Source organism: Macaca nemestrina, chromosome 10 (genome assembly GCF_043159975.1).
Source record: "Macaca nemestrina isolate mMacNem1 chromosome 10, mMacNem.hap1, whole genome shotgun sequence".
Taxonomy (NCBI): domain Eukaryota; kingdom Metazoa; phylum Chordata; class Mammalia; order Primates; family Cercopithecidae; genus Macaca; species Macaca nemestrina.
Window position 1 is genome coordinate 130,428,102 of NC_092134.1, and position 576,716 is coordinate 131,004,817.

At 39.0% G+C, this 576,716-nt stretch overlaps 18 protein-coding genes, 1 non-coding gene and 5 pseudogenes across 28 annotated transcripts; 20 read left to right on the plus strand and 4 right to left on the minus strand.

Moving 5' to 3' along the window:
• Window positions 1–22,562: 22,562 nt before the first annotated feature.
• Window positions 22,563–22,622, minus strand: LOC112426817 (U7 small nuclear RNA). Its single transcript, XR_003018226.2, has one exon. It is a non-coding gene; the product is annotated as a U7 small nuclear RNA (small nuclear RNA).
• Window positions 22,623–73,910: 51,288 nt separating this feature from the next.
• Window positions 73,911–81,544, minus strand: LOC105482373 (ATP-dependent RNA helicase DDX55 pseudogene; annotated as a pseudogene).
• LOC139356864 (uncharacterized) lies at window positions 77,490–92,858 on the minus strand. The gene is made up of 2 exons (XM_071072197.1): window positions 82,136–92,858; window positions 77,490–81,610 (listed from the first exon to the last, which is right to left on the minus strand). Exon 1 carries the CDS (start codon window positions 90,637–90,639, stop codon window positions 89,377–89,379), a length of 1,263 nt encoding a protein of 420 aa, XP_070928298.1. The 5' UTR covers window positions 90,640–92,858; the 3' UTR covers window positions 77,490–81,610; window positions 82,136–89,376.
• Window positions 92,859–97,101: 4,243 nt separating this feature from the next.
• On the minus strand, window positions 97,102–392,716 carry LOC105465902 (small integral membrane protein 10 like 1). 5 transcript variants are annotated; one of them, XM_071072207.1, is made up of 4 exons: window positions 392,349–392,716; window positions 372,659–372,699; window positions 130,932–131,054; window positions 97,102–100,832 (listed from the first exon to the last, which is right to left on the minus strand). In XM_071072207.1, exons 1-3 carry the CDS (start codon window positions 392,541–392,543, stop codon window positions 130,970–130,972), a joined length of 321 nt encoding a protein of 106 aa, XP_070928308.1. In that variant the 5' UTR covers window positions 392,544–392,716; the 3' UTR covers window positions 97,102–100,832; window positions 130,932–130,969. The 5 variants fall into 5 exon arrangements, with proteins under 5 accessions (XP_070928308.1, XP_070928310.1, XP_070928311.1 ...); XM_071072209.1 differs by lacking the exon at window positions 130,932–131,054; XM_071072210.1 differs by lacking the exons at window positions 97,102–100,832; window positions 130,932–131,054 and adding an exon at window positions 146,484–146,563.
• On the plus strand, window positions 175,488–178,753 carry LOC139356867 (basic salivary proline-rich protein 2-like). The gene is made up of 4 exons (XM_071072206.1): window positions 175,488–175,571; window positions 176,503–176,538; window positions 177,055–177,509; window positions 178,645–178,753. Exons 1-3 carry the CDS (start codon window positions 175,508–175,510, stop codon window positions 177,489–177,491), a joined length of 537 nt encoding a protein of 178 aa, XP_070928307.1. The 5' UTR covers window positions 175,488–175,507; the 3' UTR covers window positions 177,492–177,509; window positions 178,645–178,753.
• Window positions 192,364–195,656, plus strand: LOC105482325 (basic salivary proline-rich protein 2-like). Of its 2 annotated transcripts, XM_071072203.1 has the most exons (4): window positions 192,364–192,461; window positions 193,393–193,428; window positions 193,946–194,406; window positions 195,555–195,656. In XM_071072203.1, the coding sequence occupies exons 1-3, from the start codon at window positions 192,398–192,400 to the stop codon at window positions 194,386–194,388; spliced, it is 543 nt and encodes a 180-aa protein (XP_070928304.1). In that variant the 5' UTR covers window positions 192,364–192,397; the 3' UTR covers window positions 194,389–194,406; window positions 195,555–195,656. The 2 variants fall into 2 exon arrangements, with proteins under 2 accessions (XP_070928304.1, XP_070928305.1); XM_071072204.1 differs by lacking the exon at window positions 195,555–195,656 and having other exon boundaries at window positions 193,946–194,407.
• Window positions 213,887–217,162, plus strand: LOC105482333 (basic salivary proline-rich protein 2-like). Its single transcript, XM_071072205.1, has 4 exons — window positions 213,887–213,974; window positions 214,906–214,941; window positions 215,458–215,915; window positions 217,050–217,162. Exons 1-3 carry the CDS (start codon window positions 213,911–213,913, stop codon window positions 215,895–215,897), a joined length of 540 nt encoding a protein of 179 aa, XP_070928306.1. The 5' UTR covers window positions 213,887–213,910; the 3' UTR covers window positions 215,898–215,915; window positions 217,050–217,162.
• LOC105472436 (basic salivary proline-rich protein 2-like) lies at window positions 238,437–241,872 on the plus strand. Its single transcript, XM_071072202.1, has 4 exons — window positions 238,437–238,596; window positions 239,537–239,572; window positions 240,086–240,606; window positions 241,757–241,872. The coding sequence occupies exons 1-3, from the start codon at window positions 238,533–238,535 to the stop codon at window positions 240,586–240,588; spliced, it is 603 nt and encodes a 200-aa protein (XP_070928303.1). The 5' UTR covers window positions 238,437–238,532; the 3' UTR covers window positions 240,589–240,606; window positions 241,757–241,872.
• On the plus strand, window positions 266,712–270,084 carry LOC139356865 (basic salivary proline-rich protein 2-like). The gene is made up of 4 exons (XM_071072198.1): window positions 266,712–266,868; window positions 267,809–267,844; window positions 268,358–268,818; window positions 269,969–270,084. The coding sequence occupies exons 1-3, from the start codon at window positions 266,805–266,807 to the stop codon at window positions 268,798–268,800; spliced, it is 543 nt and encodes a 180-aa protein (XP_070928299.1). The 5' UTR covers window positions 266,712–266,804; the 3' UTR covers window positions 268,801–268,818; window positions 269,969–270,084.
• LOC105465897 (basic salivary proline-rich protein 1-like) lies at window positions 283,444–286,901 on the plus strand. 2 transcript variants are annotated; one of them, XM_011714547.3, is made up of 4 exons: window positions 283,464–283,578; window positions 284,511–284,546; window positions 285,063–285,643; window positions 286,795–286,901. In XM_011714547.3, the coding sequence occupies exons 1-3, from the start codon at window positions 283,515–283,517 to the stop codon at window positions 285,623–285,625; spliced, it is 663 nt and encodes a 220-aa protein (XP_011712849.2). In that variant the 5' UTR covers window positions 283,464–283,514; the 3' UTR covers window positions 285,626–285,643; window positions 286,795–286,901. The 2 variants fall into 2 exon arrangements, with proteins under 2 accessions (XP_070928300.1, XP_011712849.2); XM_071072199.1 differs by lacking the exon at window positions 284,511–284,546 and having other exon boundaries at window positions 283,444–283,578.
• On the plus strand, window positions 327,671–331,339 carry LOC105465898 (basic salivary proline-rich protein 3). Its single transcript, XM_011714549.3, has 4 exons — window positions 327,671–327,772; window positions 328,713–328,748; window positions 329,238–330,084; window positions 331,224–331,339. Exons 1-3 carry the CDS (start codon window positions 327,709–327,711, stop codon window positions 330,065–330,067), a joined length of 930 nt encoding a protein of 309 aa, XP_011712851.2. The 5' UTR covers window positions 327,671–327,708; the 3' UTR covers window positions 330,068–330,084; window positions 331,224–331,339.
• On the plus strand, window positions 376,140–377,084 carry LOC105465900 (taste 2 receptor member 42). Its single transcript, XM_011714550.3, has one exon. It carries the CDS (start codon window positions 376,140–376,142, stop codon window positions 377,082–377,084), a length of 945 nt encoding a protein of 314 aa, XP_011712852.2.
• An 18,181-nt stretch (window positions 392,717–410,897) lies between the features above and the next one.
• On the plus strand, window positions 410,898–491,373 carry LOC105465917 (taste receptor type 2 member 46-like; annotated as a pseudogene).
• On the plus strand, window positions 432,821–459,733 carry LOC105465903 (taste receptor type 2 member 46). Of its 4 annotated transcripts, none has more exons than XR_011609344.1 (3): window positions 432,821–433,858; window positions 444,353–444,494; window positions 459,598–459,733. XR_011609344.1 is itself a non-coding variant. In XM_071072201.1 (2 exons), the coding sequence occupies exon 1, from the start codon at window positions 432,890–432,892 to the stop codon at window positions 433,811–433,813; it is 924 nt and encodes a 307-aa protein (XP_070928302.1). In that variant the 5' UTR covers window positions 432,821–432,889; the 3' UTR covers window positions 433,814–433,858; window positions 444,353–446,081. The 4 variants fall into 4 exon arrangements, 1 of the variants encoding a protein (XP_070928302.1); XR_011609345.1 differs by lacking the exon at window positions 459,598–459,733 and adding an exon at window positions 457,597–457,736; XR_011609346.1 differs by lacking the exon at window positions 459,598–459,733 and adding an exon at window positions 446,537–450,825.
• Window positions 458,561–459,620, plus strand: LOC105465905 (taste receptor type 2 member 64-like). Its single transcript, XM_011714555.3, has one exon. The coding sequence runs from the start codon at window positions 458,721–458,723 to the stop codon at window positions 459,618–459,620; it is 900 nt and encodes a 299-aa protein (XP_011712857.2). The 5' UTR covers window positions 458,561–458,720.
• LOC112423881 (taste receptor type 2 member 46-like) lies at window positions 475,189–476,767 on the plus strand (annotated as a pseudogene).
• Window positions 484,735–486,929, plus strand: LOC139356866 (taste receptor type 2 member 31-like). Its single transcript, XM_071072200.1, has one exon. The coding sequence runs from the start codon at window positions 485,658–485,660 to the stop codon at window positions 486,585–486,587; it is 930 nt and encodes a 309-aa protein (XP_070928301.1). The 5' UTR covers window positions 484,735–485,657; the 3' UTR covers window positions 486,588–486,929.
• Window positions 491,374–500,536: 9,163 nt separating the features above from the next.
• On the plus strand, window positions 500,537–501,848 carry LOC139356574 (taste receptor type 2 member 31). The gene has a single exon (XM_071070692.1). It carries the CDS (start codon window positions 500,878–500,880, stop codon window positions 501,787–501,789), a length of 912 nt encoding a protein of 303 aa, XP_070926793.1. The 5' UTR covers window positions 500,537–500,877; the 3' UTR covers window positions 501,790–501,848.
• Window positions 501,849–507,525: 5,677 nt separating this feature from the next.
• LOC139356496 (taste receptor type 2 member 46-like) lies at window positions 507,526–508,405 on the plus strand (annotated as a pseudogene).
• Window positions 508,406–517,367: 8,962 nt separating this feature from the next.
• On the plus strand, window positions 517,368–518,297 carry LOC105465916 (taste receptor type 2 member 31). The gene has a single exon (XM_024787929.2). It carries the CDS (start codon window positions 517,368–517,370, stop codon window positions 518,295–518,297), a length of 930 nt encoding a protein of 309 aa, XP_024643697.2.
• Window positions 518,298–524,528: 6,231 nt separating this feature from the next.
• LOC105465918 (taste receptor type 2 member 46-like) lies at window positions 524,529–526,096 on the plus strand. Its single transcript, XM_011714565.2, is given in 2 exon segments — window positions 524,529–524,573; window positions 524,576–526,096. Coding segments are annotated over 2 exon segments (930 nt in total). The 3' UTR covers window positions 525,461–526,096.
• Window positions 526,097–552,782: 26,686 nt separating this feature from the next.
• LOC105465907 (taste receptor type 2 member 43) lies at window positions 552,783–553,887 on the plus strand. Its single transcript, XM_011714557.3, has one exon. The coding sequence runs from the start codon at window positions 552,867–552,869 to the stop codon at window positions 553,794–553,796; it is 930 nt and encodes a 309-aa protein (XP_011712859.2). The 5' UTR covers window positions 552,783–552,866; the 3' UTR covers window positions 553,797–553,887.
• A 15,147-nt stretch (window positions 553,888–569,034) lies between these two features.
• On the plus strand, window positions 569,035–570,046 carry LOC105465909 (taste receptor type 2 member 45). The gene has a single exon (XM_011714558.2). The coding sequence runs from the start codon at window positions 569,117–569,119 to the stop codon at window positions 570,044–570,046; it is 930 nt and encodes a 309-aa protein (XP_011712860.2). The 5' UTR covers window positions 569,035–569,116.
• A 1,900-nt stretch (window positions 570,047–571,946) lies between these two features.
• LOC105465919 (taste receptor type 2 member 19-like) overlaps window positions 571,947–576,716 on the plus strand; it is a 17,308-nt pseudogene continuing 12,538 nt past the window's right edge.

The following is a 576,716-nucleotide window of genomic DNA, read 5'->3' on the forward strand; positions in this document are numbered from 1 at the left end:
TGCTGGTGTGTGAAATATCAAATTTCAAGCACAAGTCACAGATCCAGGATCTGCTTGAGATACACTATCACAATTACAGGAAGAAAAAATGCTGGCAACAGTGTCCCCAGATGCTGCTGAGCTTGTAGGACTTAACAGAACTGTTCACCAGGCCACCGAGAGGCCCAAACCCTATCCCTGTCCTGAGGGAGAGGTCCTGCAGCGGACCCTGGGCCTGCACTGGGACGATCATGTCTCCTCAGACCCCACTTCCCAGCAGCAGTGTGCGACCTCTGCTGACTCTGAACCAGGTCCTGCATTTAAATGACAATTTGAACTTGGATCCGTATTACACTTCAGAGACAGGGAAGTATCACAGTTGCATATACTCATGATTCCTTTCCTTCTCCAAACCCAATTTCATGAAAATAGAATGTGAAATTTTAAAAAAAAGTAGGCAAGGGGCATGAACAGACATTTTTCAAAAGAAGACATACAAATAACCAACAAGCACATGAAAAAAAAAATGCTCATCACTAATCATCAGAGAAATGCAAATTGAAATCACAATGAAATATCTCACACCAGTCAGAATGGCTATGATTAAAAGGTAAAAAAATAACATATGTTGGCAAGGATGCAGAGGAAAGGGAAGCCTTAGGCACTGTTGGTGGGAATGTAAATGAGTTCAGCCTCTATGGAAAATAGTATGGATATTTCTCAAAGAATTAAAATTAGAACTACCATTTGATCCAGCAAGCACACTACTGGGTATCTACCCAAAGGAAAAGAAATCATTTTATCAAAAAGACACCTTTCATTTGTATGTTTGTCACAGCACTATTCACAAGAGCAAAGACACAGAATCCACCTAAGTGTCCATCAATGGATGATTGAATGAAGAAATGCTTCCACATAGTATACTAGATGTGGTATACTATTCAGTGGTATACTAAATAGTGGAATACTATTCAGCCTTAAAAACAATGAACTCCACTGGGTGCGGTAGCTCACGCCTGTAATCCCAGCACTTTGGGAGGCTGAGGTGGGCAGATCACGAGGTCAGGAGATCGAGACCATCCTGGTTAACATGGTGAAACCCCGTCTATACTAAAAATACAAAAAAATTAGCCAGGCGTGGTGGCGGGTGCCTGTAGTCCCAGCTACTTGGGAGACTGAGGCAGGAGAATGGTGTGAACCTGGGTGGTGGAGCTTGCAGTGAGCCAAGATCACACCACTGCACTCCAGCCTGGGCGACAGAGTGAGACTGTCTCAAAAAAAAAAAAGAACTCATGACTTTTGCAGCAACATGCACAGAACTAGAAGTCTATCTTAGGTGAAGTAACTCAGAAACAGAAAGTCAAGTACTGCACGTTTTCACTTATAAGTGGGAGCTAAAAAATGTGTATATATGGACATAGAGTGTGGAATAATAGATACTGGAGACTCAGAAGGGTGAGGAGGAAGGGAGGTTAAGAGATGAGAAATGACTTAATGGATATAATGTACATCATTCCGGCAATGGTTACAGTAAAAGCCCAGACTTTGCCACCATGCAGTATGTCCATATAACACAACTGCACTTGTACCTCCTACGTTTAGATTTTAAAAGTCAACTCAAAATGAAATGTAAACATAAATATAAAAATTAAAACTAGGTTGGGCGCGGTGGCTCACACCTGTAATCCCAGCACTTTGGGAGACCAAGGCAGGCGAATCATGAGGTCAGGAGTTCGACACCAGCCTGGCCAATGTGGTGAAATCCTGTCTCTACTAAAAATACAAAAATTAGCGGCATTGTGGCACGTGCCTGTAGTCCCAGCTACTCGGGAGGCTGAGGCAGAAGAATTGCTTGAACCCAGGAGGTGGAGGTTGCAGTGAGCCGAGATTGCACCATTGCACTCCAGCAGCCTGGGTGACAGAGCAAGACTCTGTTAAAAAAAAAAAAAAAAAAAAATTCAAAACTATAAAACTCTTGGGAGAGAGTGTTGTAGTAAATATTCCTGAACAGTGGTTAGGCAAAGTCTTCTAAGCTATAACACCAAATTAAAAAGTGGCCCAAAAAAGTAATAATAATAAATTAGATTTCCTTAAAAAGAAAATTTTTTCTGCTTCAGAAGACACTATCAAGAAAATGAAAAGACAACCCACAGTATAAGAGAAAGTATTTGCAAATCATATAACCAATAAGGGACTTGTATCCAGAATATAAAAAACCTCAAAACTAAATAATATAAGATAACCAATATAAGATAACCTCAAAACTAAATAATATAAGATAAGGCCAAGTATTTGAATAAACATTTCTTCAAAGAAGATACATATATATAAATGATCAATAAGTACATAAAAAAGCTTGGCATCATTAGTCATTAAGGAAATGAAAATAAAAAATAAAAAACACATGATACTGCTTTACACCCACTGTGATGACTGTATAATAAAAAAGATGGCCAATAACAATTGTGGGAGAGAATGCAAAGAAATTGGAACCCTTATACGTTGCTGGTTGAAATGGAAAAATGCAGCCACTTTGGAAAACTCTTTGACTATTCCTCAAAACATTACAAATAGAGTTACATGTGACCTAGCAATGTCAATGTTGGATATATATCCAAGAGAATTGAAAACATGTGTTCCCACAAAAACTTGTACATGAATGTTCATAGCAGCATTATTCATAATAGCCCAAAAGTGGAAACAACCAAAATTTCCATCTACTAGCGAATGAATAAACAAAAGGTGGTATATGCATACAGTGGATTTCCCCTTTCACTCAAAAGATATTTCAGGATATTATTAAACTTAAATTTTAAAATTAATTTCCTTTGCATTATGCTAAGAGACTAAGGCCTGTTGAATTTGTGATTTCTTAAAATTATTTTTTGACAAACTATTAAATTATAATAAATATTTCAGGCACATTATATTTATTAAAAGAGGGCAGGTGGTTTTGAAGTATACATAATTTTATAAGTATTTATTAAATAAAATATGTTACATCAACCATCCCCAACCTTTTTGGCACCACGGACAGGTTTCATAAAAGGCAATTTTTCCATGGATGGGGGTTAGGGGATGGTTTCAGGATGAAACTGTTCTACCTCAGATCATCAGGCATTAGATTCTCATAAGGAACTCACAGCCTAGATCCCTTGCATGCGCAGTTCACATGGTTTGCTCCTATGAGAATCTAATGCCGCTGCGGATCTGACAGGAGGCGGAGCTCAGGCGGTAATGCTCACTCACCACCCCCGCCACCTCCTGCTGTGTGGCCCAGTTCCTAACAGACCATGAACAGGTACTAGTCTGTGGCCTGGGGATTGGGGACCCCCGAATTATGTTACTTATTTATGTATTACTTATTTTGCCTTCCAAAGAGTAAACTGTGTTAAAACTTCCCACTACGATTAGGTTCTGTAATTTTCTTCTTGTCTTTCTGTTGTGTTTTGCTCTCTCTATATTTATCTAGTGTTTATGAATAAAATTACACAACTCAGACTACAGCACAGCTTTATCAATAAAGTGGAGATTTTTGCCCTACTTTTTGTTTTCTACCTTAAGTTACACTTTGTCAGATATTAATTCCTGCTTTCTTTTTATTTTAATTTCTTGGTATATCTTTGCTTATCTTTTTGCTTTCAATGTTTTTGCTTATTTTGGTTTGAGTATGTTTTACAACCTACATAGACTGTGTGTGTATATGGTTGTGAGTGCAAGGTGTGTATTTAACCAGCTTGAGAACCACTGTCTTTTAATAGCAAAGTTTAAGAAGTTCAACTCATTTTCATTATTATTATTGTTATGTATTTCACTGTAATATATTATATGTAATACGTATTTTTATATTTCATTGTGTCTGGGTATGGTGGCTCACGCCTGAAGCCCTAGCACTTTGGGAGGCTGAGGCGGGGAGGATTACTTGAGCCCAGGATTTCGAGATCAGCTTTGGCAGCATGAGATTTCCGTCTCTACAAAAAGTTTAAAAATTAACCAGGTGTTGTGGCTTACGCCTGTAGTCCCGACTACATGGGAGGCTGAAGCGGGAGGATAGCTTGATCCCAGGAGGTCAAGGTTGCAGTGAGCTGTGTTCATGCCACTGCTCTCCAGCCTAGGCAACAGAGTAAGACCCTGTCTCAAAAAAACTAATCAAACCAAACCAAACAAAACTTCACTGTTGTTTTTCTGTTTTGTAATTGCTAGACTATGTTTTGTTTTATTGATGTCTTCTTCAATAATGTTCAAAATTATCAGCTACATTCTCAGTTTTTCAATTGAATAAATCAGAAAAAATGGATATATATAATAGGAGAAACACAAAAACCTTATGCACATTGAATAATATCTTAAAGGACAAAAAGACTGAGAAAATATTTGCGACAAACATGATATATATTCACAATACAATCCACAATATAAAAGAAGTCATGAACATCCATAAGAAAAAAATGGGTATAGCAGTCAAAACTGTATTTAGCTACAAGAACCATCAAAACAAACATAGTGGCTTAACAGATGAAAGGAAGGACTGTTTCACTTGGGTAACAAGAAGTCCCATGGGGATCAATCCAAAGCTGATACATTGACTCCAAATATCACCAGTGTCCCAGGCTCTGTAAATCTTTAGGTTCATGCATTCTTAGTATGTAGTTTTTATCTTTTTGGTTTCAAAATGACTGTTGCATCTCCTGGCAGCTCAAGTGGAAAGAAGATGGAAATTGGAGAGGAATGCACCAGAAGACTTATTTCTCGTATCAATAAGGGGGTGGGGGTGGAACATTAAAATTTAGAGTTCACTGTCTCTATGGTGGAGTCAAGTAAGGGAGAAACATGTTGCAAATGGAGATTGATTTGGCCAAAGTACAGTGCCTTCTACATAGAGAACCGAAATAGAAAATTCACAAAATAAGAAATTAAAAAATAAAAAATAAAAAATCATACCAAAATAACAAACCACCAAATAGTAATCAAAGCAATTTATGAAAAACTCTTTGGCAGGATTAGACAAGTTCTTACCTCTTTGGCTTGTCCATTTTAAGTCCAGGGCCCAATCCTCAGAAAATAATTTAAAACACAGACAAAATGTACCTTCTAGACTATTTATCACAGTGTTTTGTTGTTGTTTGTTTTAACTTTATTATGTAACCTATACATTTGTTTATACCAGGCAGCTTCTCTTAGGTTGCAAGGAACAGATACATCTTGAGGTTGCCTCAGTTTATGGTTTATGTTGTAAGAACATATGAAAGCAGGAACAGAATAAAATAGTGTCATCAGTCACAAGCTGAGGAATGGGACACACAGGTCTCCCTGAGCCCAGCTATTCTGAGAAGAAGCAGCTCTATCAGTCCATTATCTTGTTCTTTAAGAGTGGACATTTGTGGCTCTTGACACAGTGGTCTGCCATTATGACTCAGCGTCTCTTTGCTTCTGTTTACTTCCACTTCTCTTTCCACAAAGTTTCTAGCTCAGAGTTGCTAGATCAATTACTAGACACTGGTCTCAGCTCACTGTCACTGAGCCTGCTGATATGTCTCTGATCCTTAGGCACTCTGATTCAGGGGCTTTGGGAAGCCAACATTATATTGAGATTGAAATTAAATGTGGACCACACAGAACTGCTCACAAAAGTGTTTATTCCTTAAGTTTTTGTTTTGTTTTGTTTTTAGGCAGGGTCTCATTCTGTCGCCCAGGCGAGAGTTCAGTGGCATGATCATAGCTCATTGCAGCCTCAAACTTCTGGGCTCCAGCTATCCTCTCGCCTCAATCTCCTGAGTAGTTGGGAGTACAAGTGTGCAACACTATGCCTGGCTAATTTTGTAAAATTGTGTAGAGACGGGGTTTTGCTATGTTGCCCAGGCTAGTCTCAAGCTCCTGGCCTCAAGCAATCCTCCCACCTCACGCTCCCAAAGTGCTGGCTGGGATTACAAGCACCAGGCACCACAGCCTCCATACTCCTTAAGTATTATGCTCTTGAAATTAATATTTTAGGTTAAATCTACTAGAATGATGCATGAATTTTATAATTTTATTTCAATTCTTAAACAAGGTATGCTAACTATAGAGCACTTGGGAAATACAAAAAAATATACAAAACAGTAAAATCGCCCACAGTCTCACAGTTCAAAGGTAACCATTATTAATATTTTGGTGTTTTTCCTGGGGCCCTGTTATCTGTGATAATTTTTTTCTTTTTCTCTCTAATTTGAAGAAGAAAAAATCTTGTTATTTGTATCATCAAAAGTTAGAGAGTATATGTGATCAGAAATAAAAATGAACTAATTACACAACATATTTTGGGTGATGTACAGCATGTGAGACCGAATATGAACAAAGATGGGATACCAAATGCTGTTAATGTCTTTCTATTTAAAATAAAATTTCAGGCTGGGCGTGGTGGCTCATGCCTGTAATCTGAGCACGCTGGGAGGCCGAGGCAGGCAGATCACTTGAGGTCAGGAGTACGAGACCAGCCTGGCCAATGTGGTGAAACTCCGTCTCTACTAATAAAGCACAAAAATTAGCTGGGTGTGGTGGCACGCGCCTGTAATCCCAGCTACTTGGGAGGTTGAGGCAGGAGAATCACTTCAACCCAGGAGGCAGAGGTTGCAGTGAGCCCAGGTCGTGCCACTGCACTCCAGCCTGGGCAATAGCGAGAGTTGGTCTCATAAAATAAAATAAAATAAAATAAAATAAAATAAAATAAAATAAAAACCTCAGAAATTCAGTTCCATTCATTTGCAATTGTTTCTACATAAGCTGATCTGAAACTTACCCTTAATTATGTGTGAAATAATTTGCCAGGTGAATTCATAGCATAAACAAAATGACTAGGGGCATGTTTGACTATGTGAGGGCTTTTAAGGATTTTAAAACACTTTAACAGCACCCCTGTTTCTATATTCATTAATTATTAGTTTTCAGACAAGATCCAGCACATTCAGGGTGGTATGGCCATAGACAGTAACTAGTTTCCAATGAGTCTCATCCATTCATTAAAGTTTGTCATCCCATAGAGCAATGAAAAGAGAAGAAAATAGGTTTACATTCTGAGACATGCTTCATCATCTAAAACCAAAATATGCAATCTAGTGTTTACTTTTCTTAATGGCCCAAATAGTGTCTATAGTTACTAAGTAAACTATTTTCTTAGTGAAAACAAACCAATGGGCCGGGCGCGGTGGCTCACGGCTGTAATCCCAGCACTTTGGGAGGCCGAGGCGGGTGGATCACAAGGTCAGGAGATGGAGACCATCCTGGCTAACACGGTGAAACCCCATCTCTACTAAAAATACAAAAAAAAAAAAAATTAGCTGGGCGTGGTGGGGGGCGCCTGTAGTTCCAGCTACTGGGGAGGCTGAGGCAGGAGAATGGCATGAAGCCAGGAGACTGAGGTTGCAGTGAGCTGAGTTTGCACCACTGCACTCCAACCTGGGCGACAGAGCAAGACTCCGTCTCAAAAAAGAAGAAAAAAGAAACAAACCAGTGAATCATGGAAGCCACATTGAAGATGAAGAATATAACTCAAAATTGAAGACTTTTTCCCTTTATTTTAAGAAGCATTCCTTGACTCCCAACCATGTTTTACACTCCTTGACCACATTTCTTTCTTTTTTTTTTGAGACAGAGTCTCGCTCTGTCGCCCAGGCTGGAGTGCAGTGGCTCAATCTCGGGTCACTGCAAGCTCCACCTCCCGGGTTCACGCCATTCTCCTGCCTCAGCCTCCCGAGTAGCTGGGACTACAGGCGCCGGCCACCTCGCCCGGCTATTTTTTTGTATTTTTAGTATAGGCGGGGTTTCACCGTGTTAGCCAGGATGGTCTCGATCTCCTGACCTCGTGATCCGCCCTCTTATTTTGGTTTCTTGGTAAGTCTTTCTTAGGAGATTTTAAAGCTCTATTATTATGATATTTTTACTTTCTAGCATAATATTTAGTCCCTAATATTTTCTCAATGAATATGTGTTGGCTGAGGGAATGCACCAACACAGTTTAATGAATACATTAAATGTGTTAGGTTTTTAAACATTGAGACCATGTTCTTTCATTTTCAACTTCTTCAGGGCTTGCTGTTCACCTTAGATGAGATGATGATTAACCTAATGATTACATAAAGTCACTAAATTAGGTGAAGCAAAACATAAGAAAGATTTCAATGGGAAGATAAAATCATCCTCAAGAAAACCACAGATGTAGGCTGGGCACTGTGACTCACACAGTGCAGTAATCCTGGCACTTTGGGAGGCCAAGGTGGAAGGATTGCTTGAGGCCAGCAGTTTGAGACCAGGCTGGGCAACATAGCCAGACTCCGTCTCTATGAAACATTGAAAAACCTAACTGGGTGTAGTGGTGCACACCTGTAGTCACAGCTACTCAGGAGGCTGAGGTGGGAGGATCACTTGAGCCCAGGAGTTTGAGGTTCCAGTGGGTAATGATTGAGCCACTGCATTCCAGCTTGGGTGACAAAGCAGAACGCCCCCCCCACCCCCCCAAAAAAGAAAGAAAACCATAGAGATAGATCTATAGGGTGTAAACAGACTATACAATGTAAAAGCTGTGTACAGGCATTAAACAAAAACCACAGTATCAATATTAATGGTAGAAATAAATACATTTGGCCATAAGCTAATCTATTTTAAAATCTTCTGTAAGACAGATGTATCTTTAATTAGAATCATTTTCAATGATTTTCATCATTTCAAGTAGTAAAGTCCTTTTAAAGTCAAAAATATAGATTTTTAACAAGGATCTAATGCCTGCTAAATATTCTTAAATTCTCTTTTCCTTAAATTCTCAGTCCCTTTTATACTTCTTATTTAGCACTTTTCATGATTATCAGTCAGTAGAAGACAGGGTGTTTGTGTCTTCCCACAAAAGAATGAACAGATGGAGGAAAAGCACCAATTTTTTTACTTATGTGGTACCAATTTATCTCCTATCTCAATATATTTCTCATAAAAGGAGCATAGTAATTTTAATTGAACCAAAATAATCTCAACTCTTTGCAGGAAATCATTGTCAGAGAGGAAACTGATCTTCTATCTGCTTTATGTTCTACAACCTTCTGGGCTTCTACGGATGTTCACTTCATCTCTTTTTAAATAAAGGGCAGACTATTTGAGATGATTTTACAGAGAGAAATGAAAAAAGTTAAGCACTACGAGTGAGAAACCAGGAGTCTAAGTCCTCTCTCTGACACTGACTATCTGTGTGACCCTGGATAAGGCACGTAACCTCTCTGGTCTTGTTTCTTCATCTGTTAAAACTATTTGAATTGGTTGACATTTACCATTCTTTCCAGGACTTTCTATGATATTCAATCAATTATCTGTCTTCTCCAACTCGTCTTTGCTCTTCTCGCTTATCTCATGGAAACATGTTATTCCCACCTTCTCCCACACTCAACTACTGTTTTCCTTAGGAGAGACCTTGAGTACTGTGAAATCTCCTCAGAGAAATGTTAAGCAAGTCACTCAAACTCTCTAGGCTAGAGAGAGTTTCCTCATCTGTGAAAGAATAGATCACAAGCTCACCAGCCACAGAGCTCAGCATCAGATCCTTACAGGGGACTGGTGACCAGGTGAGCAAGGGTCATCACTCTAGAGAGAAGCTGATGCCAACCAGCATAGGTCAAGAACCATCATAAGACTAGAGGCTTCTCACTCCTTTTTCCAAAGCTACATTATGACTGGGAAATTTCTAAAAGATTGTTTAAATTATTAGAGCAAACTAAACTCTGAATCAGATTCCTGCTCTGCCACCTCCAATGTGCCTAGAAAGGGAAGCAGAAGAGGCAACTTTACATTAAATTACCATGTTTCCTCTGGAGTGGCAACTGTGATTCAAGACATGTGACTTTGTTTATGGATTATCTTTAGCAAGCCGACCCTCACCTGGAAGATTCACTTTGTGACTCTTAAACCAGAAGGTTGCTTATCGCCCCTTCCTGTTTAATAGAGTTCATGGAGACCCAGACCTTCCAGACATGCCAGTCCTGCTCTCTCCTGTGCCTGCATAGTGATTTAGATGTCATTTTTGCCTGTGCAGACTGTCCTGACGCTTCTGCCTCTGTAGGAAAGACAAAAACACACAACTTCCCAACAATCATATTCCTAGATCTTTACCTAAGTAAACTGAAATCTCACATTCACAAAACAACCTGTATGCAAATGTTTATAGCAATTTTATTCATAATCTCCAAAACCTAGAAGCAACCAAAATGTCTTTCCACAGATGAGTGGGTAAAATAATTGTGGTAATTTTTGTTTTGCTTTGTTTTGAGATAGGGTCTCACTTTCTTGCCCAGGCTGGAGTGTAGTGACATGATCATAGCCCACTGCCGCTTCAAACTCCTGGGCTCAAGCAATCCTTTCATCTCAGCCTTCAGAGTAGCTGGGACTACAGGTGTGCACCACCATGCTTGGCTAATGTTTAAAAAAAAAATTTTTTAATGGAGATGGGGTCTCCTATGTTGCCCAGGCTGGTCTCAAGCTCCTGGGCTCAAGCGATCCTCCCACCTGGCCTCCTAAAGAGCTGGAATTACAGGCATGAGCCACAATTCCTGGCCATGGTACATTCATATAATGGAGTACTATTCTGCTGTAAAAAAAAAAAAAAAAAAAGAGGAAGAATAAACTATTGATTCACACAATTATGTGGGTGAGTCTTAAATGAATTTTGCTAATTGAAAGGAGCCAGACTCCAAAGGGTGCACACATTGTATAAATCCATTCATATGACATTTTAGAAGCAGCTACATTATGGTGATGGAAAACAGATGCCAGGGGTTGGCGGTAGTAGGAAGAGGGTAAATTAACTGTATGTTAACTGCAGAGATAATTCATGGGTGGAATTTTTAGGGTAACAGAACTGTTCTGGGCTGGGTGTGGTGGCACACACCTATAATCCCAGAACTTTGGGCGGCTGAGGTGGGAAGATCGCTTGAGCCAAGAGTTCAAGACCAACCTGGGAAACATAGCAAAATCCCATGTTTACAAAAAGTAAAAAAATTAGCTGGGCATGTGTGCACACACCTGTCGTCCCAGTTACTCAGGAGGTTGAGGTAAAAGGATTGCTTGAGCCCAGGAGTTTGAGACTGCAGTGAGCTATCATCGCAGTACTGCATTCTGACCTGAGTGGCAGAGAAATATTCTGTCTCCAAAAGGGGGGATGAGGGGGGTAGTCGGGAGTGGGTAGGAAGAATTCTGTATGATACTGAGTTGGGATAAATGGCTCTGCATTTGTCAAAAATCTCTAGAACTGCACCTCACAAAGATGGAACTCTAATGTACACAATTAAAAAAATATATCAACCAGGATGGTGGGAACTACAGACTTTCACAAATGAATGTAACTGTGCACATAACATCCCTGAAGGGGTTGGGAAAAGGAGCAAACCAAAGTAACCTTGCTGGTGCTGCTTTGACTTACAATTGTAAGACTAAAGGCCAAAGGAACTGGACATAAGCACCGTGTTCCAACTGGCAAGTTAGTTTCTCATCGGGTTGGGGCAGGGGCGGGGGGAATGTTACCAATGCTGAAACAGCTTTACATGCACCATAAGTAATAATGGGCAAATAAGTAAATAAAAGTGGATCGTGGGGGTCCGGTTTTTCACTGTTGGAGAGAGAAGTTATAGATATGCACGGGCAGAAGCCTGGAAGGAACCCTGTGATACTGGATTAGATTCAGAGATATTAGTATGAACTCATATTTAACCATATATATAAAAATCATAATAGATACGTGTACATACATGGGTTAATATACATGGCTCCTATCTGTGCCCTCTGAGAGGGCCTAGTACAGGGTTATAGCTAGTATACGGCTGCCAGATCAAACATAGGATGCATAAGTAAATTTGAATTTCAGATAAACAATAAGTAGACACACAGACACATACACACACAGACACTTAAGCCTGTAAAGGAGTGAAATATATTTGCAAGGGTATACAAGAAAATTGTAGCTGGGTGGCCAGGGCAATGAGATGGGAGGAAGATTTACTTTTCACTATATATGCTTGGACCATAGGCTTCTTATTCACAAAATAAACAACTTTACAACAATTAAGCAAGTAAAACCGTGTAGTTAACTCAAGAAATAAAAGTATTTTCTACGAATGAGAATAAAAAAGGGCTACCTGGTTAACTTTTAAAAATTTCACTGCTTTGTAGTGAAATCACTTATACATTATATAATTCATAGAAGCTCCAGACAGAGCCGTCTTTTTCCTCCATAAGTGAGTCTTTTTTGCCTTTCTGCAGACCAGGTGGGGGTCACAGGCAAGTGTGACATCTCCTTCCTGGACCCCTTCTTCCATGGTGCTGGGGGAAGGACACCTGCACATCTGGGAGAGGAGACGGGAGGAAGACGCGCTCTCCAGAATCACGGCTGCTTCTCACTTTAATCAAAGTCTCCTGCTGAGTTGGAGAAGTGAGAACTGTTATTCTCTGCTGTTGACACACGGAAACTCTTTAATTAAACTCAGCCTGGCTACCTGTGCTGAGCCTCTCCAGGCCAGCGCCAAGGCAACATGCTCTAAATGATGAAGAGGAACCTTTTAAAAACTTTTTCATAGAGGAGATAATTAGTGTGTGCAATTCATTGTTACAGAATCTCCCAGAGACAAGGTAACTTATTAGAGTTTTTTGTGTTTTTTTTTTTTTTAAAAAAAAGCTTTCAGTTTTATTCTGGATAAGAATGGCCTCCCTGTGACACTGCGAGACAGGGCGAAGCTTCCCAGGTCTCTTGAGGCATATGGTAATTGTCAGAAAGGATTGCTGAGGTCAAGAAGAAATTTCTTCCCACCCAGTAAGGGCAAAAGGTAGACGAGAAACACTGTGGGAGGAGGGAATAGTCCGTCTTCTGCAGCATTGGACTGTGCCAATTGTGCTGAGCCAGAGACAGTATATCAGAAAGAAAGTAAATAGTGCAATGAGACTGCTCTTTGGTTCAGCCTTTGCCAGAATACAAGGACCTGCCCAGGCTTTGTCACAGGCTGTGCTAACAAACCCAGCCTTGGTTTTGTTCACAGAACTGAAAGAGGCTGGGGCGTCGTTAGGGACACGGAGTTGAACAGCCCTGCACTCTCCGCTACCTGCAGATCAGCAGACATGGAGCAGGGACAGAGCTTTCTTCCCACCTAGAAGGAATCTGCGCTTTCCTCATGAGAGTCTTCTGTTCAAAGGACAATACCCTCAGTGTGATGTGAACGTGATAGGGCTGGTGAGCAGAGCTCATCACTGTTGACTGCTACCTGGTTTCCTGGGCTGCAGAAGTCATGATGAAAGATGTCAACTTTATGACGCCTTGGGGGACATTTTAGATATCCTTTTCCAATTCATGCCTCTTCTCTTTGCCCTCTTCAGTAAACAAAGAGCTTCCAAACCAAGCCATCAGGACTAGCTGCCTTGATAAGGATCGGCTGGAGCCAGTCACATCCTACACTAGTTTGTGGGCAAGAAGAAAAGCACTGAAAGAAACCCCCCCCTCCCCGTGTGGCTCAGTGGCTTCACTATCTGCACTACCTCTTTTTAAGAAAGCAGGTGTTTGGCACTGTGGTGAGCTTCAGCCTAAGTTCCTAAACAAGCTTCCTTTCCCTGGTTTGAGTTGGGGAAGATGGCGTTACTCCTTGGTAATTTCTTTTGCCCTTTCTTGTGTTGTTATTTGTCAGTGCTTGTATATGATTTTTCCTTCATTTGCTAGGGATTAGGGAAGTTACGTAGGGTTGCACTATTGATAGCAAGTGATTCTGCTTCTGTGCAGTCACCTACCAGATTCTTTGTTGCTGAATGAAAAAGGAATAATAATCATGAGGAGGAGGAAGACAAGGAAAACAACTCTTAAAAAGATGGAGAAAAATTGTCGCATAGCTTCATGATAGCTCACCTGTGAGGGGGTGCTACCTTCTGTGCTAAGGCTTAGGTAATCGTACCCTTTACCACTGTATGTTGGCAAGAACTGCACTTGAAATCAGGAGACCTTGGAAGGCTGAGGAGGGAAGGTTGCTTGGGCCCAGGAGTTCGAGGCTGCAGTAAGCTATGATCACGCTACTGCACTCTAGTCTTTGACAGGCGACAACACGAGATCTGTCTCTAAAAAATAAAATAAAGCAAAATAAATCAACAGATCCAGATGTTGAATTCTGTCTTTGCCACCTGTATTATTAGCATCAGTTACTTAACATCTCTAAGATTGTTTCATCATCTATAAAATGACATTAAAAATGACTATTGACAAAGATGTTTGAGAAATAAAGGAATTAAAATTCCTGCCAAAACACCATTTTCTCAGTGTTTGTTGGATCTGGATAATATTGTGATATATGAATTGCATCAGAGTGTTATCATTCATCATCATCATCATCCTTCATCATTTCTTAAGTATCTAGATTTGTTCTAGAAAATGTAGTGTGCTTCCCAAAGACAGAGTTTCTGACAACTTAGGGTTGGCAGTGGAAGGGAATATCCCACAGAGGTGCTGAAGTCAGTTTGCAAAGAGTTTCCAAATATTCAGCAGGAAACTTAACTGGTAAAAGAAAAGGATTATTCAAGGAGCACCCAGCAAGCCACTCATTCTATGTGTGACTTGTATATACTTATTAAAGAATCAGTTACACTGCAGTGTTTGATGTGTTCAATAAATGTTAACATAATTTGTTAACATATTAAAATGGCGCAAAGTGATAGTTTTTCTACCTACATACCGCTTGAGAAGTTTTTTTCCTTCTCATCCACTTTGATCAATTTCATGGAAATTTTATTCTCAAATTCTAAAAAGCTATTTCTCTCCATATCCTTGAATGCCTTTGATAGAAGTGACTGGGATCCCCTTTCTCTCAGAACAATGTTCATTAAATATATTTGGTTAAAATATGTGGAACTTTTTAAATAAGTTTTACTTCAGATAACACAGAAAATCACACAGGGTCTGCATACTTCATGCTAAAGAGCCTTGGGATTTAGTGAAGAGGAGAACAGAAAATGCCTCTGACTTTAGCTTTGGTCTTACTTCCTCTGATCACTAATTTCCTAGCCCACGTGTCCAGGCTAGGGCACCATTGTCTGAGAGAGACAACTTCTCTTGTTGTTCCTACAGACTATCCTTGTTGCACAAAGCACAGGATAATCTCTCACTCGGGCTTTTTGGCTTCCTGCTTCAGCACCATCTCTCCCTGAAATGCCATGTGTGGACATGGGTTCACGGGTTCCATCTAGCGGCCACTACTCAAATAATTCAAAAGTCAAGAACATTTTACAGATGACATTGACCTCACCTTTGCTTTGACATATGGGGAAGCTTAGATCTAAAGAGGTGAAATGAAGCATCGTAGGCACATGGCTAGTTAGTGGTAGAACTGGGCCCATGATCAGCCTCCTGACTCCAGCCCAGTTTCTCAGCCACAACAAGGTTTTTTTCACAACCTTGATATTCTTCCTCCTACAAAATACTTAACTCTCCAGGGACTTAAACATCTTGATTCAACTCTGATATGAAAATAAGCAGAAAACATAACAATTGAAATAACTATAGCAATAAAAATGTTGTAGATTTCCATTGTATGTATTGTAACAATAAGATACAAATGAATGAAAGATACAGCAGATTTCAGTATAGGGGGAGTTAATGGAGGAAGATGGAACTCCATTATCTTCTTGAATATGAAGGAGTAGATAAGTTGGAGGAAGTTCCTGGGATAGGTCATTTAAGGAATGTGGAAAAGCATGAAAAAAAATGTCTTCATGTGATAAAGAGGTTGGTTGTATTCCCTAGGCAAGTATTAGGAATTAAAAAACAATTCTTTCATGTTATTTAACCTATGAATAGATTTTTAAAGTGTACCACATAGTAAATTTTGACCTACTTTTAAACCAAAGAGGCCACTGACACAATCAAGATAATGAACATGGCTGGGCATGGTGGCTCACGCCTGTAATCCCAGTGCTTTGGGAGTCATAAATGGGAGGATTTCCTTGAGACCAGGAGCTCACGACCAGCCCCAAGCAGCGTAGTGAGACCTTGTCTCCACCAAAAGGAAAAAAAAAAAAAAAAAAAAAAAAGCCAGGCATGGTGGCCTGAGCCTGCAGTCCCTCCCAGTTGCTCAGCAGGAATATCCCGTGGGCCCTGGAGTTTGAGGCTGCAGTGAGCTTATGAGCTGAGTGACATAGCATAACCCTGTCTCTAAAAAAGAAAAAAAAAAAAGGATATTCATATCCTCTCCGCCAAGTTCCCTTGTTGTGTCTCCTTTGTAATCCTGACTCCTCTCCCCTCTGGCCCGTCCACACTCAGACAACCAGTGACCTGCTTTCCATCTCTGCTGATGCGTTTGCATTTTCCAGGATATTTATACTTTTTTTTTTCATTTTGAAACAATTTCAAACGTATGAAAAAGTTGCAGGAGTAGCAGAAGAGCTTCCATACACCTTTCATCTGGATTCCCCAATTCTTAACATTTTATCACGTTTGTCTTATTCTATCTACACATTTATACGTATTATTGCTCTGATTTTTTTCTGAACCAACTGAGAGCAGTTGCAAATATGATGCCCCATGAGCTTTTACTACTTTGGCATGTATTTCCCTAAAATGAGGACATTTATATAACCAGAGTGCATCCATCAAGATCGGGACATTATGCGGGATGTGGTGGCTCATGCCTGTAATTCCAGCAACTTGAGAGGCTGAGAGGAGAATCACTTGAACCCAGGAGGTGGAGGTTGCAGTGAGCCGGGATTGTACCACTGCACTCCAGCCTGGATGACAGAGACTCTGTTTAAAAAAAAAAAAAAAAAAAAGGAAAAAGCAATGAAAAAGATCAGGAACTTAACAATGAAATAATACAGGCACAATCCATAGACTCCGTTCAGATTTCATCAATTTTCCAATACGTTCTTTATAATTCCAGAATCCAACTCAGGATCATGTGTTGTATTTAGTCATTATATCTCTGTTAGTCTCCCTTAATCAGGAACATTTTCTCATTCTTTCCTTGTTTTTCACAACCTGGATGTTTTTAAAGAGAATGGACTAATTACTTTGTAGAATGTCCCTCAGTTTGGGTTTGTCTGATGTCTCCTCATTGTCAGATTTGGGTAGTGCATTTTTGGCAGGACTTTCATGGAAATGATGTTGTGTTTTCTCAGTTTGTTAGGAGTAACTTAATATGGATTTATCCTGTTTATAGATAACATTATATTTTATCACTGAACTAAGATGATATTGGCTAGGTTTCTGTACTATAGAGCTAACTAGTAAGTAATTTGTATTTCTAAACTACTAATAAGCACTTAATCAATATTTTGGGGGTGATACTTTGAGACTGTATCCATTTCCTCATCAAATTTTCACCTACTAGTTTTTCCATCCAATGATGATTCTATCTAAATTAATTATAACTATAATGGATGCAAAATAATAATTTTCTGGCTGGGTGTGGTGGCTCATGCCTGTTATCCCAGCACTTTGGGAGGCTGAGGTGGATTGTATGAGCCCAGGAGTTGAGACCAGCCTGGGCAACATGATGAAACCTCGTTTCTATAAAAAATACAAAAATAGCCATGTGGTGGTACGTACCTGAAGTCCCAGCTACTCAGGAGGCTGAGGTGGGAGAAATGATTGAGCACAGCAGGTTGAGGCTGCAATGAACTGTGATTGCGCCACTGCACTGCAACCTGGGTGACAGAGCAAGACCTGTCTCAGAATAGTAATAATAGCAATTTTCTAATTCCATCATTACATTTACATTAATTAGTTGGCATTCTACTATAAGTTACAGCTCTCTCTTCTCTCTCATATTTATTTATTCATGTATTATATAAGTATGGATTCATGAGATTTGACTTTTCAATGGACTCTAATCAGTTACTATCATTTTTTATTTTGATGCACAAAATGTCCCAGATGTGGACAATTGGAACTCCATTAAGCTGGCTCCTGTGTCCTTTAGACATGTCCTCATAAGTATCTGAGTGCTTCCTTACTTTCAGTACAATAGAGTTCCAGGCTCATCTTGTTCTTTCCCTGCCCCAGCCCTGAAAGCAGACATTTCTCCAAGGAGCCCTGGTTCCTTTTAGTGGAAAAAGGTATTTAGAAACTGAGATCTAAATGCTAGGATGCTCATTGCAACTGGGGTGTCATTGCTCCTGGACTAGGAAATATAACACATTCATACATTTCTGCTTCTCAATTTACCTATCTATCCCTTTCTGTCTGTCATCTGTCACATTCCTATCTTTAAAAATCCATAATTTGAGACCTATGCCTTCAATTCCAATCCAATATCACAATTTCCCCTTTGCATATTTATAACTCCTTTCTTCAACAGTGAGAAGTTGCATTCCCACTCTCCTTGATATGTTGACTCATTCACTTGATCCTCCTGCATGTAAGGAATCTCCCATCCGGGCCAGCCTTGTCCCCTTAGCCCCAGTGCCACCCATCACACCATTTGAGTGTTCCAACTCCAGAGGAAGGGAAGGAGAAATAGGAAATTATTTTTGCTCTTCTCTTTCCCCATTCCTTATGTGTATACTATTATTTTTCCTTTTGGATATTGCTCACATCCATTTTCTCCTCTCCGGCTTTACTTCTGTGACTAGCATTCAGGCTTGAACAGGTGTTGTTGCTTCTGGTTTTGTTCCTGGTAATCTGTCCTGCACATAGCAACCCAGATGATCTTTCACAACAAGAATATGACTACGTTATTTGTCTTTAAAGTCTCCAGTGGCTCCTCATTTTCTACAAGGTTAAGTAAACTCTCTGACTTACCATGACCTGGCCTCTGTCCATACCTCCATTCTCATATTCATGCCTTCCTTCCTTGAACCATCAGTAGAAGCGAATTTTTGTAGTTGCCTGCATATACCATGTTCCATCACCACCATTTCAGCATGATGCTCCCTTGATTTGTGAACCTCTTTCCCCAGTGCACCCTTAGAAACCCTGCTCAGCTGTCACTGTATCTAAGAAGCTTTTCTTGACACCTCTTCTCAACCATTAGTTGTTAATTATCCATACTAATTTGATTTCTTGTACATAGTTTTATTATTGCCTATGTCACTCTCCACTGTATTTGTTTAAATGTCTGTCTCCTCTACTAGGTAACCAATTCAGAGGACAGGAATTGACTTATTTGCCATTATAGTTTTAGTATCTAGCACAGTTTCTGCCATGTGTTATATACTTAATAAATACTTACTGAGGCCGGGCACGGTGGCTCACGTCTCTAATCCCGGCTCACTTTAGGAGGCCGAGGTGGGTGGATCACGAGGTAAGGAGTTCGAGACCAGCCTGATCAACATGGTGAAACCCTGTCTTTACTAAGAAAAATACAAAAATTAGCTGGGCATGGTGGCACGCGCTTGTAATCCCGGCTACTCAGGAGGCTGAGGCAGGAGAATCACTTGAACCTGGGAGGCGGAGGTGCAGTGAGCTGAGATCGCACCACAGCACTCCAGCGTGGGCGACAGAGCAAGACCCTGTCTGAAACAAAACAAAACGAAACAAAAAACAACAAAAACTTATTGAACTGAAACATATATGTATGTGTCTGTGTATTTCTTTTTCTTTTTCTTTTCTTTTTGCCTTGGAAGACTGCGGAGAAGCATCTGACAAAGGAGCTGTTTTAAGATCCCCGGTTTGTGATCATATATTATGGCAGCCACAGCAAATAAATACAGTATTAAGCTTATCAGAATCCACTTGCATCGTGCTTGCTAATATCCCCATTGTCAAAGCCAGTCACAAGGCTAACCCTGCTGTCACCATGAGAAGGGACTATACAAGGGTGTGCATTCTGAGAGGTGTGGTTAATTGGAGAAATCAAAGTAACAGTGTGCAGTGAGATTTATTAGATGATTTCATGTATCGTAATAAAAAACATTGAATTTCTGACGAGGGATTTCGAATGTGGTAAAATAATTCAGTGGGAACCCAACGCAGTGCCTTGAAAAGAGAGTTACCTTGGGTCAAGTACAACGATTGGCACTCAGACCTGATATTTCCTTTTCAATAGACTAAATTCACCATGCAGCAATTATTGGAGCTAACGAAGTGTAATCTATATTGGCAGAGAGTTACTGAAACAAGTACTTAAAAAAATTATATTGGGAGGCTGAGGCAGGCGGATCACAAGGTCAGGAGATCGAGACCATCCTGGTTAACATGGTGAAAACCGTCTCTACTAAAAATACAAAAAAACTAGCTGGGCGTGGTGGCGGGCGCCTGTAGTCCCAGCTACTCGGGAGGCTGAGGCAGGAGAATGGCGTGAACCCGGGAGGCGGAGCTCGCAGTGAGCCGAGATCGCGCCACTGCACTCCGGCCTGGGCGACAGAGCGAGACTCTGTCAAAAAAAAAAAAAAAAAATTTTTTTTGCAGCACTTTTCAAATAAATTCTTACATTAACACAGAAACAAGTAGGGCAGAATACTCATGGTTATTTTATTTAAAGTTGGGTTTTGGGGGTACCCTCTCTTTTCATGCATCTTGGGAAATTTTAGTAATGAAAGCAAATAGTGAAATATAATTAAATATTCATTTTATAAAATACGACAAACAGGAGAGTGGCTCTGAGTAGAGGTTTGGCCCTTTCCCCAGGCCATTGTCTCTCACTGCTGTCTACTGCTGCGCCTCTCACTGACAGCTCTCAGACACCTCTGTGGAATTCAGGACTGCCATAGAGCGTATTTTCAAAACTGTTGACAAGGCTGACTAGGAGACGCCCTAGAAGCCCCAGGTATGTGTTTCATATGATTCTGGCAATACTGACTTAAAGCACTAAGTAGAATTAGTAGCCTGCAATGGATGCTGCCCCATAAGGAGTGACTGGGGAAATGTTGCTGATTAAATAAATGGTCTTTTGAATTGGGCTGATGGTAGATGCAATAACTGAAGTTTCAAACCACACTGGGTTCGTTTGCTAGGGCTGCTGTAATAAATGACCACAAGCTGGGAATCTTAAAACAGCAGCAAGTTATTCTCTCACAGTTCCGGAGGCCAGAGGTCTGAGATCCAGGTGCTGGCAGGGTTGGGTTTTTCTGGGGGCTGTGAGAGAAACCAGTCTGTGCGTCTCCCTTTGGCATTCCTGGGCCTGTAGAGGCCTCCCTCCAGACTCTGTGTGTGCTGTCACACTGTGTTCCCTCTGTGTGTCTGCCTTCTCCTCTTATATATAGGGGTTAAGAAGAAATTATTTAGGCAGGTAGTGAGGATAAGGAAGTCCTCAGTAAGGATTCCTTTTAATGAAAAGCAGCTCTCAGATCATTTTCTTTTCTAATAATGAGCAGCCTGTAAAATCAAGCTGCAGACATAGACAAGCAAGCTAGAAGCTTGCATGGGTGAATGCTGGCAGCTGTGCCAATAGGAGAAGGCCACCTGGGACTAGGCATGTCCAACACGGCCCCGCATCTTCCCTTCTCTTTGTCAGCCATGTGTACAGTAAGGAGAAGACAATATGGCCCCTGCCAGGCAAAGATCTTATTTCCATAATAAGATTATGGTGAGGCCACCAGATTCCCCGCGCTATGTAAATGTCACACCTGGTCCAACCAATCTTTGGGCCCTACATAAATCAAACACCACTTCCTCAAGGCTGTCTATGAAATCAAGGGCACTCCCGTGGGCCAGGACTCCCATTCAGGTGCCCCTTTCTCTCTGGCAAGGGAGAAAGAGTTGTTCTCCTTTCTCTTTCTTTTGCCTATTAAACCTCTGCTCTTAAATTCACTTCTTGTGTGTGTCTGCGTCCTTAATTTTCTTGGCAGAAGGAAACAAAGCTCAGGTATTACCCTAGACAACGACGCCGCTTCATAAATACTGTTCCTATTAGATTTAGAGCCCACTGTAGTCCAGGACGACCTCATCTTAACTCCATTGTGTCAGCAAAGACTGTATTTCCAAAAAAATCCCATTCACAGGTTCCAAGTGGACATGGATTTGGGGAGACATTATTCAACCCAATACATGTGCTTGTGACTGTGGATAGTGAGGACGATTGGTTTGCTCAGGGTGGCTCCCACTTTCACCCCACTGCGAACTCTGAATATCTGAGACAGGTCTCTGTTAATTTAGAAAGTTTATTTTGTGAAGGTTGAGGGAGACAGGTCTCTGTTAATTTAGAAAGTGTATTTTGCCAAGGTTGAGGGTGTGCGCCCATGACACAGCCTCAGGAGGTCTTGACGACATGTGCCCAGGGTGGTCAGATCACAGCCTGGTTTTATGTATTTTAGAAAAACATGAGACATCAATCAACATATGTAAGATGAACATTGGTTCGGTCCAGAAAGGAGGGACCACTCAAAGTGAGGAGGAGGCTTCCAAGTCTTAGGTAGGTAACAGACAAATAGTTACAAGCTTTCACATCACCTACCAGGCCTGCCCTGCTCACCAAAAACTTCATATACTTGGTCATCATTTCCTACATTCTCACACAGAAGAGAGCACTCAGAAAAATAGTTTTGAGAATCATTTGCTAATGATTTAATACTATTATAAGAGAATAAAAGACTTTTCTTTTAAATGAGTGCTTAAAGACGATTGGAAGCCCTCCTGAAGTTTAGGGGTGAATGGTTTATTATTTTTTATATTTGGGGGCAAGGGCTTTCCAGTGAAGACTGGAAAAACAGCTAGACCAATTCTAAAAGTTGTAACACTGGGTGGATGCTGAAGAAGCACATAGTGTTAGGAAGGTGTGGGTCAGATACGGCTTTAGAGAATGTAGCAACTGAAAGCCCAGATGGGAAGCTCCGTAGGCAGCTGGATAAGCTAATATTTCTAAATAATATGTTCAGATATCCGGACTGAATACAATCGCAACCTTCCCCACGAGCCAGCAGTGAGTTCTGAAGTTACAGAAGTGTGATGAATTGCGGTCAGTATGGGTTCTACCTTCAATTTGGAGTCAGTCAGTGACCTTAAAATACCTGCCCAGCTGAATTTTCTTAGAGCGCTTCATATCCTGTGGGCACTTTTACTCCCAATTCCAGATGATGGCTTTTAGTCTGTGGGGCTGCTTTAAGAGGCAGAAACCTGATCGGAACTGCTAAAAGGCTGTGAAGGTACTGCTGTGTGGACAGGCAGGGCGCGGTGCTCAAGGCTTTCCAATGCTCCTGCAATGGATCCTCCCTACCCAGCCCACAACCTGGCAACCCAGCGGCCAGCTGTTCTCTGCAGCTTTCTACTATCATGGACGCAGGAAACGGCGGTGGGTGGCTTCTGGTTTCTGACTGGGGGAGTAGAAAGTGATGCTGCAGGGATCAAAAGCAGAGAAGCTTTTAAGCCATTTGAGAAACTGCATCTGAAGGCGAGTGGATTTTAGCAGTAGCAGCAGCAGACCCCAGAAAAATTCGAAGAAGCATTAGTTCGTGCACTGTTAATGCTGTTGTCTCATGAATGCTTTCCTAATGAAGGATGAAGGCAGGCGGCTGTTTGCCAAAGGTGTTGAGTGGCAGGGGGAGGAAGGGAAGGAAGCTGTGCAGTGTGTACTGCTTGCTTATCAGGAATCATGTCATTTCCTGTGTAAGGGGGCTGTGTGGTCTCCAGGGGCACTGGGAAGCCTTGGATGGCACCATTTCAACTTCTTCTTGCTCATCATTTGAGGAGCTCTCGTTAGTGAATGCTAGCTTTGTTCATTTCATCCTACATTTATTGTGTTCATACTGTGTTCTGAGCTCCGTGTTTAATCTTGGCAGTCTCATAAAGAGGAGTAAGGACACTTTTGTCTTGAAAATGCTCATGGTCTCACATGGGCTTGGGATCAGGGCTGCTGGAAAACCCACTAAGCACTCTAAGCAGCACATGGGAAACCAGAAAAGCAGAGGAACAAAGTTTTGGGGTTTTTGGGAGAGGGGGGTGAAGAATGACATATTTTATTCCAAAAGCATAAAATCTTTAATAGTGGAAACTATGAATGATACTGTTTAATTTTCAGGAGACCAAAATATTTTAAGATTTATAGGTTTTAATCTGGCCCTAGAGTGAGGGCAGAAAATATGTACACAAACAACTCTAATACAAGACTGAATGTGATGTATACCGTAAGAGCACCAAAGTACCAATGAATTGGGAGACAGAAGAACCACAATGTCTTTATAAAGTGGTATTTGAAGTGAACTTTGATGAATAGATAGGCAGGGTTGGAGTGCAGGATCACTAAATCCGTTCAAACCTTCTCACATGGATTTTTTATGGTGTGGGGGTGGGTGGGATGGGCAAGGGTTCTCCATGTAAAGGGACTATCTCGGGAACAGACAGTCACGGTGGGAGGACTAAGCTTTCCAGTGTGCCTGGAGAAAAAGACACATGTGAGGTCATGGCTCTCAGGGCCTAGGCTAGTCTAGTTTGGCTGTAGCGGGAAGCGTTCCTTGCTCTGCTCAGACCCAGGCACTGCTTCAAACCAGAAAGTCTGGAGAGTAGGTTCCTCCCTCCCCTAATGGGGCAATTTGCCCAAGGACAAAGTCCAGGCTTGCTCCTCTGTATCAGACCCTGCTCTGGGTAGAGGGAAACCACCGTATGCTTTCTTGTTTGATGTGCTGAGTGCTCAGCTGAGCTGTCTGCGCCCCTACACTGCTTCTGTGTACTTAGAGTCAACCTTTAGAGGATGATATTTGAACATTCTGCATGGAGCTTCCTCTGTAAAGTACAATGAGTTTGTGTCTGACCAGCACTACAGACATTCCCTTTTGTTTGTGAACTGCATGGCCAATGTGTTTGGCCTCATTAAGAATGAACTGGGCAAGCTGGGCATGGTAGCAACTCAGGAGGCTGAGGTGGGAGGCTCACTTAGCCCAGGAGTTCGAGTCTAGCCTGGGCAACATAGTGAGACCCTGTCTCTAAAAAATATAATAATATAAAATTTTGAAATAAGAATGAACTGGCCAAATAGGAAAGTTTTCAAGGACATCAACTGGTCTTTTCTTGCACAGAGGAGATTCGCAGGGTGAAAACACTCTGAGGCTTCTTTCCACTAAAGGGCACAGACCTGAGTTAAGTGTGGCCTGGCCCTCAGCACTTCCCAATGCCCTTGATGCATCCTGGTGCTGACCTGTGCCCGCCCCGCACTCCCGCTGTGCAGCGCCTTCTACCCTACAGGAGCCTGCTCCTGAATAATCCCTGTTTTTTTCTCTCTGTGCTCTTACGAGTCACCGAAACTTGCATGTGAATTTTATTCACAGGGTTTTGATGGCTTCTTTCTATCCAAATTTATTTCCTCCTTGACCTCATTCCTTCTGTCTTGTTTCCATCATGAGTGAAAGCCATATTATTTACATAGGGAAATGTATAGCGGGTAGAAGGATACAGTTCTAGGAGTCACAGGACCAGTGAAAAAAGTTCTGTATAGATACACACACATATGTATAAACATAACAAACTTAACAGCAGCTTAAAGATGAAGATTAATAGTGTTAACCGTTTAAGGAGCTCAAAGATAAAACATTTGCAAATTTAAAGCATACTTACACGTGTATTCCTCCTGAGGACTTGGAAACACAGTTTTGCAAAATAACTCTGGCTGCCAGTTATCACAGGAAGAGAGGTGTTAGGTGTTGAAAACTGTTAACTGTTCATGGACCGGTATAAATTGAGTCATAGGGATGAGGTGTTTTTATGTTTGCTATATTTCCTATTTCCACTGCTCTCCTGAATAAGTACATTTACTCTGGGTGAATTTTTGAAATAATTTTGAAATGATTCAACACATTGTTATGTGTATATGCAAAGACTAGGGAAAAGAAGCTTAGATTGGTAGCAAAAAGCCAACTGTGACTTTGAGCAAATTATTTGACCTCTCTCAATCTATCTTTTCTTATTTTAAAGTCAGGAGGTTGAACTAGATCACTTCTAAGCATTCTTTCATCGTTGCAATCCACGAATAATGGAACACTGCAGAGAATAGTAAACACTGGGTCAGGATCCAGTATTGGCTCGAATCCTTAAAACTGTGTGATCTGAATACAGTAATTTCTTCTTCTTGGGCCTTACTTTCTTCATCTGAAAAATTACAGGATTGGCCTCTATCTTCCTTATTGCCTTTTCAAACTCTCATGTTTTGTAGTTTTCTTCAGATAGGGTAGAAATCTCATCCTTCTCTTCTTAACATTTACTCCTGTGTTCCAGGGAGAGAGGAGGGAGTTGGGAGAGGCTTGATACAATCTTTAATTTTCTCTGTCTCTCTCTTTGTTTTAACTCTCTTTCTCCTTCCCCCTCCCCACCTTCTCCTCCACTGTTTTTTCTAGAACCCTGAGAAGGTTTCCTCACAGTCTACGTGGCAGTTGCAGCTGTTCCTAGAATGAGTCCTGAAACCTAGATCTGAGTTGGGGTAGAAAGTCTGTCATTTCCTTGCTTGTCTGAGGGCAGCCTACTGTAAGCCCTCTGGCTTGGAGGTGACTAGGCTCTCCAGGAGATCAACACTTCGAGCCCTGCATGTTTAAGGAATAGTTTTGACTTAGAGTGATAGAGAACGCCTAAAGAGACCATGGCTAAAAACAGACGTTTCTGGGTGTGGTGGCTAATGCCTGTACTCTCAATACTTTAGGGAGCTGAGGCAGGCAGATTGCTTGACCCCAGGAGCTCAAGATCAGCCTGGACAACATCATAGTGAGACCCCATCTCTACAAAAAATACACAAATTAGCTGAGCATGGTAGTGCGCACCTGTAATCCCAGCTACTCAGGAGGCTAAGGTGGGAGGATCACATGATCCTGAGGGTTGAGGCCACAGTGAGCTGAGATTGTGCCATTGCATTCCAACCTCAGTAGAGAGTGAGAACCTGGTCAGAAATAAAGAAGAAAAAAAGAAAAGAAAAGAAAAGGAAAAAAAGAAAAAAAAAAAGAAAAGAAAAGAAAAGAAGAGAGGGAGGGAGGGAGGGAGGGAGGGAGGGAAGGGGCTAAAAACAGTTAAGTATTATAAAGCAAGCATCAGTCCAGAAATCCAGCAATAGTCCCTCCTGGAATCCACCGGCTTGACTCAGCAGATTTTGGCCCTTCTCTTTTAGGGTTGCCAGATGAAAATACAGGATGCCCAGTTAATGTGAATTGCAGAAAATAATAATAATTTATTATTAGATAATACGTAATTTTTTAGCATAAATATGTCCTTTGCCATGCTTAGTTTGGGGCATACTTATGCTAAAAAGTATTTGTTCTTTATCTGAAATTCAGAATTAGGCATTTTGTATTTTTATTTACTGAATCTGGCTACCCTATTCTCTTCTTAATATTCTTAATCTCTCCCAGCGTTGCCCTCCTTCCCTGCTCCTTGGATCGAGTTGTAAGGAGAACATGCCCACTGTCTCGATGGCTGCAGTGTGTGGCCACCACAGGTGGTGATGAAGATATGGGTTTCCACCCATGCTGTAGATGGAATGTTTGTGTCCTCCCGAAATTCCTATGTTGAAGCTTAACCACCAATGTGATGGTATTTGGGGATGGGCCTTTGGTAGGTAATTAGGGTTACATTAAGTCACGGGGCGGGGCCCTCATGATGGATCTGGTAAGGAGAGCACGCGGTCTCTCTCTTCCCACCAGGTGAGGATGCAAAGAGAAAGTGGCTACCTGCAAACCAGGAGGAGAGCCCTCACCAGGAACCAATCTAGCTGACACTTTGAACTTGGACTCCAAACCTCCAGTATTGTACAAAATAAATATGTGTTTTCAATGTCAGTTAGTCTACATTATTTTGTTTCGAGTAATATGACCTGAAAATACATTTTCCCCTCACCCCACCTGAGCAATATCTAAGTTACTTAAGGAACCTAGGGCACATCAAAGGAGAAATGTCCCATTCACAAGGCACAGCCATGCCCAGGAGAAGCAGCCCGGCACAGAAGGGAGCACACGGGCTCGGGGCTCTGACGCTCATTCTTCCTTGACCCTGGGCAAGTCACTGAGGGGAGCCTTAGCTGACCTGTTTGTAGTGGGCTTAGTAGTGCTTGCCCTGCCTCCTGTGGAGGGCTGCAGAGACCAGATGTCAAAGCACTTTAACCGTAGGGTTTATTTGAACAAGGAAGGAAATGTGCATATGCTCCAGGATGTCTGTGTATCCAAAGACACACATACACACACAGTCACTCACACACTCACACTGTCTCTCACACACACACTCACATTCTCACAGACACACACAGTCACACACTCACACTCTCACACACATTTGCACATTCACATTCACACACACATTCATACATTCACTCATACACACACACACACTCACACTCTCACACCCACACACTCACATCCACACACACTCACACACCCACACACTCACACAATGCTTTCTCACACTCACACATTCACACCCTCACCCACACACACCCACACACTCACACAATGCTTTCTCACACACACACACACACTCTCACACACCCACTCACACACTCATGCACACACATACATGCACTCACACACACATGCTCTCTCATGCACATGCTCACACACTCACACTCACACACAGTCACACACACCCACATACACATGCTCACACACACACATGCGTGCACACACACACTCCATGACACACCAAACCTGGCTGCATGTTCTCAAAAATGTGCTGCTAGGCACCATTCCCAGTTCTAGACCCAGACCAGCCAGTTTACCCTTAACTTCATAAAAGTTCTCTATCTACTACTGACAGGCTCATCCCAGATCTAATTTTACGTATTTCCTAGGAGCTGGATAGCAGACTTTTAACCTCACCCCTCAAGCTGCAATGGGAATCCTTGACCTCAGCCTCACAAGGATAATTTCAAGGACAAGCAAGATTGTCCTTCAGGGCACGCCTCAGAGGAAGGGCACGGTGTGAGTGCCGGACATTGTCATGATTGTTCATTTACCTTCCAGGGTCCCTCACTGATGTCTTCCTCGTGTCTTTCTCATCTCATAAAGCAGGTTGCATCCTAAGAGTTGTGTATGGCTCAAGGTCATGCAAGGTTGGATGCCTCAGCTGGATTTAAACAAAGAACCATTGAGATCCTAATCTATGGCTCAGCCCACGGAACCACAGTGACCTCTGGTCTCAGTAGTACCTGGAGGCCCAGCCCAGGTGGAGGAAATAATGCATCTTCTCTCTGGGTGGCGTGGAAACCTCTTATGCAGCTGCCTCCTCCCGCAGAAACCCGGTGGAATCCAGCTTTCTTATGCTTCTCAGCATCTCACGCCTGCCCAGGATAGCCTGCTCCTTGCAGAGCAGGTGTTGGCTGTGGAGACACTCAGTCTGGCCGGGGGAGAGTCAGAGGACACAAATATACTTGGGAGATTTGGAAGTGATTGACAGGCTCCAAGCTGAGCTTTCCAGACAAATTTAAATGTTCCTATTCTGTGAAACTTTGAATTCAATTTGTTTGCATATGAGGCATCTAAAACAGAAATGCCAGGACAGAACAAAAAAAGTGGAAAAATTCCTTCTGAGTTGGGGATGACCCTGGCCACCAGACTGGTGGACTGTAGTTGTTTTCCTGGATTCCCTGCTCTGCTTTGGACTGCAGTGCTCTGTCTTCTGCAAACGTCATTCCCAGGATCCCTGGACTCCTGCTCCTGGCTGGGCTCAGCCCAAGGGAGTCAGTAAGAATCAACCGCACGGCTAGGGGAAGGGAGATGCCAGGGAGTCTCTCCATCTCACTCTGGCCTGGTCAGGGCCCCTAACACTGAACCTTTGTGGGTGGATGGCCCCTCCCTCCATACTTCCAATTCCCACCAGGCAGCCTGGGATTCGGGTTTGGGTAACATTCTCTTTCCAAGCCCAGGGTGGGTAGAAACTTCTTCCTGTTACGTCTCTCTGGTTTGCCTCACTAATCCTATTTGACTTTTCAGCTCCTTCAACATCTTTGTGGCCAGTTCCCCACATTATAGTCCCCTCTATTGAAGTCCTAGGCTGGGCACAGTTTTCCTGTCTGATCTGTGCGTGGAATCGCTGAGGGTCTGTGATACAAGCGAGGAGCCCGTGGACCTGCCCGTGTGAGCTGCGTTAGAGGTGGGACGGGGACCAGCTCCCCCAGAGTAATTGAAAGACTCAGTGGCTGTCCTTCCTTGTTGGGCAGGGGCACTTGAAATCTGAGGGTCGCAGTGGGCCACATTTTAATGGTAAGGAGAACCCCAGAAAATAAGCTGAAATTGCCAGTTGGTGCAGAGAAATGGTTCAAATCCTCTAACTCCGCCAGAAAGCCCCTTCTTTGATGAAAATCAAAGAAATTAAAATCTTTTTTTTTTTAAAAGAAAGAAATGGAATAAAAGACAAAAAGAGAACCTCAGGTGTCAAGATATTAAGGGAACAGGGAGCTGTCACATCTTTGCCTCTTTAGACCTGCAGGAGAAGCCCTGACTGGGAAGTGACTTCTTTCAAAGAGAAGCAGGGACCCCTCATCCCTTACCCAGAAGGACTGGACCCTGATGGAGACACCAGTGGCTCAACCCAAGCATCTTGTGATCATGACTCCCTGGGGGCATGTCTAGGAGTCTGTTGCTCACCATAACCAGGCTCCAGCTCCTGGCAATGTGCGTTTATGCCACACCACCGCCAGCCTGTCCATGTGAGACTCAAGCCCCGCTTCTGCTCCTCCATGGCTCAAACCAGCCTGCTCAAAGGGCACACTGAGGTCAGCAGGGCCTGCAGAGCCCTGGAGGGCAATCCCTGACAATGGGCCCTGAGTCATCATGCATTATTCATAGGCCCCTGAGCCTGTGCCAACTGCCACCCTGCGCAGCTCAGAGGAAGATTGAGCTCCAGAGACATGGGCATTCCTAAGGAATATTTCATGCAGGAAATTGTTCCTTTAACTTTATTATTGTCATAAAACACACATCACATAATGTTTGCCATTTTATTTTATTTTATTTGAGACGGAGTCTGGCTCTGTTGTCAGGCTGTAGTGCAGTGACATGGTCTTGGCTCACTGCAACCTCCATCTCCTGGGTTCAAACAATTCTCTTGCCTCAGTCTCCCGAGTAGCTGGGACTACAGGTGCCCGCCACCATGCCCAGCTAATTTTTGCATTTTTAGTAGAGATGGGGCTTCATCATGTTGGCCAGGATGATCTCGATCTCTTGACCTCGTGATCTTCTTGCCTCGGCCTCCCAAAGTGCTGGGTTTACAGCTCATTTTAACCATTTAAAATGTACAGTTCAGTGGCATTTAGTCCACTCACATGGTTGTGCGAGCATCACCACCACCATCCATCTCCAGAACTCTTTCATCTTTCCAAACTGCAACCGTGTCCATTAAACACTCACTCCCATTGCCCCCTCCCTCCAGCCCCTGACAACCACCATTTGACTTCCTGTCTCTGAATCTGACTCCTATAAGTACCTCATATAAGTGGAATCAGACAGTATTTGTCCTGTGTCTGACTTAGTTCACTGAGCAAATGTCCTCAAGTTTCATCCATGTTACAGCATGTGTCAGAATTTCCTTCCTTTTTCAGTCTGAATAGTGTTCTGTGGTGTGTAGCCTACATTTCATTATCTCTCCATCCACCGATGGACATTGGGGTTGCTTCTATTTTGGGGGCTCTTGTGAAGAATGTTGCTATGAACATGGGTGTGCAGGTGTCTCTTAGAGTTCCTGCTTTCAATTCTTTTAGGTGTATTTTCAGAAGTGGACTTGCTGGATCCGACGGTAATTCTAGGTTGTACTTTCTGAGGAGCCTGTGCACCGTTTTCCACAGCAGCTGTACAATTTTACCCTCCCACCCACAGTGCACGAGGGTTCCAGTGTCTCCACATTCTCACCAACACTCGTTATTTTCTCTTCTTCTAGGAAAAAATATTAGCTACCCTAATGGGTATAAAGTGTCTTTTAACTTTTTAGTTTAATGTTTAAAAAAGTATTCTATATATGGGATACAAATTTCACATTGCATAAGAAGGTACACAATAAAATCTGAATATTTCTGTCTCTTGACCTCAGTTTCCCAGCAACCAGTCACCACCCTCAGAGCTGCTTCCTGAGATGGTCCATGCCTAGACGAGCTTATATATGTGTATACATATTTTAAACAACAAACAGGAACATTATTTTATGCATTGCTTTTTAAAAAATGAAACATGCAATTTTTCACTAAATATCATTCTCCGTAACTGTATCTAGAGATAACAAGATATTTAAATCTCCATAGGATACTGATAGCCATAATTAAGAGATCTCATCCTTCCAGCCTAATATGGAAACCTCGGACTTCAGAAAGATAATACATATATATACATATATACATATATACACATACACGTGTGTATATATATACACACACACATTGTGTGAATATACTGTGTGTATATATATACACACACTGTGTGAATATACTGTGTGTGTATATATATACACACACTGTGTGAATATACTGTGTGTGTATATATATACACACACACACACACACAGTATATTCACACCACTCCCAGCAGGGACTGGAGCAGCAGCCTGTCATCAAACACATAAAGATTTCTGTGGAGAAAAATAAGAGTGAATTGCACTAAGTGGGATGTAGAGCCATACATTCGTTGCAGTCTGGTTTAGCCACCAAACGAGTTTAGAAAGCTTTCAGTTTTTAGAGGTTTTTGGATTTCAGAATTGCAGGTAAGATTATAGGCTTTTATTAATAATATTTAGGACTTGTCAGGCCTTGGACTGGGAGTTTTTCTCATCTTATTTTTGATACTCATAATAACCTTATGAGATTGAAATTTTACAGAGGGGAAACGGAAGCTCAGAGGCAGAAAGGCATTTGCCCAAGTGTGTCCTAAGCTAGGATTTGGAACCAGGTCTGCCCGTTCCTAAGTCTGGGCTCTTTCTGCTGTATCCCAGGAGACCATATGCTGTTGTCCACTGTGATTATCAACAGTGCCCCTTCATGCTCAAAGGAACTGGATCTCAGAATATGGGTCACATAGTCACAATAGCCGTACCATGCTATGCCTTCGTGACGGGGCTGCCTAGATAGTTGAGGCCTGGCCCTTGATTCTCATAGACGGCATTAGGTTTAAGGACAGCCTTCACACTTTGCTGGACTTCATTCTATAGGTGGACAGGACTTCCTGCTGTATTAAAAGGGGTGTGACAGCCACATAAACTTGTCCTCTTCCAGGAAGACTTCCCTGACTTCCACGACTGCCAGATCTCATGGTCCCTGCTGCGTTGCTTACCTCTTAACTTTGTGGAATTTTTTCTTTCTGTTCTGTCTTTTAAAAACTGTGGTAACATGCATATGACATAAAGTGAACCATCTTAGCCCTTTTTTTTTTTTTTGAGACGGAGTCTCGCTCTGTCTCCCAGGCTGGAGTGTGGTGGTGTGATCTCGGCTCACTGCAAGCTCCGCCTCCCAGGTTCACACCATTCTCCTGCCTCAGCCTCCCAAGTAGCTGGGACTACAGGCGCCTGCCATCACGCCCGGCTAATCTTTGTATTTTTAGTAGAGACGGGCTTTCACCATGTTGGTCAGGCTGGTCTCAAACTGCTGACCTCATGATCTGCCCATCTCAGCCTCCCAAAGTGTTGGGATTACAGGCATGAGCCACCGCACCTGGCCCATCTTAGCCATTTTTCAGTGTACAGTTGTGTAGTTTTCTCTTTAGAGATGGGGTCTCACTCTGTGGGCCAGGCTGCAGTGTCCTGGCATGAGCATCGCTCACTATAGCCTTAGCCTCCTGAGCTCAAGCCATCCTCCCACCTCAGCCTGGTGAGTTGCTGGGACTGCAGGCATGCCCCCCACACTGGCGGTTCTGTAGTATAAGCACGTTCACATTCTTGTGTTAACATCACCACCATTCATCTGCAGAAAACTTGTTGCAAAACTGAAACTTTGTACCAATTAAATACCAACTCCTCACTCCCTTCTCTTCCCAGCCCCAGGCAGCCACCATTCTGCTTTGCCTCTATGACTTCGACTACTCTAGGCAGCTCACATTAGCAGAATAATTCAGTATTTGTCCTTTTGCGTCTGGCTTATCTCACTGAGCATCATGTTCTCAAGGTCCATCCATGTTGTAGTGGGTGTCAAAATTTCCTTCCTTTTTAAGGTGTTCTTCCTTATTCGCTTGTATGTTAATGCTCTGAGGGCGAGGACATCCTTGTGGGTTTTTGAGTCTCACACAGGATGGCAGTGTATTTGGCTGCTCACTCAGTGTTAATGCGTGGATGATGATTTGACATTTTTTAGGACTTCTAGTTGCCCTGGGAGTGAGGCAAGAGAACTGCAAGTTGAAAGAAGCCCCCAGTCAGTCCACAGCCTGGTCTTTTGTGGCATTAATACTTTCAACCACACTTACCCTTTGGTTTGTGGGATAGATTAATAGTTGGCTTATTACACATAATTAAAAAGCAGGTGTTACATAATGGTATCCTTCCCCTTCAACCAGAGGTGTAAGTGTACATGTGAGTGTGAGTGTGTGAGTGTGATTGTGTGAGTGTATGTGATCGTGTGTGATTGTATGAGTGTGAATGTGATTGTGTGTGTGATTGTGTGTGCATGTGTGTGAGTGTAAGTGTGTGTGAGGGAATCACCTTGCAGTGGCAAGCTGGAATGCAGACCACGGATAATTTCTCTTCCATTTACCTTAACAGAAGCATCTTCCGTCTTACCTTCCATTGCCTTGATAGAAGCGTCAGTTTAGACAAATTATAGATACATTACTTCCAAGTTTGAGACCCTAACTGATCTTCTAGAAGTGGTTCTAGAAGGAAAGAAGAAAAAATCTTGAGTTTCTTCTTTCTTTTTATGTGAAGAGTGTTCTCTTCAAAGGAGAATGGGAAAGAAGGCTCTGGATTTGGGCGCATGAACTCTTTTCTCACTTAAGGCCAAGAGACTCTCCATAGCCATGGTTAATGTTGGCCAGGTTCTCCTGCAGGCAGCCGCTATCTCCCGGGCTTTATAGCCAACGCCAAAGCTAGGGCTTTACCTCCCTGTTTTACGTTACGGAACCAGGGGAGCAGAGAGCCCAAACGACACGCATGTGGTCACATAGCCCATTCAAGTAGGGCTGCTCTGGCTCTATCGATGAGGTGTGTTTAACCTCTAGTGAGGGGTTATGCCTCGGAGGCATCGAGGTGTGCTTGGCTCCAACTCCACCTGCATCTAAGTGGCTGAGTTCGCTGCATACTATGTGCTGAAGCCAGGCCCGCGCCCTGACTCTCCCATCTTCAGACAGCAGCCTGGGTCTGGCCTCGGCCTGCTTTGCTGTCCCACTAAGAGAAACCTGCGAGGTGGCCCAGCATCCTCCAACTGTGGAGTTTCAAGCCTCACATGGCCTTGTGGCCCAAGAGCTCATTCTGATGCTGGGCTTTGGTCTGAGGTCAGCCTGGAGTTCTAGCTGGGCCTGGTGACCCTGAACCTGTCCCCACTCAACACTGCTCCAGCTGCTTAGAGGCCACGGCTTTAAGGAACCATGGAACCAGGAACACACACTGCCCTTTCCAGAAGCATCCCTATGCGAATGGGAAGCACATCGCCTGCGGTGGAGGAGGGGAAGATGAGAGAGGGCATCCAGGTTCATCATCTGGGTACAGGTCTCTTCTGCTACCTAAGCTCTTGTGAGTGCCTGAAAACCACTAGGAAACCCATGGAGTTTAAACAAACAAAGAAACAAACACTGAGCTAGGGCACTGCCCCTCTAGGATGCCATGTTCCAAAATGTTCATGGTGCCCCTGTAATGGCGTGACATGGCCGGTCTAGTGGCAATGCATTTGGGGCCTTATCAATCAATCCAAACCAACAAAGATACAGTCAGAGATGGGCACAGGATTCGAGCTAGAAGTGTTCTAGATGTTGAGCAGGGGGAGTCTGTGTAAGTTCCAACATTTCCCAAGGTAGTGGGAAGCAGCCCTGCCTGCCTGGATGGGCTCCTGGGATGCAGCCTGCGGAAGCGGCGGGTGGGTCAGGAGACATCTGGCTGTCAGGCCCGGAGCTAGCGCACACATGGAATAGCCCTGGGCCTGCTCACTGGCCAGCCTCAGGGAAGGGGAAGAAGCCACAGAAGGCGTTGGCGGGTGAGGCCACCACGTGCAGACTGGCTTGCAATAGGTCTCCACCTGTCACTGTGAGGGCAGGGCGTCCAACAAAAGCCAGAATCTTCAGCCAGAATCTGAGTTCCTTTTGAGTCTTGTACAGCACAAAATGGATCCAAGGTAAGCAGACGGTCTGGATTTACTCCCTCAGTTGATATGTTTTAAACTCTAGAGCACATTGACATTTTTAACCACATGCTGACTTACTGTTTGCGTGCGGAGCTCTGTGCTCTCCTAGTGCCTCATCACAGTGAGAGGTCATCCGAGGCGGGGCCCATTTGTGCAATCCCGAAGATGGACTGTGGGAGAAAAGACTTGAACCCTTGTGTAGCTGTTGTGGTACCTGCTCCGAGAAGTCCCCCAGCATGCCTGAACATGTCCTCGGCTGCCAGTCCAGTGGGTCTCGCCCGCACCCCAGGCTGTCTGTCATCTGGCCAGGCTCTGAGCCAAGGGCCATGGGGCTGGGGAAGGCTCTGGCGGTGGGGGTGAGGGCCAGGTCTGGCCTGGCCAGGGCAAGCCCACACAGGAGGCAGCCCTGTGTCCAGGAGCCTGCAGGTCTCCAGCACTGGCTTGCCCGGTGCTTCCTGCGTGGTTTGTATCACAGTCTCGGCAGCTGTCATGTCGGCTGTGACTTTCACAGTTGGTGAAAAGGGGCCACTTCTAGGCAATGTGATCGGGAGGAGCAGCCCCTCTGTTCCTGCCCTCCCCACTGCCTGGGGAAGTGTCCACCTGCCTCACGTGCTGAGGGGGCCCACCACTAGCTACTTGGCATTTTTAAAAATTTAATTAATGTATTTTATTTAATTTTTAATTTTTTGAATTTATGTTATTTTACTTTATTAATTTAATTCAATTTAATTTTAGAGATAGGGTCTTGCTCTGTCACCCAGGCTGGAGTGCAGTGATACAGTCTTACCTCACTGCAGCCTCGAACTCCTGGGCTCAAGCGATCCTCCTGCTTCAGTCTCCTGAGTAGCTGAAACATTCAGGCCCTTGCCACCATACCCAGATAATTTTTAAAATTTATTTTATTTTTCATAGAGATGAAGTCTTGCTGTGTTGCCTAGGCTGGTCTTGAACTTGTGGTCTTAAGCAATCCTCTTGCCTCAGCCTCCCAAAGTGCTGGGGTTACAGGTGTGAGCCACCACATTGTTCTGTTTATTTTATTGTTATTTTGAACCTCAGTGGCCTGACGCACGCTGTTAGAGAATTTGGCTCTCTCCCTCCCTGTGGAGGCCCGAGATTGGCCCCCTGGGTTCTGGCCTCACTGCTCTGGCCTCCAGGTGTCGTTTGGCCATGCCGCCCACAGCACGCACGTGTCCCCTGATATTTTGATTCTCAGCGGGGCTTCAGGAGCCTCCTTCTCCCAGCTGTATCTGACTTGAAGAGGATTCAGGTGAAAGGAAAGATGCAGGGCACTGTGCAGAGGACCTGGCAGAGGACGGTGGAGGAGGGAGACATTTCTGGGCAGGAAAACACCAGTCGTGCCTCCCAGCAGCTCTCAGTCCTAGAGAGGCGTGATCCTTATAATTCAAGGCAGGCTCTAGGCCTGGGCAGAAGGTTCTCAGGGGAACCCTTTTCTCTCCCTCATTGCAATTTAGGCTGTTCTTCCACAGAACACACCTGAGTCAGAGTAGGCCAGGTGAGAAGCAGAGCGAAGGGTAATTCTAGGAAGAGGAAGCAGCACCTGCAAACCGCGGCACCTGGAGGGCGACGCGGGTGCCATGGGAACCTAGTGCACTTGGAGAAGTGTGTGAACTTGAATGTGGCACAGTAGAAACAGGGAGACAGTGAAGCTGGGGGAAAGGGAGAAGAACATTGAGGTTTCACTGTGCACTCTGTGAGGCATTGTGAAATTTTTATCTCATATACAGAACAATTTAAAAAATTAAACTCAAAAAGCACAATTTTTCACTGACTTCTTGCGGGTATTTCTAACCTGGAAACAGGTGGACACAGAGATTGTCCTAGTGACTCTCGGTCAGCCTCCACTCATGGGCATGGGTGCTGACGGTTTCAGCCCCCTGGTGTCTTAGCACCCAATGACAGTGCTCCTTGACCCCTTCTCAATTCCAATTAATCACCACGTCCTGCTGGTGGTACCTCTTAAACATTCAACACATCCGTTTCTCTCTATCACCCCCCAATCCAGGAGGCAGTAAACTGTAGCTCTTAGGCCTGATCTGGCTGCTGACTGTTTTGAAAATAAACTTGGAACTCAGTCACACCCATTCATTTCTATACCAGGAATGGCTGCTTTCTTTCTATAAAGGCAGAGCTGAATATGCCCCAGATATTTACTATGTGGCTCTTTACAGAAAACATTTGTCTATTCCTGCCCTGATGAGCATCTTCCTACTGATGTCCCTGCCTCCACCTTGTTCTCCTCCAATCCATTTCCCACACTCTAGCCTTTGTAAAGGAAAAATCTGAGTATAGTACCTGGCCTCTGGCTTCTTGATGGATTCTGAGCACCTTCTCATGGTTTGCAGGCTTCCTCCACTTGGCTCCAGTGCTCCTTATGCCACCGTGCCATGTTTAACTTCATGCAGCTGCCAAGTGCAGTGAGTTCCCAGGGCACCTGAGTCTCCCTCCTGGGATAGGCATTTGTGTGTGCTGCTGCTTCTTCCTGGAATTACCTTGCTCTCCGCTCCTTACCTGACCTCTGACTCATTCTACAGTTCTCAGGAAAGCCTCTTGACTTTCCAGGCCTGGGCTAGGAGGCTTTTCTATGTGCCTCCATGGCTCTAGATTCTTCTTTCATTACAGGACGTATCGGGTTACATTAAAAACTTCCCTCCCTCCCTCCCTCCCTCCCTCCCTCCCTCCCTCCCTCCCTTCCTTCCTTCCTTCCTTCCTTCCTTCCTTCCTTCCTTCCTTCCTTCCTTCCTTCCTTCCTTCCTTCCTTCCTTCCTTTATTCCATCCTCTCTTCCTTTCTCTTCCTACTTCCTATATACTGTATTAGTCACTAATCTACGTGTTCTAGGCACAACAAACAGAACAACATTAAAATAATCCAAAGCTCCCTCCTGCTCTCAGAGGCCTACCTGCTGGTAGGAGAGATGGCAATTAAACAAGATTAGAAAGTCGGGTAGAGAGTATTAGAGAGGAAGATGTCCTGAGAAGAAGAAATAAATTAGGAAGAGGATATGAAGTGCTGGGGAGTGTTGACATTTTAGATGCGGTGGGGCTTGACAAAGCCTCCCTGAGAAGGTGTCTTCTGAGGAAGGGCTTGTGGGAAGAGAGGGAGTGAGTCATGTAGGTGTTTGGGGGAAGAGCATCTAGACAAAGGAAAGACAAATACAGTGCAAGGTTCTGAAGGCAGGAGCGCACTCGGCTGCTGTGTTTGAAAATGAGGGCGATGTGGCTGCAGGGGAGGGGAGGAAGGGGATGGATAAGAACTATGGGGTGGCCAGGTTCTATGGGGCTGTGGGAAGGACCTTGAACTTTACTCTGAGGAGCATGGGAGTCATTGCAGAGTATTGAGCAGAAGAGTGACATGACCTGGCTGGAGTCTTTCATAGAGTTCTTCTGGCTGTGATACTATTCTCTATTAGACAGCAAGCTCCTCGAGGACAGGCATTGTGTCTTACTGACCTTTATTCTCAGGACATAGCACATTTAGCTTGAAGAACACTTCGAAATATGTTTTTACAGGTGAATGATGAATGAGTGAATGAATGCATGAATGAGTGAATGAATGCATGAATGAATGCTGTCTCCCAACAGCCAGATCCTGGTTCCTAGGGGCTCTGGGAGTCTTCTCACTGTTGAAGGAAAACTCTGGTAGAAGATGCTGCCAACAGCCAAGTCCCTGGGGCTCTTAGCTGCTGCTTGGACATCACTGTGGCAGCGACACACATCCAAACCCATTTTCCTTCTTGCCACAGAGCAGGCTGCTTAATGGATCACTGTCACCTGGAGGGAGAATTTCAGGGGTGACCCTGCCCTGGGTTATCTTCTGCTTGATGATGTCCTAAAGAGTTGTTAACAAAATTGTAGATGAAGGTGAGAGGAATAGAGGATTTATTGATGGATGGACTCAGGATTTACAATTATATATAGGTTCAAGCCAAGAGGCCTTGTCAACATTTCACCTTAAAAACGTCTTTGGGTTGAACCTCATGCTTCTCCTTCCTTTACCACAGGTCATCAACTGTCTTCTCCATAGTTCATAGAACAAAAAACAACACAAAGTCCCATAAGAGCTAGCATTTCTTGTAAGGATATAATCCTCTGAATAGCTATGATAAGGAAAGCATAATTAACTCATTTTACAGATAATAAAACCAGAGCTTGGATAGTTAATACTTTGGCCAAGATCTCTGAGATAGGAAGTGGTGATACCCAGGACTGGAATCTAGATGCTGTGATGCCAGAGTCTTGAACCAATCCCTACGCCTACTGGCATTGGGGTTAACCAGAAAAATAAAAGTCTGGGTCCAATTGATTGAATTTTTTTTTAACTTTTAAAGTTCAGCAGTGTATGTGTCGGTAAACTCATGTTATAGGGGTTTGATGTACAAAGTATTTCATTACCCAGGCACTAAGCCTAGTACCCAGTAGTTATATTTTCTGCTCCCCTCCCTCCACCCTCCACCCTCTGTTAGGCCTTATTGTATGTTTTTCCCCTCTTTGTATCCATGTGTTCTCATCATTTGGCTCCCACTTATAAGTGGAAAGATACAGGATTTCCTTTTCTGTTCCTGTGTTAGTTTGCTAAGGATAATGACCTCCAGCTCTATCCATGTTCCTGCAAAGAACATGATCTCATTCTTTCATTCTTTTTTTCTGGCTGCTAGTATTCCTTTGTGTATACGCACATCATTTTCTTTATCCAGTCTTCCATTGATGGCATTTAGGTTGATTCCATGAATTTGTGTGTTGAAGCATAGCATGAATGCCTAAAAATATAGAAATAAGAAGTAGATAGCTCAATGAGTTATCCAAAGCAAGTGCACCCAGTAACCAGTACCCATAAGTAACCAGTATCCAAAGCAAGTGCACCCATAACCAGTACCCACCAACCCTCTAGGAGTCCCCTCACGTTGTCATCCCAGGCCACTGCACTCTCTTCTCCAGTAGTAACGAATATTTTCACTTCTGAAGCTAGGATTTTAATATTAGTTTAAAATTTTAGTTAAATGAAATTGTTCAGCATGAACTCTTCTATGTCAAGATAATTTATTACATTTGAAAGTCTCGTGTGTATTTCTGAATGCAGCTATAGTTCACTTTTATTTTTATATAGCTTTCATTATATGTGTATATATATGCAATGTCATATTTTATGACTTTCGTACGTACATATATATTATATTTTATTTATTCCTTTTATTATTGATGCACATGTGGGTTGTTTCCAATTTGGAAAAGTGCTAAATGAGGATGCTTTTTAGGAAAGAGAAAAAAATCAAAGGGGAAACTAAATTAACCCACAGCTCCACTACTGAGAACTTACCTCCCTTAACTGTCATAGTTCTGGTCCTTTGCGGATGTTCTTTTGCGTGGTGAACAGACGCAGGCATTTCTAACGGATCTACACCTCAGTCAGATTGTGGGGCCATAGAGTGTGTATGTCCGTCTTTAGAAGATATTATCAAAGGGCTTTTGAGGGTGTTTGTAGCAGTTTACACACACAGCGGCATATGAGAGTCCCACTCACTCAGCCCCCTCACCAACACTCGATGTCGCTTTTTAAATAAAACGTTATCCATTGCATAGCGGTACCACATTGTGGGTTTAATCTGCATCTCCCAGATGACCGAGAACGTGCAGCACCTTTCTCTACACCTGCTGGCCGCCGGGCCACTCTTGGGGAAATGTCCAGATTGTTTACCCATTCTCCCCAGCGTCTTTCTTCTTAATTGATGGAGTTAGTCCCGCCTCCTACATGCCAGGCTTTTGTCACACAAGTGGTAAATGTTTCTTCACACTCTGTTCTTGCCTTTTTATTTTCTTGAAGGCATCTTTTAATGAAGAGAAGTTCTTAATTTTAATCAAGTCCAATTTATCAAAGTTTACTTTTGCTATTAGTGCACTTTGTGTTCTAAGAAATCTCTACCTGTTTCAAGATCATGAAAAGATTCTCCTGTTATTGACTAGAGATATATTTTTTAAACTTCCACATTTAGATTTAAAATTCACCTGAGATTAACTTTTGTGCACAGTGTGAGGTAGGAATCAAGTTTCACTGAATTCCCATGTAGATAACCAGTTGCCCCGGGCCATTCACTGAGAAGCCTTTGTTGCTCTGCGGTGCTCTCTGTCATATGCAGAATGTCTGGATCTGTGGGTCTGAGTTGGATCCTCCATTCTTCCTCCTTCTCCTTGCGCCTACTCCTGCACAACTAAACCATAGGACCTTGATTACTGTAGCTTTGAGCTAAGTCTTAATATCTGGCGGTGTAAGTCCTCTAACTTTGCTATGAAAGTCTTGACGGTTCTTGACTCTTATTTCTATGTAAATTTTGAAATTGGCTAATCGGTTTTCAAGACATATCTGCTGAGATACTTTACTGTGGTTGTATGAACTTGTAGATCAATTTGGAGAGAAGTGGCATCTTAATAATACATCGAAAATGAAACAAAACAAACAAAACACCAAGAAAATTCATTTAAACCAGAACTAAACACCACAATTTAATAAAAAGAAATAATAAACTAGGAATAAATATTTGCAACTCATTTCACAAAGGGGTTCACATTCCCATTATAGAAAGAACTCCTAGAAATTGGTAGAAAAGAAACAACTGCCCAGTCGAAAATTGGACAAAAGGCAGTAACCCCTAGATCACAGAAAAAGCGACCCCAGTGGCTGTAAGTTCAGGAGCATGTGCTCCGGCTCAGTAATAATACAACGGTGTTGTCAGATTCACAGTTTGACCACACACTCTGAAGCTGTGGAGCAACAGGAAAATGGCTCCCTCCTGTCCAGGCCCACCGGGCCTAGCACCCTGCGGCCCCGCCTGAATGCACTGCTGGTGCCCCTGGGCCCTGAGGGTGTGGGATACAAAGAGCTGTCAGAGGCTGGAGGCGAAGGCTCCCGTGGGACTGACCTTGACAGCAGTGCTATTGGTGCCCTGCACATGTTCACTTCACCTCTCACAGGGTCCCGGGCTTCCTGTGCTCCATGTCTGCAGCCCAGGCCGTGTCAGGAGGCCTGCACATCCATGTGTGACTGAGCCCGGCCATACCGACACCCTGTGTGGTACGAATGAAGCCTGAGCCCATGTCCTCAGTGAGCACGCACGTATTCAACTCTTTAGTGTACAATTGGGAAACTGAGGCCTAGAAAGAAAGAGAGTGGCCCAGACCACAAGAGGTGGACAGGGCCACAGTGTTACGAAGTGCTCCGGCTTCCACGGTCTTGGCTCCACCTTCTCCCATTCCATTTGCTTTGAAAATGGAAGCCTCTAAGATCCCAGGGGACCCCGCCCACTTCTCCACCCAGGGTGGAGCCATTTTCCTTTCCACATCCCAAGTAAGCCCAGACACACATGACACACACATGCATAGTGACCTCTCGGGTGGAGACCACGGAGGCAGCAGTCACAGAAAGAGTGGACATCAGCAAAGTGACAGGAGAAGAAGAGGAAAGAGGGTGGGGGCAGCTCTGTCATGGGCAGTGGCATCCACTCGTCTCCTAGCCACAGGCTCAGGAACCCAAAGCATAGGCAGGAGGATCCACAGGGTTCCCAGGGTTCAACCAGCGCTGGGGCCATACCCAGCACAATCTCGAGCGGACAGGACTGGGGTCCTACAAGCCACATCTGTGGACACCTGGAGCGAAGATGAGCCCACCGGCCCTGGTGTAGAGAAGGGGCTGCAGACCAGAAAGTGTCCATCTTTTCCTGTGTGAATTGGGGTGTTTGACATGATCTCAAGGCTTCCGTAGTCATAAATGCCTATTGGCCTTGGTTCTCCACTTGTGACTGTGCTCGGAGACTCTGGGAAAATGCTTTACTCCCTGGAGGTCCTTCAGAAAGAAGATTGGAGGCTTGGGCAGATGAAGACTTGGATAGAGCAGAATGTTTCAGAGCACTGGACCCCAGGTCTGAGGTCTGGGAACAAGATCAGGCCCAGTTGGGTTCCTGAGGTCCTCACGGTGAAGTGGTAGAAGTCACTGCCCTAGATGAGATGAGGGTCCTCAAGAGTGAACTGTACACCCCAACAAGTGCAGGAATGAGGGCAACGGAGGCTTTCGAGGTCTTCTTTGCTGACACTGACCCTGCAGATTCGGCTCTAGGGCCTGCTGGGACCCTGGGAGTCACGTCCTAAGGACCTCCAAATGCACGTGCCTATTCCCTCCTGTCCTGTCCTGTTCTGTTCTGTGATGCTCCTCCCTGGGGCTGCAGTGCTAGAGCTGACCCCCAGGGGGCAGCAGCCTCCTGTGTCCCTGGTGCCCACTGAGCTTTACTGGAGCAGCTGGAGCCTAGGGAGCATCTCCTGAGACAGGTGCTTCCTGTTGCTATCAATGATCTCCACATTATGAGGCCAGCAGAGGCAGGAAGAGGGGTTTAACCACTCCCCGACTTATTCATTCAGTGACTCTGTCCTGAGCACTTATCTTGTGCCAGGTGGCCTGGTGGGCTCAGCATTGGTGCTGAAAATGACAAAGGAGCCCCTCTCCACCCCAGGAGCCCACAGTCTTAGGAGACCTGCACAAAACCACTAGAGCAAGTCCACATGAAAGACAAGAGCAGGTTCTGTGATAAAAATGTGGTAGGATGACGGGAGGGAAGGCTGGGGAGTCACTGTGTGGGGAGAATCCAAATGCGTCACTGAGATGGCATTTATGTCATGGCCAGAATGACAACAAGGGACCAATGCTGCCCAAGTCAGGGACAGGGATGTCAGACAGAATTCTCCCTGGGGCAGGGCCTCACAGGTGGCGTGGGGACTGTAGCTTCATGCATAGGAACATTCTCCTGGATGCTCCAACAGTCCTGACTCCTTTAACTGCGTGCACTCTCCCACTGACCCACACGATGGTTTGCATCTACACTCATTACTCTGCACTTGAAGAGATCAGCCAGACAGGGCCAGGCTGGCTCACCCTCCCCACGCAGTTCTGGCCATGTCCATTGGCCTGGTTGGCCTCTGGCTTGGCTTTGTCACAAGCTGCATCCTCCTGTGCAAGGGCCTATTAGAACTCAGTTTCCTCATCTGTAAAAGGAGACTCCTAAATGAGTGGTTGTCATACTTCTTCTTCTTCTTCTTTTTTTTTTTTTTAGATGGAGTCTTGCTCTGTCACCCAGGCTGGAGTACAGTGGCACAATCTTGGCTCACTGCAACCTCTGCCTCCTGGATTCAAGCGATTCTCTGCCTCAGCCTCCTGAGTAGCTGGAACTACAGGCGCGTGCCATCACTCCCGGCTAATTTTTGTATTTTTAGTAGAGATGGGGTTTCACCATATTGGCCAGGTTGGTCTCGAACTCCTGACCTCGTGATCTGCCTGCCTTCGGCTCCCAAAGTGCTGGGATTACAGGCATGAGCCACTGCGCCTGGCTCATATTTCTTTTTAAAACTCAGCACATATTATTCCAATGAAACTTTGTATGAAAATGAAAAAAAAAGAAGAAACCAATAGAGCAGAGACATTCAGGTTAGGTGGGTGAGAAAGTGAAGGAGAGATTCTAACTCTCCTTCTGTGCCCCAGGGAACAGAATTTGAAAACCACAACACTCCGATGCCTTTGTGGCCTCTTTCATGGGGCACTGTGGCTCAGTGAGGGACAGGGGTGCAAGGCTGAGTGGGTGGGCGATTGGAGATGGGTTCCAAAGAGCTGTGCCTTTTTGTCAGCAGGAAAGCAGAATCCAGCCATCAGGGGTTGCCAACCAGGGCATAACATCTTGTCCATCTTTTTATCCCTTTCTTTTCACAAACCCGATGGTGGTGGCCTTCTGTTGTGCCCTGGAGGTCGTGAGGTTGGTGCTCCTGGTAGGTTCATATGACAAAGTGGTGGCCTATGGAAGCGAGCATGGCTGTTGGGAACTGCTGTCCAGTGCCAGAGCTTATTACACAGGGATCGTGGAGCTCACAAGGTGGGACCACTTCCCCAGGACCCCTGGCACCACTCTGGCCCCTGATCCTAGTCTCCCAGGTCTCAGGCTTCAACCCTCCCTCCCCATCTCCCAGGCCTCTGGTGTCCTGATTCCTCAGCCCTCACATTCTCCCCGTTCTCCACACACTGGTCCCTGGGCACTCCTCACCCTCCTGCAACTCGTGCTTTCCTGTGACCCATCCCAGTGGCATGGTGCAGAACTGTGAGTCCTCCATCCTTCTTCAACTCGTGAACCAGGTGCAGAGCCTGCTGTACAGCTCAGATGAGCAGAGAAAGGTCTGGCCAGGGCCTTCTATATACAGGAGAGAGCAGGGAGAGTTCAACAGCTCCAGCTAAGCATTTTCTGTAGCTGCGCAACTAAGCATTTCACAGAACCTTAACTGACTTGCTCCTGAAAGAAAAGAAGAAGAGAACCAAGGCATCTCAAACAGGGTTCGCTTCCCTGGCACTTCAGGGGCATGGATAAGGGAGGCCAGGAAGGCCTGGGGAGGGGTCAGCAGCTCCAGGCCTCCCAGAACAACCCATGGGTCCCAGCATCTGGCTCGAATTCAAGCCATATTAGCATCAGCCTCCAACTTCCTCAACATTGTCTCCACCCCATGGGAGCAGATCTGCCGTGCTCTCAGCAAGATGCAGTCTTTACCTGACCATGGGGCCTGAGGGAGGGCTGGGGGCCCTGTAGCCATAGTCTCCTGCCCTCATGGAGATGTGGGTGACAGTGCAGGTGGTGAAGAGCCTGCGCAACATCCTCTGCCACGTGCAGGGCGGGGACATCAAGTTGCCCTTCTGTGGCATTGCCAGGCAGCTGTGTCCACTGATTAATGATGTATGTGCCTGGGTCCCTAGGGTCAATTGGACACAATATGGCCTGGGGTGAGAATGGACCCCAGGAACTTAGCTGAGGATACTGGGCTAGGACAAGGCACTGTGGTGCCAGGCTGAGGTCACCAAGGGGCAGAAGAAAGGGGACTTGTGTACTTGAAGCTGTGCAGTGGACATGTCCCAAATGCATTCCCTACTCCATATAGATGAGGCACACACTGCTGTACTCACTCATTCACCGGAAGTTCCTGGAGGAGTCACTGGCCCCAACATAAGAAACCAACCTACTGATATGAAGTTGGTTCTGACTCCAAGGATCTTCTTCTGCAGACTCCACTCATGGAGCGAAGAGTGGGAGAGAACAAGTGGCTCTACCTGCTCCCAAATCATACAGAAACCTGGGTCCTCATGGCAAAAGAAACATGACACTCAGAAATTTGAACTGACCAGACCTGTCCCACTCCTCCCCACATCTCATCTTCCTTGCAGGTGACACAAGTTTAGAGCTGGGAAGGACCTGACATCCCTGAGACACAGGTTTATGGGACTCCAGCTCTGGTGTCTGTAACTGTCTCAACTTGTGAGCCTTGGATTTCAATTGTTTTTGTATTGGTCTCATCTCCTCTATGACTCTGGACGCCGGCTGGTGGCAAGGCCAATGTCAGACTCAACTATCTTTCTGTTATGTTTTAAAGTTACCATGTATACTGTACTTGACTTCACTAAATCTGAAGATAATATCTTTTTCCTCCCTCCAAACGATATAATCCATGGACCTTAGAATGTTTGAATTCTGATCACAGCCTCCCACATTATATATTAATGTTGTCCAGTATTTTAGCTACACCTTCTTATTAAATCCCTAAATTTGGTCTTTATGTCATCATCTTCATGATTGTCATGATTTTATACAGTTAATACTGGTGTAGATTTACCCATACGCTTACAGATTTCTTGGCTTATTTTTCTTCCTTCCAACTCTTTCGTTGCTTCTAGATTTATTTTGTTTTTCCTTCCTTTGTGGTTCCTTCAGTGAGGGTCTGTTAGTAGTAAACATTTTTAGTCTCTGAAAATGACTTTATTTAGCCTTATGTTTGTCACTGTTTTCAGCAGTTTATGATGCTTCTAGGCATACATTTCTTTGGTTTTAGTTTGTTTGAGGTTCTTCAATCTCTAAATTTATACCTTTCAATAACTGGAAAGTTTTTACTATTATTTTTTAAATCGTTTTGTTCAGACCCACAATGCTCTTTCTCTTCTTTTAGGACTCTCAAGACACAAATGTTACACTTTTTGTTATGGTCTCACGTCACAAGATACTTTTCGTTTTTGAATCATTTTTCTCTCTGTTCAGATTGGATCATTTTTATTGATCTGTCTTCAAGTTCACTGATTCTTTCCTCTGCCATCTCCATTTTACTATGGAGCCTACCCAAGCTTATATTGTTCAGTTCTAAAGCTTTCCACAGTTTTTCTGTATGTCTTCTATTTCTTTGCTGAGATTATTTCTGTTATTTCAAGAGTGTTCACCATGACTTTTTGGAACACTTTGCACAGTAACCGCTTTAACGTTTTTATTACATAATTCCAATCTCTTTCCCCTTGACTTCAGCATGTTCATTGTCTTCCCATGTGAGTTGAAATGTTCCTGGTCCTTTGCATGCTGAGTGATTCTGGACTGAGTCATAGACATTATGAATATGATATTATGTGACTCTGAGTCTTCCAAGGGTGTCCTGGTAATTTTAGCAGGTAATTGATCTATTTACCTTCAGGCTGCCAATCCTGGTTGGTAGTCCATCCTGTAGTTCAGTTCTCATCGTCTATGGCGTGCTGGTCAGGGTCAGACCTGGGTATGTAATGAGTTCGGGAGTTCATAAACATCTTTATAAGATCACTTTCCTCAGCTGCCTCCTCTCTGCAGCCTCCCTGGTACTTTACAGTTCCCTGGGGCTCCCCTTCTTCAGTCCTGTGGCCAAAAAGCTGGAGCTTTTGTTATCCCATAGTGCCGGGCACTTCTGTGACTGTTCCCACATCTGGTGCTAAGTGGCAGGCGGCAGAGAAGAAATAAAGCAATGGGAGTTTTCCTCATCCTCTTGGGGCCACAGTGCCTGCAAATGGAGAGGAAGGCTTCCCTCCTTCAGAGTTTTGGCTTCTACAGGCTCCCATGGGGCCTGCCTGGGGGATAAGGCCTGAGAGACCAAGAGAAAAAGAAATGAGGGATTTCTTCACTTCCTTCGAGCATTGTGAAGTGTTTCCTGGCTCCTTGGGTGTTACCTGGAGGGTTTCTCTCAGAGCTCTCTCTGTATCCTGGTGCATACACCTCAGTTTCTGGTTGTGTGGCTGCAGGCTGTGGATCCCAGGAGATATTACAACCCATGCCCCTAGGAGTTATTGGGACCAGTAATGTCCTCCAACCCCTAGGGTAGGTGGAGTGTCAGCAAACTTTCTGGTTTTGGTCTCTAGAGATTTCTCTTACTCTCCTGTAAGCTCAGCTATGCATATATATAATATTTTATCTAGTATATGAGGTGTTTAGAGTAAGAAGGTTGTTATCTTCCGTATTGCTGGATTTGGAAGTCAGGAGCTATAGTCCGAGTGAGAAGTACTAAGTGGGCATCACCTACACAGAGATCACCTGGGGAAATGGAAAGAGCTGCCCCACAGGGGCCCTCAGATCCGGGTGCTGGGTGCTGCTTTGCCATTCACCCAGTCATGTGGAGGGAGGCAGGGCACCAGGCAACGCTTACTGGTCTCATCATCTGTGAAATGTTCTTCTACTATTTTGGTTCACATGTCCTCTTTTCTCTTCTGTCTGTTCCATTTTTGGAACTTGTTTGGATTTATTCTCTATGTTTCTTAATTTCTCTTTCATATTTCCCATTTCTTTGTCTACTTGGAAGAATTCCTGGACTGATTCACTTTTAACGAATTCACCCTTTAGCTGTGGTTAGTCTGCTATTCAACCCACCTATTGAATTTTCATTTAACTTTTTGTTTTTCTAATGAAGCAGGTGCTCTATATTTTTCTCTTCTGGTTGACTGTGTGGTATCTTGATAGTTATTTCATTATTCTGTGGATACTGCCTGATCACTGCCTGTATTGCTTTACATATATATGTATATATATACACATATATATATGTGTGTATATATATATATATAACTTTAAAGTTTGAATTTCTAAGCACTTTAGAAACTGAACTCAATATCTTTAAAAAAAGTTTCTGGAGATTCAACTATGCTTTTTCTAAAGTTTTGTTCAGAGTATGTTACTAACTCCATTGTTGGATGCTTTTTTTTTTTTTTTGTCTTGAGATAGGGTCTGGCTCTGTCACCCACGCTGGACTGCAGTGGCAGGATCAGGACTCACAGTGGCCTTGACCTTCCAGACTCGTGATCCTCCCACTTCAGCCTCCCAAGTTGCTGGTACTACAGGCACATGCCACCATGCCTGGCTAATTTTGAATTTTTTTGTAGAGATGGGGACTCACCATGTTGCCCAGTCTGGTCTTGAACTCCTGGGCTCAAGCAATCTTATGCCTCTGCCTCCAAAAGTGCTGGGATAATAGGCGTGAGCCACTGTGCCCGGCTGGATGCTGGGTGTTTTGTTTCTTGAATGTTTCCTTTCATCTGCAGTGCTGGTTTTCCTGAATGTATACCGATCCTTGGTAGTGATTTCTGGCATTTCTATGCTAGAGTTTCTTGGCTGGCCCTGTGTGAAAGCAACACCCATGACTGCAGCCTGTTTCAGTAACGGCTGGGAAGCATCCAGAGATCTGTGGACAGCTGAATGTGATACTATCCAGTGTTCTCACCCTGGGGCTCCTGCCCCTCCAGGGTGTTGTCAGACACCCAGGGAACCGCCCCGTGTCTTTGGTCTTGACGCCATGCTCCCTGCTTCAGTGGGGTGCTACCTGCCCCTGCTGCTTGCCACTTGCTAAGGGGGCTATTGGGAGGGTGGGATGGAGGCAAATGAAACTGTGCGGCTGAACTGCCGCCCCGCACAACCATCCAGGGTTGCCCAGAGTCGTCTTCTGCTGCCTGTGTTCACAACCCCTGAGCTTAGTGCATTCCAGAGCCCCTTCCACCTCCAGCAGCAGGTTCTTCCTGCCCTCACTGTGGGCTACGCTTTCTGCTTCAGTTCCAAATCTGCCTGCTGTTCATCTTTCAGGGATACTCCAGTCCTCAGAGGGTGGGGCATGGGGAGCAGCTAATATTTCAGGTTCATTATGAATTTTAAGAATATCTCTCAACTATGTTTCCCAGGGCTGTGGGGCAGGAAGGGGTGACCGAATGAATGTTCACTCACCCATCCTGAGCTCGTCTGCATGGGGTTCTTTTCCTGGTCTTCACAGTGCCGACCCTGAGTCATCTCCCTGTTTAGCCATTGTGCTACAACGTGGGCCTCCCACTTGTGAAAGTGTTTGCTCCCGTGTTAGGGGTTCTCTGTCTTTTCCCACCGTGTCTCTGTGGTTTATACTGGGCCTGGCTCATGGTAGGTGCTCAGTACATATTTATTGAATGAAAATGTACAGGCTTAGCTGATTGTGGTCATTATGAATTCACACAAGGTAATATAGATTTAAACCCTGTTATTCACAGCATAACGAGGATAACTACAAGTATTTTTAAAAAATTTGGCATTCTTGAGCTAATCCACAGAAGGCACCAAAGTCACAAGCTGCACATATAGTCCATGGTAGAACTGAAACAATGACCCTGTTCCTAGCACTGTGCCTTCATCAACGGGCTTCTTAGCTCTAGGTCTCCAGAGAGAACCCCTCACACACACACATCGTGTTATCTGTTTATCAGCTAAGCACAGTGCAGCCGAGACCCCTTGCACACAGAGACCAAGATGTGGAAGGAGGAAAGCCAGGCCAGACCGGACCAGGGAAGCCACTGTCTGTCATCTCAACTTTGTGCTTCCTGGCAGGAGCGGGAGAAGGTGAGGATCTCAGCCACCTCTGCTGTGGGCGACATGCTGCAGCAATGAAAAATATATAAGCTGGAACCACTACCCAGAAACAAATTTTCACATTTCTGGTCCTGATGCTACTGAGCCTGCCAGACAATAAGACCAAAGTGCTCCAGGCATGCTGGCTGTCTCTCTGGCTGCCCCTAGGGCCAGTTCATATCCCCTTTTGTGGTAGCAAAGCCCCTTCCCTATGGCTTCTTTCCATGAGCCCAGACTTGGCCGTATGCTGTGCGTCCACCTCTTTGGCATTGTCCTCTGGGTGGCTCTGAGCACATTTGTGCTCTTCATGATGGAGGGGCTTCCACTTAGCCCCCTGGCTGGAGCATCACAGGAACGGGTTTGGGGCCTCCCCTTCTCCATCCCACATGCCTGTGGAAGGGCCCCGGCAGCATGGGCTGATGTAATCATCTGGTCCTCACTCATCCAGCCACTGCTGCACACCACATGGGCTCAGTAACCACATGCAAGTCCTGGAGGAAATCCGCAAGTACCTGGTGAGTGACGGTCTCGGGGGAGGCTGGGCACAGTCCTCACGCTGGGCCCTCAGCAGCGGGCTCCATGGACACAGAGCAGTGGGCTGGGATCATGCTGGGCCTCAGCAGCGGGCTCCGTGGGCACAGAGGGGTGGGCTGGGATCATGCTGGGCCTCAGCAGCGGGCTCTGTGGACACAGAGCGGTGGGCTGGGATCATGCTGGGCTCTCAGCAGCGGGCTCTGTGGGCACAGAGGAGTGGGCTGGGATCATTCTGGGGCCTCAGCAGCGGGCTCCGTGGGCACAGAGGGGTGGGCTGGCAGAGACAAGTTCCTGGGCTCCTTGTTCCTCACTCCTTCATATGCGCCCACTCTGAGAACCCACAGCTGGGGTGCCAGTCCCTGGATCTCTGTATTTGACTCTCCGGGCATCCTGATCACTGCCTCAAAGGCAGGGGAGGTCATGCCAGGTCACTGGATGGCGACTGGACAGAGTCCCTCTGGTTGGAGGGGTAGAGAGAGATGTGGGCAGGAGCATCAGGCCTCTGGTCAGTAGGCATGGGGCGAAGGGCCTGTGGCTCCTGCAAATTTAACAATAGTCCAGGGCTCAGGAATCCCAGTTGAAAAGCAAACATTTAAGGGCTAAGCAAGTAGGTTAAGGGCTCACATGAGTCATTCTAGTACCATGAATCCCTCCCATAGGTGGATCACTTTACAAAGCAGTTTTCTGTTCATTACCGACACGCGCCAAGCCATCCTGTAAGGGAGGTCGGGCGGGTTTGCCTTCCACTCTAGGCAGGAGAAAGTGAAGCCAGCAGGCGCCAGGTCCGACATTCAAACCCAAGGCTCTCAGCCCCACGGAGTTGTTTCCTCTCACATCCTGTGGGTTCCCAGGAGCAATAAACTTCCTGCTGCAGAGGCGCGGGGCCTGAGTCTGCAGGGTCCAGCAGTCGGAGCTGCCTGAAGGTGCACTGCTGCTGCTGGGGACGGCGGAGAGGCCGTGGCTGCCAAGAGATCTTCAGCAGGGCTCCAATGGCTCCTCTCCTGGTCAGCACCGCCCCTCTTTGGCTCCACAGGTCCACACAGGCCAAACTTAGCTTGTAGGGCAGTTACCTCACAGAGCTTTGGCTTCCTGAACAGCCCACAGATCTCCCTGGGGGCAGCTGCAGTGAATTCTTTTTTTCTTTCTTTTTTTTTTTTTTTTTTTTTTGGAGACGGAGTCTCGCTCTGTCTCCCAGGCTGGAGTGCAGTGGCAGCGATCTCGGCTCACTGCAAGCTCCGCCTCCCGGGTTCACACCATTCTCCTACCTCAGCCTCCCGAGTAGCTGGGACTACAGGTGCCCGCCACCATGCCCGGCTAATGTTTTGTATTTTTTTGTATTTTTAGTAGAGACAGGGTTTCACCGTGTTAGTCAGGATGGTCTCGATCTCCTGACCTGGTGATCCGCCCATCTAGGCCTCCCAAAGTGCTGGGATTACAGGCGTGAGCCACCGCGCCCGGCCAGCTGCAGTGAATTTTATAGGTAAAGTGGCTGCTCCTGTGACTCCTTCCTCCCCTCTTTAGCAGGGGAGCTCTTATTGGCCTTCTGCTAAGGGCCAAGCCTGACCATGGAGTGATGGAGCAGGTCTCCTCCCATCCCTGCCTCACCCTGATGGGAGAGGCTGACCTGTGAACAGGCCTCAAGTTCTGCTTTAGTAAGGCTCACGGGAGGGAGAGCCAGTGATTCTCCTTTACTCCAGCTCTGTGGGGTCTCCCCACACCGATCCACATGGGGGTCAGCTCTGTGGGGAGGAGAACAGTGTACAGCTGAAATGGGAGAGACTATTAATCCACTGGGACCCCGTGCATTTTCCAAAAATTTTTGTTCTGAATTACAATAATACTACGTGTTAATGCTTAGGAAAAAAAAAAAAAAAGATTGGCAAAAAGGTAGATAAATCCCCCATTCTACTATTTGGATGGAAGCAGAGCTAACATTCTGGAGTCTTTTCCTAAAACAATGATACACATGCACACGTGGCCAAACACATTTAAACACCGCAGGTTTTGTATACTGATTTTTCTCCATGCTGTATCACAAACACAAACCATTGTATATTCTCCAGCATTAATTTTAATGACTATAAAATATGAACTCTTGAGGTGGGAAGCCCTCAACATACGGGGACATTGTCCACTAAAGCTCAAGGTGAGCTCTGGGCATGTGACAGGAGCATCACCAGCGTGTGGTGCACGCTGTGTTTTATAAAGTCTGGCAAGGAGCATCTGGGGCTCTGCCAAGTGAATGTGTCTGAGAATGGCTGCCTCGTGGAGCCTCTTCACGACGTCACAGACTGGAGGCCACAAGGACACCAACAGCAGGGTCCCAGCACTGGAATAGCAATTTCTTTGGTTGTAGAAAGATTACCAAAAAATATTTTGTTTCTCTGGTTTTATTAGAAGTAATTTTAAACATAAAATGTTTTCCAATTAAATATTTTAAATTGTATCATTGTGGGCATTTCTGAAAATATTACTAAGAAAAATGTAGGAAAATACTTTTTGGCAGCTCACTTTATGAGTTCAGAGCAACTCATGTCAACTCCTAGTGCAATACATCTTACTTTAAAATGATTCTAGTTAATAAACTGGCAAGTTCAGAATCAAATACCAAGAAAGACCTAAATAAAAGTTTACCAACATTTGAAATGCTAATAGGCTATGGTACTTTTTAATTGCTGAAAAAAATTTTTTTCTGGAGGTTATGTGCTTCTTTTTAAAAAGTTTTTATTTTACTTTAAGTTCTGGGATACATGTGCAGAATGTGTAGGTTGGTTACATAGGTAACCAATGTGCCATGATGGTTTGCTGCACCCATCAACCTGTCATCTAGGTTTTAAGCTCCGCATGCATTAGGTATTTGTCTTAAAGCTTTCCCTTCCCTTTCCCCCAACCCCCCGACAGGCCCCGGTGTGTGAACTTCCCCTCCCTGTGTCCATGTGTTCTTACTGTTCAGCTCCCACTTATGAGTGAGAACATGCGGTGTTTAGTTTTCTGTTCCTGTGTTAGTTTGCTGAGGATGATGGTTGCCAGCTTCATCCATGTCCCTGTAAAGGACATGAACTCATTTTTTTTTTTATGGCTGCACAGTATTTCATGGTGTATATGTGCCACATTTTCTTTATCCAGTCTATCATTGATGGGCATTTGGGTTGGTTCCAAGTCTTTGCTATTGTGGATAGTGCTGCAATAAACATACGTGCGCATGTGTCTTTATAGTAGAATGATTTATAATCCTTTGGGTGTATACCTAGTAATGGGATTGCTGGGTCAAATGGTATTACTGGTTCTAGATCCTTGAGTAATTGCCACACTGTCTTCCACAATTATTGAACTAATTTACACTCCCACCAACAGTGTAAAAGAGTTCCGATTTCTCTGCATCCTTGCCAGCCTCTGTTGTTTCCAGACTTTTTAATGATCGCCATTCTAACTGGCGTGAGATGGTATCTCATTGTGGTTTTGATTTGCATTTCTCTAATGACCAGTGATAATGAGTTTTTTTTCATATGTTTATTGGCTGCATAAATGTTTTCTTTTGAGAAGTCTCTGTTAATATCCTTCACCTACTTTTTGATGGGGTTGTTTGTTTTTTCCTGTAAATTTAAGTTCCTTGTAGATTCTGGATATTAATGTGTGACAGTTTCAGAAACAAGGAGGAATGGTTTCAGAAACAAGGAGGACAAAACACAAAAATTAATGTGTTCACATGTGTATATTTGTCATATATTTAAACTTTTAAATTGAAGAATTATGTTTCAAAAATGCCACATCATAAACCATTTTCACAAAGTCAGGTTTTGTAGTGCTCTGCAAATAGTGGTCTTTGATAAGGGAAAGCATCAATTTAGCCTTTGTCCTGTAGTTTATCTTTTCTCTTTTTAAGTAAAAAGTATTGAAACTTCTGTTTTCAGAAGCCTAATAAGCACAAGTCATATTCAATTGCCTGGAAAATACTCTGCACTTGATGTGTTTGGTTCTCATAATGAAAAGATCCATCAGTTCATAACAAATCTGCCAGAGCTGAGTCTTTGGAAAGATACCCCTGTTGCCAAAATACACTACCATCCCCTCTGCTGAAATTACATAAATGGATTTAGTACTAAGATAGAATGTTCTAAAAGAAACAAGTCAACCAAGCTGTTCTTTAGTCCTGAAGAACTTAGATATTGGCAAAACATTCAAGACATTTTATAAAGCTCTGGCTTCTAGACATGCACATGCATGACGGGTCACAGTAAGGGTCTTTCCACACAGTGGTTCTGTACTGGGTTTAATCTTCACTGTATTTGGAAGAAGTCTAATGCTGTTGTAAACCCTCATTACAAGTGGGATAACTTCAGGTCTTAAACTGACCAGTTCTGTTCTACTGTGTTCTTATGAATGAAACATGTTGAAATACAAAGAAAGAAACTCATCAAAATGCACTTGCTAAATAGAAAATGACACTTTACGAGTAACAATTCTCTTGTTTTTCTTGGAAGAAGAGTCATTTTTATCTCCAAGTGCAAAGACTCATCGTCTCAAATTCAACTTTTAAAGTCATTGCAAAAATGAAGGCCAACAGCAAAGTTAGGGGAACAGGCCACAAGACTGCCTTCACTTCTAACACAATCTGCATATTTGGGGGGTTCCCAAAACCATCTTCAGGTTCAATAATTTGCTAGAAAGACACAGAACTCACTGAAAGCTGTTGTAGTTGTGGCCATGGTTTATTACAGTGAATGGCTAGATTAAAATCAGCCAAGGGAAGAAGAGCACAAGGCAGAGGCCGGGAAGAGTACTAAATGCAGTTCCCACTGTCCCCTCCCCAAGGAATGAGGGTGACATTACTTTCCCAGCATCAATGTGTGACAGTACACGTGGAGTAGTGCCAACCTGGGAAGTCACTGGAATGTTGAGTCCAGGGTGTGTACTGGGGCTCCACCACACAGGTGTGACTGATGGTCAGCCTGGCTGATCTCAGCTTACAGACTCCTGCCCTCCCAAAGTTGACCAATACCACATGGTCCAAAGCCCCCACTCCATGTCACATCGTTGCCACCTGGGGAGACCAGGTCTCACTCTAAGACAATCCAGTGTGGCAGCCTCATCCTAAACCACATTTAGACCACCCATTGTGAGCCCAGGACCCCAGGTAAATGAAGACAATCCTAAGAGGTGTGACAGGAGATCATCTCCCAGAAGCTGAGACAAATCAGAGCTGCTTAGGACAAAGTTCAATTCTTTACTACACAGTAATAGAATTGTTTGTGTGATTGTTACAGTTGTGTGCTTTATATTTCAGGGACTGTGCTTGGCTCTTGTGAAATATGGTTGAGGCCTTTCAAGCCTCTAAAACTAACAACTATATGTTTCGCATATTTTGAAATAAAAGTTGTGACTTTCCATCAATGACAGACTGGATTAAGAAAATGTGGCACATATACACCATGGAATACTATGCAACCATAAAAAAGGATGGGTTCATGTCCTTTGTAGGGACATAGATGCAGCTAGAAACCATCAATCTCAGCAAACTATTGCAAGAACAGAAAACCAAACACTGCATGTTCTCACTTATAGGTGGGAATTGAACAATGAGAACACTTGGACACAGGAAGGGGAACATCACACAGCGGGGCCTGTTGTGGGGTGGGGAGAGTGGGGAGGGATAGCATTAGGAGATATACCTAATGTAAATGACGAGTTAATGGGTGCAGCACACCAACATGGCACATGTATACATATGTAACAAACCTGCATGTTGTGCACATGTACCCTAGAATATAAAGTATAATTTAAAAAATACATCTTATAAAAAATTGTGACTTATTTCTTACTTCAGTGATAGCAAACAAAAATAAAGCTAATCTTAAGTTTGGCTTGGAAAATAAAATGAGTGAAAAGACAAGAAGGAAGAGAATGAGGCAGATCATTTCTGGCTCACTAGAGTTATCTTGCATTTTAACATCATCAGTTCCAATAGATTGTATCTTTTTCTTTAAAATGGGGAAATGCCACATATTTGAAGAGATTAAAGAGATACAATAACTATATGCAATGTGGGATCTTGAATTGGATCCTGGAACAGAAAATGAACACTAGGGACAAAGTTAGTGAAATGCAAATAAGGTCAGTAGTTTATTATGAAGTATAACTATTGTGCAATATGCCAATGTTATCCTCTTGATTTTGATGATTATGTTATTATTCTCTGTGTTGCTCATATTAGGAAAAGTTGAGTGAAAGATATGTGTGAACCCAACCTTCTGCATTGCTTTTGCAACTTTTCTGTAAGTCTGAAATCATTTTAAAATAAAAAGTTTTTAAATGTAAAATTATCTATCTTTGCATATTCAAGGATTCTGTAAGACACTTGTTTTAACCTTTTTGGAGATTAACCAACTCTTTGATGAAAAGTTTGTACCATCTGTTCCAAAGAGCCTCAAGTCGACTGCTATAGTTTGAATGTCCCCCAAAGCTCATGTTGGAATTTGATCCCCAGTGTCACAAGTGGGGCCTAGTGAGAGATGTTTGGGTAATAGGGGTGGGTCCCTTGTGAACAGATGAATGCCCTCCCTATGAAGGAGGGGAGTGAATGAGTTCTCACTCTATAAGGTCCTCCAAGAGCTGGTTGTTAAGAAGAGCCTGGCACTCATTCCTTTTCTCTTGCTTCCTCTCTCATCATGTTACCTGCACACACCGGCCCCCCTCTCACCTTCTGCCATGAGTGGAAGCAGCCTGAGTCCTCACCAGAAGCAGATGCGGGTGCCGTGCTTTTTGTGCAGCCTGCAGAAACATGAGCCCAAACCTTTCCTTATAAATCACCCAGCCTCAGGTGCTCCTTTATAGCAGCATAGACAGACTAAGACAGCTCTCAAAAGTCGTCCAGAGTCTTTCTCACATTTCCCCACCAGGTTGTTTTTCTTTTCTTGTTGACTTTGTGTTGGAGTCATCATACCAGGGGCAGGAGAGCCGACTTTATGAGACCCAACCGCAACCATCTGTTCCCAAGTCCCTACTTGGTGACCTCACGTTGGTGGCTTGAGATTGGCCACATGAAAGTACTTATATCTTGGAAATAAGCAAATGCTAAAAATTAGGACTTTTTTTGGGTTTTGAGAGCCATTATTAAACATTTTCCAGCCCATTGCTATTTATAGAAGTTCCTTATGTATCCAAGTTCTAGTCACTTGTTAATTACATGTGCTGCAAACATTTTATCCCATATGGTAGCTTATAAAAATGTTCCTTTGAGGTGACTTCTGATTAGCAGAAATTCTACACTTTGATATGGTTACAGTTTTAAATTGTTTTTCTATATGGTTAGTATGTTTCGTGTCTTCTTAAAGGATTTTTTTCTACCCTAAGGATATTAAGATATCCTAGTATATTTAATTATGAAAGCTTTGGAATTTTGTCTTTTATATTTAGGTCTCTAATACACCTGAAACTGATTTTTGTGGATGGTGATATAGTGGTCCAATTTCTTTTCTTTTCTTCTTGAAAGCTTAGATCTCCTATATATCTTCAGAGACATAGAAGAATGCATTTTATCCCATATATCGATAGCCATGCCAAATTGGGTGAGATAAGGCAAATAATCAAAAAACTGGCTAAAAAAATCAACTGTAGTGAGGAGACATCTAGAAATTTAATTATCTTATGTCTGTCATTTGGTTGAATTGTCCCAAGATATGTATCTGCATAGTTGCCAATTATGGCAGATTAATTGCAGAAATGAGCCCCATTTTTAATGCATCCTTGTCAACACTCACTTAGGTAGGGCCCTCCCAAAACGATGCTGTGCTTGGTGCCATGACTTGCTTTGGCCAATGGGACAGGAGCAGAGGCTGGGAAAAGCCTAAGTTCATTTTTACTTGTTTCCTGGACCTCCATCACTACCATGAGAACAGGCCCAACTTAGCCAGCTGGAGGGATGTGAGGGACATGTGGAGGAGAGCTGAAGCCATTCAAGATGAGCCAGGCTCAGCCAACCCATCTGCTGATCACCCATGAGCCAGTCATGATTGGCCACATCCAGTCCAGAGCAGCAGAACTGTCCCACCTCCCTGCAGACTACTGAGAAATAATAAAAGGTTACTGTTTTAAGCCCCTAAGTTCTGAAGTGGTTTGCTACAGAACAATATCTAACTAATACACCAGTTATCTGAGAGTACTCCAGACCCTTGATGTCCTCAGTGGCATTATTTTATTTATTCAGGCTTTAATATTTATTGAGTATCTTCTATGTGTGATTCCTTAAGAGTACTCCTTGAAAACTTTGGTCAAATTTCCCCTTTTGTTCTAACAGGAAGGTCAGGGTTAATGAAAATTTTCTTTTTAAATTTTAAGGCCATTTAAAACTATGAATGTTGTACTGGGTAGTAGTACATTGGTATTCTTCTTTGATACTAAAATGTTCTGTTTTTATCACCTGTTATTTTACTCCTAAGTTACTCTTTGATGCAAAAGTTATCCATGAAATTGTATCATGCAGTCTGGCTACCTTACTATCAGCTGGGGAAAAATGGTGCTGGGTTCTGCATCCTCCTGGGGTCTCCTTGTTCTCTTTCCTTTGGCAGTAGGATCAGCTCCCTGCTGTCTCCTTCTCTCTGCACTGCCCCCTGCGTGGCTCAGTTCCTCTCAAGGAAGGAGATGGAAGATCCTTATGGTACTACAACCCAGTATTTTAGAATCTTTCCAATATTATGAAAGACTTACTTTCTGGACTAGGATTTACCCGAATTATTTTAAATAATATCAGGTGAAAGGTTTAGACCACTAAGAGGCAAAGACAGTTGTAGAATCTTTTTTGTGCCTGTGCAATTAATAATAATTATAAATATAACAGTTAGCATTTATGTGTGCTCACTGTGTGCCAAGCACTCTTATAAGCATTATAGATATTATTGATTCATATTAATTTTCAAAACAATCCTGGAACATGACTATTCTTATAACTATTTTACACATGGGGCAACTGAAGCGTACAACACTTAGCGAACTTTACCAAGACTACACGAGAGTGTAATAGGGATTCAACCACCTAGCCCCAGATTCTCCATTTTTTTTTTTTTTTTTGACACAGAGTCTCACTCTGTCACCCAAGCTGGAGTTCAATGATGGGATCTCGGCTTACTGCAACCTCTGTCCCCTGGGTTTGAGCAATTCTTCTGCCTCAGCCTCCTCAGTAGCTGGGATTACAAGCATGAGCTACCACTCCCTGCTAATTTTTGTATTTTTAGTAGAGATGGGGTTTCACCATGTTGGCCAGCCTCGTCTCGAATTTCTGACCTCAAGTGATCTGCCTGCCTGGGCCTCCCAAAGTGCTGGGATTACAGGCTTGAGCCACCACGCCTGGCCGAGAGTTTGCATTTTTTAACCAAGATAGCGGGGAGCTGTGCTCAGGCATCACCTACACTGTTTACAGCCCTCTGAGGAGTGTAAACACTTGCTTCAAACACCAAGCAGCCTGGAACCCCTGAGTTGGCAGGACACACTTGGCTTCAGACCTCACCAGGTAACAGTTTGTCCTGCTTGCCCTCTCTGTCTCACCCTCAGCCATTTGAGAATATTTTGCAGATTTCACAACCATTTGCCAACATTTTAGCCTGTCTCCTAAAACAAAGACACTCTCTTATATAACTATAATATAATTTTCTAATTTAACATTGATTTTTTGACATCGTTGAAGCAAGCTACGGTTTTGTAAAATGTGTGTTATTTGAGTTTGCTGTTCCTTCATGACCAGATTTGGGTTGGGCATTTCTGGCAGGAGCGGTGGTGTATCCTCCACAGGGCATCATCACGGTGCTGGCTTGTCTTGTTACTCTTGTAATCAACCTTGAGCCAGTTTCAAGGGAGTGTATCTAAGATTTTTCCATTATAAAGGTATGTTTTTCCTTTTTAAAATTAAAAAGCAATTCATATAAAGAACCTATTCCTCAGTTAGCTTCCATCTAATGGTTTGTTCGTCCATTGATGTTTTTGCCTGAATCACTTGTTACAATGGTGGCTATAAAATGTGGTTTTCTAAGTCTACACCACTACTTGTAAGGAAAAATGTTCATTCATTCATTTTGTTACTTATACTAACTCTGTGACAGCATGTGTTCTATTGTATCCGCTGTGTTGTAATCCTATCATTGCACATTTTCATGCCTAGATTATATGGGATTTAGCCAGTGGGGGCCTCTTCAAGCTGGATTCTGGGTGTTTTCTTTCACCCTGATCAGTTTTCAGGCATTTCTGCAGTTTCTGGCAAAACAAAATATTCTAGGCTCATAGTGTATGTATTAGACAGGGTTCTCTGGAGAAACAGAACCAACAGGTCATATATATGTGTACATATAAAATAATCAAGACAGATCATAATTAAACTTGCTAAAGCTAAAGACAAAGAAAACAGCCAGAAAGAAATGACACCTTACCTATAAATGTTATTTAAATGATGGTGGATTTCTTATTTGAAACTGTGGGTGATATGATCTCTTATAAAATATTTATTTATCTTATCATTATGATAAGTTCAGAAGGAATTGATATGACATTTTTCAGGCACTAAGAGGAAGAACTATCAACTCTAATTCTAAGTCTGGTGAAACTATCCATCAAAATGGAGGGGAAATAAAGACATTGCTAGATGAAGGAAAGTTAAAAGAATCTGTCAGCTCCAGACTTGTCCTTAAAAATGGTCTAAAGGAGGATGTTTAGCAAGCAGGAAATTATAAAAGAAGGAATCATGGAGCATCAGAAAGAAAGAAAGAAAAGAACGAGAGAGAGAGAAAGAAAGAAAGAACCACAAAGAAAGTAGGTATATGGCTACAAAGGGTAGGACATCCTTTTTCTCACGAAGCTTATAAAAATATTTGGAGGTCAAAGCCAAAATTATAACATTATCTGATGCTCAAGACAATAATACATAAAATCATGGAAGATAAAGAGAACTAAATGGAAGAAAGATTTCTACATTTCACTTAAAATAGCAAAACATTGATACCACCAGACTGCAATAAGTTAAATATGTACGCTTGAAATATCCAGTGCAATCAAAATAAAAACTGTGTAAGGAAACACACTCAAAAAGATTATCAATAAAGCAAAATTAAATGCTGAAGTTTACTCAAGTAACACAAAGCAAGACAAGAACAGAGAAACCAGAATGAAAACACAAGGAAACAAGCAGAAAACAAATGACAAAATGGGAGGCTTAAGCTCGAACATGTTGATGATTACCTTAAATGTAAATGTTCTAAATAAACAAACACAAAGAGAGAGATGGGAGGAGTAGATTAAAGCACACACAGAGACACACACACTCACACCTCAACTATATATTGAGTACAAGAAGCTCATTTCAGATTCAGTAACCTAGGTAGGTTGAAAGTAAAAGGATGAAAAAAATTACCATGAAAAATTAATTTAAAGAAAGTAGTTAGGAGTGGCTACATTTTCCAATAAAATAGACTTCAGAGCAAAGAGACTTAATAGAGACAAAAACCAACATTACGTAGTGATGAAAGACTCAATCCACCAGAAAGTCATAACAATTCTAAATGTGTGTGCATCAAAAACAGTGCTCCAAAAAATATGAAGCAAAAACTGATAGGGGTGAAAGAAGACATAGATACATCCACAATTATGGTCGGAGACTCCAACACCTCCCTCTCAGCAACTGTTAGAAATACTAGACAGAATGTTAACAAGGATATAGTAGACCTGAACAGCGCTGGCAATCAACAAGACCTGGCTGATCTCTGCAGAATGTTCCACCCAACAGCAGCATACACATGGTTTACAAGTGTCCATGAAACAGGTCAACAAAATATAAAATCTCCAGGGTCATAAAACAAACCACAACTAAATGAAGTAATAGATATCATGTAGATTGTCTTCTCTAACCAGAAGGTAATCAAACCTGACATCAATAACATAAAGACAACAGGGAAATCTCTAAATGTGTGCAAATCAACCAACCCAATTATAAATAACCCATGGGTCAAAGAAGTCTCAAAGTAAAATTAGAACATACATAGAACTTAATGAAAGTGGAAACATAACTTACCATAATATGTGAGATGCAGCTAAAGCGATGCTGAAAAGGAAACTTATGACACTAAATGCTTACATTAGAAATGAGGAAAAGTCTCAAATCAGTAATATAAGAAACTAGAAAAAAAAACCAACAACAAAATAAACCCAAATCAAAGAGAAGGAAAGAAATAAAGATAAGAGCGGCAATCAATGAAATTGAAAATGAAAGCAATAGAGGACACTAATAAATTTAAAATCTGGTTCTTCAAAAAACATCAGTAAAATTGATAATCTTCCAGCAAGACTTCTATGGATAAAAAGACAAACACACATCACCAATAAAAGGAATGAAACAGTAAAATTACAAAAAATCCGGCAGCTATTAAAAAAGATACTAAAAGAGTACTATGTCCAACTTTCTGCTCATAAACTCAACAATTTGGAATAAATGAACCAAGGACAATCTCAAAATAAAGTTTAAGAATGCATAGAACAGAAAGAAAGTGAACATACAACTTATCAAAATATGTGGGATGCACCGGAAGCAGTGCTGAAAGGGACATGCACAGAGCTGAATGCACCCCTCAGAAATGGGGAATCATGTCCCAAATGAGGACAGATCCCATGAAAAGCAAATACAACCAAAGGTTTGACAAGGATTTGGATTTTGTCAAATGCTTTTACTGCATAAATCGATGTGATCATGTGAGTTTTCTTCTTTAGATGTTGGTAAATTACAACTATTAACAAAATCCTACAACCCTTAACAAAACTGAAATTGAAATTCGTAATGTAAAATCTCTTGAACAAGAATCCTCATGCCCAGTTAGTCTCACGGGGAAATTCTTCTAAGCAGTTAAAGAAGGAATAACTCCAATTTTAAACAATCTCTTCCAAAAAATAGAAGAGGAAACACTTCCCATCTCATTTTATGAGGGACAGTATTAGTATATAAAGTCAAACATAGCCACTATACTAAAAGGAAACCACAGGTGAATATCTCTTATAAACTTTGACATGAATATCCTCTACTGATTATTAGCAAATCACTTCCAACAACATTACCCAGTGGGATTTATTCCGGATATGTAACATAATCAAGCATACCAACAATCTAAAGAAGAAAACTCACATGATCCCATCAATTGATGCAGGAAAAAAATTTGACAAAATCCAATACCATTCTCAATAATTTTTTAACTCTAAGAATGTTAGAAATACAAGGGAACTGCATCAACTTCGTAAAGAGCATCTTAAAGGCACACAGCTAAGATCATACTTCAGAGTGAAAGACCATTTTCCCTCTAATATTAGGAACAAGGTAGAGATGTCCACTCTTAGCAACCTTATTTACATAGCACTGGACGTTCTAGCCACTGTGATAAGAAAAGAAAAAAAATTCAATTGAAAAGGAAGAAATAGCCAATCCCTGCGTGAAGATAATATGATTATCTACCTAGAAAATTCTAAAGAATCTCCAAAAAGAAAAAAAAGAAAATCCAGAACCAAGAAGTGAGTTCAACAATGTCTCAGGACGTAGATCAACACACAGAAAAAATCAGTCACATAATTTATATACTAACAATGAACAAGTGGAAACCAAAAGTTAAAATTCTATACCATTTACAATCTCACCAAAGAAAATGAAATAATATAGACTTAAAATGTGTACAGGACCGGTATGCTGAAAATTACAAATGCTTATGAAGAAATCAAAGATGAAAACAAATGTGCTGTGTTCATGAATGGGAAAACTTCCGTAGTGAAGATGTCCGTTCTCTCCAAGTTGATTTATAGATTTTTTATAGACAAAAGCAAGCTTATTGTAAAATTTATGTGAAAGTCACAGGCCCTAGAATAACTGAAATAATTTAACAAACAAAAATAAAGTAAGAAGCAATACTCTATCCAATATGATGGCTTAATAAATCGCTACATGCCGGGCGCGGTGGCTCAAGCCTGTAATCCCAGCACTTTGGGAGGCCGAGATGGGCAGATCACGAGGTCAGGAGATCGAGACCATCCTGGCTAACACGTTGAAACCCCGTCTCTACTAAAAAAAATACAAAAAACTAGCCGGGCGATGTGGCGGGCGCCTGTAGTCCCAGCTACTCCGGAGGCTGAGGCAGGAGAATGGCGTAAACCCGGGAGGTGGAGCTTGCAGTGAGCTAAGATCCGGCCATTGCACTCCAGCCTGGGCGATAGAGCGAGACTCCGTCTCAAAAAAAAAAAAAAAAAAATCGCTACAGTAATCAAAGCTGTGTGGTATTGATGGAGAGGCAGACGTGTAGATCAATGGAACAGGATAGAGAACCCAGAAATAGACTGATATAAATATGCTCAACTTATTTTTTGACAAAGGTACAAATGCAATTTGATGGAAGCCATTTCAATAATGGTAAGAGCAATTTGATATCCATAGGAAAAAAAATAAATCTTCACCTAAATCTCGTGCCTTATTAACTTGAGATGGGTCATAGACTCAAATGTAAAATGTAAAACTGTAAAAATTTTAGGAAAAAACCCCAGAAAAGAATATCTGGGGCCTAGGGCGGGGTAACGAGTTTTTAGTTAGACCTAACAGAAAAGTACAATCCATAAAGGGAAAAATTGGTAAGTCAAACTTCTTTATAATTAAAAACCTCTGGCTCTATAATACAAGTGGAAATAAAACATTACATGAGAATAACAGTAATAAGGCATGTGGGGGATTGATCTGAGGTCATTGTATTCATTGAGAGAAAACTTTCTAATGTTCATTAATTCAGTCTTTTTAACCAGCAAGTTAAAATACAAAGACAAAGAACTAAAACTGTCATTATTTGTAGATGCTGACGGTATATATAGAAAACCCAAAGGATAAGTTTTTAGAATTAATAAATAATTTTAGCAAAGTTGGATATAAGGCCAATATAGAAATAACAATTGCATTGTTGTACAGTTGGAACAAACATACATTTAAAAATTTAAAATGATACCATATGCAAAACCATCGAAAACAGAAATCAAATACCAAGGAATAAATCTAACAAAATGTGTGCTGGAGGTCTGCACGAAAACCACAATGCCTAAATGAACAAGATGTATCATGTTGTCAGATTAGAAAATTTAGTTTAGTAAAGATGTTAACTATCCCCACATTGATCTTAGATTCGATATAACCAATCACAGCCAAAATGTCAACAGGATTGTTAGAGGGTCTTGAACTACCATGCCAAGCCATAAACATTATTAATCGAAAGGAATATGTTTTCTAAACTTATTTAAAAAGGTGTTTTGCTCTATCAGCCCAAGGCAAAAGTAGGGAACGGCAGATTCGGATTTATCCGATTACCCTCCATGACTTAAAGAGATTCGAGGCTTTTGCTCTACCAGCCCAAGGCAAAAGTAGGGAACGGCAGATTCAGATTTATCCGATTACCCTCCATGACTTAAAGAGATTCGAGGCTTTTCTACACATGGTGAAAGTTTTTCTTGGGAGTTCAGGTTGACCTTATGATGGCCAAACTTTAAAAGTGGCACACAAATTAGACACAAAAATCCAAGAGCCATATATAAAAGAATGGCATCAAACCTAGATGACAATAGAAACTAAGATAATATTTAGACATGTTTAAGTCACATTTTTATAAATTAAACATTATCCTGTTGTTCCATGACTAATATTTGTCTAAGCATATATTTAGTGTTTTGTTTGAGAGTTTAGAGTTAATCCGTCTCCAAGACCTTTAATTAGTCAGGGATCAAAACACTACATTTTTTGTTCCTTCACAGGACAAACAAATAATAATAATAGCTCCATGAATAAGGCAATGAGAAGTCTATTTTTCCTTTCCATTGTGAAACCCCATCCTATTGCACCAAATCCCATATTGGTGCAATTATGCCAAAAAGACTGATTTAGATGAAATAAATTGACCACATTGCTTTGCTGTCTCCTACATTTTGACTTGTAAAGTATTTTATTCTGTGAATAAAACAGCAAGAATGACTCAATGTGGGTAATTATACAATCATCGGGTATTTCCATTTCATCACTATTGCTTTAAGGTAGCAAGTATGTCAGGTTAAATCTCTCCAAAATTGGCCACTTTTGTGTTTTTCTGGCATCTAATACTTTTTTGTGTATGCAATAACTGAGTATGTAATAAGTATCTATATATGTATTAAAACATGTTATTTGGAAAAGAAAAACTACCTGGGGGCAAAAACACAGTTTACTGGCTTATCTCTCCAAAGCAGTTACCTCTTTAATCTTTCCATTACTGATTTATTAAACTGAATTAATTGCTCTCAATAGATTTATAATTTGTAAATCTATTAATTTATAGTTTATAAATCTATTGATTTACAAATAAATAGATAAATCTATAAATCTATTGATTGATTTATAAATAATGAGAACAAATTAATTCATTTAACTGGTATAGTATGGGTTACAATTACAGCCTATAGAAACAATTTGATAATGAAAAAAGGGTGGGAGAAAAGGATTTATATTTGTGGAAAATCAAAAGAGCTGTTACACTTACCCCAGAAATTGAAATAGTGAAATTCCTTTTAATCATTTGGGCAATTAATTTTTGACAATTTTCTGTTTCAATTTAATAAGTCAGAAAAGATGTTTGGCAATGTTTGGTATAAGATGATTCCCAGCTTTTCAAGACCAATTATTTAGTGCCCTCTATTGCTGTCCTATTGATCAGCTATTTTAATTTAAGCCCTAATTATTAAAGGTTTAAGTATAATTTTATTTATAATTGTAGCTACCATAATGTGTTGCCACTTAAAGTTTATTTAAAGTGGGTGCCATGTGTGCTTAGCCTTTTCCAGGTGTGTCCAAGAATATTCTGAACTGTCACACACACGCATATGTGCACACACATACAGTGACGAGATGGAACTTCTATATTTTGGATAGAAAAACATCATCGGATATGTAGAAATATCAATCAATTGATGAAAATTTGCAGAAAGATATTCTCTGGATATTTCACATTCTGTTTGACAGGCCAGAAGACTCTCTCAGGAGGTGAAATAAAAAAACGTAATTATTAGACTGACTCTTGGACACAAGCCACATCAATCTCTTCATTCCTTGCACTACTACTGTTGTCTATTTTTCTTTACCAGTTGTCTTAGCCTGTTCAAGTAGTGATAACAGAATATCATAGACTAGGTGGCTTTTAAACAACAAACATTTGTTTCTCACAGTTCCGGAGGCTGGGGGTGCTGCAGATTTGGTGTCTGGTGAGGGCCCACTCTGGTGCATACACAGATGTGAGGTGTGTTCTTGCTATATTCTCACGTGTTAGAAGGGGTCAAGGGCATTCTCTGGGGTCTCTATTATAAAGGCACTGGTCCCTGTGTAAAGGCAGAACCCTCTTGACTTAATCACTTTTAAAGGCTCCACCTTCAAATACCATTACCTTGGGGGTTGAATTTCAACATACAAATTTTGTGGGGATATAAACGTTCAGTGTCTAGCACCAGTAAACCATTAGCCTTAGATAATTTGCCTTTTGAAAATAATTTTCTTTTTTTGGTCCTTTTTAGAGACAGCATCTAGATCTGCTGCCCAGGCTGGAGGGCACTGGCATGATCCTACGTCACTAAAGCCCCAATTTCCTAGACTCAAGTGATCCTTCCACCTCAATCTTCCAAGTAGCTAAGAGTACAAGCGTGCGTCACCATGCCCAGCTAATTTAAAAAAAAAAATTCGTAGAGGTGGGTCTTGCTATGTTGCCCAGGCTGGTCTCAAACTCCTGATCTTGAGCAACCCTCCTGCCTCAGCTTCCCAAACAGCTGCCTGGGATTGCAGGCATGAGCCACTGCACTTGGTCAAAAATATTTTTTCAATTAATTTCTTTTAAAAGTTTTCTTCTTTTATAAAAGACAACTCTTCCATGAGTAGGAAAATCCTTTATTGATTAACTAACACCTTTCATATATAAGTTTAATTCTGTTTTTCTCAAAGAGGAAAAATAAACTTACTTTATTTTTGTATTTAATACTGAAATAATACTGAATTACTGCCAGATAACCACACTTACAAAGTAGCTACCTAAGTTATTAACATGAATCGTGAGGATAAAATTATATTAGAAATAAATGTGTATTGATGTCTTCAACTTAACTATATGTATAATAGAACATTAATCATCTTCACGGGCCGGGCGCAGTGGCTTATGCCTGTAATCCCAGCACTTTGGGAGGCCAAGGTGGGTGGATCACGAGGTCAGGAGATCGAGACCATTCTGGACAACACGGTGAAACCCCGTCTCTACTAAAAATACAAAAATTAGCCAGACGTGGTGGCTGGCGCCTGTAGTCCCAGCTACTCAGGAAACTGAGGCAGGAGAATCGCTTGAACCCGGGAGGTGGAGTTTGCAGTGAGCCGAGATGGCGCCACTGTAGGCCAGCCTGAGAGACAGTGTGAGACTCCATTTCAAAAAAAAAAAAAAAAAAAATCATCGTCATGATAAGTATTTTATTTTCTGATGTGTCTTCTAAATACTTCTAAAATGATTTAAGGCAAATTTTCTAAAGTATAGTTAATTACAAAAGCATTTGAACTCATTATTTGGAAATTTTGTTATACATAAGTTTGAAAAGATACTAGAAATTAGCCACACATGTTAATAAAAAGCGGTTCTGCCTCTGACTGTGTTGGACTTTATGGTTCATCACAATTCTGTACAAACATTTCACCATATTGTAAGTCATCCAGCTTCACCTTTCCACCACCATCTCCACTTTCTATTTAATTCCTGAGGCTGCTCCTATGTAGGTCGGTGGGGAAAGGAACATCAGGCAGCCTCTGGTGGCAGGAACTATGATAATCTGGAAATGTTGCTCAGGCACTGGGCCATGAGATAGGCATTTGGCATGAACGCACATGACCAGATCGAGATAGCCATGTAACCAGCATAAGAGAAAACACTCGGCCAGGTGACAGGTATAGGATGTGTTGGGATTAAGGCTGACTGGATCTTTTTGAATTGCATTTACATGCCTTACTATATAACTTCTTACATTGTTTACAGAAAAATGTAAACAATTTTTGATATGGTAGAATGAACATACGGTAGAGTATGTAAACATATTTTTGATATGGTAGAATCAACATTTTGTGGAATTAAAAATTCCTCATGATGATTTTATACTTTAATTTTTTTCCTAGAGGCTGAATGATTTCATTCACATTTTAGGCTTGCTTTCTTTTTAAAGATTAAGCTGTTTCATTTCTAAACTTCTGTGCTTTCCAAGAATGGGGCTACCAAACCATAAATTAATGTTATTAAATGTTCCTTTTTACTTAAGCATTTTTGTACTTAGTTCTATAATTTATGTTATTCAGCTTAAGACAGGGCCCAGGGTTTGCCATGAAACATGCTGCTTCTATAGAAATCTGTGTTATACCCGATACAGTTTCTGGAAAAAATTCCAGTGAAATTAGTTATTTCTGGGATAGCCTCGATTTTTTTTTGAGATTGTCCTCTTAAAATTGACTGCAATAAAGATAATTTATTAAGAATGCTGTCGGTAATTTAAAAGTAATTTTAATTAAAATCTAATTTTCTTTGGTAGTTGATGTTTGATAACAGCCTCCTTGTAAAGATTTTTATCCAATGAACTTTTATACTCATAAAGATCTGTACATTTCAATTGCCAAAAAATCTTGTTTTTTTGGAATTTTCTTGTAAGGTGTTTTAAGCATGTGCTTTAAGCATAAACAAAGTAAAAATGTGTTTTTATTCTTATTAATGGCCAGTTTTACAAACATTGAATTCCTTAGACTCTTCTGTAATCAACAACACTGACCTCTGTACTTGCTCACCACTCACTTAGTGCCAATTATTAATTGAGGTGATATTAGGTGTTGAAGATACTATCGTAAAAACACATAGCTTAGTGTGGTATGTATGCATGTATACAAATGACTGCAAGTGAGTGAAAAAAGTGACAATGGTTGTGTGATGAGAATACCATAGGGTCCAAGCAAGGCATGATAAAATGTGTCTTGGTGAGTCAAGGGAGATGTTACAAAGGAACTGAAGTTTAGAAGTAAAGGAGAAATGCCAGACAGAAGAGTGGTGAAATTTCTAGGCTACAAAAACATCACAAGCAAAGCTACAATTACAGAAATGGAATCATTTTTGTCAGTCCATGGTGGCTGTGGGTAAGTTACAAGTAGGAGATTAGTTGGTAATTACCTGGGGAGACTAGATCACAGAAAGTTTTCTCTAAGTATGGGAAATTGAGATTTTATTCTTTAGCTACTGAGAAATAATGGAAGGATTATAAGCAAGGAAAGTTCAGATTGTAAAACGAGAGAACTCATTTTTGCAGTCAGCTGTAGGAATCATTAGCGGTGGTGGGGGGTGGGGTGTGCCTGGGATGTGCCTGAAGTCGAAGTAACCTATTAGAAGGCTAAGTAGTTAGGAGAGGTGACTAGCTTCTCAGTTAGGGCAGTACAGGTCAAGGGGAAGAAGAAGGCAAAGTCTCTCAAAAATGTTTAGAGGAACATCACATGGGAGGGGAAATCTTCCAAAGTTTTATTTTAGGAAACAAGATGCACATTGATACCATAACAGCAGATATTTGATATATTGAAATGGTGATAAAACAGCGTGCTTTGAGGAAGAGAAAGACAAATAATGGTTTCATTAAGCATATCCTTGAGTTTGAGAAGGCTTTGTATGATCCTCTTTCTGTAGACCAAAAAAAAAAAAAAAAAAAAGTGAATCTGGTCTTTAGGATGTATCTAAAGACAAATATTTGGTGTGGTTTTCACCATCTAGGGGAAAACTGGAGGGAGAAGGAAAAAAGTCCAGAAAATGGATAAAAACAGTATTTAAGCAACATTTGATAAAGTATCCCCCAAAAGACTAAGAAGGTATTGTGAGGTAAGGGAAAAATCAGTGGAATCATTTCATTTCAAGAAATCGTATCAAGAATGGTAAGGTAATCTGTAGAATTAGATATCAAAAACAAGTGAAGAAAATTTATACACCTCTATGGAGAAGACTCCAATGCCTGGGCCAACTGTCAAAGTTCATCTTATATTTTACATCATTGGGAGGGAAATAAAGAGAAATAATTCTCAAAATTAATTCAACTACCACATAAATGAGAAGAAGCTTGCTGTTAACCACAGTTTTTTTAGTTTCCTCTATTTGCTAAACATTTTATTATGTGGACAAAAAAAATTAAAAAGGATGTAACTTTCTTTCTTTTTTTTTTTTTTTTTGAAAGGGAGTCTCGCTCTGTCGCCTGGGCTGGAGTGCAGTGGCCGGATCTCAGCTCACTGCAAGCTCTGCCTCCCGGGTTTACGCCATTCTCCTGCCTCAGCCTCCCGAGTAGCTGGGACTACAGGCGCCCGCCACCTCACCCGGCTAGTTTTTTGCATTTTTTAGTAGAGACGGGGTTTCACCGTGTTAGCCAGGATGGTCTCGATCTCCTGACCTCGTGATCCACCCGTCTCGGCCTCCCAAAGTGCTGGGATTACAGGCTTGAGCCACCGCGCCCGGCCGGATGTAACTTTCAAAAATGGTTCTTACTCTTAGAAAGATAATTCTGGTTCAACATAAATATGTACCTAAAACAAGGAAAAAGTGTAAAAATCATATAAATAAATACATAATCATAAAACAGTGCTAAGTAAACTATGGCTCTTAATATTTTTTGATTAAACATTCAGGCCAATAGAGAAAACAATTTAGTGAGTAAGGTTTCTTGAGTAATTGGAAGTACTATAGCAGAGCAATTCCAGTGTGGAAGTGTTCATGTTGGAGATGCATCTTCAACAAGAGTGTGATTTGCCCTCACTAAGAAACAAGATCAAGTGTTATTCAAGGGTGATGCCTAACAAGCACAAACCTTAGCTTTATGTTTGTAATCCCAGCTACTTGGGAGGCTGAGGCAGGAGACTCACTTGAAACCGGGAGGCAGAGGTTGCAGTGAACCAAGACCATTGCACTCCAGCCTAGGCAACAGAGTGAGACTCCAGTTAAAAAAAATTATTGCCAACAACAAGCATTTAAAAGGCATTTTAAAAACATATTTTTACATTTTCTACCAATTACATAAATTTAATGTGACAACTAAGATGGCATGAATTAAACATTTTTATATTCCTAAATCATTAAAAAGCCCAATTAAAAGGATTACCAAACCATTCAGCATGATAAGTTGGCTTGTTTATGAAAATTAGACATTTTTAAGTTAAGTTAAATAGGTTATTCAGCTGTTCAGCTGGAATGTCACACTCTATGTGACCTGTGCTTTATACTGTGCATTTTTTATTGCTCAAATACCACTTGTGCTCAAAAACTGATATTATTAAAGGAATTGTCGAACATGTTAGAAAGACATTTTACTTCGTATAATTTAGAATTATATTTCACCATTCCTCAACTTTAAAATTCTTTTATTAATGACTGAATGCTATTTTTAAACAATCCAACAATTTGGGTTTTTATTTACTTCATTCTAAAGACAAACCCATCAATCCAATAGTTCCCAGGTAATGAATTTGGAAATGAAACCATTAGACTCATCCCTTTTTCCATTTATGCCCAGTTTACACTCACATGTCCATTTCAACTCATTCTTTTGCCCACTTGTGTCCATTTCACAGTTCATTAACATCTATTTGTAAAGGCAGGGTCACAAAGAAGAGAAAATACTTCAAATGTGTTCCCCTGTTTTTATAAAAATTTCTTAGTAAAAAATAGAGAAAGATGAGTAAATGAGCCCTTAATACTTGGACACATTTTAAAATTATCCATTTTTACCAAACCAAACTGTCTTACTAAAAAAATAGGGTAACTGTATTTTAAAAATATTGTCTTCAAAAGTATATTATAAATATATATGCACATATGTATTTATTTGTTCAATTATATTAACTATCCAAATGCTTATTGTTTCTGTTTTTTAGAAGGACGCAGTTTATTCAACAGAAGGCATAAAAATTAGAATTCTGTCTCCGAGAATATGACTTAATTCCTCTGTTTTTCAGCTCTTCACCAATAAAACAATACTGGGGCTATTCTTTTTTTGTGTGTGAGACGGAGTCTCGCTTTGTCACCAGGCTGAGTGCAGTGGCACAATCTCGGCTCACTGCAATGTCCACCTCCCAGGTTCAAGCAATTCTCCTGCCTCAGCCTCCCGAGTAGCTGGGACTACAGACTTGTGCCACCATGCCCAGCTGATTTTTGTATTTTTAGTAGGGATGCGGTTTCACCATGTTGGTCAGGATAATCTCTATCTCTTGACCTTGTGATTTGCCTGCCTTAGCCTCTCAAATGCTGGGATTATAGGCATAAGCCACTGCGTCCGGCCAGGACTATTCTTAACGTAGAATAACTCTAGCACATTAGCCATCTCCACAGGGCATTGAAGGATAACTGAAGTCCAGGGCCAAGAACACTCAGGGAGGTCAGGTGCCTAAAAGTACTAAGGGGCTTTTAAAAATCTAAAACCAAGTATACTTCAGTATCTTAATGTTTGCAAATAACTACAAAATAGCATTAGAAAAAATGAGCTCACACACACACACACACACATATATAACCCATCATAATAAATAAATATTGAAATCTATCATTTACACTCAATTTTATGTTTTCTTCTGTTAGACTACTTCAAGACTGGAATGTTTTTAGTCAAATATTCACGAGTGTGAAATCCTTCATTTCTCCCTAGTCTGAAAGGAGAGCTTTCAGAGATGTGATTCTTTTTGGATGTCTCCTGAAGTTTTGATTTGCAGTAAAAGCAAACAGGAACCATCCACCAAGTTAGGAAACAGTTATGTCCTTATGGGTTTATCTGTGACCCTGGTATCAGCAGTCATCTTCCAAATCTGAGACACTAAATCAGCTGTCTTGATTGTTCTTTTGCCACTTGTCAATAAGTCCTCCTCAAATTCTTCAGTAATTTTGCCTTTAAAAATATTTTTCAAGAGCCCGGAATCATTGAGAAGTTCTTCCATGTCCTCATCTTTGTATCAGAACACGCTTCCCTTTTCGTTATCTCATTCATGTTTTTCTTTTTCTTTTTTGGCCTTCTGCTTTGACCAAGCTTTATTTTTTTAATGAATTTTCTTCTCCCTTCATTTTCTGTTTTTCTCTTTTCTTTGTTGCTCCAGTAATTTCTGCCTCTGCTTTTCTCTAATTTTATCTTTAAGTGAGATAGCGTCTGTATTAATGTCCACAGGCACAAAATCTGGAAACTGCTTTCCTCTCAATTCTGACATCTTGGGCATTTTCAGCAGGGAAAAACCTCGAGCAAGACTTGCAAAATCAAGATTATTTAATCTGAAAATCAGGTTGCACTCCTGCTTTGCATAAACCGGGACATAGGACATAAAAGCTTTCATGCCCTTTTCAAACATAGCTCTTTCTGCCAGGATCATGGACTTGAATTTTGGCAGAAGGTCAGCTGTGTTTTTCTAGAGTTCATCTCCGCCAGGGGGCGTTTCTGGTTAATTGCAAGGAAATTGATGTATGACTCTTCCATGGGTAGGAGGAACACCAGAGCTCTGCCTCTGTAGCTAATGCGGGCTGTGTGGCCACAGCCCTGCACAAAGGCACTTGCATTGTTGGGGTGATTGTACTGCAAAACCCAATTTACTTCAGGAATATTGATTCCTGGGCCACCACATCAGTGCACACTAAAATCCCACTTTGCAATTTGCGGAACCCCATGAAGATCGTATTTCATCTTCCCATGAATGCACACAATCTTCACACTCTTCATCAGCACCTCCAGAGCCTTCCTGTAGTATTCTACACAGGTGCAGGTGCTGAAGAAGACCAGGTGTTGCTCTTGCTTATGACTGTGAAGAAAATGTAGCAGCTGGTTAAATTTCTCATGTGCCTTGCATACTATGTAGTAGTTATCCAGGCTAGAGTGGTCTGGTCACTGCTGGTTGCCACACCCTTCTCCTTCACTGAGACTGGACAGGGTTCCGGAGGCCCACTCTCCCCAAGTTCTCCAATTCCGGCTTCTGAGTGGCAGAGAAAAGGCCTGTTCTCCTCTGCTTTGGCAAAAACTCCAGGATGGTATTTACGCTTGCCTCAAATCTCATGTCCAGAAGTCTGTCTGCCTCATCCAACACCAGGACATGCAGGGATCACCCACAGCTGGCCAGATACAAGCCTTCTGCCTTCCTTCAGAACCTGTCCTCAAGTGGCCTGGAATGGCCACAGTGATGTTCCCACCTTGTTGTTTAAACTCTTAAATTTGGAACAGAGGATGTCCTGGAAAGCAGAGGAGAATCATTTATTTTTTATTTTATTTTATTTTAATTATTTTATTTTTTTGAGATGGAGTTTCACTCTTGTCACTCAGGCTGAAGCGTAATGGCACAATCTCAGCTCACTGCAACCTCCACCTCCCAGGTTCAAGCGATTCTCCGTTTCGGCCTCCTGAGCAGCTGGGATTATGGGCTTCCGCCACCACGCCCAGCTAATTTTTGTATTTTCAGTAGAGATGGGGTTTCGCCATGTTGGCCAGGCTGGTCTTGAACTCCTGACCTCAGGTGATCTGCCTGCCTTGGCCTCCCAAAGTGCTGGGATTACAGGCGTGAGCCACTGCATCTGGCCTAGAATCATTTATTCTGTCTGTCCTTCATAGATGATAAACCAAAGTTTTAAATAGATGTTTCCCCTTATCCTGCCCTCTTTTCCATGTTCAATTTCTCATTTCCTGGTAAGCACATCTGCTCTGGCTGCCTGCGGTCCACTTCCCCACACATGACATTGTCTTGCCTGCCAGTCAGCCTTGACCTACTCTCTCCTAAGCTTTCAAAATGATATGATTCATTTTTCATAAATAAACTTAACATTTCCACATCATCATATCTACCAGTTAGAAGGATAGTAGTCTGATTGCTTCAGTTCACATGTTTTTGGTCTTTAAATAAGCTGTTTATTAACTTATATTTAAATGGCTTCTTCCAGGGAAAGAAAAATTTGACATACTTCTCTCTCTGCTCCTCCCCCTGAAGTATTTGAAGTTTCTTTTTTTAAGTGTGGAAAGAATGCAAAACATAAAATTTACCATCTTAGTCATCTTCAGCATACAGTTTGGTGGCATCGAGCACAGTCACATTGTTGGGCAACTGTCACCACCATTCTTTCACAGATCCTTCTCATCTTCCCAACCTGAAATTCTGTACCCATTAAACATGAACTCGTCATTCCTTCCTCCTCCAGCCCTGGCAAACATTGTTGCATTCTGTATCCCTACGAAATGGATGACTCTAGGTAATGCTTAGAAGTGGGATCATGCAATACGTGTCCTTTCGTGTCTGGCTTATTTCACTTTGCATGATGTCCTCAAGGTTCATCCATGTAGCAGTGTGTGTCACAACATCATTCCCTTTTAAGCCTGGATAATATGCCATTGTATGGATAGACCACATTGCATATCCATTCATTCCTCAGCGAACACTTGGGTTGTTCCCACCTTTGGTCTATTGTGAATAAGTCTTCTGTGAACATGTATGCAGAAATATTAAAAATGATTCATAAAAGATAATTGATTCAACCAATACTTCCTGAGCTTTGCTGTGGGGCAGACACATTGCCAGTAGCCACAATAAACAAGACTGCAGACACAGGCAGCTGCCTCCTGGAGCTCAGAGCTTAAAAGGAAGAGAGACTCAATATGGTGAGGTAACTGTCAGGACTGGAGAAACAGGGTCTCCACGAGCACATGGGCTGGAGCCTGCCCACCTCCCAAAAAATAAAAGGCCCCAGAAAAGTTGTGTGACTTGGTATCTGGGCTCTGAAAAGTCAATTTGGACAAGGTTGTGGGAGCAGGCAGGAGAGGGCAGAGCAGATGGCAGAGACCAGAGGCATCTGAGTCAGAGGACTAAATTTGGGGGTGCAGCCACCCAGGTTGAGGCACACGCAGGAGCCAGAGCAGATGAGGCCAGCCCTGTGAAGCTGTTAACATCTTGGGCTTATCTTAAAATAGTAGGAAGTCACTGAAACATTTCAAGTAGGGAAGTGACAGGATCTGGTCTGCACTGTACACGAACAGCCTGTCTGTGGTGTGAGTGCATTGGACTGCATGAAGGCAAAAGTTCAGACAGGAAGTGACTGTTCACAGCCAAGCCATCAAGGACAGAGGCCTGAGCTCATTGGATAACAGGGAAGGAGATAAGGCACAGCTGGGGGGTTACTGAGCCCAGGAAGTGAGAGAAAAGGTGGCATCGAGGAAAGAAAGCCACATGCTTTTTATAACAAACAGTTAATTATATTTATATAACCAGTGAATATATATAAATATATGTATTTATATATAATTACATAAACATGTGTTGATATATAATTTACATATAAATATAATTTAAATATAGTTATGTTTATACAACCAGTGCATTTATATATATAAATTATATTTATATAACCAGTGAATTATAGGATAAGTAGAGGTGCAGCAAAATATTGATGCTGTTGAGTGGGGTCTGGTGTTCACTTTCCGTTCTTCTCCAAGGATCTGGGGATATCTTGGTCTTGGTATGGTCACATCTTTCTTCGTCAGCCTGATTTGCTGCAACCTGCTAGACCTTCTGATGACCCACATCCAAAAAGCTACCATTTTCAGAGTACAATCTATGCCCCGTGAGCCTCAAAAAAGTCTGTTATGAGTTGAATTGTGTCCCCCCAAAATTCATGTATGGAAGCCCTAATTCCTAATATGACTATTTGAAGATAGGGCCCATAAGGAGGTATAAAGGTTAAATAAGGTTGTAAGCGTGGGACCTTAATCTGATAGGACTGGAGTCTTTATAAGAAGGGGAAGAGACACAAGAGATCTTTCTCTGCATGTGTACAGAGAAGAGGCCACATGAGCAAGAAGGCAGCCATCAACAAGCCAGGAAGAGAGCCCTCCCCGGAAACCAACTCTGACGGCACTTCAATCTCAGACTTCCAGCCTCCAGAACTATGAGAAAATGCATTTCCATTGTTTAAGCCACCCAGTCTGTGGTATTCGGTATGGAAGCCCAGGCAAGCTAATGCATGACCGTAAGAGGTAGGTATTATCATCTCCATTTATAGATGAGGAAACTGAGGCTCAGAGAGATTGACTTGACTAAGATCCACAGATGGTAAGCCGCTCATCCGCTGCCCTGCAGTGGAGGCTTCCTTATAACAAGCCTTTTGTTTTTGCAGAGAATTTTCTGGGCATATCTTTGAAGAACCATGTCTTTACTAACTCTATTTCTAAAGCTCTAGCTGTGACTCTGCCTTACAGCCTGCTGTGCAGATCCACACAACAATGTAACTGCAGGGCCTGCTCTGCAAGATCACCCAGAGCAGGCTTCCCAGTCTCAGAGATGCAGAAATGTGCTGTACTTTCTCTGTCTTCCTGAAGTAGTGAGGAGTTTTATGATAAGCCAGCTATATACTTTTCAACTGGAAGAGTGACTTTGTGGCTAGATGGGATTTCACATGAGTTCCCTGCTTCCTAAGTGAAGCAAGTGCTTCCTTCTGTGACTGTGATGCTGCAAGGTGCACAGAGGAGCCTTGCTGCAAGGTTTCCAGTCACCTTCCTGTAAGTGCCTTGAGTTCCCAAGTGCCTGGCTGTAAGTCCAGTTAAACATGAACCCTACTGAAGCAAGTTTTGAAGTTGTAGTTTGAACCAGATGAACTTATGATTTTTGTAGGTAAGAAATGACCAAATATCAGCAATTTCATGTGAATCAACCTAATGTAGTTGGCCCTTTAACCCTGTCCCCTCCGTCTCATTCTGTCCTCTCAGGCCGCCCTCAGATCACCCCAGATCCCTGGCTTCCTCTTCCGACCCTCCCTGGCAGGGTCGCCATGATGGACGGGAATGGATGCCTGGGAGAGAAGTCCACAAAGGAAGAGAGAGGAAATGGTCAGAGAGGTAGGAGGATAGTGTCGGGGTCCAGAACACATTACCCCAACGTGTGGCCGCTTGGCCTGCTGAATATTTTACACGAGAGGAAATCAGAAAACAACAGGAGCAGGAAGGTCACTCTCTGACCCTTTCTCCCCTGAAGCATGGTCAGAAAGGAATTCTCTGACTTGCCTTGCCTGAAAGTAGGTCGGGAGACCCTCATTCCAGAGAGGTCTTGACTCCATCCCCGCACCGCCTTCTTCCCTGCTGGCCTCATCAAAGCCTCTGCTCGAGGAGGGCTCCATATCCATCTTTAGCAGCTCAGGGTGAATTTATTCCCCAGTCTCTAAGGGCATTTTCCTGTGAAGCTTTGTTCTCTATGACATAAGAGGAGAGGGATGTTTAGAGGAGCTGGGGGAGGAGACCCCAGGGGATTTCCTTGTCCCCACAGATGCATCTCTTTGTGAAGCAAAACACACGCAAAGCACCCGGCAGTGCCCAGCATGCAGTCAGTGCTCATGAAGTGTTGGTTCCCTCTCTGCCCACTGCAGTTGGAACAAACAGCACACAGGGTGCCAGGATTCAGCTTGATGAAGAAAAGCGTAGCCCACATTGCTGCTCTTGGGCCTTGTCCTCCATGTTGCAGCTCAAAGTTAAGGACAGCTCAGGTACCGGCATTGCTTGTGCTATGGATAGGCCAGCACATCCTGTGCCCAGTGGTCCCCAGAAATGCTATTGCCTGGTGACACTCTGCATCTCCAGTTCATCTCCCCGTGCCTCTCCAAAGCCCACTCTACTTCCCTCCCCTCCCAATCCACCTGGAGCTCCCACCTCTCATCTTTCCTTCCCACTGCGGGGCAGGTGGCGATCTGCAGGCATCCCCGAGAGAGAACTGCCCTTACCCTGCCTGAGATCCTCAAAGCCAGGGGCACTGATCCAGCTCTTGGCACTGACAGGATGGACTAGGATCTTTCCCTGATGCCCTCAGGGGTCTGAGGATAAAGTGTGTCAGGCATGCAGGGTCTATAGGAAGCAAGACAGAGGGAGGCACTGAGCTGAGCACAGATAGGAAAAGGAAGAGCTCATGGCCCAGAGCTAAAGAAGACATGACCCAGTGACCAGAAGACCCTGTCCCAGTGGGAAAGGCACATCTTAGTGTGGAAGGGTGTGGAGCTCAGTAGGGATTTAGACTCAGCAAGGATTCAGGCTCATTGCCCTCTTCTCAGGAGAGCAAAATCCTCTAGGTGAGGTTTCCCCTCTGTGTCTTTAATCCAGGGAGCAGGTGTCAGAATCAAGGGCACCATCAAGATAGGATGACAGGAACATCTGAGATGTGCCAAATTTTCAAAGGCCTAGCTGTCACAGCTGGGGGCAGATGGGGGACAGTCTTCTCATGGGTCCACCCTGCCCTATCTGGCACAGCCTAGGACTCTTCGGTCAAAGCTGGCTGTTTCCACCCTCATAGCAATGTCTCTTCTGTTGCCTCTGAGTTAGGCAGGGCGTATGTAATACAAATTTCATAGAAAGGGAAACTGAGGAATGGGGTGGGCTAAGTGACTTGGGCCAGAGGATAAGTGCCTTGGGGTCAGGACTCAGATCTCCTTGGATCCAACAGCAGATGTCTTCTCCCACATGGAACTCTCTCCCTAATCTTAACACTTCCATGGCTCCATGGTTTAATCGGCCATCACAGGAGGATGAAGCCACAGAAATTGCATGCATGTTCACATGTGTGTATGTGTACATATTTGTGCATGCATGTATGTGTATGTGTGCATGAGTAATGTGTGCATGTGTGCTGAGCAAAGCGGGGGAGGGTTGGCAGTTCCTGATGATTTTCTCCATCTTGAACATTGTGGTGCTTTTCCTGGGAGATCCAGACAACCATGGTGTGTCAGCAGGAGGGGTCTCAGGACAAAACCTATGAAGTGAAGATGAACAATGACACAGGCCTGCATTGAGCCCAGCCTCCTCCCCACAGAGATATGAGCTCTGTTGCCCTCTTCCCAGGTTGGCCTCAGTGTGGGAATGGGTTTGGGGAGGCAGGGCCAGGTCTCTGAGATCCCACCTCCGGCTGATTTGCAGGAGGAGAGGAGATCACAGAGAAAAATCTGTACAGCCCATCTCTCTCTCTCTCTCTCTCTCTCTTTCTCTCTCTCTCTGTGTGTGTCTCTCTTATACACACACACACACACACACACACACACACACAGACACACAGAGCCCTTTTTTGTTTGGCCTTTTCACCAGGAGCACTTCTAAACATTGCCTCTTAAATCTTTTAGGCTGTAACCAACAGACATAAATCTATTTTCTGGTGAGACTCAGTGCACACATACAGATGTTGACAGTTAAACAATGTTTCAAGACAGTACTTATAATAAAACTGCCCAGAAGAGGGCACTGGTGGCAAATCTAGGCCTGAGTTTTTGTCCTTGCTGGAATTTTTTGAAGTATTTTAGCTACAGATCTAGATTCGTTAGAAAGTTGTGACATCCACTTGGTCAGTTATAATGGGCCCTTAAAAGAATAGCATAGCATAGGATAGCATAGCATAGCGTATCAAAATAGAAACCATCAGAGTGCATCAAATTTTACAAAGGTAAGTACTGTGTTGTGCAAGACTTGCTTAATTGCCAATATCTCTATGTATCTAGGGGATCTCTTTGTGAAACATCTTTATGACTGTGGGTGGCATTCACAGCAGTTTGAGACACACAGTTTCAGAAGCTTTTCTGAAAGGACTTTAGAGTGAGAAAGGACTAGCCTTGTAGGCTTTTGAAGACAGGAGAGGTGTGGCTGGAGGTGGTGGGAGGGGGCACCAGGCCCCTCTCCCTGGGGATTGTGGGGAACAGCAACCAGGCCAGCACAGCATGTGGCTTCCAGGGGTCCCAGTGCTTTCTTCTTGGGAACTGGTGGGAGGATTAGCAGAGATGCCTCCTTTTCCTCTGGCATAGAGAGAAGAATCTAGTGAGTAAGGAAAAACATGGAAATATCCCAACCAGTGACTCTTGACAGATCACTCAACCTTCCTGTGCCTTTGTGTCCCCGCCAGAAAATGGGGCGGTGGGGGTGACAGAACTACTTTTCTAACTCAATGAAACATAGCCACCATAAAACCAAGATAAATAATCTGATATTCCTTATGAGATGCTGTTCTCTACATTGATTATTAGAGAGTACAAATTAATACATGACCACCTACCTTAGAAATCAGAAAAGCCTATATTTAACATATTTTCATCCTTCTGGAGTTCTTGGTACTCTCAGGGACTCTGCTGTGTCATGAAGAACCTGCTTTCTATCCTCAGGGAGATCCCACAAACTAGGAAACCAGAAGGGTCTCAGAAGAGGAAGATAATACAGACAGTTTCTCACTAATCTCCCCCAGAATGGTACAACCCTGAGGGGTACAGGCTTCAGAGAAGGTTGAGAACAGGGTGACCTTAATGGGTACCACGCACAAGATCAAACAAACAGAAGTGTGCTCTGCAAGAGTGGGGGTGATATGCAAAAGAAAAAAATATAATAGGGAGGCCTTACCTGGCTGAGAATGAGAATAAGGCTTGCAGGCATAAACACGTGTGGTCTTTGCACAAACAGCCTTCCTGCACACCTGTAAATACTCCAAGTCTCTATACTGTGCCAGGAACAGGTGTGAAGTCACCCTCACAGGTGTGGGGTGGCACCATGGATCAGCGAGACCGTGGTCTTGTCTGGAAAATGGGGTTGGAGTGCAATAGTGCTTCTTGGACTGCAGGCTGAACCAGTAGGGATTGTGAATTGTGAATTGATTTTTTTAAAAAAATAGAAGAGACTAAAGTAGAGTAGGACTCACCAGGGTGCAATACATGCACCTAAGGTAAATAAAGGGCATGAAGTTTCATTTCATTAGGTGCGTCTGTACATGATGAGGATGTGTCAGATCTATGTCTTATTGAGTCAAGGCCTAGAAACCATAGAGTAGATGCCCACTGGGGTCCCTTTTAGCCCTGCTGTTCACCTACTGAGTGATTATAGGATGCTTGTAGGCAGTTGCTTATGCGCTCCTGCTGATGAGGCAGGTGTCAGGGAACACAGAAATCAGGGGCCTGAGAAGACCTCTTTAAAGCCCCAGGGGAGTCCAATAGTTGCTCACAGAGGCTGGGCTAATTTTGTTTTTTAAAGAAGACCAGGCTCTGGGGTAAATACCAGCACAGAGAGGACTGGGGAGGGTGAAGGCAGGCAAACAAGGGGCATATTATGACTCCCTCTGTGTATTTTCCTATTTCATGGAAGAATGTGTTCAGCTCACTACCCACAGTGACCAGTGTGTGGAGCAGCTGACGTCTCAAGGATTTACTGTGGGAAAATGAGAAAAGGGCGCTTTTCATCTGTTGGTGTTTTTCCAGCCGTATCAGCCTACCTCGCGGGATGTGAGTGTGTGTGCCACCCTGTCCCCCGTCTACTGATGTTCCTCCCCTTGTGCTGCCCAGGTGCCATGTGACACAGGCTCCTGTGCAAAGGCAGATGGGAAAGCCCTAACCTCACTCACAGGGCAGCCCTCAGTCACCCAAGTCCAGGTTCTTCAGCAGCCACAATTTTAGGAATTTGTAGGGAAAGATATGAGGGAAAGAAGTGTCCTACAACTGTCAGGGATGAGGCACCTTTCTCTGTCCCTAAGCACATCTTCCTCTTCCTGCTGCCTCCCCAGCCCCAGCTCCCTTTCCTCCCCACAGCCTGGTGAGAGGGATGGTGCACTGAAGGAAGTCCAATGGGCAGATGCTTACACAGCTTCTTTGTGAAGCCACTTTTAGTTTTAACGTAATTCATTAATTTATTTTTATGACAAAGCAATGAAACATTTCTTTGTGAAGCCAGATATCAACGTAACAGGTAAATGGGTTTCTGCCTCATCTCCACATTGTTGGGCGGATGCTTGCACACCCCCCACCACACACTCTTAAGGCCCAAAGTTGAGTTCTAGATGAGGGAATTTCCTGCTACTGGAAGGGCAGGCACTGTGTAGACAACCATGGAAAGAGAGAGCCAGAGTGACTTCCTTGTGTAGAAAAGTGACTTCCTTGGGGGGAAGAAAACCCAGAAATAATACAAAGTCAACATATGAAACTAAATTCAATATTTATATGCTAGTGATAAATAACTGGAAATTTAAAATTTTGCAAAAATTCCATTTATAATACCTCTGAAAAATGAAATTTTTAGGTATATAAGAATCTGTATTCTGAAAACCAAAAATGCAATAAACAAAATCAAAGAAAGCCCAAACAAATGAAGAGATATATTCATGGATGGGAAGACTCAATGTAGTAAAAATTTTAATTCTTCCAAAATTGATCTATTCCTTTAAAACAAATCCACCAAAATCTCAGCACAGGATATTCTGTCTATATAGACAAACTGATGCCTAAATTTATATGCAAAGGTAAAAATAAAGAGATGAATTCAGTAGGAGGAGTTGTGCTACACAATTTTAAGTTCTACTCTGATGTTAGAGGAGTCATGACAGTGTGTTTTTTGGGGAAGGACTGGATATAGAGACCAGTGGAACAGAATACAAAGTCCAGAAGTGGATCTACACAAACACAGCCAAGTGATTTCTAACAAATGCAACTCAATAGAGAAAGGAGAATCTTTCACCAAATGCTATGGGAACAATGGCATTTTCATGTGCAAAATTTGAACCTCAACTTAAAATTCCTATCTTATATCAAAATTAATTTCAGTGGATCACAGATTTAAATTTAACATGGAAAGCTATTGAACTTTTAGAAGAAAACAGGTGAAAGTTTCAACACCTAGTTCTTAGACATGACACAAAAAAATTCATGGAAGGAAAAACTGGTAACGTGGACTTCCAAAAAATTTAGGACTCTTGCTCTGTGAAGAATCCTATTAAGAGGACAAAAAGAAATGCTACAGACTGAGTGAAAACATCTTCAAACTATATAACAAAGGACTTATAAATAGAATCTATGAAAACCTCTCCAAACTCAACACATTTTAAAACACTGTCCCATGAGAAAATGGTCAAAAGACATGAAAAGACATTTCACCAAGGAAAGAATGTGATCAGCAAATATGCATATATAAATATGATCAGAATCATTAGCCATTAAGGAAATGCAAATTAAAACCACAATGGGCTACCACTACGCCTGTTAGAATGGATAAGATAAAAAATGACACAAAATGTTAGCAAGAACGCAAAGAAACTGGATGTCTCATACATCGTGGGCATGACTAGAACACGGTATAGTCACTCTGAAAAATATTTTGGCAATTTCTTAGAAAATCAAACTTGCACTTCTCATGTGACCCGGCGATTATATTCTTTGGCATTTATCCCAAAGAAGGAAAAGTTCTCTCTCCTTAGAAGAAAAGACCACTTAGTATTGTGGAAGAATGTCGCTTTTTGCTGAGACTTGAGGAATGAAGGAAAACTGATTTTCTGCTTTTTATGCCAGACAAACAACAAAACAACCACCAAAAAAAAAAAAAAAAAAAAAAAAAAAAAAAAAAAAAAGAAGAAGAAGAAGAAGAAAAAACAAAGAAAGAAAAACAGGTGAAACTGAGGGAAGTGCAAATGGGTCTTTGAAGGAATTGGGGTAGAAAACTGAATCTTTTTGGGACTTGAATCAAATGTTGTAGGTCTGCCAAGCTAGATCATCTTGAATCTTTCCTCTTGGATTCTATGGTTCTGGTCAGCCTACACTGTGAGCTAACATGCCCTAACTTTACTTCTTTAAGTCCACAACAGATGAGAGAAAAAAAAAAGTTTTAATGAATACAGCAAATCTTCAGTTATCCCTCAGATTTGAAGCACACGTGAGACTGAATGAAGATGAGGTCCTCAGCTCCACTTTACCCCTCTCCATCGCCTTGAGCATCACCATTGTGAAGGCCAAATGCTGACCAGGTACGATTTCCCTCTCACTGGTCTTCCATGCAGTTTCCCATCACCTGTCTAATCAGAGAAGGAAAGCTGACATGGCCACAGACTTTTCAGTACAGAGGAGAGAACATTCCAGCCCTTTTAAGGCTTCTTCCCATATTTCTAGTTCATCAACCTCCTGAGTGAAGAAAGAGCTTGAGGTCCTATGTCCTGGGAGGATAACAGTTCTCTCATGACCCACGGTGAGATTTTAGTGATCAGCAAATAGCCAAAAGGAAACAAGTTTTGCAATTGCTGGTCCTAACAGGAAGATTTAAACAGGCATGACAACCGAATATCAACTCCATCTGCCAACCATCCCCCATGTCATTGTTCCCTTTCCACGATGGCCAACCCTACTGCGTGAAAATCCTCCTTGAGTCAGAGGAAAATGCTATTACCGGACGGAATCCTCAAGGTATATGTGAGTTCTTCATTGGTTTGATGGGTGGTTCCTTGCAACATTTCAACTCCTTTGGCTCACTTCGAAGTGAGCACCCCACTTTGGGGGTTGCTTAGAAGAAAGGCGCTCACTTGGTCAGAGCAGATAAAACTTCCCCAAATGAGCCACTCTTGGCTGTGACTCCCACTGCACCAGGTAAAGAGCCACACTTTCTCTTCCTTTGCCTCCAGTTCCCCTATTTTCTCACATCACTCTTGCTTTTCAGCTTTGTCCTCCACCTTCTGAATTCCCCTCTACTCCAGTCCTACATTTCCTTGCCCCAGCCCTTTTAAAGCTCTTCATATGCCTCCACGTCTCTGACTTTTTCATATCTCACTCCCCATTCAAATACTTCTACTACTTAAACTCTCTTCCAAAATTTTTCTAACTTAAAAAAATATTTCAATTGTTCTATTTTCTTCAGTTTGATCTTCACTCCAACTTCCTTCTAGTCTAGTCCCTTTAAATGCTGCCAGATCCCAATATCCCCAATCGCTTAAATATCCCCTTTCTTTCACCTTTTGCCCCTACTGATGATCTGGTTACTCCTTGTTGCGCCAACATTCCCCAAAACCTTCTCAAACACTGATATTTTTCCCTTTCCCCCCAAATCTGTGAGACTTCTGCCCCCAAGCATCTTCTCACCCCCCTCACGCCGCATCACCCAGGTCCTTTAGACTCCCATGCACCCGATTTCTCCATCTCCCCCTCACACCCACTTGCTTCCCTTGCTCCCACCACAGCAGTGCCCATCTGCTCTTCGGCGCTCACTCAGATCTTCTGCTCAGGACGCCCTTGCCGAGGGCGCGGGAGAGTCTTGCTGCAGGGGGGCTTCGGGGGCAGTGCAACAACCCGGGGGGACCTTTCTTCTCCTTGTTGGCCTGGACCCCAGGTGTTTCCGGGTGCTGATGGGACGACTGGGGTGTGTGAGCTCTGCCGCCAGGTCGCGGCTGGGGTTGCTCCAGGAGCTGTCCGTGGTTTTGAAACAGTGCCTGCTCGGGCGCGGACTGCGGCCGGGCGAACGAGCGCTGTCCGTGGTCCTGAAGAGGTGCCTGAGTCACTGCGGTGGCGGTAGCGGTGTCTAGGAGGCCGGCAGCGGGGATGACTACCAGGGAAGGAATCCGAGCGGAGGCTGCGCTTGCGGCAGCTGCTGATGCTCCCACAGGCTGCGATTCTCGGCGCTCAGCTCGTCCAGCCGCCGCTCCAGCTCTTCGGAGCTCTGGCGCTGGATGTGGACGAGGCTCTGTTGGTCCAGCACCATGGCCCTGAGCTCCTTGAGGTAGAGCCGGGCGCACCGGATTCTCCAGAAGTCTCTTCAAGTCGCTCGCCAGCCGCTTGCGCCCTTCCTGCGCCGGGGCGGGCGGCGGGGAGCGCGAGGGCGCGAGATCCCAGCAGCCCAGCGGTCGGCTCCCTTCCTTCTCTCCCTGGCCTAGCCTCCCTCTCGCCTCAGGGGCCGCGTCACCGCCATCCTGACCTTCACACACCAACCGTGGAGCTGGGTCATGACCCAGGGCAGCCCTTCCTGTGTCTTGGAGTCCAGAGGAGGCTCTGCTACTCGCCGGGCATAGAGAAGAGGGAGGAGGCGAGCAAGAGGTTCCGGCGTGGGAGGGAAGCAGGATAAACGCAAGTGACCGCAGAAGGATGGTGAATCTGACTGGCGAGAGGCAAAAATGAGTGAGTGAGTGAGTGAGTGACTGAAAAGGAATCAGCGATACTTGGAAGGTGCGGTCGGGCCAGTAGGAGACGAGAAACAGATAAGAAAGAAAGAGAAGGGGAGAGACTGGCAGAGAAGAAGCAGAAAAAGGGAAAGTGGGGCAAAGAGAGAGAGAAATGTGCTGGAGGAGAGGAAGGTGTGGGGCTCCGAAGGGGCTAATTTTTTCCCCTGGCCCAGTCCTTCCAGAGGCTGGGGTCCATCTAGAGGCCTGCTGAGAAGAGGCCACACTGGCCTCTTTTGCTCGCAACAATCCATTCTGCCGGAGAATTCCCTGGAACGTAAGGATCCTGGAGCTCCAGGGGACCCTAGAGAACATCTGGTCCTGCTCTTTCCTTCACCCATGAGGAAAGGTGGGGTGGGAAGGCTGTTCATGCTAGGTTTTCTCTGGGAATGAGACCTCAGGACAGTTTTGGCAGTTCCAACTAGGAACACAAACTAAATAGACCAGGCCCTCTTTGGCAAGGGATAATGCTTCCAGAAACTTCTGAATAGATCTTTCTCTTTGACAAACATTTATGAACTGCACGCTATTACCAAACATTGGGTTAGACGGTGGTAAGATAAGGATTAGTAGAATGGAATATTTGGCTTCTTAAAGCTTATACATAAGTGGGTGAAGTGAGTCATAGTTAATTTTGATGCATGGTGGTGGTGGTGGTGATAAGGTAGAGGTTTGCTCAGAGTGCTATAGGAGCCAGCAGCTGGGAGATCCAGGAATGCTTCTTGGAAGAAGCGACCCTTGAGGTGGCAAGGGTTTTCTAGGAAGGGGGAAGACAGCATGAGCAAAAGCTTAGAGATATTGATAATCATGGACTAAATCATTCATTCATTTCTACAATAATTTTATGTAAAGTACCCATCAGATGCAAAGTAATGTACTAGGATCTCTGCAGGCTACACCTGACATAGATACAAAATTATTGTTTTTGTAATCAAATTGATTCGAGTCTATATAATAGATATGGCATACACATGAGTAAGTAAAATACAAGTCAAATTTTTGTAAGAGCTCTTCAAACCAAGTGCCACAGAGTTTAAGGGAGGGGGAGGTTTCATTTGACTATGATGATCTGATAAGTTCTAATGGAGGTGTTATTCAACCTGGACCATGAAGGATGAGAAGGGTTTCAACAGGTAGAGAGAACAGTGGGCCAGATATGGGGAAGATATAGCAGGAAGAAAAAAAAGACTAATGAATGGAAACAAGGCAGTATTTTCTCCTCCCACAATGACAACTGTCTTTCTAGTGCTCTCCATTCTGTCTAAAGCTCTTCCTTATCCTGAATCGTTATGTGCCCACATCTTGTCCTACCAAGGTTACAGATAAATGCCACTTATGCCAGGGGTAGCTTCCTTTTTCTTTCCTTTGATTCTCATAGCTCCTTACCTATATCCTTCTCTGGCTTTTATCACTGTCTCTGTTGTGTAGTTATTTGCGTAGTTTTGTACAGACACTGCAAACTCTTTGCGGGAAAGAATTAGCGCCTATTAAACCTGAGCACCTGCCCCACACGGCAACCTGCACTAAGTCAGAGGCCTTGGGCACAATGGGCATTCAAAAATATTTGATCTTGTCTGGAGGGACACAGTCTTAGAAAACGGCACTTTTCCCCTGAGGGCCTGGAAGTCTCACTTTTCACATGATAGGGTAAGATATTTGGTTGTGTGTATGTGTTTACATATACATATCTATATTAGATATACATGTGGTTACACATGTATGTGTATGTATATACTACATAATGTACTTTTTCTACATGTGTATATAATCAACAATAAAATGTTTCAAATTTGAGATTATTCAATGAAAGTATCTCTAGATTTCTTTTTTATCTCTGACATTTTAAACATGTACATTTTAAAATCGTAACTCCAGGATAACTTGATGAGAGCAGAAGGGATTTGAGGGAGGCTTTAATGTCCAAAGACCACCTGCAAGGCATTGGACTTTTCTAATCTTTGGCTCATGCCTGTAATTCCAGCACTTTGGGAGGTTGAGGCGGACAGACCATTTGAGGCCAGGAGTTAGAGACCAGCCTGGCCAACACTGTGAAATCCCATCTCTATTAAAACTATATATATATACAAAATTAACCGGGGGTGGTAGCACAGGCCTGTAATACCAGCTACTTGGGTGGCTGAGGCAGAAGAATAGTTTGGACCCTGGAACCGGGGGTTGTAGTGAGCTAAGATTGTGCCACTGCATTCCAGCCTGGGCAACAAGCGAGACTCTGTCTAAATAAATAAATAAATAAAGGAGTTCTTATCACTGGATGTAGTGTCTCATGCCTGTAATCCCAGCACATTGGGAGGCTGGGGTAGGATTATCACTTGAGATCAAGAGTTCTGAACTAGCCAGGGCAACATAGAAAAGACCCTGTGTATATGAAAATAAAAATAAAAAAAATATGGGTGTGGTGATGTGCACCTGTAGTTCCAGCTGTTCAGGAGGTTGAGGTGGGCAGGTTGCTGGAGCCCAGGAGGTTGAGGCCATAGTGAACCATGATCATGCCATAGCCCTCCAGCCTGGGTGACAGAGACCCTGTTTCAAAAAAAAAAAAAGAGTCCTTATCTTTTAAAGATACATATTAAGATATTTACAAATGAAATTATATGATGTCCCAGGATTTGCTTTAAAATAATGAGAGGAGGAAAAGTGGGTGAGAGTACACAGGAAACAAGATTAGCCATGAGTTAACAAATATTTAAATCTGCTGATGAGGAGGTGAAAGCTCATTACACTATCCTCTTGTATAACATACTCCAAATACAAAGTTTTTCTAAAAATCTGCTTCGTGGGTTTGTAGTGAGCATTGAATAAGGTCATGTATACAGAGTGGTTTATTACCACGGCTAACGGGTAGTCAGCACTCAAACATTGTTTTTAGTTTTGTATAGTCTTTTTCCATTAACCACACCCAAAAGAGGTAGATTATTTACACCAAGAACCCTGGCCCATAGACCTTTGTCCACTTGGAGGTAATTTATTGAAATTTGAGGTTTAGGATGAGGAAATGCCAGCCTTCAGAGTCCAAGGCCTATTGTACAACAGCAGAGCCAACAGTCCCAAATGCCTCCCTAGCATGACTAGTAAGTAGGATCACTTTTCTCTCGCCTTGTAGGCATACTTGAGATCATTCACTATGTTTCATTCATTTCTTATGTGCCAGGTATTGGGTGCTAGGGATCCATAATACAGTGGACCCTTAATTGACTGGAAGCATCACTTTCTTTTTTTTAATTATTATATTTTAATTTCTAGGGTACATGTGCACAACGTGCAGGTTTGATACCTAGGTATACATGTGCCATGTTAGTTTGCTGCACCCATCAACTCATCATTTACATTATTTCTCCTAATACTACCCCTCCCCCAGCATCCTACCCCCCAACAGGCCCTGGTGTGTGATATTCCCTGCCCTGTGCCCAAGTGATCTCATTGTTCAGTTCCCACCTATGAGTGAGAACATGTGGTGTTTGGTTTTCTGTCCTTGTGATAGTTTTTTGAGAATGATGAATTCCAGCTTCATCCATGTCCCTGCAAAGGACATGAACTCATGCTTTTTTATGGCTGCATAGTATTCCATAGTGTATATGTGCCACATTTTCTTAATCCAATCTATCATTGATGGACATTTGGGTTGGTTCCAAGTCTTTGCTTTCGTGAATGGTGCTGCAATAAACATATGTGTGCGTGTCTTTATAGCAGCATGATTTATAATCCTTTGGGTATGTAAAAAAGTCACAGCAGCCCATTATTCCTTACTCTGCTACCTGGCTACCAAGACATTGGCAAATGGCCTAAAGCTGCCAAGCTGATATCCCACTGGGGTGATTAGGACTAATTCAGAGCAGTGGTGGCAGCGATGACCTATTGCAACAGAATCCTCTTAGATTCATGAGATGGCTGCTGTGCCTACTCCAAACTACCTATGTTCCTGCCCACTTCCTAGTCTGATCTTCCAGCGTCTTGATAACTTGGTGCACTTTTGATATATCTCCAATAAATTTCTCCTTTTATTTAAGTGAGAATAGGTTTACATGACTTGCAATAAAAAAGACTCCAAATTGACGTACCAAATTTCGATTTCACTTTCTTCCAATCTATTATCTATGCTTCTGCTGGAGTGGTGTTTGTAAACTGATCTAATCCTGTATTTTCCTGCTTGATACCCATCAGTGGTTCCCCAGTCATTGCCTCCAGGATAACCTCCCTAGTCTGGCATGTGAAGCCTTCCATGATCTGGCCTCCTTTATGTCTCTTGGGACCTATTGCTACACCTTGTGGTTCAGTCACAGTAAATCACCCAGCTGGAATAATATCTCCAAGTTGCCTGTATTTCTGCCCGGAATTCCTAACTCCTCCTTCTCATATCTACTTGTCAATTCTTATTCAAGAGATACCTTAGGGTTCCTTACCTCTATAAAGCTTCCCTAACTGCCCCCCACACTGGTCATCCCTAGTAGACAGACAACTCTGTCCTTTGGACTGTACACTGTATCCTGTCCTTAACCGTCTTTCTACCATATCACCAGAATCTCACCTGCCTTCATGTCCGCCTCCACAATATTGTGCTATTTTTCTATTTATAGCACCTGTTTTTAAAAAATAATTGGTGCTTAGTATAGTAGACCTGTATTAAATCAAAGTAAAACATTTGAAAAGTTTAACAATAAACGGATAGGTGGCAGCAGTGTCATGCTATTAAAAGTAACTTTTGCAGTTCTAAACGTTTTTAACCCTCATGAGCCAGCAGGTGGTGCTCTCTGACACCAAAGTGCTACTTCACAATGGATGCACAGTCTATCACAATTTTATGTGTGTGCAGATTTGTATTAAAACTGGAAAGCATGGACACCCAGACAGCTTACTGTCAATAAGACTGTACTATTCACTGTCTTCAACGAAAGTCAGCAATTCCAGGAAACTCGTGTCCAGAAAGATAAAAATTACAAGAAACTGTTGTTTGGTTCAGGAAATTCCCCAGAAAACAACCCTTGAGAAAATCAGACTGTTCAACTTTCCAGCTGATAGCGCTGAACAACCTTTTACTCCTCAGGACTCTTCAAAATCCTTGGTGTTTACGGATCCTTAATTACCACATCACGATCTTTACCAAATTCTGATCAACCTCAGGCCCCCACCTTGAAAGACCCACCTTAAATGTTATAAATATCCCAACTTTGGCATCTGGCTTTGAGACACTACTAAGAATCTAGATAGTGTGAACTCAAAATATCTGTCTCAGTCAATTTAGAAAGTTTTTTTCCCCAAGGTTAAGGATGTGCCTGTGACACAGCCTCAGGAAGTCCTGACAACATGTACCCAGAGTAGTCGGGGTACATCTTGCTTTTACAAATTTTAGGGAGAATGAGACATCAATCAATATATGGAAGATTTACATGGTTTGATCTGGAAGAGTGGGACAACTCGAAAGGTGAGGAGAGAAGAGGAGCTTCCAGGTCATAGGTAGGTTTAAACATATTCTGATTGGGAATTGGTTAAAATAGTTATGAAAGCAATGTCTGGGTTACTAGGAGGGGTTGTAGAGACCACGGTTTTATCATGAAGATGAAGCCTCCAGGTAGTAGGCTTTAAAGAAAAATAGATTGCAAGTTTTTCCTATCAGACTTAAGGTCTGTGTTGATGTTAATGAGGCATGTCCAACCTTCACTTCCTGTTATGGTCTGAGCCAGTCTTTCAGGTTAAAATTTAGCGTATCCTGGCCAGAGTTAGTCCATTCAGATCGTTGCCAGAGGCCTTCAAATTCTATTTTTGGTTTCCCACAGGGGTCTCCTACCCCTGCAATAACTTTACCTAAAAGTATCCTGTTAGGAGGCAGACTGCATAGCAGGAGGTGGGAAGCAGGCAAGTGAGCATTACTGACTGAGCTCCACCTCCTATCAGATCAGCAGCAGCTTGAGATTCTCACAGGAGTGCGAACCCTGTTGTGAACTGCGCATGTGAGGGATCTAGGTTGTGTGCTCCTTATGAGAATCTGATGTCTGATGATCTGAGGTGGAACAATTTCATCCCCAAACTATCCCCACCTGACCACCCCATCCAGAGAAAAGTTGTCTTCCATGAAACCCATCCCTTGTGCCAAAAAAGGTTGGGGACCACCAGTTCACAGTAGCCATCTCCCTATGGTGGTGAGCAATAAACTCAACTTTGCCTTATGAAGAGATTCTTTCACTGGTGTTTGGGAGAAGCCAGCATTTGACAATATATGTCAACTTAAACATACAAAAGTATTTTAGGGCTTTGCTACTCAGAGTGTGGGGTTGATTAAAAATACAGGGTCTTAGGCCCCATCTCAGTCCTGTAGAACCAGAATCCACATTTTCACAAGATGCCCAGGTGACTGTGTGCACATTGCAGGCTGTGGTCTTGGGCATTATTCTTCTAAAGAATGAGTGCAGGCTGGGCGCAGTGGCTCACACCTGTAATTCCAGCACTTTGGGAAGCCAAGGTGGGTGAATTACGAGGTCAGGAGTTCAAGAGCAGCCTGGTCAACATGTGAAACCCCGTTTCTACTAAAAATACGAAAAATTAGCTTGGTGTAGTGGTGAGCGCCTGTAATCCCAGCTACTCGAGAGGCTGAGGCAGGAGAATCACTTGAACCTCAGACGTGGAGGTTGCAGTGAGCCAAGATTGCTCCACTGCACTCCAGCCTGGGCGACAGAGCAAGACTCCGTCTCAAAAAAAAAAAAAAAAAAAAAAAAAAAGAAAAAAGAAAAAAAGGAATGAGTGTAGATGAAAGTTTAAACTTTAAGGAACAGTGGTTTTGTTCTTTTGTTTTTAGTCTGTTTATCTAGTTAGTATTAAGACCAACAGAATAGAAGAAAGATTTGGATTAAAATTTCTGCTTTATTTAAAAATTCTTCAGTTTTGTGACCTGCCTTAAGAGGATGAGTGGGTTTTTCAGGTATCTGGGGAAACATTTATTTGCTGAAATCCTTTAGATCATCAAAAACAAAAACAAAAACAAACCTGCTAGTTTTTCCTAGGAGGCACCTGTGAGGACACGGGCTTGTATTTCCTATATACATTTTAAATCCACAAGCATAGTGTACTCAATAATATCTAGAGAGCTGGTTGATATAAAGGTTTTCTAAAAATACATTAAATTTCGATCTTTTATTTATACCACACTTTCTTACACGTTATATTTGTTCCTTTTTTCAACGATGAGTCCCATTTGTCTTAATGATTTCTGCTGATATACCACACAGATGTAATGAAAAGAATACAGTATTTGCCTTCAGAAGACATGGATTAAAATCCCAGCTCTAGGCTAGGAGTGGTGGCTTATGCCTGTAAGCCCAGTGCTTTGGAAGGCTGAGGTGAGTGAATCGCTTGAGCCCAGGAACATGGTGAAACCTCATCTCTACAAAAAACACAAAAATTAGCTGGGCGTGGTGGTGCGTACTTGTAGTCCCACCTACACGGAAAGCCAAGCGGGGAGGGTCGCATGAATTGCAGTGAGCCAAGATCATGCTACTGTATTCCAGCCTGGGTGACAGAGCAAGGCACTAACAACAACAACAACAGCAGCAGCAGCAACAACAACAACAACAATGAAAATCCCAGCTCTGCTTCTTTCTGGCTATGTAACGTGGGCCTATCCCCTTAACCTCTCTGAGCCTCAGTTTTCTCATCCTAAATGGGGAAAATATTATCTATATAAAAGAACTGATTGTGGTATGAAAAGAAAGAGTTTATAATAAAACTTCTGTAAACCACATTTGCTTTTGTAGTCATTTCTCCTAAACCATCATGCTGCCATAGCACATATTACCAAGCAGTACAATGGAGGATATTAACGAATGAAATAATGCATCACCTATTAAGTCATTTAAATAGGAATAGAAGGGAGAGGCAAGAGTTTCTTGAGGCAATGACTTACCACTCCCAAATACTGTTTCTCATGGTGGTAAATGGCAACTTTGGAGGTATGGTAGGTATGTGGTTTGGCTCTGGGGTATCTTATATCACACCCCATATTGTCTACTTACCTCACTCTGCATCAGACAGGTTACATGTATTTCATTTAAAGTAGTAAATCAGAAAGTGCACTTATCTTTAGTTGAACTTCCTTTCATGTCAACCTCTTTAAAAACCACCTGACCCACTGCTTTTTGTTATTGCTTCTTAATGAGCTTGTTTCCCCCACCATGATTACCTCTGTACTTACACTAAGGCACTCCTACAGATTCTTCAACCTCTTTTCATGTGATGCAGAAAGACCAAAGGAGAGCCCTGAGCAAACTGTCCAGTTTAGTAGACTATCCAGAGGAATAACTGTGTTTATTTAGGGTGTTTCAGAGTTTGCTGCCCTGCCTATTGTAAGAGCTCTGAAACGATTAGAGCTTTACCTAAAATTATCCACACCTGGGTGTGACTCAGTCATAGAAAAACAACTGACCCAAGACTCAGAGAGTCTGAGTTTTGGTTCTTATTTTGTTTTGTTCTTACTGTGTTTTTATTTTGTTGCATGACAAACATGAAACCTCAGGTCTTGGGATAGATTTGGGTCCTGACTCAGTCAGTGATAATTTGTCTGACCTTGGGTGAGTTACTAAACTTCTCTGGGGCTAAATTTCTTCATCTAAGAGTGGATTAGATTCAGCAACATATTATAGTTCAAAGATTCTGGCTGGATGTTGTGGCTCACAACTGTAATCCCAGCATTCTGGGAGGCTGAGGTGGGAGGATCTCTTGAACCCAGAAGTTCAAGACTAGCCTGGGCAACATGGTAAAACCCTGTCTCTACGAAATATACGTAAATTAGTCAGGCATGTTGGACCATGCCTGTAATCCCAGCTACTCAGGAAGCTGAGGTGGGAGGATCGATTGAGCCCAGGAGTTTGAGGTTGCAGTGAACCATGATTACACCACTATACTCCAGCTTGGGCAACAGAGCAAGACCCTGTCTCAAAAAGATAAAGAAAAATAAAAAGTTTTTGCGGAATATGTCAAATGGGTACAGCCCAAGGTTGTTTCAAGGATCTACTTTTTAAAACCTTTTTGTAGAGATGGGTGTCTCACTATATTGCAAAGGCTGGTCTCAAACTCCTGGCCTCAAATGATCCTCCTTCCTTGGCCTCTCAAAGCACTGGGATTACAGGTGTGAGCTGCTATGCCTGGCCCCAACAAGGGTCTATCTATTGCCCCAGGAAACAGGTGATTGCTCCTAGACCCATTGGGGTGGTAGCTCTAGAGTAGCCATGAAGTGTGCAGGTGACTCGGGAAAGTAGAAGATGGTTCTAAAAGAGACCCAGGGACAATCAGCTGACAACACACTCTCCTCACCCCTGTGTTCCTCTGTGAATGCTCTCATTTTAATAACTAGATTGAGTAGTCTTCTCCTCTTCTCCACTTCCCAAATGAACCTTTGCTCTGCCACAAGATTTATCTTTGTGAAATGCAAATATGATCATATTGGTCCTCTCTTTTAAAAGGTTGATCGTTTATTGTTAATAGTTTGTGTGTGGCATGACACTTAATGCCTTCAGAATCTGCCCCAGTTTTACATTTACTCTTTGCCCTTTTCTGTATCTTCAAAGCATACCTTCAGAATGTCCACGTAGCACTCGTATGTGTCCTCTCAGCCTACCATGCATATCCTCCATGCTGTGACTGTTTATACAGGCTACTAACTGTATAGGAAACATAACTTCCTTACCGCTAGGTAAACTGTTTCTCATACTTCAAGTTCTAACTCAGTGATTATCTCCTGTAATCTCTTCATTCCCTCTGCAATTGATTACATTGCATTATAATTAAAAAAAATCATCTGAGCCCATTCAAATGATTTATTTTCAACAAACATGTAAGCTCAATAATGAGTAACTGAAGGGAATTTATCCAATAAGATGAAGATGGCATCTGTTCTCCTAAGGTTTACGTTTCAACCACAATTCCTGAAACATGGAATAGCCCACAACAAGAGCCATTGCTCCCACAACAAAGCCTTGGGCTGCTACACACATGTGGATCATGAATGAACATTTTAGTATTTCCCTTGCTCTTCAATTTATGTAATTGATATGCAACAATTGCTGAAAAGCCCACCATTCTAATGGGGACACTTGATACCATTTTAGTTTTTCAGGTAAGTTTGGATCCTTGATCTTTTTTATATGAAGAAAGAGCAACACCTGTGCTGGCTGAAATAGTGATTGCCTGGAGAATCTTCCAAGAGTGACAAAACTCTTAACTATCCAACCAACTTCTTGTGGTTGTTTTTATACCTCAACCCCCAACCAGCAGACGAGCTTCAGGAAAGGCAGGTTCTTGGTTTTATTCTTCTTTATTTCCTCTGTAGTGCCTAGCACACTTCCTTGAACATGGTAGTGCTTAATCAGTCAGTGCTTGGTAAATAAACACATCCTCTCCAAAGCAAAGTAGGAGGATAGGTCCTTTCACCCTCTCTTGATACATCTGGAAGACTCTTCTTACATCAATTATTTTTGAAGTTTGCCCTCCATGTTTATTTTGTCAATCTAAAAAAAAAAATAACAGAAAGAGAGGCTCTACAAATAAGTGAATTTTTGGGGGAATGAGCAGAAGGATTATAATCCAGGGCAGGCAGGCTGTGTTGAATCATGGGCATTTAAGTATTTCATTGGTAGGCAAATTAGGATGAAAACAATAGGGCCAGCAGGCATTAAGGATGGCTTTCTCAAGTGCAAGAGTTGGGAGAACAGAGTCGGGGTGGTGGAGAAGACTACAGGATTGTGGTGAATCAAGGAGTAGTGGATGGAGTCACCATGAACATTCATCTCAGGCCTTTTATTTGCAAAGGTGGTCCAAGAGGAGAGAACCCTTTAATGTTATCTGAGACTTGATGTTATCTCCAAGTGAGATTTATCCATATAATTCCAGGTCTATGCTAATGGGATTGAAGATGTCCAACACAAGACTTTAAAATTGCATATATATATGTATATATATATAAAGTTGAACAGTAGCCAATATTAAACTATATTATCTAGGGTTTTGTACATAGAAGGTAAAACTATCAAGAAAACATTAAAAAGCAAAATAAAACAAAACCAAAGTGAGGATAGCAGTAATACTTCTAGCAACTTCTGAGGTGATAATATTCCATTTCTTGATCTGATAGTCACTATACAGGTGTTTGCTACATAATTTCTTATCAAAATTGAATATATATGTTTTATACATGCTTCTGTTATATTGTACAATAAATGATTTTTAAAATTCAACGTGTGTTTTGTATATTAAAATTTTAATTTGGGCCGGGTGCAGTGGTTTATGTCTGTAATCCAAGCACTTTGGGAGATTGAGGCAGGTAGATTGCTGGAGTCCAAGAGTTCAAGACCAGCTTGGGCAACATGGCAAAACCCCGTCTCTACAAAAAATAAGAAAATTAGGCCGGTATGGTGGTGTGCACCTGGGGTTCCAGATACCTGAGAAGCTGAGGCAGGAGGATCACTTGAGTCAGGGAGGATAAGGCTGCAGTGAGTTATGTTTGTATCACTGTACTGTAGCCTGGTGACAGAGCCAGATGCTATCTCAAAAAAATTGATTTGTGTGTTTTTTTAGCCTAGGTTTAATATTCACCAAATAATACATAAAAGTTATTTTTGTGTATAAGTTAAACATCATTAGAATCTGCTAAGTGAGATATAAAGAGAAAAATAATCAAAGAAAATAGGGTCTGGAGGCCAAGTAGGCAGTTAAATGAAGAAAGTGGGATGAAGTGATAAGAATAGAGTGGAGAGTCTGGTCTTAAACACGAAGACTGTATGCCTAGAACGCTTTTGTATACTTGCTGGCCCTGGGCTGGTGGCTGGGTCAGGGCAGCTCTAACCCCACGGGCAGGCACACACAAGGAGAAATTGGTGCAGGTTAAAGAGAATTATCTGGGTAGAAAAGAAGGAATGACAAGGACATTCTCATGCTGTGTTTCTCAGGCTTTTCTTTGACTGTAGATCAAAGCATCTCAGTTTTGCTTCGATCTCTCAATCAGAAATAGCAGTAAGAATTCCTTTAGCCTTCTCACAGCTCTGGTCTAAGTGTCTAGAGGCTGCCTCTGACCATCTCTGGAGTTAAGGTACTCAAATACTCACTATCGTGTTAAAGACAGTTATAGACCCTGCACTTACATATTATAATCACTAATTCCTTATGGTCTTTTGATTCACATTTATTTTTGAAGGATGAGTTTTTCTGTGACAGTCACAAAAATTCCAGATTTAGACTCTTCAGTTTGGGATCACCACTCCATAATATAATATCAGACATCACCTAAAGGTAAGTGCTCTGGGCTACGTTGCAAAGCACAGGGAAGGTGATGTTTTGAGGCTTGCTACACAATGTAGAGAGACTCCATTCTTCTCGCTTTAGCCCTTGCCTATTCTTGTCTGGCTGTTACCACTCACTCACTCACTCACTCATTGCACAAATAATTTCAACACCACGATATTTCAAGATTCTTGTTAGGCACAAGTCTCCTGAGTATTTGTGGACAACTCCTGAAAGTCATCAAGTCATCAAAATTTGAGGGATAATTGTATCTTGGTGCAGCCTCAAGGCCCATGCTGGACAATATTAAATACATTTAGGGGAAAGATAGGTCTTTTTCAAATTTTATTTTATTTTATTATTATTATTATACTTTAAGTTGTAGGGTACATGTGCAAATTGTGCAGGTTTGTTACATATGTATACACGTGCCATCTTGGTGTGCTGCACCCATTAACTCGTCATTTACATTAGGTATATCCCCTAATGCTATCCACCCCACAAAAGGACCCAGTGTGTGATGTTCCCCTTCCTGTGTCCAAGTGATCTCATTGTTCAATTCCCACCTATGAGTGAGAATATGCAGTATTTGGTTTTCTGTTCTTGCGATAGTTTGCTGAGAATGATGGTTTCCAGCTGCACCCATGTCCCTACAAAGGACACGAACTCATCCTTTTTTATGGCTGCATAGTATTCCATGGTGTATATGTGCCACATTTTCTTAATCCAGTCTGTCACTGATGGACATTTGGGTTGATTTCAAGTCTTTGCTGTTGTGAACAGTGCTGCAATAAACATACGTGTTCATGTGTCTTTATAGCAGCATGACTTATAATCCTTTGGGTATATACCCAGTAATGGGATGACTGGGTCAAATGGTATTTCTAGTTCTAGATCCTTGAGGAATCGCCACACTGTTTTCCACAATGGTTGAACTAGTTTGCAGTCCCACCAACAGTGTAAAAGTGTTCCTATTTCTCCACATCCTCTCCAGCACCTGTTGTTTCCTGATTTTTTAATAACTGCCATTCTAATTGGTGTGAGATGGTATCTCATTGTGGTTTTGATTTGCATTTCTCTGATGGCCAGTGATGATGAGCATTTTTTCATGGGTCTGTTGGCTGTATGAATGTCTTCTTTTGAGAAGTGTCTGTTCATATCCTTTACCCAGTTTTTGATGGGATTGTTTGTTTTTTTCTTGTAAATTTGATTGAGTTCTTTATAGGTTCTGGATATTAGCCCTTTGTGAGATGAGTAGATTGCAACAATTTTCTCCCATTCTGTAGGTTGCCTGTTCACTCTGATGGTAGTTTCTTTTGCTGTGCAGAAGCTCTTTAGTTTAATTAGATCCCATTTGTCAATTTTGGCTTTTGTTGCTGTTGCTTTTGGTGTTTTAGACATGAAGCCCTTGCCCATGCCTATGTCTTGAATGGTATTACCTAGGTTTTCTTCTAGGGTTTTTATGGTTTTAGGTGTAACATTTAAGTCTCTAATCCATCTTGAATTAATTTTCGTATAAGGAGTAAGGGAAGAATCCAATTTCAGCTTTCTACTTATGGCTAGTCAATTTTCCCAACACCATTTATTAAATAGGGAATCCTTTCCCCATTTCTTGTTTTTGTCAGGTTTGTCAAAGATCAGATGGTTGTAGATGTGTGGTATTATTTCTGAGGACTCTGTTCTGTTCCATTGGTCTATATCTCTGTTTTGGTACCAGTACCATGCTGTTTTGGTTACTGTAGGCTTGTAGTATAGTTTGAAGTCAGGTAGCGTGTTGCCTCCAGCTTTGTTCTTTTGACTTAGGATTGTCTGAAGTCGATTAATATTGCTGTTTTAGTTATTACTATTATGGCTAAAAGAGATAGAAAGGCTTACTGAGGAATGTGTTACCAGTGAGAGCTAGTGGTGAGCTGGTAGAAATCTATACTTGAAATAATGAAGGCCAGAAGTGGTGGCTCATGCCTGCAGTCTTAGCACTTTGGGAGGCCAAGGCAGGCAGATTGTTTGAGCCCAGGATTTTGAGACCAGCCTGGGCAACATAGTGAGACCCCATCTCTAAAAAAAAATAAAAAAGAAATAATGACCAAGGAAGATGATTCCTGCCATAAATGCAGTGGATTATGGGTTATTTATTTTTTTATTTATTTTGAGACAAGGTCTTACTCTGTTGCTCAGACTGGAGTGCAGTGGTGTGATCACAGCTCACTGCAGCCTCGACCTCACTGGCTCAATAGATCCTCCCACCTCAGCCTCCCTAGTAGCTGAAACTACAGGCACGTGCCACCCATGCCTGGCTAATTTTTGTATTTTTTTGTGGAGACAGGTTTTGTCATGTTGACCAGTCTGGTCTTGGACTCCTGGGCTCAAGTGATCTGCCCACCTTGGTCTCTTAAAGTGCTGGGATTACAGGCATGAGCCACCACACCCAGTCTGGGTTCTTTTTAAATAATGATATCCATGGGTACATTTCACATTGCTGTTTTTGCTCTGAGTCTTTTATAGTCCTTCTCGAACTTGGATTCCTTAGATTCTTCCTTATTTCCTCACATGTTTGTTTCTGCTTTCTGTTGCTTCCTTTGTAAGGTTCTTTCGCCACCCTCTCTGACTTGTTATTCCCCCACCCTTTGTGAGCTCATTTATCTTCTAGCTTCACTTTGCATTCTGCAAGCTTACCTAAAAGTACTTACTGAAAAATGCTTACTGAATAAGTTAATCAGCAACTGCCTTAATATTTGCTTCCTGTTGTTGTCTGTATTGTTTTGGATCTTAGTCCTTTGTGTTAATGTTTAACTACTTGCTCATCCACAAGGATTGTTTGTGTCTAACCCTTCCCTGTGGTTCCAGGATTGGAAAATCATCTGCGAGTATTTTCCTTTTTGACACACCTGTGTGCCTTTCAGGATCCATCTGGGTTCTGGGGCTCATCCCCCACCAACACACTCAGTCCCTGTGCCTCTTCATTGCTTTTCTTTTCTTTTCAGTGCCTGTGCTGTGCTATGTGTTCTTTACTACTTTGGCCTACTTGTCAGTCTCTTCCTCTACAATGGGATGCTTCATTAGGGCCAGAAACTTTGTTTTGGAAAGTTTGTGCCCTAGCACCTAGAACAGTGCTTGGTTTATCTCACAGGTACTCAAAAGATATTTGTTGAACAAATTGAGTCTGGTAAATTCATATTTGCCTCATGAAACTTTCTCTCTGGTGGCCCTTAATTTTAGTCCTCCTATATTGAGAGAAGACCAGGTAGCAGTAAATGAAGAAAATAAACCAAAGCCATTTCCATGCCACCTCAGGGCCTTTGCACTGCTGTTCCTGCTGCCTGGAACATTCTTTCTCCAGACAGCATCTGTCTTTCTCCCTCACTTTGTTGAAAACCTTTCTCAGGGAGACCTTCTTGGAGCCCTCATATAAAATAGCATGACCCCTAGATTCCTCTGGACCTACCACATCAGCACGATCAATAACTCTTCCTTGATGGTTTTTCCATACTACTGACCCTATCAATTTTTTTTTTTTGGAAAAAAAAAGAACTCACTCTGTTGCCCAGGCTGGTCTCGAACTCCTGGGCTCAAGCGATCCTCCCACCTTGGCTTCCCAAAGTGCTGAGATTACAGGCATGAGCCACCGTGCCTGGCCCCATACTACTAATCCTATATAATTTATTATATTTGTTTATTTTTTATGTCTCTCTTCCTTCACTATGATAGCAGGAACTTCGCCTATTTTATTTCCTACTAGTGCTTAGAACAATGCCTGATACCATACATATTTGTTAAATGAGTTAATATACATGTCAGAACACGTAACAAGGAGGGCAACATCTATATTTTCTTAAAAATATTTACCCCCTTTAAAGGCAAGTTATGCTCACTCAAAACAATTATTACTAAAATACGTGAGAAAGCTACTTTGTTTCATCCTCTTATCTTCCAGCCTAATTTACCACGAATTTTTCCCTTTACCTTCTTCTTTGCCTTCTAATGACTTTATTTAGCAGTGTTTTTATTTTCCTATCATCTTTACCCTCTCTATCGCCTATTTCCTCAAGTCAGAACAACACATTTTAAAGCCAAAACATAACCTGAACAGCAAACTGGGTTTTGCCAGGACTTATGTGTTCCTAGAGTATTATTTACAACTACAGAATACATTTTATATTTTTCTACGTCTGTGGTTTTTTTTCTAGTTCTGTTGTTCTTTTAATTTTATTTATTCTTATAATTTTAATTAAAGGTCATGGTCATAATGATCTTGAATTGTCTCCGATATTTTCTACTTGCTTTTTTTTGTTTGTTTTTTGCAAATCCTTCCATTAATTTTAATTTTTATTTTTGACAGAGTATCGCTCTGTCACCCAGGCTGGAGTGCCGTGGCACAGTCACAGCTCACTGCTTCCTGGACCTCCTGGGCTCAGGTGATCCTCCTGCCTCAGGCTTCCGAGTAGGTGGGACCACAGGCATGCACCACCATGCCCGGCTACTTTTTAAATTATTTATAGAGACATGTTGTCCAGGTTGGCCTTGAACTCTTGAACTCAAGTGATCCTCCTGCCTCAGCTTCCCAAAGTGCCAGGATTACAGGTTTGGGCCATTGTTCCAGGCCCATTGAATTATTAAACTGTTCATTTCTCTTCAATCCCAGCAAGAGCTCAATACAATTTTTTTTTTTTGTTACTGTGATGGCTGTATTTAATGTGATTCCAAGTTACTTCTCATTTATCATCTTCCTCCTTTTGCTTTACTTTATCCTTAACTTGTTTTAAAAATCTTTTATTTGGCCTTATATAAAATGACTTCCACCCATCCAGCTGTCTGTCCCAGTGAAATTTGGGACATAGTGACTGTCCCAATGAAATTTAGTGGATAATCTATCAAATCTCTTCCTCCCTTAAGAAGACTTGAAAGTGAGAGAAGGACCAGGGCTTGGTTTTTGCCTTACCTTAGCATGGCTGCCCTCCAGGTACTTCACTGCTTTGTTTCTCAGTGCATTTCCCAGAAGACTGCCCACCATGAGTAAGGCAACTGGTAGCCTCTTACGCCTGCTCCAAGGGAGTTGCACCAACCAATGTAAGTCAGGTAACTCAGTTGTTCTTTAGGCCCTGTAAACTCTGCTTTTTGCTGTTCCCTCTGCCCTGGCCAGCTAACTATTCCTCTTCAGCATCTCAGTAATGCTTGTTTGGCATTTCCAAGATGTTCGTGTCAGAGGGACAGCCTGGTTTCCTGGCTGCTAGCTTTCTCGTTCACTTGATTGTCAAGGAAGTCTTCATAAGTCCCATCTCACCTGGGGCTGGCTGAGCTTTTTTGTCTGTTTCCCACACCACTAATTATTTCATTCTTATCTGAAATGTTTCTCTGAGCATCTGTAATGTATTACACACAGACTCTGATTAAATAAAGACTGCGAGGATTATGTTGGGGAGAAAACGTCTTGGAAGAAGAGTAGGGATAACTCAATTAGAAAATATTACCATTAAGTTTGCCATGGAAGTTGTCTCACCTTTGCAGTGGGATCACAGTAGGGGAGGCTGTGAGGATTTGTTTGCCTTCCAAGCCACAGAAAACTCAAGAAGCTTGCGACCATGAAGAATAGTAAGTAATTGCATCTGTTCCCCCATGGAAATTAGCATAACAATTCTTTAAAAGAAAAGTGTTATTTTGCTTCCTTCCCCTGAAAAAAACTAGCATAAAGTCAGTGGCAAAATCTAGAATGGAGTCCAAGTCCTGAATGTACTCGGATTGTTGGTGAGTACCTGACTGCTTTGCTGATGAGCGTCTCTGACCTCTGTCCTTGGATAGGTGGAGACCTGAGAGGTGGAACCTGCTATGATAGACAGAGATAAAGTTGTTGTGGGCATTTCCCAGGACTTTTTTATTTAAATTTAACTTTTATTTTGAGTTCAGGGTACATGTGCAGGTTTGTTTTATAGATTGTTTCATCACCCAGGTATTAAGCCTAGTACCCATTAGTTCTTTTTCCTGATCTCCCTCCTCCCACCTTCAACCTCCGATAGGCCCCAGTGTGTATTGCTCCCCTCTATGTGTCCATGTGTTCTCTCCATTTAGCTCCCACTGGTAAGTGAGAACATATGGTATTTGGTTTTCTATTCCTGCATTAGTTTGCTGAGGATAATGGCCTCCAGCTCTGTCCATGTTCCTGCAAAGGACATGATCTTGTTCTTTTTAATGACTACATAGTATTCCATGGTGTATATGTACCACATTTTCTTTATCTACTCTACTACTGATGAGCATTTAGGTTGATTCCATGTCTGCTATAGTGAATAGTGCTGCAAAGAACTTATAAGTGCACGTGTCTTTATAATAGCACAATTTATATTTCTTTGGGAATATACCCAGCATTGGGGTTGCTAGGTTGAATGGTATTTTTGTTTTTAGGTCTTTGAGGAATTGCCACACTGTCTTCCACAATGGTTGAACTAATTTACGCTCCCACGAACAGTCTATAAGCATTCCTCTTACTCCACAATCTCGCCAACATCTGTTATTTTTTCCTTTTCATGATAGCCATTCTGTCTAGTGTGAGATGTTATCTCATTGTCGTTTTGATTTGCATTTCTCTAATGATTAGTGATGTTGAGCTATTTTTAATACGATTGTTGGTGACATGTATGCCTTCTGTTGAAAAGTGTCTGTTCATGTCCTTTGCCCACTTTTTAATGGGTGATTTGCTTAAGTTCCTTATAGAAGCTGGACATTAGACTTTTGTCAGATGCATAGTTTGCAAAAATTTTCTTCCATTATGTAGGTTGTCTGTTGACCCTGTTGATAGTTTCCTTTGCTGTGCAGAAGCTCTTTAGTTAAGTTAAATCCCGTTTGTCAATTTTTGCTTTTGTTGCAATTGCTTTTGGGGTCTTCGTCATGGAATCTTTGCTTGTTTCTGTGTCCAGGATGGTATTGCCTAGATTGTATTCCAGGGTTTTTATAGTTTTGGGTTTTACATTTAAGTATTTAATCCCTCTTGAGTTCATTTTTGTATATGGTGTAAGGAAGAGGTTCAGTTTTAATCTTCTGCATATGGCTAACCAGTTATCCCAGCATCATTTATTGAATAGAGAATCTTTTTCCCATTGCTTGTTTTTGTCAGGTTTGTTGAAGATCAGATAGTGAAGGAACATAACTCAAAATAATAAGAGCCATCTATGACAAGCCACAGCCAACATCACACTAAATGGGCAAAAACTAGAAGTGTTCCCCTTGAAAACCAGCACAAGACAAGACAAGGATGCCCTCTCTCATTACTCCTACTCAATGTAATATTGGAAGTCCTGGCCAGGGCAATCAGGCAAGAGAAAGAAATAAAGAGTATTAAAATAGGAAGAGAGGAAATCAAACAATTCCTGTTTGCAGATAACATGATACTATATCTACAAAACTCCATAGTCTCAGCCCAAAAGCTTTTGAAGCAGTGAACAACTTCTGCAGTCTCAGGATACAAAATCAATGTGCAAAAATCACTAGCATTCTTATACACCAACAACAGTCAAACCAAGAGCCAAATCAGGAATGCAATCCCATTCACAATTGCCACAAAAATAACAAAACACTTAGGAATACAGTTAACCAGGGAAGTGAAAGATCTCTACAAGGAGAACTACAAAACACTGCTCAAGGAAATCCAAGAGGACACAAATGGAAAAACATTCCATGCTTGTGGATAGGAAGAATCAATATTGTTAAAGCAGTTATACTGTCCAGAGCAATTTATAGATTTAATGCTGTTCCTTTTAAACTACCATTGGCATTCTTTTTTTTTTTTTGAAAGGAAAAAGTAAATGGTCTTTATTTGCAAATTATCTATGTAGAAAATCCTATGGAATATATAATACAGTGATTAGAACTAATAAATGAGTTTGGCAATGCTGCAGATAGAAGATCAGTCTAAATATTCAATTGTATTTCTATGTACCAACAACAAAGTATTGGAGATTAAAATTTAAAATATAATACTATTTACAGTGACTTCAGAAATGTGAAATACTTGGGAACAAATCTGATAAGATTACAAAATATAGATGAGATAAAATTTAAAGAGCTAAATAAATGGAGAGATATACTGTGTTTACGAGCTGAAAACTAAACAGTATTTAGATGTCAATTGTCCTCCAAGGTGTAGTTCTTACAGGTAGCAGAACTAGAAAAAACTTAAAATTCATATGGAACCAAAGAAGGGCCTGAATAGCGGGCCTGAGAAGCCAAAGCAATCCTAAGCAAAAAGAACAAAGCTAGAGGCATCACACGACCCAACTTCAAACTATGCTACAGGGCTACAGTAACCAAAACGGATACAAAAATAGACACATAAACCACTAGAACAGAATAGAGAGCCCAGAAATAAGACCACACACCTACAATCAAAGACTCCTAAATCAAAGAGAGATAAACAGAAAATGTGCTCATGTATACATTCTTGTTTAGTCTTCTTTAGCTTGCTTGGATACCTCACTTGATTGCTGCCCTTAATTGTTTGTTGTTTTTGCTTTTTTTTTTTTTTTTTTTTTTTTTTTGTAAGGAGACATAGTCTTGCTCTGTTACCTAAACTGGAGTGCAGTGGCCCAATCATGGCTCACTGTAGCCTCAAACTCCTGTAATCAAGCCATCCTCCCACCTGAGCCTCCTGAATAGCTGGGGCTACAGGCACACACCACTAAGCCTGGCTAATTTTTGAATTTTTTGTAGAGATGGGATCCCACTCTGTTGCCTGGACTGGTCTCAAATTCCCAGCCTCAAGTGATCCTCCTTTTGCCTCCCCAAATGCTGGGATCACAGGCATTGAACCACTGCACCCAGCTCCTTAATATATACTTTTTAAATGAATGGTAATTCTTCTAAATGAGAAGGAAACGTGAAAACCTCTGGAAACAGAACAAAATTCTGTACCATGACAATGTTCTATACCAGTACTAAGAATGATTATTTCTATAGTGTTCTATTTAAATATCAATAATAATAAGGATAAATTAGGATAATGGCAATCAGTTTGGTCTGTGGATAAAACAGGACCACAAGAATGGTTTTAGGAGAGTGATTCAGATTGTGTTCGTGCTAGCAAAGTCCCAAATGTCTCAGTTATTTCTATATACTTTTCTGTTTTTCTGAGGAAACTCTCATTCTTGACAAGGGAAATTAGACTGAACAGGGAGCAGGAAAGAGGGATCTATTCCATAATGTAGAAGTCTGGGCAACATAGTGAGACCCTGTGCATTAGTCCGTTCTTGCACTGCTGTAAAGAACTACCTGAGACTGGGTAACTCATAAAGAAAAGAGGTTTAATTGACTAAACCCCTAAAGGATGTACGGGAGGCATGGCTGGGGGAGGAGGGCTCAGGAAACTTACAATCATGGTGGAAGGTGAAGGGGAAGCAAGCACGTCTTCATATGGCGACAGGAGAGAGAGAGAGCAAAGGGGGAAGTGCTACTCACTTTTAATCAATCAAACCTCTGAGAACTTCATCATGAGAACAGCAAGGAAGAAGTTCGTCCCCATGATTCAATCACCTCCCACCAGGCCCCTCTTTCAACACATGAGGATTACAATTCAACATGAAATTTGGGTGGGGACAGAGAGCCAAACAATATCACACTGTCTCAAAAAACAAAAAAAAAAAAACAAAAAAAAAACCCTTAAAACTAAATAAAATTAAAAATTCAAATGCTCAATAACCACATGTGACTGGTGGCTATGATATTAGACAGCAGTTACAGAGCATTTACATCACTGTGGTGGTGACTGAAAATTGTAGGTGTGCCGTTTCCTGTCTCAGGATGAGAGAGATAGGAGGGACTTATCACAGACATTGACCTGACTGCTTAAATGCTCAGTGTCTTTCTTACATTTGCTTTATGCCTTTTTAAATGTCTTCAGCATTGTCCACAGACTGGGGGACACCAGCAGATAGTTCAGGGAAATTTTGGAACAGGATTCCAGTCAGAAATTCACTGGTGATTTGACGGAATTATTTGGTGAAGAATCCAGAAAAGAATCCACTGGAAAAGCCAAAGAGAAAAAGCAGTCAGGAGAATATCTCAGGTTCAACCTAGTGAGGACTGCGATTGGAAAGGCAATTCTGATTAGAATTGGGAATATGACATCTAGCAGCCTATTTGGAAATTCAATGGACAGGAAGTGGAGAATGGAACCAGAAGAAGTTTGGCAATTTCTCTTTTGATGACCATTTTGGGGGTCTGGGGTTTTCTCTCTATTTTCAGTATAGTTTTTCTTTTCAGACTCTCCCTACCATCTTTTTGTGAGATTATAGTGTCATTATTGTTCCCTTGGGCTCTGCTCCAGTTCAGGGCTCTTCCTGATCAGGGAACAGCTGGAAAATGTGCTCTTTATTCTGCCCTTTCTTGTGGTCTTTGGATCTGAGAAAGGGCCACTATGGCAGCACTATATAACTCAAGGTACCTCATGTGGCAGGTAGGGTGAGTGGGATGTATTAAAGGAGGATATGGTCAGCAGGTCCAGAATCTGTTGTCATTCTCTGGGTTGTCTAATCATGTGAGATCCCAGTGCCTCAGTGGACACATGGGGACTTATGATCACATCATTATGTAAAACAAAGATAAAATTCAAAGCCTCCTCGTCACCATCTGAATGGACTTCTTCCTTGGCCATGACATTCTAAATTTAATCTGAAAAACTGGTTCAGGCCATGAAGGAAAGTGGGGCTTGGACATGCCTCATTATACCCCTGACTGACATCAACACAGACCTTAAGTCTGATATGAAATATATACAGTCTATTCTCTCTAAAGCCTCCTACTTGGAGGCTTCATCTGCACGACAAAACCTAGGTCTCCATAACCCCCTCCTTTTTTTAAAATTATACTTTAAGTTCTAGGGTACATGTGCACAACATGCAGGTTTGTTACATATGCATACATGTGCCATGTTGGTGTGCTGCACCCATCAACTCGTCAGCACCCATCAACTCGTCATTTATATCAGTTATAACTCCCAAAGCCATCCCTCCCCCTTCCGCCTCCCTATAATAGGCCCCGGTGTGTGATGTTCCCCTTCCCATGTCCAAGTGATCTCATTGTTCAATTCCCACATATGAGTGAGAACATGCAGTGTTTGGTTTTCTGTCCTTGTGATAGTTTGCTGAGAATGATGGTTTCCAGTTGCACCCATGTCCCTACAAAGGACACGAACTCATCCTTTTTTATGGCTGCATAGTATTCCATGGTGTATATGTGCCACATTTTCTTAATCCAGTCTGTCACTGATGGACATTTGGGTTGATTCCAAGTCTTTGCTATTGCGAATAGTGCCACAATAAGCATACGTGTGCATGTGTCTTTATAGCAGCATGATTTATAATCCTTTGCATAACCCCTTTTTGTAACCCAAACATTTCTTTTCACTGAAAATAACTCTTTCAACCATTTGCCAATCATAATATTTTAAATCTACCTATGACCTGAAAGCACTCCCACCTTCGAGTTGTCCCGCCCTTCCAGATGGAACCTGTGTAAATCTTACATGTATTGATTGATGTATTTGTTTTGTCTCCCTAAAATGTGTAAAAACAAGCTGTACCCCAGTCACGCTGGGCATATGTCATCAGGACCTCCGGAGGCAGTATCACAGGTGCATCCTTAACCTTGGCAAAATAAACTTTCTAACTTGATTGAGACTTGTCTCAGACACTTTTTGGTTTACTATTACTCATCTCATGAGTGTTCTACCCCATCTGGGGTCTCCTGGTTTTTGTTTTTATTAAGCTTTGAAAATGTGCTGTGTTCCAGACCTATGGCTAGCTTCTGGGGAGACACAGAGGAGTCAGGCTGAGCTTCTTATTTAGGTGTTTATAGCCTAGTATTCTATGACTCTATAGTACACGCTGTTGTAGCAAAGTATTTTTGGAATGTCATAACTGGTTTCTCCTCTGATGATGCTTTCTTTAGTGATGGGTCTAGCTGTTTTGGCCCTCTTCAAGTGAAACAGCTGTATTTTGTTATATGTCTTATTCCAGAGGTTTCTGGCTTTAAGATGGAATCAGCCAATTCTATACTTTACCTGGAAGTTTATTTTTCCATGTCTGCCATAATTCTTAGATATCCAATTTTCTGATTTTTTTTCTACTCCTTCCTCCCTCATTTTCACATAAAGGCCATTGGTATATTAGCTACTGAAATGAAGAGGGATAATTATACATTCTTTGACCCTATTACTGTAACTACAGTTTTTTCCACTGTGAGCTCATTGTCTAAAATTCTTTGACTAATAAAGAAAGATTTCAGATCAACTGATTGTGCCTTTATTTAGGGCTGTGGTGATGATATCTTGATATCACATGCTTTAGGGTTGCTCTAAATCCAGTTCCTGCTATGCATTTAATGTGGAGATGGAAGAATTTACTTTTAATGTCTTCGACACCTCAAAGAGAGCAGAAAAGCTCCTCCCACAGAAATTGATAATGTTCTGTGGTGAAAAGAAGACTGGGTTTAGAGTCAGATTTTAGTTCCAACTCTTCTATATGTCCTTGGTAGATGATGATGGTGATATTAATAATATCAGCAATTTATTGAGTACTTGCTAAACACTCAGTACTTACTAACTTCAGGGATGTTCCTAATCTTTACCACAGCCCCTTCAGGTTGGTTTTATGCTCATATCACATATGGAGAAAATGAGGCATAGAGGCATTAAGAAATTTGCCTAGAGGTCAGACAATTTTACCTAACCTTTCTGAACTTCATTTTTCTTCTCATTAAAATGAAGGTATTGGGCTGGCCTCTACATTTAGTTCTATTCTAATGATCTTAAGTTTATTGATCTTAAGATCAAAAACTTAAGAGTTTTTAACTTCTATAAGCCTGGGGTTTTACAGATAGGGACCCCACCATGACAATTTTAGGGTGTGTTGGTTTCAGGTGGTAATAATGAAAAGTAAGGTCAGGTGTCCTGGAAATCTGCGTTTATCAGGACTCCAGAAACTTTCCTTTCGGACTCCCTGTTTTTCTTGGTTTTTGTTTTTGTTTTTTGGGGCATGAAAATGCCATCAACTGAGACAATGAAGCCAATATTTGTTCCTTAAAAACATATCAGCATAAAGTCCTAAAGATATTCAACAAAACTGCGTTCCCACCTACCTCAAGGGATGTTGGGAGGCTCAGATAAGATAATGCTTGGAAATGATTACAAAACTTGTCAAATTCTGTACAAATGCAAGACATTATTGGCACTGTCCTGGTATTTCACGGTTAAGAAGCTGGTGGGAGTAGTTTTCCCATTTGATTTCTATGCAAATTGTATGTAGGAAGCCTTCTCTGGTTAGTGCCTATGCTGATTAAAGGGCAAGATGCTCTCAGCTTTGTTCAAGACACAGCAACCTCCATAAACATACCTCCAGGATGTTTGGTTACCAGCCAGTGTTGTCAGGTGTAGCATGCCATTACATTTCCCGTTAAATTTTCCTACCTGATTAATAATTTAAAATGTAGAAGTGCTAAATTCCTTCTGGTTTAATCTAAAATGCTGCTTGAGTTGTGATTTCGAATTCTGTTCTATTGCAGGCTTCTCTTTATTCCCATCCTTATCATCTATCTTTATCTTCTTGCATGGACAAGTAGAATCTATTCTTGAATTTTCTGGGCTCCCTTTTCTGGCTTCTTGGATCTTTGGGCTTGTGTAACACATAATGTTCTCATTTTGGGAACATCCATTGCTGGATCACACAGAATTGGTGTCATAAGGTGGCCCACTGAATTGAGAACAGAGAATATCTTTTTTTAATGTTAATCTGTCTCTCTTTTTTAAAAAAATTATTTTAAGTTCTGGAATACACATGCAGGGTGTGCAGGTTTGTTGCATAGGTAAACTTGTGCCATGGTGGTTTGCTGCATCTATCAACCCATCACCTAGGTATTAAGCCCAGCATGCATTAGCTATTTTTCCTGATGTTCTCTCTCCCTCTCCCCACCTCCACCTGACAGGCCCCAATGTGTGTTGTTCCCCTACTGTGTCTATGTGGAGAACAGAGAATATCTTAAAAAGTTGACTTGATAATATTTATTTCTTCTATCTTTTCCTTTAATGATTTATTTATGCAGTGAGTATTTTATTGATCTCCCACTATAAGAATACAAATGGAGATAGAGAAAAAGAGATTGATCTCACTGGGTAAGATCCCAGCTAGAAGGATGCAAGAGAGCTGAGGAGCAGAATTGGAAAAGGATTATCATTCCTTGTGCCCATTCTTGCCCTCCATCCTATCAGACTTTGGGAGGCCCTGGGCAGTGGGGAAGGTAAGGAAAACCACTGGTAAGGCTCGTACTATTCTCCCAAGAAGAAAATGAATATCATACATAGGCCCGACTCTATAACTAGGCCAGGAGGTAAAAGGCTAACCACAGAAGTCACGTACAACAAAACATCTGGAGTGACCAGCGGGTTGAAATGTAGTAGGTATGCAATCACTGTTTGTCATGTGATGCAAATGAACTCCTAGTAGAAGTGGTGTTAGTAATCCATGAATTAGTCAATATCAAATATAGTTGTGGATGATGGAGAAGGGATGGGAGCAGAAGAACTGGGAAGAGCCCAGGAGAGAATGTACCCAGATTGCTACTAGAAATATCCGGGAATTTCTTATGGAAAGAAGGAGAAATGGGACAGAATTTTGAGGACCAAGAAGAAGACTTGGAAATAATTTGATAATTTGGTTGTTCCTTCCCTTCCTCTCTTTCTCTCTCTCTCTCTCTTTTTCTTTCTTCCTTTCTTTCTTGTCTCGCTCTGTCACTCAGACTGGAGGGCAGTCGAAGCCATCTTGGCTCACTGCAACCTCCGTCTCCCGGGTTCAAGTGATTTTCCTGCTTCAGTCTCCCAAATAGCTGGGATTACAGGCATGCGCCACCATGCCTGGCTAATTTTTGTATTTTAGTTAGAGATAGGGTTTCACCATATTGGCCAGGTTGGTCTCAAACTTCCAATCTCAAGTGATCCACCTGCCTCAGCCTCTCAAAATGTTTTTCCTTTCCTTTCCTTTCCTTTCCTTTCCTTTCCTTTCCTTTCCTTTCCTTTCCTTTCCTTTCCTTTCCTTTCCTACTTTCTTTCTTTCTTTCTTGTTTTTTTGACAGATTGGAATGTAGATAATCACAGATGTGGTCATATCTCACGGCAGCCTTGAACATCTGGTCTTGAGTGATCCTCCTGTTTGTCTTTTAAATAGCTGGGACTATAAGGGCCCATAGGATGCTCAGCAATTTGGTGATTTCATGTAGCCCCTGCGTACACTGGGGTTTGATCACAGCAGCTCCCTGGTGGCCCTAGGGGGTTGGATGACGTATAGAAGGTTTTCTTTGTCATTCATGTCGAGTAACTGCTCATATAAGGCTCCTGTTGAGGCACCTTAATCAAAATCATAAGGGCCTGGGGGGCAAAACCAAACCAAATCAAACAAAAAATACCCACAAGACCTGCCAGGAACTCCCATGATTAAGCATTTGGTGATTTCTTGCTGTTCTTAAAAAATATTTTTATGTAAATGTCAAATACCTGTGCCTTAAGCAAGAGAACTTGCAAGCTTACATGCTTCCAGTTGGACTTCCTAGTAAAAATAGAAAAGGAAAGTGAACAAGGCGTTTGCTGTTATGGGCTGCTTTTCATGGAAGCAAAGATTGGAAGAAGTTGAGATTGTATTGGTTTTAGTTACTTGGAAACAAATTAGAATTTTCTTTGCCTTTTTCCTTTTCCAACTGTCAGTATAAAATAAATTAGGAAAATGTGCTTGCATTTGCCCATAAGTGATGGCAAAAAAAGTGAGACATTTTGGGTTTCCAACAGAAAAAACGAGGAAGGAGATACCTTCTAGTATTTCCAGAGAAACCTTATTGACAGCAAATCCTGTGCTGATAGAGGCTCCCCAGCAGTTATTGTCCATGAAGTCTGGTATGCTGTGTTAAAAATTATGAGAGTGCTGTTTTGGAGTCAACTCCTGCACTGGATCCCTACGGTCCAGACTAAAAATCAAAATAGTGTCCCTCATGTTGAAGTTCCGTGGCATCCAATCAAATGAAGGCATTGATTGGATGCCATCATTGATTGATGAGCAAATGAGTTGCTTTCTGACCTGAAAAATCCAGAGAGAGGGATTACAGTCTAATTTCCCAAACAGCCCAGTTTCAACTGGCAGAGTAATAAAGCTTTCTCTGTTTCAATCCTTACCAAAAAGAAAAAGGAAAAAAGCAACCCAAGATTATACAATCAGTTATTTCTCTATTGTTCTGTTTCTTGGTACCTTCATTACAAGGAAAGCAACTTTGAAATCACCAGTTGCTTTCTGTTCTTTGTTTCTGCTTTATTTAGCCCTTCTCTGTCTATAAAACCACACTCCTCTGCTTGGCTTATTGGAACACTTATTCTATTTTGTGGAATAAAGTGTTGGCTGATTCTAGAATTGCAAATAAGCCAATTAATATTTTTAAATTGTTGGAATTTTATCTTTTGCCTGTTGAGGTGTGGAAAGAATTCTGAAGGCCTTCGTTTTATCTCTTGGTGTGCTAACCTTGGGCAAGTCACTTACTACCTTGGGTTTCCATTTTCTTATTTAGCATTCAATACTTAACTATCTACATATGGAGGTGGCAGTGTCCTGGGAGCTTATTTATAGAATGATATTGATATGCACTCTGCCAATCTCTCAGAAATGGCATCAGAATAAATTTGGATTTGAAAGCCCTGTGAAACGTTCATAAATCTCCTGTATCTCAGAACAAAAGGCCACAAATCAAAGAGGGAAGTTCTTGCCTCATTTAAGACTGGACTTATAATAACAAAACATTTCATTCAATTAGTGGCAACGTGAAGAAAGATCAGATTGGAGATTTTCATCATAGCAAGCTTGATTTGGTGCAAAGAAATGCAAGAGGTCAAACCTGTGGGTTGATTCAACTAAAGAAAAATCTCTTTCTCGGATTCCTATAGTCTTGCCATAATCTAAAATGTCTCCTTACTGACAGAGGCTTTAGATATTGTTTCCCTCCTCTCCTTCCTTCTTTGTGAAGCAATTAATGGACGCTATGCTAGATTCTGGGATTAATCTATGCAGATTTGTTTGGGCTACTCACGATATACGAATAGTGTAGCTCACTAACACTGTACTAACACTGCCTTGGACAGGATAGAAGTTTGTTTCTCTGATTTCTTATGATGGCTTTTTTCCGTGAATCCTTTCTTTATATATTCTCTGCCATCCCTATGGTGTTGCCCTCATGCAAATGGTGTAAGGTGACACCCTACCACACCCACATCTCATAAGGCAGAAAAGGAGGAAAGTGGAGGTGAAGGGTATGCTCTTCCCTCTAGGGATGAAACTTAGAGGTTGCACATGGTAGTTCTGCTTATATTGCCTGGAGGCTGGGAAATGCATCTTCATATTGGGGAGCCATGTGCCCAGCTAACATTAGGGATTCTGTTCCTCTGAGAGAGAAGAGGGAATGGGACAACCAAAAACCTGGGATGCTAACAAGAACGACTCTTGGTTCCTTCCTAAGAATTGCTTACTTTAGTGAGAGAAAACAGAAGTCTAAATAGGTAATTAAACATATATTAAATATATATGTGTTTAGAGATGGCGTTTCACTATGTTGCTTAGGCTGGACTTGAACTCCTGGGCTCTAGTTATCCTCCTGTTGTAGCCTCCCAAGTAGCTGGGATTATAGGCGTGTGCCAAGGAGCCTGGCTTGACTTTCTTCTTTCTCTAACTTGTTCCCTTTGCTGATTTTTCCTCTATACCCCTAAATGTAAGAATTTCCCTAGACTGGAATTTTGCCTGGTTCAGGTAAGGCCTGCTCCTCCTGTCTTTCTATATCTCCCTTGGAATCACATGTACCACTTTGGTGACAGCGGTTTTAAGCAAATGGCTCATACATCTCTATGCATAAAACAAAATCATGATTGTCAATCAAAATTCCCTGGACCTCAGTTTCATATTTTTTTTGCCACCGGTGGGGTATTTCCATCAAGGTTCTCTTAAGGTAACTTAATTGCCAGTAGGCAAACTCATCTTGCCTACCCCTTCTGCAAATCTCCTCACCAACATCCTGTTCCTCACAACACCACTCAGAAACTGACTCCTGGTTTGCTTTATTGGAATACATCACTGGAATAATTCAGGCTTCACAAGGTAGAGTTATCTTTTCTTTTCCCTGGACCCTGGCTCTCCATATTGTACATTAAACATAAATTGCTGATCACACTGCTGGCTTTCATCACTGTAATCTTGCTATTCAGTGCTTTGCCCATGCTATTGTTATGTTCCTCTTCTCGGCTTTAAATTTTTGTTCACTACCTGTCTTCCTACAAGATAATTTGATTTGGCTTAATTTGCTAAAAAAATCTTCACTAATAGGCCATTATGCATTGATGAGGCAATTCTCTTTGACCTTCTATTTCAAAGTGGACGTTTCGTAATATGGCCTCAACCTTCCATAATCTCCGCATTTCCTCTTAAGACGTATTAGACTAATTGCCGTTCCTGGATGTGTCCTCCACTCTCCTATCTCTGCCTCTATGTGTATTTACATGACTGTTCCTTCTTCCTGATAACCTGCCCTGTTTTACCCTGATGAAATCTTATCCATTTTAAGGGCCAATTAAAATATCACATTCTTTTGAAAGTTCCCCTAAACTTCTGTAAGCCAGCAATACATTTGGCGTTAGAGGCAGTAACTAACTTGTCTTCGTGTTGCTAGTGTCTGGCAACCCCTGGGGGTACAAATGTAGAAGCAGTAATCAGCAAGTCTGCTCAAATGTTAGAAGTGATGCTAACGTTTGACTTCCTCAGAGGTTATATTGTCTAACCTTTCCATTCCCCTCAAATGGATTGGGTGATTCTTGGAGGTAGGGTCCATTCAACTCTGTATCCTCAGTAGGATTTGTCTCACTTAATATTCGGTCAATTCAATATTGGTTTAACATAATTGTTTGGGTGATGGTAATGGTGGTGATTTTCTTGGAATGAGTAGGGGACAAGTCACTTAGTCAGGCGGACTGTAACACTACTCAAAAGAGCCACCATTTCAGACTCTTCCTAAGAAACCAAGGATATATTTTTAAGAAAGAGTCTCTCACTACACTAGTTTTAAGAGAGGGTAGAAGACAATACTGCCTGGAGGAAATTCTAGTGATCAAGACAGAAAATAGATTTTGTATACAAAATATTTTGTGATGTTTTTGTGTAGGATTGTGCTGGGGGGTTATCAAATCTAATAATGAGCTTCCTAGCTTCCTTTATCCACTTCCCTAGCTTCCTTTATCCATCTTTAAACCTGCATTCAGCTTTACCAAGGTGAGTGTTGGAGTGGTTAAGAGGAGGCTTATTTGTAAGGAAAATAGTGGTGGATAAAATTCTATGGTGTATTTCTATTAAACCTTTTGGAGAGGTCAGCAAAAGATACATTAACTCTTTTCTGACATTTCCTTATGCAACTCAAAATGCGATAAGAGAAACCGAAGTTTCTTCGATTCACCGTCTTCTACCTCTCACCATGGTCCCTATCCCAGTTCAGTGATAAAGAAGAAGCAGTTGTTTAGAAATGGGTCATTAGGAGAGTGGATGAAATCTCCTGGTTCAAATCTTACATTGATGCAATTCTGTTAAGCTTCAATGCCTGTTTTTAAAACATGTGAGTTAGTTTGGTTCAATGATTATGGCCAAGGCATCTGATTGGATAACATAATGTCATGAAGTTGTATGGCTTTGGCCCCTGCCCTTAAAACTTTTAGTATAGTCGAGGCAGAGACATAAGAAACGGATTAATCCCAACTAAGCAGAGTCATTATTCTTAACACCAGATGATGGGTAGCGATATGCTTGAATAGAGAAAAAAAATGGGGCTCTACTCCAAGCCATACTGCCTGTATTTATTCCTGCCTCTACCTCTTACTTGCTCTGTAACTTTGGGCAAGTTACCTAATTTCCTTGTGCCTCAGTTTCTTCATTAGTAAACTGATGCTGTAATAATACTTTATATGCTATTTAGGATTATGGTGAGGGTTAAAATGAGTAAATATTTGTAAAGTACTCAGAATTTGTAAAATACTTACAATAGTGCCTGGGACATAGTAATTGCTATGTAGTCATTATTACTTGTTATAACTGTTAAAAATGGTTTTATTGCAGTAAAAAAATCCATAACCCTAAATTTGCCACTTAACTTCTTTTTTTTTTTTTTTTTTGAGACGGAGTCTCCCTCTGCCGCCCAGGCTGGAGTGCAGTGGCCGGATCTCAGCTCACTGCAAGCTCCGCCTCCCGGGTTCAGGCCATTCTCCTGCCTCAGCCTCCCGAGTAGCTGGGACTACAGGCGCCCGCCACCTCGCCCGGCTAGTTTTTTGTATTTTTTTTAGTAGAGACGGGGTTTCACCGTGTTAGCCAGGATGGTCTCGATCTCCCGACCTCGTGATCCGCCCGTCTCGGCCTCCCAAAGTGCTGGGATTACAGGCTTGAGCCACCGCGCCCGGCCACACTTAACTTCTTTTAAGAGGATAGTTCAGTTATGTTAAGTATATTCACGTTGTTGTGCAACACAGAGATCTCTTCAAGTTTTTCATCTTGCAAAACTAAAAGTCTATACCCATTGAACAGTAATTTTTCCTTCCCCCAGCCCTTGACACCCACCTTTCTACTTTCCATTTTTATGAATTTGACTACTTTAGATACCTCACATAAGTGGACTCATGCAGTCTTGGTCTTTTTGTGACTGGCTTCTTTCATCTAGCATAATGTTCTCAAAGTTTATCCATGTGACCATGCTTGTTCATCCATATGACCTTGTTCATAGCATAGGAAAGGATTCTTTCCTTGTTAAAGGCTGAATAATAATCCGTCATATGTATATACCACATTTTTAACTTCGTTCATCCATAGATGAACATCTGAGTTGCTCTACTTCTTGGCTATTGTGAATAATGCTGCAATAAAGAAGAATATGTAAGGATCTTTTCAAGATACTGATTTCTTCTTGGTGCAGTGGCTCACACCTGTAATCCCAGCACTTTGGGAGGCCAAGGCAGGTGGATCACTTGAGACCAGGAGTTTGAGACCAGACTGGCCAACATGATGAAACCCTGCCTCTACTAAAAATACAAAAGCTAGCCAGGCATTTTGGCAAACACCTGTAATCCCAACTACTCAGGAGGCGGAGGCATGAGAATCCCTTGAACCAGGGAGGCAGAGGCTGCAGTGAGCCTAGATTGCACCACTGCACTCCAGCCTGGATGACAGAGTGAGACCATGTCTCAAAAAAAAAAAAAAATCCTGATGTTGAATATCTGTCCAGAAGAGGGATTGCTGGATTATATGGTAACTCTATTTTTAATTTTTCGAGAAACCTCTATATTGTTTTCTGCAGTGGCTGCTCCAGTTTACATTCCCACAGCTGTGTACAAGGACTCTAATTTCTCCACATCCTTACTAACACTTGTTATTTTCTGTTGTTTTGAAAGTGGCCATTCCAATAGGTCTGAGGTGATAGCTCATTGTTATAATTATTGCATTTCTTATCGATCAGCTGATAGAAATCCTCCTTGCCCTGCTGTCCCATCACCATGGTTTAAAAGAGTCTGACCTAGAGTTTAAAATATCTAAGAGACAAAGACAGGAATCAGTCTCAAAATTGCCCACGAGGATGTGTGCTAAGTCCAAGAGAAAACATAGGTCCTAAAACTTCATTTAAATCCACTGAAATCTCTTCATGGTGTACCACAGTGTGTTTTCTTCCTTGTTCGTTCACTACCAGGCAAGGCTTTTGGCTACATCTTAAGAGTTATAATTCTTTTCGTCCTCCCCTCCTTCCTCTTTCTTTTTATTTTTAGTATGGGGGTTTAAACTCTGGGAATTCATTTCCTAAAACAGCTAAAATTTTAGAAAGCCAACTTTTTGAGCATATGTCATGGTGAGGGCACTTTGCCCCACATCTAATCAGTCACCAAGTCCCTTTAATTTCACCTTCATAAAGTCTTTAATACTTTTCAGGCCCAGGGCTACCATGCTGCTTAACCCATACTGGCTCTTGCCTGTGAAGTGCCGTCACTGACCTGCTCTCTGTTTGTGCAGGTTTGGTTAGTCTTCCTAAAGCACGGCTCTTACCATGCCAAGCATTGACTTCACATTCTCAATGACTCTGTTTTGCCAGCAGAATAATGACTCAACTCTTCAGTTTTTGAAGATCTCCTTGGTCTGCTCCCCAGTGTCATTTCAGACTGTCACAACCTCCTCTTCCGCTGCCCTCTTCTTGTCACCCTCTCATTGTAGTCTCCAGTCACATGCTTTTCTTTAATGAGGGTAATTACTCTGATAGTTTTACTTCATTCTTTAAGGTCCATCTCAAGTTATAATAATCATATATTATATGTAATATATATAATATGTAATATATATTATATATTACATATATATAATATGTAATATAATCATTGATCATTTACTATATGTCAGTTACCAATTGATATGGATCAGTTCATTTAATTCTCACAATGACCCCATGAAGGGATTACTATCATCACCTGCATTTTGCAGACGAGAAAAACTGGACAGAGTAATTTGGGCAAGCTCAAGGTCTCCCAAGGACCTGGGTTCGTGTCCAGACAATCTGAGTCTAGAACCCAAGATTTTAGCCACTGCTGAAAGGTTGCATTTGACAGTGTCTTCTCACCTACCCCTTGTTAGAATTCAGTACAGATGAATAATCATTTATTTGGCACCAGGACTCTATAATAGACTTTGTAGAAATAAGGCAATGCAAAGTTGATTAAGATGGTTCTAGTCATCAGTGGTTCATAATGTAGGAATTAATAGGTTCTTCCTCTGTGTTCCCCAAATTTATTACAGTTCACATGACATGACACCTTGAACATTGCTATTCATGCACATTTTTGTCTTCCCCAATGCATGATTAGTTCTTCTTGCCCAGGGACCTTTCTGTCTATACCTAGAAACACGTTTACTGAATTCAAGCAAATCCTACTCATATTTTCATTTGTTGCATTTTCCCCATGGAACTTTCCAGGATCATGCTTCTTCATGTTCCCACCAGAAAACAGTATCATCAAGTTACTAGGGACCTGAGACTTTTTCATCTTCAGCCCCTAATAAAAACAGCTAATGTCTACTGTGCATTTCCCTTATTGTAGGCATTTTGCGTGAATAAATTAACCTCACAACAACCCCAACAAAGTGAAACCTATTTTTATCTCGATTGTATGGATGAGAACTGAAGTACCATGACTTCAGTAACTTGCCAAAGGTCACCTAAGTATTACTGGCAGAGGCAGGATTTACAGCCAGGCTGTTGCATCCCAGATCTATGAGGTTAATCTCCCTGCCCAGTGCCTCTTCTGCCTCAGTCATTGCATTTCACAGTGACTTTGCAAACATTTGTTAAAAAAAAAAAAGGCCTTTTTGTACCGCTGGCACATGATTAGATTTCTTAGTATCTTGTTTTGACCTGTCTTTGTATTATATATTTTCTGACTTACTCTGATTCTAACTGCGGTGGCTTACGCCTGTAATCCCAGCTCTTTGGGAGGCCGAGGTGGGCAGATCATGAGGTTAGGAGATCGACACCATCCTGGCTAACACGGTGAGACGCTGTCTCTACTAAAAATACAAAAAATTAGCCAGGTGTGGTGGTGCACACCTGTAGTCCCAGCTACTCAGGAGGCTGAGGCAGGAGAATCGCTTGAACCCATGGATGTTGCAGTGAGCCGAGATTGTGCCAGTGCACTCCAGCCTGGGCAAAAGAGAGAGAATCCATCTTAAAAAAAAAAAAAAAAGAATCAATTTTTGGCCTTCCTTCGAATTTCCCAAGGTACTGAGTGTAATAGCTGGGTCACTGAACAGGTACTTGAAACATGCTTGATCTCATACTAGGACACAGGGCTAACCTTTAGCCATATCTAATCTGTGGTAGAGGTGGAAGGCCCAGTTCATAGGACTTTTGCCTCATTCTAGGCTCCCTATTCCCCGGGGAAGAAATTTGAGTCTTGGTGTCTGGAAACTATTCCCTAAGGCAGGATGATAGTTGGGGTTTGGACTGAAAGAAGCACCTTGCTCTGGTTCACATGCCTGGAGGCATGCTGGCAGGTGCTGCACAGCTTGGTTCTTAAGGGGGTGGGTGTCACAGTGGCAGGATATGCCCCAGCTCAACCCACTTTCCAGAATCTGATCTCACTCTGGAGGAGGTAGGTGCAAAAACTTTTGAGTTTCTTTGGTGCTGTCAAAAAAACTTTCCATATTTTCTGTGAGGCCTACCTATGGTATTAATTACAGATCAATTTAATATAATCAAACTAATACCACATATTTTCCAGAAAGAAGGATGGTGGTGAGTTTATTATTTTTCTGCTTTCACTGGCTCAAACCTGTGATGATTTTTTTTGGTCTGTTTTTCTTTTGTTCTTTGTTTTTTTTTGAAACAGACTCTTGCTCTGTCACCTAGGCTGGAGTGCAGTGGTACAGTCTCAGCTCATTGCAGTCTCCACCTCCTGGGCTCAAGTGATTCTCCCACGTTAGCTTCTGTAGTAGCTTGGACCATAGGTGTGTGCCACCGCGTCTGGCTAATTTTCTTTTTTAAAGTATTTTAACTTTTATTTTAGGTTCTGGGTATGTACAGGTTTGTTTTATAGGTAAACTCGTGATTCAGGGGTTTGGTGTACAGATTATTTCACCACCTGGTCACTAAGGCAGTTTTAGTTTGTTTTTTTTTTTCTGAACCCCTCCCTCCTCCCATCCTTTCACTCGAGTAGGCCTCAGTATCTGTTATTCCCCTCAATGTGTCCATGAGTTCTCATTACTTAGTTCCCACTTATAAGTGAAAACATGAGTTTTATGGTTTTCTATTCCTGTATTAGTGTGCTAAGGATAATGACCTCTAGCTCCATTCAGGTTCCTGCAAAGGACATTATCTCATTCTTTTTTTTTTTTTTTTTTTTTTTTTTTTTGAGACGGAGTCTCGCTCTGTCGCCGGGGCTGGAGCGCAGTGGCCGGATCTCAGCTCACTGCAAGCTCCGCCTCCCGGGTTTACGCCATTCTCCTGCCTCAGCCTCCTGTGTAGCTGGGACTACAGGCGCCCGCCACCTCACCCGGCTAGTTTTTTGTATTTTTTTAGTAGAGACGGGGTTTCACCGTGTTCGCCAGGATGGTCTCGATCTCCTGACCTCGTGATCCGCCCGTCTCGGCCTCCCAAAGTGCTGGGATTACAGGCTTGAGCCACCGCGCCCGGCCATCTCATTCTTTTTTATGGCTGCATAGTATTCCATGGTGTATATTTACCACATTTTCTTTATCTAGTAGGCTGTTGATGGGCATTTTGGTTGCTTCTATGTCTTTGCTATTGTGAATAGTGCTGCAATGAACATATGCATTGTCTTTATAATAGAACAATTGATACATCTTTGGTTATATACCCAGCAATGGAATTTCTGGGTCAAATGCTATTTATTTTTTGTGGAGATGGGGTCTCCCTATGTTGCCTGGGCTAGCCTTGAACTCCTAGGCTGCAGCAATTCTCTTACCTTAGCCTCCCAAAATGCTGAGATTACAGGCACAAGCCACTGTACCCAGGTGTTTTGTTCTATTGAGACAGGGTCTTGCTGTGTTGCCCAGGCTGGAGTGTCTGATCATAGCTCACTGTACCCTCAAACTCCTGAGCTTGAGGGATCCTCCCACCTCAGCCTCCCAAGTAGCTGGGACTGCAGGCATGTGTCTCTGCATCTGGCCAATTTTTAATTTTTTTTTTTTTTTACAGAGATGGGATCTTGCTTTGTTGTGCAGGTTGGTCTCAAACTTTTGTCCTCAAGGGACCCGTCCACCTTGGCCTAGGATTACAGGTATGAACCACTGCACCCGGCCAATAATTTGTTTAATTCTAGTGCTTCCTTTATAGAAGACCATATGAGATCACAGACTAGTAACCAGAAGTCTAGTTATTAATTTATCAATAAACATCTTTATCACTTCCTATGTGCCAGACCCTGCTAGATACTGAGAAAACTTCAGAGGAATGGACTCAGGAAGGGGAACATCACACACCGGGGCCTATCATGGGGAGGGGGGAGGGGGGAGGGGGGAGGGATTGCATTGGGAGTTATACCTGATGTAAATGACGAGTTGATGGGTGCAGCACACCAACATGGCACAAGTATACATATGTAACAAACCTGCACGTTATGCACATGTACCCTACAACTTAAAGTATAATAATAATAAATAAATTAAAAAAAAAAAGGAAAGAGCACACTTGTACCTTCTTTTTAAGATGGTGAAGAAATCTGAAAATAAAATGATAGCTGCCTTTGACATTTGAAAAGTGAAGAAGGACTTAATTTTATATATATGGCACCTCAAGAATAAATTTGGGGTAAACAGTTTGAAATTATAAGAAGGCATATTTCAACTACTGGAAAGAATAATTGTCCATATATGAACTATTCCTCTCAATGTACCAAGTTCTCCATCACTAGGGCTGAGAGACCACTTGACAGGTATGCTGTATATGAGGGAAAAGCATTCTTCTATTCAACAAAAAGACCTTGCATGTCTGTTGAGATGGACACCATTGAAGATACCTTCACACCATGAAATTAAACGATTCTATTATACTTGATAGCATATGTGAGACAGCCAAGTGTAGAGAATTACCCGGAGAAACTCCAACCTGCCTTTGCACTGGGAGGAGTGTGCGCTGGGCTGGAGCCTTGGGAAGTTCGTGCTGTTTTGCAGGGTGTTGGAGCCTGACCTCTTCTGTTTCGGGGTGTGGTAACCTGGGATTCAATCTGTGAGGTGGGAAAACTGGCTAGCAGGATTCTTGCTTTGCTCAGAGTCCCTGTCCCCCTTTCTTTCCTCTTTGTGCAATGAATTACATTGTTCTCACCCTTCAAAGTGCCTGTGAGCCTAATATTTCATGGCTGTGTGGCAAGAACCAGGCTTAGCTAAACTAAGGAGAAAGTCCTACAACATGTGTAAAAAGCCAAGGAAGTAAAAACAGTTTATTAATGTAACAACAGATAACTAATATAATAACTACAGGCCAGATGCAGTGGCTCACACCTGTGATCCCAGCTCTTTGGGAGGCTAAGGTGGGTGGATTGCTTGAGCCCAGGGAGTTCAAGACCAGCCTGGGAAATATGGCAAAACTGTCTCTAAAAAAATATAAAAATTAGGCGGTCCTGTTGGTGTGAGCCTGTAGTCTCAGCCACTAGGGAGGCTGAGGTTGGGGGATTGCTTGAGCTTGGGAGGTGGAGTTTGCAGTCAGCTGAGTTCACACCACTGCATCCCAACGTGGGTGACAGAGTGAACCCTGTCTCCCCCCAGAAATTATATATATATATAAAATATATTTAATAACTACAATTTCTTTAAATAAAAACCCTGCATTTGTAACCTTACAGTTTCATTAGCTCTCACCCCAGCAAGGCCAGGTTTCCCTCTGGGACCCACTGTGTCCATTACCTACAAATGCTCAGTGGGTGAGAAAGAGCAGCACATCTCCATGAGGGGAGAGCAAATTGCTCCCGTGTTTCAACATAGGGGTCACCAGGCAGCTATCCTTTCCCTGACTCTGGTTGAAATTGAGGCAATGAGATGGCCCTATGACATTTGGATGGACATCTAACCTGGTGTTCCTATTTTTAAGTGGTCAGGAAGAAGTCAAAGCTTCTAGAGGAGGTGGGTTACTCCTGCCCCTTAACTCCTCAGTCCAGTTCTCCTCTAGGACCTCAGAGACTCCACTTTGCACATTTGCAAGTCAGATCTTGCACTTTTCCATGGTTGAAAATATTCTTATATTGTTGCCAGTGCAGGTAAAATTCTCCCTTTTTCCACTGGCCTGTAACTTACTGCATTATTGTCTCATTTGAGTCCTATGTTTGCTGAGGTTATTGTCTGCAGATTTTTTTTTTTTTTATCAGCTTCTTGCTTCCCTAGCTCCTGACTATTGTGTTTGGGTTACACTTAATTGCACACGGCTTGCCAAGGAAACTGAGCTTACAGAAAAAGAAAATGTTCTCTAGTGTGCGTCCATTTTCCCCTTCCTTTAGAGTGAAGCCCTGTGAAGCGCCACATTTCACAGGTCAAAGCCAGCAGTGAGGAGAACACAGAGATAACTAGGCTGGAAGGACAAATAAAGTGATTGAGAGCTTAGGCTCTAGGGATCTGGGTGCAGTGGCTCACTCCTGTAATCTTAGCCTTTTGAGAGGCCAAGGCAGCAGGATTGCCTGAGCCCAGGAGTTTGAGACCAGCCTGGGCAACATAACAAGACCCTTGTCTTTACAAAACATAAAATAACTAGTCTGGTGCAATGGCATGTACCTGCTGTCCCAACTCCTCGGGAGGCTGCAGCAGGAGGATCACTTGAGGCCAGGAGTGTGAGGCTGCAATGAGCTACGATTCTGCCACTGTACCCAGCCTGGGCAACAGAGTGAGATTCTGTCTCTGAAAGTAAACAAACAAACAAACAAACAAAATGAGAAGGCATAGTCTAGTTTCAGATTGCCAGTAGGTTTGTTTCCTTATTATATGACATTTACTGAGTGACTTCTCATAAATTAATGACCCTCTCTCTCTGGGCCATGGTTTCCTCATCTAGAAAAGGGGAATAATAAGATTGCCATAGGTTTGGCATTAGGAAAAAGTAATGTATGCCTATGGCGTATATTACTCAATAAATATCGGGTACTATTATTATTATTATTACTGAGAGGTTTCTCTCAATATAATATTGTCAATCCTGTGGTTACTGAGGAGAAGGAATTCGCTGCAACATTCTAAGAAAACTAAGATTTAAAGGGAGTTTGACCCTGTGATGGGATTCATGCACATTAGCTAAAGACTTAATTGAGAGCTGAGGCTGACCAGGTGAGCTTGTCCCTTGTCCTTGCTTGTTTTCTCATGCCTAAAGTGCTACAGCCAGGGACACATTTCAGCTTGATACTGGCCCCAGGAGGACTGAAAAAGGCAGGAGCAGGAGCCAGGTCCGCAGAACCAAATAGCACTTAATGTTAATGACACTCCGGAGACTGACTATCTTTAGGCAAATCTGGAGTCACTTAATCTCTCAGCCTCAAGGTTCATCACCAGAAAAATAGCAATAATAATACCTAGTGCGTGGGACCATGGTGAGAATCAAATAAGATAGTAGCACACGTGGAATCATATAACATGTGGTTGTTGGTAGTAGTAACGTAGTAGTAGTTATCATGCTCAGCTACAATTTTCTTTCAGGGATCCCCCAGGGTTAGGACATAGTTTGCATTAGAGTGTTCCCTTAGAGTCAAAGTAGCCATCTGGCTCTCACTGGGATACTTGGTCCTGTCCTCTGACACAAAGCAGTATTTTGGAGGCTCAGTAAAGCAATTTCTGGTTCCAGCCTAGATGACAGTCTTGCAAACTTGGACCAGGAGGTGGGGGTCATCTCAGATATCTGGTGGAGAGAGAATTTCTCCTCTGCCCCTCAGAGAAGCAGATAAACAGGGCTCATGGTAATGGAGCAATGCAACCTAAGTTTAGAAAGGGACCTTATCAGAGGTTTCCTCCTAACATCCTCCCTGCTTCTCCCTTCCCCCAGTTCCCTTTTCTTCCCTTGCTCCTTGGGCATTCTCATTGTGTGAGCAAGGCTTTTTTTGTTGTTGTTGTTAACAACCACCTGGGAATGCCTCCTTCAGGGACAAGGGGCTGAGGGTTCTATAAAGGCCAGCAGAGCTCTCTAGCTCTTACCCGTACACACCACAGCTCCAGGGCCTGCCCACCTGCCTGCTCGGCCTACCTGCCTGCTCACCTTCCCAGCCTCCTACCCTCCCTGCTGACACCATGCTCAGGAAGGCCCTGATCTTCTCAGCCTTATGGGTCCTCGCTGTGACATTTCCCACTCTCCCCCCAGGTAAGTGCACCATGGGAAGTCTTTTGGAGAATGGGGCTAAAATTATTTGTGTGTGTGTGTGTGTGTGTGTGTGTGTGTGTACAGAAAGAGAGAAGGGGATTGGAGAGAGAGAGAGAGAGAGAGAGGCCTGCTATGAAAGTTGTAAAGCTGAATTGGGTAAGAATCATATGGATTTGGTCTTGAGATGGGATGGGTGGCTGAACTCGGAGGGCTTGAGTAATTGAGTGGCTAAGATAAGATTTGTGTTGTGTTTGAATTGACCTCATAAACATAATGGGCTGGGCCCGCTGTCGTTAGGGCACCTGATTAGAGAACTTCTGAGGTTTTTCTGTGGTCTCACTCCCTACTGGGTGCTGAAAAGGCATTACTCTATTTCTCTCAGGTTAAAAAGTCCCAGGAGGTATCCTCATTTGATGGTGAGGTGCGGTAAATTTCAGAGCACTTTAGCATCTATCTTGGTCACAGGCAGTGGACATGAGTAGGTCTGGAATGGAAACTTGTAAATCATGTTGAGAAAATAAAGAAATCGCTGTTCTTCATGAAACTTTCAGCTAAAAGCATTCTTTCCTGGTTCTACCTGAATGCAGGTCAATTTCTCAGGAGGAGGGGTGCTCATTCATTTGTATTGAAAAGGTTACTTTCCCCTCCTCTTCCTCTGGCTCTCCCCCCGGTAGCTCTCGGTGTGGGAGATGCTGGGTGTAGCTTGTTGACTGATACAAACTATGATAAAGCAAAGTGTCTACATTACAGAGCATGTAATCCTGGCCTCCTGGGCCCATGACCCGCTGCAGTGCCCCTGCATGTCATCCATCACTGTAGCCTAAGGGGAGCCTGGTTGTTGCTCAACAGACCCACACGTTTATGATGCTGATACGGTCAGCAAGCCCCAGAATGTCTGGCTTGTGCATTCTGTGAGACAGGGTGGAAAATAGTTAGACATGGTCCATTAAATGAAAAAATGGTAGGAGTAGCCCAGTTAGTGTCTATTTCATTCTTGCTCCATTCCTTAGAAATAGCTGGTTTCCTTGATCCTTAACCCCTTTTGGTTTTTGTTTTTTGCTTTCAGGAACCTGGAAGAAGTATAAAGGGGAGTCTTAGACTTTTTCTTCCAGTCTGACCAATACACATTTAGAGGCAGAATATCAAATGCTGACCCCTTGAAAGGAGGGTGGGTGGGGAGCTCTAAGCACCCTCCCAGGCAGCAGTTAGTCTACTGGACTTTCTAGCAGGTGACAGAAGAGAGGCTTGTGGTGAGACCACATTTGGTGTGGTCTGCCACATTATGTTCCATGTTTCTCCCAGAAAAAGATCTACCTAAGAGTGAAAATTCTCACTGGAAAGTACTTGCGCTGTTCTTTTCTTTTTGACTCCTTTAGAATCAACCACTGACCTACCAGAATCCACCATGGACCTGGAGTCGCCCACAGATGTGTACCTGGAGAACACCCAGGCTTTCAGTGAGTGAGGGTCTGGCTTCGCAGACCAGGGTCTTCGCAAGCTAGGCGATGGGCTCCCATATTTTGCATTCCTGAGGCAAGACCTGCTTTCCTCCAGCAGACTGGATTCCCACCATTGGCTTGTGACCGTTCCCATCTTTCATTTTGTTTACCCAGAATTCTCTGCTGATGTGAAGTTGGCCACTTCTAGCTTTCTGCAAGAAACCACCTCCTATCTTGTGGAGGAAGCCGCCTTCAGCTCTGTGGAAGAAGCCTTCTCCAGCTTGGTGGAAGAAGCCATTGAGGTCTCAGGTGATAATTCCTGGCTCCAAATCTGCAGAAATGTCTCCCTGCCTCCCTTAGCCTGCTTACATCTCATTGCTTAGGAATGTCCTAGGGTAGCTTACATATTTGGGGAGATTTTTGCTCCTTTGTTCTCTGAGGTTAACTTTTGCCAAACTGTCTTGAAACTTGAGGCAAATATAAGCATTTTCCCAGAATATTTTTTCACAGACGGAGCCTGTTGGATACCAGCATGGCTCCAGCCCTGAGGTCTGCCCCAGTCTGATCTCTGGGGACAACCTCTGGGCTTCTCTAAAGAGGACAAGCTCCTTGTGGTCTCCATGCGGACAAATGTGGTAACAAGAATGGGGTCAATAACTTCCTTTTCTTTCCCAGCTGATTACAGCACAGTTCAGAGAGAGACCATTGTGAATGAAGATTATAAGAGTAAATGTTCTTTGAATTTAGACTGAACAGAAGAAAAGGGAGTTAAAAGCTTCATGAATTAAGCGGATGTCCTATCTCTGCCCATTTTCTTTCTCATGCCTCCATGTTTTTTTCATTTTTCTGTCTGTCACTTAGTCAAGGAGTTTTAAGATTTCAATGCCTTCTGCCTCCAGAAACATATCCCAATAATCTGAAGGATGTCTGAGATTTTTGCTAAAATTAAGCCTTGGACCTACAAAGGCACATTTCTACATAATCTAATTATGTTTAACAATAATAGCTATGTTCTACCACTGCTCTAAGTGTTTTGGGAAATTGCAGGTAGTATCTGGAGAAATATAGAAACTGTATTTTTTTGTGGAGGCTGAAGAACCTATTAAATAAAATAGGGTTGGTTGGGTGACTTGAAATCCCAGTAGTTGTCTCCTTTGCAGGATGTACCACACCTGCATAAGGTGCCCTCCCTCAGTGTCCACAGTGTTCCCACTGCCCAGAATGTGATGAGTGGTCAATGTTAGCTATGTCTTCCTTCATTTCCACCCATATGGTTTCAAGAAAATTCTTTTGTTTGACTATAAGAGCAAGGGGAGGCCTCATGGCCCAGATCCATCTGGCCTTTTCTGCTAGTGTCCTGGCAGAAATGACCAGATGAATCTGGGCCCACCTGTTTCCATTCCTGCTTGTCAAGAGATGGTTTTGGACTGTGGCAATTACCAAAAAACAGAAGTTCTTTGGTGTTTAATAGGAAGAGCATGTTTAAAGTGTTTAATGGAGGTTTCATTGCTTAAATGCAGAAATTTATTCTCTTATTTCTAGTAGATGTCCTTGCTGTTTATTCTGAAGACCTCATGACTGGAACACCAGGTAAGTCCATAGATTTTTGTAACTTTTATTTATTCCTGGTTTTTAAGTGATTTTTCTTGAAAAGGATTCCAGGACAGACTCAAGAAGTGGGGCTCTGGTACTCTGCCCCCATTATATGCCTTTCTCACCTGGGCATCATGTTTGCTAGCACATGAGGATAGGTCTAGTTCACCTGCTACACTTATTAACTTCTAAGTGTGAGTGAAGACCATGCCTTTAATCCAGTCCTTCTCAGGGACTGCATTTACATTCCATTTCCATAGTAGGATTTGAGTCCTGGTGGAGTACCTCGAAGATTAGGAGAAAGAGGGTTTTGGTGCTACAGACTTAGTGGAATCCTACGTTTACTAACACTACTGGAGGCTCATAACAGAATGCTAGACACATGGTGAATGAGTCTTACTGACAGTGAATAAGAAACATTTCTTTACTTAATTGAAGACCAGCCCAGCACCTTCAGAGAAGACTCTTGGAGTTCACCTCAGTGAAGTTTTGTAAGTTTCTCCTCTTTTACCTTTAATATTTTACTGATGATTTGATACCATTTTCAATGCTAGTTTAAATTCACTGCTAGCAATTCCAAACTTAAACCTTCCCAGGCCGGGCGCAGTGGCTCAAGCCTGTAATCCCAGCACTTTGGGAGGCCGATTCGGGTGGATCACGAGGTCAGGAGATGGAGACCATCCTGGCTAACACGGTGAAACCCCGTCTCTACTAAAAAAATACAAAAAAATTAGCCGGGCGAGGTGGCGGGCGCCTGTAGTCCCAGCTACTTGGGAGGCTGAGGCAGGAGAATGGGGTGAACCCGGGACACGGAGCTTGCAGTGAGCTGAGATCCGGCCACTGCACTCCAGCCTGGGTGTTTTTTCTCAAAAACAAAAACAAAAACAAAAAACAAACAAAAACCAGAAAACAAACAAACAAACAAAAAACCTTCCCAGATGCTGAGATCAACTACAAAATCTAATATGGAGGTTAAAGACAATCTCTCTCCTCCCTGGAATTTATTTTCCAAGCCCAGTTGTTTGGATTTTCGGTAACTAAATAGGGATAAGATTAACAAGGACTCTTTCCTTCAAAAGAGTTTTGAGGGGAACGTGGAGTAAAATGGATGCCTGGACAGTCTGTAAATATCTCACATAAGGCAGAAGACAAGGGAGGGAGGATAAAAAAAATTACACCCTAAAGAAATTCAGTTTCATGCCCAGTGAAAGGGTGAAAAGATGGGGCTGATCTTTTGAGCCCCTGGTTCTCTTGTTTCTCTTGTTAACTCCTGTTTTTTGTTTGTTTTTGTTTTCAAATTTAGAAAATGAATCAAATTCTCCATTAGCTATGATGATCACTGCTATCCACTACTTTCTAAGAAGATTCTGTGCTGTTGAACATGCCTACCACTACGCTATAGGAGGTCTACTGCAGGAAACTAGAAAAACATAGGATGTGTCCAGCTGAGGCATTGATCCTGGCTGGGTGGGGGAAACTGTTCAGTGATGGGGAAGGGGCACTTCTTAGCTGTGTCTCATTGAGTATGGGCTCAATAAATAATTGAATTTTGAGAGTGGTTCTTATTTTATGAGAGAAGAATTGCTTAATTGTCTTGTATTAAGACCTATGATAAATTTATTTCTCTCTGATACTTTATAAACAGGCATCCCACTTTACAGGGGCCACATTTCACAGGAAAACATGAAACGAGTTTGTGGGAAGTAAGTTAGTTTTCCTACTGCTGTGGTAATAAATTACCGCAATCTTAGTGGCTTAAATGAACACGAATTTATTATCTTAGTTTTGTGGTTCACATGTCTGAACTAAGTCTCACAGGATTAAACCCATGTATCAATGCTGAGTTGCATTCTAGAAGCTTTAGAGAAGAATTCCATTTTCTCATCCACATTCCTTGACCTCTTTCCATGCTCGCAACCGGCAATGGGCAGATGAGCCTCCCATCACATCACATTATCTGGCACTGACTTGTCTGCCTCCATCTTTCACATTTAAGGATCTTTTAATTAATTACATGGGGTCCATCTGGATAATCTGGGATAATTTTCCTATGTTAAAGTCAGTAGATTAGCAAATGCAATTCCTCTTTCCATGTAATTCAACATATTCAGTGGTTCTGGGAATTAGGTGTGTGTCTTTGAGAGTCCATTATTCTTCATAGCACACACAAGGTCTTAATCTTCTAGAACTGGTTTGGTTCAATTAGTAGGCAGAGACAGCTTTTTTTTTTTTTTTCCTAGGTTTATACACTAGATTTTTGCAAAAGGGCATGAGTTGGTATTGCACATATTCGTACTTTGCAGTATGTATATGTGATCATGTAAATGAAAAACTAAAATGGCAGAAATTTTGTTTGAATTTGCCTGCATTTATAAATTGGGAGTGATGAATCTTTTAGAGTAGAATGTGGACTTGAGAGTGCGGAGGAATGCCTTCTAATTGTAGTCTCTTATCGTGGTCACTTATGAACTCCAGCTTCCTCTTAGAAAGTGAGGCAGTTATAACAATGCAATTTGAATGTTTTTTTTTGTTCTTTAATATATCTCCTCAAATAATACACCGATGTTTGGAATCATTAACTTTCAGAGTTATTAATTTATTAGCTTGTCTCAGGTAGAAATATTCTATGTTCACTGGTGGTTTTTATATAACATGCAATAAGTCCTTCACTCTTAGGATGAACTTGTACCAGAGCACATCAGGTTTTGGGATTCTTTATCCTGGCTCCATCAAGCCCCTTGTCTCAGGCTCTTCTACATAGAAAGTGGTTCCAAGGCCTCCCCTGATCTCTTTTTAAAACTAAAATACTATCTCTCTCCCACTAGTCAGTAGTTTTTCTTTTCCTCTTCCAATTTTCTTTTTAATTTTCAGAAAATTTCAGCATGGAGTTTTGTAATGGACCATTAGAACAACTTACACATGTACCCAGGGAAAAAGGCTAGTGGACTCATCATAGGCACTCATTGGTATCTACTCAGGATAAAAAGATGTTTTATTTCAAGTTCTAACAGATCAATTAAAAGCGGCTGCCCAGGGAATAATGAGGTGGGTGCTTAACCAACAGAGTTGTGGCACTTGTGCCATGCAGTAGCTCACCGTGGTATAAGTGATAGTTGAAGCCGTGGGCTTAGATGAGGCCACTTAGGAATAGTGCAGGTATAAGGAGGGGCAAAACTCTGAGACACCTGTGTGGGAACTTGACATACGGAGCAAGCAAGTGACAAGGAGTCCCACCTAGTGACTGTCCTCACAATAGCAGCTCTCATTGAAGGCTACTCTGTGCCAGGCAGGGACAGAGCTGAGCACTTTGCATGGGTTTTTATGATATCCAAATGTTTTACACAGTATTTGTATAAAATATTAATGTTATTTAATATAAAAATTTGTATAATTTATATACTAATATAAATTATTGAGTAAATTTTGATAATGGTACAAGCTAGTCTGTTTCTGTAATCCCAAAACCTCTTAATTTTCAAGCATTTAGTTTACATCACTTACATTTAACATAATTATCAATATATTGAGTCATAAGTCTATCATTTTACTCTAGGTTTTCTGCTTATCTTGTGTTTTTTCTCTGTTTTTTTGTGTGCTGCCTTCCTGTGTGTTACTTGAATTTTTTTTTTTTGAATTCCATTTGGCTTATATATAGTATTTTTGAATGCATTTGTACAGTTATTTATTTTTTTACTGAATACTGTAGGTTTTACATTACATATATATATGACATCTCATACAAGTTATATATCTTTTTAGCTTAAAGTCTAAGGCAGTGCTATGTAATATAAATTTCTGTGATGATATAAATGTTGTATATCTACTATTCAACAGATACGGCTGTTTTTAAATGTAAAATTTTATATTTTAAGTTATTTATATTTTATATTTTTAACATTTTAAATTTTAATTAATTAAATGTAAATAGCTGCATGTGACTTGTGGCTACCATATTGGACAGTAGAGATAGAGACAAGTGAATGGAGATGAAACATATTTAGAAAATTAGGACAGGAGAAACTGGTGGTGGACTTTTTATGTGGAATGAAACACAGTCAAAGCTATAGATTTTATATTGCATGAATGGTTGGACAATGGTCACTAGAGTTGGGGTTACCAGATTTAGTTTTGTTTTGGAAATACTGAGTGGCAACTTTAAAATATTGAAATGGAGATGTCAAATAGATAAAGGTGTGAAGCTCGGAGTAGCTGTCTTGGCAAGAGACTTAACTTTGTGCCATTGGTACATAGATAATAATTAAAGCTGTTGGCAAGGATGACTTTTTCTAGGGAGATGATATTATATATAGAGACAAGAGGCAAGGGACAAAAATAGAGGAACTTCATAATTTCATGGTTAGATGGAAACAGATGCTTCTGCAAAGGACACACGAGGTGTCAGCTCCTGAATGGTGGGGACCATGATTTTATATTCATCATTGCATTCTAAACTCCTAGCAAAATTCCTGGCATACAGAAGGCACTCAATATATATTTGATAAATGAAAGAAGTAATGAGTGGAGCAACCAGAGAGTTCAACGTAAAACAAATGCATGTAAGTATCATGGAACCAAAGCAAAAGAATATTTTAAGTAAGACAGATTACAAACAATGCCCATCACTGCTGAGAAAGTTAAGATGAAGACTGAGAAAGTCCATTGATTTTAGCAAGCTGGAGGTCATTGGTACCATGATGTCTGCTGTTTAAATGGAATGATGGAAACAGAAGCCTTGTTTTATAAGCTTCTGTCAGACTTTTTGTTAGGTTCCTTAGCATACTGGAAAATTGCTTGCCTAAATTATAACTGAGGATGACATAGTTTCATTAGTAAAGGCATTTCTTAACTCTTTCTTCTTAAAGACTATCCCCAAACAAAAATAGCAGGAAACAAGAAAGTAAATTTCATCTTTGATAAATCTTATAGGGCAATTATACGCAACAATTTATGAAGACTAAAGACAGGCAGAGCCATAGTTCATGGCAAAGTGGAAAGGAAAAAGGTTGTATTCAAGTACCTATGAAGTTCTGGTTAAAAAGTGGCACCAAATAAATGTATGTTAATTGGTCTCATAGCACCCTTGTAAGACTGAAGGGCTGCAGATAGCAGGACCTCTGAGGATTATGTTGAAGGAGGGAAGGTGATGGTGAGACAGGTGGCACGAAACTGGTTAGGTTCACATCCTCCTTTGTTCCAGCAAGAGGGAGTAGGTTTACTTAGAAAAACTGAACCAGAGGGGCACTGGACTCGGGGACAACTTGGGGTTACTAAAGAGGGCATGAGTGAAATTCTATTCTGCAAACAGACCAATCAAGTGAAAACCTGTAAAATAAATGGAGGATATCCAACCTCGTACCCTGGCCAGCTCCAAGGTCCTAGCAGTGAGGATGATGTTTGCAGGTCAGGAGACAGGAGGATTCTTCGAAAGGATCAGCACTTTCTCAGAAAAAGCAGCTGTAGGTCTACACAAAATACCAGGGCATCCAGTCTCCCTCCTATGAGGACCTGATTCTACATAATTCTTGCAATGCACCTAGAGTTTTCTGATAATCTTAGTGTCTAACTCTAATTGAATAGAAAACAAAGGTTCATCAGACATTAGAAGAAAATCTCTATAAAATAAGACTCAAAGAAACAGAAAAAGAGGAATTTGAAGGAGACCGAAATAAGATTAAAAAGCAGGATGAACCTTTCAGAAATGGTAATATGTTTCGAGAGATAAGAATAGACACTGCCTTTTTTTTTTTTTTTTTTTTTCGTGGTGGAGTCTTGCTCTGTCACCCAGCTGGAGTGCAGTGGCACAATCTCAGCTCACTTGAAACCTCCATATCCCGGGTTCAAGCGATTCTCTTGCCTCAGCCTCCAGAGTAGCTGGGACTACAAGCATGCACCACGATGCCCAGCCAATTTTTATATTTTTAGTAGAGATGGGGTTTCACCCTGTTGGCCGGGAAGGTCTTGATCTCTTGACCTCATGATCCACCCCACTTGGCCTCCAAAACTGCTGGGATTACAGGCGTGAGTTACCATGCTCGGCTGACACTGCATTTTTGAAACAAGAATAGGATGTTATTACATAAGGGAATGACTGGAAAACAAAAAGAAATATTGGCAATTGTAAATTCAGTTGATAATAAGCCTAGTAGAAGATAAAGTTAAGCAACTCTCCCAAAAAATAGAACGAAAAGGCAAAGAGATGATCCATGGATGAGAATAATAATAATAAAAAAAATTCAACCAACATGAATTTTAGACAAAGAAAACAGAGATTATATGGGAAAGAAATAGTCAATGAAACACTACATTTCCCAGAACTTAAGGTATATTCTCCATATTGAAAGGGCCCAGTGTTGATCCACAAACAGGAATACAAACGGAGTCCCACCTACTCTATAGCCCCTACTCAATAAGTTATAAAGTAGCTAGACCCTAGCTTCATGTCAGGTTTCCACGTAACTGTCTCTTGGAAATTGCCCTTCTCAACTAGCCAAGAGGCTAAAGGAACGTGTGTTTCCCTGCATTAACCCTGACTGTAAGCTGTGATTTGGGAGGATGGAGAGGGGAAGGGCTGTCTGCTGGAGCAGCAGGGTGGAAGCTGGGTGGGGGCAGAGCATTGACCTGGCCAAGCTTTTGTGGGAGCCCGCTAGGCAAGCGGTGTTCTGCCTTGCCTCACTTCTGATTTAGGTTTCCCAGGAAGTTCTAAGCAGCTCCCCAGATGATATTACTGACCACAGGAGTAGTAGAGAGTGCATTTATGGAGGGAGAGTGGGTGAACCTGTCGGCCCAGATGTGCTCTTTGGTCTGTTAGGGCTGAAAAACTTTAAGCAAAAGCATTCATTTTTCTTTCTGGTGTCCCAGAGCAGAAGCTGTGAATTTATTCTCATTGTACCTTCTCAATTCTGCATCCTCAGGACTAGAGGACCATGGTTCCATCTGTACCTCTCTCCCACAATTCCTAATTTTTATTTATTTGCTGGACTTTAAAAATATTTTCCAAGGAGAGTGAAAGGAATTAAACCATGCCTTTGGTTTTGAGGTGTGTGGAGACCTATCTAAAATGTAGGGTCCAGGGCAGCCCCCACAACACCCAGAATAGAATACTGAGTGCCCAGCACAATAAATGGAAAGAGATCCATATCAACTTAAATCTAATTAAATGTTAGGGATAAAAGGAAGGTCCTCAAGATTCCAGTGGAGGAAAAAATAAACTAGTCATACACTAAAGATTGAGAATTAGAGTGAAAATGGAATGTTAAAAGTTAGAAGATGGTGTCAGAAAGATTCTGAACAAAAGTCATTTTACACCTAGTGTCCTATATTTGGCCAGATTATTAGTCAAGAGCACATTCTTAGACATGAACGATCTTGAAATGTTTCGCCTGTCATGTGGCTCATTTGTAACAAGCTATGGAAGAATGTGTTTCACCAAAGAAGAAGGTCAAGAAAGAGGGAGGCATTAACTCAGGATATGCATCACCCTATTTGAGAGAAGAAAAGAAAATTTCCAGGACAAAGGCAAATTATCTGACAAGTGTCAGTGAGGAAAATTGTATGAAGAGGGATTTTACAAGTCCATTGGAAGTGTCAGGAAGACTTAGATGTTTAAAGAAAACCAAATAAGCGAGGAAAAGGAGGTAATTATTAACTCCAGGAAAAACAAAAGGTTTTGTAAGAAAGGAAATATAAGCATAATTAATAGGTGATTTCAGGTACAGGGTAGAGATGACGTTGGTGAACAAAACACAAATAATACTTCCTCATTCAAAAATGAAATCACAACCAAAAAGTCATCAGTACTTGGAACTGACACCTTACTTCCTAGCAGGGCCTACTGAAAGGAAGCCAACGCATCCCTGTCATTCACCCCACTGTGTCCACATTAGACACAATTCGGGCAGAGTGAAGTTGTTACAGAGATCAAGTGGGGACTGAGAGACTGGGGGTGGGAAACTTTTCTTCTCGCCCCCCTAGGTGCTTGCTTCACTGTGAAGCCAAATGAAGGAGACTCCCAGAGATTCACTTGGAAAGCATGGTCTCTCCATAAAGCTATTGGATATGGCTGCTGGGTTTTTCTAAAGTAAAAGATGTAAGAAAGGGAAAGAGAGAGAGAGAGACCAAGACAGTGAGACAAAGAGACAGACAGAGTGAAGTTGCAAAACAAAAAATGAAGACACAGTTTCTTTTATAACATGATCTCGGGGTATTAATATATACTAACACTTTCCCCACATTATATGGGTCACACAGACCAATCCTGATATATTAAGGTGGGAACCACACAAGCATGTGAATATTAGGAGGAAGGAATCTTGGGTACCAGCTGTGTCCTAATGACAACAATTTTGATACAAAAATAAAGAAGGTTAAGGGGACTGAGGATTTCTGTGTATTCAAAGAAGGCTTTGAAATGGTGACATTTGAACAGATTGGAATAAAGTGACAAAGCATGCCTGATAGAGATATAAGCAAGCTTGGTATATCGGAGTAGTGTTCAGAGGCCAGTGTGGCTAAAGTGAAGTAAATTAGATATAGAGCAGTCAATAAGTTCACAGATAGGAGATAGGCAGGGGACCAATTACGTAGAGCCTTGGCCTTAGAAACAGATTTAGTGCAGCACTATTCACAATAGCAAAGACTTGGAATCAACCCAAATGTCCCTCAGTGACAGACTGGATTAAGAAAATGTGGCACATATACACCATGGAATACTATGCAGCCATAAAAAAGGATGAGTTCCTGTCCTTTGTAGGGACATGGATGCAGCTGGAAACCATCATTCTCAGCAAACTATCACAAGAACAGAAAACCAAACACTGCATGTTCTCACTCATAGGTGCGAATTGAACAATGAGATCACTCAGACTCTGGAAGGGGAACATCACACACCGGGGCCTATTATGAGGAGGGGGTGGGGGGGAGGGGTGGCATTGGGAGTTATACCTGATGTAAATGACGAGTTGATGGGTGCTGACGAGTTGATGGGTGCAGCACACCAACATGGCACAAGTATACATATGTAACAAACCTGTACGTTGTGCACATGTACCCTAGAACTTAAAGTATAATAAAAAAATAAAAAAAAGAAGGCTATGCTGATAATAAAACTCTTAAAAATCAAAAAGAAAAAAAAAGAAACAGATATAGATTTCATTACTATGAAAATGATGGAAGTGGTGAGTACAAAAACCTCTGTAGAGTGTCTGGAAGAGAAAATGGGAGGTGAGAACAATGGGAACAATAACTATAACATTCTTTTCAGAGATTTTTGCAATAAAGATGTCAGACAAATTGTGTGGTAAATGGAGAGGCATTAAATATGTGGAGAGAGCTTTGTAAAAATGGGAGATATTACAGCACATTTGTCATAAAGAACAAATTGAAGATGTAGGGAGAAAAAGAACATAATTAAGGAAGCAAAATCCTTGATTAGGTTATATGGTATGGAATACAGTGTGAAGGAAAAAGATAGGGCCAAGGAGCTTCACTTGCCATCATGAAGGAAGCCAGAGAATATATAAGCTTGAGTTCTGTGTGGGATGGTCATTGTGGTGGTAGTTATGGTGAGATCCTTCTTTCCTGGTTTCTTTGAACTTCTTGGCGAATTTTCTGAGGCCATTGATAGGGTGTGTCCAAATTCCTAATACTGAACCATCCTTGACATCTTCTTTCAACATGGTGTATTTTATTTTATTGCAATGTTGACTTGTTTATATACTATCAAGTATTTTTCCTAATGGAATATTTTTGTAGGTCTATATTGTAGGTCTGTTCTCGCATTGCTCTAAATAACTACCTGACACTGGGTAATTTATAAAGGAAAAAGATTTAATTTACTTGCAATTCTGCAGACTGTACAGAAAGCAAGGCTAAGGCCAGCCTCAGCCTCCCAAAGTGTTGGAATTACAGGCATGAGCCATGGTGCCCAGCCAGATAGAAGTTTAAGAGCACTTTGCATTTCAAATTCAAAATGTCATGAATTAAACTTATTAAATGTGTGCCAGTATACACAATAGACTGGCAGGCACTCACTAATAAAATTTTTTAAAAAATATTATGACTATAAGACAGAAAATGATAAACAAAAATATATACAAAGTGATTTTTTTTAAAACAAACATTGTCAGAGAATATTGTAATTAGATCTTTTGACAAAGTCACCTAAAAAATTTTAATTTGGGAGCATTTAATTCCTTACAATTTTATGTCTCCTTTTCTTCCCTGTAATAACTACTAGGAGCTGTGAAGGCTATCTCTGCTATGATTTTATGTGTGTTATCTCATTGGTCTTTAACCTTTAAGACAGCCATTCTTATTATTATTCTCATTTTTGGTGAGAAAACTGAGGCTCTGGGAATTGTAAGTAGCTTCCTAAGGGTCCAGAGCTAGCAAGCAAAAGAGGATTCAAATACAAGTCTGAAGGACTCCAAATTCCTTGCCCCTTAAAACACATCATGCTGCTTCCTTTATGAAATCCACTGGCTTTTGTTAAGGAATGATGGGGGATGTAGGGAGGAAGATAATTGAGCAACGATAAAATAGGGAAAATGGGGTATAGTGAGCTCTAGGGAGAAGAGGCCTAGAACCAAATTCATTTTCTTGGAAACCAGAATCAATTATTTTGGAAATTTTAAGGATTTCCTCAGTCACTGAGATTTCTTCACATCTGTTCTATCTTCCTTGTTTCCCTAAAATTACTAGAATATAAAAAAAATCTGAAAATAATTTTAAAAATTGCATTTGTGCTAAGAAATCTAGGAAAAGAGAGAAACAGTGGAACTCTTTCTCCTGGCAGCTGCTTTGATTAGGATAAAAGAGGGGGAAAGCTTGCTGGAAGCATCAATGAGAAGGGGTCCAGAATGTTCTTAACAATGTGTTCTCGGCTCTCAAATTCCAGACTCACGAACACTCAGAAAGAGATACAACAATCAGAAATGGTATGCTTATTATTTTATTGGTATATTGAAGTTAGAGCCGTGACCACAATGTTCCAGTGGTATGGTTCTTTGAAATACTGCTGTCTGCTTATTCATTTCCTGAAACAAAAAGGCAAACAATGAAGTTTATAGACAAGACTTGATCTGGCAGGAAGTGTCTAATCCTTGGCTGGTATTACCAAAGCGAGGTAGGTGAAAGCTCATCTTCTCTTCCTCTCTCCCTTCTCCCACCCCACTTTCCTTCCTAATTTCTCTTTGTTTACTATTTATACGCACCTAGCACATAAGGTGCTATAAATTGTTGCTTACAATTTGAGGAAAAAATTATTCTTAGGTCGTTTTTGTTTTGTTACTGTTGAAAATGTTCAGGGATATATTTACCAAGATGCTCACTGCAACATATCCTATAATAGTGAAAAAATGAAACCAGCCTAAATGTCAATTGACAAGGGTTATTAAAGAAATTAAGGGATAGCCACATAACAGGGTAGAAAACTAAAGTAAAATGAACAAAAAGAGAACACTGAGAAGATCAATATATCTCAATGAACTGATGAGAAAGTTTTCTAAGACATAGGTTATTATTAATAAACAACATACAGACCTGCATATAAAGTAAGATACTATTTGTGGGGAAAAAGGATTATAGATGCTTATATGTACATATATATTTCCCTGAGGCTGTCCAAAGGAATGAATGATGGTGGATTTGGTGAAAGTGTGGAGAGATAAAAATGAGATATACTTTTAAGATTTAGCTTTAAACCTTTCTGTTCAGTTGTTGTTTTTCTTTTTATTTATTTATTTTTGAGATGGAGTCTCACTTCCGTCTCCCAGGCTGGAGTTCAGTGGTGCGACCTTTGCTCACCACAACCTCCATCTCCTGGGTTCAAGTGATTCTCCTGCTTCAGCCTCCCAAAGTGCTGGGATTACAGGCGTGAGCCACCATGCCCGGGCTCGTTGTTGTTTTTTTTAAAACCTTGTTCATGTATTCATTTAAAAGTAAATATGGCCAGGCACCATGGCTTATGCCTGTAATCCCAGCACTTTGGGAGGCTAGGTGGGCGGATCACCTGAAGTCATGAGTTCGAGACCAGCCTGGCCAACATGGCGAAACCAAAAAGCAAATACTAAAAATACAAAAATTAGCAGGTCGTGGTGGAGTGTGCCTGTAGTCCCAGCTGCTGCAGAGGCTGAGGCAGGAGAATCGTTGGAACCCAGGAGGTGGAGGTTGTGGTGCCACTGCTCTTCAGCCTGGGTGACAGAGTGAGATTCCATTAAAAAAATAAAGTATTTATGTACAAAACTAGTTAATATTTAGCAGCATCAAGTTCAGGTATCATTTGGCTGAGATACTGGACCTGAGAGGCTGGTGTGAGACAGGAAAGTGCAAAGGGCTCAGGTGCAAACCCATGATGGCAAGTGCTGGTGTATGGGCACAGGAAGAGGAGGAGCGCTGGAGAGAGAAGACAGCCTGTGTCCTCATTACAATTCAGTTTAAGACAGGGAAGTGTTAAGAAAATGGGAATTTTGAAGCAGGGTTTCTCAATATCAGCATTACTTTGGAGAGCTTGTTAAAAATACAGAGACTTGCAATTCTGTCTCACAATATCTGAACAGAAATCTTTCGAAGTGGATGGAGTCCAGGACGGTGAAATTTCAACATATTTATAGACAATTCATCAACACAATAAAGTCTGAGAAGTGTAACAGTGAGGCCCTTTGATTGAGAATAAATTTGAATCATACCTGCTAAATATAAGTGCTATATTACTGGGGTATCTGGGTGCATTTTGGTGCAAAAAATTTTGAAATTAATTCACGGTATTTCTTAATTAATATATATTTTCCATGAACATTTTATAGACCCACTGCATTACAAGAAGGTGTCCTAATGCAATAAAGTTTGCTACAGGTAACTGATCTTTCCAGGTGACTAGGCAGATTGATTTTTTGTTTTTCTTCTGGCATATACTGGGCGAGGAATTCCTTTTGTTTAGATTTTTTTTTTTTTTTTTGGTGAGAAATGAATAAAAATTTTGGTCACTTAAAATGGTATCCACAATTTAGCCAATGTCTGTTGAGAAAAGTACATGTAAGCATGTATAAGGAAGCACTTCCTGAACTTCATTGCCAGTAATTTTTTTCATTTAAAAAGAAGATATTACTCATCTCTATGACTAATCTTATATAAAGATGAAGAAGGACAGGGAAATGCAGAAAGCTATGTAAATGTGGCTGTGATTTAGAAACACACTTAGGAAAATAGTTTTTTGTCACTTCACCTGGCCAGGTCTTAAGAAAAGCTATACTTTAAGCAGGTCCTAAAACTAGTACTGAGTTTGTTCTCTGGATCTAATTTCTTCTCACTTTCTTGAAAATAAACAAATATGTTAATAAATGCTAAGAGCAGTGCAACAAAGTAGGCAAGAATTGAGGCTCTGGAGACTGACCACCATCGACACCACTTATTACCTTTATAACAATATTGGCAGGTGCTTATTACTACCTAATAAGATGGTTCTGAAGATTATATGGCACATAGTATTTGATAAATATTTCCTATTATAATCAGTCATGCTACAATAGGCTTGTAGAGTACAAATGAATATAATTGTGAAAGGTATGCTTATGAAGACTCAACTGTAAGTCAAAATATGAGAACCACTATCATAACAGTGTAGACGGAATTTTTAGAAAAATCTAAGCAAAGTATACTTCTCAGAGACAATTGTGTTGAATTGTTAACTGTGTAGTCATAATGCTTAGTTTATTCAATGGATACTACTGTTTCAAACAGAGGAACTCCCCTCAGACCACAGTGATTCAATGCAATTCACTATAAGGATAAGTTTATCCACTCTGTCCATGTTCATCTTCTGGGCAAACCACGCTTTAGCTGTTCGAGACAAACCAGTGCATTGTAAAGTTGAAGATAACTCTTCTTTCTGTCCCAGGCAAAGAGCTTTTCACTCTTTGAGAAAGACACATGTGGGTGTGAAAAAACTGAGGTGTGGACTTTACAAAATCTTACTAGAAGGAAGATTAGGAAAACTTAGAGGATATTAAGGAAGAAGGTAATATCTAATTTCTATTATTGAAAGCTCACACTGACTATTGTGAGGAGAAGTGATATGGAATGTGGTGATAGCAGGAAGGTTACCAAGGCCAGTTAGGGGCTGTTCTAGTCCTCCGGGAGATGGCCTCAATCAGAGCCCTGTATTGGAGAGTATGCAAGGGGTAATCTTGGGATGTATTTTGAGGTGGAGCCCACTGTATTTGCTTAGGTGCAGTGCTTGATGGGGAGTGAAAAGTAAAGAGTGACTCCTGTATTCTTGAAAACTCTGTAAAAAATGTTATTGTCTTAGTAAAGATTAGGAGGTGTCATGGGATGCATTCTTTTTACCCATATTTATACTTTGAAGTCCTATCCCTGTATCTCAGAATATGATTGTGTTTGGAAATAGGGTCTTTTAATAGAGGCAATTAAATTAAAATCAGGCTATCAAGATGGTCCCAATCTAATCAGACTCCTGTTTTTATAAGAAAGGAACTTTTGGCCACACAGAGGGATACCAGGGGTGCATGTGTACCTAGGAACCCACGTGTGATGACAAAGCAAAAAAAAAAAAAAAAAAAAATAGCCAACTTGAAGCCAAGAAGAGACATCTTAGAAGAACTGAACCTGTTAACACCTTCATCATGGGCTGTGAGCCTTCAGAACTGTGAGGAAATCAACATCTGTTGTTTAAGCTACCCAGTGTGTGGTACTTTTTTAGGGCAAACATAACAAACTACGCAGGGGAGAGCAGTTTTAGGATGTGGAAATCAAGACTCTTGTTTGGAACATGTTATGTTTGCATCCATATTAGAAGGCAAGTGGATTGCTGAGAGCTTCAACTGACTGAAACGTGCCTGAGCTCCTGCTGCAGACCTGCTCCTTGATTTGACCCATCCTCGCTCTTCTGTCACCTCTGTTTTATTTGTGTATGGAGAGTTCATAGCTGATATTTATTCTTCCCTAATACACTAATCTCTTTCACTCATTGCTGACATTGGAAAATGTCAGGGAAAGGGCCTGAGCTGAGTGATATTTGAAGGCAACGCCTGCTGTCTTCCTGTAAGGGGAAGGAGAAGCCAAGGGGAAGCCTTACTTCACCAGGATTACCACTTCTACAGCAACCTATGCAATGAGGCAAGTCTGCGAGGCATTCCTGTCTGCTCCTTCCCTCTGATCTTCCTTTCCTAGTTGAAGGTCCACTGTAAGTCACTAGACAGGAGCATTCATCTCCAGTTCCCCTGTCCAAATGGTGTGGGTAGAAACCAATGACCATCGGCCGGGCGTGGTGGCTCACGCCTGTAATCCCAGCACTTTGGGAGGCCGAGGTGGGCGGATCACAAGGTCAGGAGATCGAGACCATGGTGAAACCCCGTCTCTACTAAAAATAGAAAAAATTAGCCGGGCGCAGGGGCGGGCGCCTGTAGTCCCAGCTACTCGGGAGGCTGAGGCAGGAGAATGGCGTGAACCCGGGAGGCGGAGCTTGCAGTGAGCCGAGATTGCGCCATTGCACTCCAGCCTGGGCGACAGAGCGAGACTCCGTCTCAAAAAAAAAAAAAAAAAAAAAAAAAAAGAAACCAATGACCATCATCCCACTAACATTAGCATATCTGCTAGGCCAAGCCAGCCTACAACTGTTTTATTATCACATAGCCAAAGAAGAATTGCCAAATGGTAATATATTTCCTATTTAGCAAACATCCCTAATATGCCAGAGCGGGTCAGGGAGGAAAACAACAATCTGCCTGATCACCAGCCAATGGCAGAGGAATCTGCAACAAGACTCATTGTATGAGGAGGACTTCCAATACTATAAGGGGTCTTCAAACTCTTTGTAGAAAATACATTATCATTTTAAAAAATTAAGTGTGTATATGAAAATTTTTTGTACCAAAATAGATTTGTACTTACTTGTTGCAACATGTCTGAACAGGATCTAGTTCAGGCACTAAGATGGTTGAGACAGCAGTTTGAAAACAGCCTCTATCAGAGCAGCAAATATTCTACTAAAATTGCAGCAAGAACAAATATCAAGTTTATGATGGAGCTTGGGTGGAGGGATGGTGACATTGCTGATGCATTACAAAATATTTGTGCCCAAGTAGATCAGCCCTTCACAAATGGATAACTCATTTTAAGAAGTGATGACATGATGGTGAAGGTGAACCTTGCAGCAGTAAACCATCCACATCAACTTATGGGCAAAAATTTTATCTTCTTTAGGCCCAGTTTAAGAGGTCTGATAATTAACAGCAGAAACAAGAGATAGCACAAGAAGAAAATCAATTGGTTCAGATTACATATTTTTTTTTCTGGCTGAAAATTAATGTTGAGCAAACTATCCACTTGATAGGGGCAAAACTGCTGTACCTAAGTCAGCTACAGACAAGTACAGAAGGTTCAGCGAAAACTTTAACAAGTAGGATCCAGATCCTAAAGCGTTTCTTTGAAGAGTTGTAATAGGAAATCAAACATGGCTTTACCAGTGCCATCCTAAGGGAAAACACAGTCAAAGCAGTGGCCACCCCAAGGTGGGAGTTGTCTAGTCTAAGTAAATGCAACAAGAGCAAACATCATGGCAACAGTGTTTATGGATGCTCAGGGTATGTTGGCTGTTAACTTTCTGGAGGGTCAAAGTATGATAACATCGATATATGGGAGAGTTTGGAGTTTGGAGAAAGCCAAATCTTTAGCAGATAAATGGATGAGATCAGATGCCAAGGGATTTTCCATCAGAAGTCTGGTAAAATTGCACCTGTTTCATGAGAGGAATGAGCAGGAGCATTGTGGGGATGGACAAGGAGTCTCTGCTGAAGGTTTTCTGGGAATTTATCTGCTAAAGTTTTGGTTAACTTTCTCCAAGCTCTCTTACAACTCGGTGTTATCATTCTAAGTGCAGTATCTTAGGGCTGGAAAATAAACATCCTATGTTCTCATTCATAAATCTTAGCTAAGGTATGAGGATACAAAGGCATAAGAATGACACAATGGGCCGGGCATGGCAGTTCAAGCCTGTAATTCTAGCACTTTGGGAGGTCGAGGCAGGTGGATCATCTGAGGTCAGGAGTTCAAGACCAGCCCGACCAACATGGTGAAACCCTGTCTCTACTAAAAAACAAAAAAAGAAAAAGAAAAAGAAAAAAAGTTAGCCGGGCATGGTGGCACACAGCTGTAATTCCAGCTACTTGGGAGGCTGAGGCAGGAGAATTGCTTGAACATGGGAGATGGAGCCAAGATCGTGCCACTGTACTCAAGCCTAGGCAACAGAGCAAGACTCTGTCTAAAAAAAAAAAGGACACAATGAATTTTGGGAACTCAGAGGGAAATGCTGAGAAGGGGGTGAGGGATAGAAGACTACAAACTGGGTGCAGTGTATAACCCCCAGATGATGGGTGCACCAAAATCTCACAAATCACCACTAAAGAACTTACTCATGTAACCAAACACCAACTGTTCCCCAATAACTTATGGAAATAAAAAAGAAAAAAAAAAAAAGAAAATCACTAGGCCTCCAACTTACAGTACTGATGCAGTTTCTTTTGATTTCTTTTTTTTCCCTAATATTAAAAAATCTTTAAAGTACACTCTGTTTTCTTCAGTTAATAATGTAAAAAGACTACATGTATATGGTGAAATTCCCAGGACCTTCAGTTCTTTGTAGATAAGGTAAATTATTAGTAGAAGCACTTACAAAAGCTTCTTGAATGTGATGGAACTAATGTTAAGAAATAAAGTTTATAATGTCTAGTTTCATATTGTAATTACATTCTTCCACAAACTTTTTGAAATCTCCTTATATTCTCAAACACTTCAGGAAGAGCGGGAGCAGATTCTTAAGTGTACAACACAGGATCCACTCATCCCACTGATGAAGTGGCCTGTCTTTAGGATTTCCAGTCACACTCCCACCCACCATACCTCTAACAAGGCCATCCTGAAGTTATCACTATCCCTGAAAAAAACTGAATGACAGTAGAAGACTTATTCAAGGCCTGAAATGGTAAGTGGCAGCTGTTGATACTGACTATCCTATACTTTCCATGAAGAAGATGAAAGGATGGGGAGGAACTACTTGATATAACAGAAAAGTCAGCAGATGAAATGAGAGCTACCAACACAAACTAAGAAGACTTTGGAAACACAGCATGTTAATCCAAAATTTAAAAGGAAAAAAATAAAATGAAAGGAGTAAGAAGAATTATAGATGCTTACTTAGAAGACTATATTTAAAAATGTTCCCAAGATTTATTTTAAAAGAAGCCAGGTATGAGATGAAAAATAAAAACTTGGGAGATTGATTTAGAGCACAGCATGTTAACAAATACATTTTAGAAAGAGAGTGGGGAAGAAGTAGTTTCAGAATACTGCAAAAAGAAAAAAATCTTCTGTGCGGAAGAACAATCTGGGAAACTGCACAGGTGCTAAGAAATAGACCAATGAAATAGACTTGAGGCTTTTATGTGGTTACCAGACTATGTTATTTGAGTGTATAATTGTGGCCCCTCATTATAAATGGGAGTGAGTAAAAATTTTTCTTAGAATAATGACTGGGCACACAGACAGTGTCCTTTTCAGCTCTACCATCACTTCTGTTTTTTTTGGTCTGGTGAGTACATAGGTGATATTTATGCTTTCCTGATACACTTTACTCACTGCTGACATTGGAGAAGATCAGGGAGAAGGCCTGAGAAGAGTGACCTTTAGGGACATTTCTATTCTCTTCCTGTACTCTCCTGCCAAGGACGAGTCGGTCTTACATCAGGCCTGCAGCAATCTCAGTTGGTGACAATATCAGGCAATGTCAGCCAGGCCTCTTCGCTGCTCCTTGTCTCTTATATTCCTTTGCTGCCTGATGGTCTAACTTAAGCCACCTAGGGAGGATTGCTCATCCCCAGTTCCTATGGAAAACAGTGTTTGGTGAGACCAGAGACACAAATCTCAATAATACAGCGGGATCTGCTGGGACCAAGCAACTACTCTCTGCCTAAGAGAAAACTCATGAAGCTCAGCTAGAACCAATCCACTTTCCATAGAGCCAGAAAGAATTGACAATTAGTAATGTATTCCCCTTTCCAGTACATCCATATTTATGCCAGGGAAAATACCAATCTGCCTGGTTCCCTTGCAAGGGCAAAGTTACCCGTAGGAAAGCCTTTGTATTAGGAAGTCTCCCTGTGCTATTACCCACAACCCTTCAGAAGGGCCAGACCAGACCCTCATCTGCACAGCCCAGGATCCACTCATCCACAATGGTCAAGAGGCCTGTCTTTAGGATTTCCTGTCGCACACCCTCTCTACCCCCATCATACCTCCAACCAAGCTGTCCTCAAATTAACACCAGCTGTGCACAAAATGAGAACAATTACACAAGACACACAAAAGGTCTAAGTGGAAAATGTCAGCTGTTGATACTGACTAATCTGTGTGTTCCATGAACTAATGAGCGAGGATTTAAAAGATAGAAGAATCAGCAGCTGAAAGAAGTGCTAACAATGCAGGACTCTGATAGGGTGTTTTGGAAACACAACATTTATTGTGAAATTACACAGACAGGAATGAAAAAAGGTGGTGAGGAGTGCTATATCCTGTTACTTAGAAGATTAAATAAAGGAAATCTCACCAAATTCTTGGGGGAAAAAGCCAGATATATAATAAAAAATACACATAATGAACTTGACTCAGGAAATAAAATATGAATAAAGATGTAGTAGAAAGAACATGGGGAGTAATGCCTATCAGAATATTGTAGACAAAAATACTCTTTGTGGAAGAACAATCTGAGGAAACAGGTACCACAAATACTGACTAAACCAAGAAAACCAATACAATGCAATTGAGGCTTTGATGGTGGTGTCTGATTATCTTATTTGAGTGTAGAATTGTGGCCACTTAATTATCAGTGGTAGGGATTTGATATAATTCCTAAAAGAAATGAAGCAGTGGGTGAATTTTTTTTTTCACCATCAACTTTTTATTGTCATGTTAAATATTTATTTCACCGTGGTATCATGCTGGTGGATGAGCAGTGATTTGGATAGATATTGTCCCTTCCTCTGAGGGACTTGGGATCCAAGACTGACATATCATTGTGAACAGACACAAAAAGGAAATATATGGCTGGATGCTTTGCACAAGTAAACACAGGGATGTTTTATAGTCTTCCCTCTATCACCTAGGGATGTTATATACTTTGTAGGTGAACAGTAGCAATATCTTAGTTCCAGGCTCCCTGTTGTTACTTCACTCATAGCACACAGCATCCCATTGTCATTAATTGTGTTGTGAGGCCAAACCTTTTCTTCCTGTTAGTCCAAATAAAATTAGTAGGCATATCTATTGCAAAAGAAATGATGACATACCTGCCAAAACTAAGAAGACCTAAAAAGTCCTCTTCTGTGTGCCTTCTCTGGGCTGTAACAATGTATAAAACCCTCTAGCACAGTGAGGGACATGGCAGGCACTTGGAGAATTTATTGTTGCCTCAGTTTTTTATTGTGAAAAATTTTGCACACACAGAAATGTTGAAAAAATTGTATCATACCCCATAAACTCTTCACCTAGATTTAATGATTGTTCATCATTTACCTTAGTTGCTTGTTTCTTTCTAGGGGTGTGTGTGTGTGTGTGTGTGTGTATATATATTTCACCATGGTGTTATATATAGATATATAATATATATATATATTTTATTGTTAAACTATTTGAAAGTAAGTTGCAGATATCTTGACACTCTGTCACTAAATGCTTCAGCCTGCAGCTCTGAAGAACAAGGACACTCTCTTATACATCAACAATACCATTATCACCTCCTGCATCAGAAACTTGAATTCAGTGATTCCACAATATCGTCTAATAGTTAATCCACATTCACATTCCCCAATTCTTCCAAATACTTCTTTCTGTCTTTCTTGTTTCCAAACTAGACGTTAATCAAGTGTTGCACATTGCATTCCGTTGAGTCTCTTTAGTTTGTTTTGATCTAGAAGAGTTCCCTCATTCACGCATTCATTCTTTCATTCATTTATTCATACATTTTTATAACAGTGATATGTTTTTTTAAAATTTGTTTTTTTTGTTATACTTTAAGTTCTAGGGTACATGTGCACAACGTGCAGGTTTGTTACATATGTATACATGTGCCGTGTTGGTGTGCTGTACCCATTAACTTGTCATTTACATTGGGTATATCTCCTAATGCTATCCGTCGCCCCTCCCCCATCCCACAACAGGCCCCGGTGTGTGATATTCCCCTCCCTGTGTCCAAGTGTTCTCATTGTCCAATTCCCATCTATGGTGAGAACATGCAGTGTTTGTTTTCTTTGTCCTTGCAATAGTTTGCTGAGAATGATGCTTTCCAGCTTCATCCATGTCCTTACAGAGGTTTTATCGCTGCATAGTATTCCATGGTGTATATTGCCACATTTACTTAATCCAGTCTGTCATTGATGGGCATTTGGGTTGGTTCCAAGTCTTTGCTATTATAAATAGAATTCCCTTTCCCAGCCAACAGAAGCTGTGACAGACGGCACCGGGAAAATCAGGTCACTCCCACCCTAATACTGCGCTTTTCCAATGATCTTGGCAAACGGCACAGGAGTGGGTGAATTTTATAGAATATTCTAGAGAAAGGGAAGAGCATGAAGGAAGTTTTAGCGACATAACATCACCTGGCTCCCTCACAGAACTCTGTATTCTGTTTTCTCAGGTCTAGAAATCTCCTAGTGGTTTCTGTGTTCATTTTGCATTAATAACCCCTAAAAATACTTTAAAATACACAATTTCAGCCTTCCTGTGTTGTACAGCACCAAGTTTTGCCTGAGCTGAGTGAGATCCACAGAAGCTTGAACAATATCTGTAGCCTGAGCAGGCTGCGGGGCAGCATTCTGTCATCTTTGTGTGTCCAGGAGTGTGCTGTCCTCAAACATCTCACAGATAGCAGAAGCCATCTCTATCGATCAAAAATTTAGCTAAATATGAAAATATCTGTCCACACACGTCACAAGAGATGGAAATAGGGCATAAAAAGATCCAGAGATATTGACCATCTTCACTGCTGGTTGTAGCATCCTGCTCACACACACATAAACAGAAATAAGTAACCCAGTGAAAAGTGGATAATAGTCTTACCTATAAGACTGAGACTCTAATGATATCTAAAGTTCAGTTATGACAGTGCTGATGGCTTGGACACAGTTCCTTTAAAACCATTGTTCATGTCACAGTTGTACCTTTTAGAAATAAGACACTAACAACATATCTGACCCAACCCATCCCTCTGGGCTAGAGTATCAAAGAGAGATAAGGGATACACCTGACCTGCAGTGAGCAAAGCAGAGCGCAGTCTCTGAGGTGGTGAGGCCCCCCAGTGTGGAGCTGAAAGCTGCCATTGTTTTGCTTCTCTTTATAAAGGGAGCTGCCCCATTCCTCCCAGCACAGTGTTGGGAGCAACTCCATAGCCTCCTGCAAGATGCTGTTGATTCTGCTGTCAGTGGCCCTGCTGGCCCTGAGCTCAGCTCAGAACTTACATGAAGGTAAAACAGAAGGGGGAGAAGATGCGGTGACCCTGATTGGGGCTTAGGAGGGGATAATGGTAATTAGGGGGAAGAGAAGAGAATGAAAACCCAGATTGGGCTGCAGAGTTTTCATGCCTGGGATCAGGAGACTGATTGCACCCTCATTCCACACTAAGGGTTTCTAATTTATTTAACGTACAATGAAATCCAATAAACAGTTTGTTCCAGGGGAATGAGAAGGTAAGATTTGCATTTATAGAGAGATATGATTGTGCTGTGAAGGCTGCAGTGGAAAATGCAAGGCAGATTCAGGGAAGTCCAGCTGTGAACAACCTATACTGATCTCAGTAAGTATAGAGGGATGATGGTGGCCTTGCTGTGCAGTGAATCAGCATCTATGATGGAGATAAATACACATCTGAGATAGTGCAGAGAGAGAGAATTGGATGGAACACTTGTCTCTGTCTAACTCGAGATACAGAAATATCAGAGCCAATCATTGTCATTTTTCTCTCCCCTATATGAGGTATTTCAATGTGTTGGGAGTGGTATGGGTAAGATTGTATTGCAATGATTACTTCTGGTTATGCCAATTGAGAAAGCATGCTTACAGAAGCAATGTATTTCTAGGAGGTGGAGGGCATAAGAATACCAAACTATCACATTGAAGTCCCTGGCATGTGTAAACTAAATCAGCATTAAGTCTTGAGGATGCTAGGGAGGGAAAAAAGGGGCTCCTCTATGTTGTGTTCATGGCTGCAGCTCTGTCGTAAGAACCGTGCCTCCTCTTACACCTTCCTCCCTTTCAGCAGCTTCACAGACAGTGGCTGACGAGTTAACTTAGGAGATGCATGGGGTGTGGTGAGAAGACCCTTTTCCCTGTAGAACACTTGTGAGTCTTGAAAGATTCGAGATGTAACTTTTCCCATCATCCTGTGCTTCTCTTCTAGATGTTGGCCAGGAAGAATCTCCCTCCCTAATATCAGGTAAATCCCAGTTCGTTCTCAATCTGTTTTGACTGTCTTTTTCTGCTGATGAATGGATCAGTTCTCCAGTGTCTTCTTATCAACATTAACCTTTCAGGAATTGATGAATATTAGTGCCCCTAATAATACAGGCAATCTTCCTGCAAGCTTGATTCTGGGGACCGTGAGCAGCCCACAAAATTGAATGGCAGAGATGCTTGGCTTAGATGTCAGCAGGAGTGGGTTGTCTCATTCCCCAACCAGGAGTGCCTGCTGGGAGACGACAGACAAATGGGCAGCATCGTCATTCTGACTCCTCTTTATACTGAGAGTCCCCCAACTGCTTTGTTCTTCCCCAGCGTTCTAGTCCAGTGTTCTATGTCTTCACCAAAAATGCAAAGAAATTAGTGTCTTGGTCCCATTGTTGTGCGTTTCCCCCATCAGCTTGTTACCCTAGCTGATCAAAATTTACTGCAACTATTCAGTGAATGTTGTGTGGGATTTTACTCGGTCTTTCTCTTCTCCCTTTCTCCTCCAGAACATCAACAAGGAAAACCCCAACAAGGAGGCAAGAAGCCCCAAGGTCCCCAGTCTCCTCCAGGAAATGCACAAGGACCACCCCAACAAGGAGGCAACAAACCTCAAGGTCCCCCACCTCCAGGAAAGCCACAAGGACCACCCCAACAAGGAGACAAGAAACCTCAAGGTCCCCCACCTCCAGGAAAGCCACAAGGACAACCCAAACAAGGAGGCAACAGACCTCAAGGTCCCCCACCTCCAGGAAGGCAACAAGGACCACCCCAACAAGGAGGCAATCCCCAGCAGGCTCGGCCACCTCCTGCTGGAAAGCCCCAGGGACCACCATCCCCTCCTCAAGGGGGCAGACCCGCCGGACCTCCCCAGGGACAGTCTCCCCAGTAATCTAGGATTCAATGACAGGTATGATTCCAGTTGATTCTTCACCAAGTGCTCTAATTGCTACAGGTCTCCAGCTTTCCTGTGCCAAAGAATCAACTAAAAACCCATTGACATTGTTTTGTCGTAGAACCCATTTCTAAAGATTTGTGTTCAGATATTCTGGAAATGGGTAACGAGGCCCTATATTTGTAACAAGCTCTTGAAGGAATTCTGATGTTGAGAAGCAATATTCCTAATAATCTGTCTTAAATTGTATTGGCAATGAGGCAGTAGTACCGTGTTCGCTCTGGCACTCTGTTTTCTGTCCACAAACTCAGAGACCTTCCATTTAAAGTTTTCACCTGAGGACTGTTTGCTCTGTCCTGCCTCACTCCAGCCTCTTTAGTCCAGTATTCGTGCCAAGTGGTCCCTGAACTTTCAGCAGCTAAATGGTGTCTCATATTTTAAATTTTTACTTTTCAATAAGTACGTGATTAAGCTTGCAACAAGTATCTAGTGGAATGGAAAAATATGAAGCTAAATTTAAAGGCATAACTCATCCTACCTGCCTTCCTGCCTTCAGAAAACTACCACCGTTAACTGTATGGCATCTTCTTTTTGAAATATTTATGTGTACATCGACAATTAGAAGAGTTTTCCCTCAGAACTAATAGCATAATTTATATGCAGGTATATATGTTAGTCATTTAAAAAATACATTTCTTTGAACATTTCCACATGAGTTTAGGAAGCTAAGTAGATCTCTTCAGTGGTTATCTGTTTATTTTTACAATTTTATACTATTCCATTATGTGGCTACACTGTGATTTCTTTAACCAATCCCTGTCACTGGACACTGAGGGTGGTTTCAACTTCTCACTATTATAGAATATGTTCCAGTTACCATCTGTGTAAATATATCCCTGAACAAACTCAGCAGTAAGTAATAACAAGCTAGGGTGATCTTATCTCTTCATCACGTAAGGAATGATTTGGAGCACATTTTGTGCAACGGAAGGGCATCAAAATAGTGAACACACAAAAACTTAGGAAGGAAACACAGGAGGTAGAAGGGATGGGGAGAGAGGGGATGGGCTCTCATGTACTCTACTGCAGTAACACCAGGGAGGAATTAGACCTTTCCCGCCGTGTCAAGTCTGGTCTATGAACTTCCTTGTCTGTTTGTTTCAGGAAGTGAAAAAGAAGATGACAGTGATTCAAATGATTCAAATGCCGTGACATTGGAAGAAGGTGGTCATAGCTCTAACTTCAATATACCAGTAAAATAATCAGCTTGCAATTTTTGATTGTGGTATCTGTTTCTCAATGTTTGTGAATGTGGGATCTGAGGACCAAGATGACATTGTAAGAACACCCAGGAACCCTTTTCCTTGATGCTCCAGGAAGCTTCCCTCCTGCTTAATCCTAATTTAGCCAGCTGCCGTGAAAAAAGGTTTTACTGTTTCTCTACTTTCCTGTTTTCTATAATTTTCCCCCGGCCGTCAATATGGAGTTTTTTTCACCCAAGCTGGAGTGCAGTGGCACAATCTTGGCCCACTGCCCCTTGCATCTCCTGGCTTCAAGCTATTCTACTGCCTCAGCCTTCCAAGTATCTGAGGTTATAGGTGCCCACCATCATGCATGGCTAATTTTTGTATTTTTATTAGAAATGAGATTTCACCATGTTAGCCAGGCTGGTCTCCATCTCCTGACCTCAGGTGATCCACTTGCTTTGGCCTCTGAAACTGCTGGGATTATAGGTGTGAACCACCTTGCCTGGCCTTTCTCTGACTTCTATAGCACAAATAGAAATTTTAAAATTATTTTCAGATTGTTTACTGATATTCCAGAAATCTTAAGGACAAAGAAACAAAACAAATGCAAAAAAGTCACAGAAGCTGATAGAAATCCTTATAATTTCTAAGAAACTGAGTTCAGTTTCAAGGGAATGAATATGGTTCTGTGTTTCTTAACCCCACAACCTTCTCTCCCATTTACCCTATTTTAACAGTGATCACTTCTCTCCCTTCCTATGTTTCTCACCATTCCTTATTGAAACCTGAATGGATTTCATTAAAGAGGCAGCATGATTTAGAGGAGCAAAGAATTTGGACACTCTCAGATTTTAATGAAGACCTAACTTTATTTCTTACTATCTCTTGACTCTTAAAAGGACACTTAGACTCTCTGGGCTTCAATATACACATCTAAAATGAGAATAATCATAACAACTCTGTTAGAGTATGGAAGCTAATGAGATAACATTCATACCAAAAACTTTGCAGATACTGGCATGTCTGCTTCTCAACAAGGAAGGTTGAATATTAGAAACTGCCTCTGTGCCCACTGATAACCTCAGCTAATTCACTAAAAAGTCAGAAAAATCAGAACAGAATGATCTCACCATAACCACCAGTAAGTTGAGCAACCCACATTCAGTTGAAGCCCAGATCTGTGGTTTCTCTCGTATTATCACAGGTGAAGCCTTCCTACTCCTATCTCTTAACTTCCCACCTGATTCTGAACCACATTGCCCAGTCAACGATTTTTCTTCTGCATGTGACCCTTTTGTCTCCTGATTCTTACATCTATGCTCTATGGGATTATTTCAATCAGCCAAAGCCTGCTGAAACATCACCCATTTCTACAGAAGCCTTCCTAAGACTTAGTGCTTCTTTCCTACCATATTATTTCACTGCCATTTTTATTGCAAAAATTCTTGAAACTTATGTATGTGATTATTTCCTCACCCCCCCACTTCCAATTTTTTCTTATGCACACATTATAGATGCTTTTGTTCTTTCCCCTTCCAGTCTGTGAAGGTCATGTATTGCCTCCATTCCACTCATTTAGGAGTCAATCCTCAGTCCTGCATCTCCTTGACCCCTTGGCAGTTTAACATCATTGATCCTACCCTTCTTTTGGGAACACTCTGTCAGTCTTTCCAGGAACCTCCCCCTGTCTCCAGGGTTTCTCCTACCTCTGCCTCTTCCCTCCTACAGCTACAAAGTTCTTCCTCTTCCAAGTATTTTTTGTCTTGATAAAGAATTCATCTAATTAATTAAGCAAACTAGGATTTTTTCTTGACTCTTCTCTTTTCCTCTTTCATCACATTACATCTAGTCAAATAAGCTGTTATGATTGTGAAGTTCAAGCTTCAAAATAACGTCCTAATGAAGCCTGTTTCATTACTTTCATCTTATCAGCCCATCTAAGCAAACCTCAGCTGCAGTTTACACCAAATAGTTCTATTTGTTTCCCAACAGTTAATTACCCACCTTGGCCGTTTAAAAATTATATTAGTTTTCTATGTTTTCCAGTTGATTGCTACCACTTTTACTCTGTAAGAACCAGATGCTTTTTTGTTTTTGAGACAGAGTCTTGCTCTGTTTCCCAGGCTGGAGTGCAGTGGCAAATTCTCTGCTCGCTGCAACCTCCGCCTCCTATGTTCAAGGTATTCTACTGCCTCAGCCTCCCGTGTAGCTGGGATACAGGTGCATGCCACCACACCCAGCTAATTTTCTGAATTTTAATAGAGACGGAGTTTCACGAAGTTGGCCAGGTTTGTCTTAAACTCCTGACCTTGTGAACCGCCTGCCTCATACTCCCAAAGTGCTGGGATTACAGATGTGAGTCACTGTGCCCAGCTGCTAATTTTTACCTATGCTAAAGTGCTATGTATTGCCCCCTAACTCTCTGTGGAATTGGGGGATGCTTTACACCTAATTCATTCTGCTATGGCCACACTGGTCATTGTCTTCTTTTTATGGCGGGGTACAGAAGCATTATGTTTAGATTTTCTATTTATTAAAATAAGCATTTTTGCAGAAATACAAGTTTGATTTTGTTACTCAGATTACGTAGTGCTTAGGTCCCGGCATTACGGTACTCATCCGTCCAATAACAAACACTGCATTTATTAATACCTCACTATACAATCCCTCTGCCTCCCATACTCCCAAATATTCATTGTCTGTCATTTCACTCTCCACATCCGGGCAAACACATTCTTTAGCAACCACTTACCAGTGAGAACATGTTATATTTGATTTTCAATATCGAGCCTGTTTTGCTTAAGAAAAAGAGTCCCATTTCCATGCATATTGTCACAATACGTGTGATTTCATTCTGTCTTTCTGACTGAGTAGTGTGGTATTGTATACATATAGTTGCAGTCTTAATCCAATCATTCATTGATGGATACATTGTTGATTCAATATCTTTTTTACTGTGAATGTTGCTACAGTAAACATACAGATAAAGGTATATATTTGATATATTGACTACTTTTCCTTTGAGGAGATACCCAGTAGTAGGATTGTTCAATGGAAATATAGTTCTAGCTTTAGTTCTTTGAGAAATCATACTGTTTTCCATGGAAGGTGTATTGATTTACATTCCCACCAAGGATGTATAAGAGTTCTCCTTTCTCCATATCCTTGCCAACAGCTGTTATTTTTCACCCTTTTATTCACAGTCATTCTGACTGAGGTAAGATGACATCTCATTGTGGTTTTCATTCACATTACTCTGACGATTAGTGATGTTGAACATGTTTTCATTTACTGTTGGCCATTTGTAGGTCTTCTTTTGAAACACATCTATTCATGTCCTCTATTTTTAATTGATTTTTGTTATTGTTGAGTAGTTTGAGTTCCTTCTATACTCAGCATATTAGTTCCCCGTAGGATGCATAGTTTACAAATATTTTCCCTCTGCAGTTTGTCTGTTGACACTGTTGATTTATTTTGTTTGTAGAATATTTTAGATAAATTAAGTGTTATTTGTCCAATTTGGTATTTGTTGCCTGTGGTTTTGGTTTTCACGTCTTAGCCATAAGTTCTTTTCTCAGCCAATGTCCAGCAGTTTTCTTCTTGCATTAATATATGCCCAGGCTCTACATTTAAGTCTTTAATCCATCCTGAGTTAGTTTTCCATATGAGAGATGTGAGAGATAGGGTTCCAGGTTCATTCTTCTGCATATGGCAATCCAATTTTCTCAGCATCATTTACTGAAATGTGTGGTGTTTCCCAAGTGTGATTTCTTGTCTGCATCGTTAAAGATCAGTTGCCTGCAAATATGTCGCTTCGTTTCTGGATCTTTTATTCTGTTCCACTGATCCATATGCCTATTTTTAGACCAGTCATATCCTGTTTTCATTACTTTGGTCTTGTTACATAATTTGAATTCAGGCAATGCAACACTTCCAAATTTGTTTATTTTCCCTAGGATTGCTTTGGGTCTTTTGGTTCTTTTACTTTTTTGCTTCCATGAGTAATTTTGGATTTTTTTTAACCAATTCTTTGAAAAATGACATTGATATTTTGATAAAGATTGAATCTGTTGATTTATTTGGACACTACAGTTGGCCTTCTTAACATTCTTTCAACATGCCAAGTTTATTCCTAACTTTATCAGGCATGTGTTTGCGTTTTATTCAAGTATGCTCACATCTTATCACATTAAAGCCTTCTTCGAATACACAGAACCCCTTATACTCCTAAACCTGCTTTAATTATTTATCAAATCGTTGTCTCTCTGAGATAGTCTTGTGCAATATCTCTACTATCTAATATGAGTACTCTTAAGTAGTCCCCACCACATTATATCAAGATTGGTTTCTGTGGTTTCTGTGACCAACAAAATATGGCAGAAATGGTGGTATGTTACCACTGAGATTAGGTTATAATTGAAACTGTAGCTTCTTCTTTTATTTTTCAGTTCACCCCTTCTCTCCGTCTCTCTCTCTTCCTCTGTCTCTTTCTCTCAGACATCATTGGCACTGGGAACACCCAGCTGCCATGTGAAGCAGCTCTATGGAGGGAGTCTCTAAACATCTCTCTTCTTGGGGGCAACAGAGGAGTACACACCTACCGAGAAGGAGGAAAAGTCTCCCATCTCTGATTCTTCAGTCCTCACCTGACCTCTATAAGAAGCCACTGTTCTAGAGCTGATTTCAATATGGAGACCAGAGTGGGGAGTGATAGGCATGGTTCTGCTGCCTCCTAGTTAGCCCTGCTAGAAAGTCAGATGACAGCTGCAACTACTGAGGTCCATTCAGTAGTGAGTATTTTTTCCTTTTTTTAGAATGAGGAGGTTTTCTTTGTGTTGTGTTAATGATTGTACCCTACAGTCACCAATGGCAACACTACTCTGTGCCTGGATTTACATGTTAATTACACTTACCTTTCCTTCCTTGCAAAACTTCCATGCCCAATCACAAAGTTAGTAAATTATCTGTTTCCTCAGTCATTTTCTTTGTCTTAAAAACATGTATGTCTTCCTTCAACTTCCAACAGACCTGCAAAATCCCTCCTAGTACAACTTTCCTCACTCCCAAATGTCAGATAATTGACTTTTGTCCTGGAAATTCCCATTAAATCAATAAATTCACTGTTTCTACTCTTTGGTACCAGAGGAAAAGTGGGATGTTTCTCTGTAAAGAGAACCAACTGAATTAGAGTAAGTGGTACTTTATCAAATCCTGGATAACTATCTCCACACACACTACTGAAACAGACTTGAGAAGAGTAAGGTTACGTATACTGTCTGTGGGAGGTAAACATGAGTGTCCCAAAGATGTTCACATTCTAAGGTGTATATTTTGTGTAAAGTTGAAAAAAAGACACGAGTGGAGAATCCTTTGTATATGTGTATAGAATTTAGGAAGAAACATATTTATTCAGGAAAAGAGCGTTTATTACCTCATCTTTAAGGTTTCAGGGCAAGTTTCACCTTACTCATTTCCTGTCACTTGTACCTGAGTTTCTTTTGTGGACCCAGTTTCTTTGGACTTTCTTGGCAGTAAATAAATATAAAAGTAAATAGCAAGAAAGCAGTGGAGTATAGTAAGCAGTAACGTAGGCTCTGAAGACTGACTGCCATCTATACCACTTATTACTATTTTAACAAGTTAGGCGTGTGCCTCACTCAGCTCACCTATAAATCTGAGATGGCAGTAAACAGCATTCTTACTTAATAAGCTGGTTCTGAAGATTAAATGGCATATAGTAGATGCTTAAGAAATATCTTTGCTATAATCAGCCATGGCTACAATATGTTCATAGACTATTAATATCCTAAAATTGTGAAATATGTGTTTCTAAGAGAAAACATAATATCAAAATATATGAACCAGTATCATAATTATGTAACCAGGATTCCACGGATTCACATACACCCCTCCCAGACCACAGGGACTTCATGAATTTACTCGATCACATCACACGTCCATCCACTCTGTTAATTTTCATCTCTCCTGGGACACAACTCTCTTGTGTTACAGTCAAGCTAATTCAAGGTGAAGCTGAGGAAGATTCTGCTTTCTGTCCAATTCAAAGAATCCCCCCTTTTCAATAAAGACAAAGTCGTGTGAGTTTGAAGGAGCTGACATATGAAATTCAAATGTGATTACCAGTGTAATAAAAAACTGTGGTGGATGTGACGCACAAATGTGAAATGTTGTAATTTTCATCTGTAAAAGGTCACTCTGGCTATTGTGGGGAGAGCTGATATGTGATGTAAGAAGAATGTTACCAAGACCTGCTGAAGTCTATTAATATCCTCCTGGAGAGAGTATCATGGCGTGAGCCACAGCCCTGTAGAAGAGAATATGCAAGTGTTTATATTGCCATGTTTTTAGAGGTGAGTCCACTGGATTTGCTCATGGTTCAGGCTTTGGTGAGAGAAAGGCAGACATGATTCCAATATATCTGAACAACAAAAAGAAACTGCTATTGTGGACTGAGAAGACATTGGGTAGTGTTATGGGCTGAATTCTGTTTTTCCTTATTCATATGCTGAAAGTCTTCACTCCCAGTTTCTCAGAATATGACCACATTTGGAGGCCAGAACTGAAATGTGTGGATTCACTTAAAATGAGACTGTTGCGGGGGCACATAGTTCCATCTGATAGATGTCCTTATAATAAGAGGACATTTGCATGCACAGAGAGACACCAAATATCCACATGCACCAAGGCAGCCCATTTCTGAGGACATAGCAAGAAGGCAGATGTCTAGTGGCTGAGGAAACAGGCCTCAGAAACACTGAACCCATTGATACCATGATGACAATGAAACTGAAAAAGTGAATTTCTGTTGTTTAAGACACTACTCTGTGGTAATTGCTTAGGTAAGCACAACAAAATATTTTGGGGGTGAGAGGTTTCAGGATGTTGAAATCAAGAACACAACTTGAGAAATGTTGAGTTTGCAGGCATTTTAGAAAGCAAGTGAATTACTGAGGGCTTTGACTCATCTACAGGTGCCTGAGTTGTTGCTAGATTATGGTTCTAGCTTTAAGCACCCTATCTCTGTCTTTCAAATATTTTTCAACTCTGTTCTGATTGTTTCCCATGAGTTTATAGCTGATATTTATTTTCTCCTGATACATCCATCTCTTTCACCCATTGCAAGCAATGGGAAAGGTCAGGAAAAGTCCTGAACTGATTGATATTTAAAAGCACCTCCTGCTGTCTTCCTGTATTCACCAGACAAGGAGAGTGAGGCACGTCTGCCCTGCATTCCCCTCTGTTCCTTCTGTCTGACTTTCCTTTCGTACTTGAAGGGCTACCGTAAGTTATGTAGGCTGGACTCCACATCTCATTTCTGTGGCCAAATAGTATCTGGTGAAAACCAGATACAGATTATCTCAATAATAAGAATGCTTAGTATGCCCCAGCAACAACTCTCTGCTTCAATTAAGGCACATGAAGCACAGTTATAACTCTTTCATTTTCCACATATACAGAGATTATTTGGCAAGAGTCACTATATCCCTCCCTCCAAAATCATCCCTACTTACTCCAGGCAAAAAACAGAAAAACCGAGAATCTGCTTAGTCACCTGGAAATCACAAAGGTATCTATAGCAAACTTTATTGTATTAGGAAATCTTTCTCTAATACATTGGGTCTTAAAAAGATGATGAAAAATGGCTATTATATTTAAACAGCTATGCACGGATTCCAACACTTTTTGAACCAAAGTGAACTCAGACTGTATCGTTATGACATGTGTGAACAGGATCTACCTGGCAGCATCAAGAAGTCTAAGATGGTATTTTGTAAAGAGCCTCTATAAAAGCAACATGTACTCTGATCAAACTATAGTAACTACAGATATCCAATTTATGGTGAAGTCTGGGTAGGAGAATGGTGAAATAATTGATTATTCAAAAAAGTTTCAGAGGATAATGGCCAAGGAAATCAGAAGCTCACAGATAGATAACTCATTTTAAGCAGGGATGAGATGATTTTTGAACATAAAGTTTACAGCAACTGACCACTCATATTAACTTGCAAGGAAAAAATTCATCTTGTTGATACCATAATAGAAGAGGATTGGTGATTAACAGTACAAACAAAAGCCAACACTGCACACTTCTCCATTGGTTCAGCTTACATGATTCTAACTGGATAACGAAAGACGAGGAAGCATTTCCACCCAATGGAGGTCCAAACTCTTGCACCAAAATCAGCTACAAACAAGAACTGAAGCGTCCTCAAAATTCAAAAAAAGGTATCAAGTTCCTGAAGTATTTATTCAAAGAATCGCAACACAAATTGAAACATGGCTTTATCTGTACAATCCAAAACCAAAACACAATCAAAGCAATGGCTATGGAGAGGTGTAAGTGGTCCAGTTAAAGCAGGAGTGGATGGGCAAAGGGCAAAAGTCAGGGACAACTTTCATTTTTAAATCTCTCAGTGTTTTGCTTGTTGACTTTCTGGAGGGCCAAAGAATGACAATAACTGCTTATTATAAGAATGTCTTGAGAAAGCTAGCCAAAGCATTCGTAGAAAAATGAATGGATTCATTTATCTCATGAAACAAGGGAAATTGTTTGCGAGTTCTGATAGAACCATATTACAGTTTTAGTTTGGCTTCTTTGAACTTCTTTTTGTTTCTTGTGTTTTCATGATGGTATATATCGTCTGTTTGCTTCAAGGTGTATAATTACCTTAACTGTTTCTTGAAGAGCGGGTCTAGTGGTGACCTGCTCTCAGCTTTTATTTCCATAAAGTTGAAATAACAACTTCATTGTTATTTCATTTTGAACATGTCCTTTGCCAGAGATAGTTCTTGTGACTGGCAGATTTTTTTTCTTTGAACACTTTAGATATATAATTTCATTTTCTCCTAGTCTGTACTGTTTCATCAGTGAATGTCACTCCTAATCTGATGAGGCTTCACTAATACATTTCTTGATGTTTTCATCTTACTGTTTTTAGAATTTTCCCTTTGTTTTTGACTATTGACATTTTGACTCTTATGTGCCTTGGAGAAGTCCTTTTGGGGTTGTGTCAGTTTGGATATGTTCGAGGTCCTGTATTTAGGTGTCCCAATCTCTTGCTAGCCTTGACAGATTTTTCCTAATATTTTGTTTAAAAATTTTTCCTTTCCCTTTCCCATTTCTTCTCCTTTTGGAATACTCAAAATCCAATATCTGGTCGCTCCTTGGTGTCTTGGGAAACATTGGCTAACTTGGATACCATTTTAAGGGACCTAAATTTGGATTCCTTTGTCACAAGAAATTGAAAATTTTAGAAAGTCAGGATGGAGATTGGTCAGAGAGTTGTACATGAAAAGATAAATTTGTATATCATATGGATAGCTATCAGGCTTCTGCCTGAGACCCCTCCTATGTCCTGGCCCCAGAGCTGGTGTTACTTTGTCAGTGCTTGGGGCTGGAAGGAGGTAATGCTCACTAACCTAAAGTCTTTAGCCTCAGCTTACCACGGTTTTAGCAATGTCAGGGGGTGTTTTGCAACATTTACTCATTCCAAAGTTCACAGAGAAATATAATCACAACTTCTTTATATGTGATAGAAAGCAACAGAAATCTTCATATTGTTATAAAGTTGTATGAGAAACACGTAAGCAGATATCTTTAAAAGAGGGATTGTCTTCAAGTGGTTAATGACAGACTCACTTCTCTTTAATTGAACACATAGGTTTCCTCTCAGAACAGGGTCTTCTCTTCTACTTAAGGACATTAATAATACATTTTAGCAGTATTTCTTACCCCAGTTTTTGAGTTTGACATGCACGTGTTTACATTTCTCACATGTTGGAATTTGGAATGTGTGGCAGATCATGAATGCAGTAAGAAGAATTAAAGATGGTTACTTAGAAGACTATATTTAAAAATGTTCCCAAAATTTATTTTACAAGAAGCCAGGAATGAGATGAAAAATAAAAACTTGGGAGATTGATTTAGAACATAAAATGTTAACAAATACATTTTAGAAAGGGAGTGGGGAAGAGGTAGTTTCAGAATATTGCAAAAAAGAAAAAATCTGTGTGGAAGAACAACCTGGGAAACTGCACAGGTGCTAAGAAATAGCTCAATGCAATACACTTAAGGCTTTTATGTGGTTACCAGACTATGTTATTTGAGTGTATAATTGTGGCCCCTCATTATAAGTGGGAGTGAGTAAAAATTTTTCTTTGAATAATGACTGAGCACACAGACAGTGACCTTTCAGCTCTACCATCACTTCTGTTTTTTTTTTTTTTTTGTCTTGTGAGCGCATAGCTGATATTTATGCTTTCCTGATACACTGTACTCATTGCTGACATTGGAGAAGATCAGGGAAAAGGCCCGAGATGAGTGACCTTTAGGGACATTTCTGTTCTCTTCCTGTACTCTCCTGCCAAGGACCAGTCGGTCTTGCATCAGGCCTACAGGAACCTCAGTTGGTGACAATATCAGGCAATGTCAGCCAGGCCTCTTCGCTGCTCCTTGTCTCTGACATTCCTTTGCTGCCTGATGGTCTAACTTAAGCCACCTAGGCAGGATTGCTCTTCCCCAGTTCCTATGGAAAACAGTGTCTGGTGAGACCAGAGACACAAATCTCAATAATACAGTGGGATCTGCTGGGACCAAACAACTACTCTCTGCCTAAGAGAAAACTCATGAAGCTCAGCTAGAACCAATCCACTTTCCATAGAGCCAGAAAGAATTGACAATTAGTAATGTATTCCCCTTTCCAGTACATCTATATTTTTGCCAGGGAAAATACCAATCTGCCTGCTTCCCTTGCAAGGGCAAAGTTACCCGTAGGAAAGCCTTTGTATTAGGAAGTCTCCCTGTGCTATTACCCACAACCCTTCAGAAGGGCCAGACCAGACCCTCATCTGCACAGCCCAGGATCCACTCATCCACAATGGTCAAGAGGCCTGTCTTTAGGATTTCCTGTCGCACACCCTCTCTACCCCCATCATACCTCCAACCAAGCTGTCCTCAAATTAACACCAGCCATGCACAAAATGTGAACTATTACACAAGACACACAGAAGGTCTAAGTGGAAAGTGGCAGCTGTTGATACCGACTAACCTGTATATTTCATGAACTGACGAGCAGGGATTTACCAGATAAAACAGAAGAATCAGCAGCTGAAAGAAGTGCTAACAATGCAGGACTCTGATAGGGCTTTGTGGAAACACAACATTTATTGTAAAATTACACAGACAGGAATGAAAAAAGGTGGTGAGGAGTGCTATATCCTATTACTTAGAAGATTAAATAAAGGAAATCTCACCAAATTCATAGGGGAAAAAGCCAGATATATAATAACAAATACACATAATGAACTTGACTCAGGAAATAAAATATGAATAAAGGCATAGTAGAAAGAACGTGGGGAGGAATGTCTATCAGAATATTGTAGACAAAAACACTTCTTGTGGAAGAACAATCTGAGGAAACAGGTACCACAAATACTGACTAAACCAAGAAAACCAATACAATGCAATTGAGGCTTTGATGGTGGTGTCTGATTATCTTATTTGAATGTACAATTGTGGCCACTTAATTATCTGTGGTAGAAATTTGTTATAATTCCTAAGAGAAATGAAGCAGTGGGTGAATTTTTTTTTTTACCATCAACTTTTTATTGTCATGTTAAATATTTATTTCACCGTGGTGTCATGCTGGTGGATGAGCAGTGATTTGGGTAGATATTGTCCCTTCTTTTCAGGGACTTGGGATCCAAGACTGACGTATCATTGTGAATAGACACATAAAGAAAATATATGGCTGCATGCTTTGCACAAGTAAACATAGGGATGTTTTATAGTCTTCCCTCCATCACCTAGGGATATTATATACTTTGTAGATGAACAGTAGCAATATCTTAGTTCCAGACTCCCTGCTGTTACTTCACTCAAAGTACACAGCATCCCATTGTCATTGATTGTGTTGTGAGGCCAAACCTTTTCTTCCTGTTAGTCCAAATAAATTAGTAGGCATATCTATTGCAAAAGAAATGATGACATACCTGCCAAAACTAAGAAGACTTAAAAAGTCCTCTTCTGTGTGCCTTTTCTGGGCTGTAACAATGTATAAAACCCTGTAGCACAGTGAGGGATATGGCAGGCACTTGGAGAATTTACTTTTTTTCCTTAATTTTTTGTTGTGAAAAATTTTCCACACACAGATATGTTGCAAAAATTGTATCATACCCATAAACTCTTCACCTAGATAATGATTGTGCATCATTGACCTTAGTTGCTTGTTTCTTTCTAGGTGTATATATGTATATTGTTCACCATGGTATCATATATATACACATAATATCTATATATAAAATATATATATAATATATATACAAACTATTTGAATGTAAGTTGCAGATATCTTGACACTCTGCCACTAAATGTTTCAGCCTGCAGCTCTGAAGAACAAGGACACTCTCTTACATGTCAACAATACCATTATCACCTCCTGCATCAGAAACTCAAATTCAGTGATTCCACAATATCATCTAATAGTTAATCCACATTCACATTCCCCAATTCTTCCAAATACTTCTTTCTGGCTTTCTTGTTTCCAAACTAGACGTTAATCAAGGGTTGCACACTGCATTCCGTTGAGTCTCTTTAGTTTCTTTTGATCTAGAAGAGTTCCCTCATTCATTCATTGATTCATTCATTTCTTCATGCATTTTTATAACACTGATATTTTGAAGCAGCTAGGCAAGTTGCCTTTAAGAATATCTCACATTCTGAATTTGTATGATTCCCTCCTCGTGGTGCCATTTAAGTCATGGAACATGTATTCTTTTAGGATTCTTCCCCTCCCCTGTGTTTATAAATTGTCAAGTTGTCATCAGCCAGTGCATTTGATTGTGGTGAGTAACAGGGGGACGTGAAGAGTCCTGCAGGTTGGCAGACCTGTAATTTTTTTTATTACTATACTTTAAGTTCTAGGGTACATGTGCACAACATGCAGGTTTGTTACATACGTATACATATGTCATGTTGGTGTGCTGCACCCATGAACTCATCACTTACATTAGGTATATCTCCTAATGATATCCCTCCCCGCATCCCATGACAGTCCCCAGTGTGTGACATTCCCGTTCCTGTGTCCAAGTGTTCTCATTGTTCAATTCCCACCTATGGTGAGAATATACAGTGTTTGGTTTTCTTGTCCTTGTGATAGGTTGCTGAGAATGATGGTTTCCAGCTTCATCCATGTCCCTACAGATGACATGAACTCATCCTTTTCTATGGCTGCATAGTATTCCACAGTGTATATGTGCCCCATTTTCTTAATCCAATCTATCATTGATGGGCATTTGGGTTGGTTCCAAGTCTTTGCTATTATAAATAGAATTCCCTTTCCTAGCCAAGGGAAGCTGTGAGATATGGCACCGGGAAAATCAGGTCACTCCCACCCTAATACTGTGCTTTTCCAATGGTCTTAGCTAACGGCACAGGAGTGGGTGAATTTTAGAATATTCTAAAGAAAGGGAAGAGCATGAAGGAAGTTTTAGTGACACAACATCACATGGCTCCCTTATAGAACTCTGTATTCAGTTTTCTCAGGTGTAGAAATTTCCAGGTGGTTTCTGTGTCCATTTGCATTAATAGCACTTAAAAATACTTTAAAATACTTTAAAATACAGAATTTTAGCCTTCCTGTGTTGTACATCACCAAGCCTTGCCTGAGCTGAGTGAGATTCACAGAAGCTTGAACAATAGCTGTAGCCTGAGCAGGCTGCGGGGCAGCATTCTGTCATCTTTGTGTGCCCAGGAGTGTGCTGTCCTCACACATCTCACAGATAGCAGAAGCCATCTCTATCGCATCAAAAATTTAGATAATTTTTGTCTTCCCTTAATCACCTGACAAGAGAGGGACATAGGCCATAAAAGATCCGGAGATATTGACCATCTTCATTGCTGGCTGTAGCATCGCTGCTCACACACACATAAACAGAAATAAATAGCACAGTGGAAAGCAGATAACAGTCTTACGTAAAAGATTGAAACTCTCATGGTATCTAAAGTTCAATTATGACACAGTGCTGGCGGCTTGGACACAGTTTCTTGAAAACCATAGTTCAAGTCCTAATTGTACCTTTTAGAAAGAAGACACTAGCAACATATCTGACCCAACCCATCCCTCTGAGCTAGAGTATCAAAGAGAAATAAGGGATACGCATGACCTGCAGCGAACAAAGCAGAACCCAGTCTCTGAGGTGGTGAGGCCCCACCAGTGTGGAGCTCAAAGGTGTCATTGTTCTGATCCTCTTTATAAAGGGAGCTGCCCCGTTCCTCCCAGCACAGAGTTGGGAGCACCTCCAGAGCCTCCTGCAACATGCTGTTGATTCTGCTGTCAGTGGCCCTGCTGGCCCTGAGCTCAGCTCAGAATTTAAATGAAGGTAAAACAGAAGGGGGAGAAGATGCGGTGACCCTGATTGGGGCTTAGGAGGGGATAATGGTAATTAGGGGGAAGAGAAGAGAATGAAAACCCAGATTGGGCTGCAGAGTTTTCATGCCTGGGATCAGGAGACTGATTGCACCCTCATTCCACACTAAGGGTTTCTAATTTATTTAACGTACAACGAAATCCAATGAAGAATTTGTTCCAGGGGAATGAGAAGGTAAGATTTGCATTTATAGAGAGATATGACTGTGCTGTGAAGGATGCAGTGGAGAATGCAAGGCAGATTCAGAGAAGTCCAGTTGTGAGCATCCTATACTGATCTCATTAAGTACAGAGGGATGATTGTGGCTTTGCTGTGCGGTGGATCAGCGTGGATGATGGAAATAAACACACATCAGAGATACTGCAGAGACAGAACTGGATGGAACACTTGTCTCTGTCTAACTAGAGATATAGAAATATCAGAGCCAATCATTGTCGTTTATCTCTCCCCTACATGCTGTATTTCAATGTGCTGGGAGTGGGATGGGTAAGATTATATTGAAATGACTACTTCTGTTTACGCCAATTGAGAAAGCATGCGTACAGAAGCAATGTATTTATAGGAGGTGGAGGGCATAAGAATACCAAACTATCACATTGAAGTACCTGGCATGTGTAAACTAAATCCGCATTAAGTCTTGAGGATGCCAGGGAGGGAAAAAAGGGGCTCTTCTATGTTGTGTTCATGGCTGCTGTTCTGTGTCGTAACAACCGTGCCTCATCTTACAGCTTCCTCCCCTTTGAGCAGCTTCACAGACAGTGGCTGACGAGTTAACTTAGGGGATTCATGGGGTGGTGAGAAGACCCTTTTCCCTGTAGAACACTTGTGAGTCTTGAAAGATTCGAGATGTAACTTTTCCCATCATCCTGTGCTTCTCTTCTAGATGTTGGCCAGGAAGAATCTCCCTCCCTAATATCAGGTAAATCCCAGTTCGTTCTCAATCTGTTTTAACTGTCTTTTTCTGCTCACAAATGGATCAGCTCTCCAGTGTCTTCTTATCAACACTTTCCTTTCAGGAATTGATTAATGTTAGTGCCACTAATAAGAGGCAATCTTCATGCAAGCTTGATTCTGGGGACCGTGAGCAGGCCACCAAATTGAATGGCAGAGATGCTTGGCTTAGATGACAACAGGAGTGGGTTGACTCATCCCCCTGGCCAGGAGTGCCTCCTGGGAGATGACAGACGACTAGGCAGCATCCTCATTCTGACTCCTCTTTATACTGAGAGTCCCCCAACTGCTTTGTTCTTCCCCAGCGTTCTATTCCAGAGATCTATGTCTTCACCGAAAATGCAAAGAAATTAGTGTCTTGGTCCCATTTTTGTGCGTTTCCCCCCTCAGCTTGTTACCCTAGCTGATCAAAATTTACTGCAACTATTCAGTGAATCTTGTGTGGGCTTTTACTCTGTCTTTCCCTTCTCTCTTTCTCCTTCAGAACATCAACAAGGACAACCCCAGCAAGGAGGCAACAGGCCCCAAGGTCCCCCATCTCCAGGAGGGCCACAAGGACCACCCCAACAAGGAGGCAACAAACCTCAAGGTCCCCCACCTCCAGGAAGGCCACAAGGACCACCCCAACAAGGAGGCAACAGACCTCAAGGTCCCCCACCTCCAGGAAGGCCACAAGGACCACCCCAACAAGGAGGCAACAGACCTCAAGGTCCCCCACCTCCAGGAAGGCCACAAGGACCACCCCAACAAGGAGGCAACAGACCTCAAGGTCCCCCACCTCCAGGAAGGCCACAAGGACCACCCCAACAAGGAGGCAACAGACCTCAAGGTCCCCCACCTCCAGGAAGGCCCCAGGGACCACCATCCTCTCCTCAAGGGGGCAGACCCGCCGGACCTCCCCAGGGACAGTCTCCCCAGTAATCTAGGATTCAATGACAGGTATGATTCCAGTTGATTCTTCACCAAGTGCTCTAATTGCTACGGGTCTCCAGCTTTACTGTGACAAAGAATCAACTAAAAGCCCATTGACATCGTATTGTCCTAGAACCCATTTCTAAAGATTTGTGTTCAGGTATTCTGGAAATGGGTAACAAGGCCCTATATTTGTAACAAGCTCTTGAAGGAATACTGATGTTGAGAAACAACGTTCCAAATAATCTGTCTTAAATTGTATTGGCAATGAGGAAGTAGTACCATGTTCACTCTGGCACTCTGTTTTCTGTCCACGAACTCAGAGACCTCCCATTTAAAGTTTTCACCTGAGCACTGTTTGCTCTGTCCTGCCTCACACCAGCCTCTCTAGTCCAGTATTCCTGCCAAGTGGTCCCTGAACTTTCAGCAGCTAAATGGTGTCTCATGTTTTAAATTCTTACTTTTCAGTAAGTACGTGATTAAGCTTGCAACAAATATCTAATGGAATGGAAAAATATGAAGCTAAATTTAAAGGCATAACTCATCCTACCTGCCTTCTCTCCTTTAGAAAACTACCACTGTTAACTTAATGGCATCTTCTCTTTGAAATATTTATGTGTATGTAAACAATTTGAATAGTTTTCCCTCAGAACTAAGATCATAATTTATATGCAGGTACATATGTTAGTCATTTAAATAATACATTTCCTTGGACATTTCCACATGAGTAAATCTCTTAAGTGGTTATCTGTTTGCTTTGATAATTTTATGCTACTCCATTATGTGGCTGCACTGTGATTTCTCTAACCAATCCTTGTCACTGGACACTGAGGGTGGTTTCAGCTTCTCACTATTATAGAATATATTCCAGTTACCACTGTATAAATATATCACTGAACAAATTCAGCAGCAAGTAATAACAAGCCAGGAATGATCTTATCTTTTCATCACGTCAGGAACAATTTGGAGCACATTTTGTGCAAAGGAAGGGCATCAAAATAGTGAACACACAAAAACTTAGGAAGGAAACACAGGAGGTAGAAGGGATGGGGAGAGAGGGGATGGGCTCTCATGTACTCTACTGCAGTAACACCAGGGAGGAATTAGATATTTCCTGCCATGTCAAGTCTGGTCTATGAACCTCCTTGTTGGTTTGTTTCAGGAAATGAATAAGAAGACGACAGTGATTCAAATGATTCAAATGCCGTGACTTTGGAAGAAGGTGGTCATAGCTGTAACTTCAATATACCAATAAAGTAATCAGCTTGCAATTTCTGATTGTGGTGTCTGTTTCTCAATGTTTGTGAATGTGGGATCTGAGGACGAAGAGGACATTCTAAGAACATCTAGGAACCCTTCTCCTTGATGCTCCAGGAAGCTTCCCTCCTGCTTAATCCTAATGTAGCCAGCTACCGTGAAAAAAGATTTTAGTGTTTCTCTACTTCCCTGACTTCTATTTTTTTCCCCCCTGAGATGGAATTTTTTTTACCCAGGCTGGAGTGCGGTGGCACGATCTCGGCCCACTGCCACTGCATCTCCTGGATTCAAGGTATTCTCCTGCCTCAGCCTTCTAAGTATCTGAGGTTATAGGTGACCACCATCATGCATGGCTAATTTTTGTATTTTTGGTAGAAATGGAGTTTCACCATGTTGACCAGGCTGGTCTCCATCTCCTGACCTCAGGTGATCCACTTGCCTTGGCCTCCAAAACTGCTGGGATTATAGGTGTGAGCCACCATGCCTGGCCCTTCCCTGATTTATATAGCACAAAATGAAATTTTAAAATTATTTTCAGATTGTTTACTGATATTCTGGTAATCTTAAGGACAAAAAACACAACAAGTCCAAAAAAGTCACAGAAGTTGAAAGAAATTCTTACAATTTCTAAGAAATTGAGTTCGGTTTCAAGGGAATGAATATGGTTCTATGCTTCTTATCCCCACAACCCTCTCTATCACATTTACCCTATTTTATCCGCGATCACTTCTCTCCCTTCCTATGTTCCTCACCATTCTTTAGTGAAACCTGAATGGATTTCATTAAAGAGTCAACATGCTTGTAAGGAGCAATGAATTTGGACACGCTCAGATTTTAATTAAGACCTAACTCTTTTTCTTACTATCTCTTGACTCTTAAAAGGCTACTTAGACTCTCAGGGCTTCAATTTCCTCATCTAAAATGAGAATAATCATAACAACCACGTTAGAGTATGGAGGCTAATGAGATAACATACATATCAAAAACCTTGCAGGGACTGGCATGTCTGCTTCTCAAGCAAGGAAGGTTCAATATTAGAAACTGCCTCTTTGCCCACTGACAGCCTCAGATAATTCACTAAGAAGTCAGAAAAATGAGAACAGAATGATCTCATCATAACCACCACTATGTTGAGCAACCCACCTTCAGTTGAAGCCCAGGTCTCTGACTTCTCTCCTATTCTCATAGGGAAAGCCTTCCTACCCCCACCTCTTAATATCCCTCCTGATCCAGAACCACATTGCCCCATGAAGGATTTTGCTTCTGCATGTGACCCTTTTGTCTCCTGATTCTTACATCTATTATTTCAATCAGCCAAAGTCTGCTGAAACGTCACCCATTTCTATAGAAGTCTTCCTAAGACTCTTAGTGCTTCTTTCCTACCATAATATTTGTCTCCCGTTTTATTGCAAAAGTTCTTCAAACTTATGTATGTGATTATTTCCCCATCTCCCCACTTCCAATGTTTCCTTATGCACACCTTATAGATGCTTTTGTTCTTTCTAGTTCCAGTCTGTGAAGGTCATCTACGGCCTCCATTCCACACATTTCAGGAATCGTTTCTCAGTCCTGCATGTCTTGCTTCTCTTCAGAAGTTTAACACCATTGATCCTATCCTTCTTTTGGGACCTCTCTATCAATCTTTCCAGGAATCTCCCCCTCTCTCCCAGGGTTTCTCCTACCTCTGCCTCTTCCCTCCTACAGGTACAAAGTTCTTCCTCTTCCAACTCTTTTTTTTTTGTCATGATAAAGAATTCTTCTAATTAATTAAGCAAACTAGGATTTTTTTCTTGACTCTTTTCCTTTGATCACATTACATCTAGTCAAATAAGCTATGTTATCATTGTGAAGTTCAAGCTTCAAAATAATTTCCTACTGCAGTCTGTTTCATCACTTTCATCTCTATCAGCCCAACTCAGCAAGCCTCATCTGCAGTTTACACCAAAGAGTTCTATTTATTTCCAAACGGTCAATTACCCACCTTGACTGTTTAAAAATTATATTACCTTTCTGTGTTTTCCAGTTGATTGCTACCACTTTTACTCTGTAAGAATCGGAAGCCTTTTTTTTGTTTTTGTTTTTGGTTTTTTTTTTTTGAGACAGAGCCTTGCTCTGGTTCCCAGGCTGGAGTACAGTGGCAAGTTCTCAGCTTGCTGCAACCTCCGCCTCCTAGGTTCAAGTGATTCTACTGCCTCGGCCTCCTGAATAGCTGGGATTACAGGTGAGTGGCACCACACCCAGCTAATTTTTTTGTATTTTTAGTAGAGTTGGGGTTTCACTAAGTTGGCCAGCCTTGTCTTGAACTCCTGACCTTGTGAACCGCCTGCCTCATACTCCAAAGTGCTGGGATTACAGATGTGAGCCACTGCACCCAGCTGCTAATTTTTACCTATACTAAAGTGCTATGTATTGCCCCCTAACTCTCTGTGGAATTGGGGGATGCTCTACACCTAATTCATTCTGCTGTGGCCACACTGGTCATTGTCTTCTTTTTATGGTTGGGTAGGGAAGCAGTATGCTTAGATTTTTCTGTTAATGAAAATAAATATTTTTGCACAAATGCAGTTTGATTTTGTTACACTGATGGCGTAGTGCTTAAGTGAAGGCATTACGGTACTCATCGGTCAAATAACAAACACTGCATTTATTAATACCTCACAGCACAATCCTTCGGCCTCCCATACTCCCAAGTATTCATTATCTATCATTTCACTCTCTACATCCATGCAAACACATTCTTAGCAACCACTTTCCAGTGAAAACATATTATGTTTGATTTTCTATATCTAGCCTGTTTTGCTTAAGAAAACGACTCCCATTTCCATGCATTTTGCCACAATATGTGTGATTTCATTCTCACTTTCTGACTGAGTAGTATGGTATTGTATATATATAATTGCATTTTAATCCAACCATTCATTGATGGATACAGTGTAGATTCAGTATCTTTGTTACTGTGAATGTTGCTACAGTAAACATACAGATAAAGGTATATATTTGATACATTGACTACTTTTCCTTTGAGAACATACCCAGTAGTAGGATTGCTCAATGGAAATTGATTTCAATATGGAGACCAGAGTGGTGAGTGATAGGCATGGTTCTACTGCCTCCCAGTTAGCCCTGGTAGAAAGTCAGATGAGAGTTCCAGCTACCGAGGTCCATTCAGTAGTCATTTTCTTTTTGCTTTTTTTAGAATGAGGAGGTTTTCTTTGTGTTGTGTTCATGATTGTACCCTACTGTCACCGATGTCAACTTTACTCTGTTTCTAAATTTACATGTTAGTTACATTTACCTTTCCATCCTTGCCAAACTCCCATGCCCAACCACAAAGTTAGTAATTATCTGTTTTCTCAATCATTTTCTTTGTTTTAAAAACATCTAAGTCTTCCTTCAACTTCCAACAGACCTGCAAAATCCTTCCTAGTACAACTTTCCTCACGCCCAAATGTCAGATAATTGGCTTTTGTCCTGGAAATTCCCATTTCTCCCTTTTACCTAGGATAATGCTTATCCTAAGTTACTGTCTTCCTATTTCTTGGTTTTCTTCTTCTGTGAAACACATGCTAGCATAGCTTCAGCATATGAGAAGTAAGCTATTTCAAGGTTTTTTCATGCTGCCAGATGTGTAATGTGACCTTCACACTTCAATGATTACTGGAATTGATATAGGATTCTAGTTTGATTGTTATTTATACCTAGTTTTTAAATCTCGATTCCACCACAGCAACAAGGAACTATATTGGAAGCAAAGAGAAGCCCTCACCAAACACTGAATCTGTTGATGCCTTAATCTTGGACTTCCTGGCCTACAGAACATTGGAAAACAAATTTTTATTCTGTAATCATGACCCAGTCTACAGTCTTGTTAGAGCAGTAGAAATGGACTAACACACAACCCCATCTGAGTTCTAATTAGTAAACATACATCTAAAATCCAAAACAAAATGAAACAACAGCAAAACAACAGGGTTGGACTGTCTTCTGACTTCTATTTTTTCCATTTAGTTTCTGATTCTCTATATCTTCTCTAAGACTGCTTTTCCAAAGTGGAATCTTCAAGATCTTTCTTAACTTACGATTTAATTAGATGTAAGCTGATGTAGGCCTTTATCATCTATTGTGTTGGGCACTCTGTATTTCAAGAGGGTCTCCTATCTGGGCCCTGCAGTTGAGAGTGGGCCCCACACAAATACCAAAATCAAAGGCATTGTTAATTCCTTTTATCCTCATTAGTTTGCATTTTAAAAGTTCATCCATAAATAAAACATAGAAATTATAGGAGTGGGCACAGGCTGAGTTAAATGCTCTTCCAGGCCTGCTGGGGCAGGTGAAGAATTTGAAAAATCAATAAATTCACTGTTTCTACTCTTTGGTACCAGAGGAAAAGTGGGATGTTTCTCTGTAAAGAGAACCAACTGAATTAGAGTAAGTGGTACTTTATCAAATCCTGGATAACTATCTCCACACACATTACTGAAACAGAGTTGAGAGGGGAAAGGTTACGTATCCTGTCTATGGGAGGAAAACAGGGGTATCCCAAAGATGTTCACATTGTAAGGAGTACATTTTGTGTAAAGATGAAAAGAAAGACATGATGGAGAATTCTGTGTACATGTGTATAGGATTAGGAAGAAATGTATTTATTTAGAGAAAAGTTTTTATTACTTCATCTTTAAAGTTTCAGGGCAAGTTTTACCTTACCCATTTCCTATCACTTGTACCTGCGTTTCTTTTGTGGACCTGGTTTCTTCTGACTTTCTTGGAAGTAAATAAATATGTAAGTAAATAGCAAGAAAGCAGGGGAGTACAGTAAGCAGGAACAGAGGCTCTGAAGACTGATTGCCATCTATACCACTTATTACAATTTTAACAACTTTGGCGTGTGCCTCACTCAGCTCGCCTATATACCTGAGAAGTTGGTAAACAGTATTCTTCCGTAAGAAGCTGGTTCTGAAGATTAAATGGCATATAATAAATGCTTAAGAAATATTTTTACTATAATCAGCCATGGCTACAATATATTCATAGAATATGAATAAGCTAAAATAATTGCGAAATATGTGTTTATCAGAGAAAACATAATACCAAAATATATGAACCAGTATCATAATTATGTAACCAGGATTCCACGATTCACATGAACCCCTCCCAGACCACAGGGACTTCATGAATTTACTTGATCACATCACACGTCCATCCACTCTGTTAATGTTCATCTCTCCTGGGACACAACTCTCTTGTGTTGCAGTCAAGCTAATTCAAGATGAAGTTGAGGAAGATTCTGCTTTCTGTCCAATTCAAAGAATCTCCCAGTTTTGAATAAAGAGAAAGTCATGTGAGTTTGAAGGAGCTGACACATGAAATTCAAATGTGATTACCAGTGTAATAAAAAACTGTGGTGGATGGGATGCACAAATGTGATATGGTGTAATTTTCATCTGTAAAAAGTCACTCTGGCTATTGTGGGGAGAGCTGATATGCGATGTAACAAGAATGTTACCGAGACCTGCTGAAGTCTATTAACATCCTCCTAGAGAGAGAATCATGACATGAGCCACAGCCCTGTAGCAGAGGATATGCAAGTGTTTATATTGTCATGTATTTAGAGGTGAGTCCACTGGATTTGCTCATGGTTCAGGCTTTGGTGAGAGAAAGGCAGACATGATTCCAATATATTTGAACAACAAAATGAAACTGCTGTCATGGACTGAGAAGACATTGGGTAGTGTTATGGGCTGAATTCTGTTTTTCCTTATTCATATGCTGAAAATCTTCACTCCCAGTTTCTCAGAATATGACCATATTTGGAGGCAAGGACTGAAATGTGTGGATTCACTTAAAATGAGGCTGCTATGGGGGCACATAGTCCCATCTGATAGATGTACTTATAAGAAGAGGACATTTACACGCACAGAGCGACAAGAAATACCCACATGCACCAAGGCTGCCCCTTTCTGAGGACATAGCAAGAAGACAGATGTCTAGAGGCTAAGGAAGCAGGCCTCAGAAACACTGAACCTGTTGACACCATGATCACAATGAAACTGAAAAAGTGAATTTCTGTTGTTTAAGACACTAATCTGTGGTAATTGCTTAGGTAACTATAGCAAAATATTTTGTGGGGGAGACGTTTTAGGATGTTGAAATCAAGAACACTACTGGAGACATGTTAAGTTTGCAGGCTTTTTAGAAAGCAAGTGAATTACTAAGGGCTTTGACTCATGTACAGGTGCCTGAGTTGTTGATAGAGTACGGTTCTTGCTTTACACACCCTATCTCTGTCTTTCAAATATTTGGCAAACTCTGTTCTGATGGTTTCCCATGAGTTTATAGCTGATATTTATTTTCTCCTGATACATCCATCTCTTTCACCCATTGCAAGCACTGGGAAAGGTCAGGAAAAGGCCTGAACTGACTGATATTTAAAAGCATCTCCTGCTGTCTTCCTGTATTCCCCAGACAAGGGGAGTGAGGCACGTCTGCTCTGCATTCCCCTCTATTCCTTCTGTCTGACCTTCCTTTCCTACTTAAATGGCTACCATAAGCTATGTAGGCTGGACTCCACATCTTGTTTCTGTTGCCAAATAGTGTCTGGTGACATGAGATACAGATTATCCCAATAATAAGAAGACACAGTATGCCCCAGCAACAACTCTCTGCTTCAATTAAGGCACATGAAGCACAGTTACAACTCTTTCATTTTCCACATATACAGAGAATATTTGGCTAGTGTCACTATATCCCTCCCTCCAAAAACATCCCTACTTACTCCAGGCAAAAAACAGAAAGACCAAGAATCTGCCTAGTCACCTGGAAATCACAAAGGTATCTATAGCAAACTTTATTGTATTAGGAAATCTTTCTCTAATACATTGGGTCTTAAAAAGATGATGAAAAATGGCTATTATATTTAAACAGCTATGCACGGATTCCAACATTTTTTGAACCAAAATGAACTCAGACTGTATTGTTACGACACGTGTGAACAGGATCTACCTGGCAGCATCAAGAAGTCTATGATAGTATTTTGAAAACAGCCTCTATAAGAGCATCATGTACTGTGATCAAACTAGAGTGACCAGAAACATCCAATTTATGGTGAAGCCTGTGTAGGAGAATGGTGAAATAATTGATTATTCAAAAAAAGTTTGAGAGGATAATGGCCATGAAAATCAGAAGCTCACAGATAGATAACTCATTTTAAGCAGGGATGAGATGATTTTTGAACATAAAGTTTACAGCAGCTGACCACTCATATTAACTTGCAAGGAAAAAAATCATCTTGTTGATACCATAATAGAAGAGGATTGGTGATTAACAGTACAAACAAAAGCCAACACTGCACACTTCTCCATTGGTTCAGCTTACATGATTCTAACTGGACAACGAAAGACGAGGAAACATTTCCACCCAATGGATGTCCAAACTCTTGCACCAAGATCAGCTATAAGCAAGAACTGAAGTTTCCTCAGAATTCAAGAAAATGGTATCAAGTTCCTGAAGCATTTGTTCAAAGAATCACAACAGAAATTGAAACATGGCTTTATCTGTACAATCCAAAACCAAAACACAATCAAAGCAATGGCTACGGGAGATGTAAGTGTTCCAGTTAAAGCAGGAGTGGATGGGCAAAGGGCAAAAGTCAGGGCCAACGTTCATTTTTAAATCTCTCAGTGTTTTGCTTGTTGACTTTGTGGAGGGCCAAAGAATGACAATAACTGCTTATTATAAGAATGTTTGAGAAAGCTAGCCAAAGCATTAGTAGAAAAATGCTTGGGAGAGCTTTATCAGAGTCCTTCACCACAGCAATGCTCCTGGTCATTTATCTCATGGAACAAGGGAAATTGTTTGAGAGTTCTGATAGAACCATATTACAGTTTTGTTTTGGCTTCTTTGAACTTCTTTTTGTTTCTTGTGTTTTCATGATGGTATATATCGTCTGTTTGCTTCAAGGTATAGAATTACCTTAACTGTTTCTCGTAGAGTGGGTCTAGTGGTGATGAATACCCTCAGCTTTTATTTCTATAAAGTTGAAATAACGACTTTATTGTTATTTCATTTTGAACGTGTGTTTTGCTGGAGATAGTATTTGTGGCTGGCAGATTTTTTTTTTCTTTGAACACTTTGAATATATAATTTCATTTTCTCCTGACCTGTACTGTTTCATCAGTGAATATCACTCTTAATCTGATGTGGCTTCCCTAATACATTTCTTGATGCTTTCATCTTGCTGTTTTTAGAATCTTCTCTTTGTTTTTGACTATTGACATTTTGACTCTTATGTGCCTTGGAGAAGTCCTTTTGGGGTTGTGTCAGTTTGGATATGTTCAAGGTCCTGCATTTAGGTGTCCCAATCTCTTGCTAGCCTTGACAAATTTTTCCTACTATTTTGTTTAAAATTTTTTCCTTGCCGTTTCCCATTTCTTCTCCTTTTGGAATACTCAAAATCAAACATCTGGTCGCTCCTTGGTGTCTTGGGAAACATTGCTAAATTGAACACCATTTTAAGGGACCTAAATTTTGATTCGTTTGTCACAAGAAATTGAAAGTTTTAGAAAGTCAGGATGAAGATTGGTCAGAGAGTTGTACATGAAAACATAAATTTGTATATCATATGGATAGCTATCAGGTTTCTGCCTGAGACATCTCCAATGTCCTGGCCCCAGAGCTGGTGTTACTTTGTCAGTGGTTGGGCTGTAGAAGGAGTTAATGCTCACTAGCCTAAAGTCAAGTGTCTTTAGCCGCAGCTTACCACTGTTTTAGCAATGTCAGGGGTTGTTTTGCAACGTTTACTCATTTCAAAGTTCACAGAGAAATAGAATCACAACTTCTTTATATATGATAGAAAGCAACAGAAATCTTCATATTGTTATAAAGTTGTATGAGAAACACGTAAGCAGATATCTTTAAAAGAGGGATTGTCTTCAAGTGGTTAATGAGAGACTCACTTCTCTTTAATTGAACACATAGGTTTCTTCTCAGAACAGGGTCTTCTCTTCTGCTTAAGGACATTAATAATAAATTCTAGCAAACATTTCTTACCATAGTTGTTGAGTTTGACATGCACATGTTTACATTTCTCACCTGTTGGAATTTGGAATGTGTGGCAGATCATGAATGGAGTAAGAAGAATTAAAGATGCTTACTTAGAAGACTATATTTAAAAATGTTCCCAAGATTTATTTTAAAAGAAGCCAGATATGAGATAAAAAATAAAAACTTGGGAGATTGAATTAGAGCACAAAATGTTAACAAATACATTTTAGAAAGAGAGTGGGGAAGAAGTAGTTTCAGAATATTGCACAAAAGAAAAAAATCTGTCCGGAAAACAATCTGAGAAACTGCACAGGTGCTAAGAAATAGCTCAATGCAATATATTTGAGGCTTTTATGTGGTTACCAGACTATGTTATTTGAGTGTATAATTGTGGCCCCTCATTATAAGTGGGAGTGATTAAAAATTTTTCTTAGAATAATGACTGGGCACACAGTGTCCTTTTCAGCTCTACCATCACTTCTGTTTTTTTTTTGGTCTAGTGAGCGCATAGCTGATATTTATGCTTTCCTGATACACTGTACTCATTGCTGACATTGGAGAAGATCAGGGAAAAGGCCCGAGATGAGTGACCTTTAGGGACATTTCTGTTCTCTTCCTGTACTCTCCTGCCAAGGACCAGTCGGTCTTGCATCAGGCCTGCAGGAACCTCAGTTGGTGATAATATCAGGCAATGTCAGCCTGGCTTCTTTACTGCTCCTTGTCTCTGACATTCCTTTGCTGTCTGATGGTCTAACTTAAGCCACCTAGGCAGGATTGCTCTTCCCCAGTTCCTATGGAAAACAGTGTCTGGTGAGACCAGAGACACAAATCTCAATAACACACTGGGATCTGCTGGGACCAAGCAACTACTCTCTGCCTAAGAGAAAACTCATGAAGCTCAGCTAGAACAAACCCACTTTCCATACAGCGAGAAAGAATTGCCAATTAATGTATTCCCCTTTCAAGTACATCTATATTTATGCCAGGGAAAATACCAATCTGCCTGGTTCCCTTGCAAGGGCAAAGTTACCTGTAGGAAAGCCTTTGTATTAGGAAGTCTCCCTGTAGTATTACCCACAACCCTTCAGAAGGGCCAGACCAGACCCTCATCTGCACAGCCCAGGATCCACTCATCCACAATGGTCAAGAGGCCTGTCTTTAGGATTTCCTGTCCCACACCCTCTCTACCCCCATCATACCTCCAGCCAAGCTGTCCTCAAATTAACACCAGCCATGCACAAAATGTGAACTATTACACAAGACACACAGAAAGTCTAAGTGGAAAGCGGCAGCTGTTGATAGTGACTAACCTGTATATTTCATGAACTGATGAGCAGGGATTTACCAGATAAAACAGAAGAATCAGCAGCTGGAAGAAGTGCTAACAATGCAGGACTCTGATAGGGCTTTGTGGAAACACAACATTTGTTGTGAAATTACACAGACAGGAATGAAAAAAGGTGGTGAGGAGTACTATATCCTATTACTTAGAAGATTAAATAAAGGAAATCTCACAAATTCTTGGGGGAAAAAGCTAGATAAATAATAAAAAATACACATAATGAACTTGACTCAAGAAATAAAATATGAATAAAGATGTAGTAGAAAGAACGTGGGGAGTAATGCGTATCAGAATATTGTAGACAAAAATACTCTTTGTGGAAGAACAATCTGAGGAAACGGGTACCACAAATACTGACTAAACCAAGAAAACCAATACAATGCAATTGAGGCTTTGATGGTGGTGTCTGATTATGTTATTTGAATGTAGAATTGTGGCCACTTAATTATCAGTGGTAGGAATTTGATATAATCCCTAAAAGAAAGGAAGCAGTGGGTGAATTTTTTTTCGCCACCAACATTTTATTGCCATGTTAAATATTTATTTCACCATGGTGTCATGCTACTGGATGAGCAGTGATTTGGATAGATATTGTCCCTTCCTTCCAGGGACTTGGTATCCAAAACTGACATATCATTGTGAATAGACACATAAAGAAAATATATGGCTGCATGCTTTGCACAGGTAAACATAGGGATGTTTTATAGTCTTCCCTCAATCACCTAGGGATGTTATATACTTTGTAGATGAACAGTAGCAATATCTTAGTTCCAGACTCCCTGCTGTTACTTCACTCAAAGTACACAGCATCCCATTGTCATTGATTGTGTTGTGAGGCCAAACCTTTTCTTCCTGTTAGTCCAGATAAAATTAGTAGGCATATCTATTGCAAAAGAAATGATGACATACCTGCCAAAACAAAGAAGACTTAAAAAGTCCTCTTCTGTGTGCCTTCTCTGGGCTGTAACAATGTATAAAACCCTCTAGCACAGTGAGGGATATGGCAGGCACTTGGAGAATTTATTTTTTTCCTCAATTTTTTATTGTGAAAAGTTTTGCACCCAAGAAATGTTGAAAAATTGTATCATATCCATAAACTCTTCACCTAGATTTAATGATTGTTCATCATTGACCTTAGTTGCTTGTTTCTTTCAAGGTGTATATATATATTATATATATATATATATATATAAATATATATTATATATATTATAAATATATATATAAAATTCACCATGGTGTCATTTATATTTTATACATACATATATATATATTATGGTTAAACTATTTGAATGTAAGTTGCAGATATCTTGACACTCTGCCACTAAATGTTTCAGCCTGCAGCTCTGAAGAACAAGGACACTCTCTTACATGTCAACAATACCATTATCACCTCCTGCATCAGAAACTCGAATTCAGTGATTCCACAATATCATCTAATAGTTAATCCACATTCACATTCCCCAATTCTTCCAAATACTTCTTTCTGGCTTTCTTGTTTCCAAAATAGACGTTAATCAAGGGTTGCATATTGCATTCCGTTGAGTCTCTTTAGTTTCTTTTGATCAAGAAGAGTTCCCTCATTCATTCATTGATTCATTCATTTCTTCATGCATTTTTATAACACTGATATTTTGAAGCAGCTAGGCAAGTTGCCTTTAAGAATATCTCACATTCTGAATTCGTATGATTGCCTCCTCATGGTGCCATTTAACTTGTGGAACATGTATTCTTTTACGATTCTTCCTCTCCCCTGTGTTTATGAATTGTCAAGTTGTCATCAGCCAGTACATTTGATGGTGGTGAGTGACAGGGAGACATGAAGAGTCCTGCAGGTGGGCAGATTTGTAATTTGTTTTTTTAAAATTATACTTTAAGTTCTAGGGTACATGAGCACAACGTGCAGGTTTGTTACATATGTATACATGTGCCATGTTGGTTTTCTGCACCCATTAACTTTTCATTTACATTAGGTATATCTCCTAATGCTATCCATCCCACCTTCCCCCATCCTAGGACAGACCCAGGTGTGTGATGTTCCCCTCCCTGTGTCCAAGTGTTCTCATTGTTCAATTCCCACCTATGGTGAGAACATGCAGTGTTTGGTTTTTTGTCCTTGCAATAGTTTGCTGAGAATGATGCTTTCCAGCTTCATCCATGTCCCTACAGAGGACATGAACTCATCCTTTTTTATCGCTGCATAGTATTCCATGGTGTATATATGCCACATTTTCTTAATCCAGTCTATCATTGATGGGCATTTGGGTTGGTTCCAAGTCTTTGCTATTGTAAATAGAATTCCCTTTCCTAGCCAACAGAAGCTGTGACAGACGGCACCGGGAAAATCAGGTCACTCCCACCCTAATACTGTGTTTTTCCAATGGTCTTAGCAAACAGCACAGGAGTGGGTGAATTTTATAGAATATTCTAGAGAAAGGGAAGAGCATGAAGGAAGTTTTAGCGACATGACATCTCCTGGCTCCCTCACAGAACTCTGTATTCAGTTTTCTTAGGTCTAGAAATCTCCTGGTGGTTTCTGTGTTCATTTTGCATTAATAACCCCTAAAAATACTTTAAAATACAGAATTTTAGCCTTCCTGTGTTGTACAGCACCAAGCTTTGCCTGAGCTGAGTGAGATCCACAGAAGCTTGAACAATATCTGTAGCCTGAGCAGGCTGTGGGGCAGCTTTCTGTCATCTATGTGTGCCCAGGAGTGTTCTGTCCTCACACATCTCATAGATAGCAGAAGCCATCCCCATCGCATCAAAAATTTAGCTAAAGATGAAAATACCTGTCCACACACGTCACAAGAGATGGAAATAGGGCATAAAAAGATCCAGAGATATTGACCATCTTCATTGCTGGCTGTAGCATCGCTGCTCACACACAGATAAACAGAAATAAGTATCACAGTGGAAAGCGGATAATAGTCTTACCTAAAAGACTGAAACTCTAATGATATCTAAAGTTCAATTATGACACAGTGCTGATGGCTTGGACACAGTTCCTTCAAACCATTGTTCAAGTCACAGTTGTACCTTTTAGAAATAAGACACTAACAACATATCTGACCCAACCCATCCCTCTGGGCTAGAGTATCAAAGAGAGATAAGGGATACACCTGACCTGCAGTGAGCAAAGCAGAGCCCAGTCTGAGGTGGTGAGGCCCCTGCAGTGTGGAGCTGAAAGCTGCCATTGTTTTGCTTCTCTTTATAAAGGGAGCTGTCCCATTTCTCCCAGCACAGTGTTGGGAGCAACTCCAGAGTCTCCTGCAAGATGCTGTTGATTCTGCTGTCAGTGGCCCTGCTGGCCCTGAGCTCAGCTCAGAACTTAAATGAAGGTAAAACAGAAGGGGAAGAGGATGCAATGACTCTGTGTGGGGTTAGGAGGTGATAATGGCAATTAGGGGGAAGAGAAGAGAATGCAAACCCAGATGGGCCTGCAGAGTTTTCAGGCCTGGGATCAGGAGACCAATTGCACCCTCATTCCACACTAAGGGTTTCTAATTTATTTAACGTACAATGAAATCCAATAAAGAATTTGTTCCAGGGGAATGAGAAGGTAAGATGTGCATTTATAGAGAGATAAGATTGTGCTGTGAAGGATGCAGTGGAAAATGCAAGGCAGATTCAGGGAAGTCCAGCTGTGAACAACCTATACTGATCTCAGTAAGTACAGAGGGATGATGGTGTCCTTGCTGTGCAGTGAATCAGCAGCGATGATGGAGATAAATACACATCAGAGATACTGAAGAGACAGAGAATTGGATGGAACACTTGTTTCTGTCTCACTAGAGATACAGAAATATCAGAGCCAATCATTGTCATTTATCTCTACCATACATGAGGTATTTCAATGTGCTGGGAGTGGGATGGGTAAGATTGTATTGTAATGATTAATTCTGGTTACGCCAATTGAGAAAGCATGCGTACAGAAGCAATGTATTTCTAGGAGGTGGAGGGCATAGGAATACCAAACTATCTCATTGAAGTCCCTGGCATGTGTAAACTAAATTAGCAGTAAGTCTTGAGGATGCTAGAGAGGGAAAAAAGGGGCTCTTCTATGTTGAGTTCATGGCTGCTGCTCTCTCATAAGAACCCTGCCTCCCCTTACACCTTCCTCCCTTTCAGCAGCTTCACAGACAGTGGCTGACGAGTTAACTTAGGAGATGCATGGGGTGTGGTGACAAGACCCTTTTCCCTGTAGAACACTTGTGAATCTTGAAAGATTCCAGATGTAACTTTTCCCATCATCCTGTGCTTCTCTTCTAGATGTCGGCCAGGAAGAATCTCCCTCCCTAATATCAGGTAAATCCCAGTTCGTTCTCAATCTGTTTTGACTGTCTTTTTCTGCTGATGAATGGATCAGCTCTCCAGTGTCTTCTTATCAACATTAACCTTTCAGGAATTGATGAATATTAGTGCCCCTAATAGTAGAGGCAATCTTCCTGCAACCCTGATTCTGGGGACCGTGAGCAGGCCACAAAATTGAATGAGAGAGATGCTTGGCTTAGATGTCAACAGGAGTGGGTTGTCTCATTCCCCGACCAGGAGTGCCTGCTGGGAGACGACAGACAAATGTGCAACATCCTCTTTCTGACTCCTCTTTATACTGAGAGTCCCCCAACTGCTTTGTTCTTCCCCAGCGTTCTATTCCAGAGTTCTATGTCTTCACCGAAAATGCAAAGAAATTAGTGTCTTGGTCCCATTGTTGTGCGTTTCCCCCTTCAGCTTGTTACTCTAGCTGATCAAAATTTACTGCCACTATTCAGTGAATCTTGTGTGGGCTTTTACTCTGTCTTTCTCTTCTCTCTTTCTCCTCCAGAACATCAACAAGGACAACCCCAACAAGGAGGCAAGAAGCCCCAAGGTCCCCAGTCTCCTCCAGGAAATGCACAAGGACCACCCCAACAAGGAGGCAACAAACCTCAAGGTCCCCCACCTCCAGGAAAGCCACAAGGACCACCCAAACAAGAAGGCAAGAAACCTCAAGGTCCCCCACCTCCAGGAAAGCCACAAGGACCACCCCAACAAGGAGGCAACAAACCTCAAGGTCCCCCACCTCCAGGAAAGCCACAAGGACCACCCAAACAAGGAGGCAACAAACCTCAAGGTCCCCCACCTCCAGGAAGGCCACAAGGACCACCCCAACAAGGAGGCAATGCCCAGCAGGCTCAGCCACCTCCTGCTGGAAGGCCCCAGGGACCACCATCCGCTCCTCAAGGGGGCAGACCCGCCGGACCTCCCCAGGGACAGTCTCCCCAGTAATCTAGGATCCAATGAGAGGTATGATTCCAGTTGATTCTTCACCAAGTGCTCTAATTGCTACAGGTCTCCAGCTTTACTGTGCCAAAGAATCAACTAAAAGCCCATTGACATTGTTTTGTCGTAGAACCCATTTCTAAAGATTTGTGTTCAGATATTCTGGAAATGGGTAACAAGGCCCTATATTTGTAACAAGCTCTTTAAGGAATTCTCATGTTGAGAAGCAATATTCCTAATAATCTGTTTTAAATGGTATTGGCAATGAGGAAGTAGTACCATGTTCGCTCTGGCACTCTGTTTTCTGTGCACACACTCAGAGACCTCCCACTTAGAATTTTCACCTGAGCACTGTTTGCTCTGTCCTGCCTCACTCCAGCCTCTCTAGTCCAGTATTCCTGCCAAGTGGTCCCTGAAGTTTCAGCAGCTAAATGGTGTCTCATGTTTTAAATTCCTACTTTCCAGTTAAGTACGTGATTAAGCTTACCACAAATATCTAATGGAATGGAAACATGAAGCTAAATTTAAAGACACAACTCATCCTACGTGGCTTCCTTTCCTCAGAAAACTACCACTGTTAACTTTAGGGCATCTTCTCTTTGAAATATTTATGTGTACATGGACAATTAGAATATTTTCCCCCCAGAAGTAATGCCATGATTTATACGCAGGTACATATGTTAGTCATTTAAAAAATACATTTCTTTCAACATTTCCACATGAGTTTATGAAGCTAAGTAGATCTCTTCAGTGGTTATCTGTTTGATTTTACAATTTTATGCTATCCATTATGTGACTACACTGTGATTTTTTTAACCAATCCTTGTCACTGGACACTGAGGGTGGTTTCAACTTCTCACTATTATAGAATATGTTCCAGTTACCATCCGTGTAAATATATCCCTGAACAAACTCAGCAGTAAGTAATAACAAGCTAGGAATGATCTTATCTGTTCATCATGTAAGGAATGATTTGGAGCACATTTTGTGCAAGGGAAGGGCATCAAAAGAGGGAGAACACAAAAACTTAGAAAGGAAACACAGGAGGTAGAAGGGATGGGGAGAGAGGGGATGGGCTCTCATGTACTCTACTGCAGTAACACCAGGGAGGAATTAGACATTTCCCGCCATGTCAAGTCTGGTCTATGAACTTCCTTGTCTGTTTGTTTCAGGAAGTGAAAAAGAAGATGACAGTGATTCAAATGATTCAAATGCCATGACATTGGAAGAAGGTGGTCATAGCTGTAACTTCAATATACCAATAAAATCATCAGCTTGCAATTTCTGATTGTGGTGTCTGTTTCTCAATGTTTGTGAATGTGGGATCTGAGGACCAAGATGACATTATAAGAACATCCAGGAACCCTTCTCCTTGATGCTCCAGGAAGCTTCCCTCCTGCTTAATCCTAATTTAGCCAGCTGCCATGAAAAAAGGTTTTACTGTTTCTCTACTTCCTTGTTTTCTATTATTTCCCACCCCTGAGATGGATTTTTTTCACCCAAGCTGGAGTGCAGTGGCACATTCTTGGCCCAGTGCCCCTTGCATCTCCTGGCTTCAAGCTATTCTACTGCCTCAGCCTTCCAAGTATCTGAGGTTATAGGTGCCCATCATCATGCATGGCTAATTTTTGTATTTTTAGTAGAAATGAGGTTTCACCATGTTAGCCAGGCTGATTCCCATCTCCTGACCTCAGGCGATCCACTTGCGTTGGCCTCTGAAACTGCTGGGATTATAGGTGTGAGCCACCTTGCCTGGCCCTTTGTCTGACTTCTATAGCACCAAGAGAAATTTTAAAATTATTTTCAGATTGTTTACTGATATTCCAGAAATCTTAAGGACAAAGAAACGTAACAAATGCCAAAAAGTCACAGAAGCTGAAGGAAATCCTTATAATTTCTAAGAAACGGAGTTTGGTTTCAAGGGAATGAATATGGTTCTGTGTTTCTTAACCCCACAACTTTCTCTCCCATTTACCCTATTTTAACAGTGATCACTTATCTCTCTTTCTATGTTTCTCACCATTCTTTAATGAAACCTGAATGGATTTCATTAAAGAGGCAGCATGATTTAGAGGAACAAAGAATTTGGACACTCTCAGATTTTAATGAAGACCTAACTCTTTTTCTTACTATCTTGTGACACTTAAAAGGAAACTTAGACTCTCTAGGCTTCAATATACACATCTAAAATGAGAATAATCATAACAACTAATTTAGGGTATGGAGGCTAATGAGATAACATACATACTAAAAATCTTGCAGATATTGGCATGTCTGCTTCTCAAGCAAAGAAGGTTGAATATAGAAACTGCCTCTGTGCCCACTGATAACCTCAGCTAATTCACTAAAAAGTCAGAAAAATCAGAACAGGACGATCTCACCATAACCACCAGTAAGTTGAGCAACCCACATTCAGTTGAAGCCCACATCTCTGGTTTCTCTCTGGTTTCTCACCTATTATCACAGGTGAAGCCTTCCTACTCCTATCTCTTAACTTCCCACCTGATTCTGAACCACATTGCCCAGTCAACGATTTTGCTTCTGCATGTGACCCTTTTTTCTCCTGATTCTTACATCTATGCTCTATGGGATTATTTCAATCAGCCAAAGCCTGTTGAAACATCATGCATTTCTACAGAAGCCTTCCTAAGACTTAGTGCTTCTTTCCTACCATATTATTTCACTGCCATTTTTATTGCAAAAGTTCTTGAAACTTATGTATGTGATTATTTCCTCATTCCCCTACTTCCAATTTTTTCTTATGCACACATTATAGATGCTTTTGTTCTTTCTCCTTCCAGTCTGTGAAGGTCATGTATTGCCTCCATTCCACTCATTTAGGAGTCAATCCTCAGTCCTGCATCTCCTTGACCCCTTGGTAGTTTAACACCATTGATCCTACTCTTGTTTTGGGAACACTCTGTCAATCTTTCCAGGAACCTCCCCCTCTCTCCTAGGGTTTCTCCTACCTCTGCCTCTTCCCTCCTACAGCTACAAAGTTCTTCCTCTTCCAAGTATTTTTTGTCTTGATAAAGAATTCATCTAATTAATTAAGCAAACTAGGATTTTTTCTTGACTCTTCTCTTTTCCTCTTTCATCACATTACATCTAGTCAAATAAGCTATGTTATCATTGAGAAGTTCAAGCTTCAAAATAATGTCCTACTGCAGCTTGTTTCATTACTTTCATATTTATCAGCCCATCTAAGCAAGCCTCATCTGCAGTTTACACCAAATAGTTCTATTTGTTTCCCAACAGTCAATTACCCACTCTGGCCGTTTAAAAATTAAATTACTTTTCTACGTTTTCCAGTTGATTGCTACCACTTTTACTCTGTAAGAACCAGATGCCTTTTTCCTTTTTTTTTTTTTTTTTTTTTTTTTTTTTTTTTTTGAGACAGAGTCTTGCTCTGTTTCCCAGGCTGGAGTGCAGTGGCAAGTTCTCAGCTCGCTGCAACCTCCGCCTCCTAGGTTTATGTGATTCTACTGCCTCAGCCTCCCATGTAGCTGGGGTTACAGGTGCGTGCCACCACACCCAGCTAATTTTCTGAATTTTAATAGAGTCAGAGTTTCACGAAGTTGGCCAGGTTTGTCTTAAACTCCTGACATTGTCAACCGCCTGCTGCATACTCTGAAACTGCTGGGATTACAGATGTGAGTCACTGCACCCAGCTGCTAATTTTTACCTATGCTAAAGTGCTATGTATTGCCCCCTAACTCTCTGTGGAATTGGGGGATGCTCTACACCTAATTCATTCTGCTATGGCAACACTGGTCATTGTCTTCTTTTTATGGCGGGGTACAGAAGCATTATGTTTAGATTTTCTGTTTATTAAAATAAACATTTTTGCAGAAATACAAGTTTGATTTTGTTACTAAGATTATGTAGTGCTTAGGTCATGGCATTATGGTACTCATCGCTCAAATAACAAACACTGCATTTATTAATACCTCACTATACAATCCCTCTGCCTCCCATACTCCCAAGTATTCATTGTCTGTCATTTCACTCTTCACATCCATGCAAACACATTCTTTAGCAACCACTTACCAGTGAGAACATGTTATATTTGATTTTCAACATCGAGCCTGTTTTGCTTAAGAAAAAGAGTCCCATTTCCATGCATATTGTCACAATACGTGTGATTTCATTCTGTCTTTCTGACTGAGTAGTGTGGTATTGTATATATATAGTTGTAGTTTTAATCCAATCCTTCATTGATGGATAAATTGTTGATTCAATATCTTTTTTTCTGTGAATATTGCTACAGTAAACATACAGATAAATGTATATATTTGATACATTGACTACTTTTCCTTTGAGGAGATACCCAGTAGTAGGACTGCTCAATGGAAATGTTCTAGCTTTAGTTCTTTGAGAAATCGTACTGTTTTCCATAGAAGGTGTACTGATTTACATTCCCACCAAGGGTGTATAAGTGTTCTCCTTTCTCCATATCCTTGCTAACAGCTGTTATTTTTCACCTTTTTATTCACAGTCATTCTCACTGAGGTAAGATGATATCTTACTGTGGTTTTCATTCACATTACTCTGATGATTAGTGATGTTGAACATGTTTTCATTTACTGTTGGCCATTTCTATGTCTTCTTTTGAAACACATCTATTCATGTCCTCTGTCTGTTTTTAATTGATTTTTGTTGTTGTTGAGTAGTTTGAGTTCCTTGTATACTCAGCATATTAGTTCTCCGTAGGATGCATAGTTTACAAATATTTTCCCTCTGCAGTTTGTCTGTTGACACTGTTGATTTATTTTGTTTGTAGAACATTTTAGCTAAATTAAGTGCCATTTGTCCAATTTGGTATTTGTTGCCTCTGGTTTTGGTTTTCACGTCTTAGCCATAAGTTCTTTTCTCAGCCAATGTCCAGCAGTTTTCTTCTTGCATTAATATATGCCCAGGCTCTACATTTAAGTCTTTAATCCATCCTGAGTTAGTTTTCTATATGAGAGATGTGAGAGATAGGGTTCCAGGTTCATTCTTCTGCATATGGCAATCCAATTTTCTCAGCATCATTTACTGAAATGTGTGGTGTTTCCCAAGTGTGATTTCTTGTCTGCATCGTTAAAGATCAGTTGCCTGCAAATATGTCGCTTCGTTTCTGGATCTTTTATTCTGTTCCACTGATCCATATGCCTATTTTTAGACCAGTCATATCCTGTTTTCACTACTTTGGTCTTGTTACATAATTTGAATTCAGGCAATGCAACACTTCCAAATTTGTTTATTTTCCCTAGGATTGCTTTGGGTCTTTTGGTTCTTTTATTTTTTTGCTTCCATGAGTAATTTTGGATTTTTTTTAACCAATTCTTTGAAAAATGACATTGATATTTTGATAAAGATTGAATCTGTTGATTTATTTGGACACTACAGTTGGCCTTCTTAACATTCTTTCAACATGCCAAGTTTATTCCTAACTTTATCAGGCATGTGTTTGCGTTTTATTCAAGTATGCTCACATCTTATCACATTAAAAAGCCTTCTTCGAATACACAGAACCCCTTATTCTCCTAAACCTGCTTTAATTATTTATCAAATCGTTGTCACTCTGAGATAGTCTTATGCAATATTTCTACTATCTAATATGAGTACTCTTACGTAGTCCCCACTACATTATATCAAGATTGGTTTCTGTGGTTTCTGTAACCAACAAAATATGGCAGAAATGGTGGTATGTTACCACTGAGATTACATTATAATTGAAACTGTAGCTTCTTCTTTTATTTTTCAGTTCACCCCTTCTCTCCCTCTCTCACTCTTCCTCTGTCTCTTTCTCTCAGACATCACTGGCACTGGGAACACCCAGCTGCCATGTGAAGCAGCTCTATGGAGGGAGTCTCTAAACGTCTCTCTTCTTGGGGGCAGCAGAGGAGTAGACACCTACAGAGAAGGAGGAAAAGTCTCCCATCTCTGATTCTTCAGTCCTCACCTGACCTCTATAAGAAGCCACTGTTCTAGAGCTGATTTCAATATGGAGACCAGAGTGGGGAGTGATAGGCATGGTTCTGCTGCCTCCTAGTTAGCCCTGCTAGAAAGTCAGATGACAGCTGCAACTACTGAGGTCCATTCAGTAGTGAGTATTTTTCCTTTTTTTTTTTTAAATTTATTTATTATTATTATACTTTAAGTTGTAGGGTACATGTGCATAACGTGCAGGTTTGTTACATATGTATACTTGTGCCATGTTGGTGTGCTGCACCCATCAACTCGTCATTTACATCAGGTATAACTCCCAATGCAATCCCTCCCCCCTCCCCCCTCCCCATGATAGGCCCCGGTGTGTGGTGTTCCCCTTCCTGAGTCCAAGTGATCTCATTGTTCAGTTCCCACCTATGAGTGAGAACATGCGGTGTTTGGTTTTCTGTTCTTGTGATAGTTTGCTAAGAATGATGGTTTCCAGCTGCATCCATGTCCCTACAAAGGACACAAACTCATCCTTTTTTATGGCTGCATAGTATTCCATGGTGTATAGGTGCCACATTTTCTTAATCCAATCTGTCACTGATGGACATTTGGGTTGATTCCAAGTCTTTGCTATTGTGAATAGTGCTGCAATAAACATACGTGTGCATGTGTCTTTATAGCAGCATAATTTATAATCTTTTGGGTATATACCCAGTAATGGGATGGCTGGGTCATATGGTACATCTAGTTCTAGATCCTTGAGGAATCGCCATACTGTTTTCCATAATGGTTGAACTAGTTTACAATCCCACCAACAGTGTAAAAGTGTTCCTATTTCTCCACATCCTCTCCAGCACCTGTTGTTTCCTGACTTTTTAATGATCGCCATTCTAACTGGTGTGAGATGGTATCTCATTGTGGTTTTGATTTGCATTTCTCTGATGGCCAGTGATGATGAGCATTTTTTCATGTGTCTGTTGGCTGTATGAATGTCTTCTTTTGAGAAATGTCTGTTCATATCCTTTGCCCACTTTTTGATGGGGTTGTTTGGTTTTTTCTTGTAAATTTGTTTGAGTTCTTTGTAGGTTCTGGATATTAGCCCTTTGTCAGATGAGTAGATTGCAAAAATTTTCTCCCATTCTGTAGGTTGCCTGTTCACTCTGATGGTAGTTTCTTTTGCTGTGCAGAAGCTCTTTAGTTTAATGAGATCCCATTTGTCAATTTTGGCTTTTGCTGCCGTTGCTTTTGGTGTTTTAGACATGAGGTCTTTGCCCATGCCTATGTCCTGAATGGTACTACCTAGGTTTTCCTCTAGGATTTTTATGGTATTAGGTCTAACATTTAAGTCTCTAATCCATCTTGAATTAATTTTCGTATAAGGAGTAAGGAAAGGATCCAGTTTCAGCTTTCTACTTATGGCTAGCCAATTTTCCCAGCACCATTTATGAAATAGGGAATCCTTTCCCCATTTCTTGTTTCTCTCAGGTTTGTCAAAGATCAGATGGCTGTAGATGTGTGGTATTATTTCTGAGGACTCTGTTCTGTTCCATTGGTCTATATCTCTGTTTTGGTACCAGTACCATGCTGTTTTGGTTACTGTAGCCTTGTAGTAGAGTTTGAAGTCAGGTAGCGTGATGCCTCCAGCTTTGTTCTTTTGACTTAGGATTGTCTTGGAGATGCGGGCTCTTTTTTGGTTCCATATGAACTTTAAAGCAGTTTTTTCCAATTCTGTGAAGAAACTCATTGGTAGCTTGATGGGGATGGCATTGAATCTATAAATTACCTTGGGCAGTATGGCCATTTTCACAATATTGATTCTTCCTATCCATGAGCATGGTATGTTCTTCCATTTGTTTATGTCCTCTTTTATTTCACTGAGCAGTGGTTTGTAGTTCTCCTTGAAGAGGTCCTTTACATCCCTTGTAAGTTGGATTCCTAGGTATTTTATTCTCTTTGAAGCAATTGTGAATGGAAGTTCATTCCTGATTTGGCTCTCTGTTTGTCTGTTACTGGTGTATAAGAATGCTTGTGATTTTTGCACATTAATTTTTTATCCTGAGACTTTGCTGAAGTTGCTTATCAGCTTAAGGAGATTTTGGGCTGAGACAATGGGGTTTTCTAAATATACAATCATGTCATCTGCAAACAGGGACAATTTGACTTCTTCTTTTCCTAACTGAATACCCTTGATTTCTTTCTCTTGCCTGATTGCCCTAGCCAGAACTTCCAACACTATGTTGAATAGGAGTGGTGAGAGAGGGCATCCCTGTCTTGTGCCAGTTTTCAAAGGGAATTTTTCCAGTTTTTGCCCATTCAGTATGACATTGGCTGTGGGTTTGTCATAAATAGCTCTTATTATTTTGAGGTACGTTCCATCAATACCGAATTTATTGAGCGTTTTTAGCATGAAGGGCTGTTGAATTTTGTCAAAAGCCTTTTCTGCATCTATTGAGATAATCATGTGGTTCTTGTCTTTGGTTCTGTTTATATGCTGGATTATGTTTATTGATTTGCGAATGTTGAACCAGCCTTGCATCCCAGGGATGAAGCCCACTTGATCATGGTGGATAAGCTTTTTGATGTGCTGCTGAATCCGGTTTGCCAGTATTTTATTGAGGATTTTTGCATCGATGTTCATCAGGGATATTGGTCTAAAATTCTCTTTTTTTGTTGTGTCTCTGCCAGGCTTTGGTATCAGGATGATGTTGGCCTCATAAAATGAGTTAGGGAGGATTCCCTCTTTTTCTATTGATTGGAAGAGTTTCAGAAGGAATGGTACCAACTCCTCCTTGTACCTCTGGTAGAATTCCGCTGTGAATCCATCTGGTCCTGGACTTTTTTGGTTGGTAGGCTATTAATTATTGCCTCAATTTCAGAGCCTGCTATTGGTCTATTCAGGGATTCAACTTCTTCCTGGTTTAGTTTTGGAAGAGTGTAAGTGTCCAGGAAATTATCCATTTCTTCTAGATTTTCCAGTTTATTTGCATAGAGGTGTTTATAGTATTCTCTGATGGTAGTTTGTATTTCTGTGGGGTCGGTGGTGATATCCCCTTTATCATTTTTAATTGCGTCGATTTGATTCTTCTCTCTTTTCTTCTTTATTAGTCTTGCTAGTGGTCTGTCAATTTTGTTGATCTTTTCAAAAAACCAACTCCTGGATTCATTGATTTTTTGGAGGGTTTTTTGTGTCTCTATCTCCTTCAGTTCTGCTCTGATCTTAGTTATTTCTTGCCTTCTGCTAGCTTTCGAATGTGTTTGCTCTTGCTTCTCTAGTTCTTTTAATTGCGATGTTAGAGTGTCAATTTTAGATCTTTCCTGCTTTCTCTTGTGGGCATTTAGTGCTATAAATTTCCCTCTACACACTGCTTTAAATGTGTCCCAGAGATTCTGGTATGTTGTATCTTTGTTCTCATTGGTTTCAAAGAACATCTTTATTTCTGCCTTCATTTCGTTATGTACCCAGTAGTCATTCAGGAGCAGGTTGTTCAGTTTCCATGTAGTTGAGCGGTTTTGATCGAGTTTCTTAGTCCTGAGTTCTAGTTTGATTGCACTGTGGTCTGAGAGACAGTTTGTTATAATTTCTGTTCTTGTACATTTGCTGAGGAGTGATTTACTTCCAATTACGTGGTCGATTTTGGAGTAAGTACGATGTGGTGCTGAGAAGAATGTATATTCTGTTGATTTGGGGTGGAGAGTTCTATAGATGTCTATTAGGTCTGCTTGCTGCAGAGATGAGTTCAATTCCTGGATATCCTTGTTAACTTTCTGTCTCGTTGATCTGTCTAATGTTGACAGTGGAGTGTTGAAGTCTCCCATTATTATTGTATGGGAGTCTAAGTCTCTTTGTAAGTCTCTAAGGACTTGCTTTATGAATCTGGGTGCTCCTGTATTGGGTGCATATATATTTAAGATAGTTAGCTCTTCCTGTTGAATTGATCCCTTTACCATTATGTAATGGCCTTCTTTGTCTCTTTTGATCTTTGATGGTTTAAAGTCTGTTTTATCAGAGACTAGTATTGCAACCCCCGCTTTTTTTTGTTCTCCATTTGCTTGGTAAATCTTCCTCCATCCCTTTATTTTGAGCCTATGTGTGTCTCTGCGTGTGAGATGGGTCTCCTGAATACAGCAGACTGATGGGTCTTGACTCTTTATCCAGTTTGCCAGTCTGTGTCTTTTAATTGGAGCATTTAGTCCATTTACATTTAAGGTTAAGATTGTTATGTGTGAACTTGATCCTGCCATTATGATATTAACTGGTTATTTTGCTTGGTAGTTGATGCAGTTTCTTCCTAGCCTTGATGGTCTTTACATTTTGGCATGTTTTTGCAATGGCTGGTACCGGTTGTTCCTTTCCATGTTCAGTGTTTCCTTCAGGTTCTCTTTTAAGGCAGGCCTAGTGGTGACAAAATCTCTAAGCATTTGCTTATCTGTAAAGGATTTTATTTCTCCTTCACTTATGAAACTTAGTTTGGCCTGATATGAAATTCTGGGTTGAAAATTCTTTTCTTTAAGAATGTTGAATATTGGCCCCCACTCTCTTCTGGCTTGTAGAGTTTCTGCCGAGAGATCTGCTGTTAGTCTGATGGGCTTCCCTTTGTGGGTAACCTGACCTTTCTCTCTGGCTGCCCTTAAGATTTTTTCCTTCATTTCAACTTTGGTGAATCTGGCAATTATGTGTCTTGGAGTTGCTCTTCTCGAGGAGTATCTTTGTGGCGTTCTCTGTATTTCCTGGATTTGAATGTTGGCCTGCGCTACTAGGTTGGGGAAGTTCTCCTGGATGATATCCTGAAGAGTGTTTTCCAAGTTGGTTCCATTTTCCCCCTCACTTTCAGGCACCCCAATCAGACGTAGATTTGGTCTTTTTACATAATCCCATACTTCTTGCAGGCTTTGTTCATTTCTTTTTCTTTTTTCTTTTGGTTTCTCTTCTCGCTTCATTTCATTCATTTGATCCTCAATCGCTGATACTCTTTCTTCCAGTTGATCGAGTCAGTTACTGAAGCTTGTGCATTTGTCACGTATTTCTCGTGTCATGGTTTTCATCTCTTTCATTTCGTTTATGACCTTCTCTGCATTAATTACTCTAGCCATCAATTCTTCCACTTTTTTTTCAAGATTTTTAGTTTCTTTACGCTGGGTACGTAATTCCTCCTTTAGCTCTGAGAAATTTGATGGACTGAAGCCTTCTTCTCTCATCTCGTCAAAGTCATTCTCCGTCCAGCTTTGATCCGTTGCTGGCGATGAGCTGCGCTCCTTTGCTGGGGGAGATGCGCTCTTATTTTTTGAATTTCCAGCTTTTCTGCCCTGCTTTTTCCCCATCTTTGTGGTTTTGTCTGCCTCTGGTCTTTGATGATGGTGATGTACTGATGGGGTTTTGGTGTAGGTGTCCTTCCTGTTTGATAGTTTTCCTTCTAACAGTCAGGACCCTCAGCTGTAGGTCTGTTGGAGATTGCTTGAGGTCCACTCCAGACCCTGTTTGCCTGGGTATCAGCAGCAGAGGCTGCAGAAGATAGAATATTTCTGAACAGCGAGTGTACCTGTCTGATTCTTGCTTTGGAAGCTTCCTCTCAGGGGTGTACTCCACCCTGTGAGGTGTGGGGTGTCAGACTGCCCCTAGTGGGGGATGTCTCCCAGTTAGGCTACTCAGGGGTCAGGGACCCACTTGAGCAGGGAGTCTGTCCCTTCTCAGATCTCAACCTCCGTGTTGGGAGATCCACTGCTCTCTTCAAAGCTGTCAGACAGAGTCGTTTGCGTCTGCAGAGGTTTAGGCTGCGTTTGTTATTGCCCTGTCCCCAGAGGTGGAGTCTACAGAGACAGGCAGGTTTCCCTAGCTGCTGTGAGCTCCACCCAGTTCGAGCTTCCCAGCAGCTTTGTTTACCTACTTAAGCCTCAGCAATGGCGGGCGCCCCTCCCCCAGCCTCGCTGCTGCCTTGCCGGTAGATCACAGACTGCTGCGCTAGCAATGAGGGAGTCTCCGTGGGTGTGGGACCCTCCCGGCCAGGTGTGGGATATGATCTCCTGGTGTGCCTGTTTGCTTAAAGCGCAGTATTGGGGTGGGAGTTACCCAATTTTCCAGGTGTTGTGTGTCTCAGTTCCCCTGGCTAGGAAAAGGGATTCCCTTCCCACTTGCGCTTCCCAGGTGAGGCGATGCCTCGCCCTGCTTCAGCTCTCCCTGGTCGGGCTGCAGCAGCTGACCAGCACTGATCCTCCGGCACTCCCCAGTGAGATGAACCCAGTACCTCAGTTGAAAATGCAGAAATCACCGGTCTTCTGTGTCGCTCGCGCTGGGAGTTGGAGACTGGAGCTGTTCCTATTCGGCCATCTTCTGTGGATCATTTTTTCCTTTTTTTAGAATGAGGAGGTTTTCTTTGTGTTGTGTTCATGATTGTACCCTACAGTCACCAATGGCAACACTACTCTGTGCCTGGATTTACATGTTAATTACACTTACCTTTCCTTCCTTGCAAAACTCCCATGCCCAATCACAAAGTTAGTAAAATATGTGTTTCCTCAGTCGTTTTCTTTGTCTTAAAAACATGTATGTCTTCCTTCAACTTCCAACAGACCTGCAAAATCCCTCCTAGTACAACTTTTCTCACTCCCAAATGTCAGATAATTGACTTTTGTCCTGGAAATTCCCATTAAATCAATAAATTCACTGTTTCTACTCTTTGGTACCAGAGGAAAAGTGGGATGTTTCTCTGTAAAGAGAACCAACTGAATTAGAGTAAGTGGCACTTTATCAAATCCTGGATAACTATCTCCACACACACTACTGAAACAGACTTGAGAAGAGTAAGGTTACGTACCCTGTCTGTGGGAGGTAAACATGAGTGTCCCAAAGATGTTCACATTCTAAAGTGTATATTTTGTGTAAAGTTGAAAAAAAGACACGACTGGAGAATGCTTTGAACGTGTGTATAGGATTTAGGAAGAAACATATTTATTCAGGAAAAGAGTGTTTATTACCTCATCTTAAAGTTTCAGGGCAAGTTTCACCTTACTCATTTCCTGTCACTTGTACCTGAGTTTCTTTTGTGGTCCTGGTTTCTTCGGACTTTCTTGGAAGTAAATAAATATAAAAGTAAATAGCAAGAAAGCAGTGGAGTATAGTAAGCAGTAACGTAGGCTCTGAAGACTGACTGCCACCTATACCACTTATTACTATTTTAACAAGTTTGGCGTGTGCCTCACTCAGCTCACCTATAGATCTGAGATGGCAGTAAACAGCATTCTTACTTAATAAGCTGGTTCTGAAGATTAAATGGCATATAGTAGATGCTTAAGAAATATTTTTGCTATAATCAGCCATGGCTACAATATGTTCATAGACTATTAATATCCTAAAATTGTGAAATATGTGATTCTAAGACAAAACATAATACCAAAATATATGAACCAGTGTCATAATTATGTAACCAGGATTCCACGGATTCACATGCACCCCTCCCAGACCACAGGGACTTCATGAATCTACTCGATCACATCACAAGTTCATCCACTCTGTTAATTTTCATTTCTCCTGGGACACAACCCCCTTGTGTTGCAGTCAAGCCAATTCAAGGTGAAGCTGAGGAAGATTCTGCTTTCTGTCCAATTCAAAGAATCCCCCCTTTTCAATAATTTTTAAATCTCTCAGTGTTTTGCTTGTTGACTTTCTGGAGGGCCAAAGAATGACAATAACTGCTTATTATAAGAATGTCTTGAGAAAGCTAGCCAAAGCATTCGTAGAAAAATGCTTGGGAGAGCTTCATCAGAGTCCTTCACCACAGCAATGCTCCTGGTCATTTATCTCATGGAACAAGGGAAATTGTTTGGGAGTTCTGATAGAACCATATTACCGTTTTAGTTTGGCTTCTTTGAACTTCTTTTTGCTTCTTGTGTTTTCATGATGGTATATATCGTCCGTTTGCTTCAAGGTATAGAATTACCTTAAGTGTTTCTTGTAGAGCGGGTCTAGTGGTGACCTGCTCTCAGCTTTTATTTCCATAAAGTTGAAATAACAACTTTATTGTTATTTCATTTTGAACGTGTCCTTTGCCAGAGATAGTTCTTGTGGCTGGCAGATTTTTTTTCTTTGAACACTTTAGACATATAATTTCATTTTCTCCTAGTCTGTACTGTTTCATCAGTGAATATCACTCCTAATCTGATGAGGCTTCACTAATACATTTCTTGATGTTTTCATCTTACAGTTTTTAGAGTTTTCTCTTTGTTTTTGACTATTGACATTTTGACTCTTATGTGTCTTGGAGAAGTCCTTTTGGGGTTGGGTCAATTTGGATATGTTTGAGGTCCTGTATTTAGGTGTCCCAATCTCTTGCTAGCCTTGACAACTTTTTCCTAATATTTTGTTTAAAAATTTTTCCTTTCCCTTTCCCATTTCTTCTCCTTTTGGAATACTCAAAATCCAATATCTGGTCGCTCCTTGGTGTCTTGCGAAACATTGGCTAATTTGGATACCATTTTAAGGGACCGAAATTTGGATTCTTTGTCACAAGAAATTGAAAATTTTAGAAAGTCAGGATGGAGATTGGTCAGAGAGTTGTACATGAAAAGTTAAATTTGTATATCATATGGATAGCTATCAGGCTTCTGCCTGAGACACCTCCAATGTCCTGGCCCCAGAGCTGGTGTTACTTTGTCAGTGGTTGGGCTGGAAGGAGGTAATGCTCACTAACCTAAAGTCTTTAGCCTCAGCTTACCATAGTTTTAGCAATGTCAGGGGGTGTTTTGCATCATTCACTCATTTCAAAGTTCACAGAGAAATATAATCACAACTTCTTCATATGTGATAGAAAGCAACAGAAATCTTCATATTATTATAAAGTTGTATGAGAAACACGTAAGCAGATATCTTTAAAAGAGGGATTGTCTTCAAGTGGTTAATGAGAGACTCACTTCTCTTTAATTGAACACATAGGTTTCCTCTCAGAACAGGGTCTTCTCTTCTGCTTAAGGACATTAATAATAAATTCTAGCAAGCATTTCTTACCACAGTTGTTGAGTTTTAGATGCACGCGTTTACATTTCTCACATGTTGGAATTTGAAATGTGTGGCAGATCATGAAAGGAGTAAGAAGAACTATAGATGCTTACTTAGAAGACTATATTTAAAAATGTTCCCAAGATTTATTTTAAAAGAAGCCAGATATGAGATGAAAAATAAAAACTTGGGAGATTGATTTAGAACACAAAATGTTAACAAACACATTTTAGAAAGGGAGTGGGGAAGAAGTAGTTTCAGAATGTTGCAAAAAAGAAAAAAATCTTCTGTGTGGAAGAACAATCTGGGAAACTGCACAGGTGCTAAGAAATAGCTCAATGCAATACGCTTGATGCTTTTATGTGGTTACCAGACTATGTTATTTGAGTATATAATTGTGGCCCCTCATTATAAGTGGGAGTGAGTAAAAATTTTTCTTAGAATAATGACTGGGCACATAGACAGTGTCCTTTTCAGCTCTACCATCACTTCTTTATTTTTTTTGGTCTGGTGAGTACATAGGTGATATTTATGCTTTCCTGATACACTGTACTCACTGCTGACATTGGAGAAGTTCCGGGAAAAGGCTGGAGATGAGTGACCTTTAGGGACATTTCTGTTCTCTTCCTGTACTCTCCTGCCAAGGACAAGTCGGTCTTGCATCAGGCCTGCAGGAGCCTCAGTTGGTGACAATATCAGGCAATGTCAGCCTGGTCTCTTTACTGCTCCTTGTCTCTGACATTCCTTTGCTGCCTGATGGTCTAACTTAAGCCACCTAGGCAGGATTGCTCTTCCCCAGTTCCTATGGAAAACAGTGTTTGGTGAGACCAGAGACACAAATCTCAATAACACAGTGGGATCTGCTGGGACCAAGCAACTACTCTCTGCCTAAGAGTAAACTCACGAAGCTCAGCTAGAACCAATCCACTTTCCATAGAGCCAGGAAGAATTGACAATTAGTAATGTATTCCCCTTTCAAGTACATCCATATTTATGCCAGGGAAAATACCAATCTGCCTGGTTCCCTTGCAAGGGCAAAGTTACCCGTAGGAAAGCCTTTGTATTAGGAAGTCTCCCTGTGCTATTACCCACAACCCTTCAGAAGGGCCAGACCAGACCCTCATCTGCACAGCCCAGGATCCACTCATCCACAATGGTCAAGAGGCCTGTCTTTAGGATTTCCTGTCCCACACCCTCTCTACCCCCATCATACCTCCAGCCAAGCTGTCCTCAAATTAACACCAGCCATGCACAAAATGTGAACTATTACACAAGACACACAGAAGGTCTAAGTGGAAAGTGGCAGCTGTTGATACCGACTAACCTGTATATTTCATGAACTGACAAGCAGGGATTTACCAGATAAAACAGAAGAATCAGCAGCTGAAAGAAGTGCTAACAATGCAGGACTCTGATAGGGCTTTTTGGAAACACAACATTTATTGTGAAATTACACATACAGGAATGAAAAAAGGTGGTGAGGAGTACTATATCCTATTACTTAGAAGATTAAATAAAGGAAATCTCACCAAATTCATGGGGGAAAAAGCCAGATATATAATAGAAAATACACATAATGAACTTGACTCAGGAAATAAAATATGAATAAAGACATAGAAAGAACGTGGGGAGGAATGTCTATCAGAATATTGTAGACAAAAATACTCTTTGTGGAAGAACAATCTGAGGAAACAGGTACCACAAATACTGACTAAACCAAGAAAACCTATACAATGCAATTGAGGCTTCGATGGTGGTATCTGATTTTTATTTGAATGTAGAATTGTGGCCACTTAATTATCAGTGGTAGGAATTTGATATAATTCCTAAGAGAAATGAAGCAGTGGGTAAATTTTTTTTTCATCATCAAATTTTTATTGCCATGTTAAATATTTATTTCACCGTGGTGTCATGCTGGTGGATGAGCAGTGATTTGGATAGATATTGTCCCTTCCTTTCAGGGACTTGGGACCCAGGACTGACATATCATTGTGAATAGACACAAAAAGAAAATATATGGCTGCATGCTTTGCACAAGTAAACATAGGGATGTTTTATAGTCTTCCCTCCATCACCTAGGGATATTATATACTTTGTAGATGAACAGTAGCAATATCTTAGTTCCAGACTCCCTGCTGTTACTTCACTCAAAGTACACAGCATCCCATTGTCATTGATTGTGTTGTGAGGCCAAACTTTTTCTTCCTGTTAGTCCAAATAAAATTAGTAGGCATATCTATTGCAAAAGAAATGATGACATATCTGCCTAAACTAAGAAGACCTAAAAAGTCCTCTTCTGTGTGCCTTCTCTGCGCTGTAACAATGTATAAAACCCTCTAGCACAGTGAGGGACATGGCAGGCACTTGGAGAATTTATTTTTTTCTTTAATATTTTATTGTGAAAAATTTTCCACACACAGATATGTTGAAAAAATTGTATCATACCCATAACCTCTTCACCTAGATTTAATGATTTTGCATCATTTACCTTAGTTGTTTGTTTCTTTCTAGGTGTATATATGTATATAATTCACCATGGTGTCATATATATATATATAAAATATCTATATATAAAATATATACATAATATATATATACAAACTATTTGAATGTAAGTTGCAGATATATTGACACTCTGCCACTAAATGTTTCAGCCTGCAGCTCTGAAGAACAAGGACACTCTCTTACATGTCAACAATACCATTATCACCTCCTGCATCAGAAACTCGAATTCAGTGATTCCACAATATCATCTAATAGTTAATCCACATTCACATTCCCCAATTCTTCCAAATACTTCTTTCTGGCTTTCTTGTTTCCAAAATAGACGTTAATCAAGGGTTGCACATTGCATTCCGTTGAGTCTCTTTAGTTTCTTTTGATCTAGAAGAGTTCCCTCATTCATTCATTCATTCATTCATTCATTGATACATTCATTCATTTCTTCATGCATTTTTATAACACTCATATTTTGAAGCAGCTAGGCAAGTTGCCTTTAAGAATATCCCACATTCTGAATTTGTATGATTGCCTCCTCGTGGTGCCATTTAACTCGTGGAACATGTATTCTTTTACAATTCTTCCCCTCCCCTGTGTTTATGAATTGTCAAGTTGTCATCAGCCAGTGCATTTGATGGTAGTGAGTGACAGGGGGACGTGAAGAGTCCTGCAGGTTGGCAAACCTGTAATTTTTTTTTTATTACTATACTAATATAATTAGTTCTAAGGTATGTGTGCACAACGTGCAGGTTTGTTACATATGTATAAATATGACATGTTGGTGTGCTGTGCCCATGAACTCATCATTTACATTAGGTATATCTCCTAATGCTATCCCTCTCTGCATCCCGTGACAGGCCCCGGTGTGTGGCATTCCCGTTCCTGTGTCCAAGTGTTCTCATTGTTCAATTCCCACGTATGGTGAGAATATACAGTGTTTGGTTTTCTTGTCCGTGTGATAGTTTGCTGAGAATGATGCTTTCCAGCTTCATCCGTGTCCCTACAGAAGACATGAACTCATCCTTTTTTATGGCTGCATAGTATTCCACAGTGTATATGTGCCACATTTTCTTAATCCCGTCTATCATTGATGGGCATTTGGGTTGGTTCCAAGTCTTTGCTATTGTAAATAGAATTCCCTTTCCTAGCCAAGGGAAGCTGTGAGAGATGGCACCGGGAAAATCAGGTCACTCCCACCCTAATACTGTGCTTTTCCAATGGTCTTAGCTAACAGCACAGGAGTGGGTGAATTTTATAGAATATTCTAGAGAAAGGGAAGAGCATGAAGGAAGTTTTAGTGACACGACATCAATGGCTCCCTTATAGAACTCTGTATTCAGTTTTCTCAGGTCTAGAAATCTCCTGGTGGTTTCTGTGTCCACTTGCATTAATAGCAGTTAAAAATACTTTAAAATACTTTAAAATGCAGAATTTTAGGCTTCCTGTGTTGTACAGCACCAAGCCTTGCCTGAGCTGAGTGAGATCCACAGAAGCTTGAACAATAGCTGTAGCCTGAGCAGGCTGCGGGGCAGCATTCTGTCATCTTCGTGTGCCCAGGAGTGTGCTGTCCTCACACATCTCACAGATAGCAGAAGCCATCTCTATCGCATCAAAAATTTAGATAATTTTTGTCTTCCCTCAATCACCTCACAAGAGAGGGACATAGGCCATAAAAGATCCGGAGATATTGACCATCTTCACTGCTGGCTGTAGCATCGCTGCTCACACACACATAAACAGAAATAAATAGCACAGTGGAAAGCGGATAACAGTCTTATGTAAAAGATTGAAACTCTCATGGTATCTAAAGTTCAATTATGACACAGTGCTGGCGGCTTGGACACAGTTCCTTGAAAACCATAGTTCAAGTCCTAATTGTACCTTTTAGAAAGAAGACACTAGCAACATATCCGACAAAACCCATCCCTCTGGGCTAGAGTATCAAAGAGAAATAAGGGATTCACATGACCTGCAGCGAACAAAGCAGAACCCAGTCTCTGAGGTGGTGAGGCCCCACCAGTGTGGAGCTCAAAGGTGTCATTGTTCTGATCCTCTTTATAAAGGGAGCTGCCCCGTTCCTCCCAGCACAGAGTTGGGAGCACCTCCAGAGCCTCCTGCAACATGCTGTTGATTCTGCTGTCAGTGGCCCTGCTGGCCCTGAGCTCAGCTCAGAATTTAAATGAAGGTAAAACAGAAGGGGGAGAAGATGCGGTGACCCTGATTGGGGCTTAGGAGGGGATAATGGTAATTAGGGGGAAGAGAAGAGAATGAAAACCCAGATTGGGCTGCAGAGTTTTCATGCCTGGGATCAGGAGACCGATTGCACCCTCATTCCACACTAAGGGTTTCTAATTTATTTAACGTACAATGAAATCCAATGAAGAATTTGTTCCAGGGGAATGAGAAGGTAAGATTTGCATTTATAGAGAGATATGATTGTGCTGTGAAAGATGCAGTGGAGAATGCAAGGCAGATTCAGAGAAGTCCAGTTGTGAGCATCCTATACTGATCTCATTAAGTACAGAGGAATGGTGGTGGCTTTGCTGTGCGGTGGATCAGCGTGGATGATGGAAATAAACACACATCAGAGATACTGCAGAGACAGAACTGGATGGAACACTTGTCTCTGTCTAACTAGAGATATAGAAATATCAGAGCCAATCATTGTCGTTTATCTCTCCCCTACATGCTGTATTTCAATGTGCTGGGAGTGGGATGGGTAAGATTGTATTGAAATGATTACTTCTGTTTATGCCAATTGAGAAAGCATGCGTACAGAAGCAATGTATTTATAGGAGGTGGAGGGCATAAGAATACCAAACTATCACATTGAAGTCCCTGGCATGTGTAAACTAAATCCGCATTAAGTCTTGAGGATGCCAGGGAGGGAAAAAAGGGGCTCTTCTATGTTGAGTTCATGGTTGTTGCTCTGTGTCATAACAACCGTGCCTCATCTTTCAGCTTCCTCCCCTTTGAGCAGCTTCACAGACAGTGGCTGACGAGTTAACTTAGGGGATTCATGGGGTGGTGAGAAGACCCTTTTCCCTGTAGAACACTTGTGAGTCTTGAAAGATTTGAGATGTAACTTTTCCCATCATCCTGTGCTTCTCTTCTAGATGTCGGCCAGGAAGAATCTCCCTCCCTAATATCAGGTAAATCCCAGTTCGTTCTCAATCTGTTTTAACTGTCTTTTTCTGCTCACAAATGGATCAGCTCTCCAGTGTCTTCTTATCAACACTTTTCTTTCAGGAATTGATTAATGTTAGTGCCACTAATAAGAGGCAATCTTCATGCAAGCTTGATTCTGGGGACCGTGAGCAGGCCACCAAATTGAATGGCAGAGATGCTTGGCTTAGATGACAACAGGAGTGGGTTGACTCATCCCCCTGGCCAGGAGTGCCCCCTGGGAGATGACAGACGACTGGGCAGCATCCTCATTCTGACTCCTCTTTATACTGAGAGTCCCCCATCTGCTTTGTTGTTCCCCAGCGTTCTATTCCAGAGATCTATGTCTTCACCGAAAATGCAAAGAAATTAGTGTCTTGGTCCCATTTTTGTGCGTTTCCCCCTTCAGCTTGTTACCCTAGCTGATCAAAATTTGCTGCAACTATTCAGTGAATCTTGTGTGGGCTTTTACTCTGTCTTTCCCTTCTCTCTTTCTCCTTCAGAACATCAACAAGGACAACCCCAGCAAGGAGGCAACAGGCCCCAAGGTCCCCCATCTCCAGGAGGGCCACAAGGACCACCCCAACAAGGAGGCAAGAAACCTCAAGGTCCCCCACCTCCAGGAAAGCCACAAGAACCACCCAAACAAGAAGGCAAGAAACCTGAAGGTCCCCCACCTCCAGGAAAGCCACAAGGACCACCCCAACAAGGAGGCAACAAACCTCAAGGTCCCCCACCTCCAGGAAAGCCACAAGGACCACCCAAACAAGGAGGCAACAAACCTCAAGGTCCCCCACTTCCAGGAAGGCCACAAGGACCACCCCAACAAGGAGGCAATGCCCAGCAGGCTCAGCCACCTCCTGCTGGAAGGCCCCAGGGACCACCATCCGCTCCTCAAGGGGGCAGACCCGCCGGACCTCCCCAGGGACAGTCTCCCCAGTAATCTAGGATTCAATGACAGGTATGATTCCAGTTGATTCTTCACCAAGTGCTCTAATTGCTACGGGTCTCCAGCTTTACTGTGACAAAGAATCAACTAAAAGCCCATTGACATCGTATTGTCCTAGAACCCATTTCTAAAGATTTGTGTTCAGGTATTCTGGAAATGGGTAACAAGGCCCTATATTTGTAACAAGCTCTTGAAGGAATACTGATGTTGAGAAACAACGTTCCAAATAATCTGTCTTAAATTGTATTGGCAATGAGGAAGTAGTACCATGTTCACTCTGGCACTCTGTTTTCTGTTCACGAACTCAGAGACCTCCCATTTAAAGTTTTCACCTGAGCACTGTTTGCTCTGTCCTGCCTCACACCAGCCTCTCTAGTCCAGTATTCCTGCCAAGTGGTCCCTGAACTTTCAGCAACTAAATGGTGTCTCATGTTTTAAATTCTTACTTTTCAGTAAGTACGTGATTAAGCTTGCAACAAATATCTAATGGAATGGAAAAATATGAAGCTAAATTTAAAGGCATAACTCATCCTACCTGCCTTCTCTCCTTTAGAAAACTACCACTGTTAACTTAATGGCATCTTCTCTTTGAAATATTTATGTGTACGTAAACAATTAGAATAGTTTTCCCTCAGAACTAAGATCATAATTTATATGCAGGTACATATGTTAGTCATTTAAATAATACATTTCCTTGGACATTTCCACATGAGTAAATCTCTTAAGTGGTTATCTGTTTGCTTTGATAATTTTACGCTATTCCATTATGTGGTTGCACTGTGATTTCTTTAACCAATCCTTGTCACTGGACACTGAGGGTGGTTTCAGCTTCTCACTATTATAGAATATATTCCAGTTACCATTGTGTAAATATATCCCTGAACAAATTCAGCAGCAAGTAATAACAAGCCAAGAATGATCTTATCTTTTCATCATGTCAGGAACAATTTGGAACACATTTTGTGCAAAGGAAGGGCATCAAAATAGTGAACACACAAAAACTTAGGAAGGAAACATAGGAGGTAGAGGGATGGGGAGAGAGGGGATGGGCTCTCATGTACTCTACTGCAGTAACACCAGGGAGGAATTAGATATTTCCTGCCATGTCAAGTCTGGTCTATGAACTTCCTTGTTGGTTTGTTTCAGGAAATGAATAAGAAGACGACAGTGATTCAAATGATTCAAATGCCGTGACGTTGGAAGAAGGTGGTCATAGCTGTAACTTCAACATACCAATAAAATCATCAGCTTGCAATTTCTGATTGTGGTGTCTGTTTCTCAATGTTTGTGAATGTGGGATCTGAGGACCAAGAGGACATTCTAAGAACATCTAGGAACCCTTCTCCTTGATGCTCCAGGAAGCTTCCCTCCTGCTTAATCCTAATTTAGCCAGCTGCCGTGAAAAAAGGTTTTAGTGTTTCTCTACTTCCCTGACTTCTATTTTTTTCCCCCATGAGATGGAATTTTTTTCACCCAGGCTGGAGTGCGGTGGCACAATCTTGGCCCACTGCCACTGCATCTCCTGGATTCAAGGTATTCTCCTGCCTCAGCCTTCCAAGTATCTGAGGTTATAGGTGCCCACCATCATGCATGGCTAATTTTTGTATTTTTAGTAGAAATGGAGTTTCACCATGTTGAACAGGCTGGTCTCCATCTCCTGACCTCAGGTGATCCACTTGCTTTGGCCTCCAAAACTGCTGGGATTACAGGTGTGAGCCACCATGCCTGGCCCTTCCCTGACCTGTGTAGCACAAATTGAAATTTTAAAATTATTTTCAGATTGTTTACTGATATTCCGGTAATCTTAAGGACAAAAAACACAACAAGTGCATAAAAGTCACAGAAGTTGAAAAAAATTCTTACAATTTCTAAGAAATTGAGTTCGGTTTCAAGGGAATGAATATGGTTCTATGCTTCTTATCCCCACAACCCTCTCTATCACATTTACCCTATTTTATCCCTGATCACTTCTCTCCCTTTCCATGTTCCTCACCATTCTTTAGTGAAACCTGAATGGATTTCATTAAAGAATCAACATGATTATAAGGAGCAAAGAATTTGGACATTCTCAGATTTTAATTAAGACCTAACTCTTTTTCTTAATGTCTCTTGACTCTTAAAAGGCTACTTAGACTCTCAGGGCTTCAATTTCCTCATCTAAAATGAGAATAATCATAACAACCACGTTAGAGTATGGAGGCTAATGAGATAACATACATACCAAAAACCTTGCAGGGACTGGCATGTCTGCTTCTCAGGCAAGGAAGGTTCAATATTAGAAACTGCCTCTTTGCCCACTGACAGCCTCAGATAATTCACTAAGAAGTCAGAAAAATCAGAACGGAATGATCTCACCATAACCACCACTAAGTTGAGCAACCCACCTTCAGTTGAAGCCCAGGTCTCTGGCTTCTCTCCTATTATCATAGGGAAAGCCTTCCTACCCCCACCTCTTAATATCCCTCCTGATCCAGAACCACATTGCCCCATGAAGGATTTTGCTTCTGCATGTGACCCTTTTGTCTCCTGGTTCTTACATCTATTATTTCAATCAGCCATAGTCTGCTGAAACGTCACCCATTTCTATAGAAGTCTTCCTAAGACTCTTAGTGATTCTTTCCTACCATAATATTTGTCTCCCGTTTTATTGCAAAAGTTCTTGAAACTTATCTGTGTGATTATTTCCCCATCTCCCCACTTCCAATGTTTCCTTATGCACACCTTATAGATGGTTTTGTTCTTTCCAGTTCTAGTCTGTGAAGGTCATCTACGGCCTCCATTCCACACATTTCAGGAATCGTTTCTCAGTCCTGCATGTCTTCCTTTCCCTCAGAAGTTTAACACCATTGATCCTACCCTTCTTTTGGGACCACTCTATCAATCTTTCCAGGAATTTTCCCTTCTCTCCCAGCATTTCTCCTACCTCTGCCTCTTCCCTCCTACAGGTACAAAGTTCTTCCTCTTCCAACTCTTTTTTTGTCTTGATAAAGAATTCATCTAATTAATTAAGCAAACTAGGATTTTTTTCTTGACTCTTTTCCTTTGATCACATTACATCTAGTCAAATAAGCTATGTTATCATTGTGAAGTTCAAGCTTCAAAATGATTTCCTACTGCAGTCTGTTTCATCACTTTCATCTCTATCAGCCCACCTCAGCAAGCCTCATCTGCAGTTTACACCAAAGAGTTCTATTTATTTCCAAACGGTCAATTACCCAACTTGACTGTTTAAAAATTATATTACCTTTCTGTGTTTTCCAGTTGATTGCTACCACTTTTACTCTGTAAGAATCGGATGCTTTAAAAATTTTTTTTGAGACAGAGTCTTGCTGTTTCCCAGGCTGGAGTGGCGGGGCAAGCTCTCAGCTCACTGCAACCTCCGCCTCCTAGGTTCAAGAGATTCTACTGCCTCAGCCTCCCGAATAGCTGGGATTACATGTGTGTGCCACCACACCCAGCTAATTTTTTGTATTTTTAGTAGAGTCGGGGTTTCACTAAGTTGGCCAGCCTTGTCTCAAACTCCTGACCTTGTGAACCACCTGCCTCATACTCCCAAAGTGCTGGGATTACAGATGTGAGCCACTGCACCCAGCTGCTAATTTTTACCTATGCTAAAGGGCTATGTATTGCCCCCTAACTCTCCGTGTAATTGGGGGATGCTCTACACCTAATTCATTCTGCTATGGCCACACTGGTCATTGTTGTCTTTTTATGGTGGGGTAGGGAAGCAGTATGCTTAGATTTTCTGTTAATGAAAATAAATATTTTTGCACAAATGCAAGTTTGATTTTGTTACACTGATGACGTAGTGCTTAAGTGAAGGCATTAGGGTACTCATTGCTCAAATAACAAACACGGTATTTATGAATACCTCACTATACAATCCCTCTGCCTCCCATACTCCCAAGTATTCATTATCCATCATTTCACTCTCTACATCCACGCAAACATGTTCTTAGCAACCACTTACCAGTGAGAACATATTATATTTGATTTTCTATATCTAGCCTGTTTTGCTTAAGAAAATGACTCCCATTTCCATGCATATTGTCACAATATGTGTGATTTTATTCTCTCTTTCTGACTGAGTAGTATGGTATTGTATATATATAATTGCATTTTAATCCAACCAATCATTGACGGATACATTGTAGATTCAGTATCTTTGTTACTGTGAATGTTGCTACAGTAAACATACAGATAAAGGTATATATTTGATACATTGACTACTTTTCCTTTGAGGAGATATCCAGTAGTAGGATTGCTCAATGGAAATGTAGTTCTAGCTTTAGTTCTTTGAGAAATCTTACTGTTTTCCACAGAAGCTGTACTAATTTACATTCCCACCAAGGGTGTGTAAGAGTTCTTTCTCCATATGCTTGCCAACAGCTGTTATTTTTCACCCTTTTATTCACAGTCATTCTGACTGAGGTAAGATGGTATCTCATTGTGGTTTTCATTCACATTACTCTGACATTTAGTGATGTTGCACATGTTTTCATTTACTGTTGTCCATTTGTATGTCTTCTTTTGAAACACATCTATTCATGTCCTCTGTGTATTTTTAATTGATTTTTGTTTTTGTCGTTGAGTAGTTTGAGTTCCTTGTATACTCTGCATATTAGTTCCCTGTAGGATGCATAGTTTACAAATATTTTCCCTCTGCAGGTTGTCTGTTGACACTGTTGATTTATTTTGTTTGTAGAATATTTTAGCTAAATTAAGTGCCATTTGTCCAATTCGGTATTTGTTGCCTGTGGTTTTCAGGTGTGACCTTCACACTTAAATGATTACCTGAGTGGATATAGGATTCTAGTTTGATTGTTACTTTTACATGGAGTTTTTAAACCCCTCTTCCACCACAGCAGCAAGGAACCATCTTGGAAGCAACGAGAAGCCCTCACCAAACACTGAATCTGTTGATGCCTTAATCTTGGACTTCCTGGCCTACAGAACATTGGGGAAGAAATTTCTGTTCTTTAATCATGACCCAGTCTACAGTCTTGTTAGAGCAGTAGAAATGGACTAACACACAACCCCATCTGATTAGTAAACATACATCTAAAAACCAAAACAAAATGAAACAACAGCAAAACAACAGGGTTGGACTGTCTTCTGACCTCTGTTTATCCATTTAGTTTCTGATTCTCTATATCTTCCAAATTGGACAAATGACAATTTATCTAAAATATTCTACAAACAAAATAAATCAACAGTGTCAACAGACAACCTGCAGAGGGAAAATATTTGTAAACGATGCATCCTACAGGGAACTAATATGCAGAGTATACTAGGAACTCAAACTACTCAACAACAACATCAAAAATCAATTAAAAATTTACATTCCCACCAAAGGTGTGTAAGAGTTCCTTCTCCATATCCTTGCCAACAGCTGTTATTTTTCACTCTTTTATTCACAGTCTTTCTGAGTGAGGTAAGATGAGATCTCATTGTGGTTTTCATTCAGATTCCTCTGACGATTAGTGATGTTGAACATTTCTATGACTGCTTTTCCAAAGTGGTATCTTCAAGATCTTTGTTATCTGTAAGATTTAATTAGATATAAGTCGACGTAGGCCTTTTTCATTTATTGTGTTGGGCACTCTGTATTTCAAGAAGGTCTCCCATGCTGGGCCCTGCAGTTGAGAGTGGGCCCCACACAAATACCAAAATCAAAGGCATTGTTCATTCCTTTTATCCTCATTAGTGTATATTTTAAAAGTTCAGCCACAAATAAAACATAGAAATTATAGGAGCAGGCACAGGCTGAGCTAACTGCTCTTCCAGGCCTGCTGGGGCAGGGGAAGAATTTGAAAAAACAATAAATTCACTGTTTCTACTCAAAGAGAATCAACTGAATTAGAGTAAGTGGTACTTTATCAAATCCTGGATGACTATCTTCACACACACTACTGAAAAAAATAGTTGAGAAGAGTAAGGTTACGTATCCTGTCTGTGGGAGGAAAACATGGGTGTCCCAAAGATGTTCACATTCTAAGGAGTATATTTTGTGTAACGATTAAAGGAAAGACATGACTGGAGAATTCTGTGTACATGTGTATAGGATTTAGGAAGAAACGTATTTATTCAGGAAAAGAGTGTTTATTATCTCATCTTTAAGGTTTCAGGGCAAGTTCTACCTTACCCATTTCCTATCACTTACACCTGAGTTTCTTTTGTGGACCTGGTTTCTTCTGACTTTCTTGGAAGTAAACAAATATAAAAGTAAATAGCAAGAAAGAGGTGGAGTACAGTAAGCAGGAATATAGGCTCCGAGAACTGATTGCCATCTATACCACTTATTATTATTTTAACAACTTTGGCGTGTGCCTCACTCAGCTCACCTATAAACCTGAGATGACAGTTAACAGTATTCTTACTTAATAAGCTGGTTCTGAAGATTGAATGGCATATAGTAAATGCTTAAGAAATATTTTTACTATAATCAGCCATGGCTACATTATGTTCATAGACTATGAATACCCTAAAATTGGCAAATATGTGTTTCTAAGAGAAAACATAATACCAAAATATATGAACCAGTGTCATAATTATGTAACCAGGATTCCACGAATTCATATGAACCCTTCCCAGACCAAAGGGACTTCATGAATTTACTCGATCACATCACAAGTCCATCCACTCTGTTAATGTTCATCTCTCCTGGGACACAACCCTCTTGTGTTACAGTCAAGCTAATTCAAGATGAAGTTGAGGAAGATTCTGCTTTCTGTCCAATTCAAAGAATCTCCCGCTTTTCAATAAAGAGAAAGTCATGTGAGTATGAAGGAGCTGACATATGAAATTCAAATCTGATTACCAGTGGAACAAAAAACTATGGTGGATGTGACGCACAAATGTGATATGGTCTAATTTTCATCTGTAAAAGGTCACCCTGGCTATTGTTGGGGGAGCTGATATGCGATGTAAAAAGAATGTCACTAAGACCTGCTGAAGTCTATTAACATCCTGCTGGAGAGAGAATCATGGCATGAGTCACAGCCCTGTAGTAGAGAATATGCAAGTGTTTATATTGCCATGTATTTAGAGGTGAGTCCACTGGATTTGCTCATGGCCCAGGGTTCGGTGAGAGAAAGGCAGACATGATTCCAATATATCCGAACAACAAAATGAAACTGCTGTCGCGGACTGAGAAGACATCGGGCAGTGTTATGGGCTGAATTCTGTTCTTCCTTATTCATATGCTGAAAGCCTTCACTCCCAGTTTCTCAGAATATGACCACATTTGGAGGCCAGAACTGAAATGTGTGGATTCACTTAAAATGAGACCGTTACGGGGGCACATAGTCCCATCTGATAGATGTCGTTATAAGAAGAGAACATTTGCATGCACAGAGAGACACCAAATATCCACATGCACCAAGGTAACCCCTTTCTGAGGACATAGGAAGAAGGCAGATGTCTAGAGGTTGAGGAAACAGGCCTCAGAAACACTGACCCTGTTGACACCATGATCACAATGAAACTGAAAAAGTGAATTTCTGTTATTTAAGGCACTACTCTGTGGTAATTGCTTAGGTAAGCATAACAAAATATTTTAGGGGAGAGAGGTTTTAAGATATTGAAATCAAGAATGCTCCTTGAGACATGTTAAGTTTGCAGGCATTTTAGAAGGCAAGTGAATTACTGAGGGCTTTGACTCATCTACAGGTGCCTGAGCTGTTGCTAGATTATGGCTCTAGCTTTAACCACTCTATCTCTGACTTTCAAATATTTGACAAAATTCCGTTCTTATTGGTTCTCATGAGTTTATAGCTGGTATTTATTCTCTTCTGATACATCCATCTCTTTCATCCACTGCAAGCACTGGAAAAGGTCAGGAAAAGGACTGAGCTGATGGGTATTTAAAAGCATCTCCTGCTGTCTTCCTGTATTCACCAGACAGGGAGAGTGAGGCACATCTGCCCTGCATTTCCCTGTGTTCCTTCTCTGTGACCTTCCTTTCCTACTTAAAGGGCTACCATAAGCTATGTAGGCTGGACTCCACATCTTGCATCCATTGCAAAACAGTGTCTGGTGAAACCGGATACAGATGATCCCAATGACAAAAATACATAGTATGCCCCAGCAACAACTCTCTGCTTCATTAATGCACATGAAGCACAGTTACAACTCTTTCATTTTCCACACATACGGAGAATATTTGGCAAGAGTCACTATATCCCTCCCTCCAAAATCATCCCTACTTACTTCAGGGAAAAAAGAGAAAAACCGAGAATCTGCCTAGTCACCTGGAAATCACAAAAGTATCTATAGCAAACTTTATTGTATTAGGAAATCTTTCTATAATACATTGGGTCTTAAAAAGATGATGAAAAATGGCTATTATATTTAAACAGCTATGCCTGGATTCCAACATTTTTTGAACCAAAATGAACTCAGACTGTATTGTTACAACATGTGTGAACAGGATTTACTTGGAAGCATCAAGAAGTCTAAGACAGTATTTTGAAAAAGCCTCTATAAGAGCATCATGTACTTGGATCAAACTATAGAGACTACAGACACCCAATTTGTGGTGAAGCCTGGGTAGAAGAATAGTGTAATAATTGATGCTTTACAAAAAGTGTAAGAGGATAGCGGTGAAGAAAATCAGGAGCTCACAGATAGATAACTCATTTTAAGCAAGGATGAGATGATTTCGAACATAAAGCCTACAGCAGCTGACCACTCATATTAACTTGCAAGGAGAAAATTCATCTTGTTGATACCATAATAGAAGAGGATTGGTGATTAACAGTACAAACAATAGCCAACACTGCACACTTCTCCATTGGTTCAGCTTACATGATTCTAACTGGATAACGAAAGACAAGGAAACATTTCCACCCAATGGATGTCCAAACTCTTGCACCAAGATCAGCTACAAACAAGAGCTTAAGTTTCCTCAAAATTCAAAAAATGGTATCAAGTTACTGAAGCATTTGTCCAAAAATTGTAACAGGAATTGAAACATGGCTTTATCTGTACAATCTGAAACCAAAACACAATCAAAGCAATGGCTACAGAGAGGTGTAAGTGGTTCAGTTAAGGCAAGATTGGATGGGCAAAGGGCAAAAGTCAGGGCCAAAGTTTATTTTTAAATCTCTCGGTGTTTTGCTTGTTGACTTTTTGGAGGGTCAAAGAATGACAGTAACTGCTTATAATAAAAATGTACTCAGAAAGGTAGGTGAAGCATAAGTAGAAAAATTCTTGGGAGAGCTGCATCAGAGTCCCTCACCACAGCAATGCTCCTGGTCATTTACCTCATGGAACAAGGAAAATTGTTTGAGAGTTCTGATAGAACCATATTACAGTTTTAGTTTGGCTTCTTTGAACTTCTTTTACTTTGTTTGTTTTTTATTTTTTTATTTTTGTATTTTTATTATTAGCATCTCCTTTATATGAATCAAGAAACAGAGACTTACAAGAAACTGGGTAGTTCTTTCAGCGTTGCACAACGAGGATGTTTCAGTAGTAGAAGTTCGTCACTTCTTTAACTCCTATCAATTACCACTTTACTGACATCTACATATTGTCTAAAAATGATGCTTTCACTATTCCAAACCCCTCATTAGACGCTGTGCTATTCGGAAGCATGCAGCATAACAATGTGTCTTTTTCCAATATGGGCAATACTGTCCAGTACTTGACAGGCACTCATTGAGGGCTAAACCATTGAATCACCAGATGAATGAATGAGTACCTCATATGGCCCCCTTTCTAGTAACACCTTTGACTATTGATTCATTTCTTACTAAATACCCAGCACAGTGTCACACCGTGTGAAATAAATGATACAACAATCAATTACATGCTTACTCCTACGTGGTACAACAGCCAGCCTGCTGCCATCTGGATGCTTGTTACAAATCCAAATTCCTGGGTTCCATCCCAGACTTGCTGAATTTGAATCTCATATATACTGAAGCTTGAAAAGCATCCCACAATACGTTGACAGTCAACTTGTAAAAACAAGTCAATGGATTTAAAAATATCACTTTCAAGAAACAGTGCTTCTTACAACTATTCTACAATATTTTTCCTGTGCAATCTCTCTTAGATTGCTCAAAACTAAAATTTTGAGGAAATGACAAAATAAGAACATGTAAGTGAAAGTTCAAAACTGAGGAAAAGAGAGAGCTAGTTTTGTGGGTCTGGAAACACAAAAACAAAAGCATCTCTGGGAATATGTGGTCATGAAAAGCACTAATAATTAGAGCAAATCAGACACAGATCAACTAATGATATGGCAGTCATAAATCAAATGTCCTTATGTAACTATGGTTATACGGAAATGAAGATACTTATTCCCAACATTATTCCCAACAGTGGATAAAGCAAGTCTTAATTGCCATCATGTTACACTTCATTATTATTATTATTATTTTTTATTATTATACTTTAAGTTCTAGGGTACATGTTCACAATGTGCAGGTTTGTTACATATGTATACATGTGCTATGTTGGTGTGCTGCACCCATCAACTCGTCAGCACCCATCAACTCGTCATTTACATCAGGTCTGTTTTATCAGAGACTAGGATTGCAACCCCTGCTTTTTTTAGTGCTATAAATTTCCCTCTACACACTGCTTTAAATGTGTCCCAGAGATTCTAGTATGTTGTATCTTTGTTCTCACTGGTTTCAAAGAACATCTTTATTTCTGCCTTCATTTAGTTATGTACCCAGTAGTCATTCAGGAGCAGGTTGTTCAGTTTCCATGTAGTTGAGTGGTTTTGATTGAGTTTTTTAGCCCTGAGTTCTAGTTTGATTGCACTGTGGTCTGAGAGACAGTTTGTTATAATTTCTGTTCTTGTACATTTGCTGAGGAGTGCTTTACTTCCAATAATGTGGTCAATTTCGGAATAAGTGTGATGTGGTGCTGAGAAGAATGTATATTCTGTTGATTTGGGGTGGAGAGTTCTGTAGACGTCTATTAGGTCTGCTTGGTGCAGAGTTGAGTTCAATTCCTGGATATCCTTGTTAACTTTCTGTCTCATTGATCTGTCTAATGTTGACAGTGGAGTGTTGAAGTCTCCCATTATTATTGTATGGGAGTCTAAATCTCTTTGTAAGTCTCGAATTACTTGCTTGATGAATCTGGGTGCTCCTGTATTGGGTGCATATATATTTAGGATAGTTAGCTCTTCCTGTTGAATTGATCACTTTGCCGTTATTTAATGGCCTTCTTTGTCTCTTTTGATCTTTGATGGTTTAAAGTCTGTTTTATCAGAGACTAGGATTGCAATTCCTGCTTTTTTTTTGTTCTCCATTTGCTTGGTAGATCTTCCTCCACCCCTTTATTTTGAGCCTATGTGTGTCTCTGCATGTGATAAGGGTCTCCTGAATACAGCAAACTGATGGGTCTTGACTCTTTATCCAATTTGCCAGTCTGTGTCTTTTAATTGGACCATTTAGTCCATTTATATTTAAGGTTAATATTGTTATGTGTGAACTTGATCCTGTCATTATGATATTAGCTGGTTATTTTGCTCCTTAGTTGATGCAGTTTCTTCCTAGCCTTGATGGTCTTTACATTTTGGCATGTTTTTGCAATGGCTGGTACCGGTTGTTCCTTTCCATGTTTAGTGCTTCCTTCAGGGTCTCTTGTAGGGCAGGCCTGGTGGTGACAAAATCTCTAAGCATTTGCTTGTCTTTAAAGGATTTTATTTCTCCTTCACTTATGAAACTTAGTTTGGCTGGATATGAAATTCTGGGTTTAAAATTCTTTATTTTAAAAATGTTGAATATTGGCCCCCACTCTCTTCTGGCTTGTAGAGTTTCTTGTGAGAGATCTGCTGTTAGTCTGATGGGCTTCCCTTTGTGGGTAACCCGACCTTTCTCTCTGGCTGCCTTTAACAGTTTTTCCTTCATTTCTACTTTGGTGAATCTGACAATTATGTGCCTTGGAGTTACTCTTCTCGAGGAGTATCTTTGTGGCATTCTCTGTATTTCCTGAATTTGAGTGTTGGCCTGCCTTACTAGGTTGGGGAAGTTCTCCTGGATGATATCCTGAAGAGTGTTTTCTAATTTGGTTCCATTTTCCCCCTCACTTTCAGGCACCCCAATCAGACATAGATTTGGTCTTTTCACACAATCCCATACTTCTCGAAGGCTTTGTTCATTTCTTTTTCCTCTTTTTTCTTTAGACCTCTCTTCTCACTTCTTTTCATTCATTTGATCCTCAATTGCTGATACTCTTTCTTCCAGTTGATCAAGTCAGTTACTGAAGCTTGTGCATTTGTCACGTATTCCTTGTGTTATGGTTTTTATCTCTGTCAGTTCATTTATGACCTTCTCTGCATTGATTATTCTATTTATCCATTCTTCCGTTCTTTTTTCAAGATTTTTAGTTTCTTTGCACTGGGTACGTAATTTCTTCTTTAGGTCTGAGAAGTTTGATGGACTGAAGCCTTCTTCTCTCAACTCGTCAAAGTCATTCTCCATTCAGCTTTGATCCGTTGCTGGCGATGAACTGCATTCCTTTGGAGGGGGAGATGCGCTCTTCTTTTTTGAATTTCCAGCTTTTCTGCCCTGCTTTTTCCCCATCTTTGTGGTTTTATCTGCCTCTGGTCTTTGATGATGGTGATGTACTGATGGGGTTTTGGTGTGGGTGTCCTTCCTGTTTGTTAGTTTTCCTTCCAGCAGTCAGGACCCTCAGCTGTAGGTCTGTTGGAGATTGCTTGAGGTCCACTCCAGACCCTGTTTGCCTGGGTATCAGCAGCAGAGGCTGCAGAAGATAGAATATTGCTGAACAGTGAGTGTACCTGTGTGATTCTTGCTTTGGAAACTTCGTCTCAGGGGTGTACCCTGCCGTGTGAGGTGTGGGGTGTGGGTCTGCACCTGGTGGGGGATGTCTCCCAGTTAGGCTACTCAGGGGTCAGGGACCCACTTGAGCAGGCAGTCTGTCCATTCTCAGATCTCAACCTCCGTGTTGGGAGATCCACTGCTCTCTTCAAAGCTGTCAGACAGGGTCATTTGCATCTGCAGAGGTTTCTGCTGCTTTTTGTTTAGTTGTGCCCTGTCCCCAGAGGTGGAGTCTACAGAGACAGGTAGGCCTCCTTGAGCTGCTGTGGGCTCCACCCAGCTCGACCTTCCCAGCAGCTTTGTTTACCTACTTAAGCCTCAGCAATGGTGGGCGCCCCTCCCCCAGCCTCACTGCTGCCTTGCAGTTAGATGGTAGACTGCTGTGCTAGCAATGAGGGAGGCTCCGTGGGCATGGGACCCTCCCAGCCAGGTGTGGGATATAATCTCCTGGTGTGCCATTTGCTAAGACCATTGGTAAAGTGCAGTATTGGGGTGGGAGTTACCCAATTTCTCAGGTGTTGTGTGTTTCAGTTCCCTTGGCTAGGAAAAGGGATTCCCTTCACCCTTGCACTTTCCCTGGAGGCGATGCCACCTGCTGCTTCAGCTCTGGCTGGTCCCGCTGCAGCAGCTGACCAGCACCGATTTTCCTGCACTCCCTAGTGAGATGAACCCAGTACCTCAGTTGAAAATGCAGAAATCGGCTGGGCACGGTGGCTCAAGCCTGTAATCCCAGCACTTTGGGAGGCCGAGACAGGCAGATCACGAGGTCAGGAGATCAAGACCATCCTGGCTAACACGGTGAAACCCCATCTCTACTAAAAAATACAAAAAACTAGCTGGGTGAGGTGGAGGGTGCCTGTAGTCCCAGCTACTTGGGAGGCTGAGGCAGGAGAAGGGCATGAATCCAGGAGGTGGAGCTTGCAGTGAGCTGAGATCGTGCCACCGCACTCCAGCCTGGGTGACAGAGCCAGACTCCGTCTCAAAAAAAAAAAAAAATTGCAGAAATCACCCGTCTTCTGTGTGGCTGGCGCTGGGAGCTGGAGACTGGAGCTGTTCCTATTCAGCCATCTTGCTCCACCCTCCTGAACTTCTTTTTGTTTCTTGTGTTTTCATGATGGTATATATCGTCCGTTTGCTTCAAGGTATAGAATTACCTTAAGGATTTTTTGTAGAGCAGGTCTAGTGGTGATGCATACTCTCAGCTTTTATTTCCATAAAGTTGAAATAACAACTTTATTGCTATTTCATTTTGAACATGTCCTTTGCTGGAGATAGTATTTGTGACAGGAAGAATGTTTTTCTTTGAACCCTTTGAATATATAATTTCATTTTGTCCTGGCCTGTACTGTTTCATCTGTGAATATCACTCCTAATCTGATGAGGCTTCCCTAGTACATTTCTTGATGCTTTCATCTTACTGTTTTTAGAATTTTCCCTTTGTTTTTGTCTATTGACATTTTGACTCTTATGTGTCTTGGAGAAGTCCTTTTGGGGTTGTGTCAATTTGGATATGTTTGAGGTCCTGTATTTAGGTGTTCCAGTCTCTTGCTAGCCCTGACAAATTTTTCCTAATATTTTGTTTAAGTATTTTTCCTTGCCCTTTCCCATTTCTTCTCCTTTTGGAATACTCAAAATCAAACATCTGATCGCTCCATGGTGCCTTGGGAAACACTGGCTAAATCGGACGCTGTATTAGGGGACATAACTTTTGATTTATTTGTCAGAACAAATGGAAAATTTCAGAAAGTCAGGGTGGAGATTGGTCTGACAGTTGTAGATGAAAAGAGAAATTTTTATATCATATGGATAGCTATCAGGTTTCTGCCTAAGACATCTCCAGTGTCCTGGCCCCAGAGTTGGTATTACTTTGTCAGTGGTTGGGGCTGTTCAAGGAGGTAATGCTCACTAGCCTAAAGTGAAGTGTCTTTAGTCTCAGCTTACTACCATTTTAGCAATGTCAGGAGGGTGTTTTGCAATGCTTAATTATTCATTTCAATGTTCACAGAGAAATATAATCACAACTTCTTTATATGTGATAGAAAGCAACAGAAATCTTCCTCATATTTTTATAAAGTTGTATGAGAAAGAGGTAAGCAGATATCTTTAAAAGAGGGATTGTTTTCAAATGATTAATGACAGAGTCACTTCTCTTTAGTTGAACACATAGGTTTCCTCTCAGAACAGGGTCTTCTCTTCTGCTTAAGGACATCAATAATAAATTCTAGCAAACATTTCTTACCGCAGTTGTTGAGTTTTAGATTCACGTGTTTACATTTTTCACATCTTGGAATTTGGAATGTGTGGCAGATCATACCTTCCACAAACATCCAAAAGATTGTCTCTCACCTCATGCTTTCTGATGACAATGGGAACTTGATATCCTTCCTGCCATTGGTGACATCTGATTCCTCCCTCTTGAACCTCAGTGGATCAGTGTAACTATTTTGACTAATAGAGCATGTAAGAAATGATGCTTAGTAACTTTTGAGTCTATATCATAAAAATGCCATGTAATTCTAACTTGTTCTCTCAGGAACCTGTCCACATGTTGTGAGGAAGCCCATGCTGTGAGATACAGATGTAAAATTAGTTTGTAAAATTATTGGATATTGAATTATCTCCAAACAACTTTTAATGACTACTTTTAGTCATTGATCGATTTGCTTCAGAATCATACAATAAATTTCCATACATATATGGGTATATAGGTAAAGATGTAATAACCATTCCATCATACCTAGAATAGTAGTAGCTGTTTTACATTATTCACCCTTTTGTCCTTACAATAGCCCTTTGATAATTCCTTGCATTATGTTTACTCCTCAGATGAAGAATCAAAAGGTCAATATGATTGACTGATCTTTTCCATCATATAGCTGATAAATATTGATATATATTATTCTGCCAGGTTAAATTTATTACTGAGTAATTAATTTTTAAAGCTGTAAAGGGAATTGAGTACTTGATTTTTCTTTCCTGCTATTTCATTGTTGTTATGTAGAAATGCTACTGATTTTTGCATATTGATAATTTATCCTTCAATGCTACTGAATCTGCTTTTTAGTTCTAAGAGTTTTTTGGTGGAGTTTAGATTTTTCTTTTCTATGTTCAGAATAATTATTTTAACTTTTCTTTTAAGTTCAGGGGTACAAGTGCACGTTTGTTACATAGGTAAACTTGTATCACAGGGGTTTGTTGTACAGATTATTTCATCACCCAGGTATTAAGCCTAGTACCATTAGTTATCTTTCTTGATCCTCTTCCTCCCTCCCTCCACCCTCCAAAAGCCCCAGTGTGTGTTTCTTAAATATAAGAGCATGACACAAAAAAATTCCGTGTTCATGAATAGGAAGAATCAATATTGTAAAAATGACCATACCGCCCAAAGTAATTGATAGATTCAATGCTATTCCCATCAAGCTACCATTGACTTTCTTCACAGAATTAGAAAAAACTACTTTAAGCTTCATATGGAACCAAAAAAGAGTGCATATAGCCGAGACAATCCTACGCAAAAAACAAGGTAGTGGATATCACGGTACCTGACTTCAAACTATGCTACAACGCTACAGTAACCAAAACAGCATGATACTGGTCCCAAAACATATGCATAGACCAATGGAACAGAACGGAATCCTCAGAAATGACACATCACATATGCAACTATCTGATCTTCAACAAACCTGACAAAAACTAGCAATGGGGAATGGATTCCCTATTGAAGAAATGGTGCTGGGAAAAGTGGCTAGCCATATGCAGAAAACTGAAACTGGATCCCTTCCTTACATCTTATACAAAAATTAACTCAAGAAGGATTAAAGACATACATGTAAGACCGAAAACTGGAAAACCATAGAAGAAAACCAAGGCAATACCATTCAACACATATGCATGGGGAAAGACTTCATGACTCAAACACCAAAGCAACTGCAACACAAGCTAAAATTGACAAATGGAATCGAATTAAACCAAAGAGCTTTTCTGGGCATTTATCTGCTAAAGTTTTGGCTGTCTCCAAAGTGTCTCAGAAGTTGACGTTATCATTCTAAGTGATATAACTTAGGAATGGAAAGCCAAACATCGTATGTTCTCAGTCATAAATGGGAGCTAATCTATGAGGATGCAAAGGCATAAGAATGACACAATGGACTTTGGGAACTCAGAGGGAAATGCTGAGAAGGGGGTGATGATCTTAGTTATTTCTTGCCTTCTGCTAGCTTTTGAATGTGTTTGCTCTTGCTTCTCTAGTTCTTTTAATTGTGATGTGGGGGTGTCGATTTTAGATCTTTCCTGCTTTCTCTTGTGGGCATATAGTGCTATAAATTTCCCTTTACACATTGTTTTAAATGTGTCCCAGAGATTCCGGTACTTTGTATATTTATTCTCATTGGTTTCAAGGAACACCTTTATTTCTGCCTTCATATCCTTATGTACCCAGTAGTCATTCAGGAGTAGGTTGTTCAGTTTCCATGTAGTTGTGTGGTTTTGAGTGAGTTTCTTAACCCTGAATTCTAATTTCATTGCATCTATAGTCTGAGAGACAGTTTGTTATGATTTCTGTTCTTTTACATTTGCTGAGGAGTGCTTTACTTCCAACTATGTGGTGAAGTTTGCAATAAGTGCGATGTGGTGCTGAGAAGAATGTATATTATGTTGATTTGGATCAGAGCAGAACTGAAGGACAAAGAGACACAAAAAACCCTTCAAAAAATCAATGAACCCAGGAAGTGGCAGTGGTCTAGTCTTAGTAAATGTGACAAAAGCAAATATCATGCCAACAGTGTTTTTGGATGTTCAAGGTATTTTGGTTGTTAACTTTCTGGAGGGTCAAAGAATGGTAACAACACTTATGAGAGAGTCTGAAGTTTGGAGAGAGTTAGACAAATCTTTAGCAGAAAAATGGATGAGATTGGATGCCTAGTGCTTTTTCATCAAATGTCTGGTAAAATTTCCCTTGTTTCATGAGAGGAATGAGTAGGAGCATTGCTGTGATGGACAAGGACCCTCTGCTGAAGTTTTTCTGGGCATTTATCTGCTAAAATTTTGGCTGTCTCCAAAGTGTCTCAGAAGTTGATGTTATCATTCTAAGTGATGTAACTTAGGAATGGAAAGCCAAACATCATATGTTCTCAGTCATAAATGGAAGCTAATCTATGAGGATGCAAATGCATAAGAATGACACAATGGACTTTGGGAACTCAGGGAAATGTTGAGAAGGGGGTGATTAAAAAAAAGACTACAAATTGGGTGCAGTGTATACGCCCCAGGGGGTGGGTGCACAAAAATCTCACAAATCACCACTAAGAAAGTTATTCATATTACCAAACACCATCTGTTCCCCAACCTACGGAAGCAAAAAAAGCCAAGAAAGAAAGTAAAAAGACAAGAAAAAAATAAAAAGAAAAGAAAAAAAAGAATATCACTGGTCATCCAATTTACAGTACTGATGCAGTATCTTTGGACTTCTTTTTTTTTTCCAAGATTAAAATATCTTTAACGTGTATGCTCTTTTGTTCAGTTAATAATGTTAAAATATTGCATTTATATGGTTAAATTCCCAGGACCCTCAATTCTTTATATTCTTTCATATTGTAATTACATTCTTTCACAAACTGTTTGACATTTCTTGTATTTCAAACCCACCTGGAAGAGCAGGAGTAGATTCTAATGTGTACAACACAGGATCCTCTCATCCAAATGATCAAATGGCCTGTATGTGTATATATATAGATATAATCCTGTAAGGTGTAAAGCTGAAAGTGAATCTGATCAAACATTCTAATAAAGGGGCAGAAGAAGGAAAAATTCTTAAAGACATGAAATAGGATGGATCATTCAAGAACTTGTGTTCATTCTGCTCATTTCTAGAAACCTCTGGTAGTTTTTGTGGCCAACTTTGTTTTAACCTCTCCATGATTATTATTAATAGAATACATTAAGACACCTGTATCCTACAACACCAAGACTTTTCTGACGAGAGCCAGATCCAAAGAATATTGGACAATCTGTGTGGATCTGACCAGGATGAAGGCCAACTTTCAGTCAGCCATGAATTGCCAGGTTTGTGTTGTCTTCACACAACTCAAAGTTCCAAAGTAATAATCTGTATAAAATAAAATATTTAGCAAAATACTATAGGCATGGTTATAAAAAAATCTACAGACAACCTCTTGTTCCTTAGAATATGACTGTGTTTGGAAAACAGCTCTAAGAAGAGGTGATTAAGCCAAAATGAGGAAGTTTCAGTGGAAGTAAATCCAGTAAGATGAGAACCCTTAGAAGAAGTGGAAATTCCTTATAAAAACTGGAAATTTGCACACAGAGAGACACAGGAAGTACATAGGCACAGACGCAGTCACATGAGAGGACCCAGCAAGAAGGCAGATATCTAGATCCCAAACAGACAGGGCCCAGAAGAACTGAACGTGCTCACACCTTCCTTGTGGAACTTGAGCATCCAGAAGTGTTGAAAAGTAATATCTGTTGGTTAAGAATATTAGTATGTGATATTTTGTTTGGAGAGGTATAATGAAGACATTCAGGGGAGCAGGTTTTAGGAGGTAGAAATCAAGAGTCCTGCTTGGCCCATGGTAAGTTTACATTATTTTAAATGGCAAGTGGATTGCTGCGGTCCTTGACTCATGGACAAGTGCCTAAGCTCTTGTTGCAGTCCTGCTCCTTGCTTTGACCTCACCCTAAGTGACACTCTCTCCTTCAGTTCTTTGTTGACCTCTGTTGGCAATTTAAAAGGGCATGCACAAAATTTGTCAATGCTAATATGCCACCCAAGAAAAATGCATGTAGCATGGATTAAGGAAGTACATACAGCATCTACATTGACAGAGTTTTGTAATTAGAAAAAAAAGTAATTAATTCCTGAGTGTCTTTATACAAATGCAAGGGGTAAAGCAGAATATTAGAATATGTTTATATGTGATTATGATATCAAACAAACATGTTTACAAAAATGTTATGATCTAATTCCTACTTTCAATGATCACCCTGACTGATGTGAGGGGAAGAGATATGGGATGTGATGTGCTGGTGTAGGAAAGTTACCAAGAGCAGCTGAGGATATTAAAGTCCTTCAGGCAAGAGCACCATGGCCTGAACTATGACCTTGTAGTAAAGACTGTGCAAGTGGTTCTACTTGGGATGAGTGTCGAAAGTGGAGTCAACTCGATTTGCTAAAGGGCAGTGCCTGAAAGGAGTGAGGATTTTTGAACCACGGAACACTTGACTTAGAACAGGATGGGAGCTGTTATGAGAGCTAATTGTGTTTCCTAAAATTTCATATGTTGACGACTGTTCCTTCAGGACCTCAGAATATGGACATGGATATTAGAAGGCAAGTGGAGTGCTGAGGGCTGCCACTCAACTCTAGGTGCCCAAGCCCCTGCAGCAGTCCTGCTTCTGTCTTTCACCCACCCTCACTCACAGACAGTGTCCCTTTCTGCATTTCCATCACTTCCCTTTTTGTTTTGTCTGTTGAGTGCATAGCTGGTATTTATGGTTTCCTGATAAACTTTACTCATTGCTGACATTGGAGAAGGTCAGGAAAAGGGCCTGAAATGAGCCACCTTAGGGGCATTTCTGTTCTCTTCCTGTACTCTCCTGCCAAGGACCAGTCAGTCTTGCCTCAGGCCTGCAGCAACCTCAGTTGGTGACTTAATCAGGCAATGTCAGCCAGGCCTCTTTGCTGCTCCTTGTCTCTGACATTCCTTTGCTGCCTGATGGTCTAACTTAAGCCACCTAGGCAGGATTGCTCATCTCCAGTTCCTATGGAAAACAATGTTTGGTGAGACCAGAGACACAAATCTCCATAATACAGTGGGATCTGCTGGGACCAAGCAATTACTCTCTGCCTAAGACAAAATTCATGAAGCTCAGCTAGAACCAATCCACTTTCCACAGAGCCAGAAAGAATTGCCAACTAGTAATGTATTCCCCTTTCCAGTACGTCTACATCTACAATTATGCCAGGGAAAATACCAATCTGCCTGGTTCTCTTGCAAGGGCAAAGTTATCCGTAGCAAAGCCTTTTGTATGAGGAAGTCTCCCTGTGCTATGACCAGCACTGTTGAGAAGGGCCAACCAGATTCTCATATGGAAAGCCCAGGATCCACTCATCCAGAATGGTCAAGAGGCCTGTCTTTAGGATTTACTGTTGAACACACTCTCTATCCCTATCATACCTCCAACAAAGCTGTCCTCAAATTAACACCAGTCGGGCACAAAATGTGAACAATTACACAAGAAGACACACAGAAGGTCTAAGTGGAAAATGGCAGCTGCTGATACTGACTAACATGTATATTCCATGAACTGATGAGCAGGGATTTACCAGATGGAAGAATCAGCAGCTATTGGGAGTTATGCCTATGTAAATGACGAGTTGATGGGTGCTGACGAGTTGATGGGTGCAGCACACCAACATGGCACAAGTATACATATGTAACAAACCTGCATGTTATCCACATGTACTCTAGAACTTAAAGTATAATAATAATAATAAAAAAAATAAGGGTTAGCAATGCAGGACTCTGATAGGGCTTTTTGGAAACACAACATTTATTGTGAAATTACACAGAGAAGAATGAAAAAAGGCTGTGAGGAGTACTATGTCCTATTACACAGAAGATTAAATAAAGGAAATCTCACCAAATTGATGGGAAAAAGTTAGATATATAATAAAAATATACATAATGGTCTTGACTCAGAAAACAAAATAGGAATAAAAAAGTACTAGAGAGAACTTGCAGAGGAATGCATATCAGAATATTGTAGAAAAAAATACTCTTTGTGGAAGAACAATCTGAGAAAACCAATACAATGCAATTGAGGCTTTGAGGGTGGTATCTGATTATCTTATTTGAATGTAGATTTGTGGCCACTTAATTATCAGTGGTAGGAGTTTGATACAAAACCCAAAAGAAATGAAGCAGAGAGTGCATTTTAGAGAATATTTCAGAGAAAGGGAAGAACATGAAGGATGTTTTAGTGACATGAGATCGCATGGCTCCCTCACAGAACTATGTATTCAGTTTTCTCAGGTCTAGAAATTTCCTGGTGGTTTCTGTGTCCATTTTGCTTTAATAACCTCTAATAATAGTTTAAAATACAAGATTTTAGCCTTCCTGTGATGTACAGCACTAAGCCTTGTCTGAACTGAGTGAGATCCACAGAAGCTTGAACAATATCTGTAGCCTGAGCAGGCCGTGGGGCAGCTTTCTGTCATCTATGTGTGCCCAGGAGTGTGCTGTTTTCTCACATCTCACAGAGAGCAGAAACCATCTCTATGGCACCAACAATTTAGCTGAATATGAAAATATCTGTCCAGACACATCACAAGAGATGGAAATAGGGCATAAATAGATCCAGAGATATTGACCGTCCTCACTGTTGGCTGTAGCATCACTGCTCTCACACACATAAACAGAAATAAGTATCACAGTGGAAAGCGGATAATAGTCTTACCTGAAAGATTGAAACTCTAATGATATCTAAAGTTCAATTATGACACAGTGCTGATGGCTTGGACAGAGTTCCTTGAAAACCATCGTTCAAGTCACAGTTGTACCTTTTAAAAATAAGACAATAACAACATATCCGACCCAACCCATCCCTCTGGGCTAGAGTCCCAGAGAGAAATAAGGGATACACCTGACCTGCAGTGAGCAAAGCAGAACCTAGTCTCTGAGGTGGTGAGGCCCCACCAGTGTGGAGCTGAAAGCTGCCATTGTTTTGCTTCTCTTTATAAAGGGAGCTGCCCCGTTCCTCCCAGCACAGTGTTGGGAGCAACTCCAGAGCCTCCTGCAAGATGCTGTTGATTCTGCTGTCAGTGGCCCTGCTGGCCCTGAGCTCAGCTCAGAACTTACATGAAGGTAAAACAGAAGGGGAAGAGGATGCGATGACTCTGTGTGGGGTTAGGAGGTGATAATGGTAATTAGGGGGAAGAGAACAGAATGAAAACCCAGATGGGGCTGCAGAGTTTTCAGGCCTGGGATCAGGAGACCGATTGCACCCTCATTCCACACTAAGGGTTTCTAATTTATTTAACGTACAATGAAATCCATTAAAGAATTTGTTCCAGGGGAATGAGAAGGTAAGATCTGCATTTATAGAGAGATAAGATTGTGCTGTGAAGGCTGCAGTGGAAAATGCAAGGCAGATTCAGGGAAGTCCAGCTGTGAACAACCAATACTGATCTCAGTAAGTATAGAGGGATGATGGTGTCCTTGCTGTGCAGTGAATCAGCAGCGATGATGGAGATAAATACACATCAGAGATTCTGAAGAGACCGAGAATTGGAACAAGTGGATGGAACACTTGTCTCTGTCTAACTAGAGATACAGAAATACCACAGCCAATCATTGTCATTTTTCTCTCCCCTACATGAGGTATTTCAATGTGCTGGAAGTTTTATGGGTAAGATTGTATTGAAATGATTACTTCTGTTTATGCCAATTGAGAAAGCATGCGTACAGAAGCAATATGTTAACAGGAGATGGAGGGCATAAGAATACCAAAATATCACATTGAAGTCCCTGGCATGTGTAAACTAAATTAGTTGTAAGTCTTGAGGATGCTAGGGAGGGAAAAAAGGAGCTCTTCTATGTTGAGTTCATGGCTGCTGCTCTGTCCTAAGAACCCTGCCTCCCCTTACACCTTCCTCCCTTTCAGCAGCTTCACAGACAGTGGCTGATGAGTTAACTTAGGAGATGCATGGGGTGTGGTGACAAGACCCTTTTCCCTGTAGAACACTTGTGAGTCTTGAAAGATTCCAGATGTAACTTTTCCCATTGTCCTGTGCTTCTCTTCTAGATGTCAGCCAGGAAGAATCTCCCTCCCTGATATCAGGTAAATCCCAATTTATTCTCAATCTGTTTTGACTGTCTTTTTCTGCTGATGAATGGATCAGTTCTCCAATGTCTTCTTATCAACATTGACCTTTCCAGAATTGATTTATATTAGTGCCCCTAATAATACAGGCAGTCTTCCTGCAATCCTGATTCTGGGGACCATGAGCAGGCCACCAAATTGAATGGCAGAGATGCTTGGCTTAGATATCAGCAGGAATGGGTTGTCTCATTCCCCGACCAGGAGTGGCTGCTGGGAGATGACAGACAAATGGGCAGCATCGTAATTCTGATTCCTCTTTATACTGAGAGTCCCCCAACTGCATGTTCTTCCCTAGCATTCTATTCCAGAGTTCTGTCTTCACTGAAAATGCAAAGAAATTAGTGTCTTGGTCCCATTGTTGTGTGTTTCCCCCTCAGCTTGATACCCTAGCTGATCAAAATTTACTGCAACTATTCAGTGAAATTTGTGTGGGCTTTTACTCGGTCTTTCTCTTCTCTCTTTCTCCTCCAGAACATCAACAAGGACAACCCCAACAAGGAGGCAAGAAGCCCCAAGGTCCCCAGTCTCCTCCAGGAAATGCACAAGGACCACCCCAACAAGGAGGCAACAAACCTCAAGGTCCCCCGCCTGCAGGAAAGCCACAAGGACCACCCCAACAAGGAGGCAACAAACCTCAAGGTCCCCCGCCTGCAGGAAAGCCACAAGGACCACCCCAACAAGGAGGCAAGAAACCTCAAGGTCCTCCACCTCCAGGAAAGCCACAAGGACCACCCCAACAAGGAGGCAACAAACCTCAAGGCCCCCCACCTCCAGGAAAGCCTCAAGGACCACCCCAACAAGGAGGCAACAAACCTCAAGGTCCCCCACCTCCAGGAAAGCCACAAGGACCACCCCAACAAGGAGGCAATGCCCAGCAGGCTCAGCCACCTCCTGCTGGAAAGCCCCAGGGACCACCATCCGCTCCTCAAGGGGGCAGACCCGCCGGACCTCCCCAAGGACAGTCTCCCCAGTAATCTAGGATTCAATGACAGGTATGATTCCAGTTGATTCTTCACCAAGTGCTCTAATTGCTACAGGTCTCCAGCTTTCCTGTGCGAAAGAATCAAGTAAAAGCCCATTGACATCATTTTGCCATAGACCCCATTTCTAAAGATTTGTGTTCAGATATTCTGGAAATGGGTAACAAGGCCCTATATTTGTTACAAGCTCTTTAAGGAATTCTGATATTGAGAAGCAATATTCCTAACAATCTGTTTTAGATTGTATTGGCAAAGAGGAAATAGTACCATGTTCGCTCTGGCGCTCTGTTTTCTGTCCACAGACTCAGAGACCTCCCATTTAAAGTTTTCACCTGAGCACTGTTTGCTCAGTCCTGCCTCACTCCAGCCTCTCTAGTCCAGTATTCCTGCCAAGTGGTCACTGAAGTTTCAGCAGCTGAATGGTGTCTCATTTTTAAAATTCTTACTTTTTAATAAGTATGTGATTAAGCTTGTAACAAATATCTAATGGAATGGAAAAATATGAAGCTAAATTTACAGACATAACTCATCCTACCTGCCTTCTCTCCTTCAGAAAACTACCACTGTTGACTTTATGACATCATCTCTTTGAAATATTTATGTGTACATTGAGAATTAGAATATTTTTCCCCCAGAACTAATACCATAATTTATATGCAGGTACATATGTTAGTCATTCAAAAAATACATTGCTTTCAATATTTCCACATGACTTTACAAAGCTAAGTAGATCTCTTCAGTGGTTATCTGTTTGTTTTTACAATTTTATGCCACTCCATTATGTGTCTGCACTGTGATTTCTTTAACCAATCCCTGTCACTGGACACTGAGAGTCGTTTCAGCTTCTCACTGTCGTAGAATATGCTCCAGTTACCATCCCTGTAAATATATCCCTGAACAAACTCTGTAGCAAGTAATAACAAGCTATGAATGATCTTATCTCTTCATCACATAAGGAATAATTTGTAGCACATTTTGTGCAAGGGAGGGGCATCAAAAGAGGGAGCACACAAAAACTTAGGAAGGAAACACAGGAAGTAGAAGGGATGGGGAGACAGGGGATGGGCTCTCATGTACTCGACTGCAGTAACTCCAGGGAGGAATTAGACATTTCCTGCCATGTCAAGTCTGGTCTATGAACTTCCTTGTCTGTTTGTTTCAGGAAGTGAAAAAGAAGATGACAGTGATTCAAATGATTCAAATGCCGTGACATTGGAAGAAGGAGGTCATAGCTCTAACTTCAACATACCAATAAAATCATCAGCTTGCAATTTCTGATTGTGGTGTCTGTTTCTCAATGTTTGTGAATGTGGGATCTGAGGACCAAGAAGACATTGTAAGAACATCTAGGAACCCTTCTCCTTGATGCTCCAGGAAGCTTCCCTCCTGCTTAATTCTAATTTAGCCAGCTGCCATGGAAAAAGGTTTTACTGTTTCTCTACTTTCCTGTTTTCTATTATTTCCCACCCACCCCCATGATATGCAGTTTTTTTCACCCAGGCTGGAGTGCAGTGGCACAATCTTGGCCCACTGCCCCTTGCATCTCCTGGCTTCAAGCTATTCTACTGCCTCAGCCTTCCAAGTATCTGAGGTTATAGGTGCCCACCATCATGCATGGCTAATTTTTGTATTTTTAGTAGAAATGAGGTTTCACCATGTTGACCAGGCTGGTCTCCATCTCCTGACCTCAGGCGATCCACTTGCTTTTGCCTCTGAAACTGCTGGGATTATAGGTGTGAGCCACCTTGCCTGGCCCTTCCCTGACTTCTATAGCACAAATAGAAATGTTAAAATTATTTTCAGATTGTTTACTGATATTCCAGAAATCTTAAGGACAAAGAAACGCAACAAATGCCAAAAAGTCACAGAAGCTGAAAGAAATCCTTATAATTTCTAAGAAACTGAGTTCAATTTCAAGGGAATGAATATGGTTCTGTGTTTCTTAACCCCACACCCTCCTCTCCCATTTACCATATTTTAACAGTGAACACTTCTCTCCCTTCCTATGTTTTTCGCCATTCTTTATTGAAAGTTGAATGGATTTCATTAAAGAGGTAGCATGATTTAAAGGAGCAAAGAATTTGGACACTCTCCGATTTTAATGAAGACCTAACTCTTTTTCTTACTATCTCTTGACTCTTAGAAGGAAACTTAGACTCTCAGGGCTTCAATTTACTCATCTAAAATGAGAAAAATCATAACAACTCTGTTAGAGTATGGAGGCTAATGAGATAACATCCATACCAAAAACCTTACAGATACTGGCATGTCTGCTTCTCAAGCAAGGAAGGTTCAATATTAGAAAGTGCATCTGTGCCCACTGATAACCTCAGATAATTCACTAAAAAGTCAGAAAAATCAGAACAGAATGATCTCACCACAACCACCACTAAGTTGAGCAACCTACATTCAGTTGAAGCCCAGGTCTCTGGCTTCTCTCGTATTATCACAGGTGAAGCCTTCCTACTCCTATCACTTAACTTCCCACTTAATTCTGAACCACATTGCCCAATCAAGGATTTTTCTTCTGCATGTGACCCTTTTGTCCCTGATTCTTACATCTATGCTCTATGGGATTATTTCAATCAGCCAAAGCCTGCCGAAACATCACTCATTCCCACAGAAGTCTTCCTAAGACTCTTAGTACTTCTTTCCTACCATATTATTTCTCTGCCATTTTTATTGCAAAAGTTCTTGAAACTTATGTATGTGATTATTTCCTCATCCCCCCCACTTCCAAATTTTTCTTATGCACACATTATAGATGCTTTTGTTCTTTCCACTTCCAGTCTGTGAAGGTCATGTATTGCCTCCATTCCACTCATTTAGGAGTCAATTCTCAGTCCTGCATCTCCTTGACCCCTTGGCAGTTTAACACCATTGATCTTACCCATCTTTTGGGAACGCTCTGTCAACCTTTCCAGGAACCTCCCCCTCTCTCCTAGGGTTTCTCCTACCTCTGCCTCTTCTCTCCTACAGCTACAAAGTTCTTCCTCTTCCAAGTCTTTTTCGTCTTGATAAAGAATTCATCTAATTAATTAAGCGAACTAGGATTTTTTTCTTGACTTTTCTCTTTTCCTCCTTCCTCACATTACATCTAGTCAAATAAACTGTGTTATCATTGTGAAGTTCTAGCTTCAAAGTAATTTCCTACTGCAGCCTGTTTCATTACTTTCATCTTTATCAGCCCATCTAAGCAAGCCTCATCTGCAGTTTACATCAAATAGTTCTATTTATTTCCCAACAGCCAATTACATACCTTGGCCGTTTAAAAATTAAATTACTTTTCTACGTTTTCCAGTTGATTGCTACCACTTTTACTCCATAAGTACCAGATGTTCTTTTTTCTTTTCTTTCTTTTTTTTTTTTTTTTTTGAGACACAGTCTTGCTCTGTTTCCCAGGCTGGAGTTCAGTGGCAAGTTCTCAGCTCTCTGCAACCTCCGCCTCCTAGGTTCAAGCGATTCTACTCCCTCAGCCTCCCGTGTAACTGGGATTACAGGTGCGTGCACCACACCCAGCTAATTTTTTGAAATTTAATAGAGTCGGGGTTTCATGAAATTGGCCAGGTTTGTCTCAATTTCCTGACCTTGTGAACTACCTGCCCGACACTCCGAAAGTGCTGGGATTACAGATGTGAGCCACTGTGCCCAGCTGCTAATTTTTACCTATGCTAAAGTGCTATGTATTGCCCCCTAACTCTCTGTGGAATTGGGGGATGCCCTACAGCTAATTCTTTCTGCTATGTCCACACTGGTCATTGTCTTCTTTTTATGGCAGGATACAGAAGCATTATGCTTAGATATTCTGTTAATTAAAATAAATATTTTTGCAGAAATACAAATTTGATTTTGTTACTCAGATTATTTAGTGCTTAAGTCACGGCATTAGGGCACTCATCGCTCAAATAACAGACACTGCATTTATTAATACCTCACTATACAATCCCTCTGCCTCCCATACTCCCACGTATTCATTGTCTATCATTTCACTCTCTACATCCATGCAAACACATTCTTTAGTAACAGGTTACCAGTGAGAACATGTTATATTGATTTTCTATATCTAGCCTGTTTTGCTTAAGAAAATGACTCCCATTATAAGCAATAACTGCTTATAATAATGTCCTGAGAAAGCTAGGCAAAGCATTAGTGGAAAATGCTTGGGACAGCTTCATCAGAGACCTTCACCACAGCAATGCTCCTGGTTATTTATCTCATGGAACAAGGAAAATTGTTTGAGAGTTCTGACAGAACCATATTACAGTTTTGTTTTGGGTTATTTGAACTTCTTTTTGTTTTTTGTGTTTTCATGATGGTATTTATCATCCGTTTGCTTCAAAGTATAGAATTACCTTAACGATTTCTTGTAGCGCGGGTCTAGTGGTGATGAATACTCTCAGCTTTTATTTCAATAAAGTTGAAATAACAACTTTATTGTTATTTCATTTTGAATGTGTCCTTTGCTGTAGATAGTATTTGTGGCTGGCAGAATGTTTTTCTTTGAACACTTTGAATATATAATTTCATTTTGTCCTGGCCTGTACTGTTTCATCTGTGAATATCACTTCTAATCTGATGAGGTTTCCCTAGTACATTTCTTGATGCTTTCATCTTACTGTTTTTAGAATTTTCCCTTTGTTTTTGACTATTGACATTTTGACTCTTATGTGCCTTGGAGAAGTCCTTTTGGGGTTGTGTCAATTTGGATATGTTTGAGGTCCTGTATTTAGGTGTTCCAGTCTCTTGGTAGCCCTGACAAAGTTTTCCTAATATTTGGTTTAAAATTTTTTCCTTGCCTAAACATGGAAAGGAACAACTGGTACCAGCAATTGCAAAAACATGCCAAATTGTAAAGATCATTGATGCTAGGAAGAAACTGTGTCAACCAATGAGCAAAATAACCAGCTAACATCATAATGATAGGATCAAACTCACATATAACAGTATTAACCTTAAATGTAAATGGGCTAAATGCCCCAATTAAAAGACACAGACTGGCAAATTGTGTAAAGAGTCAAAACGCATTAGTGTGCTATATTCAGCAGATCCATCTCATGTGCAGAGACACACATAGGCTCAAAATAAAGGGATGGAGGAGAAACTATCAAGCAAATGGAAAGCAAAGGGAAACAAAAAAAAGCAGGGGTTGCAATTCTAGTCTCTGATAAAACAGACCTTATACCAACAAAGATCAAAAGAGACAAAGAAGGCCATTACATAATGGTAAAGGAATCAATTCAACAAGAATAGCTAACTATCCTAAATATGTATGCACCCAATACAGGACCACTCAGATTCATAAAGGAAGTCCTTAGAGACCTACAAAGAGACTTAGAGTCCCTCACAGTAATAATGGGAGACTTTAACACTCCACTGTCAACATTAGACAGATCAAGGAGACAGAAAGTTAACAATGATATACAGGACTTGAACTCAGCTCAGCACCAAGTGGATGTAATAGACATCTACAGAACTCTCCACCCCAAATCAACAGAATATACATTCTTCTCAGCACCACATCGCACTTATTGCAAACTTCACCACATAGTTGGAAGTAAAGCACTCCTCAGCAAATGTAAAAGAACAGAAATCATAACAAACTGTCTCTCAGACTACAGAAGCAATGAAATTAGAATTCAGGGTTAAGAAACTCAATCAAAACCACACAACTACATGGAAACTGAACAACCTGCTCCTGAATGACTACTGGGTACATAAGGATATGAAGGCAGAAATAAAGGTGTTCCTTGAAACCAATGAGAATAAATATACAAAGTATCAGGATCTCTAGGACCCATTTAAAACACCGTGTAAAGGGAAATTTATAGCACTAAATGCCCACAAGAGAAAGCAGGAAAGATCTAAAATTGACACCCTAACATCACAATTAAAAGAACTAGAGAAGCAAGAGCAAACAAATTCAAAAACTAGCAGAAGGCAAGAAATAACTAAGATCAGAGCAGAACTGAAGGACAAAGAGACACAAAAAACCCTTCAAAAAAATCAATGAACCCAGGAGTTGGTTGTCTGAAAAGATCAACAAAATTGATAGACCGCTAGCAAGACTAATAAAGAAGAAAAGAGAGAAGAATCAAATAGACACAATAAAAATGATAAAGGGGATATCACCACTGATCCCACAGAAATACACACTACCATCAGAGAATACTATAAACACCTGTACGCAAATAAACTAGAAAATTTAGAAGAAATGGATAAATTCCTGGACACATACACTCTCCCAAGATGAAACCAGGAAGAAGTTGAATCCCTGAGTAGACCAATAACAGGCTCTGAAATTGAGGCGATAATTAATAGCCTATCAACCAACGAAAGTCCAGGACCAGACAGATTCCCAGCTGAATTCTACCAGAGGTACAAAGAGGAGCTGGTCTCATTCCTTCTGAAACTCTTCCAATCAATGGGAAAAGAGGAAATCCTCCCTAACTCATTTTATGAGACCAGCATCATCCTGGTACCAAAGCCTGGCAGAGACCCAACAAAAAAAGAGAATTTTAGACGAATATCTCTGATGAACATTGATGCAAAAAACCTCAACGGAATACTGGCAAACAGAATCCAGCAGCACATCAAAAAACTTATCCACCACGATAAAGTTGGCTTCATCCCTGGGATGCAAGGCAGGTTCAATGTACACAAATCAATAAATGTAATCCATCACATAAATAGAACCAAAGACAAAAAGCAGATTATTGTTTCAATACATGTAGAAAAGACCTTTGACATAATTCAACAGCCCTTCATGCTAAAAATTCTCAATAAACTAGGGATTGATGGGACATATCTCAAAATAATAACAGTTATATATGACACAGGTTGGGGAACATCACACACCGGGGCCTATCATGGGGTGGGATAATGGGGGAGGCATAGCATTAGGAGAAAAACCTAATGTAAATGATGAGTTAATGGGTGCAGCAACCACCATGGCACACGTATACACATGTAACAAACCTGCACGTAGTGCACATGTACCCTAGAAATTGAAGTATAGTAAAAAAGATAAACATTTTGAAATTAACAAACAAGGTGCGACGAGATGATGGTGAAGGTGAACCTTGCAGCAGCAGACCATTTACCTAAACTTATGGGCAAAAATTTTATCTTCTTTTGGCCTAATTGAAGAGGCCTGAACATTAACAGCAGAAACAAGAGCTAGCACAAGAAGATCAAATGGTTCAGATTACATACAATTTTCTGGCTGAAAAACTAAAGTTGAGCAAACTATTTACTTGATGAGGGCCAAAACTGCTGTAGCTAAGACAGCTACAGACAAGAACAGAACATTCAGTGAGAAATTAAACAAGTAGGAAGGAAAAGAAAAGAAAAGATACTAAATCATTTCTTTGAAGAGTTGTAACAGGAAATCAAACATGTCCTTATCAGTGGCATTCAAAGGGACAAACACAATCAAAGCAATGGCCAACAAGAGGTGGCAGTGGTCTAGTCTAAGTAAATGCGACAAAAGCAAATATCATGCCAACAGTGTTTTTGGATGGTCAAGGTATTTTGGTTGTTAACTTTCTGGAGGGTGAATGAATGGTAACAACCACGTATGAGAGAGTTTGAAGTTTGGAGAGAGTTAGTCAAATCTTTAGTAGAAAAATGGATGAGATTGGATGCCTAGTGATTTTCCATCAAATGTCTGGTAAAATTTCCCTTGTTTCATGAGAGGAATGAGCAGGAGCATTGTTGTGATGGACAAAGACCCTCTGCTGAAGTTTCTCTGGGCATTTATCTGCTAAAGTTTTGGCAGTCTCCAAAGTGTCTCAGAAGTTGATGTTATCATTCTAAGTGATGTAATTTAGGAATGGAAAGCTAAACATCATATGCTCTCAGTCATAAATGGAAGCTAATCTATGAGGATGCAAAGGCATAAGAATGACACAATGGACTTTGGGAACTCAGGGAAGTGTTGAGAAGGGGGTGATGAAAAAAAGACTACAAATTGGGTGCAGTGTATACCCACCGGGTGGTGGGTGCACCAAAATCTCACAAATCACCACTAAAAAACTTATTCATGTTACCAAACACCACCTGTTCCTCAACCTATGGAAGCAAAAAAGACAAGAAAAAAAGTAAAACGACAAGAAAAAAAAAGAATATCACTGGGCATCCAATTTACAGTACTGACGCAGTATCTTTGGACTTCTTTTTCTTTCTAAGATTAAAATATCTTTAATGTGTATGCTCTTTTTTTTCAGTTAATAATGTAAAAAGACTGCATTTGTATGGTGAAATTCCCAGGACCCTCAATTCTTTATATTCTTTCATATTGTAATTACATTCTTTCACAAACTGTTTGAAATCCCTTCTATTTCAAACCCATCTGGAAGAGCAGGAGAAGATTCTAATGTGTACAACACAGGATCCTCTCATCCAAATGATCAGGTGGCCTGTGTGTGTGTGTGTGTGTGTGTGTGTGTGTGTGTGTATATATATTTATTTTATATATATTTATGTGTGTGTGTGTATATATTATATATATTAATATATATATTATTATATATTATATATATACACACACACATAAATATATATTATATATATACACACACATAAATATATATATAAAAAATCCTGTAAGATTAAATCCGAAACTGAATCTGAATAAACATTCTAATAAAGGGGTAGAGCAAGGAAAAATTCTTAAAGACATGAAATAGGATGGATCATTCAAGAACTTGTGTTCATTCTGTTCATTTCTAGAAACCTCTGGTAGTTTTTGTGGCCAACTTTGTTTTAACCTCTCCATGATTATTATTAATAGAATAAATTAAGACACCTGTATCCTACAACACCAAGACTTTTCTGACGAGAGCCAGATCCAAAGAATATTGGACAATCTGTGTGGATCTGACCAGGATGAAGGCCAACTTTCAGTCAGCCATGAATTGCCAGGTTTGTGTTGTCTTCACACAACTCAAAGTTCCAAAGTAATAATCTGTATAAAATAAAATATTTAGCAAAATACTATAGGCATGGTTATAAAAAAATCTACAGACAACCTCTTGTTCCTTAGAATATGACTGTGTTTGGAAAACAGCCCTAAGAAGAGGTGATTAAGCCAAAATGAGGGAGTTTCAGTGGAAGTAAATCCAATAAGATGAGAACCCTTAGAAGAAGTGGAAATTCCTTATAAAAACTGGAAATTTGCACACAGAGAGACACAGGAAGTACATAGGCACAGACGCAGTCACATGAGAGGACCCAGCAAGAAGGCAGATATCTAGATCCCAAACAGACAGGGCCCAGAAGAACTGAACGTGCTCACACCTTCCTTGTGGAACTTGAGCATCCAGAAGTGTTGAAAAGTAATTTCTGTTGGTTAAGAATATTAGTATGTGATATTTTGTTTGGAGAGGTATAATGAAGACATTCAGGGGAGCAGGTTTTAGGAGGTAGAAATCAAGAGTCCTGCTTGGCCCATGGTAAGTTTACATTATTTTAAATGGCAAGTGGATTGCTGCGGTCCTTGACTCATGGACAAGTGCCTAAGCTCTTGTTGCAGTCCTGCTCCTTGCTTTGACCTCACCCTAAGTGACACTGTCTCCTTCAGTTCTTTGTTAACCTCTGTTTTGGTTGTCTCTGGTAGCTTGAAACCTGATATTTACTCCTTCCTGATATGCTGATGTCTTTCATGCATTTCTGATATAGGAGAAGGTCAAGTAGTGACCTGAGTGATATTTGGAAGCATCATCTCTTGTCTTGCTCTACTGAGCAGATGAGGAGAAGCCTGTCTCCAAGCAGGACTGCGGCTTCCCCAGTGACTCACACGAGTCACACCTACCTGCCACTCCCCTCTGCTTCTACTCTCTTGGGTTTCTTCCCTACCTGATGGGCCACCATAAGCTACATAGGCCAGACTGCTCATCACCAGCTTCTCTTTCCAAATAATGTTTGGTGAAACCAGAGAAAATCATTCAGTAACATCAGGACACCCAGGTTGGCCCAAGCACTCTGTGTCTCTCTTGAAGCATGTGAATGTCAGTTACAAATGTTACACTTTCCATGTAGCTGGAGAATATTTGGCCACTGGTATTATATCCCATCTTCAGAAAACATTCCTATGTATGCTAGGAGAAAAACAAGAAATCAATCTGCCTAGTCAGTTGGAAAAGTCTAAGTTGACTGTGGTAGAGCTTATTGTATTAGAATGCCTTCCTATATGCAGTGTGGGTTGTTAAAATGTTGATGGAAAATGTATATTCTATTAAAGACTTGGAATCAACCCAAATGTCCACCAGTGACAGACTGGATTAAGAAAATGTGGCACATATACACCATGGAATACTATGCAGCCATAAAAAAGGATGAGTTTGTGTCCTTTGTAGGGACATGGATGCAGCTGGAAACCATCATTCTTAGCAAACTATCACAAGAACAGAAAACCAAACACCGCATGTTCTCACTCATAGGTGGGAACTGAACAATGAGATCACTTGGACTCGGGAAGGGGGACATCACACACCGGGGCCTATCATGGGGAGGGAGGAGGGGGGAGGAATTGCATTGGGAGTTATACTTGATGTAAATGATGAGTTGATGGGTGCTGACGAGTTGATGGGTGCAGCACAGCAACATGGCACAAGTATACATATGTAACAAACCTGCATGTTATGCACATGTACCCTAGAACTTAAAGTATAATAATAAAAATAAAATAAAATAAAAAATGCATTAAAAAAAGGAATACCATGAGTAGATTCCAAACTTTTTGGCAGCAAAATGAAATCAGAATGTTTTGCTATAACGTGTCTGAACAGGAGCTAGTTTGAGGCATCAAGAGAAATAAGAGAGCAGTTTCAAAAGAGCCCCTAGATGAGCAACATGAATTCTTATAATATTAAAGTGAGTACAAACATCAAGTTTACGGTGAAGCTTGGGTGGAAGAAGGTAAACTCATTGATGGTGTCCAAAAAGTTGTCCTTCTTGGGACGTGTTAAGTTGACACTGGTTGAAGAAGTCAGCAGTTCACAAATTCAATGAGGAGCTCCTCGTTTCCAGTAGGAATGAGGCAATGTTGAACCTAAAGCCTACAGTGACAGATGATTCCCACCATATTGAAAGGTATGCATTCATCTTCTTTATACCCAGGAGAAGAGGTGTGATGATTAGCAGCACACACAATAGCCAACACTGCAGACTTCTCAGTTGGTTCAGTTTGCATGATTCAAACTGAATGATTAAATTTTAGTAAACTTTTCACTGAATGGATGCCCAAACTGTGTCACCAAGATCAAGTACAGACAAGAGCAGGACTTTCCCTAAAAATGAAAATACGAGCAATGAAGATTGTAATCCTTCCTTCAATGAGTTATAACTGGAGCTATCACGTGACTTTGCCAGTAAAACCCAGAAAACAAACACAATGAAAGCAATGGCCAAGAAGACGTGGAAAAGTCCAGGCAAAACCAAAGTGGATGAGGAGAGCACAAAGGTCATGGCCAGATTTTATTGGAAAGCTGAAGTCATTTTGCTGGTTGACTTTCTGGAGGATGACAATATCTGCTTATTGTGAGAATATTTTGAGAAAGCCAAAGTTTTAGTAGACGAATCACAGGGAAAGATTCAGCAGGATCCTTCCCCACGACCTTGCTCTGGCTCATTTCTCTTATCAAACAGGGCAATTATATGAGAGTTCTGATGGAAAATCATTAGGCTTCCACATTACTGAGAGGTGAAGCCAGCTGGACTTCCTGGGTTGAGTGGAGACTTGGATAGCTTTTCTGTCTAGATAGAGGATTGTAAATGCACCAATTAGTGCTCTGTGTCTAGATAAAGGATTGTACATGGACCAGTCAGCGCTCTGTAAAAATGCAGCAATCAGCACTCTGTGTCTATCTACAGGATTGCAAACACACCAATCAGCGCTCTGTAAAATGGACCAATTAGAAGGATGTGGGTGGGGCCAAATAAGGGAATAAAAGCTGGCCACCAAGCAGCGGGCAACCCACTTGGGTCCCCTTCTATGCGATGGAAGCTTTGTTCTTTGGCTCTTCACAATAAATCTTGCTGCTGCTCGGTGTTTGTATCCGCATTACTTTTATGATCTGTAACCTCATTGAGAGGGTCTGCAGCTTCATTCCTGAAGTCGGCGAGACCATGATCCCACTGGGAGGAGGAGAGAGATAGATAGATAACAGGAAGTTCCATAGATAACAGGAGGTAAATGGTTAAATATCTCCCAAAGCTGATCTCTGGGGAAAGTAAGGAAGAGACTGCAAGTCTGTTGAATCCATAGATGATGGAGACGCGTTTGAAAGGAGGTAGACCCTGGGGCTAGAAGCCAAGGTGGGGGGAAAAAAGCTTTTCAGTTGCAGTAGTCATTTATTATTATTGTTGTTATTATTAGTATTATTATTTCTTTTTAGAGACAGGGACTTATTCTCTCACTTAAGCTAGAGTGCATTGGTGCAATCATGGCTCACTGAAGTCTTGAACTCCTGGGATCAAGCAATTCTTGTGGAGCACGCTCTGAATTAGATGGGACTACAGGTGCCAATCACTACGGAAGGCTGGTTTTGTAAATTTTGTTGTATACATGGGGAGGTCTCACTATACTGTTCAGGCTGATCTTGAATTCCTGATGTCAACAATCCTCCAACCTCAGCCTCTAAAAGTAGTGGGATTACAGTCCTGAGCCAGCATGCTGGGTGTATAGTCACTCTTTCTACCTCAGCCTCATTTTCCTGCATTCTGTAAATCCCCAGTCAGAAGACAGCAAGGCTGCCTGGCTACTAGGATAGCCTCTAAGAAGCAAATGTAAAACTTTGCAGTTCCTGTAGAGGAAAAGAAAAAAGAAGTGCTTGAGTTCAATTGAGCTATGAGCAAATGGGATACAAAAGATGAAAAGTTAGGAAGACGTTGTGGATAAGGCCCTTGGGACACATTCAGTGCACTTTTCTGTTGTTTTTAATTTTATAAGTGTGTATTATGTGAAATAGTTATACTTTTATCTCATAAGAGCCAAGGAGAATCATCCACATAGAAGCTCCAAGTAGAATAATGTCAGTGGGACTAACCCTTCTGTCAGTGGTGCCAGTGGGTGGATCATGATGTAGCCTGAGTGCCTCCGATCTTCAATGTCCAAAGCTTGCCTTATTGAACTTTTTGTGTATTGTAAACAGAGAAACCGCCTATGTGAGGCATAAAATAGAAAATTACTCAATATACTTTTAAAAACCATAAACAATTGACCATCTCTTAATGAAGGGTATAATCAAGACATGAAAACCTTGAAACAACTTAGTTATGGAAATGATGAGACTTTAAAACAGCTCTTATAGCCATCCTTTGTGAGGTAAGTGTGAGCATTCTCAAACTAAATGTGAAAAAACTTTCCAGCAGATAAAGGAACTATAGAAAATAATCAAATAGAAATTTCAGAACTAACATATATACTGTCTGAAATTTGAAAAATACCTTACAGACTGTGAACATTTTTCAGAAAGTAAATGATTGCAGTGTGTGAAGACAAAAAAACTAAATTAGCCAAGGCAAATCCAAGAAGAGACATCTTATAAGAACTGAACCTGTTAACACCTTCATCATGGACTGTGAGCCTCCAAAACTGTGAGAAAATCAATTTCTCTTGTGCAACTTACACAGTGTATGGTATTTTTTTTAGGGCAGACATAACAATAACAAACTACATCAGGGGAGAGCAGTTTAGGACGCAGAAATCAAGAACCTTGTTTGGCACATGTCATGCCTGCACCCATATTAGAAGGCAAATGGACTGTTGAGCGCTTCAACTGACCAAAAGATGCCTGAGCTCCTGCTGCAGACCTGCTCTGCGCTTTGACCCACCCCCACTCACTGACAGGGCCTCTTTCCACTCTTCTGTCACCTCTGTTTTGTTTGTGTGTTGAGAGTTCATAGCTAATATTTATTCTTCCCTAATACACAAATCTCTTTCACTGACTGCTGACATTGGACAACATCAGAGGAAGGGCCTGAGCTGAGTGATATTTGAAGGCAATGTCTGCTGTCTTCCTGTACTCACCAAGCCAACGGGGAGTCTTTCTTTCACCAGGACTACCACTTCTACAGCAACCTATGCAATGAGGCAAGTCTGCGAGGCACTCCCATTTGCTCCTTCCCTCTGATCTTCCTTTCCTACTTGAAGGTCTACCATAAGTCACTAGGCAGAACCATTCATCTCCAGTTTCCCTGTCCAATGAGTGTGTGTAGAAACCAATGACAGTCATCCCAATATCATGAGGGTGCCTGCTAGGCCAAGCAATACCTTATGGCCCCCATGAAGCACATAAAGCCACACTACAACTGTTTCAATATTGCATAGCCAAAGAAGAATTGCTAACTGGTAATATATTTCCTCTTTAGCAAACATCCCTAGTATTGCAGAAGGGGTGAGGGAGGAAAACAGCAATCTCCCTGATCACCAGCCAATGGCAGAGTAATCTGCAAACCTCATTGTATGAGGAAGGCTTCTAATAATATAAGGCATCTTCAAATCATTTGTGGAAGATACATATTTTTAAAATTATGCACGAATATAAACTTTTTTTAAAAAAATACATTTGTACTAACCTGTTACATGTCTGAGCAGGATCTAGTTCAGTCACTAACAGGGTTGAGAAAGCAGTTTGAAAACAGCCTCTATCAGAGCAGCAAAAATTCTACTAATATTGTAGGAAGAACAAATATCAAGTTTAGGGTGAAGCTTGGGTGGAGGGATGGGGACATCATCTAATGGATGCATTAGGAGATATTTGTGTGCAAGTAAATCAGCCATTCAATAACGGATAACTCACTTTAAGAATTGATGAGATGATGGTGAAGGTAAACCTTGCAGCAGCAGACCGTACACATCAATTTATGGGCACAAATTTTATCTTCGTTTGTCCTAACTGAAGAGGCCTGACAATTTACAACAGAAACAAGAGCTAGCACAAGAAGAAGATAAATTGGTTCATATTACACAATTTTTTCTGATTGAAAAATTAAACTTGAGCAAACTATCCACTTGATGAGGGCCAAAACTGCTGTACTTAAGTCAGCCAGAGACAAGAACAGAACGTTGAATGAAAAAGTAAACAAGTAGGAAGGAGAAGAGAAAAAAAGATCCTAAGTATGTATATGAAGAGTTGTAACAGGAGATCAAACGTAGCTTTACCAGTACCCCTCGAAGGGAAAAACACAATCAAAGCAATGGCTACCAAGAGGTGGATGTGGTATAGTCTAAGTAAATGTGACAAAAGCAAATATGCCAACAGTGTTTATGGATGCTCAAGGTATGTTGGTTGTTAACTTTTGGGAGGGCACGAGAATGATAAAATCGACTTATGAAAGAGTTTGGAATTTATAGAAAGTTAGCCAAATCTTTAGCAGATAAATGGATGGGATTGAATGCCTAGTGCTTTCCATCAAAAGTCTGGCAAATTGCCCCTGTTTCATGAGAGGAATGAGTAGGAGCATTATTGTGATGGACAAGGAGCCTGCTAAAGCCTTTCTGGGCATTCATCTGCTAAAGTTTTGCCTAACTTTCTCCAATGTCTCATAAGTCGATCTTATCGCTCCAAGTGAAGTAACCTAGGATTGGTAAACCAAACACCATAGTTCTGACTCATGAATAGGAGTTAAACTATGAGGATGCAAAGGAAAAGAACAACACAGTGGATTTTGGGAACTCAGGGGGAAATGGTCAGAAAGAGGTGAGAGGTAAAAGACTACAAATTGGGTGCAGTGTATATTGCCCTGATGATGGGTGCACCAAAATCTCACAAATCACCACTAAAGAACTTACACACGTAATGAAACACCACCTGTTCCCCAACCTATGTAAATACAACAGAAAGAAAAAAAGAAAATCACTAGGCATCCAACTTGCAGTAGTGATGCAGTATCTTTGGACTTCTTTTATTGTAATATTAAAATATCTTTAAAGTGTACTCTATTTTCTTCAGTTAATAATGTGAGAAGACTGCATTCATATGTTGACATTCCCAGGACCTTGAATTCTTTGTAGATAGGCTAAATTACTTGTATCATTACTTGCAAAACTTCTTGAATATGATGGAGCTTATGTTAAGAAATAAAGTTTATATTGTCTTCTTTCATACTGTAATAACATTCTTCCACAAACTTTTTGGAATCCCTTTGTATTCTCAAACCTTTCTGGAAGAGCAGTAATAGATTATTATGTGTACAACACAGGATCCTCTTATCCAACCGATTGAGTGGCCTGTCTTTAGGATTTCCAGTCACAGCTCCACACACAAAACCTCTAACAAGGTCATCCTGAAGTTATCACTATCCATGAACAAAAACTGAATGACAGCACAAGACTTATTCAAGACCAGAAATGATAAGTGGCAGTTGTTGATACTGACACACCTACACTTTCCACGAAAAGGGTGAAAGGGTGGGCAGGAACTCCTTGAAAGAACAGAAAAGGCAGCAGATGAAAAGAGAGCTACCAACATAAACTCAGTAAACAGAACTTGGAAAATGCAGTATATTGATCGAAATTTTAAAAACAAAAATGAAAAGAAAGGGTTAAGAAGAATTATTGATGTTTACTTAGAAGATTAAACAATTTTCCAAATTTTCATTAAAAAGAAGCCACATGTAAGATGAAAAATAAACAGAGGGAAATTTGATTTAGAACACAAAATGTCAATAAATACATATTAGAAAGAGAGTGGGTAGAATTTAGTTTCAGAATATTGCAAAAAAGGAAAAATTTTCTGTATGGAAGAACAATCTGGGAAACAGCACAGGTACTAAGAAATAGACCAATGCAATAAGCTTGAGGCTTTTATGTGGGTACCATACTATCTTATTGCAGTATATGATTGTGGCCACTCATTATAAGTGGGGGTGATTAAAAATTGTTCCTGGAAGAATGACTGAATGTGGTGACTCATGCCTGTTATCCCAGGACTTTGGAAGAGTGAGGTGGGAGGATCCGTTGAGGCCAGGAGTTCAAGACCAGCTTGAGCAACAAAGTGAGGCTCCATTTCTTAAAAAAAAATTAAAATAAATTAAAAAAATAAATGGGCATGGTGGGTGTCATGAATCTGTAATTCAAGCAACTCAAGAGGCTGAAGCTGGGGGATTCCCCTGAGCACAGGAGCTCAAGGATGCTGTAAGCCATGATCACGACACCACACTCCAGCCTGGGTGACAGAGCGAGAGTCTGTATTAAAAAAAATTTCCTGAAAGATGTATAGCCCAAACTGAATCTGATCAAACATTCTAACAAAGGGGTAGAGCAAGGAAAAATTTTTGAAAGCACGAAATAAGATGTCTCATTCAAGAACTGTGTATTCATTCTGTTGATTTCTAGAACCCCTTCATAGTTTTCGTGGCCAACTTTGTTTTAATCTCCCCATGAATATTAATAATAGAATGCATGAAGACACCTGCATCCTTCAACACCAAGACTTTTCAGACTAGAGCCAGATCCAAAGAATATTAGACAATCTGTGTGGGTCTGACCAGGCTGAGGGTCAATCTTCTGTCAGCCATGAATGGCCAGGTTTGTGTTGTCTTCACACAGCTCAAAGTTCCAAAGAAATAATCTCTATATAATCAAATATTTAGCAAAATATGATAGGCGTGGGTATACAAAAATCCACAGCCAACCTCTTGTTCCTTAGAATGAGAAAGTGTTTAGAAAATAGCCCTAAGAAGACGTGATCAAGCTAAAATGTGGGAGTTTCAGTGGGACTAAATCTAATAAGATTGCTTTTCTTATAAGAAGCAGAAATTCCTTATAAGAACTGGAAATTTGCACACAGAGAGACACAAGAATTATGTATGTATAGAAGCAGACCCATGGGAAATGGAGCAAGTAGGCAGATATGTGGATGGCAAGCAGGCAGGGACCAGAAGAACTGAACCTTCTGACACCTTCCTCGTGGAACTACAGCATCAAGTATTGAAAAGTAATTCCTGTTGCTGGAGAATACCTAGTCTGTGATATTTCATTTGGACAGCCATAATGAAGAAAGTCAGGTGAGAGCAGGGTTTAGGAAGGAGAAATCAAGAGTCCTTCTTGGCACAGAGTAAGTTGACATTTATTTTAAGTGGCAAGTGGATTGCTGAGGTCCTTGACTCATGGACAAGTGCCTAAGCTCCTGTTGCAGTCCTGCTCCTTGCTTAGACCTCACCCCAAGTGACACTGTCTCCTTCGGTTCTTTGGTAACCTCTGTTTTGGTTGTCTCTGGTAGCTTGATACCTGGTATTTACTCCTTCCTGATATGCTAATCTCTTTCACGCATTTCTGACATAGGATAAGGTCAGGAATAGGGCATGAGCTGAGTGATATTTGGAAGCATCACCTCTTGTCTTCCTGTACTCAGCAGACGAGGAGTAGCCTGCCTCTAACCAGGACTGCAGCTTCCCCAGTGACTCACACAGGGAGTCACATCTGCCTGACACTCCCCTCTGCTTCTACTCTCTTGGGTTTCTTCCCTACCTGATGGGCCACCATAAGCTACCTAGGCCAGACTGCTCATCACCAGCTTCTCTTTCCAAATAATGTTTGGTGAAACCAGAGAAAATCATTCAATAACACCAGGACACCAGGCTGGCCCAAGCACTCTGTGTCTCTCTTGAAGCATGTGAATGTCAGTTACAATGTTACACTTTCCCTGTAGCTGGAGAATATTTGGCCACTGGTATTATATCCCATCTTCAGAAAACATTCCTATGTATGCTAGGAGAAAAACAAGACACCAATTTGCCTAGTCAGCTGGGAAAGTCTAAGTTACCTCTTGTAGAACTTATTGTGTTAGGATGCCTTCCTATGTGCTGTGGGTTGTTAAAATGTTGATGGAAAATATGTATTCTATTAACAAATATCATGAATGGGCCAGGCTTGCTGGCTCATGCCTGTAATCCCAGCGCTTTTGGAGGTCGAGGCAGAGGATCACGAGGTCAGGAGATCGAGACCACCCTTGAAATCCCGTCTCTACTAAAAATACAAAATTTAGCTGGTGTGGTGACAGGAGTCTGTAGTCCCAGCTACTCGGGAGGCTGAGTCAGGAGAATGGAGTGAACCCTGGAGGTGGAGCTTGCAGTGAGCCAAGACTGCACCACTGCACCCCAGCCTGGGCGACGGAGTGAAACTCTGTCTCAAAATAAATAAATAAATAAATAAATAAATAAAATTTAAAAAAAAAGAAAAAAATACAAAACAGAAGAAATACCATGATGGATTGCAAAGTTTTTTGGCACCAAATGAAATTCGAATATCTTGCCATAACATTTCCGAACAGGAGCTAGTTTGAGGCATCAAGAAAAATAAGGTAGCTGTTTCAAAAGAGACCCTAGAAGAGCAACATGAATTCTCCTAAATTAGAGTAGAAACATCAAATTTACGGTGATACTTGGGTGGAAGAAGGTGAAATCATTGATGGTGTCCAAAATGTTGTCCTATGTGGCACATGGTAAGTTGACACTGGTTGAAGAAGTCAGCAGTTCACAAGTTCAATGAAGAGTTCCTCATTTCAAGAAGGAATGCGGCAATGTTGAACCTAAAACCTACAGTGACAGATGATCCACATCATATAGCAAGGTATGCATTCATCTTCTTTATACCCTAAGAGAAGATGTGTGACGATTAGCAGCATACACAATAGCCAACACTGCAGACTTCTCAGTTGGTTCAATTTACGTGATTCTAACTGAATGATTAAAGTTTAGTAAACTTTTCACTTAATGGATGCCCAACCTGTGTCACCAAGATCAAGTACAGACAAGAGCAGAACTTTCCCTAAAAATTTAAATATGAGCGATGAGGACTGTAAACATTTCTTCAATGAATTTTAACAGGAGATAACAAGGGATTTCACCAGCAGAAGTCAGAAAACGAATACAGTCAAAACAATGGCTACCAAGAGGTGGAAAAGTCCAGTCAAAACAAAAGTGGATGAGGAGAGCACAAAGGTCATGGCAAAAGTTTACTGGAAAGCTCAAGTCATATTGCTGGTTGACTTTCAGGAGAATGACAGTATCTTCTTATTCCGAGAATATTTTGAGAAAGCCAAAGCTTTAGTAGACGAATCTCTGGGAAAGTTTAAGCAGAGTCCTTCACTATGACCTTACGCCTGCTCATTTCTCTAATCAAACAGGGCAATTATATGAGAGTTCTGATGGTAAATCTTTAGCCTTCCACATTGCACTCCTAATTTGGTTCCTTTGGATTTATTTTTGTTTTGTAGTCTTATAATGTTTGTAAAAGGCATCCATTTTTCTTCAGTTAATGATGTAGAAAATACATATCAATAGCTCACATGGTGACCAAAATGTATGACAAGTGGTCAATAAATCTTCTCCTTTTATATAGCTCATTAACAAGTAGGATTGGGAAATGGTTGTAAATTGAGCACCAGGTGGCACAATTGAAACAAACTTCCCATGTAACACTTATTGTTTTTGCTGCATTCAAAAGATAACAGAAGGAAAATGGTTAAAGATCCCCCAAAGCTGTTGCACACCTTTGGGGAGACTTAAAATCCAGGTGTTTATTCAGTTGAGTCTTAGGCTGTGGCTGCAAACTGGACCTGTCCTCATGAGCTACCATCATATTCTCTCTTCTTCCCAAGAGTGGACACAGCTAAGTAAACATGAAGTCTGGGTGAGAAGGGAACGAAATGGGGGCAGAGTTCCAGTGCCTCACATAGTAAGTCTGTCAGAGAATCCCCCCCAAGCAAAACCAAAGAGCAGATAAAGAAAGAATACAAAAGTCTACAGCCTTATGTGGTATTCCACTCATGAATTCTTCAGAAAAAACAAGAGTGATATGTCCTGGAAATCAGGGAAGGAATGTCTTCATTCAAATAGAAAACTTCTGGGGACATGACTCTTCCTATTAAAAATCAAAGAACCTCCATGTGTTGGTCATTGCCACAGTCAGCACCATCTCTGGTACACAGATGTGGAGACAGATGGGTCCAGGACACTAGCAGAAATGGATTAGGGCCAAGAAGCTGCCCTTGCTTTTACAGTCAAGCATGAGAATTTTCCTTACCCTGCTGTAGGTTGTAAAGGAAAGAACACATTGCTAACATTGACCATTCCTTCCATACTTCGAGGTAGAAACACCACAAATACTAAGGGAAGGCACCCTTCTGCAAGGAGTATGTTCTTCAAAGGAAAAACTGGTGAAGAGCAAGAATCTATAGCCATATCTCATTTCAATAGGTCCTTCAGTCACCACTAAAGTACATTCTTTAGATTCCTCCATGTACAATCTGCAATCCCACAGTACATTTACAGCAGTGTTGGAAAATAGCCATTATTTGTAGACATAGGTATACATATGTAACAAACCTGCATGTTGTGCACATGTACCATAGAACTTAAAGTGTAGTAATAATACAAGAAACGCAAAAAATGCTCGAAGTGCTATTGTAAGTGCTAGAAGAGCTAAGGCATCTGAAACATCACTATGCAAGGTAGAAAGGAATACTCCATAAATCCTTAGCTATGTAGCCACACATGTGTAGAAATATATGATATATATAGCAATTGGGTCACTGAAACAAATTTGGTTTTGGAATATTGTTTAGATACAATTTTGTATCCAATGATTTTTAAAATGAATGTTCTATCCCTGTCTCTTAGCATGGGCTTCCTCACAGAGTGTGGCAGGTTCCATAAAGACCAATTTGAATTTCATGGCATTTCTAAGATCTAGACTCAAAAGTCACAAAGTACCACTTCTGATATAGTCTGCTGGTCATGGTAGTAAGGAAGTTCCACCCAAGGTCAAGGGGGAGAAAACAGACTTTAACCCTTCAAGAGAGGATGTCAAGGTACCATTGTAAGAAGAAAACATTAGATGAATGATTCTGTCGTGATCATATTTTAAAACAATTTCCAAGATGATAAATATGCATACATGTGGACTTCAAAATCAATGAAATACAATAATAATTTGTGGTTCTTAAGCAGAAGAGACAACATCTTTTGTAAGAGATAGGTCACTGAGTCATTGATTAATTACTTTAATGAAATTCCTCTTTTAAATGTATCAGCTTACCGTCTTTGTACATGATCAGAAAAATTTGAGGGTGACATACATTGCTTTGTATTTCTTATGAGATAAGTTGTGATTTTACTTCTCTATGAACTGATAGGAAGGGTAACTGAAAGGTGAAGAATACACTCTGACATTGTGAGAACAGTGATAAGCTGAGGCTACAGACACTTGACCTTAGGCTGATGACCAATGCCTTCTATGGCCACAGTCACTGAGGGTGGAACACCAGCTCTGGGGGCAGGACAAAGGCAACATCTTCATCCAGAAAACTGAAAGCTATGTAAGTGGTGGACAATTTATCCTTTCTTAGACAATTATCTGACCAGGTTCCCTCTTGGATTCCTAGAATTTTAGATCCACTGTGATTAGAGGGATCAAATTTAGTCAATTTAAAAGGGCATACACAAAATTTGTCAATGCTAATATGTCACCCAAGAAAAATGCATGTAGCATGGATTAAGGAAGTACATACGGGATCTACATTGACAGGGATTTGTAATTAGAAAAAAAAGGAATTAATTCCTGAGCGTCTTTATATAAATGCCAAGGGGTAAAGCAGAATATTAGAATATGTTTGTATGTGATTATGATATCAAACAAACATGTTTACCCAGGAAAATATATTCTTTCTCACCTCAGCTGTTAAAGTCTCAGGAAAATTTAACCTTGAAAATATTCTAAGAGAAACTTGTTTTTGTTCTCTGAATCTCATTTCCTTTCACTTTCTTGTAAAGAAATGAATGAATGAAGAGCAAGTAACCAGTGGAGCACAGTAGGCAAGAACTCAGTTCTGAGAACTGACTGCCTTCCATTGCACTTACTACCTTTATATGAACCTAGGCACGCACCTAAGTCAACTCATCTACAAAATTCAGATAATAATAATAGTCACACCTCCCTAATATAATGGTACTAAAGATTGAATATCATATAGTAAATGCTGAAGAAATGTTTTCTATTATAATCAGCCTATGCTAGGATAAATGGAAAGAATACAAATACGCTCAAATAATTGTGAAATATATGTATTAGAGGGCGTCAACATGAAATAAAAATATAAAGATGACCATCCTACTAGTGTAACCAAAGTTTTTAGAAAAGTCAAAGGAATGCTGAATTCTCACACACAACTGTATTATCAGGATGGTTGGTTTACACAATGAACAGAGTAAGTTGAGGAAGATTCTGCTTTCTGTTCCATTCACAGAGCTTCCAAGTCTTTAACAAGAGGGAGATGTGTAGGTGTGAGAGAGCTGAGGCATGAAATTTGGATCTTATTACAAGTGCAAAAGAAAATCCTAAGAGCATTTGATGCACAAAAGTGTTATGATCTAATTCCTACTTTTCAATGATCACCCTGACTGATGTGAGGGGAAGAGATATGGGATGTGCTGGTGTAGGAATGTTACCAAGAGCAGCTGAGGATATTAAAGTCCTTCAGGAGGGAGCATCATGGCCTGAACTATGACCTTGTAGTAAAGATTGTGCAAGTGGTTCTATTTGGGATGAGTGTTGAAAGCAGAGTCAACTCGACTTGCTAAAGTGCAGTGCGTGAAGGGAGTGAGGATTTTTGAACCATGGAACACTTGACTTAGAACAGGATGGGAGCTGTTATGAGAACTGAATTGTGTTTCCTAAAATTTCATATGTTGACGACTGTTCCTTCAGGATCTCAGAATATAAACATGGATATTAGAAGGTAAGTGGAATGCTGAGGGCTGCCACTCACCTCTAGGTGCCCAAGCCCCTGCAGCAGTCCTGCTTCTGTCTTTCACCCACACTCACTCACAGACAGTGTCTCTTTCTGCATTTTCATCACTTCCCTTTTTGTTTTGTCTGTTGAGTGCATAGCTGGTATTTATGGTTTCCTGATAAACTTTACTCATTGCTGACATTGGAGAAGGTCAGGGAAAGGGCCTGAAATGAGTCACCTTTAGGGGCATTTCTGTTCTCTTTCTGTACTCTCCTGCCAAGGACAAGTGAGTCTTCTCTCAGGCTTGCAGCAACCTCAGTTGGTGACATAATCAGGCAATGTCAGCCTGGCCTTTTTGCTGCTCCTTGTCTCTGACATTCCTTTGTTACCTGATGGTCTAACTTAAGCCACCTAGGCAGGATTGCTCATCCCCAGTTCCTATGGAAATCAGTGTCTGGTGAGACCAGAGACACAAATCTCCATAATACAGTGGGATCTGCTGGGACCAAGCAACTACTCTCTGCCTAAGAGAAAACTCATGAAGCTCAGCTAGAACAAATCCACTTTCCATAGAGCCAGAAACAATTGCCAATTAGTAATGTATTCGCCTTTCCAGTACATCTATGTCTGTATTTATGCCAGGGAAAATACCAACCGGCCTGGTTCCCTTGCAAGGGCAAAGTTATTCATAGGAAAGCCTTTTGTATGAGGAAGTCTCCCTGTGCTATGACCCGCAACTGTTGAGAAGGGCCAGCCAGATTCTCATATGGAAAGACCAGAATCCACTCATCCAGAATGGTCAAGAGGCCTGTCTTTAGGATTTACTGTTGAACACACTCTCTATCCCATCATACCTCCAACAAAGCTGTCCTCAAATTAACACCAGCCGTGCACAAAATGTGAACAATTACACAAGAAGACACACAGAAGGTCTAAGTGGAAAATGGCAGCTGCTGATACTGACTAACATGTATATTCCATGAACTGATGAGCAGGGATTTACCAGATGGAAGAATCAGCAGCTATTGGGAGTTATGCCTATGTAAATGACGAGTTGATGGGTGCTGACGAGTTGATGGGTGCAGCACACCAACATGGCACAAGTATACATATGTAACAAACCTGCATGTTATCCACATGTACTCTAGAACTTAAAGTATAATAATAATAATAAAAAAATAAGGGTTAGCAATGCAGGACTCTGATAGGGCTTTTTGGAAACAACATTTATTGTGAAATTACACAGAGAAGAATGAAAAAAGGCTGTGAGGAGTACTATGTCCTATTACACAGAAGATTAAATAAAGGAAATCTCACCAAATTGATGGGAAAAAGTTAGATATATAATAAAAATATACATAATGGTCTTGACTCAGAAAACAAAATAGGAATAAAAAAGTACTAGAGAGAACTTGCAGAGGAATGCATATCAGAATATTGTAGAAAAAATACTCTTTGTGGAAGAACAATCTGAGAAAACCAATACAATGCAATTGAGGCTTTGAGGGTGGTATCTGATTATCTTATTTGAATGTAGATTTGTGGCCACTTAATTATCAGTGGTAGGAGTTTGATACAAAACCCAAAAGAAATGAAGCAGAGAGTGCATTTTAGAGAATATTTCAGAGAAAGGGAAGAACATGAAGGATGTTTTAGTGACATGAGATCGCATGGCGCCCTCACAGAACTATGTATTCAGTTTTCTCAGGTCTAGAAATTTCCTGGTGGTTTCTGTGTCCATTTTGCTTTAATAACCTCTAATAATAGTTTAAAATACAAGATTTTAGCCTTCCTGTGATGTACAGCACTAAGCCTTGTCTGAACTGAGTGAGATCTACAGAAGCTTGAACAATAGCTCTAGCCTGAGCAGGCCGTGGGGCAGCTTTCTGTCATCTATGTGTGCCCAGGAGTGTGCTGTTTTCTCACATCTCACAGAGAGCAGAAACCATCTCTATGGCACCAACAATTTAGCTGAATATGAAAATATCTGTCCAGACACATCACAAGAGATGGAAATAGGGCATAAATAGATCCAGAGATATTGACCGTCCTCACTGTTGGCTGTAGCATCACTGCTCTCACACACATAAACAGAAATAAGTATCACAGTGGAAAGCGGATAATAGTCTTACCTGAAAGATTGAAACTCTAATGATATCTAAAGTTCAATTATGACACAGTGCTGATGGCTTGGACAGAGTTCCTTGAAAACCATCGTTCAAGTCACAGTTGTACCTTTTAAAAATAAGACAATAACAACATATCCGACCCAACCCATCCCTCTGGGCTAGAGTCCCAGAGAGAAATAAGGGATACACCTGACCTGCAGTGAGCAAAGCAGAACCTAGTCTCTGAGGTGGTGAGGCCCCACCAGTGTGGAGCTGAAAGCTGCCATTGTTTTGCTTCTCTTTATAAAGGGAGCTGCCCCGTTCCTCCCAGCACAGTGTTGGGAGCAACTCCAGAGCCTCCTGCAAGATGCTGTTGATTCTGCTGTCAGTGGCCCTGCTGGCCCTGAGCTCAGCTCAGAACTTACATGAAGGTAAAACAGAAGGGGAAGAGGATGCAATGACTCTGTGTGGGGTTAGGAGGTGATAATGGTAATTAGGGGGAAGAGAAGAGAATGAAAACCCAGATGGGGCTGCAGAGTTTTCATGCCTGGGATCAGGAGACCGACTGCACCCTCATTCCACACTAAGGGTTTCTAATTTATTTAACGTACAATGAAATCCATTAAAGAATTTGTTCCAGGGGAATGAGAAGGTAAGACCTGCATTTATAGAGAGATAAGATTGTGCTGTGAAGGCTGCAGTGGAAAATGCAAGGCAGATTCAGGGAAGTCCAGCTGTGAACAACCAATACTGATCTCAGTAAGTATAGAGGGATGATGGTGTCCTTGCTGTGCAGTGAATCAGCAGCGATGATGGAGATAAATACACATCAGAGATTCTGAAGAGACCGAGAATTGGAACAAGTGGATGGAACACTTGTCTCTGTCTAACAAGAGATACAGAAATATCACAGCCAATCATTGTCATTTTTCTCTCCCCTACATGAGGTATTTCAATGTGCTGGAAGTTTTATGGGTAAGATTGTATTGAAATGATTACTTCTGTTTATGCCAATTGAGAAAGCATGCGTACAGAAGCAATATGTTAACAGGAGATGGAGGGCATAAGAATACCAAAATATCACATTGAAGTCCCTGGCATGTGTAAACTAAATTAGTTGTAAGTCTTGAGGATGCTAGGGAGGGAAAAAAGGAGCTCTTCTATGTTGAGTTCATGGCTGCTGCTCTGTCCTAAGAACCCTGCCTCCCCTTACAACTTCCTCCCTTTCACCAACTTCACAGACAGTGGCTGACGAGTTAACTTAGGAGATGCATGGGGTGTGGTGACAAGACCCTTTTCCCTGTACAACACTTGTGAGTCTTGAAAGATTCCAGATGTAACTTTTCCCATCGTCCTGTGCTTCTCTTCTAGATGTCGGCCAGGAAGAATCTCCCTCCCTGATATCAGGTAAATCCCAATTTATTCTCAATCTGTTTTGACTGTCTTTTTCTGCTGATGAATGGATCAGTTCTCCAATGTCTTCTTATCAACATTGACCTTTCCAGAATTGATTTATATTAGTGCCCCTAATAATACAGGCAGTCTTCCTGCAATCCTGATTCTGGGGACCATGAGCAGGCCACCAAATTGAATGGCAGAGATGCTTGGCTTAGATATCAGCAGGAATGGGTTGTCTCATTCCCCGACCAGGAGTGGCTGCTGGGAGATGACAGACAAATGGGCAGCATCGTAATTCTGATTCCTCTTTATACTGAGAGTCCCCCAACTGCATGTTCTTCCCTAGCATTCTATTCCAGAGTTCTGTCTTCACTGAAAATGCAAAGAAATTAGTGTCTTGGTCCCATTGTTGTGTGTTTCCCCCTCAGCTTGATACCCTAGCTGATCAAAATTTACTGCAACTATTCAGTGAATCTTGTGTGGGCTTTTACTCGGTCTTTCTCTTCTCTCTTTCTCCTCCAGAACATCAACAAGGACAACCCCAACAAGGAGGCAAGAAGCCCCAAGGTCCCCAGTCTCCTCCAGGAAATGCACAAGGACCACCCCAACAAGGAGGCAACAAACCTCAAGGTCCCCCGCCTGCAGGAAAGCCACAAGGACCACCCCAACAAGGAGGCAAGAAACCTCAAGGTCCTCCACCTCCAGGAAAGCCACAAGGACCACCCCAACAAGGAGGCAACAAACCTCAAGGCCCCCCACCTCCAGGAAAGCCTCAAGGACCACCCCAACAAGGAGGCAACAAACCTCAAGGTCCCCCACCTCCAGGAAAGCCACAAGGACCACCCCAACAAGGAGGCAATGCCCAGCAGGCTCAGCCACCTCCTGCTGGAAAGCCCCAGGGACCACCATCCGCTCCTCAAGGGGGCAGACCCGCCGGACCTCCCCAAGGACAGTCTCCCCAGTAATCTAGGATTCAATGACAGGTATGATTCCAGTTGATTCTTCACCAAGTGCTCTAATTGCTACAGGTCTCCAGCTTTCCTGTGCGAAAGAATCAAGTAAAAGCCCATTGACATCATTTTGCCATAGACCCCATTTCTAAAGATTTGTGTTCAGATATTCTGGAAATGGGTAACAAGGCCCTATATTTGTTACAAGCTCTTTAAGGAATTCTGATATTGAGAAGCAATATTCCTAACAATCTGTTTTAGATTGTATTGGCAAAGAGGAAATAGTACCATGTTCGCTCTGGCGCTCTGTTTTCTGTCCACAGACTCAGAGACCTCCCATTTAAAGTTTTCACCTGAGCACTGTTTGCTCAGTCCTGCCTCACTCCAGCCTCTCTAGTCCAGTATTCCTGCCAAGTGGTCACTGAAGTTTCAGCAGCTGAATGGTGTCTCATTTTTAAAATTCTTACTTTTTAATAAGTATGTGATTAAGCTTGTAACAAATATCTAATGGAATGGAAAAATATGAAGCTAAATTTACAGACATAACTCATCCTACCTGCCTTCTCTCCTTCAGAAAACTACCACTGTTGACTTTATGACATCATCTCTTTGAAATATTTATGTGTACATTGAGAATTAGAATATTTTTCCCCCAGAACTAATACCATAATTTATATGCAGGTACATATGTTAGTCATTCAAAAAATACATTGCTTTCAATATTTCCACATGACTTTACAAAGCTAAGTAGATCTCTTCAGTGGTTATCTGTTTGTTTTTACAATTTTATGCCACTCCATTATGTGTCTGCACTGTGATTTCTTTAACCAATCCCTGTCACTGGACACTGAGAGTCGTTTCAGCTTCTCACTGTCGTAGAATATGCTCCAGTTACCATCCCTGTAAATATATCCCTGAACAAACTCTGTAGCAAGTAATAACAAGCTATGAATGATCTTATCTCTTCATCACATGAGGAATAATTTGTAGCACATTTTGTGCAAGGGAGGGGCATCAAAAGAGGGAGCACACAAAAACTTAGGAAGGAAACACAGGAAGTAGAAGGGATGGGGAGACAGGGGATAGGCTCTCATGTACTCTACTGCAGTAACTCCAGGGAGGAATTAGACATTTCCTGCCATGTCAAGTCTGGTCTATGAACTTCCTTGTCTGTTTGTTTCAGGAAGTGAAAAAGAAGATGACAGTGATTCAAATGATTCAAATGCCGTGACATTGGAAGAAGGAGGTCATAGCTCTAACTTCAACATACCAATAAAATCATCAGCTTGCAATTTCTGATTGTGGTGTCTGTTTCTCAATGTTTGTGAATGTGGGATCTGAGGACCAAGAAGACATTGTAAGAACATCTAGGAACCCTTCTCCTTGATGCTCCAGGAAGCTTCCCTCCTGCTTAATTCTAATTTAGCCAGCTGCCATGGAAAAAGGTTTTACTGTTTCTCTACTTTCCTGTTTTCTATTATTTCCCACCCCCATGATATGCAGTTTTTTTCACCCAGGCTGGAGTGCAGTGGCACAATCTTGGCCCACTGCCCCTTGCATCTCCTGGCTTCAAGCTATTCTACTGCCTCAGCCTTCCAAGTATCTGAGGTTATAGGTGCCCACCATCATGCACGGCTAATTTTTGTATTTTTAGTAGAAATGAGGTTTCACCATGTTGACCAGGCTGGTCTCCATCTCCTGACCTCAGGCGATCCACTTGCTTTTGCCTCTGAAACTGCTGGGATTATAGGTGTGAGCCACCTTGCCTGGCCCTTCCCTGACTTCTATAGCACAAATAGAAATGTTAAAATTATTTTCAGATTGTTTACTGATATTCCAGAAATCTTAAGGACAAAGAAATGCAACAAATGCCAAAAAGTCACAGAAGCTGAAAGAAATCCTTATAATTTCTAAGAAACTGAGTTCAATTTCAAGGGAATGAATATGGTTCTGTGTTTCTTAACCCCACACCCTCCTCTCCCATTTACCATATTTTAACAGTGAACACTTCTCTCCCTTCCTATGTTTCTCACCATTCTTTATTGAAAGTTGAATGGATTTCATTAAAGAGGTAGCATGATTTAAAGGAGCAAAGAATTTGGACACTCTCCGATTTTAATGAAGACCTAACTCTTTTTCTTACTATCTCTTGACTCTTAGAAGGAAACTTAGACTCTCAGGGCTTCAATTTACTCATCTAAAATGAGAATAATCATAACAACTCTGTTAGAGTATGGAGGCTAATGAGATAACATCCATACCAAAAAACTTACAGATACTGGCATGTCTGCTTCTCAAGCAAGGAAGGTTCAATATTAGAAAGTGCATCTGTGCCCACTGATAACCTCAGATAATTCACTAAAAAGTCAGAAAAATCAGAACAGAATGATCTCACCATAACCACCACTAAGTTGAGCAACCTACATTCAGTTGAAGCCCTGGTCTCTGGCTTCTCTCGTATTATCACAGGTGAAGCCTTCCTACTCCTATCACTTAACTTCCCACTTAATTCTGAACCACATTGCCCAATCAAGGATTTTTCTTCTGCATGTGACCCTTTTGTCCCTGATTCTTACATCTATGCTCTATGGGATTATTTCAATCAGCCAAAGCCTGCCGAAACATCACTCATTCCCACAGAAGTCTTCCTAAGACTCTTAGTACTTCTTTCCTACCATATTATTTCTCTGCCATTTTTATTGCAAAAGTTCTTGAAACTTATGTATGTGATTATTTCCTCATCCCCCCACTTCCAAATTTTTCTTATGCACACATTATAGATGCTTTTGTTCTTTCCACTTCCAGTCTGTGAAGGTCATGTATTGCCTCCATTCCACTCATTTAGGAGTCAATTCTCAGTCCTGCATCTCCTTGACCCCTTGGCAGTTTAACACCATTGATCTTACCCATCTTTTGGGAACGCTCTGTCAACCTTTCCAGGAACCTCCCCCTCTCTCCTAGGGTTTCTCCTACCTCTGCCTCTTCTCTCCTACAGCTACAAAGTTCTTCCTCTTCCAAGTCTTTTTCATCTTGATAAAGAATTCATCTAATTAATTAAGCGAACAAGGATTTTTTTCTTGACTTTTCTCTTTTCCTCCTTCCTCACATTACATCTAGTCAAATAAACTGTTATCATTGTGAAGTTCTAGCTTCAAAGTAATTTCCTACTGCAGCCTGTTTCATTACTTTCATCTTTATCAGCCCATCTAAGCAAGCCTCATCTGCAGTTTACATCAAATAGTTCTATTTATTTCCCAACAGCCAATTACATACCTTGGCCGTTTAAAAATTAAATTACTTTTCTACGTTTTCCAGTTGATTGCTACCACTTTTACTCCATAAGTACCAGATGTTCTTTTTTCTTTTTTCTTTTCTTTTTTTTTTTTTTTTTTGAGACACAGTCTTGCTCTGTTTCCCAGGCTGGAGTGCAGTGGCAAGTTCTCAGCTCGCTGCAACCTCCGCCTCCTAGGTTCAAGCGATTCTACTCCCTCAGCCTCCCGTGTAACTGGGATTACAGGTGCGTGCACCACACCCAGCTAATTTTTTGAAATTTAATAGAGTCGGGGTTTCATGAAATTGGCCAGGTTTGTCTCAATTTCCTGACCTTGTGAACTACCTGCCCGACACTCCGAAAGTGCTTGGATTACAGATGTGAGCCACTGTGCCCAGCTGCTAATTTTTACCTATGCTAAAGTGCTATGTATTGCCCCCTAACTCTCTGTGGAATTGGGGGATGCCCTACAGCTAATTCTTTCTGCTATGTCCACACTGGTCATTGTCTTCTTTTTATGGCAGGATACAGAAGCATTATGCTTAGATATTCTGTTAATTAAAATAAATATTTTTGCAGAAATACAAATTTGATTTTGTTACTCAGATTATTTAGTGCTTAAGTCACGGCATTAGGGCACTCATCGCTCAAATAACAGACACTGCATTTATTAATACCTCACTATACAATCCCTCTGCCTCCCATACTCCCAAGTATTCATTGTCTATCATTTCACTCTCTACATCCATGCAAACACATTCTTTAGTAACAGGTTACCAGTGAGAACATGTTATATTGATTTTCTATATCTAGCCTGTTTTGCTTAAGAAAATGACTCCCATTATAAGCAATAACTGCTTATAATAATGTCCTGAGAAAGCTAGGCAAAGCATTAGTGGAAAATGCTTGGGACAGCTTCATCAGAGACCTTCACCACAGCAATGCTCCTGGTTATTTATCTCATGGAACAAGGAAAATTGTTTGAGAGTTCTGACAGAACCATATTACAGTTTTATTTTGGGTTATTTGAACTTCTTTTTGTTTTTTGTGTTTATCATCCGTTTGCTTCAAAGTATAGAATTACCTTAAGGATTTCTTGTAGCGCGGGTCTAGTGGTGATGAATACTCTCAGCTTTTATTTCAATAAAGTTGAAATAACAACTTTATTGTTATTTCATTTTGAATGTGTCCTTTGCTGTAGATAGTATTTGTGGCTGGCAGAATGTTTTTCTTTGAACACTTTGAATATATAATTTCATTTTGTCCTGGCCTGTACTGTTTCATCTGTGAATATCACTTCTAATCTGATGAGGTTTCCCTAGTACATTTCTTGATGCTTTCATCTTACTGTTTTTAGAATTTTCCCTTTGTTTTTGACTATTGACATTTTGACTCTTATGTGCCTTGGAGAAGTCCTTTTGGGGTTGTGTCAATTTGGATATGTTTGAGGTCCTGTATTTAGGTGTTCCAGTCTCTTGGTAGCCCTGACAAAGTTTTCCTAATATTTGGTTTAAAATTTTTTCCTTGCCTAAACATGGAAAGGAACAACTGGTACCAGCAATTGCAAAAACATGCCAAATTGTAAAGATCATTGATGCTAGGAAGAAACTGTGTCAACCAATGAGCAAAATAACCAGCTAACATCATAATGATAGGATCAAACTCACATATAACAGTATTAACCTTAAATGTAAATGGGCTAAATGCCCCAATTAAAAGACACAGACCGGCAAATTGTGTAAAGAGTCAAAACGCATTAGTGTGCTATATTCAGCAGATCCATCTCATGTGCAGAGACACACATAGGCTCAAAATAAAGGGATGGAGGAGAAACTATCAAGCAAATGGAAAGCAAAGGGAAACAAAAAAAAGCAGGGGTTGCAATTCTAGTCTCTGATAAAACAGACCTTATACCAACAAAGATCAAAAGAGACAAAGAAGGCCATTACATAATGGTAAAGGAATCAATTCAACAAGAATAGCTAACTATCCTAAATATGTATGCACCCAATACAGGACCACTCAGATTCATAAAGGAAGTCCTTAGAGACCTACAAAGAGACTTAGAGTCCCTCACAGTAATAATGGGAGACTTTAACACTCCACTGTCAACATTAGACAGATCAAGGAGACAGAAAGTTAACAATGATATACAGGACTTGAACTCAGCTCAGCACCAAGTGGATGTAATAGACATCTACAGAACTCTCCACCCCAAATCAACAGAATATACATTCTTCTCAGCACCACATCGCACTTATTGCAAACTTCACCACATAGTTGGAAGTAAAGCACTCCTCAGCAAATGTAAAAGAACAGAAATCATAACTAACTGTCTCTCAGACTACAGAAGCAATGAAATTAGAATTCAGGGTTAAGAAACTCAATCAAAACCACACAACTACATGGAAACTGAACAACCTGCTCCTGAATGACTACTGGGTACATAAGGATATGAAGGCAGAAATAAAGGTGTTCCTTGAAACCAATGAGAATAAATATACAAAGTATCAGGATCTCTAGGACCCATTTAAAACACCGTGTAAAGGGAAATTTATGGCACTAAATGCCCACAAGAGAAAGCAGGAAAGATCTAAAATTGACACCCTAACATCACAATTAAAAGAACTAGAGAAGCAAGAGCAAACACATTTGAAAACTAGCAGAAGGCAAGAAATAACTAAGATCAGAGCAGAACTGAAGGACAAAGAGACACAAAAAACCCTTCAAAAAAATCAATGAAACCAGGAGTTGGTTGTCTGAAAAGATCAACAAAATTGATAGACCGCTAGCAAGACTAATAAAGAAGAAAAGAGAGAAGAATCAAATAGACACAATAAAAAATGATAAAGGGGATATCACCACTGATCCCACAGAAATACACACTACCATCAGAGAATACTATAAACACCTGTACACAAATAAACTAGAAAATTTAGAAGAAATGGATAAATTCCTGGACACATACACTCTCCCAAGATGAAACCAGGAAGAAGTTGAATCCCTGAGTAGACCAATAACAGGCTCTGAAATTGAGGCGATAATTAATAGCCTATCAACCAACGAAAGTCCAGGACCAGACAGATTCCCAGCTGAATTCTACCAGAGGTACAAAGAGGAGCTGGTCTCATTCCTTCTGAAACTCTTCCAATCAATGGGAAAAGAGGAAATCCTCCCTAACTCATTTTATGAGACCAGCATCATCCTGGTACCAAAGCCTGGCAGAGACCCAACAAAAAAAGAGAATTTTAGACGAATATCTCTGATGAACATTGATGCAAAAAACCTCAACGGAATACTGGCAAACAGAATCCAGCAGCACATCAAAAAACTTACCCACCATGATAAAGTTGGCTTCATCCCTGGGATGCAAGGCAGGTTCAATGTACACAAATCAATAAATGTAATCCATCATATAAATAGAACCAAAGACAAAAAGCAGATTATTGTTTCAATACATGTAGAAAAGACCTTTGACATAATTCAACAGCCCTTCATGCTAAAAATTCTCAATAAACTAGGGATTGATGGGACATATCTCAAAATAATAACAGTTATATATGACACAGGTTGGGGAACATCACACACCGGGGCCTATCATGGGGTGGGATAATGGGGGAGGCATAGCATTAGGAGAAAAACCTAATGTAAATGATGAGTTAATGGGTGCAGCAACCACCATGGCACACGTATACACATGTAACAAACCTGCACGTAGTGCACATGTACCCTAGAAATTGAAGTATAGTAAAAAAGATAAACATTTTGAAATTAACAAACAAGGTGTGACGAGATGATGGTGAAGGTGAACCTTGCAGCAGCAGACCATTTACCTAAACTTATGGGCAAAAATTTTATCTTCTTTTGGCCTAATTGAAGAGGCCTGAACATTAACAGCAGAAACAAGAGCTAGCACAAGAAGATCAAATGGTTCAGATTACATACAATTTTCTGGCTGAAAAACTAAAGTTGAGCAAACTATTTACTTGATGAGGGCCAAAACTGCTGTAGCTAAGACAGCTACAGACAAGAACAGAACATTCAGTGAGAAATTAAACAAGTAGGAAGGAAAAGAAAAGAAAAGATACTAAATCATTTCTTTGAAGAGTTGTAACAGGAAATCAAACATGGCCTTACCAGTGGCATTCAAAGGGACAAACACAATCAAAGCAATGGCCACCAAGAGGTGGCAGTGGTCTAGTCTAAGTAAATGCGACAAAAGCAAATATCATGCCAACAGTGTTTTTGGATGGTCAAGGTATTTTGGTTGTTAACTTTCTGGAGGGTGAATGAATGGTAACAATCACGTATGAGAGAGTTTGAAGTTTGGAGAGAGTTAGTCAAATCTTTAGTAGAAAAATGGATGAGATTGGATGCCTAGTGATTTTCCATCAAATGTCTGGTAAAATTTCCCTTGTTTCATGAGAGGAATGAGCAGGAGCATTGTTGTGATGGACAAAGACCCTCTGCTGAAGTTTCTCTGGCCATTTATCTGCTAAAGTTTTGGCAGTCTCCAAAGTGTCTCAGAAGTTGATGTTATCATTCTAAGTGATGTAATTTAGGAATGGAAAGCTAAACATCATATGCTCTCAGTCACAAATGGAAGCTAATCTATGAGGATGCAAAGGCATAAGAATGACACAATGGACTTTGGGAACTCAGGGAAATGTTGAGAAGGGGGTGATGAAAAAAAGACTACAAATTGGGTGCAGTGTATACCCACCGGGTGGTGGGTGCACCAAAATCTCACAAATCACCACTAAAAAACTTATTCATGTTACCAAACACCACCTGTTCCTCAACCTATGGAAGCAAAAAAGACAAGAAAAAAAGTAAAACGACAAGAAAAAAAAAGAATATCACTGGGCATCCAATTTACAGTACTGACGCAGTATCTTTGGACTTCTTTTTTTTTCTAAGATTAAAATATCTTTAATGTGTATGCTCTTTTTTTTTCAGTTAATAATGTAAAAAGACTGCATTTGTATGGTGAAATTCCCAGGACCCTCAATTCTTTATATTCTTTCATATTGTAATTACATTCTTTCACAAACTGTTTGAAATCCCTTCTATTTCAAACCCATCTGGAAGAGCAGGAGAAGATTCTAATGTGTACAACACAGGATCCTCTCATCCAAATGATCAGGTGGCCTGTGTGTGTGTGTGTGTGTGTGTGTGTGTGTGTGTGTGTGTATATATATATTTATTTTATATATATTTATGTGTGTGTGTGTATATATTATATATATTAATATATATATTATTATATATTATATATATACACACACACATAAATATATATTATATATATACACACACATAAATATATATATAAAAAATCCTGTAAGATTAAATCCGAAACTGAATCTGAATAAACATTCTAATAAAGGGGTAGAGCAAGGAAAAATTCTTAAAGACATGAAATAGGATGGATCATTCAAGAACTTGTGTTCATTCTGTTCATTTCTAGAAACCTCTGGTAGTTTTTGTGGCCAACTTTGTTTTAACCTCTCCATGATTATTATTAATAGAATAAATTAAGACACCTGTATCCTACAACACCAAGACTTTTCTGACGAGAGCCAGATCCAAAGAATATTGGACAATCTGTGTGGATCTGACCAGGATGAAGGCCAACTTTCAGTCAGCCATGAATTGCCAGGTTTGTGTTGTCTTCACACAACTCAAAGTTCCAAAGTAATAATCTGTATAAAATAAAATATTTAGCAAAATACTATAGGCATGGTTATAAAAAAATCTACAGACAACCTCTTGTTCCTTAGAATATGACTGTGTTTGGAAAACAGCCCTAAGAAGAGGTGATTAAGCCAAAATGAGGGAGTTTCAGTGGAAGTAAATCCAATAAGATGAGAACCCTTAGAAGAAGTGGAAATTCCTTATAAAAACTGGAAATTTGCACACAGAGAGACACAGGAAGTACATAGGCACAGACGCAGTCACATGAGAGGACCCAGCAAGAAGGCAGATATCTAGATCCCAAACAGACAGGGCCCAGAAGAACTGAACGTGCTCACACCTTCCTTGTGGAACTTGAGCATCCAGAAGTGTTGAAAAGTAATTTCTGTTGGTTAAGAATATTAGTATGTGATATTTTGTTTGGAGAGGTATAATGAAGACATTCAAGGGGAGCAGGTTTTAGGAGGTAGAAATCAAGAGTCCTGCTTGGCCCATGGTAAGTTTACATTATTTTAAATGGCAAGTGGATTGCTGCGGTCCTTGACTCATGGACAAGTGCCTAAGCTCTTGTTGCAGTCCTGCTCCTTGCTTTGACCTCACCCTAAGTGACACTGTCTCCTTCAGTTCTTTGTTAACCTCTGTTTTGGTTGTCTCTGGTAGCTTGAAACCTGATATTTACTCCTTCCTGATATGCTGATGTCTTTCATGCATTTCTGATATAGGAGAAGGTCAAGTAGTGACCTGAGTGATATTTGGAAGCATCATCTCTTGTCTTGCTCTACTGAGCAGATGAGGAGAAGCCTGTCTCCAAGCAGGACTGCGGCTTCCCCAGTGACTCACACGAGTCACATCTACCTGCCACTCCCCTCTGCTTCTTCTCTCTTGGGTTTCTTCCCTACCTGATGGGCCACCATAAGCTACATAGGCCAGACTGCTCATCACCAGCTTCTCTTTCCAAATAATGTTTGGTGAAACCAGAGAAAATCATTCAGTAACATCAGGACACCCAGGTTGGCCCAAGCACTCTGTGTCTCTCTTGAAGCATGTGAATGTCAGTTACAAATGTTACACTTTCCATGTAGCTGGAGAATATTTGGCCACTGGTATTATATCCCATCTTCAGAAAACATTCCTATGTATGCTAGGAGAAAAACAAGAAATCAATCTGCCTAGTCAGTTGGAAAAGTCTAAGTTGACTGTGGTAGAGCTTATTGTATTAGAATGCCTTCCTATATGCAGTGTGGGTTGTTAAAATGTTGATGGAAAATGTATATTCTATTAAAGACTTGGAATCAACCCAAATGTCCACCAGTGACAGATTGGATTAAGAAAATGTGGCACATATACACCATGGAATACTATGCAGCCATAAAAAAGGATGAGTTTGTGTCCTTTGTAGGGACATGGATGCAGCTGGAAACCATCATTCTTAGCAAACTATCACAAGAACAGAAAACCAAACACCGCATGTTCTCACTCATAGGTGGGAACTGAACAATGAGATCACTTGGACTCGGGAAGGGGGACATCACACACCGGGGCCTATCATGGGGAGGGGGGAGGGGGGAGGGATTGCATTGGGAGTTATACCTGATGTAAATTACGAGTTGATGGGTGCTGACGAGTTGATGGGTGCAGCACAGCAACATGGCACAAGTATACATATGTAACAAACCTGCACGTTATGCACATGTACCCTAGAACTTAAAGTATAATAATAAAAATAAAATAAAATAAAAAATGCATTAAAAAAAGGAATACCATGAGTAGATTCCAAACTTTTTGGCAGCAAAATGAAATCAGAATGTTTTGCTATAACGTGTCTGAACAGGAGCTAGTTTGAGGCATCAAGAGAAATAAGAGAGCAGTTTCAAAAGAGCCCCTAGATGAGCAACATGAATTCTTATAATATTAAAGTGAGTACAAACATCAAGTTTACGGTGAAGCTTGGGTGGAAGAAGGTAAACTCATTGATGGTGTCCAAAAAGTTGTCCTTCTTGGGACGTGTTAAGTTGACACTGGTTGAAGAAGTCAGCAGTTCACAAATTCAATGAGGAGCTCCTCGTTTCCAGTAGGAATGAGGCAATGTTGAACCTAAAGCCTACAGTGACAGATGATTCCCACCATATTGAAAGGTATGCATTCATCTTCTTTATACCCAGGAGAAGAGGTGTGATGATTAGCAGCACACACAATAGCCAACACTGCAGACTTCTCAGTTGGTTCAGTTTGCATGATTCAAACTGAATGATTAAATTTTAGTAAACTTTTCACTGAATGGATGCCCAAACTGTGTCACCAAGATCAAGTACAGACAAGAGCAGAACTTTCCCTAAAAATGAAAATACGAGCAACGAAGATTGTAATCCTTCCTTCAATGAGTTATAACTGGAGCTATCACGTGACTTTGCCAGTAAAACCCAGAAAACAAACACAATGAAAGCAATGGCCAAGAAGACGTGGAAAAGTCCAGGCAAAACCAAAGTGGATGAGGAGAGCACAAAGGTCATGGCCAGATTTTATTGGAAAGCTGAAGTCATTTTGCTGGTTGACTTTCTGGAGGATGACAATATCTGCTTATTGTGAGAATATTTTGAGAAAGCCAAAGTTTTAGTAGACGAATCACAGGGAAAGATTCAGCAGGATCCTTCCCCACGACCTTGCTCTGGCTCATTTCTCTTATCAAACAGGGCAATTATATGAGAGTTCTGATGGAAAATCATTAGGCTTCCACATTACTGAGAGGTGAAGCCAGCTGGACTTCCTGGGTTGAGTGGAGACTTGGATAGCTTTTCTGTCTAGATAGAGGATTGTAAATGCACCAATTAGTGCTCTGTGTCTAGATAAAGGATTGTACATGGACCAGTCAGCGCTCTGTAAAAATGCAGCAATCAGCACTCTGTGTCTATCTACAGGATTGCAAACACACCAATCAGCACTCTGTAAAATGGACCAATTAGAAGGATGTGGGTGGGGCCAAATAAGGGAATAAAAGCTGGCCACCAAGCAGCGGGCAACCCACTTGGGTCCCCTTCTATGCGATGGAAGCTTTGTTCTTTGGCTCTTCACAATAAATCTTGCTGCTGCTCGGTGTTTGTATCCGCATTACTTTTATGATCTGTAACCTCATTGAGAGGGTCTGCAGCTTCATTCCTGAAGTCGGCGAGACCATGATCCCACTGGGAGGAGGAGAGAGATAGATAGATAACAGGAAGTTCCATAGATAACAGGAGGTAAATGGTTAAATATCTCCCAAAGCTGATCTTTGGGGAAAGTAAGGAAGAGACTGCAAGTCTGTTGAATCCATAGATGATGGAGACGCGTTTGAAAGGAGGTAGACCCTGGGGCTATTAGCCAAGGTGGGGGGAAAAAAGCTTTTCAGTTGCAGTAGTCATTTATTATTATTGTTGTTATTATTAGTATTATTATTTCTTTTTAGAGACAGGGACTTATTCTCTCACTTAAGCTAGAGTGCATTGGTGCAATCATGGCTCACTGAAGTCTTGAACTCCTGGGATCAAGCAATTCTTGTGGAGCACGCTCTGAATTAGATGGGACTACAGGTGCCAATCACTACGGAAGGCTGGTTTTGTAAATTTTGTTGTATACATGGGGAGGTCTCACTATACTGTTCAGGCTGATCTTGAATTCCTGATGTCAACAATCCTCCAACCTCAGCCTCTAAAAGTAGTGGGATTACAGTCCTGAGCCAGCATGCTGGGTGTATAGTCACTCTTTCTACCTCAGCCTCATTTTCCTGCATTCTGTAAATCCCCAGTCAGAAGACAGCAAGGCTGCCTGGCTACTAGGATAGCCTCTAAGAAGCAAATGTAAAACTTTGCAGTTCCTGTAGAGGAAAAGAAAAAAGAAGTGCTTGAGTTCAATTGAGCTATGAGCAAATGGGATACAAAAGATGAAAAGTTAGGAAGACGTTGTGGATAAGGCCCTTGGGACACATTCAGTGCACTTTTCTGTTGTTTTTAATTTTATAAGTGTGTATTATGTGAAATAGTTATACTTTTATCTCATAAGAGCCAAGGAGAATCATCCACATAGAAGCTCCAAGTAGAATAATGTCAGTGGGACTAACCCTTCTGTCAGTGGTGCCAGTGGGTGGATCATGATGTAGCCTGAGTGCCTCCGATCTTCAATGTCCAAAGCTTGCCTTATTGAACTTTTTGTGTATTGTAAACAGAGAAACCGCCTATGTGAGGCATAAAATAGAAAATTACTCAATATACTTTTAAAAACCATAAACAATTGACCATCTCTTAATGAAGGGTATAATCAAGACATGAAAACCTTGAAACAACTTAGTTATGGAAATGATGAGACTTTAAAACAGCTCTTATAGCCATCCTTTGTGAGGTAAGTGTGAGCATTCTCAAACTAAATGTGAAAAAACTTTCCAGCAGATAAAGGAACTATAGAAAATAATCAAATAGAAATTTCAGAACTAACATATATACTGTCTGAAATTTGAAAAATACCTTACAGACTGTGAACATTTTTCAGAAAGTGAAAATTACACAGAGAGGAATGAAAAAAGGCTGTGAGGAGTACTATGTCCTATTACACAGAAGATTAAATAAAGGAAATCTCACCAAATTGATGGGAAAAAGTTAGATATATAATAAAAATACACATAATGATCTTGACTCAGAAAACAAAATAGGAATAAAGAAGTACTAGAAAGAACTTGCAGAGGAATGCATATCAGAATTTTGTAGAAAAAATATTCTTTGTGAAAGAACAATCTGAGAAAACCAATACAATGCAATTGAGGCTTTGAGGGTGGTATCTGATTATCTTATTTGAATGTAGATTTGTGGCCACTTAATTATCAGTGGTAGGAACTTGATACAAAACCCAAAAGAAATGAAGCAGAGAGTGCATTTTAGAGAATATTCCAGAGAAAGGGAAGAACATGAAGGATGTTTTAGTGACATGAGATCACATGATTGCCTCACAGAACTATGTATTCAGTTTTCTCAGGTCTAGAAATTTCCTGGTGGTTTCTGTGTCCATTTGCCTTAGCAACCTCTAATAATAGTTTAAAATACAAAATTTTAGCTTTCCTGTGATGTAAAGCACTAAGCCGTCCCTGAGCTGAGTGAGATCCACAGAAGCTTGAACAATATCTGTAGCCTGAGGAGGCTGTGGGGCAGCTTTCTGTCATCTATGTGTGCCCAGGAGTGTGCTGTTTTCTCACATCTCACAGAGAGCAGAAACCATCTCTATCGCACCAAAAATTTAGCTAAATATGAAAATATCTGTCCACACAAATCACAAGAGATGAAAATAGGGCATAAATAGATCCAGAGATATTGACCATCCTCACTGCTGGCTGTAGCGTCACTGCTTACACACACATAAACAGAAATAAATAGCACAGTGGAAAGCGGATGATAGTCTTACCTAAAAGATTGAAACTCTAATGATTTCTAAGGTTCAATTATGACACAGTGATGATGGCTTGGACACAGTCCCTTCAAAACCATTGTTCAAGTCACAGTTGTACCTTTTAAAAATAAGACACTAACAACATATCCGACCCAACCCATCCCTCTGGGCTAGAGTATCAAAGAAAAATAAGGGATACACCTGACCTGCAGTGAGCAAAGCAGAGCCCAGTCTCTGAGGTGGTGAGGCCCCCGCAGTGTGGAGCTGAAAGGTGTCATTGTTTTGCTTCTCTTCATAAAGGGAGCAGCCCCGTTCCTCCCAGCACAGTGTTGGGAGCAACTCCAGAGTCTCCTGCAAGATGCTGTTGATTCTGCTGTCAGTGGCCCTGCTGGCCCTGAGCTCAGCTCAGAACTTACATGAAGGTAAAACAGAAGGGGAAGAAGAGGTAGTGACTCTGCGTAGGGCTTAGGAGGGGATAATGGTAATTAGGGGGAAGAGAAGAGAATGAAAACCCAGATGGGGCTGCAAAGTTTTCAGGCCTGGGATCAGGAGACCGATTGCACCCTCATTCCACACTAAGGGTTTCTAATTTATTTAACGTCCAATGAAATCCATTAAAGAATTTGTTCCAGGGGAATGAGAAGGTAAGATTTGCATTTATAGAGAGATATGATTGTGCTGTGAAGGATGCAGTGGAAAATGCAAGGCAGATTGAGGCAAGTCCAGCTGTGAACAACCTATACTGATCTCAGTAAGTACAGAGGGATGATGGTGTCCTTGCTGTGCAGTGAATCAGCAGCGATGATGGAGATAAATACACATCAGAGACACTGAAGAGACAGAGAATTGGATGGAACACTTGTTTCTGTCTCACTAGAGATACAGAAATATCAGAGCCAATCATTGTCATTTTTCTCTCCCCTACATGAGGTATTTCAATGTGCTGGGAGTGGTATGGGTAAGATTGTATTGCAATGATTAATTCTGGTTACGCCAATTGAGAAAGCATGCGTACAGAAGCAATGTATTTCTAGGAGGTGGAGGGCATAGGAATACCAAACTATCACATTGAAGTCCCTGGCATGTGTAAACTAAATTAGCAGTAAGTCTTGAGGATGCTAGAGAGGGAAAAAAGGGGCTCTTCTATGTTGAGTTCATGGCTGCTGCTCTCTCATAAGAACCCTGCCTCCCCTTACACTTTCCTCCCTTTCAGCAGCTTCACAGACAGTGGCTGACGAGTTAACTTAGGAGATGCATGGGGTGTGGTGACAAGACCCTTTTCCCTGTAGAACACTTGTGAATCTTGAAAGATTCCAGATGTAACTTTTCCCATCATCCTGTGCTTCTCTTCTAGATGTCGGCCAGGAAGAATCTCCCTCCCTAATATCAGGTAAATCCCAGTTCGTTCTCAATCTGTTTTGACTGTCTTTTTCTGCTGATGAATGGATCAGCTCTCCAGTGTCTTCTTATCAACATTAACCTTTCAGGAATTGATGAATATTAGTGCCCCTAATAGTAGAGGCAATCTTCCTGCAACCCTGATTCTGGGGACCGTGAGCAGGCCACAAAATTGAATGGCAGAAATGCTTAGCTGAGATATCAGCAGGAGTGGGTTGTCTCATTATCTGACCAGGAGTGCCTGCTGGGAGATGACAGACAAATGGGCAGCATCGTCATTCTGACTCCTCTTTATACTGAGAGTCCCCCAACTGCTTTGTTCTTCCCCAGCGTTCTATTCCAGAGTTCTATGTCTTCACCGAAAATGCAAAGGAATTAGTGTCTTGGTCCCATTTTTGTGCATTTTCCCCTCAGCTTTTTACCCTAGCTGATCAAAATTTACTGCAACTATTCAGTGAATCTTGTGTGGGCTTTTACTCTGCCTTTCTCTTCTCTCTTTCTCCTCCAGAACATCAACAAGGACAACCCCAACAAGGAGGCAAGAAGCCCCAAGGTCCCCAGGCTCCTCCAGGAAATGCACAAGGACCACCCCAACAAGGAGGCAACAAACCTCAAGGTCCCCCACCTCCAGGAAAGCCACAAGGACCCCCCAAACAAGGAGACAAGAAACCTCAAGGTCCCCCACCTCCAGGAAAGCCACAAGGACCACCCCAACAAGGAGGCAACAAACCTCAAGGTCCCCCACCTCCAGGAAAGCCACAAGGACCCCCCAAACAAGGAGACAAGAAACCTCAAGGTCCCCCACCTCCAGGAAAGCCACAAGGACCACCCCAACAAGGAGGCAACAAACCTCAAGGTCCCCCACCTCCAGGAAAGCCTCAAGGACCACCCCAACAAGGAGGCAACAAACCTCAAGGTCCCCCACCTCCAGGAAAGCCACAAGGACCACCCCAACAAGGAGGCAATGCCCAGCAGGCTCAGCCACCTCCTGCTGGAAAGCCCCAGGGACCACCATCCCCTCCTCAAGGGGGCAGACCCGCCGGACCTCCCCAAGGACAGTCTCCCCAGTAATCTAGGATTCAATGACAGGTATTATTCCAGTTGATTCTTCACCAAATGCTCTAATTGCTACAGGTGTCCAGCTTTCCTGTGCCAGAGATACAACTAAAAGCCCAGTGATATCGTTTTGTCATAGAACCCATTTCTAAAGATTTGTGTTCAGATATTCTGGAAATGGGTAACAAGGCCGTGTATTTGTAACAAGCTCTTTAAGGAATTCCCATGTTGAGAAGCACTATTCCTAATAATCTGTTTTAAATGGTATTGGCAATGAGGAAGTAGTACCATGTTTGCTGTGGCACTCTGTTTTCTGTGCACACACTCAGAGACCTCCCACTTAGAATTTTCACCTGAGCACTGTTTGCTCACTACTGCCTCACTCCAGCCTCTCTACTCCAGTATTCCTGCCAAGTGGTCCCTGAAGTTTCAGCAGCTAAATGGTGTCTCATTTTTTAAATTCTTACTTTCCAGTTAAGTACGTGATTAAGCTTACAACAAATATCTAATGGAATGGAAACATATGAAGCTAAATTTAAAGACACAACTCATCCTACGTGGCTTCCTTTCTTCAGAAAACTACCACTGTTAACTTTAGGGCATCTTCTTTTTGAAGTATTTATGTGTACATGGACAATTAGAATATTTTCCCCCCAGAAGTAATGCCATAATTTATATGCAGGTACATATGTTAGTCATTTAAAAAATACATTTCTTTCAACATTTCCACAGGAGTTTATGAAGCTAAGTAGATCTCTTCAGTGGTTATCTGTTTGTTTTTACAATTTTATGCTACTCCATTATGTGGCTACACTGTGATTTCTTTAACCAATCCCTGTCACTTGACAGTGAGGGTGGTTTCAGCTTCTCACTATTATAGAATGTGTTCCAGTTACCATCCGTGTAAATATATCCCTGAACAAACTCAGCAGCAAGTAATAACAAGCTATGATTGGTCTTATCTCTTCATCACATAAGGAAAAATTTGGAGCACATTTTGTGCAAGGGAAGGGCATCAAAAGAGGGAGCACACAAAAACTTAGGAAGGAAACACAGGAGGTAGAAGGGATGGAGAGAGAAGGGATGGGCTCTCATGTACTCTACTGCAGTAACTCCGGGGAGGAATTAGACATTTCCTGCCATGTCAAATCTGGTCTATGAACATCCTTGTCTGTTTTTTTCAGGAAGTGAAAAAGAAGATGACAGTGATTTAAATGATTCAAATGCCATGACATTGGACGAAGGTGGTCGTAGCTCTAACTTCAATATAGCAATAAAATAATCAGCTTGCAATTTCTGATTGTGATGTCTGTTTCTTAATGTTTGTGAATGTGGGGTATGAGGACCAAGAAGACATTATAAGAACATCTAGGAACCATTCTCCTTGATGCTCCAGGAAGCTTCCCTCCTGCTTAATCCTAATTTAGCCAGCTGCCATGAAAAAAGGTTTTACTGTTTCTCTACTTTCCTGTTTTCTATTATTTCCCTCCCCCCCCCCACCCGAGACGGAGTTTTTTTCACCCAGGCTGGAGTGCAGTGGCACAATTTTGCCCACTGCCCCTTGCATCTCCTGGCTTCAAGCTATTCTATTGCCTCAGCCTTCCAAGTATCTGAGGTTATAGGTGCCCACCATCATGCATGGCTAATTTTTGTATTTTTAGTATTTTGTATTTTTGTATTTAGTATTTTAAAATTTTAGTATTTTGTATTTTTATTTCCTCATCCTCCCACTTCCAATGTTTTCTTATGCACACATTATAGATGCCTTTATTCTTTTCACTTCCAGTCTGTGAAGGTCATGTGTTTCCTCCATTCCACTCATTTAGGGGTCAATTCTCAGTCCAGCATCTCCTTGACCTCTTGGCAGTTTAACACCATTGATCCTACCCTTCTTTTGGGAACACTCTGTCAATCTTTCCAGGAACCTCCTCCTCTCTCCTAAGGCTTCTCCTACCTCTGCCTCTTCCCTCCTACAGCTACAAAGTTCTCCCTCTTCCAACTCTTTTTTGTCTTGATAAAGAATTCATCTAATTAATTAGCAAACTAGGATTTTTTTGTTGACTCTTCTCTTTTCCTCTTTCATCACATTACATCTTGTCTAATAAGCTATGTTATCATTGTGAAGTTCAAGCTTCAAAGTAATTTCTTACTGCAGCCTGTTTCATTACTTTCATCTTTATCAGCCCATCTAAGCAAGCCTCATTTGCAGTTTACACCAAAGAGTTCTATTCATTTCCCAACAGTCAATTACTCACCTTGGCCGTATAAAATTATATTACTTTTCTATGTTTTCCAGTTGATTGCTAGCAGTTTTACTTTGTAAGAACCAGATGCTATTTTTTTTTTTTTTCTTGAGACAGAGTCTTGCTCTGTTTCCCAGGCTGGAGTGCAGTGGCAAATTCTTAGCTCACTGCAACCTCTGCCTCCTAGGTTCAAGCGATTCTACTGCCTCAGCCTCCCGTATAACTGGGATTACAGGTGCATGCTACCACAGCCAGCTAATTTTTTTGCATTTTTAGTGGAGTTGGGGTTTCACGAAGTTGGCCAGGTTTGTCTCAAACTCCTGACCGTGTGAGCCGCCTCCCTCGCACTCCCAAAGTGCTGGGATTACAGATGTGAGCCACCGTGCCCAGCTGCGAATTTTTACCTATGCTAAAGTGCTATGTATTGCCCCCTAACTCTCTGTGGAATTGGGGGATGTTCTACACCTAATTCATTCTGCTATGGCCACACTGGTCGTTGTCTTCTTTTTATGGCAGGATATAGAAGCATTATGCTTAGATTTTCTGTTAATTAAAATAAATATATTGCAGAAATAAAAGTTTGATTTTGTTACTCAGATTATGTAGTGCTTACGTCACGGCATTATGGCACTCATCGCTCAAATAACAAACACTGCATTTATTAATACCTCATTATACAATCCCTCTGCCTCCTATACTCTCACGTATTCATTGTCTATCATTTCACTCTGGGATGCAAGGCTGGTTCAAAATACGCAAATCAATAAATGTAATCCAGCATATAAACAGAACCAAAGACAAAAACCACATGATCATCTCAATACATGCAGAAAAGGCCTTTGACAAAATTCAACAGCCCTTCATGCTAAAAATGCTCAATAAATTCGGTATTGATGGAACGTATCTCAAAATAATAAGAGCTATTTATGACAAACCCACAGCCAATATCATACTGAATGTGCAAAAACTGGAAGCATATCTTTTGAAAACTGGTACAAGACAGGGATGCCCTGTCTCACCACTCCTATTCAACACAGTGTTGGAAGTTCTGGCTAGGGAAATCAGGCAGAGAAAGAAATAAAGGGTATTCAGTTAGGAAAAGAAGAAGTCAGATTGTCCCTCTTTGCAGATGACATGATTGTATATTTAAAAAAACCCCATTGTCTTAGCCCAAAATCTCCTTAAGCTGATAAGCAACTTCAGCAAAGTCTCAGGATACAAAACTAATGTGCAAAAATCACAAGCATTCTTATACACCAGTAAGAGAAAAACAGAGAGCCAAATCATGAATGAACTTCCATTTGCAATTGCTCCAAAGAAAATAAAATACCTAGGAATCCAACTTACAAGGGATGTAAAGGACCGCTTCAAGGAGAACTACAAACCACTGCTCAGTGAAATAAAAGAGGACACAAACAAATGGAAGAATATACCATGTTCATGGATAGGAAGGATCAATATCGTGAAAATGGCCATACTGCCCAAGTTAATTTATAGATTCAATGCCATTCCTATCAAGTTACCAATGAGTTTCTTCACAGAATTGGAAAAAACTGCTTTAAAGTTCATATGGAACCAAAAAAGAGCCCGCATTGCCAAGACAATCCTAAGTCAAAAGAACAAAGTTGTTATATAATTTGAATTCAGGCAATGTGACGCTTCCAAATTTGTTTATTTTGCCTAGGATTGCTTTGAGTCTTTTGACTCTTATTTTTTGCTTGCATGAGTAATTTTGGATTTTTTTATTTTTACCAGTTCTTTGAAAAATGACATTGATATTTTGATAAAGATTGAATCTCTTGATTTATTTGGACACTACAGTTGGCGTTCTTAACATTCTTTCAGCATGCCAAGTTTGTTCCTAACTTTATCAGGCATGTGTTTGCATTTTATTCAAGTATGCTCACATCTTACCACCTTAAAGCCTTCTTTGAATACACAGAACCCCTTATTCTCCTAAACCTGCTTTAATTATTTATCAAATCATTGTCACTCTGAGATAGTCTTATGCAATATCCCTACTATCTAATATGAGCGCTCTTAAGTAGTCCCCACCACATTATATCAGGATTGGTTTCTATGACCAAGAAAATATGGCAGAAATGGTGGTATATTACCACTGAGATTAAGTTTTAGTAGAAACTGTGGCTCCATCTTTTATTTTTCAATTTTCTCTTTCTCTGTGTCTCTCTCTCTTCCTCTGTCTCTTTCTCTCAGACATCACTTGCACTGGGAACATCCAGCTGACATGTGAAGCAGCTCTATGGAGGGAATCTCTAAACATCTCTCCCCTTGGGGGCAACAGAAGAGTACACACCTACAGAGAAGGTGGAAAAGTCTCCCACCTCCAATTCTTCAGTCCCCACCTGACGTCTAAAACAAGCCACTCTAGAGTTGATTTCAATATGGAGACCAGAGAAATTCCCATTTCTCCCTTTACATAGGATAATGCTTATCCTGAGTTACTGTCTACCTGTTTTTTGGTTTTCTTCTTCTGTGAAACACATGCTAGCATAGCTTCAGCATATGAGAAGTAAACTATATGAAGATTTTTTCATGCTGCCAGATGTGTAATGTGACCTTCACACTTAAATGATTACCTGAGTGGATATAGGATTCTAGTTTGATTGTTATTTTTACGTGGAGTTTTTAAACCCCTCTTCCACCACAGCAGCAAAGAACCATCTTGGAAGCAAAGAGAAGCCCTCACGAAACACTGAATCTGTTGATGCCCTAATCTTGGACTTCCTGGTGTACAGAATGTTGGGAAAGAAATTTCTGTTCTTTAATCATGACCCAGTCTGCAGTCTTGTTAGAGTACTAGAAATGGACTAACATACAACCCCATCTGAGTTCTAATTAGTAAACATACATCTAAAAACCAAAACAAAATGAAACAACAGCAAAACAACAGGGTTGGACTGTCTTCTGACTTCTATTTTTCCATTTAGTTTCTGATTCTCTACATCTTCTCTATGACTGCTTTTCCAAAGTGGCATCTTCAAGATCTTTCTTATCCATAAGATTTAATTAGATATAAGTTGACCTAGGCCTTTTTCATTTATTGTGTTGGGCACTCTGTATTTCAAGAATAGGTCTCCTATGTTGGGCCCCGCAGTTGAGAGTGGGCCCCACACAAATACCAAAGTCAAAGGCATTGTTCATTCCTTTTATCCTCATTAGTTAGTATTTTAAAAGTTCAGCCACAAATAAAACATAGAAATTATAGGAGCAGGCACAGGCCGAGCTAAATGCTCTTCCAGGACTGCTTGCGCAGGGGAAGAATTTGAAAAAACAATAAATTCACTGTTTCTACTCCATGGCACCAGAGGAAAAATGGGATGCTTCTCTGTAAAGAGAATCAACTGAATTAGAGTAAGTGGTACTTTATCAAATCCTGGATGACTATCTTCACACACACTACTGAAACAAATAGTTGAGAAGAGTAAGGTTACGTATCCTGTCTGTGGGAGGAAAACATGGGTGTCCCAAAGATGTTCACATTCTAAGGAGTATATTTTGTGTAACGATTAAAGGAAAGACATGACTGGAGAATTCTGTGTACATATTTATAGGATTTAGGAAGAAACGTATTTATTCAGGAAAAGAGTTTTTATTACCTCATCTTCAAGGTTTCAGGGCAAGTTTTACCTTACCAATTTCCTATCACTTGTACCTGAGTTTCTTTTTGTGGACCTAGTTTCTTCTGACTTTCTTGGAGGTAAATAAATATATAAGTAAATAGCAACAAAGTGGGCGAGTATAGTAAGCAGGAACAGAGGCTCTGAAGACCTGCTGCCATCTATACCACTTATTATTATTTTAATAACTTTGGCGTGTGCCTCACTCAGCTCATCTATAAACCTGAGATGGTAGTAAAAAGTATTCTTACCTAATAAGCTGGTTCTGAAGATTAAATGGCATATAGTAAACACTTAAGAAATATTTTTACTATAATCAGCCATAGCTACAATATGTTCATAGAGTATGAATACCCTAAAATAATTGTGAAATATGTGTTTATAAGAGAAAACATAATATCAAAATATATCAACCAGTGTCATAACTATGTAACCAGGATTTCATGGATTCATGAACCCCTCCCAGACCACAGGGACTTCATGAATTTACTCGATCACATCACAAGTCTGTCCACTCTGTTAATGTTCATCTCTCCTGGGACACAACCCTCTTGTGTTACAGTCAAGCTAATTCAAGATGAAGTTGAGGAAGATTCTGCTTTCTGTCCAATTCAAAGAATCCCCCCATTTCAATAAAGAGAAAGTCATGTGAGTATGAAGAAGCTGACATATGAAATTCAAATGTGATTACTAGTGTAATAAAAAACTGTGGTGGATGGGACGCACAAATGTGATATGGTCTAATTTTCATCTGTAAAAGGTCACTCTGGCTATTGTGGGGAGAGCTGATATGCGATGTAACAAGAATGTTACCAAGACCTGCTGAAGTCTATTAACATCTTCCTGCAGAGAGAATCATGGCATGAGCCACAGCCCTGTAGTAGAGAATATGCAAGTGTTTATATTGCCGTGTATTTGGAGGTGAGCCCACTAGATTTGCTCATCGACTGTACTTCGATGAGAGAAAGGCAGACATGATTCCAATATATCTGAACAACAAAATGAAACTGCTGTCGTGGACTGAGAAGACATTGGGTAGTGCTATGGGCTGAATTCTGTTTTCCCTTATTTATATGATGAAAGTCTTCACTCCCAGTTTCTCAGAATATGTGCATATTTGGAGGTAAGAACTGAAATGTGTGGATTCACTTAAAATGAGGCTGTTATGGGGGCACATAGTCCAATCTGATAGATGTCCTTATAAGAAGAGGACATCTGCATGCACAGAGAGACACTAAATATCCACATGCACCAAGGCTGCCCCTTTTTGAGGACATAGCAAGAAGACAGATGTCTAGAAGCTAAGGAAAGAGGCCTCAGAAACACTGAACCTGTTGACACCATGATCACAATGCAAATGTGAATAAATGAATTTCTGTTGTTTAAGACACTACTCTGTGGTAATTGCTTAGGTAAGCACAATAAAAGAGAGAGGCCACAGACTTGGTTTCTCTTCCTTTCCTTCCTCTCACATGCCACTGTGACTCCATCCTGTGTCTCTCAGTACACCTTCCCCACTCTCACAGAACCAAGTACAATGATGATTTGAGCAGTTATAAGCAATTTGAGTCCCTAGCCTAATAGATATCTTGCAATATGTTGGGAGGAGTGTATAGGACCTTCAGTCCTCCTTGGGTCAGTGATATCTCAGGCCCAGCCCGAATCCTTAACAGAACTGAGATCTGAGTAGAGGAAATGAAGTAATAAATGAGATGTGGACTAAGTGTCTTCATGCAAGTAAGCAAGACACATTTACTTTGAAATTCAAGCAGTGCAGACACTGCTCAAGTCTCAGCTGAATAAACACCCGAATTATAAATTTTCCCAATGACCTGTAACAGCTTTGGGAGATCTTTAATCCTTCTATCTCCTGTTATCTGTGGAAGAGAGTCAAAATTAAAGTCTCATTTGCAAAGTGTGTTTTAATTCTAACAGCTAATACTTGGGTTTCAACCATTTCCCAATCCTAATCATTAGTGAGCAACATAAAGGGGGAATATTGAGAATATTTATTGACCAATCGTCATACATTTTTGTCAGCATGTCAGATATCAGTATGTCTTTTTTACATTATTAACTGAAGAATAATGGATGCCCTTTACAGACATGATGACATTATGAAACAAAAGGAAACCCAAAGGAACCAAATGAGGATTGTAATGTGGATGCCTAATGATTTCCATCGGAACTCTCACACAATGGCCCTGTTTAATGAGAGAATTGAGCAGGAGCACTGTTGCGGTGAAGGACTCTGCTGAAGCTCCCCCAGGAATTTCTCTACTAAAGCTTGGGCTTTCTCACCCTATTCTCAGTTTAAGCAGATATTGCCATTCTTTTGCCCTCCAGAAAGTCAACCAGAAAAATGCCTCATGCTTCCCAATAAACTCTTGCCATGAGATTTGCACTTACCTTATCAACTTTTGCTTTGACTGGACTTTTCCACCTCTTGGTAGCTATTTCTTTGACTGTATTTGTTTTCTTGATTGTACTGGTAAAGGCAGGTTGCTTCTCCTGTTACAATTCCTTCAAAAAAATGCTTCAAGATCTCGTTCCCCTTATTTAAAATTTCATGGAAAGTTCTACTACTCTCTGCAGCTTATCTTTTTGTCATAGTTTCGGCATTCATTGAGTGAAAAATTTCCTCAACATTAATTACTCAATTAGAATCAGGTAAGGAGAACCAATTGAGAATTTTGTAGTGTTGGCTTTTGTTTGTTCCGTTAATTATTGGTTGTCTTCTAATAGGGTATAAACAATATGAATTTTATTCATGCAATTTGATATGAATCCTCTGTCTCTATGGGCTTTAGGTCCAACCTTGTCTTATCCCTTCTTGAAATGAGTTACCTACTTGTGAACTGCCAATTTTTTTGGCCATTATCCCCATCAGTGTTTCAGAAAGCATCACTGATTTTACCTTCTTTTTTATTTATTTATTTATTTATTTATTTATTTATTTATTTATTTATTTTATTATTATATTTTAAGTTCTAGGGTACATGTGCATAACGTGCAGGTTTGTTACATATGTATACTTGTGCCATGTTGTTGTGCTGCACCCATCAACTCGTCAGCACCCATCAACTCGTCATTTACATCAGGTATAACTCCCAATGCAATCCCTCCCACCTCCTTCCTCCCCATGATAGGCCCCGGTGTGTGATGTCCCCCTTCCTGAGTCCAAGTGATCTCATTGTTCAGTTCCCACCTATGAGTGAGAACATGCGGTGTTTGGTTTTCTGTTCTTGTGATAGTTTGCTAAGAATGATGGTTTCCAGCTGCATCCATGTCCCTACAAAGGACACAAACTCATCCTTTTTTATGGCTGCATAGTATTCCATGGTGTATATGTGCCACATTTTCTTAATCCAGTCTGTCACTGATGGACATTTGGGTTGATTCCAAGTCTTTGCTATTGTGAATAGTGCCGCAATAAACATACGTGTGCATGTGTCTTTATAGCAGGATTTTACCTTCTTCTACCCAAGTTTCACCATGAAGTTCACGTTTATACTCTCTTTAATTTTAGAAGAATTCATGTTGCTCTCATAGGGGATCTTTTGAACCTGCTCTTATTTTTCTTGATGTCTCAAGTAACTCCTGCTGAGACATGTTATAGCATGGCAATATGAGTTTATTTTGGTGCAAAAAAAAAAAACTGGAATCTATTCTTTTTTTAACATAATATACTTTTTCCATGAACATTTTACAGACCCAATGCATTGCAGGAAGGCTTCCTAACACAATAAGGTTTGCTACTGGTAACTTTGATTTTTCCAGGTGACTGGGTAGATTGATATTTTGTTTTTCTCCTGGCATATACTGGATGAGGAGTTCTTTTTGTTTAGATTTCTTGTGAGCTATGAATAAAAATGTTGGTCACTTAAAATGGTATCCACAATTTAGCCAATGTCTCCTGAGAAAAGTGTATGTAAGCATGCATGAAAAAGCACTTCATGATCCTCATGGCCAGTAATTTTTTCATTTGTTTATACATGAAATTGGCTGGGTGCAGGGGATCATACCTGTAATCCCAGCACTTTGGGAGGTCCAGGTGGGTGTATCACGAGGTCAGGAGTTCAAGACCAGCTTGGCCAAGATGGTGAAACCCCGTCTGTGCTAAAACTACAAAAATGAGCCAGGTACAGTGACAGTCTCCTGTAATTCAAGCTACTAGGGGGCTGAGGCAAGAGAATCGCTTGAACCCAGGTAGCAGAGGATGCAGTGACTAGAGATAGCACCACTGTACTCCAGCTTGGGTGACAGAGGGAGACTTCATCTAAAAAAAAAAAAAAAGGAAGAAGAAGAAATTAATCATCTGCATGACTAATTATATACAAAGATGAATAGCAGGGGAATGCAGAAACCTATGTCACTGTGCTTATGATTTAGAAACACATTTAGAGAAATAGTTTTGTTTGTGTTTTTTCACTTTACCTGGCCATGTCTTAAGAAAAGCTTTTCTTTAACCAGGTACTAAAACTGGTACCTAAGTTTGTTCTCTGGATCTAATTTCTTCTCACTTTCTTGAAAATAAGCAGATATGTTAATAAATGCTAAAAGCAGTGGAGAAAAGGATGCAAGAATTGAGGCTCTGGAGACTGACCGCCATCTGCACCACTTACTCCTTTATCACAGTCTTGGCATGTGCTTCTGTCATCTCATCTACAAAAAGCGAGATAGTAACAAAAATTATTACTACCTAATAAGATGGTTCTGAAGATTATATGGCACATAGTCAATGCTTGATAAATATTGCCTATTATAATCCGTCATGCTACAACAGGCTTGTGGAATATGAACGCACTAATATAATTGTGACAGTTATGTTTATGAAGACTCAACTGTAAGTCAAAATATGAGATCCAATATCATAATAGTGTAGTCAGAATTTTTAGAAAAATTTAAGCAAAGTATACTTCGTAGAGACAATTGTGTTGAATTGTTAATTATATCATCATAATGTTTAGATGATTAAATGGGCACAATTGTTCCAAGCAGAGGCACTCCTCTTAGACCACAGGAACTCAATGCAATTCACTCACTGTCAGCACAAGTTTATCCACTCTGTCCATGTTCATCTTCTGGGCAAACCACTCTTTAGTTGTTCTAGACAAACCAGTGCATTATAAAGTTGAAGAAAATTCTTCTTTCAGTCCCATGCATAGAACTCCTCAGTCTTTGAGAATGACACACGCGGGTGTGAAAAAACTTAGTTGTGAACTTTACAAGATCTTACTAAAAGGAAAATTAGGAAAACTTAGAGGATATTAAGGAAGAAGGTAATGTCTAATTTCTATTATTAAAAGCTCACACTGGCTATTGTGAGGAGAAGTGATATGGAATGTGGTGGGAGCAGGAAAGTTACTAAGGCCAGCTAGCGGCTATTCTAGTCCTCCAGGAGAGAGGGTCATGCCACAATCAGAGTCTTGTATTAGAGATTACGCAAGGGGTCATCTTGGGATGTATTTTGAGGTGGAGCCCACTGTATTTGCTTATATGCAGTGCTTGGCGGAGAGTGAAAAGTAAAAAGTGACTCCTATCTTCTTGAAAACTCTGTAAAAATATTATTGTCTTAGTAAAGATTAGGAGGTATCATGGGCTGCATTCTTTTTACCCAAATTTTTATGTTGAGGTCTTTTTTTTTTTTTTTTTTTTTTTTTGAGACGGAGTCTCGCTCTGCCGCCCAGGCTGGAGTGCAGTGCCCAGATCTCGGCTCACTGCAAGCTCCACATCCCGGGTTCACGCCATTCTCCTGCCTCAGCCTCCCGAATATCTGGGACTACAGGCGCCCGCCACCTCGCCCGGCTAGTTTTTTGTATTTTTTAGTAGAGACGGGGTTTCACCGTGTCAGCCAGGATGGTCTCGATCTCCTGACCTCATGATCCGCCCGTCTCGGCCTCCCAAAGTGCTGGGATTACAGGCTTGAGCCACCGCGCCCGGCCTATGTTGAGGTCTTATCTTTGTACCTCAGAATATGAATGTGTTTGGAAACAATGTCTTTTTTACAGAGGTAATTAAATGAAAATCAGGCTATTCAGATGGTCCCAATCTAATCAGACTGGTGTTCTTATAAGAAAGGAAGTTTTGGCCACACAGAGGGGCAGCAGGGGTGCATGTGTACAGGAAACCCATGTGTGAAGACAAAACAAAAAAATAGCCAAGACAAAACAAAATAAATAGCCAAGTCAAAGTGAATAAGAAACATCTTAGAATAACTGAACCTGTTAACATTTTGATTACGGACTGTGAGCCTCCAGAACTGAGAGGAAGTCAAATTCTATTGTTTAAATTACACAGGTGGGGTATTTTTTTAAGAGAGACATAAGAAACTATGTCAGGGGAGAGCAGTTTTAGGATGTGGAATCAAGACTCTTGTTTAGGACATGTTATGTTTGCATCCATATTAGAAAGCAAATGGATTGCTGAGAGCTTCAACTGACTGAAAGGTGCATGAGCTCCTGCTGCATATCTGCTCCTCACTTTGACCCCATCCGCACTCACTAATGGGGTCTCTTTAAGCTCTTCTTTCACCTCTGTTTTATTTGTGTGTGGAAAGTTCATAGCTAATATTTATTCTTCCCTAATACACCAATCTCTTTCACTCATTGCTGACATTGGAAAATGTCAGAGAAAGGCCCTGATCTGAGTGATATTTGAAGGCAATGCCTGCTATCTTCCTGTACTCACCAAGCCAAGGGGGAGTCTTTCACCAGGACACCACTTCTACAGCAACCTATGCAATGAGGCAAGTCTGCAAAGCACTCCCCTCTGCTCTTTCCCTCTGATCTTCCTTTCCTACCAGAAGGTCCACCATAAGTCACTAGGCAGGACCATTCATCTCCAGTTTCTCTGTCCAAATGGTGTGTGTAGAAACCAATGACCATCATCCCAGTAGTAATAGCATACCTGATAGGCTAAGCAACTACTCTCTGCCCCCTATAAAGCACATAAAGTCAAGCTACAACTGTTTTATTATTGCACGGCCAAAGAAGAATTGCCAACTGGTAATATATTTCCTCTTTAGCAAACATACCTAATATTCCAGAGGGGGTGAGGGAGGAAAATAACAATCTGGCTCATTACCAGCCAATGGCAGAGTAACCTGCAACAAACCCCATTGTATGAGGAGGGCTTCCAATAATATAAGGGGTCTTCAAACTGTTTGTGGAAAATATATATTATTTTTTAAAATTATGCATGGATACAAACATTATTTGCACCAAAACATATTTATACTAACTTGCTACAACATGTCTGAACAGGATGTGGGTCAGTCACTAACATGGTTGAGGAAGCAGTTTGAAAACAGCCTCTATCAGAGCAACAAAACTTCCACTAAGATTGTAGGAGAACACATATCAAGGTTATGGTGAAGCTTGTGTGGAGGGATGGTGACATCACTGATGCATTTGGAAATATTTGTGACCAAGTAAATCAGACCTTCACAAATGGATAACTTACCTTAAGAAGCGATGTGAGGAGATCGTTCCAAGATGGCTGAATCAGAACAGCTCCAGTGTACAGCTTCCAGCATGAGCGACGCAAAAGACAGTTGATTTCTGAATTTCCAACAGAGGTACTGGGTTCATCTCATACGGACTCGTTGGACAGTGGGTGCAGCCCATGGAGTGTAAGCCAAAGCAGGGCAGGACACCACCTCACCCAGGAAGCACAAGGGGTTGGGGAATTCCCTTTCCTAGCCAAGGGTAGATGCGACAGACAGTACCTGGAAAATCAGGACACTCCCACCCTAATACTGTGGTTTTTCAATGGTCTTAGCAAAGGGCATACCAGGAGATTATATCTCATGCCTGGCTCAGCGGGTACCACGCCCACAGTGTCTTGCTCACTGCTAGCACAGCTGTCCTAGATCCAACTGTGAGGCAGCAGGGAGGCTTGGGGAGGGGCGTCCACCATTGCTGAGGCTTTACTAGGTAAACAAAGAGGCCAGGAAGCTCGAACTGGGTGGAGCCCACCCCAGTTCAAGGAGGTCTGCTTACCTCTGTAGACTCCACCTCTGGGGGCAGGGCATAGCTGAACAAATGGCAGCAGAAACTTCTGCAGTCTTAAATGTCCCTGTCTGACAATTTTGAAGAGAGAAGTGGTTCTCCCAGCATGGAGTTTGAGATCTGAGAACGGACAGACTGCCTCCTCAAGTGGATCCCTAATCCCTGGGTAGCCTAACTGGAAGACACCTCCCAGTCAGGGCCAATTGAAAACTAATACAGCGAGGTGCCCATCTGAGATGAAGCTTCCAGGATCAGGCAGCAACACTGGCCGTTATGAAATATTTGCTGTTCTGCAGCCTCTGCTGGTGATACCCAGGAAAACAGCGTCTGGAGTGGACCTCCAGAAAACTCCAACAGACGTGCAGCTGAGGGTCCTCATTGTTAGAAGGAAAACTAACAAACAGAAAGGAATAGCATCAACATCAACCAAAAGGACATCCACACAAAAACTCCATCTGTAGGTCACCATCATCAAAGTCCAAATATAAATAAAACCACAAAGATGGGGAGAAACCAGAGCAGAAAAGCTGAAAATTCTGGAAACCAGAGCACCTCTTCTCCTCCAAAGGATCAGAGCTCCTCACCAGCAATGGAACAAAGCTGGATGGAGAATGATTTTGATGAGTTGACAGAAGTAGGCTTCAGAAGATCAGTAATAACAAACTTCTCTGAGCTAAAGGAGGATGTTCAAACTCATCGTAAGGAAGCTAAAAACCTTGAAAAAAGATTAGAAGAATGGATAACTAGAATAAATAGCATAGAGAAGATCTTAAATGACCTGATAGGGCTGAAAACCATGGCACGAGAGCTATGCGATGCATGTACAAGCTTCAGTAGCCGATTTGATCAAGTGGAAGAAAGGGTATCAGTGATTGAAGATCAAATGAATGAAATGAAGCGAGAAGAGAAGTTTAGAGAAAAAAGAGTAAAAAGAAGCGAATAAAGCCTCCAAGAAATATGAGACTAAGTGAAAAGACCAAATCTACACTTGATTGGTGTACCTGAAAGTGACAGGGAGAATGGAACCAAGTTGGAAAACACTCTTCAGGATATTACCCAGGAGAACTTCCCCAACCTAGCAAGGCAAGCCAACATTCAAATTCAGGAAATACAGAGACTGCCACAAAGATACTCCTTGAGAATAGCAACCCCAAGACACAAAATTGTCAGATTCACCAAGGTTGAAATGAAGGAAAAAATGTTAAGGGCAGCCAGAAATGTCAGGTTACCCATAAAGGGAAGCCCATCAGACTAAGAGCGGATCTCTCAGCAGAAACTCTACAAGCCAGAAGAGATTGGAGGCCAATATTCAACATTCTTAAAGACAAGATTTTTCAACCCAGAATTTCATATCCAGCCAAACTAAGCTTCATAAGTGAAGGAGAAATAAAATCCTTTACAGACAAGCAAATGCTGAGAGATTTTGTCACCAGCAGGCCTGCCTTACAAGAGCTCCTGAAGGAAGTACTAATCATCGAAAGGAACAACCGGTACCAGCAACTGCAAAAAGATACCAAATTGTAAAGACCATCGATGCTAGGAAGAAACTGCATCAACTAATGAGCAAAATAACCAGCTAACATCATAATGACAGCATCAAGTTCACACATAACAATATTAGCCTTAAAGGTATATAGGCTAAATGCCCCAATCAAAAGACACAGGCTGGCAAATTGAGTCAAGACCTATCAGTGTGCTGTATTCAGGAAACCCATCTCATGTGCAGAGACATACATAGGCTCAAAATAAAAGGATGGAGGAAGACCTTTTAAGCAAACTGAAAATAAAAAAATGCAGGGGTTACAATCCTAGTCTCTGATAAAACAGACTTTAAACCAACAAAGATCAAAAGAGATAAAGAAGGCCATTACATAATGGTAAAGAGATTAATTCAACAAGAAGAGATAACTATCCTAATATATATGTACCCAATACAAGAGCACCCAGGTTCATAAGGCAAGTCCTTTGACACCTACAAAGAGACTTAGATCCCCACACAATAGTAATGGGAGACTTTAACACCCCACTGTCAACATGAGAAAGATCAACGAGACAGAAAGTTAACAAGGATATCCAGGAATTGAACTCAGCGCTGTACCAAGCGAACCTAATAGACAGTTACAGAATGCTCCACCCCAAATCAACAAAATATGCATTCTTCTCAGCACCACATCACACTAATTCCAAAATTGACCATATAGTTGGAAGTAAAGCACTCCTCAGCAAATGTAAAAGAACAGAAATCATAACAAAGTGTCTCTCAGACCACAGTGCAATCAAATTAGAATTCAGGATTAAGAAACTCACTAAAAACCGCACAACTACATGGAAACTGAATAAGCTGCTCCTGAATGACTACTAGGTAAACAACGAAATGAAGGCAGAAATAAAGATGTTCTTTGAAACCAATGAGAACAAGACACAATGTACCAGAATCTCAGGGACACATTTAAAGCAGTGTGTAAAGGGAAATTTATAGCACTAAATGCCCAGCAGAGAAAGCAGGAAAGATCTAAAATCAACACCCTAACACACAATTAAATGAACTAGAGAAGCAAGAGTAAAAACATTCAAAAGCTAGCAGAAGGCAAGAAATAAATAAGATCAGAGCAGAACTGAAGGAGATAGAGAGATGAAAAACCCTTTTAAAAAATCAATGAATGCAGGAAGGCAAGAAATAACTAAGATCAGAGCAGAACTGAAGGAGATAGAGACAGGAAAAACCCTTTAAAAATTCAATGAACCCAGTAGCTGATTTTTTTGCAAAGATCAACAAAATTGATAAGACTGCTAGCAAGACTAATAAAGAAGAAAAGAGAGAAGAATCAAATAGATGCAATAAAAATGATAAAAGGGGTATCACCACCGTTCCCACAGAAATAATAACTACCATCAGAGGATACTATAAACACCTCTACGCAAATAAACTAGAAAATCTAGAAGAAATGGATAAATTCCCGGACAGATACATACTCCCAAGACTAAACCAGGAAGAAGTTGAATCCCTGAATAGACCAATAACAGGCTCTGAAATTGAGGCAATAATTAACAGCCTCTCAACCAAAAAAACTGCAGGACTAGATGGATTCACAGCTGAATTCTACTTGAGGTACAAAGCGGAGCTGGTACCATTCCTTCTGAAACTATTCCAATCAATAGAAAGAGAGAGAATCCTCCCTAACTCATTTTATGAGGCCAGCATCACCCTGATAACCAAAGCCTGGCAGAAACACAACAAAAAAAGAGAATTTTAGACCAATATCCCTGATGAACTTCGATGCAAAAATCCTCAATAAAATACTGGCAAACCGAATCCAGCAGCACATCAAAAAGCTTATCCACCACGATCAAGTTGGCTTCATCCCTGGGATGCAAGGCTGGTTCAATATACACAAATCAATAAACGTAATCCATCATATAAACAGAACTAAAGACAAAAAGCACATGATTATCTCAAGAGATGTGGAAAAAGCCTTTGACAAAATTCAACAGCCCTTCATGCTAAAAATTCTCAATAAACTAGGTATTGATGGGATGTATCTCAAAATAATAAGAGCTATTTATGACAAGCCCACAGCCAATATCATACTGAATGGGCAAAAACTGGAAGCATACCCTTTGAAAACTGGCACAAGACAGGGATGCCCTCTCTCACCACTCCTATTCAACAAGCTGTTGGAAGTTCTGGCCAGGGCAATCAGGCAGGAGAAAGAAATAAATCGTATTTGATTAGGGAAAGAGGAAGTCAAATTGTCCCTGTTTGCAGATGACATGATTGTATATTTAGAAACTCCATAGACTCAGCCAAAAATCTCCTTAAATTGATAAGCAACTTCAGCAAACTCTCACGATATCAAATCGATGTGCAAAAGTCACAAGCATTCCTACACACAAATAACAGACAAACAGAGAGCCAAATCATGAGTGAACTCCCATTCACAATTGCTTCAAAGAGAATAAAATACCTAGGAATGCAACTTACAAGGGATGTGAAGGACTTCTTCAAGGAGAACTACAAACCACTGCTCAACCAAATAAAAGATGACACAAACAAATGGAAGAACATTACATGCTCACGGATAGGAAGAATTAATATCATGAAAATGGCCATACTGCCCAAGTTAATTTATAGATTCAATGCCATCCCCATCAAGCTACCAGAGACTTTCTTCACAGAACTGGAAAAAACTACTTTAAAGTTCACATGGAACCAAAAAAGACCCCGCATTGCCAAGACAATCCTAAGCCAAAAGAACAAAGCTGGAGACATCATGCTACCTGATTTCAAACTATACTACAAGGATACAGTAAACAAAAGAGCATGGTACTGGTGCCAAAACAGAGATATAGACCAAAGGAACAGAAAAGAGCCCTCAGAAATAATACCACACATCTACAACCATCTGTTACTTGACAAACCTGACAAAAATAAGAAATGAGGAAAGGATTCCCTATTTAATAAATGGTGCTGGGAAAACTGACTAGCCATATGTAGAAAACTGAAATTTGATCCCTTCCTTACACCTTGTACTAAAATTAATTCAATGTGGCTTAAAGAATTAAACGTTACACCTAAAACCATAAAAACCCTAGAAGAAAACATAGGCAGTACCATTCAGGACATAGGCATGGACAAGGACTTCATGACTAAAACACCAAAAGCAATGGCAACAAAAGTCAAAATAGACAAATGGGATCTAATTAAACTGCACAGCAAAAGAAACTACCATCAGAGTGAACAGGCAGCCTACAGAATGGGAGAAAAGTTTTGCAATGTACCCATCTGACAAAGGGCTAATATCCAGAATCTACAAAGAACTTAAACAAATTTACAAGAAAAAATCAGACAACACTATCAAAACGTGGGAGAAGGATATGAACAGATGCTTCTCAAAAGAAGACATTTATGCAGCCAGCAGACACATGAAAAATTGCTCATCATCACTGGCCATCAGAGAAATGCAAATCAAAACCACAGTGAGATACCATCTCACACCAGTTGCAATGGTGATCATTGAAAAGTCAGGAAACAAGAGATGCTGGAGAGGATGTGGAGAAATAGGAACACTGTTACACTGTTGGTGGGACTGTAAACTAGTTCAATCATTGTAGAAGACAGTGTGGCGATTCAAGGATCTAGAACTAGAAATACCATTTGACCCAGCCATCCCAAAGGATTATAAGTCATGCTGCAATAAAGACATATGCACACGTATGTTTATTGCAGCACTATTCACAATAGCAAAGACTTGGAAACAACCCAAACGTCCATCAATGATAGACTGGATTAAGAAAATGTGGCACATCTACACCATGGAATACTATGCAGCCATAAAAAGGATGAGTTCACGTCCTTTGTAGGAACATGGATGAAGCTGGAAACCATCATTCTCAGCAAACTATTGCAAGGACAGAAAACCAAACACCACATGTTCTCACTCATAGGTGGGAACTGACCAATGAGAACACTTGGACACGGGGTGGAGAACATCACACACTGAGGCCTGTCATGTGGTGGGGGGATGGGGGTGGGATAGCATTAGCAGAAATACCTAATGTAAATGACAAGTTAACAGGTGCAATGCACCAACATGGCACATGTATACATACGTAACAAACATGCACTTTGTGCACATGTACCCTAGAAATTAAAGTATAATAATAATAAAAAAGATCGTGACATTAAAAAAAAACACAAAACAAAAAAGAAGTGATGAGATGATGGTGAAAGTGAACCTTGCAGTAGCAGACCATTCACATAAACTTATGGGCAAAAATTTTATCTTCTTTTGGCTTAATTGAAAAGGTCTGACAATTAACAGCAGAAAAAACAGCTAGCACAAGAAGAAGATCAGTTGGTTCAGATTACATGTTTTTTCTGGTAGAAAAACTAAAGTTGAGCAAACTATCCACTTGATGAGTGCCAAAACTGCTGTAGCTAAATCAGCTATAGAAAAGAACAGAATGTTCAGTGACAAATTAAACAAGTATGAAGGAAAAGAAAAGAAAAGATCCTAAAGCATTTCTTTGAAGAGTTGTAATAGGAAATCAAACATGACTTTTCCAGTGGCATTCGAAGGGACAAACACAATCAAAGCAATGGCTACCAAGAGGTGTCAGTGGTCTAGTCTAAGTAAATGCGACAAAAGCAAATATCATGCCAACAGTGTTTTTGGATGCTCAAGGTATTTTGGTTGTTAACTTTCTGGAGGGTCAAAGAATGGTAACAACCACTTATGAGAGAGTTTAGACTTTGGAGAGAATTAGCCAAATCTTTGGCAGAAAAATGGATGAGATTGGATGCCTAGTGACTTTCCATCAAAAGTCTGGTAAAATTGCCCTTGTTTCATGAGATTAATAAGCAGGAGCATTGTTGTGATGGACAAGGACCCTCTGCTGAAGCTTTTCTAGGCATTTATCTGCTAAAGTTTTGGCTGTCTCCGAAGTGTCTCAGAAGTTGATGTTATTATTCTAAGTGATGTAACTTACGAATGGAAAACAAACATCATATGTTCTCAGTTATAAATGGGAGCTAATCTATGAGGATGTAAAGGCATAAGAATGACAGAATGGACTTTGGGAACTCAGAGGGAAATTACGAAAAGGGAGTGATGAATAAAAGACTACAAATTGGGTGCAGTGTATAACACCCCTGGGTGGTGGATGCACCAAAATCTCACAAATTACCACTAAAGAACTTATTCACTGAACCAAACACCACCTGTTCTCCAACGAATGGAAGTAAAAAAAAAAAGAAAAAGAAGAAAAAAGAAAAAAAAAGAAAATCACTAGGCGTCCAAATTACAGTACCGATGCAGTATCTTTGGACATCTTTTTTTTTTCTAAGATTAAAGTATCTTTAATGTATATGCTGTTTTCTTCAGTTAATATTGTGAAAAGACTGCATTTATATGGTGAAATTCCCAGGACCCTCAATTCTTTATAGATAGGCTACATTACTTGTATTATTACTTGCAAACCTTCTTGAATGTGGTGGAGCTTACATTAAGAATAAAGTTTATATTGTCTACTTTCATATTGTAATTACATTCTTCCACAAACGTTTTGAAATCCCTTGTATTTCAAACCCATCTGGAAGAGCAGGAGCAGATTCTAATCTGTACAACACAGGATCCTCTCATCGAAATGATCAAGTGGCCTGTCTTTAGGATTTCCAGTCGCAGCCCCACACACAATACCTCTAACAAGGTATCCTGAAGTTATCACTATCCCTGAGCAAAAACTAAATGATGTCACAAGACTTATTCAAGGCTGAAATGGTAAGTGGCAGCTGTCAATACCGACTAACCTATACTTTCCTTGAAAAAGATGAAACTATGGGCAAGAACTACTTGATATAACAGAAAAGTCAGCAGATGAAAAGAGGGCTATCAACACAAACTCAGTAAAAAGACTTAGGAAAGACAGTATCTTGATACAAATTTTAAAAACAAAAATAAAATGAAAGGAGTAAGAAGAATTATAGATGCTTACTTAGAAGATTAGATTTCAAAAATTTCCCAAAATTTATTTTAAAAGAAGCCAGATGTAAGATGAAAAATAAACACAGGGAAGATTATTTAGAACACAAAATGTCAACAAAAACATTTTAGAAAGAGAGTGGGGAGAAATTAGTTTTGGAATATAGCAAAAATGAAAAAAATTTCTGTGTGGAAGAATACTCTGGGAGACAGATATCACAGGCACTAAGAAATAGATCAATGTAATACCTTTGAGGCTTTTATGGGGTTCCAGACTATCTTATTGGAATATATAATTGTGGCCACTCATTGTAAGTGGGAGTGATTAAAATTTTTTCCTAGAAGAACAACTGAATGTGGTGGCTCATGCCTGTTATCCCAGGACTTTGGGAGGGTGAGGCGAGTGGATCCCTTGAGGCCAGGAGTTCAAGACCACTCTGAGCAACAAATTGTGGCTCCATCTCTTCAAAAGAATTTTAAAATAAATTTTAAAAAAATAAACGGGCATGATGGCTGTCATGAACCTGTAATTCAAGCAACTCAAGAGGCTGAAGTGAGGGGAATCCCCTGAGCACAGGATTTCAAGGATGTTGTAAGCCATGATCACGACACCACACTCCAGCCTTGGTGACAGAGCGAGAGCCTGTAATTATATATTCCTGTAAGATGCAAAGCCCAAGCTGAATCTGAGCAAATATTCTAATAAAGGGGAAGAGCAAGGAAAAATTCTTAAAGACATAAAATAGCATGGCTCATTCAAGAACTTATATTCATTCTGTTCATTTCTAGAAACCTCTGGTAGTTTTTGTGGCCAACTTTGCTTTAATCACCCCATGAATATTAATAATAGAATACGTTAGACACCTGTATCCTACACCAAGACTTTGCTGGTTGGAGCCAGATCCAAAGACTATCAGACAATCGGTGTGGATCTGACCAGGCTGAGGGCCAACTTTCTGTCAGCCATGAATGGCCAGGTTTGTGTTGTCTTTACAAGCTCAAAGTTCCAAAGAAATAATCTCTATATAATCAAATATTTAGCAAAATATGATAGGCATAGTTACACAAAAATCCACAGTCAACCTCTTGTTCCTTAGGATATGATTGTGTTTAGAAAACAGCCCTAAGAAAAGTGATCAAGCTAAACTAAGGGAATTGCAGTGGAACTAAATCCAATAAGATACGTGTCCTTAGAATAAGTGGAAATTCCTTCTAAGAACTGGAAATTTGCACATAGACACAAGAAGTACATAGGCACAGATGCAGCCCCATGGGAGGACCCAGCAAGAAGGCAGATATCTAGGTGCTGAACAGATAGGGCCCAGAAGAACTGAACCTGCTGACACCTTCCTTGTGGAGCTTCAGCATCAAGAAGTGTTCAAAAGTAATTTCTGTTGCTTAAGAATATTAGTCTGTGATATTTCGTTTTGACAGCTATAATGAAGAAATTCAGGAGGAGCAGGTTTTAGGAGAAATCAAGAGTCCTGCTTGGCACATGGTAAGTTTACATTTATTTTAAATGGCAAGTTGATTGCTGAAGTCCTTGACTCATGGACAAGTGCCTTGTCTCTTATTGCCATCTTGCTCCTTGCTTTGACCCCATCCTAAATCAGTGACATTGTTTCCTTCAGTTCTTTGATAACTTCTGTTTTGGTTATCTCTGGTAGCTTGATGCCTGATATTTACTCCTTCCTGATATGCTAATCTCTTCACTCATTTCTGACACAGGAGAAGGTCAGGGCATGACCTGAGTGATATTTGGAAGCATCACCTCTTGTCTGGCTGTACTCAGCAGATGAGGAGAATCCTGCCTCCAACCAGGACTGCAGCTTCCCCAGTGACAAACACAAAGAGTCACATCTGCCTGGCACTCCCCTCCCCTCTGCTTCTTCTCTCTTGCATTTCTTCCCTACCTGATTGGCCACCATAAGCTACCTACACCAGACTGCTCATCGCCAGCTTCTCTTTCCAAATCATGTTTGGTGAAACCAGAGAAAATCATTCAATAATATAAGGACACCTGGTTGGCCCAAGCACTCTGTGTCTCTCTTAAGGCATGTGAATCTCAGTTACAAATGTTAAACTTTCCATGTAGCTGGAGAATATTTGGCCACTGGTATTATATTAGATCTTCAGAAAACATTCCTATGTATGCTAGGAGAAAAACAAGAAACCAATCTGCCTAGTCAGCTGGAAAATCTAATTTACCTGTAGTAGAGCTTATTGTATTAGGACACTTTCCTATATGCAGTGGACTGTTAAAACATTAATGAAAAATGTATATTATATTCAGAAATATCATGAATGGATTCCAATTTTTTTGGCACCAAAATGAAATCAGAATGTTTTGCTATAACATGTCTGAACAGGAGCTAGCCTGAGACATCAAGAAACATAAGAGAGCAGTTTCAAAAGAGCCCCTAGAAGAGCAACATGAATTCTTCTAAAATTGAAGTGAGTACAAACATCAAATTTATGGTGACGCTTGGGTGGAAGAAGATAAAATCATTGATGGTGTCCAAAAGTTGTCCTACTTGGGACATGGTAGGTTGACATTGGTGGAAGAAGTCAGTGATTCATAAATTCAATAAGGAGTTACTCATTTCAAGAAGGAATGAGGCAATGTTGAACCTAAAGTCTATGGCAACAGATGATTCACATCATATTTCAGAGAATAAATTGGAGTATAAAACTGTGGCCACTCATTATAAGTGGGAGTGATTAAAAATTTTTCCTAGAAGAAAGACTGAATGTGGCAACTCATGCCTGTTATCCCAGGAATTGGAAGAGTAAGGTGGGAGGATACCTTGAGGCCAGGAGTTCAAGATCAGCCTAAGCAACGATGTGAGACTCCATCTCTTCAAAAAAAAATTAAAGTAAAAAAAAAAAAGAAAATCGGCATGGTGGGTGTCATGAACCTGTAATTCAAGCAACTCAAGAGGCTGAAGCTGGGGGATTCCCCTGAGCACAGGAGTTCAAAGATGCTGTAAGCCATGATCACAACATTATACTCCAGCCTGGGTGACAGAGCGAGAGTCTGTATAAAAAAAAAAAAAGTCCTAAAAGGTGTAAAGCCCAAACTGAATCTGATCAAACATTCTAACAAAAGGGTAGAGCAAGGAAAATTTTTGAAGACACGAAATAGGATGTCTCATTCAAGAACTGTGTATTTGTTCTGTTCATTTCTAGAAGCCTGTGGTAGTTTTCATGGCCAACTTTGTTTTAACCACTCCATGAATATTAACAACAGAATGCATGCAGACACCTGTACCCTACAACACCAAGACTTTTCTGACTAGAGACAGATCCAAAGAATATTAGACAATCCATGTGAGTCTGACCAGGCTGAGGGCCAACCTTCTGTCAACCATGAATGGCCAGGTTTGTGTTGTTTTCACACAGCTCAAAGTTCCAAAGAAATAATCTCTATATAATCAAATATTCAGCAAAATATGATAGGCATGGGTATACAAAAATCCACAGCCAACCTCTTGTTCCTTAGAATAAGACTGTGATTAGAAAACAGCCCTGAGAAGAGGTGATCAAGCTAAAATGAGGGAGTTTCAGTGGAACTAAATCCAATAAGATGGCTGTCCTCATAAGAAGTGGAAATTCCTTATAAGAACTGGAAATTTTCACACGAAGAGACACAAGAATTATGTATGTATAGAAGCATCCCCATGGGAAACAGAGCAAGAAGGCAGATATGTAGATGGCAAACAGGCAGAACTCAGAAGAACTGAACCTGCTGACACCTTCCTCGTGGAACTTGAGCATCCAGAAGTGTCAAAAAGTAATTTCTGTTGTTGAAGAATACCTAGTCTGTGATATTTTGTTTTGACAGTTATAATGAAGAAATTCAGGAGACAGCAGGTTTTAGGAAGTAGAAATCAAGAGTCCTACTTGGAACATGGTAAGTTTACATTTATTTTAAATTGCAAGTGGATTGCTGAGGTCCTTGAGTCATGGATAAGTGCCTAAGTTCCTGTTGCAGTCCTGCTCCTTGCTTTGACCTCACCCTAAATGACACTGTCTCCTTCAGTTCTTTGGTAACCTCTGTTTTGGTTGTCTCTGGTAGCTTGATACCTGATATTTACTCCTTCCTGATATGCTAATCTCTTTCACGCATTTCTGACATTGGAGAAGGTCAGAGATAGGGCATGAGCTGAGTGATTTTGGAAGCATCACCTCTTGTCTTCCTGTACTCAGCAGACGAGGAGTAGCCTGCCTCTAACCAGGATTGCAGCTTCCCCAGTGACTCCCACAAGGAGGCACATCTGCGTGGCACTCCCCTCTGCTTCTACTCTCTTGGGTTTCTCCCCTAGCTGACAGGCCACCATAAGGTACCTAGGCCAGACAGCTCATCGCCAGCTTCTCTTTCCGAATAATGTTTGGTGAAACCAGAGAAAATCATTCAATAACATCAGAACATCCACTAGGCCCAAGCACTCTGTCTCTTGAAGCATGTGAATCTCAGTTACAAATGTTACACTTTCCATGTAGCTGGAAAATATTTGGCCACTGGTATTATATCCCATCTTCAGAAAACATTCCTATTTATGCTAAAAGAAAAACAAAAAACCAATTTGCCTAGTCAGCTGGAAAAGTCTAAGTTACCTCAAGTAGACCTTATTATGTTAGGATGCCTTCCTATATGCAGCAGGTTCTTAAAATGTTGATGGAAAATGTATATTCTATTAAGAAATACAATGAATAGGCCAGGCACGATGGCTCATGCCTGTAATTCCAGCACTTTGGGAGGTCGAGGCCGGTGGATCATGAGGTCAGGAGATCAAGACCCCCTTGAAACTCCGTCTGTACTAAAAATACCAAAAATTAGCCGGGGGTAGTGGCAGGCACCTGTAGTCCCAGCTACTCCAGCTGCTGACGCAGGAGAATGGCGTGAACCTGGGAGGCAGAGTGAGCTGAGACTACACCATTGCACTCCAGCCTGGGTGACAGATGGAGATTCCATCTCCAAAAAAAAAAAAAAAAAAAAAAAAAAGAAAAAGAAAAGAAAAGAAAAGAAAAAGAAATACCATGAATGGATTCCAAATGTTTTGGCACCAAAATGAAATTAGAATATCTTCTATAACATGTCTGAACAGGAGCTAGTTTGAGGCATCAAGAAAAATAAGATAGCTGTTTCAAAAGAGCCCCTAGAAGAGCAACATGGATTCTCCTAAATTAGAGTAGAAACATCAAATTTACAGTGATGCATGGGTGGAAAAAGGTGAAACCATTGATGGTGTCCAAAAAAGTTGTCCTACTTGGCACATGGTAAGTTGACACTGGTTGAAGAAGTCAGCAGTTCACAAGTTCAAAGAAGAGTTCCTCATTTCAAGAAGGAATGAGGCAATGTTGAACCTAAAGCCTACAGTGACAGATGATCCACATCATATTGCAAGGTATACATTCATCTTCTTGATACCCTAAGAGAAGATGTGTGACGATTAGCAGCATACACAATAGCCAACACTGCAGACTTCTCAGTTGGTTCAGTTTACATGATTCTAACTGAATGATTAAAGTTTAGCAAACTTTTCACTTAATGGATGCCCAATCTGTGTCACTAAGATCAAGTACAGACAAGAGCAGAACTTTCCCTAAAAATTTAAATATGAGCAATGAGGACTGTAAACATTTCTTCAATGAGTTATAACAGGAGATAACACGGGATTTCACCAGCAAAATCCAGACAACAAATACAGTCAAAACAATGGCTACCAAGAGGTGGAAAAGTCCAGTCAAAACAAAAGTGGATGAGGACTTTCCCTAAAAATTTCAATATGAGCAAAGAAGACCATAAGCATTTTTTCAATGAATTATAACAGAAGATAACACGTGACTTTACCAGTAAATCCCAGAAAACAAATACAATCAAAGCAATGGCTACCAACAAGTTGAAAAGCCCATTCAAAACAAAAGTGGATGAGGAGAGCACAAAAGTCATGGCAAGAGTTTGTTGGAAAGCTCAAGTCATTTTGCCGGTTGACTTTCTGGAGAACGACAATATCTGCTTATTCCGAGAATATTTTGAGAAAGCCAAAGCTTTAGTAGATGAATCCCTGGGAAAGCTTCAGCAGAGTCCTTCACCACAACCTTGCTCCTGCTCATTTCTCTTATCAAACAGGGTAATTATATGACAGTTCTGATGGGAAATCATTAGGCTTCCAGATTACAAGCCTAATTTGGTTCCTTTGGATTTATTTTTGTTTTGTAGTCTTATAACATTTGTAAAAGGCATCCATTTTTCTTCAGTTAATAATGTAAAAAATACATATCAATAGCTGGCATGTTGACCAAAATGTATGACAAGTGGTCAATAAATCTCCTTTTATATAGCTCACTAACAAGTAGGATTGGGAAATGATTGTAAACTGAGTACCAGTTGGTACAACTGAAACAAACTTCCCATGTAACACTTTTTGTTTCTGCTGCATTCAAAAGGTAACAGGAGGAAAATGGTTAAACATCCCCTAAAGCTGTTGCACAACTTTGGGGAGACTTAAAATTCAGGTGTTTATTCAGTTGAGTCTTAGACTGTGGCTGCAAACTGGACCTCTCCTCATGAGCTACCACCATATTCTCTCTTCTCCCCAAGAGTGGACTCAACTGAGCAAACATGGTGCCTGGGTGAGAAGGGTACAAAATGGGGACAGAGTTCCAGAGTCTCACTTAGTAAGTCTGTCGTAGAATCCCTCCCAAGGAAAACCAAAGAGCTGGAATAAAGAAAGAATACAAAACTCTATGGCCTTACATGGCATTGCAGTCATGGACTCTTCAGAATAAACAACAGTGATATGTCCTAGAAATCCGGGAAGGAATGTCTTCATTTAAAGAGAAAACCTCTGGGGAAATGACTCTTCCTACTAAAAATCAAAGAACCTCCATGTGTTGGTCATTGCCACAGTCAGAACCATCTCTGGATACACAAGTGTGAAGACAGATGGGTCCAGGACACCAGCAGAAATGCCCAAATGCATTAGGGCCATGAAGCTGTCCTTGCTTTTACTGTCAAGCATGAGAATTTTCCTTACCCTGCCTTGAGTTGTAAAGGAAAGAACACATTTCTAACACTGACCATTCCTTCCATGCTTAGAGGTAGAAACACTACAAATACTAGGGGAAGGTGCCATTCTGCAGGGATTATGTTCTACAGAGGAAAAGCTAGTGGAAGAGCAAGAATCTAAAGCCATACATCGTTTAAATAGGCCCTCAGTCACCACTAAAGTACATTCTTTAGATTCCTCCATACACAATCTGCAATCCCACAGTACATTTATAACAGTGCTGGAAGGTAGCCATTATTTGTAGACATAAGAATCAGATTATTTAGAAACTTGCTTCTATAGGTATTCCCAAGTCTTCTTTTCAGAAAAAAAATTCAGATAAGCTTCAAATGATTGGAATTTGTTTTAGGGAGGAGATGGTCTTGAAATTTTATGATCCCCATGGGTAAGTGGAATACAGAAAAACACATAAAGGCTTGAGTAAAGGAGTTGGCATAAAGAAGGCCACTGCTAGTTCATGAAGCTTTTACATTCTTTTTATTCTGTTCACTCTAAACAGGGTCTTGGAAAGGGCCTGTGCACATGAAGGACCCCAAAGTTCAAGCTTCAGAAGCTTTGTAGACCATTCCAATCTGACAAAAGCCATATGTCAATGTTTTTAGGATGCCTATTTAAATAAGTGTTTAATTGCTCAATAAAAATTACAAAGGCAAGTTTCAATCAAGAAAATGCAAATACAGACAAAAGTTTAGCTAAAAAATAAGGTTAGTAAAAATGTAAGATAAATTGAAACTCTTTATGTATCATGTCATAAACTTCTGTTTCTATGTCTGTTTACTAAAAGGCACAAAAGATTTTTTTATAATATGGAGAGATTTGCTTTGGCAGTTCTAAAGATGGGTAAGTAATAGACTTGAAACAACATACATTTGTTATTAAAATTATATTTGTTAGACTATTAGAGTATAAAAATGTATTCATCATTTAAAATTGTTGCTAGATGTTTACTCAATAATGTTGTAAAAAATATGCGTGTGATTACCAACTCATGGTCCTGTTACATTTAATGCAGCTGGGGAAGAAGAGACAGTGGCAGATTCTTCTGATAAAATTAGGAACACAGGTAATAGCAGTCTGTCTTGTAAAGTCACTTGAATACACGTAAACAGAAAGAGACGTAAACAAAAAGATCATCTGTAGAACCTGCTGTAAACCGTGATAAGGAATTTGTCTCTATATTAACAGTATTGGAAGGCCCTGTGCATTGAACACATGGACTGATTTCTGCTCTTTCCCAATGTCCCAATAAAATTACAATAAAGAAGCACAGAGGAAAGTAATACCCAAGGATGAAGAGAATGAAAAAAGAGATGACAATAAACAATAAATATAAACAAAACTGTGGAATTGGACTGACAAATAGAAAAATAACAGAGTTTGTGAATCAGCAAAAGTGAAATCAGACATGAACAGGAGACCGTGGTGCAATTTTCACGAGAACACCTGGAAAATTAGTCCTATTTGAATAATATGTTTTCCTGTGTAGAAATATACATGTATATACATTTTAGTGCATATTCTGCATCAAAGTTTGGTCATTTTTCTTCACCTGACCCCGTGCATTTCTTGCTATTTTGTCTTAGGTGTTTTATATTGTTCTCATGAATAAGGTCATTCTCTCTCTCTCTCTCTCTCTCTCTCTCTCTCTCTCTCTCTCTTTCCTTGCATTGCCTTATGCTGTTCCCTATGAAGTGTATGTCTTAGGGAAAGTCACTCACTCACATTAAGATTTTATTTCTACCTTTGAAAAGTGAACAGAAATGCAAAAAGTCCTCTAAATGCTGTTGTAAGTGCTAGAAGAGCTAAGGCATCTGAAACATCACTATGCAAGGTAGAAAGGAATAATCCGTAAATCTTTAGCTATGTAGTCACACATGTGTGGAAATATAATATATGATATAGATAGCAGTTGGGTCACTGAAAAAAACTTCATTACTGAATATTTTTTAGAGACAATTTTGTATCCAATCATTTTTAAAATGAATGTTCTATCTCTGTCTCACAGCATGGACTTCCTCATGGCATGTGGCAGGCAGGTTCCATAAGGAACAATTTGGACTTGCAAGGCATTTCTATGATCTAGACTCAAAAGTCACACAGTATCACTTCTGATATAATCTATTGGTCCTGGTAGTAAGTTCTACCCAAGCTCAAGGGGTTAAAAACAGACCTCACCCCTTCAAGAGAGGATGTCAAGGTACCACTGTAAGAAGAAAACATTAGATGAAAGATTCTGTCGTGATCAACTTTAAAAACACAATGCTCCTAGCACTTTGGGAGGATGAGTTGGGCAGATCATGAGGTCAGGAGATCGAGACCATCCTGGCTAACATGGTTAAACCCAGGCTCTACTAAAACTATAAAAAATTAGCCAGGCGTGGTGGCGGGTGTCTGTAGTCCCAGCTACTTGGGAGGCTGAGACAGAAGAATGGCGTGAACCTGGGAGGTGGAACTTGCAGTGAGCTGAGATCACACCACTGCACTCCAGCCTGGGTGACAGAGCAAGACTCTGTCTCAAAAAATAAATAAATAAATAAATAAAAATAAAAATAAAAACACAATGTACCACACATCCCAATTTTCAAGATGATAAATATACAAACATGTGGATTTCAATATCAATAAAATATAATAATAATCCGTGATTCTCAAGCAGAAGAGACAATATCTTTTATAAGACATAGGTACAGGTGTATCTGTTTAATAAATGAGTCATTGATTAACCACTTTAACTAAATTCCTCTTTTAAATGTATCAGCTTACCGAGTTGGTACATCATCAGAAAAATATGAGGGTGATATACATTGCTTTGTATTTCTTTTTTTTCTTTTTGAGACGGAGTCTCGCTCTGTCGCCCAGGCTGGAGTGCAGTGACTGGATCTCAGCTCACTGCAAGCTTCGCCTCCCGGGTTCACGCCATTCTCCTGCCTCAGCCTCCCAAGTAGGTGGGACTACAGGCGCCCGCCGCCTCACCCGGCTAGTTTTTTGTATTTTTTAGTAGAGACGGGGTTTCACCGGGTTAGCCAGGATGGTCTCGATCTCCTGACCTCGTGATCCGCCCGTCTCGGCCTCCCAAAGTGCTGGGATTACAGGCTGCTTTGTATTTCTTATGAGATAAATTGTGATTGTACTTCTCTGTGAACTGATAGGAAGTATAACTGAAAGGTGAAGAATACACTGACATTGTGATAACAGTGGTGAGCTGAGGCTACAGACACTTGACCTTAGGCTGAAGACCAATGTCTTCTACGGCCCCAATCACTGAGGGTGGGACACCAGCTCTGGGGCCAGGACACAGGTGACATCTTCATGCAGAAGATGAAAGCTGTGTAAGTGGTGTACAATTTATCCTTTCTTAGACATCTCTCTGACCAGACTCCCTCTTGGATTTCTAGAATGTTAGATCCATTGTGATTAGAAGGATCAAATTTAGTCAGTTTAAAAGGGCATACACGGCCGGGCGCGGTGGCTCAAGCCTGTAATCCCAGCACTTTGGGAGGCCGAGATGGGCAGATCACGAGGTCAGGAGATCGAGACCATCCTGGCTAACACGGTGAAACCCCGTCTCTACTAAAAAATACAAAAAACTAGCCGGGCGTGGTGGTGGGCGCCTGTAGTCCCAGCTACTCCGGAGGCTGAGGCAGGAGAATGGCGTGAACCCGGGAGGCGGAGCTTGCAGTGAGCTGAGATCCGGCCTCTGCACTCCAGCCTGGGCGGCAGAGCGAGACTCCGTCTCAAAAAAAAAAAAAAAAAAAAAAAGGGCATACACAAATTTTGACAGTGCTAATGTGCCACCCAAGAAAAATGCATGTAGCATAGATTAAGGAAGTACATACAGGATCTACATTGACAGGGTTTTGTAATTAGAAAAAAAAGGAATTAATTCCTCTGAGTGTCTTTATACAAATCCAAAGGGTAAAGCAGAATACTAGAAGATGTTTTAAATATGATTATGATTTCAAACAAACATGTTTACTCAGGAAAATATATTTTTTCTCACCTCAGCTATTAAAGTCTCAGGAAAATTAACCTTGAAAATATTCTAAGGGAAACTTGTTTTCATTCCCTGAATCTCATTTCCTTTCACTTTCTTGTAAAGGAATGAATGCATGAAGAGCAAGTAACCAGTGGAGCAGAGTAGGCAAGAACTCTGCCTTCCATTCCACTTACTACATTTATATGAACCTGGGCACGCACCTAAGTCACCTCATCTACAAAATTAAGATAATAATAATAATAATAATCACAACTCCTTAATATGATGGTTCTGAAGATTGAATATCATATAGTAAATGCCTTTGCTAGGATAAATGGAAAGAATATAAATATGCTCAAATAATTGTGAAATATATGTTTAGAGAGCATCATCATGGAATAAAAATATAAAGGTGATCATCATATAATATATATGATATATTATCATATAACATATAATATAAAATGACCATTACATCAGTGTAACCAGAGGTTTTAGACAATTCAAAGCAAAGCTGAATTCGCACACACAATTGTATTATCAGAATGGTTGGTTTATGCAATGAACACAGAAGATTCTGCTTTCAGTTCTACTCACAGAACTTCCTAGTCTTCAAAAGGAGGGAGATGTATGGGTGTGAGAGAGCTGAGGCATGAAATTTGGATCTTATTACAAGTGCAGAAGAAAATTCTAAGAGCATTTGAAGCACAAAAGTGTTATGATCTAATTCCTACTTTTCAATGATCACCCTGACTGATGTGAGGGGAAGAGATATGGGATGTGCTGGTAGGAATGTTATCAAGAGCAGCTGAGGATATTAAAGTCCTTCAGGAGAGAGCATCATGGCCTGAACTATCACCTTCTAGTAAAGATTATGCAAGTGGTTCTATTTGGGATGTGTTGAAAGTGGAGGCAACTCGGTTTGCTAAAGGGCAGTGCCTGAAGGGAGTGAGGATTTTTGAACCACGGAACACTTGACTTAGAACAGGATGGGAGCTGTTATGAGAGCTGAATTGTGTTTCCTAAAATTTCATATGCTGCAGACTCTTCCTTCAGGACCTCAGAATATGAACATGGAGGCAAGTGGAGTGCTGAGGGTTGCCACTCACGTCTAGATGCCCAAGCTCCTGCAGCAGTCTGGCTTCTCCCTTTCACCCACCCTCACTCACAGACAGTGTCAATTTCCACCTTTCAATCACTTCTGTTATTGTTTTGTCTGGTGAGTGCATAGCTGATATTTATGCTTTCCTGATAAACTTTACTCACTGCTGACATTGGAGAAGGTCAGGGAAAGGGCCGGAGATGAGTGACTTTTAGGGGCATTTCTATTCTCTTCCTGTACTCTCCTGCCAAAGACAAGTCTGTGTTGCCTCAGGCCTGCAGCAACCTCAGTTGGTGACTTAATCAGGCAATGTCAGCCTGGCCTCTTTGCTGCTCCTTGTCTCTGACATCCCTTTGCTACCTGATGGTCTAACTTAAGATATGTAGGCAGGATTATTCATCTCCAGTTCCTATGGAAAATAGTGTCTGGTGAGACCAGAGACATAAATCTCAATAATACAGTGGGACCTGAGGGCACAAGCAACTACTCTCTGCCTGAGAGAAAACTCATGAAGACTAGTTAGAACCAGTCCACTTTCTGTAGAGCCAGAAGAAATTGCCAATTAATAATATCTTTTTATTTTTTTATTTTTTTATTTTTATTTTATTTATTTATTTATTTTTTTAATTTATTTATTATTATTATACTTTAAGTTGTAGGGTACATGTGCATAATGTGCAGGTTTGTTACATATGTATACTTGTGCCATGTTGGTGTGCTGCACCCATCAACTCGTCATTTACATCAGGTATAACTCCCAATGCAATCCCTCCCCCCTCCCCCCTCCCCATGATAGGCCCCGGTGTGTGATGTTCCCCTTCCTGAGTCCGAGTGATCTCATTGTTCAGTTCCCACCTATGAGTGAGAACATGCGGTGTTTGGTTTTCTGTTCTTGTGATAGTTTGCTAAGAATGATGGATTCCAGCTGCATCCAAGTCCCTACAAAGGACACGAACTCATCCTTTTTTATGGCTGCATAGTATTCCATGGTGTATAGGTGCCACATTTTCTTAATCCAATCTGTCACTGATGGACATTTGGGTTGATTCCAAGTCTTTGCTATTGTGAATAGTGCTGCAATAAACATACGTGTGCATGTGTCTTTATAGCAGCATAATTTATAATCCTTTGGGTATATACCCAGTAATGGGATGGCTGGGTCATATGGTACATCTAGTTCTAGATCCTTGAGGAATCGTCATACTGTTTTCCATAATGGTTGAACTAGTTTACAATCCCACCAACAGTGTAAAAGTGTTCCTATTTCTCCACATCCTCTCCAACACCTGTTGTTTCCTGACTTTTTAATGATTGCCATTCTAACTGGTGTGAGATGGTATCTCATTGTGGTTTTGATTTGCATTTCTCTGATGGTGAGTGATGATGAGCATTTTTTCATGTGTCTGTTGGCTGTATGAATGTCTTCTTTTGAGAAATGTCTGTTCATATCCTTTGCCCACTTTTTGATGGGGTTGTTTGTTTTTTTCTTGTAAATTTGTTTGAGTTCTTTGTAGGTTCTGGATATTAGCCCTTTGTCAGATGAGTAGATTGCAAAAATTTTCTCCCATTCCGTAGGTTGCCTGTTCACTCTGATGGTAGTTTCTTTTGCTGTGCAGAAGCTCTTTAGTTTAATGAGATCCCATTTGTCAATTTTGGCTTTTGCTGCCGTTGCTTTTGGTGTTTTAGACATGAAGTCTTTGCCCATGCCTATGTCCTGAATGGTACTACCTAGGTTTTCCTCTAGGATTTTTATGGTATTAGGTCTAACATTTAAGTCTCTAATCCATCTTGAATTAATTTTCGTATAAGGAGTAAGGAAAGGATCCAGTTTCAGCTTTCTACTTATGGCTAGCCAATTTTCCCAGCACCATTTATTAAATAGGGAATCTTTTCCCCATTTCTTGTTTCTCTCAGGTTTGTCAAAGATCAGATGGCTGTAGATGTGTGGTATTATTTCTGAGGACTCTGTTCTGTTCCATTGGTCTATATCTCTGTTTTGGTACCAGTACCATGCTGTTTTGGTTACTGCAGCCTTGTAGTATAGTTTGAAGTCAGGTAGCATGATGCCTCCAGCTTTGTTCTTTTGACTTAGGATTGTCTTGGAGATGCGGGCTCTTTTTTGGTTCCATATAAACTTTAAAGCAGTTTTTTCCAATTCTGTGAAGAAACTCATTGGTAGCTTGATGGGGATGGCATTGAATCTATAAATTACCTTGGGCAGTATGGCCATTTTCACGATATTGATTCTTCCTATCCATGAGCATGGTATGTTCTTCCATTTGTTTGTGTCCTCTTTGATTTCACTGAGCAGTGGTTTGTAGTTCTCCTTGAAGAGGTCCTTTACATCCCTTGTAAGTTGGATTCCTAGGTATTTTATTCTCTTTGAAGCAATTGTGAATGGAAGTTCATTCCTGATTTGGCTCTCTGTTTGTCTGTTACTGGTGTATAAGAATGCTTGTGATTTTTGCACATTAATTTTGTATCCTGAGACTTGCTGAAGTTGCTTATCAGCTTAAGGAGATTTTGGGCTGAGACAATGGGGTTTTCTAAATATACAATCATGTCATCTGCAAACAGGGACAGTTTGACTTCTTCTTTTCCTAACTGAATACCCTTGATTTCTTTCTCTTGCCTGATTGCCCTAGCCAGAACTTCCAACACTATGTTGAATAGGAGTGGTGAGAGAGGGCATCCCTGTCTTGTGCCAGTTTTCAAAGGGAATTTTTCCAGTTTTTGCCCATTCAGTATGATATTGGCTGTGGGTTTGTCATAAATAGCTCTTATTATTTTGAGGTACGTTCCATCAATACCGAATTTATTGAGCGCTTTTAGCATGAAGGGCTGTTGAATTTTGTCAAAAGCCTTTTCTGTATCTATTGAGATAATCATGTGGTTCTTGTCTTTGGTTCTGTTTATATGCTGGATTATGTTGATTGATTTGCGAATGTTGAACCAGCCTTGCATCCCAGGGATGAAGCCCACTTGATCATGGTGGATAAGCTTTTTGATGTGTTGCTGAATCCGGTTTGCCAGTATTTTATTGAGGATTTTTGCATCGATGTTCATCAGAGATATTGGTCTAAAATTCTCTTTTTTTGTTGTGTCTCTGCCAGGCTTTGGTATCAGGATGATGTTGGTCTCATAAAATGAGTTAGGGAGGATTCCCTCTTTTTCTATGTATTGGAATAGTTTCAGAAGGAATGGTACCAACTCCTCCTTGTACCTCTGGTAGAATTCAGCTGTGAATCCATCTGGTCCTGGACTTTTTTTGGTTGGTAGGCTATTAATTATTGCCTCAATTTCAGAGCCTGCTATTGGTCTATTCAGGGATTCAACTTCTTCCTGGTTTAGTCTTGGAAGGGTGTAAGTGTCCAGGAAATTATCCATTTCTTCTAGATTTTCCAGTTTATTTGCGTAGAGGTGTTTATAGTATTCTCTGATGGTAGTTTGTATTTCTGTGGGGTCGGTGGTGATATCCCCTTTATCATTTTTAATTGCGTCGATTTGATTCTTCTCTCTTTTCTTCTTTATTAGTCTGGCTAGTGGGCTGTCAATTTTGTTGATCTTTTCAAAAAACCAACTCCTGGATTCATTGATTTTTTGGAGGGTTTTTTGTGTCTCTATCTCCTTCAGTTCTGCTCTGATCTTAGTTATTTCTTGCCTTCTGCTAGCTTTCGAATGTGTTTGCTCTTGCTTCTCTAGTTCTTTTAATTGCGATGTTAGAGTGTCAATTTTAGATCTTTCCTGCTTTCTCTTGTGGGCATTTAGTGCTATAAATTTCCCTCTACACACTGCTTTAAATGTGTCCCAGAGATTCTGGTATGTTGTATCTTTGTTCTCATTGGTTTCAAAGAACATCTTTATTTCTGCCTTCATTTCGTTATGTACCCAGTAGTCATTCAGGAGCAGGTTGTTCAGTTTCCATGTAGTTGAGCGGTTTTGATTGAGTTTCTTAGTCCTGAGTTCTAGTTTGATTGCACTGTGGTCTGAGAGACAGTTTGTTATAATTTCTGTTCTTGTACATTTGCTGAGGAGTGCTTTACTTCCAATTACGTGGTCGATTTTGGAGTAAGTACGACGTGGTGCTGAGAAGAATGTATATTCTGTTGATTTGGGGTGGAGAGTTCTATAGATGTCTATTAGGTCTGCTTGCTGCAGAGATGAGTTCAATTCCTGGATATCCTTGTTAACTTTCTGTCTCGTTGATCTGTCTAATGTTGACAGTGGAGTGTTGAAGTCTCCCATTATTATTGTATGGGAGTCTAAGTCTCTTTGTAAGTCTCTAAGGACTTGCTTTATGAATCTGGGTGCTCCTGTATTGGGTGCATATATATTTAGGATAGTTAGCTCTTCCTGTTGAATTGATCCCTTTACCATTATGTAATGGCCTTCTTTGTCTCTTTTGATCTTTGATGGTTTAAAGTCTGTTTTATCAGAGACTAGTATTGCAACCCCCACTTTTTTTTGTTCTCCATTTGCTTGGTAAATCTTCCTCCATCCCTTTATTTTGAGCCTATGTATGTCTCTGCGTGTGAGATGGGTCTCCTGAATACAGCAGACTGATGGGTCTTGACTCTTTATCCAGTTTGCCAGTCTGTGTCTTTTAATTGGAGCATTTAGTCCATTTACATTTAAGGTTAAGATTGTTATGTGTGAACTTGATCCTGCCATTATGATATTAACTGGTTATTTTGCTCGTTAGTTGATGCAGTTTCTTCCTAGCCTCGATGGTCTTTACATTTTGGCATGTTTTTGCAATGGCTGGTACTGGTTGTTCCTGTCCATGTTGAGTGTTTCCTTCAGGGTCTCTTGTAAGGCAGGCCTAGTGGTGACAGAATCTCTAAGCATTTGCTTATCTGTAAAGGATTTTATTTCTCCTTCACTTATGAAACTTAGTTTCGCTGGATATGAAATTCTGGGTTGAAAATTCTTTTCTTTAAGAATGTTGAATATTAGCCCCCACTCTCTTCTGGTTTGGAGAGTTTCTGCCGAGAGATCTGCTGTTAGTCTGATGGGGTTCCCTTTGTGGGTAACCCGACCTTTCTCTCTGGCTGCCCTTAAGATTTTTTCCTTCATTTCAACTTTGGTGAATCTGGCAATTATGTGTCTTGGAGTTGCTCTTCTCAAGGAGTATCTTTGTGGCGTTCTCTGTATTTCCTGGATTTGAATGTTGGCCTGCCCTACTAGGTTGGGGAAGTTCTCCTGGATGATATCCTGAAGAGTGTTTTCCAACTTGGTTCCATTTTCCCACTCACTTTCAGGCACCCCAATCAGACGTAGATTTGGTCTTTTTACATAATCCCATACTTCTTGCAGGCTTTGTTCATTTCTTTTTCTTCTTTTTTCTTTTGGTTTCTCTTCTCGCTTCATTTCATTCATTTGATCCTCAATCACTGATACTCTTTCTTCCAGTTGATCGAGTCGGTTACTGAAGCTTGTGCATTTGTTACGTATTTCTCGTGTCATGGTTTTCATCTCTTTCATTTCGTTTATGACCTTCTCTGCATTAATTACTCTAGCCATCAATTCTTCCACTTTTTTTTCAAGATTTTTAGTTTCTTTGCGCTGGGTACGTAATTCCTCCTTTAGCTCTGAGAAATTTGATGGACTGAAGCCTTCTTCTCTCATCTCGTCAAAGTCATTCTCCGTCCAGCTTTGATCCGTTGCTGGCGATGAGCTGCGCTCCTTTGCCGGGGGAGATGCGCTCTTATTTTTTGAATTTCCAGCTTTTCTGCCCTGCTTTTTCCCCATCTTTGTGGTTTTATCTGCCTCTGGTCTTTGATGATGGTGATGTACTGATGGGGTTTTGGTGTAGGTGTCCTTCCTGTTTGATAGTTTTCCTTCTAACAGTCAGGACCCTCAGCTGTAGGTCTGTTGGAGATTGCTTGAGGTCCACTCCAGACCCTGTTTGCCTGGGTATCAGCAGCAGAGGCTGCAGAAGATAGAATATTTCTGAACAGCGAGTGTACCTGTCTGATTCTTGCTTTGGAAGCTTCCTCTCAGGGGTGCACTCCTCCCTGTGAGGTGTGGGGTGTCAGACTGCCCCTAGTGGGGGATGTCTACCAGTTAGGCTACTCAGGGGTCAGGGACCCACTTGAGCAGGGAGTCTGTCCCTTCTCAGATCTCAACCTCCGTGTTGGGAGATCCACTGCTCTCTTCAAAGCTGTCAGACAGAGTCGTTTGCGTCTGCAGAGGTGTCTGCTGCGTTTGTTTAGTTTACTGTGCCCGGTCCCCAGAGGTGGAGTCTACAGAGACAGGCAGGTTTCCTTGAGCTGCTGTGAGCTCCACCCAGTTCGAGCTTCCCAGCAGCTTTGTTTACCTGCTTAAGCCTCAGCAATGGCGGGCGCCCCTCCCCCAGCCTCGCTGCTGCCTTGCCGGTAGATCACAGACTGCTGCGCTAGCAATGAGGGAGTCTCCGTGGGTGTGGGACCCTCCCGGCCAGGTGTGGGATATGATCTCCTGGTGTGCCTGTTTGCTTAAAGCACAGTATTGGGGTGGGAGTTACCCGATTTTCCAGGTGTTGTGTGTCTCAGTTCCCCTGGCTAGGAAAAGGGACTCCCTTCCCCCTTGCGCTTCCCAGGTGAGGCAATGCCTCGCCCTGCTTCAGCTCTCGCTGGTCGGGCTGCAGCAGCTGACCAGCACCGATCGTCCGGCACTCCCCAGTGAGATGAACCCAGTACCTCAGTTGAAAATGCAGAAATCACCGGTCTTCTGTGTCGCTCGCGCTGGGAGTTGGAGACTGGAGCTGCTCTTATTCGGCCATCTTGCTCCGCCCCCCCAATTAATAATATCTTTTCCTTTCAAGTATGTCTATATTTTTGTCAGTGAAAATACCAAACTTCTTGGTTCCCTTGAAAGGGCCAAGTTATCTGTATCAAAGTGTCTGGTATTAGGAAGTCTCCCTTTACTATTACCCACAACTCTTCAGAAGGGCCAGACCCGACCCTCATCTGCACAGCCCAGGATCCACTCCTCCCCAGTGCTGAAGAGGTCTGTCTTTAGGATTTACTGTCACATACCCTCCCTACCGCCATCATATCTCCAACCAAGCTGTCCTTAAATTAACACCAGTCATGCACAAAATGTGAACATGAGACACTCAGAAAGTCTAAGTGGTAAATGACTGCTATTGATAGTGACTAACCTGTATATTCCATGAACTGATGAGCAGGGATTTACTAGAAATAACAGAAGAATCAGCAGCTGAAAGAAGTGCTAACAACGCAGATCTCTGATAGGACTTTTTGGAAACACAACATTTATTGTGAAATTACACAAACAAGAACGAAACAAAGGTGGTGACAATTATAGCTTATTACTTAGAAGATTAAATAAAGGAAATCTCACCACATGAATGGTGGGAAAAGTCAGATACATAAAGAAAATTACACATAATGAACTTGACTCAGAAAATAAAATATGAACAAAGAAGTACCAGAAAGAATGTAAGGAGGAATGCATATCAGAATATTGTAAAAACAAACAAACAAACAAACAAAAAACAAACAAACAAAAACACTCCTTGTGGAAGAACAATCTGAGAAAACAGATAACACAAATACTGACTAAACCAAGAAAACCAACACAATGCAATTGAAGCTTCGATGGGCGTATCTGATTACCTTATTTGAATGTAGAATTGTAGCCACTTAATTATCAGAGGTAGGAATTCAATACAATTCTTAAAACAAATGAAGCAGAGGGTGAATTTTATAGAATATTCTAGAGAAAGTGAAGAGCATGAAGTAAGTTTTGACGACATGATATTGCATGGCTCCTGCTAGAAACTATATATTCAGTTTTCTCAGGTCTAGATATTTCCTTGTGGTTTCCGTGTCCATTTTGCATTAATAACTCCTAAAGATACTTTAAAATACACAATTTTGGCCTTCCTGTGTTGCACAAGAACAAGCCTTGCCTGAGCTGAGTGAGATCCAGAGAAGCTTGAACAATACTGTAGCATGAGAAGGCTGCAGGGCAGCTTTCCATCATCTATGTGTGCCCAGGAGTGTGCTGTCTTCACACATCTCACAGATGGCAGAAACCATCTCTATCGCATCAAGACTTTAGCTAAATGTGATACTATCTGTACATACATCACAAGAAATGGAAATAGGCTATAAAAAGAGCCAGAGATATTGATTATTGTCACTGCTGGGTGTAGCTTTGCTGCCCACACACACATATCCAGAAATAAATAACAGAGTGGAAAGTGGAGAATAGTGTTACCAAAAAGATTGAAACTCTACTGATGTCTGAAGTTCAATTATGACACAGTGCTGATTGCTTGGACCTAGTTCATTTAAAACCTTCGTTCAAGTCATAGTTGTACCTTCTAGAAATAAGTCACCAACAAATTCCAACCCAACCCATCCCTCTGGGCTAGAGTCCCAGAGAGAAATAAGGGATGCACCTGACCTGCAGTGAGCAAAGCAGAACCCAATCTCTGAGGTGGCAAGGCCCATTCAGTGTGGAGCTCAAAGGTGTCATTGTTCTGCTTCTCTTTATAAAGGGAGTTGCCACGTTTCTCCCAGCACAGAGTTGGGAGCAACTCCAGAGCCTCCTGCAAGATGCTGCTGATTTTGCTGTCAGTGGCCCTGCTGGCCTTGAGTCCAGCTCGGAGCTTCAGTGAAGGTAAAACAGAAGGGGGAGATGATGCGGTGACTCTGCTTGGGACCTAGGAGGTAATAATGGTAATTATGGGGAAGAGAGGAGAATGAAAACACAGATGGGGCTGCGGAGTTTTCATGCCCAGGATCAGGAGACCTGTTGTGCCCTCATTCTACACCAAGGGCTTCTAATTTATTTAATGCACAATGAAAATCCAATAAAGAATTTGTACCTGGGGAATGGGAAGGTAAGATTTGCATTTAGAGAGAGATATGACTGTGCTCTGAAGGATGCAGTGGAGAATGCAAGGCAGATTCAGGCAAGTCCAGCTGTGAGCATCCTATACTGATCTCAGTAAGTACACAGGCATGATGGTGGCCTTGCTATACCTGGTGGATCAGCATCAACGATGGAGATAAACACACATCAGAGATACTGCAGAGGAGGCACAACTGGATAAAACACTTGCCTGTGCCTAACTACAGATATAGAAATATCTGAGCCAATTATTGTAATTTTTGTCTCTCCTACATGCAGTATTTCAATGTGCTGGGAGTGGTATGGGTAAGATTGTATTGAAATGATTACTTCTGGTTACCCAAATTGAGAAATTTTGTGTACATAAGCAATGTATTTATAGGAGATGGAGGGCATAAGAATACCAAAGTATTACATTGAAGTACCTGGCATGTGTAAACTAAATTAGCATTAAGTCTTGAGGGATTCTAGGGAGGAAAAAATGGGGCTCTTCTATGTTGAGTTCGTGGTTGTTGCTCTGTGTCATAACAACCGTGCCTCCCCTTACACCTTCCTCCCCTTTGAGCAGCTTCACAGATGGTGGCTGATGTGTTAACCAAGGGGAGGCATGGGGAGTGGTGAGAAGACCCTTTTCCCTGTAGAACACTTGTGAGTCTTGACAGATTCGAGACGTAACTTTTCCCATCACCCTGTGCTTCTCTTCTAGATGTGATTCAGGAAGAATCTCCCTCCCTAAAATCAGGTAAAACCCAATTCATTCTCAATCTCTTTTGACTATCTTCTTCTGCTCATGAACTGATCAGTTCTTCAGTGTTTTCTCATCAACATTTTCCTTTCAGGAATTGATTAATGTTAGTCCCCCTAATAACATAGGCAATCTTCATGCAACCTTGATTTTGGGGACCATGAGCAGGGCCACCAAATTGAATAGCAGAGATGCTTGTCTTAGATGACAACAGGAGTGGGTTGACTTCCCCCTGGCCAGGAGTGCCTGCTTGGGAGATGACAGAGAACTGGGCAGTGTCCTTATTCTGACTCCTCCTTATACTGAGATCCCCTCAACTGCTTCATTCTTTCCCAGCGTTCAACTCCAGAGTTTTATTACTTCACTGAAAATGCAAAGAAATAAGTGTCTGGGTCTTATTTTTGTGCATTTCCCCATTTAGCTGTGTTACAGTAAAAATTTGCTGCAGCTATTCAGTGAATGCTGTGTGTCCTCCACCTCCTCCAGGAAGGCCAGAAGGACCACCCCCACAAGGAGGCAACCAGTCCCAAGGTCCCCCACCTCGTCCAGGAAGGCCAGAAGGACCACCCCCACAAGGAGGCAACCAGTCCCAAGGTCCCCCACCTCGTCCAGGAAGGCCAGAAGGACCACCCCCACAAGGAGGCAACCAGTCCCAAGGTCCCCCACCTCGTCCAGGAAGGCCAGAAGGACCACCCCCACAAGGAGGCAACCAGTCCCAAGGTCCCCCACCTCGTCCAGGAAGGCCAGAAGGACCACCCCCACAAGGAGGCAACCAGTCCCAAGGTCCCCCACCTCGTCCAGGAAGGCCAGAAGGACCACCCCCACAAGGAGGCAACCAGTCCCAAGGTCCCCCACCTCGTCCAGGAAGGCCAGAAGGACCACCCCCACAAGGAGGCAACCAGTCCCAAGGTCCCCCACCTCGTCCAGGAAGGCCAGAAGGACCACCCCCACAAGGAGGCAACCAGTCCCAAGGTCCCCCACCTCGTCCAGGAAGGCCAGAAGGACCACCCCCACAAGGAGGCAACCAGTCCCAAGGTCCCCCACCTCGTCCAGGAAGGCCAGAAGGACCACCCCCACAAGGAGGCAACCAGTCCCAAGGTCCCCCACCTCATCCAGGAAAGCCACAAGGACCACCCCCACAAGGAGGCAACAAACCTCAAGGTCCCCCACCTCCAGGAAAGCCACAAGGACCACCCCCACCAGGAGGCAATCCCCAGCAGCCTCCGCCACCTCCTGCTGGAAAGCCCCAGGGACCACCTCCACCTCCTCAAGGTGGCAGACCACCCAGGCCTCCCCAGGGACAGCCTCCCCAGTAATCAAGGTTCAATGACAGGTATGATTCCTGTTTATGTTCACCACGTGCTCTAAGTGCTACAGTTCTCCGACTTTATTGTGCCAATGAATCAACTAAAAGTCCATTGACATTGTATTGTCCTGGAACCCATTTCTAAAGATTTGTATCCAGATACTCTGGAATAGGGTAACAAGACCCTGTATTTCTAATGAACTCTTTAAGGAATTCTGATGTTGAGAAACAACTTACCATATAATCTGTCTCAAATTGTGCTGGCAATGAGGAAGTAGTACCATGTTCATTCTTGGTGCTGTTTTCTGCCCACAAACTCAGAGACCTCCCATTTAAAGTTTTCACCTGAGCATTGTTTGCTCAGTCCTGCCTCACGCCAGCCTCTCTAGTCCAGTATTCCTGACAAGTGGTCCCTGAACATTCAGCAGCTAAAAGGTGTCTCATTTTTTAGATACTTCCTTTTCAATAAGTACATGATTAAGCTAACAAAGGTATCTAATGGAATGGGAAAATATGAAGCTAATTTTAAAGGCATAACTCATCCTACCCACCTTCCTTCCTTCAAAAAGCTACCACTGTTGACTTTATGGCATCTTCTCTTTGAAATATTTATGTGTGCACAGACATATAGCATTCTTTTCCCCTACCACTAATAATGTAACTTATATGCAGGTATATATGTGAGTCATTTAAAAATACACTTTTTGAAAATTTCCTCATCAGTTTATGGAGCTAAATACATCTCTTCAGTGGTTTTCTGTTTGCTTTTACAAGCTTTTGCTACTCCATTGTGTGGCTTTCCCATGATTTCCTTAACCAATCCCTGTCACTGGACACTGAGGGTGGTTTCAGCTTCTCACTATTATAGAACACATGCCAGTTAACATCTGTGTAAATATATCCTTGAACAAATTCAACAGCAATGAGTCATAACAACCTAAGGATGATCTTTTCTCTTCATCTTCTAAGCAACAATTTGGAGCACATTGTGTCCAAGGGCACCAAAAGAGTGAACACAGAAAAAATTAGGAAGGAATCACAGGGGTAGAAGGGTTGGAGGAGAGAGGATGGGCTCTCATACTCTACTGCAGTAACACCAGTGAGGAATTAGACATTTCCTGCCATGTCAAGTCTGGTTTATGAACTTCCTTGTTTGTTTGTTTCAGAAACTGAATAAGAAGATGACAGTGATTCAAACGATTCAAATGCCATGACATTGGAAGAAGGTGGTCATAGCTCTAAATTCAATATACCAATAAAATAATCAGCTTGCAATTTCTGATTGTGGTACCTCTTTCTCAGTGTTTGTGAATGTGGAATGTGAGGACCAAGAACATCTAGGACCCCTTCTCTCTGTTGCTTCCAGGGAGCTTCCCTCCTCTTTAATTCTAATTTAGCCAGCTGCCATGAACAATGTTTTACTGTTTATCTCCTTCCCTGGCTTCTTTTTTTTTTTTTTCTTTTTCTGAGATGGAGTCTTGCTCTATCACCTAGGTTGGAGTGCAGTGGCGTAATCTTGGCTTACCACAACCTGCATATCCTGGGTTGAAGCTATTCTCCTGCCTCACCCTTCACAGTAGCTGGGATTACAGGTTCCCACCATCATGCCTAGGTAATTTTTGTAATTTTAGTTGAGATGGGGTTTTACCCTGTTGGCCAGGCTAGGCTAGAACTTCTGACTTCAGGTGATCTGCTTGCCTCAGCCTCCCAATATCTTGGGATTACAGGCGTGAGCCATCACACCTGGCCCTTCCCTGACTTCTATAGTACCAACTGAAATTTTAAAATTATTATCAGATCGTTTACTGATATTCCAGTAATCTTAAGGCCAAAAACACAACAAATGGAAAATAAGTCACAGAAGCAAAAAGAAATCCTTATCATTTCTAAGAAACTGAGTTTGGTTTCAAGGGAATGAATATGGCTCTATGCTTCTTATCCACAGAATCCTCTCTATCCCATTTACCCTATTTTAACAGTGATCACTTTCCTCCCTCCCTATGCTCCTCATCTTTCCTTAATGAAACCTGAATGGATTTCACTAAGGAGGCAGCATGACTTTAAGGAGCGAAAAATTGGGAAGCTCTCAGGTTTTAGTTAAGACATAAATCTTTTTCTTGCTAGTTCTGGACTCTTAAAAAGCTACTTGGTCTCTCAGAGCTTGAATTTCCTCATCTAAAATGAGAAGAATCATAACAGTTACCTTAGAATATGGAGATTAATGAGGTAACATACATACCAAAAACCTTGCAGAGATTGGCATGTCTGCTTCTCAAGCAAGGAAGGTTCAATATTAGAAAACTGCTGCTGTGCCCTCTGATAGCCTCAGATAATTCACTAAGGAGTTCAGAAAAATCAGAATAGAAGGATCTTGCTGTGTGCACCACCAAGTTGAGCAACCACATTCAGTTCAATCACAGTTCTCTGGCTTCTTTCCTATTATCTTAGGTGAAGCCTTCCTACCTCTATCTCTTACCTTCCCTCTTGATTCTAAACCACATTACCCAATCAAGGATTTTGCTTCTGCATGTGACCTTTTTGTCTCCTGATTCTTACATCTACGCTCTATGGGATTACTTCAATCAGCAAAAGCCTGCTGAAACATCACCCATTTCTACAGAGGTCTCCTATGACTCTTAGTGTTTCTTTCCTACCATATTATTTGTCTGCCATTTTTATTGCAAAAGTTCTTGAAACGTATGTGTGTGATTCTTTCCCAATCCTCTCACTTCCATTTTTTAAAACACACATTAAAGATGCTTTTGTTCTTTCCACTCCAAGTCTGTCAGGGTGGTCTACTGCCTCCATTCCACTCATTTCAGGAATCAATTCTCAGTCCTGCATCTCCTGCGACCCCTTGGCAGTTTACCGTTCTTTTGGGAACACTCTATCAGTCTTTCCAGGAACCTCTAGCTCTCTCCTCGGGTTTCTCCTACCTCTGCCTCTTCCCTCCTAGAACTACAAATTTACTCCTCTTCCAACTCTATTTGGTCTTGGTAAATTATTCATCTAATTAATCAAACAAGGATTTATTCTTGACTTTTCTGTTTTCCCCTTACATCACATAATATCTAGTCAAATAAGCTATATTATCATTGTGATGTTCAAGCTTCAAAATAATTTCCTGCTGCAACCAGTTTCATCACTTTCATCTCTGTCAGCCCATCTAAGCAAGCCTCATCTGCAGTTTACACCAAATAGTTCTATTTATTTCCGAACAGTCAGTTATCCACCTTGGTCGTTTAAAAATTATTTTACTTGAGATTGGGCACCAAGAGGGTTGAACAGGAACAGCTCCAGCCTCCAGCTCTCAGTGTGAGTGACACAGAAGACGGGTGATTTCTGTATTTTTAATTGAGCCTCCACTGCTGATACCCAGGCAAAAAGGGTCTGGAGTGGACCTCAAGCAAACTCCAACAGACCTGCAGCTGAGGGTTCTGAGTGTTAGAAGGAAAACTAACAAACTGAAAGGACATCCACATCAAAACCCCATCTGTACGTGACCATCATCAAAGACCAAAAAGGTAGATAAAACCACAAAGATGGGGAAAATGCATGCAGAAAAACTGAAAATTCAAAAAATCAGAGTGCCTCTCCCCCTCCAAAGGAACGCAGCTCCTCACCAGCAATGGAACAAAGCTAGATGGAGAATGACTTTGACAAGTCGAGAGAAGAAGCCATCAGTCAATCAAACTTTGCAGAGCTAAAGGAGGAACTACGAACCCAGTGCAAAGAAACTAAAAAAGATTTGACGAATGGATAACTAGAATAACCAATGCAGAGAAGTTCATAAATGACCTGATAGAGATGAAAACCATGACACGAGAAATATGTGACAATCCACAAGCTTCAGTAACTGACTTGATCAACTAGAAGAAAGAGTATCAGTGACTGAAGATCAAATGAATGAAATGAAACAAGAAGAGAAGTTTAGAGAAAAAAGACTAAAAAGAAATGAACAAAATCTCCAAGAAATATGGGATCATGGGAAAAGATCAAATCTACATCTGATTGGTGTACCTGAAAGTGACGGGGAGAATGGAACCAAGTTGGAAAACACTCTGCGGGCTATTATCCAGGAGAACTTCCCTAACCTAGCAGGCCAACATTCAAATTCAGGAAATACAGAGAACGCCACAAAGATACCCCTTGAGAAGAGCAACTCCAAGACAGATAATTGTCAGATTCATCAAAGTTGAAATGAAGGAAAGAAAATGTTAAGGGCAGCCAGAGAGAAAGGTGGGGTTAACCACAAAGGGAAGCCCATCACACTAACAGCAGATCTCTCGGCAGAAACTCTACAAGCCAGAAGAGAGTGGGGGCCAATATTCAACATTCTTAAAGGAAAGAATTTTCAACACAGAATTTCATATCCAGCCAAACTAAGTGTCATAAGTGAAAGAGAAATAAAATCCTTTACAGACAAGTAAATGTTGAGAGATTTTGACACCACCAGGCCTGCCCTACAAGAGCTCCTGAAGGAAGCACTAAACATGGAAAGGAACAACTGGTACCAGCCACTGCAAAAACATGCCAAAATGTAAAGGCCATCGATGCTAGGAAGAAACTGCAACAACTAATGAGCAAAATAACCAGCTAACATCATAATGACAGCATCAAGTGCACACATAACAATATTAACCTTAAATGTAAATGGGCTAAATGGTCCAATTAAAAGACACAGACTGGCAAATTGGATAAAGAGTCAAGACCCATCAGTATGTTGTATTTAGGAGACCCATCTCACGTGCAGAGACACATATAGGCTCAAAATAAAGGGATGGAGGAAGATCTACCAAGCAAATGGAAAACAGAAAAAGACAGGGGTTGCAATCCTAGTCTCTGATAAAACAGATTTTATACCAACAAAGATCAAAAGAGACAAAGACGGCCATTACATTATGGTAAAGGGATCAATTCAACGAGAAGAGCTAACTATCCTAAATATATATGCATCCAATACAGGAGCACCCAGATATATAAAGCAAGTCCTTAGAGACTTACAAAGAGACTTAGACTCCCACACAACAATAATGGGAGACTTGAACACCCCACTGTCAACATTAGACAGATCAATGAGACAGAAAGTTAACAAGGATATCCAGGAATTGAACGCAACTCTGCACCAAGTGCACCTAATAGACATCTACAGAACTCTCCTCCCCAGATCAACAGAATATACATTCTTCTCAGCACCACATCGCACTTATTCCAAAATCGACTACACAGTTGGAAGTAAAGCACTCCTCAGCAAATGTAAAAGAAGAGAAATTATAACAAACTGTCTCTCAGACCACAGTGCAATCAAACTAGAACTCAGGACTAAGAAACACAATCAAAATCGCTCAACTACATGGAAACTGATCAACGTGCTCCTGAATGACTACTGGGTACATAAAAAAATAAAGGCAGAAATAAAGATGTTCTTTGAAACCAATGAAAACAAAGATACAACATACCAGAATCTCAGGGACACATTTAAAGCAGTGTGTAGAGGGAAATTTATAGCACTAAATGCCCACAAGAGAAAGCAGGAAAGATCTAAAATTGACACCCTGTTGCTGTGCTGCACCCATCAACTCATCAGCACCCATCAACTCGTCATTTACATCAGGTATAACTCCCAATGCAATCCCTCCCACCTCCCCCTTCCCCATGATAGGCCCCACTGTGTGATGTTCCCCTTTCCGAGTCCAAGTGATCTCATTGTTCAGTTCCCACCTATGAGTGAGAACATGCAGTGTTTGGTTTTCTGTTCTTGTGATAGTTTGCTAAGAATGATGGTTTCCAGCTGCATCCATGTCCCTACAAAGGACACAAACTCATCCTTTTTTATGGCTGCATAGTATTCCATGGTGTATATGTGCCACATTTTCTTAATCCAGGCTGTCACTGATGGACATTTGGGTTGATTCCAAGTCTTTGTTATTGTGAATAGTGCCGCAATAAACATACGTGTGCATGTGTCTTTAGAGCAGCATGATTTATAATCCTTTGGGTATATACCCAGTAATGGGATGGCTGGGTCATATGGTACATCTAGTTCTAGATCCTTGAGGAATCACCATACTGTTTTCCATAATGGTTGAACTAGTTTACAATCCCACCAACAGTGTAAAAGTGTTCCTATTTCTCCACATCCTCTCCAGCACCTGTTGTTTCCTAACTTTTTAATGATCGCCATTCTAACTGGTGTGAGATGGTATCTCATTGTGGTTTTGATTTGCATTTCTCTGATGGCCAGTGATGATGAGCATTTTTTCATGTGTCTGTTGGCTGTATGAATGTCTTCTTTTGAGAAATGTCTGTTCATATCCTTTGCCCACTTTTTGATGGGGTTGTTTGTTTTTTTCTTGTAAATTTGTTTGAGTTCTTTGTAGGTTCTGGATATTAGCCCTTTGTCAGATGAGTAGATTGCAAAAATTTTCTCCCATTCTGTAGGTTGCCTGTTCACTCTGATGGTAGTTTCTTTTGCTGTGCAGAAGCTCTTTAGTTTAATGAGATCCCATTTGTCAATTTTGGCTTTTGCTGCCGTTGCTTTTGGTGTTTTAGACATATGAAGTCTTTGCCCATGCCTATGTCCTGAATGGTACTACCTAGGTTTTCCTCTAGGGTTTTTATGGTATTAGGTCTAACATTTAAGTCTCTAATCCATCTTGAATTAATTTTCGTATAAGGAGTAAGGAAAGGATCCAGTTTCAGCTTTCTACTTATGGCTAGCCAATTTTCCCAGCACCATTTATTAAATAGGGAATCCTTTCCCCATTTCTTGTTTCTCTCAGGTTTGTCAAAGATCAGATGGCTGTAGATGTGTGGTATTATTTCTGAGGACTCTGTTCTGTTCCATTGGTCTATATCTCTGTTTTGGTACCAGTACCATGCTGTTTTGGTTACTGTAGCCTTGTAGTATAGTTTGAAGTCAGGTAGCGTGATGCCTCCAGCTTTGTTCTTTTGACTTAGGATTGTCTTGGAGATGGCACAAGTATACATAGGTAACAAACCTGCACGTTATGCACATGTACCCTAGAACTTAAAGTATAATAATAAAACAACAACAACAACAAAAACAAAACAAACAAACAAAAAAGTGGGTATTGAATCTCCAAATAAATTGTTGACTTCTCTCTCTCTTTAATTCTGTCAGTTTTTGCTTCATTAAATTTGAGGCCTTATTTGTAGGTGCATGCATGTTTATAACCATATATCTTCCATTTTTGACTCATCATTATAAAATGTGCTTTTTTTGAATCTCATAACATTTTATCTTAAAGTCTATGTTGCCTGATATTGCTATTCCATCTCCATCTTGATTCAATCTTGCCTTGTATATCTTTTCCATTTGTTTATTTTCAACTTATTTGTGTCTTTCCATGTAAAATGTGTCCTTGTAAGCAGTGTATTATTGGATTGTATTTATTTTTTAACCATTCTTTCAATATCCACCTTTTATTTGGGATGTATAATTATTCAATTTAGTATATTTACAGATAAAGTAGAATTTGCATCTGTTATTTGCTCCTTGTTTTCTATATGTCTTATTTTTTTTAAATTTCTTTATTCATCCATTCCTGTCTTTTGTGGTTGTTAAATAGATTATTTTCTAACATAGTTTTAAAATTCTCTTTTTCTATTTCTGTATTTTTTGTAAAGCTATCAAATAATTTTATAGTTATTGCTTTATACAATTGTATTTAAAAGAGATAGAACAAGAAATGAGTAACAAACAGAAAGATGTTGACCTTTCAAAAGAACAATGTAGTAACATTTCCTGGTGTTCTTTTATTTCTTAGTTTGTATTTGAGAAACCATATGCTATCCTTTCATTTCAGCTTGAAAGATTCACTTTAATATTTATTGCATTAGTCTCTCAGCTTTCGTTTTCTGGAATGTTTAATTTTCTCTTTGTTGTTGAATGTGAGTTGAAGTAGATGGAGTTCTCAGTTGACCGCCTTTTTCTGCCACAACTTTAACTATGTCATCTCACTGCTTTCCAGCTTCTTTGGTTTCCGATGTGAAGTCAGTTTTTAGTCTTATTAGTTGGTGAAAACTCATTGCATTTTTTTTTGGATTGGTGGAATTTGCCATTTGATATTGGAATACATTTCTTAAATAAATGTGGTTTGTTACACATCTTTTTAATGGACATTTCTCGCTTTATGTTATTTTGCTAATGACTAATTACTTTCTGTTTATTTTAAGTTTATTTTAGACTATGGAAATTATGTTAGACAAAAAGCAAATTTAAGCAATTTTCTTATTCAAGTTCAAAATGGGTCTTAAATCAGTGGAGACAACTTGTATCATCAACAATGCATTTGGCTCAGGAACTGCTAATGAACATACAGTACAGTGGTGGTTCAAGAAGCTTTGCGAAGGTGACAAGAGCCTTGAAGGTGAGGAACATAGTGGCTGGCCTTCAGAAGTTGACAGTGACTAATTGAGAACAATCATCTAGGTTGTCCTCTTACAACTACACAAGAAATTGCCAAAGAACTCAACATCGACCACTTTAGGGTCCTTCGGCATTTGAAGCAAATTGGAAAGCTGAAAAAGCTTGATAAGTGGGTGCCTCATGAGCTGAGTGAAAATTTTAAAAATTATCATTTTGAAATGGCATCTTCTCTTATTCTATGTAACAATAATGAATCATTTCTCTATCAGATTGTGACATGTGATGAAAAGTGGATTTTATATGAAAACCAGTGACTACCAGCTCAGTGGTTGCACTGAGAAGCAGCTCCAAAGCACTCCCCAAGGCCAAACTTGCACAAAAAGATCATGGTCACTGTTTGGTAGTCTGCTGCTGGTCTGGTCCACTACAGCTTTCTGAATTCTAGCAAAGCCCTTACATCTGAGAAGTATGCTCAGCAAATTGATGTGATGCACTGAAAACTGCAATGCCTGCAGCTGACATTGGTCAACAGAAAAGGCCCAATTCTTCTCCACAACAACACCCAACGGCATGTCATACAACCGATGCTTCAAAAGTTGAACGAATTAGGCTACGAAGTTTTGCCTCATCTGCCATATTCACCTGACCTCTTAGCAAGCAACTACAACTTCTTTGAGCTGCCCAACAATTTTTTTTTGCAGGGAATGCTTTCCAAGAGTTCATCAAATTCCAAAGCACAGATTTTTATGCTATAGGAATAAACAAACTTACTTGTCATTGGCAATAATGTGTTTATTGTAATGGTTCCTATTTTGATTAATAAAGATCTGTTTGAGCAAAAAAAAAATAATAATAATAAAATAAAATAAAATAAAATAAAATAAAATTGACACCCTAACATCACAATTAAAAGAACTAGAGAAGCAAGAGCAAACACATTCAAAAGCTAGCAGAAGGCAAGAAATAACTAAGATCAGAGAAGAACTGAAGGAGATAGAGACACAAAAAAACCCTTAAAAAAATCAATGAATCCAGGAGATGGTTTTTTGAAAAGATCAACAAAATTGATAGACCATTAGCAAGACTAATAAAGAAGAAGAGAAGAATCAAATAGATGCAATAAAAAATGATAAAGGGGATATCACCACTGACCCCACAGAAATACAAACTACCTTCAGAGAATACTATAAACTCCACTAGGCAAATAAACTAGAAAACCTAGAAGAAACGGATAAATTCCTGGGCACATACACTCTCCCAAGACTAAACCAGGAAGAAGGTGAATCTCTGAATAGACCAATAGCAGGCTCTGAAATTGAGGCAATAATTAATAGCCTACCAACGAAAAAAAAAGTCCAGGACCCAACGGATTCACATCCGAATTCTACCAGAGTTACAAGGAGGAGCTGGTACTATTCCTTCTGAAACGATCCCCATCAATAGAAAAAGAGGGAATCCTCCCTAACTCATTTTATGAGGCCAACATCATCCTGATACCAAAGCCTGGCAGAGACACAACAAAAAAAGAGAATTTTAGACCAATATCCCTGATGAACATAGATGCAAAAATTCTCAATAAAATACTGGCAAACTGAATCCAGCATCACATCAAAAAGCTTATCCACCATGATCAAGTGGGCTTCATCCCTGGGATGCAAGGCTGGGTCAATATATGCAAATCAATAAACGTAATCCAACATATAAACAGAACCAAAGACAAAAACCACATGATTATCTCAATAGATGCAGAAAAGGCCTTTGACAAAATTCAACAGCCCTTCATGCTAAAAACTCTCAATAAATTCGGTATTGATGGAACGTATCTCAAAATAGTAGGAGCTATTTATGACAAACCCACAGCCAATATCATACTGAATGGGCAAAAACTGGAAGCATTCCCTTTGAAAATCGGCACAAGACAGAGAGGGATGCCCTCTCTCACCACTCCTATTCAACACAGTGTTGGAAGTTCTGGGTAGGGCAATCAGGAAAGAGAAAGAAATAAAGGATATTCAGTTAGGAAAAGAAGTCAAATTGTCCCTGTTTGCAGATGACATGATTGTATATTTAGAAAACCCCATTGTCTCAGCCCAAAATCTCCTTAAGCTGATAAGCAATTTCAGTAAAGTCTCAGGATACAAAATTAATGTGCAAAAATCACAGCATTCTTATACACCAATAACAGACAAATAGAGAGCCAAATCATGAATGAACTCCCATTCACAATTGCTTCAAAGGGAATAAAATACCTAGGAATCCAACTTACAAGGGATGTGAAGGACCTCTTCAAGGAGAACTACAAACCACTGCTCAGTGAAATAAAAGAGGACACAAATAAATGGAAGAACATACCATACTCATGGATAGGAAGAAATCAATATCGTGAAAATGGCCATACTGCCCAAGGTAATTTATAGATTCAATGCCATCCCCATCAAGCTACCAATGACTTTCTTCACAGAATTGGAAAAAACTGCTTTAAAGTTCATATGGAACCAAAAAAAAAAAAAATCCCACATTGCCAAGACAATCCTAACCCAAAAGAACAAAGCTGGAGGCATCACACTACCTGACTTCAAACTCTACTACAAGGCTACAGTAACCAAAACAGCATGGTACTGGTACCAAAACAGAGATATAGACCAATGAAACAGAACAGAGCCCTCCGAAATAATGCCACATATCTACAACCATCTGATCTTTGACAAACCTGACAAAAACAAGAAATGGGGAAAGGATTCCCTATTTCATAAATGGTGCTGGGAAAATTGGTTAGCCATAAGTAGAAAGCTGAAACTGGATCCTTCCCTTACTCCATATATGAAAATTAATTCAAGATGGATTAGAGACTTAAATGTTAGACCTAAAACCATAAAAACCCTAGAAGAAAACCTCGGTAATACCATTCAGGACATAGGCATGGGCAAGGACTTCATGTCGAAAACACCAAAAGCAATGACAACAAAAGCCAAAATTGACAAATGGGATCTCATTAAACTAAAGAGCTTCTGCACAGCAAAAGAAACTACCAACAGAGTGAACAGGCAACCTACAGAATAGGAGAAAATTTTTGCAATCTACTCATCTGACAAAGGGCTAATATCCAGAACCTACAAAGAACTCAAACAAATTTACAAGAAAAAAACAAACAATCCCATCAAAAAGTGAGCAAAGGATATAGATATGAACAGACACTTCTCAAAAGAAGATATTCATACAGCCAACAGACACATGAAAATTGCTCATCATCACTGGCCATCAGAGAAATGCAAATCAAAACCACAGTGAGATACTATCTCACACCAGTTGCAATGGTGATCATTAAAAAGTCAGGAAAAAACAAGAGGAAAGAGTGGGAAAGGGTTGAGGTGTAAAAGACTACAAATTGGGTGCAGTGTATACTGCCCGGATGATGGGTGCACCAAAATCTTACAAATCACCACTAAAGAACTTATTCACATAACTAAACACCACCTGTTCCCCAACCTATGGAAGTAAAAAAGAAAAGAAAAAAGAAAGAAAGAAAAAGAAAATCCCTAGGCACCCAACTTACAGTTCTGATGTAGTATCTTTGGACTTCTGCTTTTTTTCTAATATTAAAATATCTTTAAAGTTTACTCTGTTTTCTTCAGTTAATAATGTGAAAAGACTGCATTTATATGGTGAAATTCCCAGAACCTTCAATTCTTTATAGATAGGCTAAATTACTTGTATCATTACTTGCCAAACTTCTTGAACGTGATGGAGCTTATGTTAAGAAACAAAGTTTATATAATGTCTAGTTTTATATTGTAATTACTTTCTTCCACAAAGTTTTTGAAATCCCCTTGTATTCTCAAACCATTCTGGAAGGGGAGGAACAGATTTTTGTTTTTATTTTTGTCTTTTCAGACGATTCTTTCTCTGTCACCCAGGCTGCAGTGCAGCGGCCGGATCTCGGCTCACTGCAAGCTCCACCTTCCAGGTTCACGCCATTCTCCTGCCTCAGCCTCCCGAGTAGCTGGGACTACAGGCGCCCGCCACCATGCCCGGCTAATTGTTTTTGTATTTTTTAGTAGAGACGGGGTTTCACCTCATTAACCAGAATGGTCTCGGTCTCCTGACCTCGTGATCTGCCTGCCTCGGTTTCCCAAAGTGCTGGGATTACAGGGGTGAGCAACCGTGCCCAGCCAGGAATAGATTCTTATGTGTACAACACAGGATCCTCTTATCCAAATGATCAAGTGGCCTGTCTTTAGGATTTCCAGTCACATCGCCACACACAATACCTCAAACAAGGTCATCCTGAAGTTATCACTATCCATGAACAAAAACTGAATGACAGCACAAGACTTATTCAAGGCCAGAAATAAGTGGCAGCTGTTGATACTGACACACCTACACTTTCTATGAAAAGGGTGAAAGGGTGAGCAGAAGCTACCTGATATAGCAGAAAAGTCAGCAGATGAAAAGAAAGATACCAACACAAACTCAGCAAAAAGACCTTGGAAACACAGTATATTGATGCAAATTTTAAAAACAAAAAGAAAAAGAAAGGAGTAAGAATAATTATAGACACTTACTTAGAAGATTAGATTTAAAAATTGTCTCAAATTTTATTTAAAAAGAAGCCAGAAAAGGAAAAATGAACACAGGGAAGACTGATTTAGAACACAAAATGTCAACAAATACTTGCGGGAAAGAGAGTGAGGAGAATTTCATTTCAGAATTTTGCAAAAATGAAAAAAATTTCTGTGTGAAAGAACAATCTGGGAGACAGATATCACAGGCACTAAGAAATTGATCAATGCAATATGCTTGAGGCTTTTATGTGGATACCAGACTATCTTATTTGAGTACAATTATGGCCACTCATTATAAGTGGGAGTGATTAAAAATTTTTCCTAGAAGAATGACTGAACATGACGACTCATGCCTGTTATCCCAGGACTTAGGAAAAGTGAGGCGGGAGGATCCCTTGAGTCCAGGAGTTCAAGACCAACCTGAGCAACAAAGTGAGGCTCCATCTCTTCAAGAAAATTTTAAAATAAATAAAAAAGAAATAAATGGGCATGGTGTCATGAACCTGTAATTCAAGCAACTCCAGAGGCTGAAGCTGGGGGATTCCCCTGAGCACAGGCATTCAAGGATGCTGTAAGCCATGATCACGACACCACACTCCAGCCTGGGTGACAGAGAGTCTGTATAAAAAAAAAATTTCCTAAAAGATGTAAAGCCCAAACTGAATCTGATAAACATTCTAACAAAGGGGTAGAGCAAGCAAAAAATTTTAAAGATATGAAACAGGATATTTCATTTAAGAACTGTGTATTCATTCTGTTCATTTCTAGAAACCCTTGGTAGCTTTTGTGGCCAACTTTGTTTTAACTTCTCCATGAATATTAATAATAGAACACATTAAGACACCTGTATCCTACAACACCAAGACTTTTCTGGCTAGAGCCAGATCCAAAGAACATTAGACAATCTGCGTGGGTCTGACCAGGCTAAGGGCCAACCTTCTGTCAGCCGTGAATGGTCACGTTTGTGTTGTCTTCCCACAGCTCAAAGTTCCAAAGAAATAATCTCCATATAATCAAACATTTAGCAAAATATGGTAGGCATAGGTATACAAAAATCCACAGCCGACCTCTTGTTCCTTAGAATATGATTGTGTTTAGAACACAGCCCTAAGAATAGGTGATCAAGCTAAAATGAGGGAGTTTCAGTGGAACTAAATCCAGTAAGATTGGTGCCCTTATAAGAAGCGGAAATGTCTTAGAACTGGAAATTTGCACACAAAGAGACACAAGAAGTATGTAGGCACAGACTCAGCCTCAGGGGAGGACACAGCAAGAAGACAGATATCTAGATGATAAGCAGACAAGCCCCAGAAGAACTGAACCTGCTGACACGTTCATCATGAACTTGTGCATCCAGAACTGTGAAAAAAATAATTTCTGTTGTTTAAGACACTCAGTTCATGATATTTTGTTTGGGCCGGTATAACAAAGAAATTCATATGATTGTAGGTTTTAGGAGATTGGAATTAAAATGCCTACTTGGTACATGATAAATTTACAACCATTTTAGGTGGAAGATGGATGGCTGAGGTATTTGATGCATGTACAGGTGCCTAATCTCCTGCTACAGTCTTGCTCCTTGCTTTGACTCCATCTTAAGTCACTGACAGTCTCTCTTTCAGCTCTTTGGTCACCTCTGTTTTGGTTGTGTCTGGCAGGTTCATACCTGATATTTATTCTTCCTGATACACTAATCTCTTTCACTCATTGCTGACACTGGAGAAGGTCAGGAACAGGGCATAAGCTGAGTGATATTTGGAAGCATCACCAGTTCTCTTCCTGGACTCCACAGACAAGCAGAATCCTGCTTCCAACCAGGACTACAGCTTCCTCAGCCATACACACATCTGCCTGGCACTCCCCTCTGCTCCTTCTCTCTGACCTCCCTTTACTACCTGAAGGGCTACCATAAGCTACATAGGAGGGACTTTTCATGTTGTTTCTTTTTTGAAATAATGTTTGATGAAACCAGAGATAATCATATAACATCAGGGCATCTGCTAGGCCCAAGGGGTTACCCTGTGCCTCCCTTAAAGCACGTGAAGCCTCGTTAAAGCCATTTGACTTACCACATAGCTGGAGAATATTTCATCACTGGTATTACATTCCTCCTTCAACAAACATCTCTATTTATGCCAGGAGAAATAAGAAAACAATTTGCCTAATCAGTAGGAAAAGTCAAAGTTAACTGTAGCAAACCTCATTGGATTAGGAAGATTGGAATTAAGATGCCTACTTGGTGCATGATAAATTTACAACCATTTTAGATGGAAGGTGGATGGCTGAGGTCTTTGATGCATGTACAGGTGCCTAATCTCCTGCTACAGTCTTGCTCCTTGCTTTGACCCCATCCTGAGTCCCTGTAATGCAATGGGACTTTAAAATGTTCAAGGAAAATGTATGTTATATTAAAAAAATAACATGAATGGATTCCAATTTTCTTTTACACCAAAATAAACTCAGACTGACATGCTCTAATGTGTCTGAACAGGAGCTACTTGAGGCATCAAGAAAAATGAGAGCAGGTTCAAAAGATCCCCTATAAGAGATACATGAATTCTTCTAAAATTAAAGAGGGTACAAACATTAAATTCATGGTAAAACTTGGGTAGAAGGTGAAATCAACGATGCTTTCTGAAACACTGATGGGGATAATGTGCCAAAAAATTGGCAGTTTACAAGTAAATAACTCATTTCAAGAAGGGATGAGATGATATTGAACCTACAGCCCATAGAGGCAGAGGATTCATATCAAATTGCACGGATAAAATTCATCTTCCTTATACCCTATTAGAAGACAACCAATGGTTAACAATAGAAACAACAGCCAACACTACAAAATTCTCCACTGGTTCCCCTCACCTGATTCTAATTGAATAATTAATGTTGAGTGAAATTTGTCCTCAATGGATGCCAAAAATGTAGCAAAAGATAAGTTACAAACAGGAGAACTTTCTATGAATTTTTAAATAAAGGGGATGAAGATCTTGAAGCATTTCTTCAAGGAATTGCAACGGGAGATGCAACCTGGCTTTATCAGTACAATCCTGAAAACAAATACAGTCAAAGCAATAGCTACGAAGAGGTAGAAAAGTCCAGTCAAGTAAAGTAGATAAGGAAAATGCAAATGCCATGGCAAGAGTTTATTGGGAGGCTCAAGGCATTTTGCTCGCTGACTTTCTGGAGGGCAAAAGCATGACAATATCTGCTTATTCTAAGAATATTGTGAGAAAGCCAAAGCTTTAGTAGAGAAATGCCTGGAGGTGCTTCAGCAGAGTCCTCCACCACAACAGTGCTCCTGCTCATTTCTCTCATCAAACAGGACTGTTGCGTGAGAGCTCTGATGGAAAATCATAAGGCATCCACATTATAATCCTAATTTGATTCCTTTGGGTTTCTTTTGGTTTCATAATGTCATAATGTCTGCAAAGGGCATCTATTATTCTTCAGTTAATAATGTAAAAAAGACATGTCAACAGCTGCCATGCTGACTAAAATGTATGAAAATTGGTCAATAAATAGTCTCAATATTCTCCCCTTACATTGCTCATTAATGATTAGGATTGGGAAATGGTTGAAACCTGAGTATCAGGTGTTAGAATTAAAACACACTTCCCAAATGAGACTTTAATTTTGGCTCTCTTCCACAGATAACAGGAGATAGAAGGATTAAAGATCGCCCAAAGTTGTTACAGGTCATTGGGAAGACATAAAATTCAGGTGTTGATTCACCTGAGCCTTGAGCAGTATCTGCACTGCTTGAATTTGAAAGTAAAGGGTATTCAGTTAGGTAAAGAAGAAGTCAAATTGTCCCTGTTTGCAGATGACATGATTGTATATTTAGAAAACCCCATTGTCTCAGCCCAAAATCTCCTTAAGCTGATAAGCAACTTCAGCTAAGTCTGATCATACAAAATCAATGTGCAAAAATCACAAGCATTCTTATATACCAGTAACAGACAAACAGAGAGCCAAATCATGAATGAACTCCCATTCACAATTGCTTCAAAGAGAATAAAATACCTAGGAATCCAACTTACAAGGGATGTAAAGGACCTCTTCAAGGAGAACTACAAACCACTGCTCAGTGGAATAAAAGAGGACACAAATAAATGGAAGAACGTGCCATGCTCATGGATAGGAAGAATCAACATTGTGAAAATGGCCACACTGCCCAAGGTAATTTATAGATTCAATATCATCCCCATTAAGCTACCAATGACTTTCTTCACAGAATTGGAAAAAAACTGCTTTAAAGTTCATATGGAACCAAAAAAGACCCCGCATTGCCAAGACAATCCTAAGCCAAAAGAACAAAGCTGATGGCATCATGCTACCTGACTTCAAACTATACTACAAGGCTACATTAACCAAAACAGCATAGTACTGGTACCAAAACAGAGATATAGACCAATGGAAAAGAACAGAGCCCTCAGAAATAATACCACATATCTACAGCCATCTGATCTTTGACAAACCTGACAAAAACAAGAAATGGAGAAAGGATTCCCTATTTAATAAATGGTGCTGGAAAAATTGGCTAGCCATAAGTAGAAAGCTGAAACTGGATCCTTTCCTTACTCCTTACACGAAAATTAATTCAAGATGGATTAGAGACTTAAATGTTAGACCTAAAAACCATAAAAACCCTAGAAGAAAACCTAGGTAATACCATTCAGGACATAGGCATGGGCAAGGACTTCATGTCGAAAACACCAAAAGCAACGGCAACAAAAGCCAAAATTGACAAATGGGATCTAATTAAACTAATAAGCTTCTGCACAGCAAAAGAAACTACCATCAGAGTGAACAGGCAACCTACAGAATGGGAGAAAATTTTTGCAATCTACTTATCTGACAAAGGGCTAATATCCAGAACCTATAAAGAACTCAAACAAATTTACAAGAAAAAAAAACATCAAAAAGTGGGCAAAGGATATGAACAGACACTTCGCAAAAGAAGACATTCATACAGCCAACAGACACATGAAAAAATGCTCATCGTCACTCGCCATCAGAGAAATGCAAATCAAAACCACAATGAGGTACCATCTCACACCAGTTAGAATGGCAATCATTAAAAAATCAGGAAAAAACAGGTGCTGGAGAGGTTGTGGAGAAATAGGAACACTTTTACACTGTTGGTGGGACTGTAAACTAGTTCAACCATTGTGGAAAACAGTGTGGCGATTCCTCAAGGATCTAGAACTAGAAATACCGTTTGATCCAGCCATCCCATTACTGGGTATATACCCAAAGGATTATAATTCATGCTGCTCTAAAGACACATGCACACGTATGTTTATTGCAGCACTATTCACAATAGCAAAGACTTGGAATCAACCCAAATGTCCATCAGTGACAGACTGGATTAAGAAAATGTGGCACATCTACACCATGGAATACTATGCAGCCATAAAAAAGGATGAGTTCGTGTCCTTTGTAGGGACGTGGATGCAGCTGGAAACCATCATTCTCAGCAAACTATTGCAAGAACAGAAAACCAAATATCACATGTTCTCAATCACAGGTGGGAATTGAACAATGAGATCACTTGGACACAGGAAGGGGAACATCACACACCAGGGCCTATTGTGGGGGGGAGGGAGGGGGGAGGGATAGCATTAGGAGATATACCTAATGTAAATGACAAGTTAATGGGTGCAGCACACCAACATGGCACATGTATACATATGTAACAAACCTGCATGTTGTGCACATGTACCCTAGAACTCAAAGTATTAAAAAAAAAAAAACCAAAAAACCAAAACAGGAAAAACAAGTCTCCACGAAAAAACTCCTCCAAAAAACTCTTAGAACTAAAAAACAAATTCAGTAACATTGCAGTATAAAATATCAATATGCAAAAATTAGTAGCATTTCTATATAACAACAATAAACTAGCAGGAAAGAAAAATCATGTACGCAATTCCCTTTACAAAGCTACAAAAATAAACTACTCAGTAATAAATTTAACCAAGCAGACTAATACTTATCAGCTATATGACTGAAAATGTCAGTCAATCATACTGAGCTTTTATTTCTTCATTTGAGGACTAAACACAATGAAAGAAATTATCAAAGGACAATTATAAAGACAAAAGGGCTAACAATATAAAACAGGTATTACTATTGTAGGTACCCATATCTGTTTGGAAATTTATTGTATAATTCTGAAACAATTCAACCAGTGACTACAACATGGTCATTAAATGTTTTTTGGAGATAATTCAATCTCCAATTATTTTGCAAACTAATTGTAGATCTCTATCTCACAGCATGGGCTTCCTCACAACATGTGGACAGGTTCCTGAGAGAACAAGTTAGAATTCCATGTCATCTCTATGATCTGGACTCAAAATTTACTAAGCATCACTTCTTACATGCTCTATTGATCAAAACAGTTACAAAGGTCCACTGAGGTTCAAGGGGGAGGAATCCGATGTCACCAGTTGCAGGGAGGATATCAAGGTCCCATTGTCATCAGAAAGCACCAGGTGAGAGATAATCTTTTGGCCATCTTTGGAAGGTGTGATCTGCCATACATCACAAATTCCAAGATGCTAAAAAGGTAAACATGTGTATCTAAATATCAACAACTGTAGTAAGAAATCTATGGTAGAATTTATTATCAATGTTCTTAAGGAGAAGAGAAGAACCTGTCCTGAGACAAAAGCTATGTGTTCACTTAAAAAAAAATTAGTCTGTCATTAATCATTTGAAAATAATCCCTTTTAAAGATATCTGCTTACCTGTTTTTTATATAACTTTATAACAACATGAGGAATTTGTGTTGCTTTGTAACACATATAAAAGAAGTCATGATTTTATTTCTCTATGACCTTTGAAAATGTATAACTAAAAGTTTCACAACACTGCCTGACATTGCTAAAACAGTGGGAGGTGAGGTTACAGACACTTAACCTTAGGCTAGTGAGCATTGCCTCCTTCCAAAGCCCCAATCACTGACAAAGTAGCACCAGCTCTGGGTCAAGACATAGGAGAAACTCTCATAGCTATGCCTGAGAGCTATGCATGAGTTCTAATAGCTATGCATATGATATACAAATTTTTCTTTTGATATACAACTCTCTGAGTAGTCTCTCTCCTGACTTTATGAAATTTTCAATTTCTTGTGATAAATGAATCAAAATGTAGGTCCTTAAAATGGTTTCTACAATTAAGCCAATGTCTCCCAAGATGCCATATAGTAACCAGACGTTTAATTTTGAGAATTCCAGAAGAAGGAGGGATGGATAAGGGCATGGAAACAAACTTTAAACAAAATATTAGTTAAAAATTTGTCAAGTCTAGCAAGAGATTGGGACATCCAAATACAGGACCTCAAACATCACAACCCGAAAGGCCTTCTCCAAGGCACATAAGAGTCAAATGTCAACAGTCAAATAAAGCAAAGAGAAAATTCTAAAAACAGTATGATAAAACCATTAAGTCATATATTAGGGAAGCCTCAACGGATTAGGAGTGATTGTCACAGGAGAGACTGTACAAGCCGGTAGAGAATGAAATGATATATTCAAAGTGTTCAAAGAAAAAAATTCTGCCAGCCACAAATACTACCTCTGGAAATGGACACCTTCAAAATGTAATAACAATAAAGTCTTTCCCTGAAAACCAAAAGCTGAGAGAATCCGTCACCAATAGACTTGCTCTACAAGAAATGATTAAGGGAATTCTATACATTGAAGCAAAAGGAAAACATATACCATCATGAAGAAAACAAGAAACAAAAAGAAGTTCAAAGCAACCAAAATAAAACTCTAATATGAATGCCTAATAATTTTCTATCAGGACTCTCACACAATTTTCCTTGTTCCATGAGATAAATGACCAGGAGCATTGCTATGGTGAAGGACTCTGATGAAGCTCTCCCAAGCATTTTTCTACTGCTTTGGCTAATGTTCTCAGAAAATTCTCATAATAAGCAGTATTGTCAATTTTGGCCCTCCAGAAAGACTACAAGCAAAACACAGAGATTTCCAAGTAAATTTTTGCCCTGACTTTTGCCCTTTGCCCATCCACTCTTGCTTTGACTGGACCACTTTCACCTCTCAGTAGCCATTGCTTTGATTTTGTTTTGATTTCAGATTGTACTGGTAAAGCCATGTTTCAATTCCTGTTACAATTCTTTGAAGAAATGCTTCAGGATCTTGATACCACTTTTTTGAATTTTCAGGGAAAGTTCTGTTCTTGTCTGTAGCTGATCTTGGTGCAAGACTTTGGCCATCCATTGCATAGAAATTTGTTCTCAACTTTAGTTATCCAGCTAGAATCATGTAAGCTGAACCAATTGAGAAGTCTGCAGTGTTGCCTATTGTTTGTACTGTTAATCACCAATCCTTTTCTATTATGGTATCAACAAGATGAATTTTTTTCCTTGCGACTTAATGGAGTGGTTAGCTGCTGTAGGCTTTATGTTCAAAATCATGTCATCCCTGCTTAAAATGAGTTACCATGTGTGAACTTCTGACTTTTTTGGCATCAATGATTTCACCATTATTGTACCCAGGCTTCACCATAAATTTAATATTTGTAGTTGCTATAATTTGAGTAGAGTACATGTTGCTCTTATAAAGGCTCTTTTCAAAATACTGTCTTAGACTTCTTGATGCTACCTCTTCCTGAGGTAACATGCAATTCTATCAAGACATTAGCGGGGCCGGGGTGGGCCTGGTTGTTAGTCACCTGCTGCTGCACCCTTATCCACGCAGGTCTCCATTGGTTGCTCTGACACTGGCACTGGCTGAAACCTTTGAGCTTCTACTTGGCTCTAGTTCTTAGTCCACTCTGACATCCACTACTGTGTCCCTCTGTCCAAAGAACTACCCGTCTCTCTGGCTCAGCCATCTTCCAGATCATATTCATACCTATTCTGGTGACCTGAGAAAGTATTTTGCCCTTGACTGTACCATGCTAGGGTAGATGGTGACCATTTGTCTAAGTATCTTTATGCAGTTAGTTCTTTCTTTTATTCTTTTTAAAGCATTGTTGAGGTATCATTGATGTATAAAAGTTGGACACATTTAGTATATTTATCTTGATGGGTTTGGCCCTAGGTATCCACCTGTGATAATATCACCACAACCAAAGTACTAAGCATATCCTGTCATTTCTAATCTATATAGATTCCTGCTGAACAGAAAGTTTTCTTTAACCAGGCTTGCTGCCTCCTCAGGCTTCACCAGGTCAGACACAGATGTCTTTTACTTTCCTTTTTTCCAAATTTACTTGAGGTTCTGTTACACCCTCCTGGGTGCTTCAAATCTGATGTTGGTTTTGGGTGTGGGAGACAGGTTGTAGAAGGACCTTCTCAGAGGCATCCATCTCTGTTGAATTCCTCTTAGATCTTTTTTTTTTCTACCCCTGAACCCAGGATATTTTTATCCATGCCAGGAAACCCTTGCTTTCTAAGTATTCTTAAAAACTTATAGTTAATCCCAGATCTTGGACAAGAGTTAACTTTTTTCTCCCTCTTTTTTTTTTTTTTTCATCTTGGAACACCTTGGACAGAAGAAAAATTAGGTTTGTGGTCAATAAGAGCAGTCCACATCATAGCTAAAAATGTGGAGCTAATTGTCACATCTGAACTATAAGGTGAAACGCAAGTGGGAGTTTACATAATGAGCTCAAACACCAGGATTGTCAGAATTGGGTGAGGATGTGAAATAAGAAGCTGAAGATAAAGAGAAAACACTACTAGGAATTTATCCAAAGCAAAGGTAGTTATTATATTAAAGAGACATCTGAACTTTCATGTTTATTGCAACACTATTCACAACAGCTAAGACAGGAAGTCAACCTAGGTGTTCATCAATGGATGAATGGATAAGCTGCGGCATACCTACACAGTAGAATATTATATAGCCATAAAATAATGAAATCTTATCATTTGTGGCAACATAGATGGAACTGGAGGACATTATGTTAAATGAAATAAACCAGGAACATAAAAATTAAATGCTGCATGTTCTCACTCACATGTGGAAGTTAAAAAAAGTTGATCTCATAGAAGTAAAAAGTAGAACCAAGAATCCTAGAGGCTGGGAAGGGAAGGGGGAAGGGAGGAATAGGGAGAGATTTATTAAAGCATACCAGTCAGATAGGAGGATTAAGTCCTGGTATTCTACATATTGTAGGATGACTACAGTTAGCAATAATATATAAGAAAATTAAGACAAGGTAATCAAATGGTGAGAGGATATCTGAAGCTTGGAATGCCTGTGTTGCTTCATGAGGAGAGAGCTAATCTGGGGAAGAGTCACAGTTTTAGGGATTGTAGGAGGAAACACTGAGAAGCAAAGATGTTATTGGAGTTCTCAGGAAAAGCCCAGTATAAAGACAGCCAGGCAATAATATTGAGGCAGAAGAGTTTATCTCAGGGGAGAAAGTTCCCTTACCATGCTAATCTATCTTGCTGTGTCTCCAATCAGATACAGAGAATTTGAACCAGATCCCAGTGTATAGCCTCATATAAACCTGCAGTGTTTCTTAAGCTTGCCTGAAGCCGTTTGGAATAGGATTTTCTCCCAAATACAATGACAAGATTCCTAATTGATATTGTGCAGAGATGATAATTACATCTCTTATTACTTTTTCTTAGAGATAACTGTTAAAATTGGAGCCTTTCTCCTGTAAACAGGTGTGCAGCCCTGTTATTTGGAAACATGGTTCTTCTCAATAGTGCTAAGAATTAAGACTTAAGGTGATCAAATGGTGAGAGGATATTTGAACTGCTGGGTTCTTTCTTGCTCTTGCTGGGTTCTTTCTTGTTCTTCCTAGGGCTGAGAACATCTTAACAGAGCCATGCTAGATTTCTGTTGTGACTTTGTTGAAAAATAGGCTGACTCTGATCACACTCTTTTGTTTCTTTTGATCAAGTCAATCTTTGGTTGTAGGAGGTAGAATTGGTGACCCCCACGCCTTGTCTATCAATCAAATATGTGTAACCTGGTTGTCATAAGCCTTTTCTTTTTTCTTTCTTGATAGATGTCATCTGCTGTTCCCTGAGGGGCATTTGGAAATTTTAGTCTTATTCTCTGTGGCACTTTCAGGTTTCTTCTCCACTCATCTTAATGTCTCTTCTCCACTTTCAACAATCTGTAATTCCATTTTTGGCTCTGTTCACACCAGAGTCCTTGCAGGATAATTTGGTATATTTACTGTTTCTTCCCTGAATATCTACTGTGTCCCCATTATGTTAAAGATCACATAAATACATTATTAGGAGAGAGCATGTAGTTCTTTAAATCAGAGAGTCTTTCTAAAGGACAGTGATATACATGGGAAGTATAAAGATGATAACTTTAATGTAGTGGGAAGTCTTAGGTCTTTGAAAAGGAGTTGTCCTAAAAGAACACTTTGCATTTTTTCCCCTTAATGTCATGGACTTAATCCACATTTCCCTTCATCATGTGTTCTTCACTCTTTCCCCTTGGGGAAACCCATCTCTCCTCATAGACATTAGTTCTACACTCAGGCTCTTGTTATGATTTGTGCACTGGAGCCTCTCCAGCTTAAGCTGCTAGCACAGGAAGCTCTTCCAGGTAGCAGCTGCCAATCCAAAGGTGGAGAGATAGGCCCAGTCCCATGAATGTGAGTACCACATAGCATTCAGTACCCCTTTCAAGGTTCACTGTAGCTAAATCCTCACTTTAAAAAAATCTAGTATGCAAATAATGCTACCAAGGCAAGTATTAATTTTTATCAGACACATAACATCTCATGAGGAGAGCCAATGCTCCTGTAATGATTTTAAAGATATGACTACAAATTATTTGGTACTCTTCTTCTCAAGCAGAGGAGCTTCATTACTGGGGCCCTGAATGATGGGTTGGACTTACTTCAACTGCATAGAATATGGCTGAAGTGATGAGATGTCATCTCTGATATTAGGTGACAAAAAGACTGTGATTTCCATTGTGGGTGCACTCTTTTGCCCTCTCTTGAATCACAGCTTGCTGTGGGGGATCTAGTTGCCATGTCACAGGGAAGCTTAGGGAGAGTGAACCCAGTTACCATGTTGTGAGGACACTTAGCCTATGAAGATGTCTATACGGTGAGGAACTGAGGCCTATGAATGAGCATGGGAATATATCTCCCCCTGCTGAGCCTTGAGGTCACTGCAGCACTAGCGGACAGCTCCACTACAATTTCATGAGAGACCGTAAGTCAGGGCCTCCCAGCTAAGCTGCTTCTGAATGCTTAACCCACGCAAATGGTGAAGTAACAGATGTTTATCATTTTAAGTCACTAAATTTGGGGTAGTTTGTTGCACAGCAACAAATAACCAAATCACCTCCTGTTAATACCTTGCCCCTTCCAAAACAACAACTCTTGCAAGAAACTCAAAGAAATAACTCTTTTGATAAGGAAAACATACCTATTTCCTCAGCCTGGCAGATATTATTGTATCTGATATGCAGGAGGTAATTTGTTGTTGGTGGTTATTACCTCTGATAAACCAGAAAGATATTTTTAAAATTTCTTTTAATAAATGAAGGGATGTGGGTCTTCCCAGTTCATTCCACTACTAATATTCTCCATCAAGAGGAGATCATTTGCGGTGTGTAGAGAAAAACAACCTTAAAATCCAAGGTGTATAATAAAGAAGTAGGAAAACCCATAAAACTTCAAATATATTCATGTTCTTAGATCAGTAGCATCTTGGGTGATGGGGTACTTGTAGATGTGATCTGACAGTCAGAAATATTTGAGGCAAGGAAGTTCTAGGAGAGATGAGAGCATAAGGACAAGCTTTTAGAACCCCTGCCCCAACCGTAATTGAACAAAGTAACATAAAAAGAGGAAAAGGAAAGAGTGTAGGGGGATGATGATCAGTGCTGAAGCCATAGGAGAGGTGTTGGTTTATTGGACAGCCTGCCCAGCATCCCTTTCTTGGGGAAACTACTTCAGTCCTTGTGGTCTCATTAGAGCTTCTGATAATAGTTGCCCAAACCCCAGGCCATGGGGTTGGCATGTGATTCAGTGTGTGCCCATCATAGCAGCCAGCTTTTGCCATAGCGATGGTTGAGGAATGCCATGTGATTAAAGCAGGTCTAGTCAGTGCCATCAAGTGTTTGCTGTATGAATAAATTGCTAAGATAAGGCAATGAAATATGGGGTTGCCGGCAGTCACATGGCAGCTGGATGGAGAGAATTGAGGGCCTGATCAAAGCTTTTGATAACATGTTGGAGTCATTGGATCTTGTCATATTTGAAGTCCAAGTTATTTCCATTATCAATTTTTCTTTTTCACTTAAACTGATTTTAGTTGGACTTCTTTGATTTGGAACCAAAATGATCCTGGTGGGAAAAAAGTGCTAACTGCAAAGCACAAATTTTCACATATTTCTTCTGCAAGAAACAGTGTTGAACTTCTCTCAATAAGAGAGCAGCACACATATATGAAACAAGCAGAGGCTATCTTGTCAAATTCCATAAATTTGAACTTTCTAAACCTGGAGGATTGGTTGCAATAAAATGGATGTTCTGCCTGTTTGGGAGCCTCTTTTCTGTCACAGGACAATACTATTTGGAGGTAGAGTAGTAATGTAGAGCTGCGATATCACAGGGAAGACAACTATTCTTGATGCTTCTGGGGATTTTTAGTATTCTGCTTTTTAAACTGAACTTCACATTAGAATTACCTTGGAGGTATAAAAAAATTCTTATGCCTGGATTTATCCCCAGAGGTTCTGATATAATTGGAATGGGGTGTTGCTCAGGCATTAGGAATTTTAAATTTTAAATCTTGAAATAATTTTAAACTTGCAGAAAAGTTGCAATAATAGTCAAAGAACTCTCAATTTTTACACTTTACTCAAATTTTTAACAATTTGGCACATTTGCTTTTTAAATTTCGCTTTCTCTCTTTTCCTGTCTCTCTCTCACACATACACTTGTATTCTATCTTTCTAATCAATTTGAGTGTAAGCTGCATATAGCATGCCTTTAGCTTTTAACATCTCAGTGAGTATTTCCTAAGAACAAGAATACTCCGTTATATAAATCTGACATAGTTTTCAAATTCAGGAGATCAAATGTGAATATGTTACATTTTATGCAACATGAAATCTTTTGTAAGAGGAAGAAATCATCCACACAGTTGACACTTCAGATTTATAAAAAGCATAAAATTAGCATAGATAAATTTTTGATGACTATTTAATGACACTAGATATAAGTATCTGCTACAGAATACATCACACTGTGAATGTGGGTCATTTTTTTCCACCACTAGACTGAGTCATTGAACACAGAAGATACATCAATTTTATCCGTTAGCAGCATGTACAATTCTTGATATATACTAGGTGATAAATGAAAGCATAAAGCATAAATGTTTAAATAAATAAATGACTGTGATTCATATAATATTTTAGAATTATTTATTAAATAAGTGATTTGGTACCTTAGCAAAAAAAATTATAATCACTAAGGTTTATGACAATTTCATTAAGACTTGCCAAAATTAAATTAGACACCTAACTAATTTTGAAAATAGAGAATGAATTTATCAATTTGAGGACATAAAGCTGAAAGTTCTATTAAATTTGGTAGATATCAAAATCAAGATTTGAAAGTTCTCAGTTCAAAACTATGATCAACCGCATCTGAAATTTTGTATTAGATTTAAAAATTACACTAGTAGCAGTTTAAGCAAAATCTGTTTCAATTCATTGCTAGTTCAATATGAGTTAGAGTGAAAGTGTGAGCCAGGAAGTTAGAAAATAAAATCAACATTATTGATTAATGTTGAAAATAAAATCAACCTTAGCATTAATTAACCAAAGTACAGTGACTAGACCATTGGAATTGAACATAATCAGACTCTGAAGAAATGTTCCTCAGTCCCTTGAGGAACATGAGGGTTGTCAATCTTTTCTAGAGATGCTCATGAATAGGCTCTGTCCCATTGAAGAAATTCACCTGGATAGATTCTCATCATTTTATATCATTTTAAGTCAGACAAAGAGCTAGCTGAAATCCAAATTTTCTCTTTCTACTTGAAGTCAGCCACCTCAATGTGCAGGTTTCTTTTTTAATACTGATGTTTTTACGTCCATTGTAAAAGTATCATTTAACTCAGGCACTTTTCCCAACATGTTAAAATAATGGGAAGGAATAGAAGTTGTCAATGTACCATAACAGAATAAATATCAGAAATTCTATCACTACATGAGCTATAAAGAGCACTAGAAGAGGAATCACATGAGCTTTCTGCCAAGGATGAAGGTCAAGGGAAAGTACAGAACAATTTTTAGTGGTGCACAATATTGGCTTGTTAAGATTCCCGAGCAATCTAGTTTTCAACCTTTACTTATTTGTGACAATCCAGGCTTTTAGCTTTTTCATTTGAAAAACTAGAAATTTGTTAACTTATCTCCTTTATCATGTTAAAGAATTACCCTTAATTAATTGATTTTTTAGGGGTTTATATCAAGAATAGGTGCAGAATTTTAAACTGAAACCTTTTTTTGTGCCTACCAAGAGGCAATGTACAGTATTTAAGAACTTCAGCAGAGGGCAGTCTTGTCAATAAAAACTTATAAAGCCATTAATTCAGGACATTTTGTTTTTCCTAACATAACACATGATATATATCTGAGCATATGTAAATATACTATTATGTCTTTGCATACAATTTAACCAAATGCATTTTAAATACTTATTGATTATATAACTGAATAAACTTTTCTACTCCTGGGTAATAGATTTCCTGCTTCATATCCCTTAGGTTTCTTCTGTTGTTATTATTCCATTTTGGTTGAAATGAATATTTAATTCATTCATGTTTAACTACTGAATTTATTTTCCTATGGCAAGAGAAACAACGTTAATTTTTATGAACCACTTGTCTAGGTTTTTATGTTTTTCTACTAATATTGGTAACTAGTCAATATCTATCAAGTTTCCCTCTAGATACACTACAAATCCTCTTTGCCTGCTGTCTCTTCTCTTTTCCTCCACGATGTCACTTCCCACTCATGTTTGATTAAGCTAGAAGTTTATTTCTAGGCTAAAAATTTTTTTTACAGTATTAGAAATTATTTCTGATTTATTTAAGTTTTAGAGCTATTTCATTAGTAATCGTTGACAGTTATTATCTATGTTGCCTTCCTTCCTTTCTACTATTTTCCTGGTCTTTTTGTGTTTGCATTAGAGGAGAAATTCTTTCAAAAATCATTGCCAGTGTAAAGTGTCTTTATTTGCCTTCACAATTAAATGGCAGAAATCTTACTTTAACAAGTTATCCCTTAGGAATTTGAAAAAAAGTTATTTTATTGCTTTTTAGCTTCCAAAATTTCAGATGAGAAGTCAAGGTCAGTATGATGTTCATGTTTCCATTGGCAATTTTTATTTTTTTCTTCCTATTTTGCATTTTAAGGATTTTAAAAATTTTCTCTTTATATTTCTATTCAGAAATGTCTCCAGAATCTTTTAGCAGTGTTTTTAACATTATTTTCTCTCTCAGTCACTTTCACATTTGAAAATTTTTCTATTATTTTATTGATGATTTATGGCTTACAATCTTTATATTTTCTTATTTTGTATCCCATATTAGGTCATAGATCTTATTTTGTATCCCATGTTAGGTCCCACAAATTTCTCATTTTGTATCCCATATGTTAGGTAAGTATCTAACATATTAGATACTTACCAAAACTTTTGAATTTATAGTCTCTAAAATTTTCTTTTACACTTATTTTCTCTTTGTTCTTTTGTGTTGTATTCTGAGAAAATACTTTAACATTATCTATACCTCTAATTCAATTTTTACTAGTTCATTCTGCCATTTAGACCATGAACTTTATTTTCTTTATATTTTATATTTTTTATTTCCATAGGTTTTGGGGGGACAGATGGTGTTTGGTTACATGAGTAAGTTCTTCAGTGCTGATTCGTGAGATTTTGGGTACACCCATCACCTGAGCCGTATACACTGAACCCAATTTGTAGGCTTTTATCCCTCACCCCCTTCCCACCCTTTCCTCCTGAGTCCCCAAAGTCCATTGTGTAATTCTTATGCATTTGCATCCTCATAACTTAGGTCCCAATTATAAGTAAGAACATCCAATATTTGGTTTTCCATTCCTGAGTTACTTCACTTACAATAATAGTCTCCAATCCCACTCAGTTTGCTGCAAATGTCATTAATTCATTCCTTTTATGACTGAGTAGTATTCCAGTAGTATAAGTATATATACATATATACACACACACATATATGTGATATATATGTATATATACACACACACGTGATACATATACACATGTATATATAGGTGTGTATATATATACACGTGTATATATACAGATATATGTGATATATACACACATATATGTGATATATATATACACATATATATCACAGTTTCTTTATCCACTTGTTGATTGATGGGCATTTGTGTTGGTTCCACATTTTCGTATTTGCAAACTGTGCTGCTGTAAACATACATGTGCAAGTATCTTTTTGTATAATGATTTATTTTCATCTGGGTAGTTACACAATAGTGTGATTGCTAGATCAGATGGTAGTTTACTTTTAGTTCTTTAAGAAATCTCCACACTGTTTTCCATAGTGGCTGTACTAGTTTACATTCCCACCAGCAGTATAGAAGTGTTCCGTTTTCACTGCATCCACACCAACATCTATTGTTTTTGATTTTTGGTCATTTTGGTCATTTTTGGTGATTATGGTCATTCCTGTGGGAGTAAGGTGGTATTGCATTGATTTGCATTTTCCTGATCATTAGTGATGTTGAACATTTTTTCATGTTTGTTGGCCATTTGTATATCTTTTACTGAGAATTGTCTATTCATGTCCTTAGCCCACTTTTTATGGGATTGTTTGGTTTTTTTCTTGCTGGTTTGTTTGAGTTCATTGTAGATTCTGGATATTAGTCCTTTGCCAGATGTACAGATTGTAAAGATTTTCTCACACTCTGTGGGTTTTAAGTTTATTCTGCTGACTGTTCCTTTTGTTATGCAAAAGCTCTTTAGTTTAATTAAGTCCCAGCTATTTATCGTTGTTTTTATTGCATTTTCTTTTAGGTTCTTGGCCATGAAATTCTTGCCTAAGCCAATGTCTAGAAGGGTTTCTCCAAGATTATCTTCTAGAATTTTTATAGTTTCAGGTCTTAGATTTAAGTCCTTATCCATCTTTGGTTGGTTTTGTATAAGGTGAGAGGTGAGGATCCAGTTTCATTATTCTACATGTGGTTTGCCAATTATCCCAGCACAATTTGTTGAATATGGTTTCCTTTCCTCACTATATGTTTTTGCTTGCTTTGTTGAAGATCATTCTGCAAGTATTTTGGTTTATTTCTGGGTTCTCTATTCTGTTCCATTGGTCTATGTGTCTATTTTTATACCAGTACCATGCTGTTTTGGTGACTATGGCCTTATAGTATAATTTGAAATCAGGTAGTGTGATGCCACCACATTTGTTCTTTTTGTTTAGTCTTGCTTTGGCTATGCAGGCTTTTTTTTGGTTCCATATGAATTTTAGGATTTTTTTTTCTAGTTCTGCAAAGAATGATGGTGGTATTATGATGGGAATTGCATTAAATTTGTAGATTGCTTTTGGTACTATGATCATTTTCACAATATTGATTCTACCCATCCATGAGCATGGGGTATGTTTCCATTTGTTTGTATCGTCTATGATTTCTTTCAGCAGTGTTTTGTAGTTTTCCTTGTGGAGATCTTTTATCTCCTTGGTTAGGTATATTCCTATATATATTTGCAGGTATTGTAAAAGGAGTTGAGTTCTTGATTTGATTGTCAGCTTGGTTGCTGTTGGGGTATAGGAAGGCTACTGATTTGCATACATTAATTTTGTATCCTGAAACTTTGATGAATTCATTTATGAGATCTAGGAGCTTTTTGGAGGAGTCTTTAGGGTTTTCTAGGTATACAATCATATCATCAGCAAACAGCAACAATTTGTGCTATTCTTTACCAATTTGGATGCCCGTTATTTCTTTCTCTTGTCTGATTGCTCTGGCTAAAATTTCCAGTACTACATTGAACAGAAGTGGTGAAAGTGGGCATCCTTGTCTTGTTCCAGTTCTCAGAGGGAATGTTTTCAACTTTTCCCCACTCAGTATTAACTTGGTTGTGGGTTTGTCATAGATGGCTTTTATCACACTGAGGTGTGATCCTTGTATGCTGGTTCTTCTGCGTTATAATCATAAAGTGATTTTGTCAAATGCCTTTTCTGTATCTATCAAGATGATCTTTTGATTTTGTTTTTAATTCTGTTTGTGTGGTGTATTACATATTGACAAGAGGGAGAATTCCCTCTTTCTCTATATTGTAGATTAATATCAATAGAATTGGTACCAATTCTTCTTTGAATGTCTGATAGAATTCTGCTGTGAATCTGTCTGGTCCTGCACTTTTTTTGTTGTTGGTAATTTTTAAATTACCATTTCAATCTTGCTTCTTGTTATTGATCTGTTCAGGGTATCTAATTCTTCCTGATGTAAGCTAGAAGGGTTGTATGTTTCCAGGAATTTATTCATCTCCTCTAAGTTTCCTAGTTTACGTGCATAAAGGTGTTATAGTAGCCCTAAATGATCTTTTGTATTTCTGCGTGTCAGTTGTAATATTTCTTGTTTTGTTTCTTACTGAGGTTATTTGGATTTTCTCTCATCTTGGTTAATCTTGTGAATGGTCTATCAATTTTATTTATCTTTTCAAAGAACCAGCTTTTTGTTTCTTTTTTTGTTTGTTTGTTTCAATTTGATTTAGATCTGCTCTGATCTTGGTTATTTCCTTTCTTCTGTTGGGTTTGGATTTGGTTTGTTCTTGTTTCTCTAGTTCTTTGTGGTGTGACCTTGGATTGTTTAGAAAGACTTAGGAAGTTTCCCAGACTTTTCGATGTAGGCATTCAGGGCTATGAACTTTCCTCTTAGTACCACCTTTGCTGTATCTCAGAGGTTTTGATAGGTTGCATCATTATTGTCATTCATTTTGAAGAATTTTTTAATTTACATCTTGATTTCGTTGTTGACCCAATGATCATTCTGGAGCAAGTTATTTAATTTCCACATATTTGCATGGTTTTGAAGTTTCCCTTTGGAGTTGATTTCCAGTTTTATTCCACTCTAGTCTCAGACAGTATTTGATATAATTTCAATTTTCTAGAGTTTATTGAGACTTGTTTTGTGGACTATCATATGGTCTATTTTGGAGAAAGTTCCATGCACTGTTGAATAGAACGTATACTCTGCGGTTGTTGGGTAGAATGTTCTGTAAATATCTGTTAAGTCTCTTTGTTCCAGGGTATAGTTTAAATCCATTGTTTCTTTCTGTGACTTTCTTTTAAATACATTGAGACTTTCTGTTTTGATGACTTGTCTAGTGCCCTCAGTACAGTATTGAAGTTCCCCACTATTATTGTGTTGCTGTCTATCCCATTTCTTAGGCCTACTAGTACTTGTTTTATAAATTTGGGAGCTCCAGAGTTAGTTAGGTGCATACATATTTAGGATTGTGATATTTTCCTGTTGGGCAAGGCCTTTTATCATATATAATGTCCCTCTTTGTCTTTTTAAACTGCTGTTGCTTTAAAGTTTGTTTTGTCTGATATAAGAATAGCTACTCCTGCTTGCTTTTGGCATCCATTTGCATGGAATGTCTTCTTCCACCTCTTTACCTTAAGTTTATGTGAGTCCTTATGTGTTAGATGTATCTCTTGAAGGTAGCAGATAATTGGTTGGTGAATTCCTATCCATTCTGCCATTCTGCATCTTTTAAGTGGAACATTTAGACCATTTACATTCAATATTACTTTTGAGATGTGAGGAACTATTTCATTTATCATGCTAATTGTTTTTTTAATTGTATTTTTGTTTTATATGTCCTGTAAAATTTATGCTTTAAAGAGGTTCTGTTTTGATGTGTCCAGGATTTGTTTCAAGATTTAGAGCTCCTTTTATCAGTTCTTGTAGTGCTGGCTTAGTAGTGGTGACTCACTCAGCATTTGTCTGAAAAAGACTGTATCTTTCCTTCATTTATGAAGGTTAGTTTTGCCGAGTACAAAGTTCTTTGCTGACAATTGTTTTGTTTAAGGAGACTGAAGCTAGGGCCCTATCTTCAGGGCTTACAAGCCCTTCTAGCTTGTAAGGTTTCTGCTGAGAAATCTGTTGTTAATCTGACAGGTTTCCCTTTATAGGTTACCTGGTGCTTTTCCCTCGTGGCTCTTAAGATTCTTTTCTTTGTGTTAACTTTAGATAACAATGTGCTAGGCAATCATCTTTTTATGATGAATTTCCCAGGTATTCTTTGAGCTTCTTGTATTTGGATGTCTAGGTCTCTAGGAAGGCCAGTGGAGTTTTCTTCATTTATTACCCCAAATATGTTTTCCAAACTTTTAGATTTATCTTCCTCCTCAGGAACACCAATTATTCTTAGGTTTGGTCATTTAATGAAACTTTTAGATTTATCTTCCTCCTCAGGAACACCAATTATTCTTAGGTTTGGTCATTTAATGAAATCCCAAACTTTTTGGAGTCTTTGTTCATTTTTTCTTTGTCTTTGTTGGACTGGGCTAATTTACAAACTTTATCTTTGAGGTTGAGGTTTTTTCTTCTGCCTGTTTGATTCTATTGCTGAGACTTTCCACAGTATTTTGCATTTCTTAAAGTGCATCCATTATTTCTCGAAGTTTTGATTGTTTTTTATTTATGCTATCTATTTCACTGAAGATGTCTCTTCTCATTTCTTGTATTATTTTTTGATTTCCTTAAATTGAACTTCACCTTTCTCTGATGGCTTCTTGATTAGGTTAATAACTGACCTTTTGAATTCTTTTGCAGGTAAATCATGGATTTCTTTTTTGTTTGGATCCATTGCTGGTGAACTAGTGTGATTATTTGGGGGTGTTAAAGAACCTTGTTTTGTCATATTACTAGAATTGTTTTTCTAGTTCTTTCTCATTTGGGTAGACTATGTCAAAAGGAAAGTCTAGGACTCAAGGCTGCTGTTCAGATTCTTTTGCCCATGGGGTGTTCCCTTGACATAGTACTTTCCCCTTTTCCTAGGGATGTGGCTTCCTGAGAGCTGAGCTGTAGTGATTGTTATCACTCTTCTGGATCTAACCACCCAGCGGGTCTACCAGGCTCTGGGCTGGTACCTGGGGTTGTTTGCACAGAGTCATATAATGTGAATCATAGACCATGTGCTTTAAAACAATGTTCTTAATTTATTAAAATTATTTTCCTTCTATAGTGATAGCTTATTTTTCTAAATTTAGTATTCCTGAGAATATAATTTTAATAAGAAAAAAATTGTGCCTCTTTTTTTATGTCTGCTTTCTGGGGCTGAAGGTGATATGGAGGTGGATTTGTTTTTGAGTAAGTCCTGTAAATGACATATGTTTCCTCATGTGCTTGGTAAACTTAGAGAAATATTGTGCTGATGAGGAGTGTCCACAATGAACGGTATTGATAGCTGGAGCACATATTCTCAGTCAAGGAGAGAAATCCTGTTTGCCTGTCAGTGAATACATTTCCTGATAGTAAAATTTCCTTTAAATGTGTTTGTAATGCAATATTTTTTAAAACCTGTTATTGCTGGTGACAGAGCAGGAGTATCACCATCGTGGACAAGCACTATCATTTTAAGTTCACCTTGATCAAAAACTGCCTAAATCCAAAGGTCATCAGCCTACTGGCTAAGGTCAGCATGACCATAAACCACAAATAATATCTCTGACCAAAAAAATTCCAAACCCCTCCCCTACCAGAGGCATGCCAGACCTGAGATAATCTCACCACCACCCAGAAACAATCCGACTCCACCATAAACTTCTCCCCTACACAGAAACATTTCAAGCTGTGATAAGCCCCCTCACTGCAAAACCAATGTATACTCTTAGTCTGTGAGAGAGCACTCCTGACCAAAATTGGCCAGAAGCTCCTCTCAGGTTTATTTCTCTAAAATAAACCTGTCTTTGACTGTTAAGCTGAATTGCATGTTTCTTTCCTCTTTCTTTAGCTCTTACAGTTGGTATCTTAAGTATGTACTACAATTGTATAGACAGCCTTTCTTTGACCTTTTTTTTTTTTTTATATTGACAAACATATCTGATTCACTACTCCCCACATCTATTTGGTTCTGAGGGTCTGAAAGAGTCCTCTCAATTGTCCTTGAGACTTTCTTTGAAAGCCACTGACTGACAATTGCTGCACAAATTTTGAAGCTGGCATTCCTAATTTTTGTACGCTTGGAAGTAATAACTCATTTGGCCAAAAGAGATTATAAACTGTTATTAATTTTATGATACAGATTGATTTTGGAGATGTCACAACGAAAAAAAATGTACTGAATTCAATGTAATATTCTACTTAAGCAAAAATCATTGAGAGCAATGGGCAGAAGCATTATAATATCACAATAGGTTTGTATACACTGTCAGTGTTTTTAACAGATGTTGCAGACATGAAGGGCTATGGATGATTTTAATAACAAAAACAAGACTGTTGTACATATGTTAATGTATCCAATAGTATTCACTAAAGAAATTGAATTGTTTTCTTTAGCACCTGTGGAATAATTGCCAACATTAACTATTTATTACAACATCCCTCAAAACTATTTTCTGTAGTACATCTACATCAGAATCACTTGGGCTATTTATAAAAAATGCAGATTTCCAGGTTCAGTTAAAGACAAAAGAAATCAATATCTATGGAGCTAGAGCTGTGGAAACAAATATTTACTGAGCAAAGTGTTGGGATCTGTTACAGTTGCTGGCGGCCTCACAAGACACAGGTCAGACCAGGTCCCTGTGTAGGTGGAGTTTCTATACTCCTTGATGAATGCATAAAATAAATAATCAAAGAAATAAAGTAAAAGTAAACTTTCAGATAGTTATAAGGGTCATTTATTCACCATTAATGTCTGTGACTTCCCACTCATCTCCCCTTATCATCTGACAAGTCATTTATGAACAATGCCATGGCTCAGGAATACCGCTACACTTGCATCTTTCCTGAAAAAAATAGAGCCAAGTCAAGATAAAACAATCAATAAAAGGCACAGCATGGCTAATAAGCAGCATTGGTGAGTGAGCACTCAAACCAGAAAACTTTTACTTGTTTAAACAAGTTTTATTTCCGTGGTTTTGAATTTTATTTAAAAATATAAGTAAATGAATTATATGACTAATAATGTAAAGAACCATTAGCAATACTTTGGAAGTAAATTCTGGATGTTTTCAACAAAATCCGAGAGCTAGGAAGAGCTCTGGGAGAAAATAATTTTATAATAAATGGGGTCTTCTTGGAACAGGAGTATTATAATTGAGCTTGTTAAATTTGCTATGTTTACTGAAAATTGTGAATTTAATTAGCTTTATAAACACTTTAATGGTAACTACTAGTAGATTAGAAATATGGGTCAGAACTTTTTTTTTTTTTAAACCACTGGAGTGAAAAGAAAAGGCAGTATAAAGTCTTGGTCAACTCAGCAAAAGTCAGGAAAGAAAATAAATCAAAAGCAAAACAAACAAGCAAAGACAAAAATAAGATACCAATCATAAGAACAAATGTACTAATCAGTACTACAAATGGTTTAATTCCATTAAATCTCTCCCATAAGTGATTTGTAGCTGGATTTGTATGAAAAAGCCAAATCCAATGATAAACTATTTATAACAACAAAAAAAGAGATAGGGATATAAGTATCACACACACACACACACAAATAACAGAAGGCTGAAAGTTTTAATATCAGACAAACTAATAAGAAAATAAACAACTGCAATGAACAGTTATATGGATAGTTGCAAAATATGTGTCTATATATTAAGGCAAACCATACAAAATATACTCTCCAAATTTGATATAAAAATCCATCTAGTAAGCTGTGCATAGTGGCTTATGCCTGTAATCCCAGCACTTTAGGAGGTTGAGGCAGGAATATGTTTGAGATTAGGACTTTGAGACCAGCCTGGGCAACATAGCGAGACCCCGTCTCTACAAAAAATAGAAGAAAATAGCTGGGCATGGTGGTGTATACCTAAAATCCTAGCTACTCAGGAGGCTGAGGTAAGAGGATTGTTTGAACCCAAGAGGTCGAGGCTGGAGTGAGCCATGATTGTGCCACTGCACTCCATCCTTGGTGACAGGGCAAGGCCCTATCTCAAAACATCTCACAGATGTTTGTACCCATCTGGGTACTTTAGCTTCTGAAAAATGATGATTCATTTTTAAACAGTTAAATAAAAATGTATTTATTAACATATATAAAGAAAAGGAAAGCAAATTTAGATAAAAACAGAGAGCCATGGTTCTTTTCTGGGCCATATTACATTCATATACACAGAAAATAAATCACGGAAGAGCGGATATATATAAGAAAATTAGTGACAGTGTCCAGTTGTATTTCAGATGACAACAGTACACAATTTTTAGCTTCATTCTTTCACATTGTAGCCATTACAAAACTCTTACATTTAATTAAAGGACTGAAAACTTTTTAGTCTTCTAAATGACTATAATGCCACCACTTTGAAGTTTTGTTATGCTAGTTAAATAGCATAATGTATAAAAATGCCTGGCACTGTGCTTTGCACATGCTGAGTGCTCAGTAACAGATGACAATCTTATTTTAAAGAGACCTTGTCCTATCTGAATTTTCCAAATAAGTGCTAATAAAGCTTTTGTTTATCACCTAGCCCAGAATAGAATTTATACTCTTGATTCACAGTAAAACAGAATTTTCAAAATCTCATTTACAATTATCAACACTTGTTAGGATGAGAAAAAGTAAAGCAGATATTATCCTATATAACTGGAATTTTCTTCTGCAGTGCCTTGGTATTCATTGAAAATAGTTGGATTTCAATAATATGTATGAGTTGCCTCAATTTTTAAAAATTAACTAAAATTAACTATATGCAAGTGGTATGATTCACTTAGAAAACAAATGTTTGCTTTCTTAAATATGGCTCCTTGAGCCAATAGTTATTCGATCCCCCTTCCTTATGCCTATGAAATAAGAAGAAATAAATCAATGAAAGCAATCACTTGCCCCCACACCCTAACACATACCCTTAGAGAGAGAGACCACAAGTTTGGTTCCCATGAACAGAAGCAGGTGGAGGTGGAAGGAGCCATGTTCACTAGGTATAACATGATTGATGTTAAAAAAAAATCAGTAGAAGAGAACTCTGATATCTAGCTCTACTATGCTCCCCCGAGAGATGACAAAGATCTGAATCCAAAGCACCCAAGACATGGTTCTCATGCAACCATTTAACACTATGTCAGCTTTAAATTACATCTATCCCAAGAATGGTCCTCAGAGCCAGCAGTGGGGCCAGAGATGAATGGAAGCCCACCTGCATTGTTGAGGATGATCTTCTTTTCTCAGTCTAACAATTTAAATGCTAATCTCTTTCAGACAGCATCACAGACACACCCACAAATCATGTTTTAAGTTCAGGGGTACAGACGCAGGTTTGTTTCATAGGTAAGCTTGTGCTGCAGGGGGTTGTTGTACAGTTTATTTTATCTCCCAGGAATTAAGCCTACTACCTAATAGTTATTTTTCTGATCCTCTTTATCCTTCCACCCTCCACCCTCCAAGAGGCCCCAGTATGTGGTGTTCCCCTCTATGAGTCAATGTGTTCTCATAATTTAGCTTCCACTTATAAGTGAGAACATGAAGTATTTGGTTTTCAGTTTTTGTGTCAGTTTGCTAAAGATAATGGCCTCCAGCTCCATCCATATCCCTGAAAAGGACATGATCTTATTCTTTTTTATGGCTGCATAGTATTCCTTGGTGTATATGTACCACATTTTCCTTACTAGTCTATCATTGATGGGCATTTGGGTTGATTCCATGTCTTTGCTATTATGAACAGTACTGCAATGAACACTTGCATGTATGCGTCTTTATAATAGAATGATTTATATTCCTCTGGGTATATACCCAGTAATGGGATTGCTGGGTCGAGTGGTAGCTCTGTCTTTAGGTTTTTGAGGAACTGCCACACTGTCTTCCACAATGGCTGAACTACTTTACACACCCACCAAGAGTGTATAAGCACTTCTTTTTCTACACAACTTCACTGGCATTTATTTTTTTACTTTTTAATAATAGTCATTCTGACTGGTATGCGATGATATCTCATTGTGGTTTTGATTACTTTTTCTTGAATGATCAGTGATGTTGAGCTTCTTTTCATATGTTTGTTGGTTGTCATGCATTTTCTTAAGTTAATACATGCACAAATGCAAGTCAATCATTTTACTCAGAGCCAGGCATATAGTAAGAGTTCTAGAAATGATATCTTTTATTATTGCTGTTGTTACTATTGTTTTTTATAATTAATAAAATACATGGCTGCTATGGTTTGAATATGTCCCTCAAAGTTCATGTGTTAGAAGCTTGATCCCCAGTGTGGAGGTTTTTGGAGGTCGAAACTTTAAGAATTGTTTAGGTCATGAAGGCACAAACCTTATAAATGGCTTAATACAATTATTGAGTAGTGGGTTTGTTATTACAGGAGCAGATTCCTTATAAAAGGACAAGGTAAGCCTCATTCTCGTTCTTTCTCTCTCTTTTTGCCCTTCTCCCATAAGATGGCACAGTAAGAAGTCCCTTACCAGATGCTGGCACCTTTATATTGGACTTTCCAGCCTCCAGAATTGACAAATAAATTTCTTTCTTTATAATTTGCCTGGTTTGTGGTATTTTGTTGCAGCAGCACAAAGCAGGCTAAGACAAGAAATTAGTAAGGGAGGAGCAGGCTAGAAAAGCCTAGATTGCCATAAATTTTGCATTGAGAGCGATTTCAGTGAGGGCTCAGAAGGAGAGGATAACTGTAGGGAAAGTCTGAAACTTCTTAGAGATTACTTTTGTGGTTCTGAGGAGAATGTTCATAGAGTAAACACCATTCTGACGAGGTCTTAGATGGAAAAGAAAAATGTCTTACTGGAAACTGGAGTAAAGACCATCCTTATTATGAAGTGGCAAAAATACTTGGCAGAATTCTGTTCATGCCCTATGGCTTTATGGAAGGTAATTTAAGAGAGGTGAACCAGGATATCTGATGGAAGAAACATCTCAGCAGCAAAGCATTCAGTGGGCTGCATGGCTTCTTTCAAGCACATATAGTAAAATGTGAGGAGAGAGAAATGATTTAAAGATGGAATTTATAATATACAGTGAAGACTAATAGAAAAATTTGGAAAATTCTCAGCCTGGCCATATAAAGAATTTAAAAGCATGTTTGGGAGAGAATAAGAAGGATTTGGCCAAGTGGTCATTTGCTGAAAAGATTTTTCTGGCTAGAAGAAAGCCGAGTTCTATTCATAAGACAATGGGAGAATGACCTGGAAGACATTTCCCAGATCATGGAGGCAAGTTAGGACCTTAAGGGCAAGGCTTCTAGAGAGGTGCCTGACAGACCTCAGCATTCACTGCCCTGTGCTGCCTCATAACACTTGTCTGGGAGAGCTACGGGCACAAAACTCCAACCTGTGAGAGCTGCTCAGGAGTGAACTGAGATAAGCAAAGCTGTGGAGGTGAGGCTGCCTGGGGAATTGGGGGCCCAATCCCTGACCCAGTGGGTCTAGAAGGTGGGACATGGAGTCAAAGACTATTCTCAACCCTTAGGATTTAATACGGTTTGCCCTGCTGGGTTTTGGACTTACTTAAGGCCAATTGCCCCTCTTTTCTTGCCTATTTTTCCCAGGAATGGAAATGTCTATCATATGCCTGTCCCACCATTGAATTTTAGAAGTAGGTAACTTGTTTTGATTCCACAGGCTCATGGCTGGAGAATTTGCCTCAGGATGAATTGTGCCTTGAGTCTCATCCATATCTGACTTGAGTGAAACTCTGGACTTTGGACTTTTAAGTTGGAGCTGGAATGTGTTACAGTGTGGGGACTACTGGAATGGAGGAAATGTATTTTGCATGTGTGAAGGACATAAATTTGGGGGCCCAGGGGTGAAATGCTATGATTTGAATGTGTCCCACAAAGTTCACCTCGTTGGAGGCCTGGAGGTATTGGGAGGTGGAACCTTTAAAAGGTGTTAGGTCATGAAGGCATCACCCCCATGGATGGATCCATGCTGTTATCACAGGAGTGGGTTTGTCATCACGTGAGTTGGTTTCTTTTAAAAGTGTGAGTTTACTCTCTGTCTCTGTCTCCCTCTCTTTGCCCTTCTGCCATGGGATGATGCAGCAAGAAGGCCTCTGCCAGAGGCTAGCACCTTGATATTGAACTTTCCATCCTCCCAAACTGTGAGAAATCAATTTCTCTTCTTTATAAAGTACCCAGTTTGTGACAGTCTTTTATAGCAGCACAAATAGACTAAGATAATCGCTGAAGTTGTATATAATTTCTCCCTCAGATATTATTTAGTTTCAACTAATTTCTTGGTTCATTTCTAAAATCACTCAGGTATTTCAAAAGAGATACAGTTGAACAAGTGGGCATAAATAGCATATCAGTTACTACCCTCACACTGGCAAGAACCAGTCTGACTAGTACCAACATCCTTTACATTAACATATGAAGGGCAAGTTCTGGCAAACTAAAATCCTTTGCAGTTCAATTCTTAGACTTATTAGATAAGAGAACACAGGTGTTTTATACCTTGACTCCAGTAGTGCTTCAGGTATAGATTCCCCTGGTACCTGTGGACAAAACAGAGAATAAGATACAATCCATATTTGTATATTTGTAAGTGGTCAAACCACTACTCTGCCCATTGAAAGACTATAACGCATGCCACAGATACTTTTCCTCCTATTCTGAACAAGATTCTGACCAATATTTTTCTCACATACTTGGATGAAGAGACTTTTAGTTTGGATTTTAATATTCACAATCTGTAAATTCTTCCTCTAGATCTTCCACAGCTAAAGATACAGATGGAAATTTGTTAGGCAAAGAAAATGCAAAAGGAGTAACAATATCGGTCTGTGTTTGCATAATAGCGAAGGAGAAACTCTCTTGTTACCCATCACCCTACATGGAAAAGTAGAGTCCATAGCTTTTGAAAAAGAAAAAAATATTGAGTGACTGGACTAGGTGAAAGGAGCAGGGCTGGTCTTCATGGAGAGAGGGACAGCTGATACAATATTAGAGGTACTTCTTTAGACTGGAAGACAGTCTATAATTAAGATACCAAGCAGGAAAACTGAATATATCCAATGACACAGTCAGAGAGCTTAATGTTCTTGAATAACATCCAAAGTGAGAACAAGAGTGTGATAATGGTTTAATTTTGTTAAAACTCTGGAATGTTTGATTATGTTCAATATGTATTAATTATAAGCTAGTTATATGGGCAAAAAAGTTAAGGTATTTTCAGACTTAAACTGTTGATGGTATAAAGAAATGCAAAAGATGTTAAATTAGCTTAGCTAATTTTTAACAATGTTGCCCAGGCTAGTCTTAAACTCCTGGGCTCAAGTGATCTTCCTGCCTTTGCCTTCCAGTGTGCTGGGATTACAGGGGTGAGCCACCATGTCCAGCCTATAATTTCTTAAAATGTATATTTCTTGCCTTACTTTGATCAGTAGAAGCCTTAAAATAAGACCTGGTAAGATGGTTATCACTGACTGGGTCCTAAACTCAGGGAGAAGGATTTCAATGTATCATTGATAGCTATAATATTTGCTCTAGGTTTTTTTTTTAAAAAATACTATCTATCAGGAAATAGAGTATTTCATTTGATTCCCAGTTTGCTAAGAATAATTGTGAACAGATGCAGAACTGTATCAAATATTTTTCTGAATGTTTCTCCTTTAATCTGTTAATGTGTTGAATTACCTTAATTGGTTTTATAATGCTTCATTATTGGGATCTCATTGACTCTTTAATCCGTGGTAGTTTGCTTTGTTGTCAGTTGAACTGCTCTTGCTAAGTTAACTAAGTAGTTCCTTGGTCCTCAATCCAGCTAGTAAGTGACTTATCATTAATATCATGAAGTACTGATTACCTTCCTTGTAACACTCCTTGCTCTTAGTTGCTTTGAAATCCTAGTCTCTTGGTTTTCCTCTTCCTTCTGATGACTTCTTAATTTTTCCTTTGGTTTCTTTATCCTCTGGTGTTCCTAAGGACCCTTGGAGCGCCTACCTCTTATAAAATCAAATATGTGTTTATGTTCTCCAAACCTCCACATGTGGTCCAAATTTCTTTTCTGAGCTGCAGTCACGAATATCAAAGTGCCTACTTCAACTTTCCACTTGGAATGAGTTTACAGATACTCCAAAATGTTCAAAACAGAACTCATCTTCCAACTTTTCTTCTTTCTCCTACTTTTTGGATTCTAAACCTATTCTTCCTCCAGTGATTCCCTCAGGTCACAGTACTACATGCATTCAGGAGTGAAAGGAGAGCCTAAATGTCATCACAGACTCCTCCTCCTTTTTCTAGCCTCCAAATCCATCACACAGACTATTGATTCTTTCTCCTAAATATTTCTCATAGTCATACATTTCTTTCCATCTCTAGACACTAATTTGGCCAAAGCCATCATTCTTCTTATGATATTGCTACATTTCTTCATTTTCATTCAGCCTTTCTCTGTCTCATAAACTCCCTCCTTTCTCTTTCTTTGTCCCTCTCTTCCTTTCCTCTTTCTCATTCTCTTTCTTCCCTCTCTCTCTTCTTTCTTTCCTTCCTTTCTTGTTTACTCTTTTTCTCCTCCTTTCTTACTATAATTTTAAATATCTGCCCTAAATGAAAATATTTTCGTTCATAGGAAATAACTTACCAGTAGTTCTTTATACAACATCATTCTTAAAATATACACTTTTAAATGTTAATTAATAGAATTTAATTGAGGAGTATGACAGCAACATTAAAAAGGTCTAAGTTTTAAAAATGATTTCATTCATTTTTTGGGTTAATTTGGCAAATTCTATTACTAATTTCTAGTAATAGAATATCTGTTTGCTGATCATAAACCAAGACACATAATCTGTAACTGTGAGTTCAATTATGATGCATTGGTGGTTTTGTCAAAATAATTGTTCCTAGAATGTAGAACAAATACTTTTGTTTACTCTTTCCTTATTTCATCTACAACAATTTTCTACCTGTCTATTAAGGCTAAATTGGTAGCAATATATCTCTGGCCAAAAAAAAAAAAAAAAAAAAAAAAAAAAAAAAAAAAAATAGAACATATATAAGACCAAGGTAAAAAGCAAAACTATGTATAATTTTGAACAAGTTACTCTAAGATACCTGAGGAACATTTAGACTGAAATATCAGTAGGACTTTAATTTCAAAAAAGAAGTTTAGGTTTTAGTGTCTTTTGGATATTATTCTATCAGTTCAAAATATGACTTGAGTTTCCTCATGAAATTCTAAGTATTTTTCAGATCCAAGGCAAATGTCACCTCCCTTTTCCCCCCGACAGTAGTGTTTGTAGTTCCCTTTTCTGATTTAATAGTACATTTGATTCTTGATTCTGTCTAATTGCTTTTTTTTTTCTGTTTTCACTATTTTATAGACTTCTTAATGCTTTTTTTGTGGTAAATATGTTGCATTTGCATAAGGTCAGAAGCAAAGCAGTCACTTATAAAATATATTCCTTGCATAATAACAACATTATTAGATTATATCTACAGCTTCCTCTGAAAAACAATAAAGATATTTGGATCCAAGTGGTGTAGTATTTCAGGTGAGCAGAAATGTACAAATCAGAGAAGGTGGGCGGGATCTAGCCTATATTTGCATGTTAATATACTTGACCTTATCCTTTCAGTCATTACCACAAGTGGAATGTTTCAGCCCATGCCAGTGATAAATGGACACAGAAACTGTTGGGTTTAGAATTCAGTAACTCTTTCAAAGAAATGAAAACACTTTCGTGAAGGTATGTGAGACTGCATTCCTTGGTAGATCTTTTGGGATTAAGATCAGAATTATAGTAAAAACAGGCAAAGACTTCCTTAAGTATATGAGACTGTATCCAACAGCAGAAGGTTCTGATCAAGACTGGAAGTGCAATAAAAGCAATGAAGATAAGTATCAGAAAAGAATGCTCTTCTGCAATAGTTTGATTGTAAATTTATTAATGACGCAAAGTATTAAAAACTTGGATTTTTTTGGTCTCTGGAAATGGCCACCGAAATGGACAAAATCTTTCTGACTCTGGCAATAGTGGAATTCATCATCGGCATGCTGGGGAATGTGTTCATTGGACTGGTAAACTGCTCTGAAGGGATCAAGAACCAAAAGGTCTTCTCAGTTGACTTCATCCTCACCTGCTTGGCTATCTCCACAATTGGTCACCTGTTGGTGATACTGTTTGATTCATGTGTAGTGGGACTTGCTCCACATTTATATGCCACATATAGAGTAGGAAGACCTGTTACTATGCTTTGGCACATGACTAATCACTTGACCACCTGGCTTGCCACCTGCCTGAGCATTTTCTATTTCTTTAAGATAGCCCACTTCCCCCACTCCCTTTTCCTCTGGCTGAGGTGGAGGATGAACAGAGTGATTGCTATACTCCTTACATTGTCTTTGTTCTTACTGATTTTTGACTGTTTAGTGCTAGAAATGTTTATTGATATCTCACTGAATATAATAGATAAAAGTAATCTGACTTTATACTTAGATGAAAGTAAAACTCCCTATGATAAACTCTCTCTGTTAAAAATTCTTCTTAGCTTGAACAGTTTTATCCCCTTTTCTCTGTGCCTGACCTCATTGCTTTTTTTATTTCTGTCCTTGGTGAGACATACTAGAAATTTGAAGCTTAGTTCCTTGGGCTCTAGAGACTCCAGCACAGAGGCCCACAGGAGGGCCATGAAAATGGTGACGTCTTTACTTTTCCTCTTCATAGTTCACTTTTTTTCCTTACAAGTGGCAAATTGGACATTTTGCATATTGGGGAACAACAAGTACACACAGTTTGTCATGTTAGCCTTACATGCCTTTCCCTCGTGCCACTCATTTATTCTCATTCTGGGAAACAGCAAGCTGCGACAGACAGCTGTGAGGCTACTGTGGCATCTTAGGAACTATACAAAAAGACCAAACCCTTTACCTTTGTAGACAGACTTTCCAGAAGCTTTTCTAAGAGAATAACTCAATGAGGAGCATTTGGGGATCACTTCCACTGTGTTTTTGTTTTGTGTTTTGTTTTGTTTTGTTTTTCCTACTGGGTTTCTCTAAGAATTTTGGAACATAAATGAAATCCCACCAGGCTGCTTTTGATGGTAATTCACACATTGCTAGTCGATACCATTTTAAAAGTAATCATTTTTGTTTGGAGCATTGGCAAGCAATATTTTAGCCTCACATATTATTTCAAAAAATCTAAATTATTTAATTTTATATGCAAATGATAGGTAATTGCAACTTGTGGAGAAAAAAGTGTGTGATTCTTTAGAAAGCAAGATAGATTATAAACTTGAATGGGTAAAAGATATACAATGTGGGTAGAAAATCTATTTAAAAACTAAAGTCACAGTAGGAAAAATACAGACTCATAGCTTCAAAGCCAAGCTTTTTTTTTTTTTTTTTTTTTTTTGAGACGGAATCTTGCTCTGTCGCCCAGGCTGGAGTGCAGTGGTGCGATCTTGTCTCACTGCCACCTCTACCTCCTGGGTTCAAGCAATTCTGTCTCAGCCTCCCGAGTCTGGGACTACAGGCACACATCACCACACGCAGCTAATTTTTGTATTTTTAGTAGAGATGGGTTTTCACCATATTGGTCAGGCTCGTCTCGAACTCCTGACCTCAGGTGATCCACCTCTCTCAGCCTCCCTAAGTGCTGGGATTACAGACATAAGCCACTGTGCCTGGCCCCAAGCATTTTTTTAAAATGAAAAAAAGTGGTATATTTTTGTTATTAGAAGTCTTATTGATAACAAGGAAATACGATGATTATATGAGAAAAGGATGATTTGTAGTATGAAAATAAATTATCTTTAAATGGAAACTGGAAACACATGATTTAATGCTGATGTCCATTTAAAGCCCCAAATAATAAACATTTTGATGTTCCTAGGCACTTGCTAATGTTGCTAAATTCTAAGACATGCAATAAGCATTTTCAGAGAGGCAGAAATCAGTTTCTACCATGTTATGTAACAGAACTAAAATTATAGAGTTTTATCTCTTTTTTTTTTTTTTTTTTTTTTTGAGACGGAGTCTCGCTCTGCCGCCCAGGCTGGAGTGCAGTGGCCGGATCTCAGCTCACTGCAAGCTCCGCCTCCCGGGTTCACGCCATTCTCCTGCCTCAGCCTCCCGAGTAGTTGGGACTACAGGCGCCCACCACCTCACCCGGCTAGTTTTTTTGTATTTTTTTAGTAGAGACGGGGTTTCACCGTGTTAGCCAGGATGGTCTCGATCTCCTGACCTCGTGATCCCCCCGTCTCGGCCTCCCAAAGTGCTGGGATTACAGGCTTGAGCCACAGCGCCTGGCCAGAGTTTTATCTCTTAATTCACAATTATACTCACATTGCTACTATAAAAAGATCATAAATACATTTAGAGGATGATTGTGTTTGTGTTCGTTTATGTGACATGCATTTTGTTGCAATCTGATCACTGGATTTCTTAGAGGAAAAAATAGTAACAATGTTAGCCAGGAAGGCACAGAAAGCAAAGTGACGTTGTTTACAGAATGTTGCAGGTTTATTGTAAATTTTAGACAAGCATATGTATACATAGTCCTGCCTTGACTATGATAATCTAAGATTAGATAAGGTAACTATAGGTTGTATATAAGGTTAGGGGTGGGAAATTTTACTAAAAATTTTTGAATATGATGGCATAGATTAAAACATTGTACAGAAGCTGTATAATGAAATTTTTTTTACCAACGAAGGATACCTTTTAGAATTTACTTTCGATATATTCTTTATATTGTGCTAGAGTACAGAAACAAAAATATGCTATTAAATACTGATAAATGCATGCTTGTAAATTAATCTTGATGAAGCTATAGGTGAGGGCACCACTGCACAGCTGTGCTCTGGAGCCAGAAATGATGTTAGAATTATTAATACTTCCCCCTCCCCATATGCATCAACTGAAATTGTAAGTACATCTGAGCTATGTGGTATCATGTATAAATAACAGTGATGATGATAGTTTTAATAATAATATAGAATCTATTTTCTTAGTAATTTGCCTTTTACAAAATAAAATGTACATATATTATTTTAATCACTAATTTAGTATTTTATCAAAGATTATAATTAAAATTTTCTTGCCTTGATAAAAGGTAATGTGCAAATCAAGTTGCATATATTTTAGACTTAGATATTGAATTTATTTTAAATATTTTTTAATATAAATGACTTAACTTTGTACTATTTACAAGATAACCCAAAACAGTATTTTTTATATTTTTGTGTCAGTAAACTTTTCTTTGGTAAGCAATTGATCCAATTCATGGGCAACCTTATTGGTAAATTAATACATGTCTAACTAAGAGTAACACATGTTTAACACTTAGTAGGCAGCAACCCCAGGGAGATGGGACTACAAGGAACAGGGACCTATTCTTCACAATAGAAGCAAAACGAAAGTAAAACTAGTAAAAGCAGCCCAGGACATATTCTGGTTATTGCAATTGATATATTGTAATCTGTATTTGGGGTGTGTGTGTGTGTGTGTGTGTGTGTGTGTTTTGAGATGGAGTCTTGCTCTGTCATCCAGGCTGCAGTACAGTGGGGTGATCTTCGCTCATGTCATATTAGTAAATATTAAACCTCTTCTCTTCTCTTCTTTTTGAGATGTAGTTTTGCTCTTGTTGCCCAGGCTGGAGTGCAATGGCACAATTTTGGCTCACTGCAACCTCTGCTTCCCTGGTTCAAGCGATTCTCCTGCCTCAGCCTCCCGAATAGCTGGGATTACCGGTGTACACCACCACGCCTGGCTAATTTTTGTATTTTTAGTAGAGATGGGGTTTTACCATGTTAGCCAGGCTGGTCTCGAACTCCTGACCTCAGGTGATCCACCTGCCTCGGCCCCCCAAAGTGTTGGGATTACATGAGCCACCATGCCTGGCCAGTAATCTGCAAATTTGAATGGCAAATGAGAGCAAGCTCTGCACCTCCACTTTCTCCCAAAAAAGGCCTTTGTGGGAATTTAGCAGTCACCAAGCCACAATCCAAGAGCCATGCCCAACACATGCACTGCCACATGCACCATGGAGAAGAAAGACTGATGTGATTATGACCTACCCTGGGACGCAGCTGTTGGGGAAAGAGGGAGATTATCACTCATTTTTATAGACTCCCACTAACCTCACTTGTCAAATAAATGCTCATTTCAACATTCTGGGTGTAATCATTGTGGTTATTTCAATGCACACAGTCGGGTAATTTATAGGAGAGGAACAAATAACCTGTTTCAACTGCTGAAATTGGCTTGTCTCCAACCCATAGCTCTAGTTCTGAAGGCAAATAAGAGACAAATCAAGTATAACAAGGCATGTTTTCTTAAATCGTACTGTATGTATACATCAGGTAGAAACCCACACCTATACTGATTTCCAAGAAAGAGGAGCACCAGTTTCCTCACTCTCTCAGGTGGTTTATCTGTTATGTCTTAGTAGGTGGCTTTTTCTAGCAAAATCTTGATTAGACGCATCTTCTTTGAGCCAGGGTCATGCTTTAAGGGGTGTTTTCTTTTTTAAAAAAAACTTTCATTTTAGTTTCAGGGGCGCATGTGCAGGTTTGTTATACAGGTAAACCCATGTCATGAGGGTTTGTTGTACAGATTATTTCATCACCCAGGTACTAAGCCTATTACCCAATAGTTATTTTAGGGGGTGTTTGTATATTCGCACAGTTGTTTTTCTTTCATTCTAGACACCAGATGGTATTTTGTCTAGAGTAGGACATAGATTACTCTAATTATGTAGATTGAAAAAATTGTGATTATTAACTTGGACTTTGAATACAACTCACAGTATATGGGACTTGTGGTTTTTATACTTGTTATTGCATCTTTTATTTTTAGTTTCTTCAGTGTAACTACAAACTCAAATGTTCTTTAATTGCTATCTCCTGACTGACTTGTTTTCTGTGTTTGTCACAGTTAAGCCATGCCTGTCAATGGAGTCTTCTTCTCAATTAGCCTTTATATGACTTACAAAGCATTTCTGAAAACATCAGTGACGTTTTCAGATAGGGCTATCTTGCTTCTTGTGTCACAAAATCTAGTTCTCTAGCCATCTTCAACTCCCTGGGCTAGAAGTAGTTCCTTTTCATGAAGAAAAGTACCAAGCCTCCCCCATCTTGGGTGGCAGACCAGCATGTTCCTTTTGATTCTGTATGATTTCTTGATTGAACTAGAAAGATTACAGAACAGTGCTGGGTTTTTCAGGATTAGAATAGAAATGATTCATAAGTTCATATATGAATGTAACATTTTCTCTAATTTTAAGGAGGTACTTTCTTTTCTTGCTCTGATACTTGTTTCACAGTCAAGCCTTACTCATTTTCTCCTTTTGTGTGCTGCTAGTGGGACTGCCAACTAAGTTAGCACTAATTCATTTAACAAATAGTTATGGAAGACCTACTATTATCCAGGCCCTTTATGTTCTGTGAATTGGAAATATACCAATCAACAACAACAAAAAAGTCACTTATGTGGTTATTAAGAGAGTTGCTGGCCAATTTGCCAGTCAGCATCAATACTGGCTGAATAGAAACACATTGTCAGAGAACAAGGCAGGCAAAATCCTGTCCTGTCCTCAGAGAATCATAGATTTGCAGCTTTTGCGTAGAAAGATTTTTGCCTGGGTTTGGGAGTCACTGTAAGACATACATCAAGAGCCTCTCAGTGAGTGCCAGCAATGTATTCCAGACCAATTAAGTAATAAAAATCCCTGGGGGTGGCCCACAGGCATCAATGTTTTTTTACAGCTCCCACATTAACTGCAATGTGCAGTAAAGGTTGAAAACCATTGTATTAGAGTTCAAAATAATACAAATAAATTATGTAATATATTTTACTGTGGATATATTTTTATGAGACAAAGGATTTTACCAAAGGAAGAATTAATGAAAAGAATTTCCCTCCTACTCTCTGTCTTATTTTTTTTGCTATTTTCCATCTTTTTTACTATGTTTTTCAATTCAGTTGATAAGAGCTTATTCGGAATCAAATAGCCAGGAAGGCATTGGAAACCAAGCTCAAAAGTTCAGTAAAACAGCTCAGATAGAGGAATAATTTTGGTTTGTTTGCATACGCTTTTACATAATTGTGTAAAATCATCTCCCTTTTTGTCTGTTTCTTTAAGAAATCCTAAAAGCTTCAAGACCCAAGCCAACTGTCATTATCTTCATGAAACTAGAATTAGTTATTGGCCATAGATTTTATAACACCCTCCTCTGTGTTGTAATTACATTTTGATCAAACTTTGATTACATTCAGTAGTAAAAGCACATTTAATGTTGATTTTTTTCACTACTCTGTGAGCTTTTTGATGCTTCTTTTTATTACACTTAATTCATCTAAAGTAGAATCGGAAATATGATGGAGTTTAATGAAACAAATGAATAATGCACATATTATAGAGGTTATTTTTAGATAATTCTTTTAAAATTAAAATATTCAAATCCAAATGGTATTGACTTTCAGTTGAGGAGGAAATTACAAATCAGTGTAAAGAAATCTGTTGGGTATTTGCATACCTGACTTCACCCTTCTAGATGTCCTCACAAATTGGAAACTGCTGACAGTACCAATGATAAGTTGGCCCATTTACTATATTTACTGTTTAACTTGTAAGTCAGTAGCTGATTAAAAATAATGTTAAAGTTTTTTTTTTTTAATTAAGATATGTGAGACTGGATCTTCTTGCACATATTTCAGGCCTACTAGTGAGATGAATATTAAAAAAACCAGAAAGATATTTTGTGAAGATAAGTGAGATGGCATCAAACAGAAGATCATTCTGAGTTACTGTAAACATTTTAGATATAAATCTGAAAATCATCAAGTTGGATATTACTCTGCAACATTTTGACAGCAAAAGTATCAGTGAAACATAGTATTAGCTTTCTGGATTTGCTTCTACAGAAATGCCACCTGGAATTGGAAATACCTTTCTGATAGTAATGATGGGAGAATTCATAATCTGAATGTTAGGGAATGGGTTCATTGTACTAGTTAACTGCATTAACTGGTGAGGAGTCAAATGATCTTATCAGCCGACTGCATCCTCACCAGCCTTGCTATCTCCAGAATCAGTCAACTTTGGATAATACTACTTGATTCATTTTTAATAGCATTATGGCCACATCTATATGCCTTCAACAAACTAGTAAAATTTATTGGTATTTTGGGGGCACTGACCAATCACTTAGTTACCTGGCTTGCTGCCTGTCTTAGTGTTTTCTACTTCTTTAAAATAGTCAATTTTTGCCACCCCTGCTTCATCTGGCTGAGATGGAGAATTAGCAGAGTGCTACTTGTACTCCCACTGGGGTCTTTGTTCCTACTGGTTTTCAACCTTGCATTAACAGGTGGACTTAGTGACTTGTGGATTAACAGCTACACAACTTATGAAAGAAACTCAAGTTGGTCTTTAGATGTAAGGAAAATTCTATATTGTAATGTCTGGATTCTTGCCAGTTTGATCTACTTAATTTCCTTTCTTCTGTCCCTGATCTCACCGCTCCTTTTAATTCTGTCCTTGATGAAACGTATCAGGAGTTTGCAGCTCAACACCATGGGCCCAAGGAATCTCAGAATGAAGGCCCATAAGAGGGCCGTGAAAATGAAAATGAAAAAAATGATGGTGTCTTTCCTCCTCTTCTTTTTGGTTCACTTTGCTTCTCTCCTACTAACAGGTTGGATTTTCCTTGTACAGCAGAAATAGCAGGTCAATTTCTTTGTCTTGTTGACATCAATTATTTTTCCTTCAAATCACTCATTTGTCCTAATTTTGGAAAACCACAAGCTGAGACAGACTGCTGTGGAACTACTGTGGCATCTTAAGTGCTACCTAAAACGAGTGAAAGCTTTAGCTTCGTAGACTTTTCCAGATTTTTCTATATTCCAGGGGAATTAATGAGAACACGTTGAAGATGTATTTTAGCATGTGTTTTTCACCCGGATTATTTTAAGGTATAAGTGAGCATCACAAAATTTCCCTAGAATGGCCTATAAATGAACAATTTACTCATAAAGTCAGCCAATGTAATACTAGATTTTTAAAAAAGTAATTCTCATTGTCATTTTAATATTTGCTAGTAACAAGGAAATATTTGAGACTTAATATAAATATAAAATATATAATGCAACATGTTTTATTTTATATGTGCTGGCAAATGTGTGATGACATTCATATGTGAGGAAAAAAAAGTAGTATTTGGAAATGGTTCTAAATACCATTAGAGCCTAATATCTACTCCAATTTTTATAACACTAAGTAAAAGGCATTAAGAACTAAAAATGTTGAAAGCATATAATCTCATAACAATAGATGTAACTTTTAAAACAAAAGATAATTCTCTCATTAGGACCCTAGCTAGGAATTCAAGCTATCATACTTTTGTAGGATAAGTGCAAAATCAACTGAACTTCTAAAAAGAAGTTGAATACTTATCCCTATGTCCATAATGATGCTTCTATTTTTATAGGCTCAAAACCACACTTTGACACAAGATCTCTGTGTGTGTGCACATGTGTAATGATATATTTTTGTCATACCACGAATACTAGTGTGTCACATCAGAGAAAACTAACACAACCAACTCACTAAGAATAAGAACATAAAGGAAAATTTATAAGACAATGTCACATATTTGCATATATTTTAGGCATGTTTGCATTTGTGTATAGTTCTAGGTTGACTTTTACAATAAAATAATTTAAAGTAACTGAAAATGTATACAATATATAGTCTTAAGGCCAGTCTTAAGACATTTAGATTTTTAAAACTTCATTCATTCTTAGATACTGTGTAATAAATTTCCTAATGATTATCATGGACATTATCTTGCTTTAGAAAGGGCAACATTAAAATCACATTGACTATATTTAGGTTCAGATCGTGAGGATAATTTGGTTTGGAATTATTCCTTTCACTAAACAAGTTAAATTCCCTTCCCCGGCCGGGCGCGGTGTCTCAAACCTGTAATCCCAGCACTTTGGGAGGCCGAGACGGGCGGATCACGAGGTCAGGAGATCGAGACCATCCTGGCTAACACGGTGAAACCCCGTCTCTACTAAAAAAATGCAAAAACACTAGCCGGGCGAGGTGGCGGGTGCCTGTAGTCCCAGCTACTCCGGAGGCTGAGGCAGGAGAATGGCGTGAACCCGGGAGGCGGAGCTTGCAGTGAGCTGAGATCCGGCCACTGCACTCCAGCCTGGGCGACAGAGCGAGACTCCGTCTCAAAAAAAAAAAAAAAAAAAAAAAAAAAAAAAAAAAAAATTCCCTTCCCCTTTTCCTTCCCCTTCCCCTCCCCTCGCTGCCCTCCCCTCCCCCTCCCCTCTCCTCCCTCACTTTCTCCTACTCTTCCCCATCCCTATTCCCTCCCCTCCCTCTCTCCTCCCCTCCCCTTCCCTTCCCTTCGAGATGGAGTTTTGCTCTTGTTGCCCAGGCTGGAGTGCAATGGTGCAATCTTGGCTCACCGCAACCTCTGCTTCCTGGGTTCAAGCAATTCTCCTGCCTCAGCCTCCCAAGTAGCTGGGATTATAGGCATGCGCCACCACGCCTGGCTAATTTTTTTGTATTTTTAGTAGAGACAGGGTTTCTCCATTTTGGTCAGGTTGGTCTCAAACTCCCGACCTCAGGTGAGGATTACAGGGATGAGCCACTGCGCCTGGCCTAAACTTTTCTTTAATGATCAAGATTCAAAAGATTTAAACAACCATGCACAATCCTTGCTTCTAGTGAGTGGGACTTAGAAGTAAATGTCTTATTAGGATTAAGTCCTCACATCTCAGGTACTATCCTTGGAGAGATGAAGCTATATGGAGCAGAAACCTATTCCAGATAATAAAAGCACAGAAAATGACTATTAAACGATGAAGGCTGGGAGACAGTCTGGGACTGTGGCTACCACTGTATTGCATTCTCCCTATTACAATGACATTTTGAGATTAAGCTCTGCACCATCATTTTCCATAATAAAAGCCTGGGTTGGAGATGCAAGCCACGATCCAAGACAACCACGACTCTTACATCCAAAGCTAGTTGCAGGCAATCTGGAGAGAACTGTATCCTATCCTGGGAACAAATAATTGGGAAAAGAAAATGATTGACTTTTTTTTTTTTTTGCCAACTGCTTTCTCCTCAAGTAAGTTTATAGTCTTGATGTCATGAGAGTTTTCGAGTTCCCCCGTCTCAGTTTGGTCACACAGTTGATTTATAGAGGAGCTGCCAATAACCTGAATAACCTGTTTCTAATGCCAAAAACGGCGGATGCCTGAGCCCTACCTTAGGCCCAGAACTTAAGATGAGAAGATATTTTGGGTGTGCAAGCCATGTTGTCCTTAGCTTTACTCAAAGAAAACATCCTAGTGAAAATATGCATGGATCAATACATATTTCAGAGGGCGTGATAGTCTCTGGTGAATCTCTGATAGTTCACATGGTTTGCTGCTGCCCTTAATTTCATGTCCTTTGAGCTAGAAACTTCCTTAATTAAAATACAGAAACAAGGAGGCCATCTGCAAAATCCATACTTCCAGTCCACTCATCTGCTACATTGCTTAATGCTGGGTACAATGACCTAGGCCCTGAGCTAGATAATTGCCAAGAATAAATCTTCATTTAGAAAACTGATCAGATGGTTGGTTTGATAAATTCAGAAAAATGTTAGGCAATATTTTTTTGGGAAGGTTATTTGTAGAAGAAATCCCAGGTGACTGATAAACTATTTTCAATTTTAGCTATTTTGAGGGGCACCAATGTAGATGCAGCTTCAGAAGACAAAGGCATTATCCTGACTTGTACATTGCCACCTCTATTCCTTAGCCCCATGTTTAATAAATGAACCAGTTCTGGAAATAATTTACGTTCCCTTTTATATAGATATAACCTGGCCTCTGAACTTTGAAGCTTCTATTAATTATTTTCCTTTTAGACTTCAGTTTGAGATACTTTTGCAGTTTTCGAAAAACCATTAAAAAGTGAAAATGATCTCTTGAACAACAGTTCTTTTTTAACTTTAAACATCTTGTATCTTTGGCTTTTTGTTTTTTGAGACAGGGTCTTGCTCTGCAGCCCTGGCTAGAGTGCAGTGGCATGATCACAGCTCACTGTTTTTTGTTTTGTTTTTGTTTTAATCTGCTGAACATAATCTCTAATTCTCTGCCAATGATCTTAGAGCCAAGACACTCTAGTTACAATATTTCATTATTTGGCTGTGTGATTGTTTTTCTCCTTCTTTTTGGTTGATGAAAAGTTGTACCCAACTTCCTCACTAATAACATGAATGATCTCCGTATCTCTTTATTGTTCATTGATGCATTCCACTATTTTACAGTGGCTAAGTCCATATTCTTGGTGTTGAAAGTCATGAAGATGGTGATGACTTTGTAATGTTCATTGCAGATTCCTAATCAGGACAGAAACTGGCAGGGATGTCCTGCAATTAAACTACTAAGACTTCCATAGTTTCTTCTTTTCATTTGTAGTAGGCTCTTGGGAAGGTCCTTGGGCCTTTTAGTTTAGCAATGCCAAGAGCATTGCTGAAATTTGTATTTGTAAGGGTAGGGGGAGGTTTACTGAAATTTTGAAAAGATTCATGACCTGACCTGGTGGTAATCCTGCTGAACAAATCCTATTTAGTTTGTTCATACTGCTATAAAAAATACCATAAAATGGGTGCTTATAAACAACAGAAATTTACTTCTTACAGTTCTAGAGGCTGGGAAGTCCAAGATCCAGGCATTCACAAATTTGATATCTGGTGAGGGTTCATTTCCTTGTTCATAGATGACTTTTCCCTATAATTTTACATGGCAAAAGGGGTAAGGGAATTATTTTGGGGTCTCCTTTGTAAGGGCACTAATCCCATTCATGGGAGTTTCATCTTTATGACCTGATCACCTTCCAAAGGCCCCATCTCCTAAGATCATCACTTTGGGGGTTAGAATGCCAGTATGTGAATTTTTGGGGGGCACATTCAGACCATAGTACAAGTGTTAAAACTGCATGAAGAATCCCTGCACTCAAGGTAGCCCAAGAAATAGACTAACATGAATCAATCCAACCCAATTATTGGGAATTCTCATAGTTCTTGCAGAGGTTCTTTCCTTGGCCCATTTTCTTGGAACTTCCCAAACCTAGTCTTTAGACTACTTTCCATGCTCAAACTTCCAAGTATTAGGATATTCCTTCCCCTCATCTTTTGTCCCTGTATTCCTCTACTTTCATCCTACTCCTTTATGCTTCTGCATGTAACTTTATTTTCTTCTTGACTCTATCAAAAGCTACTGATGTCCTGCCAGAAAGATCACCCATTAAAAGCAAACTGCAAGATTTTCTAACAAAATTGAGTTAGGGATTCTCAGGACAGGAACAGACATGGCTTCAAATTTAAGATTGTCTGATCTCTACTCTGGGTAGCAAAGAAAAGTGTTTTCCTTCCATTCTGAGGACAATGCCCTTCCTCTCTCTCCCTTTGCTTCCATATCCCTCAATCTCACCACTGTCTAATAAAATAAGCCAATAGATTTAAGGCTGCAGAGAGTATAAAATACTTGAACTTACATAACAAATCATGTTAAATATTTATATTTTAGTATGAAAGACCCTCAATAGTTACATTAAAAAAAGTAACTATTACCCAGGTAATAGTTCTGTCCAGAAATTTGAGAAACAGGATTATCTGTAATTATCTACATATTTAAGAAAATTGCACTCCTTATGAAATATATCTTTAGGAATTACTGGAGATTCATTTGAGGTCTGGTTGGTTACCATGACCTTAGGAAGTTACTTAACCTCTCTAAATCCGTTTGCTTCTTTGAAAAATGATAAAAATGTTTTCCTCACAGGGTATATGTGAGAATTATGGAGCTCATGTATATAAACACTTTTTCATAGTTTCTGGCATTAAAAACTCAATATATATTTTTAAATGATGTTGACGGTAATGATATGCTGTTTGTCACCACATGTATTTTTATCCAGAAAAAAAAACAAAAACAAAAACAAAAAACTTTTCCTCTATCCCTTAGGTTACATACATTGCTATGTTCACCATTTTCCTTTTATAGCTAAAATAAACTGTAACACATCATTTCCCTTTTTTTTGTCAGCTATATTTCTTAAGTTTTGTATTTACTGATAATAATTATGCCACCTATGTCTCTGCTTTTTCATGCTTGAGGGATCTCTGGAACAATCAATGTGCATCATGGTCTGAAAAAACCCAATTTATGGGCAATAAAGTGAATCATCTTATCATCAGGGACAAATATATCTGTTTCCTTTATTGACTGCTGACTATGTAGAGCATACCAACCAAATTGCCATTCATCTATCCATCCAACAATATTTATTAGCTATTCCGCACTGGGCAATGCTCTAGGATTGGGGATAGAACAGTGAACAAACAAAATCCTTGGCCTAATGGATATTACCTGGAAGCGTGCCAGGAAGAATAAACTCACTTGTGAATTACAACAGTAACTGGTTTATTCAGGTCAAAATCTTGTTTTGTCTCCTGAGAACTTCACTGAATTGCAACATGTAGGTGGCAAAGTATACCTCAAGAATTAAGAGCAATTGTGAATAAACGATAAACCACAGAGCTTACATTTACCTCCTAATATAGACCCATATTTATGTAAATAATATGTATGCATATTTACATTTATGCAAATTACATAATTACACATTCACATTGTAAATATGTAATTTTTACATATTTAAAATGTAAAAATGTAAAAATTACATATTTACATTTATGTAAATATGCATATATATTAGGAGGTAAATGTAAGCTGCAACTGTATACATATATAGTAAGTGGTAACTGTGTACATAGTTACTACTTACATTTATATATGTGTATGTACATATATGTATATATACAATGCACACACATACTGTTACTACGGGGTGTAAAATTGAATAGGATATAGTGTCTTCCCTCAAAGAGTTGTCAATTATGTTGGAGGATATAATAAATACAAAGTCTGTTTCTTCGGTTTAACAAATGATTGATGTGAGGAAAAAAGTTGTAGGAACATGTTCACATAGTCACCCAAATGGAGCATCCTACTCTGTCACCATTTCAGGATTAAGACTAGACAGTCTTCTGTGTTACAAATTGGGACATTAGTGCTCTGCGAAACAGTGATGTTCACCATTCTAAATCCCTTGGTATTACTATTTCATTTATTAAACTACACTTCTGATATTTTAGATTAAAATGTTTTGGCTTATTGCCGTCTAGGAAACCTGTCTTGAATATATAAAACAGACAGCTGATGCACAATCAGGGAAAAATAAGGCAACCTATGAAAATGGCCTTATGGATTAAAATAAGTGAGCTCCTATATGGTCAGTGGAATCCAGGAAAAATTTAATGGAAAAAGTGTCATCTAAGCTTAGCTTTAAAACAGAGTATCTTCAAGTAGAAAAGGCATAAAGGAGAATATGCCCAAGTGGAGTTTGGCTGGAGACAACGAATAAAGACTAGAAAGAACAATTATCCAAGGCCAGACCTGGTGTTGGAGGGGGCAAGATCCTTACTACTTAAAGACATAGAACAACTAACTGTTCGCTGGGCGCAATGAGTGGAATATAGAACACTGCATCTAGTTTAAAACTTTACCCTTCTTAGTGGTTTATTATTTTTTTCTGAAAAAACATGTGTATACTACTTTTACTGCACTTTTCTATATCAGATCTTGATTTAAAACTTTACCACTCTTAGTAGTTTATTATAGTTTTTTTTTTTTTTTTAAATCTGGAAAAAACATGTGTTTACTACTTTTCCTGCACTTTTCTGTATCAGATCTTGATTGGCTCACCACCATTACACACACACATCTCTCTTCTCTTCCATCCTCCAGGTTGTAGAATCATTTGTTGTAAAATCAGTATTCAGTATTCACATAATTATGACAGACTTTACATGACTAGTATTGTTCATAGTTGAGGTATACAGTGTAGTTTTTAAATTTTTATTTTTCTCAGGGTTCAAAATTACATGTTCTATTTTCTTAATTTTGAAAAATATGCAATCACTACTTTATCCCCACTCTATGGAAAAATGAAAGCTCTCTAGGCTGTATTCAAATACGCCAGGTACTCTATCAATTTTTATTTTTTGAAATATTCTACCTGAGCGCTCCATCTTTAGGCATTTCCTGTTGACTTCATACTGTTCTCCCCTACCACTCTCCCTCTTTAATATATTACCGTTTTAGAAACTTTATGGCTACCCTGTAATAAAAGTCGTTCCACACTCAACAACAGACAGTACCTTTCAAGTTCCCACTTTATAAGGACAGAACCACCATTCCATTTATTCCCGCCGCCCTCCTTCAACATTCCCACCTGTATTTCCGGCTCTCTTTTTAAAATATGGTAAATAACATTTGCATTCCACTTCGTAACCATAATTATGTACTTAAACAATAAAAACCATAACAACATTTGTATTTTACGATTATTTAAATGTTATTCACTGAACAGCCAAGCTTTGTGCTACTATGGGATTTCCTTTTCTGCGGTTCCAAGCCTCGATCCACGACGTCCTGCCACAGGAGCATTGCAATAGAGCCCATTTTCTCACACTCTCACCATTAGTTCAAAAGCTTGCAGCATTTTGTCTGGTACTTGGAGGATGCTTTTCCTGTACAGTTTTGCTTTTTTTCACTGAAAGTTTCTGATTATTATTATTTTCTCTTGTGGAATGAAGAAGTATGTACCTTCTATATCACAATCTTAATACCTTCAGCTCTTACTCATTCAAATCTTGCTTACAATCCAGTCCAGTACTCACGGTTTACTGATTTGCTTTTTCCTGAAAATTTTAGCCTTCTGTTTTGTTTTGAAATAATGCAACCTCTGCGCTTTGTCACGTCCTGAAATTCGTCAGGTGTTTTAGGATGCACACTTTCTTAGATCTTTTCGAGGGTGTTAACTGCAGTTCTGTTTCCGGAATCGCGTATTTTCTTTCTAGGAACTGTAGGCTCTCGGCGGCCCCCAGAGGAGCTCTGCTTGTAGCGAAGAAAGAGGCCGCGAACAGCGCCTGAGCGCTAACGCGAGACTGTGGGGCTCGCCATTCGCTGCTCCGCCGCGCCGCAAGGGACCCTGGGAGTAGGCCATTATGCTAGCCCCTGAGGCCGTTAGGCTTAGTCACGACTCTAAATGTGTACCTGCAATCGGATGTTGAGGATCACCGAGCCCGCGACGTAGAAGTACGGGAAGTTCATGCGCAGCTGCCAGGCCAGCTCGAAGAAGGCGAGCAGGGTGCGGGAGAGCCCCTTGCAGAAGACGCCGTACGAGGTGGGGGCCGCGGCGGGGCTTGAGGCCCTGACGGCCAAGGAAGACTGAGCCGCCGGGGGGGCCATGGGCCAGGTGTCGCCGCCCGCCCAGCGTCTGTACCGAGGGTTGCCGCAGGGCCCACGGACCCCCTAGCGACGGCTGGGACCGGCGGGACGGTGGGCAAAGCGGCCCCCGTCACACCCAAGCTTGCCGCTGCAGCTGCTGGGTCCGGTGCGGCGCGTCGCCCCAGGCGCCGCTGGCGCTCCGCCCCTTCCTGTCTGCCTCTCACTTTTGGCATTTACCGTTTAGAGCTCAACTGGTGGTTGATCTGGAATAGGATGTGTTATATAGCATGTACGAACAACCATGCAGATATTTCCACTTTAAAATGAAAAAAGCTAAGCGAGATGTAACTTGCTCTAGGGCACAAAATTTGTAAAGTCCAAAACTAGATTAAAACTTTAGTTTGTCTGCTGTGTTCTGTGGGATGTTAGCTAGGAATCTTACCCTTTTGATTTCATAACATTAATATTAGGGCAAGATTATTCCTAAGCCAGTAAAGGCACAAGATATCTGTATTCATAATATACCATAGGCATAAAGGATCACAATCTTAGTCTTTGGATTTTTTCTATGTATTAGGAATATTTAAATTGCAAGTGACAGAAATGATAAACATTCAAGCAAAAAACTAGTAGACACGCGTATATACACACGGACATACATACAAAATCATATTCCCGTCTATGTAAACCCTTAAAAAGTTCAGATTAGCTATGGAAGCTTCAACTATTTCTGCATGGAGATGCATCTGTGAAACCCGTGGCTAGGCTGTAAGGGCTAGAATACTACTCTGTACTTCCAAACTCTTAATACCCTTAGAGTAACTGCACAGTGAATCTCTAATAGCCACAATACTTTTGCTATTTAAATGACGCACATTTCATTACCTTCACTTATCTCCCATTTTAACTAGACAGCCTTGTATGTTTTAATCTTAACACGTCTTCATTCATGGATTATTCAGATGTGTGATTTCTGATCATGACATTAAGATTACAGTCTTGTTCTGAAAAGCATTGTTCAGATACCACACATCGCACCGTGCACTGCATGTCTAGCAGCTATTCAAAGCACAAGTTCAGTACCCTAGAGTACCTCTGTTTCTATATAGTCTACTGATGATATGACTGGTAGAAATAACATGCCATTGAGAAATTTATAAAAATTAATTTTGTTTTCCCAGCCAGTATTTCTTCTTTTGCTACTTTGCTGTACCAATACCACTACCTGGAGATAGTACTTACAGGAATTACTTACGACAACTTCTAAAATACTGGTATACAGACTGAAGAGCAATGCAAAATAAATGATCCATTCCAAGAACTGGGAGAAGTTATGTAATTTCAGTTCACAAATATAATTTACTCCCTTTGAAAATTGAAAGACTAATACATAGAGCCATTCAGGGTCACAGGAGTCATTACGTTCCTGGATTTTTCATTTCCAAATATGTAAAGCTATGTGGACTCTCTCTCTCTTCTGTTCCTCTTTTGTGCCACCCTTTATGCCCTACTTGCTCCAGCTCTGGGTAACTCCATGAAAACTTTGTCTTCCACCCTGAGACCGTGGGGAAAATAGCAGCCACCCACTGATAACATGGCCAGATTGAGGTCCTATTCCAGTGGGAAGGGAATAGGCAAAGAACAGTCACAAAGCTCCAAATCCTACTCCTTAATGCTCTAGAGCGGAAGAAAGATTTCCTTCTTTCCTCCTGAGAGTGGGATAGGACCAATAATGTAGATGGTCATAGTTTTTATCTGCCCCTTGATGTTTTAGATTTGAATGCCTAATCCACATTTCTTGCTAGTAGGCACGTATGAACAGTCTGTCAACAATAACACATCTTAAGCCATTTCTCTGGGTGGTATTTCATTGACTCTTAATTGGCCTTCCTTTCCTAATCTTTTTTCATTTCCCTATTTTTGATGTTATATTCCAGTTTTGATACTTTATAATTTCTTGTTTAGCTTGGTGATCTTTTGGCAAAGTTTTAAGGTAGGCTTCAGTGGGTCTGCAAAGTACCATATTGTCAAATTCTCAATTCCCTTTTTGAGAATCTGCCAAGGTAAGTTCTCTCTTATATAAGAAATGCATTCAGAATGCAAGATCGGATTCATAGGATCCAAGCCTAAAGGCAAGAGAAAAATTGCAAATCAGTGAAAGAGTCTGTCCCACATTTGCATGCTAACAAAATGAGTTACCTTTCAATCATCATCACACACTGAAATTTAAAGGAAACTTTTACACAGATTCAGTACAACGCTGAAAGGAGAACAAATTGTATCAATGATACCAATGATTAGGTTCCCTAGCAACACTGGGCAATTTCTGGATCAAGACTGTACAATCAAGCATCAGATGTGTTATACTGAAGCAGACAAACAGTTACAACATGAGAGATTAATATTTTTCTCTGTGTATTCTAGTTATAAGGAAGAATATTTTGCTGAGGGTGATATTAGGAGAATTCATGATTAGAATATTTGGAAATGGCTTGATTGTACAGATTAACTGCATTGACTGCCTTAGGCATTGTAAGATTCCTTTAACTGACTTTTCATAAGTTTAGCCATCTCCAGAATTTATCAGCTATGTTTAATACTGCTTAATGCTTTTGTACTTACGTTCACACCACACCATTAACTTGCGCTAATACCAAACTAGAAAAAAAGTACAATTTCCTTTTGGACACTGATCAATACTCAACCCTCTGGTTTGCTATCTGCCTGATAATTTTTGGAGGTGGGGGCAATTCAAGATAGCTAATTTTTTCTCAGCCATTTTTCCTCTGGACAAAATGTAGAATTAATTATGTGAATATTATGATTCTGATGGAGTCCTTGGTTTATTAACATTCCATTGGGATATAAATGATTTTGGAGTCTGTAATCTTTCTTACTTTCTTTTTATCGTGTACTGTTTTTCAACTTTTATATCAGATTCGATTCACTTTATGGTAAACAGCCTGCTGGGCATGATGCTTTTGTACATAGTAGCAACTTTCTGCCTTTCTGATCACTCTGATTCTGATTCTTGGGAAGAACAAGCTGAGTCAGACCTCTTATAATGCTGTGAAAGATTATATTCTTGATGTGATGGGAAACCTTGGTTCCTTGAAAGTCTTAACGAAAACTGTTTTTTGTATTAGGAAAAAATAAAATCAAGTAGAAGCCCACATAAAAACTCTTTCATTTTTCTTTTCTTTCTTTCTTTTTTTTTTTTTTTTTGCTATGGCTTTAATATATGCATAGAGTTTGGCATCATTGTAATTCTCACCAGAACATACTCAGAGCTAAACATATACTCTTATTTCCATATTTCAAGCAAGACTTTTCTTTTTCCTCCCCCACCTCTCTTTTAAACAATGAGACACACTTAATAATTGTCAGATTATTAAGATCTATTGTATTCTTCATTACAAGGCCAGAGAGGTTGCATGAAAAATCACCTATATGTGAATCTATTTTTTTAATTGAGACATTTATAAACCATGCATGTGGAAGAATATGATACAGCATGCATTTATGCATGCATTTTGAAAAGCATCTCAATAATTCTGCTTCCTTTTAGAAGGTAGAAAACCAAAAGAAAATGTTGCTTCTGCTCTAACAAGGGGAGTAAACTAGGTAGGCTACAAAGTCGTAATTTATTTTGAGCTTGTTAGAACTGAAGTTATAAGGTGAGCAGGTAAACTGAATTTTAGCATTTTGGGAGGCCGAGGCGGGAAGATCATGAGGTCAGGAGATCTAGACCATCCTAGCTAACATGGTGAAACCCTGTCTCTATTAAAAGTATGAAAAATTAGCTGGGCATGGTGGTGGGCGCCTGTAGTCCCAGCCACTCAGGAGGCTGAGGCAGGAGAATGGCATGAACCCAGGAGGTGGAGCTTGCAGTGAGCTGAGATCGCACCACTGCATTCCAGTCTGGTAGACAGAGCAAGACTCTATCTCAAAAAAAAAAAAAAAAAAAAAAAAAACAACAACAAAAAAACCCTTTGCAAATAGGAGACACAAATTGTTTCATCTGTGACAGAACTCCACAAGAGTTCTCTGACATGTCGATAGGTAACAAGAAAATGGCTGAAATTTTAACCAGTTCTTACAAAGGTTGAGTGTAGTTTGATGTAACAGTTTAGAGTACCTGGGACCCCAGACACAGGAGTGATCAGTAATTGCCAGCTTTTTCCCTTGGGCTTCTACCGAATGCTTACTGGAAAGGTTGAGGACAGAGCAGGAAACCTGGGAAAGCTCCTTTATGGTACATGGTATAGGAGATAGAATAATGGCTTTTCCAAAGATGTCTATGACTTAATCTTTGGAACTAGTTAATATGTTACATTACACGGCATGGGGACTTTGCAAATGTGAGTATTGGTATGCACCCTGAGATGGGAGATTATCCTGTATTATTTAGGTGGGTTCAGTCTAATTATATCAGTCCTTAAAAACAGATTATTTCTTAATTAGGGTTAGAGAGATGCAACACTTCTGACTTTGAAGATGAAGGAGGCCCCAAACTAAGGTCTGCAGGTAGTTTCTAGAAGCTGGGAATGGCAAGGAAATGGATTCCTTCCTAGAGCCTCCAGAAAGCAATGCAGGCTTGCTGATACCTGGATTTTAGCTTAGTAAGACATATATCAGACTTTGATCTACAGAACTGTTAAGATAATTTTGTAGCATTTAAGCCACTAAATTTATGATACTTTGTTTCAGCAGCAGTGCAAATCTAAAACAAATGGGAACAAAGTCTTCTTAAGTTTTAAGGAGGAGTAATAGAAACTGGAGAAGCCCATTTACACTGGAACTTGCCTGAGTAAAAGGTGGTTGTTGGCCAGTGCTAGGGGACAGGCAAGAAAACTACACATGTTCTGGATCTTTATTAAGCAAAATCTGCCTGCTGCTGAGTGAGGGGCAGGGCATCCACTGTAGCTTAGACCCTACTCTGGTATTGGGCAATAGCTGATTGGCACCGGGGGTGGGGTAGGAAACCTCCCTGCACTCCTGGGTCTGCATTGATACTTGTTAGAGATCTGTTGCCACAGGGGAAGTCCAGGAAACTCACTTGCTCTGGACTGCATGCTGGCTAAATGGAAAGGATCTGCCACTGAGGGAGGGCAGAAAACCCACCAACCCTGAACTCTGCATGAACACCAGGAAAAAGCCATTTGCTGCAGGAAGGGGGCAGTTAATCTGATGATATCAAGACCCTCCAGTGATACAAGGCATTGATTGACTGACACTCAGGGAGGGGCAGGAAGGTTGCCTGCCTTGGACTCCCATGCTGACCCCGGGGGAAAGCCATCTATTGCCACTGGAGGAAGGGAAGAAAACCAGCTTTCAACCAGGATCCTGCACTAGTTTTAGGCAGTTTTTCTTGTTGTGGGAATGGTAGGAGTATTAAAAAGGCCCTACATCAGAGGCAAAGGAACGTAGACGGGCAGTAGCTAGAGAAGAACGAAGAGCTCCTGTTGCCCCACCATGAAGTTTTCTCTGATTGACAAGCAATGCCACTATACTGGGAGAGGGACATGAGTGTAGAAAGAGCCTTCTCTACAGTCCATGTGTGGACTCTTGAAGCTGAGCAAAATCACTGAGAACCCCTTTGGCACTCCAGTCTTCCCCAAAACACAAGTTACTGGCATTCCACCACTGGAGCCATTTGAATCTAAATACAGAAAAACTACAGATTGGATTGTATTGTGTATATATCTGTATCTGTATCTATATCTATATCTATATATGTGTGTGTGTATATATATATAATGGAATACTATGCAACCATAAAAATGCATGTATTAACAGCATTTGCAACTACCTGGATGAGATTGGAGACTATTTTTCTGAGAGATGTAACTCAGGAATGGAAAACCAAACATTGTATGTTCTCACTGATATGTGAGAGATAAGCTGTGAGGACGCAAAGGCATAAGAGTGATACAATGGACTTTGGGGACTTGAGGGGAAGTGTAGGAGGGGGCAAGGGATAAAAAACTATATATATGGTGCAGTGAATACTGCTTGGGTGATGGGTGCACCAATCTCACAAATCATTACTAAAGAACTTATGTAACCAAATGCCACCTGCAGCCAATAACTTGTGGAAACAACAACAAAAAACACTGCAGAAATGTAAGAGTGCTATTTGGGTCAAAAGACCATTTAAAGCCTTCCTGTCTGCCAGATGTAACTGTTGTGATCTTGGACAAACTATTTAAATCCTCCAGTTTGCACTTTTTAAAAATAAAATGTACTTCTAGCTCTAGTAAATGATGTTCTAAGAAGCAAATAGGATATCCATGATACAAATACCTTGTAATATATGAGTACTAATCCAGAAAATATTGATCAGTATTAGTGCAATTGTCCAAATAATAATTATCCAAGTAAAAACAATATATTCCCTTTAAATTTCAGTTACTGAGATTACATTATCAAGTCTTCCCGATTTGTAAATTATCTGCAAAGGTAGAGTTGAGTTATTGGTGCTTTTTATTTATTTCTTCTTTTGGTACTGAAGTGAATGATGGTGCTGATCATGATGACGATACTGAATTTCCATCTCTAGTTTCAGCTTTCTACTACAATTTTAATTCTTAGATAGCTCTTAGAAACTCCTACTTAGCAATTTTCATGTTTTCTTAATATACATTTTAGGCTAGGGTAGAAGGTGACAGAATGAAAGAGAATCTTTCTCCATTTGCTTCTAAGCAAACTAAATATAATCCTTTCACTCATAATAGAACACGGAAAAATCATAGCAGGGATTACTATAAAAGAAGATACATCCACATCTGTTGAGAAGGAAATTACAAACTAAGACATTTTTAATGGACTGAAATGGTTTTCACAATGTTAGCTGAGGACCAACCAGAAAGCAAGAGCTGGTGTTTATTGAAGTGAATGCAAGTCACCATAAAAACAAAGAAGTACCACAAATAATTATTTCCAATCCATCAACCTAATCAACAGTGGTATCTGAGACAGCAATTTTTCATTCAGAAGAAATGTCAAGTGCACAGGACAACATCGTTTTGCTTATCTTAGCTGCGGAACTCATAATAGGTATTTGGGTAAATGGATTGATTGGAATAGTGAACTGCATTAACTGGGTAAGACACAGGAAAATCAGTGTCATTTACCTCATCCTCATCAGCTTATTTGTATCCAGAATATGTTTTTTGATTATGTTGCTAATTGATTCACTTTTACAAGTGCTCTCTTCCAATCGATATAGCACTGGTAAAATTAGAAAATTAATATTGTTTTGCATAGTAGTCAACCACTTAGGTGTCTGGCTTGACACCTGCCTCAGCATCTTCTGTTTCCTGAATATAGCTACATTTTTTTCATCCTCTTTTTCTTTGGTTGAAGTGCAGAATTAACAGGGTGGTTATTATTTTTTTTTCTGGGATCTTTGTTATCTTTCCTTATTAGTATCCCAGTGATAGACCACATAATTTCTGATGTTTTAAATAGAGAAACAAACAAGACTTGAAATTTCAAAGTGTATGAAGAGCAGACCATTTACTTAGTGCTCATGAACACTGAGATCATAATTCCCATAACTATTTTGATAGCATCATTTATTTAGTTACTTATTTCTCTTTGGAGACATAGCAAGAGGATGAGGTTCTATATCACAGTGTCCCAAGATCCCAGCACTGAAGCTCATGTAAAAGCCATGAGAATGGTGACCTCTTTCTTGTTTCTCTTTTTGATTTATATCATCTCAATTCATATAGTAGTTTATGGTCACATATTGTCTGCTAGCCAGCTGATATTGAGGTTTAATAAATTAATAGTATCTTTCTATGTTTTAGGCCATTCATTTGTCACAATTTCAGGAAACAGCAAGATAAAGCAAGCTTCTTTTAGGGTTTTGGAGCAACTGAAGAGCTTTCTAAGAGGCAGAAAAACTCATAAAAAGTGACACTCTCATAGATAATACAGGAAAGCAACTATGTGAAGAACATTTAAAAATTTATTCGTGTATTCTCCCATTGGACTTTCTTGTATTTTAAAACAAATCCCTGGAATAGAATATTTCCTATATGTCTAGAAATCAATATAGATATTTTTATAATTTTATAATTTATAATATAGTTTCACCATTTTATAGTAAAATCAGATGCATTTTAAATGTGCTAAATGACACTTGAAAGTATAAATAAACTGTATTATTTAAAAAGAATAACTCACCAGCTCTACTTATCACTTATTGCTATTTTCAGAAAACTTTGCTCCTATGTGGGAAAAACAGAAAATGTAGGGGAACCCTTGGGGGTGGGAAATATTGACTGAGGATCAATTGGCAAAATTTCCCAACTACAAATTTTAATTAAACAAAATTAAAAATTATTAAATAATTTTAGTTTCTTCCATTCTTCCCTCTTTTCTCCCTTCTTTCTTTCTGTTCTTTCGCTAGAGGCAAAATTTGCGTGGCAGGCTGTAACACCTTTTGTTTTTAAGTTATTCTCTTACAGTCCATTCTTTTTATTTTTCAGGTTTATCTTCACATAGCATTAATGAAGTATTTTTGTCAACATCAGTACTTGCAGTTACAGTGAAGTACTCTTTTACCTTGACCTAGAGAATACGAAAAGGGGATCAACACTGTCCTTGAAGTAATACATGTGGATATAGTTATATTAGCGAGAGAAATAAAAATGGAAGATATAACTTCCAGATTCAAATCAAGGCTACCTGGTGGCCATTCTATCAGGAAATATTTTAAAGGTGTTATTTAAATGCACCTTAGTTCATAAATTTAACTGACCATCTCAGGAAATGTTTTGTGCAACCATTTACATCTATTGAATGTAGGTTTGTGGCAAAACAAAAATAGCATGATATTCATATTTACTTGATTAAGCTTTTGACATTGTAGGGAAGTTTAAAATTTTCCTAGAAGGTTCAAGAATTTGAGTCTATAAACTGTTAATAGACAGATTAATAGACAAAAAGGCATACGAATTTTACTGTGTGCAAACGTGTGTAAGGGAGTCATACAAAATGTAAAAACTCAAAGAAATGATGAGATGGTTGGTGCTTTTATACCATTTTGAGGTTATATAAAAATAGGTACTCAAGAAAGACAAAACAGATTATGGTGGCAGGACAGGCTGTGGGAGGGAGAAAAGAGGAAAGGCCTGGTTAGCAAAGGCTATCTTGTTACAAATATGAAATCTCAAAGGCAGCAGCCCTCAGAAAGAACAGATGGTAGTGAGTGGTACGTATTTCTGTCATGCCTTTAAAGGTGTTAGACCGTCCATTAATCTTTCCTAGATACAGACGAGGAAGGTGGTGGGGTATGCTTTCAGAGAAAGCGTGTTTGCATCTGTTGTTTCCTTCACTTTATTTCCTCTACAGATGCATATCTCCTTCCTGAAGGTCAACTTTTCAGCTCTTCTTGTATTTTCAGCCCTCTTGAATAATCATCTTAAAATATGCCAAATAAATATATATTGGGGTTGAATAGTTTGGTTTCCTTCAACATTATGAAAAGAAAAAAACAACTTTTGTCTGAGATGTGTGAGTCCTTTTTAATTATCAGGTCCAGAGAAACATTAAAATGAGGCAGCAATTATATCCTACTCCCCACTTTTGAGCTATGTATTCATCTCTTGAAATTGATTGCTATTGCCATCAGAAGTTATAAATTAGCCTAATGATGTTTCACTAGACACTATAACCCACACCCTATAGCTTAACAATGAATAGCCAATCACTAGTGAATGTTATTTTTGTAAATCGATGAGAATTTCTGACAAATAACTTTGTATCAGCTTCTGGGACGCTGTCCTCACTTTGGTTCAAGCAAGCTCTTTAAATTATGTATTGTGCCTAGGTCGGGCGGGGTGGCTCATACCTGTAATCCCGGCACTTTGGGAGTCTGAGGCAGGCAGGTCAGGAGATCGAGACCATCCTGGCCAACATGATGAAACCCCGTCTCTACTAAAAATACAAAAATTATCCAGGCGTGGTGGTGTGCACCTGTAGTCCCAGTTATTCGGGAGGCTGAGGTAGGAGAATCGCTTGAACTTGGGAGGTGGAGGTTGCAGTGAGCCAAGATCATGCCATTGCACTCCAGCCTGGGTGACAGAGCAAGACTCTGTCTCAAACAAACAAACAAAATTATATATTGTGCCTTAACCTTGTACCGTGAGTAGCATTCAAAGCAACCTACCCTGACCATCACCATTTAGCATACTTCCTGACTCTGCATCTGTCCAGCTCCCAACCCCTTGTATTCTTCTGATTCTGAAACTGTTGGATGTAAAGTGGTGGGTCCTACTGAAAATTTAAACTTATCTCACTCCTTGACTGGAGATCTAGATTTTGCTTGAGCTGTTGTTTCAAACCGTCCCTCACTAGAATGAAGGTGTTTTGTTTGTTTGTTTGTTTGTTTGTTTGTTTGTTTTTGTCTTTAACCTGTGGGTAAGAGATTTGGGTTATAGAAAAAAACTGCCTTTTCAAATTTTGTCTCAGGATCAGAGATTCAGGTGAAGGCCAGGCAAAGAGCTCTGCACAGACCTTTTGCTTTTTGTCTTTAACTTGTGGGTAAGAGATTTGGGTTATAGGAAAAAAAACTGCCTTTTCAAATTCTGTCTCAGGATCAGAGATTCAGGTTAAGGTCAGGCAAGGAGCACAGACCTTTGCTTTTACTGCTCTGTCTTATGGCAGTAAGGTTTGGATCAAGGTATTGGCAATTTGGCACTATTGATCTCATTTTACACAGCATGCTTTAAAAATTGCAGCTGCTTTCCTGTTGTTTGAAATTTGGGATTGATTTTCCATTTGTTACCAACTCCATTTTGTTAAACACCAGCTGGTTATATATACAACACATATGGAGTATCTTCTTGTAGATATCTAGGAAAGTAGACCCGCCTAACCCAGGATGATTGTAAACAGGAATTGTAACCACTCAGTGAGTTCTCCTTGCCCACTTCCTAGACAGAGCTGATATATCAAGGCAGGGGAATTGCGATAGAGAAAGAGTCTAATTCATGCAGAGCGGGCTATATGGGAGACTGGAGTTTTTTTATTACTCACATCAATCTCCTAAAAAATCTGGGGATTTGGGTTTTAAAGATAATTTGGCAGGGTTTGGAAAGTGGGGAGTGCTAATTTGTCAGGTTGGAGATGAAATCATAGGGAGTCAAAGTTGCCCTCTTGCACTGAGTCATTTTCTGAGTGGGGACCACAAGACCAGATGAGCTAGTTTGTTGATCTGGGTGGTGCCAGCTGATTCATTGAGTGCAAGGTCTGCAAAATATCCCAAGCACTTATCTTAGGTTTAACTATAGGGATATTATCCCAATGAGCAATTTGGGGAGGTCTAGAATGTTGCAGTCTCCAGTTGCATAACTTCTAAACCGTAAGTTCCAATGTTATAGATAATTTGTTAGTCCTGCAAAGGCAGTCTAGTCCCCAGGTAGAAAGGGGGTTTGTTGTGGGAAAGGGCTGTTCATCTTTGTTTCAAAGTTAATCTATAAACTAAGTTCCTCCCAAAGTTAGTTTGATGTATGCCCAGGAATGAACAAGAACAGGTTGGAGGTTAGAAGCGAGATGGAGTCAGTCAGATCGGATCTTTTCATTGTCATAATTTTCTTGTTATAAATTTTGCAAAGGCGGTTTCACAGTGGCCAAAATGGGGATCTTTAGAAATGCCTATAATAATTTATTTGCATGCACAGTTAGAAAAATCTGGTATTAGAACCAGATTAGTAGAATAGGATAGTTACTTACAGTGGCACCTAAGAAGCTTCAAAAAGAAATTCTGAGAAAAATTGCCCCCATTTGGGAGGTAAACAAAAGGACATCTGAAAATTTCTGAGGTAAAAAATATTTCAGAGGCTTTCTCCCTTTTGTCTCCATCTCTGCTTCCCCTTCTCCTACTTTTGCACCTGCGTACTTTTTTTTTTTTTTTTAATCAGAACCCTTTTGTGATTTGCCTTTTGTTTCATTACCACCATGTAAGAAAATTCTCCAGATCTTTGACCCACTCCCTGAAACTCCTATTGTAGCAGTCCTGGGGTCACTCTGAACCCTGTCTAGTTCTGGGGGCTGCCTGATTCTTGAATGTTTCTTGTCTAAATTAAACTCTGTTCAATTTAGTTTGCCTAAAGTTTTTCTCTCAGTAGATGGCTTATTTGCAGTACAGCTCCCAGCCATCCCTAGGAGCATCAAGTGACCAAGCAAGGTACTCAGTGGGCCCTTTGTGTCCATTGCTGTCTCACAGCATCTAGGGACTATGGGTGAATTCTGTCTCTGATCCCGAAGCTCCACAGATTTGTGTTTTGATCTTTCCAAATTTGTTGAAGCAAATTTTTGATCTGAACTGGTTTTGGAAGTCACAACAGAAGTTACACTGGGTCCAAGATAAAACTTGATCCAATAATTAACTAGATTGGGTTTAGTCAGAGGTCTTTTTGGAGTAAGCAGCTAGGCAGACATGAGCACATCAGGAAAGGACTCCCACCATAAGGAATGTCAGGTGACCATCAGGTGATTATCAGGCAGTCAAACTGTCTCTCTAAAATAATAATTGGTCACAGGTGGTGCCAGGGAAAGGCAGTCTTCGGATAGTTAGAAAACACCTGGAGCTGGTGATCAGTCACTTCCTGATAAGATCTTGGGAGTTGGGGGAGTGGACTCAAGCATGCGCAATAAGAGGCAAAATGGTGGCGTTTAACCTTGCCATTTTTGTTTGTTTCTGGGGCTAATATTTATACACATAAATGTAGGCCTTTGACTTGGGGGTTTATACATTGGCATGGTTCTAGGGGTTGCCTCTCTCTTCCCTTGATTTCTCCTTCGGGTGGGCCATTCACATGCACAGTGGCCTGCCAGCACCCAGGACGGGTTGCATGCACAGCATATTTACTGAAGTTGTGTGCATGCTCATTTGAGGCATTCTTCCCTCACCAGTTGAGCATTCGTCTCTACCTCGAATACAAGAGAACCTAATAGTTAGGCAGTTATCTCATCACCCTTATTCAGTCTGAAGAAGTTACAGAAGATAGATCTTCATCCCTCTGCAGCCATTAGGATTAAAGGTTCTCTTATAAAAGGGAGAGGAGAAATTTCAGAGGTGTTTGAACCAGAGCAACTCCATCTTAAATAGGGGCTGGGTAAAATAAAGCTGAGACCTACCAGGTTGCATTCTGGATGGTTAGACATTCTAAGGCACAGGATAAGACAGGAGGTTGGCACAAGATACAGGTCATAAAGACCTTGCTAATTAAACAAGTTGGAGTAAAGCAGCAGCCCAGAACTCACTAAAACCAAGATGGAGATGAGAGTGACCTCTGGTCATCCTCACTGCCTCACTCGCACCAGCACCATCACAGTTTACAAATGCCATGGCAACATCAGGAAGTTACCTTATATGGTCTAAAAAGGGGAGGCATGAATAATCCGTTCCTTGTTTCACATATAATAGATAACCATGAAAATGGGCAACCAGCAGCTCTTGGGACTGCTCTGTCTATAGACTAGCCATTCTTTTATTCCTCTTCTTTCTTAATAAACTCGCTTTCATTTTACTCTGTGGACTCACCCTAAATTCTTTCTTGCATGAGATCCAAGAACCCTTTCTGGGGGTCTGGATTGGGACCCCTTTTCGGTAACAGTAGGACCTCTGGTAAAGTAAGCTTGCTTCTTTTTCAGATCTAGCCATGCTGAGTTCATACATGGAGAATGCTTTATTTGCCTTATTCCTTGATAAGCTCCCCACTGAGCTCAGTAATTTTGGCTAAATTTCGAACAAGATCAGTTTCCAAAATACACTTTTCTGGCATTTAGCTGGCTAAGTTCTGAAATTCTTTTTTGAAATTAACTTACATCTATAAAGGAAATCTCCAATTAAAAAGGTGCCTGCCTCTGTGCACCTGAGAGAGAGGGAGAGCTAAGCCACTAGAAACTTTTTACTATTTGTTTAAATTTACAAAGCAAGTCTTATCTTTGTTTAAGGCAGTTTTATTGACCAACTTGTCTTAATTGGGCCTTTAGATACACCCTTCTTCCTTGGTTTGGGCAAATAATGGTACAATATTTAGGCCTGAAATCCCAGCTGTGTGCTTTTGAGATGTAATTTTTTTCTTCCTTGTTTTACCAAAGTCATCTCTTTGGGGATGCAGAATTACATTTGTGTATCAGTCCATTTTCATGCTGCTGACAAAGACATACCTGAGACTGGGAAGAAAAAGAGGTTTAATTAGACTTACAGTACCACATGGCTGGGAGGCCCCAGAATCATGGCAGGAGGTGAAAGGCATTTCTTACATGGTTGTGGCAAGAAAAAATGAGTAAGATGCAAAAGCAGAAACCTCTGATAAATCCACCAGATCTCATGAGACTTATTCACTACCACGAGAACATTATGGGGGAAACTATCTCAATGATTCAAATCATCTCTCACCAGATCCCTCCCACAACACTTGGGAATTATGGGAGTAGAATTCAAGATGATGTTTGGGTGGGGACACAGCCAAACCATACAATTTTGCCCCTGGCCCCTCTAAATCTCGTGTCTTCACATTTCAAAACCAATCATGCCTTCCCAGCAGTCCCCCAAAGTCTTAATTCATTTCAACATTAAAAGTCCAGAGTCCAAAGTCTCATCTGAGACAAGGCAAATCCCTTCCACCTATGAACCTGTAAAATCAAAAGCAAGCTAGTTAATTCCTAGATGCAACAAGTATTGGGTAAATACAGGCATTCCAAATGGGAGAAATTGACCAAAGCAATGGGTTTCCAGGGCCCATGCAAGTCCAAAATTCAGCAAGCATTCAAATTTTAAAGCTCCAAAATGATCTCCTTTGACTGCAGATCTCACATCCAGGTCACCGTGATGCAAGAGGTGGGTTCCCATGGTCTTTGGCAGCTTCAACCCTGTGTCTTTGCAGGGTACAGCCTCCCTCCCAGCTGCTTTCATGTGCTGGCATTGAGCATCTGTGGCTTTTCCAGGTGAACAATGCAAGCTGTAGGTAGCTCTACCATTCTGGGGTCTGGAGGATGGTGGCCCTCTTCGCACAGCTTCACTAGGTGGTACCCCAGTAGAGACTGTGTGAGGGCTCTGAGCCCACATTTCCCTTCAACCTGCCCTAGCAGAGTTTCTCCCTGAGTGTCCCCCGCTGTGGCAGCAAACTTCTGCCTGGCATCCAGGCACTTTGGTACATCTTCTGAAATCTAGGTAGAGGTTCTCAAACCCCAATTCTTGACTTAGATGAAGGCTCAACACCACATGGAAGCTGCCAAAACATGGGGCTTGCACCCTCTGAAGCCATGACTTGAGCTCTATATTGGACCCTTTCAGCCATGGCTGGAGCAGCTGAGACACAGGGCACCAAGTCCCTAGGCTGCACACAGCACAGGGACCCTGAGCCCAGACTTTGAAACAATTTTGTCCTAGGCCTCTGGGCCTGTGATGGGAGGGGCTGCTGTGAAGACCTCTGACATACCCTGGAGACATTTTTCCCATTGTCTTGGGGATTAACATTCAGCTCCTAGTTAGTTATGCAAATTTCTGCAGCCTGCTTGAATTTTTCCTCAGAAAATGTTTTTTTTATTTTTCTTTTATTCTTTCTTTTTTTTTTTTTTTTGAGATGGAGTCTTGCTCTGTCACCCAGGCTAGAGTGCAGTGGCATGATCTCAGCTCACTGCAACCTCTGCCTCCCGGGTTCAAGTGATTCTCCTGCATTAGCCTCCCAAGTAGTTGGGATTACAGGTGCCTGCCACCACATCTGGCTAATTTTTGTATTTTTAGTAGAGGTGGGGTTTCACTATGTTGGCCAGGCTGGTCTCAAATGCCTGACCTCGTGATCCATCTACCTTGGCCTCCCAAAGTGCTGGGATTACAGGAGTGAACCACCACACCTGGCTGAATTTTTTTTTTTTTTTTCCTGTTACATTGTCTGGCTGCACATTTTCCAAATTTTTATGCTCTGCCTCCTTTATAAAACTGAATGCTTGGCTGGGCATGGTGGCTCATGCCTGTAATCCCAGCACTTTGGGAGGCTGAGGCAGGTGGATCTCCTGAGCTCGGGAGTTTGAGACCAGCCTGACCAACATGGAGAAACCCCATCTCTACTAAAAAAAAAAAAAAAATTAGCTGAGTGTGGTGGTGCATGCCTGTAATCCCAGCTTCTCAGAAGGCTGAGGCAGAATTGCTTGAACCTGGGAGGCAGAGGTCGCAGTGAGCCAAGATTGTGCCATTGCACTCCAGCCTGAGCAACAAGAGTGAAACTCAGTCTCAAAAAAAAAAAAAAAGAAAAAGAAAACTGAATGCCTTTAACAGCACCCAAGTCACTTCTTGAATGCTTTGCTGCTTAGAAATTTCTTCTGTCGAATACCCTAAATCATCTCTCTCAAATTCAAACTTCCAAAAATCCCTGGGGCAGGGGCAAAATGCTGCCAGTCTCTTTGCTAAAACATACCAAGAGTCACCTTTGCTCCAGTTCCCAACAAGTTACTCATCTCCATCTGAGACCACCTCAGCCTGGACCTTACTGTCCATATCACGATCAGGCTTTTGGTCAAAGCCATTCAACAAGTCCCTAGGAAGTTCCACACTTTCCCACATTTTCCTTTCTTCTTCTGAGCCTCTCAAACTGTTCCAAACTCTGCCTGTTACCCAGTTCCAAAGTCGCTTCCACATTTTTGGGTATCTTTTCAGCAATGCCTCACTCTATTGCTACCAATTTATTGTATTAGTCTGTTTTCATGCTGCTGATAAAAACATACCTGAGACTGGGAAGAGAAAGAGGTTTAATTGGACTTATAGTTCCACATGGCTGAGGAGGCCTCAGAATCATGGCAGGAGGTGAAAGGCATTTCTTACATGGTGGCAGCAAGAGAAAATGAGTAAGATGCAAAAGCAGAATCCCTTGATAAAACCATAAGATCTTGCGAAACTTATTCACTACCAGGAATACAGTATAGGGGAAACCGCCCCCATGATTCTAATTATCTCTCACCGGGCTCTTCCCACTACATGTGGGAATTATGGGAACACAATTCATTAGCAGACTGGAACCCCACAGGCATGAGCTAGAATGCCACAAAATGGACTGAAACTGCATCTGTTCTTGCTGCTGCTTACCTTCACAACAAAGGTGTCCTACAGAAACCAGGGCCATTTGTTGTGGAACTGAACACACAGGAGATAAAGAAACTGAAAGAAGATCCAGAGGAATGGGAGAGCAATGGCAGGCACAGCTGCTGTTTCAGGTCAAGAGGTGAATCAGCAGATCAGCAACAATGAAGTGAGTGCTGACATCCTAGAATACAGACATACATCCTAGAATACTGTATTCTAGGATTCCCTTTCCATCAGTACCTCAACTGAAGTTAGTAAGTGGGGAAGGTGTGTGTGCTACGAAATGGCTGCTGGTTCCCCTCTGTCTTTGAGCTCTCCTAAGAGAATCTCCCTTGCAGGACACCCTAACTGGAAACACACTATGGAGGCAATTTTAAGGAATGCATTTCATTATAGCCAAACTGACACATTAAAAAGCCATCTCAGAAGCTGTCATAATGTCAGTGGAGGCTGGGATCGTTCCAGGAATGAAATTTAGTTGGTGAATGATTAAAAGTAATGAAAATAAGTCAGTGTTTTTAGGTCCCCAACATTCACCCTGTATTCCATGGTTTTTTTTTTTTTTTTTTTTTTTTGTCTTTTTTTTTTTTTGAGGTGGAGTCTTGCTCTCTCTCCCAGGCTGGAGTGCAGCGGCACAATCTCGGCTCACTGCAAGCTCCTCCTCCCGGGTTCACACCATTCTTCTACCTCAGCCTCCTGAATAGCTGGGACTACAGGTGCCTGCCACCATGCCTGGCTTATTTTTTGTATTTTTAGTAGAGACAGGGTTTCACCGTGTTAGCCAGGATGGTCTCCATCTACTGACCTCGTGATTTGCCCGCCTCGGCCTCCCAAAGTGCTGGGATTACAGGCATGAGCCACCGTGCCCACCCCCTGTATTCCATGTTTAAAATTAACAGGAACAACAAAAATCTGCTTCTATCTAACAGATGAAATTATCCCTCCCTACATTTAGTATTCAGTTTGCCTTAATAATCACCTCAAAATATAGTGGCTCAAAACAGGAATATACACTATTACCTACCAGGTCCCTGTGCATCAAGAATTCAGGGATGACTTGGCTGTGTTTTCTGGCTCTGGGTGTGTCACGTGGTTGTGGTCAAACAGTGGCTCCAGTCACCTTAAAGGCCTCTTCTGAGTGCCTACACCAGGAAGACTCCAAGAGCTGGGGGTGGGCAGTGAACTGAGGCTCCTCACGTATCTCTATTTTCATTTTGTTTCTCTACATAGTTTCTCCAGCATTTGGCTCAAGGTTCCAAGGGCACATGTGACAAGACGGCGCCAGCTTTTTAAACCTTGGAAGTTCTTCTGTGTCAGTTCTGTGACATATAATTTACTAAAACACATCATGAAGGCTCGTTTTGAAGAGAGAGGGGAATAAGACTCCATCTGTTCTTATGAGGTATGTCGAAGCACTTGGACATGTTTTCAAACCACCAATCTTGATTCAGAAATGTGCTCCACTTTCCAATTTCATCCTGATACAAATGCATTATCTTTGGACGATGCCAATTTTCCCCTCAGTTTCATCATGAGCCTTTCTCCATAATTCAGAATCTGTAGATGATGCTGTAAAACTAATGACTGCCAAGCTATTCTACATGAAATAGTGGGCAAAAGAGGGAAGAAAACTTGATAAGCAGTAAAAATGTATACACGACATTTTTCACTTACACTAAGGATCAAATAACACCCGTAGGACCAACCATCCTATAAATGCTTTCTATAAATTCTGGATAAAATATTTTAAAAAACAACCATCTGAAGGCAATGGAGAATGAACAAAATAGGCAGATATTGGAGAGCAATCAACAGTTGGAAGAAGGGAATAGCAAGGAGTGAGTTTCCTGATTTTATTGCATGCTCCAGTATACACCATGCAGAGGAATAAAACGTCAGTAGAAAAGCTGTAGCCTTACTGGGTTGAAGTAACAGAGGACTGAGTTTAGGGTAACAAGAGCTGCAGGAGGTCAGAGGAAAATCTGAGAAAGGAGGAGGTCTGAGAAGGGGAGCCCCAACTTTTGAAAATGAGCTGTTCAAAGCTTTGGCTGGTACCTACACCACACTTGTATAGGGCAGACTTCATGTAGTCCAGCTAAAATAATTAAATTGAGATTTCAGTTATCATCAAGTACAGTGAAGGCTGAGCTATCAACAAAACACATTACTTTCGGCAAAGATACTCTGCTTGAAAACTCAAACTACATTCCAATACCTTACATAACAGTCATATTCCTTGTCCATTCTTGTTCCTACCATGGTTCTAACTCCTACTTTTATTCATTACATTAATCAAAGTAATTCTCTTTCATAGAGAAAACTGGAAGTTAGGTAATCGAGGAATGTTAAAAATAACTATTTTAGCAGATGCGCAAAATTCTCAAGCACATATATTACAGCTTTCTATAGTCATATACATCCTTTATATACTTGCTTGAATTGGCATAGAAAACCCTCAGTTTGTTAATGTAATTCAAAGAAATAGCCACTCCATAATATATAAAATAAGAATAAAAGTTACATATATATTTATTATTTATATAAACTGTGATTGATGACCACATTCAGTATTCCATCCTACCTAGAAATTTTCTAAAGATTTTCATGAACTCACTGAATTTAATATTACTTTGAAGCCCTTAATTGACTTAGGAATCTTGGAAATTAAATGTAAGCTGATAGGCTACAGAAAATAATTACTGTCAATATGTGGAATTTTTCATAATTTGTATTCAGTTTATTTGAAAACATGATTTTACATTCTTTTGGTATTTTAACATTATGTGGGCATATTAGTTTACCTTATCAGTAAACAGATATAGGAATTTAGGAATTCTTTTTTTTTAAATTTATTTGTAAGTTTCATAGGTACAGAGTAGGTGTATATATTTATTGGGTACATGAGATGTGTTGGTACAGGCATGCAATGTGTAATAATCACATAATGAAGAATGAGGTAGCCATCCCCTCGAACGTTTACCTTTTTTTGTTACAAACAATCCAGTTATAGTCTTTCAGTTGTTTTAAAATGTACAATTAAATTATTGACTATTGAATAGTAGGTCTTATTCATTCTTTCTGGTTTTTGTTGTTGTTGTTGTTTGTTTGGGTTTTTTTTGTAACCATTAACCAGCCACACCTTCCCTTTAGCCCTGACTCCCTTTCCAAGCCTTTGGTAACCATCCTTCCCTCTCTATATCCATGAGTTCAATTGTTTTGATTTTAAGATCCCACGGATAAGTGAGAAAGTGCAATATTTGCACAGAAAGAGAAAGAAGTGTTTGCCTTTCTGTGCAAACATTGCAGTTATTTCTGACTTATTTAACATAACACAATAATCTCCAATTCTACTCATATTGCTGCAAATGACAGGATCTCATTTTTTAAATGGCTGAATAGTAATTCATTGTGTATATGTACCACATTATCTTTATCTATTCATCTGTTGCTGGACACTTAGGTTGCTTCCAAATCTTGGCTATTGTGAACAGTGCTACAACAAACATGGGAGTGTAGATACCTCTTTAATAAACTTATTTCCTTTCTTTTGGGTAGAGATATCCACTAGTGAGATTGCTGGATCATATGGTATCTCTAATTTTAGTCTTTTGAGAAACTTTTCAGCTGTTTTCCATAGTGGTTGTAGTAATTTACATTCCCACCTGCAGTCTACAATGGTTTCCATTTTTCCACATCCTCACCAGCATTTGTTACTGCCTGTCTTTTGGATATAAAGTGTTTTAAGTGGGATGACATGATATCTCATTTTAGTTTTGATTTGCATTTCTCTGTATGATCCATGATGTTAAGTATCTTTTCATATGTCTGTTTGACATTTGCGTATCTTCTTTTGAGAAATGCCTATTCAAATCTTTCATCCATTTTTGATCAGATTGTTAGCATGTTTTTTCCTATACGGTTGTTTGAGGTCCTTTTATATTCTGGTTATTAATCCCTTGTCAGATGAGTAGTTTGCAAATATTTTCTCCCATTCTGTGGGTTGTCTCTTCACTTTGTTGATCATACCCTTTGCTGTGTAGAAGGTTTTTTTTAACTTGATGTGATCCCAATTGCGCATTTTTGACTTGGTTGCTTGTGCTTGGGGAATATTACTACTCAAGAAATTTTTGCCCAAACCCATGTCCTGGAGAGTTTCTCTGATGTTTTCCTATGGTATTTTCATAGTTTGAGGCCTTAGATATATATTTTTTAATCCATTTTTGTATGATTTTTGTATAGATATATGGGTCTAGTTTCATTCTTCTACATATGGATATTCAGTTGTCCCAGCACCATTTATTGAAGAGACTGTCTTTCCCCCAGTTTATGTTCTTGGCAGCTTTGTCAAAAATGAGTTTACTATAGGTGTGTGGATTTGTTTCTAAGTTGTCTATTCTGTTCCATTGGTCTATGTGTCTGTTTTAATGTCAGTACCATGCTGTTTTGGTTACTATAGCATCTGTAGTATAATTTGAAGTCAGGTAACTTGATTCCTCCAGTTTTGTTCTTTTTGCTTAGGATGGTTTTGGCTATTTTTGGTCTGTTGTGGCTCCATATAAATTTTAGGATTGCTTTCTCTATTTCTGTGAAGAATGTTTTTGGTATTTTGATAGGAATTGCATTGAATCTGTAGATTCTTTGTGTGGTATAACCAGTTTAACAATGTTGATTCTTCTAATCCATGAACTTGGAGTATTTTCTCATTTGTTGGGTGTCCTTTTTAATTTATTTCATTAGTGTTTTATAGGTTTCATTATAGAGATCTTTCATTTCTTTGGTTAAGTTAAATCCCAGGTATTTAATTTAGTGTGTGGCATTTGTAAGTGTGATTACTTTTTTGATTTTGTTTTCAGATTGTTCACTATTGGCATATAGAAATATACTAATTTTTGTATTTTGATTTTGTATCCTGCAAATTTACTGAATTTGTTCATCAGTTCTAATAGTTTTTTGGTACAGCCTTCAAGTTTTACAGATATAAGATCATACTGTTTGCAAACAAGGATAATTTGACTTATTCCTTTCCCATTTGGATACTCTTTATTTATTTTTCTTGTCTGATTGCTCTAGCTAGAACTTGTATTATTACATTGAATAACAGTAGTGAAAGTGAGCATTCTTGTCATGTACCAGATCTTAGAGGAAAGCCTTTTAGTGATTCCCATTCAGTATGAAACTAGTCGTGGGTCTCTTTATATGGTTTTTATTATGTTGAGATGTTCCTTCTATATCCAGTTTTTTTGAGTGCTTTTATCATGAAGGAATGTTGAATTTTATCAAATGCTTTTTCAGCATTAATGTAAATGATCATATGGTTCTTGTCCTTCATTCTGTTGATACGATGTATCACCTTGATTGATTTGTATATGTTGAACCATCCTTGCATCCCAGGGATAAATCCCACTTGGCCATAGGGAATTGTCTTTTTAATGTATTATTAAATTTGGTTTGCTAGTATATTATTGAGACTTTTTCATCAATATTCATCAGAGATATTTGCTTGTTGTTTTTCTTTTCAGATGTGTCTTAGTCTGGTTTTGGTATCAGGGTAATAAGAGTTTCAAGAATGAGCCTGGATGTAGTCCCTCTTCCTCTGTTTTTCAGAATAGTTTGAGTAGGATTGGTATCAGTTCTTCTTTAAATGTTTGGTAGAATTCAGCTCTAAAGCCATCTGCTGCCAGGCTGTTTTTTTTTTTTTAATAAACTGGGAGATTTAAATTGCAGATTCAATCTCATTACCTGTTTTTGGTCTTATCAAGTTTTAGATTTCTTTATGGTTCAATCTTGGTAGGTTGTATGTGCCTAGGAATTTGTCCACTTTTTTCTAGAGATTCCAGTTTATTGGCATATAGTTGCTCATAGTAGTCACTAATAGTTTTTTGAATTTCTGTGGTATCAGTTGTAATATCTCCTTTTTCATGTCTGATTTTATTAATTTGTATCTTTTTTTCTTAGTCTGCCTAAGTGTTTGTCAATGTTGTCTAACTTTTCAAAAAAACAAGGTTTGTTTCATTGATCTTTTGTATTGTTTTCTTCATTTCAATTCCATTTATTTCTACTTTTGTAATAAAGATCAGTAATTTGTAATTGCTTCTACTAATTTTGGGTTTGGGTTACTCTTGTTTTTCTAGATCTTTAAGATACACATTTAGGTCGTTTATTTGAAGTTTTTCTTCTTTTCTGATGTAGGCCCTTATAGCTATAAACTTCCTTCTTAGTATTGCTTTTGCTGTATCCCATAGATTTTGGTATGTTGTGTTTCCACTATCACTTGTTTCTAGCATTTTTGCCATTTCCTTTTAAATTTCTTTGTTGACCTACTGGTCATTCAGGAGTATTTTATTTCATTCCATGTTTGTGTAGTTTCCAAAATTCCTCTTGTTAATGATTTCTTGTTTTATTCCATTGTGGTTAGTGTAGATGCTTGGTATTATTTCAATTTTTTGGATTGTTTAAGACTTGTTTTGTTATCTAACATATGGTCTATCCTTGAGAATAATCCATGTGCTGAGGAAAAAATTGTTTATTCTGCAACTGTTGGATGAAATGTTAAGTAAATATATAAAAGTCAATTTGTTCTGTAGTACAGATTAAGTCTAATGTTTCTTTGTTGATTTTCTGTCTGGAGGATCTGTCCAATGCTGAAAATGGAATGTTAATGTCTCCATCTATTATAATATTTGCTCTAATCATATTTGATTTTTATACCTGGGAGCTCCAGTGTTGAGTGAATATATCTTTACAATTGTTATATCCTTTTGATGAATTGACACATTTATCATTGTATGTTGACCTTCTTTGTCTCTTCATAGGTTTTTTCTTGAAATCTATTTTGTCTAATATTAGTATAGCTACTCCTCTTTCTTTGGTTTCCATTGCCATGAAATATCTTTTCCATCCCTTTATTTTCTATCTTTGCGTGTCTGTATAGGTGAATTGTGTTTCTTGTAGGTAACTGATTAGTGATTTTTTTTTTTTTTCCAATTAGCTAGCGTATACCTTTTGCTTGGAGAGTTTAGTCCATTTACATTCAATGTTATTATTGGTAGTAAGGACTTACTTCTGATATTTTGTTATTTGTTTTCTGGTTATGTTGTGGTCTGCTCTTCTTTCTTTCCTTCCTATCTTTCTTAGTGAAGGTTATTTTCTCTGGTGATATGATATAGCTTCTTGCTTTTTATTTTTTTGTGTATCCATTGTATTATGTTTTTTGATTTGTGATTACCATGAGGCTTGCAAATACTGTCTTGTAACCCATTATTTCAAGCTGATTACAACTTAGCACTGTTTGCATAAGCAAACAAACTAGCACAAAAACTAAACAGATGAAGACTCTACACCTTAACACCATCTTCTCAGTTTTTAACTTTTTGCTGTCACTATTTATATCTCATTGTGCTGTCTATATCTTCAAAGGTTGTGGGAACTATTTTTTTTTTTTATCGGTTCATGATTTAATTTTTGTACTTTAGTGAGGTTTATGCACAGGGTTATACTAGTCTGTGTTTTTCTGTCTCCTTACTATTACCAGTGAGTTTCATAGCTTCAGGTGATTCCATATTGCTCGTTAATGCCCTTTCTTTCGGATTGAAGTAATCCTTTTAACGTTTCTTATAGGACAGATCTGGTGTTGATGAAATCCCTTAGCTTTTGTTGGTTTGGAAAAGTCTTTATTTCTCTTTCATGTTTGAAGAATATTTTCTCCAGTAACACTATTCTGGGCTAAAAGTTTTTTCCTTCAGCACTTCTAATATGTCATACCACTGTCTCCTGGCCTTTTTCCACTGAAAAGTCGACTGCTGCTAGATGTAGTGGAGCTCCATTGTACATTATTTGTTTCTTTTCTTTTGCTGCTTTAGAATCCTTTCTTTATCCTTGACCTTAGGGAAATTGATTATTAAATTCCTTGAGGTAGTCTTCTTCAGTTTTCCCAGCATTGTTTGTTGAGAAAAACGATTAATTCCTTTCGAATTGCAATAGTACCTTTTTTTGAAATCAATTGACCATGACTATTGGTGTTAGTTTCTGGACTCTCAGTTGTGTTTCATTGTTTTTTTCTGTCTACTGTAATGCGAGTACCATAGAATCCTGATTAGTGCAACTTTGAAGTAAGCTTTGAAATCAGAAAGTGTAATCCTCCAAATTTCTTATTTTTTAACAATTTCTTTTTGTGATCTGTTCACTTGGCATTTCCAGATATATTTTAGGAGTAGTTTTCCACTTTCTGTGAAAAAAAAGTCTTCTGGGATTTAATAGGGATTGCACTGAATATATATAAGTTGACTCTTCACCTATAAACACTCTTCTTGTGCTAAATTTCAGTTCAGCTGGTCATCCTTGCTTGTACAACTCTGTGATGAATTGAAAATATAATTTCAGCCTTTTATTTTTCTTATCCTAGTTGTTTCAGAAGGACGTTATGCCTTTCTGAACCTTGTGTGTTCTGCTCAAAAATGGAAGTTCTCAGCCAGGTGTGGTTGTTCATACCTGTATCCAAGCACTTTGGGAGACCAAGATGAGGGGACCACTTGAGCACAGGAGTTGAAGACCTGACTGGGCAACATAGGGAGACTCTGTCTACAAAAAAATAAAAATAAAAAAATATATGGGTGTTTTCGTGCATGCCTGTAGTCCCAACTACTCACAAGGTGAGGTGGGAGGACCACTTGAGCCCAAAAGTTTGAGGCTGCAGTGAGCTGTGATGTAGCCAGTGCACTCCAGCCTGGGTGACAGAGGAAGAACCTGTCTCCCTCCCTCCACCCGAAACAAGGAGGTTCTCACTGGTATCTTTTATGTATCAAGTAACACCTGATCGTATGAAAAATTAATAATCCTTGATTCCTGCCTGTACCAGACAGGTAAATTTGAAAGCAGTTATACAAATAGTATATTAACTCCTCTTAAAGACTTCCCAAGGAGAATATTATTATCATCTGTATTTTACAGGTGATTATACCAAGGCAGAGACTAGTTGTTAAATGAGGTCTCAGACCACACCTGTATGAAGCAGAAAATCTGGTTTCTTGTCTTGGCAGGCTGACTCCAAAATTCTCTCTTAGAAACAATTATATCATAAAAATGGAAAATAAATAAAATCCAAGATTGGAGACTGATTTTTAACATCTATTCATCTTAAACCATTGAGTAAACTATTAAACAATCAAAAATAAATTAAACAGAGAAAAATAAAACCAAATATTCATATACAAAGGAGTCTAGACTCTACAATGAAAACGTGTTTTTCAAGTGACCCACAACAGTTACATAATTACTGCATATTTTAATTAAACAATAAATATGTAAGTATTAACTAGACTCAAGAGAATAACTTAGTGAAAGGACTAAGCATGAGCGGTAAGTTTTATAAATATTGAAAATGGACCAAAAAGCCCAAATGGGAAAATAGGTCTATTTCCACCTGGATGATCTCCCTGAAGTTAATTTTCCATTTTGGAAATTATAGGACAATAATTCCTCCTATTCATGAGGGGTGAGTATGTGTGTATGTGTGTGTATGTATAATAGGTTATACAAAAATATTACTTAGTAGCAACCAGGTTTTAAGGACTATTGGCCTTTTTGAGGTTCCTAAGAAAACCTTGAATGCTTTCGGTAGGAAAAGTTGGGCTTCACTCTATGTATTACTGGCGTTGAAAAAAAATAAATCTACTTTGGTGATGATCCTAGGTGTCCTCAAGCTCCGTTCACCAGGCTATACAACCAATGTGTCATATATGTATTGAGTTGTAAAATACCTCTAACAACTGAAGTTGCTGAGCACAAATTATGGAGACATTAAACAAGGAAAAATTGCAGAACAATTAAAAAAACTCTTCCTTGGCATGCTAGTAGATGGGAATTCAGCTTTCACTTCAACATCAAAATGGAAAATTTTCTTACAGAAAGGACATTGTGTTTGAATAGGAATTAATTTGAGCTGTTTTGGAAATTATCATGTTTTCCATAAAGACAGCATTGATTTCATCCATTAGCATATTGAGATGCTTTCCCGTTTGACATTGGTCACAGAATTTAAAAGGAACAAGAACATTACTGCACATTCAGGAATCAGGTACACATAGAAGTTAAGGTCAGGACCTTGAAGGGAATCTTGTCCAGTGATATTAGGCCTACTTTTTAAAACATTCAGACATAATAAATTTACTACCAATCATTTTTTCAATAACAGCAATGATATATTTATTTTTCCCATGGACGCCTGCATTAAGCTTGTAGACTATTTTTATATTTCAGCATTTTTTTCTTTGAGTCCTTTTAAAAGTTGTTAAACAATCCTGAAATTTCCTTTACAGTATGCTGTTAACTAATTACATCTTTTCAAAGTCTTTTGACATAATGATTGATTAAAGGAAGTATCTCCAGTATAATTACACTTGCTTATAACAAAAGAGTATTTGAAACTTGAAGCAAAAAGGTTAGACAAATTTATAATGAAATATAAATAAATATGTATACTATATAAGGCATTATTAATAAATATATATGAATAACCATCATAGAATGAAAAAATATTAATGTAATTAATTGAAGTAAAAATACATTCTAAATTAGAATAGAAAAGGGCTTAGGAAATGTTTTTAAATAATATGTTGCATAAATATAAAACTGTAAATATCACTCTGATGTTACTTATTTTGGAAAGGATATGACACAATGGGAATTTTCATATTCTACTCCTAGGATCATAAATCTGTACAGTCTTTTTGGCTGAGTATAGCATTATCTGATTAAGATGAAGGATCACATCCTAAGACCCAGTATTTACACTCTTATGTGAATACATATACATACACATGCATATCAGTGAGTTTCAGTAGCTAAGTTCCTTGGAATATCTATCAGTTCTCCAAATGGATAAACAAATTTGGCGTACTTATACAATGGAATACTATATAGTGATCAAAATTAACAAGACTGGCATGTTTACAACAGGATAATACAACAAAGAAAATGAACAAATTGGAGCTACATAGATAATAATACAGATGTGAAAGGAATTATTAAGATGGAAAAATACATTTAGAATAATCTCATTTACATAAAGTTTGAAAAAACATGGTTTTAATACAATGTAACTTGTTATATTGGTGATAAAACTCTACAGTGAAATATATGAGTGATCATCATAACAATTGGGATAGTCAGGAGGGAGGAGATAAAAGGGAAATATCAACAAGAAGACATATACTGGGAGTATCTGGATTGCTGGCAAATTCTATTTTCTGACCAAGGTGTGGTAACATCAATGTTAATGTTATAATTTTTTCTCTTACTGTTTATTAGGTTTTATTACTATCTGTATATTATGCTCCCCAATAAAAAAAAACATTAAAAAAGCAGAAACATAAAGTACATTTCTATGTATAAAATTAGGGTGATACAGCATATTCTCATAGATACCATTGTAATTAGATTTTTTTGCTGAATAAAGGAGAATAGAGCATTATGGTACTAAGAAATCCAATTTAAAATTTAAAACGTTTCTTTTTTTATTTTGAGACAAGGTCTCACTCTGTTGTCCAGGCTGGAGTGCACAAGCGCAATCTCGGCTTAGTGCAACCTCTGCCACCTGGGCTGAAGTGATTCTCTCAACTCAGCCTCCAGAGTAGCTAGGACAACAGGTGTGCACAACCACTCCCTGCTAAATTTTTCTGGTTTTGGTAGAGATGGTGTTTTTCCATGTTGTCCAGGCTGGTCTTGAACTCCCGTGCTCAGGCAATCCACCTGCCTCAGCCTCCCAAAATGCTGGGACTACAGTTATGAGCCACTACACCTAGCCCAAATCTTTTCTTAAATTAATTAAAAAAAAAAAGATAAACAAGAACTGTAAATCCACCTACTTAATGCTAATATGAATTTGAAACATCAAAATTCGAATATTTATGATTGCTATACACCTTTTTTCTTATTTCCAATTTAATTATTTATAATTCACATTTCAAAGTGTCAGAAAGTCATGAATTTCCAATAAATTATAGTAAGATAGATATTAAATATATAGACCTATTATCCCAAAATGTGTCTCTAAATGAAATATGTATATTCATATTGTTAGCATTCTAATTTCACAATACTATTCATGTGTACACCTGTGTGTTGGGTTAAATATTTTGTTACTATAATTTTTTGGTTCTGCATTAGAGAAAAAAAAATCATAGAAAGGCAAATTTGTTAAAGTATAAAACCTATTTAGCATGATCTTTGAGTATGTTTGTGCATATATAATGCTACTTTGACTGCTATAGTAAAATAATACAGATTTAGTCACTACATCTAAGAATGTAAAAAAGCATTTACAAGAACTCGGCTTGCTAATGATGCTTTTAAAAGATGAAATAAAGTTGATATGCTGTATATTACATACAGTATTTGCCTATGTTCATATTGAAAACCGCACAAAAGAAAACCAAAATAGAATCCTAATTGTTGGAGATCACTTTTGCTATGAATTTTTAAAGTGTAATAAAATAAAAAAGCCAATAAATCATTGAAAATATGTTGGTTTTACTTTATTCTTGATGAAATACCATGTGAGGGTATTTGCCTAGGCCTGATGCTGAGAATCATAGAAGAATCAAGATGCCATGAGGAAAAATAATAGTGTTCTCTCATCACCCTGAACTCCAGTACTTAGAAACAAGACTGAAATCACATTTATCAAAAAGCATTCTTCCTTTCACCTGCCATCATCATTATCATCATTATGTATATCCACGTCTATCTCATTAAATGATTTATTTTTGAAATATTTAAGCACATAATTTGGAAAGTAAGTAATTTTAAAAAGATCATAATTGTTGGAAAGTTACAGGAGTAAACAGCAAAGTTTAAGTCAAGCTCAATACATTTAGATTTAGAAATTAAGTGTAGTTTATTTTACAATACATTACTTAAGCAAATAATTATTTATGGATGAGCTTAAAGTAATCCTCTTTTCACTATGATCACGGTAGAAATAATTTAGATTTTAGTGTAGCTAAAACTCCCTAATAAGAAAGACAAAGCAAATAACACATTTTATGAGCAAGCTTTTCTTTTCTAAAGAGCGGGTTTTAGGACCAAATTTTCAAACAGAAGTAAGACCTCAGATCTTCTGTCACACTTGAGTGAGTGATGATGGAGTTCGAAGGTTATAGTTCTATAACCAAAACTATATTCAAGGATATGGATTAAATGGTGGAATTCCATAGAAGCACCAGATTCAGTTTTGTTTCCATGGGTCTAAAAGTCCTTCAATCTTTCATAAACTTGTAAGTACTGTTTTACAATTTGATCTTTTAAAGATGTTATAAACGAAGAAGACTTGATTCCTGCTAATAAAAACAGAGTAAAATTTAAGTCATAGAATAGAATGGTGGAGCTGAGGTTAGATACTATATTTTACTAATTGTATGACATTTGAGATCCAGTGCTGCTCACTGAATTTCCCTGTGAGGAGAGTTTGTGGTGATGACCCAACAATAGACAAGCTACTATCCAAAAAAAGCTATCACAGCAAATCAATTTCCAGTTTCTTCCAAGTTGCAGGAGAAGGCTTAGACCATGATTTTAATCTCTTCTGTGACCTGAGTATTACAAAAAGAAGAAAATCACTACCATTTTCATTTCAGGTATACTAAAAATTTATAACAACTCCTTTTTTAAGAACTTCGCGTTAGGAATACGTTGTTTAGTTTCTCCATTAAAAAAATGATTTATAGAAGGAAAACTAAAGTTCATTTCTACCCCTAAAACAATAAGATAAAAACGGGTAATCAACATTGAGAATCCAATAGACAGAGGTAACAACCAGTTAAACATAAGAGGAAAGAATTAGTGAATTGGAAGATAACTACCCAGAATGAAGCATAAAGAGACCAAGGGATACAAAATATAAGGCTAGAGGGTCAGAGATATTTAAGCTACAATCAGAACAACTAACATACTTCTGGAGTTCTGGAAGATTAGAAGAGAGAAAATGGGGCAGAAGAAATGTGGATGTTTTTCCAAAAGTGATAAAATGTATCAGTTCATATATTTTTAGAAACCATCAAACTTCAGACAAGATAACTAGAATCAAATTAACATAAAATGATAGGACATCAAAGACCACTAGAAAACCTGAAAAGTAACAAGAGGAAAAGACAGATTACATTAAAGGGAATAGCAGTCTAAATGACAGCCTGATTTTCAACAGACAAAAATGAAGCTAGAGTTCAGTGGAATCATGTCTTCAGTGTATTTCAAAAGTAGTATACACCTTGATAAACAGAAACTTAAAATGATATTTTTTCAGATAAAAGAAAAATTATTATTATTTTTGTATGTAGAGTTGGAGTCTCACTCTGTTGTCCAGGCTGGAGTTCACTGGTAGGATCATGGCTTACTGCCGTCTGGAACTCCTGGACTCAAACCATCCTCCCACCTCAGCCTTATGAGTAGCTTCACGATGCCTGGCTAAGATTTTCATTTGTTGTAGAGGGAGTTTTGCTGTGTTGCACAGGCTGGAATTGAAATCCTGGGTGCTTCTGCTCCAGCCTTAGAAAATGTTGGGATTATGGGTGTGCGCCACCCTGCCTGGCCAATAAAGGTACTTATTGAAAATATTCAGTTGAATATTCAAGAAGGAAAACAAATTAATGGAAGTGGTAAATATGTGTATAATTGTAAATGAATGTTTACTGTATAAAATAATAATGTCTTGTTTGGGTAATTATATAATTGATAAGACATATGCAAATGGCAAAAAATAGACTGGAGGTAAAGGTGACAGGAGTAAATTTAGTTAAAGTAGTTTTTGAACTTTTCTATGTCTATGAGGAGACTTTGAACAATGACCGTGTATTTCTATCCAAAAGCATAAATACAAAGAAATTGAATCAATGATATATGAAAGAATACTATAGTAGAATTATTAATAACTGTTCAAAAAAGAAGCTGGCCAAATATATATTAAGGATGGATGAATCATTACAGTAAATCCATACAATGGAACAATATAGAGAAGTGAAAAAAAATCACATGTACTTGCAACTATGTGACTAAATTTCAGAAACATAATGTTGAGTCCAAGAAGCCACAAACAAGAAAAACATGTAGGATTTCTTTATTTTTTATTTTTTATTATTTATTATTTATTTATTTATTATTACTATACTTTAAGTTGTAGGGTACATGTGCATAACGTGCAGGTTTGTTACATATGTATACTTGTGCCATGTTGGTGTGCTGCACCCATCAACTCGTCATTTACATCAGGTATAACTCCCAATGCAATCCCTCCCCCCTCCCCCCTCCCCATGATAGGCCCCTGTGTGTGATGTTCCCCTTCCTGAGTCCAAGTGATCTCATTGTTCAGCTCCCACCTATGAGTGAGAACATGCGGTGTTTGGTTTTCTGTTCTTGTGATAGTTTGCTAAGAATGATGGTTTCCAGCTGCATCCATGTCCCTACAAAGGACACAAACTCATCCTTTTTGATGGCTGCATAGTATTCCATGGTGTATATGTGCCACATTTTCTTAATCCAATCTGTCACTGACGGACCTTTGGGTTGATTCCAAGTCTTTGCTATTGTGAATAGTGCTGCAATAAACATACGTGTGCATGTGTCTTTATAGCAGCATAATTTATAATCCTTTGGGTATATACCCAGTAATGGGATGGCTGGGTCATATGGTACATCTAGTTCTAGATCCTTGAGGAATCGCCATACTGTTTTCCATAATGGTTGAACTAGTTTACAATCCCACCAACAGTGTAAAAGTGTTCCTATTTCTCCACATCCTCTCCAGCACCTGTTGTTTCCTGACTTTTTAATGATCGCCATTCTAACTGGTGTGAGATGGTATCTCATTGTGGTTTTGATTTGCATTTCTCTGATGGCCAGTGATGATGAGCATTTTTTCATGTGTCTGTTGGCTGTATGAATGTCTTCTTTTGAGAAATGTCTGTTCATATCCTTTGCCCACTTTTTGATGGGGTTCTTTGTTTTTTTCTTGTAAATTTGTTTGAGTTCTTTGTAGGTTCTGGATATTAGCCCTTTGTCAGATGAGTAGATTGCAAAAATTTTCTCCCATTCTGTATGTTGCCTGTTCACTCTGATGGTAGTTTCTTTTGCTGTGCAGAAGCTCTTTAATTTAATGAGATCCCATTTGTCAATTTTGGCTTTTGTTGCCGTTGCTTTTGGTGTTTTAGACATGAAGTCTTTGCCCATGCCTATGTCCTGAATGGTACTACCCAGGTTTTCCTCTAGGATTTTTATGGTATTAGGTCTAACATTTAAGTCTCTAATCCATCTTGAATTAATTTTCGTATAAGGAGTAAGGAAAGGATCCAGTTTCAGCTTTCTACTTATGGCTAGCCAATTTTCCCAGCACCATTTATGAAAAAGGGAATCCTTTCCCCATTTCTTGTTTCTCTCAGGTTTGTCAAAGATCAGATGGCTGTAGATGTGTGGTATTATTTCTGAGGACTCTGTTCTGTTCCATTGGTCTATATCTCTGTTTTGGTACCAGTACCATGCTGTTTTGGTTACTGTAGCCTTGTAGTAGGTTTGAAGTCAGGTAGCGTGATGCCTCCAGCTTTGTTCTTTTGACTTAGGATTGTCTTGGAGATGCGGGCTCCTTTTTGGTTCCATATGAAATTTAAAGCAGTTTTTTCCAATTCTGTGAAGAAAGTCATTGGTAGCTTGATGGGGATGGCATTGAATCTATAAATTACCTTGGGCAGTATGGCCATTTTCACGATATTGATTCTTCCTATCCATGAGCATGGTATGTTCTTCCATTTGTTTGTGTCCTCTTTGATTTCACTGAGCAGTGGTTTGTAGTTCTCCTTGAAGAGGTCCTTTACATCCCTTGTAAGTTGGATTCCTAGGTATTTTATTCTCTTTGAAGCAATTGTGAATGGAAGTTCATTCCTGATTTGGCTCTCTGTTTGTCTGTTACTGGTGTATAAGAATGCTTGTGATTTTTGCACATTAATTTTGTATCCTGAGACTTTGCTGAAGTTGCTTATCAGCTTAAGGAGATTTTGGGCTGAGACAATGGGGTTTTCTAAATATACAATCATGTCATCTGCAAACAGGGACAGTTTGACTTCTTCTTTTCCTAACTGAATACCCTTGATTTCTTTCTCTTGCCTGATTGCCCTAGCCAGAACTTCCAACACTATGTTGAATAGGAGTGGTGAGAGAGGGCATCCCTGTCTTGTGCCAGTTTTCAAAGGGAATTTTTCCAGTTTTTGCCCATTCAGTATGATATTGGCTGTGGGTTTGTCATAAATAGCTCTTATTATTTTGAGGTACGTTCCATCAATACCGAATTTATTAAGCGTTTTTAGCAGGAAGGGCTGTTGAATTTTGTCAAAAGCCTTTTCTGCATCTATTGAGATAATCATGTGGTTCTTGTCTTTGGTTCTGTTTATATGCTGGATTATGTTTATTGATTTGCGAATGTTGAACCAGCCTTGCATCCCAGGGATGAAGCCCACTTGATCATGGTGGATAAGCTTTTTGATGTGTTGCTGAATCCGGTTTGCCAGTATTTTATTGAGGATTTTTGCATCGATGTTCATCAGGGATATTGGTCTAAAATTCTCTTTTATTGTTGTGTCTCTGCCAGGCCTTGGTATCAGGATGATGTTGGTCTCATAAAATGAGTTAGGGAGGATTCCCTCTTTTTCTATTGATTGGAATAGTTTCAGAAGGAATGGTACCAACTCCTCCTTGTACCTCTGGTAGAATTCAGCTGTGAATCCATCTGGTCCTGGACTTTTTTTGGTTGGTAGGCTATTAATTATTGCCTCAATTTCAGAGCCTGCTATTGGTCTATTCAGGGATTCAACTTCTTCCTGGTTTAGTCTTGGAAGAGTGTAAGTGTCCAGGAAATTATCCATTTCTTCTAGATTTTCCAGTTTATTTGCGTAGAGGTGTTTATAGTATTCTCTGATGGTAGTTTGTATTTCTGGGGGTCGGTGGTGATATCCCCTTTATCATTTTTAATTGCGTCGATTTGATTCTTCTCTCTTTTCTTTATTAGTCTTGCTAGTGGTCTGTCAATTTTGTTGATCTTTTCATAAAACCAACTCCTGGATTCATTGATTTTTTCGAGAGTTTTTTGTGTCTCTATCTCCTTCAGTTCTGCTCTGATCTTAGTTATTTCTAGCCTTCTGCTAGCTTTCGAATGTGTTTGCTCTTGCTTCTCTAGTTCTTTTAATTGCGATGTTAGAGTGTCAATTTTAGATCTTTCCTGCTTTCTCTTGTGGGCATTTAGTGCTATAAATTTCCCTCTACACACTGCTTTAAATGTGTCCCAGAGATTCTGGTATGTTGTATCTTTGTTCTCATTGGTTTCAAAGAACATCTTTATTTCTGCCTTCATTTCGTTATGTACCCAGTAGTCATTCAGGAGCAGGTTGTTCAGTTTCCATGTAGTTGAGCGGTTTTGATTGAGTTTCTTAGTCCTGAGTTCTAGTTTGATTGCACTGTGGTCTGAGAGACAGTTTGTTATAATTTCTGTTCTTGTACATTTGCTGAGGAGTGCTTTACTTCCAATTACGTGGTCGATTTTGGAGTAAGTACGATGTGGTGCTGAGAAGAATGTATATTCTGTTGATTTGGGGTGGAGAGTTCTATAGATGTCTATTAGGTCTGCTTGCTGCAGAGATGAGTTCAATTCCTGGATATCCTTGTTAACTTTCTGTCTCGTTGATCTGTCTAATGTTGACAGTGGAGTGTTGAAGTCTCCCATTATTATTGTATGGGAGTCTAAGTCTCTTTGTAAGTCTCTAAGGACTTGCTTTATGAATCTGGGTGCTCCTGTATTGGGTGCATATATATTTAGGATAGTTAGCTCTTCCTGTTGAATTGATCCCTTTACCATTATGTAATGGCCTTCTTTGTCTCTTTTGATCTTTGATGGTTTAAAGTCTGTTTTATCAGAGACTAGTATTGCAACCCCCGCTTTTTTTTGTTCTCCATTTGCTTGGTAAATCTTCCTCCATCCCTTTATTTTGAGCCTATGTGTGTCTCTGCATGTGAGATGGGTCTCCTGAATACAGCAGACTGATGGGTCTTGACTCTTTATCCAGTTTGCCAGTCTGTGTCTTTTAATTGGAGCATTTAGTCCATTTACATTTAAGGTTAAGATTGTTATGTGTGAACTTGATCCTGCCATTATGATATTAACTGGTTATTTTGCTCATTAGTTGATGCAGTTTCTTCCTAGCCTCGATGGTCTTTACATTTTGGCATGTTTTTGCAATGGCTGGTACTGGTTGTTCCTTTCCATGTTGAGTGCTTCCTTCAGGGTCTCTTGTAAGGCAGGCCTAGTGGTGACAAAACCTCTAAGCATTTGCTTATCTGTAAAGGATTTTATTTCTCCTTCACTTATGAAACTTAGTTTGGCCTGATATGAAATTCTGGGTTGAAAATTCTTTTCTTTAAGAATGTTGAATATTAGCCCCCACTCTCTTCTGGTTTGGAGAGTTTCTGCCGAGAGATCTGCTGTTAGTCTGATGGGCTTCCCTTTGTGGGTAACCCGACCTTTCTCTCTGGCTGCCCTTAAGATTTTTTCCTTCATTTCAACTTTGGTGAATCTGGCAATTATGTGTCTTGGAGTTGCTCTTCTCGAGGAGTATCTTTGTGGTGTTCTCTGTATTTCCTGGATTTGAATGTTGGCCTGCCCTACTAGGTTGGGGAAGTTCTCCTGGATGATATCCTGAAGAGTGTTTTCCAACTTGGTTCCATTTTCCCCCTCACTTTCAGGCACCCCAATCAGACGTAGATTTGGTCTTTTTACATAATCCCATACTTCTTGCAGGCTTTGTTCATTTCTTTTTCTTCTTTTTTCTTTTGGTTTCTCTTCTCGCTTAATTTCATTCATTTGATCCTCAATCGCAGATACTCTTTCTTCCAGTTGATCGAGTCGGTTACTGAAGCTTGTGCATTTGTCACGTATTTCTCGTGTCATGGTTTTCATCTCTTTCATTTCGTTTAGGACCTTCTCTGCATTAATTACTCTAGCCATCAATTCTTCCACTTTTTTTTCAAGATTTTTAGTTTCTTTGCGCTGGGTACGTAATTCCTCCTTTAGCTCTGAGAAATTTGATGGACTGAAGCCGCCTTCTCTCATCTCGTCAAAGTCATTCTCCGTCCAGCTTTGATCCGTTGCTGGCGATGAGCTGCGCTCCTTTGCCGGGGGAGATGCGCTCTTATTTTTTGAATTTCCAGCTTTTCTGCCCTGCTTTTTCCCCATCTTTGTGGTTTTATCTGCCTCTGGTCTTTGATGATGGTGATGTACTGATGGGGTTTTGGTGTAGGTGTCCTTCCTGTTTGATAGTTTTCCTTCTAACAGTCAGGACCCTCAGCTGTAGGTCTGTTGGAGATTGCTTGAGGTCCACTCCAGACCCTGTTTGCCTGGGTATCAGCAGCAGAGGCTGCAGAAGATAGAATATTTCTGAACAGCGAGTGTACCTGTCTGATTCTTGCTTTGGAAGCTTCCTCTCAGGGGTGTACTCCTCCCTGTGAGGTGTGGGGTGTCAGACTGCCCCTAGTGGGGGATGTCTCCCAGTTAGGCTACTCAGGGGTCAGGGACCCACTTGAGCAGGGAGTCTGTCCCTTCTCAGATCTCAACCTCCGTGTTGGGAGATCCACTGCTCTCTTCAAAGCTGTCAGACAGAGTCGTTTGCGTCTGCAGAGGTGTCTGCTGCGTTTGTTATTGCCCTGTCCGCAGAGGTAGAGTCTACAGAGACAGGCAGGTTTCCTTGAGCTGCTGTGAGCTCCACCCAGTTCGAGCTTCCCAGCAGCTTTGTTTACCTACTTAAGCCTCAGCAATGGCGGGCGCCCCTCCCCCAGCCTCGCTGCTGCCTTGCCGGTAGATCACAGACTGCTGTGCTAGCAATGAGGGAGGCTCCGTGGGTGTGGGACCCTCCCGGCCAGGTGTGGGATATGATCTCCTGGTGTGCCTGTTTGCTTAAAGCGCAGTATTGGGGTGGGAGTTACCCGATTTTCCAGGTGTTGTGTGTCTCAGTTCCCCTGGCTAGGAAAAGGGACTCCCTTCCCCCTTGCGCTTCCCAGGTGAGGCAATGGCCCGCCCTGCTTCAGCTCTCGCTGGTCGGGCTGCAGCAGCTGACCAGCACCCATCGTCCGGCACTCCCCAGTGAGATGAACCCAGTACCTCAGTTGAAAATGCAGAAATCACCGGTCTTCTGTGTCACTCACGCTGGGAGTTGGAGACTGGAGCTGTTCCTATTCGGCCATCTTGCTCCGCCCCCACATGTAGGATTTCATCTACACACAGTGCAAAGCAGGCCAGACCAAGCTATGCAGTTTAGGGTTGCATACCCAGGTGGTAAAGTATGAAGAAAATTAAGGAAATAATCATTATAAATTATGGATATTGCTTATCTCAGGAGGTGTGAAGAAGGGTTTAGTTGCTTGGAAAGTGGCATGGAGGTGGACCTGGGCTGTTTTCAGTGTTCCTTGTCTTGCTCTGCATCATGATTACTTGAGTGTTTATGATACACTGCGGTATTTCCCATTTTGTTTTGGTTCATTTCCAAGTGTGCATTATAATTTTAATATAAAAATTTTTAATTAAGAGAAATGTCCCATAGAAATTATCATTACTCACCTCATTATATACTGAGGGGAAAATAAACTACTTGTATACATTCTTATACAACTCTAAGAGAGCTGAAGTGAGAACTTTCTTGTTTAGTTGCAACGTGAGGAAATTTGAGACCGTGTTATCTGCCACCCCCAGATTTTTCCAAAGGATTTCTTCTAGCCATAGTTTTCTACCTCACAGGAACAAATATTTGCCATTCCCCATCCATTTTTTCTTTTGGCTCCTGAATTCCTGACACAACAAGGTTGTATGTATTTCCCACACTCTTGTTTAGCAGAGTTCGTTTATCAGTTATGTTTCTCTGCAAGAGAAACCCTCCAAAACTACATTAGACATTTATATATCACATGTTTTGTATTTCATTTTTCTAAATGAGTTTGGTGGATGACTGTGGTGATTTGAGATGGGCCAGATTCTGCATCTTGGAGGTCCTTAGAGTTTGACCAATTTAGTCTGGATCAGGTGGGGACAATCTGCCTTCATTAGTTTCTGATTCTCCTCTGGGAACAGTGTGCTAGCCAGGCGATATTCTCATTGTAAATGGAAAGAGGAAGAATCCCCAGTATGGAAGCCATCTCAAATCTCTATGCAAAGTGTAGTAATTTTCTGTTCATGAAAGTAAGTAAATGATTGAACTCCAAGTTCAGGGGAAAGGCAATCTTCCTGTGATGGGAGGATGCTGCAAGATTATATATGAAAGGGTTTGGTAGTCAGGAATACTTATAAAATTGCTGAATATTTTAATTAAATAATAAATATTTAAGCATTAGGCTTCGGAGAAACTTTACCAAAGACCTAAGAATTAGAGATATGTTTGATAAATAAATATTATTCATGGGCTGAAAACCCTGAGTGGGAAAACAGGACTAATTTCAGCTGGACAACCTCTTGGAAACTCATTTTTTATTTTGGAAATTATGAGAAAATAATTCATTCCATTCATAGGTGGAGGGCACATGTGTTTGTTTGTGTGTGTATTTATGAGCTTGAGAATAATGAAGTCACACAAAAGTATTAGCAGCAACCAGATCTTATGGAGTACTGGCCTGCCTGTGGTTCTCAAGTAAATCTTAGATGCTTTTGATAAAATAAGTTTGGATTCTGTGTATTTAAATCTGGCGTTTAAAAAAGACTGTATAGGTGATGATCTTAGTTATGACCAAGCTCCCTTTAAGAATTTAGACATTTACTATATGATCTCTGTATTGGGTTATAAAACTTCCCTAACAACTAAAGTCATTAAAGACAAATGATGGAGAGGTTACACAAGGAAAACTTGCAAACACTGAAAGTTAATATGTCCTTGTTTGCATACTAGCACCTGAGAATTCAGGTTTCATGTCAACTTCAGTATGAATAATTCCAGTGTATAACAAGAACAGACAGCGAATGAATGAGTTAATTTGAGTTGTTTTGAAAACAAGAATGTTTTCCATAAAGACAGCATTGAACTCATCCATTAGCATGCTATGGTGATTTCTGGCTTGACACTGGTCACAACAATCAAAAGTAAAAAGAATGTCACAGCAGATACACAAATCAGGTGCATATAGAATTTAAGGTCAGGATATTCAAGCAATCACAACCAGTGATATTACACTAGCATTTAAAAAATTTCTCTTTGTCTGTTCAGATATGATAACTTTTCTGTCCATCACTTTTTCCATTCTAATAGGGGTTATATTTGTTATTGGAAATTTTGCTAATGGCTTCATAGCATTGGTAAATTCCATTGAGTGGGTGAAAAGACAAAAAATCTCCTTTGCTGACCAAATTCTCACTGGTCTGGCTGTCTCCAGAGTTGGTTTGCTCTGGGTATTATTACTACATTTGTATGCAACTGAGTTTAATCTAGCTTTTTATAGTGTAGAAGTAAGAATCACTGCTTATAATGTCTGGGTAGTGACCAACCATTTCAGCAACTGGCTTTCTACTAGCCTCAGCATGTTTTATTTGCTCAAGATTGCCACTTTCTCCAACCTGATTTTTCTTCACTTAAAGAGGAAAGTTAAGAGTGTCATTCTGGTGACACTGTTGGGGCCTTTGCTATTTTTGGTTTGTCATCTTTTTGTGATGAACATGAATCAGATTGTGTGGAGAAAAGAATATGAAGGAAACATTACTTGGAGGATCAAATTGAGGAGTGTGTACCTTTCAAATGTGACTGTAACCATGCTAGCAAACCTTATACCCCTCACTCTGACCCTGATGTCTTTTCTGCTGTTAATCTGTTCTCTGTGTAAACATCTCAAGAAGATGCAGGTCCACGGCAAAGGATCTCAAGATCCCAGCACCAAGGTCCACATAAAAGCTTTGCAAACTGTGACCTCCTTTCTCCTGTTATGTGCCATTTACTTTCTGTCCATGATCCTATCAGTTTGGAATTTTGAGCTGGAAAAGAAACCTGTCTTCATGTTCTACCAAGCTGTCGTATTCAGCTATCCTTCATCCCACCCACTCATCCTGATTTGGGGAAACAAGAAGCTAAAGCAGATTTTTCTTTCAGTTTTGTGGAACGTGAGATGCTGGGTGAAAGGACAGAAGCCTTCATCTCCATAGATTCACGAGAGGAGAATTGTGTGTTTCCTAGCAGAAAACAAACTGGTAGTGTATGAAACATTTTCTATTTCTTACTGTGTTTTCTGTAATGTATGTGTATATGAATAATTTCAAAATGTATACCTAGAAAAGTCTTTTACCTAAAGTTAGTCTAGAAAAGTATATGTGTGTGTGTGTATTTATGTGTGTATGAAAAACTGAAGAACATTGACAATAACATGCTTTTTATTATTTTTCCACAAAAACTGCCAAACTATAGAAAATAATTCCTTAGAATTATGAAGCCATGTTTATTTTATATATGTATTTTATATTTCATTTGAAGAATTTATGTCTATTTATAATTATTAAGAACTAACAGCTTAGCTCAGGAAAATATTGCTTTTTTCTTTTGTTATGAACCACACAAATATACCACAGTGTGCTTAGAATTCGTTGTTTTAACCTACAACTTTCTGGATAATAAGGTCATTCAATTCTAAATCAATAATGAGGATATATCTTCAGGGTTTTATTCCATGACGAATTTCTATTTTATGCTTAGTAAAAAGCAATCAGAATTATTGTTAGAAAACAATGTACACAAAACAATTCGAGTGACAAGCATACGTTGAGTAAATTTTGTCTATGTCTACCATAAACTACTGATGAATGTTAGATTTAATATAAGTATGTGAATAGCTTAGAGAAAAATCTCTTCTATAAGAGGGATCGAAAAATCATTATCATGATCTTGATTGCTGTTATCAGCTTCCATATGCAGTTAGAAAAGTCATTTCTTTCAGGTTTGAATTAAAGAAATGCTTGTTTTGAAATTGAGCTCTGATGTAAATTATTTTAGTATTTTTTCTAAAGCACTTCTAAGCTCCTGAATTGCTAATTATATCCTTATCTTCCATTTGTCAAATTCCTTCTAAACTTCAGATAAGAGAACTGCAGTCTTCCCTTTTCTAAAAAAAACTATCAACGTGAAACTACTACAGAAATTATGGAAAATAATTCAGTGAAACTTTTTGTAAATGTTAAAATAGTATCTATGAAATCTATGTATTAATTATAGGATGTGCCCTAGTGTTGTAATTTTGTTGTCAGTGGTGAAATGGAAGTGTGTTGACATATTCATTAATAGGAAGTTCCATTATAAGAAGGAAATGTACAGTCTTGTTCACAGCTAAATTCTATATGACTGTATTAATTCTTGGTGTTATGAAATTTTAACAATGTTGTTTTAACCTTAAGATAGATCATCCCCACACCTGATTTATGTACTTTTTAAAATCATGTATCATCCTCTGTACAATGTAAGTACGCTAAAGGAAGAAATCGTGTCTGCCTGGCTCTCTGTTGAATCCCAGGACCTAGAACCCAGCACCAAGAATAGATGGTCAAAAATGATATTTTAATAAACAAATAAATGGGTGGATAAAACACATAAGTTGATGTGGTAAACCAATGAAAAGGAAACCCATCACAAAATCTGCAGTTGCATGAATTCCTCTGTTCTGGTCTCAGGTTGAGGTTACCGGCTTATCCAAGAAGAATCATTCCTCAGAGGAAAAATTTGGCTATTCCACAATTTTAGGGGAAATATCATACTAATATAGTCTTGATGCAGCTGTATCAGATGTCTGAATTGGAGATAAGGTAGAACATCAAAATTAGATAGCACCTATGACAATATTTTTAAGAAGCATATAAAATACTTTGATCTACTTGCATATGTATTTTTTTACTGTGAATTATATATTTGTATTACGATATTTTCTTGTTGGTTATCATATAAATAATTCATTTCCTTTCAAAAAATTGAGTTAGTAATCAGCTACTTTGCTAAAATATTTTTAATGTAATACCTTATATTAAAGCGATGACATTTATTTGGAAGGCAAGTTCAAGACAAAAATGGCAGGGAAATATGGAAATTGACACAAGAACAAATGTGAAACAATGTGTGGTGATGTCTGGTGTGACTCTGCTGGCAGCCACTTCACAGTGAGGTGAGAGAGACAGCACGGTGGTCATCAGATGCATGCACTTGGCTCCTAGCACTTTTCCAGACAGGCTACAAGGGCAAACCGCAGCCGGCATTAGTGCATGGAAGAGAGAGAGGAGAGAGAATGAATCTGCTCAGCTGTCATTAGTGTTGTACTTCCCATTGGCCATGGTATTCCTGAGGCAGAACAACCATCTCTGTTGTTCTGCCTTACATCATCCAGTCCCTTGCTGGAGGTTATGGATGTCAGACCTCATGCCCACAGTGTGGTGATGCATTCAAGTTCCAAATGGAAGGACGATCTGCATCAGGCAAGGCGTTGATGAGGGGAATGGGAGATAGTGAAGGGAATCTAGGAAAGCACATGTCTGTGTCCAGTGCAGTCCAATCTTTTTGCCACTCAGACATGCTCATGTCCTCCAGTCATGGCTGGCTTTCAGAGCATATGACTTGCAGAGTTGCACAGGGTTTTGTGCCTAGAGGAGTGTGTGCTTAAATGAACTCTATGCTTGGATTAATGTTCTGCAGTTGCTGTTTTGTTTTTCAGACAGAGGATACTTATCTGCTGAATAGGGAATGTTCTTGCACTAATTCCATAAGGATTTGCTCTCCCGTCTCCTATAGGCTTCTCAGTGACATGCATAGTGTCCTATAATGTCCACTATGCATGCCGCTAGCAGCTTTGAATTCCGCTGGATCATCTGGCACAGTGACCAGAGCAGCTTGGACCACAGCAGCTTGGACTGGAGCCTGTATCTGCGGTAGAGCCCTCTTTTGTTCTAGGTTCCACTTGAGAGCAGTAGCCTTTAGAAACTTCATTCATGGGTCAGAGCAATATTCTCAAATGTGGAATATGTTAGCTCCAAAATCCCAATAGGCTTCCAAAACATTGTGCCTCTTTTGTAGTGATAGGAAATATATGGAGAGAGCAACATGCCATTTTCTTTAAAAAAAAGATTGTTTTAACATATAGACAGGGGACACTCGAACGCATTAAAACATCACCTATGTTTATGTTCCTGAATCTTCTCCTATTTCTCTCTTTCCTTCTGGTATTTTACTTCTGCTCAGTGTTATAGTATTTTATTATATTTAAGAAACTTGTCACTTCCTGATTATTGTACCAAGTTATATATTATTAGTATTGCTATTATTTTGAGACAGAGTCTCATTCTGTCCCTGAAGCTGGGGTGCAGGGGCAGGATCACAGCTCATTACAGCCTCAACCTTCTGGGCTCAAGTGATTCTCTCGCCTCTGCATTGCTAGCCGCGGGGACTGCAGAGGCGCACCACTACACCTGGCTAATTTTGGTACTTTTTGTTGGGCTGGGATGTCACCGTGTTACCCAGGCTGGTCTGAAACTTCTGGGCTCAGGTGATCTGCCTGTATCAGCTTCCTAAAAGTGTTGGGATTGCAGTCATGTGCCACAGGGCCCGGTCTGTAACATTATTAATATGTTAAATTAGCAGAATATTTTTTTAAAAATGTAAATTAAACTGAGAACAGAAGTGACATAACCCTGACATAAAACAGTGAAGCAGTGCTATTATTTTTACAAGGCAAATTGTTTTGATTTTCCCTCATAATGGATGTAGATTAAGAAACATTAACCAAATCACAAGCCCCGTAAAAAGTACCAGAAGCTCTGCTCTGCTCAGTGAAGATAGCACATCCTGGAAAGCTTTTGTAAGTGCTGATTTAAGTTTATAGTAGTCTGCATTCATTCTATAACCCATCTGGTTTTGGTAGAGGCCAGATAGGTTAAGTGAATAGAGATATAAAGAGACTACCATTCCCTGTAACTTTAAAGTACTTTGTCATGGCAGTGACCAATTCCATTCTTTAGGGAATGCAGTTACTATATTTTATACATTGTGTTGCCAGTAGAGGAGAATTTCAGAGGCTTCCCCTTGGTCCTGCTATAATAATATCCCTTACTCTACAGTTGAGGAAGAATGTGAGAGTTCTGACAGCTGCCATATATATCCATTTCAATTACACATTCAGGAAGAGGTAATAACTACAAACTGATTACATCCACCTTGGGATGGACATGAGCCGAAGCTCTAGGTAGCATCTGACCTTCAAAACTCCCACTGCAGGCTGGATATGATGACTCAAGCCTATAGTCCTAGTACTTTGGGAGGCCAAGATAGGAGGATTCCTTGAGAGCAGTAGTTTCCTGTGCAGTCTATGGAGACTCTATCTCTACAAAAAATTGAAAAATTAGCTGGCGTGGTTGTGCATGCCTATAGTTCCAAATACTTGGGAAGCTGAGGCAGGAGGATTGCTTGAGCCCAGGCATTCGAGGCTGCAGTGGGCTATAATCCTGCCACTGTACTCCAACTTGGGTAACAGACGGAGACTCTGTCTCAGAAGAAGAAAAAAATAAGTGTAAGTTCTCACTGGTATCTTAAATATCAAGTAAAATGGGATCAAATCAATAATTAATAATCTTTGGTTCCTGCCTGTAGCAAACAGGTAAAATTGAAAGTAGTTATCCAAAGAGGATATTAACTCCTAACAAAATTAACCAAAGACAATTTTATTTTCATCTCCTTTCTTTGTTGTTGTTGTTTTTTTTTTTTTTGAGACAGGGTGTTGTTCTGTCTCCCTGCTGGAGTGCAGTGGCGTGATCTTGACCAATTACAACCACCATCTCCTGGGTTCAAATGATTCTCCTGCCACAGCCAACTGAGTAGCTGGGATTATAGGTGTGTGTGACCACACCTGATTAATTTTCGTATTTTTAGTGGGGACAGGGTTTCACTGTGTTGGCCATGCCGGTTTCAAACTCCTGACCTCAGGTGATCCACCTGCCTTGGCCTCCCAAAATGCTGGAATTACAGGCCTGGGCCACCATGCCCAGCCTATCATCTGCTTTTTATAGGTAATTATACTGAGGCAGGCAGTAGTTGTAAAATGCAGTCTCACATCATAGCTATATGCTAACCAGCAGGGTATCTGCTTTCCTGTCTTCACAGTCTGACTAGAAGATTCCCTCTTAGAAACCATTATACTGTAAAAACGGAAAAGAAATAAAATCCAAGATTGGAGACTGATTTTAATATCTATTCATCTTGAACCATTTAGTAAGTAAAAATAAATTAAATAGGGAAAAACAAAGCTGAATATTCATACACAGAGAAGTGCAGATTCTTCAATGGAAAACATGTTTTTTAAGAATACAAGGAATAGTTATAAAATTTCTGAGTATTTTAATTAAATAACAAAGATTTAAGTATTAGATTCAAGAGAATTAAGAGAGATTGTTTGCTAAACATTGAAAATGCACTAAAAGCCCGAGTAAGAAAATTAATTTTTTGTTTTAGAAATTATAGGACAATAATTTTTCCCAACCGTGAAGGATGTGTATGTTTGTGTGCGTGTGAATGTGTTTATGTTAATGAGCTTGTTAACAATAAGTTATATAAAATTATTAATTAGCAGCAACCAGATTTTAAGGAATATTGGCCTTTCTGGGCTTCCCAAGAAGACCTTGGATGCTTTTGGTAGGAAAAGTTGGGATTCACTCTCCATAAAATCTGGGATCGAAAAAGTGAATCAACAGTGGTCATGATTCTAGTTCTGACCAAGCTGCATATAACAGTGTAGGCATCCGATGCATGATTTATGTATTAGGTTGGAAAATTTCCCTCACAACTGACATTGCTGAACAGAAATGATGGAGAGGTAAATCAAGGAAATACATTGCAAATTGATGAATAAGAATATGACCTGATTTGCATGCTAGCAAATGAGAATTCAGCTTTCACTTCAACATCAGTATGAAAAATTTTATCTTATAACAAAGACATAGTATTTGAATAGGAGTTAATTTGAGCTGTTTTGGAAATTATCATATTTTCCATTAAGACAGACTTGAACTCATTCAATAGCATGCCCTGGTGCTTTCCTGCTTGATATTAGCCAGAGAATTTAAAAGGAACAAGAACATACTGCACAACCAGAAATCAGGTGCACATAGAAATTAAGGACAGGACCTTAAAGAGAATCTTGCCCATTGACATTAGGCCTGCCTTAAAAAATTTCGGACATGGTATATTTACCATTAATCATTTTGTTTTTCCAAAACTGTAATGGTCGAATTTGTATTTTCCCATGGGCACCTTCATTATATTTATAGACTATTTTGATACTTTAGCCTATTATTTTCTTTGAATCCTTTTAAGGAGTTGTTAAACAATGTTGAAATTTGCCTTACAGTATGCTGTTAACTAATTATATTTCTTGAAGTCATTTGACATAATATTTGATTAAAGGAAATATGTCTAGCATAATTATACCTTTTCATAACAAAAAGTATTTAAAACTTTAAGAAAAAATATTAGAAAAACTATTAAAGGAATTTGAATAAATAAATAGATGAAATATATAATTCATTAGTAATAAATGTGTGTGAAATCATGGTCATAGAATTTAAAAATAGAAACAATTTTTGAATTAAGGATACATTCTGAATTATAATAGAAAAAGGCTTCAAAAATATTAGGTTTAATAATGTTTCATATAAATATAAAAGTGTAAAAATTAGCCTGTTGTTACTTATTTTGGAAAGCGTATGAACTAATGGGAATTTTCATACACTGCTCCTAGAATGGTAAATCACAGCAATTACTTTGTATGAGTGTGGCTTTATCTGGTTAAGATGATGGATCACATCCGAAGACCCAGTATTTGCACTCTTATCAGAATACATATACACACACATGCATATCACTGTGTTTTAATAGCTAAAGTTGAGAAGTCTATTGAATGTCCATCAGTGATAAAATGAATAAATTAATTATGGTATACTTTTGCAATATAATACTATACAACAATCAAAATGAACTGTCGGAAACATGTGCTTGGAGTAGCCAAAAGAAATCAGCACTTGGACAGAAAATTTCTCAGCAAGGCACCTTTACATTGGCGGAGGGGTGCTGCTTGCACCTGTTACAATCCCAAGAGCACACCTAACAAAGGAGGGAAGGAGTTTTTAATCCTAACACAGTTCCTGTTTCTATGTCCTTCGTCTATTGGTTGGAGTTGGACTGCACAGTCTAAGCTGATCCTGAATGGCTTAGACTTAAACTTTTCCAAATAGGGTAAATGCATGATTTTCAAAAAGAAGGAGGGGTGAGAGGTAGGATTCATTTACATTTACAACTTATGGCTGGAAAGCTGAGTCTTTGAAGAGGAACTTAGTTGTCCCAATAGAACTAACTAGAGTGACATATTTACAAAGAATATAAATAAAAGCAAAAATGAATAAATTTGAGCTACATAGATATGAGAGGAATTAAGTTTGAAAAAGGGTTCAGTATAATTCCATTTATATAAAGTTTACAAAAATATATTTTTAATAAATTGCAATTTATTACATTGGTGGCAAAATTCTAAAGTGAGACATATGAGTGATTATCATAACATTGGGATAGTAGGGATGGAGGAAACAAAAGGGAAATGATATCAACAAGAAGGCATGTGTGAGGAGTGCCTGGATTGCTGGTGAATTCTGCTGTATGACCAAGATGCCGTAACATGACTCTTAATGCTATATATTTTTTCTTTACTGTACCTTTAAGCCTTATTACTTTTTATATATATATATATATATGTTATGTTTCACAATAATGAAAATGTTTAAAAAGTAGAAACATATACTAAATAAATGAATATAAAATAGACTGAAAAGACATAATCATATAGACATCATTGCAATTAGAGTTTTTTTCTGAATAAAGAAGAATAGAGCATTATGATAGTAAGAAATCCAAGATAAAGTTTTTAACTTTTCTTTAAATTAATTTTATAAAGAAGAGATAGGCAGGAAAATTACCTCCACATTCTCAATGTTATTCTTACTTTGAAACATCAGATTTTGAGTGTGTTTTACTAGACACCTTTTTTGCTTATTTACAATTTAATTATTTATGATAACATTGCAATGTGGCAGAAATTAGTTAATTTCCAATAAATTACAGTAGTATAAATATTAAATATATATAACAATTTTTTAAAAATTTATCCCTAAATGAAATAATTACACACATATTTTTGAAATTCAAAGATGATAATACTGTGCATGTGTGTGCATTGTACACATGTGTGAGGAAAAATATTTTGATGCTACAAATTTTTTTAATATTAGAGAAAAATTAGTAGAAAGATAATTTTATTAAGGCATATAACAAGTAGTGTAACTACTTTGACTGCTATAATAAAATCACCCAGATTTTGTGACAGAAGCTGAGAATGTAAATAACCAGTCGAGAGAATTTAACTTGTTAATGATGCTATTAAAAGATGAAATGAAGCTTGTACACTATATAATTGCACAGAGTATTTGTGTAAGTTCATATGAAAATGGAACAAAACTAAACAGCCAAAAAGAGAGTATTCTTTGCTGGAGGTTATTTTTGCCATAATTTTTAGAATGTGCTGAGAGAAAAAAATAGCAAGTAAATCATTGAAATATGTTGGCTTTATGTTATTCTTGATGAAATACTATGTGAGGGTATTTGTCTAGGCTTGATTCTGAGAATAATATAAGAATGATGCCAAGCACAGTGGCTCATGCATAAAATCACAGCAATCTAGGAGGCCAAGGCAGTGGATCACCTGAGGTCAAGAGTTCCAGATTAGCCTGGCCAACATAGTGAAACCCTGTCTCTACTAAAAACACAAAAATTAACTGGGTGAGGTGGTGGGCACCTGTAATCCCAGCTACCTGGGAAGTTGAGGCAGGATAATTGATTGAACCAGGGAGGCAGAGGTTGCAGTGAGCCGAGACTGCACCCTTGCATTACAGCCTGGGTAACAAGAGAGAAATTCCGTCTCGAAAAAAAAAAAAAACCTCATAAATCCAAGAGGAAGAATAAGAGTGTTCTCCCAGCACCCTTAACTCCAGTACTTCAAAAAGACGACCCTAATCACATTTATTAAATAACATTCTCTCTTCTAGCTGACATCATCATCATGATCATCATCTACATTTACATCTGTCTTATTAAATGATTTATTTCTGAAATGTTTACATACATAATTTGGGTAACGTCTGTGTAATTTCTAAGAGATATTCTGGGAAAGTTATATTAGTAAACAGCAAAGTTCTTGTCAAGCTGAATGCATTTAGATTTAGAAAGTTAAGTGTAGTGTAGTTTAAAGTACACTGCTTAAGAAACAATTATAGATGGTATTAAACTAATCCAAGGAACACTATAAAAAGATTTTGATTTTAGTATAAATAGAATTGCTTAATAACAAAAATAAATAAACCATTTCATGATCAAGCTCTTATTTATAAAGAAAGGATTTTAGGGCTAAATAAATCAAAGAGAAGTAATCCCTCCCCAAAATCTTCTCTATTTCATTTAGGTAATAATGGAGTTCAAAGGCACAGAGCCCCATTTCTACAACACAAGCAAAGTGAAAATTAATTCGTGGAATACAACAATGTAGCTGTGGTTGATGAACTATATTTTATCTATTGCAAATATTTATCATTATTTGATATACATATGGGCAGCTTATTTTTTGAGCTACTATGAATAATGCTTCAATGAGCTTTCTTTCACATCATTTGCTACAGTACTTTTGCATACATATACCTCGGTGTAGAATTACAGGGTCCTTGATTATGATGTTTAAATTCTCCTCACAGACATAAAAAAGCCCAATACATAGTTTGACTAAATTTATTCCTGTCACCTTTATCTCCAGTCTCTTTATTGCTATTTGCATATATCTTATCAATTATAAATTTAATCCAATAAGACAATATTGTTTTACACAGTCAGCATTTATTTAGAATTACACACTTATTTTTCATTGTCATTAATTTTTATTTCTCCTTGCATGTTCAACCTTGTATTTTCAGTCATTTTTATTTTATCTGAAAAATATCATTTTCAGTTTCTGTTTATGAAGGTCTATTACTCTTTGGAAATGCACTGAAGACATGATTCCATTGAATTCCTACTGCCATATTTTCTGTTAAAATCAGGTGGTATTTAGAATGCAGTTCTTTTCAACATACTCTATCTTCTACCTCTAGCTACTTTTCATATTTGCGATTGGTCTTTGGTGTCCTGCATTATTTTGTGTTAATTTGGTTTAAGTTATCATGCTTGAAGTTTGAGATTACTAAAAATATATGGAGGGATACATTTTATCACTTTTGGAAAAATCCTTGTAACATTTCTCTTGCTCTAGTTTCTCTCTTCTAATCTTACAGAACTCCAGAAGTATGTTAGGTGTTCTTACTGTAGCATCAATGTGTTACCCTCTAGCTTTGTATATTTCCATCTGTTTCACACTACGCTTCATTCTGTGAGCTATATTCCATTTCACTAATTCTCTATTCTACTGCATCTAACTGGCTAACTCTGTCTGTTGGATTCTCAATACTGGTAATTCATTTTTTCAGTCTTACTGTTTTAGTGTTCAGAATAATCTTTTATTCTCTTTCCATAAATCATTTTCTACAGGGAAACTGAACAAACTACTCTTAATATCATGATCTTTTTTTTTTTTTTAGATGGAGTCTCGTTCTGTCACCCAGGATGGAGTGCAATGGCGCAGTCTCCACTCACTGTCAGCTCTGCCTCTTGGGTTCATGCCATTCTCCTGCCTCAGCCTCCTGACTAGCTGAGACTACAGGTGCCCGCCACCATGCCCTGGTAAATTTTTTGTATTTTTAGTAGAGACGGGGTTTCATTGTGTTAGCCAGGATGATCTCGAGCTCTTAACCTCGTGATCCACCCATGCTGGCCTCCCAAAGTGCTGGGATTACAGGCATGAGTCACCGTGCCTGGCCAACATCATGTTCTTTTTAAAAATGTTTTTGATTTTTTTGACTTTTTGTTTTTTGTTTTAGTATGTTAGAAATGTAATCATAAAATGGAAAAATCTAGAGAAGTGAAAAGAAATGAATCACATGTACATGCAACTATGGGATTAAATTTCAGATACACAATGTTGATCCAGGAAGCCATGAATAAGTACATATTGGATTGCACCAATACACCGTTCAAAGCAGGCCAAATCAAGCTATTGAGTTTAGGGTCACATACCTAGTTGGTAAAGTATAAAGAAAATTAAAAAAAGATAATCATAAATTATGGGTGTTGCCTATCACAAGAGGTGTGAAGAAAGGTGTAGGGGATTGGAAATTGGCATTGAGGTAAACCTAGGCTCTTAGCAATGCTCCATGTCTTGCCTCACATGATGGTTACATGAGTGTTTATGACACATTGCTACGTTATTCATTTTTGTTTTGGCCTATTTCTAAGTGTGCTGTGTAGTTATAATATAAAAATTATTAATTAGAAGAAATGTTTTTTCTTCTAATAGGTATTAATAGAGGTAATAACTACAAACTGATTAGATCCACCTGGGGATGGACATGAACCGAAGCTCTAGGTAGCATCTGACCTTCAAGCATTCCCACTGCAGGCTGGATGTGATGGCTCCTGCCTGTAGTCCTAGTACTTTGGGAGGCCAAGGTAGGAGGCCAATTGGGAGGATCCCTTGAGAGCAGGAGTTCTCTTTAAAACATAGGGAAACTCCATCTCTACAAAAATTAAAAAATTAGCTGATGTGGTGGTGCATGCCTATAGTTCCAAATACTTGGGAAGCTGAGGCAGAAAGATTGCTTCAGCCCAGGCATTCAAGGCTGCAGTGGGCTATGATCCTGTCACTATAATCCAGCTTGGGTAAAAGAAGGAGCCTCTGTCTATGAAGAAATAAAAAGAAGAAGTGAAAGTTCTTACTTGTGTCTTAAATATCAAGTAAAACAGGTTCGAATCAATAAATAACAATCTTTGATTCCTGCCTATAGCAAACAGGTATAATTGAAAGTAGTTACACAAATAGTATATTAACTCCTAAGAAAACTAGCCAAAGACAGTTTTATTATCATCTTTTTTTGTTGTTTATTTGAGACGGAGTCTAGCTCTGTCTCTCAGGCTGGAGTGCAGTGGTCTCGACTAACTACAACTTCCACCCCCTGGGTTCACATGATTCTCTTGCTGCAGCCACCTGAGTAGCTGGGATTATAGGTGTACACCACCACACCTGGCTAATTTTTGCATTTTTAGTGGATACAGGGTTTCACCATGTTGGCCATGCTGGTCTGAAACTCCTAACCTCAGGTGATCCACCTGCCTCAGTCTCCCAAATTGCTGGGATAACAGGTGTGAGTCACTGCAGCTGGCCGATCATCTGCTTTTTATAGGTGATTATACTGAGATAGGGAGTAGTTGGAAAATGGAGTCTCACATCATAGCTATACCAAGCTGGGAATCTGGTTGCCTGTCCTGGCAGTCTGACTCCAAGATCCCCTCTTAGAAACCATTATACTATAAAACTGTAAAGAAATAAAATCCAACATTGGAGACTGATTTTAACATCTATTCATCTAAGCCATTAAGTAAATAAAAATGAATTAAATAGAGGAAAATAAAACTGAATATTCTTACACAAAGAAGTGTAGATTCTTCAATGCAAAACATGTTTTTTATGTGTCCAGGAAATAGTACCACGTTTTCTTTATCCAATCTGTTATTGATGAACATTTGGGTTGGTTGCAAGTCTTTGCTATTGTGAATAGTGCTGCAATAAACATACGTGTGCATGTGTCTTTATAGTAGCATGATTTATAATCCTTTGCATATGTAGCCAGTATTGGAATCACTGGGTTAAATGATATTTCTGGTTCTAGATCCTTGAGGAATCACCACACTGTCTTCCACAATGGTTGAACTAATTTACACTCCCACCAACAGTATAAAAGAGTTCCTATGTCTCCACATCCTCTCCAGCATCTGTTGTTTCCTGACTTTTTAATGATTGCCATTCTAACTGGCATGAGATGGTATCTCATCATGGTTTTCATTTGCATTTCTCTGATCACCAGTGATGATAGCATTTTTTCATGTGTCTGTTGGCTGCATAAACGTCTTCTTTTGAGAAGTATCTGTTCATATCCTTTGCCCACTTTTTGATGGGGTTGTCTGTTTTTTTCTTGTAAATTTGTTTAAGTTCTTCGTAGATTCTGGACATTAGTCCTTTGTCAGATGTATAGATTACAAAACTTTTCGCCCGTTCTGTAGGTTGCCCGTTCACTCTGATGGTAGTTTCTTATGCCGTGCAGAAGTTCTTTAGTTTAATTAGACCCAATTCATCAATTTTGGCTTTTGCTGCCATGGCTTTTAGTGTTTTAGTCATGAAGGCCTTGCCTATGCCTATGTTTTGAACTTTCATATCACTGAGTTTTTATAGCTACAGGTGAGCAGTCTCTCAAATTTCCATAAGTGATAAAATGTATAAATCAATTATGGCATACATGCACAATAGAATACTATACAGCAATCAAAATGAACCAACGAGAGAGACATGTTTACAAAGAATATAAATAAATAGGAAAATGAACATATTTGAACAACATGGATACGAGAGGAATTATGAAAATTGAAAAAAGATTCAGTATAATTCCATTTATATAAAGTTTACAAAAATATATTTTTAATAAGTAGCAATTTATTACATTGGTGGCAAAATTCTAAAGTGAGACATAAGAGTGATTATTATAGCAATTGGGATAGTAGGGACAGAAGAAACAAAAGGGAAATGATATCAATAGGAAGGCATATATGAGGAGTGTCTGGATTGCTGGCAAATTCCACTTTAGGACTAAGATGTGGTAACATGACTCTTAATGCTATAATTTTTTTATTTACTATACATTTAGGTATTATTACTTTATAAATATGTTTCACAATCATGAAAATACTTATAAAGCAAAAACAATGATGAATATAAAATAGGCTGAAAAAACATATTCTCATACATATCATGATAATTAGAGTTTTGCTGAAGAAAGAATAGAGCATTATGATAGTAAGAAATACAAGATAAAATTTTAAACTTTTCTTTCATTTAAAAAGGAAAGGGATAAGCAGGAAGTCTACCTCCACATTCTTAATGTTATTCTTACTATGAAACATCAGATTTTGAGCATCTGTATTATACAAGACACCATTTTTTCTTATTTCCAATTTAATTATTTATGATAACAACATTTCAAAGTGGCAGAAATTAGTGAATTTCCAATAAATTATAGTAATATAGATATTAAATATACAGGACAATTTTTCTAAATTTATCCTAAATGAAATAATAATGCACATATTTTTACCAAAGATTATACCACACATGTATACATATGTGTGAGGAAAAACATTTTGATACTACAAATTTTTTGAATATTAAAGAAGAATTAGTAGAAAGATAATTTTGTTAAGGCATAAAGCATATTCAGTGTAAGTACTTTGACTGCTATAATAAAATCACCCAGATTTTGTGACATTAGCTGAGAATGAAAGTAAGCAGTAGAGAGAATTTCACTTGTTAATAATGCTATTAAAAGATGAAATGAAGCTTTTACACTCTATCTTTGCACAGAGTATTTGTGTAAGTTCATATGAAAGTGGAACAAAATTAAACAGCCAAAAAGAGAGTATGTTTTGCTAGAGGTCACTTTTGGCACAATTTTTAGAATGTGGTAAAAGAAAAAAGTATCTCATAAATCATTAGAAATATGTTGGTTTTATGTTACTCTTGATGAAATACTATGTGAGGGTATTTGTCTAGGCCTGATTCTGAGAATAATATAAGAATCATGCTGGGCGCAGTGGCTCATGCCTGTAATCCCAGCACTTTGGAAGTTGAGGCTGGTGGATCACCTGAGGTCAGGAGTTCCAGACCAGCCTGGCCAACATAGTGAAACCTACTGTCTACTAAAAATACAAAAATTAGCCGGGCACGGTGGTCGACACCTGTAATCCCAGCTACTTGGGAGGCTGAGGCGGGTGGATCATGAGATCAGGAGATTGAGATCATCCTGGCTAACGTGGTGAAACCCCGTCTCTACTAAAAATACAAAAAATTAGCCAGGCGTGGTGGCAGGAGCCTGTAGTCCCAGCTACTTGGGAGGCTGAGGCAGGAGAATGGCATGAACCCAGGAGGCAGAGTTTGCAGTGAGCCGAGATTGTGCCACTGCACTCCAGCCTGGGCGAGAGAGCGAGACTCCATCCAAAAAATAAATAAATAAATAAAAATAAAATAAAATAAAATATAATTTTGGCCTTTTATTTATCTTATCTTAGTTGTAGCAGAAGGATATCATGCTTTTCTGAGACTTCTGTCTTCTACTCAAAAATGGAAGTTCTCAGTCAGGTGCTGTTGTTCATGCCTGTATCCAAGCACATTGGGAGATCAAGATGAGGAGACCACATGAGAACAGGAGTTGAAGGCCAGACTGGGCAACATAGGGAGACTCTGTCTCTACAAAAAAATTTTAAAAAATTATCTAGATGTTGTGGTGCATGCCTGTAGACCCAGCTACTCCAGAAGCTAAGGTGTGAGGACCACTTGAGCCCAAAAGTTTGAGGCTGCAGTGAGCTGTGGTCAAGCCACTGCACTCCAGCCAGGGTGTCAGAGCAAGACCCTGTCTTCCTTGCCCTCACCCATAAAAGAGGAAGTTCTCGCTGGTATCTTTTATGTATCAAGTAACACATGATTGTATGAAAAATTAATAATTCTTGGTTCCTGCTAGTACTAGACAGGTCAAATTGAAAGCAGTTATACAAATAGTATACTAACTCCTAATAAAGACTACCAAAAGAGAATATTATTATCATCTGAGTTTTACAGATAATTATACTGAGGCAGAGAGTAGTTGTGAAATGAAGTCTGACCATAACTATATGAAGCAGAAAATCTGGTTTCCTGTCTTGGCAGTCTGACTCCAAAATCCTTCCTTAGAACAATTATACTAAAAAATGGAAAAGAAATAAAATCCAAGATTGGATACTGAGTTTAACATCTATTCCTCTTAAACCATTAAGTAATCAAAAATAAATTAGAGAAAAATAAAACTAAATATTCATATGCAAAGAAATACAGACTGTTCAATGAAAAGCATGTGTTTTAAAAGTACCCCACAATATTTATACAATTGTTGAGAATTTTAACTAAAAAATTAACATTTAAAAATTAACTAAAGAGAAAAACTTAGTCAAAGGCCTCAGCATGAGAGATAAGTTTGATAAATATTGAAAATGGGTTGAAAAGCCCAAATGGGAAAATTGGGCTACTTCTATCTGGATGATCTCCCTGAAATTAATTTTCCATTTTAGAAATTATAGGACAACAATTCCTTCTATCCACGAGGGGGTGAGTATGTGTGTATGTGTGTGAGTGTGTTTGCATTAATGAGCTTGTTAACAATAAGTTATACAAAAGTATTAGTAGCAACCGAGTTTTAAGAATTACTGTCCTTTCTGAGGTTCCCAAGAAAACCTTGAATCCTTTTGGTAGGAAAAGTTGGGATTCACTCTACATGTTACTGGTGTTGAAAAATTAAGTCCACTTTGGTGATGATCCTACTTATGCCCAAGCTCCCTTTACCAGGTTATGCAACCAATGTTTCACCTATGTACTGGGTTGTAAAATTTCTCTAGCAACTGAAATTGCTGAACACAAATTATGGAGAGGTTAAACAAGGAAAAAATTGCAGAACAATTAAAAAACTCTTCCTTGGCATGCTAGTAGATGAGAATTCACCTTTCACTTTAACACCAATATGGAAAATTTTAATTTACAGCAAGGACATTGTGTTTGAATAGGAGTTAATTTGAGCTGTCTTGGAAATTATCATGTTTTCCATAAAGGCAGCATTGATTTCATCCATTAACATATTGAGATACTTTCCTGTTTGACATTGGTCACAGAATTTAAAAGGAACAAGAACGTTACTGCACATTCAGAAATCAGGTACACATAGAAGTTAAGGTCAGGACCTTAAAGAGAATCTTGACCAATGATATCTGTCCTGCCTTTAAAAAAATTCAGATATAATAAACTTACTACCAATCATTTTTTAGCAATAATAATATATTTATATTTTACTATAGATGCCTACTTTAAACTTGTAGACTATTTTTATATTTCAACATTTTTTTTCTTTGAGTCCTTTTAAGAGTTGTTAAACAATCCTGAAATTTCCCTGACAGTATACTATTAACTAATTATATTTTTTCAAAGTCATTTGACATAATGATTGATTAAAGGAAGCATCTCCAGTATAATTACACTTGCTTATAACAAAAGAGTATTTGAAACTAGAAGAAAAAAGGTTAGACAAATTTATAATGAAATATAAATAAATATGTATAATATATAAGACATTATTAATAAGTATATATGAAATAACAGTCATAGAATGAAAAAATATTAATGTAATTTTTTGAAGTAAAAATACATTCTGAATAAGAATAGAAAAGGACTTGGAAACTATTGGTTAATAATATTTTATACAAATATGAAAGTGTAAATATTAGCCTGACATTACTTATTTTGGAAAGGATATGAAAAAATGGGAATTTTCATACACTACTCCTAGAATTATAAATCTGTGCCATCATTTTGACTGAGTATGACATTATCTGATTAAGATTAAGGATAACATCCTAAGACTCAGTATTTACACTCTTATCAGAATTCATATCCATGCACATACATATCACTGAGTTTCAGTAGCTAAAGTTGAGAAGTCCTTGGAATGTCTATCATTCCTCTAAATGGATAAACAAATTGTATCATACTTATACAATGGAATACTATACAGTGATCAAAATTAACAAACAAGACTCACAGTTTACAACAGAATAATACAACAAAGGAAATGAACAAATTTGAGCTACATAGATAATAATACAGATGTGAGACAAATTATCAAGATGGAAAAATACATTTAGTATAATCTAATTTACATAAAGATTGAAAAACATTAATTTTAATAATTGTAATTTATTACATTGGTGATAAAACTCCACAGTGAAACATATGAGTGATCATCATAACAATTGGAATAGTCAGGAGGGAGGAAATTATCAGCAAGAAGACATATATTAGGATTATCTAGATTGCTGGCAAATTCTATTTTCTGACAAAGGTGTGGTAACATCGATGTTAACGTTATAATTTTTTCTCTTTCTGTTTATGAGGTGTTATTACTCTCCATATGTATGTTATGCTCCACAATAAAAAATGTTAAAAAAGCAGAAACATAAAGTACATTTCTAAATGTAAAATTAGGGTGATACAGCATATTCTCATAGATACCATTGTAATTAGAGTTTTTGCTGAATAAAGGAGAATAGAGCATTATGGTACTAAGAAATCCAAGTTAAAATTTAAAACTTTTCGTTTTTTATTTTGAGACAGGGTGTCACTCTGTTGCCCAGGCTGGAGTGCACAAGCAAAATCTTGGCTCAATGCAACCTTCGCCACCTGGGCTCAAGTGATTCTCTCACCTCAGCCTCCAGAGTAGCAAGGACAACAGGTGTGCACCACCACACCCTGTAGGGAGACCCCTGAAACTATTGCTATGGAATAAAAGATAAAATGCTCCTGATTATTGTAAATACAAAATTTCATGCAGGATTGTGTAAAGGCAATGCCAGGTTGGACTGCCAGAAGGAGCTAACAGCATGTGATGTGCGTCCCCCTGCAGAGAGCCTACGAATGGACGTACAGTCAGGGAGGTTTCACATCACCAAGATTCCTATCCCAGAAAAGCAGATGCTCATAGCTCTGGGAATGGAATGCAACCCTTGTGGAAAGCTTATAAACGGATGCATGGGGGGCGCCTGTCCATTTGAATAAGATATGGCTATAAACTCCTTCATCTTGCGCGGCTCTTCCAGGTCTCTTTAGGGTTAAGGCATTCTCCCTTCTGAGAATTTCTGGTCTAACCAGTTGTCTGACTTCACATCCTATTTCTATGAATTGTTTCTCACCAGCTTTTGCTGCAACTGTTACTGCTGATTAATATCTTGCTAATCATAGGTTATGGAAAGATTGTGTTCCTGTTTTAAGACTCTGTTAGAAATTAAACTTCACGTCCTGCTTCTATGAATTGTTTGTAACCAACTTTTGCTGTAACTGTTATTGCTGTTCCTGTTTTAAGGCTCTGTTAGAAATGACTGATGCACACACTATATTGTAAATTCTTATCTCTGTACACTGTACTTCTGCATACAGATGTTATATTAAAGAATTACTTCATCCCCATGTGACCTTCTCACCTCATAATCAAATGACACTGAATCCCTCACTAACCTACCGCCGCCCTCACTAAACTTATTAATAAATGCTGGCATATCCAGAGCATTGTTGGCACTGCGGAACCAGAAGGCGGTGACCCCTCTGGACCCAGCTTTCACTACCTTGTGTGTGTCTATTATTTCTCGACTTGACGATCCACCTGGGAACAGAGAGAGAGCCCTGTTGCATTGCGGGCTGCTGGCCAGATCCCTCGATAACACCCTGCTAATTTTTTCTATTTTTTCTAAAGACAGGGTTTTGCCATGTTGCCCAGGCTGGGCTTGAACTCTTGTGCTCAGGCAATCCTCCTGCCTCAGCCTCCCAAACTGCTGGGATTACAGATGTAAGCCACCACACCTGGCCCAAAACTTTCCTTAAGTTAACTTAAAAAAAAGGAGACATAAGCAAGAACTGTAAATCCACCTTCTTAAGGCTAACATGAATTTGAAACATCAAAATTTGAATATTTATTATTGATAGACACTTTTTTCTTATTTACAATTAAATTACTTATGATACACATTTGAAAGTGTCAGAAATTCATGAATTTCCAATTAATTATTGTAAGATGGATATTAAATATATTAAATTAAATATATCCAAAATGTGTCTCCAAATGAAATATTTATATTCATATTGTTAGCATTCTAATTTCACAATACTATTCATGTGTACACCTGCGTGTTGGGTAAAATATCTTGTTACTATAAATTTTTTGGCTCTACGTTGAGAAAAAAATCATAGAAAGGCAAATTTGTTAAGGAATCAAACATATTAGCATGATCTTTGAGTATGTTTGTGCATGTATAATGCTACTTTGACTGCTATAGTAAAATAATCCAAATTTAGTCACCATAGCTAAGAATCTGAAAAAGCATTTGCAAGAATTTGGGTTGCTAATGATGCTATTGAAAGATTTTAATACCATGCATGTGTACACGTGTGAAAAAATATTTTGATACTACACATTTTTTGAATATTAGAGAAAAATTCATAGAAAGATAATTTTGTTAAGGCTTCAAACATATGTAGTGTAACTACTTTGACTTTTTAAATAAAATCACCCAGATATTGTGACCATAACTGACAATGTAAATAAGCAGTTTTGAGAATTTAACTTGTTAGTGATGCTATTAAAAGGTGAAATGAAGCTTATATACTCTATAATTGCACAGAGTATTTGTGTCAGTTCATATGAAAGTAGAACAAAATTAAACAGCCAAAAAGAGAGTATTCTTTACTAGAGGTCACTTTTGGCATAATTTTTAGAATGTGGTAAAAGAAAAGAAATACCAAGCAAATCATTGGAAATATGTTGTTTCTATGTTATTCCTGATGAAATGCTATGTGAGGGTATTTGTCTAGGCCTGATTCTGGGAATAATATATGAATCATGCCAGGCAAAGTGGCTCATGCCTGTAATCCCAGCACTCTAGGAGGCCAAGGCTGGTGGATCACCTGAGGTCAGGAGTTCCAGACCAGCCTTGCCAACATAGTGAAATTCCATCTCTACAGAAAATTTTAAAAAAATTGCTGGGTGTGGTGGCAGCCACCTGTAATCCCAGCTACTTGGAGGCTGAGGCAGGAGAATTGTTTGAACTAGGGAGGCAGAGGTTGCAGTGGGCCGAGATTGTGCCATTGCACTCCAACTTGGGTGACAAGAGAGAAATTCTGTCTTAAAAAAAAAAATGTGAATCTATGAGGAAGAATAATAGTGTTCTCCCACCACCATTAACTGTAGTGCTTTGAAAAGAAGACCAAAATCACATTTATTATATAACATTCTACCTTTTAGCTGACATCATCATTATTATCATCATCTACATTTACATCTATCTTATTAAATGATTTATTTCTGAAATATTTACACACATAATTTGGGTAAAGTCTATGTAATTTCTAAGAGATATCATTGTAAGAAAGTTATATTAGTAAACAACAAAGTTTAAGTCAGGCCGAATACATTTAGATTTAGAAAGTTAAGTGTAGTGTAGTTTAAAATACATTGCTTAAGGAAACAATTACAGATTATATTAAACTAATCCAAGTAACATTACAAAAAGATTTTTATTTTAGTATAAATAAAGTTGCTTAATATGAAAAATAAATAAACCATTTCACAATCAAGCTCTTATTTATAAAGAAAGGATTTTAGGGCTAAATAAATCAAAGAGAAGTAATCCCTCCCCCACATCTTCTCTATTTCATTAGGTAATGATGGAGTTCAAAGGCAGAGAGCCCCATTTCTACAACATAAGCAAAGTGAAAATTAATTCACTGACTACAACAATGTAGCTGTGGTTGGTGAAATATATTTTATCTATTGCAATGATATTTTGAGATTGAGTGCTGCTCATTGAGTTTGCCTGTGAGCAGAATTTGTGGTGAGGACCCAGCAACAGACAAGCTAGTATCCAGAAAAAGCTACTTAAATCAACTTAATTTCCAATTTCTTTCAAATTGAAGGTAAATTCCAGAACAACATTTCTATTCTATTCTCTGACCAAAGTGTTGGGAAACAAAGAAAATTGTTACCATTTTCATTTCTAACATACTAAAACAAAACACAAAAAGCCCCAAAAGTCAAAAACACTTTTAAAAAGAACATGCTGTTATCAGTAGTTTGTTCAGTTTCCCCATAGAAAATGATTTATGGAAGGAGAATAAAAGATTATTCCGAACACTAAAAGAATAAGACTGAAAAAAATGAATTATCAGTATTGAGAATCCAATAGACAGAGTTAACCAGTTAGATGCAGTAGAAGAGAGAATAAGTGAATTGGAAGATAGCTACACAGAATGAAGCACAGAGAGTGAGATGGCAATATACAAAGCTAGAGGGTAACACATTAATGCTACAGTCAGAACACCTAACATACTTCTGGAGTTCTGTAAGATAAGAGGAGAGAAAATAGAGCAAGAGAAATGTTGCAAGGATTTTTCTAAAAGTGATAAAATGTATGCCTCCATTTATTTTTTGTAATCTCAAATGTCAGGCTTGATAACTAAAATCAAGTTAACATAAAATAATTCAGGACAGCAAAGACCAATAGAAAATCTGAAAAGTAGCTAGAGGTAGAAGATAATGTTGAAAAGAACTGCATTCTAAATACAACCTAATTTTAACAGAAAATATGGAAGCAGGAATTCAATGGAATCATGGGAATCATGTCTTCAGTGTATTTCCAAAGAATAGTAGACCTTCAAAAACAGAATTTGAAAGTAATATTTTTCAGATAAAATAAAATTACTGAAAATACAAAGTTAAACAGGCAAGGAGCAATAAAGATTAATGACAATGAAAAATGTGTGTAATTCTAAGTAAATATTGACTGAGTAAAACAATACTGTCTTCTTGGATTGAATGTATAATAAGATATACGCAAATAGGAATAAGGAGACTGGAGATAAAAGTGACAGGAATAAATTTAGTCAAACTATGTTTTGGGCTTTTTTATGTAAGGAGAATGTGAACATCATAATCAAGGACCCTGTAATTGCACACCCAGGTATATTATATGCAAAAGAATTGTAGCAAATGATATGTGAAAGAATGCTCACTGTAGCATTATTCATAATAGCTCAGAAATAAGCTGCCCAAATATATATCAAATAAGGATGGATAAATAATTACAGTAAAATCATAAAATGAAAAATTATACAGAAGCAAAAAGAAATGGATCACATGTACATGCAACTATGGAGTTAAATTTCAGATACATAGTATTGATTCCAGGAAGCCATGAATAAGAACATATAAGATAGCACCTATACACAGTTCAAAGCAGGACAAACTGAGCTATTGAGTTTAGGGTCATATTCCTTGTTGGTAAAGTATAAAGAAAATTTTAAAAAGATCATCATAAATTATGGATGTTGCTTATCACAGGAGATGTGAAGAAAGGTGTAGGGACTTGGAAAGTGGCATTGAGGTAAACTTAGGCTCTTAGCAATGTTCCATGTTTAGCCCTACATGATGGTTACATGAGTGTTTATGACACATTGCTATATTTTCCTTTTGGGTAATTTCTAAGTGTGCAGTCTAGTTATAATATAAAAATTATTAATTAGAAGAAATGTTCCATGAAAATTACTATCACTCTGCTCATTATACACTGAAGTAAAAAATTCACTATTTGTATACATTTATGTATAACTCTAAGAAATTTTAAGTAGAAACTTTCTGATTTTAGTTACAACTTTCTGAAAGTTGACATGATGTTACCTGCCAACCGCAGATTTTTCAATAGACTTTTCTTTTAGGCTTAATTATCCACTTCATGTGACAAAACTTTGACATTCTCAGTCTGTTTTTCCCTTGAATCCCAAATTCCTGACACAACAAGTGTGGACATGTTTCCCACACTCTTGGTTTAGCAGAATGCCTATATCAGTTACGTTTTTCTGCAAGAGAAAATCCTCCAAAATTGCTTTAAATGTTTGTACTTCACATGTCTTCGGATTTCATTTTTCTAAGCTAGGTTTGGTGGATGGCTCTGGTTACTGGAGATGGGTCATGTACTGCATCTTGAAGCTAGTTCAGCTGATTTAGGCTAGAAAAGGCAGTGGCATTCTGACTCCATTAGTTTCTCATTCTTCTTCTGGGAACAGTGTACTAGCCAAATGATGTCCTCACGGTAAACGGAAAAGAGCGAGAAACTCCAGTATGGAAGCCGTCTTAAATCTCTGTAAAGTCTACTGATTTCCTGTTGACTGAAGCAAATTACAGGAAGGAATGTGGAGTCCAAGGTCAAGGTAGTCACCCTGCCTGTGGTGGGAGGGTAGTGCAAGGTTATATGACAAAGTGTAGGGTACTTTGAAATATTTACAAAATTGCTGAACATTTTAATTAAATAATTAATATTTAAACAAAACAGAGTTGAGTGTAATTATACCAAAGACCTAAGCATGAGAAACACGCTTGATAAATATTATTCATTGTCTGACAGCCGTGAGTGGGAAAATAGGACTAATTCCACCTGGATGACCTCCTGGAAACTCATTTTCCATTTGGGGAATTATAAGAAAACAATTCTTTCCATCTCCTAAGGGTGTGAGTGTATGTGCGTCTATATGTTTAGGAGTTTATTAATAATGATGTCATATAAATTTATTGGTTATCAGAAACCAGATTTTAAGTTGTATTGTCCTCCCAGGGCTTTCCAAGAGAACCTTGGATGATTTTGATAAAAGGTTTAGAATCTGGTATTTAAGTCTGGCATAAAAATAAATCCATATTGGTATGATCCTAGTTATGACCAAGCTCTTTTAATGATTTAGACATTTACTGTATGATATATGTATGTGGTTTTAAAATTTCCCTATGAAACAACTGAGGATGCTGCATACAAATTATGGAGAAGTTAAACAAGGCAAAAAATTGCAAAACAATGAAAAAGAATATGCCTTTATTTGCATACTGACACATGAAAATTCACTTTCCACTTCAACATCAGTATAAAAAATTCAGCATGTAGCAGGGAAACATAGTATATTAAGAGGAGTGAATTTGAGCTGTTTTGAGAATAACAATATTTTCTATTTCTATAAAGACAGCTTTGAACTCATCCATTAGTATATGCTGGTGCTTTCCTGTTGACATTAGCCACAGAATTTAAAGGCCCAATGTTATTGCACAGTTAGTAATCAAGTATTTATTGAAGTTAAAGTCTGGATATTAAAGGAATCAGAACCAGTGTTATTAAGCCTGCAATTTTTTTGGTCTAACATCTAACATGATGTATTTTCTGTTCATCATTTTATCAATTCTGTTAGTGTTTGCATTTGTTGTTGGAAATTTTGCCAATGGCTTCATAGCTCTAGTAAATGTCATTGACTGGGTTAAGACGCGAAAGATTTCCTTAGTTGACCAAATTCTCACTGCTCTCGTGATCTACAGAATTGGTTTACTCTGGGCCATATTATTATATTGGTATGCAACTGTGTTTAATTCGGCTTTATGTAGTTCAGAAGTAAGAATTTTTCCTTCTAATATCTTGGCAATAATCAACCATTTCAGCATCTGGCTTACTGCTAGCCTCAGCATATTTTATTTGCTCAAGATTGCCAATTTCTCCAACCTTCTTTTTCTCCACCTACAGAAGAGAATTAAGAGTGTTGTTCTGGTGATACTGTTGGGGCCCTTGGTATCTTTGATTTGTAATCTTGCTGTGGTAACCATGGATGAGGGTGTGTGGACAAAAGAATATGAAGGAAATGTGACTTGGAAGATCAAATTGAAGAATGCAATACACCTTTCAAACTTGACTCTAAGCACGCTAGCAAACCTCATACCCTTCACTCTGACCCTAATATGTTTTCTGCTGTTAATCTGTTCTCTGTGTAAACATCTCAAGAAGATGCAGCTCCATGGCAAAGGATCTCAAGATCTCAGCACCAAGGTCCACGTAAAATCTTTGCAAACCGTGATCTCCTTTCTCATGTTGTTTGCCATTTACTTTCTGTGTCTAATCACTTTAACCTGGAGTCCTTGGAAACAGCAGAGCAAACTTGTATTCCTGCTTTGCCAAACTTTTGCAATCATGTATCCTTCATTCCACTCATTCATCCTGATTATGGGAAATAGGAAACTAAAACAGACCTTTCTTTCAGTTTTGTGGCAGGTGACATGCTGAGTGAAAGGACAGAAACCCTCAACTCCATAGATTCACAAGGGGAGCATCATGTGTCTTCTAGCAGTAAACAAACTGACAGTGTGTGGAACATTTTATATTTCTATTGATTGTTCCATAGTGTATGTATTTGAGTAATTTAAAAAAAAATACCTAGAAAAGTCTTACATATATATATGGGTGTATATGTGTGCATGTATAAATAACAACATTGACCATAAATTATGAAACTGAGTATATTTCACATATATATTGTATGTATATTTTATTATAGCTCATTGTATAATATTTCCTTTGAAGAAATTATTATCTCTATTTATAATTAGGAACTTACAGCTTTTATGAGGAAATTAATGCTGTTTTCCATTGTAATTTGTACCACATATATGTACTTAACTATCATTGGTGAACCCCTCATTTTTTGGATGGTAAAGACATGCAATTCTAAATCAATGATGATAATGTATCTTTGGGGCAGGTTTTATTTCATTAGGAAATCTTATTTTATGTTTAGTAGAAAGCAAATTGTTAGCTAATGATGCACACAACAAAATTTGAGTGAGAAACATATGTAGAGTAAGTTTTGTACATGTATACCAAAAACAGTACAGAAGAATACTAGATTTAATACCAGTATGTGAATAGCTTAGAATAAAAATCATTTTTGTAATAGGAGTGAAGAAACATGATGATGATCATTTCAGTGCTGTTATAATTTTTTATGTGTAGTTAGAAAAGTCATTTCTTCCACTTTTTGAATTAAAGGATACCTTTTTTGAAGTTGACATCTGATGTAAAGTATTTCCATTTATTCTTCTTAGCCACCTCTGAGCCCCTGAATTTCCAATTTTCTCCTTTGTCCTCTATTCCTAATATTCCTCAAAAAAACTCAAATATTCTCTGTCTTATAAAGGCCCAGCCAAAAGAGAGTATAGAAACTATACATGATAATTGAATGAAACCTTCTTCAAATGTTAAATGTTAAACTTTCTTTAAATGTTAAAAATATATGAAATCTATATATTGATTATAGGAAATGTATTAATGATTTGTTTTATTATAATTGTTTAAATGGTGAAATAACACAAAGTGTGTTGACGTATCTATTGATACCAAGTACTATCATAAGAAGGAAATATACAGCCTTGTTGAACAACCAAATTCTGTGTGACTGTTAATTCTTGGTGTCATGACATTTTAACATTATTATGTAAAACTTAAAATAAGTCAGCTCCACATCTGAGATATATATCTATATATATATACACACACACACACACACACACATTTTATCATACATCTTCCCTAGTACAATGTAATCACCATAAAAAGAGAGGTCATATCTGTCTTGCTTTCTCTTGACTCCCAGGACCAAAAAGCCAGCACAAATCAGATCCACATATATATGTATCAGATCCACATCTGATATGTGTGTGTATGTGTGTATATATATATATTTTTTGTATATCTATCTATCTATATATACACACACACATTTTGTTTATCATACATCTTTCCCTCAGGAGACATTCAAGGAAATCTGAGAAAGCACATGTGTGTGTATAATACAGTTCCCTCCTTGTGCCACTCAGATGTGCTGATGCCCTCCAATTGTGGCGGGATTTACAAGCATATGACTTGTGCAGTTGCATGGAATCTTGTGTTTGAGGGGCTTTTTGGTTGGATTAATGCTCTGCACTTGTATTTTTGCTTTTCAGACAGCAGATACTCCTCTGCTGAAGAGGGAATAGTCTGCACTAATTCCCTAGGTATTTGCTTTCTCTTCTCCTACGGGCTTGATGGAGACATGCACAGAATACTGTAATGCCCACAATGCATGCCTCTAGCAGCTTTGAATTCTGCTGGATCATCTGACACAATGGGCAGAGCAGGTTGGGCCAGAGCCTATATCTGCTGTAGAGATATCTCATGTTCTGGATTTCACTTGAAACCAGTAGTCTTTGCATTCATTCTGTAACCCATCTCGTTTTGTCAGAGGCTAGGTAGGTTAAGTGAATAGGGATATGAAAAAGACTTTCATAACGTGTCGGAGCTATATCCTCTACTGTGGTGCTTGTGGACACCAAAACCCCAAGAGGCTTGATAAACTCTGTGCTTCTCTTTTAGTCATAGGAAGTACATATAAGGCAACAGGCCACTTACTTTAAAAAGGATGTTTCTGTTGGTCATGGTGGCTCATGCCTGTAATCCCAGCACTTTGAGAGGTGGGCAGATTACTTGGGGCTGTGAATTTGAGATCAGTCTGGGCAACATGGTGAAACCCCATCTTCACTTAAATAAAAAAAAAAAAAATTGCCAGGCATGGTAGCAAAAGCCTGTAAACACAGCTACTCAGGAGGCTGAAGGATTTGAACGGATTGAACCCAGGAGGCGAAGGTTGCAGTGAGCCAAGATCGCTCTAGTGCATTCCAGCCTGGGTAACAGAGGGAGACTCTGTCTCAAAAATAAATAAGTAAATAAAAAATAAATAAATAAATAAATAAATAAATGGATTTTTTTGGCATGTGGACCAGGAGTATGGGACTCCTAAAACAAAATCTGTGTTTCAGGTCTCTAAATATTGTCAGGTGTATCTCTCTCTTCTGGTGTTTTATTTCTATTTAATGTTCAAGTATTTTACTATAGGGAACGTTCCATTTCCTGGTTATTGCACCAATTACCATAACTTTATTAATATAATAACATGATGTTTTGCAAAATGTAAATTAAAGTGAGAGCAGAAGTGACATCGCTTTGACATAAAACAGTGAAGCAGCACTTTTATTCTTAACACACAAAGGCCAATTGTTATAATCTCCTGACCCACCCATGGGTGTAAAATAAGAAATATTCACTAAATCAAGAGCCACATGCAAACTGCCAGAAGCTCTGCTCTGCTCAGGGAAGATGCCACATCCTAGAGAGCATTTGTAAATAGTGATTTAAATTTATGGAACTCTGACCTCATTTTGTAATGTATCTGATTTTGGTAGAGGTCAGTTAGGTTAGGTGGATAGGGATATAAAAAGACTACCATCCCCTGTGACAAAACTTTCAAGTGTTTTGTCACGGTAGTGATCAATTCCATTCCTTGGAGAATGTGATTATTATTTTTCAATCATTGTTGCAGTGGAGAATTTCACAGGTTTTCCCTTGGTCTTGCTCTGATAATGTCCCTTACTGTACAGGTCAGGAAGAAAGTGAGAATCCTGCCAGCTGCCATGTGTGTCCATTTCAATTACAACTTCAGGAAGAGGTAATAACGGAAAACTGATTAGATGCACCTTGGGACGGACATGAGCCAAAACTCTAAGCAGCATCTGACCTTCAAAAACTCCCAGTACAGGGTGGGTATGATGGCTCATGCCTGCAATCCCCACACTTTGGGAGGCACAGTTGGGAATATCTCTTGAGGCCAGGAGTTCCAGACCACCCTGGGCTACATGGTGAGAGCTTGTCTCTACAAAAACTTAAAAAAAAAAAAGAAAAAGAAAAAACAACAACAAAAATTATTTTGGCATGGTGGTGCTCACCTGTAGTCCCAGTTACCCAGGAAGCTGAGGCAGGAGACTCTCTTGAACCTATAACCAATATGCAAGTCAGTTGCTGGCTGCATCCAGAGTCCAGTTAACAAGAGTGAGGCCTGGTACAAAAGTAATAAATTTATTCCAAACCTAGTTTGGGGAAGGGGCACAAAGAGTCCTGCCTTTAAGTGTAGCACTTCACCTTTGGAGCAGAAAGCAGACACTTTTACAAGGTAAGGGGGGATATCGAGCAAGGGTAGAGGGTCCTCCTGCAAGCTTGGTGCCTTATCTACCACGCGGGGGGATCTGTCCTACAGACCCTGACTCAATGACAGAGGAATAACATACACTGACACATATATTTGGCTTGTCAGTCCGGCCCAGCCTCCTGGCCACTTACAGACTCTAAGGAGAGTGCTGTCAGTCTTGGCCCAGACTTGCTGGCCTTTCTTGGCATTTGTTTAGCACACATTAAATGACAAAAGCTTTGAGTCAACACAATTAGAGGGTAATCAACCTGGTCACCTTTCCCCAGGAGAACAATATTGCCTGTGAGTGATGAAAGGTTAGTTTTAGGACTATCTCAGTAAACAAGCTCTTTAGATAAACTACTCTACATTCCTTTGTACTGTGCCCTAAGCTCTCTGGCTCCTGCAAAGAGACTCTGGCTGCTTCAGCCAAGCTATCTGAAGCTATGCAACAACTTCTTGGTCTTCCAAGAAGGTTTTGTTTTATTTTATAATTTTCCCTACCATTCTGACTGAACCCCTACACTACCAGGTAGTTGAATTGGTGCCTTCTTTTGCAGAAATACATTACGAAAGTGGCCAAGTGGGTATGGTTTTCATATGCCCTCCTGTTGGATGAAAGTCCTCAGGCAATTCCTGGAGTGGAACAGAGCCTGGAATTTCCAGGTCCACTTCCTGGAGGTAAAAGTTCTGTGGTGGGTGTGCTTTGGTCTGCAAATTGACTGTCAATTCTCAGGGGAGATCTGTCTTGGCGCACATAGTTAGAGAAATGTGCCCTGCAGGTAATGTCCAGTGAGTGGGGGTGAAAGGTTACATTTGCATTTATGAAGGGCTAAGCAGGATACACAGAACAAAGGGAAGGAGGAAAGAAGAGAAGATAAAATAATAATAAAAAATAGTAACTCATACTCTTTTTCTTAGGAAAAAATGGGGCAATCTGTTACAAACCCAGGCTTTACTGAGTAAAATCATTACTCAAGGCTGTATTGAGTAATGATCATGCCACTGTACTACATACAGCCTGGGTGACGGATTGAGACTGAGTCTCTGAAAAAACCCAGATTCAAATAACACAAAAAACAAAAGAAAATTAAAAAGAATATCTCCCACTCTATCTCATGGACCACAGTGTCTTTTGGGTACCCAGACATTAGTGTTAGTTCAGGCTCTGCTGGGGGGGCCAATATCTGGTTTACTGGTGGCAATTTCATATGAGTCTGCAGCAACCTCAAGTCTTGCCTCCTCAGAAGAAGGAATTCAACTGAGGGGCATAAGTCAGAAGAGACTGAAGGAAGTTTCTGAGGAGGAATGGAAGTTTATTAAAAAGAGAACAGGAAAGAAAGGAAAGCACACTTGGAAGAGACCACAGTGGGCACTTTCGAGGTCAAGTGCAGTGTTAGGCCTTTTGACTTGGGGTTTTATATGTTGTTATACCTCTGGGGTCTTGTGTTCCTTTTCCTACGATTCTTCCCTTAGGGTCTTGTGTTCCTTTTTCCATGATTCAGCCTCTTAGGGTGGGCTGCTCACACGCGTGGTGTCCTGCTAACACTGGAGAGGTGAGCACGCACAGTGTGTTTACTGGAGTTGTACACATGCTTGCCTGAGGCATTCTTCCCGTTTTTGGTGGAATGCCCAAAGAAGGTCATATTCCACCATTTTCTCTCTCAACACACATGTGTCAGCCTACTCGCCCTGTTCCTGAGCTGCTGACTACCCATTTTAAGCACTTTTTTAAATTGTGAAATTGTCTCTCCCTGGTGCCTGTGACCAATTATTATTTTTAGAGAGGCAGTGTGACAACTGCCAGGCCATCACCTGATGGCCACCTGACATTCCTGGTGGGTGGTGGGAGCTGTCTTCTGCCCTGCTCATGCCTGACTATCTACCTACTGTAAGAGCCCTATACCTAAAAGTCTCAGATGGTGTGGGTGTGCGTCCTTTCCCTGGGTACTGTTATCTGGGAAATGGCTACAGGTCTTTGAGGAAGCACCATATGAATACACCCTGAATATCCTTGTAGTGAATTTTCAGCATCCTTTATCTAGGGGACTTAAGCTTCCCTTCAATTATTGAATTCTTGTTCTCGGAATTGGCTGTGTCCTGACAACTGGTTGAGGTTCTTTGATTTTCCACTTCAAAGGCTGACCTTAGGAATGAGCTTTTCAGCTCCGTTTTGCTCTTGGTTTATAAGTATTTATCAATTATGAAACCTCATCAACTACTGGCTTATGAACTCATTCCAATGAAGCTGGGTTTAAAATAATCCTTGTTTCACTATGATCATGATAGAAACACAATTTATGAGTAACCTTTTATTTTTAAAGAGAGTATTTTAGTACCAAATTTTCAAACAGAGGTAATATCTCAGATCTTCTGTCACATTTGAGTGAGTGATGATGGAGTTTGGAGGTTATATTTCTATAATGAAAACTATATTTATGGGTGGGGAATAAATGGTGGAATTCCTTAGAAGCACCAGTTCAGTTTTGTTTCCATGGAACTTAAAGTCCTTCAATCTTTGATACACTTGTAAGTACTGTTTTAATTTTTGATATTTTAAAGATTATTTTAAACTAAGAAGTCTTGATTTCTGCTAATAGAAATAGAGTAAAATTTAAATCACAGAATAGAATGGTGGAGCTGTGGTTGAGATACTATATTTTATTAATTGTAATGACATTTTCAGATCAAGTACTGCTCATTAAATTTCCCTGGGAGGAGAGTTTGTGGTGATGACCCAGCAACAGACAAGCTACTATCCAAAAACAAAAAAAACCAAAAAAACAAAAAACTACTAACATGAAATCAATTTTGAGTTTCTTCCAAGTTGCAGGAGAATGCCTAGACCATGATTTTAATCTCTTCTGTGACCTAAGTATTACAAAAAGTAGAAAATCATTGCCATTTTCATGTCCGGTGTACTAAAAATTTATAAAACTATTTTTTTTGAGAATTTGTGTTAGGAATACTTTGTTTAGTTTCTCCATTAAAAAATGATTTATACAAGGAGAACAAAGTTTATTTCTACCACTAAAACAATGATAAAAAAAGAGTAATCAATATTGGGAGTCCAATTCTCAATTGTTAAATATTGATATTTAACAACCAGTTAAATGTAAGAGAAGAAATAATGAGTGAATTGGAAGAAAGCTTCCTAGAATGAAGCACAAAGAGACCAAGAGATACAAAATATAAGGCTAGAGGGTCAGAGACATTGAGCTCAGTCAGAATGTGTAACATACTTCTGCAGTTCTGGAAGATTAGAAGAGAGAAAATGGGGCAGAAGCAATGTGGAGATTTTTTTAAAAGTGACAAAAAGTATCAGTTCATATATTTTAGGAACCATCAAGCTTCAGACAAGGTAACTAAAACCAAATTGACATAAAATGACAGGACATCAAATACCAATAGAAAATCTGAAAAGTAACTAGAGGAAGAGATAGATTACATTAAAGGAAATAACTGTCTAAATGACAGTCTGATTTTCAACAGACCAAAATCAAGCTAGAGTTCAATGGAATCATGTTTTCAGTGTTTTTCTAAAGTAGAATAGACCTTGATAAACAGAAAATTAAAATGATTTTTTTCAGATAATAGAAAAATTGTTATTTTTAATATTATTGTATGTAGAGTTGGAGTCTCACTCTGTTGTCCAGGCTGGAGTTCAGTGGTAGGATCATGGCTTACTGCAATCTGGAACTCCTGGACTCAAACCATCCTCCTACCTCAGCCTTGTGAGTAGCTTCACGATGCCTGGCTAACTTTTTCATTCATTGTAGAGGGAGTTTCGCTGTGTTGCACAGACTGGTCTTGAAATCCTGGGTGCTCCTGCCCCAGCCTTACAAAATATTGGGATTATGCGTGTGAGTGACCCTGCCTGGCCAGTAAAGGGACTTATTGAAAATATTAAGTTGGGGGGGCGGAGCAAGATGGCCGAATAGGAACAGCTCCAGTCTCCAACTCCCAGCGCGAGCGACACAGAAGAACGATGATTTCTGCATTTTCAACTGAGGTACTGGGTTCATCTCACTGGGGAGTGCCGGACGATGGGTGCTGGTCAGCTGCTGCAGCCCGACCAGCGAGAGCTGAAGCAGGGCGAGGCATCGCCTCACCTGGGAAGTGCAAGGGGGAAGGGAATCCCTTTTCCTAGCCAGGGGAACTGAGACACACAACACCTGGAAAATCGGGTAACTCCCACCCCAATACTGCGCTTTAAGCAAACAGGCACACCAGGAGATCATATCCCACACCTGGCCTGGAGGGTCCCACGCCCACGGAGCCTCCCTCATTGCTAGCACAGCAGTCTGTGATCTACCGGCAAGGCAGCAGCGAGGCTGGGGGAGGGGCGCCCGCCATTGCTGAGGCTTAAGCAGGTAAACAAAGCTGCTGGGAAGCTCGAACTGGGTGGAGCTCACAGCAGCTCAAGGAAACCTGCCTGTCTCTGTAGACTCCACCTCTGGGGACAGGGCACAGTAAACAATAACAAACACAGCAGAAGCCTCTGCAGACACAAATGACTCTGTCTGACAGCTTTGAAGAGAGCAGTAGATCTCCCAACACAGAGGTTGAGATCTGAGAAGGGACAGACTCCCTGCTCAAGTGGGTCCCTGACCCCTGAGTAGCCTAACTGGTAGACATCCCCCACTAGGGGCAGTCTGACACCCCACACCTCACAGGGTGGAGTACACCCCTGAGAGGAAGCTTCCAAAGCAAGAATCAGACAGGTACACTCGCTGTTCAGAAATATTCTATCTTCTGCAGCCTCTGCTGCTGATACCCAGGCAAACAGGGTCTGGAGTGGACCTCAAGCAATCTCCAACAGACCTACAGCTGAGGGTCCTGACTGTTAGAAGGAAAACTATCAAGCAGGAAGGACACCTACACCAAAACCCCATCAGTACATCACCATCATCAAAGACCAGAGGCAGATAAAACCACAAAGATGGGGAAAAAGCAGGGCAGAAAAGCTGGAAATTCAAAAAATAAGAGTGCATCTCCCCCGGCAAAGGAGTGCAGCTCATCGCCAGCAACGGATCAAAGCTGGACGGAGAATGACTTTGACGAGATGAGAGAAGAAGGCTTCAGTCCATCAAATTTCTCAGAGCTAAAGGAGGAATTACGTACCCAGCGTAAAGAAACTAAAAATCTTAAAAAAAAAGTGGAAGAATTGATGGCTAGAGTAATTAATGCAGAGAAGGTCATAAACGAAATGAAAGAGATGAAAACCATGACACGAGAAATACGTGACAAATGCACAAGCTTCAGTAACCGACTTGCTCAACTGGAAGAAAGAGTATCAGCGATTGAGGATCAAATGAATGAAATGAAGCGAGAAGAGAAACCAAAAGAAAAAAGAAGAAAAAGAAATGAACAAAGCCTGCAAGAAGTATGGGATTATGTAAAAAGACCAAATCTACGTCTGATTGGGGTGCCTGAAAGTGAGTGGGAAAATGGAACCAAGTTGGAAAACACTCTTCAGGATATCATCCAGGAGAACTTCCCCAACCTAGTAGGGCAGGCCAACATTCAAATCCAGGAAATACAGAGAACGCCACAAAGATACTCCTCGAGAAGAGCAACTCCAAGACACATAATTGCCAGATTCACCAAAGTTGAAATGAAGGAAAAAATCTTAAGGGCAGCCAGAGAGAAAGGTCGGGTTACCCACAAAGGGAAGCCCATCAGACTAACAGCAGATCTCTCGGCAGAAACTCTCCAAGCCAGAAGAGAGTGGGGGCCAATATTCAACATTCTTAAAGAAAAGAATTTTCAACCCAGAATTTCATATCCAGCCAAACTAAGTTTCATAAGTGAAGGAGAAATAAAATCCTTTACAGATAAGCAAATGCTTAGAGATTTTGTCACCACTAGGCCTGCCTTACAAGAGACCCTGAAGGAAGCACTAAACATGGAAAGGAACAACCGGTGCCAGCCATTGCAAAAACATGCCAAAATGTAAAGACCATCGAGGCTAGGAAGAAACTGCATCAACTAACGAGCAAAATAACCAGTTAATATCATAATGGCAGGATCAAGTTCACACATAACAATCTTAACCTTAAATGTAAATGGACTAAATGCTCCAATTAAAAGACACAGACTGGCAAACTGGATAAAGAGTCAAGACCCATCAGTCTGTTGTATTCAGGAGACCCATCTCACACGCAGAGACACACATAGGCTCAAAATAAAGGGATGGAGGAAGATTTACCAAGCAAATGGAGAACAAAAAAAAGCGGGGGTTGCAATACTAGTCTCTGATAAAACAGACTTTAAACCATCAAAGATCAAAAGAGACAAAGAAGGCCATTACATAATGGTAAAGGGATCAATTCAACAGGAAGAGCTAACTATCCTAAATATATATGCACCCAATACAGGAGCACCCAGATTCATAAAGCAAGTCCTTAGAGACTTACAAAGAGACTTAGACTCCCATACAATAATAATGGGAGACTTCAACACTCCACTGTCAACATTAGACAGATCAACGAGACAGAAAGTTAACAAGGATATCCAGGAATTGAACTCATCTCTGCAGCAAGCAGACCTAATAGACATCTATAGAACTCTCCACCCCAAATCAACAGAATATACATTCTTCTCAGCACCACATCGTACTTACTCCAAAATCGACCACGTAATTGGAAGTAAAGCACTCCTCAGCAAATGTACAAGAACAGAAATTATAACAAACTGTCTCTCAGACCACAGTGCAATCAAACTAGAACTCAGGACTAAGAAACTCAATCAAAACCGCTCAACTACATGGAAACTGAACAACCTGCTCCCGAATGACTACTGGGTACATAACGAAATGAAGGCAGAAATAAAGATGTTCTTTGAAACCAATGAGAACAAAGATACAACATACCAGAATCTCTGGGACACATTTAAAGCAGTGTGTAGAGGGAAATTTATAGCACTAAATGCCCACAAGAGAAAGCAGGAAAGATCTAAAATTGACACTCTAACATCGCAATTAAAAGAACTAGAGAAGCAAGAGCAAGCACATTCGAATGCCAGCAGAAGGCAAGAAATAACTAAGATCAGAGCAGAACTGAAGGAGATAGAGACACAAAAAACCCTCCAAAAAATCAGTGAATCCAGGAGTTGGTTTTTTGAAAAGATCAACAAAATTGACAGACCACTAGCAAGACTAATAAAGAAGAAAAGAGAGAAGAATCAAATCGACGCAATTAAAAATGATAAAGGGGATATCACCACCGACCCCACAGAAATACAAACTACCATCAGAGAATACTATAAACACCTCTACGCAAATAAACTGGAAAATCTAGAAGAAATGGATAATTTCCTGGACACTTACACTCTTCCAAGACTAAACCAGGAAGAAGTTGAATCCCTGAATAGACCAATAGCAGGCTCTGAAATTGAGGCAATAATTAATAGCCTACCAACCAAAAAAGTCCAGGACCAGATGGATTCACAGCTGAATTCTACCAGAGGTACAAGGAGGAGTTGGTACCATTCCTTCTGAAACTATTCCAATCAATAGAAAAAGAGGGAATCCTCCCTAACTCATTTTATGAGGCCAACATCATCCTGATACCAAAGCCAGGCAGAGACACAACAAAAAAAGAGAATTTTAGACCAATATCCCTGATGAACATCGATGCAAAAATCCTCAATAAAATACTGGCAAACCGGATTCAGCAACACATCAAAAAGCTTATCCACCATGACCAAGTGGGCTTCATCCCTGGAATGCAAGGCTGGTTCAACATTCGCAAATCAATCAACATAATCCAGCATATAAACAGAACCAAAGACAAGAACCACATGACTATCTCAATAGATGCAGAAAAGGCTTTTGACAAAATTCAACAGCCCTTCATGCTAAAAACGCTCAATAAATTCGGTATTGATGGAACGTACCTCAAAATAATAAGAGCTATTTATGACAAACCCACAGCCAATATCATACTGAATGGGCAAAAACTGGAAAAATTCCCTTTGAAAACTGGCACAAGACAGGGATGCCCTCTCTCACCACTCCTATTCAACATAGTGTTGGAAGTTCTGGCTAGGGCAATTAGGCAAGAGAAAGAAATCAAGGGTATTCAGTTAGGAAAAGAAGTCAAACTGTCCCTGTTTGCAGATGACATGTTGTATATTTAGAAAACCCCATTGTCTCAGCCCAAAATCTCCTTAAGCTGATAAGCAACTTCAGCAAAGTCTCAGGATACAAAATTAATGTGCAAAAATCACAAGCATTCTTATACACCAGTAACAGACAAACAGAGAGCCAAATCAGGAATGACCTTCCATTCACAATTGCTTCAAAGAGAATAAAATACCTAGGAATCGAACTTACAAGGGATGTAAAGGACCTCTTCAAGGAGAACTACAAACCACTGCTCAGTGAAATAAAAGAGGACACAAACAAATGGAAGAACATACCATGCTCATGGATAGGAAGAATCAATATCGTGAAAATGGCCATACGCCCAAGGTAATTTATAGATTCAATGCCATCCCCATCAAGCTACCAATGACTTTCTTCACAGAATTGGAAAAAACTGCTTTAAAGTTCATATGGAACCAAAAAGGAGCCCGCATCTCCAAGACAATCCTAAGTCAAAAGAACAAAGCTGGAGGCATCACGCTACCTGACTTCAAACTCTACTACAAGGCTACAGTAACCAAAACAGCATGGTACTGGTACCAAAACAGAGATCTAGACCAATGGAACAGAACAGAGTCCTCAGAAATAATACCACACATCTACAGCCATCTGATCTTTGACAAACCTGAGAGAAACAAGAAATGGGGAAAGGATTCCCTATTTCATAAATGGTGCTGGGAAAATTGGCTAGCCATAAGTAGAAAGCTGAAACTGGATCCTTTCCTTACTCCTTATACGAAAATTAATTCAAGATGGATTAGAGACTTAAATGTTAGACCTAATACCATAAAAATCCTAGAGGAAAACCTAGGTAGTACCATTCAGGACATAGGCATGGGCAAAGACTTCATGTCTAAAACACCAAAAGCAACGGCAGCAAAAGCCAAAATTGACAAATGGGATCTCATTAAACTAAAGAGCTTCTGCACAGCAAAAGAAACTACCATCAGAGTGAACAGGCAACCTACAGAATGGGAGAAACTTTTTGCAATCTACTCATCTGACAAAGGGCTAATATCCAGAACCTACAAAGAACTCAAACAAGAAAAAAACAAACAACCCCATCAAAAAGTGGGCAAAGGATATGAACAGACATTTCTCAAAAGAAGACATTCATACAGCCAACAGACACATGAAAAAATGCTCATCATCACTGGCCATCAGAGAAATGCAAATCAAAACCACAATGAGATACCATCTCACACCAGTTAGAATGGCGATCATTAAAAAGTCAGGAAACAACAGGTGCTGGAGAGGATGTGGAGAAATAGGAACACTTTTACACTGTTGGTGGGATTGTAAACTAGTTCAACCATTATGGAAAACAGTATGGTGATTCCTCAAGGATCTAGAACTAGATGTACCATATGACCCAGCCATCCCATTACTGGGTATATACCCAAAGGATTATAAATTATGCTGCTATAAAGACACATGCACACGTATGTTTATTGCAGCACTATTCACAATAGCAAAGACTTGGAATCAACCCAAAGGTCCGTCAGTGACAGATTGGATTAAGAAAATATGGCACATATACACCATGGAATACTATGCAGCCATCAAAAAGGATGAGTTTGCGTCCTTTGTAGGGACATGGACGCAGCTGGAAACCATCATTCTTAGCAAACTATCACAAGAACAGAAAACCAAACACCGCATGTTCTCACTCATAGGTGGGACCTGAACAATGAGATCACTTGGACTCAGGAAGGGGAACATCACACACAGGGGCCTATCATGGGGAGGGGGGAGGGGGGAGGGATTGCATTGGGAGTTATACCTGATGTAAATGACGAGTTGATGGGTGCAGCACACCAACATGGCACAAGTATACATATGTAACAAACCTGCACGTTATGCCCTGTATCATGGTTACTTGAGTGCTTATGATACACTGCAGTATTTCCCATTTTTGTTTTGGTTCATTTCTAAGTGTGTATTATAATTTTCATATAAAAATTTTAAATTAGGAGAAATATCTCATAGAAATTTACTATTACTCATCTCATTACATACTGAGGGAAAAAATAAACTATTTGTATACATTCTTAAACAACTCTAAGAGAGTTGAAGTAAGAACTTTCTTATTTAGTTGCAACATGAGGAAATTTGAGATGATGTTATCTGTCACCTCCAGATTTTTCCAAAGGATTTCTTCTAGCCTTAATTATCCACCTCACAGGAATAAACCTTTGCCATTCACCATCGATTTTTTCGTTTAGCTCCCGAATTCCTGACACAACAAGGTTGTTCATATTTCCCACACTCTTGGTTTAACAGAGTTCTTTTATCAGTTAATGTTTTACTGCAAGAGGAAAACCTCCAAAACTACATTAGATATTTATATGTCACAAGTTTTGGATTTCATTTTTCTTAGCTGGGTTTGGTGAATGTCTCCGGTGATTTGTGGTGGGCCAACTTCTGCATCTTGGAGGTCGTTAGAGTTGGGCCAATTTCATCTGGATCAGGTGGGGACAATCCTTCTTCATTAACTTCTCATTCTCCTTCTGGGAACAGTGTATTAGCCGAGTGATAGTCTCATGGTAAATGGAAAGAGGAAGAATCCCCAGTATGGAAGCCATCTCAAATCTTTATGCAAAGTGTAGTAATTTTCTGTTCATCAAAGTAAGTTAAATGATTGAACTCCAAGTTCAGGGGAAAGGTAGTCAGTCTTCCTGTGATGGGAGGATGCTGAAAGATTATATATCAAAGAGTCTGGTAGTCAGGAATATTTATAAAATTGCTGAATATTTTAATTAAATAATAAATATTTAAACATTAGACTTGAAAGAAACTTTACCAAAGGTCTAAGAATTAGAGATATGTTTGATAAATAAATATTGTTCATGGGCTGAAAACCCTGAGTGAGAAAATAGGACTAATTTCAGCTGGACAACCTCCTGGAAATGCATTTTTTATTTTGGAAATTACAAGAAAATAATTCATTCCATTCATAAGTGGTGTGCACATGTGTGTGTTTGTGCGTGTATTTATGAGCTTGTGAATAATGAAGTTACAGAAAAGTGTTAGCAGCAACCAGATCTTATGGAGTACTGGCCTGCCTGTGTTTCTCAAGTAAATCTTAGATACTTTTGATAAGAGAAGTTTGGATTCTGTGTATTTATATCTAGCATTTAAAAAAGACTATATAGGTGATGATCTTAGTTATGACCAAGCTCCCTTTAAGAATTTAGGCATTTACTATATGATCTCTGTATTGGGTTGTAAAACTTTCCTAACAGCTGAAGTTGCTAAAGACAAATGATGGAGAGGTTACACAAGAAAAAATTGCAAATACTGAAAGTGAATATGTCCTTGTTTGCATACTAGCAAATGAGAATTCAGGTTTCATGTCAACTTCAGTGTGAATAATTCCAGTGTATAACAAGAACAGACAGTGAATGAATGAGTTAATTTGAGTCGTTTTGAAAATAAGAATGTTTTCCATAAAGAGAGCATTAAACTCATCCGTTAGCATGTCATGGTGATTTCTGGCTTTACACTGGTCACAACAGTTAAAAGTAAAAAGAATGTCACAGGAGATACACAAATCAGGTGCATATAGAATTTAAGGTTAGGATATTCAAGCAATCACATCCAGTGATGTTACACTGGCATTTAAAAAATTTCTTTTTGTCTGTTTAGACATGATAACTTTTCTGCCCATCACTTTTTCCATTCTAATAGTGGTTATATTTGTTATTGGAAATTTTGCTAATGGCTTCATAGCATTGATAAATTCCACTGAGTGGGTCAAAAGACAAAAGATCTCCTTTGCTGGCCAAATTCTCACTGCTCTGGCGGTCTCCAGAGTTGGTTTGCTCTGGGTATTATCACTACATTGGTATGCAACTGAGTTTAATCTAGCTTTTCATAGTGTAGAAGTAAGAAGTACTGCTTATAATGTCTGGGTAGTGACCAACCATTTCAGCAACTGGCTTGCTAGTAGCCTCAGCATGTTTTATTTGCTCAGAATTGCCACTTTCTCCAACCTTATTTTCTTCACTTAAATAGGAGAGTAAAGAGTGTCATTCTGGTGACACTGTTAGGGCCTTTGCTGTTTTTGGTTTGTCAACTTTTTGTGATGAACATGAATCAGATTGTACGGACAAAAGAATATGAAGGAAACATGACTTGGAAGATCAAATTGAAGAGTGCAATGTACCTTTCAAATACAACTGTAACCATGCTAGCAAACTTTGTACCCCTCACTCTGACCCTGATATCTTTTCTGCTGTTAATCTGTTCTCTGTGTAAACATCTCAAGAAGATGTGGGTCCATGGCAAAGGATCTCAAGATCCCAGCACCAAGGTCCACACAAAAGCTTTGCAAATTGTGACCTGTTTTCTCCTGGTATGTGCCATTTACTTTCTGTCCATGATCCTATCAGTTTGGAATTCTGGGAGGCTGGAAAAGAAACCTTTCTTCATGTTCTGCCAAGCTATTTGTATTCAGCTATCCTTCAACCCACCTATTCATCCTGATTTGGGGAAACAAGACACTAAAGCAGACTTTTCTTTCAGTTTTAAGGAATGTAAAGTACTGGGTGAAAGGACAGAAGCCTTCATCTCCATAGATTCACAAGAGGGGCATTGTGTGTCTTCTAGCAGGAAACTAAATGGAGGTGTATGAAACATTTTATTTTTGATACTGGGTTTTCTGTAATGTATGTATGTAAATAATTTCCAAATATATACCTAGAAAAGTCTTTTACCTAATGTTATTCTGGAAAAGTATATATGTGTGTGTGTGTATTTATGTGTGTATGAAAAACTGAAGAACATTGACAATAACATGCTTTTTATTGTTTTTTCACAAAAAATGCCAAACTATAGAAAATAATTCCTCAAAATTATGAAGCCATGTTTATTTTATGCATGTATTTTTTATTTCATTTGAAGAATTTATGTCTATTTATAATTATTAAGAACTAACAGCTTATCTCAGGGAAAATATTGCTCTTTTTGTTGTTATTTGAACCACACAAATATACCACAGTGTGCTTAGAATTCATTGTTTTAACCTACAACTTTTTGGATAAATAATGTCATTCAATTCTAAATCAATAATGAGGATGTATCTTTGGGGTTTTATTCCAATATGAATTCCTATTTTATGTTTAGTAAAAGGCAAACAGAATTGTTGTTAGAAAACAATGCACACAATAAAATTTGAGTGAGAAGCATATGTAGAGTAAATTTCATCTATGTCTACCATAAACAGTACTGAAGAATATAAGATTTAATACAAGTATGTGAATAGCTTAGAAAAAAAATGTCTTCTATAAGAGGGATGAAAAATCATGATCATGATCTTGATTGCGATTATCGGCTTTCATATGCAGTTAAAAAAGTCATTTCTTCCAGCTTTTGAATTATAGAAAAGCTTTTTTTGGAATTGAGCTCTGATATAAGTTATTTTAGCATTTTTTCTAAGGCGCTTCTAAGCCCCTGAATTGCTAATGATATCCTTATCTTCCATTTATCAAATTCCTTCTGAACTTCAGATAAGAGAACTCCAATCTTCCCTTTTCTAAAAAATACTGTCAATGTGAAAATAGTATAGAAATTATGGAAAATAATTCAGTGAAACTTTTTGTAAGTGTTAAAATAGCATCTATGAAATCTATGTGTTAATTAGAGGATGTGCCCTAACGTTGTAAGCTTGTTGTCAGTGATGAAATGGAAGTGTGTTGACATATTCACATTCATAAAGCATTATTAATAGGTGTATATGAAATAACAGTCGTAGAATGGAAAAAGATTAATGTAATTTATTGAAGTAAAAATATATTTTGAATAAGAATAGAAAAGGGCTTGGAAAATATTGTTTAATAATATTTTATATAAATATAAAAATGTATATATTAGCCTGACATTACTTATTTTGGAAAGGATATGACACAATGGGAATTTTCATACACTACTCCTGAAATTATAAGTCTGTGCCATCATTTCAGCCGAGTATGGTATTATCTGATTAAGGTGAAGGATTACATCCTAACATCCAGTATTTTCACTCTTATTAGAATACATATACATACACATGCATATCACTGAGTTTCAATAGCTAAAGTTGAGAAGTCCTCCAAATGTCTATAAATCCTCCCAATGGATAAACAAATTGTGGCATACTTATACAATGGAATACTATACAGCAATCAAAATTAACAAACGAGACTGACATGTTTACAACAGAATAATACAACAAAGAAAATGAACAAATTGGAGCTACATGGATAATAATACTCGCAGATGTGAGAGGAATTATCAAGATGGAAAATACATTCAGTATAATCTCATTTACATAATGTTGAAAAACATTATTTTTAATACGTTGTAATTTTTTACCTTGGTGATAAATCCCTACAGTGAAACATGTGAGTGATCATTAAAACAATTGGGATAGTCAGGAGGGAGGAAAATATCGACAAGAAGACTTATATGGGGAATATCTGGATTGCTGGAAATTCTATTTTTTTTTCACCCTTTTATTTGGATCTTATCTGTGTGAAGTATCTTTGACTGCGTTGGTCATCACTGAATCAAATATCTAAATAAACTGAATCTGGAACATCCTAGTGCCCACATCAAAAGCCCTGAATAAAGTTGGAATGGGGACTGGTGGTGGTGGTGGTACAGCAATAGGGTAGCCTAGTTAGGTTGCACAAGCCCATCAAAACACGTGTGATTATATGATTAGAACCAGGAAACTGGTTACTAGAAAAAGGAATTTAGTGGACTGTAGAGAGAAAATATTACATATTCAAGCACCTCACAACAGCTTAACACCAATTTTGTTTGAGGAATATCTTTAGGAATTAAAATACAATAAACAACCACAGTTGCCCACTTTTTGATGTGGTTGTTTGATTTTCTTCTTGTAAATTTGTTTAAGTTCTTTGTAGATTCTGGATATCAGCCCTTTGTCAGATGGGTAGATTGCAAAAATGTTCTCCCATTCTGTAGGTTGCCTGTTCACTCTGATAGTAGTTTCTTTTGCTGTGCAGAAGCTCTTTAGTTTAATTAGATCCCATTTGTCAATTTTAGTTTTTGTTGCCATTGCTTTCGGTGTTTTAGTCATGAAGTCCTTGCACATGCCTAGGTCCTGAATGGTATTTCCTCGGTTTACCTCTAGGGTTTCTATGGTTTTAGGTCTAACATTTAAGTCTTTAATCCATTTGAATTAATTTTTGTATAAGGTGTAAGCTTTCTACATATGACTAGTCAATTGTCCCAGCACCATTTATTAAATAGGGAATACTTTCCCCATTTCTAGTTTTTGCCAGGGTTGTCAAAGATCACATGGTTGTAGATGTGTCTTATTATTTCTGAGGGTTCTGTTCTGTTCCACTGGTCTATATTTCTGTTTTGGTACAAGTACCATGCTGTTTTGGTTACTATAGCCTTGTAATATAGCTTGAAGTAAGGTAGCATGACACCTCCAGCTTTGTTCTTTTTGCTTAGGTTTGTCTTTGCAATGCGGGCTCTTTTTTGGTTCCATCTAAACTTTAAAGTAGTTTTTTCCAATTCTGTGAAGAAAGTCATTGGTAGCTTGATGAGGATGATATTGAATCTATGAATTACCTTGGGCAGTATGGCCATTTTCACGATATTGATTCTTCCTAACCATGAGCATGGAATGTTCTTCCATTTGTTTGTGTCCTCTTTTATTTCATTGAGCAGTGGTTTGTAGTTCTCCTCGAAGAGGTCCTTCACATCCCTTGAAAGTTGGATTCCTAGGTATTTTATTCTCTTTGAAGCAATTGTGAATGGGAGTGCACTAATGATTTGGCTCTGTGCTTGTCTGTTATTGGTGTGTAGAAGTGCTTGTGATTTTTGCACATTGGTTTTGTATGCTCAGACTTTGCTGAAGTTGTTTATCAGCTAAGGAGATTTTGGGCTGAGACAATGGGGTTTTCTAAATATACAATGGCAAATTCTATTTCCTTACCAAGGTGTGGTAACATAGATGTTAACCTTATAATTTTTTCTTACTTTTTATTAGATATTATTACTCTGTATATGTATGTTATACTGCACAATAAAAAATGTTAAAAACTTCATGTCTAAAACACCAAAAGCAATGGCAACAAAAGCCATAATTGACAAATGGGATCTAATTAAACTAAAGAACTTCTGCACAGCAAAAGAAACTACCATCAGAGTGAGCAGTGAACCTACAGAATGGGAGAAAAATTTTGCAATCTACTCATCTAACAAAAGGCTAATATCCAGAACCTCAAAGAACTCAAACAAATTTACAAGAAAAAAACAAACAACCCCATCAAAAAGTGAGCAAAGGATATTAACAGACATTTCTCAAAAGAAGACATTCATACAGCCAACAAACGCATGAAAAAGTGCTCATCATCACTCACCATCAGAGAAATGCAATTCAAACTATAATGAGATACCATCTCACTCTAGTTAGAATGGCAATCATGAAAAAATCAGGAAACAACAGGTGCTGGAGAGGATGTGGAGGAATAGGAACACTTTTACACTGTTGGTGGGACTGTAAACTAGTTCAACCATTGTGGAAAACAGTGTGGTGATTCCTCAAAGATCTAGAACTAGAAATATCATTTGACCCAGCCATCCCATTGCTGGGTATATATCCAAAGGATTGTTCATCATGCTGCTATAAAGACACATGAACACGTAAGTTTATTGCAGCACTATTCACAAAAGCAAAGACTTGGAATCAACTCAAATGTCCATCAGTGACAGATTGGATTAAGAAAATGTGACACATATACACCATGGAATACTCTGCAGCCATAAAAAATGATGAGTTCATGTCCTTTGCAGGGACATGGATGCAGCTGGAAGCCATCATTCTCAGCAAACTATCGCAAGAACAGAAAACCAAACACCACATGTCCTCACTGATAGGTGGGAATTGAACAATGAGATCACTTGGACACAGGAAGGGGAACGTCACACACTGGGGCCTATTGTGGGGTGGGGGGAAGCGGGAGGGGTAGCATTAGGAGATATACCTAATGTAAATGATGAGTTAATGGGTGCAGCACACCAACATGGCATATGTATACATATGTAACAAACATGCACGTTGTGCACATGTACCATAGAACTTAAAGTATATATTTAAAAAGAAGTTTAAAAATGCAGAAACATAAAGTACATTTCTAAGTACAAAATTAGGGTGATACAGCAAATTCTCATAGATAACATTGTAATCAGATATGGTATCTCATAGATACCATAAAGGAGCATAGAGCATTATGGTACTAAGAAATCCAAGTTAAAATTTAAAATTTTTCTTTTTTAATTTTGAGACAGGATCTCGCCGTGTTGTCCAGGCTGGAGTGCAGAAGTACAATCTCGGCTCAATGCAACCTCTGCCACCTTGGCTCAAGTCATTCTGCCATCTCAGCCTCCAGAGTAGCTAGGGCAACAGGCGTTCACCACCACGCCCTGCTAATTTTTTCTAGTTTTTTTTTTTTTTGTAGAGACAGGGTTTTGCCCTGTTGCCCAGGCAGGTCTTGAACTTCTGTGCTCAGGCAGTCCACCTGGCTCAGCCAACCAAAATGCTGGGATTACAGGTGTGAACCACCACACCTGTACCAAAACATTACTTTAATTAACTAAAACAAAAGAAGAGATAAGAAAGAACTATAAATCCACCATCTTAGTGTTAATATGAGTTTGAAACATCAAAATTTGAATATTTATGACTGATAGACACTTTTTCTCTTATTTCCAATTTAATTATTTGTGATACACATTTGAAAGTGTCAGAAATTCATGAATTTACCATAAATAATAGTATGATGATATTAAATAAATATCTTCAAAAATGTGTCTCTAAATGAAATATTTATATTCATATTGTTAGCATTCTAATTTCACAATACTATTCCTGTGTTCGGTAAAATTTTTTGTTACTATACATTTTTTGGCTCTGCATTAGAGAAAAAATATCATAGAAAGGCAAATTTCTTAAGGTATAAAGATATTTAGGGTGATCTTTGAGTATATTTGTGAATCTATAATGCCACATTGACTGCTATAGTAAAATAATCCAGATTTAGTCACCATAGCTAAGAATGTGAAAAAGCATTTACAAGAATTTGACTTGCTAATGATGCCATTAAAAGATGAAATAAACTTGATATACTGTATTATTGCATAGAGTATTCATCCATGTTCATATAGAAAAATGCTCCAGATCCCCAAAATAGAATCCTGATTGTTGGAGGTCACTTTTGTTATCAACTTTTAAAATGTAGTAAAAGAAAAAAAAAAAAAGAAGCAAATAAATCATTGAAAATATGTTGGTTTTACATTATTCTTGATGAAATACCATGTGAGGATATTTGTCTAGGCCTAATGCTGAGAATTACAGAAGTATCATGAGGCCATGAGGAGGAATAATAGTGTTCTCTCATCACCCTGAACTCCAGTACTTACAAACAAGACTGAAATCACATTTATCAAAAAGCATTCTCCCTTTCACCTGCCATCATCATTCTCATCGTCATCATGTATATCTTCATCTATCTCATGGAATGATTTGTTTTTGAAATATTTAAATACATAATATGGAAAATAAGGAATTTTAAAAAGATCATCATTGTGAGAAAGTTACAATAGTAAACAGCAAAGTTCAAGTCGAGCTCAATACATTTAGGTTTAGAAATTAAGTGTAGTTTATTTTAGAATACATTGCCTAAGCAAATAATTATTTATGAACGACCTTAAATGAATCCTCATTTCACTAAGATCACAATAGAAACAATTTAGATTTTAGTGTAAATAGAACTCCCTAATAAGAAAGATAAAGCAAATAACACATTTTTATGAGCAAGCTTTTATTTCTAAAGAGCGAGTTTTTAGGACCAAATTGTCAAACAGAGGTAAGACCTCAGATCTTCTGTCACACTTGAGTGAGTGATGATGGATTTCAAAGGTTGTAGTTCTATAACCAAAACTATAATCACAGATAGGGATTAAATGGTGGAATTCCATAGAAGCACTAGATTCAGGTTTATTTCCATGGGACTTCAAGTCTACTTGTATCAGATGTCCTTCAGTTTTTCATAAACTTGTAAGTACTGTTTCACTATTTGATCTTTTAAAGATTGTTGTAAACTAAGAAGTCTTGATTTCTGCTAATAAAGCAGTGTAAAATTAAAATCATGGAATAGAATGGTGGAGCTGTTGTTGAGATACTTTGTCTTCTTAATTGAAGTGACATTTTGAGATCCAGTACTTCTCACTGAATTTCTCTGTGAGGAGAGTTTGCGATGATGATCCAGAAACAGAAAAGCTACTATCCAAAAAATGCTATCACATCAAATCAATTATCAATTTCTTCCAAGTTGCAGGAGGATGCCTAGACCTTGCTTTTATTCTCTCTTTTGACCAAAGTATTCCAAAAGGAAGAAAATCATTACCATTCTCATGTCAGAAAAATGGCATGGAGATGAACCCAGGCTGTTTTTGATGTTCCGTCTTTTGCCCTGTATAAGCGTTACTTGACCGTTTCTGATACATTCCAGTATTTCCAATTTTTGTCTTGGTTCATTTCTAAGTCTGCATTACAATTTTAACATAAATTTTTAGTCAGGAGAAATGTCTTATAGAAATTATTACTCATCTCATTATATACTGAAGGGAAAAATCAATTAGCTGTATATACATTCTTATACAACTCTAAGATAGTTGAAATAGGAACTTTCTTATTTAGTTGCATTATAAGGAAATTTGAGATGATGTTATCTGTCAAGCGCAGATGTTTCCAAAGGATTTATTCTAGCCTTAATTGTCCACCTCACAGGACAAACCTTTGCCATTCCACATCTATTTTTACTTTCTGCTCCTGATTCCTGACACAACAAAGATGTACATACTTCTCACACTCTCGGTTTAGCAGAGTTCTTTTATCAGTTATGTTTCCCTGCAGAAGAAAACCCTCTAAAACGACATTAGATATATATATCTCACATGTCTTTGGATTTCATTTGTGTGTGTGTGTATGTGTTCTATTTTTTGAGATGGAGTCTCACTCTCTCGCCCAGACTGGAGTGCAGTGGCACGATCTTGGCTCACTGCAACCTCTGCCTCCTGGGTTCAAGCGATTCTCCTGCCTCAGCCTCCCACTAGCTGGGACTACAGGCAAACGCCACCAAGCCCGCCTAATTTTTATATTTTTAGTAGGGACGGGGTTTCACCATGTTGGCCAGGATGGTCTCAATCTCTTGACTTCTTGATCTGCCCTCCTTACCCTTCCCCGCGCCTGGCCTGGATTTCATTTTTCTAAGCTGGGTTTGATGGATGGCTCTGGTGATTTGAGATGGGCCAATTTCGGCATCTTGGAGACAGAGTTTGGCCAATTTAGTGTGGATCAGCTGGGGGCAACCTGACCTCATTAGTTTCTCATTCTCCCTCTGGGAACAGTGTACTTTCTAGGTGATGTTCTCATGGTAAATGGAAAGAGGAAGAATCTCCAGTATGGAAGCCATCTCAAATCTCTATGCAAAGTGCAGTAATTTTCTGTTTATGAAAGTAAGTTAAATGGTTGAACTCCAAGTTCAGGCGCAAGGTAGTCAGTCTTCCTGCAATGGGAGTATGCTGCGAGATTATCTATCAAAGAGCCCGGTACTCAGGAATTCTTATAAAATTGCTAAATATTTTATATGATAATAAATATTCAAACATTAGACTTCACAGAAACTTTACCAAAGTCCTAAGAATTAGATATGTGTTTGATAAATAAATATCATTCATGCGCTGAAAACTGTGAGTGTGAGAATAGGACTAATTTCATCTGGATAACCTCTTGGAAACTCATTTTTTGTTTTGGAAGTTACAGGAAAATAATTTGTTCCATTCATAAGCGGTGTGCCCATGCGTGCATATGTATGTGTATTTCTGAGCTTGTGACTAATGAAGCTATACAAAAGTATTAGCAGCAACCAGATCTTATGGAGTACTGGCCTGCCTGTGGTTCTCAAGAAAATCTTAGATGCTTTTGCTAAAAGCAGTTTGTATTCTGTGTATTTAAATCTGGCATTTAAAATGTCAATATAGGTGATTATCTTAGTTAAGAACAAGCTCCCTTTAAGAACTTAGACATTTACTACATGAACTATGTATTGGATTATAAAACTTCCCTAACAACTGAAGTCGTTAAAGACAAAAGATGGATAGCTTACACAAGGAAAAATTGCAAACACTGAAAGAGAATATGCTCCTATTTGTGTACTAGCAAATGAGGATTCATGTTTCCTGTCAATTTCAGTATGAATAATTCCAGCCTATAAAAGGAACAGACAATGAATGAATGAGTTAATTTGAGTTGTTTGAAAATAAGAATGTTTTCCATAAAGAGATCACTGAACTCATCAATTAACATGCCATGGTGATTTCTGGCTTGACAGTGGTCAAAACATTTAAAAGTAAAAAGAATGAGCAAGCACATTCACAAATTAGGTGCATATAGAATTTAAGGTCAGGATATTCAAGCAATCACAACCAGTCATATTTCATTGAGAGGTGAAGCCAGCTGGACTTCCTGGGTCGAGTGGGGATTTGGAGAAGTATTCTGTAGCCAGCATGGGGATTGTAAAGTGCACCAATCAACGCTCTGTGGCTAGCCAGAGGATTGTAAAATGCACCAATGAATCCTCTGTAAAAGGCACCAATCAGCGCTCTGTAAAATGCACCAATCAGTACTCTGTAAAACGCACCAATCAACAGGATCCAAAAAGTAGCCAATCACAGGGACGACTGAAAAAGGGCACTCTGATAGGACAAAAACTGAACATGGGAAGGGACAAATAAGGGAATAAAAGCTGGCCATTCCAGCCCGGAGCAACATCACACTGAATGCTGTGGAAGTATTGTCCTGTTGTTCTTCACAATAAACTGTGCTACCGCTTAGTCTTTGGGTTCATGCTATCTTTAAGAGCTGAAACCTGGCTACCGCTCAGTCTTTGGGTCTGTGCCATCTTTAAGAACTGTAACACTCACTGCAAAGGTCCGTGGCTCCATTCTGGAAGTCAGTGAGACCACGAACCCACCTGCAGGAACCAACTCCAGACACAACACCAGCATTTAAAAATTTTCTTTTGTTTGTTGAGACATGATAACTTTTCTACCCATCATTTTTTCCACTCTAGTAGTGGTTACATTTGTTACTGGAAATTGTGCTAATGGCTTCATAGCATTGGTAAATTCCACTGAGTGGGTCAAGAGACAAAAGATCTCCTTTGCTGACCAAATTCTCACTGCTCTGGCGGTCTCCAGAGTTGGTTTGCTCTGGGTATTATTATTAAATTGGTACGCAACTGTGTTGAATCCAGCGTTTTATAGTGTAGAAGTAAGAACTACCACTTATAATGTCTGGGCAGTAACCAGCCATTTCAGCAAATGGCTTGCTACTAGTCTCAGCATATTTTATTTGCTCAAGATTGCCAATTTCTCCAACCTTATTTTTCTTCACTTAAAAAGGAGAGTTAAGAATGTCATTCTGGTGATGCTGTTGGGGCCTTTGCTCGTTTTGGCTTGTCATCTTTTTATGGTAAACATGAATGAGATTGTACGGACAAAAGAATATGAAGAAAACATGACTTGGAAGTACGTGTTGAGGAATGCGATTTACCATCCAGGTATGACTGTAACCACGCTACAGAACTTAGTACCTTTCACTCTGACCCTGATATCTTTTCTGCTGTTAATCTGTTCTCTGTGTAAACATCTGAAGAAGATGCAGCTCCATGGCAAAGGATCTCAAGATCCCAGCACCAAGGTCCACATAAAAGCTTTGCAAATTGTGATCTCCTTCCTCTTGTTAAGTGTCATTTACTTTGTGTCTGTAATTATATCAATTTGGAGTTTTGAGAGTCTGGGAAACAAACCTGTCTTGATGTTCTGCCAAGCTATTACATTCAGCTATTCTTCAGCCCACCCATTCATCGTGATTTGGGGAAACAAGAAGCTAAAGCAGATTTTTCTTTCAGTTTTGTGGAACATGAGGTACTGGGTGAAAGGACAGAAACCTTCATCTCCATAAATTCCCAAGAGGGGCATTGTGTGTCTTCTAGCAGAAAACAAACTGGTGGTGTATGAAACATTTTCTATTTCTTACTGTGTTTTCTGTAATGTATGTGTATGAATAATTTCCAAACCTATACCTAGAAAAGTCTTTTACCTAAATTTAGTCAAAAGAAGTATATATGTGTGTGTGTGTGTGTGTGTAATGTATATGAAAAACTTAAGAACATTGGCAATAACATACACTTTTTTGTTTTTTCACACGAACTGTCAAATTATACAAAACATGACAAAAATTACTCAGAATTTCGAAGCCATGGTTTTCATTTATGTATTTTATATTTAATTTGTAGAATTTACAATATCTATTTATAATTATTAAGAACTAACAGCTTATCTCACGAAAAATATTGTTGTTTTTTATTGTTATTTGATCCACACAAATATACCACAGTGTGCTTAGAATTCGTTGTTTGAACATCTAACTTTTTGGATGGTAAGGCCATTCAATTCTAAATCAATAATGAGAATGCATCTTTGAGGTTTTATTACATTATGAATTCCTGTTTTATTTAGTAAAAAGCAATCAGAATTATTGATAGAAAACAATGCCCACAAAAAACTTCGAGTGACAAGCATATGTAGAGTAAATTTCGTCTATGTCTACCATAAACAATACTGAGGAATATTAGATTTAATAACAAGTATGTGAATAGCTTAGAAGAAAATCTCTTTGGTAATAAAGGGGTGAAAATTCATGATCATGATCTTGATTGCTATTATCATTTTCCATATGCAGTTAGAAATGTCATTTCTTCCAGCTTTTGAATTAAAGAAAATCTGTTTTTGAATTGAGATCTGATGCAAATTGTTTTAGTATTTTTTTCTAAAGCACTTCTAAGCCCTTGATTTGCTAAATATATCCTTATCTTCCATTTATAAAATTCCTTCTAAACTTCAGATAGGAGAACTCAAATCTCTTCTCTAAAAAAAAAACAAAAAACAAAAAAAAACTATCAATGTAAAAGTAGTGTAACAATGATGGAAAATAATTCAGTGAAACTTTTTGTAAATGTTAAAATACTATCTATGAAATCTATGTATTAATTATGGAATGTGACTTAACGTTATAATTTTGTTGTCAATAATGAAAGTGTTTTGACATATTCACTAATAAAAAGTTCTATTATAAGAGAGAAATGTACAGTCTTGTTCACAGCTAAATTGTATATGAAGGTATTAGTTCTTTGTGTTATGAAATTTTAAGAATGTTATTTAAACCTCAAGATAAATCATCCCCACAGCTGATTTATGTATTTTTTAATCATATATCTTCCTCAATACAATGTAAGAACTGTAAAAAAGCAGAGCATGTCTGCCTTGCTTTCTGTTGACTCACAAGTTCTAGAACCCAGTACCAAGTGTAGATGTTCTAAAATGATGTTTTAATGAACAAATAAATGGGTGGATAAAATGGATAAGTTGATGTGGTAAATCAATTAAAAAATGAAAAGTAAACTCATCACAAAATCTGCTTGGACCAGAGCCTATATCTTCTGTAGAGCCCTCTTTTATTCCGGGTTCCACTCGAGACCGGTAGCCTTTTGAAACTTTGTTAATGAGTCAGAGCAATATTTTCAAATGTGGAATATGTTGGCTCCAAAATCCCAATAGACCCCTAAAATATTGTGTCTCTTTTGTAGTGATAGGAAATATATAGAGCAAAACGTCGTTTACTGTAATAAAGATTGTTTCGATGTGTGGACTGGGGCCACTGAACGCTGTAAAACATCACCTATGTTGTAGGTCCCTGAATCTTCTCAGGTTTATTTATTTTGTTCTGGTATTTTCCTTCCATTCAACATTAGGGTATTTTACTGTATTTAAGAAACTTGCCACTCCCTGATTATTGTACCAACGAATATATTATTTTTATTAATTATTATTCTTATTGCTATTATTTTGAACAGGTTCTCACTGTGTCCCTGAGACTGGAGTGCAGTGGCAGGATCACAGCTCATGACAGCCTCAACCTTCTGGGCTCAAGTGATTCTCCCACCTCCACATTGCTAGCAGCTGGGACTGCAGGGGAACAACCCTACGCCAGTCTAATTTTTTATTTCCTGTTGGGGTAGGATTTTACCATGTTACCCAGGCTGATCTTAAACTCCTGGGTTGAAGTTATGTGTCCGTTTTGGCCTCCAAAAGTGCTGGTATTACAGTCATGTGCCACAGGGCCCGGTCTGTAATATTATTAATATATTAAATTAGTACGATGTTTTAAAAAATGTAAATTAAACTGAGAACAGAAATGACATAGCCCTGACATAAAACAGTGAAGTAGTGCTATTATTCTTACAGTACAAAGCAAATTGTTTTGATTTTCCCTCTTACTGGGTGTAGATTAAGAAATATTGACCAAATCATGAACCACATTAAAAGTACCAGAAGCTCTGCTCTGCTCAGTGAAGATAGCAAATCCTGGAAAGAATTTGTGAGTGTTGATTTAAGAAACCCTCCAAAACTACATTAGACATTTATATATCACATGTTTTGTATTTCATTTTTCTAAATGGGTTTGGTGGATGACTGTGGTGATTTGAGATGGGCCAGATTCTATATCTTGGAGGTCCTTAGAGTTTGACCAATTTAGTCTGGATCAGGTGGGGACAATCTGCCTTCATTAGTTCTGATTCTCCTCTGGGAACAGTGTACTAGCCAGGCGATATTCTTACTTTAAATGGAAAGAGGAAGAATCCCCAGTATGGAAGCCATCTCAAATTTCTATGCAAAGTGTAGTAATTTTCTGTTCATGAAAGTAAGTAAATGATTGAACTCCAAGTTCAGGGGAAAGGCAATCTTCCTGTGATGGGAGGATGCTGCAAGATTATCTATGAAAGGGTCTGGTAGTCAGGAATACTTATAAAATTGCTGAATATTTTAATTAAATAATAAATATTTAAACATTAGGCTTCAGAGAAACTTTACCAAAGACCTAAGGACTAGAGATATGTTTGATAAATAAATATTATTCATGGGCTGAAAACCCTGAGTGGGAAAATAGGACTAATTTCAGCTGGACAACCTCCTGGAAACTCATTTTTTTATTCTGGAAATGATGAGAAAATAATTCATTCCATTCATAGGTGGTGGGCACATGTGTTTGCTGTGTGTGTATTAATGAGCTTGTGAATAATGAAGTCACACAAAAGTATTAGCAGCAACCAGATCTTACGGAGTACTGGCCTGCCTGTGGTTCTCAAGTAAATCTTAGATGCTTTTGATAAAAGAAGGTTGGATTCTGTGTATTTAAATCTGGCATTTAAAAAAGACTGTATAGGTGATGATCTTAGTTATGACCAAGCTCCCTTTAAGAACTTAGACATTTACTATATGATCTCTGTATTGGATTATAAAACTTCCCTAAAAACTGAAGTCACTAAAGACAAATAATGGAGAGGTTACACAAGGAAAAATTGCAATTACTGCAAGTGAATATGTCCTTGTTTGCATACTAGCAAAGGAGAATTCAGGTTTCACGTCAACTTCAGTATGAATAATTCCAGCCTATAACAAGAACAGACAGTGAGTGAATGAGTTAATTTAAGTTGTTTTGAAAATAAGAATGTTTTCCATAAAGAGAGCATTGAACTCATCCATTAGATTGCTATGGTGATTTCTGGCTTTACACTGGTCATGACAATTAAAAGTAAAGAGAATGTCACAGCAGATACACAAATCAGGTGCATATAGAATTTAAGGTCAGGATATTCAAGCAATCACAACCTGTGATGTTACACCAGCATTTTAAAAATTTCTTTCTGTCTGTTCAGACATGATAACTTTTCTGTGTATCACTTTTTCCATTCTAATAGTGGTTATATTTTTTATTGGAAATTTTGCTAATGGCTTCATAGCATTGGTAAATTCCATTGAGTGGGTCAAAAGACAAAAGATCTCGTTTGCTGACCAAATTCTCACTGCTTTGGCTGTCTCCACAGTTGGTTTTCTCTGGGTATTATTACTACATTGGTGTTCAACTGAGTTTAATCTAGCTTTTTATAGTGTAGAAGTAAGAAGTACTGCTTATAACATCTGAGTAGTGACCAACCATTTCAGCAGCTGGCTTAGTACTAGCCTCAGCATGTTTTATTTGCTCAAGATTGCCACTTTCTCCAACCTGATTTTTCTTCACTTAAAGAGGAGAGTTAAGAATGTCATTCTGGTGATGCTGTTGGGGTCTTTGCTATTTTTGGCTTGTCATCTTTTTGTCATAAACATGAATCAGATTGTACAGACAAAAGAATATGAAGGAAACATGACATGGAAGATCAAATTGAGGAGTGCAATATACTTTTCAAATATGACTGTAACCATGCTAGCAAACTTTGTACCCATCACTCTGACCCTGATATCTTTTCTGCTGTTAATCTGTTCTCTGTGTAAACATCTGAAGAAGATGCAGCTCCATGGCAAAGGATCTCAAGATCCCACCACCAAGGTCCACATAAAAGCTTTGCAAATGTGACCTCCTTTCTCCTGTTATGGGCCATTTACTTTCTGGTCACAATGCTATCAGTTTGGAATTTTGAGAGGCTGGAAAACGAACATGTCTTCATGTTCTGCCAAGCTACTGTATTCAGCTATCCTTCCACCCACCCATTCATCCTGATTTGGGGAAACAAGAAGCTAAAGCAGATTTTTCTTTCAACTTTGTGGAATGTGAGGTACTGGGTGAAAGGACAGAAGCCTTCATCTCTGTAGATACATGAGAGGGGTTTTGTGTGTGTCTTCTAGCAGAAAACAAACTGATGGTGTATGAAACATTTTCTATTTCTTACTGGGTTTTCTGTAATGTATGTATATGAATAATTTCCAAATGTATACCTAGGAAAGTCTTTTACCTAATGTTAGTCTAGAAAAGTATCTATGTGTGTGTGTGTGTATTTATGTGTGTATGAAAAACCGAAGAACATTGACAATAACATACTTTTTATTGTTTTTTCAAAAGAACTGCCAAATTATAGAAAGTAGGACAAAAATTCCTCAGAATTATGAAGCCATGTTTATTTTATGCATGTATTTTTTATTTCATTTGAAGAATTTATGTCTATTTATAATTATTAAGAACTGACAGCTTATCTTGGGAAAAATATTGCTCTTTTTATTGTTATTTGAACCACACAAATATACCACAGTGTGCTTAGAATTCGTTGTTTTAACCTATAACTTTTTGGATAATAATGTCATTCAATTCTAAATCAATAATGAGGATGTATCTTCGGGGTTTTATTCCAATATGAATTCCTATATTATGTTTAGTAAAAAGCAAACAGAATTGTTGTTAGAAAACAATGCACACAATACAATTTGAATGACAAGCATATGTAGAGTAAATTTCATCTATGTCTTTCATAAACAGTACTGAGGAATATTAGATTTCATACAAGTATGTGAATAGCTTAGAAAAAAAAGTCTTCTATAAGAGGGATGAAAAATCATGATCATGGTCTTGATTGCGATTATCCGCTTTCATTTGTAGTTAGAAAAGTCATTTCTTCCAGCTTTTGAATTAAAGAAAAGCTTTTTATGAAATTGAGCTCTGATGTAAATTATTTTAGTATTTTTTCTAAGGCACCTCTAAGTCCCTGAATTGATAATGATATCCTCATCTTCTATTTATCAAATTCCTTCTAAACATCAGATAAGAGAACTCCAATCTTCCCTTTTATAAAAAATACTGTCAATGTGAAAATAGTATAGAAATTATGGAAAACAATTCAGTGAAACTTTTTGTAAGTGTTAAAATAACATCTATGAAATCTATGTATTAATTATAGGATGTGCCGTAACATTGTAAGCGTGTTGTCAGTGATGAAATGGAAGTGTGTTGACATATTCATATTCATAAAGCATTATTAATAAGTTTATATGAAATAACAGTCATAGAATGGAAAAAGATTAATGTAATTTATTGAAGTAAAAATACATTTTGGATAAGAATAGAAAAGGGCCTGGAAAATATTGTTTAATAATATTTTATATAAATACAAAAAGGTATATATTAGCCTGACATTACTTATTTTGGAAAGTATATGACACAATGGGAATTTTCATACACTACTCCTGGAGTGCCATAAATGTGTGCCATAATTTCAGCTGAGTATGGTATTATCTAATTATGATGAAGGATTACATCCAAAGATCCAGTATTTTCACTCTTATCAGAATGCATATACATACACATGCATATCACTGAGTTTCAATAGCTAAAGTTGAGAAGTCTTCCGAATGTCTATAAGTCATCCCAATGGATAAACAAATTGTGGCATACTTATACAATGGAATATTATACAGCAATCAAAATTAACAAACAAGACTGACATGTTTACAACAGAATAATACAACAAAGAAAATGAATAAATTGGAGCTACATAGATAATAATACTTACAGATGTGAGAGGAATTATCAAAATGGAAAATACATTCAGTATAATCTCATTTACATAATGTTGAAAAACATTATTTTTAATACATTGTAATTTTTTACCTTGGTGATAAATCTCTACAGTGAAACATATGAGTGATCATTAAAACAATTGGGATAGTCAGGTGGGAGGAAAATACCAACAAGAAGACTTATATCAGGAGTATCTGGATTGCTTGAAATTCTATTTTATTTTCACCCTTTCATTTGGATCTCATCTGTGTGAAGTATCTTTGACTGTGTTGGTCATCACTGAATCAAATATCTAAATAAACTGAATCTGGAACATCCTAGTGCCCACATCAAAAGCCCTGAATAAAGTTGGAATGGGGACTGGTGGTGGTGGTGGTACAGCAATAGGGTAGCCTAGTTAGGTTGCACAAGCCCATCAAAACACTGATTACATGATTAGAACCGGGAACTAGTTACTAGAAAAAGGAATTTAGTGGACTGTAGAGAGAGAATATTACATATTCAAGCACCTCACAACAGCTTAACACCAATTTTGTTTGAGGAATTTCTTTAGGCGTTAAAGTACAATAAACAACCACAGTTGCCCACTTTTTGATGTGGTTGTTTGATTTTCTTCTTGTAAATTTGTTTAAGTTCTTTGTAGATTCTGGATATCAGCCCTTTGTCAGATGGGTAGATTGCAAAAATGTTCTCCCATTCTGTAGGTTGCCTGTTCACTCTGATAGTAGTTCCTTTTGCTGTGCAGAAGCTCTTTAGTTTAATTAGATCCCATTTGTCAATTTTAGTTTTTGTTGCCATTGCTTTCGGTGTTTTAGTCATGAAGTCCTTGCACATGCCTAGGTCCTGAATGGTATTTCCTCAGTTTACCTCTAGGGTTTCTATGGTTTTAGGTCTAACATTTAAGTCTTTAATCCATTTGAATTAATTTTTGTATAAGGAGTAAGCTTTCTACATATGACTAGTCAGTTTTCCCAGCACCATTTATTAATTAGGGAATCCTTTCCCCATTTCTAGTTTTTGCCAGGGTTGTCAAAGATCAGATGGTTGTAGATGTGTGTTATTATTTCTGAGGGTTCTGTTCTGTTCCACTGGTCTATATCTCTGTTTTGGTACCAGTACCATGCTGTTTTGGTTACTATAGCCTTGTAGTATAGCTTGAAGTAAGGTAGCATCCAGCTTTATTCTTTTTGCTTAGATTTGTCTTGGCAATGTGGGCTCTTTTTGGTTCCATCTGAACTTTAAAGTAGTTTTTTCCAATTCTGTGAAGAAAATCATTGGTAGCTTGATGGGGATGACATTGAATCTATGAATTACCTTGGGCAGTATGGCCATTTTCACGATATTGATTCTTCCTAACCATGAGCATGGAATGTTCTTCCATTTGTTTGTGTCCTCTTTTATTTCATTGAGCAGTGGTTTGTAGTTCTCCTCGAAGAGGTCCTTCACATCCCTTGAAAGTTGGATTCCTAGGTATTTTATTCTCTTTGAAGCAATTGTGAATGGGAGTGCACTAATGATTTGGCTCTGTGTTTGTCTGTTATTGGTGTGTAGAAGTGCTTGTGATTTTTGCACATTGATTTTGTATGCTCAGACTTTGCTGAAGTTGCTTAGCAGCTTAAGGAGGTTTTGGGCTGACACAATGGGGTTTTCTAAATATACAATGGCAAATTCTATTTCCTTACCAAGGTGTGGTAACATCGATGTTAACCTTATAATTTTTTCTTACTTTTTATTAGGTGTTATTACTCTGCATATGTATGTTATACTCCACAATAAAAAATGTTAAAAACTTCATGTCTAAAACACCAAAAGCAATGACAACAAAAGCCAACATTGACAAATGGGATCTAATTAAACTAAAGAACTTCTGCACAGCAAAAGAAACTACTATCAGAGTGAACAGGCAACCTACAGGATGGGAGAAAATTTTTGCAATCCAGTCATCTGACAAAGGACTAATATCCAGAACCTACAAATAACTCAAACAAATTTACAAGAAAAAAACAACCCCATCAAAAAGTGGGCAAAGGATATGAACAGACACTTCTCAAAAGAAGACATTCATACCGCCAACAGACACATGAAAAAGTGCTCATCATCACTCACCATCAGAGAAATGCAAATCAAACCACAATGAGATACCATCTCACTCCAGTTAGAATGGCAATCATTAAAAAATCAGGAAACAACAGGTGCTGGAGAGGATGTGGAGAAATAAGAACACTTTTACACTGTTGGTGGGACTGTAAACTAGTTCAACCATTGTATAAAATAGTGTGGTGATTCCTCAAGGATCTAGAACTAGAAATACCATTTGACCCAGGCATCCCATTACTGGGTATATATCCAAAGGATTATAAATCATGCTGCTATAAAGGCACATGAACGTGTATGTTTATTGCAGCACTATTCAAAATAGCAAAGACTTGGAATCAACTCAAATGTCCATCAGTGACAGACTGGATTAAGAAAATGTGACACATATACACCATGGAATACTATGCAGCCATAAAAAAGGATGAGTTCATGTCCTTTGTAGGGACATGGATGCAGCTGGAAGCCATCATTCTCGACAAAGTATCATAAGAACAGAAAACCAAACACCACATGTTCTCACTCATAGGTGGGAATTGAACAATGAGAACACTTGGACCCAGGGAGGGGAACATTACACACCGGGGCCTATTGTGGGGTGGGGGTAAGGGAGAGGGATAGCATTAGGAGATATTCCTAATGTAAATGATGAGTTAATGGGTGCAGCACACCAACATGGCACATGTATACATATGTAACAAACCTGCACATTGTGCACATGTACCCTAGAACTTAAAGTATATATTAAAAAAAAAGTTAAAAAAAGCAGAAACATAAAGTACATTTCTAAGTACAAAATTAGGGTGATACAGCAAATTCTCATAGATACTATTGTAATCAGATATGGTATCTCATAGATACCATAAAGGAGCATAGAGCATTATGGTACTATGAAATCCAAGTTAAAATTTAAAACTTTTCTTTTTTAATTTTGAGACAGGATCTCGCCGTGTTGTCCAGGCTGGAGTACAGAAGCACAATCTCGGCTCAATGCAACCTCTGCCACCTTGGCTCAAGTCATTCTGCCATCTCAGCCTCCAGAGTAGCTAGGGCAACAGGCATTCACCACCACGCCCTGCTAATTTTTTCTAGTTTTTTTTTTGTAGAGACAGGGTTTTGTCGTGTTGCCCAGGCAGTTCTTGAATTCCTGGGCTCAGGCAATCCACCTGGCTCAGTCACCAAAAATGCTGGGATTACAGGTGTGAGCCACCACACCTGTACCAAACATTATTTAAATTAATTAAAACAAAGAAGAGATAAGAAAGAACTGTAAATCCACCATCTTAGTGCTAATATGAGTTTGAAACATCAAAATTTGAGTATTTATGACTGATAGACACTTTTTCTCTTATTTCCAATTTAATTATTTGTGATACACATTTGAAAGTGTTAGAAATTCATGAATTTACCATAAATAATAATATGATGATATTAAATATATTAAATATCTTCAAAAATGTATCTCTGAATGAAATATTTATATTCATATTGTTAGCATTCTAATTTCACAATACTATTCCTGTGTTGGGTAAAATTTTTTGTTGCTATATATTTTTTGGCTCTGCATTACAGAAAAAAATCATACAAAGGCAAATATTAAAGGTATAAAGATATTTAGCATGATCTTTGAGTACGTTTGTGCATCTATAATGCTACATTGACTGCTATAGTAAAATAATCCAGATTTAGTCACCATAGCTGAGAATGTGAAAAAGCATTTGCAAGAATTTAACTTGCTAATGATGCCATTAAAAGATGAAATACTTGATATACTGTATTATGGCATAGAGTATTCATCCATGTTCATGTTGAAAAATGCTCCAAATCCCCAAAATAGAATCCTAATTGTTGGAGGTCACTTTTGTTATCAACTTTTAAAATGTAGTAAAAGAAAAAAAAAAAGAAGCAAATAAATCATTGAAAATATGTTGGTTTTACATTATTCTTGATGAAATACCATGTGAGGATATTTGTCTAGGCCTGATGCTGAGAATTACAGAAGTATCATGAGGCCATGAGGAGGAATAATAGTGTTCTCTCATCACCCTGAACTCCAGTACTTAGAAACAAGACTGAAATCACTTTTATCAAAAAGCATTCTCCCTTTCACCTGCCATCATCATTCTCATCGTCATCATGTATATTTTCATCTATCTCATGGAATGATTTGTTTTTGAAATATTTAAATACATAATATGGAAAATAAGGAATTTTAAAAAGATCATCATTGTGAGAAAGTTACAATAGTAAACAGCAAAGTTCAAGTCGAGCTCAATACATTTAGGTTTAAACATTAAGTGTAGTTTATTTTAGAATACATTGCCTAAGCAAATAATTATTTATGAACGACCTTAAATGAATCCTCATTTCACTAAGATCACAATAGAAACAATTTAGATTTTAGTGTAAATAGAACTCTCTAATGAGAAAGATAAAGCAAACAACACATTTTTATGAGCAAGCTTTTATTTCTAAAGAGCGAGTTTTTAGGACCAAATTGTCAAACAGAGGTAAGACCTCAGATCTTCTGTCACACTTGAGTGAGTGATGATGGATTTCAAAGGTTGTAGTTCTATAACCAAAACTATAATCACGGATAGGGATTAAATGGTGGAATTCCATAGAAGCACTAGATTCAGGTTTATTTCCATGGGACTTCAAGTCTACTTGTATCAGACGTCCTTCAGTTTTTCATAAACTTGTAAGCACTGTTTCACTATTTGATCTTTTAAAGATTGTTGTAAACTAGAAAGTCTTGATTTCTGCTAATAAAAACAGCGTAAAATTAAAATCATGGAATAGAATGGTGGAGCTGTTGTTGAGATACTTTGTCTTATTAATCGAAGTGACATTTTGAGATCCAGTACGTCTCACTGAATTTCTCTGTGAGGAGAGTTTGCGATGATGACCCAGAAACAGAAAAGCTACTATCCAAAAAATGCTATCACATCAAATCAGTTGTCAATTTCTTCCAAGTTGCAGGAGGATGCCTAGACCTTGCTTTTATTCTCTTCTTTGACCAAAGTGTTACAAAAAGAAGAAAATCATTACCACTTTCATGTCAGAAAAATGGCATGGAGATGAACCTAGGCTGTTTTCGATGTTCCCTCTCTTACCCTGTATAAGCGTTACTTGACCGTTTATGATACATTCCGGTATTTCCAATTTTTGTTTTGGTTCATTTCTAAGTGTGCATTACAATTTTAACATATAATTTTTAATCAGGAGAAATGTCTCATAGAAATTATTATTACTCATCTCATTATATACTGAAGGGAAAAATCAATTAGCTGTATATACATTCTTATACAACTCTAAGATAGTTGAAATAGGAATTTTCTTATTTAGTTGCACCATGAGGAAATTTGTGATGATGTTATCTGTCAAGCACAGATGTTTCCAAAGGATTTATTCTAGCCTTAATTGTCCACCTCACAGGACAAACCTTTGCCATTCCACATCTATTTTTACTTTCTGCTCCTGATTCCTGACACAACAAAGATGTACATATTTCTCAAACTCTCGGTTTAGCAGAGTTCTTTTATCAGTTATGTTTTTCTGCAGGAGAAAACCCTCTACAACTACATTAGACATATATATCTCACATGTCTTTGGATTTCATTTGTGTGTGTGTGTGTGTGTGTGTGTGTGTGTGTGTTCTGTTTATTCAGATGGAGTCTCACTCTCTTGCCCAGGCTGGAGTGCAGTGGCACGATCTTGGCTCACTGCAACCTCTGCCTCCTGGGTTCAAGTGATTTTCCTGCCTCAGCCTCCCACTAGCTGGGACTACAGGCACACGCCACCAAGCCCGCCTAATTTTTGTATTTTTAGTAGGGACGGGGGTTTCACCATGTTGGCCAGAATAATCTCAATCTCTTGACTTCGTGATCTGCCCTCCTTACCCTCTCCTGCGCCTGGCCTGGATTTCATTTTTCTAAGCTGGGTTTGATGGATGGCTCTGGTGAATTGAGACGGATCAAATTCGGCATCTTGGAGATAGAGTTTGGCCAATTTAGTGTGATCAGCTGGCGGCAACCTGACTTCATTAGTTTCTCATTCTCCTTCTGGGAACAGTGTACTTTCTAAGTGTTCTCATGGTAAATGGAAAGAGGAAGAATCCCCATTACGGAAGCCATCTCAAATCTCTATGCAAAGTGCAGTAATTTTCTGTTTATTAAAGTAAGTTAAACGGTTGAACTCCAAGTTCAGGCGCAAGGTAGTCAGTCTTCCTGCAATGGGAGTATGCTGCGAGATTATCTATCAAAGAGCCCGGTACTCAGGAATTCTTATAAAATTGCTAAATATTTTATATGATAATAAATATTCAAACATTAGACTTCACAGAAACTTTACCAAAGTCCTAAGAATTAGATATATGTTTGATAAATAAATATGATTCATGGGCTGAAAACTGAGTGTGAGAATAGGACTAATTTCATCTGGATACCCTCTTGGAAACTCATTTTTTTTTTGGAAATTACAAGAAAATAATTTGTTCCATTCATAAGCGGTGTGCCCATGCGTGCATATGTATGTGTATTTCTGAGCTTGTGAATAATGAAGTTATACAAAAGTATTAGCAGCAACCAGATCTTATGGAGTACTGGCCTGCCTGTGGTTCTCAAGAAAATCTTAGATGCTTTTGCTAAAAGCAGTTTGGATTCTGTGTATTTAAACCTGGCATTTAAAACGTCCATATAGGTTATGATCTTAAGTTAAGAATAAGCTACCTTTAAGAATTTAGACATTTACTACATGAACTATGTATTGGGTTATAAAACTTCCCTAACAAATGAAGTCATTAAAGACAAAAGATGGATAGCTTACACAAGGAAAAATTGCAAACACTGAAAGAGAATATGCTCCTATTTGTGTACTAGCAAATGAGGATTCAGGTTTCCTGTCAATTTCAGTATGAATAATTCCAGCCTACAAAAAGAACAGACAATGAATGAATGAGTTAATTTGAGTTGTTTGAAAATAAGAATGTTTTCCATAAAAAGATCATTGAACTCATCAATTAACATGCCATGGTGATTTCTGGCTTGACAGTGGTCACATTCAAAAGTAAAAAGAATGAGCAAGCACATTCACAAATTAGGTGCATATAGAATTTAAGGTCAGGATATTGGAGCAATCATAACCAGTGATATTTCATTGAGAGGTGAAGCCAGTTGGACTTCCTGGGTACAGTGGGGATTTGGAGAACTATTTTGTAGCCAGCATGGGGATTGTAAAATGCACCAATCAGTGCTCTGTGGCTAGCCAGAGGATTGTAAAATGCACCAATGAATCCTCTGTAAAAGGCACCAATCAGTGCTCCTTAAAATGCTCCAATCAGTACTCTGTAAAACGCACCAATCAACAGGATCCAAAAAGTAGCCAATCACAGGGACGACTGAAAAAAGGGCACTCTGATAGGACAAAAACTGAACATGGGAAGGGACAAATAAGGGAATAAAAGCTGGCCATTCCAGCCCGGAGCAACATCACACTGAATGCTGTGGAAGTATTGTCCTGTTGTTCTTCACAATAAACCGTGCTACCGCTCAGTCTCTGGGTTCATGCTATCTTTAAGAGCTGAAACCTGGCTACCGCTCAGTCTTTGGGTCTGTGCCATCTTTAAGAACTGTAACACTCACTGCAAAGGTCCGTGGCTTCATTCTGGAAATCAGTGAGACCACGAACCCACCTGCAGGAACCAACTCCAGACACAACATCAGCATTTAAAAATTTTCTTTTTGTTTGTTCAGACATGATAACTTTTCTACCCATCATTTTTTCCACTCTAGTAGTGGTTACATTTGTTATTGGAAATTTTGCTAATGGCTTCATAGCACTGGTAAACTCCGTTGAGTTGGTCAAGAGACAAAAGATCTCCTTTGCTGACCAAATTCTCACTGCTCTGGCGGTCTCCAGAGTTGGTTTGCTCTGGGTATTATTATTAAATTGGTATGCAACTGTGTTGAATCCAGCGTTTTATAGTGTAGAGGTAAGAACTACCACTTACAATGTCTGGGCAGTAACCAACCATTTCAGCAACTGGCTTGCTACTAGTCTCAGCATATTTTATTTGCTCAAGATTGCCAATTTCTCCAACCTTATTTTTCTTCACTTAAAGAGGAAAGTTAAGAATGTCATTCTGGTGATGCTGTTGGGGCCTTTGCTCATTTTGGCGTGTCATCTTTTTATGGTAAACATGAATGAGATTGTACAGACAAAAGAATATGAAGAAAACATGACTTGGAAGTACGTATTGAGGAATGCGATTTACCATCCAGGTATGACTGTAACCACGCTACAGAACTTAGTACCTTTCACTCTGACCCTGATATCTTTTCTGCTGTTAATCTGTTCTCTGTGTAAACATCTGAAGAAGATGCAGCTCCATGGCAGAGGATCTCAAGATCCCAGCACCAAGGTCCACATAAAAGCTTTGCAAATTGTGATCTCCTTCCTCTTGTTATGTGTCATTTACTTTGTGTCTGTAATTATATCAATTTGGAGTTTTCAGAGTCTGGGAAACAAACCTGTCTTGATGTTCTGCCAAGTTATTAGATTCAGCTATCCTTCAGCCCACCCATTCATCATGATTTGGGGAAACAAGAAGCTAAAGCAGACTTTTCTTTCAGTTTTGTGGAACGTGAGGTACTGGGTGAAAGGATAGAAGCTTCAATCTCCATAAATTCCCAAGAGGGGCATTGTGTGTCTTCTAGCAGAAAACAAACTGGTGGTGTATGAAACATTTTCTATTTCTTACTATGTTTTCTGTAATGTATGTGTATGAATAATTTCCAAACCTATACCTAGAAAAGTCTTTTACCTAAACTTAGTCAAAGGAAGTATATATGTGTGTGTGTGTATTTGTGTAATGTATATGAAAAACTTAAGAACATTGGCAATAACATACGCTTTTTTGTTTTTTCACACGAACTGTCAAATTATACAAAATATGACAAAAATTACTCAGAATTTCGAAGCCATGGTTTTCATTTGTGTATTTTATATTTAATTTGTAGAATTTACAATATCTATTTATAATTATTAAGAAATAACAGCTTATCTCACGGAAAATATTGCTGTTTTCTATTGTTGTTTGATCCACGCAAATATACCACAATGTGCTTAGAATTCGTTGTTTGAACATCTAACTTTTTGGATGGTAAGGTCATTCAATTCTAAATCAATAATGAGAATGCATCTTTGAGGTTTTATTACATTATGAATTCCTGTTTTATTTAGTAAAAAGCAATCAGAATTATTGATAGAAAACAATGCCCACAAAAACTTCGAGTGACAAGCATATGTAGAGTAAATTTCGTCTATGTCTACCATAAACAGTACTGAGGAATATTAGATTTAATAACAAGTATGTGAATAGCTTAGAAGAAAATCTCTTTGGTAATAAAGGGGTGAAAATTCATGATCATGATCTTGATTGCTATTATCATTTTCCATATGCAGTTAGAAATGTCATTTCTTCCAGCTTTTGAATTAAAGAAAAACTGTTTTTGAATTGAGATCTGATGCAAATTGTTTTAGTATTTTTTTCTAAAGCACTTCTAAGCCCTTGATTTGCTAAATATATCCTTATCTTCCATTTATAAAATTCCTGCTAAACTTCAGATAGGAGAACTCAAATCTCTTCTCTAAAAAAAAAAAAAAAAACTATCAGTGTAAAAGTAGTATAGCAATGATGGAAAGTAATTCAGTGGAACTTTTTGTAAATGTTAAAATAGTATCTATGAAATTATGTATTAATTATGGAGTGTGCCTTAACGTTATAATTTTGTTGTCAGTAATGAAAATGTTTTGACATATTCACTAATAAAAAGTTCTACTATAAGAAAGAAATGTACAGTCTTGTTCACAGCTAAATTGTATATGAAGGTATTAGTTCTTTGTATTATGAAATTTTAACGATGTTATTTAAACCTCAAGATAAATCATCCCCACAGCTGATTTATGTATTTTTTTAATAATATATCTTCCTCAATACAATGTAAGAACTGTAAAAAAGCAGATCATGTCTTCCTTGCTTTCTGTTGACTCACAGGTTCTAGAACACAGTACCAAGTGTAGATGTTCAAAAATGATGTTTTAATGAACAAATAAATGGGTGGATAAAACGGATAAGTTGATGTGACAAACCAATTAAAAAATGAAAAGTAAACTCATCACAAAATCTGCTTGGACCAGAGCCTGTATCTTCTGTAGAGCCCTCTTTTATTCCGGGTTCCACTCGAGACCGGTAGCCTTTTGAAACTTCGTTAATGAGTCAGAGCAATATTTTCAAATGTGGAATATGTTGGCTCCAAAATCCCAATAGACCCCCAAAATATTGTGTCTCTTTTGTAGTGATAGGAAATATATAGAGCAAAACATCGTTTACTGTAATAAAGATTGTTTCGACGTGTGGACTGGGGACACTGAACGCTTTAAAATATCACTTATGTTGTAGGTCCCTGAATCTTCTCGGGTTTATTTATTTTGTTCCGATATTTTCCTTCCATTCAACATTAGGGTATTTTACTGTATTTAAGAAACTTGCCACTCCCTGATTATTGTACCAACGAATATATTATTATTATTAATTATTATTCTTATTGCTATTATTTTGAACAGGTTCTCACTGTGTCCCTGAGACTGGAGTGCAGTGGCAGGATCACAGCTCATGACAGCCTCAACCTTCTGGGCTCAAGTGATTCTCCTACCTCGGCATTGCTAGCAGCTGGGACTGCAGGGGAACAATCTCACGCCTGGCTAATTTTTTATTTTCTGTTAGGATAGGATTTTACCATGTTACCCAGGCTGATTTCAAACTCCTAGGTTGAAGTGATGTGTCTGTTTTGGCCTCAAAAGTGCTGGGATTACAGTCATGTGCCACAGGGCCCGGTCTGTAATATTATTAATATATTAAATTAGCACGATGTTTTAAAAAATGTAAATTAAACTGAGAACAGAAGTGACATAGTCCTGACATAAAACAGTGAAGCAGTGCTATTATTCTTACAATACAAAGCAAATTGTTTTGATTTTCCCTCTTACTGGGTGTAGATTAAGAAATATTGACCAAATCACGAGCCACATTAAAAGTACCAGAAGCTCTGCTCTGCTCAGTGAAGATAGCAAATCCTGGAAAGATTTTGTGAGTGTTGATTTAAGTTTATGGTAGTCTGCATTCATTCTATAATTCATCTGGTTTTGGTAGAGGCCAGATAGGTTAAGTGAATAGAGATCTAAAGAGACTACTGTCCCCTGTAACTTGCAAGTGTTTTGTCACAGCAGTGACCAATTCCATTCCTTAGGGAATGCAGTTATTATATTTTATACATTGCGTTGCCAGTAGAGGAGAATTTGAGAGGCTTCCCCTTGGTCCTGCTATAATAATGACCTTTACTCTACAGGTTTCAATTACACATTCAGGAAGAAGTAATAACTGCAAACTGATTAGATCCACCTCGGGATGGACATGAGCCGAAGCTCTAAGTAGCATCTGACCTTCAAGCACTCCCACTGCAGGCTGGATGTGAGGACTCATGCCTGTAGTCCTAGTGCTTTGGGAGAGCAAGGAGGGAGGATCCCTTGAGAGCAGTAATTCCCTGTGCAGCATATGGAGACTTCATCCTTACAAAAAATTAAAAAAATTAGCTGGCGTGGTTGTGCATGCCTATAGTTCCAAACACTTGGGAAGTTAAGGCAGGAGGATTGCTTGAGCTCAGGCATTCAAGGCTGCAGTGGGCTATGATCCTGCCACTGTACTCCAACTTGGGTAACAGAGGGAGACTCTGTCTCAGAGGAAGAAGAAAAAAAATGTAAGTTCTCGCTGGTATCTTAAATATCAAGTAAAATGGGATCAAATCAATAATTAACAATCTTTGGTTCCTGCCTATAGCAAACAAGTAAAATTGAAAGTAGTTATGTAAAGAATAGATTAACTCCTAACAAAATTAACCAAAGACAATTTTATTTTCATCTCCTTTCTTTGTTGTTTTTTTTTTGAGACAGGGTGTTGTTCTGTCTCCCTGCTGGACTGCAGTGGCATGATCCTGACCAATTACAACCTCCATCTCCTGGGTTCAAATGATTCTCCTGCCACAGCCAACTGAGTAGCTGGGATTATAGGTGTGCGTGATCACACCTGGCTAATTTTTGTATATTTAGTGGGGACAGAGTTTCACCGTGTTGGCCATGCCGGTTTCAAACTCCTGACCTCAGGTGATCCACCTGCCTTGGCCTCCCAAAATGCTGGAATTACAGGCCTGGGCCACCATGCCCAATCTATCATCTGCTTTTTTAGGTAATTATATTGAGGCAGGCAGTAGTTGTAAAATGCAGTCTCACATCATAGCTATACGCTAACCAGCAGGGTATCTGGTTTCCTGTCTTCACAGTCTGACTAGAAGATTCCCTCTTAGAAACCATTATACTGTAAAAAAGGAAAAGGAATAAAATCCAAGATTGGAGACTGATTTGGTAAATATGTGCATAATTATAAACGAATGTTTACTGTCAAAAATAATGTCTTATTGCGGTAATTACATAATTGATAATATATAGGCAAATGGCAAAAAAAAATAGACTGGAGGCAGAGGTGACAAGAGTAAATTTACTTAAAGTATTTTTTGAACTGTTCTATATCTATGAGGAGATTTTGAACAATGACCCTGTAATTCTACCTAAAGGTATATATACAAAGGAATTGTATCAAATGATATTTGAGAGAATGCTTTAGTAGAATTATTCATAACTGTTCAAAAAAAAGCTGGCCAAATATATATTAAGGATAGATCAATCATTACAGTAAATCCACACAAGAGAACAACATAGAGAAGTGAAAAAAAATCATATGTACATGCAACTCTGTGACTAAATTTCAGAAACACAATGTTGAGACCAAGAAACCACAACCAAGAAGAACATGAAGGATTGTACCTACACACAGTTGAAAGCAGGCCAGACCAAGCTGTGCAGTTTAGGGTTGCATACCTAATTGGTAAAGTATAAGGAAAATCAAGGAAATGATCATCATAAATTATGGGTATTGCTTATCTCCAGAGATGTGAACAAGGGGTTACGGGCTTGGAAAGTGGCATGGAGGTGGACCTAGGCTGTTTTCGGTGTTCCTTCTCTTGCCTGCCATCATGGTTACTTGAGTGCTTATGATACATTGTGGTATTTCCCATTTTTGTTTTGGCTCATTTCTACGTGTGCGTTATTATTTTAACATAAAAATTTTAAATTAGGAGAAATATCTCATAAAAGTTTATTATTACTCATTATATACTGCAGGAAAAATAAACTATTTGTATACATTCTTATACAACTCTAAGAGAGTTGAAGTAAGAACTTTCTTATTTAGTTGTAACATGAGAAAATTTGAGATGATGTTATCTGTCACATCCAGATTTTTTCAAAGGATTTCTTCTAGCCTTAATTATCCACTTCATAGGAATAAACCTTTGCCATTCCCCACCGATTTTTTCCTTTTGGCTCCTGAATTGCTGACACAACAAAGTTGTATGTATTTTACACACTCTTAGTTTAGCAGAGCTCTTTTCTCAGTTATGTTTTTCTGCAAGAGAAACCCTCCAAAACTACATCATATATTTATATATTATATCTTTAGATCTCATTTTTCTAAGCAGGGTTTGGTGGATGTCTCTGGGGATTTGTGGTGGGCCAAATTCTGCATCTTGGAGGTCGTTAGAGTTTGGCCAATTTAGTCTGGATCAGGTGGGGACAATCTGCCTTCATTAGTTTCTCATTCTTCTTCTGGGAACAGTGTACTAGCTAGGAGATATTCTCATCCTAAATAGAAAGAGGAAGAACCCCAGTATGGAAGCCATCTCAAATCTCTATGCAAAGTATATTTATTTTCTGTTCATCAAAGCAAGCTAAATTATTGAACTTCAAGTTCAGGGGAAAAGTAGTCAGTCGTCCTGTGATGGGAGGTTACTGCAAGATTATATGTCAAAGGGCCTGGTACCCATGAATACTTATAAAATTGCTGAATATTTTAATTAAATAATAAATATTTAAACTTTAGACTTGAAAAAACTTTACCAAAGACCTAATAATTAGAGATGTGTTTGATAAATAAATATTGCTCATGGGCTGAAAACCCTGAGTGGGAAAATAGGAGTAATTTCAGCTGGACAACCCCCTGGAAACTCATTTTATAGTTTGGAAATTACAAGAAAATAATTCATTCCATTCATAAGTGGTGTGCACATGTGTGTGTTTGTGCATTTATTTATGAGCTTGTGAATAATGAAGTCACACAAAAGTATTAGCAGCAACCAGATCTTATGGAGTACCTGCCTGCCTGTGGTTCTCAAGTAAATCTTAGATGCTTTTGATAAAAGAAGGTTGAATTCTGTGTATTTAAATCTGGTTTAATTTCAGCAACTGGCTTGGTACTAGCCTCAGCATGTTTTATTTGCTCAAGATTGCCACTTTCTCCAACCTGATTTTTCTTCACTTAAAGAGGAGAGTTATGAATGTCATTCTGGTGATGCTGTTGGGGTCTTTGCTATTTTTGGCTTGTCATCTTTTTGTCATAAACATGAATCAGATTGTACAGACAAAAGAATATGAAGGAAACATGACATGGAAGATCAAATTGAGGAGTGCAATGTACTTTTCAAATATGACTGTAACCATGCTAGCAAACTTTGTACCCATCACTCTGACCCTGATATCTTTTCTGCTGTTAATCTGTTCTCTGTGTAAACATCTGAAGAAGATGCAGGTCCATGGCAAAGGATCTCAAGATCCCACCACCAAGGTCCACATAAAAGCTTTGCAAATGTGACCTCCTTTCTCCTGTTATGTGCCATTTACTTTCTGGTCATAATGCTATCAGTTTGGAATTTTGAGAGGCTGGAAAACGAACATGTCTTCATGTTCTGCCAAGCTACTGTATTCAGCTATCCTTCCACCCACCCATTCATCCTGATTTGGGGAAACAAGAAGCTAAAGCAGATTTTTCTTTCAACTTTGTGGAATGTGAGGTACTGGGTGAAAGGACAGAAGCCTTCATCTCTGTAGATTCACGAGAGGGGCCTTGTGTGTCTTCTAGCAGAAAACAAACTGGTGGTGTATGAAACATTTTCTATTTCTTACTGGGTTTTCTGTAATGTATGTATATGAATAATTTCCAAATGTATACCTAGAAAAGTCTTTTACCTAATGTTAGTCTAAAAAGCATATATGTGTGTGTGTGTGTATTTATGTGTGTATGAAAAACTGAAGAACATTGACAATAACATGCTTTTTATTGTTTTTTCAAAGAATTGCCAAATTATAGAAAGTATGACAAAAATTCCTCAGAATTCTGAAGCCATGTTTATTTTATGCATGTAGTTTTTATTTCATTTGAAGAATTTATGTCTATTTATAATTATTAAGAACTAACAGCTTATCTTGGGGAAAATATTGCTCTTTTGATTGTTACTTGAACCACACAAATATACCACAGTGTGCTTAGAATTCATTGTTTTAACCTATAACTTTTGGATAATAATGTCATTCAATTCTATCTCAATAATCAGGATGTATCTTTGGGGTTTTATTCCATTATGAAATCCTATTTTATGTTTAGTAAAAATCAAACAGAATTGTTGTTAGAAAACAATGCACACAATAAAATTTGAGTGACAAGCATATGTAGAGTAAATTCCATCTATGTCTACCATAAACAGTACTGAGGTATATTAGATTTAATACAAGTATATGAATAGTTTAGAAAAAAAAGTCTTCTATAAGAGGGATGAAAAATCATGATCATGATCTTGAATGCTATTATCAGCTTTCATATGCAGTTAAAAAAGTCATTTCTTCCAACTTTTGATCTAAAGAAAGGCTTTTTTTGAAATTGAGCTCTGATGTAAATTATTTTAGTATTTTTTCTATGGCACTTCTAAGTCCCTGAATTGATAATGATATCCTTATCTTCCATTTATCAAATTCCTTCTAAACTTCAGATAAGAGAACTCCAACCTTCTCTTTTCTAAAAAAAAACTATCAATGTGAAAATAGTATAGAAATTATGGAAAACAATTCAGTGAAACTTTTTATAAGTGTTAAAATAGCATCTATGAAATCTATGTATTAATTATAGGATGTGCCGTAACATTGTAAGCTTGTTGTCAGTGATGAAATGGAAGTGTGTTGACATATTCACATTCATAAAGCATTATTAATAAGTTTATATGAAATAATCATAGAATGAAAAAAGATTAATATAATTTATTGAAATAAAAATACATTTTGAATAAGAATAGAAAACGGCTTGGAAAATATTGTTTAATAACATTTTATGTAAATACAAAAATGTATATATTAGCCTGACATTACTTATTTTGGAAAGTATATGACACAATGGGAATTTTCATACACTACTCCTGGGAGTGCCATAAATGTGTGCCATCATTTCAGCTGAGTATGGTATTATCTGATTACGATGAAGGATTACATCCTAAGATCCAGTATTTTCACTCTTATCAGAATGCATATACATACACATGCATATCACTGAGTTTCAGTAGCTAAAGTTGAGATATCCTCCAAATGTCTACCAGTCCTCTCAATGGATAAACAAACTGTGGCATACTTATACAATGGAATGCTATACAGCAATCAAAATTAACAAACAAGACTTACATGTTTACAACAGAATAATACAACTATGAAAATGAAGAAATTTGAGCTACATAGATATTAATACTCACAGATATGAGAGGAATTATCAAGATGGAAAATACATTTAGTATAATCTCATTTACATAATGTTGAAAAACATTGTTTTTAATACATTGTAATTTTTTACCTTGGTAATAAATCTCTACAGTTAGACATATGAGTGATCATTAAAACAATTGGGATAGTCAGGAGGAAGGAAAATATCAACAAGAAGACTTTCATCGGGAGTATCTGGATTGCTGGAAATTCTACATTTTTTTTTTTTTTAAACTTTTATTTGGATCTCATCTGTGTGAAGTATCTTTGACTGTGTTGGTCATCGTTGAATCAAATATCTAAATAAACTGAATCTGGAACATCCTAGTCCTCACATCAAAAGCACTGAATGAAGTTGGAATGGGGAGTGGTGGTGGTGGTGGTAGAGCAACAGGGTAGCCTAGTTAGGTTGCACAAGCCCATCAAAACACATGTGATTGTATGATTAGAACCAGGAAACTGGTTACTAGAAAAAGGAATTTAGTGGACTGTAGAGAGAAAATATTACATATTCAAGCACCTCACAACAGCTTAACACCAATTTTGTTTGAGGAATTCCTTTAGGTGTTAAAATACAATAAACAACCACAGTTGCCCACTTTTTGATGTAGTGGTTTGATTTTTTCTTGCAAATTTGTTTAAGTTCTTTGTAGATTCTGGATATCAGCCCTTTGTCAGATGGGTAGATTGTAAACATTTTCTCCCATTCTGTAGGTTGCCTGTTCACTCTGATAGTAGTTTCTTTTGCTGTGCAGAAGCTCTTTAGTTTAATTAGATCCCATTTGTCAATTTTGGCTTTTGTTGCCATTGCTTGTGGTGTTTTAGTCATGAAGTCCTTGCACATGCCTATGTCCTGAATAGTATTTCCTAGGTTTACCTCTAGGGTTTCTATGGTTTTAGGTCTAACATTTAAGTCTTTAATCCATTTGAATTAATTTTTGTATAAAGTGTAAGCTTTCTACATATGGCCAGCCAGTTTTCCCAGCACCATTTATTAAATAGGGAATCCTTTCCCCATTTCTAGTTTTTGCCAGGTTTGTCAAAGATCAGATGGTTGTAGATGTGTTTTATTATTTCTGAGGGCCCTGTTCTGTTCCACTGGTATATCTCTCTTTTGGTGCAAGTACCATGCTGTTTTGGTTACTATAGCCTTGTAATATAGCTTGAAGTAAGGTAGCATGACACCTCCAGCTTTGTTCTTTTTGCTTAGGTTTGTCTTTGCAATGCGGGCTCTTTTTTGGTTCCATCTGAACTTTAAAGTAGTTATTTCCAATTCTGTGAAGAAAGTCATTGGTAGCTGGATGGGGATGGCATTGAATCTATGAATTACCTTGAGCAGTATGGCCATTTTTACGATATTGATTCTTCCTAACCATGAGCATGGAATGTTCTTCCATTTGTTTGTGTCCTCTTTTATTTCATTGAGCAGTGGTTTGTAGTTCTCCTTGAAGAGGTCCTTCACATCCCTTGAAAGTTGGATTCCTAGATATTTCATTCTCTTTGAAAAAATTGTAAATGGGAGTGCACTCATGACTTGGCTCTGTGTTTGTCTGTTATTGGTGTATAGGAGTGCTTGTGATTTTTGCACATTGATTTTGTATGCTCAGACTTTGCTGAAGTTGCTTAGCAGCTTAAGGAGATTTTGGGCTGACACAATGGGGTTTTCTAAATATACAATGGTAAATTCTATTTCCTTACCAAGGTCTGGTAGCATCAACGTTAACATTATAATTTTTTCTTACTTTTTGTTAGGTGTTATTACTCTGTATATGTATGTTATATGCCACAAAATAAAAGTGTTAAAAATTTCATGTCTAAAACACCAAAAGCAATGGCGACAAAAGCCAAAATTGACAATTGGGATCTAATTAAACTAAAGAGCTTCTGCACAGCAAAAGAAACTACCATCGGAGTGAACAGTCAACCTACAGAATGGGAGAAAATTGTTGCAATCTACTCATCTGACAAAGGGCTAATATCCAGAACCTACAAAGAACTCAAACAAATTTACAAGAAACAAGCAAACAACCCCATCAAAAAGTCGGCAAAGGATATGAACAGACACTTCTCAAAAGAAGACATTCGTACAGCCAACAGACACATGACAAAATGCTCATCATCACTTGCCATCAGACAAATGCAAATCAAAACCACAATGAGATACCATCTCACTCCAGTTAGAATGGCAATCATGAAAAAATCAGGAAACAACAGGTGCTGGAGAGGATGTGGAGAAATAGGAACACTTTTACACTGTTGGTGGGACTGTAAACTAGTTCAACCGTTGTGGAAAACAGTGTGGCGATTCCTCTAGGATCTAGAACTAGAAATACCATTTGACCCAGTCATCGCATTACTGGGTATTTACCCAAAGGATTATAAATCACGCTGCTATAAAGACACATGCACACGTATGTTTATTACAGCACTATTCACAATACCAAAGACTTGGAATCATCCCAAACGTCCATCAGTGACAGACTGAATTAAGAAAATGTGGCACATATACACCATGGAATACTACGTAACCATACCAAAGGATGAGTTCGTGTCCTTTGTAGGGACATGGATGCAGCTTGAAGCCATCATTCTCAGCACACTATTGCAAGAACAGAAAACCAAATACCGCATGTTCTCACTCATAGGTGGGAATTGAACAATGAGACCATTTGGACACAGGAAGGGGAACATCACACACCGGGGCCTATTGTAGGGTAGGGGGAAGGGGAGGGGGGAGGGGGGAGGGATAGCATTAGGAGATATCCCTAATGTAAATGACGAGTTAATGGATGCAGCACACCAACATGGCACATGTATACATATGTAGCAAAACTGCATGTTGTGCACATGTACCCTAGAACTTAAAGTGTGTATTAAAAAAAAGTTAAAAGCAGAAACATAAAGTACATTTCTAAGTACAAAATTAGGGTGATACAGCAAATTCTCATAGATACCATTGTAATTAGAGTTTTGCTGAATAAAGGAGCATAGAGCATTATGGTACTAAGAAATCCAAGTTAAAATTTAAAATTTTTCTTTTTTAATTTTGAGACTGGATCTCGCCGTGTTGTCCAGGCTGGAGTGCAGAAGTACAATCTCAGCTAAATGCAACCTCTGCCACCTTGGCTCAAGTCATTCTGCCATCTCAGCCTCCAGAGTAGCTAGGGCAACAGGCGTGCACCACCACGCCCTGCTAATTTTTTCTAGTTTTTTTTTTTTTTTTTTTTTTTTTTTTTTTTTTTTTTTTTTTTTGTAGAGACAAGGTTTTGCCATGTTGCCCAGGCAGGTCTTGAACTCCTGTGCTCAGGCAATCCACCTGGCTCAGCCACCAAAAATGCTGGGATTACAGGTGTGAACCACCACACCTGTACCAAAACATTACTTTAATTAATTAAAACAAAAGAAAAGATAAGAAAGAACTATAAATCCACCATCTTAGTGTTAATATGAGTTTGAAACATCAAAATTTGAATATTTATGACTGATAGACACCTTTTCGCTTATTTCCAATTTAATTATTTGTGATACACATTTGAAAGTGTTAGAAATCCCCAAAATAGAATCCTAATTGTTGGAGGTCACTTTTGTTATCAACTTTTAAAATGCAGTAAAAGAAAAAAAGAAGAAGCAAATAAATCATTGAAAATATGTTGGTTTTACATTATTCTTGATGAAATACCATGTGAGGGTATTTGTCTAGGCCTGATGCTGAGAATTACAGAAGTATCATGAGGCCATGAGGAGGAATAATAGTGTTCTCTCATCACCCTGAACTCCAGTACTTACAAACAAGACTGAAATCACATTTATCAAAAAGCATTCTCCCTTTCACCTGCCATCATCATTCTCATCGTCATCATGTATATCTTCATCTATCTCATGGAATGATTTGTTTTTGAAATATTTAAATACATAATATGGAAAATAAGGAATTTTAAAAAGATCATCATTGTGAGAAAGTTACAATAGTAAACAGCAAAGTTCAAGTCGAGCTCAATACATTTAGGTTTAAACATTAAGTGTAGTTTATTTTAGAATACATTGCCTAAGCAAATAATTATTTATGGACGACCTTAAATGAATCCTCATTTCACTAAGATCACAATAGAAACAATTTAGATTTTAGTGTAAATAGAACTCCCTAATAAGAAAGATAAAGCAAATAACACATTTTTATGAGCAAGCTTTTATTTCTAAAGAGCGAGTTTTTAGGACCAAATTGTTAAACAGAGGTAAGACCTCAGATCTTCTGTCACACTTGAGTGAGTGATGATGGATTTCAAAGGTTGTAGTTCTATAACCAAAACCATATTCACGGATAGGGATTAAATGGTGGAATTCCACAGAAGCACTAGATTCAGGTTTATTTCCATGGGACTTCAAGTCTACTTGTATCAGACGTCCTTCAGTTTTTCATAAACTTGTAAGCACTGTTTCACTATTTGATCTTTTAAAGATTGTTGTAAACTAAGAAGTCTTGATTTCTGCTGATAAAAACAGCGTAAAATTAAAATCATGGAATAGAATGGTGGAGCTGTTGTTGAGATACTTTGTCTTATTAATCGAAGTGACATTTTGAGATCCAGTACTTCTCACTGAATTTCTCTGTGAGGAGAGTTTGCGATGATGATCCAGAAACAGAAAAGCTGCTATCCAAAAATGCTATTACATGAAATCATTTTTCAATTTCTTCCAAGTTGCAGGAGGATGCCTAGACCTTGCTTTTATTCTTTTCTTTGACCAAAGTGTTACAAAAAGAAGAAAATCATTACCACTTTCATGTCAGAAAAATGGCATGGAGATGGACCTAGGCTGTTTTCGATGTTCCCTCTTTTGCCCTGTATAAGCGTTACTTGACTGTTTCTGATACATTCCGGTATTTCCAATTTTTGTTTTGGTTCATTTCTAAGTGTGCATTACAATTTTAACATATAATTTTTAGTCAGGAGAAATGTCTTATAGAAATTATTATTACTCATCTCATTATATACTGAAGGGAAAAATCAATTAGCTGTATATACATTCTTATACAACTCTAAGATAGTTGAAATAGGAATTTTCTTATTTAGTTGCATTATAAGGAAATTTGAGATGATGTTATCTGTCAAGCGCAGATGTTTCCAAAGGATTTATTCTAGCCTTAATTATCCACCTCACAGGACAAACCTTTGCCATTCCACATCTATTTTTACTTTCTGCTCCTGATTCCTGACACAACAAAGATGTACATACTTCTCACACTCTCGGTTTAGCAGAGTTCTTTTATCAGTTATGTTTTTCTTCAGGAGAAAACCCTCTAAAACGACATTAGATATATATATCTCACATGTCTTTGGATTTCATTTGTGTGTGTGTGTGTGTGTGTGTGTGTGTGTGTGTGTGTGTGTGTTCTGTTTTTTGAGATGGAGTCTCACTCTCTTGCCCAGGCTGGAGTGCACTGGCACGATCTTGGCTCACTGCAACTTCTGCCTCCTGAGTTCAAGCGATTCTCCTGCCTCAGCCTCCCAAGTAGCTGGGACTACAGGCACACGCCACCAAGCCCGCCTAATTTTTGTATTTTTAGTAGGGACGGGGTTTCACCATGTTGGCCAGGATGGTCTCAATCTCTTGACTTCGTGATCTACCCTCCTTACCCTCCCCCGCGCCTGGCCTGGATTTCATTTTTCTAAGCTGGGTTGATGGATGGCTCTGGTGATTTGAGATGGGCCAAATTCGGCATCTTGGAGATAGAGTTTGGCCAATTTAGTGTGGATCAGCTGGGGGCAACCTGACCTCATTAGTTTCTCATTCTCCATCTGGGAACAGTGTACTTTCTACGTGATGTTCTCATGGTAAATGGAAAGAGGAAGAATCTCCAGTATGGAGGCCATCTCAAATCTCTACGCAAAGGGCAGTAATTTTCTGTTTATGAAAGTAAGTTAAACGGTTGAACTCCAAGTTCAGGCGCAAGGTAGTCAGTCTTCCTGCAATGGGAGTATGCTGCGAGATTATCTATCAAAGAGCCCGGTACTCAGGAATTCTTATAAAATTGCTAAATATTTTATATAATAATAAATATTCAAACACTAGACTCCAGAGAAACTTTACCAAAGTCCTAAGAATTAGATATGTGTTTGATAAATAAATATCATTCATGGGCTGAAAACTGTGAGTGTGAGAATAGGACTAATTTCATCTGGATAACCTCTTGGAAACTCATTTTTTGTTTTGGAAGTTACGAGAAAATAATTTGTTCCATTCATAAGCGGTGTGCCCATGCATGCATATGGGTGTGTATTTCTGAGCTTGTGACTAATGAAGCTATACAAAAGTATTAGCAGCAACCAGATCTTATGGAGTACTGGCCTGCCTGTGGTTCTCAAGAAAATCTTAGATGCTTTTGCTAAAAGCAGTTTGTATTCTGTGTATTTAAATCTGGCATTTAAAATGTCAATATAGGTGATTATCTTAGTTAAGAACAAGCTCCCTTTAAGAACTTAGGCATTTACTACATGAACTATGTATTGGATTATAAAACTTCCCTAACAACTGAAGTCGTTAAAGACAAATGATGGATAGCTTACACAAGGAAAAATTGCAAACACTGAAAGAGAATATGCTCCTATTTGTGTACTAGCAAATGAGGATTCATGTTTCCTGTCAATTTCAGTATGAATAATTCCAGCCTATAAAAGGAACAGACAATGAATGAATGAGTTAATTTGAGTTGTTTGAAAATAAGAATGTTTTCCATAAAGAGATCACTGAACTCATCAATTAACATGCCATGATGATTTCTGGCTTGACAGTGGTCACAACATTTAAAAGTAAAAAGAATGAGCAAGCACATTCACAAATTAGGTGCATATAGAATTTAAGGTCAGGATATTCAAGCAATCACAACCAGTCATATTTCATTGAGAGGTGAAGCCAGCTGGACTTCCTGGGTCGAGTGGGGATTTGGAGAAGTATTCTGTAGCCAGCATGGGGATTGTAAAATGCACCAATCAGCGCTCTGTGGCTAGCCAGAGGATTGTAAAATGCACCAATGAATCCTCTGTAAAAGGCACCAATCAGCGTTCTGTAAAATGCTCCAATCAGTGCTCTGTAAAACGCACCAATCAACAGGATCCAAAAAGTAGCCAATCACAGGGACGACTGAAAAAGGGCACTCTGATAGGACAAAAACTGAACATGGGAAGGGACAAATAAGGGAATAAAAGTGGCTGTTCCAGCCGGCAGCAAAAACCCAGTCAGGTTCCCTTCAATGCTGTGGAAGGGTTGTCCTGTTGTTCTTCACAATAAACCTTGCTACCGCTCAGTCTTTGGGTCCATGCTATCTTTAAGAGCTGAAACCTGGCTACCGCTCAGTCTTTGGGTCCGTGCCATCTTTAAGAACTGTAACACTCACTGCAAAGATCCGTGGCTCCATTCTGGAAGTCAGTGAGACCACGAACCCACCTGCAGGAACCAACTCCAGACACAACATCAGCATTTAAAAATTTTCTTTTTGTCTATTGAGACATGATGACTTTTCTATCCATCATTTTTTCCATTCTAGTAGTGGTTACATTTGTTACTGGAAATTGTGCTAATGGCTTCATAGCATTGGTAAATTCCACTGAGTGGGTCAAGAGACAAAAGATCTCCTTTGCTGACCAAATTCTCACTGCTCTGGCGGTCTCCAGAATTGGTTTGCTCTGGGTATTATTATTAAATTGGTATGCAACTGTGTTGAATCCAGCGTTTTATACTATAGAAGTAAGAACTACCACTTATAACGTCTGGGCAGTAACCAGCCATTTCAGCAACTGGCTTGCTACTAGTCTCAGCATATTTTATTTGTTCAAGATTGCCAATTTCTCCAACCTTATTTTTCTTCATTTAAAGAAGAGAGTTAAGAATGTCATTCTGGTGATGCTGTTGGGGCCTTTGCTGGTTTTGGCTTGTCATCTTTTTATGGTAAACATGAATGAGATTGTACGGACAAAAGAATATGAAGAAAACATGACTTGGAAGATCATATTGAGGAATGCGATTTATCATCCAGGTATGACTGTAACCACGCTAGAGAACTTAGTACCTTTCACTCTGACGCTGATATGTTTTCTGCTGTTAATCTGTTCTCTGTGTAAACATCTGAAGAAGATGCAGCTCCATGGCAAAGGATCTCAAGATCCCAGCACCAAAGTCCACATAAAAGCTTTGCAAATTGTGATCTCCTTCCTCTTGTTATGTGTCGTTTACTTTGTGTCTGTAATTATATCAATTTGGAGTTTTGAGAGTCTGGGAAACAAACCTGTCTTCATGTTCTGCCAAGCTATTAGATTCAGCTATCCTTCAGCCCACCCATTCATCGTGATTTGGGGAAACAAGAAGCTAAAGCAGATTTTTCTTTCAGTTTTGTGGAACGTGACGTACTGTGTGAAAGGACAGAAGCTTTCATCTCCATAAATTCCCAAGAGGGGCATTGTGTGTCTTCTAGCAGAAAACAAACTGGTGGTGTATGAAACATTTTCTATTTCTTACTGTGTTTTCTGTAATGTATGTGTATGAGTAATTTCCAGACATATACCTAGAAAAGTCTTTCACCTAAAATTAGTCAAAAGAAGTATACGTGTGTGTGTGTGTGTGTAATTTATATGAAAAACTTAAGAACACTGACAATAACATATGCTTTTTTTGTTTTTTCACATGAACTGCCAAATTATACAAAATATGACAAAAATTACTCAGAATTTCGAAGCCATGGTTTTCATTCATGTATTTTATATTTAATTTGTAGAATTTACAATGTCTATTTATAATTATTAAGAACTAACAGCTTATCTCAGGAAAAATATTTCTGTTTTCTATTGTTATTTGATCCACACAAATACACCACAGTGTGCTTAGAATTTCTTGTTAGAACATCTCACTTTTTGGATGGTAAGGTCATTCAATTCTAAATCAATAATGAGAATGCATCTTTGAGGTTTTATTACATTATGATTTCCTGTTTTATGTTTAGTAAAAAGCAATCAGAATTATTGATAGAAAACAATGCCCACAAAAAATTTTGCGTGACAAGCATATGTAGAGTAAATTTCGTCTATGTCTACCATAAACAGTACTGAGGAATATTAGATTTAATACAAGTATGTGAATAGCTTAGAAAAAAATCTCTTTGGTAATAAAGGGATGAAAATTCATGATCATGATCTTGATTGCTATTATCATTTTCCATATGCAGTTAGAAACGTCATTTCTTCCAGCTTTTGAATTAAAGAAAATCTGTTTTTGAATTGAGATCTGATGCAAATTGTTTTAGTATGTTTTCTAAAGCACTTCTAAGCCCCCGATTTGCTAAATATATCCTTATCTTCCATTTATAAAATTCCTTCTAAACTTCAGAGAGGAGAACTCAAATCTCTTCTCTAAAAAAAAAAAAACAAAAACAAAAACTATCAATGTAAAAGTAGTATAACAATGATGGAAAATAATTCAGTGAAACTTTTTGTAAATGTTAAAATACTATCTATGAAATCTATGTGTTAATTATGGAATGTGACTTAACGTTATAATTTTGTTGTCAGTAATGAAAATGTTTTGACATATTCACTAATAAAAAGTTCTATTATAAGAGAGAAATGTACAGTCTTGTTCACAGCTAAATTGTATATGAAGGTATTAGTTCTTTGTGTTATGAAATTTTAACGATGTTATTTAAACCTCAAGATAAATCATCCCCACAGCTGATTTATGTATTTTTTTAATCATATATCTTCCTCAATACAATGTAAGAACTGTAAAAAAGCAGATCATGTCTTCCTTGCTTTCTGTTGACTCACAAGTTCTGGAACCCAGTACCAAGTGTCGATGTTCAAAAATGACGTTTTAAGGAACAAATAAATGGGTGGGTAAAACGGATAAGTTGATGTGGTAAACCAATTAAAAAATGAAAAGTAAACTCATCACAAAATCTGCTTGGACCAGAGCCTATATCTTCTGTAGAGCCCTCTTTTATTCTGGGTTCCACTCGAGACCAGTAGCCTTTTGAAACTTCGTTAATGAGTCAGAGCAATATTTTCAAATGTGGAATATGTTGGCTCCAAAATCCCAATAGGCCCCCAAAATATTGTGTCTCTTTTGTAGTGATAGGAAATATATAGAGCAAAACATCGTTTACTGTAATAAAGATTGTTTCGACGTGTGGACTGGGGCCACTGAACGCTTTAAAACATCACCTATGTTGTAGGTCCCTGAATCTTCTCAGGTTTATTTATTTTATTCTGGTATTTTACTTCCATTCAACATTAGGGTATTTTACTATATTTAAGAAACTTGCCACTTCCTGATTATTGTACCAACGAATATATTATTATTATTAATTATTATTCTTATTGCTATTATTTTGAACAGGTTCTCACTGTGTCCCTGAGACTGGAGTGCAGTGGCAGGATCACAGCTCATGACAGCCTCAACCTTCTGGGCTCAAGTGTTTCTCCTACCTCGGCATTGCTAGCAGCTGGGACTGCAGGGGAACAATATCACGCCTGGCTAATTTTTTATTTTCTGTTGGGGTAGGATTTTACCATGTTACCCAGGCTGATTTCATACTCCTAGGTTGAAGTAATGTGTCTGTTTTGGCCTCAAAAGTGCTGGGATTACAGTCATGTGCCACAGGGCCCGGTCTGTAATATTATTAATATATTAAATTAGCACGATGTTTTAAAAAATGTAAATTAAACTGAGAACAGAAGTGACATAGTCCTGACATAAAACAGTGAAGCAGTGCTATTATTCTTACAATACAAAGCAAATTGTTTTGATTTTCCCTCTTACTGGGTGTAGATTAAGAAATATTGACCAAATCACGAGCCACATTAAAAGTACCAGAAGCTCTGCTCTGCTCAGTGAAGATAGCAAATCCTGGAAAGATTTTGTGAGTGTTGATTTAAGTTTATGGTAGTCTGCATTCATTCTATAATTCATCTGGTTTTGGTAGAGGCCAGATAGGTTAAGTGAATAGAGATCTAAAGAGACTACTGTCCCCTGTAACTTGCAAGTGTTTTGTCACGGCAGTGACCAATTCCATTCCTTAGGGAATGGAGTTATTATATTTTATACATTGCGTTGCCAGTAGAGGAGAATTTGAGAGGCTTCCCCTTGGTCCTGCTATAATAATGACCTTTACTCTACAGGTTTCAATTACACATTCAGGAAGAAGTAATAACTGCAACCTGATTAGATCCACCTCGGGATGGACATGAGCCGAAGCTCTAAGTAGCATCTGACCTTCAAGCACTCCCACTGCAGGCTGGATGTGAGGACTCATGCCTGTAGTCCTAGTGCTTTGGGAGAGCAAGGAGGGAGGATCCCTTGAGAGCAGTAATTCCCTGTGCAGCATATGGAGACTCCATCCATACAAAAAATTAAAAAAATTAGCTGGCATGGTTGTGCATGCCTATAGTTCCAAACACTTGGGAAGTTAAGGCAGGAGGATTACTTGAGCCCAGGCATTCAAGGCTGCAGTGGGCTATGATCCTGCCACTGTACTCCAACTTGGGTAACAGAGGGAGACTCTGTCTCAGAGGAAGAAGAAAAAAAAAAGTGTAAGTTCTCGCTGGTATCTTAAATATCAAGTAAAATGGGATCAAATCAATAATTAACAATTTTTTGTTCCTGCCTATAGCAAACAGGTAAAATTGAAAGTAGTTATGTAAAGAATAGATTAACTCCTAACAAAATTAACCAAAGACAATTTTATTTTCATCTCCTTTCTTTGTTGTTTTTTTTGAGACAGGGTGTTGTTCTGTCTCCCTGCTGGAGTGCAGTGGCACGATCTTGACCAATTACAACCTCCATCCCCTGGGTTCAAATGATTCTCCTGCCACAGCCAACTGAGTAGCTGGGATTATAGGTGTGCGTGATCACAACTGGCTAATTTTTGTATTTTTAGTGGGGACAGAGTTTCACCATGTTGGCCATGCCGGTTTCAAACTCCTGACCTCTGGTGATCTACCTGCCTTGGCCTCCCAAAATGCCGGAATTACAGGCCTGGGCCACCATGCCCAATCTATCATCTGCTTTTTTAGGTAATTTTATTGAGGCAGGCAGTAGTTGTAAAATGCAGTCTCACATCATAGCTATACGCTAACCAGCAGGGTATCTGGTTCCCTGTCTTCACAGTCTGACTAGAAGATCTCCTCTTAGAAACCATTATACTGTAAAAACGGAAAAGAAATAAAATCCAAGATTGGAGACAGATTTGGTAAATATATGCATAATTGTAAACAAATGTTTACTGTCAAAAATAATGTCTTATTGCGGTAATTACCTATTTGATAGTATATATGCAAATGGCAAAAAGACTGGAGGCGGAGGTGACAGGAGTAAATTTACTTAAAGTATTTTTTTAACTGTTCTACATCTATGAGGAGATTTTGAACAATGACCCTGTAATTCTATCCAAAGGTATATATACAAAGGAATTGTATCAAATGATATTTGAGAGAATGCTTTAGTAGAATTATTCATAACTGTTCAAAAAAAAGCTGGCCAAATATATATTAAGGATAGATCAATCATTACAGTAAATCCACACAACAGAACAACATAGAGAAGTGAAAAAAAATCATATGTACATGCAACTCTGTGACTAAATTTCAGAAACACAATGTTGAGACCAAGAAACCACAACCAAGAAGAACATGAAGGATTGTACCTACACACAATTGAAAGCAGGCCAGACCAAGCTGTGCAGTTTAGGGTTGCATACCTAATTGGTAAGGTATAAGGAAAATCAAGGAAATGATCATCATAAATTATGGATATTGATTATCTCCAGAGATGTGAACAAGGGGTTACGGGCTTGGAAAGTGGCATGGAGGTGGACCTAGGCTGTTTTCAGTGTTCCTTGTCTCGCCTGGCATCATGGTTACTTGAGTGCTTATGATACATTGCGGTATTTCCCATTTTTATTTTGGCTCATTTCTAAGTGTGCATTATAATTTTAACATAAAAATTTTAAATTAGAAGAAATATCTCATATAAATTTATTATTACTCATTATATACTGCAGGAAAAATAAACTATTTGTATACATTCTTATACAACTCTAAGAGAGTTGAAGTAAGAACTTTCTTATTTAGTTGTAACATGAGGAAATTTGAGATGATGTTATCTGTCACCTCCAGATTTTTCCAAAGGATTTCTTCTAGCCTTAATTATCCACCTCATAGGAATAAACCTTTGCCATTCCCCACTGATTTTTTCCTTTTGGCTCCTGAATTTCTGACACAGCAAGGTTGTACATATTTTACACACTCTTAGTTTAGCAGAGTTCTTTTATCAGTTATGTTTTTCTGCAAGAGAAACCCTCCAAAACTACATCATATATTTATATATTATATCTTTAGATTTCATTTTTCTAAGCAGGGTTTGGTGGATGTCTCTGGGGATTTGTGGTGGGCCAAATTCTGCATCTTGGAGGTCGTTAGAGTTTGGCCAATTTAGTCTGGATCAGGTGGGGACAATCTGCCTTCATTAGTTTCTCATTCTCCTTCTGGGAACAGAGTACTAGCTAGGAGATATTCTCACCCTAAATAGAAAGAGGAAGAATCCCTAGTATGGAAGCCGTCTCAAATCTCTATGCAAAGTATATTAATTTTCTGTTTATCAAAGCAAGCTAAATTATTGAACTTCAAGTTCAGGGGAAAAGTAGTCAGTCGTCCTGTGATGGGAGGTTACTGCAAGGTTATATATCAAAGGACCTGGTACCCATGAATACTTATAAAATTGCTGAATATTTTAATTAAATAATAAATATTTAAACATTAAACTTGAAAGAAACTTTACCAAAGACCTAATAACTAGAGATGTGTTTGATAAATAAATATTGTTCATGGGCTGAAAATCCTGAGTGGGAAAATAGGACTAATTTCAGCTGGACAACTTCCTGGAAACTCATTTTATATTTTGCAAATTACAAGAAAATAATTCATTCCATTCATAAGTGATGGGCACATGTGTGTGTTTGTGCGTGTATTTATGAGCTTGTGAATAATGAAGTCACAAAAAAGTATTAGCAGCAACCAGATCTTATGGAGTACTGGCCTGCCTGTGGTTCTCAAGTAAATCTTAGATGCCTTTGATAAAAGAAGGTTGGATTCTGTGTATTTAAACCTGGTGTTTAAAAAAGACTGCATAGGTGATTATCTTAGTTATGATCAAGCTCCCTTTAAGAATTTAGACATTTACTATATGATCTTTGTATTGAGTTATCAAACTTCCCTAACAACTAAAGTCGCTAAAGACAAATAATGGAGAGGTTACACAAGGAAAAATTGCAAACACTGAAAGTTAATATGTCCTTGTTTGCATACTAGCAAATGAGAATTCAGGGTTCATGTCAACTTCAGTATGAATAATTCCAGCCTATAACAAGAACAGACAGTGAGTGAATGAGTTAATTTGAGTTGTTTTGAAATTAAAAATGTTTTCCATAAAGAGAGCATTGAACTCATCCATTAGCATGCTATGGTGATTTCTGGCTTTACCCTGGTAACGACAATTAAAAGTAAAAAGAATGTCACAGCAGATACACAAATCAGGTGCATATAAAGTTAAGGTCACGATATTCAAGCCATCACAAGCTGTGATGTTCCACCGGCATTTTAAATTTTTCTTTCTGTCTGTTCAGACATGATAACTTTTCTGTCTATCACTTTTTCCATTCTAAGAGTGGTTATATATTTTTTATTGGAAATTTTGCTAATGGCTTCATAGCATTGGTAAATTCCATTGAGTGGGTCAAGAGACAAAAGATCTCATTTGCTGACCAAATTCTCGCTGCTCTGGCTGTCTTCAGAGTTGGTTTGCTCTGGGTATTATTACTACATTGGTGTGCAACTGAGTTTAATCTAGCTTTTTATAGTGTAGAAGTAAGAAGTACTGCTTATAACGTCTGGGTAGTGACCAACCATTTCAGCAACTGGCTTGGTACTAGCCTCAGCATGTTTTATTTGCTCAAGATTGCCACTTTCTCCAACCTGATTTTTCTTCACTTAAAGAGGAGAGTTATGAATGTCATTCTGGTGATGCTGTTGGGGTCTTTGCTATTTTTGGCTTGTCATCTTTTTGTCATAAACATGAATCAGATTGTACAGACAAAAGAATATGAAGGAAACATGACATGGAAGGTCAAATTGAGGAGTGCAATATACTTTTCAAATATGACTGTAACCATGCTAGCAAACTTTGTACCCATCACTCTGACCCTGATATCTTTTCTGCTGTTAATCTGTTCTCTGTGTAAACATCTGAAGAAGATGCAGGTCCATGGCAAAGGATCTCAAGATCCCAGCACCAAGGTCCACATAAAAGCTTTGCAAACTGTGACCTCCTTTCTCCTGTTATGTGCCATTCACTTTCTGGCCATAATGCTATCAGTTTGGAATTTTGAGAGGCTGGAAAACGAACATGTCTTCATGTTCTGCCAAGCTACTGTATTCAGCTATCCTTCCACCCACCCATTCATCCTGATTTGGGGAAACAAGAAACTAAAGCAGATTTTTCTTTCAACTTTGTGGAATGTGAGGTACTGGGTGAAAGGACAGAAGCCTTCATCTCTGTAGATTCACGAGAGGGGCCTTGTGTGTCTTCTAGCAGAAAACAAACTGGTGGTGTATGAAACATTTTCTATTTCTTACTGGGTTTTCTGTAATGTATGTATATGAATAATTTCCAAATGTATACCTAGAAAAGTCTTTTACCTAATGTTAGTCTAGAAAAGTATCTATGTGTGTGTGTGTGTATTTATGTGTGTATGAATAACTGAAGAACATTGACAATAACATGCTTTTTATTGTTTTTTCCAGAGAACTGCCAAATTATAGAGAGTACGACAAAAATTCCTCAGAATTATGAAGCCATGTTTATTTTATGCATGTAGTTTTAATTTCATTTGAAGAATTTATGTCTATTTATAATTATTAAGAACTGACAGCTTATCTCGGGAAAAATATTGCTCTTTTGATTGTTATTTGAACCACACAAATATACCACAGTGTTCTTAGAATTCGTTGTTTTAACCTGTAACTTTTTGGATAATAATGTCATTCAATTGTATCTCAATAATGAGGATGTTTCTTTGGGGTTTTATTCCATTATGAATTCCTATTTTATGTGTAGTAAAAAGCAAACAGAATTGTTGTTAGAAAACAATGCACACAATAAAATTTGAGTGACAAGCATATGTAGAGTAAATTTCATCTATGTCTACCATAAACAGTACTGAGGAACATTAGATTTAATACAAGTATGTGAATAGCTTAGGAAAAAAAGTCTTCTATAAGAGGGATGAAAAATCATGATCATGATCTTGATTGCTATTATCAGCTTTCATATGCAGTTAGAAAAGTCATTTCTTCCAACTTTTGATCTAAAGAAAGGCTTTTTTTGAAATTGAGCTCTGATGTAAATTATTTTAATATTTTTTCTATAGCACCTCTAAGCCCCTGAATTGCTAATGATATCCTTATCTTCCATTTATTAAATTCCTTCTAAACTTCAGATAAGAGAACTGCAATCTTTTCTTTTCTAAAAAAAAACTATCAATGTGAAAATAGTATAGAAATTATGGAAAATAATTCAGTGAAACTTTTTGAAAGTGTTAAAATAGCATCTATGAAATCTATGTATTAATTATAGGATGTGCCTTAACATTGTAAGTTTGTTGTCAGTGATGAAATGGAAGTGTGTTGACATATTTCCTAACAGGAAGCTGTGTTATAAGAAGGAAATGTGCAGTCTTGTTCACAGCTAAATTCTACATGACTGTATTAATTCTTGGTATTATAATATTTTAACGATGTTTTTTTATCATTCTTAGCAAACTATCACACGAACAGAAAACCAAACACCGCATGTTCTCACTCATAGGTGGGAACTGAACAATGAGATAACTTGGACTCAGGTAGGGGAACATCACACACCGGGGCCTATCATGGGGAGGGGGGAGGGGGGAGGGATTGCATTGGGAGTTATACCTGATGTAAATGACGAGTTGATGGGTGCAGCACACCAACATGGCACAAGTATACATATGTAACAAACCTGCACGTTATGCACATGTACCCTACAACTTAAAGTATAATAATAATAAATAAATTAAAAAAAAAGAAAAGAAGAAAAAAAAAATAAACCTGAAGATAAATCATCCCCACACCTGATTTATGTATTTTTTAAAATCACACGTCTTCCTCAGAACAATGTAAGAGCCAAAAAAGAAGAAATTGTTTCTATCTTGCTTTCTGTTGACTCCCAGTACCTAAAACCCAGCACAAAGAATAGGTGGTCAGAAATGATATTTTAATGAGCAAATAAATGGGTGGATAAAGTGGATGAGTTGATGTGGTAAACCAAAGAAAAGGAAACTCATCACAATATCAACAGTTGCATGAATTCCCCTGTTCTGGTCTCAGGTTGAGGTTGCATGCTTATTCAGCAAAATGATTCCTCAGAGGAAAAGTTGGGCTATTCCACAATTTTAGGGGAAATACCACAATAATATAGTCTTGATGCAGCTGTATCAGGTGTCTGAATTGGAGACAAGGTAGAACATCAAAATTAGATGGCACCTATTACAATATTTTTAAAAAGCATATAAAGTACTTTGGTCTATTTGCATATGTATTTTTTCTATTGTGAAATATATATTTGTATTATGATATTTTATAGTTGATTATCATATAAAAATGGCATTTCCTTTCTAAAAATTGAGTTAGTAACCAGCTACTTTACTAAAATGTTTTTAATGTAATACCTGATATTAAAGTGATGATATTTATTTGGAAGGCAAGTTCAAGACAAAAATAGCAAGAACATGTGGAAATTGAGACAGGAACAAACATGTAACAATGTGTCGTGATGTCTGGTGTGACTTTGCTGGCAGCCACTTCACAGTCAGGTGAGAGAGACAGCACGGTGGTCATTAGATGCATGCACTTGGCTCCCAGCACTTTTCCAGAAGGGTACAAGGGGAAACCACAGCCAGCATTAGTCCATGGAAGAGAAAGAGGAGGGAGAATGTATCTGTTCAGCTGTCATTAGTCTTGTATTTCCCATTGGCCATGGTACCCGAGGCCGAACTACCTTCTCTGTTGTTCTGTCTTATATCATCTAGTCCCTTGGTGGAGGTTATGAAAGTCAGACCTCATGCCCACAGTGTGGTGATGCATTCAAGTTCCAAATGGAATGATGATCTGGAGCAGGCAAGGTGCTGGTCTGGGGAATAGGAGATAGTGAAGGGAATCTAAGAAAGCACATGTCTGTGTCCAGTGCAGTCCTATCCTTTTGCCACTCAGATGTGCTCATGCCCTCCAGTCATGGCTGGCTTTAGGGGCACATGACTTGCAGAGCTGCACAGAGTTTTGTGCCTAGAGGGGCTTGTGCTTAGATGAACTCTATGCTTGGATTAATGTTCTGCATTTGCTGTTTTGTTTGTCAGGCAGAGGATACTCCTCCGCTGAAGAGGGAATGGTTTTGCACTAATTCCACAGGAATTTGCTCTCCCCTCTCCTACAGGCTTGTCAGAGACATGCACAGAGTCCTATAATGTCCACTCTGCATGCCTCTAGCAGCTTTGAATTCTGCTGGATCATCTGGCCCAGTGGCCAGAGCAGCTTGGACCAGAGCCTATATCTGCTGTAGAGCCCTCTTTAGTTCTGGCCTCCACCTGAGACCAGTAACCTTTAGAAACTTCGTTCATGAGTCAGAGCAATATTGTCAAATGTAGAATATGTTGACTCCAAAATCCCAATAGGCTCCCAAAACATTGTGCCTCTTTTGTAAAGATAGGAAATATATGGAGAGAGCAACACGCCTTTTTCTTTAAAAAAGATTGTTTCAACTTGTGGACTAGGGACGCTGAAAACCTTAAAACATCACCTGTGTTTATGTCCCTGAATCTTCTCCAATTTCTCTCTTTCCTTCTGGTATTTTACTTCTGCTCAATGTTATAGTATTTTACTATATTTAAGAAACTTACCACTTCCTGATTATTGTACCAACTAATATATTATTATTATTATTATTATTATTGCTATTATTTTGAGACAGGGTCACATTCTGTCCCCAAGGCTGGAGTGCAGTGACAGGATCACAGCTCATTGCAGCCTCAATCTTCTGGGCTCAAGTGATTCTCCTGCTTCGGCATTCCTAGCAACTGGGACTGTAGGGGCACAACACCATGCCTGGCTATTTCTTGTATTTTTTGTTGGGCTGGATGTCACCGTGTTACCCAGGCTTGTCTCAAAATCCTGGGCTCAAGTGATCTGCCCGTTTTGGCCTCCTAAGTTGTTGGGATTAGAGTTATGTGCCACAGGGCCTGATCTGTTATATTAATCGTATGCTAAATTGGCACGATGTTTTAAAGAAATGTAAATTGAACTGAGAACAGAAGTGACATGGCCCTGACATAAAACAGGGAAGCAGTGCTATTATTCTTACAAGGCAAACTTTTTTTATTTTCCCTCATAATGAGTGTAGATTAAGAAACATTCACCAAATCATGAGCCCCATAAGAAGTACCAGAAGCTCTGCTCTGCTCAGTGAGGATAGCACATCCAGGAAACCTTTTGTAAGTGCTGATTTAAGTTTATCATAATCTGCATTCATTCTATAACCCACCTTGCTTTGGTAGAGGCCAGACTGCTTAACTGAATAGGAATTTAAAGAGACTACCATCCCCTGTTACTTTCAAGCTTTTTGTCATGGCAGTGACCAATTCCATTCCTTACAGAATGCGGGTATTATACTTTATACACTGTGTTGCCGTTAGAGAATTTCAGAGGCTTCCCCTTGGTCCTGCTATAATAATGTCCCTTACTCTATAGTTCAGGAAGAATGTGATAGTTCTGCCAGCTGCCATATATATCCATTTCAATTACACATTCAGGAAGAGTTATTATTACAAACTGATTAGATCCATCTTGGGATGGATGTGAGCCAAATGAAGCTCTAGGTAGCATCTGACCTTCAAAACTCCTACTGCGGCCTGGATGTGATGGCTCATACCTGTAGTCCTAGTACTTTGGGAGGCCAAGGTGGGAGGATCCCTTGAGAGCAGGAATTCCCTGTGCAGCATATGGAAACTCCATCTCTATGAAAAATTAAAAAATTAGCAGGCATGGAGGTGCTTGTCTATAGCTCCAAAAACTTGGGAAACTGAGGCAGGAGGATTGCTTGAGCCCAGGTGTTCAAGGCTACAGTGGGTTATGATCCTGCCACTGTACTCCAGTTTGGGTAGCAGAGGGCGACTCTGTTTCAGAAGAAAAAAAAAAGTGTAAATTCTCACTGATATGTTAAATATCAAGAAAAACAGGATCAAATCAATAATTAACAATCTTTGGTTCCTGTCTATAGCAGACAGGTAAGATTGAAAGTAGTATAGAAATAGTATATTAACTCCAAGGAAAACTAACCAAAGAAAGTTTTATTATCATCTCCTTTTTGTTGTTGTTGTTATTTTGAGATGGAGTCTCACTCTTTCTCTCAGGCTAGAGTGCAGTGGCGTGATTTTGACTAACTATGCCCTCTGCCTTCTCGTTTCAAACAATTCTTCTGCTGCAGCCACTGAGTAGCTGGGATTATAGGCGGGTGCCATCACACCTGGTTTATATTTGTATTTTTAGTGGAGACAGGCAGGTTTCACCATGTTGGCCATGCTAGTCTCAAAATCCTGACCTCAGCTGATTCATCTGCCTCGGCGTCCCAAAGTGCTTGGATTACAGGTATGAGCCACCGTGCCTGCTTTTTGTAAGTGATTATACTGACTCAAGGATTAGTAGGAAAATGGAGTCTCAGATCATAGCTATACCAAGGAGGGAATCTGGTTTCCTGTTCTGGCAGTCAGACTCCAAGATCCCCTCTTAGAAACCTTTATACTATAAACACTGAAGAGAAATAAAATCCAGGATGGGAGACTGATTTTAACATCTATTCATTGTAAACCATTAAGTAATCAAAAATAAATTAAATAGAGAAAAATAAAACTGAATATTCATACATAGGGAAGTGTAGACTCTTCTATGGAAAACATGTTTTTTTAAGTGCTCAAGGAATAGTTATAAAATTGTTGAATATTTTAATTAAATAATTAATATTTAAGTATTAGGCTCAAGAGAATAACTTAGTCAGAGGCCTAACTATGAGAGGTTAAGTTTGATAAACATTGAAAATGGGCTGAAAAGCCCAAGTAAGAAAATGAATTTTTCATTTTACAAATTACAGGACAGTAATTTTTCCCAGCCATGAGAGTTATGTATGTGTGTGTGTGAATGTGTTGGTGTTAATGAGCATGTTAACAATAAGTTATCCAATTATTATTAGTTAGCAGCAACTAGATTTTAAGGAATATTGGCCTTCTTGGGTTTCCCAAGAACACCTTGCATGCTTTTTGTAGGAAAAGTTGGGATTCACTCTCCATAAATCTGGCATTGAAAAAATGGATCAACAGTGGTCATGATTCTAGTTTTGACCAAGGTACATGTAACAGTGTAGGAATCCAATGCATGATTTATGTATTAGTTTGGAAAATTTCCCCAACAATTGACATTACTGAACACAAGTTATGAAAAGATTAAACAAGGAAAAAATTGCAAAATGATGAATAAGTGTATGACTTGATTTGCATGCTGGCAAATGAGAATTCAGCTTTCACATCAACATCAGTATGAAAAATTTTATCATATAACAAGGACATAGTATTTGAGTAGGAGTTAATTTGAGCTGCTTTTGAAATTATCATGTTTTCCATTAAGACAGCCTTGAACTCATTCAACAGCATGCCCTGGTGCTTTCCTGCTTGACATTAGTCAGAGAATTTAAAAGGAACAAGAACATACTGCACAATCAGAAATCAGGTGCACACAGAGTTTAAGGTCAAGACCTTAAAGGGAATCTTGTCCATTGATATTAGGCCTGCCTTAAAAAATTTGGACATGGTATGTTTACTACTACTCATTTTTTTCCATAACAGTAATGGTTAAATTCATATTTTCCCCTGGATACCTTCTTTAGGCTTATAGACTATTTTGATATTTCAACATATTATTTTCTTTGAATCTTTTTAAGGAGTTGTTAAGCAATGCTGAAATTTACCTTACAGTATGCTGTTAACCATATTTCTCAAAGTCATTTGACATAATGTTTAGTTAAAGGAAATACGTCCAGTATAATTACACTCGTTCATTACAAAAGAGTATTTAAAAGTTTAAGAAAAAAATTAGAAAACCTAATAAAGGAATATGAATGAATATGTAAAATATATAACTCATTATTAATAAATGTGCATGAAATCATGGTCATAAAAAGAGTAACAATTTTTAAATTAAGGATCCATTCTCAATTATAATAGAAAAAGGCTTATAAAATGTTAGGTTTAATAATATTTTAAATAAATATAAAAGTGTAAAATACAGTCTGATGTTACTTATTTTGGAAACATATGTAGTAATGGGAATTTTCATACATTACAGTTCTAGCATTGTAATCCTAGAATTGTAAATCAGTGTAATTACTTTGAGTTTGGCATTATCTGATTAAGATGGTGGATCACATCTGAATATCCAGTATTGCACTCTTATCAGAATATATATACACACATGTGCATATCACTGAGTTCCAATAGCTAAAGTTTAGAAGTCCATCGGTGATAAAATGGATAAATGAATTACAGCATACTTGTACAATAGAATACGATACAGCAATCAAAATGAATCGAGAGACATTTGCAAAGAATATTAATAAAAATGAAAATGAACAAACTTGAACTACATAGATATGAGATATTAAGATGGAAAAAAGATTCAGTGTAATTCCATTTATATAAAGTTTACAAAGATATATTTTTAATGAACTGCAATTTATTTCATTGTTGTCGAAGTTCTAAAGTGAGGCATATGAGTGATTATCATAACAATTGGGACAATAGGGATGGAGGAAACAAAAGGGAAATGATGTCAACAGGAAGCATATATGGGGAGTGTCTGGATTGCTGGCGAACTCTACTTCATGACCAAGATGTGGTAACATGACTCTTAATGCTATAATTTTTTTCTTTGCTGTACATCTAGGTTTTATTACTTTATATATATGTTATGTTTGACAGTAATGAAAACACTTAAAAAGCAGAAACATATAATAAATGAATGAATATAAAATAGGCTGAAGAAACATATTCTTATAGATACCATGGTAATTAGAATTTTTGCTGAATAAAGAAGAATAGAGCATTATGATAGTAATAAATCCAAGATAAAATTTTAAACTTTTCTTTAAATTAATTTAAAAAAGGAAAAGATAAGAAGGAAGTCTACCTCCACATTCTTAATGTTATTCTTACTTTGAAACATTAGATTTTGCACATCTGTATTTTACTAGATACCTTTTTTCTTATTTTCAGTTTAAATATTTATGATAACAACATTTCAAAGTGGCAGAAATTAGTGAATTTCCAATGTATTTTAGTAATATAGATATTAAATATAAAGGACAATTTTCTAAATTTATCCCTAAATTAAGTAATTATACACATATTTTTACCATTCAAATGTTATAATACCATGCATGTGTACACATGTGTAAGGAAAAATATTTTGATGCTACAAATTTTTTGAATATTAGAAAAGAATTAGTAGAAAGAAAATTTTGTTAAGGCATAAAACGTATGTAGTGTAACCACTTTGACTGCTATAATAAAATCACCCAGATTTTGTGACAGTAGCTGAGAATGTAAATAAGCAGTAGAGAGAATGTCACTTGTTAATGACGCTATTAAAAGATGAAATGAAGCTTATTCACTCTCTAATTGCACAGAGTATTTGTGTAAGTTAATATGAAACTGGAACAAAGTTAAACAGCCCCCCAAAAAAATAGTATTATTTGCTGGAGGTCACTTTTACTATAATTTTTAGAATGTGGTAAAAGAAAAAATAATAGCAAGAACAACATTGGAAATATGTTGGTTTTATGTTATTTCTGATGAAATACTATGTGAAGATATTTGTCTAGGCCTGATGCTGAGAATAATATAAGAATTGTGCAGGGCATGGTGGCTCATGCCTCTAATCCCAGCACTCTGGGAGGCCGAGGCTGGTGGATCACCTGAGGTCAGGAGTTCCAGACCAGCCTGGCCAATATAGTGTAACTGCGTCTCTACTAAAAATACAAAAATTAGCTGGGTGTGGTGGTGGGCAAATGTAATCCCACCTATATGGGGGCTGAGGAAGGAAAATTGATTGAACCCGAGAGGTAGAGGTTGCAATGATCCGAGATCGCGCCATTGCACTCCAGCCTGGGTGACATGAGTGAAACTCCATGTTTAAAATAAAATAAAATAACATAAATCATAAATCATAAATCCATGAGAAAGAATAATAGTATTCTCCCACCACCCTTAACTCTAGTACTTTGAAAAGACACATTTATTAAACAACATTCTCCCTTTTAGCTGACATCATCATGATTATTATCATCATCTACAGTTACATCTATCTTATTAAATGATTTATATTGGAAATGTTTACATATATAATTTGGGCAAAGTCTATGTAATTTCTAAGGGACATCACTGTGGGAAAGTTACATTAGTAAACAGCAAGGTTCAAGTCAAGCTGAATACATTTAGATTTAGAGAGTTAAGTGTAGTGTAGTTTAAAACACATTGCTTAAGAAAACAATTATAGATGATATTAAACCAATCACCGGAACAGTATAAAAAGATTTTGATTTTAGTATAAATAAAATTGCTTAATAAGAAAAATAAATAAACAATTTCATGATCAAGCTCTTGTTTCTAAAGATAGGATTTTGGGCTAAATAAATAAAAGACGTAAGTCCACATCTTCTCTATTGCATCTAGGTAATGCTGGAGTTCAAAAGCACAGAGTCCCATTTTTACAACATAAGCAAAGTGAAAATTAATTCCTGGAATACAATGATGTAGCTGTGGTTGATGAACTATAATTTATCTATTGCAGTGATATTTTCAGATGGAGTGCTGCTCATTGAGTTTCCTTGGGAGGAGATTTTGTGGTGTGGACCTAGCAACAGACACCTACATTAAACAACAGACAAACTACTATCCCCAAAAAACCTACTAACATCAACTTAATTTCCAGTTTCTTTCAAATTGAAGGTAAATTCCAAGATGAAGCTTATATTCTATTCTCTGAACAAAGTGTTGGGAAAAGAAGAAATTTGTTACTATTTTCATTACTAACATACTAAAACAAAAAAGAAAAAACCCAAAAATCAAAAACACATTTAAAAAGAACACGGTGTTAAGATTAGTTTGTTCAGTTTCCCTGTAGAAAATAATTTATGGAAAGAGAATAAAAGATTATTCTGAACACTAAAAGAGTAAGACTAAAATAATGAATTATCCATATTAAGAATCTATAGACAGAGTTAATCAGTTAGATGGAGTAGAAGAGATAATTAGTTAATTGGAAGATAGCTACAAAGAACGAAGAATAGAGAGAAAGAGATGGAAAACATAAGACTAGAGGGTAACATTCATGCTACAGTCAGAATATATAACATACTTCTGGAGTTCTGTAAGATTAGAGGAGAGAAAATAGAGTAAGAGAAAAATACAAAGTTGTACTGAAAATACAAAGTTGAACATGCAAGAAGCATGTGTTTTTCAAGTAGCCCACAATAGTTACACAATTGCTGAGTATTTTAAATAAAAAATTAGTATTTAAAAATTAAGTAGACTCAAGAGAAAATCTTATTCAAAGGCTTCAACATGAGAGAGAAGTTTGATAAATATTGAAAATGGGTTGAAAAGCCCAAATGAGAAAATAGGGCTATGTCTACCTGGTTGATCTCCCTGAAATTAATTTTCCATTTTAGAAATTATAGGACAACAATTCCTTCTATCCATGAGGGGGTGTATATGTGTGTGAGTGTGTTTGTGTTAATGAGCTTGTTAACAATAAATTATACAAAAGTATTCATAGCAACCAGGCTTTAAGAATTATGGGCCTCTCAGAGGTTCCTAAGAAAATCTTGAATGCTTTTGCTAGGAAAAGTTGGGATTCACTCAACATATTACTGGCATTGAAAAATTAAATCTACATTGATGATGATCCTAGTTGTTCCCAAGCTCCCTTTACTGGGTTATACAACCAATGTGTCATCTATGTAATGGGCTATAAAATTTTCTCTAACAACTGAAGTTGCTGAACACAAATTATGGAGAAGTTAAACAAGGAAAAAATTGCAGAACAATTAAAAAACTCTTCCTTGGCATGCGAGTAGATGAGCATTCACCTTTCACTTCAACACCTATATGGAAAATTTTATCTTACAGCAAGGACATTGTGTTTGAATAAGAGTTAATTTGAGCTGTTTTGGAAATTATCATGTTTTCCATAAAGGCAGCATTGATTTCAACCATTAGCATAATGAGATGCTTTCCTGTTTGACATCGGTCACAGAATTTAAAAGGAACGAGAATATTACTGCACATTCAGGAATCAGGTACACACAGAAGTTAAGGTCAGGACTTTAAGGGGAATCTTGACCAGTGATATCAGGCCTGACTTTAAAAAAATTCAGATATGATAAATTTACTACCAATCATTTTTTCACTAACAACAATAATATATTTGTATTTTCCCATGGACACCTACATTAAGCTTGTACACTATTTTTATATTTCAACATGTTTTTTTCTTTGAGTCATTTTAACAGTTGTTAAACAATCCTGAAATTTCCCTGACAGTATGCTGTTAACTAATGATATTTTTTCAAAGTCATTTGACATAATGATTGATTAACAGAAATATCTCCAGTATAATTACACTTGCTTATAACAAGAGAGTATTTGAAACTTGAAGAAAAAAGGTTAGACAAATTTGTAATGAAATATAAATAAATATGTGTAATATATAAGGCATTATTAATAAGTGTATATGAAATAACAGTCATAGAATGAAAAAATTAATGTAATTTTTTGAAGTAAAAATACATTCTGAATAAGAATAGAAAAGGGTTTGGAAACTATTGTTTAATAATATTTTATACAAATACAAAAGTGTAAATATTAGCCTGACATTACTTATTTTGGAAAGGATATGAAAAAATGAGAATTTTCATACACTACTCCCAGAATTATAAATCTGTGCCTTCATTTCAGCTGAGTATGGCATTATCTGATTAAGATAAAGGGTCACATCCTAAGACCCAGTATTTTCACTCTTATCAGAATACATATACATACACATGCATGTCACTGAGTTTTAATAGCTAAAGTTGAGAAGTCCTCCAAATGTCTATCAGTCCTACAAATGGATAAAGTAGTAGTGGCATATCTTATACAATTGAATACTATACAGTGAACAAAATTAACAAACAAGACTGGCATGTTCACAACAGAAGAATACAAGGAAAATGAACACATTTGAGCTACATAGAAAATAATACAGATGTGAGAGGAATTACCAAGATGGAAAATGCATTTAGTATAATCTCATTTACATAAAGTTTGGAAAACATTATTTTTAATACATTGTAATTTATTACACTGTTGATAAAACTCTACAGCGAAATATGAGTGATCATCATAACAATTGGGATAGTCAGGAGGGCAGAAAATACCAACAAGAAGACATATATTGGGATTATCTGGATGGCTGGCAAATTCAATTTTCTGACAAAGGTATGGTAACATCAATGTTAATGTTGTAATTTTTTCTTTTTCTGTTTATTAGGTGTTATTACTCTCTGTATGTATGTTATGCTCCACAATAAAAATGTTAAAAAAGCAGAAATATAAAGTACATTTCTAAGTATAAAGTTAGGGTGATATAACATCTTCTCATAGATACCATTGTAATTAGAGTTTATGCTGAATAAAGGAGAATAGAGCATTATGGTACTAAGAAATGCAAGTTAAAATTTAAAACTTTTCTTTTTTTATTTTGAGATGGGGTCTCACTCTGTTGCCCAGTCTGGAGTGCACAAGCACACTCTCAGCTCAATGCAACCTCTGCCACCTTGGCTCAAGTGATTCTCCCATCTCAGACTCCTGAGTAGCTAGGACAACAGGCGTGAACCACCACACCTTGCTATTTTTTCCTATTATTTTTAGAGACAGTGTTTTGCCATGTTACCCAGGCTGGTCTTGAACTCCTGTGCTCAGGGAATCCTCCTGCCTCAACCTCCCAAAATGCTGGGATTACAGGTGCAAGCCACCACACCTGGCCCAAAACTTTTATTACATTAGTTAAAACAAAAGAGATAAGCAAGAACTGTAAATCCACCTTCTTAAGGCTAATTTGAATTTGAAACATCGAAATTTGAATATTTATGATTGATAGACAGCTTTTTCCTTATTTACAATTAAATAACTTATGATCCACATTTGAAAGTGTCAGAAATTCATGAATTTCCAATAAATTATTGTATGATGGTTATTAAATATATTAAATTAAATATATTAAAAATGTGTCTCTAAATGAAATGTTTATATTCATATGTTAGCATTCTAATTTCACAATACCATTCCTGTGTACACTGCTGTGTTGGGTAAAGTATTTTGTTACTATAAATTTTTTGGCTCTGCATTAGAAAAAAAAAATCATAGAAAGGCAAATTTGTAAGGGTATGAAACATTTAGCATGATCTTTGAGTATATATCTTTGCTTATATAATGCTACTTTGACTGCTGTAGTAAAATAATCCAGATTTAGTCACCAAAACTAAGAATGGGAAAAAGCATTTGCAAGAATTTGGCTTGCTAATGATGCTATTAAAAGATGAAATAAAGTTGATACACTGTATTATTACATAGAGTATGTGTAATAAAATGTACAAAATCTCCAAAATAGAATCCTAATTGTTAAAGGTCACTTTTCTTATTAATTTTTAAAATGTAGTAAAAGGAATAAAAGCAAATAAATCATCAAAATATGTTGGGTTTACATTATTCTTGATGAAATGCCATGTGAGGGTATTTGTTTAGGCCTGATGCTGAGAGTATTAGAAAAATCATGAGGCCATGAGGAGGAATAATAGTGTTCTCTCATCACCCTGAACTCCAGTATGTAGAAACAAGAGTGAAATCACATTTATCAAATAGCATTCTCCCTTTCACCTGCCGTCATTATCATCATCATCTATGTCTTCATCTATCTCATGAAATTATTTGTTTTTGAAATATTTAATGACATAAATTGGAAAATAAGTAATTTTAAAAAGATCATCATTGTGGGAAAGTTACAGTAGTCAACAGCAAAGTTCAAGTCAAGCTCAATACATCCCCAGTATCGAAGTCATCTCAAATCTCTATGGAAAGTCTTGTAATTTTCTGTTTATCAAAGCAAGTTAAATGATTGAACTCAAAGTTCAGGGGCAAGGTAGTCAGTCTTCCTTTGATGGGTGGATACTGGGACATTATATATCAAAGGGTCTGTAGTTTAATTTTACAATACATTGCTTAAGCAATAATTATTTATGGACGACCTTAAAGGAATCCTCCTTTCCCTATGACCAGTATAGAAACAACGTAGATTTTAGTGTAAATAAAACTCCCTAATAGGAAAGATAAAGCAAATAACACAATTTATGAGCAAGCTTTTATTTCTAAAGAGCGGGTTTTAGGACCAAATTTTCAAACAGAGGTTAAGACCTCAGATCTTCTGTCACACTTGAGTGAGTGATGATGGAGTTCGAAAGGTATAGTTCTATAACCAAAACTATATTCACGGATAGGGAATAAATGTTGGAATTCCATAGATGCACCAGATTCGGTTTTGTTTCCATGGGACTTCGAGTCTACTTATATCAGATATCCTTCATTTTTTGATAAACATGTAAGTACTCTTTTACTATTTGATCTTTTAAAGATTGTGATAAACTAAGAAGTCTTGATTTCTGCTAATAAAAACAGCGTAAAATTAAAATTATGGGATAGAATGGTGGAGCTGTGGTTGAGATACTTTATCTTATTAATTGAAATGACATTTTGAGATCCAGTATTGCTCATTGAATTTCCCTGTGAGGAGAGTTTGTGATGACCCAGAAAGAGACAAGCTGTTATCCAAAAAGAACTATTCACATCAAATCAATTTCTAGTTTCTTCCAAGTTGCAGGAAGATGCCTAGACCTTTATTTTATTCTCTTCTTTGACAAAAGTATTACAAAGAAAAGAAAATCATTATCATTTTCATGTCAGGAAAGTGGCATGGAGATGGACCTAGGCTGTTTTCTGTGTTCCTTCTCTTGCCCTGCATCAGGGTTACTTGAGTGTTTATGATACATTGTGGTATTTCCCATTTTTGTATGGGTTCATTTCTAAGTGTGCATTATAACTTTAATAATACAAATTTGTAATTAGGAGAAATGTCTCCTAGAAATTATTATTACTAGTCTCATTACATACTGAGGGTAAATATTAACTATTTGTATACATTCTTATACAGCTCTAAGATAGTTGAAATAGGAACTTATTTAGTTGCAACATGAGGAAATTTGAGATGACGTTATCTGCCACCCCCAGATCTTTCCAAAGGATTTCTTCTAGCCTTAATTATCCACCTCACAGGACAAACCTTTGCCATTCCCCATCTATTTTTTCTTTTGGCTCCTGAATTCCTGACACAAGGTTGTACATATTTCCCACACTCTTGGTTTAGCAGAGTTATTTTATCAGTTGTTTTTCTGCAGTAGAAAACCCTCCGAAACTATATTAGACATATATGTCTCACATGTCTTTGGATTTCATTTTTTTGTTTGTCCATAAAGAGATGATTAAACTCATCAATTAACATGCTATGGTGATTTCTGGCTTAACACTGGTCACAACATTTAAAAGTAAAAAGAATGACCCAGCACATTCACAAATTAGGCGTGTATAGAGTTTAAGGTCAGGATACTCAAACAATCACAACCAGTGATAATACATTGAGAGGTGAAGCCAGCTGGACTTCCTGGGTCGAGTGGGGAATTGGAGAACTATTCTGTAGATAGCAAGGGTATTGTAAAATGCACCAATTAGCACTCTGTAAAAACGCACCAATCAGCACTCTGTAGCTGGCCAGAGGATTGTAATGCACCAATCAGTGCTCTGTAAAACGCACCAATCATTGCTCTGTAAAATGCACCAATCAGTGCTCTGTAAAATGCACCAATCAATGGGATCCTAAAAGTAGCCAATTGCAGGGAGGATTGACAAAAGGACACGCTGATATGACAAAAGTAGAACATGGGAGGGGACAAATAAGGGAATGCACCTGGCCACCCCAGCCTGTAGCAACAATTCTCTCAAGTCCCCTCCCACGTTGGCTCCAAAATCTCAATAGGCCCCCAAAACACTGTGTTTCTTTTATAGTGATAGGAAATATATAGAGAGAGCAAAATGCCCTTTACTTTAAAAAAGATTGTTTGGACATGTGGACTGGGGACACTGACCGCTTTAAAACATCACCTATGTTGTAGGTCCCTGAATCTCCTCAGGTTTATTTCTTTTCTTTTGGTATTTTCCTTCCATTCAACATTAGGGTATTTTACTGTATTTAAGAAACTTGTCATTTCCTCATTATTGTACCAACTAATACATTATTATTATTGTTATTATTTTGAACAGGTTCTCATTCTGTCTCTGAGGCTGGAGTGCAGTGGCAGGATCAGAGCTCCTTACAGCCTCAACCTTCTGGGCTCACGTGATTCTCCCACCTCCACATTGCTAGCAGCTGGGACTGCAGGGGAATACCACTATGCCTGGCTAATTTTTGTATTTTCTGGAGGGTTAGGATTTCACCATGTTTCCCAGGCTGGTCTCAAACTCCTGGCCTCAAGTGATCTGCACATGTCGGCCTCCAAAAGTGCTAGCATTACAGTCATGTGCCTCAGGGCCCGGGCTGCAATATTATTAATATATTAAATTAGCACGATGTTTAAAAAATGCAAATTGAACTGAGAACAGAAGTGACATAGCTCTGATATAAAACAGTGAAGCAGTGCTATTATTCTTAATAGAAGGCAAATTGTTTTGATTTCCCTCTTAATGGGTGTGGATTAAGAAACATTCACCAAATCACGAGCCCCGTATAAAGTACCAGAAGCTCTGCTCTGCTCCATGAAGATAGCACTTCCTGAAAAGCATTTGTGAGTGCTGATTTAAGTTTATGGTAGTCTACATTCATTCTATAATCCATCTGGTTTTGATAGAGGTCAGATAGGTTAAGTGCATTGGGTTATAGAAAGGACTACCATCCCCTGTAATTTTTCAAGTGTTTTGTCATGGCAGTGATCAATTCCCTTCCTTAGGGAATGTGGTTATTATATTTTATACATTGTGTTGCCAGTAGTGGAGAATATCAGAGGCTTCCCCTTGGTCCCACTATAATAATGTCCCTTACTCTACAGTTCAAGAAGAATGTGACAGTTCTGCTAGCTGCCATATGTATCCATTTCAATTACACATTCAGGAAGAGGTAATAGCTACAAACTGATCAGATCACCTTGGGATGGGCATGAGCCGAAGCTCTAGGTAGGTAGCATCTGACCTCCAAGCACTCCCACTGCAGGCTGGATGTGATGGCTCATGCCTGTAGTGCTAGTACTTTGAGAGGCCAAAGTGGGAGGGTCCTTTGAGAGCAGGAGTTCCCTGTGCAGCATATGGAAACTCCATCTCTAGAAAAAATTAAAAAGTTTGCTGGCGTGGTTGTGCATGCCTATAGTTCCAAATATTTGGGAAGCTGAGGCAGGAGGATTGTTTGAGCTCAGGCGTTCAAGGCTGCAGTGGGCTATGATCGTGCCACTGTACTCCAGCTTGGGTAACAGAGGGAGACTCTGTCTCGGGAGAAGAAAAAAGAAACGAAGTGTAAGTTCTCACTGGTGTCTTAAATATCAAGATAAACAGGATGAAATCAATAATTAACAATCTTTGGTTCCTGCCTAGAGCAAACAGGTAAAATGGAAAGTACTTATTCAAATAGTATATTAACTCCCAAGAAAACTAACCAAAGACAGTTTTATTATCATCTTTTTTTGTTGTTGTTTTTTGAGATGGAGTCTTGCTCTGTCTCCCAGGCTGAAGTGCAGTGGTGTGATCTCAACTAACTACAACTTCCACCTCTTGGGTTCAAATTATTCTCCCGGTGCAACCACCTGAGTAGCTGGGATTATAGGCGTGCACCACCACACCTGGCTAATTTTTGTATTTCTTGTGGATACAGGGTTTCATCGTGTTGGCCATGCTGGTTTCGAACTCCTGACCTCAGGTGATCCACCTGCCTTGGCCTCCCAAAGTGCTGGGGTAACAGGTGTGAGCCACTCCACCGGCCTATCATCTGCTTTTTATAGGTGATTATACTGAGGTAGGGAGTAGTTGTAAAATGGAGTCTCAGGTCACAGATGTAGCAAGCAGGGAATCTGGTTTCTTGTCTTGGCAGTGTGACTCCAAGATCCCCACTTAGAAACCATTATACTATAAAAAATGAAAAGAAATAAAATCCAAGATTGGAGACTGATTTTAACAACTATTCTTCTTAAAACATTAAGTAATCAAAAATAAATTAAATATAGGAAAACAAAACTGAATATTTATACACAGAGAAGTGTAGACTCTTCAATGAGAAACATTTTTTTAGGTACCCAAGGAACAGTTATAAAATTACTGAGTATTTTAATTAAATAACTAGTATTGAAGTTTAAGGCTCAAGAGAATAACTTAGTCAAAGGCCTAAACATGAGAGATTAAGTTTGATAAATATTGAAAATGCACTGAAAAGCCCGAGTAAGAAAATTAATTTTTCATTTTAGTAATTATAGGACAGTAATTTTTCTCAACCATGAGTGGTGTGTATGTGTGCGCACGTGTGTGTGTGTGTGTACGTGTTTGTGTTCATGAGCATGTTAACAATGAGTTATACAAAATTATTAGTTAGCGGCAACCAGATTTTAAGGAACATTGGCCTTACTGGGCTTCTCAGGAAAACTTTGTATGCTTTTGGTAGGAAAAGCTGGGATTCACTAAATCTGGCATTGAAAAAATGAAGATTCAACAGTGGTCATAATTCTAGTTTTGACCAAGCTGCATGTAACAGTGTAGGCATCCGATGTATGATTTATGTATTAGGTTAGAAAATTTCCCCAACAACTGCCATTGCTTAACACCAATTATGGAGAGGTTAAAGAAGGAATAAATTGCAAAATTATGAATAGGAATATGAACTGATTTACATGCTAGCAAATGAGAATTCATCTTTCAGTTCAACATCAGTATGAAACATTTTATCTTATAACAAGGGCATAGTATTTGAATAGGAGTTAATGAGAGCTGTTTTGGAAATTATCAGGTTTTCCATTAAGACAACCTTGAACTCATTCAATAGCATCCCCCTATGCTTTCCATTTTGACATTAGACATTTTTTTTTTTTAGAGGGCCTCTGGCCTGGTCGCCCAGGTTGGACTGCAGTGGCACAATCTCAGCTTACTAGAAGCTCCACCTCCCAGGTTCAAGCCATTCTCCTACCTCAGTCTCTCCAGTAGCTGGGACTAAGGAGTCCGCCGCCACGCTCGGCTAATTTTTTTTTTTTGTATTTTTAGGAGAGAGGGGGTTTCACCGTGTTAAACAGGATGGTCTGGATCTCCCGACCTCCGGATGGGATTACAGGCGTGTGCCCGGCCAGTCAGAGAATTTAAAAGGAACAAAAACATTACTGCACAACCAGAAATCAGGTGCACATAAAAATTAAGGTTAGGACCTTAAAGGGAATCTTGTCCATTGATATTAGGCCTGCCTTAAAAAATTCGGACATGGTATCATTTTTACTAATCATTTTTTTTCCATAACAGTAATGGTAGAATTCGTATTTTCCCATGGGCAACTTCGTTACGCTTATAGACTATTTTTTTTTTTTATTTTTTCAACAGGCTTTATTTCTCCTTTGTGTTTTACAAATTGTATTTATGTTTTAAGAACAAAGTATAATATTATCAACTATAATAATTTATATATATAATGTAATATCTTAAACATTAAAAGAAGCTATATTTCAACATTTCTTTTTCTTTGAGTCCTTTTAATGAGTTGTTAAACAATGCTGAAATTTGCCTTTCAGTATGCTGTTAACTAATAATATTTTCTCAAAGTAATTTGACATAATGTTTAATTAAAAGAAATATGTCTAGTATAATTACACTTGTTCATAACAAAAGAGTATTTAAAACTTTAAGAAAAAATATTAGAATGGCCGGGCGCGGTGGCTCAAGCCTGTAATCCCAGCACTTTGGGAGGCCGAGACGGGCGGATCATGAGGTCAGGAGATCGAGACCATCCTGGCTAACACGGTGAAACCCCGTCTCTACTAAAAATACAAGAAAATTAGCCGGGCGAGGTGGCGGGCGCCTGTAGTCCCAGCTACTCTGGAGGCTGAGGCAGGAGAATGGCGTGAACCCAGGGGCGCGGAGCTTGCAGTGAGCCGAGATCGCGCTACTGCACTCCAGCCTGGGGCACAGAGCAAGACTCCGTCTCAAAAAAAAAAAAAAAAAAGAAAAAATATTAGAAAAACTAATAAGAAATATGAATAAATAAATATATAATTCATTATTAATAAATGTGCATGAAATCATAGTTATAGAATTTAAACAGAATAACAATTTTTGAATAAATGATACATTCTAAATTATAATAGAAAAAGGCTTATAAAATGTTAGGTTTAATATTTTCTATATATATAAAGGTATAAAAACTAGTCTGATGTTACTTATTTTGGAAAGCATATGAAGTAATGGGAATTTTCATACGCTGCTCCCAGAATTGTAAATCAGTGCAATTACATTGAGTGTGGCATTATCTGATTAAGATGATGGATCACATTCGAAGACCCAGTATTTGCACTCTTATCAGAATACATACGCACACACGTGCATATCACTCAGGTTTAATAGCTGAAGTTGAGAAGTCCTTCAAATGTCTATCAGTGCTCCAAATGGATAAACAAATTGCAGCATACTTATATCATGGAATACTACACAGTGATCAAAATTAACAAACAAGACTCACAGTTTACAACAGAATAATACAACAAAGGAAATGAACAAATTTGAGCTACATAGATAATAATACAGATGTGAGAGGAATTGTCAAGATGGAAAACACATTTAGTATAATCTCATTTACATAAAGTTTCAAAAACATTATTTTTAGTAATTGTAATTTGTTACATTGGTCATAAAACTCTACAGTGAAACATATGAGTGATCGTCATAACAATTGGAATAGCCAGAAGGGAGGAAAATGTCAACAGCAAGACATATACTGGGAGTATCTGGATTGCTGGCAAATTATATTTTCTTACCAAGGTATGGTAGCATCAATGTTAACCTTATAATTTTTTCTCTTACTGTTTATGAGATGTTATTACTCTATATGTATGCTATGCTCCACAATAAAAAAAAAATGTTAAAAAAGCAGAAACATAAAGTACATTTCTAAGTATAAAATTAGGGTGATACAGCATATTCTCATAGATACCATTGAAATTAGAACTTTTGCTGAATAAAGGAGAATAGAACATTATGGTCCTAATAAATCCAAGTTAAAATTTAAAACTTTTCCTGTTTTATTTTGAGACAGGGTCTCGCTCTGTTGCCCGGGCTGGAGTACACAACTGCAATCTTGGCTCAGTGCAACCTCTGCCACCTGGGCTCAAGTGATTCTCCCATTGTAGCCTCCTGAGTAGCTAGGACATCAGGCATGCGCCCCCACGCCCTGCTAATTTTTTCTATTTTTTGTAGAGACGGGGTTTTACCATGTTGCCCTGGCTGGGCTTGAACACTTGTGCTCAGGCAATCCACCTGCCTCAACCTCCCAAAAAGCTGGCATTACAGATGTGAGCCATCAGACCTGGCCCAAAACTTTCTTAAATTAATTTTAAAAAGGGAAATATAATAAAGAACTGTAAATCCACATTCTTAATGCTAATATGAATTTGAAACATCAAAAGTTGAATATTCACTATTGATAGACACTTTTTATTTCCAATTTATTTATGATACACATTTGAAAGTGTTAGAAATTCATGAATTTCCAATAAATTATAGTACAATGGATATTAAATATATTAAATTAAATATATCCAAAAATGGGTCTCTAAAGGAAATATTTATGTTCATATTGTTAGCATTCTAATTTCACAATACTACTCCTGTTGTACATGGGTGTGTTGGGTAAAATATTTTGTTACTATAAATTTTTTGGCTCTACATTAGAGAAAAAAACATAGAAAGGCAAATTTGTTAAGGTATAAAACATATTTAGTGTGATCTTTGAGTATGTGTGTGCATATATAATGTTACTTTGACTGTTATAGTAAAATAATCCAGATTTAGTCACCATAGCTAAGAATGTGAAAAAGCATTTACAAGAATTTGGCTTGCTAATGATGTTATTAAAAGATGAAATGAGGTTGATATACTGTATTATTATATAGAATATTTGTCCATGTTTGTATTCAAAAATGCCAAAGAAAAACAAATCCCAAAATAGAATCCTAATTGTTGGAGGTCACTTATGTTATCAACTTTCAAAATGTAGTTAATGAAAAAAGAAACAAATAAATCATTGAAAATATGTTGGTTTTACATCTTTCTTGATGAAATACAATGGGAGGGTATTTGTCTAGGCCTGATGCTGAGATAAGAGAAGAATTATGAAGCCACGAGGAAGAATGATAGTATTCTCTCATCAACCTGAACTTCAGTACTTAGAAACAAGACTGAAATCATATTTATCAAATAGCATTCTCCCTTTCATCTGCCATCATCATTTCATCATCATCTATATCTTCAGCTATCTCATGAAATGATTTGTTTTTGAGATATTTAAATACGTAATTTGCAAAATAAGGAATTTTTAAAACATCATCAATGCGGGAAAGTTACAATAGTAAACAGCAAATTTCAAGTCAAGCTCAATACATTTAGATTTAGAAATTAAGTGTAGTTTATTTTACAATACATTGCTTAAGCAAATAATTATTTATGGATGACCTTCAATGAATCCTCCTTTCACTATGATGTTACAGAAACAATTTAGATTTTCATGTAAATAAAATTACCTAATAAGAGAGATAAAGCAAATAACACATTTTATGGCAGCTTTTATTTCTAAAGAGGGAGTTTTAGGACCAAATTGTCAAACAGAGGTAAGACCTCAGATCATCACTCACACTTGAGTGAGTGATGATGGAGTTGGAAAGTTATAGTTCTATAACCAAAACTATATTCACAGATAGGGATTAAATGGTGGAATTTCACAGAAGCACCAGATTCAGTTTTGTTTCCATGGGACCTCAAGTCTACTTATATCAGATGTCCTTCATTTTTGTATAAACTCGCAAGTATTGTTTTACTATTTGATCTTTTAGATTGTTTTAAACTAAGAAGTCTTGATTTCTGCTAATAAAAAGAGCAAAATTTAAATCATGGAATCGAATGGTGGAGCTGTGGTTGAGATAGTGTATTTTATGAATTTTAATGACATTTTGAGATCCAGTACTGCTCATTGAATTTCCCTGTGGGGAGAGTTTGTGGTGATGACCCAGCAACAGATAAGCTACTATCCCAAAAAAAGCTATTCATATCAAGTCAATTTCCAGTTTCTTACAAGTTGCAGGAGGATGCCTAGACCTTGCTTTTATTCTACTTTCACCAAAGTATTACAAAAACAAAAATCATTACCATTTTCATGTCAGGTATACTAAAAGTTTAAAAAGCTCTTTTTTTTTTATAAGAATTTGGTTTTAGGAATACTTGGTTTAGTTTCTCCATTAGAAAAATGATTTATATAAGGAGAACAAAAGTTCATTTCTACTGCTAAAACAATCAGACAAAAAAAAGAGAAATCAGTTTTGAGAATCCAATAGACAGAGTTAACAACCAGTTAAACACAAGAAAGAATTAGTGAATTGGAAGATAACTACCCATAATGAAGCATAAGGAGACCAACAGATAGAAAATATAAGGCTAGGAGGGTCAGAGACATTGAAGCTACAATCAGAACAACTGACATACTTCTGCAGTTACGGAATATTTGAAGAGAGAAAATGGGGCAGAAGCAATATGGAGATTTTCCCAAAAGTGATAAAATACATCAGTTCATATATTTTTAGAAACCATCAGACTTCAGACAAGATAACTAAAACCAAATTAACATAAAATGACAGGACGTCAAAGACCAATAGAAAATTTGAAAAGTAACTCAAGGAAAAGATAGAGATTATGTTAAAGGGAATCACTGTCTAAATGACAACCTGAGTTTTAATGAGCAAAAATAAACCTAGAGTTCAATAGAATCATGTCTTCAGTGTATTTCAAAAGTAAAATAGATCTTGATAAACAGAAACTTAAAATACATCTTTTCAGGTGAAAGAAAAATTATTATTATTACTATTTTTATTTGTAGAGTTGGAGTCTCACTCTGTTGTCCAGGCTGGAGTTCAGTGGTAGGATCATGGCTTACTGCAATCTGGAACTCCTGGGCTCAAACCATTCTCCCACCTCAGCCTTGTGAGTAGCTTCACTGTGCCTAGCTAACTTTTTCATTTGTTGTAGAGGCCGTTTCGCTGTGTTGCACAGACTGATCTTGAACTCCTGGGTGCTCCTGACCTAACCTTACAAAATGTTGGGATTATGGTTGTGAACCACCCTGACTAGCCAGTAAAGGGTCTTATTGAAACTATTGAATATATAGTTTCATATATATAGAATATATATGTTGAATATGCAAGAAGGAATACAAGTTAATGAAACTGGTAAATAAGTGCATAATTCTAAATGAATGTTTACTTTAAAAATAATAATGTCTTATTGGGTGATTATATAATTGATAAGATATATGCAAATGGCAAAATATAGACTGGAGGTAAAGGTGACAGGAGTAAGTTTAGTTAAATTACTTTTTGAAATATTATATGTCTATGAAGAGATTTTGAACAATGACAATGTAATTCTACTCAAAGGTATATATACAAAGGAATTGTATCAAATGATATAGGAAAGAATGTTGTAGTAGAATTACTCATAACTGTTCAAAAAAGAAGCTGACCAAATATATATTAAGGTTGGATGAAACATTAATTCCATACAATGGAACAATATAGAGAAGTGAAAAAAAATCACATGTACATGCAACTATGTGACTAAATTTCAGAAACACAATGTTGAGTCCAAGAAGCCACAAACAAGAAGAACATGTAGGATTGCACCTACACACAATTCAAAGCAAGTCAGACCAAGCTATGCAGTTTAGAGTTGCATACCTAGATGGTAAAGTATAAAGAAATGTAAGTAAATATTCATCATAAATTACAGATATTGCTTACTCAGGAGATGCAAAGAAGGGTTGAGGGGCTTGGAAAGTGGCCTGGAGGTGGACCAGGGCTGTTTTCAATGTTCCTTGTATTGCCCTGCATCATGGTTACTTGAGTGTTTACAGTGAATTGTGGTATGCCCCATTTTTGTACTGGTTCATTTCTAAGTGTGCATTATAACTTCAATATACAAATTTGTAATTAGGAGCAATGTCTGATGGAAATTATTGTTACTCGTCTCATTATATACTGAGGAGAAATATCGACTATTTGTATACCTCCTTATACAACTCTAAGATAGTTGAAATAGGAACTTTCTTATTTAGTTGCAGCATGAGGATGTGAGATGATGTTATCTGCCACCCCCCAGATCTTTCCAAAGGATTTCTTCCAGCCTTAATTATCGATCTCACAGGAACAAACCTTTGCCATTCTCCACATATTTTTTCTTTTGGCTCCTGAATTCCTGACACAAGGTTGTACGTATTTCCCACGCTCTTGGTTTAGCAGTTCTTTTATCAGTTATGTTTTTCTGCAGGAGAAAACCCTCCAAACTATATTAGATGTTTATATCTCACATGTCGTTTGATGTCTTGTTTTGTTTTGTTTTGTTTTCTGAGACAGGGTCTTACTCTGTTGCCCAGGCTTCAGTGCAGTGGCACCATCTCGACTCACTGCAACCTCCGCCTGCAGGGTTCACGCCATTATCCTGCCTCAGCCTCCCGAGTAGCTAGGACTTCAGGCACATGCCACCACTCTCGGTTAATTTTTGTATTTTTAGTGGAGACAGTGTTTCTCCATATTGGCCAGGATGGTCACTATCTCTTGACCTCCCGATCCACCCACCTCGGCCTTGCCTATGCTCTGCCTGGATTTCATTTTTCTAAGCTGGGTTTGGTGGATGGTTGTGGTGATTTGAGATGGGCCAAATTCTGCATCTTGGAGGACGTTAGAGTTTTGTCAATTTAGTCTGAATCAGGTAGCGGCAATCTGACGTCATTAGTTTCTCATTCTCCTTCTGGGAACAGTGTACTAGCCAGGCGATGTTCTCATAGGAAATGGAAAGAGGAAGAATCCCCAACACGGAAGCCATCTCAAATCTCTATGCAAAGTGTAGTAATTTTCTGTTCATCAAAGTAAGCTAAATGATTGAACGCCAAATTCAGGGGAAAGGTAGTCAGTCTTCCGGTGATAGGAAGATACTGCAAGATTATATATCAAAGGGTCTGGTTCTCAGGAATTCTTATAAAATTTCTAAATATTTTATATAATAATAAATATGTAAGCATTAGACTTGAAAGAAACCTTACCAAAGTCCTAAGAATTAGAGATATGTTTGGTAAATAAGTATCATTCATGGGCTGAAAGCCCTGAGTGGGAAAATAGAACTAATTTCATCTGGACAACAACTTGGAAACTCATTTTTTATTTTGGAAATTACAAGAAAGTTATTTGCTCCATTCATAAGTGGTGTGCACATGTGAGTATTTTTGTGCACATTTATGAGCTTGTGAATAATGAAGTTATAAAAAAGTATTAGCAGCAACCAGATCTCATGGAACATTGGTCTGCCTATGGTTCTCAAGAAAATCTTAGATGCTTTTGATAAAATAAGTTTGCATTCTGTGTATTTAAATCTGTCATTTAAAAAAGGCCATATTGGTGATGATCTTAGTTATGACAAAGCTCCCATTGAGAATTCAGAAATTTACTATATGATCTCTGTATTGGGTTAGAAAACTTCCCTAACAACTGAAATTGCTAAAGATAAATGATGGAGAGGTTACACAAGGAAAAATTGCAAACACTGAAAGTGAATATGTTCTTATTTGCACACTAGCAAATGAGGATTCAGGTTTCATGTCAATTTCAATGTGAATAATTCCAGCCTAGAACAAGAACAGACAGTGAATGAATGAGTTAATTTGAGTTGTTTGAAAATAAGAATGTTTTCCATAAGAGATCATAGAACTCATCCATTAGCACGCTATGGTGATTTCCGGCTTGACCCTGGTCACAACAATTAAAAGTAAAAAGAATGTCACAACACATACACAAATCAGGTGCATATAGAATTTAAGGTCAGGATATTCAAGCAATCACAACCGGTGATATTACACTGAGAAGTGAAGCCAGCTATATTTCCTCAATCCACTGCGGAGTTGGAGAAAGTTTCTGTAGCTAGCAAGGGGATTGTAAAATGCACCAAACAGCACTGTGTAAAACCACACCAATCAGCGCTCAGTAGCTAGCCAGAGGATTGTAAAATGCACCAATCAGCGCTCTGTAAAATGCACCAATCAGCGCTCTGTAAAATGCACCAATCAGCAGGATCCTAAAAGCAGTCAATCACAGGGAAGACTGAAAAAAGGTCACTCTGATAGGACAAAAAAGGAAAATGGGAGGGGACAAATAAGGGAATAAAAGCTCGCCACTTCAGCCACCAGCAGCAACCTGCCTGGGTGTGGAAGCTTCTCAATAAACCTTGCTACCACTACTTTGGGTCTGTGCCATCTTTAAGAGAAGTAACACTCACTGTGAAGGTCTACAGCTCTATTCTTGAAGTCAGCGAGATCACGAACCCACCTGCAGGAACCAACTCCGGATACAACACCAGCATTTTAAAATCTTCTTTTTGTCTGTTCAGACATGATAACTTTTCTACCCATCATTTTTTCCATTCTAGTAGTGGTTACATTTGTTATTGGAAATTTTGCTAATGGCTTCATAGCATTGGTAAATTCCGTTGAGTTGGTCAAGAGACAAAAGATCTCCTTTGCTGACCAAATTCTCACTGCTCTGGCGGTCTCCAGAGTTGGTTTGCTCTGGGTATTATTACTAAATTGGTATTCAACTGTGTTGAATCCAGCTTTTTATAGTGTAGACCTAAAAACTACTGCTTATAACCTCTGGGCAGTAACCAGTCATTTCAGCAACTGGCTTGTTACTTGCCTCAGCATATTTTATGTGCTCAAGATTGCCAATTTCTCCAACCTTATGTTTCTTCACTTAAAGAGGAGAGTTAAGAGTGTCATTCTGGTGATGCTGTTGGGGCCTTTGCTATTTTTGGCTTGTCATCTTTTTGTCATAAACGTGAATGAGATTGTACGGACAAAAGAATATGAAGGAAACATGACTTGGAAGATCAAATTGATGAGTGCAATGCACTTTTCAAATACGACTGTAACCATGCTAGCAAACTTAGTACCCTTCACTTTGACCCTGATATCTTTTGTGCTGTTAATAAGGTCTTTGTGTAAACATCTCAAGAAGATGCAGCTTTATGGTAAAGGGTCTCAAGATCCCAGCACCAAGGTCCACATAAAAGCTTTGCAAACTGTGATCTCCTTCCTCTTCTTATGTGCCATTTACTTTCTGTCCATAATGATATCAGTTTGGAATTTGGAGAGGCTGGAAAATAAATCTTTCTTCCTGTTCTGCAAAGCTATTAGAATCATGTATCCTTCAGCCCACACATTCGTCCTGATTTGGGGAAACAAGAAGCTAAAGCAGACTTTTCTTTCAGTTTTGTGGCAAGTGAGGTACTGGGTGAAAGGACAGAAGCCTTCATCTCCATAGATTCACAAGAGGAGCATAGTGTGTCTTCTAGCAGAAAACAAACTGGTGGTGTATGAAACATTTTCTATTTCTTACTGGTTTTTCTGTAAAATATGTGGATGAATAATTTCCAAACATATATCTAGAAAAGTCTTTGACCTAAAATTATTTATGTATATATATATATGTGTGTGTGTGTGTGTGTGTGTGTGTGTGTGTTTATGAGTGTATGAAAACTTAGGAACAAGGACACGAACATGTTCTTTTTTTTCATACAAACTGCCAAATTATACAAAATATGACAAAAATTCCTCAGAATTATGAAGCCATGTGTATTTCATTCATGTATTTTATATTTCATTTGTAGAATTATGATGTCTATTTATAATTATTAAGGACTAGCAGCTTATTCCATGAAAAATATTCTTCTTTTCTATTGTTATTTGAACCACACAAATATATCACAGTGAGCTTAGAATTCATTGCTTGAACCTATAACTTATTTGATGGTAAGGTCTTTCAATTTGATATCAATAATGAGGATGTATCTTTGGGGTTTTACTCCATTATGAATTTCTATTTTCTGTTTAGTAAAAAGCAATCAGAATTATTGTTAGAAAACAATGCACACAATGGAAATCGAGTGACAAGCGTATGCACAGTAAATTTCGTGTATGTCTGCCATAAGCAGTACTGAGGAATATTAGATTTCATACAAGTATGTGAAGAGCTAAAAATAATCTCTTTGGTAACAAAGGGATGAAAAATCATGGTGATGATCTCTATTGCTATTATCCATTTCCATATGCAGTTAGAAACGTCATTTCTTCCAGCTTTTGAGTTAAAGAAAAGCCGTTTTAGAAGTTGAGATGTGATGTAAATTATTTTAGTATTTTTTTTCTAAAGCACTCTTAAGCCCCTGAATTGCTAATTGTATCCTTATCTTCCATTTAGAATATTCCTTGAAAACTTCAGATAAGAGAACTCAAATCTTCTCTTTTCCAAAAAAACTATCAATATTAAAATAGAAATTATGAAAAATAATTCAGTGAAACATTTTGTAAATGTTAAAATAGTATCTATGAAATCTATGTATTAATTATGGGATGTGCCTTAACGTTGTAATTTTGTTGTCAATGATGAAATGAAAATGTGTTGATATATTCATTTATACAATGTTCTATTGTAAGAAAGAAACGTACACTCTTGTTCACAGCTAAATTCTGCCTGACTGTTTTAAGTCTTGGTGTAATGAAATTTTAACGATGTCATTTAAACCTTAAGATAAATCATCCCCACACCTGATTTATGTATTTTTTTTTAAATTCTGTATCTTCCTCAGTACAATATAAGAACTGTAAAAAAAGAGATCGTGTCTGTCCCAGCTTTCTGTTGACCCCAGGAACTAGAACGCAGCACCAAGAATAGAAGATCAAAAATGATAATTTAAATGAACAAATAAATGGGTGGATAAAATGGGTAAGTTGATGTGGTAAACCAATGAAAAGGAAATAAATCACAAAATCTGCAGTTGCGTGAATTCCCCTGTTCTGGTTTCAGGTTAGGGTTACAAGCTTATCCAAGCAGAATCTTTCATCAAAGGAAAAGTTTGGCTATTCCACAGTTTTAGGGGAAATATCACAATAATACAGTCTTGATGAAGCTGTATCAGGTGTCTGAATTGGAAACAAAGTAGAACATCAAAATCATATGGCACCTATTACAATATTTTTTAAAAAGCATATAAACAACTTTGGTCTATTTGAATACGTGTTTTTTTCTATTGTGAATTACATATGTATATTATGATATTTTCTAGTTGATTATTATTTAAACAAAAACGGCATGTCATTTCAAAAAATTGAGTTAGTAACCAGCTACTTTACTAAAATGTTTTCAATTTAATACCTATTATTAAAGTGATGACATTTATTTAGAAGTCAAGTTCAAGACAAAAGTGGTAAGGACATGCGGAAATTGAGACAGAAACGTGAAACAATGTGTGGTAATGTCTGGTGTGACTCTGCTGGCAGCCACTTCACAGTGAGGTGAGAGAGACAGAATGGTGGTCATTAGATACGTGCACTTGGCTCCCAGCTTTTTTCCAGAAGGGCTACAAGGGGAAACCACAGCCAACATTAGTCCATGGAAGAGAGAGAGGAGGGAGAATGTTTCTGCTCAGCTATCATTGGACTTCTATATCCTATTGGCCAGAGTTTACCTGAGGCAGAACTACCATCTCTGTTGTTCTGTCTTACATCATCTAGTCCCTTGGTGGAGGTTTTGAAAGTCAGACTTCATGCCCACTGTGTGGTGATGCATTCAAGTTCCAAACGGAAGGTTGATCTAGTTCAGGCAAGGTGCTGACCAGGGGAATGGTAGATAGTGAAGGGAATCTAAGAAAGCACATGTCTGTGTCCAGTGCAGTCCGATCCTTTTGCCACTCAGATGTGCTCATGCCCTCCAGTCATGGCTGGATTTAGGAGCATATGACTTGCAGAGCTGCACAGGGTTTTGTGCCTAGAGGGGCTTGTGCTTAGGTGAACTCTGTGCTTGGATTAATGTTCTGCACTTGCTGCTTTTTTTTTTTTTTTTCTTTTTTTTTTTTCAGGCAGAGGATACTCCTCCACTGAAAAGGGAATGGTCTTGCACTAATTCCATAGGGATTTGCTCTCTCTTCTCCTACAGGCTTGTCAGAGACGTGCACAGAGTCCTATAATGCCCATGATGCATGCCGCTGGATCATCTGGCACAGTGGCCAGAGCAGCTTGGACCAGAGACTATATCTGCTCTGGTCCCTATACCATGCATGTATAGGACAGACTTCATGTAGCCCAGCTAAAATAATTAAATTGAGATTTCAGTTATCATGAAGCACAGTGAAGACAGAGATAACAACAAAAAACATTACTTTAGGCAAAGATACTCTTTGCTTGAAAACCCAAACCACATTCCATTGCCTTACATAACAGTCCTATTCCTTATCCATTCTCATTTCTAGCATGGTTCTAACTCCTACTTTTACTAATTACATTAATCAAAGTAATTCTCTTTCATAAAGAAAACTGGAAGTGATGTGATTGAGGACTCTTAAAAATAACTATTTTGGCAGATGTGCAAAATTCTCAAGCACATATATTACAAATTTCTAAGGTCATATACATCTTTTTTACACTTGCTTGAATTAGCCTACAAAACTCCCACGTTTGTTAACATAATCCAAACAAATAGCCACTCCATAAACATAAAATAAGAATAAAAGTTACATATATTTATTTATTTATTTATATAACCTGTGATTGGTGACCACATTTCAGTATTCCATCCTACCTAGAAATTATTGAAAGGTGTTCATGAAACCACTGAATTTAGTATTAGTCTAAGGTCTTAAATTGAACTAGGAATCTTGGAAATTAAATTTAAACTGATAGACTACAGAAAATAAATACTGTTAATATGTGGAATTTTTCATAATTTTTATTCAGTTTATTTGAAAACATTATTTTATATTTTTTGGTATTTTCACATTATGTGGGCATATTAGTTTACCTTATCAGTAAACAGATATAGGAAATTTAGGTATTTCTTTTATTAAAATGTATTTTTAGGTTTTGTGGATACATAGTAGGTGTGTATATTTATTGGGTACATGGGATGTTTTGATACAGGCATGCGAAGTGTAATAATCACATAATGAAGAATGGGGTAGCCATCCTCTCAAACATTTACCCTCTTTTGTTACAAACAACCTAGTTATACTCCTTTAGTTACTTTAAAATGTGCAACTAAATTATCATTCACTATAGTTACCCTGCTGTGCTATCAAATAGTAGGTCTTATTCAATCTTTCTATTTTTTTTTTTTTTTGGTTGATAACCATTAACCCGCCACACCTTCCCTTTAGCCCCCACTACCTTTGCCTTTCTGTGCAAACCTTTCAGTTATTTCTCACTTATTCAACTTAACGTAATAATCTCCAATTCCATCCATATTGTTGCAAATGACAGGATCTCATTTCTTAAATGGCTGAGTAGTGCTTTATTGTGTATATGTACCACATTCTCTTTATCTATTCATCTGTTGCTGGACACTGAGGTTGCTTCCAAATCTTGGCTATTGTGAACAGTGCTACAACAAACATGGGAGTGTAGATACTTGTTTGATACACTAATTTCCTTTCTTTTGGGTATATACCCACCAGTGAGATTGTTGGATCATACGGTAGCTCTAATGTTGGTCTTTTGAGAAACCTTTCAACTGTTTTCCATAGTGGTTGTACTCATTTGTATTCCCACCTGCAATGTACAATGGTTCCCATTTCTCCACATCCTCACCAGCGTTTGTTACTGCCTGTCTTTGGATATAAGCTGTTTTCACTGGGATGAGATGATATCTCATTTTAGTTTTGATTTGCATTTCTCCGATGATCAATGATGTTGAGCACCTTTTCATATGTCTGTTTGGCATTTGTATATCTTCTTTTGAGAAATGCCCATTCAAATCTTTCACCCATTTTTTGATCAGATTGTTAGATTTTTTTTCCTGTAGAGTTGTTAAAGCTCCTTTTGTATTCTGATTATTAATCCCTTGTCAGATGAGTAGTTTGCAAATATTTTCCCCCATTCTTGTCTCTTCACTCTTCTTTCATTTATGTTATTCTCTAAACTGGTTATTCTAGTTAGCAATTGCTCTAAACTTTTTTTCACGGTTCTTAGCTCCCTTGCATTGGGTTAGACTTTGCTGCTTTAGCTCAGTTGAGTTTATTACTCACTTCTGAAGCCTACTTCTGTCAATTCATCAAACTCATTCTCTGTCTAGTTTTGTTCCCTTGCTGATGAGGAATTGTGATCCTTTGGAAGAGAAGAGGCATTCTGGTTTTTGGAATATTCAGCCTTTTTTGTGCTGCTTTTTCTTCCTCACTGTGGATTCATCTACCTTTGGCCTTTGATGTTGGTGACCTTCAGATGGGGTTTCTGTGTGTACATCCTTTTTGTTGATGTTGATGCTATTCATTTCTGTTTGTTATTTTTTCTTCTAACAGGCCCCTCCGGTGCTGGTCTGCTGGAGTTTGCAGGAGGTCCACTCCAGACCTCCACAGATGCTGCTGCATCACCAGCAGAGGCCACAAAACAGCAAAGGTTGATGCCTGTTCCTTCTTCTGGAAACTTTGTCCCAGAGGGTTACCCCCCAGATGTCAGGCAGAGCTCTCCTGTGCAAGATGTCTGTCAACCCCTGCTGGGAGGTGTCTTCCAGTCAGCAGGCACGGAGGTCAATGACCCAATTGAGGAGTCAGTCTGTCTCTTGGCAGAGGTCAAGCGCTGCACTGGGAGATCTGCTGCTCTTTTCAGAGCTGGCAGGCAGGAATGTTTATGTCTACTGATTCTGTGCCCACAGCTGCCCTGCCCCCCAGGTGCTCTCTCCTAAGGAGCTGGGAGTTCTATCTGTAAGCCCCTGACTGTGGCTACTGTCCTTCTTTCAGAGATGCCCTGACCAGAGAGGAGGAGTCTAGAGAGGCAGTCTGGCAACAGTGACTGTGCAGAGCTGTGGTGGGCTCCACACACTACAAACTTCCTGGTGGCTTTGTTCACACTGGGAGAGGAATATTGCCTACTCAAGCCTCAGTAATGGCGGACGTCCCTCCTTTGACCAAGCTCAAGTGTCCCAGGTTGACTTCAGACTGCTGTACTGGCAGTGAGAATTTCAAGCCAGTGGATCTTGGCTTGCTGGGCTCCAAGGGGATGGAATCCACTGAGCTAGACCACTTGGATTCCTGGCTTCAGCCCCCTTTCCAGGGGAGTGAATGGTTCTGTCTCGCTGGCATTTCAGGCACCACTGGGGTATGAAAAAAAAACTTGTGCAGCTAGATTGGTGTCTGCCCAAATGGTCACCCACTTTTATGCTTGAAACCCAGGGCCCTCGTGGTGTAGGCACTGGAGTAAATCTTCTGTGTGAGTTACAAAGACCATGGGAAAAGCATAGTATCTGGGCTGGAATGCACTGTCTCTCATTGCATTGTCCCTCACTGCTTCCCTTGGCTAGGGGAGGGAGTTTCCCAACCCCATGCTCTTCCTGGGTGAGGCAACGTCCCACTCTCCTTCGGTTTGCCCTCCATGGGTTTCACCCACTGTCTAACGAGTCCCAGTGAGATGAGCCATGTAACTCAGTTGGAAATGCAGAAATCACCCAGCTTCTGCACTGATCTCACTGGAAGTTGCAGATTGCAGCTGCTCCTATTCGGTCATCTGGCCAGCCACTCTGCTATTTTTTTTTTTCTTTTATTGGTTTATAATTTAGTTTTTCTACTTAAGCGAGGTTTGTACACCACATTTACAGTGTTATACTAGTCTGTGTTTTTCTGTCTCCTTACCAGTGAGTTTTGTAGCTTCAAGTGATTACTTATTGCTCATTAATGTCCTTTTCTTTCTAATTGAAGTAATCCCTTCAACATTTCTTATAGGACAGATCTGATGCTGATGAAATCCCTCATCTTTTGTTGGTCTGGAAAACTTTATTTTTGCTTCATGTTTGAAGGATATTTTCTCCAGTTACACTATTCTAGGCTAAAACATTTTTTCCTTCAGCACTTTTAATATGTGTGCCACTCTCCTGGCCTTTTTCCACTGAAAAGTCTGCTGCCAAATATAGTGGAGCTCCATTGTACATTCTTTGTTTCTTTTCTTTTCCTGCTTTCAGAATCCTTTCTTTACCCTTGGCCTTAGGGAAATTGATTATTAAATTATTTGTGGTAGTCTTCTATAATTTTTTTCCCAGCAATGTTTGTTGAGAAAAAGGAATAATTCCTATTGAATTGCAATAGTCCCTTTTTTGAAGTCAATTGACCATGAATGTTGGTGTTAATTTCTGGACTGTCAGTTGTGTCTCATTGTTCTTTGTGTCTACCATAATGCGAGTACCATAGAATCCTGATTAGTGCAGCTTTGAAGTCAGCTTTGAAATCAGAAAGTGTAATGCTCCAAATTTGTTATTTTTTAACAATTTCCTTTAGTGTTCTGGTCATTTGGCATTTCCAGATATATTTTAGGAGTAGTTTTCCACTTTCTGTGATTAAACATCTGCTGGGTTTTGATAGAGATTGCACTGAATATATAACTGCAATCTATAAAGACTCTACCTATGCTGGATTTCGGTTCAGCTGGTCATCCTTGCTTGTACAACTCTGTGATTCATTGAAAATATAATTTGGGCTTTTATTTCTCTTATCTTAGTTGTAGCAGAAGGATATCACGCTTTTCTGAGCCATGTGTGTTGTGCTCAAAAATGGAAGTTCTCAGGCAGGTGGGGTTGTTCATGCCTGTATCCAAGCACTTTGGGAGGCTAAGATGAGGGGACCGCTTGAGAACAGGAGTTGAAGTGCAGACTGGGCAACATAGGGAGACTCTGTCTCTACAAAAAAATTTAAAAAAATTAGCTGGGTGTTGTGGTGCATGCCTGTAGACACAGCTACTCCTGAAGCTGAGGTGGGAGGACCACTTGCGTCCAAAAGTTTGAGGCTGCAGTCAGCTGTGATCAAGCCACTGAATTCCAACCTGGGTGACACAGCAAGACCCTGTCTTCCTTGCCCCAGCACCCCCGTAAAAAAGGAAGTTCTCACTGGTATTTTTTATGTATCAGGTAACACAAGATCATATGAAAAATTATTAATTGTTTGTTCCTGCTTGTACTAGACAGGTAAAATTGAAAGCAGTTATACAAATAGTATACTAACTCCTCATAAAGACTACCCAAAGATAATATTATTATCATCTGAGTTTTACAGATGACTATATTGAGGGAGAGAATAGTTGTAAAATGAAGTCTCAGACCATAGTTATATGAAACAGAAAATCTGGTTTCCTATCTTGGCAGTCTGACTCCTAAATCATCTCTTAGAAACAATTATACTAAAAAATGGAAAAGAAATAAAATCCAAGATTGGAGACTGATTTTAACATCTATTCCTCTTAAACCATTAATTAGTCAATAAATTAACTAGAGAAAAATAAAGCCAAATATTCATATATGAAGAAATCTAGACTCTTCAATGGAAAACATGTGTTTTTCAGGTAACCCACAATAGTGACACAATTGCTGAGCATTTTGATTTAAAAATTAATATTTAAAAATTAGACTCAAGAGAAAAACTTATTCAAAGGCCTCAGCATGAGAGATAAGTTTGATAAATATTGAAAATGGGTTGAAAAGCCCAAATGGGAAAATTGGGCTACGTCTACCTGGATGATCTCCCTGAAATTAATTTTCCATTTTAGAAATTATAGGACAACAATTTCTTCTATCCATGAGGGGATGGGTATGTGTGTATGTGTGTGGCTGTGTTTGTATTAATGAGCGTGTTAACAGTAAGTTATACAAAAGTGTTACTAGCCGCCAGGTTTTAAGAATTATTGGCTTTTCTGAGGTTCCCAAGAAAACCTTGAATGCTTTTGGTAGGGAAAGTTGGGATTCACTCTACATGTTACTGGTGTTGAAAAATTAAATCTATCTTGGTGATGATCCTAGTTATGTCCAAGCTCCCTTTACCGGGTAATACAACCCATGTGTCATCTATGTATTGGGTTGTAAAATTTCTCTAACAACTGAAGTTGCTGAACACAAATTATGGAGAGGTTAAACAAGGAAAAAATTGCAGAACAACATGCCAATCCTTGGCATGCTAGTAGATGAGAATTCAGCTTTCACTTCAACACCTATATGGAAAATTTTATCTCACAGCAAGGACATTGTGTTTGAATAGGAGTTAATTTGAGCTGTCTTGGAAATTATCATGTTTTCCATAAAGGCAGCATTAATTTCATCCATTAGCATATTGAGATGCTTTCCTGTTTGACATTGGTCACAGAATTTAAAAGGAACAAGAACATTACTGCACATTCAGGAATCAGGTACACATAGAAGTTAAGATCTGGACTTTAAAGGGAATCTTGATCAGTGATATCAGGCCTGCCTTTTAAAAAAATTCAGATATGATAAATTTACTACCAATCATTTTTTCACTAACAACAATAATATATTTGTATTTTCCCATGGATGCCTACATTAAACTTTTAGACTATTTTTGTATTTCAAGACTTTTTTCTTTGAGTCCTTTTAAGAGTTGTTAAAAAATCCTGAAATTTCCCTTACAGTATGCTGTTAACTGATTATATTTTTTCAAAGTCATTTGATGTAATGATTGATTAAAGGAAGTATCGCCAGTGCAATTACGCTTGCTTATAACAAAAGATTATTTGAAATTGAGGAAAAAATGTTAGACAAATTTATAATGAAATATAAATAAATATGTATTAATAGATATGTATTAATAATATGTATTAATAATACATATTATATGTATGTATACATATAATATGTATGTATAATAAATATGTATTAATAATACATAAGGTATTATTAATAAGTGTATATGAAATAACAGTCATAGAATAAAAAATTAATTTTTTGAAGTAAAAATACATCCTGATTGAGAATAGAAAAGGGCTTGGAAAATATTGTTTAATAGTATTTTATATAAATACAAAACTGTAAATATTAGTCTGACATTACTTATTTTGGAAAGGATTTAACATAATGGGAATTTTCATACATTACTCCTAGAATTATAAATCTGTGCCATCATTTTGGCTGAGCCTGGTGTTATCTGACTAAGAAGAAGGATCACATCCTAAGACCAAGTATTTTCACTCTTATCAGAATACATATACATACACATGCATGTCACTGAGTTTTAATAGCTAAAGTTGAGAAGTCCTCCAAATGTATATCAATCCTACAAATGGATAAACAAATTGTGGCATATCTTATACAATGGAATACTATACAGTGAGCAAAATTAACAAATAAGACTGACATGTTTACAACAGAACAATACAATAAAGAAAATGAACAAATTGGAGCTATATAGATATTAATATAGATGTGAGAGGAATTATCAAGATGGAAAAATACATTTACTATAATCTCATTTACATAAAGTTTGGAAAATCTTATTTTTAATACATTGCAATTTATTACGTTGGTGATCAAACTTGACAGTGAAACATGAGTGATCATCATAACAATTGGGATAGTCAGGATGGAAGAAAATATCATCAAGAAAACATATATTGGGATTATCTGCATTGCTGGCAAATTCTATTTCTGACGAAGTTGTGGTAACACCGATGTTAACGTTATAATTTTTTCTTTTTCTGTTTATGAGGTGTTATTACTCTCTATATGTATGTTATGCTCCACAATAAAAAATGTTAAAAAAGCAGAAACATAAAGTACATTTATAAGTATACAATAAGGATGACACAGCATATTCTCATAGATACCATTGTAATTAGAGTTTTTGCTGAATCAAGGAGAATACAGCATTATGGTACTGAGAAATCCAAGTTAAAATTTAAAACTTTTCTTTTTTTATTTTGAACAGGGTCTCATTCTGTTGCCCAGGCTGGAGTGCACAAGCACAATTTTGGCTCAATACAACCTCCGCCACCTTGGCTTAAGTGATTCTCCCATCTTAGCCTCCTGAGTAACTAGGACAACAGGTGTGCACCACCACACCCTGATATGTTTTCTTCTACTTTTTGTAGAGACAGGGTTTTGCCATGTTGCCCAGGCTGGGCTTGAACTCCTGTGCTCAGGCAATCCACCTGCCTCAGCCTCCCAAAATGCTAGGATTACAGGTGTGAGCCACCACACCTGGTCCAAAACTTTTATTACATTAATTAAAACAAAAGAAGAGATAGGCAGGAACTGTAAATCCACCTTCTTAATGATAATATGAGTTTGAAACATCAAAATTTGAATATTTATGATTGATAGACACCTTTTTGTAATTTACAATTTAATTACTTATGACACACATTTGAAAGTGTCAGAAACTTTGACACACATTTGAAAGTGTCAGAAATCCTGAAAGTGTGTCAGAATTTCCAATAAAGTACAGTATGATGAATATTAAATATATGAAATTAAATATATTAAAATGTGTCTGTAAAAGAAATATTTATGTTTGTATTGTTAGCATTCTAATTTCACAATAGTATTCCTGTGTACACTGGTGTGTTGGGTAAAGTATTTTGTTACTATAAGTTTTTTGGCTCTGCATTAGAAAAAAAATCATAGAAAGGCAAATTTGTTAAGGTAAAAACATATGTAGCTGATTTTTTAGTAGGTTTGTGCATATATAATGCTACTTTGATTGATATAGTAAAATAATCCAGATTTAGTCACCATAATTAAGATGGGAAAAAGCATTTGCAAGAATTTGGCTTGGTAATGATGCTATTAAAAGGAGAAATAAAGTTGATACACTGTATTATTACATACCAGTATGTGTCGATGTTCGTATTGAAAAATGCCCCAAATCCCCAAAATAGAATCCTAATTGTTGGAGGTCACTTTTCTTATCAACTTTTAAAATGTAGTGAAAGAGAAAAAAAGCAAATAAATCATGAAAATATGTTGGTTTTACATTATTCTTGATGAAGTACCATGTGAAATTTGTCTAGGCCTGATGCTGAGAATAAGAGAAGAATCACAAGCCCATGAGGAAGAATAATAGTGTTCATTACCCTGAACTCCAGTACATAGAATCAAGACTGGAATCACATTCATCAAATAGCATTCTCCCTTTCACCTGCCGTCATCATTATCATCATGATCTATGTCTTCATCTATCTCATTAAATGATTTGTTTTTGAAATATTTAAATAAATAAATTGGAAAATAAGTAATTTTAAAAATATCATAAATGTGGGAAAGTTACAGTAGCAAACAGCAAAGTTGAAGTCAAGCTCAATACATTAGATTTAGAAATTGCGTAGTTTATTTTACAATACATTGCTTAAGCAAATAATTATTTATGGATGACTTTAAATGAATCTGCCGTTCTCTATGATCACGATATAAACAATTTAGATTTTAGTGTAAATAGAACTCCCTAATAAGAAAGATAAAGCAAATAACACATTTTATGAGCAAGCTTTTATTTCTTTTTTCATTTATTATTTTTTATTATTATTATACTTTAAGTCTAGGGTACATGTGCATAACGTGCAGGTTTGTTACATATGTATACTAAAGAGGGGTTTTAGGACAAAATTGTCAAACAGAGGTAAGACCTCAGATCTTGTCACACTTGAGTGAGTGATGATGGAGTTTGAAGGTTATAGTTCTGTAACAAAAACTATATTCATGGATAGCGAATAAATGGTGGAATTCCATAGATGCACCGGATTCAGTTTTGTTTCCATGAGACTGACTTAAAGTCTACTTATATCAGATGTCCTTCATTTTTTGATAAACTTGTAAGTATTGTTTTACTATCTGATATTTGAAAGACTGTTATAAACTAAGAAGCCTTGATTTCTGCTAATAAAAACAGCGTTAAAATTACAATCATGGAATAGAATGGTGGAGCTGTGGTTGAGATACTTTATCTTATTAATTTTAATGACATTTTGAGATCCAGTACTGCTCACTGAATTTCCCTGTGAGGAGAGTTTGTGATGATGACCCAGAAACAGACAAGTTACTATCCAAAAAAAAAAACTATTCACATCAAATGAATTTCCAGCTTCTTCCAAGTTGCAGGAGGATGCCTAGACCTTGCTTTTATTCTCTTCTTTGACAAAAGTATTACAAAAAGAAGAAAATCATTACCACTTTCATGTCAGGAAAGTGACATGGAGATGGACCTAGGCTGTTTTTACTGTTCCTTCTCTTGCTCTGCATCATGGTTACTTGAGGGTTTATGACACATTGTGGAATTTCCCATTTTTGTATTGGTTCATTTTTAAGTGTGCATTATAACTTTAATAATACAAACTTGTAATTAAAAGAAATGTCTCATAGAAATTATTATTACTCATCTCATTATATACTGAGGGTAATTATCAACTATTTGTATACATTCTTATACAATAATAAGATAGTTGAAATAGGAACTTTCTTATTTAGTTGCAACATGAGAAAATTTGAGATGATGTTATCTTCTAAGCCCAGATCTTTCCAAAGGATTTCTTCTAGCCTTAATTATCCCCCTCACAGGACAAACCATTGCCATTCCCCACCCATTTTTTTCTTTTGACTCCTGAATTCCTGACACAACAAGGTTGTACATATTTGCCACACTCTTGGTTTAGCAAAGTTCTTTTATCAGTTCTGTTTTTCTGCAGGAGAAAACCCTCCAAAACTACATTAGACATAAATGTCTCACATGTCTTTGGATTTCATCTTTTTGTTTCCTTGTTTGTTTGCTTTTGAGATGAAGTCTCACACTGTTGCCCAGGCTAGAGTGCAGTGGGGTGATCTCGGCTCACTGCAACCTCCACTTCCTGGGTTCAAGCAATTCTCCTGCCTCAGCCTCTTGAGTAGCTGGGTCTACAGTTGTATGTCACCATGCTCGGCTAATTTTTGTATTTTTAGTAGAGACAGAGTTTCACCATGTTGGCCAGGATGGTCTCCATCACTTGACCTCGTGATCTGCCCTCCTCGGCCTCCCCGAGCTTGGCCTGGATTTCATTTTTCTAAGCTCGGTATGGTGGATGGCTCTGGTGATTTGAGATGGGCCAGATTCTGCATCTTGGAGATAGAGTTTGGCCAATTTAGTCTGGATCAGGTGGGGGCAATCTGAGTTCACTAGTTTCTCATTCTCCTTCTGGGAACAGTGTAATAGCCAGGTGATATTCTCATAGTAAATGGAAAGAGGAAGAATCCCCAGTATAGAAGCCATATCAAATCTCTATGCAAAGTGTTGTAATTTTCTCTTTGTCAAAGTAAGTTAAAAGACTGAACTCCAAGTTTAGGGGCAAAGTAGTCAGTCTTCCTTTGATGGGCAGATACTGCAAGATCATATATCAAAGGGTCTGGTACTTAGGAATTCTTATAAAATCGCTAAATATTTTATATAATAATAAATATTTAAACATTAGACTTCAGAGAAACTTTACCAAAGTCCTAAGAATTAGAGATATGTTTGATAATAAATATTATTCATGGGCTGAAAATTCTGAGTGGGAAAATAGGACTAATTTCATCTGCACAACCTCTTGGAAACTAATTTTCTATTTTGGAAATTATGAGAAAATAATTTGTTCCATTCATAACTGGTATGCACGTGTGTCCATTTGTGTGCATATTTATGAGCTGGCGAATAATGAAGTTATACAAAAGTATTAGCAGCAACCAGATCTTATGGGGTATTGGCCTGCCTGTGGTTCTCAAGAAAACCTTAGATGCTTTTGATAAAAGCAGTTTGGACTCTGTGTATTTAAATCTGGCATTTAAAAAAGTCCATATTGGTGATGATCTTAGTTATGACTAAGCTCCCTTTAAGGATTTAGACATTTACTATATGATCTATGTGTTGGGTTATAAAACTTCCCTAGGAACTGAAGTTGCTAAAGACAAATGATGGAGAGGTTTCACAATGAAAAACTGCAAACACTGAAAGTGAATATGTCCTTATTTGTGTACTAGCAAATGAGGATTCAGGTTTCCTGTTAATTTCAGTATGAATAATTCCAGCCCATAACAAGAACAGACAGTGAATGAATGAGTTAATTTGAGTTGTTTGAAAATAAGAATGTTTTCCATAAGGAGATGATTGAACTCATCAATTACCATGCCACGGTGATTTCTGGCTTGATGCTGGTCACAACATTTAAAAGTAAAAAGAATGACCCAGAACATTCACAAATTAGGTGTGTATAGAATTTAAGGTCAGGATATTCAAGCAATCACAAGCAGTGACATTACATTGAGTGGTGAAGCCAGCTGGACTTCCTGGGTGGAGTGAAGAATTGGAGAACTTCTCCACAGTTAGCAAGGGGATTGTAAAATGCACCAATCAGCACTCTGTAAAAACGCACCAATCAGCACTCTGTAGCTGGCCAGAGGATTGTAATGCACCAATCAGTGCTCTGTAAAACTCACCAATCACTGCTCTGTAAAATGCACCAATCAGCACTCTGCAAAATGCACCAATCAGTGGGATCCTAAAAGTAGCCAATTGCTGGGAGAATTGAAAAAAAGGCACTCTGATAGGACAGAAATGGAACATGGGTGGGGACAAATAAGGGAATAAACCGGGCCTCCCCAGTCGGCAGCAACAGCTCCCTCAGGTCCCCTCCCGTGCTGTGGAAGATTTGTCTTTTTGCTCTTCATGATAAACCTTGCTACTGCTCACTCTTTGGGTCTCTGCCGTCTTTAAGAGCTGTAACACTCTCTGCGAAGGTCCGCAGCTCTCAGCGAGATCACGAACCCACCTGCAGGAACCAACTCTGGACACAACACCAGCATTTTTAAAATTTCTTTTTGTCTGTTGGGACATGATAACTTTTCTACCCATCATTTGTTCCATTCTAGTAGTGGTTACATTTATTATTGGAAATTTTGCTAATGGCTTCATAGCATTGGTAAATTCCACTGAGTGGGTCAAGAGACAAAAGATCTCCTTTGCTGACCAAATTCTCACTGCTCTGGCAGTCTCCAGAATTGGTTTGCTCTGGGTGTTATTATTACATTGGTATTCAATTGTGTTGAATCCAGCTTTTTATCGTGTAGAGGTAAGAATTACCACTTATATTGTCTGGGCAGTAACCAGCCATTTGAGCAACTGGCTTGCTACTAGCCTCGGCATATTTTATTTGCTTAAGATTGCCAATTTCTCCAGCCTTATATTTCTTCACTTAAAGAGGAGAGTTAAGAGTGTCATTCTGGTGATGCTGTTGGGGCCTTTGCTATTTTTGCCTTGTCATCTTTTTGTGATAAATGTGAATGAGATTGTACGGACAAAAGAATATGAACGAAACATGACTTGGAAGATCAAATTGAGGAGGACAATGTTCCTTTCAGATACGGCTATAACCATGGTAGCAAACTTAGTACCCTTTACTCTGACTCTGATATCTTTTCTGCTGTTAATCTGTTCTCTGTGTAAACATCTCAAGAAGATGCAGCTTCATGGTAGAGGATCTCAAGATCCCAATGCCAAGGTCCACATAAAAGCTTTGCAAACTGTGATTTCCTTCCTCTTGCTATGTGCCATTTACTTTGTGTTCGTAACCATATCAGTTTGGAGTTTTCAGACTCTGGATAATAACCCTGTCTTCATGTTCTGCCAAGCTATTACATTCAGCTATCCTTCAGCCCACCCATTCATCCTGATTTGGGGAAACAAGAAGCTAAAGCAGACTTTTCTTTCAGTTTTGTGGAATGTGAGGTACTGGGTGAAAGGACAGAAGCCTTCATCTCCATAGATTCAGGAGAGGGGCATTGTGTGTCTTCTAGCAGAAAACAAACTGGTGGTGTATGGAACATTTTTATATTTCTTACTGTGTTTTCTGTAATGTATGTGTATGAGTAATTTCCAAACCTATACCTAGAAAAGTCTTTTACCTAAAGTTAGTCTAAAAAAGTGTATATATATGTGTGACTGTGTTTATGCATGTGTGAAAAACTTAAGAACATTGACAATAACATACTCTTTTTTGTTTTTTTCACACAAACTGCCAAAGTATACAAAATATGATAAAAAAATCTTTAGAATTATGAAGTCATGTTTATTTCATGCATGTATTTTATGTTTCATTTGTAGAATTTATGTCTGATTTTAATTGTTAAGAACTAACAGCTTATCTCGGGAAAAATGTTGCTGTTTTCTATTGTTATTTGAGCCACAAAAATATACCACAGTGTGCTTAGAATTCATTTTTTGAACCTCTAACTTATTGAATGGTAATGCCATTCAATTCTAAATCAATAATGAGGATGTCTCCTCGGGGTTTTAGTCCATTATGAATTCCTATTTTATGTTTAGTAAAAAGCAAACAGAATTATTATAAGAAAACAACGCACCCAATAAAATTCGAGTACAAGCATATGTAGAGTAAATTTCGTCTATATCTACCATAAGCTGTACTGAGGAATATTAGATGTCATACAAGTATGCGAACAGCTTAGATAAAAATCTCTTTGATAATAAAGGGATTAAAAATCATGGTCATTATCTTGATTGCTATTATAGGTTTCCATATGCAGTTAGAAACCTCATTTCGTTCAGCTTTTGAATTGAAGAAAAGATGTTTTTGAAGTCGAGATGTGATGTAAACTATTTTACTATTTTTTCTAAAGCACTTCTAAGCCCCTGAATTGCTAATTATATCCTTATCTTCCATTTATAAAATTCCTTCTAAACTTCACATAAGAGAACTCAAATTTTCTCTTTTCTATAAAAAAAAAAAAAAATCCATGAAAAAACTATAGAAATTACGGAAAATAATTCAGTGAAACTTTTTGTAAATGTTAAAATAGTATCTATGAAATCTATGTATTAATTATGGGATGTGCCTTTAAGTTGTACTTTTGTTGTCAATGATGAAAGTGTTTTGACATATTCATTAATAGAAAGTACTATTATAAGAAAGAAATGCAGAGTCTTGTTCACAGCTAAATTCTACCTGACTGTATTAATTCTTGGTGTTATGAAATTTTAACAATGTTATTTAAACCTTAAGAAATCATCCCAACACCTGATTTATGTATTTTTTAATCACATATCTTCCTCAGTTCCCTGTATGAACCGTAAAATGAGAGATCATGTCTGTCTTGCTTTCTGTTGACTCCCAGGAACTAGAACCCAGCACCAAGAATAGATGGTCAAAAATGATATTTTCATGAACAAATAAATGGGAGGATAAAGTGGATAAGTTAATGTGGTAAACCAATGAAAAGAAAACTCATCACAAAATCTGCAGTTGTGTGAATTCCGCTGTTCTGGTCTTAGGTTGAGGTTACAGGCTTATCCAATTAGAATCTTTCCTCAAAGTAAAGTTTGGCTATTCCAGAATTTTAGGGGAAATATCACAATAATATAATCTTGATGCAGCTGTATCAGGTGTCTGAATTGGAGGCAAGGTAGAACATGAAAATTAGATGGCACCTATTACAATATTATTAAAAAAGCATATACAAGGCTTCGGTCTATTCACATATGTATTTTTTATTGCCAATTATATATTTGTATTATGATATTTTCTAGTTGATTATTATATAAACAAAAATGGCATTTCATTTCAAAAAATTGGGTTAGTAACCAGCTACTTCACAGGGAGGTGCTCTGCTGTTCTGCCTTACATCAATTGTTTCTTGGTGGAGGTTATGAAAATCACACCTCATGCCCACAGTGTGGTGATACATTCAAGTCCCAAATGGAAAGATGATCTGGATCAGGCAAGGTGCTGGCCAGGGGAGTAGGACATACTGAAGGAAATCTGAGACATCACATGTTTGTACGCAATACCGCCCCTCCTTGCGCCACTCAGACGTGCTCATGCTCTCCAATCATGGCTGCTTTATGAGCATATGACTTGTACAGAGTTGTACGGGTTTTGTGCTTATAGGGGCTTGTGCTTACAGGGACTCTATGCTTTAATTAATGTTCTGCACTTGCTGTTTTGTTTTTCAGAGGATACTCCTCTGCTGAAGATGGAATGGTCTTGCACTAATTCCATAGGGATTTGCTCTCCCCTATCCTACAGGCTTCTCAGTGACATGCATAGAGTCCTATAATGCCAACTGTGTATGCCTCTAGCAGCTTTGAATTCTGCTGGATCATCTAGCACAGTAGCCAGAGCAGCTTGGACCAGAGCCTATTAACTTCTGTAGAGCCCTCTTTTGTTCTGCGTTCCACTTGAGACCAGTAGCCTTTGGAAACTTCATTAATGAGTCAGAGCAATATTTTCAAATGTGGAATATGTTGGCTCCAAAATCCCAGTAGACCCCCAAAACATTGTGTCTCTTTTGTAGTGATAGGAAATATATGAAGACGGCAACATGCCATTTACTTTAAAAAAAAGATTGCTTTGACATGTGGTCTAGGGACACTGACTGCTTTAAAACATCACCTATGTTGTAGGTCCCTGAATCTTCTCAGGTTTATTTATTTTCTTTTGGTATTTTCCTTCCATTCAACATTAGGGTACTTTATTGTATTTAAGAAACTTGTCATTTCCTCATTATTGTACCAACTAATATACTATTATTATTGTCATTAATTTGAACAGGGTATCATTCTGTCCTTGAGGCTGGAGTGCAGTGGAAAGATCAAAGCTCATTACAGCTTCAACCTTCTGGCTCCGGTGATTCTCCCACCTTTACATTGCTAGCAGCTGGGACTGCAGGGGAACACCACCACACCTGGCTAATTTTTGTATTTTCTGGAGGGTTAGGATTTCACCATGTTTCCCATGCTGGTCTCAAACTCCTGGCCTCAAGTGATCCGCCCATGTCGGACTCCAGAAGTGCTTGGATTACAATCATGTGCCGCAGGGCCCAGTCTTAATATTATTAATATATTAAATTAGGTCGATGTTTTAAAAATTGTAAATTAAACTGAGAACAGAAGGACAGAACTCTGACATAAAACAGTGAAGCAGTGCTATTATTCTTAATACAAGGCAAATTGTTTTGATTTTCCATCTCACTAGGTATAGATTAAGAAACTTTCACCACATCACGAGCCCCGTAAAAAGTACCAAAAGCTAAGCTCTGCTCAGTGAAGATAGCATATCCTGGAAAGCATTTGTGAGTGTTGTTTTAAGTTTATGGTAATCTGCATGTATTTTATAATCCATCTAGTTTTGGTAGAGGCCAGATAGGTTAAGTGAATAGTGATATAAAGAGACTACTCCCCTGTAACTTGCAAGTGTTTTGTCATGGCAGTGACCAATTCCATTCCTTAGGGAATGTAGTTATTATATTCTATATATTGTGTTGCCAGTAGTGGAGAATTTCAGAGGCTTCCTGTTGGTCCCGCTATAATAACGTCCCTTACTCTATAGTTCAGGAAGAATGTGACAGCTCTGCTAGCTGCCTTAGATATCCACTTCAATTACACATTCAGGAAGAGGTAATAACTACAAACTGATTACATCCACCTTGGGATGGACATGAGCCGAAGCTCTAGGTAGCATCTGACCTTCAAGCACTCCCACTGCAAGCTGGATGTGATGGCTCCTGCCTGTAGTACTAGTTCTTTGGGAGGCCAAGGTGGGAGGATCATTTGAGAGCAGGAGTTCCCTGTGCTGCATATGGAAACTACATCTCCACAAAAATTTTTTTTAAAAAATTAGCTGGCATGGTGGTGCATGCCTACAGTTCCAAATACTTGGGAAGCTGAGGCAGGAGGATTGCTTCCGCCCAGGCACTCAAGGCTGCAGTGGACTATGATCCTGCCACTGTACTCCAGCTTGGGTAACAGAGGGAGATTCTGACTCAGAAGAAGAAGAAAAAAGAAGTGTAAGTTCTCACTGGTGTCTTAAATATCAAGTAAAACAGGATGAAATCAATAATTAACAATCTTTGGTTCCTGCCTAGAGCAAACAGGTAAAATGGAAAGTAGTTATACGAATAGTATATTAACTCCTAAGAAAACTAACCAAAGACGGTTTTATTATCATCTTTTTTTGTTGTTGTTTGTTTTTTGAGATGGAGTCTTGCTCTGTCTCCCAGGCTGGAGAGCAGTGATGTGATTTCGACTACCTACAACCTTCACCTCCTGGGTTCCAGTGATTCTCCTGGTACAGCCACCTGAGTAGCTGGGATTATAGGTGTGCACCACCACACCTGGCTAATTTTTGCATTTCTAGTGCATACAGGGTTTCATTGTTTTGGCCATGCTGGTTTCAAACTCCTGACCTCATGTGATCCACCTGCCTCGACCTTCCAAAGTGCTGGGGTCACAGGCCTGAGCCACTCCACCCGCCTATCATCTGCTTTTCATAGGTGAGTGTACTGAGGCAGGGAGTAGTTGTAAAATGGAGTCTCAGATCATAGGTTTACCAAGCCAGGAATCTGGTTTCCTGTCCTGGCAGTGTGACTCCAAGATCCCCTCTTAGAAACCATTATACTATAAAAACTGAAAAGAAAGAAAATCCAAGATGGGAGACTGATTTTAACATTTATTCATCTTAAACCATTAAGTAATCAAAAATAAATTATATGGAGGAAAATAAAACTGAATATTTATACACAGAGAAGTGTGGACTCTTCAGTGGAAAACATTTTTAAGTGCCCAAGGAATAGTTATAAAATTGCTGAGTATTGTAATTAAATAACTAATATTGAAGTATTAGGCTCAAGAGAATAACTTAGTCAAAGGCGTAAGTATGAGAGATTAAGTTTGATAAACATTGAAAATGCACTGAAAAGCCCGAGTAAGAAAATTATTTTTTCATTTTAGTAATTATAGGACAGTAATTTTTCCCAACCATGAGTGGTATGTACGTGTGTGTGTGTGTGTACGTGTTTGTGTTAATGAGCATGTTAACAATAAGTTATACAACATTATTAGTTAACAACAACCAGATTTTAAGGAATATTGGCCTTTCTGGGCTTCCCAAGAAAACTTTGTATGCTTTTGGTAGGAAAAGTTGGGATTCACTAAATCTGGCATTGAAAAAATGAATCAACAGTGGTCATGATTCTAGTTTTGACCAAGCTACATATAACAGTGTAGGCATCTGATGTACGATTTATGTATTAGAATAGAAAATTTCCTTAACAACTGCTGTTGTGAATACAAATTGTGGAGAGTTTAAACAAGGAAAAAATTACAAAATGATGAATAAGAATACGATCTGATTTACATGCTAGCAAATGAGAATTCAGCTTTCATTTCAGCATCAGTATGAAACATTTTATCTTATAACAAGGGCATATTATTTGAATAGGAGTTAATTTGAACTGTGTTGGAAATTATCATGTTTTCCATTAAGACAGCCTGGAACTCATTCAATAGCATGCCCCAGTGCTTTCCATTTTGACATTAGTCAGAAAATTTTTTTTCTTTCTTCTCAGCTCACTGCAAGCTCCGCCTCCTGGGTTCACACCATTCTCCTGCCTCAGTCTCCAGTAGCTGGGACTACAGGGGCCTGCCACCATGCCTGGCTAATTTATTTGTATTTTTGGTAGAGAGGGTTTCATCGCGTTAACCAAGATGGTCTGGATCTCCTGACCTCGTGATCCACCCGCCTCAGTCTCCCAAACTGCTGGGATGACAGGCATGAGCCACTGTGCCCAGCCAGTCAGAGAACATAAAAGGAACAAGAACATTACTGCACAACCAGAAATCAGGTGCACATAAAAATTAAGGTCAGGACCTTAAACGGAATCTTGTCCATTGATATTAGGCCTGCCTTAAAAAAATTTGGACATGGTATCTTTATTAGTACTTTTTTTTTTTTTTTTTTCCTATAGCAGCAATGGTAGAATTTGTATTTTCCCGTGGGCAACTTCATTACACTTATAGACTATTTTTATATTTCAACATTTCTTTTTCTTTGAGTCCTTTTAAGGAGTTGTTAATGCTGAAATTTGCCTTTCAAGATGCTGCTAATGAATCATATTTTCTCAAAGTACTTTGACACAATGTTTGGTTAAAAGAAATATGTCTAGTATAATTACATTTGTTCATAACAAAAGAGTATTTAAAACTTTAAGAAAAAATATTAGAAAAACTAATAAAGGAATATGAACAAATATATAATTCATTATTAATAAATGTGCATGAAATAGTCATAGAATTTAAAAAGAGTTACAATTTTTAAATAAATGATACGTTTTAAATTATAATAGAAAAAGGCTGATAAAATGTTAGGTTTAATATTTTCTATAAATATAAAGGTGTAAAAACGAGTCTGATGTTACTTATTTTGGAAAGCATATGAAGTAATGGGAATTTTCATACACTGCTCCCAGGATTGTAAGTCAGTGCAATTACTTTGAGTATGGCAATATCTGATTAAGATGATGGATCACATTCGAAGACCCAGTATTTGCGCTCTTACCAGAATACACACGAACACGCATGCATATCACTGAGTTTTAGTAGCTAAAGTTGAGAAGTCTCTTACATTTCCATCAGTGATA

Excerpts from the sequence above, each read along its gene's own strand:
- LOC139356864 (XM_071072197.1), bottom strand. The coding sequence starts at position 90,639 with ATGTTCTCTAGGGTCCCCTGGAGCTCCAGGATCCTTACGTTCCAGGGA.
- LOC139356867 (XM_071072206.1), top strand. The coding sequence starts at position 175,508 with ATGCTGTTGATTCTGCTGTCAGTGGCCCTGCTGGCCCTGAGCTCAGCT. Across the intron at positions 175,572-176,502 it reads AGCTCAGAATTTAAATGAAG|ATGTTGGCCAGGAAGAATCT; the intron begins GTAAAACAGAAG and ends CTTCTCTTCTAG. Across the intron at positions 176,539-177,054 it reads ATCTCCCTCCCTAATATCAG|AACATCAACAAGGACAACCC; the intron begins GTAAATCCCAGT and ends TTTCTCCTTCAG.
- LOC105482325 (XM_071072203.1), top strand. The coding sequence starts at position 192,398 with ATGCTGTTGATTCTGCTGTCAGTGGCCCTGCTGGCCCTGAGCTCAGCT. Across the intron at positions 192,462-193,392 it reads AGCTCAGAACTTAAATGAAG|ATGTCGGCCAGGAAGAATCT; the intron begins GTAAAACAGAAG and ends CTTCTCTTCTAG. Across the intron at positions 193,429-193,945 it reads ATCTCCCTCCCTAATATCAG|AACATCAACAAGGACAACCC; the intron begins GTAAATCCCAGT and ends TTTCTCCTCCAG.
- LOC105482333 (XM_071072205.1), top strand. The coding sequence starts at position 213,911 with ATGCTGTTGATTCTGCTGTCAGTGGCCCTGCTGGCCCTGAGCTCAGCT. Across the intron at positions 213,975-214,905 it reads AGCTCAGAATTTAAATGAAG|ATGTCGGCCAGGAAGAATCT; the intron begins GTAAAACAGAAG and ends CTTCTCTTCTAG. Across the intron at positions 214,942-215,457 it reads ATCTCCCTCCCTAATATCAG|AACATCAACAAGGACAACCC; the intron begins GTAAATCCCAGT and ends TTTCTCCTTCAG.
- LOC105472436 (XM_071072202.1), top strand. The coding sequence starts at position 238,533 with ATGCTGTTGATTCTGCTGTCAGTGGCCCTGCTGGCCCTGAGCTCAGCT. Across the intron at positions 238,597-239,536 it reads AGCTCAGAACTTACATGAAG|ATGTCAGCCAGGAAGAATCT; the intron begins GTAAAACAGAAG and ends CTTCTCTTCTAG. Across the intron at positions 239,573-240,085 it reads ATCTCCCTCCCTGATATCAG|AACATCAACAAGGACAACCC; the intron begins GTAAATCCCAAT and ends TTTCTCCTCCAG.
- LOC139356865 (XM_071072198.1), top strand. The coding sequence starts at position 266,805 with ATGCTGTTGATTCTGCTGTCAGTGGCCCTGCTGGCCCTGAGCTCAGCT. Across the intron at positions 266,869-267,808 it reads AGCTCAGAACTTACATGAAG|ATGTCGGCCAGGAAGAATCT; the intron begins GTAAAACAGAAG and ends CTTCTCTTCTAG. Across the intron at positions 267,845-268,357 it reads ATCTCCCTCCCTGATATCAG|AACATCAACAAGGACAACCC; the intron begins GTAAATCCCAAT and ends TTTCTCCTCCAG.
- LOC105465897 (XM_011714547.3), top strand. The coding sequence starts at position 283,515 with ATGCTGTTGATTCTGCTGTCAGTGGCCCTGCTGGCCCTGAGCTCAGCT. Across the intron at positions 283,579-284,510 it reads AGCTCAGAACTTACATGAAG|ATGTCGGCCAGGAAGAATCT; the intron begins GTAAAACAGAAG and ends CTTCTCTTCTAG. Across the intron at positions 284,547-285,062 it reads ATCTCCCTCCCTAATATCAG|AACATCAACAAGGACAACCC; the intron begins GTAAATCCCAGT and ends TTTCTCCTCCAG.
- LOC105465898 (XM_011714549.3), top strand. The coding sequence starts at position 327,709 with ATGCTGCTGATTTTGCTGTCAGTGGCCCTGCTGGCCTTGAGTCCAGCT. Across the intron at positions 327,773-328,712 it reads AGCTCGGAGCTTCAGTGAAG|ATGTGATTCAGGAAGAATCT; the intron begins GTAAAACAGAAG and ends CTTCTCTTCTAG. Across the intron at positions 328,749-329,237 it reads ATCTCCCTCCCTAAAATCAG|GAAGGCCAGAAGGACCACCC; the intron begins GTAAAACCCAAT and ends CACCTCCTCCAG.
- LOC105465900 (XM_011714550.3), top strand. The coding sequence starts at position 376,140 with ATGGCCACCGAAATGGACAAAATCTTTCTGACTCTGGCAATAGTGGAA.
- LOC105465902 (XM_071072207.1), bottom strand. The coding sequence starts at position 392,543 with ATGGCCCCCCCGGCGGCTCAGTCTTCCTTGGCCGTCAGGGCCTCAAGC. Across the intron at positions 372,700-392,348 it reads TCCTCAACATCCGATTGCAG|GTACCAGGGGAATCTATACC; the intron begins GTACACATTTAG and ends TTTTGTCCACAG. Across the intron at positions 131,055-372,658 it reads GAAGCACTACTGGAGTCAAG|AGACAGAATCTCACTCTGTT; the intron begins GTATAAAACACC and ends GTTTACTTTCAG.
- LOC105465903 (XM_071072201.1), top strand. The coding sequence starts at position 432,890 with ATGATAACTTTTCTGTCCATCACTTTTTCCATTCTAATAGGGGTTATA.
- LOC105465905 (XM_011714555.3), top strand. The coding sequence starts at position 458,721 with ATGATGTATTTTCTGTTCATCATTTTATCAATTCTGTTAGTGTTTGCA.
- LOC139356866 (XM_071072200.1), top strand. The coding sequence starts at position 485,658 with ATGATAACTTTTCTACCCATCATTTTTTCCACTCTAGTAGTGGTTACA.
- LOC139356574 (XM_071070692.1), top strand. The coding sequence starts at position 500,878 with ATGATAACTTTTCTACCCATCATTTTTTCCACTCTAGTAGTGGTTACA.
- LOC105465916 (XM_024787929.2), top strand. The coding sequence starts at position 517,368 with ATGATGACTTTTCTATCCATCATTTTTTCCATTCTAGTAGTGGTTACA.
- LOC105465907 (XM_011714557.3), top strand. The coding sequence starts at position 552,867 with ATGATAACTTTTCTACCCATCATTTTTTCCATTCTAGTAGTGGTTACA.
- LOC105465909 (XM_011714558.2), top strand. The coding sequence starts at position 569,117 with ATGATAACTTTTCTACCCATCATTTGTTCCATTCTAGTAGTGGTTACA.